Below are 576716 nucleotides of genomic sequence, written 5' to 3'. Positions count from 1 at the left end.
GAACTCCCCTCATCCCCCGCTTTTCTTTTCCCCATATTGCGGGTTTAAGTGGACCTTAATAGCTATTAATAGACCCCATAAATGACTGGGCCTGATAGGGGTATAAATTGGCAGATGTAGTAGAAGCTTTACCACACTTTTAGAATAACAATAACTGAATAGACACTCCTAAAATGCCTATTGGCCTCATTTAAGACAGTTAAAAAAAGGTTAAGAACAATTATAACACAAAAAAGATCAATATATGCATATCTAAAATTGGACCAAATCCAGGAGATAAAAATAAAACAAAAGAATACAAATTGGGACAAGAAAAACAGTTGGGGGAGAGAATAGTCTTGCAGCCCCCCCACTACACTCTTAGGTCAGTAGGGAGAAGAAACCTCTTCGCAGCCTGCACCAGTCACACACGACGCCGCATAATGGGATCAGTAGCTGTAGCAGTTCAATGTCAATACAGTGACAGTTCAGTGGCAGTTCAATGGCAATGGAAATTCCAGATCAAGGGTTAGTTGCAGCAATAAAAACAAAGAACACGATAACACAGAGGGTGGCCCTCTCTTAAATCTCTTAAATCTATTTTGGATGAGAAACAATGTATATCCGAGGGGGACTGCTGAGTGAATTACGGTTCCTTGAATGGGCCTTGAATGACACGCGGTCCCCTCATCAGCCCTCGTCACACCACCATCACAGCACGTCAAATTCAGACCCCAATAGAGCCAGGTGTCCTCAGGGGTCCTCAGAGAAGGCACACAGACAGACAGACAGTGGCTGCAGGCTCCCTCTGCGCACCGAAGCGCAAAGAACGTAAAGGACTCGTCAGGAATCCGCGCGCTCCGCGCTTCCCGGTCCTTTTGAAGGCTGAGCACGTTGTTTTCACGCAGGTAACCGCTTCCAAGCCAGGGAAAAATGCAGCCCACAAGGACGTAAAGGACTCGGCAGGACACCCACAAAACAAACTAACATGTGAAGAAACACTTACTTCAGGAAAAACCTATTCTGGCAGAGGTCAAAACTTCACAATGAAAAGCCCCACTTTCAGCCCTGGATATCACATCTCTCATCTACTGACACCCTGCAATAGAATCTACTGCTGCAGGTGTTGAAAACCCACTGTTCCCCAGACTGGCTGGCACTGATGGCAGTAAAAGCAAGGGACTTCAAGGAAAAATCATCCCTAGCTGAAGCATGACAAAAAGGTGTGAGCCCTTGTTACACCCACTTCAAAAGAGTCCACACTGACTTCAAAGAGATTTATTTAAAAAAAACTCTGGTCACAGGCAAGCCCAGTGAGAAAGATGTCTGTGGGGGATGAAGGGGCCATCCCATTTGCTGACAGAAACTCTAATCATTATTATAAAATACTCTTTCATTTTTAGGCATTTTGCGCAGCAATCAGACTGAGAATTTATTTCATTTTCATGAAATTGTACATGAAGTTTCCAGGTGGTTTTAGGGGTATAAAATGCATCTACTTGGGACTCTGGGAACTATAATTGCCAGTTAGATTTGGTTTCTGGCTGATCTGAACATGTGACAATGATGAGACTTGATGAAAAGGTGGAACTTGAAATTAGAAAAATGCTTTATAACTCACATATTCATAAATGTTGTACATCTTATGAAAACACATGGCCATGCTACATCGTACGGATTTGGCGGTTGGCTTATCTAATTCCCCATGATCCACTCAAACAGAATATGTGTTTTATAGGACAGTGGCTAGTACAATTATGAAGTTATGATACATAACTAGTTTTTGCCAAAATGTTGTAAGGAAAACAAAGGATGATGACAAATGGAAAAAGACAGATGGTACTCTCCTCCCCTGAAACAATCGTTACTGTGGGCGGAGAGAGGGATGGTAACTGTCCAATCCAAGCGGCAGGGATAATTACAGGGTACTTCCTCTAGATTGCAAAGTTAGTGATGTAATTAATGCTATATAAGGGGGACTGTACTAGGACAGAGAAACACAAAAACTGGGGAGACAAAAAAGGAGGACAGAGAGAAGGCTGCTGAACCTTACCATCTTTGAAAGTGGAGTGACCAGACCACCTGCCCTTTCTTTCCACTGTGTCCTGAGATGCAGCTTGCTTTCCTGAAACCTTGAACAAAGGCTTGCTATTTTAGTAGCAATAACCCCAGCCCTAAATTGCACGAGCCCTTCATTTTTGTAGCAGTGCATCCTATATTTCCCCATTGAAACCCCCAATTGCCTGTGTAGTTCAGTCATCTCCCATAGAAGAATCTCTTGTTTGCCTGCATATGTTAGCATATCCCCATTAAGAAAACCCTGCATTTGTCTCTGTAAATCCTTAGTATTATTGTAAGTAAATCAATTCATTCCCCCATTGAATTTCACGGATCAGGATTGCTGAAATTTGAAACCAACAATCCTGTTCCTGGTGTTTTTATTTAAATATTATAGTCATTAAAGTGTTGCCTCAAAAGAATTATTCCCATTGTGAGCTGAAAACCGAATTTGTCTGTGTATTGTGTGCATTACCAAACACATCCCTGTTTGCATCTGTCAGTTTAAACCTCAACTGTTTTCATTAGTGTGAGCAATCTCTTTTGCCTAGAAGTCTACCTGTTATGTGTCTCTGGGCCTCATTACGACCCAGGCGGTAAGTTACCGCCTGGGTCGTACCTTTACCACCATGGCGTAAACTGCGTTTACGCCATGGTGGTTGGCGGATTTACCGCCCCATTCCGAGGTTGGCGGGGCGGTAAGTCCCCAATCCCCATTTACCCTTCCCCATTCCCATTTTTGCCCCATAGGGCATAATGGGAGTGGGGAAGGCGTTAATTACGCCACCGTAAATTACGGTGGCGTAATTAACATCAAGGTCCCTTAGCGCCATGGATTTTAACACCTGCTAAAAGCAGGTGTTAAAACCTCCATGGCGCTAAGGGACCTCGGAATCAGGCGGTAAGGGTTGGCGCTGTTTACGCCGCCGTAAACCCCTTACCGCCTGAGTCGTAATGAGGCCCTCTGTCCTTGTCACTGAAAACCGATTTTCCTATTGTAAGCTAAAGCTCTTAATGACAGACAGACAGAGCTGTCTGTCATTGTAAGCCACAGTGTAAATGAATTTCCATTTGCCACTGTTTTTCCCTTTGCATTTGCTTTCTCCCAAAAGCCTATTTTCCTACTTAATTTCTATTTTGCCCCAGTGTGCTGATTAGTATGCTCTAAATCTTTGCCTATCTCCTAAGTGTAAGCAATGCAGATTTTCTTCTATTCTGTCCCCTGGCAGTTATGAGAAATAATGAAAATCCCATTCTTCCATTTTGCTCCAAAAACAGTTTTTCCCTTTCTTTGCTGGCTTCTCATCCTGTGGTGGTAGGCTTCAACCCAAATCTGATTTTCCCCCTATATTCCTACTCCTTGCCACTGCCTTCCATTCAAAGGTATCAAGTTTAATTGAGGTTTGGGGTGAGTGTTGCAGGGGGGAGTGCTAAACTGTAGGTGCTATCACTTTATGTTAAATTGATCTTTTCCGGTTCTGTCATTAAAAAAACCCAGAATTAACTGTAATAGCATATCTTAAGCTGGTTGTTTTGTAGAGATTATTACATTGTGTGTTGCCACAACATCGGTGGCTGTGAAATTGGTTGATTTTCCCTTGTCATTAAAAAATAAATTAATAAATATCTCATTGATACACATCGTCCTGGTTCCTGGTCTATTGGGACAAAGGGTGCTGGTGGAGGTTGGGTGTGAGTCGGGCTTGGAGGCCTTGTTAAAGGAATTTGGTTGTAATAATAAAAAGTGTTATCTTGTGCGCCACCTTCATTGCAAGGGAAGAGATCCTTGAGTTGCTGGTGCTGCATAATATATCATGACAGCTTGGGGGCACGAGTCCAGGATTAAGGAAAAGCTTTCAACCGTGACAGTGTAGCACAACAGACTAGCCCATTGAAGGTATTGTTACATTTAGAGAATGGTAAGCTGTGTTACACTGGGAAAGCGCCAGCTAAACTTGTACCCTAGGTTTCAGAGCTGTGTGGTCAAGCAAAATAGCATGAGCATAAACTAGGAAGGAGGAGGGTGGAGATGTTGCCCTTGCGTAGATAACCCAGCAGGTAGCGAACACTTCACAATGAACAATGTGGAAATTTACATGGCTATGAAGCACCTTCTGTCCAAATTGTTCATTAAAGGAGAATGAGCAGAACAGGGACATGAACCCTGGCAATCTAGTATGAGGCAACAGGTGACCTCTACAAATATGGATGTGTGGCAGGACAGCGGCCTGATACATCAAGCCCTGACCAATTTTTACATGACGCAGACCACTAAAGATGAGCAAACTAAAATGGTCCAACTCACTGCATGCATTTACTTCCACATGATAATCATGGAAGAAAGGTACCAGGAGAGTGTAGCCTCTGGGTAGAATCAATCTTATTGGAGCAAGTAAAAGGGGAGGTCCACTTTGCAGATAAAAAAGAGTCTGAGTTTAGGCCCCAAAAGAGCATCCTGAAAACCTCCACCCATTCAGTGAGGTGGGGGGAGTTCTCCACCAACCCCGGAAGAAGGGAGGAGTCAGATGAGTGCTCCTCTGTGCGAAAAAGGGAGTCCAAGTGAAGTTACCCAGAGAGCCCACACTACAACAGGGGAGAAGAGACTAGGCCCTGTCATTCTGGGAGAGACTCCAAGTCTCCAAGAATCAGGGAGCATCTAGAGTAGACGATAGGGATGGGTCCACAAATAGAAGCAGCTCTGAGTCTGAGGGCGAATGGACTCAGGTGCAGTGGAAAAAGAAGGCTGCCAAACAAAAGAGAACTCTGGTAAAGGACCCCATTAGACAAATAAAAGCCATCAGAAACTTCATGACCCTTTACCATAAAAATGGCAAAAAACTCAGTCTGGAAGCATCTGGAGCTGTATGACCAGCTGATGACGTCATTTGGCATAAAAAATTACCAGAATTCTATGAAGTTTGCCAAGTGGACATTCTCCCCAGAATACTCCAGCTTCTTTGCTGGGCTGGAGGATCAGAATCATTCAAGGTGGTCTACCTACAAGGCAGCCATCTTGAAGCACTTCTCCGTGCACCGGAACCCCCAGGAGGCTTGCAAGGTGGCCTACAACATGCAGTGCAGAGAAGATCAGGCACAGAGAGAGTTTGTCCAAGAATTAAAGCAGGCATTTTCCCAAATCACTAGACGGGTGCTCACAAACAGTAGGGAGTTCATTAATAACTATTTCCACGCCCTCCCTAACTACATAAGGACACAACTGGTTAGGGACTTCCACAAAGAAAGGACCCTGGATTGGGTAATAGAGCAAACTACCCAGATCTATGAGGTCCAAAAGCCTGTGGAAAATAAGAATTCCCCCAAAAATCCCAAACCGCCCAATACCCCAACTGCTGCCAAGGTGGCGGAGGTGAAGAATACCCCCATTTTGGACCTAGAAATGGGGGGACCTAAAAATACACCTCCTGCTAACAAACCAAACCAGAGGCAGAAAAGACCCTGTGACCAGTCCCAAGCAGGTAGTAGCCAGGCAGGGTACCCCACAAATGTGTCACCTGACTCTGCCAACTACATTAGCCCAAGGTATAAGGGGAACATACTTATCTTAGGGTATGTATGGATTCCCTCGGTTCAATGGGGGATCCAGCCAGGTAAGTATGGCCCCAGGTAATTTTCCTCCCAACTTTCCCCCAAATTTCCCACCAAACCTTCCTCAGGAGGGCAATAATGTTCCACCCTCCAGTTTAGTTTCTTCCCCAGGTACCCTCCAAACCCTAACATACAGAACAATCCTTCTCTCTCTCCCTGCTTTCAGGAATCTAGACTCCCAAATCAGGGAGAAGGAAGACCAAGGATGGAGGGCTACCCGGGTAACCCTCCATACCCAAGCTACTCTGGGAGAAGGGACAGTTACCCTTCCTGAGAGCAGCAAAGAATTGACCCAAGACCCCTGTATCAGCCAGAGAGGGTCTCACAACTGGAGCGCCAGGTCCAGAGCTTGAGCCAAGTCTTGAGTCGCATGTTGAAGGCTCAGCAGAGCCCTCAAATGAACATGGCTGCCCAGAACAGCTCAAACCAAGCGTCTGGCACCCCTTAACAATGATGGGGAGAAAACCCAGACAACCAACATGTTCCAGAGGAGGAGGCTCGGGATTAGAGAGGGGATGCAAAGCACTAGAGTAAGCTCCCTTCCTCACCTGTGAAAGGCCCCTAGAAACCTCTGAACCTGAACCCAAATCTCCTACACCCGAAAAACTGCAACCTAGGGAACAGAGGGTAAGTAGGAGAAACCAAGGGACAAAGAAGACCCATTTTACGGAGGAAGTCAGCGTTCTCCAGTTTGAATGGGAAGAATCCCTGGAGGATTCTGGGAAGAAGTCTTCTCTTTCAAGGAGGGGGGTTCCTGCCAAATAAAATGGGTCCCGAAAGACCCTAACATAGACTGGGTAAATCTGGGGGCTGAACTGGAACCGCCTATCCCTGAACCCCAGAAATGTCATCCAGAGAACTCAGAAATATCCTCACCCCAAACCGGTTCAAGTGACTGTCTCTGGGAGTAGGGGGACACCACAGAATCAAGGGAAGAAGGGGATTCCCAAATCCCCCAAATCTCAGGATGACAAATTTTGTCTACAGATTCCCGAACTCCGACACAGAAAATTGCCCATGGTCACACACTGTCGAGTTCAAAATAAAAAAGTTAACCACCCAGCTGGCCCCAAATACCCATTTCCTTTGCCCCCTGGAGGAGAAATGAGGTAGGTTTTATGCCCCCGTCAGGGTGCAAGGGCAGTGTTCATTTTTAGCGCTGGTGAATACAGGATCCCAAGCCACCCTTCTATCAAAAAAGGTATTTGACCAACTCAATTCAGGAAGGGGGGAGAGTCATCAAATTCCCCTCACACCTCTTCCTGGACAACTCCAGAACTTCGACGGAAATTACATTTCCATCGAGGGTACTGCGGATCTGGAGATCAAAATTGCCATATGGTTGAGCAGCAGTCTGACAAAATAGAGTTCCACTTTAGGAACAATCAAGTCTCCAACGCAACTATAATTGCTGTAGGAGAACATACTGGTGATGGGAGCCCTTCTCCATTTTTTTAAATCAACCTTCCTCCAAGTTTTAAGTGGCATTCCACACTGGAAGGAAATACCCTGAAATGTTGTACTGATCCACAATTTGAAGAAAACCCAAACCCCATGATAAAAGGTGATGAGAAGCCAGCTCAAAGCTTGGCTGATATTTAAAGAAGGGTGAACAGCTGTTCCTCCCCATTCAGGTAAATGGGGGTGGGGGAGCATGTCCTCGCCAGAGTATGCCAGTATAATGTAAGAAGCTTTGTCAGTGAAGCGTTATTCAGGAAACTCCCAAAAGATCAGACCGTTGCCTCATTTAAGTTGATTTATAAGTGGGAAATGGGCCTGGAAACTCCCAATTCTAAACATCTTCTGCTTAGCAGGTGTGTGTTCAAAATTTCTATTGGTAATAAAAGCATATAGCATAATTGTGGGGTCATGTGAGATGTCCCCTCTGCCTTCTACTCAGACAGTGGCATTCTCAAGTGATTCGCAATTAATCTGGACTCAATTTATTGCTTAGTCTGGTACCGGTGGGGGGGGGTAAACCCTGGGCTTTGACAATCCTGAAAAGGCATTTCAGTCAGCTCAATTGCTACCGTATGCAGTGGAAGTTCAAACTGGAGAAGAGGTCACTATCCCAGGACTGGCCCGACAATCGATTATCCCCAAAAAAGTTAAGAGAGGACAGAAACTCCAAAACCTGGAAGCTTATGTAAATTTAAATCATCATCTCCAACAGCAGGGTTTATATTTGTACCCAACACCATTAGTTGACGTGGAACATGACACCATTCCAAAGTTGGTGGATAACAGCGACCCTAGGAGTATCACTCTGGGCGCAGACACTTTTATTAGAATGGCGGTTGATGCCCAGCATGTCTCTATTGAATTAGGGAATTAAATCATGGGACAGATTCCCTATGACTGCTACGACTGTGATGATGACTTACCTCCAGAAAAGATTTTCACCCGGCAAGGGGGGAATTTCTTGGTGTACTCTTCCTGCCCTTATGGGGGGGGGAGGTGAGCTGTGACATCAGGAAGGAAGAGGTGGTATTACAGGTCACCAGTGACTGCCTCTCCTTCCTGAAACCTCATGTCCAGGCCAACACCATAACCAGAGATCTCTCCACACAACTGGAGGATGCAGCAGAGATTGCAAAACCAGAGGTATTTCCAGGCTCCAGGTAGATGGTTGAGGAATGAATCAACCTCGCTGATGCCTGTGAGACCGAGGAGCAAAAGCAGAAGCTGAAGCAGGTGTTTCTGTATTTTCAAGAAATCTTTGGCGTGGACTCGTATGACTGTGGTCGCACTGAGATACATTCGAAATCAGTACCCACGGACCCGGGGATGGCTCCTGTATTCATGAAGCAATATCGGTTGCCTCTCACGTCTTTGGAGTCACTCACAGAGATCATAAAGGACTTGGAGTCCCGTGGGATAATTCATCCAGTCCACAGTACCTTAAATAATCCGGTACTGGGGATACTAAAATCCAATGGCCAATGGAGACTGTGCGCAGACCTTAGGGAGTTGAACAAACGGGTCCCCAAGTCGCGATGGCCTCTTTCCTACATTGACCAGGGACTGGCCCAGATCCAAGGGTCAAAGATGTATACCGCCAATGGAGAATGGACAGTACCCGTGAGTAGGGAAGACCAGTACAAGCTGGCCTTTTCCTTTGGGGGGCAGCAGTACACATGGACCCAAACCCCCTTTGGATATTATTAGGCAAGATTGTGAGTAGTACCCTTTGGGTGCACTACAACAATCCTGACCTCCTGGCAATAGGATCCCAATCTTTGGTATACGTCTGTATTAAACAGGTTGGCAGCGTGTTGAGCAGCCAGGCTTATCTCAAGAGGGGTCAATGTGAGCTGTAAGGGAGTTACACAGAGATTCACAGTGATAGGTATTCAAATAAACTCTTACACGCAAGGTTTCTTGATTAGACAATGATTAATTTATTTAACAGTCAGTTAGAGTAATCCTTCTTCAGAAGGGGGCAATATAATAGTAACACTCAAATACACTTCAAAATACATGCTTTTAATATTTCTCAATCAGTAAGTACCCTTTTGGAATGGCCAACAGACACTACCTACACCCTCAGGTGACTTCAGTAGTTAGGGTGCTGGGGACATTAATATATCAATGTTGCATTTAGAAAACTCTACAGAGGAGAGTGAGAATAAGACATGTATTCACACAATTATTCTTAAGCAGGTAAGTACTTTCAAAATAACCCCACACTTTTCAAAATAACCCCACAACAGAGTTGTGGTTACAGCAGTTTAGGCAGTTTATATAAATAATATTGTTTTTAATTTCTTCCTAAAGACCATGTGATTTGGTCCAAGTCTCAGGGAGCATGGTAGCCCGTTCCATATTTGTGCTGTTTTTGTGGCAAATGAGCGTCCAAGCCTGTTTGCTCTTTTGGAGCCTGAGTGGCTGACCAGGCTTTGAGCTTCAGATCTCAGTGACCGACCGGATTTGTAGAGAGTTATTTGCTCTTTCAAATAAGCAGGGGCTTTTCCATAGATGCCATGATGCACAATGGTCATAAATTGGAAGGCAATTCGGTCCTCTAGGGCTAACAAATGAAGTGATTTTCTGTCATCAGAGATATGCTCCCTTCTTGTTTTCCATCTGATAATTCTCACTGCGTTGTTTTGAATGATCTGACGTTGTGTGATGCAGCCCTTGTTTGCTCCAGCCAGTAGGGCATTACCTTAATCTAGTTGAACTGGAGGCTTCCAGCCCTTTAAGACAAGGTAGCAATACCCTCGAGATGAATGGGGATGCAGAAATTACTCAAACATCAATAATCGAAACGACTCAGGTAGTTGGCAAAAGGATAACTGTTTAAATAACAATTATCTAAAACAGGGAGTACAACGGACATCAACGGACGTCTCAGCATAAGATCTCTCAATGCAGCTTAAAAAAAGCATTTTCTTACAGCAAAAATATAGCATACCATCAGGGTAATTCATGGAATAAATGTGCGCCGAAAAGGGGAGCGCAAGCGTGAAAATCGCAGCGCACGCGTGCTAAAGCCGCGCACAGAGCCGTTAGTTGATTCATGGAATGCGCTGCGTGTGTAAACCCTGGGATGTGCGCCAAATCCGAGGTGGCGCACGCGGACGCACACATCAGCAAATGCCGTGCGCGATGCGCACAGGGAAATCGCACAATGTGTAGCACACAAGAAAAGTGGGAGGAACACAGGGCGTAACACGTGGAATGGGGATCAATGAGTGAAAATGTGGCCATTACGGGGGAAGTATGGGAGGTAAATGCTTGCAACGTCCACACGCAACCTAAAAACACGTATTCATGGAATCGAACAGGGGAAACCTGTGCGCCAAAAAAGACGCGCTAATCCGGAAACACGTACGCCAGCAGGAAGCAGACGTAAGTGGTCCCACGCAGCATAAAAGTGCACGCAAACAACAAACAAGCTCATACGCTACGATGAATATACCGTTCCTCGCAGTAGTGGTCATGGGGCACCGCAGGAGGCGGAGGATAGCCAGGGCCCGCATTTTTTTACCCAGGACCAGCCTTTTTGGGATGCCTGATAACCAGGTGTATGAGAGGTACAGGTTTCCACCACTAATAATCCTAGGACTAGTCAGGGAGTGGGAAGATCTGGTCAGGGAGTGGAGGATGACCTCACATCACCCACCCTGTGCTCCCAAGCACTGAGCCCCTTGGAAAAGTGCTCAATGTACTGCACTTCTTGGCTACTGGGTCATTTCAGTGGACAAGTGCCAGAGTTGGGGGTTTCTCACAGGCCACGCAGTTATGTTGCCTACACCAGGTGTTGGCAATCATGACTGCACGCCCCTCAGTCCGCAGGCACACATACATGCCCAGAACACCTGCAGAAAGGCAGGCTGTCATCGAGGACATTTACGGGGTGGCACACCTCCCCAAAGTGCTAGGTGCCATTGATTGCACCCATGTGTCTCTACGTCCTCCCAGTGCCACTGAGCACATCTATCAAAACTGCAAGCACTGGCATTCCATCAATGTGCAGGTTGTATGTGATGCCAAGAGAATCATCGCCTCAGTAGATGCCAACTATCCGGGGTCCAGCCATGATAGTTTCATATTCCGAATGCCACCCCTAAACCGGGACCTGGAAGCTGGGAGGCATGGCGACACATGGCTAATTGGTGAGTACAAATGCCTCTGCACATGCATGCATGTCATACACTGAGAAATGGGAAACCCCAACTAATGACAACCATTATCACCTCCCCAGGGGACAGTGCCTACCCTCTGAGTACCTACATGATGACGCCAATACGGAACCCCACCACACCACCCGAGGTAAGATACAACACAGCCCATATTGCAACCCGGGGCATAGTGGAGTGCACATTCGGAGTGCTGAAGTCATGCTTTAGCTCCCTTGACCGCTCTGGGGGGCAGCTGCTATATGCACCCCCAGTAGTGTGCATGATCATAGTGGCAGCATGTGTCCTGCACAACGTTGCAACCCGGTGGGGTGTGCCGGTGGACATGGTGGTGTCCCCACATCCCCAACCACATGCACGCCCGCAGCGTATGGGAGGTGAAAGAGCATGTGGTGAGGCAGCCCGTACCCAGCTTGTGGCAAATTTCATCACCTAAAATCCCACCCCTGCGGAGTGCACACAGGCCTGGCACATACCAGCTGACAACTAATGATGATGACAAAAGGGACAGTCAACTGTCACAACCATACCACCCTGAGATTGTTCACCTGGAAGTGCTACGTTGTGTGTATCCCTAGCTACTTAAAGACACCCAATGCTGTGTCAGTAAAAGGCACACATTCATGCAGCATGAAGGACTACCCCCTTGCAAAATACTACATCCAAATAGTGGCATGTCACCCAACCCCTCCCTAACCCCATCTCAGCTACCCAACACACCATGGCATGGCATGGAATGTGAAAGCAACCAAATGAATGCACAACGCATGAGACAAGTGTCACAAAGTGCACGTCCCAAATGGAAACAGGCCAGACACAATTTCCTCTCACTAATGAAAAAAAACAACACACATGAACAAATACTCACCAGCAAGACAAAACATCAGTACAGGATCCAACAGTGGCAACATATGACAGTAAAAAATGAAAGTAGTGCAAGTGTCACAACCTGACAAAGTCAGCACATCGACCCCTTCCAACTGCAGTGTGTTGCTGGTAGCCAAATGTGGCAGTGTACTGCATGCAAAATGAACTGCATCTGCAATGGAGACAGGCTTGTTAAGATATGAAGAAGTTATATGTATATATGCAAAAAGTCCTGTATGTAAAACCATATACAAATCCACCATGCAGTGGAGAAATGAACACCAATCCCCACTAGGGATGTATACACAGTTTGGACTAGAGACTGCCCACACAACTTATGGGAGCCCAATGCCTCTGTGTAAGTTACTGTCACTTGGTCACACCCTTTGCGAGCCCACGGAAAGGGGAAGCAGGAGGGGCGTGTGTGTCAGGAAACCAAGTTTCTAACCCAAAGACAGGACAAGTCTGAATGTGCCCAGCTAGAATACACAGTGGATGCCTACAGGAGCCACACAAAGCAACACACTGTAACATGAATTCACAATCTGAAAGAAAATGGTTATGAACAAAAAAGTTAAAGCAAATTAAATAAAGGAAAAGAAAAAGTAACTGTAAAGTAAACCAAATAAATTAAATACTAAACGAAAAATCAGAATACAATTTAACTAAAAAAAATCATGAAAATTAAAATAACAAATTACAAATGAAAATAAAATGAAAATAATAAATAGAAAAAAGAAGATGAAAAAAACATAATAAATGGTTTAAATACAAATTTTATTTTGCAATTCGGAATGAAATTAGAAAAAACCAAAAGAAAATGCAAAAAAAAAATACCGGGGGGGGGCACCCAGGAGGGAGGAGGTACAGGGTGCACCTCAACACCCACATGCGTGGATGTTGAGAAAAAAAAAACCTCCATGGGCTCATGGCCTGCATGGCTACCCTACAGTGGGAGAACTGCCGTCGATGTCATCACCCTCCGGTGGTACATTAGAAGGTGTGCGTGGTATGGGATGCAGACCACGCAAAGCCCTGGCATGCTCCTCCATGGCAGCAAGCATGCAGGTCTGAAAGGTTTGGTTCTTCAGGATGATGGTACGGAGATCCCCATGCAGCACCTCACGGGTAGCATGCATTTCTGCCTGCAAGGCCTTGTGTGATGCCCGGATCTCCTCACGGGTTGCCTGGAGCTCAGCTGAGAGTGTGCATGTCAGCTGCTCCAGCTGCTGTTCTGACCTTCTACTCTGGGACACCTCAAGTGCACTCAGAGTAGCTCTGAGGGACGTGTGTTCTAACCTCAGGGCATCCCTGTGGGCCTCTGACTCTGCAGATATGGCTGTGCACAGAGTCTCCAGTCCAGCCCATCGGTCCCTGTTAGATGCCAACATGTCCTCCCTGTGTGAGCGGCACATGGACTCTGTTGCCTGCTGCTCGAGCTCCACCTGCCTTTCAGGGGGGAGAATGGAAGTGGCCACCCTATCCATGGCCTGAGCCATCATCTCACATGATGCCCCCTGTTGTGTTGCAATAGTATATATGGAGTTCTCCCACACAGTATTGCCTGGTGGTTCACAGCCACCGCTTTGGCAGGCACCACACCAGTTTGGGGCAAGGTGATGTGCATATTGCTGTGTTGGCACTGCCTGAGGCTGCAGGACTGCATTCCTCCTTTGATCTGCTGGCCCAGGAACAGGAACAAATATAGTGGAGTGTGACCCTGCATCCGTAACCGCCACAGGCAGACTTTCCAACACTGCATGGCCCATAGTGGGGTCTACCCCCAGTGCAGGTGGGTTGGACAGAACAGCATCCCTGCCAGAAACACTCACCTGCGACGGGACATTTGTCTCAATGTCAGATTCAGCACCTGAGCTGTAGAGGTCTACGGGGGTGTACCCAGTGACACCCGTGGAAAGGATGGTCTGTAGGAGTAATGGATTTTCACCCACCACCACCCCACATCCTCCACTGGTGCCTGGTTGCATCTGTGAGTACTCCTGCCTCTGTGCCATCTCCTCCTCCTCAACAGCATCTAGTGCCTCAACACCTGCAAAAACATAAAGGAAAAGTAATGAAGACAGGCATGAGCAGCATAGCCCACACACATAGGCATCACGAGGTACACATCGAATACATAAATGACACATGTCATACATGACAATAACTCTGGCATGCATGCACTGGCAATGAAGTGGAAGGGGAGCCTAAAAGCAGCCACTGAGGACTACAAGATGGGAAAGCAACACATGTGCTGCATGCTGGATAGCACCGGCATCACACATTAGCCTGTGAGTGGCATGGACAATCCACATACATGACACATGACAGCACACAGATGGCACGTAGCATAGCCATGGAAGATTTGACAAGGACACCCAGATGGTAGCAAATTAGTACTGTCACCCATCCTTGTGAGATGGACATCATGAAATAGAACATGCAAAAGAGTGTGACAAAACACGCATGTGCCACATGCTGCAACAAAGCCAGTGTTCACTAATGCAGTGATGGCACGCACATGGATACATCAATGGTTGGTCACTTCGACATGACAGAAGACAATTGTCATGTTGAACATTCAAACAGGGCCCCGAAGTGATTGTGTGCAGGCCATGTGTAGGTGCACATTACTCAATCAGCCTGATTGATGAAATAATTCCCATAATAAGGAAACAAATGTGGGCCATTGTGGGGTGTAATCTATGTCTGAAGTATGTTACATTTGGGGCAGAACGGAACAAAAATGTGTGGTAAACATGCAAAGGATTTCATCTATCAGGCAGAATGAACAGGAAAACAGTATGAACAATGTTGTGCCATGATGGCAGTTGAAGGGCAAGTGCAGTAATCAGGTGCAAATTGTCAACTGCGGTCAGAAGGAATACTGTAAAACCCAAACCCAAGGCCGGGCATGGTTTGGAGGCACCACATGGGTGACCCATAGCAGTCATGACTACACAGCCTCACCTGGCACTCAATCAGAACACATCACCCAAGCAACATACACATGGTTTGCACACACATGCATGGCCACTCACCGGACATTGCCTCAAGATCTGGTAGGTCTCCCACGCCTTGGATCTGATCCTCTGTGATGAAGCCTCCAGCGATAGACTCATGTTCTGTGAGTTCTTCCTCCTCTGGTGGAGACACACTGCCAGTCACCAGAGTAGAGGCATGATTGGAAGCCAGCTTGTTCTTTGCTCTGTGTTTGAGGTCATTCCACCGCTTAGAGAAATCATCAGCTGTGCGCCTGACAAATCCAAGGGAACTAATCTGGTCCACAATGCACTGCCAGTGGGCCCTACGTTGAGCAGTCGTAGTCTTGCACCCTGCAGTCACCAGCATTTCACGGCCATTGGCCGACACATAGCCCACAAGGGCGTCTAGTTCCACATCATTGAAACTACGCTTCCTTGATGTGCCGGAGGGGGGAGCCGTGTCTGGGGTCCCTGCCTGTACTGCAAGAACACCCTTCTTTCTCTTGGGAGGTGGTGCGGACCTTGAGTGGCTTACGCCACTCTGGTTGGTAGGGGTTGAAGCGCAGGTGGACTGGGCACTGGAAGTAGCCAAAGGCACGATGACCAAAGGTCTCACTGCAGGCATTGGCTGCTGGGTGATGTTGGTAGGAGCAACCTCGGTGTGATGGACCTGGACCAACACTGTCCCGGCTGGGCGGCTGGGTGACTCAGAGCTGGGGTGGATTTGTCAATCAGGAAAAATGAATACCCTTCATTTGAATGATAGACGTAACTTGATGGCCGTGGGCCAACCGTTTTATGCACCAAATTGGAGAAATATGAACTGCTATGCTTGACCGACGAGCGGCCATTTTAAATGTAGTAAGAATCGCCATTTTGCTTATTAACCATTGCTCATTGCTTTTTGTCTAAAAACTGCTTTGCAGCTTGCAATTCTTGCGGATTCTGCTTACTCTGCTCAACTGTTAACATTGTTGTCTGAATATGAAAGGACAAGTTCGCGGGACTGAAGAGTTTGCTGAAACTCCTCATGAGTAGCCCAGAGAGGAATGCCCACGCTCCCTCTCTGTAGCCTTGGGAGGAAGCTGCAGGGCATTTAATCACTTCACAGCTGCCAGCCAGTCTCGTACGATGGTAGAATGTGTTACAATAATACAGTTAAAGGCTTGAATTATGCTTCTCTTACGGCCCCCCTTCGCAAAACCCTTTAGAACGTGTCGGCTCCCAGGGCACGAATAGTACCTCAGAGATAGCAAAGCTTGGAATGTGGCTCTTCCCCCGTGTACAGATTGCTTCCAAGAACAGAACCACTGTTTTCTAAAAGATGCCTCCGCACTTTCTAAATTGCACATTGTTACTAGAATAGACATCGAAAGCATTATAATCGTCATACTCGTCGGATATGTCCATCGTCACCCCGAGTTCAAAGGAACTTAATACAGAGGGGTGTTGAAATTGACTTTGCTGATTGTATGATATGCATTTTGTATATATGTAACTGATGTACGTAATTCGCTCTCTTGCGTCCCTCAAGGTCTAGGGAACTCAAGTCGCGGGGCGTGAGATCAGAATTGGCCAATTGATACTATCTTTTGCTTGCAATAAACCCTAGCATTGGGAATTTGAAACCTCATGTCTGGCGCATCTTTTCGTGTATGGTCATTGCCTTGTTTCTATAGCACCAGGGACCCCTAGGGGCCCCTTTCAAGATGACGCCCGAATAGGGACCCTCCCCCACTTGCCCCATCGTATACGTTATAACGGAGTAAAGGCGGAAGAACGGCGAGGATGGGACGGTCGAGCCGGGATCAAGAAGTGTACGGGGCGCCCTGTAGAAGAGAGGAGAGATTCCTTCCGCAGATCTGCACACATCTGATCCCTGATCGACGTACCGGGCCAGAGGGCAAAGGAGGCGAGGGTCCCGAGACGAGGCAGAAGCCAGAGAAGCGCAGACACGACGCGGGGAGAGGTTGCCTTAGAACATGCAACTTGTTTTATCAGGTGAGTCATTCCCCGATTCAAAGAGAAACCTGATTTTTGGTAGAGTGTTGATTTTGCAAACTCAAACATCCAGGTAAAAGTGGCTAACCAAAGGGGAAGGTTAAAGAAACATGCCTGGAGTACTGTCCACTTTAGCGGGGCTTTTCAGATGCGGTAGACAGTCCTTGGTATATGGCCAAAGTGCACCGCCAGGGGGAACGCCGGCTTATGATATGTATGCGAAATATGGTGTGGGTGCGATAATATTTTGTGAAATTTGGCATAGGCAAACTAGAAAGCAACCCGACCATCAGTGGCCGATTAATGGTAGTTTTGAGATGGGGAGGATAGATAACCTAGAGAGGGTGCTGATTAGAAAGAAAGCACGACCTGCAGCTTTTGAGACCGTCAAAGATTGGAGGAGGGAAGCGATGCTCCGACTAAGGAGTAGAGAGAAGCATGCGCGTAGGCATAAAACGAAGCTTGAGATAGCAGAAGAGAAGGAAGAGGAGGAGTGGACTAAGAGTCTAAGATGGGAAGGGAGACGGGACCAGATGAACATAGACAGAATATACCCGCAGCGGGAACTACACATAGCAGATGAATTAATGGAACATTTGTTAACTAACACGGGTCGAGGCCCAACACCAGAATTGAAACCAAACACACCAGCAGTGACTGCGCGGGCCCAACCAATAGCTCTCATACCCCCTCCCGCAGCCCGAGCACTTCTCCTCGTGCAAGCGTTAACCCAAGCCCCGCCCACAGCACGAACACTCCCACAAGCGCAGACCACGGACACACAATTTCCCAGCACCCAGCAAGGCCCTTCACAGATGCCACCTGTGTCACTTGTCCCATCCGCACCTCCTGCTCTAGAGACAGATTCAGCACCATCCGCCCCTCCCGAAGTCGAGATTGAGACTGGGGAGGCGAGAGGCGGGGCTGAAGGAACAGGATTTGGACGGGTAACTCGAAGCGCAATCAGCAAAGAGAGAAAGATTGAATTACGACAAGAGGCAGAAATGTACATAGAAGGAAATGATGAGACGGCAGCATTGGCCTCATTGTATGGGTACCGAAGAAGAGACGAGAGACAGGTAGTGTTGGAATGCATGGGGGAAATTCTGGTGGGAGAATGGAAAAAGATACTTGGGAATTTACCGCCACAGCAGTTGTTAGATTTGAATAAGTTAGCACGCAGTGAGCAAAGAGATGAGGATGTAAGAAAACATGTGCACAAACTGAAGTAAAAAATGAAATGGAAGACAGATATGATGAAATGTTTGCTACACCTGAGTATAGTAGAGAGTTTATTAAGAAAGGTAGGAAGGAGGCGTCAAGGTTGAGTATAAAAAAATCATGGCCGAGAGTTTGTCCAGGTGGTACAAAGCATTTGCCGGTACCGGGACAGATAGGCGATAAACAAAGATTGCAGGTATGGGTAGGGGAAACAATGCGATGGATGTTGAACAAAAGAACGTCAGTAAAAGAAGTAAGTGAGATATGTAATGGGTACCCATTGGAGATGAGAAAGGAAGCGATGCAAACGATAGTAGGGGTGTTACTGCAGCAGGTCATTGGATACAATAGAGGTAGAGGTAATGCACAAGGCCGGGGAAATTTGAATAATATGCATGGCGTGTCATTGGGATTAAATCAATGTGCGTACTGTAAGGAGGAAGGACACTGGCGAGCGCAATGCCCGCACCTACAGAATAGAGGTGGGTTTGGTCAGAGAAGGCCTCATAGAGGACATCAGGGGTCGAACGGCCCAAGCAGAAGTAACATGCAGCAGGGATATACCAATGGAGGTACTCAAACCCAATCATATGGCCAAAACCAAGCACAACAGAACCAGACATTGAACCAAAGTGTTTCGAACCAAAATCAGGGCGGGCAGGGCCAACAGAGAAATGATCAGAGTGGAGGACATCGAGGGGGAAATGGGAATACTTTTGATACACAACCAAACACGTATTATAGCAGTAGCGGTGACTACACATCGGACAATGTGTTATTTTCGCAATAGGACAGCCCACGACAGGGGTCGGAACCAGTGTCTATTCCCGTGAATCAGAGAGGACCCTACGTAGAAATGAGAGTCGGGAATAAGGAGCACCGTTTCCTTGTAGATACAGGGGCACAGAAGTGTTCGATAGACCACCACTTGGTTCCGGAGATACCACTGTCGGGGCAGAAGAATGTTTCTGTAGGGTTCGCAGGTACACCAGTAATTAACCCCATGTCCGAAGCTGTCCCAATGACAATAGGACCATTTATGGAGCAGTGTCAATTTCTTTTGACAGAGAATTGTGGAGAGAACTTGCTAGGATTAAATTTGTTGAGAAAATTGGGGGCAGTCATACATTGTACGGCAGACGGGGTGTTCCTTAGGATGTGGCCTCACGATGCACCGGTGACAGAATTCATGTCAAAAGAGTTGCCAGAAGAGTTAAGTGGAGTACCAACCTGTCTGTGGGCAATGCATGATACTGATGTAGGACGCTTGAAAATAGACCAGCAAATGTATGGTGCGCACCGCAGCCCAGAACATTATGTGAGGTCGAGCATCCTATGTTAAGCAGTTACTGTGGACTTTTAATACAAAAGTTGCGTTTGATTCATCAGCAGGTGCAGGAGGCGTTGCCGATGCGATATACAGGACCGGGGCACTCACTGGAGCCTGGGAGCTGGGTGCTAATCAGAAACTTTGAACGGAAGACAGCATTAGCACCCAGGTGGCTCGGCCCCTATCAAGTACGTTTGGCAACACAGACGGCCATCCGAGTGGACGGACTCAACGCATGGATCCATGTTACCCATGCCAAAAGGTTCCCAGTCACTGAAAACTTTGCCTGATCCAGATGACGAGGAAAAGACAACGGTCTCGGAAACTAAAGAAACTGTTGCCAGTCCAGTGCCACAGCATCAGCCTGAGCGAGAAGTGAAAGTTGAAACAAAGCGCAAACGAGAAGTGAAACTCGAAACAGAGCCTGAGGAGGCTGCCAGTAAGGGGGAAGGGCGAAAAGTGCCCCAACGTTGCTCAGCAGAAACAACATCACTGCTGAACGACACAAACCCTGCATTGCAAACACGAGCAGAAACAACGCGTGCACCCCTTTGGTGCCCATCAGTTCTCGCGAATGCATCAAACCCAGAGAAAGAAACTACATCATTGCCACGACGCCCATCGCTGCCCATCATTGTGCCACAGGCTGACACTGAGCATGATACTGGAAATGCAAGGGCACTATTCACGGATCATACAATAGCAGGAGTGAATCGAAATCATCTGCGGCCTCGACAGGCAAAGTGATCCACAGATCTTTGGTGCTTTTCTTTTTGGCCTTTGGTTCTACTCACGGACGGAGTAGGAACCAGGGGCGTAGAGGAGAGAAGTGTGAGAATTGTGCAAGTCGGACAATTCAAAACTCACGGCTCCTTGGTGCGCTCATAAAGTACATGTGTCAGGAGCCAGAGCAGGACAAGCTGGACGCAGATAAGTACTAAGGCTGATAGAGTACATGTGTCCTAAGCCAGAGCGGGACAAGCTGGATGCACATGGTACTCTATCAATAAAGAACTGTTCAAAAATCGTCTGAGCAGTGGGAGAAAGAACAACTAATCTTGCTCGGGAGTGGATAAATGATCCAGGCTGTGAAAAGGCTGAGAGAATTGAACTGTGACATTTTTCGTTGAACTTTTCTGGCATCAAGAACGAGAGACATTCACGACGAACTTCGCCAGCAAGAAGAAGGACGATGAAGAACAAGTCAAGACCGGTTTCAGCCTCCTCCTGCACCCCTGCTAAAAAAATAATAGATTTAGAGACTGTAAATTTAGGGAAAAAGCATGGTAAAAGGAATAAGGTACTGATTTGGACATTGGTCCTATGTTTCTTAAGTATGATAGTACCAACAATAACAGCTATTACACTATGGTTCCTGGAGTACGTACACTCATTAGAAACACTTTTGCCAAAAACAGCTACTGAAAGTCCGGTTCATGTAATCACTGGTACTTTGCCCCCAATGGAAGAAAGACATAGAGAAGGTTACGGCGACAATACATTGTTGCTCATCATGAACATGACCCATGCAGTGTTAAAGAAAAAAGATTGCTGGGTTTGCGCCCATTTACCACAGCACGGTGGGATAGGGATAGGCTGGTATGCACAACCATTGCCATTGATTTATTCCTGTGAAGTAACGTTAAGTGCAATGTTCTTTGGGAAATGGAACAAGAGTAATACGGGTCAGCTAGATGAGACCAACATGAATGAATTTGAGGAAGTAATCATGAGACCTGTGGGTTGTTCCATATTCCAAAAAACTCGCGTATTTGCACTAGAACCCGTGAGAAAGAATACACGAAAAATAACAAGACTAGATAGATTACAGAGGTAGAATAGACCAACCCCGCCAGCAGAAAGAACATCAGTAATGACAATTCGGATGAGGGATGAATGGAACAAAGATGCTGTGCCCCCTGCCTATGCAGCGGATCACAGCCCCAAAACTGCTCCCCTATGTCTACAGAAAAAGGGTTCATATAAAGTAGGAACGTTTAGCAACTGGCTGAACATAGTGGTTTTAAAACATGAAATAGAACCCGTGTACGTGGGAGACCCTGTTTATTTTATATGTGGAGAAAAAGCATATCCATGGTTACCTAGGAACTGGGGAGGTACATGCTACCTAGGTCTACTGTTTCCAGGAGTGTTCCTCTTGGTCACAGCAGAAGTAGCCAGACGAACAAAAGGTAGAACTCAAAGGAGTAGTGAGGATGGAATGATAGCAATGGATATAGCCAAATCATTTATACTGTTCGTGTCCCAAATAGAAAACTCTTACAATATAAGAAAACTGTCTGGAATATTACAAAAAACAATAGATTCCACAACGGATATTTTAATTAATATGACGTTAGAAGAAAAAGGAATAAGACTGATGGTACTTCAAAACAGGATGGCTCTCAATATAATATTAGTTGATCGTGGGGGAGTTTGCAAGCTCGTAAAAACTGCATGCTGTGTGTATATAGATGATTACTCCCCTACGATATTTAAAGCGATCCGGAAATTACATGTCATAAGTTCCACACTCTCTACTGAAGCAGGGGGTTGGGGGATAGAATCCTGGTTATGGGGATTATTGCGGTCTTGGGGATGGAAGTTAATTTCAATACTAATGATGGTACTCGGAATATTAATAACATGCTGCTGTTGCATACAATGCTTACCAATAATATGCGCTGAAATAACTGATGGATGTACTAAGGGATGTATGCACATGGTGTTGAGAGGAAAACAAACGCATGGCCGGAATAACAGAGACACTGAGGAAACAAAAATAGTAAAACAATTCATGGCGATATACATTAATGATGGAGATGATTCAGATGCAGATACCCCAGACTCCTCCTCAGAAGAGGAGGATACAATGGCCCTCATTACAACTCAGGCGTTAAGGGTTAACGCCACCGTTAACCCTTAACGCCTGATTCCCACCTTAACGCCTGCTTTTTGCAGGCGTTAAGTTCCATGGTGCTAAGGCACCTTGGTGCTAATTACGGCACCGTAATTTACGGTGCCGTAATTAGCGCCTTCCCCACTCCCATTATGCCCTATGGGGCAAAAATGGGAATGGGGAAGGGAAAATGGGAAATGGGGATTTACCGCCCCACTCACCTTGTAATGGGGCGGTAAATCCGCCATCCACCATGGTGTAAACGTAGTTTACGTAGTTTACACCATGGTGGTAAAGTTGGTGCACTTAGCACCTCAGTTGTAATGAGGGCCAATGAATAAATAAGACGTTTGGCACACGGCCAAAAGGAGGGTTTGTCAATCTGGAAAAATGAATACCCTTCATTTGAATGATAGACGTAACTTGATGGCCGTGGGCCAACCGTCTTATGCAACGAATTGGAGCAATATGAACTGCTATGCTTGTCCGACGAGCAGCTATTTTAAATGTAGTAAGAATCGCCATTTTGCTTGTTAACCATTGCTCACTGCTTTTTGTCTAAAAACTGCTTTGCAGCTTGCAATTCTTGCGGATTCTGCTTACTCTGCTCAACTGTTAACATTGTTGTCTGAATATGAAAGGACAAGGTCATGGGACTGAAGAGTTTGCTGAAACTCCTCATGAGTAGCCCAGAGAGGAATGCCCACGCTCCCTCTCTGTAGCCTTGGGAGGAAGCTGCAGGGCATTTAATCACTTCACAGCTTCCAGCCAGTCTCGTACGATGGTAGAATATGTTAGAATAATACAGTTAAAGGCTTGAATTATGATTCTCTTACGGCCCCCCTTCGCAAAACCCTTTAGAACGTGTCGGCTCCCAGGACACGAATAGTACCTCAGAGATAGCAAAGCTTGGAATGTGGCTCTTCCCCCGTGTACAGATTGCTTCCAAGAACAGAACCACCGTGTTCTAAAAGATGCCTCTGCACTTTCTAAATTGCACATTGTTAATAGAATAGACATCGAAAGCATTATAATCGTCATACTCGTCGGATATGTCCATCGTCATCCCCAGTTCAAAGGAACTTAATACAGAGGGGTGTTGAACATGACTTTGCTGATTGTATGATATGCATTTTGTATATATGTAACTGATGTACGTAATTCGCTCTCTTGCGTCCCTCGAGGTCTAGGAAACTCACGTCGCGGGGCGTGAGATCAGAATTGGCCAATTGATTCTATCTTTTGCTTGCAATAAACCCTAGCATTGGGAATTTGAAACCTCGTGTCTGGCGCATCTTTTCATGTATGGTCATTGCCTTGTTTCCATAGCACGAGGGACCCCTAGGGGCCCCTTTCAGATTGAGCTGCAGCTGACCCTGCAGCCTCCTCACCCTGGCTACTTGGGGCAGTAGATGACATTGCTGCCCCAGATCCACGTGGCCTGGTGACAGCAACTTTCACCGCCACATGTGGCTTTGACTTGGTGACACAGAAGTCAGCCTGGGAGTCATCCTGTTCTGGTTCGGTTGACAATATGGGCCGGGTTAACAAGGCCTGAGCTGGGATGGTGTCAGCTGCATCTCCCCGACCCATTAGGGGGGCATAGGTGTCCCTAATTGGTCCTCCACACACTGGCCTCTTGGGCCACCCTGCACATCCTGGCCACATCCCCTACCACAGCCACCTCTTGGAGGTCGGCCACCTTTGACTCCCTTACCACTTGGTCGCCTCCCAACCATGGCACTGATGTTCTTGTGTGAATGGGAGCTGCAGTAAACAATTGTCCTGGGCGATTGGGGTGAGAGGGGAAGGGTAGTAGATGGAATATGTACCCTAGTGCTCTAGCAAGGTTGTTTGTGACCCCTGGGGGAAGATGATGGGTCACGCAATACTCAGGCACCCCGAAAACAACATTTTACATGCACGCGATCCCTGGTAGCCCACGTGCGTGGAAAAAAGAACCTGCACTACGCTGTGGCACTCAGAAACACAAAAATAAACATACACGTGGTACACGCAGGCTACAATGACCTCTGAATGGGTACGCAACACACGGGGGCAACCACAGTTTAAAAATGTGTGCGCGACTCACCGTCTGCCTGGAAAAAGAACGTGAAAAAGACGCGTGTGTGCGAATTGGTAACACCCCCGCCAAAAGAAGAATTGAACGCTGTCTGAGTATACAATGAGTACGAACTGGAATCGTTGTGAAGTAATAGCGTGTGAACCGACAAGAAGTACAAGAATCCCCTGCTCGCTCTCCACAAAAAGCACGTACAAGAAAATGGCGTCCTACGTGTACCTTTTAACCCAGCCCACACACCGCGCGTACGCGCTAAGGGCCTTTCCTCCAATTACACGAAGTGACACCCAGACGTGCAGTTTTTGCACGTGTACAATCAACATGCACCCGTGTGGAGGGAAACGCCTGTGCGTGTTAAGTCACAGATGCGCTGGCCACGCGACAACACACGGAAGACCATGCTCCTGCCCAGAAGGCCATTTTCCTGCCCCCCAGAGCCCGGAGTACGCTCCCACCTGCCATTTGCTGCTGCCGGCCTGCCTGCTGGCCACGTGCCCTGCTATTTGGTGCCTGCACGTGAGCCATCTGCAGGGGTGTTAGGGAGAATTCTCATTTCATGGCTAATTTCCCTTACATAGTGAGTCCCTCAGCAGCTTTGCTGGATCTCTGGAGTTGTTTCTTTCCACTTGGTAAGAGTGTGAGCTTTTCCCCCACTCTTACTTGTATTTTGCTATGTGGTTTGACCTGTTTTTGTGTTTGTGGGCTCTGGAGTACACCACTTCAGTAGCCCCCTTCTTTGAGTGTGCCACACAGCACCTTCTACGCAGTGGCACAGGGTTGTCGTTCAGACTCCCCCCGACTCCATTTCTGAGGCGACTACCGTCCTCCAGAAAAGGGTAAAGTTACCATTAACTTTACTTAGTCAAATGTAACCACAGATTCAGTACACACCATCTTACATGGAGTGCTGCAAGGGTTAACTCTTAACTCTTTTTATCTGTACCTCCTAGAGCATTGTTTCGCTCTTTTAACATTTAGACTTGGCTGGTGGCAGTGGTATCTACCGAAAATTTCTACCGCGGTTTTCTTATATAACCGTGGTAATATTGTAGGCTGTTGTGTTAGCCTCAGACTTAAACTCCTTCTTGTGTTTTACTTTGCGTGGCAAACCAGGTTTGCCTTCTTTGTTCACTGTCTTTTGGCGGGCTTCTACCTAGAAGCCCTCCTCAGGGCGCCTGGGTGTCTAGGTGGGCTGAATGTGAGGGAGGGGTGTAGTCACCCCCTGCACAGGGTATCCTAGGAAACCCAAGTCACACTTTGACATGATTGGACAAGGTGGTTGTCCGGGCTGGACAACCCCCCTGCTGGGTGATTGACAGCCAGGCTGTGTGAATGGGGGTTTTGCATAAAAGGCAGGTCTCTTGGGCTGGAAGTCTGAGAGTCGCACTGGAACTACAAGGAACCAACGAGAAGTGGAGGAGAGGTCGACTGCTGCAACTACCCCGTACCGGTGAAGCCCTGCTGCAGTCCTGAGCTATCTAACCTTCATTGACTAAGAGGAGATCCAGTCCAGAGTCTTCTTCCCTTGAGCCTGGTGGGGATAACCTGCTCATCTTCTTCAGCCAGAGGTCGCCTTTGTGGTCGAAATCACTGCACACTGCTGTAGTGGTCCAGATAGCCACCTGAAGAACCTCTCCTGTTTTTTAAGGAGCACACCTGTTATTCATTGTCGCTGCTGCCGGCCTCATCCCTGTGTGGTGCGGACCCCCTCATCGTCCTGCTTTGTGCTGAAGCTGCAGAAAAGCGTGGGTCTGCGAGTAACCAACAGGAACAACTGCCGTGACACCAGCTTCATTCTTTGAGAAAGGTACTGTGTCCTGTTTGAGGAATTTTGGGTGAAATCCCTATTTCTCTACTTTAAGGCTTGTCCTTACTTTTCCCTCCTTCTTATAACTTTTGCTTCCGAACATTGAGAATATCAAAGTATTCTTGGCAACGTTGAATCGCGAACTATCCGACTGTGTGATCCTCGACAACAGGCACCCGGTGTCACTTGACTTTGGCTCCGGCCCCTTGACCCTTGAATTCCTGTCTAAGTGTGTTCTTCGATCTGTCTGCCTAACCAACATATTGCCTGTGATTTTTGCCCCCAACTCTCTCTGGGTATTTTGGGTTCTAAGTGTGTTTTTATCCCGGTGGCATTTCTTGCCGCGGATACGCGTTTATCTAGTAGACCGAACTGTCATAAAGTGATTGGAATTGTATTCATGATAACGTGTTCTGTTTCATAACACTGGTCCATTCAAACACAGGGTACCTACCTTGAATAATAGTGTACCAAGTGAATTGGTTAGTTGTAGTATATTTTACGTGTGGTTTTTTAATTAATAGAAGTGTTGTGTTAATAAGAAATGGTTTAAAAAATAAATGTACTTATATTTTTTACCTGAAACCTTGAGTCAGTGTTTGCTTGAGTCACAGTAGTGATCCCTTGGTGTAATCTCTGCTACTGCTCAGATACTCTTGAGATAAGCCTGGCTGCTCCGCTACTGCTACCACTATAACTTAGTAGTACAGGATTGTACCAAAGGTACAACTTGTATTGCCACCTGTAGTCTTAATTGTGTGTAGTGGTCCCTAGGGGCAATGCACGGAATTCTGCCTAACACTGGTGTACAGCGGTGAGGATTTGAAAGTAGAGTGATTACACTTAGAGTGCTGCTATTGCTTGGGTTCAACTAACCACAAGGTTAACACCACTAATTCTATCTAACTAAGAAATCATGTCAAATATGGAAAGCTACACTGAAGAAGGTCTTTTTAACTACACTGCTGAGGTTTTGAGAACCATGTGTAGGGAGAGGAGTCTCTCTGGTAAAGGAAATAAATCTGAATTGATTGCAAAGTTAATAGGAAAACAAAGTCTGGAGAGTGGGTCAGAAGGGCCTACATCCAGCAAATGTGGATGATGATGTTTCTGATTCTGAGAGTGTTGATATGGAAGAAGTAGATGAGTCCTTGTTAGGTAACCCTACAACTCCTTTGCCTGCTCAGAAAGCACAACCTCTGTCCACTGGGACCCCCACAGGTCCTACACTTACTCCTGAATTTGATTGCACTTGAGAAAATACGACTTGAATTGGAAGTGAAACGTATTGATGCACATACTGCCATGAAACATCAAGAGTTAAGGCTCAGAGAAATGGAGCTGAATCATGAACTAGAGATGAAGAAATTGTCTGCAGCAAATGCTTCTCTCCCAGAGTCTTCTATGTCTACCAGCCCAAAGAGACTCTGTATGCCAAAGGAAATGATTGGAATGTATGAGACTAAACTTGATGTTTTGGATTGGTTAGCAATGTTTGAGTACAATCATGGGATTCAAGGTATCTCAGGGAATCAGCTGATTCCCTGGCTTTTCTCTAGGCTACCCCCTGTTGCAAGTGATGCTGTAATGGAGTTGGGGGAGGAGGATAAACAGGATTATGAGTGTGTGGAGCTGGCATTAATAGCTAGATTTGGGAAGACCCCTTTGCAGTATCTTAAGAGGTTTAGAACCCTCAAAAAGCATGATGGTACCCCTTGGGCTACCTGGGTGTGTGAATGTTTGAAAAACTTAGATGGTTGGGTTAAGGGTTACAAAGTGAACACTTATGAAGGTTTGAGGAATCTTATAATATTGGAGTCTATTTTTGATGTATGTTACCCTGAGCTTAGGAAACTAGCTAAGGCTGCTGACTTGTGGGTTGCCAACAGGGCCACCCACAAGGATTCTGGGGCAACTCAGAAAAAGGATGAGGGAAAGCAGCCAAAGAAAGACAACAAAGAGAATTCCAATAATTCCAATCCAAAAGAGGGCCCCAAACATAGCCAGGGTAAGCCACAAGGAAAACCAAATCAGGCTAGTGTACCGTCTGGTCCCAAACCAGATGGAGGTCAGAGTAAACCCCCATTCCAGCGAGCATTTGGAAAATGCTTTGTTTGTGGGCTACCTGACCATATGAAAGGAGATCCCAGATGTAAGGGTAAACCTTCAGGGATCAACACTGTCTCCTTAGCCTTCTCCCAGGTGGATGAAGTACCTATGACCAGTGGAAACTTTCAGTTACTAGCTGATGAGCCCATGAGAGTCTCAGCTAGTGTTTCTTTAGTGTCCTTGGGTCTTTGGGAACAACAGAACTTAGATGTCTATAACTCAATCCCAGATAATACTAAAGAGTACACAAAGATAGTGTTCTTGTGAATGGTCAGGAGACCCCTGCCATCAGAGACACTGGAGCCAGCATAACTGTGGTTGATTAATGTTTTTTCAAGGTGGAGGATGTTGGAAGGCACCCAAACACTTAACCAAGTTAGCTGGAGGCCCTGTGCAAATGGTTCCCCAGTTACCAGCTCTCATCCAGTGTAATGACATGACTGTCAGGATACCTGTAAGTGTGCAAAATAATGTACCTCAGAGGGTCCTGCTGGGTAATGACCTTAAAACTCTTGGAGTTGTGTCTAGTACCCCCAGGGTCCCCAGCAGAAGGAAGCAGGAGCTCACAAGGTCTGCAAGGGAGAGAACCTTGAGAGGCTCTCCTGGGGACATGATAGAGGAAACTATCACCCCAAGTCCACAGGATTTACTTACTGCCATTGCATGGCAAAGCAAGACCACTGGGAAACCCAAGTCTGCCAGCAAGAAACCAGCAAGCACTCCTGGCCCAGAAGGACATCTCTGAGGCTGTCAAAGTCACATCTGTGACTTCCACACCAGCTGAGGCTGAGTGTGAGGTTCAACCCTGTATGGTCAAACTAGATACTGAGGAATCAGATCTAGAAGAAGATCTTACCTTGGTAGGAGATCTGGACCCTGTTGACCATCCTGAGCTGCAGTCTTTACTAGCAGAAGATGGACCCAACAGGGAAGATTTCAGTAAGGGACAAAGAGAATGTCATACCTTGGAAGGTCTTCGCCAACAGGCAACTTCTCAGCTCAACGGGACTGAGCCTGGGAAGTATAGGTTGCACTGGGAAGATGGCCTCTTCTACAGTGAACCAACTGAGTCAACCCCTGTAGACTGCAAAAGATTTGTAGTACCTCTAGTGAACCAACTCCAGTTTCTGCAGTTAGCCCACAAGATACCTTTGGCTGGTCACTTAAGTTTTAAGAAGACCAAGCAAAGGCTCTCTCTTTACTTCTATTGGCCTAAAATGGGTTCAGAAGTAGACAAATTCTGCAGGAGCTGTCACACTTGCCAAACCTCTGGCAAGATTGTATCCAAGAATGTGGCACCCTTAGTGCCACCCAGTGGCGGGAGTTACTTTTGAGAGGGTCGGGATTGACATAGTTGGTCCTCTTGATCCTTCCACATCTTCAGGCAACAGGTTTATCCTGGTTGTAGTGGATCATGCCACTAGATTTCCTGAAGCCATACCTATGAGGACTGTTACGGCTCTGGCTGTGGCTAAGGCCCTACTTGGTATTTTTACCAGAGTAGGTTTTCCTAAGGAGGTGATATCGACAGGGGATCAAATTTTATGTCCAACTACTTGCAACCCATGTGGAAAACCTGTGGAGTAACCTACAAGTTCTCAACTGCCTACCACCCCCAAACCAATGGATTGGTAGAGAGGTTTAACAGAACTATGAAGAGCATGACAGGTGCTTTAGAAGAACCCCTTAAAAGAAAGTGGGACCTTCTACTGACATGCCTTCTCTTTGCATACAGAGAAGTCCCTCAGGAGGGAGTAGGATTTAGTCCCTTCAAACTTCTCTATGGCCATCCAGTCAGAGGTCCATTGGCCCTGATTAAGGAGGGGTTGGAGTGTGCTCCTTCCCCCAAGCCAGTCAGAGTGACTGACTATGTGATAGGTCTCCGGAGGAGAATGTCACACATGATGGCAGAGGCAACTGATAACTTGAAGGTTGGTCAAGCTCTGGTCAAACATTGGCATGACCAGAAGGCTAACATGGTTGAGTTTACTCAAGACCAGCTTTTTCTTGTTATGGTCCCACAAGGCAGAGGACCTTGCAGGACAATTGGATAGGACCCTTCAAGGTTGTGGGTAAACTTGGAGAGGTGAACTATCTGGTGGACTTAGACAAACCTAAGGAGGCTCCCAGAGTCTTTCACACCAACCGTTTGAAGGCATATGTCTCTCGACCTGGCATAGGAGCTTTGCTTCTAGCTTCAGCTCAGGAGGAGGAGGAGCGTGAACCTCTGCCTGACCTCCTCTGAGGCTTACCTTTAGATGAGCAAGTGGAAGGAGTTAATCTCTCTTCCAGTCTCACATCTGACCAGCAGGATGAGTGCAAATTACTGTTGAATCAGTTTTCCTCCCTGTTCTCACTTTCACCAGGCTTAACCCCTTGGGGCCAGCATGATATAAACCCATATAAGGAATGAGGTCAACAAGATGCATGATCTCGGTGTTATAGAACCCTCTACTAGCCCATGGTCTAGCCCAGTTGTGCTTGTACCAAAGGCAGGATCCAAGGAGTTGAGATTCTGCGTGGACTATAGAGCTCTAAATGCAGTCACACCGACTGATGCCCATCCTTTACCTAGGACAGATGAGTTGGTGGACAAACTTGGTCCAGCCAAGAACTTCAGCACATTTGACCTAACGTCAGGCTATTGGCAAATAGCCCTGACAGACCATGCCAAGGAGAAAACTGCATTTTCTACCCCAGCTGGCCTCTACCAATTCAAGGTAATGCCTTTTGGATTAAAGAATGCACCTGCTACATTTCAGAGGATGGTCAATCAAGTTCTGAATGGGATGGAGGACTTCTGCATGGCATACTTGGATGACATTGCAGTGTTCAGCCCCACATGGAAAGAACATATTGAACACCTAGGCTATATATTGCAGGCTCTGGAACAGGCCCATCTGACCATAAAGGCAAGCAAATGTCAAATTGGTCTGATTTCAGTGGTCTACCTTGGACATGAGGTAGGAGGATGTGAAATAAGGCCATTGCCTAGAAAAGTACAAGCTGTACAAAACTTGGCCACCCCTACTACTCAAACCCAAGTGAGAGCCTTCTTAGGTCTCACTGGGTATTATAGGAACTTCATAGAGAACTATGGGACCATAGCTTCTCCCTTGAATGTCATCTCCTCTCCCAAATTTCCCAAAAAGGTCAAGTGGAATGAGGAGTGCAATCAAGCCTTTGAAGGTCTAAAGAGAGCCCTTTGTCAAGCTCCAGGCCTAAGAGCTCCTGTTACACTCACCTGGTATCCACGGGGACGCCACCCAGCCCTGGTTGGATGATTTGCACTCTCGAACCCTCTCCCGGTGCCTTGTTCCGGCCTCTGGTTAAAGATGGGTCTTAAGATTGTAGAAGGTGGATTCTCCATCCTGCTCCTCATGGCAGGGGTCCGTAGATGAGGAGGGCGAGCAGCGACCAAGTTACTTCACTGGTGCAAGCCCGCCCTGTGAGAATCCAGGCCTGCTGCGACTCTGTAGGTTTGCTGCTTTACAGTCTTTATATGCAGTTCTTATGTTCCTCTTAGTTCGAATAATAATGCCTTGCTTCTTTCCTTTTAGGTATGGAAAGGTATTTTGGAGTTGTCATGCAGTTTGAAGATGAGCATGGGCCGGTAGGCGAAAGCGCGCTGTGCGTGATGCTGCCCGGTGAGTAATGCGCGATGCACGGCGCTGTTTCGCCTTTTATATTGCTAACCTGTGTCTTTTCTCTCCTTGCAGGGCGATGTTCCTCGCCGAGCGCCGTAATGTTCCAGCAATGATACTGACCAGGAGATTACTACCCAGGTAAGAATTGCGTGGCTTTCTTGATTCGGAAGGAAACGTGAGTAAACGCTTGCTAATGCTGTCTTTCTTTCTCCTCTTTCCAGGTTATGGTATTCCAGGATGCATGCGGTGCCGGATGATGGAGTTCGTACATTCCGGTGAGTGGAACTGAAATCGGTGATAGATTGAAGACAGGATACTGTTCCAGGTAAGTTTCATAGTGTTCTTTCTCTCTCTGCAGGTCCTTGTTTCAGGTAAGCTGGCATCAAAGAACTGGACCCGGTGAGCGTTACGCTGCCCACAGCAGAATAACGCAAAGCATGTTCTGCTGTTTGGGTGTGGTTTAAATAGTCTCAGGTAAAGTAGTCCAGGTAAAATAGTCCCAGGCCTGCCACACCCAAAGTAGTCCAGGTAAAGTAGTCCCAGGCCTGCCACACCCAAAAGACTAGACCGCATAACTCAGTTCCTTGTAACTGAGCTATGTGTGTGCCTCCATGTGGGCTGAACCCCCCCCCAAGTTAAATAGTCCCAAGTAAATAGTCCCATTCTAATGTTGATCTTCATGATGACGCCAGGACTGACTCCAAGAGAGTCTTGGATGAGATTTTAAGGCCTTTGACCTGGCCCTAACTGGAACGCTGACTTGCCAGTGTGGGCCAGGGGCAAGGGTCATGACAGCTCCTGACTATCACAAACCCTTCATTGTACAAAATGATGCTTCAAATGTAGGTATCGGTGTAGTCCTTAGTCAACTGGATGAGAAAGGTAGGGAACACCCCATTTGTTTCATCAGCAGGAAGTTAAAGGATCCTGAAACAAGGTGGGCAACAATAGAACGTGAATGGTTTGCTATTATTTGGGCACTGAAGAGGTTTAGACCATATCTGTATGGATCTACCTTCACCATTCAGACTGACCACCAACTCTTGAGATGGCTGATGCAAATGAAAGGGGAAAACCCAAAGTTACACAGACGGTCAATCTGCCTCCAAGGATTTGATTTTTCCACTGAGCACAGACCAGGAAGTCACCACCAAAATGCTGATGGTCTCTCTCGGATGTTTGTAACTGACTAGAGGTATGAGAACCATCCAGGAGTGCATTAAATCCTCCTGTCCCTTAGTCTGGGGGGGCGAGTGTTAGGGAGAATTCTCATTTCATGGCTAATTTCCCTTACCTAGTGAGTCCCTCAGCAGCTTTGCTGGATCTCTGGAGTTGATTCTTTCCACTTGGTAAGAGTGTGAGCTTTTCCCCCAATCTTATTTGTATTTTGCTATGTGTTTTGACCTGTTTTTGTGATTGTGGGCTCTGGAGTACACCTATTCAGTAGCCCCCTTCTTTGTGTGTGTAACACAGCACCTTCTGTGCAGTGGCACACAGTTGTCATTCAGACTCCCCCCGACTCCATTTCTGAGGCGACTACCGTCCTCCAGAAAAGGGTAAAGTTACCATTAACTTTACTTAGTCAAATTTAACCACAGATCCAGTACACACCATCTTACATGGAGTGCTGGAAGGTTTAACTCTTAACTCTTTTTATCTGTACCTCCTAGAGCATTGTTTCGCTCTTTTAACATCTAGACATGCCTGGTGGCAGTGGTATCTACCCAGAATTTCTACCGCGGTTATCTTATATAACCGTGGTAATATTGTAGGCTATTGTGTTAGCCTCAGACTTAAACCTGCTTGATCAAATCCTTTTTCGTTTGGCTCTGGTGCGGTTTATTCGCCATTTCTTTTTGTTAAACTCCTTCTTGTGTTTTACTTTGCGCAGCAAACCAGGTTTGCCTTCTTTGTTCACTGTCTTTTGGCGGGCTTCTACCTAGAAGCCCTCCTCAGAGCGCCTGCGTGTCTAGTTGGGCTGAATGTGAGGGGGGGGTATAGTCAACCCCTGCATAGGGTATCCTAGGAAACCCAAGTCACACTTTAACATGATTGGACAAGGTGGTTGCCCGGGCTGGACAACCCCCCTGCTGGCTGATTGACAGCCAGGCTGTGTGAATGGGGGTTTTGCGCATAAAAGGCAGGTCTCTTGGGCTGGAAGTCAGAGAGTCGCCACTGGAACTACAAGGAACCGATGAGGAGTGAAGAAGAGGTCGACTGCTGCAACTACCCCGTACTGGTGAAGCCCTGCTGCAGTCCGGAGCTATCTACCCTTCAACGACTAAGAGGAGATCCAGAGTCTTCTTCCCTTGAGCCTGGTGGGGATAACCAGCTCATCTTCTTCAGCCAGAGGTCGCCTTCATGTTCGAAATCGCTGCACACTGCTGTAGTGGTACGGATAGCCACCTGAAGAACCTCTCCTGTTTTTTAAGGAGCGCACCTTTTATTCATTGTCGCTGCTGCCGGCCTCATCACTGTGTGGTGCGGACCCCGTCATCGTCCTTCTTCGTGCTGAAGCTGCAGGAAAGCGTGGGTCTGCGGGAAACCAACAGGAACAACTGCCGTGGCACCAGCTTCGTTCTTTGAGAAAGGTACTGTGTCCTGTTTGAGGATTTTTGGGTGAAATCCCTACTTCTCTACTTTAAGGATTGTCCTTACTTTTTCCTCCTTCTTATAACTTTTGCTTCCGAACATTGACAATATCAAAGTATTCTTGGCAACGTTGAATCTCGAACTATCCGACTGTGTGATCCTCGACAACAGGCATCCGGTGTCACTTGACTTTGGCTCCAGCCCCTTGACTCTTGAATTCCTGTCTATGTGTGTTCTTCGATCCTGTCTGCCTAACCAACATATTGCCTGTGATTTTTGCCCTCAACTCTCTCTAGGTATTTCGGGTGCTAAGTGTGTTTTTAGCCCGGTAGCATTTCTTGCCGCGGATACGCGTTTATCTAGTAGACCGATCTGTCAAAAAGTGATCGCAATTGTATTCACGGTAACGTGTTCTGTTTCATAACACCGGTCCATTCAAACACAGGGTACTTACCTCGAATAATACTGTACCAAGTGCATTTGTTAGTTGTAGTATATTTTACGGGTGGTTTTTGAATTAATAGAAGTATTGTGTTAATAACAAATGGTTTAAAAAATAAATGTACTTATATTTATTACCTGAAACCTTGAGTCAGTGTTTGCTTGAGTCACAGTAATTGTGGTCCCTTTGTGTAATCTCTGCTACTGCTCACATACTCTTGAGATAAGCCTGGCTGCTCCGCTACTGCTACCACTATAATCTAGTAGTACAGGCTTGTACCAAAGGTAAAACCTGTATTGCCACCTGTAGTCTTAATTGTGTGTAGTGGTCCCTAAGGGCACTGCACCGAATTCTGCCTAACAAGGGGTCCAGTTGCTGTGACCACCCCTGCTGGAACAGAAGACTCCCGACTGAAGTTCTATCACTCCACAGCCCAGCACCAGATCCCAATTGCCCACCCAAACCTGCCTCGGGGGTTGCCATGTCAGGGGAAAAACCATCGGAGACCACTGGCAACCCCCAGCCAGAGAGGCAGAGGGCTACCAGATTCATTGCCACAGAAGTTGGTATCCTGGTGGAGCAAGTCCTGGTGCATTAGGATGTCCTCTTTGGAAGTTCACGCACTGACAATGAATGACGGAAGAGGATCTGGAAGGACATCGTGGCTGCCATCAACGTGGAGGGGGTGGCAGCCCGCGACATAAAACACGTCCGGAAGCACTAGGAGGACTTCAGGTCCAGGACCCTCAGCAAGGCCCGGCTCCTTTTGAAGGCACGCATGCAGAGGGGTGCCGGGTCCACCTTACCAACATACAGATGAGGGTCCTGGAACGCATACACCCAGCGCTCCACCTCCAGGTCCTTCAGAGGCAGACCCATCCGGAGTCGAATGGTAAGTGTCCAGGCGTACTGATTGGACGCAGTGCATGCTGAGGTGTGCCAGGAGTGTGCAGGTTGGATATATGTCTTGAAAGGCCCATGTATGGATGTGCATGTACAGGGACATGAGCCTGCCGCATGTGAGTCCAGTCATGTGTGTGGCATATCAATGGTGTATGTGTCCAAATGCATGATGGCCAAAGGCATGTGTGGGTGCACACATGTTTACATTTCTGTGTATGTACCGTGGCATGGTTGTGGTGTGAAACATGGATGCTGGTTCCACCCTCATGTATGTGCACAATGTACATGTGCGTGTGTGTGAAGTTGACATGTGTGCCACTGCGATACACCATGGATGCATGTGACACCGACATGTAGGTTGCTGATTGGCAGATGTGACATGGATGCCGATGATTTCACTGCGACAGGTGGTGGAGATGTACAGATGCATGTATGTCTAGTGGCGTGTGTGCATGTGTTCGGCACTCCCCGTGTTGTATGTGACATCAGGCTAACCTTCGGATGCTCATGCTGTTGTATGTGTATGGATGTTGCTGCCTGCTGCAACATTCCTGTTAATTTGCGCATGTGTGTGGGTTCAAATGATATGTGTGTTGGGGAGTGTGATGCCATGTGTGAAGTTTGACATTGCCACTCATGTGCAACTGTCATGTGTGTATCAGACCATTGTACAGTGCCCTGATGCCTGTGTTCTGTCTCTCCTTGTCTGCAGTGTCAACTGATGAAGAGGGCGGAGACGGTGCTGTGGAGCACAGCGGCAGGGATCCCACCGCCAGCCGGAGACGCAAGGCCCAGCTCCCCTCCCATGTTGTCATCTCGTCAGAGAGTGAGGAGTCTGGTGCCGTGTCCGCGGCCGCAGCTGCCGAGGGTAGATACAAGAGGCGGAGGTCAGAGGTGGACTCCTCGGCAGCAGAAGGGGTAGCTGAGACCCCACAGGGGCATATGGATGTTAGGGAGAATTCTCATTCTATGGCTAATTTCCCTTACCTATAGAGTCCCCCAGCAGCTTTGCTGGATTTGAAAGGTTTGTTTTTTCTCCTGCTAAGAGTGAGACTCTTTCTCCCACTCTTAGGCATTTTTGCTATGTGTGTTCTAGGCTATTTTTGTGTTCAATGTCTATGGGGTTTTTCTCACCTCCATAGGAACCATCTTTATTCACATGTGTTACACAGCACCCTCCGTGCAGTGACACAGGTGTCTCGTAGCGACCCCCAAATATAGCCTCGCTACCCTGGGACTGACTACTGTCCCCCAGGGCATGTAAAGTCCCAATTGACTTTAATAGTCAATTTTTATGAACTAAACCAGTACAACCCATCTTACTATGGAGGTACTGGAAAGGGTTACTAGTTTTTCCCTTAAGTTCATTTTCAAGAGGGTACCGTACAGTCCCTCTCTCAAAAGTTTCTGGCTGGTGGCAGTGGTTACTACCGTAAATATTCGACCGCAAATATTTTCCTATGGGATTTTCCCATTGTTCGAGACTACCACATTTTCTGACAGCCTCTAACATACCGCCAGTGTATTTTAATATTAACTTTACTCTGGTAGGTTTTATTTGCCAGAACTTTAATATAGCTTCTTTCTCGTGTCTTTCTCTAAACTCCTAACCCAGGTCGGGGATCCTTTGTTCGTCCTTTTGGCGGGCTTCTGCCGAGAAGCCCTCCTTTTGGCGCCACTGAGTCTGGGGTAGGACCATTGTGTGGGAGGGGGAGTAGGACCCCTGGACAGGGTTGCCTCCGCAACCCATGTCGCACTCTATCCTGATAGGCTGGAGGGTCTCCAGCCAAGATGACCACTCCACGGTGTGAGTGACAGCTAAACTGTTTGAATGGGGATCTTTTTGCATAAAAGCAGGGTCCTGAGGACTGGAAGAGCAAGACGTCACCACTGGAACTGAGAAGCCGAAGAGGAGAGAAGCCAAAGACATGTGCAACGACTTAACCACCGGTGAAGCCCTGCTGCAGCGTCTCACCACTTTTCTCCACACAACGAGAGATCTTCATCTGCAAGAGCCTTCTTCCCTTGAATTGGTGGGGCCAGTTTGCCAATCGCATTCCCGGACCTGCCTTGGTCGAATCGCCAGTACCCTGTACTCGGAGGCCGGATGGCCAGGCATCAGTCCACCCAGACCGCGATTTAAAGGAGCGTACCTTTTATTCGTCGGGCAGCACCGCGGCTGGTTTCATCCGTGTGTAGTGCAGTAACTCGAACCTTCCTCCACGACGAGAGACTCTCTTCCTCTGCTAGATCCCCCGAACTGCAGTAACTATCAGGAACAACTGCCACCGCAGGAGCCACTTCTTCATTTTAAAGGTACATTGTTCCGCCAGGCTGCCCTTTCTTCGCGGTAGAGCTAAAGGTGTTTTAAATCATTTACCTACCTGTTGGGTTGGCAGCCCCTCTCACTTAGCATTATCTTTCACCTTCTGCGCCCACCTTTTTAAAATCGTTAATCAAAGACTTGACTGCAGCTACAAGAACATTTTGCTCCTGGGCCCTTGCCCTGTACCACTGACTCTGGCACAGGCCTACTGACTCTGGCTAAATTTGTGAGAACTGCCTTCTCTAGATTGCTTCTAAACTAGAACTGTGTTGGTGCACCTACTTCTTATAACCACCCTTTCCTTCCCACTTTTAAACCTTGTGAAATGCCATTTTGCTCAGTTTTCATTTAAGTATTTTTTATACTGATGCACTGTCTTGCTTACATTGGTTCACAAGCTTAAGGGAAGTGTTGCTAGGGTGTGTAAAAAGATATTTCTGGATAACTTGTGCTTTCCCTCCCTCGTGAGAAATTGCTAGTCTCCCTTGTGTGTGGTTTTCACTGTGCCGTCTTGCTCAGTTTTCACTCCGGTTCAATTGGTCAACAATTTAAATAGGGAGTGTGTATATTTTTCTTTGACTTATTTTAACTTGCTTGATAACTATGATAAATGTGTTTTACTAGAAGTGTATAAAATAAATATATATATACTTTTTAATACAAAGCTTTGGTCAGTGTTTCCTTGTGCCATTGTACTGTAGGCCTATTGTGTAAACCTTGAATACTGCTCATCTCCCTCTTGAGATAAGTCTGACTGCTCAGCCACAGCTACCAACTAAATCTTTGTGGTACAGACTGATACCAAAGGGGATTTATTGCTCTCACCTGTAGTTTAAATCTTCTGTAGTGCTCCCTAAGGGAACTGCACAGGATTCTGCCTAACACTGGTGTACAGCGGTGAAGATAAAACTTGGATTTACATTTTAGGGTTCTGCTAGTACCTTTGTTCAAATCACCACAAGGCTAACTATCACAGAAAGATTATTTTAAAACAAAGTCAAAAATATGGAAATGTACAGCCAGGAGACCCTCCTTACTAATACTGCTGATTATTTAAGGGATCTGTGGAGACAGAAAGGTCTTCCTGTCAAACGCAAGAAATTAGAAATTATTGATAGACTGTTAGAGAATCAACGTCTGGAAAGTGGTGCTGAAGTGCCCGCTACCCCAGCACATGTAGAAAACAGTGAAGAGGATAATGTTGAAAATGTTATTGTTGAAACAGATGAGGAAGAGGAGGATAACGATGTCACCCCCTCTGGCCCTCTACCTGCTCAAAGGCCTCAACCTGTGGCTACTGGACCTTTACCAGGTCCCACATTAAGTCCTGAATTTATCTCTCTAGAAAAAAATTAGACTTGAACTAGAATTCAGAAGAATTAGTGCCCAAAATGAACAGAGACATCAAGAACTAAGGCTCAAAGAAATGGAGCTCAATCATGAGCTTGAGATGAAGAAATTGTCTTTGGAAAATGCTCCTCTCCCCGAATCCTCTAGATCTTCCAGTCCAAAAAGACCCTGGATGCCTAAAGAGATTGTGGGTATGTATGAACCTAAGTAGGATGTATTAGATTTGCTAGCTATGCTTGAATACAATCATGGGCTCCAGGATATCACAGGGAATCAGTTGATCCCCTGGTTATTCTCTAGGCTCCCCCCTGTTGCATCTGATGTGGTAATGGAGTTGGGGCAGGTGGATAGGATGGATTATGAATGTGTAAAGCTAGCTTTGATAGCTAGATTTGGGAAGACTCCTTCCCAGTACCTTAAGAGGTTTAGGACCCTCAAAAAGCATGATAGTACCCCTTGGGCTACTTGGGTGAATGTGTTTTTGACGAACTTAGAGGGATGGATTAAGGGTTATAGGGCCTCATTACACGGTAGGCGGTAGGGGTTTACCGATACCGGTAAGGGCACCGGTACCGGTAAACCCCTACCGCCTTGCTACAAGTTCCCTTTGCGGGACCCGACTTTAACGGATGGTTTTACCAGCCGTTAAAGTTGGGTGCCGCAAAGGGACCTCGGAGCTAATTAGGGTACTGCAATTTGCGGTACCGTAATTAGCACCTTCCCCATTCCCATTATGCCCTATGGGCGCAAAAATGGGAATGGGGAAGAGCCTTGGTGAATGGGGAATTACCGCCCCCGCTCACCTTGGAGTAGGGCGGTAATTCCGCCATCCACCAAGGCGGACACAGTAAGATACCGGCGGCAACCATGGCGCTAATAGCGCCATGGTTACCGCCTACCGTGTAATGAGGCCCATACAGTTAACACTTATGAAGGAATGAGAAATCTTGTAATGATGGAGTCTATCTATGATGCCTGCTCTCCTGAGCTCAGACAGCACTTGGCTGATTCAAAAGAACTAGATTCTAAGAAGCTGGCTGTTAGGCAGAAACCTGTGCAGTTCCCTTAGGGACCACTGCAAAAAGTTTAAGACTACAGGTGTTAGCAGTAAACCCAATTGGTAGCAGTCTGCACCACCCAGATTTACCTGGTAGCTGTGGCTGAGCAGTCAGACTTCTGTCAAGAAGAGTTAGGCAGTATATAGAGTATACACAATAGGGCTAAAAATACAGTAGCACAAGCAAACACTGACCAGAGCTTTGGTATAAAAGTATATAATTATTTATTTAAAAACACACTTGTAAAAATACACTGGCACTAATATGTCAAGCAAGTTCAAACACAGTAACCAGAAGTGTGGAGTCACAAACAAAGTTCTTGTGCGCTATTTATCACTACTAAATCCGTGAAGCACAATATCAGTGAAAAGGGTGTTAGCAGCAGTCCAGTACCCACCAACCAATCTACATAGGCTGGCGCTAAATTAACAGTTATATATTGAGAGGGGTAGGATTGCGCTTAACACCATTGAAGTACAAAAATCAACAATCTGGGTACAGTATTTTAATGAAAATATATTGTAGAACAGCCGACACGTGTTTCGACACTTGGGTCGTCTTCAAGGCTGAGTCACAAACATCATTAGCATATGATAATTAACATATTCAATAGAAAACAGTGAAGAAGTTGTTGTTGAAATAAATGCGAAAAAGGTATTTTAAGGATATTACAGAATAAAAGACATACCAAGAAACAGGTAAGGGGTGTGGTACAGCAGTTGCGGATCAATGTAGGTACACAATAAAAATAAAAGAAGAAATGGACATTAATCAAAACAGGATTCATTAACATAAGTTAAGCTTAATACCCTATTGCCATCTCTAGACTAGTTATGACCAGCACCCCGTGGCACAACCACATGCAAATCCAGACACCAAAAGAGTTCAGGTGATAACCAAAGATCTAGATAACCCCAAAACACTAATTGTGATATTTAAAGGAAGAATAATGGAATGAACACATTAACCACTAATTGGTGACAAAAGGCAACTCGAAACACCAATTATATAAAATCACAACATCCTATAGTAAGGAGTCCATCAAAGAGTAATGGGACACAATAAAATCACTTACAGCACAAAGCTACAAATAATCAGTTCAATGGCGATATCCTATTAAGGAAAGAAGTAAAATAAACCTTAGTTCGGAGGCTTCAATGCATCCTGAATCAGAAAATAGAGATTTAAATAAAAAACACTCACCTATTGTATATGCTGAGTGGTTCCCGTCAATCAGGACATATTACGAGTGAAAGAAAACAAAAGACAAGATGCCACATTGGCCGGCAAAAATATATAGCCTGAAAGATGACCAAAGTTAGTGAGAAACTGCGGTATTAAGGTGAGCAAGAAGCAGATACTCGCAAAGAGATCATTACTTACTCGACAAATCGAGTGAGATTCAAATATAACACGACAAATCCAACCTTCGGTAATCGTGAACGCTCCAAAATAATAGATGCCACCGGAAACGTCACAGGAGTGACGCTGACGGAAACGTTGACACGTTACGTCGCTGTAGTGACGTATTATGTCAACAAAGTGACGGTAGCAGAAAGAAAAGTAACCGCAGTCGCAGGCAATGACGTTTAGTGTCAACACAGCATCGAAAAAAGTTCCAAATACCGGCGATTGCCGAAACACAATACGAGATCACGGTGAGGTTCAAATAGATCAACCTTTCCAACCGCAGAAGCGGGATAAAGAGCATGTGAAAGTTATTTGTTGACCCGGACTCAAGTGAGAGCAAATAGTATATGGACTCCATCTGCACAATAAGCATAGAATATCCAAATGACACTGTTAAAAGATATGGTAGGTGCTGGCGATTGGACGTGCATCAGTGGTGCGCCACGGTGATGACTGGCCACAATCAGACAGATGGCTTAATCAATGATGCACACACCTGAGAAAGCATTTCAAAACCGCAGAATTTAACATTAATATGTGAACTGAATTCACAAAAAAACATGCATCTCATGGTCAGAATTGAATCCACGTGTGGTGCATCTCAGAAGACATATTAGTTTAGCTTCCATCTGCCGCAGTTTAAGCTGGAGATTCCCGCCCCTTTTCCCCTTATGTGCTTTCATCAGTCCAATAAAACGCAAATCAGCGATTGAATCAAGTTGATGTTCTAATTGCCAATGAATTGCTAGAGGAGATTTTGGTTCACACATCCGGAGACTGGCCAAGTGTTCTCTAATACGAATTCTAAGCTGGCGAATAGTACTGCCCACGTAGAGTCATCCACAAACACATACAATGGCATACACCACATGGGTTGTCCTACAATTAATGAAATCCTTAATAGTCACTATGGATCCAAACTTATCAGTGAAGGTTTCACACTTGGGAAAAGCCCAAGGACACTGGTTGCAGTTCCCACATTTGCGAAAACCCGTAAATTGCTGTAGCCATGAAGGATTAGCCATTTTGTTATCAAAAAATGAGGGACTCACCCGTGACTTAATAGTAGGTGATCTCAGATAAGTGAATTTCGGTTTAAGTGTCAAATATGGCTCTAAATCCTTGTCGAGTCTCAGGATGTGCCAATGTTTGGCAACCATTTTGTACAACATAGAAGAATCAGCCGTAAATGGGGTAACCAAAGAGATATGTGGTGAAGAGTCTTTGGGTTTGGGCGCCTTGTTCAATAGGTCCAGTTGAGTGACATTAGTAAACTTAGCCTGGGCTACATTGACTACAGAAGCTTGATATCCTCTGTTTAGGATGTTGTGATTTTATATAATTGGTGTTTCGAGTTGCCTTTTGTCACCAATTAGTGGTGAATGTGTTCATTTCGTTATTCTTCCTTTAAATATCACAATTAGTGTTTTGGGGTTATCTAGATCTTTGGTTATCACCCGAACTCTTTTGGTGTCTGGATTCGCATGTGGTTGTGCCACGGGGTGCTGGTCATAACTAGTCTAGAGATGGCAATAGGGTATTAACCTTAACTTATGTTAATGAATCCTGTTTTGATTAATGTCCATTTCTTCTTTTATTTTTATTGTGTACCTACATTGATCCGCAACTGCTGTACCACACCCCTTACCTGTTTCTTGGTATGTCTTTTATTCTGTAATATCCTTAAAATACCTTTTTCGCACTTATTTCAACAACAACTTCTTCACTGTTTGCTATTGAATATGTTAATTATCATCTGCTAATGATGTTTGTGACTCAGCCTTGAAGACGACCCAAGTGTCGAAACACGTGTCGGCTGTTCTACAATATATTTTCACTAAAATACTGTACCCAGATTGTTGATTTTTGTACTTCAATGGTGTTAAGCGCAATCCTACCCCTCTCAATATATAACTGCAAGTTCAAACACAGTCACTGGAAATATATACACCTCCCTAATTAATTATTTGACAAGTCTAGGTTAAGACACCACCTATTTAGCAACACAGAGGTGAGCGTGTAACCATAGATGGCACTCCAATAATTTGTTTAAAAAGGGAGAGAAAAGGCAGAATAGGAAAATCACACAGTACCAACACTTTTAAGAAACCACAGCAAGTCAAGAAAGGCAGGGCCTACTGTAGAGCAAAAAGTTCATAGGCCAGGCCCACTCTTGGAGAGAGCAAGGCGGAATGTGCCCAAGATCAGACAGTGGAAATGCACTCAAAGCCTTTGCAGGAAAGTCAAAAAGAGGTTGGATCAAGTTAGAAAGGTGATTTTAACAGGTCTGAGGTCACCCCAGGATAGAGAGTCAAGGATTTACGGGACACCTTGGACAGTCTGTTGTAAGGGAGACCAGGCGGGACACAGTACCTGAAATGGTGAGGAAACTCCAGCGGGGGCAGTTGTTCCTGGCAGTGGGTGCAAGTTGGGGCTTCATCCAGGGGAGGAGAAGATCTCGATGTGGAGGAAAGCTGGAGGTCGTTGCACTGCCAGGGAAGAAACCAGCTGCGGAGTTTCCCGGTTAAAAGGTACTACCCTTTTATTCGCGGTAGTGGTGAAGCGTGGCTATCCGGCTGCCGGGGTGCTTGGCATGTGCAACTGTCATGTGTGTATCAGACCATTGTACAGTGCCCTGATGCCTGTGTTCTGTCTCTCCTTGTCTGCAGTGTCAACTGATGAAGAGGGCGGAGACGGTGCTGTGGAGCACAGCGGCAGGGATCCCACCGCCAGCCGGAGACGCAAGGCCCAGCTCCCCTACCATGTTGTCATCTCGTCAGAGAGTGAGGAGTCTGGTGCCGTGTCCGCGGCCGCAGCTGCCGAGGGTAGATACAAGAGGCGGAGGTCAGAGGTGGACTCCTCGGCAGCAGAAGGGGTAGCTGAGACCCCACAGGGGCATATGGATGTTAGGGAGAATTCTCATTCTATGGCTAATTTCCCTTACCTATAGAGTCCCCCAGCAGCTTTGCTGGATTTGAAAGGTTTGTTTTTTTCTCCTGCTAAGAGTGAGACTCTTTCTCCCACTCTTAGGCATTTTTGCTATGTGTGTTCTAGGCTATTTTTGTGTTCAATGTCTATGGGGTTTTTCTCACCTCCATGGGAACCATCTTTATTCACATGTGTTACACAGCACCCTCCGTGCAGTGACACAGGTGTCTCGTAGCGACCCCCAAATATAGCCTCGCTACCCTGGGACTGACTACTGTCCCCCAGGGCATGTAAAGTCCCAATTGACTTTAATAGTCAATTTTTATGAACTAAACCAGTACAACCCATCTTACTATGGAGGTACTGGAAAGGGTTACTAGTTTTTCCCTTAAGTTCATTTTCAAGAGGGTACCGTACAGTCCCTCTCTCAAAAGTTTCTGGCTGGTGGCAGTGGTTACTACCGTAAATATTCGACCGCAAATATTTTCCTATGGGATTTTCCCATTGTTCGAGACTACCACATTTTCTGACAGCCTCTAACATACCGCCAGTGTATTTTAATATTAACTTTACTCTGGTAGGTTTTATTTGCCAGAACTTTAATATAGCTTCTTTCTCGTGTCTTTCTCTAAACTCCTAACCCAGGTCGGGGATCCTTTGTTCGTCCTTTTGGCGGGCTTCTGCCGAGAAGCCCTCCTTTTGGCGCCACTGAGTCTGGGGTGGGACCATTGTGTGGGAGGGGGAGTAGGACCCCTGGACAGGGTTGCCTCCGCAACCCATGTCGCACTCTATCCTGATAGGCTGGAGGGTCTCCAGCCAAGATGACCACTCCACGGTGTGAGTGACAGCTAAACTGTTTGAATGGGGATCTTTTTGCATAAAAGCAGGGTCCTGAGGACTGGAAGAGCAAGACGTCACCACTGGAACTGAGAAGCCGAAGAGGAGAGAAGCCAAAGACATGTGCAACGACTTAACCACCGGTGAAGCCCTGCTGCAGCGTCTCACCACTTTTCTCCACACAACGAGAGATCTTCATCTGCAAGAGCCTTCTTCCCTTGAATTGGTGGGGCAAGTTTGCCAATCGCATTCCCGGACCTGCCTTGGTCGAATCGCCAGTACCCTGTACTCGGAGGCCGGATGGCCAGGCATCAGTCCACCCAGACCGCGATTTAAAGGAGCGTACCTTTTATTCGTCGGGCAGCACCGCGGCTGGTTTCATCCGTGTGTAGTGCAGTAACTCGAACCTTCCTCCACGACGAGAGACTCTCTTCCTCTGCTAGATCCCCCGAACTGCAGTAACTATCAGGAACAACTGCCACCGCAGGAGCCACTTCTTCATTTTAAAGGTACATTGTTCCGCCAGGCTGCCCTTTCTTCGCGGTAGAGCTAAAGGTGTTTTAAATCATTTACCTACCTGTTGGGTTGGCAGCCCCTCTCACTTAGCATTATCTTTCACCTTCTGCGCCCACCTTTTTAAAATCGTTAATCAAAGACTTGACTGCAGCTACAAGAACATTTTGCTCCTGGGCCCTTGCCCTGTACCACTGACTCTGGCACAGGCCTACTGACTCTGGCTAAATTTGTGAGAACTGCCTTCTCTAGATTGCTTCTAAACTAGAACTGTGTTGGTGCACCTACTTCTTATAACCACCCTTTCCTTCCCACTTTTAAACCTTGTGAAATGCCATTTTGCTCAGTTTTCATTTAAGTATTTTTTATACTGATGCACTGTCTTGCTTACATTGGTTCACAAGCTTAAGGGAAGTGTTGCTAGGGTGTGTAAAAAGATATTTCTGGATAACTTGTGCTTTCCCTCCCTCGTGAGAAATTGCTAGTCTCCCTTGTGTGTGGTTTTCACTGTGCCGTCTTGCTCAGTTTTCACTCCGGTTCAATTGGTCTACAATTTAAATAGGGAGTGTGTATATTTTTCTTTGACTTATTTTAACTTGCTTGATAACTATGATAAATGTGTTTTACTAGAAGTGTATAAAATAAATATATATATACTTTTTAATACAAAGCTTTGGTCAGTGTTTCCTTGTGCCATTGTACTGTAGGCCTATTGTGTAAACCTTGAATACTGCTCATCTCCCTCTTGAGATAAGTCTGACTGCTCAGCCACAGCTACCAACTAAATCTTTGTGGTACAGACTGATACCAAAGGGGATTTATTGCTCTCACCTGTAGTTTAAATCTTCTGTAGTGCTCCCTAAGGGAACTGCACAGGATTCTGCCTAACACTGGTGTACAGCGGTGAAGATAAAACTTGGATTTACATTTTAGAGTTCTGCTAGTACCTTTGTTCAAATCACCACAAGGCTAACTATCACAGAAAGATTATTTTAAAACAAAGTCAAAAATATGGAAATTTACAGCCAGGAGACCCTCCTTACTAATACTGCTGATTATTTAAGGGATCTGTGGAGACAGAAAGGTCTTCCTGTCAAAAGCAAGAAATTAGAAATTATTGATAGACTGTTAGAGAATCAACGTCTGGAAAGTGGTGCTGAAGTGCCCGCTACCCCAGCACATGTAGAAAACAGTGAAGAGGATAATGTTGAAAATGTTATTGTTGAAACAGATGAGGAAGAGGAGGATAACGATGTCACCCCCTCTGGCCCTCTACCTGCTCAAAGGCCTCAACCTGTGGCTACTGGACCTTTACCAGGTCCCACATTAAGTCCTGAATTTATCTCTCTAGAAAAAAATTAGACTTGAACTAGAATTCAAAAGAATTAGTGCCCAAAATGAACAGAGACATCAAGAACTAAGGCTCAAAGAAATGGAGCTCAATCATGAGCTTGAGATGAAGAAATTGTCTTTGGAAAATGCTCCTCTCCCCGAATCCTCTAGATCTTCCAGTCCAAAAAGACCCTGGATGCCTAAAGAGATTGTGGGTATGTATGAACCTAAGTAGGATGTATTAGATTTGCTAGCTATGCTTGAATACAATCATGGGCTCCAGGATATCACAGGGAATCAGTTGATCCCCTGATTATTCTCTAGGCTCCCCCCTGTTGCATCTGATGTGGTAATGGAGTTGGGGCAGGTGGATAGGATGGATTATGAATGTGTAAAGCTAGCTTTGATAGCTAGATTTGGGAAGACTCCTTCCCAGTACCTTAAGAGGTTTAGGACCCTCAAAAAGCATGATAGTACCCCTTGGGCTACTTGGGTGAATGTGTTTTTGACGAACTTAGAGGGATGGATTAAGGGTTATAGGGCCTCATTACACGGTAGGCGGTAGGGGTTTACCGATACCGGTAAGGGCACCGGTACCGGTAAACCCCTACCGCCTTGCTACAAGTTCCCTTTGCGGGACCCGACTTTAACGGATGGTTTTACCAGCCGTTAAAGTTGGGTGCCGCAAAGGGACCTCGGAGCTAATTAGGGTACTGCAATTTGCGGTACCGTAATTAGCACCTTCCCCATTCCCATTATGCCCTATGGGCGCAAAAATGGGAATGGGGAAGAGCCTTGGTGAATGGGGAATTACCGCCCCCGCTCACCTTGGAGTAGGGCGGTAATTCCGCCATCCACCAAGGCGGACACAGTAAGATACCGGCGGCAACCATGGCGCTAATAGCGCCATGGTTACCGCCTACCGTGTAATGAGGCCCATACAGTTAACACTTATGAAGGAATGAGAAATCTTGTAATGATGGAGTCTATCTATGATGCCTGCTCTCCTGAGCTCAGACAGCACTTGGCTGATTCAAAAGAACTAGATTCTAAGAAGCTGGCTGTTAGGCAGAAACCTGTGCAGTTCCCTTAGGGACCACTGCAAAAAGTTTAAGACTACAGGTGTTAGCAGTAAACCCAATTGGTAGCAGTCTGCACCACCCAGATTTACCTGGTAGCTGTGGCTGAGCAGTCAGACTTCTGTCAAGAAGAGTTAGGCAGTATATAGAGTATACACAATAGGGCTAAAAATACAGTAGCACAAGCAAACACTGACCAGAGCTTTGGTATAAAAGTATATAATTATTTATTTAAAAACACACTTGTAAAAATACACTGGCACTAATATGTCAAGCAAGTTCAAACACAGTAACCAGAAGTGTGGAGTCACAAACAAAGTTCTTGTGCGCTATTTATCACTACTAAATCCGTGAAGCACAATATCAGTGAAAAGGGTGTTAGCAGCAGTCCAGTACCCACCAACCAATCTACATAGGCTGGCGCTAAATTAACAGTTATATATTGAGAGTGGTAGGATTGCGCTTAACACCATTGAAGTACAAAAATCAACAATCTGGGTACAGTATTTTAATGAAAATATATTGTAGAACAGCCGACACGTGTTTCGACACTTGGGTCGTCTTCAAGGCTGAGTCACAAACATCATTAGCATATGATAATTAACATATTCAATAGAAAACAGTGAAGAAGTTGTTGTTGAAATAAATGCGAAAAAGGTATTTTAAGGATATTACAGAATAAAAGACATACCAAGAAACAGGTAAGGGGTGTGGTACAGCAGTTGCGGATCAATGTAGGTACACAATAAAAATAAAAGAAGAAATGGACATTAATCAAAACAGGATTCATTAACATAAGTTAAGCTTAATACCCTATTGCCATCTCTAGACTAGTTATGACCAGCACCCCGTGGCACAACCACATGCAAATCCAGACACCAAAAGAGTTCAGGTGATAACCAAAGATCTAGATAACCCCAAAACACTAATTGTGATATTTAAAGGAAGAATAATGGAATGAACACATTAACCACTAATTGGTGACAAAAGGCAACTCGAAACACCAATTATATAAAATCACAACATCCTATAGTAAGGAGTCCATCAGAGAGTAATGGGACACAATAAAATCACTTACAGCACAAAGCTACAAATAATCAGTTCAATGGCGATATCCTATTAAGGAAAGAAGTAAAATAAACCTTAGTTCGGAGGCTTCAATGCATCCTGAATCAGACAATAGAGATTTAAATAAAAAACACTCACCTATTGTATATGCTGAGTGGTTCCCGTCAATCAGGACATATTACGAGTGAAAGAAAACAAAAGACAAGATGCCACATTGGCCGGCAAAAATATATAGCCTGAAAGATGACCAAAGTTAGTGAGAAACTGCGGTATTAAGGTGAGCAAGAAGCAGATACTCGCAAAGAGATCATTACTTACTCGACAAATCGAGTGAGATTCAAATATAACACGACAAATCCAACCTTCGGTAATCGTGAACGCTCCAAAATAATAGATGCCACCGGAAACGTCACAGGAGTGACGCTGACGGAAACGTTGACACGTTACGTCGCTGTAGTGACGTATTATGTCAACAAAGTGACGGTAGCAGAAAGAAAAGTAACCGCAGTCGCAGGCAATGACGTTTAGTGTCAACACAGCATCGAAAAAAGTTCCAAATACCGGCGATTGCCGAAACACAATACGAGATCACGGTGAGGTTCAAATAGATCAACCTTTCCAACCGCAGAAGCGGGATAAAGAGCATGTGAAAGTTATTTGTTGACCCGGACTCAAGTGAGAGCAAATAGTATATGGACTCCATCTGCACAATAAGCATAGAATATCCAAATGACACTGTTAAAAGATATGGTAGGTGCTGGCGATTGGACGTGCATCAGTGGTGCGCCACGGTGATGACTGGCCACAATCAGACAGATGGCTTAATCAATGATGCACACACCTGAGAAAGCATTTCAAAACCGCAGAATTTAACATTAATATGTGAACTGAATTCACAAAAAAACGTGCATCTCATGGTCAGAATTGAATCCACGTGTGGTGCATCTCAGAAGACATATTAGTTTAGCTTCCATCTGCCGCAGTTTAAGCTGGAGATTCCCGCCCCTTTTCCCCTTATGTGCTTTCATCAGTCCAATAAAACGCAAATCAGCGATTGAATCAAGTTGATGTTCTAATTGCCAATGAATTGCTAGAGGAGATTTTGGTTCACACATCCGGAGACTGGCCAAGTGTTCTCTAATACGAATTCTAAGCTGGCGAATAGTACTGCCCACGTAGAGTCTGCCACAAACACATACAATGGCATACACCACATGGGTTGTCCTACAATTAATGAAATCCTTAATAGTCACTATGGATCCAAACTTATCAGTGAAGGTTTCACACTTGGGAAAAGCCCAAGGACACTGGTTGCAGTTCCCACATTTGCGAAAACCCGTAAATTGCTGTAGCCATGAAGGATTAGCCATTTTGTTATCAAAAAATGAGGGACTCACCCGTGACTTAATAGTAGGTGATCTCAGATAAGTGAATTTCGGTTTAAGTGTCAAATATGGCTCTAAATCCTTGTCGAGTCTCAGGATGTGCCAATGTTTGGCAACCATTTTGTACAACATAGAAGAATCAGCCGTAAATGGGGTAACCAAAGAGATATGTGGTGAAGAGTCTTTGGGTTTGGGCGCCTTGTTCAATAGGTCCAGTTGAGTGACATTAGTAAACTTAGCCTGGGCTACATTGACTACAGAAGCTTGATATCCTCTGTTTAGGATGTTGTGATTTTATATAATTGGTGTTTCGAGTTGCCTTTTGTCACCAATTAGTGGTGAATGTGTTCATTTCGTTATTCTTCCTTTAAATATCACAATTAGTGTTTTGGGGTTATCTAGATCTTTGGTTATCACCCGAGCTCTTTTGGTGTCTGGATTCGCATGTGGTTGTGCCACGGGGTGCTGGTCATAACTAGTCTAGAGATGGCAATAGGGTATTAACCTTAACTTATGTTAATGAATCCTGTTTTGATTAATGTCCATTTCTTCTTTTATTTTTATTGTGTACCTACATTGATCCGCAACTGCTGTACCACACCCCTTACCTGTTTCTTGGTATGTCTTTTATTCTGTAATATCCTTAAAATACCTTTTTCGCACTTATTTCAACAACAACTTCTTCACTGTTTGCTATTGAATATGTTAATTATCATCTGCTAATGATGTTTGTGACTCAGCCTTGAAGACGACCCAAGTGTCGAAACACGTGTCGGCTGTTCTACAATATATTTTCACTAAAATACTGTACCCAGATTGTTGATTTTTGTACTTCAATGGTGTTAAGCGCAATCCTACCCCTCTCAATATATAACTGCAAGTTCAAACACAGTCACTGGAAATATATACACCTCCCTAATTAATTATTTGACAAGTCTAGGTTAAGACACCACCTATTTAGCAACACAGAGGTGAGCGTGTAACCATAGATGGCACTCCAATAATTTGTTTAAAAAGGGAGAGAAAAGGCAGAATAGGAAAATCACACAGTACCAACACTTTTAAGAAACCACAGCAAGTCAAGAAAGGCAGGGCCTACTGTAGAGCAAAAAGTTCATAGGCCAGGCCCACTCTTGGAGAGAGCAAGGCGGAATGTGCCCAAGATCAGACAGTGGAAATGCACTCAAAGCCTTTGCAGGAAAGTCAAAAAGAGGTTGGATCAAGTTAGAAAGGTGATTTTAACAGGTCTGAGGTCACCCCAGGATAGAGAGTCAAGGATTTACGGGACACCTTGGACAGTCTGTTGTAAGGGAGACCAGGCGGGACACAGTACCTGAAATGGTGAGGAAACTCCAGCGGGGGCAGTTGTTCCTGGCAGTGGGTGCAAGTTGGGGCTTCATCCAGGGGAGGAGAAGATCTCGATGTGGAGGAAAGCTGGAGGTCGTTGCACTGCCAGGGAAGAAACCAGCTGCGGAGTTTCCCGGTTAAAAGGTACTACCCTTTTATTCGCGGTAGTGGTGAAGCGTGGCTATCCGGCTGCCGGGGTGCTTGGCACGGGCGATTCAACCATGAGACGATCCAGGAAGGCGAAAAAGGCAAACTGATTGGCCCCACCAGCTCAAAGGGAAGAAGACTCTCCTGGAAGAAGATCTTCTCTGTCATCGGGAAAGTTGTGAGTTTCGTACAGCAGGGCTCCACCGGTTGTGTTGTCGTTGTAGATGGCTCAGCTTCTCCCCTCTTCAGATTCTTAGGTCCTGTGGCGACTTCTGAAGTTCCAGTCCCCAAAGCCCTGCTTTTATGCAGAAAAACCCCCATTCATCAGCCTAGTTGTCAATCAAACATGCTGGGCCAATAACACAAGAGTGCGACTTGAGTTGCCAAGGCAACTCAGTCCAGGGTGCCTTTTCCCCCTCCCACACATCCTGTAGACCCAGACAGAGTGGCACCACTTTTGGAGGCTTCTGCGAAGAAGCCCGCCAAAAGTGGAACAAAGGGCTCGACTTTGGTTAGGGTTTCAGAGGCGAACACAAACGCCATTTTAAAACCGAGTCCTGACAAAAAGACGCAACCGGGGAATAAATATTAAATAAATAACCCTGCGGTATCTTTAACATTGCAACAAAAAGTGGTGCGTTTAAAATGAATGGGAAAATCCCATAGGAAATATTCCGGTGGAATATTTTGCGTGGTATCCACTGCCACCAGCCAGAAACTCGACAAGGGGGGACGGGACAGTGCCCCTTTGTAAAACAGACCCAGGGGCAATCGAATTACCCCTACCAGTACTTCCACAATATGATGGTTTGTACTGGCTCTGTTGACAATTTAAGACTAGTAAAGTCAATGGTGACTTTACATGCCCTGGGAGACAGTAGTCAGTCCCAGGGTATGGAGTCCATGTTTGGTGGGCACTATGACACCCCTGTGTTACTGCACTGAGGGTGCTGTGTAACACATATACCAAAAACACATGAAGCCCTATGGGGTAAAAGACCCCATAGCCCATAAAACACATTACATAGTCAAAGGACATTCTCAAATCATGCCTAAGAGTGGGAGGAAAAGAGTCTCACTCTTAGCAGGAGAAAAAAATAAACCCCAAAAATCCAGCAAAGCTTCTGGGGGACTCACTAGGTTTGGGAAATTAGCCTTACCAGAGAATTCTCCCTAACACTGGCTAAGGCTGCTGACTTGTGGGTTGCCAACAGGGCTACTCACAAGGATTCAGGGGTAACTCAGAAAAAAGATTAGGGAAAGCAGCCTAAGAAAGACAACAAAGAGAATTCAAATAATTCCAATTCCAAAGAGGGCCCCAAACAAAATTCTAAAGGTAAGCCACCAGGGAAACCTAATCAGGCTAGTGCACCTTCTGGTCCCAGATCAGAAGGAGGTCAGAACAAGCCACCATTCATAAAGACATTTGGAAAATGTTATGTTTGTGGCTCTACTGATCATGTGAAAGGGGATCCCAGATGTAAGTGTAAACCTTTAGCGGTTCACACTGTCTCCTTAGCCTTCGCTTCAGAGGAGGAAGTACATATGGCCAGTGGAAACTGTCAACTACTAGCTGAAGACCCCATTGGAGTCTCAGCTAGTGTATCTTTAGTATCCCTAGGGTTGTGGGAACAACAGAATTTAGATGTGCATAATTCTATCCCTCCTAATAATGAAGAGTATTATAAAGACAGTGTCCTAGTCAATGGTCAGGAGACTCCTGCCGTTAGAGACACTGAGGCCAGCATAACTGCTCTGGCGGACAAATCATTTTTCAAGGTGGAGGGTGTTGCTAAGGCACTCAAATGCCTCTCCAAGTTAGCTGTAGGGCCTGTGCAGATGCTTCCCCAATAACCAGCTCTCGTCCAGTGCAATGAAATGACTGTCAGAATACCTGTGAGTGTACAATCTGAAGTACCAGGAAGGGTGCTGTTGGGCAATGATCTGAAAGACCTGGGAGTAGTGTCAAGTACTCCCAGACCTCCTAGTAAGAGAGATTACAGGAGCTTACCAGACCTGCAAGAGAGAGGGCCTCTCCCCAGGAGATGGTGGAAAAATAAATCACTCCTACTCCACTGAAGTTACTGGCTGCTATTTCAAAGCAACCAGAAGCAAAGGAGAAACCCAAGACTTCAAGGAAGAAACCAGCAGAAAGCACTCCAGTGCTGCCAACCAGGAAATCTCCTAGGTTGTCAAAAATCACACCTGTGATTCCTCCTCCAGCTGAGGCTGAGAGTGAGGTACAAAACTGTGTGGTTGAACTAGAGCCTGAAGATTCAGATCTAGTAGGAGGCCAGGAATTCACTGGAGATCTTGACCCTGTGCACCATCCTGAGCTGCAGTCGTTACTGGCTTAAGGTGGCTCCAACAGGGCAGACTTCAGTAGGGGACAAAGAGAATGTCCAACTCTGGAAGGTCTTCGCCACCAGGCAGCTTCTCAGCTTGAAGGGCAAGAGCCTGGGAAGTATAGGTTACACTGGGAAGATGGCCTCTTCTATAGTGAACTGACAGAGTCAATCCCTGGAGACTAAAAAAGACTTGTAGTGCCCCATGAAAACAGACTCCAATTCTTGCAACTAGCCCATGAGATACCTTTGGCTGGTCACTTGAGTTTCAAGAAGACCAAGGAAAGGCTCTCTCTCTAATTTTATTGGCCTAAAATGGGGGCTGAGGTAGACAAGTATTGCAAGAGTTGTCACACTTGCCAAACTTCTGGTAAAAGTGGTTCCAAGAAAGTGGCACCTTTAGTTCCTCTCCCTGTGGTGGGAGTACCATTTGTGAGGGTAGGAATCGACATTGTTGGTCCCCTTGATCCTCCAACTTCTTCAGGCAACAGGTTTATACTTGTTGTAGTAGACCATGCTACTAGGTAACCTGATGAAATTCCTATGAGGACTGTTACAGCTCAGGCTGTGGCTAAGACCCTCCTTGGTATTTTTACCAGGGTTGGGTTTCCTAAGGAGGTAATATCCGACAGGGGGTCACATTTTATGTCCCACTTCATGAAGGCCTTGTGGAAAAACTGTGGAGTTACCTACAAGTTCTCAACAGCATACCACCCTTAGACAAATGGATTGGTAGAAAGGTTTAACAGAACCATGAAGTGCATGATAGGAGCTTTAGAGGATCCCCTTAAGAAAAAGTGGGATCTCCTACTGCCATGCCTTCTCTTTGCATATAGAGAAGTCCCTCAGGAGAGAGTGGGTTACAGTCCCTTTGAACTTCTCTATGGACATCCCGTCAGAGGTCCATTGGCCCTGATCGAGGAGGCATTGGCGAGTGCTCCTTCTCCCATACCAGTCCGAGTCACTGACTATGTGATAGGACTACGGAGGAGAATGTCACACATGATGGCTGAGGCAAGTGATAACTTGAAAGCAGGTCAGGCTCTGGTCAAGCATTGGCATGACCAGAAGACCAACATGGATGAGTTCGCTCAAGACCAGCTAGTTCTTGTTATGGTCCCAACAAGACAGAGGGCCTTGCAGGACAAATGGATGGGACCCTTCATGGTTGTGGGAAAACTTGGAGAGGTGAACTATCTGGTGGACTTAGGCAATCCTAAGGAGGCTCCTAGAGTCTTTCACACCAACCGTCTAAAATCTTATGTCTCGAGACCAGAACTGGGAGCTTTGCTTCTAGCTTCAGCTCAAGAGGAGGAGGAGAGTGAACCTCTGCCTGACCTCCTCAGAGGCAAACCTTTAGATGAGAAAATAGGAGTTAATCTCTCTTCTAATCTGACACCTGAGCAACAGGAGGAGTGCAAAGTTTTGTTAAATCAATTTGCCCCAGTATTTTCTCTAGCACCAGGCTTGACCCCTTGGGGCCAACATGATATCCATACTGGTGACTGTTTACCTGTCAAAAGCAGGAGTTACAGGATGTAAGAAAATTTAAGAACCCACATCAAAGGAGAGGTCAACAAGATGCTTGATCTCGGGGTAATAGAGCCCTCTACTAGTCCATGGTCTAGCCCAGTTGTGTTAGTACCAAAGGCAGGATCCAAGGAGTTGAGATTCTGTGTGGACTATAGAGCTCTAAATGCAGTCACTAAAATGGATGCCCATCCTTTGCCAAGGACAGATGAGCTGGTGGATAGACTTGGTTCATCCAAGTTCCTCGGCACATTTGATCTCACGTCAGGCTATTGGCAAATAGCCCTGACTGACCATGCCAAGGAGAAAACTACATTCTCCACCCCAGTTGGCTTATAAGGTTATGCCTTTTGGATTAAAGTATGCACCTGCTACATTCCAAAGGATGGTTAATCAGGTTCTGAATGGGATGGAGGACTTCTACATGGCATACTTGGATGACATTGCAGTCTTCAACCCTACTTGGAAAGAACATGTTGACCACCTAGGATATGTTTTGCAGGAGAGCCTGGCCCATCTGACCATAAAGGCAAGTAAATGCCAAATTGGTCAGAGTAAAGTAGTCTACCTTGGGCATGAGGTAGGAGGTGGTGAAATAAGGCCTTTGCTCAGCAAGGTTGAAGCTGTGCAAAATTGGACAACCCCTTCTACTCAAGCCCAGGTGAGAGCCTTCCTAGGCCTCACTGGGTATTACAGGAATTTCACTGAGAACTATGGGTCCATAGCTTCTCCACTGAATGTAATCTCTTCTCCTAAATTCCCTAAAAAGGTCAAATTGAATGAGGAGTGCAATCAGGCCTTTGAAAGCCTGAAGAAAGCCCTTTGTCAGGCTCCAGTTCTCAGAGCTCCTGACTACCACCAACCCTTCATTGTACAAACAGATGCCTCCAATATAGATATACTTGCAGTACTCAGTCAACTAGATGAGAAAGGTAGGGAGCACCCCATTTGCTTCATCAGTAGGAAGCTGAAGGAACCTGAAACAATGTGGGCAACTATTGAGAGAGAATGTTTTGCCATTGTGTGGGCTTTGAAGAAGTTTAGACCATACTTGTATGGATCTACTTTCATCATTCAAACAGACCACCAACCCTTGAGATGGTTGATGCAAATGAAAGGGGAAAACCCAAAACTGCTAAGATGGTCAATCTGCCTCAAAGGGTTTGATTTTACCATTGAGCACAGGCCAGGATGGCACCACCAAAATGCTGATGGTCTCTCTAGGATGTTTATAACCGACTAGAGGCAAGAGACTCATTCAGGAGTGGATTAGATCCTCCTGTCCCTTAGTCTGGGGGGACGAGTGTTAGGGAGAATTCTCATTCTATAGCTAATTTGCCTTACCTATAGAGTCTCCCAGCAGCTTTGCTCGATTTGAAGGGTTTGTTTTTTTCTCTTGCTAAGAGTGAGACTCTTTTTCCCACTCTTAGGCATTTTTGCTATGTGTTTTCTAGGCTATTTTTGTGTTTAATGTCTATGGGGTTTTTCTCACCTCCATCTTTATTCACATGTGTTACACAGCACCCTCCGTGCAGTGACACAGGGGTGTCGTAGCGACCCCCAAACATAGACTCCATACCCTAGGACTGACTACTGTCCCCCAGGGCAGGTAAAGTCCCAATTGACTTTACTAGTCAATTTTTATGAACTAAGCCAGTACAACCCATCTTACTATGGAGGTACTGGAAAGGGTTAATAGTTTTTCCCTTATGTTCATTTTCAAGAGGGTACCGTACAGTCCCTCTCTCAAAAGTTTCTGGGAGGTGGCTGTGGTTACTACCGTAAATATTCGACCGCGCCAGTGTATTTTAATATTAACTTTACTCCGGTAGGTTTTATTTGCCAGAACTTTAATATAACTTCTTTCTCGTGTCTTTCTCTAAACTCCTAACCCAGGTTGGGGATCCTTTGTTCGTCCTTTTGGCAGGCTTCTGCCGAGAAGCCCTCCTTTCGGTGCCACTGAGTCTGGGTTAGGTCCATTGTGTGGGAGGGGGAGGAGGACCCCTGGACAGGGTTGCCTCCACAACCCATGTCACACTCTATCCTGATAGGCTGGAGGGTCTCCCGCCAAGATGACCACTCCACTGTGTGAGTGACAGCTAGGCTGTATGAATGGGGATATTTTTGCATAAAAGCAGGTTCCTGAGGACTGGAAGAGCAAGACGTCACCACTGGAACTAAGAAGCCGAAGAGGAGAGAAGCCAAAGACATTTGCAATGACTGAACCACAGGTGAAGCCCTGCTGCAGCGTCTCACCACTTTTCTCCAAACGACGAGAGAAGATCTTCATCTGCAAGAGCCTTCTTCCCTTGAGCTGGTGGGGCCAACCAGTTTGCCAATCGCATTCCCAGACCTGCCTTGGTCGAATCACCAGTACCCTGTACTCGGAGGCTGGATAGCCAGGCACCAGTCCACCCGGACCGCGATTTAAAGGAGCATACCTTTTATTCACCACTGACTCTGGCACAGGCCTACTGACTCTGGCTAAATTTGTTAGAACTGCCTTCTCTAGATTGCTTCTCAACTAGAACTGTGTTGGTGCACCTACGTCTTATAATCACCCTTTCCTTCCCACTTTTAAACCTTGTGAAATGCCATTTTTCTCAGTTTTCATTTAAGTATTTTTTATACTGATGCACTGTCTTGCTTAAATTTGTTCACAAGCTTAAGGGAAGTGTTGCCAGGATGTGTAAGAAGATATGTCTGTATAACTTGTGCTTTCCCTCCCTCATGAGAAATTGCTAGAGTCTCCCTTGTGTGTGGTTTTCACTGGTCCGTCTTACTCAGTTTTCACTCCGGTTCAATTGGTCTACAATTTAACTAGGGAGTGTGTATATTTTTCATTGACTTATTTTAACTTACTTGATGACTGTGATAAATGTGTTTTACTAGAAGTGTATACAATAAATATATATCTACTTTTCAATACAAAGCTTTGGTCAGTGTTTCCTTGTGCCATTGTACTGTAGGCCTATTGTGTAAACCCTGAATACTGCTCTTCTCCCTCTTGAGATAAGTCTGACTGCTCAGCCACAGCTACCAACTAAATCTTTGTGGTACAGACTGATACCAAAGGGGATTTATTGCTCTCTCCTGTAGTCTTAATCTTCTGTAGTGCTTCCTAAGGGAACTGCACAGGATTCTGCCTAACAATGGAGGAAGATGGCACAGAGTCATGCCGGTTGGTGGGGGGTTTGGTTGAGGAGGAGGCCGTGGAAGGCCCATGCACGGGGTCTGGAGGGGGGATTCCACTGGTGCTAGTGGTGCAGTCTAGGGGCAGGGACAGGAGGCAACACAGGTGGCCACGGAGTTGCCTGTATGTAATCCTGTTCCCGATCCTGTGACTGCATCATCCGGCACCATCAGGGATGCCTTCGTCCAGAACCGTTTTCAGGGAGGGGATGCGCGCACAACAACTGGCCTTCCTCTCCCTGTGGACGTGGCAATCCGGGACCATGTTGAGCCTGTCCTGCTGGGGTGGCGTTGCATCAACGTGGCATTCGGGATGATGTGCAGGGTACTCGTGAGGACAATGCACGTTATTTCAGATGCCTCGTTGACCGCGTCGACCTACTAGGACGGGTCACCAGGGCTGGGTTCCTCCCTGTGCTGGACCTTCTACCGACCCCCTCCTCACCTGAACACCCTATGCGCTAGTCGTCCTCCGTGCCATCTTCCTGGCCAAGTATCACCTGGCCACCCTGTGGAGCTGCCCCTGACTCAGCGGCCAGGCTGGTGGAGGACACATCCCTGCCACAGTTGGGAGTCAGAGGTCCAGTAGGGGTGGCCACCCCAACAACTGGACACCAGCAGGAGGAGGACGTGCAGGCATCGACAGGCAGGGCACATGCATGGCAGCAGCAGGCTCAAGGTGGGAGCAATGATGGTTCGGGGCCATCAACATCACAGGGGCAGGCATCGGCCAGAGGGCAGGAGGACCCTAGATTGGGAGTGTCTTCCGTGTGGCAGCGGTTGGACCGGCAAATAGATGCAGAGCGGCGGCGGGCTGAAGAGGCACGGCTCACTATGGTCAGGGCGGAGAACTCCATGCGCAGGGCGTTGAGGCGGGCTGAGTGCCTCGAGGAAATTCGCATGGAATTGGAAGTGGACATGGCTTTATCCCTGCGAGACCTCGGGGCCAGGGAAAAGGCCCGCCTCCAGGACATTGAAGAGGAGTTCGATGTTGCCCTGGCCCGGGACATCAACAAGTGAGCCGTTGGACTTGTCCGCCGCCTTTGTAAATAGTTCTGTAGGTGTAAGTTTCCTTTACATTTTTTTTCCTTTATGGCGCATGGACTATGCCCGCCTTTTTGTATATAGTTATTTATTAGGTAGGCTTTTTGGTAGGTTTCCTTTGGATTGTTGGGCTCATGGACCCTGGATTTTTACATTGTATATAGTTCTGGACTGGATTTGACTTCATTGATTTTTTTTTTAGCATGGAGCAATGGTTTTCTTATTTTTTAAACTTTGGATTTGGTTTAATGGACAAATGCTTTGGAGGCATTTTAATTTGTATTTCATTGGATTCAGCATTCACATTTTATCAATCATTTTGGACATCCAGGCTTTTGTTTATTATTTATTTTCTTGTGTGATTTTCTTTCATTCCTTCAATTTTGTATATAATACATTTTTATTTCATACTTCATTTGTGTGGTATTCTCTCATTGGTTTCGTGCATGTCACAATGTGGGTTTTCTGAATCATGTGCCCCCATTGTGTGTGTCTGACGGACATGTATTAATGTGCATACTTGTCATTTGGGATCTATCATGACATGGGGATTTCAATGTGGAGAGGATGGAATGCTTGGTTGGATGTTTGGACTGGGGTGGCGTGGGGTGGGATTTGGGTGGCCATAAGGGCCATGAGTGTGGATTGTGATGACGTGTTGGATGTGGGGACATGAGTCAGGGCCTGCTGGCAGGTGCCCGTCACTGGGGGTGGGGCGGGGGGACATGAGTCGGGCCTGCTGGCAGGTGCCCGTCAATGGTGGGTGGGGGACATGAGTCGGGGCCTGCTGGCAGGTGCCCGTCAATGGTGGGTGGGTGGGGAACATGAGTAAGGGCTCACAAGTGCATGGTGCCATGTGGGCTGCCTGCAGGGCATGGTCAGGGGTGTAGGGTAGTCCCCTGTGGTGTGGGCTGCCTGCAGGGCATGGGGAGGGGAGAAAGGGCACAACCGGGAGGGCCCACAATGCCAAATCGCGTGTAAAACTCCCTGCGTACCCCCAAAATACACGTACCCCGCTGGCGCTAGCGAAATCGTGTGTAATACTCCCTGCGCACCCCCGAAATACACGTACCACACTCACGCCAGGCCTATCGCGTGTTAAACTCCCTGTGCACCCCTGACATACACGTACTCCACTTGCGCCAGGACTATGGCATGTTAATCTCCCCCCGCACCCTCGAAATACACGTACCTCGCTCGTGCCAGGTTTATCGGGTGTTGAACTCCCCGCGCACCCCCGAAATACACGTACCCCGCTCACGCCAGGCCTATCGCGTGTTAAACTCCCCGCGCACCCCCGAAATACACATACCCCGCTCGCACCAGGCCTATGGCGTGTTAATCTCCATGTGCACCCCCGAAATACACGTACCCCGCTGGTGCTAGCAAAATCGGGTGTAATACTCCCCGCGCACCCCCGAAATACATGTACTCCGCTTGTGCCAGGCCTATCGCATGTTTGATTCCCTGCGCACCCCCGAAATACACTTACCCCGCTCACGCCAAGCCTATCGCGCGATAAACTCCCAGCACACCCCAAAATACACGTACCCCGCTTGTGCGAATGCAGTGTAGCGGCCCTGTGAGCTGGTCCAGGGTTAGCGCAGCCCTTTGCGCCGTGTTGGGGATTTCAATGGCTTTTCCTTGCGCAAGGGGCGTTCTTGGGGGCGTAACTGGCGCTGCCAGGGCTCTAAATGGCTTGGGAAATCCATGAATACGCGGTGCGCCAGAATGCTGTTTAGCGCACATGGCTGGCGCACGCTGGCGCACACTCCCTCTCTCCGCTGCTCACGTGCGCTGCCTCTGCACTGAAATCTATGAATTACCCCCCATAGGTTATTCCCCAAGTGTGCTGTGCTATCCAGGTAATCATTCAGCTCATGATCATCCTCCCTAGCACTTCTCTTAGATCTTGTTCTTTTCTTACAAGCTTCTTTAACCATTTTATTCAATATGTCAGCATAGTTTCTCCTTACTGGACTAACCATAGACACATTTGTCAGTGGACTGGGTGTTCTTACATGCACTATCTGTGTAGGAGAAAGATCTAAAAGTCTTTTTCTATCCCGAAACCTCAATTTAGCAGCAGCTAAGGCCGGCCATATGGAGTCTGCTATAATCTCTGCATGTGATCTCCCTCCAAAAGATAACCCAGGCTTATCCATCACAGGACCAGGTGCCCTTGTATGTATCTCTAGAGTAGGATGAACCAAGGTAAAGGTTTTTGCTGTGCTGGAGGTTTTAGACAGAAACAGGTTATTAATTTGATAGCCTCTCTATGTCAAACCTCTACCTAACTAAAAATAAGGGGAAATGGTTAGTTTTTATTTAATTTATAAAAATGTCTTAAAGCAAATCGCATTCAACCATATGAAAAGATAAAGAAACACCATTTAATAAATAATTAAATTAGTTCTGTATTCAGTTGAGTAAATAGGCATATAATTGTTCAGCAATAGTAATGAAACAAGAAAACAAAAACACACAGTAAAAAACAAGCATTCAAACTAATGTGTGTTGATGCAAAAAATATAACAATTTATTTAGAAAGGACAACTAAAAAGTACAAACCTAAATACAAATATGCATAACTCAAGAGGTGTTGACCCAAGAGCAGAGAAAGAAAAATGGGGAAGGAAGGGGGAACTGACAGTTGAAAAGAACGGAAATTGGCAAATGTGTGAACAACCCTGAAAAGAAATGGCATTAAAGAGAGGCAGGATCATACCATCCTTGCTGTGTTAAGCAAACAAAACACTAAGCTAGACACGCAATATATGACTCATCGTCATTATTGCCACTTATCAATCCTGATCAATCATGATGTTGTGTGATATCGATGCAAGTTCAAATGTTTTTTTTTTAAAACATTTTTTTAACACAGTCAATAGTAAAACATCTTGGGAACGACTTTGTTTCCCAAGGTCAAATCTGCCTAGCAAAACATCTCGGGAACAACTTTGTTTCCCAAGGTCAAATCTGCCAACGCAGTGGGGGAACTGGATTAGAGGCAGGGTCTTGTGTGATGGTTAAGACGAAAAACCTGCAAACCCCTCACAAGTCTTGCCTTTCAGAGGGAAGAGTCAAGATACAAAAAGTAAAGGTTTCCACCTTCGTCAAGGCAACAGTCGTAAAATTCTGCACTGTAAAAGAAGAAGAAAGAGAGGAGTGGGATACCACCAATCAGGTTTACTTGGTAGGTGTTTAAATATTCATGTCCAGGGTGAATTTAGCTTGATAGAGAAAAGACAGTGGGCCTCATTACACGGTAGGCGGTAAGGGTTTACCGGTACCAGTATTTTACTGGTACCGGTAAACCCTTACCGCCTTACTACGAGGTCCCTTTGCGGGTTGGTACATTAACGCCTGCTTTTAGCAGGTGCTAAAAAAAGAACCCACAAAGGGACCGGGGTGCTAATTACGGTACCGCAATTTGCGGTACCGTAATTAGTGCCTTCCCCATTCCCATTATGCCTTATGGGGCAAAAATGGGGAAGGGCAATGGAGGAAGGAGGAATTACCGCCTTCCCAGCCTTGGAATAGGGCGTAATTCCCCTTTCCTCCAAGGCGGTACCGGTAAATTACCGGCATAAACTGTTTACCGCCTACCGTGTAATGAGGCCCAGTGTCTCTGTAAGAGTAGTCAACTCCATGCTGTTTACACTGTGATGTATTTACCCCCAGTGAAAGAGAAAAAGAGGAGTTAAAGCTTCTTTCCTCCAACCCATGCATCGGAGTCTCACCACGTGTGTTGCCCTCCTAGTCCCATTGGCCATTGTGTAATCAATCATCCAAAGATAAAAAGCTTAATGAATACCTCTACAGAAAGTGTGCATCTGTGGGGACCCGAGGACGGATTCCCACATATGAGGAGGCTGCCTGTTGTGAGATTCCGATGAACCTAAAGGGCATGGTCGTTGCCCGGAATTGGTCTGGAATGCCAGGGACAGTCCAAGGAATGGACCGAGGGGTGCCTACAGCTCAGCTTGGACGTCTGTAGGCAAGAAAAAGAGGGGGCGTTTGAAGGAGGGCTATGTCGAGAGCTCATTTTATGTGTGTACGTGAGGAATGGAAAAAGAAAAAGCAGCCCCAGTTTACAAATGAAAGTACCTGTGCATGGTCTACGTCCGTTAGCCCATATCCCTAGTCCGTATTACCGGATGTAAAGTATATGCCAGGACCAACGAAGGAAGCTGTATTTGTGCTTGAGGGCCTCTGTGGGGCGGAGCGATGAACCAAAGCACCGATCTAGCGGAAAGGAAAACCACAGGTTACTTCCTGGTGTCTTTGTGTTACTCTGGCTGTGCATGAGTGCATGGAGCCAGCATCATAGCATGATGATTGGATTACCTGTGTGAAGGTGGACCGGCGAGCAAGGCTGGTAGCCGATTCTGCTAGTATCGGAATTCTCGCAGCCCAGGAATCCGTAGAATGCGGAAGGGGTTAGGTTAAGTGGCAGCTAACTAATGGGCTAGAGAGAAGGAAGGGCCGGTATACGTGTTGCATACTCATTGGTGCTCATCACTACTTGGGAGAAGCCAAATGGGTTTATCTCCGCCGTCCATTGTTGAAATGAATGCAGAAATGAGGGTGCTAACCAGTACCTAGTATCCATATGGGAGGGAAAGGGGCGTGGCCAAAGTTGCGTGCCATCATTGGTGCGTGTCATCAGTGGTTGGGAGGCGCATGAACGGAAAGAGCAAACATGCGCTGCCTATTCAGTCCTAAATACGGTAAAACTAGGCCAGGTATCACTTGCTGAACAAGTGTAGTGGTGGACCCAAAAAAAACACAGCCGCACTGTGCGCAGACAAAGAAAAAAGGGGGAGTTTTGTTCTTTTGTTGGGGGCAAGACCCTGTGAAGCGTTGTGGTGAGTAACCTTGCAGAAAAAAGTGTGGTCCCTATTGTAGGAGTAATGATCAACCTACAGCATTGCCCAATAATGTCCAGTGAGCAAAAGAGTGATTGTTTTTTGTTTTTCTGAGATGGCCCTAGGCCTAGGTCCTGTTGGAATAAGTTCATGTGCGTGAATGTTGATATTCATATCTGAGGGATGTAGAGCTCATTGAGTCCATTCTCCAACTTATCCAATCTGTGGATCCACCTACTTTCCAGATTTGAAAGTCTGGTCTGGATACTCGTGCCAAGATTAATTTTCTCTAAAACCCACCATAAGAGGTCGTTGGCTGTGTGCCGGGTCTCATATAGTGGGCTACCATGGGTGATGGGGTGTGCTTGCACCGGATCCTAGATCGGTGCTCAGAGATCCTGGTTCCTACCTTCCGCATAGTCTGGCCTACATAGCGGTGCCCGCAGGGGCATTCGATTCAGTACACCACCTGACTGCTTTTACAGTTTGAGTGGTGTTTCATGGTCCACTGCTTCTCTCCAATGGGGAAAGTTTTAATTTTCTTTGTAAACCTGCAAACGGAGCAAAACCCACAGGGGTAATGTCCTGTTACCTTGCGTAGATTCCAAAACCCGGAATGGGGGGTATCGCGTACATACATTGAGTGAAGTAGATGTAGATGTTCCTTAACATTTCTTGCTTGCTTGAAAGAGAATCTTGGTAGCGGTTCATCTGGCAGTGTAGTTTGACTATCGGCCGGTATTTGTGGATGACCTTTTTGACCTTGAAGGAATTCGGACCATATGTGGTCACACATGTGATTCTATATGGTATGGTTGTTCCTGGTCTTGAGAGGGTTCCGATTCCAGAGTGTGTCTCGATTTGTAAATCTGGCTCTTTTCCTTGCAGTCAAAACTAGTTTTTTGGGGTATCCTCTCAGTTTGAGTCTATCAGCCAAAAGGTCAGAATTGCTATAGAAATCCATCAACGAGGAACATTTTTTGTGGATTCGCAGAAATTGTCCATATGGGAGATTTTGTTTGACATGGCGGGGATGGTCAATGTTATAATGCAGAAGGGTGTTGGGGTCGTTAGGTTTTTCTGTACAGGTCGCATGTGAGTTTCCCTTCTTGCCCAGCAATCTGAAGGTCCAGAAAGTGTACCGTGTGTTTATCACACTCCATGGTAAACTGATATTGCTGTTGCAAGTGTTGAGCCACACTTGAAATGATTCGAGAGATAATTCATCCTCGGTCCACAAGAAAATGACGTCATCAATGTATCTGCGCCATTCTTGGATGTTAGCTTGCAATGGGATGGCCTGGTTGTAAATGTATTTTTCTTCAAAAGACACCATGAAGAGATTTGCCAAAATCAGGGCAAAGGTGGTGCCCATCGTTGCCCCCTTTATTTGTAAGAAGAACTGGTTGTTGAAAGTGAAACAGTTCTTGCAAAGGGCTAAGGTGATGAGTTCGATGATAAATTCAGGCGGAACCCGAGATTGCGTGTTGTTCAGGGTAAGGTGTTCATAAATTCAGTCTATTGCAGCTTCCTGTGGGGTGGATGTGTATAATGATTTTATGTCCATCGTTACCAAATATTGGTGGCCAGGATCAAAGGGAGGCCCCTCAAAAATGTGGATCGTATGTGTGGTGTCTCGCAGATACGATTTGGTTTTGGTGCTTAGGGGTTTGAGAAAAAAGTCCACGAATCTGCAGCCTGGTTCTAGTCCTCTCTAGAGTAGGAACAAGCACATAAGGTCTTGGCTGCCTAGTAGTTGCCACATCTGTACCCTCCTTCTGTACAGGAATATACACAGGAGTCTTTGCTCCATTTATGTCTATATAGTAAGCAGTACATACTGTAAGTGAGAGCAGTATCACTATGAACAGAATTCAAGAAAATATGACATACAGATAAGTCCATTTGCAGCAATAGCTTATTGCACAACTTGGACATCTCTCAGGAACTGCCATAATAATGTTGCTATTGATGCTGCCCATTTTACTCTTTAAGGAAGGAAAAACAAACTTTCAATCAGGCAACATCATGCACTACTTCTGGAAGCTGCTGAGTCGGCTCCACAAGTTCCTTGATCAGCTACAGATGACTATACGATGATCAACAAAAGTTCCCAGTGAAGGCCACGAATTGGCCTTTTAACAGAAGACATGAAGATTCTTCTTCAGCATGAAACAAAGTTCCTTAACCAGTAGACTTTTTTGGATCTTCTCCCTCGAAAGTCTCATTCAGTACTCAGTGTTCTCTCGGAGTACCTGTTCACTTGTATTATGATGTCTCTCAGTATTTCATTGAGCTCTGCATTGTTCCTTGGGTCTCTCAAGAAGATTCTGACATCAGTTTGTCTCCCAACAAGATGCAGACATTCCTCAACCAAGTAATAGATACTAAGCTGACCAGTCTATGGGCATTATCCGCTGATAGGGGCATTTGCGTTTTCCCCACTGTACTCAGGAAGATGAAGAATGCGTTCAATGATAGCTGCAATCAATCTTCTCATGATTGGGCCATTCTTAGGATCTTGAAGGAACAGATGAACATTAGTAGCTCTCCCCACAAGCACAGAGTATGCGCGCAAAATGAACAGAAAAACTGCACGAACGATCCGTGAGACGTTGTCATGGGGCACCACCGTGGGCACCTCCAAAGAGAAATTCAATGGGAAAAGAATCAGGGAACTGCTCCCTCTTCCAGTCGTCGAAAAGGAACTCAAAATCTGGCATGCTTTCCTTTATGATCAAGACTTAAACATGTCTCAGTTCAAAGTCAACAAGTTCCTGTGGCTCAAGAACAAATAACTTTCCTTAACTCCTTTTTTAGTGACTAAAAAGAGTATCTCAAAAGAAGCCACAGTCCAATGTACTCTTTATCATCATTCAACAGCATCTGCGTCCTTCTTCCTTGTCATAGACCTATTCTGCACATGCTGTGGTTTTTCTCTGATGTTTGCTTCCGATGGGGTTGGGGTGAAGGGGTTCCTCCGGCATAGATTTTCATGTCTCCAAGGAAAATCCAAGCGTGTCTGCCTTGTACTTTGACTGCAGATGGTGTCATGTCCTCCACTATGAAGGAGACGTTAAAACGAGGCTTGTGCCATCGTCTAGTGAAGTTGCAGGTTAGGACCGCATCTCCAAGGAAAAGTTTGGGAAGATATAACTTTTCAATTCCGGTCATTGTAGAATCTCCTTCTGTGTTCTGCACTGCCCCACATCCCTTTCGCTTGAGCTGATCTGAAATGACAAAGATACTTGAAGTCATACATGTAAGATAATCACGTAACTCCTTTCCTAACAATTCTGCTGTCTGGGCATCACTTCTAGTTCTAGACAGAGGTGTGAGAGGTGTCCCCATTCACCTCCCTGTCACTATCTCGTGGGGGGTAAGATGGTGGTCTGAACCTGGCTGATTTCTCAATTCATACAATGCCAGTGGTAGACAACGAAACCATCCTTTCTTCAGGGTAAGCTTCAATTTGGCTATACTCTCTTTAAGCAAGCCGTTAAATCTCTCACAGATCTGTTTGCTTGCAGGTGATACGCCGATGAAAACATGTGCCTTATGCTAAGCAACAAGCATATTTGTTCAAATAGCTCATTAACAAAATACCTGATCGTAATACTTCAGATATTCCCCATCTAGGAAATGCTTCTCGTACTAAACATTTTGTTGCACAGGTGGAGTCTGGCTGTGTACATGGTCCAGCTTCAATTCACCTTGAGAAAGGACATACCACTACAATCATATATCTGTATCCATTACATACTTGCAGCATGTCGACATAGTCGATATGCAAATGCTGTAAGGGCCCATTAGGTCTTGGAGTAACTCCTCTAATTGAGCGGAATTAACCGTAAACCTTTGACATACGATACAATTTACTACATATAATGCAACATGTTCTACTATATTTGGAACAAACCAATCCTCTGCAATTGTTGCAGCGAGGCTCTCTCTAGTAACGTGCGCAGGGTAGTATAGCTGTTCCAACACAACCCTTAATAAGGCTACAGGCATCACCGGTATACCAGTGCCGTCTTGTCACCACAATGCTTCAGAGGGGTTTAAAGACCACACTCTCTGTGTCCACAAGTCTTTCTCATCTTGAGGCGCTTCCCCTTGAATCTCTGCCAATTGAGTTCCCGACAAATTATTATAACACTCAGGCACACTCATCATCACCACCATGCTTCCATTCACTTCAGGCGTATCAAATGACATAATAGTTTCTGAACATGCACCTCGCTTGGCTGCCCCGTCTGTTTTTTGATTTCCTCGTGAGATAAAGTCTTCCCTTTTAGTGTGTGCTACACATATAACTACTGCGATGGCTACTGGGAATTATAGTGCTTTAATGAGTTTGTCCAATAAGGCTGCGTATTGTACTTGAGTGCCATCAGCTCGGAGGTAGCCTCTTCTTTTCCAACATGCTAGCTCTACGTGCACTGTTGATGTCACATAGGCGGAGTCACTATACACTGTTACTTCCAGGTCTGAGTGTCCCTCGAGCACGATAATCAGCGCCACTAATTCTGCATCTTGTGCTGAAAAGTGAGACGTAATTGTGCACTTATATGTACTTCAAACTCTCCATTTGCCATGTGCTTTTCCACAGCGGCATCTGTATATCTTTGTCCATCATTTTGATCAATTCTTGAAGAACCGTCAATAAAAAGAATCTCACCTGCTTCCAATGTATTTTCCTTCACCCTCGGGAGTTCATCATAGAATTCCTCATAATTCAAGCAGTCATGCGCATGTTCGTCCTCTGCCAGTGTTTCTGCTACAAACATGGCAGGATTCATTATTCTGCATCAAACTATTTTCATTGCTGTATTCGATATGACTACCTCGTAGGTAGAAGCCCTTTGAGATGTCACCGTGCCCTTAGGTTCTTCCAAAATGGCAAACAATGCATGTTCAACAAATAACGTCATAGAATATCCCATCACAATGCTGGCTGCCTTCTCAATAGCGAACGCAGCCGCAGCCAAAGACTGTTTGCACAGAAAGTGACCCCTCATTACTGAGTCTTGAATCCCACTGTAATATGCAAAGGGCTTGTACCCCAACGTAGTTCTCTCCGTAAGTATAGCTGTCATAACAGTGCCATTCATGTGCGAGAACAAAAATAATTCCTCAGCATAATTAGCAATCCCTAAAACTAGAGCTGTGCAAATTGACTTTTTAAACTCATTAAACCTTTCTTCCATCTCCTCATTCCAAACAATGATTTCCTGATTTAGCTGTGCTTTCTTCAGAGCTTGCAACAGGGCCCTTATGTATGAACTCTAACCAAAGACCCATGCTCTTACAAAGTTACACAGTCCCAAAAATCTTTGCATGTGTTTTATTGTGAGTGGCTTTACTGTTTTCAAAATAGTCGCAGCCCTCTCAGGAGTAACTTTCTTTCCCTCATGCAAAATGAACTGGCCTATGTACAACACTTCCTCTTGACAATACTGCAATTTTTCCTTGTCTACTTTATATCTTTTCTCTGCCAGGATAATCATCAGTTGAACTGAATCGCATCTGCACTCTTCCTCTGAGGTGCTACAGACCAATATGTCATCCACGTATTGCAACACAACACTTTTCAGATCTATATTACTTAACTCCATCTGTAGAACTCTATTGAAAATTGATGGAAACTCACAGTACCCCTGGGGCAATGAGTGCTTTTCAGACAAATGAATATAAATGACATCAGATCTTGCGAGTCTTTATGCAATGGGATTGAGAAAAATGCATTTTTCAAGTCAATCACAGTGAAATATTGTGCTTCAACAGGGATATTTACATAAGTTCATCACAGGATTAGGAACTAGAGGGAACTCGGCCTCTACAATCTGGTTAATCGGGCGAAGGTCTTGAATTAAACTCCATGACCCCCCTTTCCTGTTTTAATTGGATACATTGTGGTATTACATGGTGACTCTGATGTCACTAGGATGCAGTGTTCCATCATAGCAGATATCATCTTAGAAATACCCTCATCTGCCTCTCAAGACATGGGATATTGTTGTGCTTGAGGTAAAATTGTTCCTGGTTCAATTTAATCTTCACTTCCCCAGCTCCCTTCATCAGGCCTACGTGATAGGGGCCTGTTGTCCATAATGAGACTGGTACTTTCGCGATGTCGTCATCAAAATACTCGGGACATTTCTGTGCTAGCCTCATTTTTTGAGGAACTTCACATTTGATTGCCCTTACCCAATAAGTAATGCTCATATCAAATACTACTTCATCATCTGATGTATGATCTCCAAACATATCCTCATCAATGACATCAGTCAATCTGTAACCTTCCCCAATGGCAATCACTGTGCACCATCGTCTGCCGTCATGATTATTTCCATCAAGCAAAGCCATTTCTCTTCGTACTATGGCTGCTTGTAGTTCTAAAGGAAAGATTCACCCTTCCTGTTCATTCATAGGTATCTTTGGCCTTAATAAGAATTCATCAGGTATTCTCATAGTCCTGCCCACTAAACCTGGCAGCCATGTCAACAGAATGTGTACCCCGTAACAAAAAACTTCTGGTTCTAACGGTACTCCTCGCATGACCACTTGCCTGCAAATGCCATAATAAATTCACTCACTTTTAAATAATGCATTCCTGGTGTTGAACACGCTATGTCTTCGTCAGTGAACAAAATCGTCATGTTCAACTTAGTCATTAAATCTCAACCTAATTTATTGACAGGTGTCTGTCTTGAATATAACAATGGTACAGACATGTCATTCTCCCCTATAGAGACTGGCAATGCGTCAGTAAAAGGAACTCTGCTTGTAGCTCCTGTGAAACCTTGAGTATTCATGGCAGTTCCAGATATTGAAAATATCCCCTCTCATATACATGAGTGTGTTGCACCTGTGTCTACTAAAAACAAAAAAGATTTGCCTCCTATATTGACGTCAACCCTCGGTTCCTCTTGAGGATTAGGTGTCACAGATAGTATCGAACACATTAAGTCTCCCAGTGAGCTGTCTTATTGTGGATAAATTCTCATCCCAGTAACTTTGAAAGGATTTCCTCATTCGACAGTGACACCCCCTATCCTAGGAGTGATTAACTGACCCGTGCTTGTGCTCTGCTGTATCTGTATGGGTGACTGCTGTGACTGCCCTTGTGGTAGATTCATTGTCGCCTGCTGTGTTTGAAAATCTTGTTGTATTTTCGGCGTTTGTGTCTGCTGCACTGTTTGATTCTGAGCAAACCCATCACCATTCTGTTGCGAATATGCAGGCGGGTTTGTAGTCCCCCCTTTTAAGAACTGCCCATTCTGCACAAATCCTTACGAGCAAAGTGCCCTGACATACCACACATCCAACATATAGGAGGAGGTCTCCTAAATTGCCCCTACTGCATGCCTTGACTATCGTTCTGCGTGTTTTGAAACCCACTTTGATTATTCTGGAAGTTTTCCTGATTATTCTGGAAGCCTCTACCTCGAAAGCCTCCCCTTCCTCATGGTACAAATCCACAATTATTTTGATCGAACTGCCTTTGGATATTTAGCTGCGGCATGTTCGCTGCTTGCTGTGAACCCAATCTGTCTCCACTAGTCAACATCACCCCTTCAGTGGCGTATTTTGACAGTTTATTCTCCACCAACTTTGTCTCTTTACCTTTCCTAACATTGGGCCTCATTACACGGATGACGGTAAGGGATTACCGGCACCGGTAAGGGCACTGTTGCCGGTAATCCCTTACCGCCCTACTACGAGGTCCCTCAGTGGGTCCCGTCCTTAACGTGTGGTCAGACCACACGTTAAGGACGGGACCCGCGGAGGGACTTCAGAGCAAATTACGGTACCGCTAATTGCGGTACCGTTATTTGCTCCTTCCGCATTCCCATTGAGCCCAATGGGTGCTCAAATGGGAATGGGGAAGGGCCATGGTGAATGGGGAATTACTGACCCCACTAACCTTGGAATGGGGCGGTAATTCCGCCATTCACCATGCCGGACTCCGGCGGCAACCATTGCGCTACTAGCACCATGGTTTCAGACATCCGTGTAATGAGGCCCATTGTCTTTCTTTTGGTTCTTCTCTTGCAAAAGTCTGCAATAATGCGCAATGGTCAACTGTATTTCTGACCCCGGCTTCGCTTCCATGCCCACCAATTTCTTGAGCTGCTTCTGGCAGACCTTAACATAATATATAATAAAATACAGGTATAGATTCCCTGAGCCTCCTGTGTTTCCAAAGCCCACTGCTCTTGGAAATTCTGAATGTAAACAAGAGGATCATCTCCTTCCTGCATCTTTTTCGCCATTATAGCTCCCATATCTGAAGAATTCGGGTACAGTAAGCACTTTCCAGACTACCACCCTACAGTTATTAAAAGGTCCCCCATCATGAGCAGAGTTCACCATGGTAACACTAGAATACACTGCTCTTGCCCAAATGTCATCAGTCCTTTCGCCAAGGATAGCAATCAGGAGATCTTTAATGTCCCCTATAGCTAAAGTGTTTCCTCCTGTCATCTTCTCTAACTTATGTATTCATTTCCTTGCACCGGAAGTTACATTTGGAAGTTTACACTTTAAATTATCCTTATCCATCTGTGGCCAAGGTATATTCTGTGGCCTAGCTCCTCCCTTTTCCAACAAAGGAAACTGCAAGATCCCAAATTCACATTCGTCTTCAATCGTCTGTCTGTCCATAACCGAGACAATGGTTCCGCTCCGCCTTCTACCTGGCAGGGACCTTAACCTGCTTACATTAGGTGGCAAGTCCTTCCTCTCACCATGAGGTCTCCCTTTAGGTGGATCTAGCCGTGTCAATGATTCTGATGCCTGAGATTTAGGTAGGTCTAGAGCTGACCATTTTACTTCCTTATCCATTGAAAAACACCATTAAGGGCCACATACATTACCTTCTTCCTCCCCATGAAAGATTGCTCTATCCTTGTCTGACATATCCTGTACCAACTGTTAGGCGGAAACCTGTGCAGTTCCCTCTGGGACCACTGCAAAAGATTTAGGACTACAGGTGTTTGGCAGTAAACCCACTTGGTAGCAGTCTGTACCACACAGATTCACTTGGTAGCTGTGGCTGAGCAGTCAGACTTCCCTCAAGAAGAGTTAGACAGTATGTGGAGTATACAACATAGGGCAATTCTTCACAGTAAGACAAGCAAACACGCAACAAGGCTTCAGTGTAAAGAAATAAAGGTATTTATTCATAAAGACACATCTATAGAAAACACTCTGGCACTATTACGGCAAACACTTCAATTACAATTACTCTACGAAGGAAAAGATCAATCCCCCTAACAATAGTTCGACAAGTCTAGGTTTTACCAGCATCACTTATTTGCAGACAGAGGTGTATGCTTCAACCTAGATGGCACTCTAGTATTTGTTAGGACGGGAGAGAAAAATAAGCAGGTTACGAAATCAACACGGTTCCAATACTTAACTGACAAATGCAAGGCAAGAAGACAAGAACCACGGTAGATCCTAAAGTTCAGAGGCCAGGCCCACTCGGAGAGAGGCGAGGCGATATGTCCCAAAAAGTCTCTTAGTGGAAATGCGTTCGAGTCTTTGTAGCAAATTGTTATCGACAGATTGGACCAGTTCAGAACAACACGCTAGAGAAAGCTTGGAGGCGACCCTATGGAGAGGCGAGGATTAAGACACCTCACTCTATCCGGCAACAAGGGAAGCCAGGCAGACACAGTACCTTGATTGTGGAGAGACAGCTCCAGCGGGGGCAGTTGTTCCTGGTGCTGGGCGCACGTCCGGTCTTTGCCAAGAGAAGAGAGGATCTCGTCGTCGAAGGAAAGTTGAAGATCGTTGCACCACCAGGGAAGAGACCAGCCGCGGAGTGCTCCGTCACAAGGCACCACCTTTTGGTCGCGGTACAGGGGTAGTGGCTATCCGGTTGCCGAGGTGCTCTGCACGGGCAATTCGACCACTGCATCCTGAGGCGAAGAAAAAGCAAAAGGGACTGGTTGTTCCCACCAGTCAGGGGAAGAGACTCTCCGGCAGGGAGATCTCCTCTGTCGTCGGGAAGCGGTGAGTCGGTTCAGCAGGGCTCCACCGGAGGTGTCCTCGTTGCAGGTCGGCTCAGCTTTACCCTCGTCGGATTCTTAGGTCCTGTGGCGACTTCTGAAGATCCAGTCCCAAAAGCCCTGCTTTTATGCAGAAAACCCCCATTCATTCAGCCTATCTGTCAATCAACACACGCTAAGTGGTGAGCGGGGAGGCTCACCACTTGAGCCAATCAGACCAGAGTGCGACCGGAGTTGGCAAGGCAACTCGGTCCAGGGTGCCTAAACCCCCTCCCACACCCCTCTGGTAACCCAGACAGAGTGGCACCACTTTGGAGGGTCTCTGTACAGAAGCCCGCCAAAAGAGGAACAAAGGGCTCGACCTTTGGTTTAGGAGTCACAGAGACGAACACAGACGCCATTTTAAAAACCGAGTTCTGGCAGAAAATACCATCCGATAGACTCATTTAAGATAAGTAGATCAGTGGTATGTTAGAGACTAACGAGAAAAAGTATCAATCTCTAACAATGGGAAGAATCCCATAGGGTTATATTCGGGGTCGAACATAACAAGTAGTTTCCACTGCCACCAGCCAAAACTCGATGAGGTGGGATGGGACAGTGCCCCCTCGAATAACAGACCCAGGAGTAATCGAATTACCCCTCCTAGTACGTCCACAATAGGATGGTTTGTACTAGTTCTGTTAGTAAATTTAGGTCTAGTAAAGCCAATGGTGACTTTACATGCCCGGGAAGACAGTAGTCAGTCCCCGGGTATGGAGTCTATGATGGAGGTCCGCTAGGACGCCCCAGTGTTACGGCACGTAGGGTGCGGTGTAACACACATAGAAAAACATTTGAGACCCTATGGAGTAAAAGACCCCATAGACCATAGAACACATTGACATTCAAAGGAATTACACACATTCATGTCCAAGAGTGGGAGAAAAAGAGTCTCACTCTTGGCAGGATGGAAAAAAACAAACTCCAGAAATCCAGCAAAGCTGCTGGGGGACTCACTAGGTTAGGAAATTCAGCCTAAACAGAGAATTCTCCCTAACACTCGCCCCCCCAGACTAAGGGACAGGAGGATTGAATCCACTCCTGAATGAATCTCATACCTCTAGTCGATGACATACATCCTAGAGAGACCATCAGCATTTTGGTGGTGACACCCTGACCTGTGCTCAATGGTGAAATCGAACCCTTGCAGGCAGATCGACCATCTCAATAGTTTTGGGTTTTCCCCTTTCATTTGCATTAACCATCTCAAGGGTTGGTGGTCAGTTTGAATGACAAAAGTAGAACCATACAAGTACGGCCTAAACTTCTTCAGAGCCCACACGACAGCAAAGCACTCTCTTTCGATTGTTGCCTACCTTGTTTCAGGATCCTTCAGCTTGCGGCTGATGAAGCAAACGGGGTGCTTCCTACCTTTACCATCCAATTGACTGAGTACGGCACCTATTCCTACATTTGAAGCATCTGTCTGCACAATGAAGTGTTGGCGGTAATCAGGAGCTCTGAGTACTGGGGCTTGGCAAAGAGCCTTTTTCAGGTTTTCAAAAGCCTGATTGCACTCCTCATTCCATCTAACCTTTTTAGGGAATTTGGGCGAGGAGATGACATTCAGTGGAGGAGCTATGGCCCCATAGTTCTCTATGAAATTCCTGTAGTACCCAGTGAGGCCTAGGAAGGCTCTCACTTGGGTTTGAGTAGTAGGTGTTGTCCAATTTTGCACAGCTTCAATCTTACTGAGAAAAGGCCTTATTTCTCCACCTCCTGCCTCATGTCCAAGATAGACTACCTTACTCTGCCCAATTTGGCATTTACTCTCCTTTATGGTCAGATTGGCTCGTCCAAGAGCCTGCAAAACATCTCTCAGGTGGGTTACATGTTCTTCCCAGGAATTGCTGAACACTGCGATGTCATTCAAGTATGCCATGCAGAAGTCCTCCATCCCATTCCGAACCTAGTTTACCATCCGTTGAAACGTAGCAGGTGCATTCTTCAATCCGAAAGGCATTACCTTAAACTGGTATAAGCCAACAGGGGTAGAAAATGCAGTTTTCTCCTTGGCATGGTCTGTCAGGGCTATTTGCCAATAGCCTGACGTCAAGTCAAATGTGCTGAGGAACTTGGCGGCGCCAAGTTTATCCACCAACTCATCTGTTCTTGGCAAAGTGGGGGCATCAGTCTTGGTGACTGCATTAAGAGCTCTATAATCCACGCAGAATCTAAGTTCTTTAGATCCGGCCTTTGGTACTAACACAACTGGGATAGACCATGGACTAGTACAGGGCTCTATTACCCCGAGATCGAGCATCTTGCTGACCTCACCTTTGATGTGGGTTTGTACGTTTTCTGACATTCTGTATCCTCTGCTTTTGGCCGGCAGACAGTCACCAGTGAGTATGTCGTGCTGGCCCCATGGGGTCAAGCCTGGTGAAAGCGAGAACAGAGAGGCAAACTGATTCAACATAGATTTGCACTCTTCTTGTTGCTCGGGTGTCAGATTGGAGGAGAGATTTACTCCTTCAATTTTTTCATCTAAAGGTAAGCCTCTGAGGAGATCCGGAAGAGCTTCACTCTCTTCTTCTTCCTCGGACGATGCTAGAAGCAATGCTCCTACATCGGGTCTTGAGACATACGCTTTGAGTCGGTTGGTGTGAAAGACTGTCGGAGCCTTCTTTGGATTGCCCAAGTCCACCAGATAGTTGACCTCTCCGAGTTTACCCACAACTCTGAAGGGTCCTATCCACTTGTCTTGCAAGGCCCTCTGCCTTGTTGGGATCATAATGAGAACGAGCTGGTCTTGAGCGAACTCAACCATGTTAGCCTTTTGATCGTGCCAGTGCTTGACCAATGCTTGTCCAGGTTTCAAGTTATCGCTTGCTTCCGTCATCATGTGCGACATTCTCCTCCGGAGACCTATCACGTAGTCAGTCACTCTGACTGGCTTGGGGGAAGGAGCACTCTCCAACCCCTCCTTAATCAGGGCCAATGGACCTCTGACGGGATGACCATAGAGAAGCTCGAAGGGAGAGTAACCTACTCCCTCCTGAGGGACTTCTCTATAAGCAAAGAGAAGGCATGGCAGTAGAAGGTCCCACTTACGCTTAAGGGGTTCTTCTAAAGCACCTATCATGCTCTTCATGGTTCGGTTGAACCGTTCTACCAACCCATTGGTTTGTGGGTGGTAAGCTGTTGAGAACTTGTAAGTAACTCCACAGGTTTTCCACATGGCTTTCATGTAGTGGGACATAAAGTTTGACCCCCTGTCAGACATTACTTCCTTAGGAAACCCAACCCTAGTAAAAATACCAAGGAGGGCCTTAGCCACAGCCGGAGCTGTAACAGTCCTCATAGGAATTGCCTCAGGATACCTAGTAGCATGGTCTACTACAACAAGTATAAACCTGTTGCCTGAGGAGGTTGGAGGATCAAGGGGACCAACAATGTCAATCCCTACTCTCTCAAATGGGACTCCCACAACTGGGAGAGGCACTAAAGGTGCCGCATTCTTGGAGCCAACCTTACCAGAGGTCTGACAGGTGTGGCAGCTCCTGCAGTGTTTTTCCACTTCGGCCCCCATCTTCGGCCAATAGAAGTAGAGAGAGAGAGCCTTTCCTTAGTCTTCTTGAAACTCAAGTGACCAGCCAAAGGAATCTTGTGGGCTAACTGCAAGAACTGTGGTCTGTTCTCTTGGGGTACTACAAGTCGTTTGTAGTCTCCAGGTGCAGACTCGGTTGGTTCACTGTAGAAGAGGCCATCTTCCCAGTGCAACCTGTATTTCCCAGGCTCTTGCCCTTCAGCCTGAGCTTCTGCCTGGTGGCGAAGACCTTCCAGAGTTGGACATTCTCTCTGTCCCTTACTGAAGTCTGCCCTGCTGGGTCCACCTTCTGCCAGTAAAGACTGCAGCTCAGGATGGTCAACAGGATCCAGAGCTCCAATGAGTTCCTGGCCTTCCATTAGCTCTTCCTCAGAGTCTAATTCTACCACACAGGGTTGTACCTCCCTCTCAGCCTCAGCCGGAGGTGGAGTTACGGGTGTAACTTTGGACAACCTCGGGGAAGTCCGTGTTGGCTGCACTGTAATGCCAGCTGCTGGTTTCGGGGCAGAAGTCTTAGGTTTCCCTTTCGCTTCTGTTTTCTTCACGACAGCGGCCGATAATTCCAGTGGAGCAGGAGTGATTTCTTTCTTCATCATCTCCTGGAGAGTACCGCGCATGGTCCTCTCTCTTGCGGGTCTGGTTAGCTCCTGTAACCGTTTACTAGGAGGTCTGGGAGTATGCGATACAACTCCGAGAGTTTTTAGATCGTTACCCAACAGTACGGGTCCTGGTACCTCACTCTGTATCCTGACAGGTATTTTCACAGTCATGTCGTTACACTGGATGAGAACTGGTAATTGGGGAAGCATCTGCACAGGCCCTCCAGCTAACTTGGTGAGGCGTTTGGGTGCCTTAGCAACATCCTCAGCCTGAAAAAACGATTTATCCACCACAGTTATGCTGGCCCCAGTGTCCCTAATGGCAGGAGTCTCCTGACCATTCACTTGGACACTGTCCTTATAATACTCTTTAGTATTATCGGGGATAGAATTATAAACATCTAAATTCTGCTGTTCCCACAACCCCAGAGATACTAAAGAAACGCTGGCTGAGACTCCAATGGGTTCGTCAGCTAGCAGTAGAAAGTTTCCACTTGCCATTTGGACTTCCTCCTCTGGAGCGAAGGCTAAGGAGACAAGCTGGACCCCTGAAGGTTTACCCTTGTATCTGGGATCTCCTTTCACGTGGTCAGTCGAGCCACAAACAAAGCATTTACCGAATGCTTTCTGGAATGGTGGCTTGTTCTGGCCTCCTTCCGGTTTGGCACCAGAAGACACACTATTCTGCTGTGGTTTTCCTTGTGGCTTACCCTTCTGGTTTTGTTTGGGGCCCTCTTTGGAATTTGAGTTATTAGAATTCTCTTTTGAGTCTTTTTTAGGCTGTTTTCCCTCATCCTTCTTCTGAGTTGCCCCAGAATCCTTATGGGTAGCCCTGTTGGCAACCCATAAGTCAGCAGCCTTAGCTAGCCTCCGGGAATCCAGTTCCTTCGAATCAGCCAAGTGCTGTCTGAGCTCAGGAGAACAGGCATCATAAATAGACTCCAACATAAAAAGATCCTTCATACCCTCATAAGTGTTCACTTTGTAACCCTTAATCCATCCCTCTAAGTTTTTCAACCCTTCACTCACCCAGGTAGCCCAAGGGCTACCATCATGCTTTTTGAGGGTTCTAAACCTCTTAAGATACTGGGAAGGGGTCTTCCCAAATCTAGCTATCAAAGTGTCATGATCTCTGCTTTCAAAAGGTCAGGGTTTTCCCAACTCCCTTGGAAGCAGATCCATAACCCAGGTTCCGAGTGCCAACCAGTCCCAATTGGGACCTTTTGGACCAGTCCTGGCGCCAGTGGCACCAGGCTCATAAATATGCCCAGTCCCAGCGCTGGAAGCGCCGGGCTCATAATGCTTGGGTGGACTTACCTGCAGCAGACCATGCTGCTTACTTGCCTGCCAGTTGAGCCTCTGATCCTCTTCTGTTTGGAACTACTTTTCCTGTTGGGTGGGGCAGGAGCCACTCCCTAGATTCAGAACACTGGAACTCTTCTGGAAAGCAGGAACTCTTTTCTTACCTAGGCGTGGCTGTGGAAGGAGACACCTAAGCACTACAGGAGGCTATTTAAACCACAGCCGATGGATGAATCTTGCTTTGCGTTATTCTGCATCCTCTGCAGCAGAACGCTCATCGTGTCTTCTGCATCTGATCCTGGGCCTAAGGAAAAAGGCTTACCATCCTGAATCCAGTCTTCAGCAACACCTATAAAGAGAAGAAAGAACAGGTTAGCATTACGGTCTTCAGTGACAGCTCTTCACTTACCTGGTCCATCGGCTGTCACCAACGCCTCGCGCTGCATTCCGGCATCTGAAAGACAAAGGCTTACCTACTCTTCGTGCGCTCCGGAGGTCTTCACACTGCATTCCGGCATCTGAAAGACAAAAGCTTACCAACTCTTTGCACGCTCCGGAGGCCTTCGGCGCTGCATCCCGTATCTGAAAGACAAAACAAGGTGCGTTTAAAGACATTGGGGAACTTTAATACTTACGTGCCATTACTCCTTTCCACATCTAACCCAGTGGGTATTCCGGCACCCTGCAGCCGCTCCGAACTTGTACCTTCAAAATAAAAAGACAGTTAGAGCGCATCGTGAAACAGGCAACAAGCGCTTACTTACGTGCTTCCAGGCGCTTCTATTCATCACACGAGCTCCATCTTCAACTCACTTCAGCCCGTCATCCGCCATCGCCGGAACCCTGCAAAACACGAGACATCATTACTAAAGACTTTAAAGACATTAGAATTACTCAAAACTTACTGTTCGTGCAGTAAACGACGGGCAGCAGTCCTCTGAAGTCAAGAGGCCTGCTCCCCTTATCCAGTGAAGAAACTGGTTACAGCACCCTGCCCCGAGGCAGATGGAGAGCATAGCGTTCACTTACCTAAGGTGAGAGCGTTAACCTTTGGGGTTCTACAGGAGAAGAGAAAGGGAAGAAGAGAGAGACATTCAATAACCCAGTTCCTTAATCCCATATTTTCTATCTGCAGACATCTTACCCTTCGAGTCAGACATACAGTGCACAGAGGTCCAGCCCAAAGAGCCAGCCGTGTGTTACACATCACCTTTGAAGATACGGTATACGCCCAGTCAAGACCGGCGCCTCTACGGGAATCAGGTGAGCGTTACACAAAGCTAATTTCACACTTTCGTAATCCGTCTTATCCGCCTCCCCCAATTCCATTACCACATCAGTCGCAACAGGAGGGAGCCTAGAGAACAACCAGGGAAGTAAATCGTTCCCGGTGATGTCCTGGAGCCCATGATTGTATTCAAACAGTTTTAACCAATCCAACACATCCAATCTCGGTTCATACTTACCTACTAATTCCTTCGGCATCCGGGGTCTTTTGGGACTGGAGCTCCTAGAGAAACCAGAGGAGAGAGAATCATTTTCCATAGACAACTTTTTCATCTCTAACTCGTGATTAAGTTCTATTTCCCTGAGTCTTAGCTCAGCTTGCTTCTGCTCAGCCTGGGCATTCATCCGTCTGAACTCGAGCTCTTGGTTTCGTTCAGATTGAGCCAAAAACCGTTTGTATTCTAATTCGAGCTTCATTTTTTCAAGTTCAAAATAAGCAGGGTTACATGTGGGACCAGGTATGGGCCCCGTAGGTACAGCTGGTAAGGCAGGTAGAGGAGCAGGGGAGACAGTTTTGTTAGCCTCTCCTTCCTCTTCAGCCTCTTCATCACTATCATCACAATTACGATTTAGATCAACACCATTACTGTTATCTACATTTGCTGGAGAAATTGGTTCCTCTGAACCAGTACCCAGACTTTGGTACGCCAGCAATCTCTCTATTAGTTCTAACTTCTTGCCTTTTACAGAAAGATTCTCTTGCCTACAGAGAGCTCTCAAACTCTCAGTATTTTCACCTGACAAGGACTCTTGACTGTAAGCTTCCATAGTAGACATGTTTTTGAAAGTTGCTTTTTAGTGCTAAGCGTTGTGGTTAGTTATCCTAAAGTTACAAAAAGCACTCTAAACTGTATACTCGATACAAATCCCACCGCTGCCACCAGTGTTAGGCGGAAACCTGTGCAGTTCCCTCTGGGACCACTGCAAATGATTTAGGAATACAGGTGTTTGACAGTAAACCCACTTGGTAGCAGTCCGTACCACACAGATTCACTTGGTAGCTGTGGCTGAGCAGTCAGACTTCCCTCAAGAAGAGTTAGACAGTATGTGGAGTATACAACATAGGGCAATTCTTCACAGTAAGACAAGCAAACAGGCAACAAGGCTTCAGTGTAAAGAAATAAAGGTATTTATTCATAAAGACACATCTATAGAAAACACTCTGGCACTATTACGGCAAACACTTCAATTACAATTACTCTACGAAGGAAAAGATCAATCCCCCTAACAATAGTTCGACAAGTCTAGGTTTTACCAGCATCACTTATTTGCAGACAGAGGTGTATGCTTCAACCTAGATGGCACTCTAGTATTCGTTAGGACGGGAGAGAAAAATAAGCAGGTTACGAAATCAACACGGTTCCAATACTTAACGGACAAATGCAAGGCAAGAAGACAAGAACCAGGGTAGATCCTAAAGTTCAGAGGCCAGGCCCACTCGGAGAGAGGCGAGGCGATATGTCCCAAAAAGCCTCTTAGTGGAAATGCCTTTGAGTCTTTGTAGCAAATTGTTATCGACAGATTGGACCAGTTCAGAACAACACGCTAGAGAAAGCTTGGAGGCGACCCTATGGAGAGGCGAGGATTAAGACACCTCACTCTATCCGGCAACAAGGGAAGCCAGGCGGACACAGTACCTTGATTGTGGAGAGACAGCTCCGGCGGGGGCAGTTGTTCCTGGTGGTGGGCGCACGTCCGGTCTTTGCCAAGAGAAGAGAGGATCTCGTCGTCGAAGGAAAGTTGAAGATCGTTGCACCACCAGGGAAGAGACCAGTCGCGGAGTGCTCCGTCACAAGGCACCACCTTTTGGTCGCGGTACAGGGGTAGTGGCTATCTGGTTGCCGAGGTGCTCTGCACGGGCAATTCGACCACTGCGTCCTGAGGCGAAGACAAAGCAAAAGGGACTGGTTGTTCCCACCAGACAGGGGAAGAGACTCTCCGGCAGGGAGATCTCCTCTGTCGTCGGGAAGCGGTGAGTCGGTTCAGCAGGGCTCCACCGGAGGTGTCGTCGTTGCAGGTCGGCTCAGCTTTACCCTCGTCGGATTCTTAGGTCCTGTGGCGACTTCTGAAGATCCAGTCCCAAAAGCCCTGCTTTTATGCAGAAAACCCCCATTCATTCAGCCTAGCTGTCAATCAACACACGCTAAGTGGTGAGCGGGGAGGCTCACCACTTGGGCCAATCACACCAGAGTGCGATCGGAGTTGGCAAGGCAACTCGGTCCAGGGTGCCTAAACCCCCTGCCACACCCCTGTGGTAACCCAGACAGAATGGCACCACTTTGGAAGGTCTCTGTACAGAAGCCCGCCAAAAGTGAAACAAAGGGCTCGACCTTTGGTTTAGGAGTCACACAGACGAACACAGACTCCATTTTAAAAACCGAGTTCTGGCAGAAAATACCATCCGATAGACTCATTTAAGATAAGTAGATCGGTGGTATGTTAGAGACTAACCAGAAAAAGTATCAATCTCTAACAATGGGAAGAATCCCATAGGGCTATGTTCGGGGTCGAACATAACAAGTAGTTTCCACTGCCACCAGCCAAAACTCGACGAGGGGGGACGGGTCAGTGCCCCCTCGAATAGCAGACCCAGGAGTAATCGAAATTACCCCTCCTAGTACGTCCACAATAGGATGGTTTGTACTAGTTCTGTTAGTAAATTTAGGTCTAGTAAAGCCAATGGTGACTTTACATGCCCGGGGAGACAGTAGTGAATCCCCGGGTATGGAGTCTATGATGGAGGTCCTCTAGGACGCCCCAGTGTTACGGCACGTAGGGTACGATGTAACACACATAGAAAAACATATGAGACCCTATGGAGTAAAAGACCCCATAGCCCATAGAACACATTGGGCCTCATTAGGACCCTGGCGGAGAGGGTGTTACGCCAGCGTAGTGCATGGCGTACCTCTCCGCCATACTACGAGTTCCCGTAGCGCCATGGAGGTTTTCTCCGCCTGGTTTTACCAGGCGGAGAAAACCATGGCGCTACGGGACCTCGTTGTTAATTACGCCACCGTATTTTACGGTGGCGTAATTAACTCCTTCCCCACTCCCATTATACCCTATGGGGCAAAAATGGGAATGGGGAAGGGCAGAATGGGGATTGGGGATTTACCGCTCCGCCGAGGTCGGAATGGGGCGGTAAATCCGCCAACCCCCATGGCGCTATCGGCGGCTTTCCGCCATGCTTCGCGGTGCATTTAGCACCGCGAAGTCCGCCTGGGTCCTAATGAGGCCCATTGACATTCAAAGTAATTACACACATTCATGTCCAAGAGTGGGAGAAAAAGAGTCTCACTCTTGGTAGGATGGAGAAAAACAAACTCCAGAAATCCAGCAAAGCTGCTGGGGGACTCACTAGGTTAGGAAATTCAGCCTAAACAGAGAATTCTCCCTAACACCAACTCGTGTGACTTCTCTCCTCTTCGTCTCTATTCAGAGTCAGTCTATCTAAAGACAGCTCCTTTGGCTCAAAACTACATGAAGCTCATTCTTTATCGTAGAGCTACGTACTCTCAAGTCGATCATTTTTACCCTTCCCTTGCTGCACTTTCTTAGTCCTCATATCATGATAGACTTTATCGATCGCATCTCCAATGCTTCTTGAGTCAAACACATTCTCTAGATTTGCTGTAGACGGATCTGCTATTGGCTCATGTGCTGGAAGAACTCTTCTATGTCTTCCCATGCCACTACTGGATTAGAATACATTACTTCCTTTTCCATATGATCAATGTCACATGCTCTTTGCCTTCTCTGTCATTCTAGCTCATCGTCAAATTCTCTTCTCTTTCTTGCTTCCTCTCTTACCCTTTCTTCCTCTTTTCTCTGCACGTCTCTTCTCTCATTTGCCCTTTGTATCTCTTCATTTCTACGTCTTTGCATTCTTTTATCCCTTAATTTCTGTTCCTCTTCCTCCGTTCTTTTCCATTCTAATCTTTCTCGTTCTTCGATTACCCTTGCCTGTTGTCATACTTTCTCTGCTGCTATGCTCTTTCCTGCTTTCTTATTTGCTCCTCTTGATATAACTGTTCCCATCTTTGTCTATCCTTTCTTTTCGTCCCATCTTCTTTCAATCTTTCCTCTCTGTCTTTATCCTTTTTATCTTGCTCGTCTCGATCTTCCCTTTGCCTTACGTCCTCAATGCTTTTACCATCAGGTTTGAGCAAAATCTGACCACCCATCCATTCGTTCTGTATAAGCACTACCTCATCAGTCTTATTTTTTTCTCCTTTCGATATCTTTATTTCTCATGCTATAGCTAAGGATGTACTTGGTCGTTCACTTCTCTCCTTATCGCGTCTCTCCTTGTCCCTCGGGACCTTAGAGATTACGTCTCTCTCAATATTTTTCTCTGGGCCCTTGTCGCTGCTTTGAGCAGGAGACTCATATGCCGGATTACTGTACCCCCTAGCTACTTTAATCTCTCTTAATGGGTACAACCAGTCATCTTTATTACTATCGCTTTGTGCTTCAGGCGCGGCGGGTGGAGCAGAAGACTCCTCACCCCCTTCTTTGCATACATTGAGTATCCAATCTACAGGAGGTGGATCTTCTCTCTCCTCTTGGTAAATCTTCCAGAACTATAAGCTCGCTAATCGTTTATCTAACTTTTTTCCCTTATATGCAGCATGCAAATATGTCGTCATATGCTGCAAAACTGCCTTCGATAGTGATCCCCCTTGTGGCCATGACATGAATATTTTGTCTGCTGTACGCTTAACCCACTCTGCACTGTACTGTCTAAGCTTCGGCTCGTGCATGGATAGCTGCTTGCAGAGGTGTATAAGCGGAGTAATATCCTCCATTTTGACACGTCACTCTTGACTGTCAATACTCACCTTTACACTTTGCAGATTTTAAAAGTATGTTTCAGAAAAACAAAACAATATGAGAGTGCACCAATCGTTGTAGGCTCTAAACCCTCGATATCACGTTTTTTTTACTTTAATCTATGTTTTCACTAAACACCATCAATTCAATTTCAACAAATACATAATTTATTCTCAAATCACGTGTTTTCTTTTCACATTTATCAATTCCTCCATTATTTTTTTACCATATTCAGTTACATAAAACAAACAGACAAACAGACATACTCGACCGGCCACATATATCTCAGTCTTCGCTTCAAGACTTATTCTACCCTCTAAAAATACCCTGATTTGGGATGTGAACTGTCCTCTTTAAATTTGTCTTGAATCAAGTTCGTCGTCTATGTCACCCGTCTATAGTGCTCTAGGTACGATTCCTTCTGTTCCGTTCTTTAAGATGCAGGAAACCTGTGCGTATTCTTTATCGTGGCCTCTCTACACGACACCTCTTAATTGCTTGGCCTCCCCTCAAGCCAATTATTTAATATTCAATGCTCATTGTTCCCAAGTTACTTTACCCCAGCCTCCCTCCGTTACTCCTTTTTCCCTTATCTCTTTCTTCACCCATTACCCATTCACACTTTTGCCACCTCACTCAGTTTTACTCACCATTCGTGTTTTTGACTTCCGACTCGCGGGATCGTACGTCTCTTTAGTAGCCGCTTCAACTTTCTGTTCGTTCAGCTTCCTGTACACACCAGGAGGGGTTTCTGCCTGAAAACAAGAGGCCTGTCTAACCTGGCTTGCAAGTCTTGCTTTAAACTAACATCCGCCATCTACAGGGAGCTTCACGTCCTTTCAGCCGAATGGCAGCGGTTGTGCGATATTTCTGGCACCCCAAAGCCTGCTCTCTCGATGGATATATAACCATCATCTCTGCTACCAGGTGAACTGGAGGCTTCCAGCCCTTTAAGAAGAGGTAGAAATACCCTTGAGATGAAAGAGGATGCAGAAGTTACTCAAACATCAATAATCGAAACAACTCAGGTAGTTGGTAAAATGATAACTGTTTTAATATCAATTATCTAGATATCTCCGTTTCATATATCTATTTCTATATATTGGCCTACCTTTGTCATACACACTGCAAATTATGGGGCTCATTTATACTTAAACCAGTCTCCTCTTTAATTAACAAATGTCTATGCAGACGTTGGTTACCACAATAATAAAGATATTCAATCATTTTTTCTTTTTTAAAAGCGTCTTTCTGCCCATGCAATGATGTCATCGCACACACTTACGTGATGACATCATTGTGTTAGATAAATAACAGCCGCACAAGGGAGAAACTACAATGGCCACCAAACCATTTGTTCCACCAGAATTTCTACTCCATGTAATTACTTCAGGTAAGCACACATATGAGGCATTTATTTTCTAAATTGGCTATGCATTAGTGCTCCATCTACTTCACCACCTCTGATGCCCTTCTAAGACTGTAGTCAAATATAACTTTTGTGATTTATTGCAGGACAAATTATTGACTATATATCCACATTTTCCAGTATTTCTGGCAGGATTCCTAAACCATCCCACATAAAATTGTAAGTATAACCCTAATATATTTTACATTATTATTTTTTTTTCTGATTAACACTTACCATGAGGCCCCTACACAATACTGTGTTTTGTTTTGACATACAGGGCCATTGCTAACCATCTTCGAAAAATTAGAAAACGGATGCAAGTTATAAATGAAGCATCTATCATCATGCAATGAGGATAGCATCCTTTTTGAAAGCACTAAAGTGAGAGAATTCCACACATTTTGTTGCACCTCCTGAGGAACCGCCTGCAACCGGGCAGAGAAACACGTGTCAAGGTACTAATACTGCTACACACCAGCAGTACATATACTGACCTTTGGAAGATTTCAAGTTTCACCTAAGTATATATAGTTAGGCCATTGTGACTTTGCTAATTGGAATTTTTGAAAACATATCAGTGCAGCAACTGTAATCTCTGCTTGAGGAACAGACACTGCCACACAACAGCAAAATATGTACTCACTTTGGATCATTTCAAGCTTTACCTATGCAAAACTAATTATAACACCAAGGTCACTACACCAATTGGAATTTTGAAAGCATATCAATGAAGTAACTGCCACTTGTATTGATACTCTTTTTTGACCACTGCATTCTTATTGGAATATTGAATCCTTAACAGTGAAGCAACTGCAACTTAAGATCATGTTTTCTTTGTTCTAAAATATTTATCCTAGTAACTTATGTCTAACTAATAAAAGACATACTGAAACTCTATATTTTCTACATCAAGACTTTTTACTGGTACAAGCGCAATTTAGGGCTTGCAATCCTGTCCATGTTAAAGGTAACATGCTTGTTTACCAAATGGGTGGAATGTCTCCCGGCTTCAAATTGCAAGGCAGAAACAGCAGCTGCCCTGATGATCATCTACATCTTCTCACGTTTCAGCCTTCCCGAAAGGATTGAGTCAGACCGAGGAAGTCACTTCACCAGTGAGGTAATGATAATGATGTGGGAGATACTTGGGGTAAAGAGAAAACTCCATATTGCCTACCACCCAGCCTCTAGCGGGGGAGTTGAGAGGTACAATAAAATGTATGTGGGCATCCTAAATAAGTTTGTGGCAAACTTTGGGCCTATTTGGGAAATCTGACTATGGATGGTCCTGCTGGCCATCAGGTCTACACCATCTTCTGTGACCAAGATGTCTCCATTCGAGCTAATGACTGGATGTAAAATTATGTTGTCACAGCATCTGCTCTACAGAAAGCAGGAGCAGACCCTGATCAATGCATCCACGACACATGAATATATTGTGAATCTGAGAAAATACCTTCAGCATACTTTTGCATGCGCTCAACAGAATCTGGAAACATCGGCAGAGGGGATGAAAACCCACTCCGATTTAAAAACCACTATAAAAGAATATCAAACAGGAGACAGAGTCTACTTGTACAATTCTCAGAGGAACCAGACCAAGGAGCAGAAATTCCTTCCCTCCTTGCGTGACCCCATTGAAATTGTCGACAAAATCCCACCTGTTGCCTATAAGATCTGCATCTCCAAAGGAGAACTGACAGAAGAAAAGTGGGTCCACATAAATCAGTTGAAAAGCTGTCATCCCAGACACGATTTGCGACTGATTGATGAGCCAAATGAAAGTCAAGCAGAGAAACAATCTGAAGAATGAAAAGGAAGAAGGAAAAATCAGACCGAAATATATATATATATATATATATATATTAAGTAACTGTTTCCATAGGAAGAGCACTTTTTGGGTGGTTTATAACTTCGCTCTCCCTGGACGAATCCTCACCAAACTTTGCAAAAAAAGTATATGGTCCATTCTGAATTTTTTACAAAGTTTGGTGAGGTTTGTTCCAGGGGGGGGAGCTATAGGGGGGTCACAAACCTTCTTTTTTCCCCATAGACTGAATGGGGAAAAAGTTTGCGCACGCCTACAGCCGAAACCGCTGGACGGATTTTCACCAAATTTGCGGCAGGGGCTTGGTCCCGAAAGTGTGCTTTTGTAAATTTGGTGTTTTCTTTATGACGATCAAAAAGTAGGTCTAAAAAAATTAGTGATATCTATGTCCGCTCCGTGGAGACACTTCCCTGTTCGCTCCGCGGGCAGGACACCGATTGGCTAATGGGCTCGCGTCATGACCGCGGACACGCGACGTGTCCGTCGATTGGCTGGAGTGAGGTGTGATGTGTGTCAGATTGTTTGGATGCGCCCGCCATCTTGGATCCGCCGACAGCACGGCTGCGAACAGAGGCGAAATGCAGTTTTGGGAAGTGTTTTGATGTGTCAGAGTGCTTGGGGAGGTTTAGGGAGTAAGAGATGGGTGAAATACTGTATTTGTTAAGGTAGCAGGTGCTACTGATGTATTCGCCATGCCCGCGCTGTCCGGGATGTTTGTAATTACTGAAAATGAGGGGTGTCCTAAGGATAGTATTTCTGTCCGTGCTGTGCGCAGGCAAGTTGAAACTGTTCTAAGGACACGCGTGGTGTCAGCGAACATTCAAATTGAGTATATGCCGCAGTTAAAATTTTGATTCTATGGGTGTGATACTGAGTTATAAGCCACCATGGGTGTGATATGCTGCGGTGGTTGTAGCCAGGGCCTAGAGTCTTGGGTACATCGCTGCAGGCCGTAGGCCGTAGGCCATACACCCAAGACTCTAGGCCCTGGCCACAGCCACCGCAGCATATCACACCCATAGAATCGAATATGTATCAGGTGGTTGTGGGCAGGGCCTAGAGTGTTGGGGGGCAAATTGAGTATATTCCGCAGTTAAAATTATTTTTGATTCAATGGGTGTGGTACTGGTTATAAGCCACCATGGGTGTGATATGCTGCAGTGGTTGTGGCCATGGCCTAGATTCTTGGGTACATGGCCGCAGGCCGTAGGCCATACACCTAAGACTCTAGGCCCTGGCCACAACCACTGCAGCATATCACACCCATAGATCACACCCATAGAATCGAATATCTACGGCCATACACACAAGACTCTAGGCCCTTCACAACCACTGCAGCATAACACACATAGAATCGAAGATCTATCAGGTGGTTGTGGGCAGGGCTAGAGTTATAAGCACTGAAGTTATTAGGTAGCATGGGTGTGATATGGTGAAGTGGTTATGGTTGTCATATGCTGCGGTGGTTGTGGCCAGGACTTAGAGTTTTGGGTGCATGGCTGCAGGCCGTAGGCTGTAGGCTATACACCCAAGACTCTAGGCCCTGGCCACAAGCACCGCACCATAATACAGCCATAGATCACACCTATAGATTCAAATATCTATCAAATGTTTGAAATTATACTTACTGTTTAATTTGTTGAGATTCAATATATTTTTTACATGAGTTTGGTACCTAGAGGAAATATTCTTTTTCAATTTCTGTGATAAAAGAAAAGAGCGTGTTAGTGTATGTATACTATAAAGACTTATTACATTGCATAATAGACATTTTAGCTTTTTTTTACCCTCATATTTCGTTTACAAACCAGTGTACTGTGCATTTTGCTCAGTTTCTGTGTTTGTTTTTCAAATCATTGGGTCTGTGGGGAAAAAAGTCCTTGTCGGATTAAAAAAATAACTTTTTTTGTTATGCTACAGTCTATTTGTTTGTTTCCTTTCAGTGTTCACTTGTTTTTGTGGTTAATGTTCTATCTGTTGGCTTGTTGCAGGTTTCTGAAGCAGTTAGATACCTGTTGGCGTATTATAACTGTCTATTATTTGTTACAATTTAGTGGTATTCATTTATCTGTTTGGTTGTTATAGAATCGTGGGCCAGTTAGATACATGTTGGCGTATTCTAACTGTTTATAGTTTTTTCATAGAATATTTGTTAATGCTGAAGTACAGATTAGTTATAAAATTTTGATTTTAAGAAGATTAAATAAGTGTTTGTAAGATTTGCTGGCAATCTCTGCTTTAGAGTAATGGTACTATCATTACATTCGAACCATCCACATTTCTTTTTAATATATGCTGTGTAGTGACCTGCATGGGTTGTGGCTCCTGCGTGGTAGATTATACCTATTGTTGTGAAGGTGTTCTTACCAAGTGATACTTGACCGTGTGAGAATCCAGTCAGCTTGCAGTTGTTTTTGGTACCATCTGCATTGTAACGTAGAAGCATTAGTATTATGCAGTTACTATGTGTTTGTATTAGTAAGGTGGAGCGATTATCTGAATTGCAGATAGTACATAATCTGCCATGGTTTGCATTTTGTACAAGTTGCTGAAATGGAATGGATTCACAATTAGGTATGGATACATACACAAAGCGCTCATTAGGGATTTGTTCCTGAATCACATTGTTGCAGAGAGTGCATGTATGTTTCCACATGTATAAAATATGGAAGATTTCATTTATAAGTATGTTTTTGTTTTCCAGTACTTGTAGAAAGTACATTAGAAATTCTTACAGATCTTCTTGTGAGTTTATAGTGAATTTCACCAATCCAGCACAGTAGTCCAGTTCTTGTCTTATTCCGTGAACACTATACGTGTTGTCAGGATTGTTTGTTGCGTTTCTATGAAGGACTAACATTTGCAGACACAATTGGTCTGTACTGTGTAAGTAAATGTTCTCAACAATTGGTGGCAATTGAAATAGAATATTCATTGCTATATTTGCGTTACAACTTACACCAGTTACATTTGAAAATTTGAATGGACCAGATCGGTCTGTGTCCAAGTCATTTTTTTGGAGTGTGTGTTGCTTCTTTGAAGAAGTACTTGAGTTACTTTGATTAATAGGTTCTTCTTTGGTTGTGGTAATTGATGAAGTATTAGCTTCTTTTACTCTCTTTGGAGGATTTGCAGTCAGATCATGTTGCATTTCAGTTTAAATTAGTTTTCTTTTACAACATTTTCCTTTTTGTGGAACAGGATATGCTTTCAGGTGGGGGGTGTATAGTGAACGTAGTCTATTGTATTCTAAAATGCAAGGAATATTAGCGTTTACTTTACTTTCATCAAAGTTGATTAGTCAAGTGTACGTAAGCGGGATAGTGCTACGTAGCTCATGCCTTCTTTAAAGACTGTGTTACCAATATCTATCAATGATTTGTCTAGGGTAAGCCCTTGGGATTTATGAATGGTGACTGCATATGCAAGAGTTAGAGAAAATTGTTCTCTGCGTACATACATGTCTTTGAAGAGAAGGAATCGAGCTGTTGAGCGCCCTATCCTTATTACTTCTGAAAGTTTGTTGAACAGAATATTGACAAACTGAATGTTGTTGTCATGTGGGTATGTTTGAAAGCCAACAACTGTATCCAGTGCTGCATTAACTAGTCCTTGCTCCACGTCAAGGTTACATTTAAGCATTACTCTACAGTTTAAGGATAATTTTAATATTTTCTCCAAACCAGCTGTATTTTAGTCTTGTTGTGGCTTGTTGACACATGGGTAGTGTCATACCATGTACGTCCAGTTTGTCTGTGGAGCAAATTTCAATTATTGGTTGCATTTCTTTTTTCAACATTGTTTCATTGAATTTGGAACAGCTTGCAAGAGTTGGCATTAAGGCCATACAATTGACATTTTTGTGCGCTAATTGTTCTATAACATCAGTAGCACATGAGTTATCGCCATAAAGTGCATGGATGTGCCGGGTTTTCAATATTGCATGTGCTTCTTGAGACAGTACACCAACTCTAATACTTTTTAAAATGTTGGCGCAGGTGAGGTCTGCAGATTGGCGCATGTTTTCTGTTAATTCTCTGTAGAAATGTTGCCAAAGGTTGACATTTCCTATGCTGCCAACAGCTTTACAGCAGATTTTGTGTCCTAAGGTTTTAAAAATAGGTTCACCTTTCACTGGTGTCAATTGAAGATCTCCGAAAACAATAATGTGTTTTCCTCCAAAGAGTTCTTCGTAGTTTGTTTTAAGTACTTCTTGAAATCTGAGGTGAATCAAAGCCAACATTAGGTTGGAGACCATGCTCACTTCATTTATTAGTAGCATTTTCATTTGTTTTAATACTCTGCATAGTTCCTTTGCAGCTTCTGTAGAAAGTTTGTAATAGTCTAATTTGTTTTGGTGTTCTACTGGAAGGAGTAGTAATCGGTGTAAAGTGATACTGCCTATGTTGTAGGCAGCTAAACCTGTGGGGGCATTTACAGCAGCTGACAATTTGTTGTTTGTCAATTGTTGAAGGAACTTGCTGATGATTTTGATTAAGAATGTTTTGCCTGAACCAGCTTCACCACTGACGTATAGCAGTATAGGTATGTAATTTTGGCAGGTACATTCTTTATTTTCGTGTTGTACACCACATGCAATTTCTTTTGTTACTTCTTTAAAAATGGTGCGCTGGTCTTCATTAAGTTTTCATTGTAGTACAGTTAAGTCTTCTGTATGTTCTTCATAGTGACACATGGTGTTTTCTACTTCTGTCATAGCTAATTCTGCCTCATTTGCTATTAGTGGCTGTCCCAGTGGTTCTTGGCTTCCTGTTATAGAAGGTTGACTACTGTCGGGAGTGTTTGGGCCTGGAGTTCTTCGTGTTGCTGTTCATTGTGCAACATTGTTTTGTACTGCGTGAAGTTCACATCGGTGATAGTGCTTTCATTTGCTTTGAAAGCGTCTTCATAGTAGTCATAGTTATCTGGTATCTCTTCTTCTTTTCTCCATGGTTTAAAAAGTTGTAGCAGGGACATATAATAGTTCTTTCTGTTGAGGAGTTTTCAATGACAATTTGATATGATTAATGAAGCTTCTTTTGGTAAGTTTCACTAAGCTGCCTTCACAATCTGTCACTCTATATCTACCTTTGTTTTCATCCGGTTTTATGTTATTTTTGTATGCAAAGTTTTGGGCTATGTGGTATAGACACATGGTTTCTGTTATGACCCGGTCTGGGTCATAGTGGTATAAACAGGATAAAGTTACAGATATGCTTAATGGTTGCTTTATTCAGGTTCTTCAGTTACAGGTACAAATCAGGTCTCATCAAGTCCATAAGGAGATAGGAGGAAATCATAAGGGAAACCCACTGGCTCCCACCACCCAGGCTATCAATATTCAACTACCTGGATTAGAACTCAATCATACACAAACACTCTAAGCTTACCTCATACATTCCACAAATGACATCACCACAAACATTCACAGGAGAAACCAAAGGAAGGAAAGCTAATCATAAAGGAACGCTAATCCTAACACCTCCTTCCCTTACAATCACCAACCCAAACGTGACCTGCAAACAGCATCACAAGGCCCTCGCCCTCAGGCACCTACAACACCCTCCTTCCCTACTGTCACAAACTCACCTGTTCACACACACTTTGCCGGTAGACAAGACATTTAAACAACCTGGCACAACTACACTGCCACCTCACTCTAAGTAGCCGGGAAGGTAAACAGCTGGACAAACAGGCTTAATTAATAATCCGGCAACGGCACTCCACCAACAAAACAACAAAACTTCTGTCCTCCAAATAATTCACACATCACCTTCCACCCGCCACCACCACCAACGGTTAACCAGCGTGCCACGTTGGAGCACAAACCTGCCCCTCTGGGCTTCTAACCAGCACTCCATAAAAAACCTGGCGAAAGCACGACACCTCCTGTCCACCACTGCCACTGGTAGACCTCAGGGCTGCCACACCTGAGCACAAACAGCCACCTATATGGGTTGGCACTAAGTCCGTTGCACACATACAAGGAACATGTCTAACCTACTACACCAGACCATAATCTCATGGCAACTAAAGAGACAGGCGCCTACAATCAACCAAAACACACTCACCTGACTCATCCTCAAACACTCAACATTCATAGCAACACTCACAACAGAGGCAACCGGTGGGGCACCAGTCAACCATACCACTAGACTACCTCAAAGTGTTGGCCAGACACCAGAGCCCTCATAGCTTCTAAAATAACCCACCAGGTAACCCCACCATTGAGATGTTCTGTTGCCATGCTCCCAAGACCATCCCAGAACCTAATCTAGGATGACCTCAGAAACTACATTTCAAGTAAATAATCAATAATAATAACCACACACCATACAGACTCATCTGAGCTGCACAAATCACTACCATGACTCCTCTGAGCCACACAAATCACTACCATGACTCCTCTGAGACACACAAATGACTACCATGACTCCTCTGAGCCATACAAATCACTACCATGACTCCTCTGAGCCGCACATATCACTACCATGACTTCTCTGAGCCGCACAAATGACTATCATGACTCCTATGAGCCGCACAAATCACTACCATGACTCCTCTGAGCCACACAAATCACTATCCTGACTCCTCTGAGCCGCACAAATCGCTACCATGACTCCTCTGAGCCATTTGACTAGATTACCACTAGTCAGACCCATAATGTCTCCACAGAGTCTTTTGACTAACTACAAGAAGTCAGTGCACACACACACGTCACACTTGTTACATGCACCCCATGCAACCTCAACAGTCATGCAACATAGCCACTCAACACTTAAGAAGAGACATGTTGGTTATTAAGAGGTGAAAATAGTGGACTGTGGACAGGGCCCTACCCACAATCCAAATCAAAAAACCACATGCTTAAAATGCACACAGCAAGATAACATTTCAGTTAACTGTAATTCAAAAACCTAAAAGTCCATGTTGCCATTTCCAGGATGCAACCCTAACACCTGCAAATCCTCAAGTTTGTTAAGAAACTAACATGACAGAAAACATAGTAACATATGTCCCACACAACATAAGAATCTCACTCATCCAGTAAGCACCACTCATGCATGATAATCAGTAAAAGCAACATTGTATAAACATTTCTTGTCGCCTGCTAAAAGTCTTTGTTGCATGTTTGCAATGCAACCTTCCTGCAATTCCTCAATTAGTTTAAACTCAGTAGCACAAATGCCAAACTCTAAACATACAATACCATCCATGGAATACCACAATCAATTCATTACCACTCATCCACAATTTGCAGAGAAATGACCTTTCCATTGATTTAGATTTCAAAAATGAAAAACGCTTCATATCATAACAAGATAACATTGCCTTTCAAAAGTATGTCGTATTACTTTGACTCTGCACAGAGTGGTGGCACTACCATGGTAAGCCGTACAATGAAGCCCAAAAGCATCATGCAAAATGAAGACAGCACTTTAATTCCAAGCGCACCATAGTGTAGTCTAACGGCAACCTGTGCACTAACATTGCATTTATTTCTCTGACCCAGCGCTGCAATACTTTCTTTTTCCGTTGCCATTACCTTCCACAGCACTATGGGAAAATGTAACATGTCACGCATACCACACCCATAGTGCTGCCTTCCCATTACCATGTTCAGACACGGGTCAAACCGCATGATGAAACAGCACGGTGGAACTGCCTCGCATGTTCCGTGTGCCATTGAGACTTTTTTCCTCTTCTTCTGGACGGCATTCTTCTTACAAAGTTAAAACACGGCTGACACGATGTAAACAATTAATGTTCTGGGTCTGGCCCCTCTGTGTATGTCAACACGACCACCACGCTAATATGTCCCTTCCTCTTACCATGAAATGCATCACAGTTAACATTCTACTCCTCCGCCAACTCCCTCAGAGGTGAAGTGACGTCACTACTCACATGGAAAACTCGGGGCTGACTGGAGCTCTGCCAAGCAACCGTCAATGCAGCTGAATGTCTCTGCAGCCTACCAACAAACCATTTGGAGCTGCCGTACACACACTCATAGCACACCAGGAAGCCTTATTAATTTCAGAACTTGTAGTTGACATGGCAATCATGTTTTCCTGTCTTGTAGTTCTGTGAAGGGTGTATGCCAGTCAGTTTTTTGTAATTTTGTTTACTATTGGCAGTTCTTGTTCACCTGCCAGGACATCTCCAAGGACACATTCCTCACACACGGGGCTGTACTTCTGAAGTCTCTCCTATGGCCCTGGGGGCCATCTTGTCCTTTAATATTATTTTAAGGGCAGCCTCCTATAATCCACCCTGGATTCGTAGCGGAGCAACCGCTTTGTTGCCTCCTGGCACACCAGCAGTACTTCCTCTTTCAATTCTCCTTGGGTGCCTAATAGGACAAAAGCTTGCCCCGAGGGCTGCTACTTGGGCACATGCTAACTCAGCGTCCGCCCCAAGTGCTTCTCCTTGCTCTTCCCAGGTGCACCAACACTTCCTCAGCCCTGGGTGGTGGGACTCTTCTATAACCATGGGGGCCAGTGGGTTCCCTCTCCTACTCCAGCCTCTCACGTGAATTTCCTCCCGCTCTGCACCCCCCGCAGCAGTAGCTACTTTCTTCTTGATATGGACCACTGCTACACACACACAGGTACCTGTTGCCTTCAGGGTTTCAGGGTCCATCCAACCGGTCCTCTTGAAGACCAGACCGTGTCCCCAATTGTTATGACCCGGTCTGGGTCATAGTGGTTTAAACAGGATACAGTTACAGATATGCTTAATGGTTGCTTTATTCAGGTTCATGAGTTACAGGTACAAATCAGGTCTCATCAAGTCCATAAGGAGATAGGAGGAAATCATAAGGGAAACCCACTGGCTCCCACCAACCAGGCTATCAATATTCAACTACCTGGATTAGAACTCAATCATACATAAACACTCTAAGCTTACCTCATACATTCCACAAATTACATCACCACAAACATTCACAGGAGAAACCAAAGGAAGGAAAGGTAATCATAAAGGAAGGCTAATCCTAACAGTTTCCAAAGTGGTAGTCCTGTTCGGGGAGTATGTGTCTAGTAAATTGTTTTTCAAAATGTCTTGGCTGTTGGGATCATTTTTGGCTATTGTTTCCGTGTCCTCATATGATTTGAGAACTCTTTTTCTAGATTTAGCAGGCCCAAGACTTAGCCATACTATATTTTCAGATTTTCCATACAAGGCAGTACCGGTTAAACGGTCTGTAGCTTCATAACAGCCACATTCTCTATGAGAGAGCATTTTTATACCTAAGCTGTACAATTTCCTTGACAGTGTTTTGTCAGATGATATGTCATCCCAGAGGTCTTGAAGCTCTGTTTTTTCTGGTTTGGTTAAGTAGGCTGTGACATATCGTGCAACTGCAGAGGAATTGTCTGCAATGTACTGCACATCTATGTTTGCATTCGATAGGAGGGCAATGATTGCATTGTAATCATTGATATATTTTGATTCATCTGTTCTTTTTATGTAATATGTGTTCTTAGGTGATTTACCTTTGACACTATGTCTAACTGAAGACATTAAGTTGTTTACTTGACCTGTTGTTGTAACTGGTCTAGGGAAACCAAAGCAGCAGTTGGTGTAGTATTTTCCTTTGTTTTTATATTTGCGATGACAATATTTCCCACATTTGTGTCTTTGAAATTGTAAAATTTGTGCATGAAAATCACTATGTGTTGTTTGTGAAGGAATTTCACAAGTGACATATTTTTGGATAAACTGCAAAACAGTGGCATCACTGTCCTGACCAAATTTAGGAGCATCTTTAATTCATAAAAGCATGTGGATGTGTGGTGCACCTCTGGCTTGGTATTTTTTTCTACGAAAGAAGTGTTGCACTTCTCTGAGGGGAGGAACAGTTTTATTACAAATAAAGTGTAGCATAGCAATGAAGCGATGGTGGACATATCTTGATACATTTACAGGATCTAGAGAGCAGAGTTCTCCAGGTGTTTTTATATCTATGTTTGTTTTGTTTTTGTTTGCTATGCATAGGAAATCGTGTAAATCTTCCCATGCATATTCTGCACAACTTAATGTAACAAACCAATTGGGCTAAGGTTACTTATCATACAGCGTACATGTCCGTGACGTCAGAACCAGTATTCTTTTGTGCCACGCATGTTTGCTAAAAGATTTGTAATACCTGACTGTAAAACCTCATCTTTTTCTTGCACTTTTTGTAGTAATTGCGTAGCTGACACATTTTGAAAATGGGTACCTGATTTTAATGTGTGTGCAACTCTGTAGCATAGAGTTGCTAGTTCACTTTCAAAGAGAAGGTGAAATATGTATTGCACGTTTTGTCTGAATCTGCGGTCGTCAGAATACATTCGTAAAGAGCAATATTCTGATGCTGTTATTTGTGTGGGTCTATCATCGTACCTTCCTCCTTTTTCAGTAGGCAAGAGTAGAGGAAAGGCATATGTTTCAATAGTTTTTTTCCCATATGCTGATTGGAGATCCTTTGACTTGTCGCATTTGGTACATTTCCAGTGCATCATCTGTTAGGCAGAAACCTGTGCAGTTCCCTTAGGGAACACTGCAAAAGATTTAAGACTACAGGTGTTGGCAGTAAACCCACTTGGTAGCAGTCCGCACCACCCAGATTTACCTGGTAGCTGTGGCTGAGCAGTCAGACTTCCCTCAAGAAGAGTTAGGCAGTATGCAAAGTATACACAATAGGCACTCAGATACAACAATACAAGCAAACACTGACCAGAGCTTTGGTATCAAAGTATATAATTATTTATTTAAAAACACACTGTTGAAAACACTGCAGCACTATTATTGTAAAATATTCTAAACACAGTTACTATTATAATATATACACCCCTTTTTCCTTATCAGATAAATCACTGTAAAACACCACTTATTTTCATACAGAGGTGAGCGCTTAACTAGATTGCACTCCAATAAGTTTGTGAGAAAGGGAGGGAAAACGACAGAATATGGAAAGGTACACCACTCTAAGGTTCAGGAACACTGTTAGCAAGGCAGAAGACAAAAGTCACTGGCGAGCCAAAGTCCAAAGGCTGGGCCCACCCTTAGAGAGAGCCGAGCACAAATGCGCCCAAGATCACACAGTTACACTAAGCTTAGAAAGTCTTGCAGAGGGTTCAAAAAGAGTTTAGAGAGGCTTAGGAAAGTTTAGCCAGGGTGTTCCATGCTAACCCAGATTCGAAAGCCGGGGGCTAAATCTACCACGTACAGTCGGTAGCAAGGGAAGCCAGGCGGGACACGGTACCTTAAGTGGGAAGGATCCACTAGCACCCACTACCAGTTGTTCCTGGTAGTGGGTGCAAGTTGCGTCATCGTCCAGGGGAAGAGAAGATCTCGACTTGGAGGAAAGATGAAGGTCGTTGCACTACCAGGGAAGAAACCAGCCGCTGAGTTTTCCGGTTAAAGGTGGTACCTTTGTTTCGTGGTCATGTAAAATGTGGTATCCAGGTTGCCCGGGTGCTTGGCACAGGCAAGGCGGCCACGAGGTACATCGGGAAGGTGAAAAGATGGTGAAACAGGTTATCCCCACCAGTCAAAGGAAGAAGACTCTCCGGTGGGAGATCTCCTCTGTTGTTGGGAAAAGTGGTGAGGCAGTCCAGCAGGGCTCCACCGGTGGTGGTTTCGTGGCAGGTCAGCTCGGCTTCTCCCTCGTCAGATTCTTAGGTCCTGTGGCGACTTCTGAAGTTCCAGTCCCCAAAGCCTAGCTTTTATGCAGCAAACCCCCATTCACTCAGCCTAGCTGTCACTCAAACATGCTAAGTGGTGAGCTGGCCGGCTCACCACTTGGGCCAATCAGGATGGAGTGCGACTTGAGTTGCCTAGGCAACTCAGTCCAGGGTGCCTAAATTCCCCTCCACCTCTCCTAAGTACCCCAGACAGAGTGGCACCACTTTGGAGGGCTTCTGTGGAGAAGCCCGCCAAAAAGTGGAACAAAGGGCTCGACTTGGGTTGGAGTCACAGAAGAGAACACAAACGCCATTTTAGAATCAAGTTTTGGCAAAAAGTACCAACCGGAGAATTAATATTAATTAAATAAACCGGCGGTATGTTCGAGGCTACCATAAATAATTAAATAAAGATAGTAGCCTAAAACAATGGGAAATCCCCTAGGAAAATATTCGCGGTTAAACATAAAAAGTAGTATCCATTGCCACCAGCCAAAACCCGATCAGAGGGGACGGAGACGTGCCCTCTCGACGAACAGACCCTGGGGCAATAGAATTGCCCCAGCCAGTACGTCCACAATATGATGGTTTGTACTGTTTCTGTTCAGAATTTAAGACTAGTAAAGTCAATGGTGACTTTACATGCCCTGGGAGACAGTAGTCAGTCCCAGGGTATGGAGTCTATACTGGGGGTCAATATGACACCCCTGTGTTACTTTACCGAGGGTGCTGTGTAACACACATCACAATAACTCATGAAGACCTATGGAGTAAAAGACCCCATAGCCCATTAAACACATCTAGATTCAAAGAAACACACTCAAATCATGCCCAAGAGTGAGGGTAAAAGAGTCTCACTCTTGGCAGGAGAAAAAAATAAACCCCAAAAATCCAGCAAAGCTGCTGGGGTACTCACTAGGTTAGGAAATTCAGCCTAAACAGAGAATTCTCCCTAACACTCGCCCCCCCCCAGACTAAGGGAAAGGAGGATTTAATCCACTCCTGGATGAACCTCATACCTCTAGTCGATGACATACATCCTAGAGAGTCCATCAGCATTTTTATGGTGACACCCTGACCTGTGCTCAATGGTGAAATCAAACCCTTGCAGGCAGATTGACCATCTCAATAGTTTTGGATTTTCCCCCTTCATTTGCATTAACCATCTCAAGGGTTGGTGGTCAGTCTGAATGACAAAAGTAGAACCATACAAGTATGGCCTAAACTTCTTCAGTGCCCACACAATAGCAAAGCATTCTCTTTCTATTGTTGCTCACCTTGTCTCAGGATCCTTCAGCTTACGGCTGATGAAGCAAATGGGGTGCTCCCTACCCTTCTCATCCAGTTGGCTTACAACTGCACCTATACCTACATTGGAAGCATCAGTTTGTACAATGAATTGGTGGTAGTCAGGAGCTCTCAATACTGGAGCTTGGCAAAGAGCTTTCTTCAGTTTTTCAAAGGCCTGATTGCACTCCTCATTCCATCTGACCTTTTTAGGGAATTTTGGAGAGGAGATTACATTCAGTGGAGAAGCTATGGTCCCATAGTTCTCAACGAAATTCCTGTAGTACCCAGTGAGGCCTAGGAAGGCTCTCACTTGGGTTTGAGTAGTAGGTGTTGTCCAATTTTGCACAGCTTCAATCTTGCTGAGCAAATGCCTTATTTCTCCACCTCCTACCTCATGCCCAAGTAGACCACCTTACTTTGACCTATCTGGCATTTACTTGCCTTGATAGTCAAATTGGCCTGTCCAAGAGCCTGCAAAACATGTCCTAGGTGGTTCACATGATCCTCCCAGGAGTGGCTGAAGACTGCAATGCCATCCAAGTATGCCATGCAGAAGTCCTCCATCCCAGCCAGAATTTGGTTCACCATCCTTTGGAATGTAGCAGGTGCATTTTTTAATCCAAAAGGCATGACCGAAAACTGGTACAAGCCAACGGGGGTGGAAAATGCAGTTTTCTCCTTGGCATGGTCCGTCAAGGCTATTTGCCAATAGCCTGACGTAAGGTCAAATGTGCTGAGATACTTTGCTGCACCAAGTTTATCTACCAACTCATCTGTCCTTGGTAAAGGGTGGGCATCAGTCTTGGTGACTGCATTAAGAGCTCTATAGTCCACACAGAATCTCAAGTCTTTGGATCCTGCCTTTGTTACTAACACAACTGGGCTAGACCATGGACTCGTAGAGGGTTCTATTACCCCGAGATCAAGCATCTTCTTGACCTCCCCCTTGATATGGGTTCTCACGTTTTCTGACATTCGGTATCCTCTGCTTTTGACTGGCAGACAGTCACCAGTGAGTATCTCGTGCTGTCATCAAGGGGTCAAGCCTGGTGAGAGTGAGAACAGGGAGGCAAACTGATTTAACATAGATTTGCACTCCTCTTTTTGCTCAGGTGTCAGATCTGAAGAGAGGTTGACTCCTTCAATTTTTTCATCTAAAGGTACACCTTTGAGGAGATCAGGGAGAGACTCACTCTCTTCTTCCTCTGCTGCTGAAGCTAGAAGCAAGGCTCCTACTTCAGGTCTGGAGATGTACGCTTTCAGTCGATTGGTGTGGAAGACTCTAGGAGCTTCCCTGGGTCTGCCCAGATCCACCAGATAGTTGACCTCTCCAAGTTTTCCCACAACTTTGAAGGGTCACATCCATTTGTCTTGCAAGGCCCTCTGCCTTGTTGGGAGCATAACGAGAACTAGCTGTTCTTGAGTGAACTCAACCATGTTAGCCTTTTGATCATGCCAATGCTTGACCAAAGCTTGTCCAGCTTTCAGGTTATCACTAGCTTCTGCCATCATGTGTGACATTCTCCTTCGGAGACCTATCACATAGTCAGTCACTCTGACTGGCTTGAGGGGAGGAGCACCTTCCAACCCCTCCTTAATCAGGGCCAATGGACCTCTGACCGGATGGCCATAGAGAAGTTCAAAGAGAGAATAACCTACTCCCTCCTGAGGGACTTCTCTATAAGCAAAGAGAAGGCATGGCAGTAGAAGGTCCCACTTTCTTTTCAGAGGTTCCTCTAAAGCACCTATCATGCTCTTCATGGTTCTGTTAAACCTTTCTAGTAATCCATTGGTTTGGGGGTGGTAGGCGGTTGAGAACTTGTAAGTAAATCCACAGGTTTTCCACATGGCTTTCATGTAGTGGGACATAAAGGTTGACCCCCTGTCGGATATTACTTCTTTAGGAAACCCGACCCTGGTAAAAATACCAAGGAGGGCCTTAGCCACAGCCGGAGCTGTAACAGTCCTCATAGGAATTGCCTCAGGGTATCTAGTAGCATGGTCTACTACAACAAGGATAACCCTGTTGCCTTAGGAGGTAGGGGGATCAAGGGGACCAACAATGTCAATCCCTACCCTCTCAAATGGGACTCCCACAACTCGGAGAGGCACTAAGGGTGCCACATTCTTGGCGCCAACCTTACCAGAAGTTTGGCAGGTATTTCAGCTCTTGCAGAACTTATCTACTTCGGCCCCCATTTTTGGCTAATAGAAGTAGAGTGACAGCCTTTCCTTGGTCTTCTTGAAGCTCAAGTGACCAGCCAAAGGAATCTTGTGGGCTAAGTGCAAGAACGTTTGTCTGTTTTCTTGAGGTACTACAAGGCGTTTGTAGTCTCCAGGTTCAGACTCAGTTGGTTCACTGTAGAAGAGGCCATCTTCCCAGTGCAACCTATACTTCCCAGGCTCTTGCCCATCAGCCTGATCAGCTGCCTGTTGGCGGAGACCCTCCGGAGTTGGACATTCTCTTTGTCCCTTACGGAAAGCTGCCCTACTGGGCCCACCTTCTGCCAGTAAAGACTGCAGCTCAGGATGGTCCTCAGGGTCTAGATCTCCAATAGGTTCTTGGCCTCCCACTAGCTCTTCTTCAGAGTCTAGTTCAACCATACAGGTTTGTACCTCCCTCTCAGCCTCAGCTGGAGGTGGAGTTACAGGTGTAACTGTTGGAAGCACTGGAGTGCTTGCTGCTGACTTTTTCCTAGGAGTCTTGGGTTGCCCCTTTGCTCCTGATCTGGTAGTTACTGCAGTGAGTTGCTCCAGTGGTAAAGGAGTGATCTCTGTCATCATCTCCTGAGATAACCCTCGCAGGGTTTACTCTCTTGTAGGTTTTGTGAGCTCCTGTAACCTTTTACTAGGTGGTCTGGGGGTATGTGACACAACTCCAAGAGCTTTTAGGTCATTACCCAACAGAACCCTACCTGGCACTTCACATTGTACACTGACAGGTATTTTTACAGCCATGTCATTACACTGGATGAGAACTGGTAACTGGGGACACATCTGCACAGGCCCTCCAGCTAACTTGGTGAGGCATTTGGGTGCCTTAGCAACATCCTCTGCCTTGAAAAATGATTTATCCACCACAGTTATGCTGGCCCCAGTGTGTCTAATGGCAGGAGTCTCCTGACCATTCACCTGGACACTGTCTTTATAATACTCTTTAATATTATCTGGGATAGAATTAGGCACATCTAAATTCTGTTGTTCCCACAACCCCAGAGAGACTAAAGAAACACTGGCAGAGACTCCAATGGGTTCATCAGCCAGCAGTAGAAAGTTTCCACTTGCCATTGGGACTTCCTCTTCTGGAGCGAAGGCTAAGGAGGCAAGTTGGATCCCTGAAGGTTTACCCTTGCATCTGGGATCTCCTTTCACATGGTCAGTAGAGCCACAAACAAAGCATTTTCCAAATGCCTTCAGGAATGGAGGCTTGTTCTGACCTCCCTCTGGTTTGGCACCAGAGGAGACACTATTCTGCTGTGGTTTCCCTGGTGGCTTACCCTTCTGGTTTTGTTTGGGGCCCTCTTTGGGATTGGAATTATTAGAATTCTCTTTGGAGTCCTTTTTAGGCTGTTTCCCCTCATCCTTTTTCTGATTTACCCCAGAATCCTTGTGAGTGGCCCTGTTGGCAACCCACAAGTCAGCAGCCTTAGCTTTTTTTCGGGAATCTAATTCCTTTGAATCAGCCAAGTGCTGTCTGAGCTCAGGGGAGCAGGCATCATAAATTGACTCCAACATAAAAAGATTCTTCATACCTTCATAAGTGTTCACCTTGTAACCCTTAACCCATCCCTCTAAGTTTTTCAACCCTTCACTGACCCAGGTAGCCCAAGGGGTACCATCATGCTTTTTGAGGGTTCTAAACCTCTTAAGATACTGGGAAGGGGTCTTCCCAAACCTAGCTATCAGAGCTAGTTTCACACATTCATACTCTTTCCTATCCTCCTCCCCCAACTCCATTACCACATCAGTTGCAACAGGGGGAAGCCTAGAGAACAACCAGGTGAGTAAGTCATTTCCTGTGATGTTCTGGAGCCCATGATTATATTCAAACAGAGACAACCAATCCAACACATCCAATTTAGGCTCATACATACCAACCAATTCTTCAGGCATCCGGGGTCTTTTAGGACTGGAACTTCTAGAGGAGCCAGAGAGAGAAGCATTTTCGACAGATAATTTCTTCATTTCTAGCTCATGCTTGAGCTCCATTTCCCTTAGCCTTAGTTCTTGATTAATTTCCTGATGTCTCGTTCAGCCAGAGTATTCAGTCTCTTGAACTCTAGTTCAAGTTTCATTTTCTCTAATTCGAGATATTGAGGACTAAGTGTGGGACTTGGCAAAGGCCCAGTAGGTACAGCAGGTAGAGCAGACAGAGGCCTAGGAGGGACAGTCACAGCAGCCTCACCCTCCTCCTCTGACTCTTCCTCAAGATTATCAACATTGTGATCAATATCAATTTCTATACTGTTATCTACATTTTCTGTCATGGTAGGTTCTTCAGAACCACCATCCAGACTTTGGTTAGCTAACAACCTTTCTATTAATTCCATTTTCTTGCCTTTAGTCAGGAGGTTCTTATGCTTACATAATACTCTTAAACAATCAGCAGTTTTTGTAGCAAGGGTCTCTTGACTATAAGTTTCCATAGTTGACATGTTCGAAAGATTACTTTTTCAGTGCTAAGCTTTGTGGTTAGTTGTACTAAGGTATCCTAAAGCACTCTAAAGTGTATACTCAATACAAATCCCACCGCTGTACACCAGTGTTAGGCAGAAACCTGTGCAGTTCCCTTAGGGAACACTGCAAAAGATTTAAGACTACAGGTGTTGGCAGTAAACCCACTTGGTAGCAGTCCGCACCACCCAGATTTACCTGGTAGCTGTGGCTGAGCAGTCAGACTTCCCTCAAGAAGAGTTAGGCAGTATGCAAAGTATACACAATAGGCACTCAGATACAACAATACAAGCAAACACTGACCAGAGCTTTGGTATCAAAGTATATAATTATTTATTTAAAAACACACTGTTGAAAACACTCCAGCACTCTTATTGTAAAATATTCTAAACACAGTTACTATTATTATATATACACCCCTTTTTCCTTATCAGATAAGTCACTGTAAAACACCACTTATTTTCATATAGAGGTGAGCGCTTAACTAGATTGCACTCCAATAAGTTTGTGAGAAAGGGAGGGAAAACGACAGAATATGGAAAGGTACACCACTCTAAGGTTCAGGAACACTGTTAGCAAGGCAGAAGAGCAAAAGTCACTGGTGAGCCAAAGTCCAAAGGCTGGGCCCACTCTTAGAGAGAGCAGAGCACAAATGCGCCCTAGATCATACAGTTACACTAGGCTTAGAAAGTCTTGCAGAGGGTTCAAAAATAGTTTAGAGAGGCTTAGGAAAGTTTAGCCAGGGTGTCCCAGGCTAACCCAGGTTCGAAAGCCGGGGGCTAAATCTACCCCGTACAGTCGGTAGCAAGGGAAGCCAGGCGGGACACGGTACCTTAAGTGGGAAGGATCCTCCAGCTTTGGCAGTTGTTCCTGGTAGTGGGTGCAAGTTGTGTCATCGTCCAGGGGAAGAGAAGATCTCGACTTGGAGGAAAGATGAAGGTCGTTGCACTACCAGGGCAGAAACCAGCCACGGAGTTTTCCGGTTAAAGGTGGTACCTTTGTTTCGTGGTAATGTAAAACGTGGTATCCCGGTTGCCGGGGTGCTTGGCACAGGCAAGGCGGTCACGAGGTACGTCGGGAAGGCGAAAAGACGGTGAAACTGGTTGTCCAAACCAGTCAAAGGAAGAAGACTCTCCGGCGGAAGATCTCCTCTGTCGTTGGGAAAAGTGGTGAGGCAGTCCAGCAGGGCTCCACCGGTCGTGGTGTCGTGGCAGGTCGGCTCGGCTTCTCCCTCATCGGATTCTTAGGTCCTGTGGCGACTTCTGAAGTTCCAGTCCCCAAAGCCCTGCTTTTATGCAGCAAACCCCCATTCACTCAGCCTAGCTGTCACTCAAACATGCTAAGTGGTGAGCCGGCCGGCTCACCACTTGGGCCAATCAGGATGGAGTGTGACTTGAGTTGCCTAGGCAACTCAGTCCAGGGTGCCTAAATTCCCCTCCACCCTTCCTAAGTACCCCAGACAGAGTGGCACCACTTTGGAGGGCTTCTGTGGAGAAGCCCGCCAAAAAGTGGAACAAAGGGCTCGACTTGGGTTGGAGTCACAGAAGAGAACACAAACGCCATTTTAGAGTCAAGTTTTGGCAAAAAGTACGAACCGCAGAATTAATATTAATTAAATAAACCGGCGGTATGTTCGAGGCTACCGTAAATAATTAAATAAAGATAGTAGCCTTGAGATAGGAAAATATTCGCGGTTGAATATAAAAAGTAGTATCCACTGCCACCAGCCAAAACTCGATCAGGGGGGACGGAGACGTGCCCCCTCAACGAACAGACCCTTTGGCAATCGAATTGCCCCAGCCAGTACGTCCACAATATGATGGTTTGTACTGGTTCTGTTCAGAATTTAAGACTAGTAAATTCAAAGGTGACTTTACATGCCCTGGGAGACAGTAGTCAGTCCCAGGGTATGGAGTCTATACTGGGGGGTCACTATGACACCCCTGTGTTACTGCACCGAGGGTGCTGTGTAACACACATCACAAAAACACATGAAGACCTATGGAGTAAAAGACCCCATAGCCCATTAAACACATCTAGATTCAAAGAAACACACTCAAATTATACCCACGAGTGAGGGTAAAAGAGTCTCACTCTTGGCAGGAGAAAAAAATAAACCCCAAAAATCCAGCAAAGCTGCTGGGGGACTCACTAGGTTAGGAAATTCAGCCTAAACAGAGAATTCTCCCTAACATCATCTATGGTGTCTTTAGAGTGTAATGGATGAAATGTATAATGGTCTTAAATATTGGATTCTGTAGCAGGATCTAGAAGTTGAAACTGACCAGTTTCTAGTGACTCTTGAATTATTTCAATGGTTACTCTCAGGTTTTCTTCAATATTAATTTCTTTGTAGTATTCATTGTTGTCTTTTAGATATTGCAGGGCTTGTCTAACTTTATGTAAGTCCAAGAGTTGTTGCCAAATGTCTTTAGGCCTCATTACACGGTAGGCGGAGGACCAAGGTGCTATTGGCACCGTGGTCCATGCCGGTAAAATACCGGCACCACCTTGGTGGAAAGGGGAATTACCACCCTATTCCAGGGTTGGCGGGGCGGTAATTCCCCCTTCCCCCATTGCCCTTCCCCATTCCCATTTTGGCGAAGGCGCTAATTATGGTGCCGCAAATTGCTGTACCGTAATTAGCACCCTGGTCCCTTTGCGAGTTGGTTTTTAACGCCTGCTAAACAGCAGGCGTTAAAGTGCCCACCCGCAAAGGGACCTTGTAGTAAGGCGGTAAGGGTTTACTGGTACCGGTGCCCTTACCGGTACTGGTAAACCCTTACCGCCGTCCAAGTAATGAGGCCCTTTTTCTTTTGTAGGTACGCCATTTACTATGACAATAAAAGATTGATCAATTAATGTTGCACTCCAAGAGTGTGTACATTTTCCTTGAGATCTAATGGTAAATAAAATACTTTGCCACAAATGCCTTTCACTAATTCAAAGGGAGGTAATTTTGCTGTTTTTGGTTGAAGGTGTATTATTGCTTGAAATGGGTGCAATGTTTGAATTATGATGCTCTCATATAAATTGAGTTGTTGCAGGGGTTTTGGTAGTGGGAATAATTCCAAGTTATTTGTGATAGCACGTGAAGGTGTTTGGTTGTTGTCAAGTTTTGCAGTGCAGTAATTGTAAAGTATTAAGGGGTCAGTAATTTCGTATTTGTTTTCTGCTATTAGGTAGAGAGCTAATTGGAACCATTAGGAATCTTCATTGTCTTCTATTTTGTACATTATGCCTACAGTTTTTGTGCTACTTTTATAAAATTCCTGCGGCAAAACACTCACACATGGTTTGGTACTTCAGGAGATGTACTTTTAAACTTTAGTATTTCTTTTTTGTATGTGTGTAATAGAAGGTTGCTATTTGTACAGTAGTTGCTAGTTTGTTGTAAAGCTATTGCATTTTGTAAGTGGCTTTCACTTCCAAAATATTTTCTCTGGATATGCTCTATTTCTTCGAGTAGTTGTTTGGCTGCACCATGCAGAAGATTGTTATTTAAATTGGTTAGTGCTAAAGCAGGAATTTTAGCATAGTAGTTAATGACCAGATTTTTTTTATAGTTGAATGATGTGTTGATATCATTTTGATATGATGGAAGGTGCTTTTGCAAATAGGTCCTGAAATGCAGGCTAATGAATGTCCTTGTAGTCCTGTGTTTTTGCGCACTGGACAGGCATCCATATTTTGTAGCAGTTTTATTTTGAATTTGTCTTTAATTTTTACATACTGATTGAGGAACTGGCGTAAAGATTTGAAAGATTTTTTGGCAATGTTACACATTGATGTGCACGGCCATTTGTAGACTGGATGTTTTGGTTCAGTGGAATGGAGAGGTGATACTGAGTTTTCTGGGGATAGTTTTGTGAGCAGCGTTTCTTGTTCCATAATGGTATTATTAAGTTTTTCATACCCTCGTCCATTGCTATGTATTGCAATTGTTTTTTTTTGCTTTTGTTTGTATGGTTCTTCATTAACCCCTTATGTGCCAAGGACGAGATATCTCGTCCTTGACATTACCTCCGTAGTGCCAAGGACGTGATAGCTCGTTCTTTTTGGCACCTTGTTTTGAGCGATCCCTGCAACGCAGGGATCGCTCAAAACTGTAATCCAACCCCCGGGCTATGTGAGGGGAGGCTCCCCCTCACTGCTAGGGGGCTGGATTACCTTCAGTTTCACGTCGGCGTGGGTAATGCACGCCAGCGTGAAAGTGAAAGTAATTTCACTGCGGCAGCCATTTCGTGCTGCCGCCGTGAAGAGAGAAGGTGAGTGCCCTTCTCACTCTGCCTTGATCTCCGGCTATAGTTCAAGCTGGAGATTGAGGCAGGTGTCGTTGGAAAGGGGAGATTCTCCCCTTTCCAACGACACCATTTGTGTAAGCATTGCTGCTCACAGATTGGGCGCAGATTGCTCGATCCGTGGGCAGCAATGCCACTAGACACCAGGGATGTCTTTTGAGTACGGGGGTAGGGTGGCTGCTTACTAGGTAAGCAGCACCCTCCCCCCGAATCCCCAAACCATGGGGCCACATGAATGGAGTCCCCTGGGGGTGACCATCTGCCTCCAGGGGTGGGGGGCAATAGACAAAAAAAGAATTGCCAAAAAAAAAGAACGCACTGGGAAGGGGGAGGGAGTTGGGGACCCTAGCCACCATGGATTTTTGTTTGGGTCGTGTCCTTTGAAAGGGGAGATTCTCCCCTTTCCAACGACACCCTGTGTGACAGCATTGCTAGTCACGAAACGGGCGCAGGGCGCTCGATCCGTGGCTAGCAATGGCCACTTTACCACCAGGATCTCATTTGAAGTGGGGGGAGAGGCGCTGCTTACTAGTTAAGCGGCCCTCTCCCCCCGAAGCCCCAAAGTATGGGGCCACAAGTATGGAGACCCCTGGGGGCAGATGGGTGACCATATGCCCCCAGGGGTGGGGGCATATGAAAAAAAATAAAAAATAAAATAGAACAGAATGGGAAGGGGGAGGGGTTTGGGGACCACTGGCCACCACAGATTTTTTTAGGACATGAAAGGGTGGTGGCCCTCTCCCTCCCACCCCAAGTGGAAAGGGGGGGACCCTTTGTCACCCTCCGTGGGGGGCAGAGTTCTCACCCCAGGGAGGAGTACATGAGGTGGCGCCCATCCAATGTGTTGGGGGGAGGGCCACCAGGAAAGTGTGGGCAGGCCCCTCAAACGATGGGGCCTGCCCCTAGGGAATGGGGCAAAGAAAATAAAAAATAAAAAAATGTCATTGCTGGTGTTTGGGGAGTGCCCCCCCACTGGACCACCAGGGATTTTTTTTTATTGAAAGGGGTTGTTCCCCACCACCCAAAATGGACTTGGGGTCATGTCATGCAGCCCTCCCTGGGGGCAGTTATCTGCTCTTTGGAAGGGGCATGTAACCCCAGGGATGGCTGCATGAGAACCCCCCCACTTATCTGCCCCCAGCGAGGGCCGAATGAGATGCCCCCACTACATTTGGTGTAGGGGGAGAGCATCACCCCTGGTTACATTAGAAAATGACCTAGCAGTTTAGAGTGCCCCTCAGCCCCCCTAAAGTGCTAAAGTGGAGGCTGCATTTTCAATTTGTTTCTTTGTTTACCAAACTTGCCTTGGCAAAGAGGGGCACATTGTTGTGCCAATCTGGCCCCAGGGTGCTCAAGCCTTACTGCCCCACCCACTGGCGGGCCTGTCCCACAATTTTTGGTGGCCCTCTCCCCCACCCCAAATGATGGTGTAGCTCACAGAGCCGTCTGTAGGAGGCCCCGGGAGGCCTGCATGAGGTGCCCCCGCCACCCATTTGGGATGAGGGGGCCACCAAAAATTGTGGGACAGGCCCCCCAGTGGGTGGGGCATTAAGGTTTGGGCACCCTAGGGCCAGAATGGCACACTATTGGGCCCATCTGTGCCAAGGAGAGTTGGGTTACCAAAGGAAAAAAGTGAAAATGGTAGACCGCATTTTAGGGGGGCGGCTGTGGGGCACCCCAAACCAATGGGGAGTTTTCTAATGGGAAGGGGTGGTGACCCCCTCCCCCACCCACAATGGAGTGGGGGCCATGTCATGTAGCCCTCGCTGGGAGCAGATATCTGCTCCTAGGAAGGGACACCTGTCATCAGGGAGGAGTGAAGAACAGCTCTCCTTATCTGCCCCCAGGGAGGGCTACATGAGATGCGCTGCTCCTCCAATTACGGTGGGGGTGGAGAGGTGCACCCCCCTTCACATTACAAAATTCTCTGGTGGTGTGTGGTGCCCCTCCGCCCGCCTAAAGTGCAGCCTGCCATTTTCAATTTTTTTCTTTGTTTACTCCACTCCCCTTGGTACAGATGGGCACAATAGTGCCATTCTGCCCCCAGAGCGCCCAAACCTTACTGCCCCACCCACTGGGGGGCCTGTCCCATGCTTTTTGGTGGCCCTCTCCCCCCACCCCAAATGGTGTGGGGGGCACATCATGCAGCTGTTCGTAGGAGCCACAGGGAGGGCTGCGTGAGGTGTCCCCCCCATCCATTTGGGGTGGAGGGAGAGCCCCCAAAAAATGTGGGACAGGCCCCCCAGTGGGTGGGGCAGTTAGTTTTGGGTGCCCATCTGCACCAAGGGGAGTTGGGTAAACAAAGCAAAAAAGTGAAAATGGTAGATAGCATTTTAGGGGGAGCTGTGGGGCACTCCAAAGTGCCGGGGAATTTTGTAATGGGAAGGGGTGGTGGCCTCCTCCCTCCCACCCACAAATGAGTGGGGGCAATGTCATGCAGCCCTCCTTGGGGGCATATATCTGCTTCTAGGAAGGGACACCTCAACCCAGGGAGGAGTGCATGACAGCCACCCCCTTATCTGGCCCTAGGGAGGGCTACATGAGATGTGCCACCCCTCCTTTTGGGGGGTGGGGAGGTGCACCTTCTTCACATTACAAAATTCCCCGGTGGTTTATGATGCCTCTCAACTCCCCCTGAAGTTCAGTCTGCCATTTTCAATGTTTTCCTTTGTTTACCAAACTTCACTTGGCGCAGATGGGCACATTGGTGTGCCAGTCTGCCCCCAGGGGGCCCAAACCCTACTTTCCCATCCATTGGGGAGTCTGTCTGACGTTTTGGGGTGGGCTTCTCCCCCACCCCAAATGGGGTGTGGGGGGCACCTCACAGCCCTCCCTGGGGGCAGATATCTGCCCGTAGGAAGGGACAAATGGGTTTTTACTGGGGGGGGGGCGAGGTTCAGTAGACCACCAGGGATGGCTTGCAAGGGGGCATGCTTGGGAAGTATTGATTTGTTTTTGCTGGTGTGACCATAGGTAATACATGTTTTTTGTTTTGTTTACAGCTTTTTCTACGCAAGCAGCTGCAACGTTATGGGAGTACTGTTTTTCATTATTCTATGGTTAGGGCCTACTGTCAGTAGGCTGGGTGAGACTGGGGCTGAATTGTTGGTGTTGTGGGTGGGAATGGGCCGTCTGGGCAGATATTTTGGTGGGCTAGGACACAATTGCAAACGTAGGCCACAAATTGCCCTCCATGCCAGCAGAACATGTGTGTTTCCCTGGGAGCGGATGCCTCCCATGTGGGTTGTCCATCTGCAAGCCCAGGCTGCAGCTCTGGCTGCATTAAACAAAGGAAAGACAAAAGGGCAACTAAATAAGGCTGCAAGATCTGTCCCCCTTAGCTAGACCTACGAACGTGTCAAAACATAAAAGATCTTGCAGCAACCATGTGGGCCCTCCTATAAGCATTGAAACTCACCAAAAGAAGACAACTGTAAACATTAAACCTTACAGACCAAAAAGTAATACAAATCAGTATAATATTTTATTAAATTAGCATACAAAATCACATAATTTCATCAAAAAAAGTTTAAAAATATAGTGACTATCACTAGAGCACTTAAAACGCTATTTAGAATCACATAAATATTAATACACGTAATACAGTGCGCAGTAAACCCGAAAAAATCGGGAAACTAAAAAAAACTCTGATACAAACAACTGGCTTTAATAACGAGTTGTAAGAACAGAGTGTGAAGACCAAATTTCATAAAGAAAATTTTTATTTGTTTTGAATACTAACCTAAGGGGTAGTCCCTACTTTACCGGGTACTGCCTCTCTATACCAAATGCCTAATTAGATGAATCCACCTAAAATTTAATCGGTGGTTCTAAATAGTTAAATATAACTTAGTAACATTTGAATGTTGGCAATGATACAACATACTCACAAACCCTACATGTTTCATTCTCAGACAAAGATAATACAAATGTGAGAAATTCATCAGGGGTAGAGCAAAAAAAACAAAAAACATTAATTGGTCTTGGAATAAACACTCCCAAAAAAATCAGGTTTTGTTTCCTTCACGGTGAATTTCGTTTACCTAGGAGGGGCAACATGGAAAGAACAGCGTCGACGTTTAACACATGGACTGTGCTGGGACGGGCGGGCAAATATATCTTCTTAGTAGATATAGATAGATCTTACATCCGAAGCGGCTAACCGCTCACTCTCGTCTGTTCCCCTGCATGCAGACAGATCCTTGGTCACCTCAATCTGTAACCCGATTCCAGTGCAGAAATGTTAAAAAATTACAATCGGTTTTGCGGGGTTGTTAACAAAATAAATGCTGCGTTGCACTGGGTGGTTAACAAAGTCAGTGTCATGTTGCATACGTTTATTATGGTCCTCGGCAGCAGGCACTTCTTTGTCTGCTTGAAGGTCTTTCTCACGTCTGTATCTGGGTCACGTACTCGATCACTCTGGCTGTGCTACGTTACAGGTGTCACCTCCAGGGAGGAATGGGGATCCTGCCGGGGATCCCTGGAGCTGCCGTGTGCTTAGGGGACGGCACACCCACATGGTGCATGGATGTCCAAGGCTGGGGAAATCACCTCCAACCTTCCTGGAGTTGCCGCTGGGCTGCATTACAGCTTTTCCCTTCGGGGAGGTATTGGCACACTGCCGAGACTCCCTGTTGGGTAGAAGCTGTAACGCAGGCCAGCCAGAACTCCAGCAAAGTCAGCGGTAATATCCCTGGCCTTGGGCACCCTTCTCCCATGTGGGTCTTTTGCGGGGCTTGTGGGTAATACATTCTGGGCAGATTTGCACAAGTCAGATATCTTTGAATTCCTACGGCTATCTAATATTCAGAAATGGATGGGGTTCCATGTTTTCCTTGCTGGCTTTGACACCCTAGGCCCAAATCTGTAGGTTGCCCACTTGAACAAAATGTGCTGTGCCGAAAGGCTTGGGGTTAACAGGGGGTTACCCTTTTCCTTTTGAGCCCGGTAGGTGCACCCACACATGTGAGGTACCGTTTTTGTCAGGACACCTGTGGGAACGCGGGAAGGTACGTCATCTGTTGTTGACGACGTGTTTCGGGGAGTGGACACCCACCGAAAGACACCGCCAACAACACATGGCCTACCTTCCTGCGTCCCCACACATGGCCCGATGAAAACGGTACTACACATATGTGGGTGCACCTTCCAGTGCGCAAAAGGAAAAGGGTAACCCACTGGTAACCCCAAACGTTTCGGCTCAGCACATTTTGTTCATGTGGGCAACCTACAGATTTCGGCGTAGGGTGTCGAAGCCAGCACCGAAAACCCGGAACCCCATGCCTTTCTGAAAAGAGGACACCTGTGGGAATCCACAGAGGTCTGCCTTGCGCAAATTGCCCCAGTTATTATTAGCCACAATCCCAGACAAAGTGTGATATTTGTTGGGGAAAAAACACAATGGGCCTCATTACGAGATTCGCGGTAATTGAAAAACGATGCTGGTAAGGGAATACCGGCACTGCTTACCACTCCGGCCTATTACGAGTAGACATCCCGGTATCAGCCCCACCGCTGAGACTTTGGCCCTCCGGCATGTGCGCGGGCATGCGCCCCTTCGGCCCGGCAATACCGGGATGCCACTAACAGGAGGCCATTACAAGTCACGCGGACATGCACCTACCGGCATCTAGAAGGCCGTAATTAGGGATACCGCGATACCGGCATCACCGGCATCGCTGAAAACACGTTAAAAGCAAACTGCTGTGAATCCAAATGCCACAGGTCCACACAATCAGCACAGGTGGAGGCAATGGAGCCTGGCCAAGCACAAAGGGAACACACCCACACCCCACACCCCTTCCTACACCAAAATGATCACACTTACTGGTGGAAATTCATGGCTGGAGGATATGCCTGCATTGCCACTCCATTAACCAACAGGTACAACCAGCACATCGAATAGACGCAGGAGGAGAAGGAGGGTGAGGCAAGCCCAGCAAGTTCCACCAGTGCAGCCACTGGTTCCATGTAGGCATCCACCAATTCCTCGCATCAGGGCCAGTCCTTACAACCTAACCCCTGTGCAGATCCACAACCAGTACCACCAGGACCAAGACAACATCACCTCTTTTGTGGACATGAAACACAACGACATGGTCAGCCTGATTGAAATCTGCACCGCTAGTCCCCTCCACTGAAGGTAGTAACTGTGCTCCATTTCCTGGCCACAGGCACCTACCAGCACACAGTGGGTCAGCTGCATGGCATAACACAACCCTGTATAACACGCATGCTGAACCAAGTGCTGGATGCCCTCCCGATGCACGCAAGGGACTACATATCCCTAGCACGCACTGGCCAGGAGGTGAATGACACTGAAAATGTCAACCTACTCACCCTTGCGGCACAACAATTGCAATATGTCAGACTTGCAAGCAGCCCACACCCCTCACATGTGACCACGTCATGGACACTCTCACTCCATCTGGTTGCGTGGTGAGTCCGATATGAAGGCCCCTCAGTCCTGTAAGTCACACTTTCCCTACACCATGTCGTCACCAAGTAGTGAACAGGCCAGATAGTTGCGCATATGTGTAGCCAGTGACTGACAACTGTGACATCCTGCTTACCAACATAAACAATGTACAGCCTTAGTACAGTTGTCATGGAGGAGATACCCCCACTCATACACTATTGTGGTGCCATGCAGGTGATGCTGGCTATCCCCTGAATCTGTGGCTCCTCACCCCTGTCAGGAATCCGCAGGACAGGCACGAAGAGGACTGCAAGCAGGCTCATACCCATACCCGTGTTGTGATCGAGCAGACCATTGGCCTGTTGAAGGCACAGCTCAGCTGCCTCAGCAGTCCTGTTGGCACACTGCTCTACAGGCCTGAGAGGCTGGATGAGATCATCATGGTCTGTGCCATGCTGCACAACCTGTGCATCCAACGTAATGTACCTCTGTCACCTGACATTGACCAGCAAGCACCGGGTGTGGATGAGGATGAGGAGGGAGTAGATGTCGCATGACGGCCAGGGCGCCATGCACCAGATGGACGTGCGGTGCGCCAATCAGTGCTTGACAATTTCTCATGAGAGACAGGGATGCAGAGAGTGGAATGGTGGCTGTACGCTGGGCACTGGGACCGTGTGCATATGGACACAGGGTGTGATGGTAGATGGACACTGTACAGTCTAATGCATTGAATGGACACACGCCAAATAACCAATGTCCACTTGTGATTTCTTTTTTTTAACACAACAGTTGAATTGAACAGTACATTTTGGCATAGTGAATTGGCCCTCCACCACTCCCTTCCCCTCACAACTCCACCACACACCCCCTCCCCCATCCACCCACAACTCCCCCACACAGCCCTTCCCCCTCACCTCACAACTCCCCCACTTACCCCCTACCACCTGCCCCTCTCCCCACAACTCCCCCACACACCCCCTCCTCCCTCCCCCTCCCTCACAACTCCCCCACACACCTCCTCTGCCCCCCAGCCCCACAACACCCCACACATGATGTGCAATGCAAGTTATTCTATACAATATGAGTCAGCACATGCAGGCTGCCCCTGCTACTGACAGCCTCTCTTGGCCTCCGGGGGCTGCATATCAGAGCGCAGTGCGGTGCGTGTAGATCTACGCATGGGACTCGCTTGGGTTGAGTTGGTAAATGACGCCGTGCCTCCATGTTCCACTGTTGGGGCAGGACACTTCACCTCCAAGGCCTGTGCAATCCGGGTCAGGACCTGCATCACTGCTGATAGCCCCTAGCATATCAGCCTGGTATTTGTCTCCATGGCCCCTGTCATGGTCGCAGTGTTGTCACATGCCTCCTGCCTTGTCAAGGAACCATCAGAAACATATTGCTTGACGAGATCTGTGAGTTCCTGCTGCCCCCCCTCCATTAGGGCCATGCACCCCTCTCCATCCCGGATGGCTGTGGAGGTGGATGGGACAACTGCAGAGGGGCCCAATGCAGGTCTGTCCTCTGTGGGGCTCCAGGCCTCTTGGATCGCCTCTCCTCCTGACTGGTGCAGAGGGGTGCTATCTGGGGTGCTCATTGGGGTGTGCTGGGGGGTTTGCTGGGGGCTTGGTGTGCGTGCACCATCCCTGGACAGGTTGTCGTCCTCACGTAAGCATTCCTCAACCTGGCACTGTCCTTCGTCTCCACTCTGGGGCGCTGAGGCAGCTGCCTCCCCTATGGAGCTGTTTGCAGCTGACTGGGTCCCGTCTGCCACTGCCTCCGGATCAGTGGATATGTCCGGTGTACCTTCTAGTGGTTTTGCGCCAGTTGTTTGCTGCCCGTGTGCCTTGGCATGTTGTATTGGTGTTGGTTTGGGTGGCAGTTGTTGCTTGGTAGTGGCTTTTGATGTTGATGGCCTGGTGCCGTCATCCCTGGCCCTGGCTTTTTTTCCTGGTGTCCTGGCCTGTGCCGCAGTATATGCACAGCGTCAAACGTTATCACATATGTTATTCCGCCCCCTTTTTTTAGTACTTAAGGACAAACAGGTTTAGTCTTTTACCACTGTCCGGGTAGCCAATCCGGTTAGGGAGGTCTTCCGTCCATTACCACTCTCACGATTACAGACGATCTTACAGTAAGTACATGCGGACCTCTCTTCGGTAGAATTTGCTATTCTCTTGATCTTTTCTATCTTTTGAGCAAGCCCTATTCCGCTTCCCTCAATTTTTGTAAGAAGTTTATGTTCTTATTCCTTTAGGGATCCCCTGATATTTCAGGTTTTCCAGTTGCCTGTTCTGTATGTTACTGCAAGATGACTCATCAATTTGAATTGCGACTATCTCATCAATAGATCTTCAGTCTTTTGGATATATTTGGCTAGGTGGTAAGTCGCCACCTTTATTACTCTTTCAAGACTAAGTCATTTCTCATAATCATCTTCTTGACCATATTTTCCGGTGTCTTTCTCTTTTTCATACAGTTCTGAGCCACATTACAAATACAGTCCGTATGTAACTTGATGAAGAGGACACACTTTTCTTTTTCTCAGTGATGAACAGCCACGGACATGTGGTTATTAGAAGTGGAACTATAGGTAATTGTTTTGTTTATAAAGGTATACCTTGTGGAACACATATTAGTCAGAATATGCTATGAATTAGATGTGTTATATTAGATGTTGTTTGCAGGGCTGATGTCCAAAAAGATATTATTCAGGTTCTAAAATTTTAATTTATGGTATATATATATATTTTTACTTATGACTATACTGCGAATCGCAGTTGACATGATTTACGTGGACTAATATGTATTGCTTAAATATTATGTTTTCCAGATTTTTAGAAACATTTAAAAATTAATGAAATTGCCCCTGAAGAAGTGATTTTTCTCACGAAACACGTTGGGCCTCTAATAAATCATTTTATTTGTACCAAAAAAATGTAACTGTGTCAATGTGTATTGATATGTGTTATCAAGCAATCACCTATATATGTTGCATTGAATTCATGTGTTTTTTGAAACATAAAATTGAAACTATAAAATTAATCAAATATTAGCAAATAGCAGGACTCTTTATTGAGCCACCTATAGAGTGCATAGGACGGGAGCTCCCACATTTGGGAACTTGTTCTACCGTGCACATTGTTGCAACCCATATGCCAGGTTTGTTATTTATCCCCCCCGACCTTAAAATAACTTATAAGCACTGTACCAATTTTATTAATTATTTCCCCAAAAAATCAGGAGTGCAGATTGATTTGCTTCTTTCTGTGCCGCAGTATACTCACCATTGCTGTCGGCATCTGTGCCTTTGGGGGACCGAAAGAGGCACGGCATCAGTGATGGTTGTACGTGCATCATGCATACATTGGTATTGGTGCAGTTGTACCCATGTGATGCATTGCTATCTTGGAGTTGTGGCATACAGGTTGCTTTCTATATTGGGTGGTTATTCATGTATACGCCAGGTTCTAACATGTGTAAGGTGGTGTATGCTGTGTGACATGCCTTTGTGTTGTGGACTGCGTGCAGTGTGACACAGTGACACATGCTGTTGAGCGGTTTGTGGGGTGTGTTTCAGGTATGGCATTGGCATGCTGCATGCATGTTGATGTGACAGTGCTGGGGACAGCATCTGGACAGGGATGTGTCCATGTGTGTGTGATGGCCCATGCATTGCCTATGTCACTATCACATTCATAGGCCATGGCCCTCATTACGACCCTGGCGGAAAGTGACTGACCTGACCGCCATAGCGTAAATAGCGTTTCCGCCATTGCACGACGGAGCAAAGTGCGGCTAATTCCGACCCATCGGGCACGAGCACTACGCCATGGCGGAAGTGCAAAGTCCGCGATGGCGGAAATGTCCCCAAAACGCCCCTCACCGCCGTCGTACGGCGCCCTAGGTGCAATTCCGCCACCCATCTTAGCGGTCACCGTAATGAGCGGCAATCGGAAAGTACGGTGACCGTAAATATACGGAAACGGAAGTAAAAACATGGTCCCGGAATGGGAAACAGCACGCCGTACACCTATAAAATCAGAATTCCCACACAACCATAAAAAATACTACCCTGAGACACATCCCAACCCGTCATCCACCCTAGTGAAAGCAAGAAAAATGGGAAAAGTAGCGAAGAAAGTGTGCGACCGCAAGCGGCAGGTCCACTTCTCCCGTGAGGAACTCACCGTGCTCACAGAGACCCTCCAGGAGAATGCTGCCGTCGTCTTCTCGACGCAAATGACCAGGACGGCACTTGCGAACAAGAAGGCCATATGGGCCCTGGTGGCACAGCGGGTAAGTGCGGTGGGGACCGCACCCCGCAACCCACAGCAATGCAGAAAGCGATGGGACGACTTGCGGATACGCGTACGGAGCATACTATCCGCCAACCATAACATTGCCACAGCTACCGGGGGAGGATCGGAATCACCCATCAAGTTGACCCCCTGGGAAGAAATCTGTGCCTCCACCATTGGAATGGAGAGTATAGAGGGAGTCGGAGGGATGGAGAAAGGAGTGCAGACATCCGAAGAATCAGGTAGGTGGGCCAAATAAAACAATGCTAAATCCACAATGTCCAATCATGTGAAGTACCATGTGTCCACATAGTGCAACAGTAACACATGTCCAGGAGAACGTCCACATACATTGGCCTGATAGCGCACTTTAAAACTCACATTAAATACATAAATAATTAAAAATCCTAAAAACACCCTCTACACGTGCAGCAGGCACACCCTAACTGCAGGCTGCAAAACAACTGCATCCTCAATCCACACAAAAATGAAACCACCTCCAAGGCCCTGACCCAAATCACCCTCAGGTACCACCCCAATGCATGTGATACATTGCCATTCCAATTTCCACAGACCCATTAATAACGCTCGCCCTCCTTTACTCCACCACAGGGTCCGATTCAAACGACGAGCTCCAGGACACCCCTACCAGCACACCTGCAAAGAGGGCCAAGACCAACGGCCAAAGACCCTCCACCTCAGCTGCACGGATCAAGACACGGCAGCAGCACAAATCAAGTGGCAGCACACAGGAGGGAACATCAACAGGCACCCCAGCAGCCAGCATGCCCACAACAGCACCACCACAGGTCCCCCCAATGGATGCCACAGAAGGCACTGCTTCTGGTGGCAGCAGCACCATAGGTGACACTGCATTAATGGCAGCATGCTCCGACACAGAAAACGGGGATGTCGATGTAGGATCCATCCATGACCTGTCTCAATCCCCCTGTTTGTTTCATCCCGTACACCATGAGGATACCACGCAGGGGCACCCACAAGACGACGACTGGCCATCCCCCACAAGCCCTGTGGCAAGGCAACATGAGGTGACCAGCCCCTCTGTGACACCACCGCAAATGGCCATGGCACAGCAGAGGCAACAGTCCCTCGACCAGGTGATCGTGCAACAGCAGCAACTGGCCATGCTCCTCAAGGACCATGCTGATGAATGTGGGGGTACTAAGGCAGCCATAGAAACATCAACTGAGACACTTAGGGCAGAAATGGAGAGAAGTACAGAGACACTAAGGGCACAAATGGAGAGAAGCACCGAGAGCCTGAGAGTACAAATGGAGAGAAGCACCGAGAGCCTGAGGGGGGAACTGCATGCGACGTCCAAAGACGTATGTGCTGAACTTGCCGCTGTGCGCCGTGTGCTCACTGAGCTCTCACAAACCCTTAGGGACATGCATGGACGTGAGCAGGCAGAGACATCATCCGTTGCAAGTTCCGTCCAGGGCAGCCCCCAACGTAGATCTGGGAGGAACCTGCGCTCCACAGGCAGGGGTGCCCCTGATACCCGGAGAGGGGGCTTGCAATAGCGTCTGCCCACTGACAATGAGCATCTTTGGACACTGGTGTTCGGGGGGGAGGTAGGAGGGTGGAGGGGGTGTGTTGGGCTCACTTGGGTGGCGGGTCGATGGGGTGTGTAACATAATTTCACATATGCTATAAACAATGCACGATCATCCAATGAGATGTGTGGACATTGATCTTTGTGTACGAGGCCTTTATAGGCGTACAGTCCATATTGTGCATGTTCCAGACACACACAGTGCCACAAGTCCCGTGTCCATGTATCAGCCACCAGGCGTGAGTGCTAGAAGCATGAATCTATGAGAATCTGACGAATGTCACGGCCCTCCTGTGCCTCGCGGACTCCTTGAGGGGCTGCCACATCCCCACCCTCATCATGACCATCTTCAGGTGCTTGCAGTTCTGCGTCAGGGGGCATGGGCACATTTCTACGTACGCACATGTTGTGTAGCATGACACATGCCATGACCATCTTTGCAACCTTCTCATGGCGGTACAGGAGTGCCCCGCCAGACCTGCTGAGGCAGCGGAAACGAGTCTTCAGTAGGCCGAATGCCTGTTCTATGACTACACGGGTACGTGAGTGGGCATGGTTGTAGTCCTCCTCATGCTGGTTCTGTGGGTTCCGGAGTGGTGTAAGGAGCCATCTCTTCAGTGGATACCCGGCATCACCTGTATGTGGACAATAAAGGATGTTTGTGGAATGACATTGCTACGTACGCACCCCCCCCCTTCCTGCCAGGTCATTGCTGCATCACATACCCCACATTATCATGCATGAAATGAGACTCGCCGAGTAGCCAGGATCTGTTCCCTGCGTGTCGCTCCATGTAGCGTGGTATTGTAGAGTTCCTCAAGACCATAGAATCATGGGTTGATCCAGGAAATCGGGCACAACAATGTGTAATGATCCTGTTGGAGTCACACACCATTTGTACATTAAGAGAATGAAATTGTTTTCGGTTGCGGTACTGGGCCTCCATGGCATGTGGGACGACCAATTCCACATGGGTGCAGTCGATGGCACCAATGCAACCCGGTATGCCGCCAAGTGCATGGAATCCCACTTTTGTGTTCGTAATTTCCTGCTCCGAGCGTGGTAGAGAGATGTAGTCGTCTGCGTGCTTCAGGAGGGCATCGAGCACTTGCAATAGTGTCCGTGAGAACAGTGGCTGTGAAATGCCATGCAACTGTCCGACTGTGTGCTGGTAGGTGCCTGTGGCCAGGAAGTGGAGTACAGACACCACCTTCAGTAGGGGTGGGATGGCGGTTGGGCTATCTATCATGCTGACAAGGTCAGCCTGTGTCATGTCCACAATGGCGGTTATGGTGTCCCGGTCCAAACGGTAGAGGGTGTGGATCTGCTCATCCGTGAGGTTGAACGGATGTGCTCGGAGGCGTGGGATTGCGGGCTGCCTGCGTGGTGGTAGTGGCTGTGCTGGCGGGCCTTGCTGGCCCTGCCTTGCCCTCCTCCTCCTCCTGCGTCTCCTCTGTGCGGCCGGTTGTTGTAGTAGTTGGTGTTCGTCTTCTTCTTGAAGTTGTAGTACTTGCAGTGCTATCAGGTCCCCCAGGGCCAACATCGCTAGTCCTGCCGGTAGCATTTTGGAGTGGGTGTGGTTGTGGGAGGGGGTTGGGTGTGCAATTTATGTGTTTTCAGGCTGTATAGCCTCCACCTGTGGTGATTAATTCCACCTGTGCAAGCTGCAATCCCCTTTGGGCGAGCACGTCCCGCACACAACGCTGCAATTCGACGCATGGCATCTTGCTATTACAATCATGTATTTGATCCCGATGGCAGTGAAATATTGGTTCATATGTTCATTCTGCTATGGTCCCATTCTTTCACATACTATCTTTGCAGTCACGAACAAACTTGTGTAGGGTCAGTGGAATGTAGTACTCGATTAACGGTGGACCCTCATGCAGCACTGTACCGAGGTTCACCGACGGGCGGGGCGTCCCATTTGTGAGTGAAGCCAGTTGCCATTTTCACACACTGCCGCACTACATGGATGAATTTGTGATTTCGAGCGGTCACAGATGCCTTTTCGACGTGATGTTGCAAATGAGGAATTCGAAGGACAGCGCTTTCGGTTTTCAGCTAGCGGCGAGGAGACGCCCACAGGTCTGACTGCAAATATAACGTTCTATTGTTTAATGTCCTTGGGACAGGGGCCATGGCGAGAATGCAATGATTGATATGAATAGTATGGGATGCGCAATAGCGTAGTGGACGATAAGGCAGGACGTTCCCAAATACATGTTACTTCACAACACTAGAATTCCGGGCTGGAGCACAGTGGATTTTGCAGACTGCATTACGCACAGACTCAATGGAAATTTCACATGTTATGTGAGTAAATAATCAGGCGTTTTCATTCCGGGATGAGGGAATGATGTATGGATGCATGGACAGATGATTTAATGGAGAGTTCGCCATGTTCAGGGCTTTTTGGAATCTATCCACCTCCCCTGCGCTATGTGATGCAGAGCTGCCATAGTGGGACCATTGTCTATCTGCCCTTGTTGAACCCTCCCTGTCTCGACGCGCCTTCAAACACTTGTGTCTATGCACGTTACTAATCCCATCTAATGGATTCTGTTTTGACAGACGCATGCACACAAACACTCGTTTGTAATAGTGTTTTCACCTCGATTTTTATAGTTATGATTCGCAAGTGATTTTTGGGTGGGAATAATCCTTTTGAGTGGGCTAGCATGCATATGGCTGTGGATTTAGTGTGATCATTGAAGTGAGTAATTCAAATGAAGTTCTGATGCCCATACTATTCTTTTTCATTTCATTTGGGTGACAGGTATCTCCTCCCCTTTTGCCGCTGCCATCTGTATGCCACTCCTGCAGATGGCTTTTACTCCCGACACCTGCTGCTTCGTGTTAATCAGTGGAGCACCATTACGATCTTATGGGACGATCGCCAATGGGCCACATGCCCTTACGCAGTACTAGTGGCTAGGAGCAACATATCGACCTTTCAGCTGGACTAGTGCCTACCTAATGGGACGGCCCTGCGGTTCTAGGCGCTTCCATGTTGCCTTTTTGAACGTGAATGTAGCCCCTGTGTACCATGAAGGAACAGGGCGTCACACAAGAAGAAGCTGGTCATTTATTGCGGATGCAGCCCACAATAATGGAATATATTTTGGAGTTCATGACCTAATGGCTGTATGGGCTTGGTGATTTTGTTGTGCATTAAATTTCTATTCTGATATTAACCGTGTAGCGTTCTTCTTTGCAAGTAATGTAGCATATTCCTATTTGTGGAGCGATGTATTGTGAGAAGATCTGCATTGGGTTCCGGCTTCTGAGTATAGTTGCGTGGTACTGTACTGGCCGCGTTTGCCTACGAAGCCCAGTGTGGTCAGGGATAGGGGCTACCATTATGACTGTTTTACTGATGTCATGCTCAGGGGCGGGGGATTAGCTTTTGTGTAACAGATGCCGGTCAGCCAGGTGGATTGGTGGAATGATGTGATTATCAGAATATGGCTGGTCACAGGTGCCTGTGTTTGCGTGCGTTTCTTGGAGGGAGACTGAGGTCATGTCCATTGGAATAGCTTCTGTATTCGTGCCATCTGTGCCCTGCAGCTCCCATTGGCCCCTCTTGAGATGAGCCTGGCTGCTCAGTCACTCTGCCAACTTGTGTGGTACATGCTTATGCTGATGGTTGGTTTGTTTACTGGCAGGAGTACAGGGCTGGTGCAGTCTCACTCAGGATACTGCTTTGAATGTTGCCTTACACTGGTGTCAAGCGATGGGGGCCTGTTGTTGTTTTGTCTCATATTTCAGTTCATATTGCTGTACTTGGACCTTCACATGCCTGTGCTGCATCAGTACGGCAATGGTGACATGGCAAATATGGATGGCCACTCACAAGGCACTTGGAGCCCCTAGATTCATTTGTTCGTTGGCATGCATGAGTGACTTGTACATTTCACTGGTTGCATTGTGTGACTTCATTGCACCTACGAGGAGTTGTGCAATGTGGCCAGGGAGTGGTGTACAGGCACTCAGTAGGGCCGTTTACGGTTGGTTCGCGATGCCGTACTTCTCACCATGGCGGAATGGTACTTTCCGCCATGCTTGATGGCGTTAGGTACATGTCCGCTAGGGTCAGAATTCGCGTACCGTTGCGCCATGGTGGTAATTACGGTTTGGCATGGCGCGCGTGCGCGTACTTGGTGCAGTTAGCGTTGGCGTTCACTACGGTGTCGCTAATGGCATCGTACTTTACGGTGACGGGTCATAATCGCACCGAGCGCTATTCGATGGCGGTATTGCATTTCCGCCATCGTTTTTCGATTTCCGCCAGGGTCGTAATGAGGGCCCATGATCATGCTTTGGTTTCCTATGCTTTGGGGTTCCCCGTTTTCCTTGCTGGCTTCAACAACCTAGGCCCAAATCTGTAGGTTGCACACATGAACAAAATGTGCTGTGCCGAAAGGCTTGGGATTACCAGTGGGTTACCCTTTTCCTTTTGCGCCCCGGAAGGTGCACCCACACATGTGAGGTACCGTTTTTGGCGGGACACCTGTGGGAACGCAGGAAGGTATGACATCTGTTGTTGGCGACGTGTTTCGGTGAGTGGAGAGAGGGAAATGTCTCTGAAATTGGCTGGAAATAAAGACAATTCTCAGACATTTTGCTCTGGCCACCCACCGAACACACCGCCAACAACACATGGCCTACCTTCCCGCGTCCCCACACGTGTCCCAATGAAAACGGTACTGCACATGTGTGGGTGCACCTACCAGGGTGCAAAAGGAAAAGGGTAACCCACTGGTAACCCCAATTCTTACGGCACAGCACATTTTGTTAATGTGGGCAACCTACAGATTTGGGCCTATGGTGTCGGAGCCAGCAAGGAAAACAGGAACCCCATGCATTTCTGAAAAGAGGACACTCATGGGAATCCACAGAGGTCTGCCTTGTGGAAATTGCCCCAGTTTTTATTAGCCACAATCCCAGACAAAGTGTGATATTTGGTGGGGAAAAAACACAATGGGCCTCATTACGAATGTGGCGGAAAGGCAACAATGGTGCTGGTAGTGCTACCGGCACTGTTGTTACCTCTCCAACATATTACGAGTTATGCTTGCCGGTGCCAGACTGCATGTGTGGTCTGACCAGGCGTGCAGACCGGCACCTGCGAGTGGAACTCGTGATTGCACCGGCACCGTCATTAACGGTGCCGGTGCAACCATGCTCCCGACCCCCATTCTGCCCTATAGGGCAGAATGGGGATCGGGAGGCCGGCCATACCGGCACCCGCTAATGGGCAATTACCAGCCCATTCATCTCATAATGGGCCGGTAATGGCCCATTCGCGGGCGCCGGAGCCGGTAGCGAGTTTGGCGGTAGCCGTGCCATTAATAAGGGCACGGCTACCGCCAAACTCGTAATGAGGCCCAATGTTCACTTTGTCTGGGGTTCTGGGTAATAAATTCTGGGCCGCTTCGCGCAAGTCACACCTCTGCGGATTCCAACGGGTATCCTCTTTTCGGAAATGCATGGGGTTCCCTATTTTCCTTGATGGCTTGGACACCCTAGGCCCATATCTGTATGATGTGCCCTTCCACGAAATTCATCAAATTCTTCTGTCGGAAAAGACTTGGGGTTAGCCGTGTTTTTGGCTGTCCCCTTTGCCCCCAGGTAGGTGCACCCACACATGTGAGGTACCGTTTTCATTGGGACACCTGTGGGAACGTGGGAAGGTAGGCCATGTGTTGTTGGCAGAGTGTTTCGGTGGGTGAGCCGAGAGAAATGTGCGGCAATTGGGTTTTTATCACCACATTTTGGACTTTGCCAGGCTTTCTGGGTAATAAATTCTGAGCCGATTTGCACTTGTCAGACCTCTGCAGATTCCAAGGGGTATCCTCATTTCGGAAATGCACGGGGTTCCCTGTTTTCCGTGGTGGATTGGACACCCTAGGTCATAGCTGTATGGTGCGCCCTTCCACGAAATTCATCAAATTCTGCTGTCGGAAAAGACTTGGGGTTAGCTGCGTTTTTTTGGCTCTCCCCTTTTCCCCCAGGTAGGTGCACCCACACGTGTGAGGTACAGTTTTCACCGGGACACCTCTGGGAACACGGAAAGGTAGGCCATGTGTTGTTGGCGGCGTGTTTCGGTGGGTGAGCTGAGTGAAATGTGCGGAAATTGGGTTTTTTCGACGCATTTCAGATTTTGCCAGGCTTTCTGGGTAATACATTCTGGGACGATTTGCACAAGTGAGACCTCTGGGGATTCCCACGGGTCTCCTCTTTTCGGAAATGCATGGGGTTCCCTGTTTTCCTTGGTGGCTTGCGCTTCCTAGACCCATATCTGTATGGTTCGCCCTTCCACTAAATTAATCAAATTCTGCTGTCGGAAAAGACTTGGGGTTAGTCGCATTTTTGGCTCTCCCCTTTGTCCCAGGGTAGTTGCATCCACACATGTTTGGTGCCGTTTTCGTCAGGACACCTGTGGAAACACAATAAGGTAGGCCATGTGTTGTTGGTGGCGTGTTTCAGTGGGTGAGCCGAGAGAAATGTGCGGAAATTTGGGGGGTTTTCGCCACATTTTGGAATTTGCCAGGATTTCTGGGTAATAAATTCTTGGCCAATTTGCACAAGTCAGACCTCTGCGGATTCCCACGGGTGTCCTCTTTTCGGAAATGCATGGGGTTCCCTGTTTTTCTTGGTGGCTTGGACACCCTAGGTCCATATCTGTAACGTACGCCCTTCGACGAAATTCATCAAATTCTGCTGTCGGAAAAGACTTGGGGTTAGCCGTGTTTTTGTCTCTCCCCTTTTGCCCCCAGGTAGGTGCACCCAGACATGCGAGGTACTTTTTTCGTTGGGACACCTGTGGGAACACAGGAAGATAGGCCATGTGTTTTTGGCGGCGTGTTTCGGTGGGTGAGCCGAGTGAAATGTGTAGAAATTGGGGTTTTTTCACCACATTTCGGATTTTCCGGGCTTTCCGGGTAATACATTCTGGGCCGATTTGCGCAAGTCAGACCTCTGTGGATTCCTACATGTATCCTCTTTTCAGAAATGGATGGGGGTCCCTGTTTTCCTTGGTGGCTTGGACACCCTACGCCCATATCTGTATGGTGCGCCCTTCCACGAAATTCATCAAAATCTGCTGTTGGAAAAACCTGGGGTTAGTCGCATTTCTGGCCCTCCCCTTTGCCCCCAGGTAGGTGCACCCACACATGTGAGGTACCCTTTTTGTCGTGACACCTGTGGGAATGCAGGAAGGTATGACATTTGTTGTGTTTGCATGGTTTTAATATCGTTTCGATCCTTTAGCTGCTGCCCTTTGTCAGACAACCCTTTCATTTCCCAAATGTGACCTACATTTAGTTGCTGCTTTAGGCACCATAAATTTTTGTAAACTGCACAAGTCATCTACCCTTGAAAAGGTTTGCCTGTGGCTATTCAAAATATTTATGCTTGCCCTTCCACACCCCATTGGTTTTCTTGATTTACACATGCTAAGTACGTCTGTTCAGGCCTTAAGCATAAAACTCCTGCGTACCATGGCTTCGATTCTTGGCTTGTGGCTTGTGGTATTGCTTGTTTTGTGAAACATTATAAAAAAAAGTGTTATTTCCTAACTGCAAGAGTCAGGGGAATGTAGCAGAGCATTGTTTTTCTCAAAATTCCTAGAAGCCATATTGCCGTACCAGGCCAACCATGTCCACCACATACCTGTTTTTCGATCATTTTCCTGCTTTTCCCCCAAATTATGGAATTCTCCCCTACCTAGTTGTTGCCTGACCTGTGCAAATCACCCCTTCCTAAACTTGGAATTGTGTCTACTTTTCAGAAATGCATGCCTTTCTATCCTCCAATTCGGCTTTCCTACCCTTTTGTTCCATTCCATCCATGCATGTCCAATTGGCAAAAATGGCCACAATCTTTCCACTCAACCTGTTCTTGAAAGCCAGGAAATTGGGGAATCCAGCACAGCAAACCATTTGTTCCTAGCTCTTACAAGGAAAAAAACCACAGGCTTGTTTGTACATCCTTTTATTGGCATTTTTTGAAAAAACCTAACATATTTGCCCTTTTTGCTTATTTTCTCTCACCCGCTACAGCAACCTAAGATTCCTGTGGGGGAAAAAGGGGCCAAATTTGGCCGAGATATCTCATGTAACAAAAAAGTTACAAGGCATTGAACTGCGATATACCGAAATCAGCAAAAAAGGCCTTGCACTGGGCGGAAAAACCCATGGCACTTAAAGGGTTAAAATATGGTTCTGTGCTCGTGGTGTGACTCCATTCACCTCCACAGATGTTTAAGAAGCTATCTTTGTTGACATTCCATTTATTGAAAAGTCTTTTTTGTAGTTTAGCACTTAGTTATGTTAGTGGGTTCATTCTGTTTAAAACTAAAATGAATAACTTCCTTTTGAGAAGGATTGCACTGTCTAAGAGAGGTTCTAGGATAAATTTTCTACAGTAGGTTTTAAGGGTTGTGCATGATTTCTCTCCTGTTTTTATAAGGTTCTGAAGGACTCTGTGGCAGAACATTTTTTGTAAAATAATGTATTTGGCATGGTTACTTGCGACTACGTCAAGATTTATAGGTGCAGTGTTAGCAGTAGTGGTAGCTGAAGTCTTGTTAATCACTTTCTGTTTTGTTTTACATTTTGAAAGAGGAGGCAAAGTTTCTGTACTGGAAGCTTGTTTTGTTTCGCTTAATGACTGTATTAGCTGTTTTGTTTGAACTTTTTGTACAAATTCTGCTAGAGATGGATGCTTTTTTTGGACACTTTTATTTTGATTCGCTCTACTTCTGCGTTGCTTTCTAGGAGTTGCTTTTTGGTAGGCATTCTTTGAGGTCTGTTGGAGAGAAAAAAAAAGTGTGGGTTGGACTGTTGTGCAGTGTATGTGTGCTTTGTGCATGCGTGTCTGAGTATGATGGTAAGGATGATTGTGCAGGTGTGTGATTGTGTAATGGGCAGCTACATCAAGTTGGGAAGGCTATTCTTGTATTTGTGTGTTACTATGCTGGGGTTCAGATGACAATACAAAGTATGCAGATGGTGAGGAGAAGCACTAATACTAATTATAATGGTAAAGAGTTAATACACCTGTTCGTTCTACAATACTAGAATTCTAGTGTGTTTGAGTAACAGAACATCATGGTAGTATTGTACTTACTTTTTTGTATGGAAAGTAGGTTTCTTCTAAATTCTTGTTCGTACTTCAGACACTGCTGCTTTTCAGGAGAGTGGTCTTCACTGCAATTGTAAAAGAAAGAAGTTTGTAAATATGTGTTTTTATAGCACTGTTGTTTATGTAGACATTGATTTTTTGCAGTACTAGTGTTTTCTGATAACAGCATAATATGTACATGCACTTTCCTTTGCCTGTGTGCATCCTCTATATTTTACTTAGACTCTGTTAGTTGAACATGCTTTACAAATGAGTATAATAGTAAGTGTACAGAGAACACTTGGCTTCTTAAGGCTGGGTTATTGGATGTTAGGAGATAGAAGAAATAATCATATGCTTTTTTGCTATTTTTAGAGTGTAAATGGCAGAAACTGTACAGAAAAGCATGCAATGTATGCATTTGTGAAGGTGTGGGAAATAGAGCAGAAGGATTTGATGTAGAGGCAGTGATGTTGTCTCAGCTGGGAGCCTTTGTAATGATATAGTCTATCTGTGTGAATGAATAAAGGTGCATTTACTCATCCTGGCTGCGTGTCATTTTATGATACACTACAGAGCCTTTTTCCACAATTATACTGTTATTTCTCTCATCTTTAAATATGAAATGACACATTTTTAGATAGCTGTGTGTGTAAACAAAACTGTGGAGAGCAGACAGGTTTGCAAGTGACACTTGATCATAGCAGATTGGAGAAACGACAGCAAGTTTATTTTACAGGTTATACAGGGTAAGTGGCAGTTACTCTGTTTATATGCATTCATGCAAGAGCTGTACATGTACTGTGCAGAAAATATTCATACCTGTAGTTTTTGTTCATGCATGTGGATGTGCATGAATCTGCAAGTAGAAATATTGGGGACTTTTATAGTAGTTGTTGCTGTAGGTCCTTTGCAGTCACAGTCCAATTGTACTGAGAGTGATCAATAGTACATCTAAAGTGCTGATTTGTCATGATGGAGTTAGATGTAGAGTTCTTGCATGTGATTGGTGGATGGTTGTGTGACTGCTTAACAGTAGCCAATGAGGGAATGGTGCAGAGAGTGAAGTGGAAAGGGTAGAAGGGCTGCCCCATTGTTACACGCTCTGTGGACACCGCAGCTGTCCGTGGACAGGGTGTGCCACATACGGGACTTCACAACATATCTGGAATGGAAATAGGCCTGTCGGGATCAGCCAATCGGGTGTTGAGGTTGTGGTTTGTATTGAAAGAGGCTGTGTGTAGTGAAGATGGCAGAGGTGGAGAAAGTCAGGGTGTTGGTGCTCGGAGATATGTGTGTTGATAGTTTGGAGCAGTATGCTAAATGTAGGAATGTAGCAAAGAATTTTGATGTAAAAGGAGTGGAAGTGGTGTGGAGAACTGTGCCTGGTTTTAATTTGCAGGCAATGTTGGAAGTTTGTCATGATATGGCTAGTTTCAATAGTCCAGATGTAGTTGTCCTTCACTGTGGTGCTGTGAATTTGGGCTATGTAAGTGCCCCTACTTTGTTGCAAGATCTGCAAAACTTGGTTCAGGCAGTCATGATAGTCCTTCCAAATGCTAAGGTTATTTTTTCTGCTTTGTTACCTAGGGCAGTATGGGACAATAGTTCTTTTTTTTGTCCTCAGCAAAATGTTGCTAGGTGTTTCATTAACCAAGGCATGTTTGCTTTTATGATTAGAGCTGGAAAGTTCTTTTGCAATAATGACAAAATTGAATCTGGTAATGTTGTTTACTTTAAAGCAGATGGCATTTCTTTATCTTTCATGGGAAATGCCATGCTGTTTTGGGATATAAGGATTGCTTTGGAGAAGCTAATGTGAAGATATGTGGAGGAAAATAAGAAAAAAATAAAATACAAAATAAAAGGTGTTTCTAAAGCAGCTTAAAAAAAAACAAAAAAAAGCTCTTTCCAGAGCCAACCTCAAAGGGGAAATGGGGCACACTATTTCAATTTTCATTCCCCACTCTCAGATTTTACAATTTGTCCACAGACACTGCGGTTGTCCGCAGACAGCACGTATTACATACAGGGATTTTGAGGTTAAGAGGTATGGAAATGAGACTTAGCAGAGCGAGGGATTGGTCAATAAAGTTTACTGGGTGTGATGTGTAAGGAGAGAGTTTGTCAGAAAGTCTTTTTCCTGAGAACGAGAGCACATAGCTATGGCTGTTTGTTTCAGAAAGCAGATTGTTTGGATTTTGGGAGATTCATGGATAAATTTGTTTGAGGTGCATGCAGATCGCTGTGGAGTGGCTGCACATCTTGGATTCCCTCATGTGGAAGTGCACTGGGATGGAGTGCGTGGAATGAAGTGGCTGGATTTGGTACCTCTTTGTGCTACATTGGTGACACAGTGTCATCCAGACATTATTATTATTTTATTATTATTCATTGTGGAGGGAGTAGTTTAGGACATGTGTCTGGAATCTCTTTGCAATTTGCAATGAAAGAAGGACTTGGGAGAGTCATGGACATGTTTCCAAACTCCTGAGTAATAGTTTCTCGTATAGCTCAGAGACAAACGTGGCTGTGTTCTTCTACATTTGGTCCACAAATGGAGAAAGCGAGGCGCAATGACAACAAGGCTGTTTGTGCCTTTTGAGAGGTGTTGGCATGTCCTCTTTTCACAATGAAATATTAGATTCGGTAGCACACACATTTTTCAAAGAGATGGAGTACATCTTACTTTTGCTGGCAATCAGATTTTTCTGTGAAATATACAAAAAGCATCGGAACCCTTTTTGGAATCATAGCAATCCATTTTGCAGTAGGTGTTGACCATTTGTTTTCGAAAAAAAAAAAAACACAAAAAGGCTTTTTTTGCCACCTCTTCCTGTTAGGGAGAATTCTCTGTTAAGGCTAATTTCCCAAACCTAGTGAGTCCCCCAGCAGCTTTGCTGGATTTTTGGGGTTTATTTTTTTCTCCTGCTAAGAGTGAGACTCTTTTTCTCCCACTCTTAGACATGATTTGAGATATCCTTTGACTTTGTAATGTGTTTTATGGGCTATGGGGTCTTTTACTCCATAGGGTTGCATGTATTTTTGGTAAGTGTGTTACACAGCACCCTCAGTGCAGTAACACAGGGGTGTCATAGTGACCCCCAAACATAGACTCCATACCATGGGACTGACTACTGTCTCCCAGGGCATGTAAAGTCACCATTGACTTTACTAGTCTGAAATTGGGAACAGAACCAGTACAAATCATCATATTGTGGAAGTACTGGTAGGGGTAATTAGATTGCCCCTGGGTCTGTTTTTCGAGGGGGCACTGTGCAGTCGCCCCTCGTCAAGTTTCTGGCTGGTGGCAGTGGTTACCACGCAAAATATTCCACTAGAAAATTTCCTATGGGATTTTCCCATTCATTTTAAACGCACCACTTTTTTGGTGCAATGTTAAAGATACCGCCGGGTTATTTATTTAATATTTATTCCCCGGTTGGGTCTTTTTGCCAGGACTCAGTTTTAAAATGGTGTTTGTGTTCGCCTCTGTAACTCCAACCCAAGTTGAGCCCTTTGTTCCACTTTTTGGCGGGCTTCTCCACAGAAGCCTCCAAAAGTGGTACACTCTGTCTGGGTCTACAGGATGTGTGGGAGGGGGGTTTAGGCACCCTTGTCTGAGTTGCCTTGGCAACTCAAGTCGCACTCTTGTGTGATTGGCCCAGTGGTGAGCCGCCCGGCTCACCACTTAGCATGTTTGAGTGACAGCTAGGACTGATGAATGGGGGTTTTCTGCATAAAAGCGGAGCTTTGGGGACTGGAACTTCAGAAGTCGCCACAGGACCAAAGAATCCAAAGAGGGAGAAGCTGAGCCAACCTGCAACAACAACACCACCGGTGGAGCCCTGCTGAACCATCTCACCACTTCCCAACGACAGAGAAGATCTTCATCCCGGAGAGTCTTCTTCCTCTGAACTGGTGGGGATAACCAGTTTGCCCTCTTTTTTGCCTTCCTGGATCGTCTCGTGGTCGAATCGCCCATGCCAAGCACCCCGGCGGCCGGATAGCCATGCTTCACCACTACTCCAAATAAAAGGGTAGTACCTTTTAACCGGGAAACTCAGCGGCTGGTTTCTTCCCTGGCAGTGCAACAACCTCCAGCTTTCCTCCACATCGAGACCTTGTCTTCCCCTGGATGAAGCACTGACTTGCACCCCGCTGCCAGGAAAAACTGCCCCCACTGGAGCTTTCTCACCATTTCAGGTACTGTGTCCCGCCTGGTCTCCCTTGCAAGAGACTGTTCAAGGTGTCCCATAAATCCTTGACTTTCTATCCTGGGGTGACTTGGAACCGGCTAACTAACTTTTCCTGACTTGATCCAACCCTTTTTGAACTATCTGCAAAGACTCTTTAAAAGTACTATTCAACTGTGTGATCTTGGACACATTCCGCCTTGCTCTCTCCAAGAGTGGGCCTGGCCTATGACTTTCTTGCTCCGCAGTAGACTCTGCCTTTTCTGATTTGCTCTGGTTCTCTTAAAGTGTTGGTATTGTGTATGTTTCTAATTCTGCCCTTTTCCCTCCCTTTTTAATTAACTTATTGGAGTGCCATCTTAGGTTAAGCGCTCACCTCTGTCTGAAAATAAGTGGTGTTTTAACTAAGACTTGTTCAATTAGTGATCAGGGATGTATACATATTAATAGTGACTGTGTTTGAACTTGCTTGCCATATTAGTGTTAGTGTATTTTATAAAGTGTGTTTTTAAATAAATAATTACATTCTTTTATACCCAAGCTTTGGTCAGTGTTTGCTTGTGCTACTGTACTTTTGTACCTATCTTGTATACTATATATACTGTCTAACTCTTCTTGAGAGAAGTCTGGCTGCTCAGCCACAGCTAACAGGTAAATCTTGGTGGTACAGACTGCTACCAAGTGGGTTTACTGCCAACACCTGTAGTCTTAAGCCTTTTGCAGTGGTCCCTAAGGGAACTGAACAGGTTTCTGCCTAACACTTCCACCTGTAGAAAAGTGCAATGGTTCTGATAGAACAGCACCCCAAACATTTTAAAAGTCTGCGGACAGTCCGAAGACTTCTAAAAATGCACTGGGCCCTGCAGCATTTCATTGACACTTCTATTTTTGAACTGTGAAAGGCGGCTCTGAAAAGAGCCTTTTTGTTTTGGTTTTTGTTGTTTTATATTTTTTTGGGTTTTTTAAACACGACACACAAGGAAAGGAGGGGAAAGGAGGATAAGGAAGGGCCACCAAACACGGGGATAAGAAAGGGCAGGTGGGGAGAGGAAGATGTAGGGTGGGACTTATTCAGGTAGTGGGCAGTCCTTCTCATGCTCGTTGACCGCAGTCTCGAAAGCACTTCGAAGGGTCTCCCCCTGCAGAGTACTGCATCACAGTACATGCAGAATACTGTGACCCTCGAAAAGTAAGGGTCAACAGCATCATGTATGGCCTGTGAGGCAGCTGGAGGGATGCGCTGTCCCACAGGAGTGTCTCTTGTGGTGGCAGGAGCAGAAACGGAGGATGCTGCATGGGAACTCAACCTACTACGTTTATCGCAAGGTACAACCTTACGAACAGCCCCACCGTGGAACGACCTTAGGTGTCGCTTCATTGATGTAGTACCATAGCTATACGAACCAGGCTTGCCACAACTCAGCACCATCTGGCACTGAGTGCAGCGCAACTTGTTTGCACATGCTTTTGGTACTCCATCAAGAGTGGTAAATAACCTCCACACCCAAGATTCATGATGAGTGCTAGTAGTAGGTACTTCCACTACCTCATCCTCTTCATCACTCTCCTCTGCATCCTCACGCCTGTTCCCCTCTGCAGGCCCTTGGGAAGGTGGTGGTGGTAAAGGGGGTGGGAGTGATGCTGAGACAGCAGTAGAACCAGCAGCAGCCATGGATGCCATCAGGACAGCTCTTAGCAATCAGCAAAAGCAAATAGCAAAAGCAGCAAAAGCAGGTAAATCTGCAGTAGTAGAAAGACAGAATGAGGATCAGCTCTGGGATGTGGCCTTTTATAGGGGTGCTGGGGTGCGCTTCGTGGACACCCGCGCCTTCCGCTGACACTTTGAACATCAAGAAAGGGCTTAAAAAGTTCCAAAAAAAGAATGTAGATCGCCAGGGACATTGTCTGGGACATATGCAATGGTGAACTTTTACTGGAAAATACTTTGGATTACTCAAAAAAGCACTTTTTAAATGGTCGGGGGCCCAGACAGTGTCCATAAACAAGGACCCACGCTGACCATGGGTGCGGTCACATGATGACACCGCGGACACTTTTGCAAATGGGGCAGCTGTTCATAGAACACTAAATGTGCGAGGTCGGTTGTGCGCATGCGCATGGATGTTTTACGGACAGTATTCCAGTCCCCGAACTAATTAAAAGTGCAACACATGTGTGGCGGACAGTTACGGACAGCCCCGCTGTATGTAGGGCCCAAGAGTGTGGTACGCATGTGCACGGGTGTTCTACGGACAGTGTTCAAGTCCCCGAATAAAATAAATGTGCGTCAGAACTTTGTGGACAGGCGGAGGGGATATGTGTTCTATGGACATATTCATTCAGGCTGCAGACATTGCGAACATGGGGAATGTTCTTAGGACACCTTAATTTGAATAGTTACAGACATGCGGACGGATTTAGTGTCCTACAGACACACCCATTTTAACTATGAACAGTGCGAACAGGTATAGTGTCCTTAGGACACTCCCATTTTGATTAATTACAGACAGGCGTACATCTTGTGTGTTCTAAGGACTCCAGTTTGATTACAAACAATACGAACAGGTATAGTGCCTTCAGACACCCACATTTTGGTTAATTGCGGACAGGCGGACATCTTGTGTGTCCTAAGGACACCTCCATTTTGATTGCGAACAGTACGAACAGGTATAATGTCTTTAGGACACCCCCATTTTGGTTAATCCGCTCTCCGCGGACACCCTAACTGCCTTTTTAAAAAAAATAAGACACAGGAATATACTAACAACACACTTAAAATGTTATTATTGTATAACAGTATAAACATTGCAAAAGAGAGGGGGGAGCAGAAACTGAAACAAATACAGGGGAATTAGGGGTTTGGACATGATGGATGGGAGGGGAGGAAGGGATGAAGTCTCATTGTAACATTTTTCTTGCTGTTGAGGGTTTGAGGTTAGTTGTCTGGGACATGGAGAGGGGGAACAGGTACATGTGGGACAGTGATATTTAATGTTTTCTTTTATGTGGTCCTCTACAAAGTGTCTTAAAATAATGCCATTTTTCATTAACATATCCATTTTTAGTTCCATTCGCTGAAGAGGATTTTCAAATTTCTCTCTTGGTATATTATTTTTAGTGTCTGTATGGTCTGTTTAAAAAAAATGTGTTAAGCGCACATAAAGTAATGGTTATTAATTGGCTTATATAGAGGAATGTTGTGTCTACCATTAGTATCACTGTCTTCACTCATTTCATTCCGTGGGAAATTTTCTTCCAGCCATTCCAAAGTACTGGACATTTCTGTGTAAAAAAAAAATATATATTAGCTTTAGTGTACCTAATCCAGAAAGTTTATAAATATATAAAATAAATGTAGTGTACTTACTAGATTCTTGTTAAGTTTTGCTGTTACTGCTGTGTAGGTCTGCTGTTGCTTTTTGCTGTGCAGTTTATGTGAGGTAATTATGTTGGAGTCATATTTATTTTGTTTTGGTATATTCCAATCTGGTGCATATGCTATTCAAATGGATGGTTGATGTCTTACATATACAGTTTCCACTTCTTATTTATTATTAAATGTAATGTGTTTATGTGCTGCTTTTTGAACTTGTTCAGTGTTTCTATTGCATGATACAACAATGTAAGATACCTCCTGAGTTTTTGGATAGTATTGATGTTGGCCGAGTCCATCCGCGGACATGTGCATAGTCTGCAGACATCAGAACCACTAGCACAGGTAGAGTATTCAGTATGTTCTATGTTATATGTATAGAAACTAAGGGAATCCTAGGAAACATGTATAAAATGTATATTATCTATATCTATATTCAGTGAAAAAACTTTGTAAAAGGGGTGTTATGGTTAGGTTGAGCTACTAAAAACCTATGAAATTCAGTGAAATAAATTTGTTAAAGGGACGTTATGGTTAAGTTGTGCTACTAAAAACCTATGAAATTCAGAGAAAAAAACATTGTTAAAGGGACCTTATGGTTCAAGTTAAACCAAAAAAAAACGGAAATTCGCCAGTTATGGTACGCTAAGCTACCATAACTCGTGCCACCACAGTGCACTGCTAAGACTAACACCCAGGACATCAAAGATGACATTACAAAGTAAGCACAAACAAGTAAGTAAGCAGGGCAATCTAGAAAAAGGAACTACAGTGAGGAAATCAAATCAAGAGGCCAGGGCCAAAGTCAATGGACCAAAGTCTTTGCAGAGGATCACACAGTTCAGGGTAGTTCGCGGTTAAGTCTTTGCCAAGAGTTCAGAACGAAGTTGGTCGGACGAAAAGTTACTTTAAAGCATAGAGAATGACAAGCCCTCGGATTGGCGAAAGATTTCACACACTTTCACTGCAGCTGGACGAAACGAACAACCGGGTTAGCACAGTACCTTTAGAGCACAAGAATGCTGTAGCTCAGGCAGACATTCCTGGCAGGTCCTGCAGGCTCACGGCTCTTGAAGCGACTGTCGGACTGACAAGAAGGAGCAAGACTGGTGGGTCCTGCACTGCCCAGGAAAGAAACCAGCAGCGGAGTAAAGCGAAAAATAAAAGGTGCACTCCTTAAAATGCAAGCAGAGTCCATTCCTCCTGGATATCCGGTTCACTGTAGCTCTGTACAGCAAATTCGCCCAGAGGAGGGAGGCCTGGCTAGCAGTTTGGCGAACTGGTTGTTCCCACCAGCTCAAGGGGAGAAGATTACTTGCAGATCTTCTCTGTCGTCGAAGTTTGGAGATTCGGACCCACAGCAGGGCTTCACCAGGAAGTTCAGTCGTGGTAGAGGTCCTTTCTGTCAGCTTCTCTTTGGTTCTCTCAATCCAGTGGTGACCCTGCCTTCTCAGTCCAGGAGAACTGCTTTTTATGCAGTTTTTCCCCCCATTCACACAACCTGGCTGTCAATCACGCAGCAGGGTGGATGTCCTGGCGGGACAGTCACCTAGCCAATCAAACAGGAGTATGACTGGGGTTACCAAGGGAACCCATGGCAGGGATCCTAAAACCCCTCCCTCACATCCTGCCTACCCAGACTTTCAGGTGCCTAAGGAGGGCTTCTGTGCAGAAGCCCGCCAAACGTCACCGAACAAAGGGACCAAACCTGGTATGGCGTGCTGAGTAAAACACGAGAAAGACATTTACAAAAAGAAATGGCGAATAAACCCAGCCGCAACCGTATAAAAACGTATATGTTCCAGCGGGTTTAAGTTCGAGGCTACCAAGATAGCCTAAAACAATACCAAGGCTATTTAAGAAAACTGCGGTACGAAAAATAGGGTAGTTACCACAGCCACCAGCCAAGTCTTAATGAAAAGGGAATGAAACAATGTTCCATGAGAGACACACAAAAAAGGGATAACTATTAACCCTTTCCAGTACTCAATGTAAGATAGTTTGTATTGGGTCTGTGGTTTTAAAAAGACTAAATAGGTTAAGGGCAACTTTACCAGTTCTGGGAGACAGTAGTCAGTCCCAGAAAATGAAGTCTTAGTTGGGAAGTCTAAAAAGACAGCCCTGTGTCACTGCACTGAAGGTGCTGTGTAACACACAGTAAAAAGATGATGCCTATGAAGTAGATGAGGTTCCACAGTCTATGAACACAAAACATGTTAAACACGCACAGCAAAACACATGTAAGGGTGGGAAAAAAAAGCTCACACTCTTACCAGGTGAAAAAAATAAATCCTAGAAATCCAGCAAAGCTGCTGAGGGACTCAGTAGGTAAGGGAAATGAGCGATTCTGGAGAATTCTCCCTAACACTCACCCCCCCTCCCCCAGACTAAGGGACGGGAGGATTTAATCCACTCCTGGATGAATCTCTTCACTATAGTCAGTTAAAAACATCCTAGAGAGACCATCAGCATTTTGGTAGTGACATACTGCTCTGTGCTCAATGTTGAAATCAAAACCTTGCTGGCAGATTGACCATCTTAGACGTTTTGGGTTTTCCCTGTTCATTTGCATTAACCCTCTCAAGGGTTGGTGGTCAGCTTAAATCACAAAAGTAGATCCATACAAATATGGTCTAAACGTCTTCAAAGACCACACAATGGCAACGCATTCAAGCTCTATGGTTGCCCACCTTGTTTCTGGTTCCTTCCGTTTCCTACAGATGAAGCAAATGGGGTGCTCCCTACCTTTCTCATCCAGTTGACTAAGGACGGCATCTAGACCTGTATTGGATGCATCTGTCTGCACAATGAAGGGTTGGTGATAATCAGGAGCTCTTAGGACTGGAGCTTGACAAAGGGCTTACTTCAGGTTTTCAAAGGCTTGAGCGCACTCCTCATTCCATCTAACCTTTTTAGGGAATTTTGGAGAGGAGATTACATTCAAGGGAAAAGCTATGGTCCCATAGTTCTTTATGAAATTCCTGTAGTACCGAGTGAGACCTAGGAAGGCTCTCACTTGGGTTTGAGTAGTAGGGGTGGCCCAGTTTTGTACAGTTTGTGCTTTGCAAGGCAATGGCCTTATCTCCTCCTACCTCATGACTAAGGTAGACCACTTTGCTCTGACCAATTTGACATTTGCTGCCTTTATGGTCAGATGGGCCTGCTCAAGAGCATGCAAAACATATCCTAAATGATCAACATGTTCTTTCCAAGTAGGGCTGAACACTGCAATGTCATCCAAGTATGCCATGCAGGAGTCCCCCATCCCATTCAGAACTTGATTGACCAGCCTTTGGTATGTAGCAGGTGCATTCTTTAATCCAAAAGGCATAACCTTGAACTGGTAGAGGCCTGCTGGGGTGGAGTATGCCGTTTTCTCCTTGGCATGGTCTGTCAGGGCTATTTGCCAATAGCCTGACGTCAGATCAAATGTACTGAGGTACTTGGCTGAACCAAGTCTATCCACCAGTTCATTTGTCCTTGGCAAAGGATGGGCATCAGTCTTAGTGACCGCATTTAGAGCTCTATGGTCCACACAGAATCACAACTCCTTGGATCCTGCCTTTGATACTAGAACAACTGGACTAGACCATGGAATTTTAGAGGGCTCTATAATCCTAAGATCAAGCATCTTGTTGACCTCTCCTTTGATGTGGGATCTCACATGTTCTGACATTCTGTAACCTCTGATTTTCACAGGTAGACAGTCACCAGTGAGAATATCATGCTGGCCCCAAGGGATCAAGCCTGGTGAGAGTGAAAGCAGGGAGGCAAACTGATTTAACAGAACTTTGCACTCCTCCTGTTGTTCAGATGTCAGTTGAGAAGAGAGATTGGCTCCTTATATGTTCCCATCTAAAGGTTGGCCTCTGAGGAGGTCAGGTAGAGGTTCACTCTCCTCCTCCTCTTGAGCTGAAGCTAGAAGCAGAGCCCCCACTTCTGGTCTCGAAACATATGCCTTCAAACGGTTGGTGTGAAAGACTCTGGGAGCCTCCTTAGGTCTGCCTAAGTCCACCAAATAGTTCACCTCTCCAAGTTTGCCCAAAAAACTTGACGGGTGCTATCCATTTGTCCTGCAAGGCCCTCTGCCTTGTTGGCACCATAACTAATACCAGCTGGTCTTAAAACTCACCCATGCTGGCCTTCTGGTCATGCCAGAGCCTGACCTGCTTTTAAGTTATCACTAGCTTCTGCCATCATGTGTGACATTCTCCTCCGGTGACCTATCACATAGTCAGTTACTCTGACTGGCTTGGGGGAAGGAGCACTCTCCAACCCCTCATTAATCAGGGCCAATGGACCACTGACTGGATGGCCATAGAGAAGTTCAAAGAGACTGTAACCAACTCCATCCTGATGGACTTCTCTATAAGCAAAGAGAAGGCATGGCAGTAGCAGGTCCCACTTTCTCTAAGGGGTTCCTCTAAAGCACCTATCATGCTCTTCATAGTACGATTAAACCTCTCTACCAGTCCATTTGTATGTGGATAGTAGGCGGTAGAGAACTTGTAAGTGACACCACAGTTTTCCCACATGGCTTGCATGTAGTGGGATATCAAATTGGATCCCCTGTCAGATATCACTTCCTTAGGAAACCCTACTCTGGTAAAAATACCAAGTAGAGCCTTAGCCACAGCCTGAGCCGTAACAATCCTCATAGGTATTACTTCAGGATGCCTAGTAGCACGATCTACTATGACCAGTATAAACCTGTTTCCTGAAGATGTGGGAGGGTCTAGGGGACCAACAATGTTGATGTCCACCCTCTCAAAAGGAATTCCCACCACTGAGAGAGGCACCAGGGGTGCCACATTTTTGGCTCCGCTCTTACCAGTGGTTTGGCAAGTGTGACAGCTCCTACAGAATTTGTCAACTTCTGAACCATTTTAGGCCAATAGAAGTATAAAGAGAGCCTTTCCTTGATCTTTTTGAAACTCAAATGACCAGCCAAAGGTATCTCATGGGCCAACTGTAGGAACTGGAATCTGTTTGCTAGGGGCACTAGAATTATTTTGCAATCCACAGGGATAGACTCAGTCGGTTCACTGTAGAAGAGGCCATCTTCCCAGCTTAACCTATGCTTTCAAACTTCTTTCCCATCAAGTTGAGAAGCAGCCGGTTGTCGAAGACCCTCGAGAGTAGGACAGCCTCTTTGTCCTCTGCTGAAGGCTGCCCTGTTGGGCCCACCTTCTGCCAGTAAAGACAACAGGTCAGGATGGTCAACAGGGTCAAGATCTCCAACCAAAACAGTGTCTTCTTCCAGATCTGACTCTTCAGAAACTGGATCAACCACACAAGGTTGTACTTCACACTCTGCCTCAGCAGATGGAGGAGTCACAGGTGTGACTTTGGACAATCTTGGGGATGTCCTTGTTGGTAGCACAGTGGTGCCATCTGTCTTCTTCTCGGAGGTCTTGTGTTTCCCCTTTGCCTCTTTCTTTCCAGAAATAGCAGTGAGCAACTCCTGTGGAGTGGAAGTAATAGTTTCCTCTTTCAACTCTTCTGGAGAGCCTCGCAAGGTCCTCTCCCTTGCAGGCCTAGTGTGCTCCTGTTTCTTTTTACTGGGAGGCCTAGGGGTACTTGACACAACTCCAAGTGTTTTCAGGTCATTACCCAACAGGACTCTCCTAGGCACTTCACTGTGCACACTAACAGGTATTTTGAGAGTCAAATCATTACACTGGATGAGATATGGTAACTGGGGAAGCATTTGCACAGGGCCTCCAGCTAACTTGGTGAGGCGTTTGGGTGTTTTAGCAACATCCTCCACCTTGAAAAATGATTCATCCACCACAGTTATGCTGGCTCCAGTGTCTCTGATGGCAGGAGTCTCCTGGCCATTCACAAGAACACTTTCTTTATAATACTCTTTTGTATTATCTGGGATGGAATTACAGACATCTAAATTCTGTTGTTCGCACAAGCCCAGGGACAATAAAGAAACACCAGCTGAGACTCTCATGGGTTCATCAGCCAGTAGGTGAAAGTTTCCACTTGCCATAGGTACTTCCTCCTCTGGGGAGAAGGCTAAGGAAAAAGTGTGGACCCCTGAAGCTTTACCCTGGCATCTGGGATTCCCTTTCACATGGTCAGTTGACACACAAACATAACATTTCCCAAATGTCTTGATGAATGGGGGTTTGTTCTGACCTCCATCTGGTTTGGGTCCAGATGGTGCACTAGCCTGATTCGGTTTCCCTTATGTTGCTGTTTGTGGCCCTCTTTTGGATTGGAGGTATTAGAATTCTCCTTGTTATCTTTCGTTTGCTGCTTTCCCTCATCCTTCTTCTGAGTTGCCCCATAATTCTTGTGAGTAGCCCTGTTGGCAAGCCACAAGTCAGCAGCCTTAGCTAACTTCTTTGGATCTATCTCCTTAGAATCAGCCAAGTGCTGTCTGAGCTCAGGAGAGCAGGCATCATAAATTGACTCCAACATAACAAGATTTCTCATACTTTCATAAGTGTTCACTCTGTAACCCTTAACCCAACCATCTGAGTTTTTTAAACAGTCACACACCCAGATAGTCCAAGGGGTACCATCATGCTTTTTGAGGGTCCTAAACCTCTTAAGGTACTGGGAAGGGGTCTTCCCAAATCTAGCAATTAAAGCTAGTTTCACACACTCATAATCCATCCTATCCACCTCCCCCAACTCCATCACACCATCAGATGCAACAGTGGGTAGCCTAGAGAAGAGCCAAGGAAAAAACTGATTCCCTGTAATGTCTTGAATCCCATGGTTATATTCAAATATTGCCAACCATTCCAAAATATCAAGCTTAGCCTCATACATACCCACAATTTCTTTAGGCATACGGGGTCTCTTAGGACTGGAAGACCTAGAAGACTCTGGGAGAGAAGCATTTTCCATAGACAACATTTTCATTCCTAAGGCATGGTTCATCTCCATTTCTCTGAGCTTAAGTTCTTGATGCTTTTGTTCCATTTGAGCATTTAACCGTTTAAACTCCAGTTCAAGCCTCACCTTTTCTAGAGCATTGAATTCAGGGCTGAGTGTAGGACCTGTAGGGGTCCCAGTGGACAATGGTTGAGGTTGTTGAGCAGGTAAAGGAGCAGTGAGGCCTACATTGTGGGACACACCTGTTTCATCTAACTCATCAATAATAGACACATTATCATCCTCATTATTTTCCACATTTGTTGAGGGGTTAGGTATTTCAGACTCACCCTCCAGACATTGTTTCTCAAACAACCTTTCAAGCAATTCAGACTTTTTGCTTTTAAGAGAGAGATTCCTTTCTCTACACAGATTTTTCAGATAATCCACACTGTAACTAAGGATGGTCTCCTGACTGTAGCTTTCCATATCAGACATGATTAATATTGCTTTTTTGTGATGTTTAGACTTGTGGTTAGTTGATCCAAGGTAATAGCAGCACTCTAAGTGTAATCACTATACTTGATCCTCACCGCTGTACACCAGTTTTAGGCAGAATTACATGCAGTACCCTTTGGGAACACCACACACAATTAGGACTACAAGTGAAAGTACAAATTCAACATTGGCACAAGCCTGTATTACACAGTAAAGTGGTTGCGATGGCTGAACAGCCAGACTTGTCTCAAGAGTAAAGTGAGCAGTATCAATAGTTACACAAAGGACAGCAGTTACTATGATTCAAACAAACACTGACTCGAGGTTTCTGAGTAAAAGAATATACATTTATTTACACATCAGTTATTAAACATTTCACTATTATAAAGCACTTGAAAATCATGATTCTAATACACTACACCACACCCAATAGATTCTGGACAGGTTAGGCTCAAAATGAAGTGTGAGCAAAATGGCACTCTAGTAATAAAAAGGGAGGGAAAGACAAAGTTAGACAGAAGTGGAGAGGCACCAACAAGTAAGTAAGCAGGGCAATCTAGAAAAGGAACTACAGTGAGGAAATCAAATCAAGAGGCCAGGGCCAAAGTCAATGGACCAAAGTCTTTACAGAGGATCGCACAGTTCAGGGTAGTTTGCGGTTAAGTCTTTGCCAAGAGTTCAGAACGAAGTTGGTCAGATGAAAAGTTACTTTAAAGCATAGAGAAGGACAAGGCCTCGGATTGGCGAAAGATTTCACACACTTTCACCGCGGCCGGAAGAAACAAACAACCGGGTTAGCACAGTACCTTTAGAGCAGAAGAATGCTGTAGCTGAGGCAGAGGTTCCTGGCAGGGCCTGCAGGCTCACGGTTCCTGAAGCGACTGTCGGACTGACAAGAAGGAGGAAGACTGGAGGATCTTGCACTGCCCAGGGAAGAAACCAGCAGCAGAGCAAAGCAACAAATAAAAGGTACACTCCTTAAAACGCAGGCAGGTCCTTTCCTCCTGGCTATCTGGTTCACTGTAGCTCTGTACAGCAAATTCGTCCAGAGGAGGGAGGCCTGGCTAGCAGTTTGACGAACTGGTTGTTCCCACCATTTCAAGGGGAGAAGATTCCTTGCAGATCTTCCCTGTCGTCGAAGTTTGGAGATTCGGACCCGCAGCGGGCTTCACCGGGAGGTTCAGCCATGGTAGAGGTCCTTTTCTGTCAGCTTCTCTCCGGTTCTCTCGATCCAGTGGCGACCCTGCCTTCTCAATCCCAGAGACCTGCTTTTTTTGCAGTTTTTCGCCAATTCACACAGCCTGGCTATCAATCACACAGCAGGGTGGCTGACCTGGTGGCACAGTCACCTAGCCAATCAAACAGGAGTGCGACTTGGGTTACCAAGGGAACCCATGGCAGGGGTCCTAAAACCCCTCCCTCACATCCTGCCTACCCAGACTTTCAGGCACCTAAGGAGGGCTTCTGTGCAGAAGCCCGCCAAAAGTCGGCGAACAAAGGTACCAAACCTGGTTTGGCGCTCAGCGTAAAACACGAGAAAGACCTTTACAAACAGAAAGGGTGAATAAACCCAGCCGGAACCGTATAAAAAGATATATGGTCCAGCGGGTTTAAGTTCGGGGCTACCAAGATAGCCTAAAACAATACCAAGGCTATTTAAGATAACCACAGTACAAAAAATAGGGTAGTTACCACTGCCACCAGCCAAGTCTTAATGAAAAGGGAATAAAACAATGTTCCATGAGACACAGACAAAAACGGATAACTATTAACCCTTTCCAGTACTCTATCTAAGATAGTTTGCACTGGGTTTGTGGTTTTAAAAAGACTAATAAAGTTAAGGGCAACTTTACCAGTTCTGGGAGACAGTAGTCAGTCCCAGAAAATGGAGTCTTAGTTGGGAAGTCTAAAAAGACAACCCTGTGTCACTGCACTGAAGGTGCTGTGTAACACACAGTAAAAAGATGATGCCCATTGAGTAGGTGAGGTTCCACAGTCTATGAACACAAAAATGTTAAACACACCCAGCAAAACACAAGTAAGAGTGGGAAAAAAGGTCACACTCTTACCAGTTGAAAAAAATAAATCCTAGAAATCCAGCAAAGCTGCTGAGGGCCTCAGTAGGTAAGGGAAATCAGCCATTCTGGAGAATTCTCCCTAACACGTGCCTTTAACAAAGTTTTTTACTGATATATATATATATATATATATATATATATATATATATATATATATATACATATATATATCAGTAAAAAAAACTTTGTTAAAGGGATGTTATGGTTAAGTTGCACTACTAAAAACCTATGAAATTCAGTAAAAAAACCTTGTTAAGGGCACATTATGGTACTAGGTAAAATCGAAAAACCCCTGAAATTCGCCAGTTATGGTAGGCTAAGCAACCATACCTGCCCGCACCACTGTGCATTGCTAACACTAACACCCAGGACATGAAAGATGGCATCACAAATGTCATTGACGACATCACTAATGATATCACATGTGTAGGCCCTTTGTTTTTGTTCACTGCCATATATATATATGTATATTCAGTAAAAAAAACTTTGTTAAAGGGACGTTATGGTTCAAAGTAAAACAGAAAAACCCATGACATTCGCTAGTTATGGTAAGCTTAGCAACCATAACCCGCTTCACCTACGTGCATTGCTAAGACTAACACCCAGGATTTTACCTAGAACCATAACGTGTCCTTAACAACGTTTTTTTACTGAATTTCATAGGTTTTTAGTAGTGCAACTTAACCATAACGTCCCTTTAACAAAGTTTTTTTTTACTGAATTTCATAGGTTTTTAGTAGGGCAACTGACCCATATCGTGCCTTGTACAACATTTTTCTAGTGAATTGAATAGGTTTCTAGTAGTGACACGTAAACATACCAGTTACGAACATTTGCCTTCACTGCACACCTTCCGAAGAATGCCACATGATCATATGCTGGCGCACAGCATGTTGACGTGTTCGAAAACTCATACACAATTCACAATAAGATATGTGCCTCGTGGACAGTGTGGAAGTACAATTTGTGCTGCTGTGTGAACATGCAACCGCAACATTTTCTGTGCAGAACTCCAACACCTAATCGTACACAGCTTATATCAACGTAGTACACAGCACATACTTTTAACAAAACTGCTATTCATCTTAAAAGGACATTAGCTAAAACCATCCCTCCTCCGCAAAAAACACCACTAGTGCTGTGAAGAAACAGCTGTAGAAACACTGCCCCTAGCTCACAAATAATACACCCACTACATTTTCCACCTTCCCCTCCATATTACTGTTTGCTGCCTCTTTCCTCAGTGCCGTCCGCAACTTTCGGTCTTAGCTATCCTTCCAAACAAAAGCCATACATACACTAAAGAATTGTTCCTTTGTGACCCACCATTCACCAAATAAACGCATACACTACATCTGCTTTATATTTCGTAGTAAAGTACATAGACGAAATAAGATTTTCAAACAGTTCCATTTAATGTTTCTGGTATGCTAATGGGAATATTGTAGTGTTCATCCTCCGTTCCAGGGACTGGGACGGTGGACAAAGTGCCAGCAGGGCAAGTTATGAGGGCAACGGAACCAAAAATGCATAACGAGGTCTCTGGATCATTACCCCCCTTCTACTCCTAAAATGGGGGATGCAAGCCATTTGCAATGTACATTTCCAAACCAGTAACCCGTGGTATTAAAACAGATTACTCTGTGTCTTGAAGCGGGCCGCCTCTGGCGTCCCGCTTTAAGAAATAAAATCCTCTTCCAAGATGGCCACCATAGAAAGGGAAGCCGGGTGTTGCATAAATAGTCCTTCTTCGCTTTCCATTGGAGTATGCAAAAAAAAATGGAAACTGTGTGACCATATTGCCAGGAGCACATTTTTTATTCCCATTGAAATGTATGGTTATGTACAACAAGTTTACCACAAAGCCAGTCCCAGGTGGACATTGCCACTGTAATGCTATCTTTTCTCCATTCTGGTCATGGCCAGTAGCCACATTGCGCACATCATGACCTTATACCATTACCCCGACACAGTGGCCACTACCCATAGGTACAGCCTACCCCTCAGCCATTGAAGTTGTAGCGTTGTTTTTTATTGAAATAGCGACACTTGTCAAACACCAAAACAGTGCAACATCTGCAACACCAGTCTTTTCGGGCGTTACCAATCTGCCGTAGACACATTTTCAGGAAATGCACCAAGTTTTTTTCCCCAAAACTGTCAAATGACTGCCCAAATGAATTGTCATATTACGTGTGGAAAAAAACCCCAACAAACTCTGTGGCCTCAATCACAATCATGGCAGACATATTGAAACCATGAGCATTAGCGCTCACCTTCGTACACATATTTTTATAAGGTGCCCAGGTGGAAAGGTCAGAAGATATGATTGTACCGAGGATGCAACCATGTATGTTTGCAGAAACATTCATGTAGCACAAACATTTGCAGTGTACCTTACCATATTTTTCCTCTTTGACAAACATACTAAATCTGACAGCAGAGCGTGTTCATCCTGTGCTAATCTTCGCCATTGCTGCAGCTGGCTGACATAAGTGGCCCTGACGTCAATAAAGCATAATGGCTGCCCTTGACCTTCACATAACCAACCCTAGTGATATGCAGTACCTTTCTCATTGCCGATCCTCTCCAGCATAGCCAAATGCGCTCATAAGCACCTACGTGCTGTGACGCAGCACCTGAAAATTAACACACAGTAACGTACCATGCAGCATGTGACATTTTTAAGTAATAAACTAGTTTTTAAAAGAAATAGTAACATTTTTGAATTTGTAAAGTACTTTTATTTCACAATAAACTGTGCAAGAACATCGCAGTAATCCCATTTTCAAACACATAATACATTTGTTTCTTCGGTCGTTATTGAAAATGTTAATGGTGAAGCACACGTTGGTTTTTTCCAAACACAAATTATGCGTTTTCGATAAAGCAACCCCTTTGTTTGCGCAATGATTTTCAAAACTTCGCCATGACCTTTTGCCTACACCACAGTAAAAGATGTTATGTTACTCCTAATAGACACTTCAGCGTACGGACAAAGAGGGCCGGCGCGATCATCCCACAGAATTATTACGGGCTGGCAGCCGGTCCCCAGCAACTGCATTTGGCAGCTGAAGAAGCCATCACTCGGCATCTGGAAACCATGACATGCACAGTAGCTGGTCGGGAAAGTTTAAAGAAAACACTTATCAATAACCAACCTTTACCAAACTATTTAAAAAAAGACAAAAAGAACGTAGGAACTAAGAAACAAATCGAAGTTGCCATACAAAAAATGTTAAGTAAATAGTAAATAGGTTTCAACATGGGTATAGCTATTGACAGGCTACAAATGCCAACAATTTGCACACTCTATAAGTTTAAAAAAATGACAACTACACACAAAGATACTATTGTAGGTACCAAGGCAAAAGTAATGTGCAAGCATTTGCAAATGCCACCTCGTGATTCCAGAAAAGACCAACAGAACGTGCAAAGTGATACAGCAACCGATATGGCCAAACATGACATTTTAAAGGGAAAATAGTAGCATTCGACAAGGGTGAATGAATGCATAGCCTGAGAACGCGGACAATCTGCACTCTCGGTAAGGGGGAAAAAAATAACAACTGCATAGAAAGGTAATACATCAGTAATATTGTCAAAAATAATGGTCTGGTAATATAAAAATTTAAACTCAGTGCAGTGTGCAGTCATCAAAATTAAACTTACATGATATGTACCGCCTCCATTGGTTTAGGTGAAGTCAGACAGCAATGTTTTTGGCTCAAAGAATGTTCGTGAAGTGATATTTCATGTGCCTTACAAACGTTTTTGAAACATAACCTTATCAAATGGTATGTGTTGCAAACTTTCACTCCCTCATTCTTACTGATTTTTCGCTGTAGCTCAAGGTAAAAAAACAATGGACCCTTATGGGTACAGTTGGATGCGTGGCCCTACTGTGCTGGAAACCAAAAAAAGCAAAGCAAGTGACCTTCACTCAGAATGCAAATACATTCTCACTTTACAACATATTAGAATCCATTCATGAGAACCGCTACTCCCATACAAGTGCTGAAACACTGTTGGCAGCAAATAGTGCAGGTGGCTTTCTCAGATTTTAAAATGTAGGACGCCAGTCTCACAGCAATAGTATTGTTAAAGCGTTGCAAGACAGACGGAGTGATTCTTCGCAGTATATTGAGCATCTACTGCCACTGTACTGTATGAGTTTGGTGACATGAAAACACCACTTTTTGACTTCCTGCTGCCACAGCCCATCCCAGCCTCAGTAACGCTCACCTTCCGAAACAGTGTTGCATAAGTGTAACAAGTGCAATGCTGGCTGCGTTTGTATGTTTTGGGGGGCGATGTCCGCGTACACCAAAACACGAACAAAAGATGGTGGCCGCAGCGAAAGACTCTCACGCACTTCACGCTGTTCCACAATCAATCAGTAAAGGGGCCACATGTCTGTGGACATGGAAGCCGCCCAAAAAGTGCTCTTTTTATGGAAGCAGCAACTTAACTGTAACTGCACAGCCACTACCGTGGCTGTGTAATATGCTGCAGTGGTTGTGGCAAAAGCCTACAGTCTTGGGTGTAAGGCCATAGATATTTCAATGTATGGGTGTGCAGTATGTAAAAACCATAGTGGCCTATAACTCCAGTGCTTATATCTTGGTTTTTGGCTAGGTCCTAGCCGCAACCACCACAGCATATCACACCAATTGTGGCTTTTAACTGCACTACGTACAAGTTTGGTCTTGGGTGCATGGCCTTTGGCCATGCATCCAAGACTGTACATCCTTCCACAACCACCTCCTTGATAATACGGGTGTATGCATAGCTGTGATATGCTGCAGTGGTTGTTGCCAGGGCCTAGAGTCTTGGGTGTATGTCCATACATATTTTAATGTATGGGTGTGCAGTGTCAAATAATTGCAGTGCTTATAACTTTGTTGTTTGGTGCATGTCCTGGTGTATCTATAGCTGTGATATGCTGAAGTGGTTGTGCCCAGAGGCTAGAGGCTTGGGTGTAAGGGCATAAATAGTTGAAGGAGTGGGTGTGTAGTGTATGAAAACCGTTGTGGCTAATAACTCTACTGCTTTTAACTTAGTCCTTGGGTGCACGGCCTTCGGCCATGCACCCAAGACTCTAGGTGCTGGGCTCAACTACCACAGCATATCCTACCCATAGTGCCTTATAGTTTCTCTACCTATCAATTTCATCTTGGGTGCATGGCCTTTGGCCATGCAACCAAGACTGTAGGCCCTGGCCGCCACCACCCCAGCATATCACCCCCCTGGTGGCATATAAATGGGGAGCACACTCATATTAAAAAAAATGTTAAGTACGGCATGTAACCAATCTTAATGTTCGCTGACACTACGCGTGTCCATAGAATACTTTCAAGTTGCCTGCGCACAGCACTGACTGAAGTACTGTCCTTGTGACACCCCTCACATTAAGTACTTACAAACATTCCAGACAAGGCGGGCATAGGGAATACATCATGAACACAGTTTCGGAAACAGCATTTCCTCTCTGGTCGCTGCCGCGCTGTCAGCGGATCCAAGATGTCAGGCGCATCCAAACAACCTGACGCAAATCACGGCTCACTGCAGCCAATCGGCAGAGACGTTGCGTGTCCGCGGTCAAGACATCAGCCCCTTAGCCAATAGGTATCCTGTCCACGGAGCGAACAGGGAAGTGTGACCGCGGAGCGGACATAGATATCACAAATTTTTAGAGACATACTTTTCGATCGTTTTAAAGGAAACTACTGGACGGATTGCCACCAAATTTTAAAAAGCACGCTTTCGGGACTAAGCCCCTGCCGCAAACTTGGTGAAAATCCGTCCAGCGGTTTGGCCTGTAGGCGTGTGCAAAGTTTTTCCCCCATTCAGTCTACAGGAAAAAAATAAGTTTTAGGACCCCCCCTACAACTTTTTGTCAATATAATAATGCCATAAAACTATCAGAGGTCACTGGGAGAACTATCATGACATACACAATTCATTACACAATCCATTGCTATGTACACCATTGCACTACAGAGTTCTTTCCAGTATAGCAACCAACTCATGGAGAAACATAGGCATTGGGCCTCATTCCGAGGTTGGCGGTAAGTATTGGTTTTTACCGGCATGGCGGAAAGACCGAGTCCGATCTGGTACCACGCCTCTATTTACAGGCTATTCCGACTTCGCAGGCACGAGCTTTCTGCCATGCCGGTAAATCCCCTAGCGGCATACCGCTAAAGGGCCCGTTAAACCCCTTAGCGGCATGAAGCAAGACGTTCCTTACAACACCGCCATCGAAGCTTCGCGGTCCGTAATTAGCAGTGACCGTAATTTACGGATACTGTAAATTACGGTCACCGCTAATTAACGGATACGGAAATTACGTCATCGCACAGGAACGGGAAGGAGTACGGCGGCCATCTTTAAAAATGCAATCCATTGCCATCTCTTCATACAGGACCCGGAGGCATATTTGGAAAATAGCCATTAGACACCAGCATCATGCCGAAAGCACTGAAAAAAGGTGCCGCCCGCATAAGGAAGGCGCGCTTCACGCAGGACGAGCTCCAGGTCCTGGTGGACACTCTGCACGAACATGCTGAGATAGTATTCAGCAGTGACATGCGTAGGCCCACCGTTGTCAGGAAGAAGGAGATCTGAGGGTTGCACAGAGGGTGAGCGCCATAGGAAACACCCCCCGCACCACGAAGGACTGCAGGAAACGGTGGGATGACCTCCGTCTCAGGGTGTGGGCCATCCTATCGGCCAACCGAACCCAGGCCCTGGAGACAGGAGGAGGCCCAGCTTCTCCCTTCAAGATGATGCCCTGGGAGCAAACGTGTGCGGACATGATGGGCACAGAAGCCATAGAAGGGGTTGGCGAAATGGAGTGCGGTGCTCCGTCATCCGCTGATGGAGGTGAGTGTCATGAGTCAAGACAGTAAATGCATTCCCAATGTAAGGCACCGCCAAGGGCTGGGCAAGCTGTCAGTTCACGTATGGGAAATCCCCCACCCCCACAATGAAATCATGCCGTAACAAGTGGGACCCATGCTGATGTCAGGTGCAAGGCTCCAACCCATATTGGCCATAGCACACAAAGAGGCAGTCAATGTGAGTCAGCACAGTACTCGGCCAACATGAGTGACCCAGACATCTGCAGGCATTTTCCATCCAAGCCCAGATTACTGTCCCACTCACCACCCAAATGTCAACAAAACTCTGCAATCCCATTGTTATACCATAGGCTTGAAGAAATGCTGACCCCCAAATCATTGCTCATGCCATCTCTCTCTTCCCCCCCCACAGGCAGCGGGCATGAAAGTGAGGACCAGGAAGCCACCCAGCCCTGAACCTCCAGGGGCACAGCCAGGGGACACCGTATACCTGCAAGAAGGAAGAAAACACAAGCAACACCACCTGCTCCATCAACCCCCATGGAGGGTGCACAACCCCCACCCGCACCCCTACCCATGCCTGCAGTGCCGCCGGAGACATGCCCCACGGTGCACTCTGAGGAGTCCAGTGTGGCAGGGGAGAATGCTGCCATGTGCCTCCTCGATGTGCCAGATAGCCCCACATTTATTTCCGTTTCCAACGTGGAGGACCCCATTGACATTGGACATAGCCCAGACACTCCATCCTACAGCCAGGTGGCGCACAGCGACTCCGGGGAGAGTGACACCCCAGGGCTCACAGGCCAAGGAGTACCACCTGCCTGTCCTGGATCCACCTCCCCTGCAGAAAGTCCCGAAAGGGCTGCAGGCTCTACACCAAGCCTGCTAAGCACATCGGCCACACCGGCCATGGATGCAGTGCGCTCCCAGCACCTCACAGGCCTGATTGAGGACTTTATCCGGGACAACCGCGAATCTAGGTCGGAGTGGCACAATGATCTTCAGGCTCTGGGCGAGGTGATCACTGCCAGCACAAACCGGCTCTGTGAGGTGCTGGGCTGGATCGCAGATGCCCTGGAGGCAGCACCCCCCAGACCACAGCCCCAGTGGGAGTACCCACCCTCCCAAAGCTCCTCCACGCAGACCAGCCCTGTTCGTCGGTCACTGTGTACATTGCGCCGCCACAACATGGATCCCCCTGGCTCTGGAAGTGCACATTGACCATACTGCCACACACATGTGGCCTATGTTGCACTGATGGGACTATTGTGGGGTTGTTGTGGGGAGAGGTGAAGGGGGGTGAGGGTGTGTGTGGGAGTTGGGGGGCAGGGGGGTCAGGGTGTGTGTGGGAGTTCGGGGGGAGGGGGGTCAGGGTGTGTGTGGGAGTTGGGGGGGAGGGGGGTCAGGGTGTGTGTGGGAGTTGGGGGCGAGGGGGGTCAGGGTGTGTGTGGGAGTTGGGAGGGAGGGGGAGGGGGGTGAGGGTGGAGGTTTTGTTGTACACGTTTCTACATTATTGTTAAATACACTAGTTGATCATCCCTAAAAAACAGAGTGGACATTGATCATTGTGCATGTGTCTTTTAATGTCGCACAGTACATGGTGTACATGTATCCCCACACCCAGTGCCTAATGTCCTGTCATCCTCACACCCTCAGCTGACTTGTGAGTCAGAAATATTGTCCAATCAATGATTGCCGCACTGAACGTCCCTCCCGTGCATCGGCACCGTGATGCTGTCCTGCCATTCCTTCCTCCTCCCCCTCATCATCATCTGGTGGTAGCAGTTCCACGTCAGGGGGCAGTGGCACGTTCCGACGGATGCACATGTTGTGCAGCATTACACATGACTTGGTGATCTTGGACACCTTCTCGTGGCTGTAGATGAGTGCCCCACCCGACCGGCTGAGGCAACGAAATCGTGCCTTCAACAGGCCGAAGGTCTGCTCTACCACCACCCGTGTACGGGTATGGGATCTATTGTAGTCCTCCTCGTGCCTGTTCTGTGGGTTGCGGACCGGGGTCATGAGCCACGGCTTCAAAGGGTAGCCAGCATCACCTGCATGAGAGTGGAATGAAGGTAAGTGTTTGTGCATTCATGGTAGAGAATTGTACTAGTCTTACATGGCCGCAGGTGATTACTGGCCATACACACATGTCCCAGGATACAGTCACCCCATTACTGGACCGGCTATGTGTCATGTGCAATGGAATGATGGAGGGGGTAGCATCTCACTGATGGGTCATGGTGTGCACTCACGTTGTGTTGCATGTGCATCGTATATGCATGCAGCAGTGTTGGACTGCATTCATTGATGTCTTGCGCGAGACTTGGTGAAAGGGGGTGTTGGCTGTATTTGGTAGCATACTCATCACTCTGCACGGATCCCTAACATGGTGACTTGCAGCAATCCTATGGGGGTGCAGGACGAGTGACACGCTGTAGGATCCCTGTTAGACTCACTTCTATGCACTCCCAGGGATGACTGTCCTGTGTGTTGAGATGCAGGAGTCAGCGACATTGCACTGCATGGTGCAGGATGCCGCTACGGTGTGTAAGGTCCGCCGATGAGTGGTGCATGTGTTGTGGTATATGGCCAGGTTTCCTGTTACTCATGTAGTGTTAGGTGTCGGCTCAAATTCATCACTGTGTGGTTATGTGGTCATGTGCCGTGTCACTTGCCTTGGGGCACAGTGTGCTGTGAGATGAACATCGTGCACTGGCGTGGACATTCCCACCCAGGTGGAGTATGCATCCCTCCCCTTTCCCACCCAGGTGGAGTATGCATCCCCCCCCTTTCCCACCCAGGTGGAGTATGCATCCCCCCCTTTCCCACCCAGGTGGAGTATGCACCCCCCCCCTTTCTCACCCAGGTGGAGTATGCAGGCAACCTACTCACAGCCCCAATGCACTGCCATGGCCCATTCAGGTTACTCACCAAGCAGCCAGGCATGTCGTCCAGCATGTCGCTCCATGTAGCGTGGTAGTGTTGAGTTCCGCAGGACCAAGGAGTCATGAGTTGATCCGGGGTATCGGGCATTGCAATGTGTGATGGCTTTACTGGCATTACACACCATCTGGACGTTGATGGAGTGGTATTGCTTGCGGTTGCGATACGGCAGCTCCATGGCATGCGGGACCACCAATTCAACGTGGGTGCAGTCGAGGGCACCTATGCAATTTGGCATGCCTGCCAGTGCATGGAAGGCAACTTTGGTGTCATATATCTCCTGGGGAGTCTGGGGTAGGGATATGTAGTCCCTTGTGTGGGTGAGGAGGGCATCCAGCACTTGGTTGAGTAACTGGGAAAATATGGGCTGTGAAATGCCATGCATGTGCCCCACTGTATGCTGGTAGGTGCCTGTGGCAAGGAAGTGGAGCACAGACACTACCTTCAGTAGAGGGGGGATGGCAGTGCTGATTTCTATGCGGCTGACTATATCGTCATGTATCAGGTCCACTATGGTGGTAATGGTGTCCCAGTCAAGCCGGTACAGGGTGTGGATCTGCTCTGGTGTGATGTTGAAGGGGGTGGCTCTGATGCGGGGGATTGGGGGCTGCCGGCGCGGTAATGGTGGCTGCACCGGTAGGGCATGCTGGGCCTGTCTCACCCTCCTTCTCCTCCTGTGTATCCTCTGTGGTGGGGCTGTGGTTGTTGTTGTTGCTGTTGTTGTAGTTGCTGCCTTGCAAGCAGGGCCTCCAGCTCCAGGAATGCTGCTACAATTGGTATCATCTTGGTGTGGGAGGGAGTGTGGTGTGTGGGTGTGCTCCTTTTGTGCTGTGCCAGACTCCATTGCCTCCCCCTGTGCTGATTGAGTGTACCTGTTCCTCTTGGAAACACTGCACAGGATTCTTTACACCTTCTCGGTGATGCCGGTATTTACTCCATGGCGATAAGGTACTTTGCGGTCTTGTGGAGGCCGTTTTTTCCATTCCGCTTTACTTGGGATCAGCCCTGGTTTACGCCATGCCGCTAATTCCGGCATGGCGTGTCGGGCGCGCGCCACTAAACCGCTATTTACGGCCTCATACTTTACGGCGCCGTAAATAATGGTCTGGTGGTTCAGAATGGGCCGTAACGGGAAAGGATGCCGGTAGTCCTTTACCGGCATCGTTTTTCCCTTACCACCCAACTCGGAATGACCCCCATTGTCTGCTACATGCACCATAGAGGTCGAATATTCCAATTTGTCATGTTAGATATATAACGTATTTTATGTCATTTAATAAAACTGGATACTATCAGGACTTGACACATGTCGGATTGGTTTCCTGATTTTTTGGAGTTATGTCCTGGTGTTTTCCTTGTTTGGAGTGCAATCCCCTTTCAGGAATTTGTGAATGGTTTCCTGGATATATATACAAATAGAGTAGTCCATTTGAGGCATCGCATTACACGGCCCGCGGTAGCGGCGTGAAAGTTGCTAAACTTATAGGAAGAGCACTTTTTTGGCGGCTTATCACTTCGCTCCCACTGTAGGAACCCTCAACAAACTTTGCAAAAACAGTATATGGCCGGCTCTAAACCTGTTTGCCAAGTTGGGTGAGGTTTGGTGCAGGGGGGACAAAGTTATAGGGGGGTCTCCAAACAATTTTTCCCCATTCAGTCTGAATGGGGAAAAAGTTTGCGCACGGCTACAGGCAGAACGTGTGGACGGATTTTCACCAAATTTGCGAGAGGAGCGGGGGCTTGGGCCAGAAAGCATGCTTTTGTGTTTTTGGTGGAAATCTGACAAGTACTTTTGTTGTATACAACAGAAATGTACATCCCAAAAAAACAGTGATTAGTGAAAGTGTAATTGGTGCGCGGTATGGCGTGATGTCGGCAAAGAGTGGACACGGCCGATGGTTGGCTGGAGGGAAGCTTGTTGTGCATCAATGTTTTTGGGAAACCCTGCCATACTGTGTCAGAGGCTAGTGTTGTGTGTGGCAAGGTTGTAAGAGGTAGTGTGCGCAGCTGGGCATCTTGTACGTAGAATTCTGCCCACTGAAATTAGAAGCATGCTGTGCGTTAAAGTTTTTGGGAATCGGTGCCATGGTGTATCGGAGGATAGTGTTGTCATGTGTGTTATAAGGTTGCAAGAGATAGTGTGCGCAGCTGGCACTCTTGTACACAGTGAAATTAGTAGTTATATATGGCTCACGTCCGACGTTCCATTTTGCTGGTCACTGTGCAGGCAAAATTGTGATTGTACAGCAGTGGCTGGTGACAGCATGTGTCAGAAAAAATAGCTAAAACGGCACCTTTTGTGCGGGAGGACAATGCGGCGGCGAAAGTGCACGGCATGAGGTGGGTGTAAGAAGAGATGGAAAGGGGGCGCGAGTGAGTAGCGCTTTGTGTGAGAAATGTTACGAGAAGAGAAGGGTGCTGTGCAAGCGGTATTGGCGCACAGTATGGAAATGGGCGGTTACCTGAGTAGCCAGGAGACTTTTTTGGAGATTGCAGGGAGCCTTAGGTATTGCATGGGAGCTGCAGGAGCGGTGTTTTTATGTGAAGAGTGGTGGAAGGCAAAATCGGAAAAAAGGGGAGTGCATTGCACAAGACAATACAACTTAAAGAGAGGGTGTCCTATGTTGTAAGAGGTAAGTCAGTAGTGCCTTTCATGGGTGCAGGCGTAGGAGAGGAAAGTATGCCCAGTCGAAAAGTTATGTGCAGTGGTTCAAAGTAGGTGGCACATTGTTGCTTTGTGTGTGGCTGTTTGGTTGTGGTAATTTGTGGAACAATGTTCAGTTGTAGATCTGTGTAGGTGGAGATGTTCCACTGAGCAGTCCTGCAGGCTGTCACGTCAAGTGGCTCAAATAAGGTGGCACATTGTTGGTTTGTGTGTGGTTGTATGGGTGTGGTGATTGGTGGAAAAACGTACAGTTGTGCATGTGTGTGGGTGGAGATGTTCCAGTGAGCCCTCCATCACTCTGTGTACTGCGTACTGCAATGGGATACTGTACATATGGATGCCGTTATGGTGGTACTGGTTCTTATATGTGATTCTCTACTGTGCATTGGCCAGATTAGTAAGTGCTGGTTTGCACAACACAGCATTGCTTTTGCATTGCTTTTGCACAGCATTTGCACGTAGTGCACTGTTCAGAGCAGGCTGAATGTTGTGTGGAATGTGCTGCTAGGGTGCCATACTTGCAATACTTTGTGATTGGAAGTGGGTAGCGGGGCAAAGCACAGCCATATGTGTGCGTGCTATGGTATGTGGAATATGTGTCCTTGTATCACTGCATTGTGGTGCAGTGGTTGGTTCAAAGTGCTGGAGGCTATGTTGCTTTTGGGTGCATGCATACACGGTTGCCCGCATGGCTCTGTTAAGGTGTGGTGGGTGTGCGTAAGGCCTAGACTGTTGGGTGCATGGCCGAAGGCCATAGGCCTTAGGCCATGTACTCAGCAGGCTAGGCCTTTATGAGTGGCAGCAGAACTAAATGTAGCCATGCAGTTGTAAGTCGGCATGCATTTGAAGTAAGTAAGGTGCACAGAATGGCTGCAGGGGACATAGTACACTTGGGTGACCAGCACAAGTGAGGTGGTATGCGTATATTAGGGGTGCTTGACAAAGTGTTTCAACACATTGGGCCTCATTACGACCCTGGCGGAGTGGGTTTACGCCAGCGTTATTCGCGGCGGACCCGTCCGCCCTACTACGAGTTCCCGTAGCGCCATGGAGCCGTTTTCCGCCTGGTTTTTCCGGGCGGAGAAATCCATGGCGCTACGGGACCTTGATGTTAATTACGCCACCATATTTTACGGTGGCGTAATTAACGCCTTCCCCACTCCCATTATACCCTATGGGGCAAAAATGGGAATGGGGAAGGGTAAAATGGGGATTGGGGATTTACCGCCCCGCCAAGGTCGGAATGGGGCGGAAAATCCGCCAACCCCCATGGCGCTATCGGCAGCTTTCCGCCGTGCTCCATGGTGCATTTTGCACCGCGATTTCCGCCAGGGTCGTAATGAGGGCCATTGTCCCTTCAAAGAAAGTTACCAGCATGAGAAAGTTGCAATGTGGAAGTGATCAGCAGCAGAAAGGTGCAATATGGACAATGTATATAGCTACTCATGTACCATTTTGCACAGGCAGCACAACGGCATGGAGCGATGCATGTGCACATGGCGTCATGGTGAAAGTTGTCAGGACTCATTGCACACGGGGAGTGCATTACACATGATAGGCGGAGTGCAACATGGGTTGTGCTAGGGTGTGCTGTGTGTGGTGCTGGGCTAGCGGTCAGGGAGGGTACAGCAATGGCAGAAGGGACCTCGTAGGCACTGGGACCTATGTGCGATATTTCAGTGCAGGAGACATAGTATCGGAAGTCATGCCCTACTGTTGTAGATGCGTGACAGAGGGAGGAGAGTAGAAGATGGTGGATTTGAAAAGAGACTGTTGCAATAGTGCAGCCTACACATAGGAATAGTTGTGTAGATAATGATCTTTTGTGTAGTTGCAGTTGCTTGGAACCATAAATTGCATGGTGCTGTTGCTGGGATACTTTGGAAATTGTGTGTGGGTGATGGGGTAGTGGGGAAAACATTTTATCGCATTGTGGACAGGAGAGCAGAGGGATCCTGTTTCACTATTACAAGGTATGATATAGATAAAAAAGAAGGTGCAACGCACATGGCACTGAAGTGGCACTTGAGGGTAGGGGATGGACAACAAAGAGGCATGATTGTAAAGAACGTAACAGAGAGTGTGTGTCACATATTGTGCTCACAGGCGCTTGTAGCATAGTAGTAAGCATACTGGAGGAAAGGTGTTAGTACCGCAATCTGGTGGCAGTGGGTGCTCATGTGTATGAAAGTGGATGCAGTAAGCATGCAATTTTTCAGCAACTTTTGTACTGCAGATGGTGTGCACTGACAGTACAGTAGCAGGCTGATTTTGTAACAATTCCTACGAAGTGTTGTGCACAGCAAACATTGTACCATGCTAACATCTTGGATGCCATTTGTGAAACCGTGTGTGGTAGCAGCGGAAAAAAGGTAGTGGAAAGGGAAGATGGTCTTGTTGTACTTTACTGGGGTGCGGCCCTCGAGGTGTTTGGAGCACTGCACGTGCCACTATCTGTCCTTCTCACCATGCTGGCCAATAGCCGTGAGACTGTTGGGATTATCCAATCAGGTACAGTGAGAGAGCTAAACAGGAAGGGGCGGTGATAATGTTGTACATTATACAGTACGAAGTGAGGGTGGCTGACATGGCGACAGGCATTGTCTGGACTTTCGGTGATGCCTTCCTGATAGATCAGCGCAAGTATGCCCTGGAAAGAAACGTTGCTGCCAATTTCACTTGCAAGGAGTGGACACATTGTGGAACGCTGTGTAGGAGCACAGTTTGCCGATATGAACGCTCTTTGCAAAGACTTGCACACTTTTGGTACAGCAGATGTTGGCGGCACCCACTACGGCGGCATGCATATCCGTTACATGGGTTGAGGAGGTTTGTTTTATCGACTGAGGAGCGTTGCAAATCCCACTGCGAAGCTGCTTTTCACATCCATGAAACTACAAAAGCATGGGGCGCTGCTACTGGATGTTGGTCGGAGACCGAGGCAGGAAGGTGTCTTATTAACAGAAGCATGCACACTTTTGCGTCAGGTGCAGCAATGTTGTTCTGGAACGATGACCTCATTAGTTGTGGAAAACCGCAGTTCTCTGAAGAAAATGGCATTTCTCTGTGGCCCATGAGTAATGCTGTGTTGTTTGTCCGTCTGCAAGATGCACTGAAGTAAGTACTGTACGAATGTACGCACAAGGAAATAAACAAGTAAATAGTATCTGAAAGACAAGGTGTTTCTGTAGAGGCACTTTAAAGCTTTCTTCAGAGGCGCCTCCTAGAACGGCCGTCCCCTACCGTGCTTGCAAGTTATTTCGCTGCAGTCGCACGCATTTGGAAAGCCACATCCGGGGACTTTGAGGATGGTGCCCATGCAATTGGAACTGTACAGGCCCAGGGATTGGGCAACAGAGTTTGTGGCCGTGGTGTGTACACAGAGGCCTGTTGTACAGAAGTAATACTGTTAAATGGACAGCTCTTCATTGTCATTGATGGAAGCGTGTACAACCTTTTACCAGTATGCAATGACGCCGTTCTGTTAAGAACACACTGGAAAGGGAAGAAGGAATGTGTGTGTTTCATTCAGACGAGGCCGTCGCCGTCCTTGGGTACACGCACGTGCGTTTAATCCCCTTCTGTGCAAGCGAAGAATGAAATTGCGACATAGGGGACTACCACTGCTGCAGGTGTGGGTGTTATCAAGGGCCGTTTATACATTTCTCCACTAGTGTGCGTAGCCAGGCACAGTGATATGGTTTTAGTGAATATAGGTCACACAAAGGTTTTTAACCTTCTTTTTGTGGTGGTGGGTGCTTATGTGGATGAATGTGGATGCACTCCTGCTGAAATGTTTTACTAACTTTTACAATGCACATGCAGCACAGTAGCAGGTTCATTTTGTAACGGTATTTGGGAAGTGTTGTGTACAACAAACTGTGTTACATGCTATCGTATTCCATGGCATTGGTGGAATCGTGTGTGCGCATCTACAGGTATGGAATGTGGCAGCGGGGGAGAAAAGGTAGTGGAAAGGGAAGATGGACTGCTCCTGGTTAACTGGGGTGTGACTTTCGCCATGTTCTGAGCACTGCAAATGCCACAATGTGCCCTTCTTACCTTGCTGGCCAATGGCATGGGACTGCGAGGATGATGCAATCTGGTGCTGTGGGTGTGGTTCATACGAAGGGGCGGTGAACATTTTCTACATTGCACAGTGCGTAGTGAGGATGGCTGACATGGCGAAACGCATAGTGTGGACTTTAGGTGATACATCTGCACAAGTATGCCCTGGAAAGAATCTTTAGTGCCAATTTCGGCTTGGAAAGAGTGGACGCATTGTGGTAAGAGTGCACTTTTTCTGGCATGCATGCACATCCAGACTTGGCTATTTTTGGGACAGAAGATGTTGTGGTCATCCACCACGGCGGTATGCATATGGGTTATGTGCGTTGTGAAGGTTTATTTTGTCGACTGAGGAGTAATACTCTTAAATGGACACTTCTTCATTGTCATTGATGGAAGCGTGTACAACTTTTTACCAGTACGCAATGATGCCGTTCTGTTAAGAACACATTGGAAAAGGAAGAAGGAATGTGTGTGTTTCATTCGGACGAGGCTGTCACCGTCGATTGGGTACACGCAAGCGATGAATGAAATTGAGACAAAAGGGACTACCGCTGCTGTGGGTGTGGGTGTCATCAAGGGCCATTTATACATTTCTGCACTAGTGTACGTAGCCAGGCACAGTGAAATGGTTGTAGTGAATATAGTGCACAAAAAGGTTTCAAACCTTCTTTTTGTGGTGTGGGTGCTCATGTGGATGAATGTGGATGCACTCCTGTTGAAATGCTTTACTAACTTTTACACTGAACATGCTGTGCACTGACAGCACAGTAGCAGGTTCATTTTGTAACGGTATCTGGGAAGTGTTGTGTACAACAAACTGTGTTATATGCTAACGTATTCCATGGCATTGGTGGAATCGTGTGTTCACATCTACAGGTATGGAATGTGGTAGCAGGGGAGAAAAGGTAGTGGAAAGGGAGGATGGACTGCTCCTGGTTAACTGGGGTGTGGTTTTCGCTGTGTTCTGAGCACCGCACGTGGCACAACGTGCCCTTCTTACCGTGCTGGCAAATGGCATGGGACTGTGAGGATGATGCAATCTAGTGCTGTGGGTGTGGTTCATAGGAAGGGGCGGTGCACATTTTCTACATTGCACAGTGCATAGTGAGGATGGCTGACATTCTGAAACGCATAGTGTGGACTTTAGGTGATACATCTGCACAAGTATGCCCTGGAAAAAAACTTTAGTGCCAATTTCAGTTTGGAAAGAGTGGACGCATTGTGGAACGCTGTGTACAAGTGCACTTTTTCTGTCATGCATGCACTTCCAGACTTGGCTATTTTTGTTACAGCAGATGTTGTAGTCATCCACCACGGCGGTATGCATATGGGTTATGAGGGTTGTGAAAGTTTATTTCGTCGACTGAGGAGGTTGCTGACTCTAGTGAAGTTGCATTTTCCCACTGTGAAGGTGCTTTTCTCTTCTATAACTCCACGAAGAGTATGGGGCACTGATCCTGGATTTTGTTTGGAGGCAGAGGCAGGAAGGTGTCCGACTTACAGAAGCATGCACACTTTTGCATCTGGTGCTGGAATGTTCTTCTCCAACAATGACGTCATTAGTTGCGGAAATGCTAACTTTTTTTAAGACAATGGCATTTTTTTGTGGCTCACTGGTAGTGCAATGTTGTTTGCCCATCTACAAGAAGCAGCAAAGAAGGAGAAGGTGTTTTGCTGCAAGTTTGCAAAAAGAATAAAAAAACATGGTTTCTTGAGAGCCACCTCCTACAACAAACTTCCCGTACACTTGTTGGAAGTTCTTCCCCCACGGCTGCACGCAGCTCGAAAGCAACATCCGGGGACTTTGAGGATGTCGGTCAATGAAATTGAACTTTATAGGCACAGGGATTGCGCAACAGTGTTTGTGGTCATCATATGTACGCAGAGGCCTTTTGTACACAACTAATACTGTTAACTGGAGAGCTCTTCATTGTCATTGGTGGAAGCGACTGCAATTTTTCACCACTACGCAATGACGCTGTGCTGTAAAGAACACAATGGAAAGGGAAGAAGGAATATGTGTACTTCATTTGGACGAGGCTGTGCCGTACTTGGGTAAACACACGTCAGTATACTCCCTTTTTCTGGAAAATACCAATGACAATGCGACAATGGGAACTATGGCTGCTGTGGGTGTGGGTGCCACCAAGGCCCGTCCATAATTTTCCCCACTAGTGTGTGTACCTATGCACAGTGACATGGTTGGTACTACTTGCAGACACCCTGTAGGTGAGCAGATATGGTGCAGCATTATTTGCAGGGCAAACCTATCAGCCGTACTCCGCTGCTGAAAAAAGACTTAAACACATTACACAGCACTTCAACTGTGTGCCTTTGGCCAGATTGTTGTGAACATTTTTCACCCGGCAAGCAGCCGTACATTATTTGCAAACATGCATGCCTGTGCAATGGCACATAGTGATGTGTTTGTAAGGCAGCTCTCTTAAAAAAATACTGCCTAAATTGCTCTCCTATGCGTTGCCATTGTCAGAGAGTCCGGCTCATGTCCCCGAAATGAGGGTCAACGTGCACTGTAGGTGTGGTCGGCTGGTCACGTTGGCACTGCTGTCGTCACGCAGCTCGAAAGCCACATCTGGGAACTTTCAGGATAGCGGCTACGGAAATGGGACTGTACAGGCAGAGGGATTGCGCAACTACGTTTGTGGCCGTGGTGTGTACACAGAGGCTTGTTGTAAAGAACTAATAGTGTGACATGGAGAGCTCTTCAATGTTATTGGTGGAACTTTTTACGAGTAGGCAATGTCGCTATGCTGTAAAGAAGACACTGCAAAGGGAAGAAGTATTGTGTCACCTTCATCCGGACAAGGTGTGCCCGTCCTTGGGTAAATGCCTGTGCGTACACTCCCTTTTTGTGCAAGCTACCTATTGTTAGGGAGAATTCTCAATAAATGGCTGATTCCCCTTACCTAAAGAGTCCCCCAGCAGTTTTGCAGGATTTCTAGGGTTTATTTTTTTCACCTGGTAAGAGTGAGAGCCTTTTTCACACGCTTACATGTGTTTTGCTGTGTGTATATCCACTGTTTCTGTGATCTTGGGCACTGGAGCCTCACCTACTCCAAGTGCACCACCTTGTGTGTGTGTTACACAGCGCCTTCAGTCTTTGACACTTCCCCTGTCTCCATTTTTCTGGGGCTGACTACTGTCCCCCAGAAACAGGTAAAGTTGCCATTACCTTTATATAGTCACTTTAAATTGCAGACCCAGTACACCCCATCATACATGGAGTACTGGAAAGGGTTAACTCTTATTCCTTTTTGTCTGTGCCTCTTGGAGCCTTGTTTCGCTCCCTTAACTTTAAGACTTGGCTGGTGGCAGTGGTATCTACCCTAACCTTTCTACTGTGATTATATTATATAAACGTGGTAATGTTTTAGGCTATTATGTTAGCCTCGAACATAAACCCACTTGACCAAATACAGTTTATTTTGGCTCCGGCTGGGTTCATTCACCATTTTTTTTTGTTAAAGTCTTTCTCATGTTTTTCTCTGCGCGCCAAACCGGGGATGATTCCTTTGTTGTCTGTCTTTTTGCGGGATTCTGCACAGAAGCCCTCCTTAAGGCGCCTGATAGTCTAGGGAGGCAGGATGTGAGGGAGGGATCTTTGGACCCTTGCCATGGGTTGCCTTGGTAACCCAAGTCGCACTCTTGTCTGATTGGCTAAGATTGACAGCCAGGCTGTATGAACGGGGGAAAACTGCATAAAAAGCAGGTCTCTGGGACTGGAAGAGCAGAGTCGCCACTGGAATGAAAGAACCAATGAGGAACTGGAAGAAGAGGACCCCTACCACGACTGAACCACCCGGTAAAGCCCTGCTGCAGGTCCGAATCTCCAAATCCGATGACAGAGAAGATCCTCCAGGAAACTTCTTCCCTTGAGCTGGTGGGACCAACCAGTTCGCCAAAACTGCAAGCTAGGACCCCTCCTCTGATCGAATTCTCTGTACAGAGCTACAGTGGCCAGATAGCCAGGAAGGTCAGACCCTGCTTGGGTTTTAAGGAGCGCACCTTTTATTTGATGTTTTGCTCTGCCGCTGGTTTCTTCCCTGGGTGGCGCAGGACCCTCCAGTCTTCCTACTTCGTGTCAGTCCGACAGTCGCTTCAGGAACCGTGAGCCTGCAGGAACCAGCAGAAATGTCCACCTCAGCTACAGCTCCCTCTCCATTTTAAGGTACTGTGCAAATCCGGTTGTGCGTTTCGCTCAGCCGTGGTGAAAGTGTTTGAAATCTTTCTCCAATCCGAGGGCTTGTCTTTCTCTTCCCTTTGAACTAACTTTTCTACCGACCAACCTCATCCAGAATCTGTGCCACGAACTTTACTGCGAAATACATTGAACCAATTATCTTGAGCAAAAGACTTTTGAACCATAGACTTTGGACCTAAGCCTTTTCTATCTGATTTTAACCTTTGTACTTGAGATAAGTCTGGCTGCTCTGCTACTGCTACCACTATAACTGTGTAGTACAGGCTTGTACCAAAGATGAAATTGTACTGTCACTTGTAGTCTTAATTGTGTGTAGTGTTCCCAAAGGGTACTCCATATGATTCTGCCTAACACCTATGACATTGGGACAAAGGGGAGTGTCGCTGCTGCGGGTGAGAGGAAGGGAGGTTCATAATTTTCTCCTCTACTGCGTGTACTCAGCCAGAGTGAAATGGTTGCTGGTAGTTGCAGACACACTGTACGATACCACTTTTAGCCATTCTAGCATTGCCACAAGTGACATACACCCTATTTCTTTTACAAATGCTTTGAAGAGACACTCTCTTACCCCAGCCTAGCCAGGCCTGTAACATGTATTTGTCACACACTGCTGATGAAAATTCAGAGACCTTCTGCAGTGTTTTTGTATCGTGTGCAGTCTGACAGATTGTGTAGGACACTGAGAGATGTCTTATTAAAGTCGCCAATGCACTCCCCCAACAGTGTATGTGTATCTTGTGATGTCTGAGTGAGTGTGTAGGGAGGTTAGTGCCTTGTTCATTGAACCTGTATGCACCTTTCACACACCCCTAATAAAGTATCTGTTCCTTGTGAGATGACATTGCCTGTGTAGGAAACTGAGCGGTATATTATGTTTTTTTATTTATTTTTATTTATGTATTTGGATTTGTAAAGTGGCCTACCAGCCCAAGGGCATCAAGGCACTCTTGCATGACATTGGGCCTCATTACGACCCAGGCGCTAAGTTACCGCCTGGGTCGTACCCTTACCACCATGGTGTAAACTACGTTTACACCATGGTGGATGGCGGATTTACCACCCCATTCCAAGGTGAGTGGGGCGGTAAATCCCCATTTCCCATTTTACCCTTCCCCATTCCCATTTTTGCCCCATAGGGCATAATGGGAGTGGGGAAGGCGCTAATTACGCCACCGTAAATTACGGTGGCGTAATTAGCACCATGGTCCCTTAGCGCCATGGATTTTAACGCCTGCAAAAAGCAGGCGTTAATATCACCATGGCGCTAACGGACCTTGTAATCAGGCGTTAAGGGTGGGCGCCGTTTACGGCGCCGTTAACCCCTTAACGCCTGATTCGTAATGAGGCCCATTGTGTTAGTGACATGCACTCGTCTTAGTTACGTAGGGATACTTGGGTCATGGTTACAGTGATATAATCTTATAACGACCTTATACACAATCCAATCCTTTAACACACAAGAATACAATCAATGTTAAAAGAAAAGGACATTTACAGCATAACATGTCCTCACAAAGAAACTCCTGCTCATGGTCACCAAGGAAAGAATTATCTCCTTATTCCTCTCCATTAAAGAAAGATTACATTATGAAACCCATTCGATTCATCCTGTACAAAAAGCTTTGCTACATTGTGTGGTGAAATTATAAAACACACTTCCACATCATAAATAGGATAAAACAACATAAGAGGACTTTTGATTTCCTGAAGCTCCACACTTTGTGATAAAACACGTGTTAAGGACTATTGGTTGACTAACTAAGGAATCTTTTGTGGAATGATTTTGATGCAGATGTCTTTTACTGTTTCTATACAGATTGTCCCACATTCAAATGGTTGTGCTTGTTTACCAGTGGTTGGTGTGGGCGTCTAATGTCGCTCCTGCTAACTGTTGGGTGTTAAGGTAGGCAGGCCCTTATTTGCTACACTTAAGTAGCATCTACACTGCTGGCAGCTGCCCTCAATTTGGAACTCTGTATTGTATGTTTGCGTATACTTTGGGCATATTTTTGTGATGCTTACTTAGGCCTCTAAATAATAAAATGTATTTCAACTCAAGGTACACTTTGCTATTTTAAAAAGTTTCTGCATTTACCTACTGCGTACACTATTATAAGTTTCTTTACTTGCGTGTCTTTACTCACTGACATGTTGTTTGTTTTAGCAAGACCTATTGTAATGGTACATTCGTCCAGAACTAGTTCATGTGTCGTACTATCATACATTGTTCAGTAGGTTTCATCCAGTTCTACAAATCCAACGTCACTGGTGAATTACATTGTTGTTCTTGATACGCTTGATGAGGGAATTGTATTGTGGTGATGAAGAAAGTGGTGACAGTATGTATGCGTCACTCATTAGCTATATGTCTTCATTATAATGGGTGACAGTATATGGAATGGAGCACATCAGGCAGTATGCTCCTGTGATGTTTTGAAGGCCATATGCCAACTGAGGTCATTTCCTGTGATGTGTTCAGGTGAGACTTCATGTGACATAATGTCCTGTGATACAATGTCCTGTCATTTCATCAGGTGCAGTTCATGTGGCTTAATTTTCTGATACGTCACCAATACGGTATATACGATTTTGGAAACTTTACGATTGCTACATATTTTCAGGGACACTTTGTTGCCATGTGTGCTATCGGACCATTGCCTGCTGGACCCTTTTTTGCCCGGACTGCGCTGTGCGCATGTGCATGGGTGTACTGTGCACACCTTTGCAATTTTCTACAGAGTAATAGTGCACCACACATGCGCCAACCATTTTTGGGAGATGATGGCTACTTGTAGGGTACACCAGGTGGGATGCATTTATGCATAGCTATCTATAGGATGTGGGTGGATGCTCTGCCCACATTAACGTTCTTACACGTACGCTCCACATTGCTCATGTTACCAGGACACAGAGGAACACATACACATGCCTGTACTTGCACTATGCACACATCTACATTCTCGCACGCATTGGTAGGTGGTGAACAACATGCCGACATGTGGAGCCTGCTGCCGTCATACAGATGTGTCCGTTGTAATTGTGGGTAGTGTGTAGGACACCTATCTTTTGCTTACTTGCAAGCATTGCAAGAATGACTGTGTGCCGCAGAGTGAACAGTATTTGACGAAAAAAAGCATACCACCCAAACAGTTAGCTCCAATATCATTATTGATGTTCTGTTTTCCACATTCCAACAACCCGATAGGGAAGGCAAGGGGTAGCACAAGTGCATACTTAGTGTGGGGAAAAGCGACTTTTCAGACCTTGGCTGTTAGGGCAGTGTTAGGCAGAATCACCTGCAGTACCCTTTGGGACCACTACAGGCAATGAAGAATACAAGTGTAAGCACAATTTCACATTTGGTACAGGCCTGTACTACACAGTAAAGTGGTAGCCATGGCTGAGCAGCCAGACTTATCTCAAGAGTTTAAGTGAGCAGTAGAAAAAGTTACACAGAGTACCAACCAATACAGTGATTCATATATACACTTACTAAAGGTTTATTGGTAAAAGAATATACATTTATTTACTCAGTCAGTTAGAAAACATTACACTAGCATAAGCAGCTCAATATCACACACTAATAAACCACAAAAATACAACCGGTAAGTAAATGAACAAGTTTATCTCCAATGAAGTGGGAGCAAAATGGCACTTCAGATACTTATTAATGGAGTAAAAAGACAAGGTTATAAGAATTGACATTCCAAATACATTCACAGGCAGGGCAAAGGGTTTCAGTTATCTACAACCAGCAATTCATCTCATAGGCTTGGGCCAAAGTCAATAGTTCAGAGTCTTTGTATAGGATAGCACAGTTCTGGTAGTAACGGTTAAGTCTTTGCCACAGAGTTTAGAAGAATTTGGCTAGGTGAAAAGTTTGATGAATGTTTAGGGAAGGACAAGCCTTCGTAGTTGAGGAAAGTTTCACGCACTTTCACGATGGCCAAAAAGTTTTCTGGACCGCGTTTGCAAAGTACCTTGGTAATGAAGAAAGCTGTAGCTGAGGCAGTTGTTCCCAGCAGTTTGAGCAGATCTCGCTGTTCCTGAGCTTCAGTCGTGGGGACAAGAAGGAGGACGTCCAGAGGTTCCTGCACTGCCCAGGGAAGAGGCTAAAAGCTGTAGCAAGACGTTGGTTTAAGGTGTGAGTGCCTTAAAGTCCACAAGCTGGTTTCGATCCCTCTGGCTATCCCTTTTTCAAATGCACTCAGATGAAAATTCGACCAGATGGGGATGGTGTCCAGGTGGCTTGCGAGTTGGTTGTTCCCACCACACTCAAGGGAAGAAGTTAACCTTGAAGGGCTTCTCTGTCAATGGAGTTTAAGGCAATTCGGACCTGCAGCAGGGCTTTACCGGTCGTCCAGGAGTTGCAGCAGTCCTCTTCCTTTAGCTCATCTTCAGTTCTTTCGTTCCAGTGTTTGACTCTGCTTTCCTAGTCCCAGAGACCTGCTTTAAACAGTTTTCCCCCATTCATTCCAGCCTGGTTGTCACTCACACAGCAGGGTGGCTGTCCTTGCCGGATAGCCAGCCAGCCAAATACGACAGAGTGCATTCAGGTCTCCTAGGAGACTAAGCACAGGGAGTTTCGAGCACCTCCCTCACATCCTGTCCACCCCAGACACTTAGGCGCCAGAGGAGGGCTTCAGCACTGAAGCCCGCCGAAAGCCAGCGGACAAAGGGACCAAACCTGGTTTGGTGCGCAGAGACAAACACAAGAAGGACTTTTCCTAAAAGAAATGGCGAAAAAAAGATGACCAGAGTCTGTTTTTACATACATGTCTGGGGTGCCATATTGAAAAACATGGCTGACCTGATTTTTAGCTACCGTTGTTAGCGGTTGGGAAAAATCATGGTAGTTGATCTAAACCACTGCCTCCAGCCATTTAAAGTAGGAAAAGGTAACATTTTACTGTTACATGAGTGTTGTGACTCAGGGGAGGCTAAGCAACCCCTCCAGCACTCTATAGTAAGATAGTGTATGCTGGGTCTATAAATTTAAAGAGACTAGTAAAGTCAATTTAACTTTACATGTTCTGGGAGACAGCGGTCAGTCCCAAAGAAGGTATTCAAACCTTGGGAAGTCTGAAATACATCCCTGTGCCACTGCACTGAAGGTGCTGGGTGACACACAGAAAAAGATGATGCCACTGGAGTTGTTTTAAAACTCCATCACCAAAGAGCACAAAAGTAACAGACACAAAAAATACATGAATGAGTGGGAAAAAAGGCTCACACTCTTCCCAGGTAAAAAGAATCAAATCCTAGAAATCCAGCAAAGTTGCTGGGGGTCTCAAAAGGTAAGGGAAATTAGCACATTTTGAGAATCATCCCTAACACTCATACCCCCCAGACTAAGGGACAGGAGGATTTAATCCACTCCTGGATGAATCTCCTTATTCCAGTCGGTCAAACATCCTGGAGAGACCATCAGCATTTTGGTGGTGACACCCTGACCTGTGTTCAATGGTGAAATCAAACCCTTGCAGGCAGATTGACCACCTCAGTAGTTTTGGGCTTTCCCCTTTAATTTGCATCAACCATCTCAAGGGTTGGTGGTCAGTCAGAATCACAAAAGTAGATCCATACAAGTATGGCCTAAACTTCTTCAGCGACCACACAATAGCAAAGAACTCACGCTCAATGGTTGCCCACCTTGTTTCTGGTTCCTTCAGCTTCCTGCTGATGAAACAAATGGGGTGCTCCCTACCTTTCTCATCCAGTTGACTAAGGACTGCACCTATACCTGTATTTGAAGTATCAGTTTGCACAATGAAGGTTTGGTTATAGTCAGGAGCTCTTAGGACTGGTGCTTGACAAATGGCTTTCTTTAGGCCTTCAAATGCTTGAGTGCACTCCCCATTCCACCTGACCTTTGTAGGGAATTTGGGAGAGGAGACCACATTCAAGGGAGAAGCTATGGTTCCATAGTTCTCTATGAAGTTCCTATGGTAACCAGTGAGGCCTAGGAAGGCTCTCACTTGGGTTTGAGTAGTAGGGGGGGGGGGTCCAGGTTTGTACAGCTTGTACTATATTAGGCAATGGCCTGATTTCACCTCTTCCTATCTCATGTCCAAGGTAGACCACTTTACTCTGACCAATTTGACATTTACTAGCCTTTATGGTCAGATGGGCCTGCTCAAGAGCCTGCAAACATATCATAAGTGATCAACATGTTCTTTCATGGTAGGATTGAAGACTGCAATGTCATCCAAGTATGCCATGCAGAAGTCCTCCATACCATTCAGAACCTGGTTAATCATCCTTTGGAATGTAGAAGGTGCATTCTTTAGTCCAAAAGGCATTACCTTAAACTGGTAGAGGCCTGCTGGGGTTGAGAATGCAGTTTTCTCCTTGGCATGGTCTGCCAGGGCTATTTGACAATAGCCTGAAGTGAGTTCAAATGAACTGAGGTACTTGGCTGAACCACGTTTACCCACCAGTTCATCTATTCTTGGTAAAGGGTGGGCATCCATTTTGGTGACTGCATTAAGAGCTCTATAGTCCACACAGAATCTCAACTCCTTGGATCCTGCCTTTGGTACTAGAACAACTGGACTAGACCATGGACTGGTAGAGGGCTCTATTATCCCAATATCAAGCATCTTGTTGACCTCCTTTATGTAGGATCTTACATGATCTGACATCCTGTAACCCCTGCTTTTAACAGGTAAACAGTCACCAGTTTGAATATCATGCTGGCCCCAAGGGTCCAAGCCTGGTGATATTGAAAACAGCGAGCCAAACTGATTTAACAGAAACTTGCACTCCTCCTGTTGTTCAGGTGTCAAATTAGAAGAGAGATTAACTCTTTCTATTTTCTCGTCTAAAGGCTGGCCTCTGAGTAGGTCAGGTAGAGGTTCACTCTCCTCCTCCTCTTGAGCTGAAGCTAGAAGCAAAGCTCCTACTTCTGGTCTTGAGACATAAGCCTTTAAACGGTTGGTGTGAAAGACTCTGGGAGCCTCCTTAGGATTGCCTAAGTCAACTTTGACCTCTCCAAGTTTACCCACAACCTTGCAGGGTCCTATCCGTTTGTCCTGTAAGGCCCTCTGCCTTGTAGGCACCATACATAGAACTAACTGGTCTTGAGAAAACTCAACCATGTTGGCCTTCTGGTCATGCCAATGCTTTACCAGAGCCTGACCTGCTTTCAAGTTATCTGATGCTTCTGCCATCATGTGTGACATTCTCCTCCGGAGGCATATCACATAGTCAGTGACTCTCACTGGCTTGGGGGAAGGAGCACTCTCAAACCCCTCCTTAATTAGGACCAATGGGCCTCTAACAGGATGGCCATGAAGAAGTTCAAAGGGACTAAATCCAACTCCCTCCTGAGTGACTTCTCTATATGCAAAAAGAAGGCAGGGCAGTAGAGGGTCCCACTTTCTTCTAAGGGGTTCCTCTAAAGCACCTATCATGCTCTTCATTGTATAGTTAAACCTCTCTACCAATCCATTTGTCTGAGGATGGTAGGCAGTTCAGAACGTGTAAATTACTCCACAGTTTTTCCACATGGCTTGCATGTAGTGGGACATAAAAGTGGATCCCCTGTCAGAGATAACTTCCTTAGGAAAACCTACACTGGTAAAAATACCAAGTAGGGCCTTAGCAACAGCCTGAGCTGTAACAGTCCTCATAGTTATAGATTCAGGATACCTAGTAGCATGGTCTACTACAACCAGGATAAACCTGTTTCCTGAATATGTTGGAGGGTTGAAGGGACCAACAATGTTGATTTCTACCCTCTCAAAAGGGACTCCCACCACTGGGAGAGGCACTAAAGGTGCCACATTCTTGGCTCCACTGTTGCCAGAGGTTTGGCAAGTGTGACAACTCCTACAATACTTGTCTACATCAGACCCCAACCTAGGCCACTAGAAGTATAGAGAGTGCCTTTCCTTGGTTTTCTTAAAACTTAAGTGACCAGCCAAAGGTATCTCATGGGCCAATTGTTTGAACTGGAGTCTGCTTTCAAGAGGCACTACAGGTTTTCTGTAGTTCCCTGGGATAGACTCAGTCGTTTCACTGTAGAAGAGGCCATCTTCCCAGTACAACATAGGCTTCCCTGGCTCTTGCCCTTCCAGTTGGGAAGCTGCCTGTTGGTGAAGACCTTCAAGAGTAGGACACTCTCTCTGACCTCTGCTGAAGTCTGCCCTACAGGGTCCACCTTCTGCCAGTAAAGACTGCAGCTCATGATGGTCTGCAGGATCCAGATCTCCAAAAGGAGAAAGGTCCTCTTCCAGCTCTGATTCGTCAGCAGCTGATTCAACCACACAAGGTTGTTGCACACATTCAGCCTCAGCTGGTGCAGGAGTCACTCTTTCTTCTTAGAAATTGCAGTCAGTAAGTCCTGTGGACTGGGAGTTATAGTTTCCTCTATAATCTCCTCTTGAGAGCCCCTTAAGGTTCTCTCTCTGGCCTTCCTAGTCTGCTCCTGTTTCCTTTTTCTGGAAAGCCTGGGGGTGCTTGATACAACTCCAAGAGTTTTTAAATCATTCCCCAACAGGACTCTCCGAGGTACTTCACTCTGCACACTTACAGGTATCTTGACAGTCATGTCATTGCACTGGATGAGAGCTGGTAACCGTGGAAGCATTTGAACAGTGCCTCCAGCAAGCTTAGTTAGGAATTTGGGTGCCTTAACAACATCCTCAACCTTGAAAAATGATTCATCAACTACAGTAATGCTGGCCCCAATGTTTCTGATGCAGGGGTCTCCTGACCATTTACAAGAACACTGTCTTTGTAATACTCTTTAGTATTATTTGGAATAGAGTTATACACATCTAAATTCTGTTGTTCCCAAAGACACAGGGATACTAAAGAAACACTGGCTAAGACTTTCAAGGGTTCCTCAGCCAGTAAGTGAAAGTTTCCACTTGCCATTGGTACTTCATCCTCTGGGGAGAAGGCTAAGGAGACAGTGTGGATCCCTGAAGGTTTACCCTTACATCTGGGTTCCCCTTTCACATGGTCAGTTGACCCACAAGCATAACATTTTGCAAATGTCTTCATGAATGGAGGTTTGTCCTGACCTCCTTCTGGTTTGGCACCAGGAGGTACACTAGCCTGATTCGGTTTCCCTGGTGGCTTACCCTTGTTATGTTTGGGGCCCACTTTTGGATTTGAGGTATTAGAATTCTCTTTGGTATCTTTCTTGTGCTGCTTCCCCTCATCCTTCTTCTGAGTTACCCCAGAATCCTTGTGAGTAGACCTGTTGGCAACCCACAAGTCAGCAGCCCTTGCTAACTTCTTGGGATCAATTTCCTGTCATGGCCACTTGCCCAGGATCACAGGAGCTGCACCATCAGGTTGTGGGAGCAAGAGCTAGCATGGTTCACGCACGTCTCTTTGGGACGTTTATACACAGGGGGCCCGGTCGGACTCAGTCCTGGTGCCTTTGGCGCCAGGCTCATGGAGAAACATAAGCAAGACTATTTATTATGGGCAGGAGTGCTTTTCACAAACTTTCCACATGTGTGCAGTCAGTCCGGGTGTGGCATTCAATCTTGAGCTGCACATGCAACTTTCCATCTATAAGCTGCACGTGCAACTTCAAGGAGTGGCAGGGTGTGGCAAGCAGAACAGAACTAGCGGGCGTGGCCTTAAGAGCTCAGCTATAAAAACCAATCCAACCCCAAGGCGCACGCTTCGCGTTAATCTGCATTTGCATGCAGCGTAACGCTCACCGCCCCCTGGGATAAAGCAGCACTTACCTTTGGGAATCCAGTCTCCTGCCCATACGCTTACCTCCTGGAGTCAGCATTCACCTGCATTCTTCACAGCTGAGCCTGGCATCCATTCTTCATCCTCCAGAATGCAGGATTTCAGCTCTGGGCACCGCAGCACGACATCTTCTTCATCCTCCGGCACGCAGGTCTTCAGCTCTGGGCACTGCAGCACGATATCTTCTTCATCCTCTGGCACGCAGGACTTCAGCTCTGGGCACTGCAGCACGACATCTTCTTCTCCATGAAGGCGGACCCTGTAAAAGGACAAAGGGCAAGGTTAGACATTAAGAACTTTCAGTTTGAGGTCGCGCTTGCAAAATTCTTCGCACTTATCCTTAAAAGCTCACTTACCTGCTGCCGGACGGCCACGGGATCCTCTGTTCCTCATCTGGAGCCACCTTGTGCTCTGTAGCTCTACTGGGCCGCAATCACACCTATTTGGGAGAAAGATAGACATTATTACAGAGCTTTCAACAGGCTGTGAGAAAGACAATACAAATACTTCAAGACAAAGAGAAAACTGAAAGACGCTTACCAGAAAGGCGTGGAATAGTCGCAGCTGGACTGGACACCATGTATGAAGGACCCGTGAAGGAACTCGGTCCTCATCCTAAAAGTGCCCCTTCCATAAGTAGCAGGACGGAGAGCTCACCGTTAATAATCTACAGGTGAGCCTTAATGGGTCGATGCATGCTCACGGAAACCACGCTATGGGAAGAAGGGTTTGAGAGGGAATTCACTCACAGGCCAGCAAACCTACGTCCTCTCATATCTACGCAGGAGCAGTGTTCCAATTCATCGCAGCAGCCCATAACCTATTTGCAGCGTTAGAAAGCAGACAATGGGTTTCTACTTCCTGGGAGGGCTGCAACCGTGCCCCAACGTCCCCGCAGAGACCAGGTGAGCGTAACAGAACACAAAGCTACTACGAATCTCTGCCTGGGCGTTATGGATACCTCAGAGACTGACCAATTGGCCCAACGTTTGAGTGAATTATGGGCTGAAGTTCATGCTTCTAGGCAGGAAACCAATGCGTTAAGAAGGGACCTTATTGTGAACTGAGCGCGTACTGATAGTTTGGAAAGAAATTTACTCCATGAACAAGCTGGCCAGGTCCCATTGCCAAGGCCTACTCCCACACCACACCAGTCACCACCAGTTCAGGTGGTTCTTCCAGGAGCAGTTCCTCTGGCCCCGCCTGAACGTTTCACAGGCGACCCTAACAAGTACGCCATATTTATGAAACAATGCCACTTACATTTTTTGTGCATACCTAGGGATTTTCCCAATGACCAAGCCAGAGTGGCGTTCATAATCTTGTATTTGGGAGGCAGTGCAGCGGACTGGTCAATACCTTTGGTAAATCAAGATGATCCTTTGCTTCGGGACCTTAGGGGTTTTCAGCACGAAATGGAGAAATTGTTTGCACGACACACTCAAGGACAGGCCCTGGACAATGAATTACTGTCACTCAGACAGGGAAATCAGGATTTGTTAACCTGCATCGCATCCTTCAATCGTTTTATAGCTCAAACAAATTGGCCAGAAGGAAAAAGGACTACGCTCTTTTACCGTGGATTGAGTGGAGAACTCAAAGACGTTTTAGCTCAAGTGGTAAATCCCCTAGAGGGCTGTGCGGAATACATCAACCTAACTGTACAGCTCGATCGCAGGCTGAAGGATCGAAAAATGGATCGAACAAGGGCTAAAGGGTGACCGGTCTATGTGCGGCCTCGTGATAATCAACCCAAGTCACACAAACAGACCAAACCCATGCAAATTGGTAGACTACGGAGTCCACTCACCAAGGCAGAACGAGAAAAAAGGAGACAACAGCAACTCTGCGTGTACTGTGTAAAAGCAGGCCACTTTCTTAGACAATGCCCGGTAAAGCCACCCAGGAAAATAGTCAGAGCAATCGACAAAGACGAAGAAGGAGAACAAGACTCGGAAAAAACTCCAATGCCCGGCAAGCGTAGGGGTCCACTTGTCGAGTGGTAAAAAGGAACCTGTACAGACCTCACATCTAGTCATTCCGCTGCTCTTGGTAGACGACAACCAACGATCAAAAATACATACTTTGGAAGCATACATTGACAGCGGAGCTGTGGAAAGCTACATTGACCAGGATCTGGCTATCCGAATAGGCTTTCCTCTCCGACAAAAGCAGAAATCGGAAAATTTCACAGCAGTAGATGGATCTCAAATTTCATCCGGCACAGTAATACTTTATACCAAAAAAGTCAAGCTGTTGTGTCAGAGGGCCACCAAGAGGACATTACCTTCAATCTCATCAGTGCTCCTCAGTTCCAGATGATATTAGGAATGCCTTGGTTGGACACACACAACCCTAAGATTGACTGGCGAAAACGAGTTCAGACCTTTCCCCAAGAAAGTTTTGACATATGTTACACTCAAAGGCCCACCATCGCAAAGACTAAGAAAGGAATCGTACTGGGACTCACTGGCTCCTTGCCTCTCGAATACCTAGATTACCAGGATGACTTTCAAAAGGAACAAGCAAACGTCCTTCCTCCGCACAGGTTTTACGACTGCCAAATTGATCTCGTACCTGGAGCCCAGATACCCTGCAGTCGGATTTATGCTCTAACTGAGCAGGAAAACCAACACCTAAAATCTCATCTAGACCAGTACCTAGCCAATGGCTTCATCCGTCCATCCAAATGCCCTGCCTCCTCTGCGCTCTTTTTCTTGCCTTAAAAGGAGGGCGACTTAAGAACTTGCATTAATTATAGAGCACTAAACCAAATCATGGCGAAGAATAGATACCCGTTACCACTTATCCCAGAACTTTTGGATCAGGTAAAAAACGCTCAGATTTACACCAAACTGGACCTACGAGTGGCCTACCACCTTCTAAGGATCAATGAAGGAGACGATTGGAAGACGGCATTCCGTACTAAATATGTCCTCTATGAATACCAGGTGACGCACTTTGGGCTATGTAATGCCCCTGCAGCATTCCAGTTTTTTATGAACTACATGCTCTGTGAATTACTGGACATTTGCGCACTTGTCATATTGATGACATTCTCATTTATTCAAATTCTAAAGAAGAGCATATTGGTCATGTCCGGGCAGTTCTAGAAAAGCTTCGGCAACATCGACTGTTTGCCAAGTTGGAGAAGTGTTTTTTCCATGTAACAGATGTCGAATTTCTTGGCTTTATTCTCACACCACGAGGCGTTCGCATGGATACACACAAAGTGGATGCTATTCTTCAATGGCCCTCACCAATGTCTACAAAAGGAGTACAAAGTGTGCTCAGATTTGCCAACTTCTATCATCGGTTCATACCCGGTTTCTCTCAGATCGTCTATCCTATTACCTCTCTGCTGTGAAAAAACAAACAATTCTGCTGAGGAAGCCTTTCAGAAACTAAAATGAGCGTTTACCACAGCACCAGTTCTACGACACCCTCAACCAGATTTACCGTATGTGGTTGAAACTGATGCCTCCAACATAGCAATGGGGGCTGTATTGTCACAACGGAACCCTGAAACCGGACAGTTACACTCCGTGGCATTCTGGTCCCGTAATTTTTCTGCTCCCCAATTGAACTATGCAATCACTGACAAAGAATTGCTAGCAATCAAGGCAGCGTTTAAAGCATGGAGACATTATCTTCTCGGAGCCAGACATACAGTCACTGTCATCACGGATCACTGCAACCTACAATACTTAAAGTTCGCTAAGGTGCAATCTTCGCACCAACTTTGTTGGGCCCTCTTCTTTGCGGAATACAACTTTACAATTACCTATAGACCAGGAGTTCGTAATGGGAAAGCGGACGCCCTCTCCCACATGAGCGAGGAAAAGGAAGCTTTCACTACACCGGACCCTATGGCTATCATTCCTGAAGAGCGGATCCAAAATATAATTGTCTTGGCTACCTGTCTGGATGATCTACATTCCGACTTGCGATGCCAATGAGTCAATCTGCCCAACAGGAATGGCTTCAAAAAGGAGACCGATACACCATTAAAGATGATCTACCCTACTTCCAAGGGCGACTGTACATTCCCGATAAGAAACTGCAAAACAAAATCATCGCCAACTATCACGATTCCTTGGTGGAAGGACATCCAGGAATAGCAAAAACTCAGGCTAAAGTAAAGAAACATTATTGGTGGCCCACTTGGAGAAAGGACATTACCCACTTCATTGCGACCTGTGGTGTCTGCACTCAACGCAAATCCCAAAAGCAAATTCCTGCTGGTCTACTGCGTCCATTGATGGTACCGCCAGCACCTTTGCACACTCTGTCCATGGATTTTATTACAGATCTCCCTTCCTGCAACTGTTACAACACCATCTTGGTTAGTGAGGATTTGTTCTCCAAAATGGCCCACTTCATTCCTTTGAAAGGACTTGTAACGCTCACCTGATTCCCGCAGAAGCGCCGGTCTTGACTGGGTGAATGCCGTATCTTCAAAGGTGATGTGTAACACACGGTTGGCTCTTTGGGCTGGACCTCTGTGCACTGTATGTCTGACTCGAAGAGTAAGATGTCTGCAGATAGAAAATATGGGATTAATGAACTGGGGTTATTGGGTGCCTCTCTCCTCTTCCCTTTCTCTTCTCCTGTAGAACCCCAAAGGTTAATGCCCTCACCTTAGGTAAGTGAACGCCGAGCTCTCCATCTGCCTCGGGGCAGGGTGCCGTAACCAGTTTCTTCACTGGATAAGGGTGCAGGCCTCTTGACCTCAGAGGACTGCTGTCCGTCGTTAACTGCACGAACGGTAAGTTCTGGGCACTTCAAATGTCTTAAAAGTCTTTTGTAATGATATCTCTTGTTTTTCAGGGTTCCGGCGATGGCGGATGGCGGGCTGATGAGAGTTGAAGATCGAACCCGCGTGAGGAATAGAAGCGCCTGGAAGCACGTAAGTAAGCGCTTGTAGCCTGCTTCACGATGCGCACTATCTGTCCCTTTTATCTTGCAGGTACAAGTTCGGAGCTTTAGAGAAGCTGAAGGGTGCTGGAATACCCACTGGATTCGGCGTGGGAAGGAGTAATGGCACGTGAGTAATAAAGTTGCCCAATGTCTTTAAACGCACCTTCTTTTGTCTTTCAGATGCGGGATGCAGCGCCGAAGGCCTCCGGAGCGTGCAAAGAGCTGGTAAGCTTTTGTCTTTCAGATGCCGGAATGCAGTGCGAAGACCTCCGGAGCCTGCAAAGAGTAGGTAAGCCTTTGTCTTTCAGATGCCGGAATGCAGCGCGAGGCGTTGGTGACAGCCGATGGACCAGGTAAGAGATGCGCTGCCACTGAAGACCGTAGTGCTAACCTGTTCTTTCTTTGTCTTTACAGGTGCTGCTGAAGACTGGATTCCAGGATGGTAAGCCTTTGTTCCCTTAGGCCCAGGATCAGAAGCAGAAGACACGATGAGCGTTCTGCTGCAGAGAATGCAGAATAACACAAAGCAAGATTCATCCATCGGGTGTGGTTTAAATAGCCTCCTGTAGTGCTTAGGTGTCTCCTTCCACAGCCACACCTAGGTAAGAAAAGAGTTCCTGCTTTCCAGAAGAGTTCCAGTGTTCTGAAGCTAGGGAGTGGCTCCTGCCCCACCCAACAGGAAAAGTAGTCCCAAACAGAAGAGGATCAGGGGTTCAACTGGCAGGTAAGTAAGCAGCATGGTCTGCTGCAGGTAAGTCCACCCAAGCATTATGAGCCCGGCGCTTCCAGCGCTGGGACTGGGCATCTTTATGAGCCTGGTGCCACTGGCGCCAGGACAGGGTCCAAAAGGTCCCAATTGGGACTGGCTGGCACTCGGAACCGGGGTTATGGGTCTGCTTCCAAGGGAGTCGGGCAAGTCCTGATCTTTTGGAAGCAGAGATCATGACAGCACCCCCCCTCAAGGCCCCTCCCAAACCGGGCTTCTCCGGGGGTTTGGGCTTGTTAGGAAATGTTCGATGAAATCTTTTTATTAGACGAGGCGCGTGGACATATTCAGCAGGTTCCCAGGATCTTTCTTGGGGACCGTAGTCTTTCCAGTCAATCAGGTAAAATAGTTTAGATTTGGAGATCTTGGAATCCAGGATGCTTTTGACTTCAAACTCGAGTTCTCCATCAACTAGAATAGGTTTTGGAGATGTAGTTAGTCGGGTTTGAGGTTGCACGGGTTTTAATAGAGAGACGTGGAAGGCCGGATGTATCTTCATGTGAGGGGGCAAGTCCAACTTGACCGCTACTGGATTTACTATGGTAGTGATGGAATAGGGACCAAGGTATCTTGGGTTGAATGTGCGTGGTCCTTTTAGAGGTAGATATTTGATGGATAACCAGACTTGATCTCCTACTTGATATTGGGGGGCTTCCTTCCGATGTTGGTCCGCTCCTTTCTTGTATTGTTCTTTAGCCCTTTGAAGGTGAGAAACGGCTTCCTTAAAGGCTTGGGTGATTGTAGAATGCAGGTGGTCTACTGCTGGTGTTCCAAGATCTTGGAGTGGATCCAACTCCGAGGTTCGAGGGTGACTACCGTATAAAAGAAAAAATGGGGTCTTCCCAGTTCCCGAGTGGACAGAGTTATTGTAGGCATATTCGGCTATCCAAAGGATATCTTTCCAAGTTTTTTCAGTTTGTTGTAGCATCCAGCGCAAATACTGTTCCAGAGTTTGATTGGTCCTCTCGGTTTGTCCGTCGGTTTGAGGGTGGTGGCTGGTCGAAAGTCTCACATCAATTTGAGCCGACCGACAGCAACTACGCCAAAAATGAGAAATAAATTGACTACCTCGATCCGAAATTAGAACTGAAGGAAAACCGTGCAGTCGGACGATGTTTTCGAGAAATTCTCGGGCCAGAGTTGCTGCTGTTGGTAAGCCTTTGAGTGGAATGAAATGCGCCATCTTGGAGAATAGGTCCACGATTACTAGGATCGTATTGTATCCGGAGCATGGAGGTAGATCGGTGATGAAGTCCATAGAAAGCGTATGCCAAGGGCGAGGCGGGATGTCAATAGGGCGTAAGAGGCCGGCTGGTTTTTCCTTTTGACTCTTGTTTTGGGCGCATACTCCACAGGACATTATAAAGTCTCTGATATCTTTTTTCCAAGACGGCCACCAGAAGTAGCGCTTGATCTTTTCCGAGGTCTTGGTCATACCGGGATGTCCTTCCATTAAAGAATCGTGATAACAAGAGATTACCTTTTTCTGTAAATCTGTGCTGGGCAGGTATAACCGTTTTTGGAAATATAATAGGTTGTCCTTCACCGTAAAGTCCTTTCCCTGCAGATGCCAATTCTGTATGTCTGCTGGAGTTACCAGTAGCCTGGCTTTATCCTTAACTTCCTCTATGGATTGTGTGGCGATTACACCTAGAATTCTTTGTTCGGGAATGATAGGTACAGGTTTAGGATTGATCAAATGTTCTTCCACTCCCATCGAGAAAGGGCATCAGCTTTACCGTTTTTTGTACCAGGTCGATAGGTAATTATGAAGTCAAACTCGGCAAAGAATAGTGCCCAACGGAGTTGCCTAGAGGATTGAGCTTTTGCAGTTTTCAAATATTGCAGGTTTCGGTGATCTGTAATCACAGTAACGGTGTGTCGGGCCCCCAGAAGATAATGCCGCCAAGCCTTAATGGCGGACTTGATAGCTAGAAGTTCCTTATCAGTAATAGTGTAATTGATTTCAGGAGGCGAGAATTTGCGGGACCAAAATGCCACGGGATGCAACTGATTGGTTACTGGGTCCTTTTGTGATAGAACTGCCCCCATGGCAAGGCTCAAAGCATCAGTTTCAACAATGTAGGGGAGTTCTGGGCGAGGATGTTTTAAGATCGGTGCAGAGATAAATCTAGTCTTCAAATTCTGGAAAGCTTGTTCCGCCTCGGTAGACCATTCAAAACGTTTGTTTTTCTTTAACAAGGCGGTGATGGGCTGGACTATTCGAGAGAATTCGGGGATAAACCTGCGGTAAAAGTTAGCGAAGCCTAACATGCTTTGAACACCTTTTACGGTGGATGGCGATGGCCATTTGTTAATTGCATCGACCTTCTTTGAATCCATACGCACTCCGCTAGGTGATAATATGAATCCCAAGAATTCAACTTCAGTCACGTTGAAAACACATTTTTCCAACTTAGCGAAAAGTTTGTGTTGACGCAATCTCTCGAGGACCATTTTCACGTGTTTCCGATGTTCAGTTTCCGATGAAGAATAAACGAGGATGTCGTCAATGTAAACAAAAACACACACATCTATGAGCTCTCTGAGGACATCGTTCATAAAATATTGAAAGGCGGCCGGGGCATTGCAAAGTCCGAAGGGCATGACCTGATATTCAAATAGCCCATACTTGGTGCGGAAGGCCGTCTTCCATTCATCGCCCTCTTTTACTCGTACCAAGTGGTAGGCTCCTCTAAGATCCAGCTTTGTATATATGCATGCTTTTCTGACTTGGTCCAGGAGTTCAGGGATCAAAGGTAACGGATATCTATTCTTAACGGTGATCTGGTTCAGGGCGCGATAATCTATACAAGTTCTAAGGTCCCCTTCTTTTTTTGGAACGAAGAACAAAGCTGAGGAAGCAGGGGACTTGGAAGGACGAATAAACCCATTTACTAGGTATTGATCCAGGTATTGTCGGAGGTGAAGATTCTCAGGCTCGGTGAGGGCATAAATTCTACTACAAGGAGGAGTAGATCCAGGTATCAGGTCTATCTGGCAGTCATAAGACCTATGAGGAGGTAGAGAGTTAGCCTGATCCTTCCGGAAAACATCTTGGAATTCTAGGTATTCAGGAGGTAACTGGGGAGCCTCCGAGGAAATTGCTGCCAGTGCAACACCAGGTCGAGGGTGACAAGTAGAGACACATTCTGGAAACTGAACCGTTCTTGCTCGCCAATCGATCTGAGGATTGTGCTTCTCTAACCAAGGAATTCCTAGAATAATCTGGAACTGAGGGGCCTTGATCACATCGAACACGATCTTCTCGTGGTGTCCATCTTGACTTACTAGCGTCACTTCTTGGGTGGTATGCGTTACTGGTCCGGAGGCTATCTCCGTACCATCCACCGTAGTAATGACGTCCTTTACAGCCTTTGGACAAAGAGTCAGATTCATCCTCAAAACAATTTCATGATCCACATAATTGCTGATGGCACCGCTGTCGACGTAAGCTTCAATCGCATGTAATCGATCCGGATGTTCAGGGCTAATGAGGACCATAGGTATCACGAAATGCGAGGTCACTGAACTGGTTTTAACGCTCGGCAAGAGGACCTCTATTCTTGTCGGGCGAGGTCGTTTCCCTGCTCAGAGTTTGTGACCCTGGTAACTGCAGCTCCTACTGCCTTCTTGGCTGGTTTCACCGGACAGTCTCGAAGAAAGTGCCCCGAGTTTCCGCAATAGAGGCATAATTGCAGCTGTTTTCTCCTTTCCCGCTCCTTTTGTGTTAGTGGTCCTTTCAGGCCCCCTATTTGCATGGGTTCCCCGGAGTCTACTCCTTTGGTAGGAGTTGGTGGTTTGGAAAATACTCGAGCATCAAACTTGGAACGATCGGCCTTCCTGTTCTGCAGTCTGTGGTCAATTTGAACGACTAAGTCAATATAGTCCGAACAGTCTTGCGGGGGATTCACTACTTGGGCTAACGCATCTTTGAGCTCTCCACGTAGACCTCTATAAAACAGCGTAATCCTTTTGTCCTCAGGCCATCGAGTTTCCACTATCAGTCTGTTGAAAGACGCAATATAAGCCAAAAGGTCTTGATTACCCTGTCACAATGAAAGGAGCTCATTGTCCAAGGCCTGCCCCTGTGAATGTCTTGCAAACAGTTTTTCCATACTGAGCTGAAAAGCTTGAAAATCATGGAGAACCGGATCATCTTGATTAACTAGAGGGATCGACCAGTCTGCCGCATTGCCACTAAGGTACGAAAGCACGAAAGCTACCTTAGCTTGATCAGTTGGAAAGGCTGCTGGCCGGCATAAGAAGTGCAACCGGCACTGATTAATAAATACTGCAAACCTCTTTGGGTCACCAGAAAATCGTTCGGGCGGAGCCAGAGGTATATTCCCAGGTAGGTTGATCTGCACTGGGTTCGTAGAGGATGTTGAAGGAAGATTTGCCCCTGATGCGGGTAACGGAGTTTGTCCGGCTTGTGACTGTAGCAATTGTCTAGCGAGATCGTCTGTTCGCTCCTTGGAAATAATCAGTTCCCTTCTTAGAGCATTCGTTTCCTGACGGGCTGCATGCACTTCTGCTCTTAGTTCCCCAAGTAACTGGGCTAGCTGGTCGGTATCCGAGGTTTCCATAGCGCCTGGGTGGGAGTTTTGCGGTAGGCTTTGTGTTCTGTAACGCTCACCTGATTCCCGCAGAGGCGCCGGTCTTGACTGGGTGAATGCCGTATCTTCAAAGGTGATGTGTAACACACGGTTGGCTCTTTGGGCTGGACCTCTGTGCACTGTATGTCTGACTCGAAGAGTAAGATGTCTGCAGATAGAAAATATGGGATTAATGAACTGGGGTTATTGGGTGCCTCTCTCCTCTTCCCTTTCTCTTCTCCTGTAGAACCCCAAAGGTTAACGCCCTCACCTTAGGTAAGTGAACGCAGAGCTCTCCATCTGCCTCGGGGCAGGGTGCCGTAACCAGTTTCTTCACTGGATAAGGGTGCAGGCCTCTTGACCTCAGAGGACTGCTGTCCGTCGTTAACTGCACGAACGGTAAATTCTGGGCACTTCAAATGTCTTAAAAGTCTTTTGTAATGATATCTCTTGTTTTGCAGGGTTCCGGCGATGGCGGATGGCGGGCTGATGAGAGTTGAGGATCGAACCCGCGTGAGGAATAGAAGCGCCTGGAAGCACGTAAGTAAGCACTTGTAGCCTGCTTCACGATGCGCACTATCTGTCCCTTTTATCTTGCAGGTACAAGTTCGGAGCTTTAGAGAAGCTGAAGGATGCTGGAATACCCACTGGATTCGGCGTGGGAAGGAGTAATGGCACGTGAGTAATAAAGTTGCCCAATGTCTTTAAACGCACCTTCTTTTGTCTTTCAGATGCGGGATGCAGCGCCGAAGGCCTCCGGAGCGTGCGAAGAGCTGGTAAGCTTTTGTCTTTCAGATGCCGGAATGCAGTGCGAAGACCTCCGGAGCCTGCGAAGAGTAGGTAAGCCTTTGTCTTTCAGATGCCGGAATGCAGCGCGAGGCGTTGGTGACAGCCGATGGACCAGGTAAGAGATGCGCTGCCACTGAAGACCGTAGTGCTAACCTGTTCTTTCTTTATCTTTACAGGTGCTGCTGAAGACTGGATTCCAGGATGGTAAGCCTTTGTTCCCTTAGGCCCAGGATCAGAAGCAGAAGACACGATGAGCATTCTGCTGCAGAGAATGCAGAATAACACAAAGCAAGATTCATCCATCGGGTGTGGTTTAAATAGCCTCCTGTAGTGCTTAGGTGTCTCCTTCCACAGCCACGCCTAGGTAAGAAAAGAGTTCCTGCTTTCCAGAAGAGTTCCAGTGTTCTGAAGCTAGGGAGTGGCTCCTGCCCCACCCAACAGGAAAAGTAGTCCCAAACAGAAGAGGATCAGGGGTTCAACTGGCAGGAAAGTAAGCAGCATGGTCTGCTGCAGGTAAGTCCACCCAAGCATTATGAGCCCGGCGCTTTATGAGCCTGGTGCCACTGGTGCCAGGACAGGGTCCAAAAGGTCCCAATTGGGACTGGCTGGCACTCGGAACCGGGGTTATGGGTCTGCTTCCAAGGGAGTCGGGCAAGTCCTGATCTTTTGAAGCAGAGATCATGACAGGACTCCCCACCGCTTCTGCTATCGCAACAGTGTTTTTGGAACAGTTTATGCAACTGCATGGGTTCCCATTGGTATTAATATCAGATCGTGGAACTCAATTTGTTTCAGCATTCTGGAGAAGGTGTTGTAAAATTGAAAAAATCGACCTTCGGCTGTCCACAAGTCATCACCCTCAAACCGATGGCCAGACCGGACGAACCAACAAGACCCTGGAGCAGTATTTAAGATGCTTGTTACAATAATTGAAAGACTCCTGGAAAGACATCCTCTGGTTGGCGGAGTACGCATATAACAATTCCATTCACACCAGTACAGGACAAAGTGCGTTTTATACTGTGTACGGACGGCATCCACGAACATCTGTTTTCGATCCACTCAACACATTAGAAATGCCAGCAATAGCAAACCTGCACAAAACCATCACCCAGGTTTTTAAAGAAGCAGCCAAGCATCTGGCCAGAGCCAAGGAGAGACAGAAAAGGTTTGCCGATCAACATCGAAGAGAAACTTCCAGTTACCAAATCGGAGACAAGATCTGGTTGGCATAAAAAACATCCCTCTGAAAGGACCAAGAGCTTTCCACCCCAGATACTTGGGACCCTACACAATCAAAGCCATAATCAATCCTGCCGCCATGAAATTGGAGTTGCCATCTGTTAGGTAGAATTGTATGCAGTACCCTTTGGTAACACCACACACAATTAAGACTACAAGTGACAGTACAAATTCACCTTTGGAACAAGTCCATACTTGCGTTTGATTCACCAACAGGTAAGAGCAGCCCTCCCTGTAAAATACGAGGGTCCAGGTCATCGGCTCCAACCTGGCCAGTGGGTCCTGGTGAAGAATTTTGAGAGGGGCACCTGTCTTGCACCTCGATGGAAAGGACCACATCAGATCCTTTTGGCTATGCAAACTGCAATACGAGTGACCGGAAAGAAACACTGGATCCACGCGACACATGTGAAAAGGATTCCTTTTCCTCTGCCCTATGACGAAGGGGAGGAGAAGGGAATTGATGATCCAGATGCTCACAACAAGTCTGTTTTGATCAACATCAAGGGTGTCACGAAAGTCCTTCCTGAGCCCATGGGGTCTGGGGAGATTGCTGCTTCTTCATTTTCTTCTTCACGGTCAATCGATCTTGTTTCATCTTCTTCAGGAAACAACAACCCTTTGTTCACTGATCATTCAGTACCAGGAGTTGTAAGGTATGATCTGCGACTACGGAAAAGGATTTAGATTTAGAGTTTGCTGACATTACATTAATGTAAATAGAATTGGAAAGTACAGCTAGGATTATGTGCCCACAAGAAACCCACAAGAAACCACTGTTGAGCCAATCCCTCGTCATTCCTCTGCTACATACAATAAGAGGCAGGGACCTGCAAGGTTACCTTCAATCAAGATAGGCCACGTGGTCAAGTGCCACCCACAGATTAACTAAAAAAGCCTAACAGTGAGGCTTCTTAACCTACGCTGAGAAACTATGCCTATTTTAGAGGCCACTCATACTAATAAGGATACTGATCGTTTTGCTGATAATGAGTCCAGCCATCAAGGGTCAATGTCCCTGAGGACGAAATGGATCCTGATTACAATAACAGTTGGTATTATAATTGCATTGAGATTCGGGTTTTGGTATCTGGGGAGTACACATCCTCTTGATGTTTTATTGCCAACTGCAAGTGTCTCCACTGTGTCTCCCCCATATGTGCATTCGGACTCCCTACATCCTCGAGACCTCCAACATAGAGGGGGTTATCATAACAACACCCTCTTGATGATCATGAACGCAACCCATGCCATTCTAAATAAGACCAATAGTTGGATATGTTCACATCTGCCACACATGGGGAAAGGGATTGGGCTGGTATTTACATCCACTCCATCTAACTACTGCTTGTTATGCTTCACTTAGGGCATTATTATTTGGCCGATGGAACGATAGTGTCACTGGGAATTTTGATGGGACTAATCTCAATGAGTTTGAAAAACGAGTTTTAGCACCTTTAGGATGTTCTCTGTTTGCGAATAGGAGCAAGCTAAATGTTGCCTCTATTAGGCCTTCTGATAGACTCTCCAGACCTTTCCAATCAATGATTACCTTTAAAATGGATCCCATAGGTAATAGGGATGCCATGCCTCCTTCCTATACTGTTAACCATAGTCCAAACTTTGTTCCATTTTGCATACGAAGAGAGGGTTCCCAACCAATGGGTACATTTGGGGGATGTACGAACGTTGCTGTGCTAACTAGTGAAGTTAGACCTCTGTATATAGGAGATCCCATTTACTTTGTTTGCAGTAATGAGGCATATCCTTATTTGCCAAGAGATTGGGAGGGTACTTGTTATTTAGGTATACTATTACCAGGTGTATATGTTGCCACCACTGCTGAAGTTTCTAGAACTCGTGCCAGGTGGAATGAGGATGGTGACACTCCCACACAGATTCTGGGTGACGTTACTAAATTCTTTGCGCCATTTTGGGGACAGATAATCAACTCCCAAGATATTAGAAGATTGGCAAGGGTTTTAGAGAAAACCATCAATGAAACCACTGACATCCTATACAACATGACACTAGAGCAAAATGCTATTAGATTAGTGGCTCTTCAGAACAGGATGGTGCTAGACATCATTCTAGCTGAGCATGGTGGGGTGTGCAAAATGGTGGTATCTGCGTGTTGTGTTTTTGTACTCGATTCCTCTCCCACCATATTTAAGACAATTAAGAAATTGCACACCTTAAGTACTGAAGTACACGTTCCAGAGGGAAACTGGGATATTGGCACATGGTTCTGGGACTCGTTACGATCTTGGGGCTGGAAAATATTTGCAGTTCTAATGGTGATTCTTGGCATTGTACTGTTTTGCTGCTTTTGCTTACAGTGTCTTCCTGTCATTTGTTATATGATAGGGGGAAGTTGTGCACAAGAGGTTGCTAAACTAGAACCTAAGACACATATGCCCGGAAAGATTACTAATGCCTTGGTAATGCAGGACATCGCTATAAAGGAGTTAATGGCGATCAATGTTTTTGAGGATAGTGATTCAGGATGTTCTGATGATGATACATGTTTTTCTGATGATGCTAATGTTTGAGTAATGCTCTTGGCTTAGGCCAAAAGGAGGGTTTGTAAAGTATATTTTGCATGTATACTGTCTGATAGTGAACGTTGGCCAAAGCACATTCGCATCGCACTGTAAATCGCATTTGAATGAACCTGAAATAGGCTGACTACGCCACCATTTTAAGTTATCCGCCATTTTGATTAACTCCTGTTTTCTGTCCCTTGTTAGAATTTGTGTTTTTGGCTCCATCAGAGCAAAATGAACTTTGTACTGTGTCAACGTAGATAAGCATGCTGAAGCTGCTAAGGTGGATTGTTTGTCTTGCACTAAGGAAACCTTGGAGCTAAACAAGAGCCATGCTAATAAGTAATTTAGATGCCATCTTTACCAACAGTGTCTTCCCCGTTCAAATAGCGAAACAGAATGATGAATAGCTGAACATGTGCTTTTGCAGAAATCTTTGTTTTCGCTCCTTGACACTAAGCTGACTTTAAAATTAAGAACAAATGGTAGACAATATAAGTAAATGAAATAAGGACTGTTACCTTTGTGTCCAATGTTTGAAAAACATATGACGTGTTTAACAGAAAACAACCAGCTATTCAAGGGTGTTTTAACATGGATTAATTTTGTGGAAAGGCTATGTATCTTAGGTAAATGTCTTACACGAAGAGCGGCTGGATGATGTGTTCGGGATTGTGAGAAAACTGTATAAATACTCATGTTTTTGAAATTTCCAGCACTCTCTCATCTCACAGTGTCTGCTTGCACACATTGCGGGGTGTTGTGAGCCAGACAGCTGTGTTTTTGGAACAGTTTATGCAACTGCATGGGTTCCCATTGGTATTAATATCAGATCGTGGAACTCAATTCGTTTCAGCATTCTGGAGAAGGTGTTGTAAAATTGAAAAAATCGGCCTTCGGCTGTCCACAAGTCATCACCCTCAAACCGATGGCCAGACCGGACGAACCAACAAGACCCTGGAGCAGTATTTAAGATGCTTGTTACAATAATTGAAAGACTCCTGGAAAGACATCCTCTGGTTGGCGGAGTACGCATATAACAATTCCATTCACACCAGTACAGGACAAAGTGCGTTTTATACTGTGTACGGACGGCATCCACGAACATCTGTTTTCAATCCACTCAACACATTAGAAATGCCAGCAATAGCAAACCTGCACAAAACCATCACCCAGGTTTTTAAAGAAGCAGCCAAGCATCTGGCCAGAGCCAAGGAGAGACAGAAAAGTTTTGCCGATCAACATCGAAGAGAAACTTCCAGTTACCAAATCGGAGACAAGATCTGGTTGGCATAAAAAACATCCCTCTGAAAGGACCAAGAGCTTTCCACCCCAGATACTTGGGACCCTACACAATCAAAGCCATAATCAATCCTGCCGCCATGAAATTGGAGTTGCCATCTGTTAGGTAGAATTGTATGCAGTACCCTTTGGTAACACCACACAGAATTAAGACTACAAGTGACAGTACAAATTCACCTTTGGAACAAGTCCATACTACACAGTAAAAGTGGTAGCGATGGCTGAGCAGCCAGAATTATCTCAAGAGCAAGTGAGCAGTATCAATAGTTACACAAAGGACAGCAATTACTATGATTCAAACAAACACTGACTCAAGGTTTATGAGTAAAAGAATATATATTTATTTACTCATCATATTGTATAACATCTCACTAAAGTAAAGCAGTTGAAAAATCACACTCGACGAACTACAGTGATGGAATCAAATCAAAAAGGCTTAGGGCCAAAGTCAATAGGACAAAAGTCTTTTGCTCAAGATCACACAGTTCAGGGTAGTTTGCGGTTAAGCCTTTGCAAAGAGTTCCGGACGAAGTTGGTCAGCAGAAAAGTTAGTTTAAAGAGTAGAGAAGGACAAGCCTCTAGTGGCGAAAGTTTTCACACACCTTCACCGTGACTAGACGAAACAAACAACCAGATTTGCACAGTACCTTTAAATAGAGAAGAAGCTGTAGCTGAGGTGGATGTTCCTGGCAGGTCCTGCAGGCTCACGGTTCATGAAGCGACTGTCGGACTGTCACGAAGTTGGAAGACTGGGGGGTCCTGCACTGACCAGGGAAGAAACCAGCAGCAGAGCAAAGCAACAAATAAAAGGTGCGCTCCTTAAAACCCAAGCAGGGTCCTCCTTCCTGGCTATCCGGTTCACTGTAGCTCTGTACAGCAAATTCAACCAGAAGGGAATCTTGGCTTGCAGTTTGGGTGAACTGGTTGGTCCCACCAGCTATGGGGAAGAAGAGTCCTGGTAGATCTTCTCTGTTGCTGGAGTCAGAAGATTCGGACTTGCAGCAGGGCTTCACCGGGCGGTTCAGTCATTGTAGGGGTCCTCTTCTGTCAGCTCCTCATCTGTTCTTTTGTTCCAGTGGCGACTCTGCCTTTCAAGACCCACAGACCTGCTTTTTATGCAGTTTTCCCCTATTCGCACAACCTGGCTGTCAATCACACAGCAGGGTGGCTGTCCTGGTGGGACAGTCACCCAGCCAATCAAACAGAAGTGTGACTTGGGTTACCAAGGGAACCCATGGCAGGGGTCCTAAAACCCCTCCCTCACTTCCTGCCTACCCAGACTTTCAGATGCCTAAGGAGGGCTTCTTCGGAGAGCCCGCGAAAAGACGGTGAACAAATGAACCAAACCTACTTTGGCGCGCGGAGTAAAACACGAGAAAGACATTTTCAAAAAGAAATGGCGAATAAACCCAGCCGGAACCGTATAAAAACGTATATGGTCTAGCGGGTTTAAGTTTAAGGCTACCAAGATAGCCTAAAATAACACCAAGGTTATTTAAGATAACCGCGGTAGGAAAAATAGGGTAGTTACCACTGCCACCAGCTAAGTCTTGATGAAAAGGGAGCGAAACAATGCTCCAAGAGAAACAGACAAAAAGGGATAAGTATTAACGCTCTCCAGTACTCTATGTAACATGGTCTGTGGATTTTAAATAGACTAATAAAGTCAATGGCAACTTTACATGTTCTGGGAGACAGTAGTCAGTCCCAGAAAAGGGAGTCTGAGTTGGGAAGTCTAAAAGACAACCCTGTGTCACTGCACTGAAGGTGCTGTGTAACACACAGTAAAAAGATGATGCCTATAGAGTAGGTGAGGCTCCACAGTCTATGACCACAAGAAAATGTTAAACACACACAGCAAAACACATGTAAGAGTGGGAAAAGGGCTCACACTCTTCACAGGTGAAAAAATAAATCCTAGAAATCCAGCAAAGCTGCTGAGGGACTCAGTTGGTTAGGGAAATTAGCCATTCTGGAGAATTTTCCCTAACACCATCTAACATGCGGATTCATCCGGTGTTTCACGTTTCAGTCTAAAACCAATGAAACCGGGTAAACGTGTCGGCATTCCACCAGTTTCTGAGATAATTGAGGGGGAACCAGAGTATGAAGTCAAAACTATTCTAGACTCTAAGGTGGTCCGATCCAAATTATACTACCTCATAGACTGGAGAGGATATGGACCTCAAGACCGAACCTTGGAACCCAGCGAACATGTCCATACTCCCCGATTGGTTAGGCAGTTCCATCGCGACAACCCCATCAAACCAGGACCAGGTGGAGGACCCCCCATGAGAGGGGCCTTGGGGGGGGGTGGGTGCTGTCATGGCCACTTGCCCAGGATCACAGGAGCTGCACCATCAGGTTGTGGGAGCAAGGGGTAGCATGGTTCACGCACGTCCCTTTGGAACGTTTATACAAAGGAGGCCCAGTTGGACTCAGTCCTGGTGCCTTTGGCGCCAGGCTCATGAAGAAACATAAGCAAGACTCTTTAATATGGGCAGGAGTGCTTTTCAGGAACTTTCCATGTGTGTGCAGTCAGTCCGGGTGTGGCTTTCCATCTTGAGCTGCACGTGCAACTTTCCATCTATAAGCTGCACGTGCAACTTCAAGGAGTGGCAGGGTGTGGCAAGCAGAACAGAACTATCGGGCGTGGCCTTAAGAGCTCAGCTATAAAAGCCAACCCAACCCCAAGGGGAAATTCTTCGCATTAATCTGCATTCACATGCAGCATAACGCTCACCACCGCCTGGGATGAAGCAGCACTTAACTTTGGCTAACCAGTCTCCTGCCCATACGCTTACCTCCTGGAATCAGCATTCACCTGCATTCTTCACTGCTGACCCTGGCGTCCATTCTTCATCCTCCGGAATGCAGGACTTCAGCTCTGGGCACCGCAGCACGACATCTTTTTTATCCTCTGGCACGCAGGACTTCAGCTCTGGGCACCGCAGCACAACATCTTCTTCATCCTTTGGCACGCAGGACTTCAGCTCTGGGCACCGCAGCATGACATCTTTTTCATCCACGAAGGCGGACCCTGTAAAAGGACAAAAGGCAAGGTTAGACATAACGAACTTTCAGTTTGAGGTTGCGCTTGCAAAATTCTTCGCGCTTATCCTTAAAAGCTCACTTACCTGCTGCCGGACCAACGCGGGATCCTCCGCTCCTCATCTGGAGCCACACCTATTTGGGAGAAAGATAGACATTATTACAGAGCTGACAATAGGCTGTGAGAAAGACAATACAAATACTTCAAGACAAAGAGAAAACTGAAAGACACTTACCAGAAAAGCGTGGAATAGTCGCAGCTGGACTGGATACCACGTATGAAGGACCAGTGAAGGAACTCGGTCCTCATCCTAAAAGCACCCCTGCCAGAAGTAGCAGGAGAGAGAGCTCACCATTAATAATCTACAGGTGAGCCTTACTGGGTCGATGCATGCTCACGGAAACCACGCTATGGGAAGAAGGGTTTGAGAGGGAATACATTCACAGGCCAGCAAACGTACGTCCTCTCATATCTACGCAGGAGCAGTGTTCCAATTCATCGCAGCAACCCACAGCCTATTTGCAGCGGGAGAAAGCAGACAGTGGGGTTCTACTTCCTGGGAGGGTTGCAACCGTGCCCCAACATCCCCACAGAGACCAGGTGAGCGTAACATTTCCTTAGAGTCAGCCAAGTGCTGTCTCAGCTCAGGAGAGCAGGCATCATACATAGATTTGAACATAAACAAATTTCTCATACCTTCATAAGTGTTCACTCTGTAACCCGTCCATCTAAGTTTTTCAAACATTCAGTCACCCAGGTAGCCCAAGGGTACCATCATGCTTTTTGAGGTTTCTAAACCTCTTAAGATACTGAGAAGGGGTCTTCCCAAATCTAGCTATCAAAGCTAGCTTCACAATTTCATACACCTTTCTGTCTATATCCCCCAACTCCATTACCACATCAGTTGCAACAGGGTGTAGCCTAGAAAAAAGCCAAGGAATCAATTGATTCCCCGTAATGTCTTTAATCCCATGCTTATATTCAAAAGCAGCCAACCAATCCAAAATATCAATCTTAACCTCATACATACTTCCTGCATCTTTGGGCATGCAAGGCCTCTGAGGTCTCTGGGAGAGAACCAGTTTCAAGAGACAACTTTTTCATTTGAAGTGCATGATTCAATTCCATTTCGCTGAGTCTAAGCTCTTGATGTTTGCTTTCAGTGTGTGCTTAGATCTTTTTAAATTCTCAAGTCTCAATTTTTCTAAAAAAACAAATTCAGGGCATAGGTTTGGACCTGATGGGGTCTGTGTGGTCAAAGGTTGAGGCCTATGAGCAGGTAGAGGTAAGACAGGGTCTACATTGTGAGACTCTTCTGCCTCATCAAACTCATCCACAATATTAGAGCTGGGCTCTGACATATTATCATCCTCATCAACATTTTCCACATTTGCTGCAGGTGTGGGGGATTCAGACCCACTCCTCAGACTTTGGTATTCTAACAAACTTTTCTTTCAATTCAACTTTTTTGCCTTTTATAGTGAGTTTCCTAGCTTTACACATATCTCTCAATTGATCAACAGTTAAAGTCACTAGGGTCTCCTGTCTGTAGCTTTCCATATCAGTCATGATAAAACAATTGCTTTACTAGTGTTGCTTAGCCTTGGGAGGATTATTTGAACAAAGGTAAAAGCAGCACTCTAAATTTAACATGTATACTTTATCCTCACCGCTGTACATCAGTGTAAGGCAGAATAACCTGCAGTACCCTTTGGGACCACTACAGGCAATTAAGACTACAAGTGTAAGCACAATTTCACCTTTGGTACAAGCCCGTACTACACAGTAAAGTGGCAGTGATGGCTGAGCAGCCAGACTTATCTCAAGAGTTTAAGTGAGCAGTAGAACAAGTTAAAAAAAGTACCAACCAATACAGTGATTCAAATATACACTTACTCAAGGCTTCTTGGTAAAAGAACATACATGTATTTACTAAGTCAGTTAGAAAACATTACACTAGCATAAGCAGCTCAATATCACACTCTAATAAACCACAAAAATACAACCGTTAAGTAAATGAACAAGTTAAGCTCCAATGAAGTGGGAGCGAAATGGCACTTCAGATACTATTAAAGGAGTAAAAAGACAAGGTTATAAGAATTGACAGTCCAAATACATTCATAGGCAGGGCAAAGGGTTTCAGTTATCTACAACCAGCAATTCTTCTCAAAGCCTGGGCCAAAGTAAATGGTTCAGAGTCTTTGCACAGAGTTTAGAAGAATTTGGCTAGGTGAAAATTTTGACGAATGTTTAGGGAAGGACAAGCCTTCGAAGTTGAGGAAAATTTCACGCACTTTCACGATGGCCAAAAAGATTTCCGGACCGCGTTTGCACAGTACCTTGGTAATGAAGAAAGCTGTAGCTGAGGCAGTTGTTCCTGGCAGTTTGAGCAGATCTCGCCATTCCTGAGCTTCAGTCGTGGGGACAGAAGGAGGACGTCGGGAGTTTTCTGTACTGCCCAGGGAAGAGGCTAAAAGCTGTAGCAAGATGTCAGTTTAAGGTGTGAGTGCCTTAAAGTCCACAAGCTGTTTTCATTCCCTCTGGCTATCCGGTTTTCAACAGCACTCTGATGGAAATTTGACCAGATGGGGACGGTGTCCAGGTGGCTTGCAAGTTGGTTGTTCCCACCAAACTCAAGGTAAGAAGTTAACCTTGAAGGGCTTCTCTATCAATGGAGTTTAAGGCAATTCGGACCTGCAGCAGGGCTTCACCAGTCGTCCAGGAGTTGCATCAGTCCTCTTTCTTCAGCCCGTCTTCAGTTCTTTCGTTCCAGTGGTCGACTCTGCTTTCCTAGTCCCAGAGACCTGCTTTTAAACAGTTTTCCCCCATTCATTCCAGCCTGGCTGTCACTTACACAGCAGGGTGGCTGTCCTTGCCGGACAGCCAGCCGGCCAATCATGCCAGAGTGCATTCAGGTCTCCTAGGAGACTAAGCACAGGGAGTTTTGGGCACCTCCCTCACATCCTGTCCACCCAGACACTCAGGCGGCATAAGAGGGCTTCAGCACTGAAACCCGCCAAAGGCCAACAAACAAAGGGACCAAACCTGGTTTGGCGCGCAGACACAAACACAAGAAGGACTTTTCCTAAAAGAAATGGGAAAAAAGATGACCGGAGTCTGTTTTTACAGACAGGTCTGGGGCCCCATATTGAAAAACATGGCTGACCCAATTTTTAGCTACCATTGTTAGCAGTCAGTATAAATCATGATAGTTGATTGTTAGGGAGAATTCTCTGTTGAGGCTGAATTTCCTAACCTAGTGAGTCCCCCAGCAACTTTGCTGGATTTTTGGGGTTTATTTTTTTCTCCTGCCAAGAGTGAGACTCTTTTACCCTCACTCTTGGACATGATTTGAGTGTTTTCTTTGAATCTAGATGTGTTTAATGGGCTATGGGGTCTTTTACTCCATAGGGTTTCATGTGTTTTTGTGATGTGTGTTACACAGCACCCTCCGTGCAGTAACACAGGGGTGTCCTAGTGACCCCCCAGTATAGACTCCATACCCTGGGACTGACTACTGTCTCCCAGGGCATGTAAAGTCACCATTGACTTTACTAGTCTTAAATTCTGAACAGAACCAGTACAAACCATCATATTGTGGACGTACTGGCTGGGGCAATTTGATTGCCCCAGGGTCTGTTAGTCGAGGGGGGCACGTCTCTGTCCCCCCTGCTCGAGTTTTGGCTGGTGGCAGTGGATACTACTTTTTATATTCAACCGCAAATATTTTCCTATGGGATTTCCCATTGTTTTAGGCTACTATCTTTATTTAATTATTTAAGGTAGCCTCGAACATACCGCCGGTTTATTTAATTAATATTAATTCTCCGGTAGGTATTTTTTGCCAAAACTTGATTCTAAAATGGCGTTTGTGTTCTCTTCTGTGACTCCAACCCAAGTCGAGCCCTTTGTTTCACTTTTTGGGTGGCTTCTCCACAGAAGCCCTCCAAAGTGGTGCCACTATGTCTGGGGTACTTAGGAGGGGTGGAGGGGAATTTAGGCACCCTGGACTGAGTTGCCTAGGCAACTCAAGTCGCACTCCATCCTGATTGGCCCAAGTGGTGAGCCGGCCGGCTCACCACTTAGCATGTTTGAGTGACAGCTAGGCTGAGTGAATGGGGGTTTGCTGCATAAAAGCAGGGCTTTGGGGACTGGAACTTCAGAAGTCGCCACAGGACCTAAGAATCTGATGAGGGAGAAGCTGAGCCGACCTGCCACGACACCACGACCGGTGGAGCCCTGCTGGACCGTCTCACCACTTTTCCCAACGACAGAGGAGATCTCCCGCCGGAGAGTCTTCTTCCTTTGACTGGTGGGGATAACCAGATTCACCGTCTTTTTGCTTTCCCGACGTATCTCGTGGCCGCCTTGCCCGTGCTAAGCACCCCGGCAACCGGGATACCACGTTTTACCACGACCGTGAGATAAAGGTACCACCTTTTACCGGAAAACTCTGCGGCTGGTTTCTGCCCTGGTAGTGCAACGACCTGCATCTTTCCTCCACGTCGAGATCTTCTCTTCCCCTGGACGACGCCGCAACTTGCAACAACTATCAGGAACAACTGCTACCGCTGGAGGATCCTTCCCACTTAAGGTACCGTGTCCCGTCTGGCTTCCCTTGCAACCGACTGTACGGGGTAGATTTAGCCCCCGGATTTCGAACCTGGTTTAGCCTGGGACATCCTGGCTAAACTTTTCTAAGCCTCTCTAAACTCTTTTCTGAACCCTCTGCAAGACTTTCTAAGCCTAGTGTAACTGTATGATCTTGGGCGCATTTGTGCTCTGCTCTCTCTAAGAGTGGGCCCAGCCTTTGGACTTTGGCTCACCAGTGACTTTTTGCTCTCTGCCTTGCTAATAGTGTTCCTGAATCGTAGAGTTGTGTAATCCTGCATATTCTGTCTTTTTCCCTCCCTTTTTCACAACCTTAGTAGAGTGCAATCTAGTTAAGCGCTCACCTCTGTATGAAAATAAGTGGTGTCTTACTGTGATTTTCTAATAAGGGAAAAAGGGGTGTATATATCATAATAGTAACTGTGTTTAGAATATTTTACAATAAGAGTGCTGGAGTGTTTCAACTGTGTGTTTATAAATAAATAATTATATACTTTGATACCAAATCTCTGGTCAGTGTTTGCTTGTATTATTGTATCTGAGTGCCTATTGAGTATACTTTGCATACTGCCTAACTCTTCTTGAGGGAAGTCTGACTGCTCAGCCACAGCTACCAGGTACATCTGGGTGGTACAGACTGCTACGAAGTGGGTTTACTGCTAACACCTGTAGTCTTAAATCTTTTGCAGTGGTCCCTAAGGGAACTGCACAGGTTTCTGCCTAACACTGGTGTACAGCGGTGGGATTTGTATTGAGTATACACTTTAGAGTGCTTTAGGATACCTTAGTACAACTAACCACAAAGCTTAGCACTGAAAAAGTAATCTTTCGAACATGTCAACTATGGAAACTTATAGTCAAGAGTCCCTTGCTACAAAAACTGTTGATTGTTTAAGAGTATTGTGTAAGCATAAGAACCTCCTGACTAAAGGCAAGAAAATTAGAAAGGTTGTTAGCTAACCAAAGTCTGGATGATGGGTCTGAGGAACCTACCATGCCAGAAAATGTAGATAACAGTATAGAAATTGATATTGATCCAAATGTTGATAATCTTGAGGAAGAGTCAGAAGAGGAGGGTGAGGCTGCTGTGACTGTCCCCCCTAGGCCTCTGTCTGCCCTACCTGCTGTACCTACTGGCCTTTACCAAGTCCCACACTAAGTCCTCAATATCTCGAATTAGAGAAAATCAAAGCTGAACTAGAGTTCAAGAAACTGAATACTCCAGCTGAACAGAGACATCAGGAAATGAATCAAGAACTAAGGCTAAGGGAAATGGAGCTCAAACATGAGCTAGAAATGAAGAAATTGTCTGTCGAAAATGCTTCTCTCTCTGGCTCCTCTAGAAGTTCCAGTCCTAAAAGACCCCCGATGCCTAAATAATTGGTTGGTATGTATGAGCCTAAGTTGGATGTGTTGGATTGGTTTTCTCTGTTTGAATATAATCATGGGCTCCAGAACATCACAGGAAATGACTTACTCACCTGGTTGTTCTCCAGGCTTCCCCCTGTTGCAACTGATGTGGTAATGGAGTTGGGGGAGGAGGATAGGAAAGAATATGAATGTGTGAAACTAGCTTTGATAGCTGGGTTTGGGAAGACCCCTTCCCAGTATCTTAAGAGGTTTAGAAGCCTCAAAAAGCATGATGGTACCCCTTGGGCTACCTGGGTGATTGAAGGGTTGAAAAACTTAGAGGGATGGATTAAGAGTTACAAAGTGAACACTTATGAAGGTATGAAGAATCTTGTTATGTTGGACTCAATTTATGATGCCTGCTCTCCTGAGCTCAGACAGCACTTGGCTGATTCAAAGGAATAAGATTCCCAAAAACTAGCTAAGGCTGCTGACTTGTGGGTTGCCAACAGGGCCACTCACAAGGATTCTGGGGTAACTCAGAAAAAGGATGAGGGGAAACAGCCTAAAAAGGACTCCAAAGAGAATTCTAATACTGTAAATTCCAAAGAGGGCCCCAAACAAAACCAGAAGGGTAAGCCACCAGGGAACCCACAGCAGAATAGTGTCTCCTCTGGTGCTAAACCAGAGGGAGGTCAGAACAAGCCTCCATTCCAGAAAGCATTTGGTAAATGCTTTGTTTGTGGCTCTACTGACCATGTGAAAGGAGATCCCAGATGCAAGGGTAAACCTTCAGGGATCCAACTTGCCTCCTTAGCCTTCGCTCCAGAAGAGGAAGTCCCAATGGCAAGTGGAAACTTTCTACTGCTGGCTGATGAACCCATTGGAGTCTCAGCCAGTGTTTCTTTAGTATCTTTGGGGTTGTGGGAACAACATAATTTAGATGTGTATAATTCTATCCCAGATAATACTAAAGAGTATTATAAGGACAGTGTCCAGGTGAATGGTCAGGAGACTCCTGCCATTAGAGACACTGGGGCCAGCATAACTGTGGTGAATGAATCTTTGTTCAAGGCAGAGGATGTTGCCAAGGCACCCAAATGCCTCACCAAGTTAGCTGGAGGGCCTGTGCAGATGTGTCCCCAGTTACCAGTTCTCATCCAGTGTAATGACATGGCTGTAAAAATACCTGTCAGTGTACAATGTGAAGTGCCAGGTAGGGTTCTGTTGGGTAATGACCTGAAAGCTAATGGAGTTGTGTCACATACCCCCAGACCACCTAGTAAAAGGTTACAGGAGCTCACAAAACCTGCAAGAGAGAAAACCCTGAGAGGGTTATCTCAGGAGATGATGACATAGATCACTCCTTTTCCAATGGAGCAACTCACTGCAGTAACTACCAGATCAGGAGCAAAGGGGCAACCCAAGACTCCTAGGAAAAATCCAGCAGCAAGCACTCCAGTGCTTCCAACAGTTACACCTGTAACTCCCCCTCCAGCTGAGGCTGAGAGGGAGGTAAAACCCTGTATGGTTGAACTAGACTCTGAAGAAGAGCTAGTGGGAGGCCAAGAACTTATTGGAGATCTAGACCCTGAGGACCATCCTGAGCTGCAGTCTTTACTGGCAGGAGGTGGGCCCAGCAGGGCAGCTTTCCGTAAGGGACAAAGAGAATGTCCAACTCTGAAGGGTCTCCGCCAACAGGCAGCTGCTCAGGCTGATGGGCAGGAGCCTGGGAAGTATAGGTTGCACTGGGAAGATGGCCTCTTCTACAGTGAACCAACTGAGTCTGAACCTGGAGACTACAAACGCCTTGTAGTACCTCAAGAAAACAGACAACAGTTCTTGCACTTAGCCCACGAGATTCCTTTGGCTGGTCACTTGAGTTTCAAGAAGACCAAGGAAAGGCTCTCACTCTACTTCTACTGGCCAAAAATGGGGGCCGAAGTAGATACGTTTTGCAAGAGCTGCCATACCTGCCAAACTTCTGGTAAGGTTGGCGCCAAGAATGTGGCACCATTAGTGCCTCTCCCAGTTGTGGGAGTCCCATTTGAGAGGGTAGGGATGGACATTGTTGGTCCCCTTGATCCCCCTACATCCTCAGGCAACAGGTTTATCCTTGTTGTAGTAGACCATGCTACTAGATATCCTGAGGCAATACCTATGAGAACTGTTACAGCTCGGCTGTAGCTAAGGCCCTCCTTGGTATTTTTACCAGGGTTGGGTTTCCTAAGGAAGTAATCTCTGACAGGGGATCAAACTTTATGTCCCACTACATGAAAGCCATGTGGAAAACCTGTGGAGTTACTTACAAGTTCTCAACCGCCTACCACCCCCAAACCAATGGACTGGTAGAAAGATTTAACGGGACCATGAAGAGCATGATAGGTGCTTTAGAGGAACCCCTGAAAAGAAAGTGGGACCTTCTACTGCCATGCCTTCTCTTTGCTTATAGAGAAGTCCCTCAGAAGGGAGTAGGTTATTCTCCCTTTGAACTTCTCTATGGCCACCCGGTCAGAGGTCCATTGGCCCTGATTAAGGAGGGGTTGGAAGGCGCTCCCCCCCTCAAGCCAGTCAGAGTGACTGACTATGTGATAGGTCTCCGAAGGAGAATGTCACGCATGATGGCAGAAGCTAGTGATAACCTGAAAGCTGGACAAGTTTTGGTCAAGCATTGGCATGATCAAAAGGCTAACATGGTTGAGTTCACTCAAGACCAGCTAGTTCTCGTTATGCTCCCCACAAGGCAGAGGGCCTTGCAGGACAAATGGATGGGACCCTTCAAAGTTGTGGGAAAACTTGGAGAGGTCAACTATCTGGTGGATCTGGGCAGACCCAGGGAAGCTCCTAGAGTCTTACACACCAACCGACTGAAGGCGTGCATCTCCAGACCTGAAGTAGGAGCCTTGCTTCTAGCTTCAGCAGCAGAGGAAGAAGAGAGTGAGTCTCTCCCTGATCTCCTCAGAGGTGTACCTTTGGATGAAAAAATTGAAGGAGTCAATCTCTCTTCAGATCTGACACCTGAGCAACAAGAGGAGTGCAAATCTATGTTAAATCAGTTTGCCTCCCTGTTCTCACTCTCACCAGGCTTGACCCCTTGGGGACAGCACGAGATACTCACTGGTGACTGTCTGCCAGTCAAAAGCAGAGGATACCGAATGTCAGAAAATGTGAGAACCCATATCAAGGGGGAGGTCAAGAAGATGCTTGATCTCGGGGTAATAGAACCCTCTACTAGTCCATGGTCTAGCCCAGTTGTGTTAGTACCAAAGGCAGGGTCCAAAGACTTGAGATTCTGTGTGGACTATAGAGCTCTTAATGCAGTCACCAAGGCTGATGCCCACCCTTTACCAAGGACAGATGAGTTAGTGGATAAACTTGGTGCAGCCAAGTACCTCAGCACATTTGACCTTACATCAGGCTATTGGCAAATAGCCTTGACAGACCATGCCAAGGAGAAAACTGCATTTTCCACCCCAGTTGGCTTATACCAGTTTAAGGTCATGCCTTTTGGATTAAAAAATGCACCTGCTACCTTCCAAAGGATAGTAAACCACGTTCTAGCTGGGATGGAGGACTTCTGCATGGCATACTTGGATGACATTGCAGTCTTCAGCCACTCCTGGGAGGATCATTTGAACCACCTAGGACATGTTTTGCAGGCTCTTGGACAGGCCAATTTGACTATCAAAGCAAGTAAATGCCAGATAGGTCAAAGTAAGGTGGTCTACCTTGGACATGAGGTAGGAGGTGGAGAAATAAGGCCTTTGCTCAGCAAGATTGAAGCTGTGCAAAATTGGACAACACCTACTACTCAAACCCAAGTGAGAGCCTTCCTAGGCCTCACTGGGTACTACAGGAATTTCATTGAGAACTATGGGACCACAGCTTCTCCACTGAATGTAATCTCCTCTCCAAAAATCCCTAAGAAGGTCAAATGAAATGAGGAGTGCTCTTTGCCAAGCTCCAGTATTGAGAGCTCCTGAATACCACCAAACTTTCATTGTACAAACTGATGCTTCCAATGTAGGTATAGGTGCAGTCCTCAGCCAACTGGATGAGAAGGGTAGGGAGCACCCCATTTGCTTCATCAGTCGTAAGCTGAAGGATCATGAGACCAGGTGTGCAACAATAGAAAGAGAATGCTTTGCTATTGTGTGGGCACTGAAGAAGTTTAGGCCATACTTGTATGGTTCTACTTTTGTCATTCAGACTGACCACCAACCCTTGAGATGGTTAATGCAAATGAAGGGAGAAAATCCAAAACTATTGAGATGGTCAATCTGCCTGCAAGGGTTTGATTTCACCATTGAGCACAGGTCAGGGTGTCACCATCAAAATGCTGATGGACTCTCTAGGATGTATGTCATCGACTAGAGGTATGAGGTTCATCCAGGAGTGGATTAAATCCTCCTGTCCCTTATTCTGGGGGAGGGGGGGCGAGTGTTAGGGAGAATTCTCTGTTTAGGCTGAATTTCCTAACCTAGTGAGTCCCCCAGCAGCTTTGCTGGATTTTTGGGGTTTATTTTTTTCTCCTGCCAAGAGTGAGACCCTTTTACCCTCACTCTTGGACATGATTCGAGTGTGTTTCTTTGAATCTAGATGTGTTTAATGGGCTATGGGGTCTTTTACTCCATAGGGTTTCATGTGTTTTTGTGATGTTTGTTACACAGCACCCTCCGTGCAGTAACACAGGGGTGTCCTAGTGACCCCCCAGTATAGACTCCATACCCTGGGACTGACTACTGTCTCCCAGGGCATATAAAGTCACCATTGACTTTACTAGTCTTAAATCCTGAACAGAACCAGTACAAACCATCATATTGTGGACGTACTGGCTTGGGCAGTTCGATTGCCCAGGGTCTGTTAGTCGAGGGGGGCACGTCTACGTCCCCCCTGCTCGAGTTTTGGCTGGTGGCAGTGGATACTACTTTTTATATTCAACCGCAAATATTTTCCTATGGGATTTCCCATTGTTTTAGGCTTCTATCTTTATTTAATTATTGAAGGTAGCCTCGAACATACCGCCGGTTTATTTAATTAATATTAATTCTCCGGTTGGTATTTTTTGCCAAAACTTGATTCTAAAATGGCGTTTGGGTTCTCTTCTGTGACTCCAACCCAAGTCGAGCCCTTTGTTCCCAGTTTTTTGGCGGGCTTCTCCACAGAAGCCCTCCAAAGTGGTGCCACTATGTCTGGGGTACTTAGGAGTGGTGGAGGGGAATTTAGGCACCCTGGACTGAGTTGCTTAGGCAACTCAAGTCGCACTCCGTCCTGATTGGCCCAAGTGGTGAGCCGGCCGGCTCACCACTTAGCATGTTTGAGTGACAGCTAGGCTGAGTGAATGGGGGTTTGCTGCATAAAAGCAGGGATTTGGGGACTGGAACTTCACAAGTCGCCACAGGACCTAAGAATCCGACGAGGGAGAAGCTGAGCCGACCTGCCATGACACCACGACCGGTGGAGCCCTGCTGGACCGTCTCACCACTTTTCCCAACGACAGAGGAGATCTCCCGCCGGAGAGTCTTCTTCCTTTGACTGGTGGGGATAACCAGTTTCACCGTCTTTTCGCTTTCCCAACGTATCTCGTGGCCGCCTTGCCCGTGCTAAGCACCCCAGCAACCGGGATACCACGTTTTACCACGACCGCGAGATAAAGGTACCACCTTTTACCCGAAAACTCCACGGCTGGTTTCTGCCCTGGTAGTGCAACGACCTGCACCTTTCCTCCATGTCGAGATCTTCTCTTCCCCTGAACGACGCCACAACTTGCAACCACTACCAGGAACAACTGCCACCGCTGGAGGATCCTTCCCACTTAAGGTACCGTGTCCCGCCTGGCTTCCCTTGCAACCGACTGTACGGGGTAGATTTAGCCCCCGGCTTTCAAACCTGGGTTAGCCTGGGACACCCTGGCTAAACTTTTCTCAGCCTCTCTAAACTCTTTTCTGAACCCCCTGCAAGACTTTCTAAGCCCTGTGTAACTGTGTGATCTTGGGCGCATTTGTGCTCTGCTCTCTCTAAGAGTGGGCCCAGCCTTTGGACTTTGGCTCACCAGTGACTTTTTGCTCCCTGCCTTGCTAATAGTGTTCCTGAATCGTAGAGTGGTGTCATCCTGCATATTCTGTCTTTTTCCCTCCCTTTTTCACAACCTTAGTAGAGTGCAATCTAGTTAAGCGCTCACCTCTGTATGAAAGTAAGTGGTGTCTTACTGTGATTTTCTAATAAGGGAAAAAGGGGTGTATATATCATAATAGTAACTGTGTTTAGAATATTTTACAATAAGAGTGCTGGAATGTTTCAACTGTGTGTTTATAAATAAATAATTATATACTTTGATACCAAAGCTCTGGTCAGTGTTTGCTTGTATTATTGTATCTGAGTTCCTATTGAGTATACTTTGCATACTGCCTAACTCTTCTTGAGGGAAGTCTGACTGCTCAGCCACAGCTACCAGGTAAATCTGGGTGGTACAGACTGCTACCAAGTGGGTTTACTGCTAACACCTGTAGTCATAAATCTTTTGCAGTGGTCCCTAAGGGAACTGCACAGGTTTCTGCCTAACATTGATCTAAACCACTGCCACCAGCCATTTAAAGTAGGAAAAGGTAACATTTTACTGTTACATGAGTATTTTGACTCAGGGGAGGCTAAGCAACCCCTCCAGCACTCTAAAGTAAGATAGTGAGTGCTGGGTCAGAAAATTTAAAGAGACTAGTAAAGTCAATTTAACTTTACATGCTCTCGGAGACACTAGTCAGTCCCAGAGAAGGTATTCAAATCTTGGGAAGTATGAAAGACATCCCTGTGCCACTGCACTGAAGGTGCTGGGTGACACACAGAAAAAGATGATGCCACTGGAGTTGTTTTAAAACTCCATGACCAAAGAACACAAAAGTAACACACACACAAAATACATGGAAGAGTGGGAAAAAAAGGCTCACACTCTTTCCAGGTAAAAAAATCAAATCCTAGAAATCCAGCAAAGTTGCTGGGGGTCTCAAATGGTAAGGGAAATTAGCACATTTTGAGAATTCTCCCTAAAACAGGAAGACATTGATGTGTCACCGTCACATCTCCCATAACACGATTTTTCAGGGGATGGCGGATTGCGACATGGGGAAGGAATACACGTGCAGGTGTGCCACTGCCATTTCATTGTGTCCAAAACATTTCTTGTTATGCAACTTGTAAGGCCCCACAATTGTTGACTATTTTTTTCAATTTTTGTTCCAGAATCTCCATTTTCGCACTTGGACAGTTTATTTCTTTTGCTATGCGCGCATTTTATTGTGCAAGGGTTGCGCTCTCTACTACCTTGCTTTCCTTTCCAATATGTTTTCTTACCAAACACAGAATCTGTTTGCTGTAAATGCAGGAATTTAAAGTCCATAATGTACGCTTCAGACTACAGTGCGTACCAATGGGGTTACTGTAGAAAGTCATTCTGTTATGAGGGACTTTTATTTCCTGCCACTCAAAGGTGCTTGCCATTGCAGCGTTACAAAAAGACACCTTATGCATATGTACTGTTGCATAATGCAACATCAGTGTGATGATTAGAGAAAGTTCTGCTTCATTACTATATTGTACTGAGGTTGTCCCCTTACGTCTTGTCATTTGTGACTCTGCCTGTTACTTCTTTGCTTCCATGTACAGTAGCAGTGCGGTATGATTGGTCAAGGCCGACTTTAATTATGCTGTTGATGCATTCCCTTAATGTGCCCTCCTAATGACTTCCTCCTATTTGCTTTGTACATACAGAATTTGTAAACCTACTCTGTTTTTCCTTGCCATTGTCCGTCACAGTGCTCTTTGCATACATTTTTTGTGTTTGGTGCTCACTACCACTATGTAACAGAGTAGCTGCCTTCCTTAGCAGGTTGGATGCCATCCAATGTTCACAAACAGACATACAGTCCGCAAGTGCTGTCTGCATTAACATTCTGCCAGCACTTCCACTATGTTGCACATTTGTTGTTTACAAACTAAGGGTATGCTGCTGAAAACCAATGAAATTCACTTGCAAAAAAATGTGTTAAAGGAACGTTATGGTTAAATTGCACAAGCAAAAACCTATGCAAATCAATGGACAACCGTTGCTATAGGGACGTTATGGTTACAAGTAAAACCGAAAAGCCCCCGAAATTTGCAATTTATGGTAAACTAGGCAACCATAACTTGCGCCACCAGTGTGCACTGCAAGGACTAACACTCATGACATCAAAGATGCCATCACAAATCTCATTCATGACATCACTGATGACATCACATGTGTTGCTCCCTCTTTTTTCATCAGTCCTATAAGTAGCTACTTTTATTATGGTACACTCACATCAAATGATACATACACATTTAGGGGAAGAAGATAGTGTACAACATTGCCATGATTTCTGTGCATGAAGATAATCACTTATGGTATGACCATGATTCTGCTAATAGTGCTCCTTTTTGCTTACTTTAATTTCCCTGTATATGCTCATGTTTGTATGCATTGTGATGTCTTTATGTTTGGTGTCTAGTACTGCACTTATGTAGTTATTAAGGCATTAGTTGCTACTTCTTCCACGTCTCACAGTACCCAAAACTGTAAAACTAAAGCATTCATGATTTCACTAGGAAAAATGGGAAGATTTTCAAGATAACACTTCTATGGGGCATGGTGCGGACAATGGGTACGGTTTACATGAGTTTTTATGTAGTGCAAAGAAGTCTGTAATGCAATGGTGTGTATAGCAATGCATTGCTCAATAAACTACTTATCTCATGATGGCTCTTCAAATGATGTTTCATAGTTTTCTGCTACTATTACCATACCAATCCCTTGTAGAGGCTTCCCATGATAACTAAATGCACATGTGTTGTCCTAAGTGATGTCATGAATGAGATTTGTGATGGCATCTTTGATGTCATGGGTGTCAGTCCTTGCAGTGCACACTGGTGGTGCGAGTTATGGTTGCTTAGTTTACCATAACTTGCGAATTTCAGGGGGTTTTCGTGTTTTACCTGTAACCATAACATCTCTAAAGCAACGGTCGTCCATTCATTTGCATAGGTTTTTGCTTGTGCAACTTAACCATACCGTTCCTTTAACAAAGTTATTTGCCAGTGAATATATATTCAGTGAAAAAAACTTTGTTAAAGGGACGTTATGGTTCCACGTAAAACCAAAAACCCTTGAAAATCGCCAGTTATGGTAAGCTAAGCAACCATAACTCGCGCCACCACCATGCACTGCTACGACTAACAACCAGGAAATCAAAGGTGACATCATAGCTCAGTGGCAACGTGCTTGTCTTAAGAGCAAGATGACTCAGAGCAACATAGGTTCGAATCCCATCTGCGCTTAGAAACCTCTTCGGTACTAAGCGCGTTATAAATAACCAATTATAATTATCACAAATGTCATTGATGACATCACGGATATTATTGTCCCAAGTGTTCGGGCATGTGCTTCTAAGCATAGGTTGATCGATAGTACAAACATTTCCTATGCACCTTGCTGTAATTTTCCTCTTTTTTACACTTGCGAAATCAGGCACCAAGGCGTGGCCAACTTGTGATAATCTTATCCGTTGCCGCATAGCCCAAGGTGGACTGCCCTGGCGGCACAAATTCATATGCCCCACCCCTGAGGCTGACATCACCAAACCTAGTGATATTCTCCACCTATCTCCAGGACGTTACTATACAGCTTAGTAAAACGCACCCAATCATCACCTACATGATAACGTTACTTGCCGTAGAACCCGGAATATCAACACACATCATCTCACAACACAGCACATCACAATTTTGAATATAAAACCATATGTTTAAAGGAAATAGCAAAACTGTACAATTTGTAAAGTACTTTTATTTCACAATAAACGCTCTGAGAACATCCGGCGATTGCCATATTCAAGCAAATAAGTAATTTTTTTCTTCGTTCTCGATCCACAAATGTTTATCGTGAGTCACGCGTTGTTCCTTTTGGGTATAAGAAGCGCATTGGATGCACTGTGAATCGCAAGGCTTTGGCATCAACTTGCCACTAGGCCACTGTAAACGATGTCAAGTTGCTCCTTATCGCTGGTACCGCATAAGGGCATATCGGCCTGTGCCGATCGTCCCAAAAAAGCATCATTGTGATCCACCCATTCAGGTGTATCTGCAGCTGACGGTTAAAAAAAACCATCAGTTGGTATCTGGAATCCATGACAATCGCAGAAAGCCAAGATGTAGCTGTTTAAAAAAAGATAAGAGAAATGTGTCTCAGTAGCAGATCTTTATTACAGTTTATCATTTGAACCATTCATTTGGCCCCCTGTTACAACTATTGATAAACACAGACGTAAAACAATGGGAACTCAGACAAAACAATGTGCAAAGTACTCTTCAATTTGCTTCAGAAGTTACTGCTATGGAGTATGGTTAGCTCGAAATGGGATGCGGAGGCTGACGCTGCAATCAGGGAGCAAAATAAGGCCAAGAAGAACACATAGATGGAATTTTAATTAAATATCAGCGTTGAATTACGCGTTTGTGGAACCTGGGGGAACCCACAAGTGGTTTATACGCATCTCAATGCTGGACTGCCCATTTGCCTAGGACAAAACCAAGTACACCCACAAGTTGTAATTGTGTTTCGCTGCAATATGCCACACACAACAACCGAATACAATGTAACCCATCAATAATGGTCAGCGAATCATAATTTGACTAGTTCGTCTATAAAATCGTTGAAAGTAAAACTTACATAATATTCGGCATTTCCATTCTATCGGCGTAACACAGACACTCCGTTCAGGTCAACGAATTTACATAAAATGAAATTACATGTTCCTTTGTCCAATTTTTGAATGGAGAACATTATCACATTTGAAAGTGTTACATCCCTCCCTTCATGCATTCCTTTCGGAATCCTCCCTTTGTTTCAGGGTCGAAAAACAATTGAACCTTATACTGTGTACGATGCGTGGGTTTACTCAGCTAGGAAACAAAAATTCAATGGCACTGACCTTCACTCAGAATGGGAGCCAATAGCCCTTCAGACCACAGTGGCATTACAAATGTTTTTGAAAAACATATGAATTGTTTGCTACCATTCACCAATCCGGGCGACATTTCTACAGATTTATTTTGTTCCTCTGGAGAACTTCGCACTCTCCCAGTGACTCCCACAGTCAGCCCACACCACCTGTCACCTCATTCCATCTCCTCTTCACATTGCAAATCACGTAAACATTTTTAAAGGAGCACGTCTCGAGCCCTGACAAAATGTTCTCGTATGAGAATGTCTGAGCAAACCCTGCTGCAACCCCCTCCAGCCACACTGCGGACCCTGACCCCAATGACTGCAGTTATATATTAGAGGCCTATAATTTGCACACATGTGTTTGTACTATCCCACTTTCACTAGCGAGATGAACGGTGTGGGCGTCTTGCCACCTTACAAATACAGACACATAGTGAATACGTAATAGTAATGCTTTCACGTCAGAATGCAGATGGTACCAAAAACTACTGAAAGCTAACTGGATTTACACATGGTAAACTATCACTTGGTAAGAAAAAATTCACAACAGTAGGTATAATCTACCACGCAGGAGCCACAACCAATGCAGGTCACTACACTGCATGTATAAAAAAGAAGTGTGGATGGGTCAAATATAATGATACCAACATTACTGTAAAACAGAGAATGAGAAGGTCTGCGACCTACCTCAATAAAGCGCACCCTACAACTTTCTGTTTGCACCTGCTGAGGACAAAAAACAAAAATATTGTCCCATATTGCCCTAGGTCCCAAACCAGAAAAAATAACCTTGGCATTTGCAAGTATTTTCATTACTGCCTGAACCAAATGTTCCAAATCTGCCAACAAAGTAGGGGCACTGACCTACCCCAAATACAAAACACCACAGTGCAAAACAACTTCATGGGGAATGTTTAACCTGCCCATATCTCCACAAACCTCTACAATTCCCTGAACATTAAAACCAGGCACAGTGCTCCACACCATCTACACTCCTTTAACATCAAAATTGTTTGCCACATTCTTACATTTAGCATACTACTCCAAACCATGTACAAACATATCTCCAACCACCAACACCCTGATTTTCTCCACCTCTACCATCTTCACTACACATAGCCTCTTTCAATACAAATCACAACCTCAAAGTCTGATTGGCTGATCCCTACAGTCCCCTTTCCATGCTGAATTTGCTGAGAAACCCCGGATGTGGCATGCACGTAACACTGGGGCAGCCCTTCTACCCTTTCCACTTCACTCTCTATACCATTTCCTGTTTGGCTACTGTTAAACAGTCACACAATCATCCACCAATCACATCCAAGAACTCTACATCTAACTCTATCATCACAGATCAGCACCTTAGATGTACTATTGATCACTCTCAGTACAATTCGGCTGTCACTGAAACAGACCTACAGCAACAACTACATAAAACTCCCCAAGATTTCTACTTGCAGATTCATGCACATTCACATGAATGAACACAGACTACAGGTATGTATATTTTCTACACAGTACATGTACAGCTCTTCTAGGAATACATATAAACAGATTAACTGCCACTTACCCTGTATGAACTGTAAAATGAATTTACTGTCGTTTCTCCCATCTGCTATGATGAAGTGTCAATTGCAAACCTGTCTGCTCTCCAAATCTTTGTTTACTTACACAGCTATAAAAAAAAATGTTATTTCATATTAAAGGATGGGAGAAATAACAGTATAATTATGAAAAAGACTGTCCAGTGTGTTATAAAAATACACGCAGCCAGGATAAGTACATGCATCTTCATTCAAGCACACACACAGACAATATCATTACAAAGGCTCCCAGCTCAAGCAACACCGCTGCCTCTATACAAAATCCTACTGCTTTATGTCCCACACTTTCACAAATGCATACATTGCATGCTTTTCTGTACAATCTCTGCCATTTACCCTGTAAAAATAGCAAAAAATGCATATGATTATTTCTTCTATCTCTTAACATCCAATAACATAACATTAAAAAAACAAGTGTGCTCTATACGTTTACTATTATACTCATTTGTAAAACATATTCAACTAATAGATTCTAAATTAAATATACAGAATGTACATAGGTAAAGGAAAGTGCATATGCATACTATGCTCAGTTGTAAGAAAACACTACTACAAAAAAAAACAATGTCTACATTAACAAAAGTGCTATAAACATACATATTCACTAAGTTCTTTCTTTTACAATTGCAGTGAAGACCACTCTCCTAAAAAGCAGCAGCGTCTGAAGTATAAACAACGACTTAGAAGAAACCTACTATTTCCATACATAAAAGTAAGTACAATACTAACATAATGTTCTAACTGTTACTGAGAGCCGAACCTTCCTTCCCACTCTTCAAACGCAAAGCCAAAGCCTGGCTGACCACCCACGACTTACCTTGACCCTACCCTTGAGTCAGTAGCTACTGCATTTATTGCCCACTGCCTTAAACTTGCATATCCCACACCTGTATATTCACTGCATTACCTGTATATATCTGTATATTTAAGTCATATGTTCATATGTTTATATATTTGTCTGTACAACCTTGTTGTTTTTATTATGCCTGTAACTAAGTGATGCGCCCGGTTGCCCTTGGGCCTGCTGCGCTTTATGAATAAATAAAATACAAATACAAATACACTAGCATTTTAGTATTGTAGAACAAAGACGTGCATTAACCCTTTCCCATTAGATGTAGTATTAGTGCTTCCCCTTACCAGTTGCATACTTTATATTGTCATATCAAGCCCAGTATAGTAAAACACAAATACAAGAATAACCTTCACAACTTGATGTAGCTGCCCACTGCACAATCACACACCTCCACAATCATCCTTACCATCATACTCAGACACTCATACACAAAGCACACATACACTGCACAACAGCCCAACCCACACTTTCTTTTTTTCTCCAACATACCCCAAATAATGCCTACCAAAAAGCAACTCCTAGAAAGCAACGCAGAAGTAGAGCAAATCAAAATAAAAGTGTTCAAAATAAGCATCCATCTCTAGCAGATTTTGTACAAAAAGTTCAAACAAAACAGCTAATACAGTCATTAAGCGAAGCAAAACAAGCTTCCAGTACAGAAACTTTGCCTCCTCTATCAAAATATAAAATGAAACAGGAAGTGATTAACAAGACTTCAGCTACCACTACTGCTAACACTACACCTATACATTTTGATATAGTAGCAAGTAACCATAACAATTTTTTTTTTTACAAAAAATGTTCTGCCACAGAGTCCTTCAGAACCTTATAAAACAGGAGAGAAATCATGGACAACCCTTAAAACCTACCATGGAAAAGTAATCCTAAAAGCTCTCATAGACAGTGCAATCCTTTTCAAAAGGAAGTTATTTATTTAATCTTTAAACAGAATGAAACCACTAATAAAACAAACTACTAAATTATAAAAAAGACTTCTCAATAAACGGAATATCAACAAAAATAGCTTTTTAAACATCTGCCGAGGTGAATGGAGTCACACCACGAGCACATAACCATATTTTAATGAAGAGGCATATAAACAAAAGCAAACAAACCCAAATGCCATACCTAGCAGTGGACGTGGGTATGAAAAACTTAATAACACCATTATGGAACAAGAAACTCTGCTCACAAAAATATCCCCAGAAAACTCAGTATCACCTCTCCATTCTACTGAACCAAAACGTCCAGTCTACAAATGGCCATGTAACATTGCCAAAAAATCTTTCAAATCTTTATGCCACTTCCTCAATCAGTATGCAAAAAGCAAAGACAAATTTAAAATGAAAGTACTACAAAATATGGATGCCTGTCCAGTACGCAAATACACAGGACTCCAAGGACATTCATTAGCCTGCATTTCAGGACCTATTTGCAAAAGCACCTTCCATCATATCAAAATGATATCAACACATCATTCAACTATAAGAAATCTGGTCCATAAACTCTACTCGGCTAAAAGTCCTGCTTTAGCACTAGTCCATTTAAATAACAATCTCCTACATGGTACAGTCAAACAACTACTCGAAGAAATAGCGCATATCCACAGAAAATATTTTGGAAGTGAAAGCCACTTACAAAATGCATTAGCTTTACAACAAACTAGCAACTACTGTACAAATAGCAACCTTCTATTAAACACATACAAAAAAGAAATACTAAAGTTCAAAAAAACCTCCGCTGAAGTACCAAACCATATGTGTGTGTTGCCGCAGGACTTTCTTTCTAAAAGTAGCACACAAACTCTAGACATAACATACAAAATAGAAGACAATGAAGATTCCAAATGGTTCCAATTAGCTCTCTACCTTATAGCAGAAAACAAATACAAAATGAATGACCCCTTAATACTTTGCAATTACTGCACTGCAAAACCTGACAACAACCAAACACCTTCACGTGCTATCACAAATAACGTGGAATTATTCCCACTACCAAAACCCCTGCAACAACTAAATTGATATGAGAGCATCATAATTCAAACAGTGCACCCATTTCAAGCAATAATACGCCTTCAACCAAAAACAGCAAAATTACCTCCCTCCGAATTAGTGAAAGGCATTCATGGCAAAGTAGTTTATTTACCATTAGATCTCAAAGAAAATGTACACACTCATACACCACAATCCAAAATATTTACTTCCGAAGCTATCTTATAACGCAGTCCTATTACAAACTCTACAATCTTAACTGCATAGCCTAGCCAAAGCTTCACATACAAACTCTACAAATGAAACAGTACACAAACTTTTGGTTTGTGGATATTTGATGGGTGTTTGATTCTATGGGTGTGTTATGCTGCGGTGGTTGTGGCCAGGGCCTAGACTATTGCACCCTTCGGCCAGGCACCCAAGACTCTAGGCCCTGGCCACAACCACCGCAGCATAACACACCTATGCTACCAAACATTTTGACTGTGGTATGTGGGCTGCTTATAGGGTATATTAATTACAATCAATCCTCTACTAACAACCCATAACCAACATTATACTAAAGTAAAATAGCTAGTAGTGCATTTAATATGTCAGCGGACAGCAGCAAAGACCGCAGACATGGCAAACACATCAGGGGCACCTGCCACCTAAACAAATAGAGTATTTGACCCATCTCTTACTCCCCAACCCTCCCCAAGCACTTCTGCACACCAACACACTCCCCAAAATTGCATTTTGCCTCTGTTCGCTGCCGCGCTGTCAGCAGATCCAAGATGGCGGGCTAATTGAAACAATGTGACCCACCTCACGCCTCACTCCAGCCAATCGCAGACATGACACAAGCTGATTGACCAATCAGTGACCTGTCCGCGGAGCGAACAGGGAAGTGTGTCCGTGGAGCGGACATAGATATCACAAATTGTTTTGCCTTATGTTTTGGTCATTTAAAAAAAAACTACTGGACGGATTTACACCAAATTAACAAAAGCACGCTTTTGGGACTAAGCCGCCACTCCTGCCGCAAATTTGGTGGAAATCCGTTCAACGGTTTGAGCTGTAGGCATGAGCACATTTTTTTCCCGTTATGTCTATGGGAAAAAAAGAAATTTTGGGACCCACCCTATAACTTTGCCCCCCCTGGACCAAACTTCACCACAATTTGTAGAAAAAAAATCAGAGTGGGCCATATACTTTTTTTGCAAAGTTTGCTGAGGATTCGTCCAGGGGGAGTGAAGTTATAAGCCGCCCAAAAAGTGCTCTTCCTATGGGATTAGCAACTTAACCATAACTACACAGCCATACCGTGGGCTGTGTAATATGGTAAGCTAGGCAACCATAATTCACGCCACCACCGTGCACTGCTAAGACTAACACAGAGGACATCAAAGATGACATCACAAATGTCATTGATGACATCACTGCTGATATCACATATCTGGTCCACTTGTTTTTGTTCACTGACAGTTAAAGTTTTAACATTCAAAAGGTGTTATATATCTAGACCGATCTACGAGATTTTTCTGCGGCTGATTTTGCTGCGACGGAAATGTTCGCATTGGAAATGTACGAATACACATTTTTTGTACATTTCCTATGTGAACATGCAGGGGTGTCCACCGTAACCCACACTCACTATACTGTACAGTATAGTGAGCGGGATGTTGTGGGGGACACCCCCTGCAACCACTGTGTTTTCTTTTATTTCTTTTTTTTTTGTTCTGTCGGGATCGTTGCGGGGTGTCCCCCGCAACACCCCACTCACTTTAGTGAGCGGGGTGTTGCGGGGGACACCCCCTAGCCCCCACAGCCTTTTTTAAAAAAAAAATTCACACCAACCCCACCAAAACACCTAAACACATACCACACAAAGTTTGAACTTCTGGTAGTAAGAACTTCGTGGTGTGTGTTTTAGGTCTTTTTGCAAGGTTGTTAATGTTTTTGGGGACATTTCGTCCTATTACATCTAGACATTAACCTTTTCATATGTTGTTAAAATAATTTCCTTAGGGTTTCCTCTCAGCTCATAGTGCACATACATGACCAATAAGCAGGCCTCAAACACACGATTCATTTGTATACATGAAGATAAACTTTAATATTATTAACATTTTCAGATGATGCTGTTTCTTTCTTCCTTACTTTAGTTTCCCTGTACGTGCCACTGCTTTGTATGCATTGTGAGTGTTCATATGTATTGTTTGTACTAGCGCAAGTGTGTGGTAAATCTTGATTTGCTACATAGTTATTAAATGTTTAACATTAGTCCGATAAGGTAGCATTCATTATTGTACTATCCAAAATTAGAAGATTATAAATGTTGTACTTCTATGGTGCATGCTGCAGTCATTGCCTATTTTTCTGTATGATTGGGTTCCTGTATTAACAACAACACTCCAATACTATGTTGTTTCGATGAGTACATTCTTTAATAGATGAAGTAGTTCATGATAGGTCTCCCGACCACCCCTGACATCTTGTTACCAACATTATAAATACAACCCCTTGCAGAGACAATGTAGCAAAATTAATTTCACAAGTGATGTCATCAATGAAATTTGTGATGTTATCTTTGATGTCCTGGGTGTTAGTCTTAGCAGTGCACAGTGGTGGCACGAATTATGGTTGCTTAGCTTACCATATATATATATTCACTACAAAAAAAAACTTTGTTAAAGGGACGTTATGTTTAAGTTGCCCTATTAAAAACCTATGCCATTCTGTACAAAAACTTTGTAAAAAGGACGCTATGATTACAAGTACAATCTAAAAACCCCTGAAATTCGGGAGTTATGGTAGGCTATTCACCCATTTTTTCCATCTGCACTCTCCACTGCTACCACTACCACCCGACCATAAAAGATGCCACCACACATGTCATTGATGCCATCACTGACGCCATCCCATCTTTAGCCCCTTTCTTTTATGTCAGCTAAGCAACCATAACTCGTGCCACCACTGTGCACTGCTAAGACTAACACCCAGGACATCAAAGATAACATCACAAATTTCATTGATGACATCACTTGTGAAATTAATTTTGCTACATTGTCTCTGCAAGGGGTTGTATTTATAATGTTGGTAACAAGATGTCAGGGGTGGTCGGGAGACCTATCATGAACTACTTCATCTATTAAAGAATGTACTCATCGAAACAACATAGCCAACCTTGGAATGGGGCGGTAATTCCCCTTTCCGCCAAGGCGGTGCCGGTATTTTACCGGCATGAACCATGGCGCTAATAGTGCCATGGTTCTCCGCCATCTGTGTAATGAGGCCCTAACACCCAGGATATCAAAGATGACATGACAAATGTCATTGATGACATCACATGTCTGGCTTACTTATATTGAGTGATTGCAAAATCTAGGCCAGCTGGTTTTCTTCACTAACAATCACAATATAAAAATTGAAAAGGTGCTGTACATGAAAATGTTAACCTTCTCATATGTTCTTAAAATACATGCCTTAGGGTTTCTTCTCAGATCATGGTACACCTGAATGGCGCAATAGGAGGCATACAACACAGACTTAATTTGCATACAGGAAGATAAACTTTAATGTCATTAACATTTTCTGATGATGCTGTTTCTTTCTTCCTTCATTTAGTTTCCCTGTGTGCACCTCTAATTTGTATGCATTGTGCGTCTTCATATGTATTGTTGCTACTACCACAAGTGTATAGGCAGTCTTGCAGTGTTAGCTCGTTATTGCATGTTTACCATTACATAAACACCCCTCAAATCTTTCTACCAACATAATACACACAACCGCTTGCAGGTAGGCATTTTTAATTGGCATTATTTTTCCATGTGATGTCATCAGTGATGTCATCAATGACATTTGTCATGTCATCTTTGATATCCTGGGTGTTAGACTTAGCAGTGAACGGTGGTGGCGCGAGTTATGGTTGCTTAGCTGACATAAAAGAAAGGGGCTAAAGATGGGATGGCGTCAGTGATGGCATCAATGACATGTGTGGTGGCATATTTTATGGTCGGAGTGGTAGTGATAGCAGTGGAGAGTGCAGATGGAAAAAATGGGTGAATAGCCTACCATAACTTCCGAATTTCAGGGGTTTTTAGATTGTACTTGTAATCATAACGTCCTTTTTACTAAGTTTTTGTACAGAATGGCATAGGTTTTTAATAGGGCAACTTAACCATAACGTCCCTTTAACAAAGTTTTTTTTGTAGTGAATTTTGGACTTTTTTAATAGGGCAACATAACCATAATGTCCTTTGAGAAACGTTTTTGAATTATTTGCATAGGTTGGCAGTACTGTAGGTGATGCATAACATAAGTTGACCAATATTTTTATTGAGCATTTAGGAGGATTCCAATAGTAACACATAAGCATACCGTAAAGCAACATGTGACTTCACTGCCCATCTTTCTACGAATTGCACAGTACCATATGCTGTTGCACAGCATGCTCACATGGTGTAGAACGCATACACACTGCACAATAATATGGGTGAGTCGTTGATAGTGCAGAAGGACATTGTGTATTGTTGTACGAACTTGTAACTGCAACACTTCCCGTTCACAACTCAACAGGGCAAGTTTGCACCACAATAGAAGCAAGAGTGCATATCGAGGTCTTTGATACAGTAAACCCCATTCCACCCTTAAAAAAGTGGGGGCTGAATGCCATTAGCAATATAGATTTTACGGCACTAACCCATTCCACCAAAAAAAAGGATTTTTTAACTTCAACCGGAACGCCTCCGGCGTTCCCGTTTGAAGAAAACAAATCATTTTCCAAGATGGCCACCATGGAAAAGGAAAGAGGCCGTTGCATAGAAAGTCTTTTTCCGCTTTCCATTACAGCTGCCAGAAATTAAAAAAAGAAAACGTGTGACCGTAGTGGGCGAAGAAGATTTGTATTCGTTCGAAAATGTGTGGTTATCAGCAACACATTTAACAGAAAGTCAGTGTCTGGTGGACATGTCGACTGCAATGCAATGTTTTGTCCCAACCTGTAAATGGAAGTTTTTACTTCCCTGACACTGTGGTCAGTAAGCACACCTACAGCGTACCCTTTAGAGACGAAAGGCTTACCGTTGATTGCTTATGTACATGACGACACTTCTGAAGTATGAAAACACTACGACATGTAAAATGCAAAGGTGTTAGTTTGTGCGCAATGACCTTTACATAAATGTGTGGAACATACAGGGAATATGTTTGGCAAAAATGATCGTGCAGAACGCAAAAATAAATCCTCTAATATGTGGACAAAATCACAACAACCCCTGTGAAGTGAAGTGCACTAATGGCAGAAATATGCCAAGCAACACCCTTACCACTGACCTGTGCACACATTTTTGTATAAGTGCCACAATGTGAAAAGGGTGAAGAAATGTGTAGTGCGAAGGTATAAGGAAGCATTGCTTTTGAAACGTTTGTGTACAGCAAACACTTTCAGTGCACCTGATCTCATTTTTCCACTTTTAGAAAGATACCAAATCTGACAACATAACGTCTTCACGCAGAAATAATCTTTGTAATTGGGGCAGCTGGGTAACAGTAAGTACCCTAACGGCACGAAAGCATAATAGATGGGCCTGAGCCTTACGTTGCTCAAATGCTATCCATCTTAAATATTATAACATACACTTCCAAAGTTGCCATGGCAGATTTGGAAGGAGAACATGAAATGATTAAAAAACACACTCACATGTAAAAAGTAGCAATGTACTTTTATTTCACAATGCACAGCGGTAAATCATCGCCCTTTTCTCAGTTGCAAGGAAATTTGAAGTTTGTGTCTCTGTCGCATAATGAAAATGTTAATTTTGATGGTCACGTTGATGTTTTCCCACAAAGTCACCATGAGTTGGCGCCACAGTTTTTATCATGCACAGAGTGTGCAGTGGCGACACAGCAGTAGGTTTCCGCACACAATCATTGGTAAGATGCCGTCAATCACTGTGATGTGGTCCATCAGGGCGACGTGAATGGCTGCGAGCTATGCCACCAGAAAGGAGGGTATGTTGCTTCTTAGTGCTACAACTGCGTAGGGACATAAAGGTCCGATATGGTCATCCCATTCAATGATGACGCACATACAACCGGTGACAAATAGCTGCAATTGACGATTTAAAAACCTGTCTCTCGGAAGCTGCACTCGATGACACTCCCAATACGGAAGGAAGTAGCTGAGGAAAAAATGACAAAAAATATCTATCAATGGCCCTCATTACGACCCTGGCGGAATTCGGAAAACGATGGCGGAAATGCAATACCGCCATCGAATAGCGCTCGGTGCGACTATGACCCGTCACCGCAAAGTACGAAGCCATTAGCGACACCGTAGTGAACGCCAACGCTAACTGCACCAAGCACGCGCGCGCGCGCCATGCCAAACCGTAAACACCACCATGGCGCAAGGGTACGCTAATTCCGACCCTAGCGGACATGTACCTAACGCCATCAAGCATGGCGTAATGTACCATTCCGCCATGGTGAGAAGTACGGCATCGCGAATCAACCGTAAACGGCCCCACTGAGTGCCTGTACACCGCTCCCTGCCCACAAAGTACAACTCCCCGTAGCTGCAATGAAGTCACAATGCAACCATTGAAATGTACAAGTCACCCATGCATGCCAACGAACAAATGAAACACAAGAGGGGCCAATGGGAGCTGCAGGGCACAGATGGCACGAATACAGAAGCCATCCCAATGGACATGACCACAGTCCCCCACCAAGAAACGCACGCAAACACAGGCACCTGTGACCAGCAATATTCCGAAAATCACATCATTCCACCAGTCCACCTGGCTGACCGGCATCTGTTACACAAAACCCAATCCCCCGCCCCTGAGCATGACAACATCCAAACAGTCATATTGGCAGCCCCCATCCCTGACCTCACGGGCTTCGTAGGCAAACGCGCCCAGTACAGTACCACGCAACTAAACTCCGAAGCTGGAACCCAATGCAGATCTCCTCACAATACATCGCTCCCCAAATAGGAATATGCCACATCACTTGCAAAGAAGAACGCTACACGGGCCAAATCAGAATAGAAATTTAATGCACAACAAAATCACCAAGCCCATACAGCCATCAGGCCATGAACTCCAAAACACATTTCACCATTGTGGGCTTCATCCGCAAGAAATGACCAGCCACTACTTGTGTGACGCCCTGTTCCATCATGGTACACAGAGCCACATTCACGTACGAAAAGGCAACATGGAAGCGCACAGAACCGCAGGGCCGTCCCAATGGGGAGGTACTAGTCCAGCTGAAAGGCCGAAATGTTGCTCCGAGCCACTAGTACTGCGTAAGGGCATGTGGCCCATTGGTGATCGTCCCATAAGATCGTAATGCTGCTCCACTGATTAACACGAAGCAGCAGGTGTCGGGAGTAAAAGCCATCTGCAGGAGTGGCATACAGATGGCAGTGGCAAAAGGGGAGGAGATACCTGTCAACCAAAAGAAAAGAAAAAGAACAGAATGGCCATCAGAACTACATCCGAACAACTCACTTCAATGATCACACTGAATCCACAGCCATATGCATGCTAGCCCACTCCAAAGGATCATCACCACCCCAAAACCACTTGCGACTCATAACCATCTATATCGAGGTGTAAACACCATCACAAACGAGTGTACCTGTGCATGCGTCTGTGAAAACAGAATCCATCTGATGGGATTGTTAACGTGCATGGACACAAGTGTCTGAAGGCGCGTCGAGAAAGGGAGGGCTCAACAAGGCCAGATAGACGATGGTCCCACTATGGCAGCCCTGCATCACATAGCGCAGGGGAGGCGGATAGATTCCAAGAAGCCCTGAACATGACAAACTCTGTATCAAATCATCTGCCCATGCATCCATTCATCATTCCCTCATCCCGGTATAAAAACGCCAGAACATTTACTCACATAACATTAGAAATATCCATTGAGTCTGTGCGTTATGCAGCCTGCAAAATCCACAGTGCCCCAGCCCGTAATTCCAGTGTTGTGAAGTAACATGTATTTGGGAACGTCCGGCCTCATCGCCCACGTCGCTATTGCGCATCCCAAACTATTCATATCAATCATTGCTTCCTCGCCATGGCCCCTGTCTCAAGGACGTTGAACAATAGAACGTTATATTTGCAGTCAGACCTGTGGGCATCTCCTCGCCGCGAGCTGAAAACCGAAAGCGCCGCCCTTCGAATTCCTCATTTGCAACATCACGTCGAAAAGGCATCAGTGGCCGTTTGAAATCACAAATTAATCCATCTAGTGCGGCTGTGTGTGAAAATGGCAACTGCCTTCACCCACAAATGGGACGCCCCGCCCGTCGGTGCAACTCGGTACAGTGATGCATGAGGGCCCACCGTTACTCGAGTACTACGTTCCACTGACCCTTCACAAGTCTGTTCGCGACGGCAAAGATTCTATGTGAAACAATGGGACCATAGCCGAATGTACATATCAACAAATGTTACACGGCCATCGGGTAAAAATACATGATTGCAATAGCAAGATGCCATTACCGAATTGCAGCGTTGTGTGCGGAACGTGCTCGGCCAAAGGGGAGAGCAGCTTGCACAGGTGGAATGAATCACCACAGGTGGAGGCCATACAGCCTGAAAACACATAAATTGCACACCCAGTCTCCTCCCACAACCACACCCACTCCGAAATGCTACCGGCAGGACTCGCGATGTTGGCCCTGGGGGACCTGATAGCACTGCAAGTACTCCAACTCCAAGAAGAAGACGAACACCAACTACAACCGGCCGCACGGAGGAGACGCAGGAGGAGGAGGAGGGCAAGGCAGGGCCAGCAAGGGCCGCCAGCACAGCCACTACCACCACGCAGGCAGGCCGCAATCCCACGCCTCCGAGCACATCCGTTCAACCTCACTGATGAGCAGATCCACACTCTCTACCGTTTGGACCGGGACACCATAGCCGCCATTGTGGACATGACACAGGCTGACCTTGTCAGCATGATAGATAGCCCAACCGCCATCCCACCCCTACTGAAGGTGGTGTCTGTACTCCACTTCCTGGCCACAGGCACCTACCAGCACACAGTCAGACAGTTGCATGGCATTTCTCAGCCACTGTTCTCACGGACACTATTGCAAGTGCTCGATGCCCTCCTGCAGCACGCAGACGACTACATCTCCCTACCACGCTCGGAGCAGGAAATTACAAACACGAAAGTGGGATTCCATGCACTTGGCGGCATACCGGGTTGCATTGGTGCCATCGACTGCACCCATGTTGAATTGGTCGTACCACATGCCATGGCGGCCCAGTACCGCAACCGAAAACAATTTCATTCCCTGAATGTACAAATGGTGTGTGACTCCAACAGGATCATTACACATTGTTGTGCCCGATTCCCTGGATCAACCCATGATTCTATGGTCTTGAGGAACTCTACAATACCACGCTACATGGAGCGACACGCAGGGAACAGATCCTGGCTACTCGGTGAGTCTCATTACATGCATGATAATGTGGGGTATGTGATTCGGCAATGACCTGGCAGGAAGGGGGGGGTGGTGTGCGTACGTAGCAATGGCATTCCACATAATCCATTTATCGTCCACATACAGGTGATGCTGGATATCCACTGAAGAGATGGCTCCTCACACCAGTCCGGAACCCACGGGACCAGCATGAGGAGGACTACAACCATGCCCACTCACGTACCCGTGTAGTCATTGAACAGGCATTCGGCCTACTGAAGACTCGTTTCCGCTGCCTCAGCAGGTCTGGCGGGGCACTCCTGTACCGCCATGAGAAGGTTGCAAAGATGGTGATGGCATGTGTCATCCTCCACAACATGTGCGTACGTAGAAATGTGCCCATGCCCCCTGACGCAGAACTGCAAGCACCTGATGATGGTCATGATGAGGGTGGGGATGTGGCAGCACCTCAAGGAGTCTGCGAGGCACCGGAGGGCCGTGACATTCGTCAGCATCTCATTGATGCATGCTTCTAGCACTCACGCCTGGTGGCTGATACATGGACACGGTACTCGTGGCACTGTGTGTGTCTGGTACATGCACAATATGGACTGTACGCCTATGATGGCCTAGTACACAATGATCATTGTCCACACATCACATTGGTTGATCGTGCACTGTTTATGGCATATGTGATATCATATTGAACACCCTATCGACCCGCCAGCCAAGTGAGCCCAACACACCCCCTCCACCCTCCTACCTCCCCCCCGAACACCAGTGTCCAAAGATGCTCATTGTCAGTGGGCTGTCGCTATTGCAAGCCCCCTCTGCGGGTATCAGGGGCACCCCTGCCTGTGGAGCGCAGGTTCCTCCCAGATCTACGTTGGGGGCTGCCCTGGACGGAACTTGCAACGAATGATGTCTCTGCCTGCTCACGTCCATGCATGTCCCTAAGGGTTTGTGAGAGCTCAGTGAGCACACGGCGCACTGCGGCAAGTTCGGCACATACGTCTGTGGACGTCGCATGCAGTTCCCCCCTCAGGCTCTCGGTGCTTCTCTCCATTTGGACTCTCAGGCTCTCGGTGCCACTCTCCATTTGGACTCTCAGGCTCTCGGTGCTAGTCTCCATTTGGACTCTCAGGCTCTCGGTGCTACTCTCCATTTGTGCCCTTAGTGTCTCTGTACTTCTCACCATTTCTGCCCTAAGTGTCTCAGTTGATGTTTCTATGTCTGCCTTAGTGCCCCCACATTCATCGGCATGGTCCTTGAGGAGCGTGGCCAGTTGCTGCTGTTGCACGATTAACTGGTCGAGGGACTGTTGCCTCTGCTGGGCCATGGCCATTTGCGGGGGTGTCACAGAGGGGCTGTTGACCTCATGTTGCCTTGCCACAGGGCTTGTGGGGGATGGCCAGTCGTCGTCTTGTGGGTGCCCCTGCGTGGTATCCTCATGTTGTACGGGATGGGACAGACAGGGGGATTGGGACAGGTCATGGATGGATCTGACTTCGACATCCCCGTCTTCTGTGTCGGAGCATGCTGCCATCAATGGGGTGTCACCTATGGTGCTGCTGCCACCAGAGGCAGTGCCTTCTGTGGCATCCGTTGGGGGGACCTGTGGTGGTGGTGTTGTGGGCATGCTGGCTGCTGGGGTGCCTGTTGATGTTCCCTCCTCTGTGCTGCCACCTGATTTGTGCTGCTGCCGTGTCTTGATGCGTGCAGCTGAGGTGGATGGTCTTTGGCCGTTGGTCTTGGCCCTCTTTGCAAGTGTGCTGGTAGGGGTGTCCTGATGCTCGTCGTTTGGATCGGACCCTGTGGTGGAGTAAAGGAGGGCGAGGGTTATTAATGGGTCTGTGGGTATTGGAATGGCATTGTATCACATGCATTGGGGTGGTACCTGAGGGTGATTTGGGTCGGGGCCTTGGAGGTGCTTTCATTTGTGTGTGGAGTGAGGGTGCAGTTGTTTGGCAGCCTGCAGTTAGGGTGTGCCTGCTGCACGTGTAGTGGGTGTTTTAGGGGTTTTTAATTATTTATGTATTTAATGTGAGTTTTAAAGTGCGCTATCAGGCCGATGTGTGTGGACGTTCTCCTGGACATGTGTTTCTGTTGCACTATGTGGACACATGGTACTTCACATGATTGGACATTGTGGATTTAGCATTGTTTTATTTGGCCCACCTACCTGAATCTTCGGATGTCTGCACTCCTTTCTCCATCCCTCCGACTCCCTCTATGCTCTCCATTCCGATGGTGGAGGCACAGATTTCTTCCCAGGGGGTCAACTTGATGGGTGATTCAGGACCTCCCCCGGTGGCTGTGGCAATGTTGCGGTTGGCAGAGAGTATGCTGCGGACGCGTATCCGCAGGTCGTCCCATCGCTTTCGGCATTGCTGTGGGGTGCGGGTGCGGTCCCCACCGCACTTACCCGCTGTGCCACCAGAGCCCATATGGCCTTCTTGTTTGCAAGTGCCGTCCTGGTCATTTGTGTGCAGAAGACGACAGCAGCATTCTCCTGGAGGGTCTCTGTTAGCACGGTGAGTTCCTCACGGGAGAAGTGGACCTGCCGCTTGCGGTCGCACGCTTTCTTCGCTACTTTTCCCATTTTTCTTGGTTTCGCTAGGGTGGATGACGGGTTGGGGTGTGTCTCAGGGTAGTGTTTTTAGTGGTTGTGTGGTTTTAGTGGTTTTATAGGTGTACGGCGGGATGTTTCCCGTTCCGGGCCCATGGTTTTACTTCCGTTTCCGTATATTTACGGTCACCGTACTTTCCGGTAGGCGCACACTGCGGTGTCCGCTGTGATGGGTGGCGGTATTGCACCTAGGGCGCCGTACGGCGGCGGTGTGGGCCGTTTTGGGGTCATTTCCGCCATCGCGGACTTTGCACTTCCGCCATGTCTTGGTGCTCGTGCCCGATAGGTCGGAATGGGCCGCACTTTGCTCCTTCGTGCAATGGCGGAAACGCTATTTACGCTGTGGCGGTCCGGTCAGTCACTTTCCGCCAGGGTCGTAATGAGGCCCAATATGAAGCCTTTGTGGAAATGTAATGTGTACTACATAGCATCTCTATAAATAATGAATATTATATGGGGAAATGTACTGACTCCCTACAAACGGCGACAATGTGCAATAGACATACTAGGTAAAGAGGTATCAGTGCCACATACATTTCGTAGGTAATAGTGGAAATTGTAGTGACATCGTACAGACGGCGGTAATGTGTAATCTGAAATTTCAACGGCACACAAACTTCCAAATTCATTACTAGTAACGTAATGTGCAATCTGAAACTTCAAAGGGACACAAACTTCCAAAGGCATTGTTAGTAATATTTTTTTTTTTTCACACAAAATAAATAATGGCAGTTTGGTGTACAGGCCTGAGAAATAAGCTTACACTATCTGCACCGGCTCCATTTCGGCCTCCGCAGTCACAGTAGTTGTTTTCAGTTAGAAGTCCTCGGGAACTGATATTTCATGAGCTACACAAACGTTTTTGAAGCATAACTCATCAAAGGGAATGTTTCACAAACTGTGACTCCCTACATTCTTTCTGTATCTGTTCCGTGTACGTCAAGGTCGAAAAACAATTGACCCTTATGAGGTTTGCTACATGTGCGCCCATACTGAGCGCCTACTGAAAAAATTAAATGAAATGAACTGACCTTCACTCAGAACACAAATACATTCTCATTTTGCAACAACATATCAGCAGTCAATAATGAGAACCGTTACTCCCGCCCACATGCAGATGCGCAGTGTTGACAAATCCGTGCAGGTGGCTGCCTCAGATTCCAAAACATAGGACGCCAGTCTAACCGCAGTAATATTGGTGGTGGCTTCTTACATAGACGCAGTAAGTGCTTGTCGTACGTTGCCAACCAAGTTTCACTGTACGGGACGACATTGGTAACAAGAATAATGCACTGTTTCACTTTGTACTACCACAGATAACTAATGCTTACCTTTCGACACACTGTTTCATGAAGGTATGTTTGCGGGAATTTCAGCGTTCAACACAAAAACTAAACGACCATGGCGGCCGCATCAAAAGAATGCTACGCACTTGCCGCTGCGGCAGAACCAATCGGTGAAAGTGCTACATCTTGACGTACAGCATGCCATAGATTAGCCAATAGAAATCTTCTCCACTGAGCGAACAGGGAAGTGGGACTGAGGAGCGGACATAGATATACCTAATTCTTACTCTGATACGTTTTGATCGTTTTAAAGGAAAGTAAAGTATGATTTTTCACAAAATTTACAAAAGCACGCTTTGGGGAACTGTTAGGGAGAATTCTCTCTTCAGGCTGAATTTCCTAACCTAGTGAGTCCCCCAGCAGCTTTGCTGGATTTTTGGGGTTTAATTTTTTCTCCTGCCAAGAGTGAGACTCTTTTACCCTCACTCTTGGACATAATTTGAGTGTGTTCCTTTGACTCTAGATGTGTTTAATGGGCTATGGGGTCTTTTACTCCATAGGGCTTCATGTGTTTTTGTGAGATGGGTTACACAGCACCCTCAGTGCAGTAACCCAGGGGTGTCATAGTGACCCCCAAACATAGACTCCATACCCTGGGACTGACTACTGTCTCCCAGGGCATGTAAAGTCACCATTGACTTTACTAGTCTTGAATTGTGAACAGAACCAGTACAAACCATCATATTGTGGATGTACTGGCCGGGGCAATTCGATTGCCCCGGGGTCTGTTAGTCGAGGGGCACGTCTCCGTCCCCCCTGATCGAGTTTTGGCTGGTGGCAGTGGATACTACTTTTTATATTCAACCGCAAATATTTCTCTATGGGATTTTCCCATTGTTCGAGGCTACTATATTTATTTAATTACGATAGCCTCGAACATACCGCCGGTTTAATTATTTATTATTAATTCTCCGGTTGGTATTTTTTGCCAAAACTCGGTTCTAAAATGGCGTTTGTGTTCTCTTCTGTGACTCCAACCCAAGTCGAACCCTTTGTTCCACTTTTTGGCGGGCTTCTCCACAGAAGCCCTCCAAAGTGGTGCCACTCTGTCTGGGGTACTTAGGAAGGGTGGAGGGGGATTTAGGAATCCTGGACTGAGTTGCCTAGGCAACTCAAGTCGCACTCCATCCTGATTGGCCCAAGTGGTGAGCCGGCCGGCTCACCACTTAGCATGTTTGAGTGACAGCTAGGCTGAGTGAATGGGGGGTTTCTGCCTAAAAGCAGGGCTTTGGGGACTGGAACTTCAGAAGTCGCCACAAGACCTAAGAATCCGACAAGGGAGAAGCTGAGCCGACCTGCCACAACGACACCACCGGTGGAGCCCTGCTGGACCGTCTCGCCACTTTTCCCAACGACAGAGGAGATCTCCCGCCGGAGAGTCTTCTTCCTTTGACTGGTGGGGATAACCAATTTCACCGTCTTTTCGCCTTCCCGACGCATCTCGTGGCCACCTTACCTGTGCCAAGCACCCCGGCAACCGGAATACCACGTTTTACCATGACCGCAAAATAAAGGGTAATACCTTTAACCGGAAAACTCTGCGACTGGTTTCTTCCCTGGCAGTGCAACGACCTTCATCTTTCCTCCAAGTCGAGATCTTCACTTCCTCTGGATGATGCCGAGACTTGCACCCGCTGCCAGGAACAACTGCCACCACTGGAGGATCCTTCCCACTTAAGATACCGTGTTCCGCCTGGCTTCCCTTGCCACCGACTGTACGGGGTAGATTTAGCCCCCGGCTTTCGAACCTGGGTTAGCCTGGGACACCCTGGCTAAACCTTTCTGAGCCTCTCTAAATAAACTCTTTTCGAACTCTCTGCAAGACTTTCAAAGCCTAGTGTAACTGTGTGATCTTGGCCGCATTTGTGCTCTGCTCTCTCTAAGAGTGGGCCCAGCCTATGGACTTTGACTCACCAGTGACTTTTGCTCTTCTGCCTTGCTAAAAGTGTTCCTAAATCTTAGAGTGGTGTATCTTCGCATATTCTGCCTTTTTCCCTCCCTTTTTCATGAACTTATTGGAGTGCCATCTATAGTTAAGCGCTCACCTCTGTCTTTAAATAAGTGGTTTTAACTGTATATATCATAATAGTAACTGGCCCTCATTACAACCCTGGCGGAAAGTGACTGACCTGACCGCCATAGCGTAAATAGCGTTTCCACCATTGCACGACGGAGCAAAGTGCGGCTAATTCCGACCCATCGGGCACAAGCACTACGCCATGGCGGAAGTGCAAAGTCCGCGATGGCGGAAATGTCCCCAAAACGCCCCTCACCGCCGTCGTACGGCGCCCTAGGTGCAATTCCGCCACCCATCTTAGCGGTCACCGTAATGAGCGGCAACCGGAAAGTACGGTGACCGTAAATATACGGAAACGGAAGTAAAAACATGGGCCCGGAACGGGAAACAGCACGCCGTACACCTATAAAATCAGAATTCCCACACAACCATTAAAAATACTACCCTGAGACACATCCCAACCCGTCATCCACCCTAGTGAAAGCAATAGAAATGGGAAAAGCGGCAGGTCCACTTCTCCCGTGAGGAACTCACCGTGCTTACAGAGACCCTCCAGGAGAATGCTGCCGTCGTCTTCTCGACGCAAATGTCCAGGACGGCACTTGCGAACAAGAAGGCCATATGGGCCCTGGTGGCACAGCGGGTAAGTGCGGTGGGGACCGCACCCCGCAACCCACAGCAATGCAGAAAGCGATGGGACGACCTGCGGATACGCGTACGGAGCATACTATCCGCCAACCGCAACATTGCCACAGCTACCGGGGGAGGATCGGAATCACCCATCAAGTTGACCCCCTGGGAAGAAATCTGTGCCTCCACCATTGGAATGGAGAGTATAGAGGGAGTCGGAGGGATGGAGAAAGGAGTGCAGACATCCGAAGATTCAGGTAGGTGGGCCAACTAAAACAATGCCAAATCCACAATGTCCAATCATGTGAAGTACCATGTGTCCACATAGTGCAACAGTAACACATGTCCAGGAGAACGTCCACATACATTGGCCTGATAGCGCACTTTAAAACTCACATTAAATACATAAATAATTAAAAATCCTAAAAACACCCTCTACACGTGCAGCAGGCACACCCTAACTGCAGGCTGCAAAACAACTGCATCCTCATTCCACACAAAAATGAAACCACCTCCAAGGCCCCGACCCAAATCACCCTCAGGTACCACCCCAATGCATGTGATACATTGCCATTCCAATTTCAACAGACCCATTAATAACGCTCGCCCTCCTTTACTCCACCACAGGGTCCGATTCAAACGACGAGCTCCAGGACACCCCTACCAGCACACCTGCAAAGAGGGCCAAGACCAACGGCCAAAGACCCTCCACCTCAGCTGCACGCATCAAGACACGGCAGCAGCACAAATCAAGTGGCAGCACACAGGAGGGAACATCAACAGGCACCCCAGCAGCCAGCATGCCCACAACAGCACCACCACAGGTCCCCCCAATGGATGCCACAGAAGGCACTGCCTCTGGTGGCAGCAGCACCATAGGTGACACTGCATTAATGGCAGCATGCTCCGACACAGAAGACGGGGATGTCGAAGTAAGATCCATCCATGACCTGTCTCAATCCCCCTGTTTGTTTCATCCCGTACACCATGAGGATACCACGCAGGGGCACCCACAAGACGATGACTGGCCATCCCCCACAAGCCCTGTGGCAAGGCAACATGAGGTGACCAGCCCCTCTGTGACACCACCGCAAATGGCCATGGCACAGCAGAGGCAACAGTCCCTCGACCAGGTGATCGTGCAACAGCAGCAACTGGCCACGCTCCTCAAGGACCATGCTGATGAATGTGGGGGTACTAAGGCAGCCATAGAAACATCAACTGAGACACTTAGGGCAGAAATGGAGAGAAGCACCGAGAGCCTGAGAGTACAAATGGAGAGAAGCACTGAGAGCCTGAGGGGGGAACTGCATGCGACGTCCAAAGACGTATGTGCTGAACTTGCCGCTGTGCGCCGTGTGCTCACTGAGCTCTCACAAACCCTTAGGGACATGCATGGACGTGAGCAGGCAGAGACATCATCCGTTGCAAGTTCCGTCCAGGGCAGCCCCCAACGTAGATCTGGGAGGAACCTGCGCTCCACAGGCAGGGGTGCCCCTGATACCCGGAGAGGGGGCTTGCAATAGCGTCTGCCCACTGACAATGAGCATCTTCGGACACTGGTGTTCGGGGGGGAGGTAGGAGGGTGGAGGGGGTGTGTTGGGCTCACTTGGGTGGCGGGTCGATGGGGTGTGTAACATAATTTCACATATGCTATGAACAATGCACGATCATCCAATGAGATGTGTGGACATTGATCTTTGTGTATGAGGCCTTCATAGGCGTACAGTCCATATTGTGCATGTTCCAGACACACACAGTGCCACAAGCCCCGTGTCCATGTATCAGCCACCAGGTGTGAGTGCTAGAAGCATGAATCAATGAGAATCTGACGAATGTCACGGCCCTCCTGTGCCTCGCAGACTCCTTGAGGTGCTGCCACATCCCCACCCTCATCATGACCATCTTCACGTGCTTGCAGTTCTGCGTCAGGGGGCATGGGCACATTTCTACGTACGCACATGTTGTGTAGCATGACACATGCCATGACCATCTTTGCAACCTTCTCATGGCGGTACAGGAGTGCCCTGCCAGACCTGCTGAGGCAGCGGAAACGAGTCTTCAGAAGGCCGAATGCCTGTTCTATGACTACACGGGTACGTGAGTGGGCATGGTTGTAGTCCTCCTCATGCTGGTTCTGTGGGTTCCGGAGTGGTGTAAGGAGCCATCTCTTCAGTGGATACCCGGCATCACCTGTATGTGGAGAATAAAGGATGTTTGTGGAATGACATTGCTACGTACGTACGCACCCCCACCCCTTCCTGCCAGGTCATTGCCGCATCACATACCCCACATTATCATGCATGAAATGAGACTCACCGAGTAGCCAGGATCTGTTCGCTGCGTGTCGCTCCATGTAGCGTGGTATAGTAGAGTTCCTCAAGACCATAGAATCATGGGTTGATCCAGGAAATCGGGCACAGCAATGTGTAAAGATCCTGTTGGAGTCACACACCATTTGTACATTAAGGGAATTAAATTGTTTTCGGTTGCGGTACTGGGCCTCCATGGCATGTGGGACGACCAGTTCCACATGGGTGCAGTCGATGGCACCAATGCAACCCGGTATGCCGCCATGTGCATGGAATCCCACTTTTGTGTTCGTAATTTCCTGCTCCGAGCGTGGTAGAGAGATGTAGTCGTCTGCGTGCTTCAGGAGGGCATCGAGCACTTGCAATAGTGTCCGTGAGAACACTGGCTGTGAAATGCCATGCAACTGTCCGACTGTGTGCTTGTAGGTGCCTGTGGCCAGGAAGTGGAGTACAGACACCACCTTCAGTAGGGGTGGGATGGCGGTTGGGCTATCTATCATGCAGACAAGGTCAGCCTGTGTCATGTCCACAATGGCGGTTATGGTGTCCCGGTCCAAACGGTAGAGGGTGTGGATCTGCTCATCCGTGAGGTTGAACGGATGTGCTCGGAGGCGTGGGATTGCGGGCTGCCTGCGTGGTGGTAGTGGCTGTGCTGGCGGGCCTTGCTGGCCCTGCCTTGCCCTCCTCCTCCTCCTGCGTCTCCTCTGTGCGGCCGGTTGTTGTAGTAGTTGGCGTTCGCCTTCTTCTTGAAGTTGGAGTACTTGCAGTGCTATCAGGTCCCCCAGGGCCAACATAGCTAGTCCTGCCGGTAGCATTTTGGAGTGGGTGTGGTTGTGGGAGGGGGTTGGGTGTGCAATTTATGTGTTTTCAAGCTGTATTGCCTCCACCTTTGGTGATTCATTCCACCTGTGCAAGCTGCAATCCCCTTTGGGCGAGCACGTCCCGCACACAACGCTGCAATTCGACGCATGGCATCTTGCCATTACAATCATGTATTTCATCCCGATGGCAGTGAGATATTGGTTCATATGTTCATTCTGCTATGATCCCATTGCTTCACATACTATCTTTGCAGTCGCGAACAAACTTGTGAAGGGTCAGTGGAATGTAGTACTCGATTAACGGTGGACCCTCATGCAGCACTGTACCGCGGTTCACCGACGGGCGGGGCGTCCCATTTGTGAGTGAAGCCAGTTTGCATTTTCACACATTGCCGCACTACATAGATGTATTTGTGAATTCAAGCGGTCACAGATGCCTTTTCGACGTGATGTTGCAAATGAGGAATTCGAAGGACAGCGCTTTTGGTTTTCAACTAGCGGCGAGGAGACGCCCACAGGTCTGACTGCAGATGTGAAGTTCTATTGTTTAATGTCCTTGGGACAGGGGCCATGGCGAGAATGCAATGATTGATATGAATAGTATGGGATGCGCAATAGCGTAGTGGACGATGAGGCAGGACGTTCCCAAATACATGTAACTTCACAACACTAGAATTCCGGCCTGGAGCACAGTGGATTTTGCAGACTGCATTACGCACAGACTCAATGGAAATTTCACATGTTATGTGAGTAAATAATCAGGCGTTTTCATTCCGGGATGAGGGAATGATGTATGGATGCATGGACAGATGATTTGATGGAGAGTTTGCCATGTACAGGGCTTTTTGGAATCTATCCCCTTCCCCTGCGCTATGTGATGCAGGGCTGCCATAGTGGGACCATCGTCTTTCTGCCCTTGTTGAACCCTCCCTGTCTCGACGCGCCTTCAGACACTTGTGTCTATGCACGTTACTAATCCCATCTAATGGATTCTGTCTTAACAGACGCATGCACACAAACACTCGTTTGTAATGGTGTTTTCACCTCGATTTTTATGGTTGTGATTCGCAAGTGATTTTTGGGTGGGAATAATCCTTTTGAGTGGGCTAGCATGCATATGGCTGTAGATTTAGTGTGATCATTGAAGTGAGTAATACAAATTAAGTTCTGATGGCCATACTATTCTTTTTCATTTCATTTGGGTGACAGGTATCTCCTCCCCTTTTGCCGCTGCCATCTGTATGCCACTCCTGCAGATGGCTTTTACTCCCGACACCTGCTGCTTCGTGTTAATCAGTGGAGCACCATTACGATCTTATGGGACGATCGCCAATGGGCCACATGCCCTTACGCAGTACTAGTGGCTAGGAGCAACATATCGTCCTTTCAGCTGGACTAGTGCCTACCTAATGGGACGGCCCTGCGGTTCTAGGCGCTTCCATGTTGCCTTTTTGAACGTGAATGTAGCCCCTGTGTACCATGATGGAACAGGGCGTCACACAAGCAGAAGCTGGTCATTTATTGCGGATGCATCCCACAATACTGGAATGTATTTTGGAGTTCATGACCTAATGGCTGTATGGGCTTGGTGATTTTGTGGTGCATTAAATTTGTATTCTGATATTAACCGTGTAGCGTTATTCTTTGCAAGTAATGTAGCATATTCCTATTGGTGGAGCGGTGTATTGTGAGGAGATCTGCATTGGGTTCCGGCTTCTGAGTATAGTTGCGTGGTACTGTACTGGCCGCGTTTGCCTACGAAGCCCAGTGAGGTCAGGGATGGGGCCTGCCATTATGACTGTTTTAATGATGTAATGCTCAGGGGCGGGGGATTAGCTTTTGTGTGACAGATGCCGGTCAGCCAGGTGGATTGGTGGAATGATGTGATTATCAGACTATGGCTGGTCACAGGTGCCTGTGTTTGCGTGAGTTTCTTGGAGGGAGACTGAGGTCATGTCCATTGGAATAGCTTCTGTATTCGTGCCATCTGTGCCCTGCAGCTCCCATTGGCCCCTCTTGAGATGAGCCTGGCTGCTCTGTCACTCTGCCAACTTGTGTGGTACATGCTTATGCTGATGGTTGGTTTGTTTACTGGCAGGAGTACAGGGCTGGTGCAGTCTCACTCAGGATACTGCTTTGAATGTTGCCTTACACTGGTGTCAGTCGATGGGGGGGCCTGTTTTTGTTTGTCTCATTTTTCTGCTCATGTTGCTGTACTTGGACCTTCACATGCCTGTGCTGCATCAGTGCGGCAATGGTGCCATGGCAGATATGGATGCCCACTCACAAGGCACTTGGAGCCCCTGGATTCATTTGTTCGTTGGCATGCATGGGTGACTTGTACATTTCACTGGTTGCATTGTGTGACTTCATTGCACCTACGAGGAGTTGTGCAATGTGGCCAGGGAGTGGTGTACAGGCACTCAGTAGGGCCGTTTACGGTTGATTCGCGATGCCGTACTTCTCACCATGGCGGAATGGTACTTTCCGCCATGCTTGATGGCGTTAGGTACATGTCCGCTAGGGTCAGAATTCGCGTACCGTTGCGCCATGGTGGTAATTACGGTTTGGCATGGCGCGCGTGCGCGTACTTGGTGCAGTTAGCGTTGGCGTTCACTACGGTGTCGCTAATGGCATCGTACTTTACGGTGACGGGTCATAATCGCACCGATCGCTATTCGATGGCGGTATTGCATTTCCGCCATCGTTTTTAGATTTCCGCCAGGGTCGTAATGAGGGCCACTGTGTTTAGAGTGATTTACAATAAGAGTGATGGAGTGTTTCAAACAGTGTGTGTTTAAATAAATAATTATATACGTTGATACCAAAGCTCTGGTCAGTGTTTGCTTGTGCTATTGTATCTGAGTACCTATTGTGTATACTTTGCATACTGCCTAACTCTTCTTGAGGGAAGTCTGACTGCTCAGCCACAGCTACCAGGTAAATCTGGGTGGTGCAGACTGCTACCGAGTGGGTTTACTGCTAACACCTGTAGTCCTAAATCTTTTGCAGTGTTCCCAAAGGGAACTGCACAGGTTTCTGCCTAACAGGAACAAGGACAATCTGTCCAGTGGTTTGCCCTGTAGCCGTGCGCAAAGTTTTTGCCCCATTCAGTCTATTGGAAAAAAGAAGTTTTGGGACCCCCCCTATAACTTTGCCCCCCCCCTTGACGAATCCTTACCAAACTTTGGGGAAAAATTCAGAGTGGCCCATATACTCTTTTTGCAAAAGGTAAGGGTTCGTCCAGGGAGAGCCGAGTTATAAGCCGCCCAAAAAGTGCTCTTCCTATGGAAACAGCAACTTAACCATAACTACATGGCCACTAACGTGGCCATGTAATATTCACTACAAAAAAAAACTTTGTTGAGGGGAAATTATGGTTAAGTTGCCCTAACAAAAACCTGTTCACTTCACTTAAAAAAAGTTCCAACTCCCCTTTATGGTTCGAAATAAAACCGAAAAACCCCTGAAATTCGCCAGTTATGGTCAACTAAGCCCCTGACCCTGGGGCTTAGGGGGTAAACAAGTGATGCTGTCATTGATGGCATCAGTGACATGTGAGATGACATCTTTCATGGTCTGGGTGTCAGTGTTAGCAGTGCACAGGGGTGGTGGCAGGGTCGGGGGCTTAGTTGACCATAACTGGCGAATTTCAGGGGTTTTTCGGTTTTAATTTGAACCATAAAGGGGAGGTGGAAAGTTTTTTTTTTAGTGAACAGGTTTTTGTTAGGGCAACTTAACCATAACGTCCCCTCAACAAAGTTTTTTTTGTAGTGAATTTCACTGGTTTTTGGGAGGGCAACTTAACCATAACGTCCCCTTAGCAAAGTTTTTTTTTGTAGGGAATTGAACAGGTTTGTGGAAGGTGGAACCTAAGCATGAAATTGTGGCAATGAAGTTGTTGAGCAGAATATACACTGCAATCATGTGATTTTGAGAGATATGTAGTATAATCTATGTACTTGACATACTTTTAACATAGAACATACAGAACCCCCTCCCTATTGATTTTAGAAAGGGACGGACTGAGCGCCTCTTTGCAGACGGGGGCGGACAGGATCACCATCACCCAAAGAGGCGGGGGTATCTGAAAATGTGCTATTGTCTTACACAAAAAGTGTGAAACGTTGAAGAAGGGCATAAAGATATTGTAAGTAGTAATAAGTAAATATGGAAACCTGAAGGTGGGAAAAGAAAACAACACATTTAATAACCATGTAGAATGAAGTGGATGGTACCAAAAAAAAAAAAGGATGCCTCCAGCATGAGCACTTTACAGAAACTCGGCAGCCTAGAACGACAGTGGACAGACGCAGTAGGACGAAGGGAGATACATCAAGAGAGTGGGCCTGATCATGACCTCGGCGGTAACCCTTAAATCCGGCGGTAGCGCTATTACCGGCGGATTTAAGGGTCCGCAGAATCAGGGCTTTGGGGGATTTCGCCCCAGCTCTTGGCTGGGGGGAAATCCGCCGAAAATTTGCGCTATTACCGCCGGCGGGAAATCCGCCGGCGGTAAGAGCGCGAATTTTCCCCATTGAGCCCAATGGGGAATGGGGCATTCCCGAATGGGCTCAATGGGGAATGGGGACTTCCAAGTCCGCCCAACTCGTGATCCTGTGCTATTAGCGCCGGGGGCTATGGCGGTTGCGCTAATAGCCCCCGCGCTAATAGCGTTAGCATTACCGCCGAGGTCGTGATCAGGCCCAGTGAGTGCAGGCCATTTTTTTATGTGGGTGTGGTTTTTTTTTGGTATGTGGTGCAGAAATAATAATTTATTTCTGTTGTTTTGACTCAGAAATGGCTAGTACTTTGGAATTGCTGGAGGAGTATTTCCCGCACAGGGAAATGTCTGAAGACAGCGACAACAATGGTATACAATGGTCTGCATATGGAGAATAGTGACCAGTATTTTATAGGCATTTAACTTATGGTGTTTTTTTTTTTCAACAGACCAGAAAAAAAAAGAGGAAAAAGGCAACAAACGAAATAGAAGAAGGCAGGATAAAAAGGATAGAGCAGAAAGAGGACATTTTGAATGACAATTTTCAAAGTTTACGGGAGTTTGTAGAGGACGTTGTGAGAGGAAAAGTTTGGTACCATTGCCCCACCTGCAGCTGCCCTGCTTCTCCATTCCCTAGTGACCCATCCCCAAACCTGCAAGAGGAACATAGACCTTTTGACGAAGTATCCATCCCTTCTTCCCCTCACAAATCTTCCCCTCATAACCAGCCCATTTTAAATCCAAATTCCCCCATATTTGTTTCCGTGTCCGCTTCCCCCGCTGTTTCTTTAGATTGATGTGTGTGTATGTGTGTAGTAAATGGTTTTGTACAGTAGTTATAGAGAAAGAATTTGTGTGTACGTTTTTTTTTTTAAAAGACGTAAAATGTTCGTGAACAGCGCGCCTGTTCGACCTATCCGCTAGCAATGGAATGTGGGTGCTGTCTAATGCCAAGTAAGACGGATGTGATGTGTGACTGCACCATCTTTTCAAAATGTGCATACATAAACAGAAAGGGGTGTCCAAAGGATATACTACGTCATAGTACCACTTGGAAACGAGATAATGCATGGTCATAGAACACACAAGATGTCCGGAATGGGTGTAAATAAGTAAAAAGGGAGTGTGTGAAGGACAGTATAGCGGTCCATATTTGGCGCAGTCAAAATGGTGCCATCCATAGAACAGGCACGGTGGCTGGCAAGTTCGTAGGCAAACAAAATGGAGTTGTCCTAAGGACACTTGAACTGCCCGTACAGTTAACATTGCATGCGTGCACATGCGCAGTACAAACAAAAGGATTGCCAACATAGCGCCAGTTCCTAACTGTCCGTCTCACTTGTGTCGCACTTTGAAGTTTGTTTCTTTGCATTTGCTATCCAGGGGACTTTCATTAGGGAGCGGATGTGTTGAGGACGTCATCTTGTGACCGCACCTGCGCTGCGCGTGGGGACTAGTTTCCACGGTGTGTGTATGCTTCCGCAACACTAAAAGTGAACTTGCAGACATAAGGCAAACTATTGAGGAGTGTAAAAATGTAATTTCACACATCCCAAACAATAGGCCACCTCAGGAGTTGATGTGTAAAATGTGTGTACCGCTTTGTAGGGATGAAGACGGTCGCAAGGCACCTCCCTCCACCCCTTCAAAAGGCCACACCCCTGTTAGGCGGAAACCTGTACAGTTCCCTCTGGGACCACTGCAAAAGATTTAGGACTACAGGTGTTTGGCAGTAAACCCACTTGGTAGCAGTCTGTACCACACAGATTCACTTGGTAGCTGTGGCTGAGCAGTCAGACTTCCCTCAAGAAGAGTTAGGCAGTATGTGGAGTATACAAAATAGGGGAATTTACACAATAGAACAAGCAAACACGGAACAGAGCTTCGGTGTAAAGATATATAGTTATTTATTTATAAAAACACATCTATGAAAAACACTCTGCCACTAATACGGCAAACAACTTCAATCACAATTACTATAAGTAAATCAATCCCCCTAACAATAGTTCGACAAGTCTAGGTTCAACGGCACCACTTATTTGCAGACAGAGGTGAATGCTTTAACCTAGATGGCACTCTAGTATTCGTTAGGATGGGAGAGTAAAGGCAGGGTATGAAATCAACTCGGTAGCAACACTTTTACGAAAAATGCAAGGCAAGTAAGGCATGGTCTACTGTAGAACGCAAAGTTCAGAGGCCAGGCCCACTCGGAGAGAGGCAAGGCAAAATGTCCCAAAAAGTATCACAGTGGAAATGCACTTCGAGTCTTTGGCGCAAATTGTCACAGAAAGATTGGACCAGTTCAGAACAGAAAGTTAAGAAGGCTTGGAGGCGACCCAATGGAGAGGCGGGGATTAAGACACCTCACGCTAACCGACACAAGGGAAGCCAGGCGGAAACGGTACCTTGTATGTGGAGAGACAGCTCCGGCGGGGGCAGTTGTTCCTGGTGGTGGATGCAAGTCGGGGCTTTGCCAAGAGAAGAGATGCTCAAGTCGTCGAAGAAAAGTTGAAGATCGTTGCACCACCAGGGAAGAGACCAGCCGCGGAGTGCTCCGTCACAAGGCACCACCTTTCGGTCGCGGTACGGGTTAGTGGCTATCCGGTTGCCGGGGTGCTCAGCACAGGCAATTCGACCACTACGCCCTGGAAGCGAAGAAAAAGCAAAGGGGACTGATTGTTCCCACCAGTCAGGGGAAGAAGACTCACCAGCCGGGATATCTCCTCTGTCGTTGGGAAGTGGTGAGTCGGTTCAGCAGGGCTCCACCGGAGGTGTCGTCGTTGCAGGTCGGCTCAGCTCTACCCTCGTCGGATTCTTAGGTCCTGTGGCAACTTCTGAAGATCCAGTCCCAAAAGCCCTGCTTTTATGCAGAAAACCCCCATTCATTCAGCCTAGCTGTCAATCAAAACACGCGAAGTGGTGAGCGGGGTGGCTCACCACTTGGGCCAATCACACCAGAGTGCGACTTGAGTTGGCAAGACAACTCAGTACAAGGTGCCTAAACCCCCTCCCACACCCCTGTGGTACCCAGAGAGAATGGCACCACTTTGGAGGGCCTCTGTGCAGAAGCCCGCCAAAAGTGGAACAAAGGGCTCAAACTTTGGTTTAGGAGTCACAGAGACGAACACAGACGCCATTTAAAAAACCGAGTTCTGGCAGAAAATACCAACGGATAGATTTATTTAAGATAATTAAACCGGTGGTATGTTAGAGATTAACGAGAAAAAGTATTAACCTCCAACAATGGGAAGAATCCCATAGAGTTATATTCGGGGTCGAATATAACGAGTAGTTTCCACTGCCACCAGCCAAAACTCGACGAGGGGGGACGGGACAGTGCCCCCTCGAAAACAGACCCAGGGGTAATCGAAGTACCCCTACCAGTACGTCCACAATAGGATGGTTTGTACTAGTTCTGTTAGTAAATTTAGGTCTAGTAAAGCCAATGGTGACTGTATATGCCCGGGGAGACAGTAGTCAGTCCCCGGGTATGGAGTCTATGGTGGGGATCCTCTAGGACGCCCCAGTGTTACGGCACGGAGGGTGCGGTGTAACACACATAGAAAAACATATGAGACCCTATGCAGTAAAAGACCCCATAGCCCATAGAACACATTGACATTCAAAGGAATTACCCACATTCATGTCCAAGAGTGGGGGAAAAGAGTCTCACTCTTGGCAGGATGGAAAAAAACAAACTCCAAAAATCCAGCAAAGCTGCTAGGGGACTCACTAGGTTAGGAAATTCAGCCTAAACAGAGAATTCTCCCTAACACTGCCCCCCCCCCAGACTAAGGGACAGGAGGATTTAATCCACGCCTGGATGAATCTCATACCTCTAGTCGAAGACATACATCCTAGAGAGACCATCAGCATTTTGGTGGTGACACCCTGACCTGTGCTCAATGGTGAAATCAAACCCTTGCAGGCAGATCGACCATCTCAGTAGTTTTGGGTTTTCCCCTTTCATTTGCATTAACCATCTCAAGGGTTGGTGGTCAGTCTGAATGACAAAAGTAGAACCATACAAGTATGGCCTAAACTTCTTCAGAGCCCACACGATAGCAAAGCATTCTCTTTCGATTGTTGCCCACCTTGTTTCAGGATCCTTCAGCTTGCGGCTGATGAAGTAAACGTGGTGCTCCCTATCTTTCCCATCCAGTTGACTGAGTACGGCACCTATTCCTACATTTGAAGCATCTGTCTGCACAATGAAAGTTTGGTGGTAATCAGGTGCTCTGAGTACTGGGGCTTGGCAAAGAGCCTTTTTCAGGTTTTCAAAAGCCTGATTGCACTCCTCGTTCCATCTAACCTTTTTAGGAAATTTGGGAGAGGAGATGACATTCAGAGGAGAAGCTATGGTCCCATAGTTCTCAATAAAATTCCTGTAATACCCAATGAGGCCTAGGAAGGCTCTCACTTGGGTCTGAGTAGTAGGTATTGTCCAATTTTGCACATCTTCAATCTTACTGAGCAAAGGCCTTATTTCTCCACCTCCTACCTCATGTCCAAGATAGACTACATTACTCTGTCCAATTTGGCACTTACTCGCCTTTATGGTCAGATTGGCTCGTCCAAGAGCCTGCAAAACATCTCTCAGGTGGGTTACATGTTCTTCCCAGGAATTGCTGAACACTGCTATGTCATCCAAGTATGCCATGCAGAAGTCCTCCATCCCATTCAGAACCTGGTTTACTATCCGTTGAAATGTATCAGGTGCATTTTTCAATCCAAAAGGCATTACCTTAAACTGGTATAAGCCAACGGGGGTAGAAAATGCAGTTTTCTCCTTGGCATGGTCTGTCAGGGCTATTTGCCAATAGCCTGACGTCAAGTCAAATGTGCTGAGGAGCTTGGCTGCACCAAGTTTATCCACCAACTCATCTGTTCTAGGCAAAGGGTGGGCATCAGTCTTGGTGACTGCATTAAGAGCTCTATAATCCACGCAGAATCTAAGTTCTTTAGATCCGGCCTTTGGTACTAACACTACTGGGCTAGACCATGGACTAGTAGAGGGCTCTATTACCCCGAGATCAAGCATCTTGCTGACCTCACCTTTGATGTGTGTTTGTATGTTTTCTGACATTCGGTATCCTCTGCTTTTGACTGGCAGACAGTCACCAGTGAGTATGTCATGCTGGCCCCAAGGGGTCAAGCCTGGTGAAAGCGAGAACAGAGAGGCAAACTGATTCAACATAGATTTGCACTCTTCTTGTTGCTCGGGTGTCAGATTTGAAGAGAGATTTACTCCTTCAATTTTTTCATCTAAAGGTAAGCCTCTGAGGAGATCCGGAAGAGCTTCACTCTCTTCTTCTTCCTCTGATGATGCTAGAAGCAACGCTCCTACATCAGGTCTTGAGACATAGGCTTTGAGTCGGTTGGTGTGGAAGACTGTCAGAGCCTCCTTGGGATTGCCCAAGTCCAACAGATAGTTGACCTCTGCGAGTTTACCCACAACTCTGAAGGGTCCCATCCATTTGTCTTGCAAGGCCCTCTGCCTTGTTGGGATCATAACGAGAACGAGCTGGTCTTGAGCGAACTCAACCATGTTAGCCTTTTGATCATGCCAGTGCTTGACCAATGCTTTTCCAGCTTTCAAGTTATCGCTTGCTTCTGTCATCATGTGCGACATACTCATCCAGAGACCTATCACGTAGTCAGTCACTCTGACTGGCTTGGGGGGAGGATCACTCTCCAACCCCTCCTTAATCAGGGCCAATGGACCTCTGACAGGATGTCCATAGAGAAGCTCGAAGGGAGAATATCCTACTCCCTCCTGAGGGACTTCTCTATAAGCAAAGAGAAGGCATGGCAGTAGAAGGTCCCACTTTCGTTTAGAAGGGTTCTTCTAAAGCACCTATCATGCTCTTCATGGTTCGGTTGAACCGTTCTACCAACCCATTGGTTTGTGGGTGGTAAGCCGTTGAGAACTTGTAAGTAACTCCACAGGTTTTCCACATGGCTTTCATGTAGTGGGACATAAAGTTTGACCCCCTGTCAGAGATTACTTCCTTTGGAAAACCGACCCTGGTAAAAATACCAAGGAGGGCCTTAGCCACAGCCGGAGCTGTAACAGTCCTCATAGGAATTGCCTCAGGATACCTAGTAGCATGGTCTACTACAACAAGTATAAAACCTGTTGCCTGAGGAGGTTGGAGGATCAAGGGGACCAACAATGTCAATCCCTACTCTCTCAAATGGGACTCCCACAACTGGGAGAGGCACTAACGGTGCCACATTCTTGGAGCCAACCTTACCAGAGGTCTGGCAGGTGGGCAGCTCCTGCAGTGTTTTTCTACTTCGCCCCCATCTTCGGCCAAAAAAAGTAGAGAGGGAGCCTTTCCTTAGTCTTCTTGAAACTCAAGTGACCAGCCAAAGGAATCTTGTGGGCTAACTGCAAGAACTGTGGTCTGTTCTCTTGGGGTACTACAAGTCGTTTGTAGTCTCCAGGTGCAGACTCGGTCGGTTCACTGTAGAAGAGGCCATCTTCCCAGTGCAACCTGTATTTCCCAGGCTCTTGCCCTTCAGCCTGAGCTTCTGCCTGGTGGCGAAGACCTTCCAGAGTTGGACATTCTCTCTGTCCCTTACTGAAGTCTGCCCTGCTGGGTCCACCTTCTGCCAGTAAAGACTGCAGCTCAGGATGGTCAACAGGATCCAGATCTCCAATGAGTTCCTGGCCTTCCATTAGCTCCTCTTGAGAGTCTAATTCTACCACACAGGGTTGTACCTCCCTCTCAGCCTCAGCTGGAGGGGGAGTTACGGGTGTAACTTTGGACAACCGCGGGGAAGTCCTTGTTGGCTGCACGGAAACGCTGGCTGCTGGTTTCGGTATAGAAGTCTTAGGTTTCCCTTTCGCTTCTGATTTCTTTGAGACAGCAGCTGACAATTCCAGTGGAGCAGGAGTGATTTCTTTCTTCATCATCTCCTGGAGAGTACCTCGCATGGTTCTCTCCCTTGCAGGTCTGGTTAGCTCCTGTAACCATTTACTAGGAGGTCTGGGGGTATGCGACACAACTCCGAGAGTTTTCAAATCGTTACCCAACAGAACGCGTCCTGGTACCTCACTCTGTATGCTGACAGGTTTCTTCACAGTCATATCGTTACACTGGATGAGAACTGGTAATTGGGAAGCATCTGCACAGGCCCTCCAGCTAACTTGGTGAGGCGTTTGGGTTCCTTAGCAACATCCACAGCCTGAAAAAACGATTTATCCACCACAGTTATGCTGGCCCCTTTGTCCCTAATGGCAGGAGTCTCCTGACCATTCACCTGGACACTGTCCTTGTAATACTCTATAGTATTATCGGGGATAGAATTATAGACATCTAAATTCTGTTGTTCCCACAACCCCAGAGATACTAAAGAAACACTGGCTGAGACTCCAATGGGTTCATCAGCCAGCAGTAGAAAGTTTCCACTTGCCATTTGGACTTCCTCCTCTGGAGCGAAGGCTAAGGAGACAAGCTGGACCCCTAAAGGTTTACCCTTACATCTGGGATCTCCTTTCACGTGGTCAGTCGAGCCACAAACAAAGCATTTCCCGAATGCTTTCTGGAATGGTGGCTTGTTCTGGCCTCCTTCCGGTTTGGCACCAGAAGGCACACTATTCTGCTGCGGTTTTCCTTGTGGCTTACCCTTATGGTTTTGTTTGGGGCCCTCTTTGGAATTTGAATTATTAGAATTCTCTTTTGAGTCTTTCTTAGGCTGTTTTCCCTCATCCTTTTTCTGAGTTGCCCCAGAATCCTTATGAGTAGCCCTGTTGGCAACCCACAAGTCAGCAGCCTTAGCTAGCTTCCTGGAATCCAATTCCTTCGAATCAGCCAAGTGCTGTCTGAGCTCAGGAGAACAGGCATCATAAATAGACTCCAACATAAAAAGATTCTTCATGCCCTCATAAGTGTTCACTTTGTAACCCTTAATCCATCCCTCTAAGTTTTTCAACCCTTCACTCACCCAGGTAGCCCATGGGGTACCGTCCTGCTTTTTGAGGGTTCTAAACCTCTTAAGATACTGGGAAGGGGTCTTCCCAAATCTAGCTATCAAAGCTAGTTTCACACTTTCGTACTCTTTCCTATCCTCCTCCCCCAACTCCATTACCACATCAGTTGCAACAGGGGGGAGCCTAGAGAACAGCCAGGTAAGCAACTCGTTACCGGTGATGTTCTGGATCCCATGATTGTACTCAAACAAACTCAGCCAATCCAACACATCCAACTTTGGTTCATACATACCAATTAATTCCTTCGGCATCCGGGGTCTTTTGGGACTGGAACTTCTAGAGGAGCCAGAGACAGAAGCAGTTTCGACAGACAACTTTTTCATTTCTAACTCGTGCTTGAGCTCCATTTCTCGGAGCCTAAGAATTTGTTGCATTTCTTGGTGTTTCTGTTCAGTTTGAGCAGTAATCCTTCTGAATTCTAAGTCTATTTTCATTTTTTCTAGTTCAAGGATTTCAGGACTTAGTGTGGGACCTGTTATGGGCCCCGTAGGTACAGTTGGTAAGGCAGACAGAGGCTCAGAGTGGCTAACTTCATTAGGTTCACTTTCCTCTTCTGACTCATTATCAAGACTTTGATTCAGATCCATACCATCACTGTTTTCTACATTCGCTGGAGAAGTTGGTTCCTCTGAATCAGTACCCAGACTTTGGTTTTCTAGCAATCTCGCTATTAGTTCTACTTTCTTGCCTCTTACAAAAAGATTCTCTTGTCTACAGAGAGCTCTCAAACTCTCAGTATTTTCACCTGACAAGGATTCTTGACTGTAAACTTCCATAGTAGACATGTTTTTGAAAGTTGCGTTTTAGTGCTAAGCTTTGTGGTTAGTTATCCTAAAGTGTTGAAAAGCACTCTAAACTGTATACTCGACACAAATCCCACCGCTGTACACCAGTGTTAGGCGGAAACCTGTGCAGTTCACTCTGGGACCACTGCAAAAGATTTAGGACTACAGGTGTTTGGCAGTAAACCCACTTAGCAGCAGTCTGTACCACACAGATTCACTTGGTAGCTGTGGCCGAGCAGTCAGACTTCCCTCAAGAAGAGTTAGGCAGTATGTGGAGTATACAAAATAGGGCAATTTACACAATAGAACAAGCAAACACGGAACAGAGCTTCGTGTAAAGATATATAGTTATTTATTTATAAAAACACATCTATGAAAAACACTCTGGCACTAATACGGCAAACAACTTCAATCACAATTACTATAAGTAAATCAATCCCCTTAACAATAGTTCGACAAGTCTAGGTTCAACTGCACCACTTATTTGCAGACAGAGGTGAATGCTTTAACCTAGATGGCACTCTAGTATTCGTTAGGATGGGAGAGAAAAGGCAGGGTATGAAATCAACTTGGTACCAACACTTTTACGAACAAATGCAAGGCAAGTAAGGCAGGGTCTACTGTAGATCGCAAAGTTCAGAGGCCAGGCCCACTCGGAGAGAGGCAAGGCAAAATGTCCCAAAAAGTATCACAGTGGAAATGCACTTCGAGTCTTTGGCGCAAATTGTCACAGAAAGATTGGACCAGTTCAGAACAGAAAGTTAAGAAGGCTTGGAGGTGACCCAATGGAGAGGCGAGGATTAAGACACCTCACGCTAACCGACACAAGGGAAGCCAGGCAGACATGGTACCTTGTATGTGGAGAGACATCTCCGGCGGGGGCAGTTGTTCCTGGTGGTGGATGCAAGTCGGGGCTTTGGCAAGAGAAGAGATGCTCTCGTCATCGAAGAAAAGTTGAAGATCGTTGCACCACCAGGGAAGAGACGAGCCGCGGAGTGCTCCGTCACAAGGCACCACCTTTTGGTTGCGGTACGGGTTAGTGGCTATCCGGTTGCCGGGGTGCTCAGAATGGGCAATTCGACCACTACGCCCTGGAAGCGAAGAAAAAGCAAAGGGGACTGGTTGTTCCCACCAGTCAGGGGAAGAAGACTCTCCAGCCGGGATATCTCCTCTGTCGTTGGGAAGTGGTGAGTCGGTTCAGCAGGGCTCCACCGGAGGTGTCGTCGTTGCAGGTCGGCTCAGCTTTACCCTCATCGGATTCTTAGGTCCTGTGGCGACTTCTGAAGATCCAGTCCCAAAAGCCCTGCTTTTATGCAGAAAACCCCCATTCATTCAGCCTAGCTGTCAATCAAAACACGCTAAGTGGTGAGCGGGGTGGCTCACCACTTGGGCCAATCACACCAGAGTGCGACTTGAGTTGGCAAGGCAACTCAGTCCAGGGTGCCTAAACCCCCTCCCACACCCCCTGTGGTACCCAGACAGAATGGCACCACTTTGGAGGGCCTCTGTGCAGAAGCCCGCCAAACGTAGAACAAAGGGCTCAACCTTTGGTTTAGGAGTCACAGAGACGAACACAGACGCCATTTAAAAAACTGAGTTCTGGCAGTATATACCAACAGAAAGATTTATTTAAGATAAATAAACCGGTGGTATGTTAGAGATTAACGAGAAAAAGTATTAACCTCCAACAATGGGAAGAATCCCATAGAGTTATATTCGGGGTCGAATATAACGAGTATTTTCCACTGCCACCAGCCAAAACTCGACGAGGGGGGACGGGACAGTGCCCCCTCGAATAACAGACCCAGGGGTAATCGAATTACCCCTACCAGTACGTCCACAATAGGATGGTTTGTACTAGTTCTGTTAGTAAATTTAGGTCTAGTAAAGCCAATGGTGACTTTACATGCCCGGGGAGACAGTAGTCAGTCCCCGGGTATGGAGTCTATGGTGGGGATCCTCTAGGATGCCCCAGTGTTACGGCATGGAGGGTGCGGTGTAACACACATAGAAAAACATATGAGACCCTATGGAGTAAAAGACCCCATAGCCCATAGAACACATTGGGCCTCATTACGACCCTGGCGCTAAGTGAAAAACGATGGCGGTAAATGGTTACCGCCATCGTTTTCCGCCAGGTCCGATCATGAATCCTGACCGTAAACTACGATGCCAATAGCGGCATCGTAGTTAACGCTGCCGCTAACTGCGCTAAGGGTGCGCGCACGCGACCGGCCACACCGTACTTAGCGCCATGGCGGAAAGGTACGCAAATGCCGACCCAAGCGGACATGCACCTAACGCCATCACCGAGGCCGCTAAGTACCTTACCGCCATGGTGCAAATAACGCCATCGCGAACCAACCGTAAAGGGCCAATTCAAGTGAATGCAGCTGCCACAGGTGCACAGAAACAGCACAGGTGAAGGCAATACAGACTCAGGGGAGTACAAAAAGAGCACACCCCACCCCTACCCACACCCAGTCACACTCCACAATGATGGCAATACGACTAGCAATGTTGGGGCTGGAGGACCTGATAGCAATGCATGTGCTACTACAACAGCAACAACAACAACAACAGGCAGCACAGAGGAGACGCAGGAGGAGAAGGAGGGCAAGGCAGGCCCAGCAAGCCCCACCAGCACAGCCAGTGCCACCACGCAGGCAGCCCCCAATCCCACGCATCAGAGCCAATCCAAACAACCTCACTGCTGAGCAGATCCACACCCTGTACCGTTTGGACCGGGACACCATCACCGCCATCGTAGACATGACACACGACGACATCGTCAGCATGATAGAAAGTCCAACCGCCATCCCCCCCCTACTGAAGGTAGTGGCTGTACTCCACTTCCTTGCCACAGGCACCTACCAGCACACAGTGGGGCACCTGCATGGCATTTCACAACCATTATTCTCACGAACACTCATCCAAGTGCTCGATGCCCTCCTCAAGCACACAGACGACCACATCTCATTACCACGGACTGCCCAGGAGATTGCAAACACCAAAGTGGGTTTACATGCACTAGCCAGCATACCCGGTTGCATTGGTGCCATCGACTGCACCCATGTGGAATTGGTGGTTCCACGTGCCATGGAGGTACCGTACCGCAACCGGAAACAGTTCCACTCTATCAACGTGCAAATGGTCTGTGACTCCAACAAGATCATCACACATTGTTGTGCCCGATTCCCCGGATCAACCCATGATTCAATGGTCCTGAGGAACTCCACAATACCACGCTACATGGAGCGACATGCAGGCCCAAGATCCTGGCTACTCGGTGAGTGCAATGCCATGGAAGTGGGCATGGGAATGACGTACCAGTGCATACTCCACCTGGCAGAAAGGGGGGGGGGAGATGCATACTCCACCTGGCAGAAAGGGGGGGGGAGATGCATACTCCACCTGGCAGAAAGGGGGGGGGAGATGCATACTCCACCTGGCAGAAAGGGGGGGGGAGATGCATACTCCACCTGGCTGTGAGTAACACAGAGAACGGATACAGAGGAAGGGCACTCACAATGCACAAAACCCCTCTGCATACATAGGGTGATGGCATGCAAAACAGGCCATGGCAGCAATGAGCATATACTGGTTGCATAGTGTGAATCAATTAGTGCATGTAGAAGTGAGCCAAGGTAACAGTTCCATGCCAGCCATGGTGGAACATCATGTTCCTGATCAGACAACATGACTGACACATACATTCTCGCCTACATACAGGTGATGCAGCCTATCCCCTGAAGAGGTGGCTCCTCACGCCAGTCCGGAACCCGCAGGACCAGCACGAGGAGGACTTCAACCGTGCACATACACGTACTCGTGTGGTCATAGAGCAGACATTCGGCCTCCTGAAGGCACGGTTCCGAAGCCTCAGCAGGTCTGGTGGGGCACTCCTGTATGGCCATGAGAAGGTGGCAAAGATCGTCATGGCATGTGTCATGCTGCACAATATGTGCGTCAGACGGAATGTGCCCCTGCCCCCTGACGCAGAACTGCAACCACCTGACGATGAGGATGAGGAGTGTGCAGATGGGGCGCCACCACATGGAGGAGGCGATGCACAGGAGGGGCGTGCCATGCGCCAAAGTATCATCGACCACTGCTTCTAGCACACACGGCTGGTGTATATCGCATGGAGACTGCACTTGGGGCACTGTGTGTCTCTGGGACATGCACACTGTGGACTGTACACCAATAAAGCACACATACGCAATGAAAATGTCCACACATTTCTTTTTTTGAAAGAAAAAAGTGTATTGGAACTATGAACTGTCGTGTCACACCCCCTCCCACCTCCCCCCTGCACACCCCAACACACCCCCTCCCACCTCCCACCTCCCCCCTGCACACCCCAACACACCCCCTCCCACCTCCCACCTCCCCCCTGCACACCCCAACACACCCCCTCCCACCTCCCACCTCCCCCCTGCACACCCCAACACACCCCCTCCCACCTCCCACCTCCCCCCTGCACACCCCAACACACCCCATGTAGCTGTCAACAGATGCCTGTGGCCGTGTCCACAGGCCGTCACAAGCCCCCTCTCCCGGCACCCGGGGCACCCCTGGCTGTGGAGCGCAGGTTGCGTCCAGAACGGCGCACGGGGCTGCTCTGCGCAGAACTGGCAGTGGAGGATGTCCCTGGCTGCCCATGTGCATGCAGCTCCTGTCGTGTGTGGGAGAGGTCAGTGACCGCACGACGCAAGCCCGCAAGTTCGGCACAGATGTCCCTGGACATGGCCTGCATGGCATCCCTCAGGGTGGCAGTGCTCCGCGCCACTTCCGCCCTTAGTGTCTCCGTGGCCTGTTCAATGCTGAACCTAGCCCCCACACATTCCGCGGCATGCTCATCCAGCATTGCGGACAGTTGATGCTGCCGCTGCGTGATGTCCTCGAGGGACGGCTGGCCGTGCTGGCCCATGGCCAGTGCAGGTGGAGTGATGGAGGGGCTGGTCCCCTCCTGTGGAGTGTGGACAGGGCATGGGGTGGAAGGCCACTCCTCTGCCTCAGTGTGCCCCTGTGTGTCGCCCTCATGGGGGCTGGCGTCTGAGAAACAGGGGGAATGTAGTTGGTCAGTGGGGCTTCTGACCTCCTGCTCCATGTCCGAGTCAGAACATGCAGCTGTTGCAGCTGTCTCCCCAATGTTGCTGCTGGCCGCTGACCCCCTGCCTTCTGTGGCAGGCAATGTCGGTGGAGGTGGAGCAGCTGCTGCTGGCCTGCTGCCTACAGGGGTGCTTGCCGGTGGGACCTCCGGTATGCCTGCAGTGGGACCTGCTTGTCGTGGGGTCTGCCTCACTGCAGCTGAGGTTGAGGGTGCAGGGAGGTTGTCGTTGGACTTCGCTCTCTTCGGCACAGGGGTGTCCTGGTCCTCTGGGTGTGATTCTGTGCCTGTGGTGGAGCAAAGGTGGGAGGGCGTTATTGATGGGTCTACGGACTTCTGAATGACAATGGTTGACATTATTTTGGCCAGTGGATGAGGCAGATTTCAGGCAGTGCCATGCAGGTTGTCTCCTTTTGGTGTGGTATGTGGATGCAGGTATGCGGGTGCCAGCAGTGTATGCAGGGTGGTGCTCGCATGTGGCTATGGGCAGTATTGATTTGTGTTGCATTTACACTCTAGGGCAACCTTGTGCTACACATGATTGGACTGCTGTGACTATGGCATGTCTTGTATGAGGCACCTACCTTCATCGCCTGATGTCGGGGCTCCCCTTTCCATCCCTCCAACGCCTTCGATGGATTCCATGCCGATGGTGGTAGCACAGATCTCCTCCCACGGTTGGAGTTTCAGGGGGGATTCCGACCCTCCACCGGTTCCCTGGGCAAGGTTGCGGTTTGCCGAGATGACGGCTCTGACCCGTATGCGCAGGTCATCCCAGCGCTTCCGGCACTGCTGTGGGGTGCGGGGTACGGTCCCCACCGCGCTGACGCGCTCAGCCACCAGGGCCCAGATGGCCTTCTTCTTCCCGATTGCTGTCCTGGTCATTTCAGGGGAGAATACAACACCTGCGTTGTCCTGCAGGGTCTCCGCTAGCATGCAGAGTTCCTCCCGGCTGAATCGCTCCTGGCGCTGGCGGTCACATGCCTTTTTCACAGATTTTGGCATTTTCGGGTACTTGGATGGGTGGGTGTTTGGTTGGGACAGGTGTCAGGGTTGGGTCTGGTGTTGTTTGGTAGGATGGCGATGGATTGTGTTTTTAAAGATGGCCGACGGGCTGCTTCCCGTTCCGGCGCGATGACGCTATTTCCGGTTTGGCCTTTTACGGCCGCCGCTAATTACGGTGGCCGTAAATTACGGTGGTCGTAAATTACGGTGGCCGCTACTTACGCTGGCGGAAGGGCACCTTGCTCGCTTAGCGATGACGGTAGGGGCCTTGTCCGCCATGGCGTTAATTGCATTACCGCCATGGCGTAATGCTCGTGCGCGATGCGTCGTGATGTGGCGCTCTTTACGCCATCGTCCCACGGCGTAAACGCTCATTACGCCATGGCGGTAATGACGGGCGATTACCGCCAGGGTCGTAATGAGGCCTATTGACATTCAAAGGAATTACCCACATTCATGTCCAAGAGTGGGAGAAAAGAGTCTCACTCTTGGCAGGATGGAAAAAAACAAACTCCGGAAATCCAGCAAAGCTGCTGGGGGACTCACTAGGTTAGGAAATTCAGCCTAAACAGAGAATCCTCCCTAACAACCCCTGAGCTGAGCGCATCTTCATTGTCCTCCTAGCTATAGCAGATAGAGGTGCGTTGTCTTTACTGCTGTAGTGACGAAAAGGAAACTAATCGGTATGGCTTCCATGGCTGCTGTTGGGTTATTAGCATCTGCACCACCCCCAAACCCGCCACCATCACCACCTCACCAAGGGCCTGCAGACAGATATATGGGTGAGGATGTAGAGATTAAGGAAGAAGAGGAGGAAGAGAATGAAGCGGAGGAACTCTGCACTAGGAGCACTCGGCGGGGGTCGTGGGTGTGGCGGTTGTTTTCCATTTATGGGAACGTACCAAAAGCACGTGCGAACCTGGTGAAGTGTAACCAGTGTGATGTGGTGTTGAGTCGCGGGAGATTTGGAGCGTACAGTGTTGGTACCACAACCATGAAACAACACCTCACTTTGTTCCACACTGTGGACATTCGCAAGGTGGTGCCATGTGAAGAGCATAGTCGTTTGAGTTCCTCCACAGCATCCTCAGAATCTGCTCCTCCAACCACAAGAAACACTCCTGTGGGGGAGGCCTCCCTCCAGCTGCTTCACAAGCCATTCGCAATGCTGTGGACCCTTACCTTTCAAAGGTGACAGTAGTCTACACGTATTGTGACGCAGTACTCTGCAGGGGGGAGAACTATGAAGTAAAGGCCGTAGACCCCTGCGGAGTTCAGCAAAAGTTTGCAGACAGTCGTAGAGGGGAAAAAGGGCGGGTACAAGCGGCGCAAATGCAATAAAGTGTACGTTGGGAGTAAGCTCTGAAAAGAGCCTTTTGGTGGTGTATTATGTGGGTCAAAAACAGTGGATTCGGGAAAACTGATTCTCAGATACGTTAGTGTGATTGCAAAAGAGGGCGCAATGCATTTTGTAAATTGTGAAGAAACATCTGATTTACCAGCATATGTGAGGTGGACTCCATCTCTGCGGAAAATCAAACTGCTACGAAACAAAATGTATTCATTGTGGAAAGAGGACATGCGAACATCTCTTAAAAAGGCACCCACAGCCTTATTCACATTGTGTCTCGATTTCTCCATTTGTGGACCAAATGCTGAAGAACGCAACCATTTTTGTCTTTGGGAAATACGGGGAAAAAGTATTTGACAATTCGGAAACATATCCATGAGCTTTGCGAGTCCTTCCTTCATGGCAAATTGTAAAGAAATGCCAGATACATGGCCTAAACTGTTTCCTCCACAATGAATGATGAGTATATCTGGAGGAGGCTCTGAGTATGTCTGGCGTGCGTGGCATGCAATGGGTGGACTTGGTAACAAGTCCTCCCATTGCATGCCACGCATGCCATGCCAGTGCACTTCCGCATGTGGAAATCCGAGATTTGTAGATAAACTGCAGCTTTCTGCATGCACCTTCAACCAATGTATCCATGAGTCTCCCACAATCCAGATAATCTGTTTTCGAGCATGGAAAGCCATGGCTGTGTGGTGTCCTGTGAGGGAAAAGACGGTTTTACTAAAGTACGTTGGTCAGAACACACCTACTGAACTTTATGGACCAATCCCTAGCTCCGCTCATTCTCATTTACATGCGGCTCCACCCTTCAATCCCCGCTGGTGATATGTGCTGGCTGCTAACTACCGCATGTTCGCGGACATGAACAGATCAGAGCGTAACGACGGTACATTAAAGTACTGTTCCCCTTTTTCCCTTTAAGGTAGGGTCTGAAAAGAGCCGTTTTTTAATTTTTGGCCACATATCGTACAGACATGTGGTATTTTATGTATTTTTTTGTATTTTTTGTTCTTGCTTTAATCGTGCAAACATTACAGAACGTTCTCTAAAGCAAGTCTTCTGTTACAAACAAACATTGCATTTCCCAAAGAGGATAGCGCAACACCATCTCCTTCAAAGTAATGTGCATTGCTTGGAGCAATGTTATCGTGGCTACAAAAAAACATACCAACTCGTAGCATGAAGGCACGCATACCGCAATTGATGATGCACTTCCCGATGCTTTGATCTGGACAGAAAACAGAAGTGTTGTTCCATTGCACTCTCGGGAGTAAAGCAGAAAATATAAATTTCAATGTTGGTAAAATGGTCATGAGTGCTTCAACCAACTGTGCCAAATCTGCCAACAAAGTACGTGAAGTCAGGTATCCCAAGTGGCAAGCACCGTAGTGCAAAATTACCACATGAGGAGTGGTCATTCGACACATGTCTCTGAAAACTTGCAGAATTGCTGCAGCATTGGCATCAGTGTTAGCGCTCCATACCACCTCCACTCCTTGCACATCGAAATGGTGTGCCACATGCCTACGCTCGGCATAGTGGTGTAAGCCTTGCACAAAAATGTCTCCAAGCAGCAAAACCCTGACCCTCTGCTCCTCTGCCATTTTCAGTGTGCGCACCGTCTTTCGACGCAAAAGACTAATTTGAACATCTGATTGGCTGATGCCTACAGTCGTCTTTCCATGCAGGATTGGCTGTAGAAACCTGTATGTGACACGCCCTACCAGCGGACAAGTGTTGCCTACGTGCGGCACGTAATTTACCCAGTCCTTCCACCCTTTCTACAGCGGTACCAAAGCAAGTCCCTCATTGGACACAAATAAGCGGGCGCCCAATCATCCACCAATCACATAGCACATCACTAATTTTAACTCCGTCATCAACATTGCGCACTTCAAAATTACTGTTGATGATTCTTAATGGAAATTGCATACCATTGCAAAGCACCTACTTCACAAGCTACTGTGAAAGGATTGCGAATTTCTACGTACAGCTCCATGCATTTCCGCATGCATCAGGATAGAGTACAGGTATGTACATTTTAATCAGAGTACATGTGGAAGCCTTATGATGTAAAGTAGACAAAATAATGATGGTAAATTTCCATAGGGAACATATAACAAAACTCCCCCTTTTAAAGTGCAACAATGCCGATTTGTCATTAACAAATCGCACGACTGCTTACTGTCCTCTGCCTAACCTGTATATACGTTGCAAGCATGCCTATTTAGGCATAGCTCTCAACCATTTTTGTCTTAAAGGCGGGTGAAATCAGCCGATTTTGTTTTTGGCGGGTGAGACGTTCATTGGATTGAATGGCCGTGCAGGAGGCTTGGCGGGTGAGTCTGCCCTTTACAAGGAGGGTAACACCCGCCAAAAACGTGTGATTTGAGAAGTAGAATTTAGGGCAGGGCCTCAATTTTGTATGTCAAAATGACGGAGTTCTGTACTCTGTACTGCCTACAATAAAGCTACTTGCAATGAGATTGTATGAGAATAGTAATCGCTCCCGATTGTGGTGCTCACATGTCCTTTGGAGGGTCTCCCGATTTTTGGACATCGTGCTTTTCATTAACAAGTACAAAATGTTTGCCCATCTAGTACTTTGCCCTATCGCTTACAAACCTCTCTCCTATGCATACTACATTTTGTAAAGAACAAAGCATTTCCAAACCCTTAAAAATGTAGTTATTTTGAAGGACTTTCAAGTACCATATTGAAAGTAGTATGGAAAGACTGCATAGAGAGACGTGAAATGTGCACGTGGACTGGGTTGAAATATGAAAGTTAAATCCTCTGACAAAAGAAGTACAAGTAAAGTCTGCAGTATCATGACCTCTGCAAACACACAAAGTAATTGATATTGTTTTTTTAATTCACAGTGAAGACTACTGTCCTGAGAATCAACAGCATCTACACTGCAGACGACATATCCGAAGAAACCTGCTCATCTTGTACAAAAAGGTAAGTACAGTACAACCTTCATATTGTAACTACTCCTTAAAGAGGCTGCGTGGGCTATTTGTTTATTTTGGGCACCAAAGCAAGCATTCATTTGTAAACCATTCTACCTACAAATATCCATTTATTGAACAAAGAATAACAGGTGGAATGGCTGACAAATTCATGTGTGTTTGGTACTGAAATAACATAGGGAATCCTTAGAAGGTTAGATTGTGAAAGTAAGTTGTGGTAGCAAGTTTTTGGCATTTCGGTTATTAATAATGGTTCTCGTCACAAGTAGGGCACTTTGTACTCTCATCTAAAACACATTGTACTGGTATACAAACAGTAAAGTAGCCTTACAAAATGATAGTTAGAGGTCACTGTGCGTTGACACACCATGCCAAAGAGCTTCCTCATCACACTTATGCACACATGCACACAGCACACATCCAATGGACAACAGACCAAAGTATACTTTTTTTTTCTCAACAGACACCAAAGAATGCCTACCAAAAAGCAGCTCCGTAGAAAGTAACGCAGAATTAGAGAAAATAAAAATAAAGGTGCCCAATCTAAGCATCCACCTGTTGTAGAGTTAGTGGACAATCTTGGTACAAACCACCTAATACAGTTGGGTAACATAATCAAAGAAGTCTCAACTAACGAGTCCTTCAGAATCTACTAAGAAGAGGACCAAAATCATCCTCGCTCCTTAAAACGTACCGTGGAAAGTTAATTCTACAAGCACTCGTGGACAGTGCCATCCTTCTCAAAAGGAAGTTGTTCATATTAGTGTTGAAAAGGATGAAAGCATTAGCAAAACTAAGTACCAAACTACAAATGAAACTCAGCAATAAACGGAATGTGAACAAAAACAATTTTTGCTTGTTTGTGGTGGTGAATGGAGTCACACAACAAGCACAGAGCCAAACTTTAATGAAGAAGCATACAAACAAAATCAAACTAACACAATTGTCATCCATAGCAGTGGACGAGGGTATGAGACAATCAATACTACCATCATGGAACAAGAAACACTGCTTAGAAAACGGTCTTCTGAAAACTCAGAATTACCTCTTGATTCAGCAGAACCACACCGTCCAGTATACAAATGGCAGTGCACATCAATGTGTGCCATTCCAAACAAAGCTTTCAAATCGTTACGTCAGTTCTCTCAATCAATATGTAAAAGGTAAAGACAAAAGTAAAATGAAAGTACTGCAAAATATGGATATTTGTGTAGTGCGGAAAGTCACAGGACTAAAAGGACATTCATTAGCCTGTATTTCTGGTCCTATTTGCAAAAGTACCTTCCATGATATCAAAAGAATAGCAGTACATCATTCCAAAGTAAGAAATTTAGTGTACAAAATATACTGCGCAAAAAGTTCAGCTTCAGAATTAGGCAATTTAAATACCACTCTTCTGCATGGTACACCCAACTACTTACAAGAAGAAATGGACTGTATTCAGAAAAAGTATTTTGGAAGTGAAAGCCACATAGAAAATGCAACAGTTTTAGAGCATAGTAGCGACAATTCTGCACATAGTAACCTTCTATTACACACATACAGAAAAGAAATACTAAAATTTAAAAGGTCATCGGCTGAAGTACCAAACCATGTATGTGTATGTTGCTGCAGAACGTTTTACAAAAGGAACATAAAAAATGTGGACATAGCATACAAAATAGAAAACAATGAAGACTCTAAATGGTTTGAATTAGCTTTGTACCATTTAGCTGAAAGCAAATATGAAATAACTGAAAGCCTAATATGTTGCAGTTACTGTACTGCAAAATTGGACAACAACCACACTCCTTCACGTGCAGTTACACATAATTTGGAATTGTTTTCATTACCAAAAATCCTGCAACAGCTTAATTTGTATGAGAGCATAATAATTCAAACAGTTCACCCATTTCAAGCAATTATACGCCTTCATCCAAAAACAGCAAATTTACCTTCCTCGTAATTGGTGAAAAGAATTTGTGGCAAAGTAGTTTACTTGCCATTAGATCTAACGGAAAATGGACACACTCTAGGAGTGGAACATTCAATAGACCATTCTTTAATAGTCTTGGTAAATGGAGAACCAACAAAGGATAAAAAAAATTGGCAACAATTAGTAGACTTACACAAAGTTACACAAGCATTGCAATATCTAAAAGATAACAATGAGTACTACAAGGAAATAAATATTGATGAAAGCTTAAGGCAAACAACTGAAATAATTCAAGAGCCATCAGAAACTGGGCAATTCGAATGTCTGGATCCAGCTACAGTATCCACTCTTTGCAATCGAATGAAAGCATAGATGATGCACTAGAAACTTACCAAATGTGACAAACCAAAGGGTCACCAATGAGCATTTTGGAAAAAAGTATAGACGCACGTTCTTTTCCACTACTATTTCCTACTGGCAAAGGTGGGAGATACAATGATAGACCCACTCAGATGGGGGCATCAGAATACCGCTCATTACGAATGTATTCACAAGATCCCAGATTTAGGCAAAATGTGGAATACATATTCACCTACTCTATGAAAGTGAATTAGCAACACTATGTTATGGAGTTGCACACATTCTTAAATATGGAACGCACTTTCAAAATATGTCAGCTACGCACTTAATACAAAAAGTACAAGAAAAAGATGAGGTTTTACAATCAAGTATAACAAATTTGTGCATGGTACAAAGGAATACTGGTTCAGACGGCACAGAGACGTGCATTGCATGATCAGAAACCTTGGACCACCAACTTGGTTTGTTACGTTAAGTTGTGCAGAATATGCATGGGAAGATTTACATAAGTTCCTACGCATAGCAAACAGCAACAAAAGCAACACAGATATATTAACACTTGGAAAACTTTGCTCTCTAGATCCAGTTAATGTCTCAAGATATTTCCATCATCGTTTCATTGCAATGCTACACTTTATTTGCAATAAAACGGTTCCTCCCGTTGGAGAAGTGCAACACTTCTTTTGGAGAAAAGAATATCAATCGAGAGGAGCACCACATATTCACATGCCTTTATGGATCAAAGGTGCTCCGAAATTTGGGCACGACAGTGATAGCACTGTTTTGCAGTTTATTCAAAAATATGTCACATGTGAAATCCCTTCACAACAGACACATAGTGAGCTGCATGGGCAGATTTTACAATTTCAAAGACACAAATGTGGCAAATATTGCCGTCCTAAATACAAAAACAAAGATAAATACTGCACCAAATACCACTTTGGTTTCCCTAGACCAGTTACAGAAACAGGTGAAGTAAACAACTTCATGTCTTCAGTTCGACGTAGTGTTAAAGGTAAATCACCTAAAAACACATATTACATAAAAAGAAGGGAAGAATCAAAATACATCATTGATTACAATGAAATCATTGCCCTATTATGGAATGCAAACATAGATGTGCAGTACATTGCAGACAATTCAACTGCCGTTGCACGATATGTTACAGCCTACTTAACAAAGCATAAAAAACAGAGCTTCCAGACGTCTGGGATGACCTAGCATCAGACAAAACATTATCACAGAAATTGTACAGCCTACGCATAAAAATGCTCTCTCATAGAGAATGTGGGGCCTATGAAGCAGGAGATCGTTTAACCGGCACTGCTTTGTATGGAAAATCAGACAACATAGTATGGCTCAGACCTGGTCCTGCAAAATCTAGAAAAAGAGTGCTAAAATCATATGAGGACATAGAAACAATTGCCAGAATTGATCCCAACAGCCAAGACATTCTAAAAAACAATTTACTGGACACATACTATCTGAACAGGAGTACCACTCTGGAAAGCATGTGTCTATACCACATAGCTCAAAACTTTGCATACAAAAATAATGTAAAACCTGATGAAAGCAAACATCGATATAGAGTGACCGATTGTGAAGGGAGCTTAGTGAAACTTAACAAACGAAGCTTAATTAATCATGTGAAATTGTCATTAAAAACTCCTCATCAGAAGGAACTATATTACATGTTTCTGTTACAACTTTTCAAACCATGGAGAAAAGAGGAAGACATACTAGATAATTATGAGTGCTATGAAGATGCTTTCAAAGTAAATGAAAGCACTTTCACCGATGTTAACTTTACACAGTACAAAACAATGTTAAACAATGAACAGCAACAGGAAGAGGAAATTCAGGCCAAACTAGATAAAGACTCTTCCGACAGTAGTCAACCTTCTGTAACAGGAAGTCAAGAACCATTAGGACAACCACTAATAGCAAATGAGGCTGAAGTTGCTATGGCAGAAGTAGAAAACAGCATATATCAGTATCAAGAAGATACAGAGGACTTAACTGTACAACAATGAAAACTTAACAACGATCAGCGCACCATTTTTGAAGAGGTAACAAAACAAATTGCGCATGGTGTACAACACGAAAATAAAGAATGTACCTGCCAAAATTACAAACCTATACTACTGTACGTCAGTGGTGAAGCTGGATCAGGGAAAACATTCTTAATCAAAATTATCAGCAAGTTCCTTCAACAATTGACAAACAACAAACTATCAGCTGTTGTAACAGCCCCCACAGGTTTAGCTGCCTACAACATAGGCGGTGTGATTTTACACCGATTACTACTGCTTCCAGTAGAGCATCAAAATAAATGAGACTACTACAAACTTTCTGCTGAAGCTGCAATGGAATTACGTAGAGTATTGAAACAAATGAAAATGCTACTAATAGATGAAGTGAGCATGGTCTCCAATCTAATGGTGGCTTTGATTCATCTCAGATTGCAAGAAGTACTTAAAAGTAATAATAAAGAACTCTTTGTAGGGAAAAACATTATCGTTTTCGGAGATCTTCTACAATTGACACCAGTCAAAGGTGAACCAACTTTTAAAACCTTAGGCCACAAACTCTGCCGGAAAACTGTTGGTAGCATAGGTAATGTTAACCTTTGGCAACATTTCCAATACAGAGAATTAACTGAGGAAATGCGGCAATCTGCAGATCTCACTTATGCCAACATCTTGAAAAGTATTAGAGTTGGTGTATTATCGCAAGAAGCACAAGCTGTATTGAAAAAGCGGCATATACATGCACTTTATGGCGATAATGCATGTGCAACTGATGTTATGGAACAAATAACGCACAAAAATGTCAATTGTATGGCCTTAATGCCAACTTTTGCAAGATGTTTCAAATTCAATGAAACAATGTTAAAGAAAGAAATGCAAGCAATAATAGAAATTAGCGCCACAGACAAACTAGACGTACATGGTTTGACTGTACCCATGTGTGAGCAAGCCACAACAAGACTAAATAGTTTAGAAAATTCAATCTCCAACACAGCTGGGTTGGAAAAAGTATTGAAATTATCATTAAATTGTAGAGTAATGCTTAAACGTAACCTTGACGTAGAGCAAGGGCTAGTTAATGGAGCACTGGGCACAGTGGTTGGCTTTCAATCATACCCACGTGATAGCAGCATTCAGTTTGTCAATATTCGCTTTGATAAACTTTCAGAAGTAAAAAGGATAGGGCTCTCAATGGCTTGATTGCTTCTCTTCAAAGACATGTATGTACGTAGAGAGCAATTTTCTCTAACTCTTGCATATGCAGTTACCATTCATAAATCCCAAGGTCTTACCCTAGAGAAAGAAATGATAGATATAGGAAAGACAGTGTTTAAGGAAGGAATGAGCTAAGTAGCGTTATCACGCTTACGTACACTTGACGGTCTAATGCTAATAAACTTTGATTCAAGTAAAGTCAAAGCTGATATTCCTGGCATTCTAGAATACAATAGATTGTGTTCACTGTACACCCCTCATCTGAAACAATACCATGTTCCAGATAAAGTGAAACGTGGTAAAAGAAAAGTAAATGAAACAGAAATGCAACAAAATGCAACAGGAAATTCCGCAAAAAAAAAGAAAAGAAGATGAAGTTTCATCAAGTGCCGCAAACATAGAAGAACCTATTAGGGAATGTAAACCAGGCACATCGGCAAAGAAGCAACAGAAAAAAAGAAAAATGCACTCAGATACAGAAGTTGCTGGCCCATTCAAATTTACAAATGAAAGTGGGGTAAGTTGTTATGCAAATGTAGCAATGAATATTCTATTTCAATTGCTGCCAATTGTTAACAATATTTACCTGCACAGCACACACCAATTGTGTTTGCAAATGTTAGTGCTGCATAGAAACGCAACAACCAATCCTGACAACACATACACTGTTTATGGAGTAAGGCAACAATTGGACCACTGTGCCGGAATAGTGAGATTCACTATGAACTCACAAGAAGATCCACAAGAATTTCTAATGTACATACAATTAGTATTGGAAAAAAAAAACATACCTGTAAATTAAATCTTCCAAATTTTGTACATGTTACATGCACTTTCTGTAATAAAGTGATACAGGAAGAAATTCCAAATGAGCGATTTGTGTATATTTCCATACCAAATTGTGAGAGCATTCCATTTCAGCAACTTGTACAAAATGCAAACCACGGCAGATTATGTAGTATTTGCAATTCAGACAATCGCTCTACCTTACTGATACAATCACAAAGTGCCTACGTAATAGTTATGCTTCTACGTTATAATGCAGATGGCACCAAAAACAACTGCAAACTAACTGGATTTACACATGGTCAAGTGTCACCTGGAAAGAAAACCTTTACAACAGTAGGAATAATCTACCATGCAGGAGCTACAACCAATGCAGGTCACTACACTGCATACATTAAAAAGAGTTCTGGATGGTATGAATGTAATGATAGCACCATTACTCTAAAGCAGAGGTTGCCAGCTAACCTAACAAATGCGTATTTAATGTTCTTGAAGCCAAAATGTACGTAATAAGGTGCACTTCAAAATTGTCAACAAAGTATGTGAAAGACTACAAACAGTTAGAATACACCCAGAGGTATCTAACTACCCAACAGGATGGAAGAATGACACAAATAAATGATTATCATAGATCACTGCAAACAAATGCACAGGCAGAATACGCCTAAACGTATCTAACTGTTGTTAAGAATCGGCAGAAAGGCAACAAAGAAAACATTCATGGGAAACATAAAGGATACAGGATATGTCAACGACACAAATGAATGAGTATCACAAATCTGTAGGAACAAATGCACAGTTAGAATACGCCTACAGGTATCTAACTACCCAACAGGATGGAAGAATGACACAAATAAATGATAATTACAGATCGTTGGAAACAAATGCACAGGTAAAATATGCCTATAGGTATCTAAGTGTTGGTAAAAATCGACAGGAAGGCACAAAGAAAACATTAATGGGAAAGATGAGGGAAACAGGATGTAACAACGACACAAATTAATGAGTATCAAAAATCTGTAAGAACACATGCTCAGTTAGAATACGCCTACAGGTATCTAACTGTTGTTAAAAATGGGCAGGAAGGCAACAAACATAACATTGATTAGAAAAATGAAGAAAACACTGAAAGGAAAAAATGAAGTACTTAGTTGCATAAGAAATTAAGGGTTTTTTTAATCGACAAGGATTTTTTTCCACAAACCCAAGGATTAGAAAAGCAAACACAGAAACTGAGCGTAATGCACAGTACACTGGTTTGTAAACTAAATATTAGGGTCTAAAAACAAAAGTTAACTGTCTATTATGCAATGTGTCAAATGTGGAAAAACTGCAAACATTAACACACCTTTTTCTTTCATCACAGAAGTGGAAAAAGTGATTCTTCTGCCAAGTACGATAACCAATATACATTTTTTTTATGGAGTAAGTATATTGGCAGGCATTTTCTATGCATGTGACTCAACTCGTCTAATCTATGGTACTAATATGCTGCAGTGCCTGTAAGCTGGCCTTTCGTCTGCGGAAAGTAACCTACCACCTATGCCTTACAGCCAAGTTTCAAGGAGTACAGTTCATAGCCACAACCATTGCTGCGTATGTAAAACATGGTCCTTGTAAATTAGCTGCTTATACATGTAATTTGCGGACCATCTTCTGCAGCCATGAAGTGAAGAAACTAGGACATGAACACAACAACCACAATCCACCACACCCATATCAACTTGTAACTCCACTGCTTATGACTTCAGTCTTGTGTGCATGGGCTTTAGCCATGCACCCAAGACTGCAGGGTCTCCCCACACCTACCTCTGTGATGTGTGGTAGTGGGGATTATTCTATATGTGTGTTATCATTAAGTACCTCTGCCCAGAGGCTTCCCTCCTAGGTGTGTATCTGTAGATCTGACATGGGATGGGTGTGCAGTGTCTTCCAACTCTAGTACTTACCACTTTGTTCTTGGTTGCATGGCCTTCGGCCATGCACCCAATACTGCACGCACTCCCCACAACTTGTCAATCAAAACTCTAGGCCCTGGCCACAACCACCGTAGCATGTGCTAACCATGGGAGCGTACTAATGAATATAATAATAGCCATTGGAAACAGTAATGTATTCACAGCATGTAGGCAATTTCAATGTTCCCTAACACCACACGTGCCCTTACAAATGTAACTACTCTCCCATGCAGTGCGCATGCTCAAATACTGCCTTATTGGACCCCTCCTTTTCTGTTCGTACAAGGAGGCCATAGAACATACGCACTCCCCACAACTTGCCAATGAAAATGCAACACAAGGGGTATATGCATGGGTGCCACATGCGGCGGTGGTTGTGGCCAGGGCCTAGAGTCTTGGAAGTAAGGCCTTCAGCCTTCGGCCGACAGCCATGCATCCAAGACTCTAGGCCCTGTCCACAATCACTGTAGCATGTGCCAACCATGGGAGCGTACTAATGAATATAATAATAGCCATTGGAAACAGTAATGTATTCACAGCATGTAGGCAATTTCAATGTTCCCTAAAACCACACGTGCACTTACAAATGTAACAACTCCCCCATGCAGTGCACAGGCTCAAATACTGCCCTTATTGCACCCCTCCTTTTCTGTTCGTACAAGGAGGCCATAGAACATTCGCACTCCCCACAACTTGCCAATGAAAATGCAACACAAGGGGTGTATGCATGGGTGCCACATGCGGCGGTGGTTGTGGCCAGGGCCTAGAGTCTCGGAAGTAAGGCCTTTGGCCTTCGGCCGATTGCCATGCTTCCAAGACTCTAGGCCCTGGCGACAACCGCCGTAGCATGTGCCAACCATGGGAGCGTACTAATTTATATAATAATAGCCATTGGAAACAGTAATGTACGTGCCCTTACAAATGTAACTACTCCCCCATGCAGTGCACAGGATCAAATACTGCCCTTATTGGACCCCTCCTTTTCTGTTCGTGCAAGGAGGCTATAGAACATACGTCATTAAGTAGGTATAAGAGTACTGTGCGTACAAGATGTCCATACACATTACATCATGACGACCGACCCCCAGAACAAGTGCATTAATTACCCATATGTTAAGACTGTAGCCCCTGGCCAATACTACCGTAGCATGTGCCACCCATGGCGGTGTGCTAATGAATATAAAAATAGCCACTGGGAGAAATAATACGTTCACGGCATGTTGTCAATTTCAATGTTGCCTAGCTATACCTATGTGCTTTCACGAGTTACAAATTTCCTGTCCGCTACATGGACTAAAGTGTTACAAATTTCCTACCCAATACATGGACTGAAGTGCTATCGTTATTACCCCCCACATTTACAGTACGTACAAGGTGTCCATAGAAATAACATCATGACGGCCGAAGAACAAATGCATAGATCACCCATTTCTTACTGTCTGAACCTTTCCCAATGCTCTGTGACACAGTAAAATAGGTTAATGAAAAAAGCATGTGTACGCTGGTTGTTGCTCCGCTTTCCGCGGATCCAAGATGTCGGGCGCATCCAAACCATCTAACGCAGAACACGTCTCGCAGCAGCCAATGGGCAGAGATGTCGCGTGTACGCGGTCATGACGGCAGCCCCTTAGCCAATCAGTGTCTTGTTCGTCGACCGAACAGGGAAGTGTGACTGCGGAGCGAACATAGATATCACTAATTATTTCAGACCTACTTTTTCATAATTATAAATAAACGTACTGCACTTGTCATGTCATCTTTGATATCCTGTTTATTAGTCTTAGCAGTGCACGGTGGTGGCGCGAGTTATGGTTGCTTATCTGACATAAAACAAAGGGGGTAAAGATGTGATGGCGGCAGTGATGGCATAAATGACATGTGTGTTTTGGCATCTTTCATGTCCGGGGTGGTAGTGGTAGCAGTGGAGAGTGCTGATGGGAAAAATGGGTGCTTAGCCTACCATAACTGCCGAATTTCAGGGGATTTTAGATTTTACTTGTAATCATAACGTCCTTTTAAAAAAGTTTTTGTACTGAATGGCATAGGTTTTTAATAGGGCAACTTAACCATAACGTTCCTTTAACAAAGTTTTTTTGTAGTGATATATATATATATGATGTCTCAAATAGACTACTCTATATTACACGGCCCGCAGTAGCAGCCGTTTAGTTATGGTTAAGTTGCTAAATCCATAGGAAGATCACTTTTTGGGCAGCTTATAACTTCACTCCCACTGCACAAATCCTCACTAAACTTTGTAAAAAAAAGTATATGGCGCACTCTGAATTCTTTTGCAAAGTTTGGTGAGGTTTCGTCAAGAGGGGGCAAAGCTATAGGGGGATCCGAAATGTTTCTTTCCCCATAGACTGAATGGAGAAAAACTTTGCTAAAGCCTACAGCCGAAACCGCTGGATGGATTTTCACCAAATTTGCGGCAGGAGTGGCGGCTTGGCCTCGAAAGCGTGCTTTTGTAAATTTAGTGGAAATCCGTCCAGTAGGTTTATTTTAAACGACCAAAAAGTAGGTCCAAAAAAATGTGTGATATCTGGGTCTTCTCCGCAGACACACTTTCCTGTTTGTTCGCTCCGCGGACAGGACACTGATTGGCTAATGGGGCTATGTCATGTCAGCGGAAAAGCAACGTGTTTGCTGATTGCTTGGAGTGAAGCGTGAGGTGCGTCACATTTTCCCGATGCGCCCGCCATGTTGGATCTTCGGATATCCGGGGGCGGCGTGGAACAGAGCAGAAATCTAACTTTGAGGAGAGTGTTGGTGTGGGAGAGTGGCTGGAGAGGGTGGGGAAGTGAGAGATGGGTCAATTGCCAGATTTGTTTAGGTGGAAGAAAGCCGTGATGGGGTCGCGTTTGTCCACGGTCACCACGATTGTCCGCAGACTAAACACTGGTCACACTACAGGGTAATTTACTATGCTTGATGTATTGGTTTTGGGTAGTTAGTAGAGTATTGCGTGGAGAGGGTATGTATTGAAGAGTGTGTGCATTGGCTGTAATTATTGTTTTAGGATGTTAATTGAAGTGGATAAGTCTTGAGGTGGTTGTGTTATGTTTTTGGGTTGTGGTTAGTGGGCAGGTGTTTGCTTGCATGGGTGTGTTATGCTGTGGTGGTTGTGGCCCTGGCCACAGCCACCATGGCATAACACACACATGCAAGCAAACAGTTTGGGTTGTGGTTAGTGGTTAGGTGTTTGATTGCATTGGTGTGTTACGTTGTGGTGGTTGTGACTCAAATCACTGTATACTTACTGTTTGCTTTGTTGAGGCTGTATGTAGTTTTTTAGCCAGGCCATGCACCTAAGAAAATAGGCCCTGACCACAACCACTGTAGCATAACACACCTATGCAAGCAAACATTTTGGGTTGTGGTTAGTGGTCAGTTGTTTGGTTGCATGGGTGTGTTATGTTGTGGTGGTTGTTACTCAAATCATTTTATACTTACTGCTTGCTTTGTTTAGGCTGTATGCAGTTTTTTGGCCAGGCCATGCACTCAAGACTTTAGGTCCTGGACACAACTAGTGCAGCATAACATATCCATGCAAGTAAACAATTTGGGTTGTGGTCAGGTGTTCCTTGCATGGGTGTGTTATGCTGCAGTGGTTGTGGGCAGAGCCTAGAGTCTTGGGTGCATGGCCGAAGGCCATAGGCCGGAGGCCATGCACCCAAGACTCCAGGCCCTGGCCACAACCACTGCAGCATGATACACCCATGCAATGAACCATTTTTGGTTGTGTTCAGTGGTCAGGTGTTTGCTTGCATGGGTGTGTTATGTTATGGTGGTTGTGACTGCAATCATTGTATACTTGCTGTTTGCTTTGTTGAGGCTGTATGCATTTTTTTCATGTATGGGAAAATGGAGCAGGCATTTTTTTCATTCTCTGTGATAAAAGAAAAGATCACATGTTAGCGTAGGTAGTTTATAATTAGTTATTGCATTGCATAGCAGACATTTCTGTACTTTGTCGACCCTCATAGTTAGTACTTTACAAGTACTATGCTTCAAACCATTCTACTGTGCAATTAGCTCGGTTCCTGTGATTGTTCGTATAATCATTGGGTCTGTGGGAAAAAAATCCATGCAGGATTAAAAAAAACGTTCTAAGTTAAGGTACAATCTTTTTTGGGGGTTGATTTTAGTAGGAGGAATTGAATAGGTCTATGGTTTTTGGTTTACAGTGGTACTATTGTTGCAGTTAGATACCAGTTGGCGTATTGTAATTGTTTATATTTTGTTGCTGGTTAGCAGTATTCATTTATCTGTTTGGTTGTTGCAGAATTTTGGGACAGTTAGATACCTGTTGGTGTATTCTAACTGTTGATAGTTTTGAAGTTGTTGAGCGTAGTTTTATACGTAATAAGTGTTGCAGGGTTTTCTTAGAAAAATATATATTGCAGTTTTCTAGTTGTAGTTAGATACCAGTTGGCGTATTCTATCTGTGTATAGTTTTTCACTGTTAGATAGCTGTTGCCCTATTCTATTATTTTTTGGATTTAAAGGTTATTTAAGACATTTTGTAGCTGTTCATACTGAGTTTAGTGAATACATTTTGGTTTTAAGAATATTAAGTAAGTGTTTACATGATTTGCTGGTAATCTCTGTTTTAGAGTAATGGAAGTATCATTACATTCGAACCATCTACATTTCATTTTTATGTATGCAGTGTAGTGACCTGCATTGGTTGTGGCTCCTGTGTGGTAGATTATGCCTACTGTTGTAAAGGTTTTCTTTGCCCAAGTGATACTTGTCCTGTGTGAATCCAGTCAGCTTGCAGTTGTTTTTGGAACCATCTGCATTGTAACTCAAAAGCATTACTATTAGGTATTCACTATGTGACTGTATTTGTAAACTGGAACGATTATCGGAATTAAAGTAGTACATAATCTGCCATGGTTTGCATTATGTACAATTTGCTGAAATGGAATGGATTCACAGTTAGGTTTGGATACATACATGAAGCGTTCATTAGGGACTTGTTCCTGTGCCACATGGCTGCAGAGAGTGCATGTATGTTTCCACATGTATGAAATCTGGAAGATTTCATTTATAGGTGTTTTTTTGTTTTCTAGTACCTGTAGTAAGTACATTAGACATTCTTGTGGATCTTCTTGTGTGTTTATAGAGAATCTGACCATTCCAGCACAGTAGTCCAATTCCTGCCTTATTCCAGAAACACTGTAAGTGTTGACAGGATTGTTGGTTGCATTTCTGTGAAGGACTAACATTTGCAAACATAATTGTTCTGTCCCATTTAAGCAAATATTTCCAACAATTGGTGGCAATTGGAATAGAATATTGATTGCTACATTTACATAGCAATTTACAACAGTTGTATTGGAAAATCTGAATGGGCCAGGCAGTTCTGTGTCTAAGTCATTTGTTGGAAGTGCACGTTGTTTCCTTGAAGGGGTAGTTGGTTTTGTTTGTGCAGTAGATCCTTCTTTGGTTGTGGTCATTGATGAAGTATTAGCTTCTTTTAATTTCTTTGGTGGTATTGTTGTGAGATCCTGCATAATTTGAGTCTGAACTAGTTTTCTTTTACAAACTTTTGTTTTTTGAGGAACAGTGTAGGTTTTGACATGGGGTGCGTAGAATGCACATAGTCTATTGTATTCTACAATGCAAGGAATATCAGCGTTTACTTTACTTGCATCAAAGTTGACAAGAAATAGTCCTTCAAGTGTACATAGGCGTGACAGTGCTAAATAGATCATGCCTTCTTTAAACACTGTGCTTCCAATATCTATCAATGCTTGATCTAGGGTAAGACCTTGTGATTTATGAATGGTGACTGTGTATGCTAGAGATAGAGAAAATTGTTCTCTGCGTACATACATGTCTTTGAAAAGAAGGAATCGGGCTGTTGAGCGTCCTATCCTTTTAACTTCTGACAGTTTGTCAAAGTGAATATTGACAAAATGATTGTTGTTGTCACGTGGGTATGTTTGAAAGCCAACAACTGTACCAAGTGCTCCATTAACTAGTCCTTGCTCCACGTCAAGGTTACGTTTGAGCATTACTCTACAGTTTAAAGATAATTTTAATATTTTCTCTAATCCAGCTGTGTTAGAGATAGAGTTTTCTACGGTATTTAGTCATGCTGTGTGCACGTCCAGTTTGTCTGTGGAGTAAATTTGAACTATTGGTTGCATTTCTTTTTTCAACATTGTTTCATTGAATTGTGCACAGTTTGCAAGAGTTGGCATCAAGGACATACAGTTTACATTTTTGTGTGCCAATTGTTCCATGACATCAGTAACACATAAGTTATGCCCGTAGAGTACATGGATGTACCTGGTATTTAATATAGATTGTGCTTCTTTAAATAGTACACCAACTCTAATACTTTTTAAAATGTTGGCGTAGGTGAGGTCTGCAGACTGGCGTATGTTTTCAGTTAATTCTTTGCATTGGAAATGTTGTCAAAGATTGACATTTCCTATGCTGCCAAGTGTGTTGCAGCATTATTTGTGTACTAAGGTTTTAAAAATAGGTTCACCTTTTACTGGTGTTGATTGAAGAAGATCTCCAAAAACAATAATGTGTTTTCCTCCAAAGAGTTCTTCGTAGTCTGTTTTGAGGACCTCTTGCAAACTGAGGTGAATAAAAGCCAACATTAGGTTGGAGACCATGCTCACCTCATCTATTAGCAGCATTTTCATTTGTTTCAAAACTCTGCATAGTTCTATTGCAGCTTCTGGATAAAGTTTGTAGTAGTCAAAGTTGTTTTGTTATTCTACTGCAAGGAGGAGTAATAGGTTTAAAGTGACACCGCCTATGTTGTAGTCAGCTAAGTCTGTGGGGGCAGTTACAACAGCTGACAGTTTGTTGTTTGTCAATTGTTGGAGGAACTTGCTGATGATTTTTATTAAGAATGTTTTCCCTGAACCAGCTTGACCACTCACATATAGCAGTATAGGTTTGTAGTCTTGACAGGTACAAGTTTTAGTTTCGTGCTGCATACCATGTTCAATTTGGGGTTGTTTAGTTATTTCTAGGAAAATGCTATGCTCTTCATTGTTTTATTATGATTTGATTATAGCAAAGTCTTCTGTAGACCCTTCATACTGCACATGGTGTTTTCTACTTCAGTCCTGGCTAATTCAGCCTCATTTGCTATGAGTGGCTGTCCACGTGGTTCTTGGCTTCCTGTTAGGGAAGGTTGACTGCTGTCAGGAGTGTCTATATTTAGTTGTTCTTGGAGTTCTTCTTCGTGTTGCTATTCATTGTCCAACATTGTTTTGTACTGCATAAAGTTTATATCTGTTATAGTTGTTTCATTTGTTTTGAAAGCATCTTCATAGGAGACATAGGTATCTAATACATCTTCTTCTTTTCTCCATGGTCTAAAAAGTTGTAGTAGAGCCATGTAATACAGTTCTTTATGTTAAGGAGTTTTTAATGACAATTTCATAAGATTAATTAGGCTGCGTTTGGTAAGTTTCACTAGACTGCCTTCACAATTTCAGACTCTGTATCTAACTTTCTTCACATCGGGTTTAATATTATTTTTGTATATGAAGTTTTGAGCTACGTGGTATAGACACATGGGGGCCGATTCATGGAACAAACATGCGCCGAAAATCTTGGCGCAAGCAGGCGCAAGCGCGAAAAAACAGGCGCACGCGTGCGATTCATGGAAGTCCCTGCGCATGTTTACCTCGGGATGTGCGCCAAACCCGTGCATGGCGCACACGTCACTGCAACATCCCGAACGGCGTACGCGACGCGCACAGTGAAAGTGCACAAACTTGGCGCATATGCCAGAAAGTGGGCGGAACACGGGGCGTAACGCGCAGAATGGGGAACAATGCGCAAAAATAAGGGCGTAACTGGGGATGTACTGCTGGGAAGCAGATGAACGCCCACACGCACTCGAACCACACGTATTCATGGAATCGAATAAGGCAAAGCCACGCACAGCCAAAGACACGCACAAGCCGAAACACGTCCGCCACACGAAGGCAGGCGGTAGCGTCCCTGCGCATTATAAAAGTGGCAATATACAGCAATGATGAATGTCCCATACTGCGATTGGGCCTGTGCGAGCGGGGCACATGCAAATACACGAAATCGGGGGTGCGCGGGAAGTTTTACACGCGATTGAGCGGGGTACGTGTATTTCAGGGGTGCGTGGGAAGTTTTACACGGGATTGAGCGCGGTACGTGTATTTCGTGGGTGCGCGGGAAGTTTCACACGCGATTGAGCGGGGTACGTGTATTTCAGGGGTGCGCGGGAAGTTTTACATGCGATTGAGCGGGGTATGTGTATTTCGGGGGTGCGCGGGAAGTTTCACACGCGATTGAGTGGGGTACGTGTATTTCGGGGGTGCACGGGAAGTTTCACACGCGATTGAGCGGGGTACGTGTGTTTCGCGGGTGTGCGGGAAGTTTCACACGCGATTGAGCGGGGTACGTGTATTTCGGGGGTGTGCGGGAAGTTTTACACGCGATTGAGCGGGGTACATGTATTTCGGGGATGCGCGGGAAGTTTTACACGCGATAGGCCTTGGGCGAGCGGGGTACCACTCACCGTCTGCGTGTAGAAGAACACGTAGCCAACACCCACCCGCTGTGAAGTAATAGCGTGTGAACCCCAATGCCTGGAAAACACATGCACCGCACCCCACGGAAAGCACGTACAGAGCAATGGAAATCCATGTGGGATCTTCAAGCCCTGCCAGGGCAACGCCCGTGCGTGATACGTCACAGACGCGCTTACGCGCTAAGGGCCTTTGGTCCAATGAAATCGCATTTGCGTGCAGACGCACTTACGCGCTAAGGGCCTTTCCTCGAATTACACGCTGACGTGCAATTTTTTCACGTGCCACATCACTCCGTATCAAGCTGGCCACTCGTTCACACACGGAAGACCACGCTCCTGCCCAAAAGGCCGAATCACTGCCCCCCAGAGCCCCGAGCACGCTCCCACCTGCCATCTGCTGCTGCCTGACTGCCTGCTGCCCACGTGCCCTGCTATTTGCTGCCTGCTCATCAGCCAGGGGTGCAGTTGCTGTGACCACCCCTGCTGGAACAGAAGACTCCCGACTGGGATGCCATCGCTCCACAGCCCAGCCCCAGGACCCAGTTGCCCACCCACTCCTGCCTCTGGGATTGCCATGTCGGGCACTACACCATCTGGCACCACTGGCAACCCCCAGCCAGAGAGGCAGAGGGGCACCAGCTTCACTGCCACGGAAGTTGGTGTCCTGGTGGAGCAAGTCCTGTGGCAGTATGATGCCCTCTTCGGAAGTTCCGGCGCCGACAAGGAAGGACGGACTCGGATCTGGACGACATCATGACTGCCATCAACACGGAGGGGGTGGCAGTCCGCGACTTCCAACATGTCAAGAAGCGCTGGGAGGACTTCAGGTCCAGGACCCTCAACAAGGCCCGGCGCCTCTTGAAGGCAGCGGATGCTAAGGGGCACCGGGGCCACCTGTCAGAACATCAGATGTGCGTCCTGGAACGCATATGCCCAGCGCTTCACGTCCAGGTCCTTGAGAGGCAGACCCTTCAAGTGTACATGGATACTGATTGGAAGCTGTGCGTGTGGTGGTGTGCCAGTAGTGTGCAGGTTGTACATGTGTTTTTCTAGGGCCATGTATGGATCTGTATATACAGAGCTGTGAGGCAGACACATGCAAGTCCTTTTATGTGTGAGACACATGGATGGTGTATGTGTGGGTAAGCATGCAAGTCAAATGCAGATGTGTGAGCAGACATGTTTGGATTACTGTGTATGTCAGTTGGCATGGTTGTGGTATCACACATGGATGTTGGTTCCAGCTGCATGTATGTGCACTGTGTACATGTGCATGTGTGTCTATTTGACAAGGGTGCAACAGTGATGCAACATGGATGCATGTGACCCTGATATGTGGAAAACTGATTTGCAGATGTGACATGGATGCCGATCTCAACACTGCGACAGTTGGCGGAGGTGTACACATGCATGTAAGTGTGGTGGCGTGTGTGCATGTGTAGTGCACTCCCTGTGTTTCATGTGATGTCTGGCTCACCTTTGGCTGCTCATGCTGTTGTATGTGTATGGATGGTGCTGGCTGTTGCAATATGGCTGTGGAATAGCTCATGTGTGTGAGTCAAAATGACATGTGTGTTGGGGATTGTGATGCCATGTTTGAGGTTTGACAATGCCACTCATGTGGAACTGTCATGTGTGTATGAGTCCATTGTACAGTGCCCTGATGCCTGTGTTTTATTTCTCCCTGTCTGCAGCGTCAACTGATGAAGAGGGCGGAGAAGGTGCTGGGATCGCACCGCCAGCCGGAGACGCAAGGCCCGGCTCCCCTCCCAGGTTGTCATCTCGTCGGGGAGTGAGGAGTCTGGTGCCGCGTCCCAGGCCGCAGCTGCCGAGGGGAGGTCGAAGAGGCGAAGGTCGGAGCTGGACTCCTCGGCAGCAGAATGGGCAGCCGAGACCCCACAGGGCCCAACGGAGGAAGATGGCATGGAGTCATCCAGGTTGGTGGGGGGTTTGGTGGAGGAGGGGGCCGTGCAAGGGACAGAGACGGGGTCTGGAGGTGGGGATTCCATTGGTGCTAGTGGTGCAGTGCAGGACCAGGGACAGGAGGCAGCACAGGCCACCGCGGAGGTGCCTGTGTGCAATCCTGTCCCTGATCCTGTCACTGCATCATCTTGCACCAGCAGGGATGCCTACGTCCAGACCCGTTCTCAAGGAGGGGATTGGCTTACACCAACTGGCCTTCCTCTCCCTGCGGATGTGGCTATCCGGCACCAGATTGAGCCTGTCCTGGGTGGGGTGGCGTTGCGTCAACATGCCATGCAAGGTGACCTGCAGTCTTTTCATGAGGAGACTGCACGTCTTCTCGCATGGCTTGTTGACCGCGGTGACCCACTGGGACAGCTCACCAGGGCCAGATTCCTCCGTTTCCTGGACCTTGTTCCGACCCCCTCCTCAACTGAACCCCCTATTCCCCAGTCGTCCTCCTGTATCACCTGGGTGCCCTGTGGAGCTGCCTCTGACCCTGCGGCCAGGCTGGTGGACAACAGATCCCTGCCACAGTCGGGAGTCGAACGTCCAGCAGGGGTGTCCACCTCCACAACTGCACCCCAGCTGGAGGAGGATGTGCAGGCAGCAGGAGCCAGGGCACAGGCAGCAGCACAGCAGCAGCAGCAACAAGGTGGGAGCCATGATGGCTCGGGGCCTTCATCATCGGAGGGGCAGGCATCGGCCAGAGGGCCGGAGGACCCTGGACGGGAAGTGTCTTCCGTGTGGCAGCTGTTGAGCCATGCGATAGATGAGGAGTGGCAGCGGGCGGAAGAGGCACGGCTCACGATGGTCAGGGTGGAGAACTCCATGCGTAGGGCCCTGAGGCGGGCCGAGTGCCTCGAGGCCATTCGTAGGGACCTGGAGTTCCATATGTCATCGTCCCTGCGAACCCTCGGGGCCATGGAAGAGGACCGCCTCCGGGACATTGAGCAGGAGTTCGATGATGCCCTGGCCCGGGACATCCAAAAGTGAGCCGTCAGACTAGCCCGCTGCCCTTGTAAATAGTTAGATAGTGTTAGGTTTCCTTTGGTTTTTTCTTTATTTTGGACCTTTAGGACAATGGACCACATTTTTGTATATAGTTTTTTTTATTAGGTAGGAGTTTTTGATAGGTTTCATTTCTTCAGTTGGGATCATGGACCCTGGATTGTTCATCTGTATATAGTTCACTGTTGGATTCAACTTTTTTCTTTGGATTTCCCCATGGAGCAATGGTTTTCACTTTTGTTTTGCCCTTGGATTTCATTTTTGGAACTGTGACTTTGGACACCTTTCCTTTGGATTATGATTTGTTGTTTTTCATTATTTTACAGACATGCAGCTTTTCTTTTTTAATTTCCATTGACGTTTGTTTGATTTTAATTCCATTCATGTTGCTTTTAATACATTTTTTCATCAAACTTCGATGTGTGGTATCATCTCATTGGTTTCATGCATGTCATGATATGGGTTTTGACATTCACTTGCACCCATTGTGTGTATGTGACGGAAATGTGTTCATTTAGATACTTGCCATTGGGTTGTATCATGTAATTGCCATTTCTAAGTGGGTGGATGCAATACTTGGATGGGTGTTTGGCATGTGGAGGCTGCCAATAAGGGCCAGGGATCTAGATTGTGATGATGTGTTGGCTGGGGGACATGTGTCGGGGCCTGCTGGCAGGTGCCCTACACTGCTGGGGGGTGGGGGTGCAAGGGGATATGAGTGGGGGCCTGCTGGCAGGTGCCCTACACTGCTGGGGGGTGGGGGTGCAAGGGGACATGAGTGGGGCCTGCTGGCAGGTGCCCTGCACTGCTGGAGGGTGGGGGTGCAAGGGGACATGAGTGGGGGCCTGCTGGCAGGTGCCCCGCACTGCTGGGGGGTGGGGGTGCAAGGGGACATTAGTGGGACATGAGTGGGGGCCTGCTGGCAGGTTCCCTGCACTGCTGGGGGGTGGGTGTGCAAGGGGACATGAGTGGGGGCCTGCTGGCAGGTGCCCCGCACTGCTGGGGGGTGGGGGTGCAAGGGGACATGAGTGGGACATAAGTGGGGGCCTGCTGGCAGGTGCCCTGCACTGCTGGGGGATGGGGGTGCAAGGGGACATGAGTGGGGGCCTGCTGGCAGGTGCCCCACACTGCTGGGGGGTGGGGGTGCAAGGGGACATGAGTGGGACATGAGTGGGGGCCTTCTGGCAGGTGTCCTGCACTGCTGGGGGGTGGGGGTGCAAGGGGACATGAGTGGGGGCCTGCTGGCAGGTGCCCCGCACTGCTGGGGGGTGGGGGTGCAAGGGGACATGAGTGGGACATGAGTGGGGGCCTGCTGGCAGGTGCCCTGCACTGCTGGGGGGTGGGGGTGCAAGGGGACATGAGTTGGTGATCAGTAGTGCAAGGAGACATGTGCCTTTGCTGGGGGGCATGCCCATGTTGGGTGGGCTGCCTGCAGGACATGACCAGGGGTGCAGGGTAGTCCCCTGTGGTGTGGGCTGCCTGCAGGGGCCGTGGAGGGTGTACAGGGAACACCTGGGAGGACCCACACTGCCAAATCACGTGTAGGACTCCCCGGCACCCCCGAAATACACGTACCCTGCTGAAATCGCATGTGAAACTTCCTGCGCACCCCTGAAATACACTTACACTGCTGAAATCGCGTGTGAAACTTCGCGCGCACCCATGATATACACGTACCCCGCTCGCACAGGGCCAATCGCGTGTGAAACTTCCCACGAACCCCAGTAATACACGTACCTTGCTAAAATCGCGTGTGAAACTTCCCGTGCAGCCCCTGAAATACACGTACCCTGCTGAAATCGCGTGTGAAACTTCCAGCGCACCCCTGAAATATACGTACCCTGCTGAAATCGCATGTGAAACTTCCCTCGCACCCCTGAAATACACGTACCCTGCTGAAATCACGTGTGAAACTTCCCGCGAACCCCAATAATACACGTACCCTGCTGAAATCGCGTGTGAAACTTCCCACGCACCCCTGTAATACACGTTCCCTGCTGAAATCGCATGTGAAACTTCCCAGGCACCCATGATATACACGTACCCTGCTCGCACAGGGCCAATCGCGTGTGGAAATTCCCACGAACCCCTGAAATACAAGTACCCCGCTCGCACAGGGCCAATCGCATGTGAAACTTCGCGCGAACCCCACTAATACACGTACCCTGCTGAAATCGCGTGTGAAACTTCCCGCGCACCCCTGAAATACACGTACCCTGCTGCAATCGCGTGTGAAACTTCCCCTGCACCCCTGAAATACACGTACCCTGCTGAAATCACGTGTGAAACTTCCTGCACACCCATGAAATAAACGTACCCTGCTGAAATCGCGTGTGAAACTTCCCGCGCACCCCTGTAATACACGTACCCCGCTCGCACAAGGCCAATCGCGTGTTAAACTTCCCACGAACCCCAGTAATACACGTACCCCGCTTGCCGTGCTGGTACAGGTTTAGCGCAGCCCTTTGCGCTGGATTGGGGATTTTGATGGCTTTTCCCTGCGTGAGGGGCGTTCTTGGGGGCGTAACTGGCGCTGCTGCAGGGTCGCTGCGCCACTGTGCGCCACGGCTGGTTTTGGTAGCTGAAATCCATGAATACGCTGTGCGCGGAAATGGATTTTAGCGCACGCGGCTGGCGCAGAGATTCACTCGCGCACACTGTGCGCCAGCCGCGTGCTCCACTTGTGCGCTAAATTCTATGAATTACCCCCTTGGTTTCCAAAGCGGTACTCTTGTTTGGGTAGTATGGCCCTCATTCCGACTCAGGCGTTAAGGGGTTTACGGCGCCGTAAACGGCGCCGACCCTTAACGCCTGATTACAAGGTTCCCTTTGCGGGGTGGCTTTTAACGGCTGCTTTTTGCAGCTGTTAAAATCCATGCCTCAAAGGGACCTTGGCGATAATTAGGGCACCGTAATTTACGGTGCCGTAATTATCGCCTTTCCCCATTCCCATTATGCCCTATGGGGCAAAAATGGGAATGGGGAAGGGTAAAATGGGAAATGGGGATTTTCCCGCCCCACTCACCTTGGAATGGGGCGGTAAATCCGCCAACCACCATGGCGTAAACGTAGTTTACGCCATGGTGGTAAGGGTACGACCCAGGCAGTAACTTACCGCCTGGGTCGTAATGAGGCCCTATGTGTCTAGTAAGTTGTTTTTCAAAATGCATTGGCTGTTGGGATCATTTTTGGCTATTGTTTCTATGTCTTCATATGATTTGAGAACTCCTTTCTGGATTTAGGAGAACTTAGCTGTATTATGTTTTCAGACTTCCCATACAAGGCAGTTCCAGTGAAACGGTCTGCGGCTTCGTAGCAGCCACATTCTCTATGGGAGACCATTTTTATGCCTAAGCTGTACAATTTCTGTGACAGTGTTTTGTCAGATGATATGTCGTCCCAGAGGTCTTTGAGCTCTGATTTTTCTTCTTTGGTTAAGTAGGCTGTGACATATCTTGCAACTGCAGTGTAATTGGCTGCAATGTATTGTACATCTATAATTGCATTCCATAGGAGGGCAATGATTGCATTGTAATCATTGATGTACTTTGATCCTTCTGTTCTTTTTATGCAATATGTGTTCCTAGGTGATTTGCCTTTGACACTATGTCTAACTGAAGACATGAAGTTGTTCACGTGTCCTGTTGTTGAAACTGGTCTAGGGAAACCAAAGCGGCATTTGGTGTAGTATTTCCCTTTGTTTTTATATTTCCGCCAATACTTGCCATACTTGTGTCTTTGAATTTGTAAAATGTGTGCATGTAGGTCAATATGTGTAGTTTGTGAAGGGATTTCACAAGTGACATATTTCTGAATGAACTGCAAAACAGTGGCATCACTGTCCTGACCAAATCTAGGAGCATCTTTAATCCACAAAAGCATGTGGATGTGTGGTGCTCCTCTGGCTTGGTATTCTTTTCTACAAAAGAAGTGTTGCACTTCTCCGAGGGGAGGAACTGCTTTAGTACAAATGAAGTGTAGCGTGGATATAAAGCGATGATGGAAATATCTTCATACATTTACAGGATATAGAGGACAGAGTTATCCTGGTGTTTTTATGTCTATATTTGTTTTGTTTTTGTTTGCTATGCGTAGGAAATCGTGCAAATCTTCCCATGAATACTATGCGCAACCTAATGTCACAAACTATGTGGGTGGGCCAAGGTTTCTTATCATACAGCATGCTTCTGCGTATCGTCGGAACCAGTATTCTTTAGTACCATGCACGTTTGCTAAAAGATTTGTAATGCTTGACTGTAAAACTTCATCTTTTTCTTGCACTTTTTGTAGAAATTACGTAGCAGACATATTTTGAAAATTGATACCGGATTTCAATGTGTGTGCAACTCCGTAGCATAGAGTTGCTAGTTCACTTTCAAAGAGAAGGTGGAATATGTATTCCACGTTTTGTGTGAATCTGGGGTCTTCAGAATACATTTGTAATGATCGGTATTCTGATGCTGTTATTTGTGTGGGTCTTTCATCGTACCTTCCTCCTTTTCCAGTAGGAAAGAGTAGATGAAAGGCTTGTGCTTCTACACTTTTTTCCCATATGCTTATTGGAAATCCTTTGGCTTGCCGCATTTATGGTGTCTTTAGAGTGCAATAGGTGAATTGTATAATGGTCTAAAATATTGGATTCTGTAGTAGGATCTAGAAATTGAAATTGGCTGGTTTCTGATGAGTCTTGAATTATTTTGGTGATTTCTCTCAGGTTTTCTTCAATGTTTATTTCTTTGGAGTATTCATTGTTGTCTTTTAGATATTGCAGGGCTTCTCTAACGTAATGTAAGTCCACTAGTTGCTGCTAATTTTTTTTTCTTTTGTAGGTACGCCATTTACTAGGATAATCAAAGATTGATCTATTGGACTTTGTACTCCCAGAGTTTGTACATTTTCTTTGAGATCTAATGGACAATAACCCACTTTGCCACAAATGCCTTTCAGTAATTCAGAGGCAGGTAGTTTTGCTGTTTTTGGTTGAAGGCGTATTATTGCTTGAAATGGGTGCACTGTTTGAATTATAATGCTCTCATACAAGTTAAGTTGTTGCAGTGGTTTTGGTAGTAGGCATATTTCCAAGTTATTAGTGATAGCACGTGAATGTATTTGGGTGTTATCAAGTTTTGCAGTGCAATATCTGCAAATTATTGAGAGGTTAGTAATTTCGTATTTGTTTTCTGCTATATGATAGAGAGCTAATTGGGACCCCTTGGAATCTTCATTGTCTTCTATTTTGTACATTATGTCTACAGTTTTTGTGCTATTTTTATAAAAAGTCCTGTGGCAACACACACACAGTTTGGTGCTTCAGCAGATGTGTTTTTAGACAAATGTTATATATATATATATATATATATATATATATATTGGCCAGTGCTAAAGCAGGACTTTTGGCATAGTACAGTTTATGAAAGAGATTTCTTACAGGTGAATGGTGTGTCTTTGAGCTCTGATTTTTCTGCTTTGGTTAAGTAGGCTGTGACATATCTTGCAACTGCAGTGTAATTGGCTGCAATGTATTGTACATCTATTATTGCATTCCATAGGAGGGCAATGATTGCATTGTAATCATTGATGTACTTTGATCCTTCTGTTCTTTTTATGCAATATGTGTTCCTAGGTGATTTGCCTTTGACACTATGTCTAACTGAAGACATGAAGTTGTTCACGTGTCCTGTTGTTGAAACTGGTCTAGGGAAACCAAAGCGGCATTTGGTGTAGTATTTCCCTTTGTTTTTATATTTCCGCCAATACTTGCCATACTTGTGTCTTTGAATTTGTAAAATGTGTGCATGTAGGTCAATATGTGTAGTTTGTGAAAGGGGATTTCACAAGTGACATATTTCTGAATGAACTGCAAAACAGTGGCATCACTGTCCTGACCAAATCTAGGAGCATCTTTAATCCACAAAAGCATGTGGATGTGTGGTGCTCCTCTGGCTTGGTATTCTTTTCTACAAAAGAAGTGTTGCACTTCTCCGAGGGGAGGAACTGCTTTAGTACAAATGAAGTATAGCATGGATATAAAGCGATGATGGAAATATCTTCATACATTTACAGGATATAGAGGACAGAGTTATCCTGGTGTTTTTATGTCTATATTTGTTTTGTTTTTGTTTGCTATGCGTAGGAAATCGTGCAAATCTTCCCATGAATACTATGCGCAACCTAATGTCACAAACTATGTGGGTGGGCCAAGGTTTCTTATCATACAGCATGCTTCTGCGTATCGTCGGAACCAGTATTCTTTAGTACCATGCACGTTTGCTAAAAGATTTGTAATGCTTGACTGTAAAACTTCATCTTTTTCTTGCACTTTTTGTAGAAATTACGTAGCAGACATATTTTGAAAATTGATACCGGATTTCAATGTTTGTGCAACTCCGTAGCATAGAGTTGCTAGTTCACTTTCAAAGAGAAGGTGGAATATGTATTCCACGTTTTGTGTGAATCTGGGGTCTTCAGAATACATTTGTAATGATCGGTATTCTGATGCTGTTATTTGTGTGGGTCTTTCATCGTACCTTCCTCCTTTTCCAGTAGAAAAGAGTAGATGAAAGGCTTGTGCTTCTACACTTTTTTCCCATATGCTTATTGGAAATCCTTTGGCTTGCCGCATTTATGGTGTCTTTAGAGTGCAATAGGTGAATTGTATAATGGTCTAAAATATTGGATTCTGTAGTAGGATCTAGAAATTGAAATTGGCTGGTTTCTGATGAGTCTTGAATTATTTTGGTGGTTCCCCTCAGGTTTTCTTCAATGTTTATTTCTTTGGAGTATTCATTGTTGTCTTTTAGATATTGCAGGGCTTCTCTAACGTAATGTAAGTCCACTAGTTGCTGCTAATTTTTTTTTCTTTTGTAGGTACGCCATTTACTAGGATAATCAAAGATTGATCTATTGGACTTTGTACTCCCAGAGTTTGTACATTTTCTTTGAGATCTAATGGACAATAACCCACTTTGCCACAAATGCCTTTCAGTAATTCAGAGGCAGGTAGTTTTGCTGTTTTTGGTTGAAGGCGTATTATTGCTTGAAATGGGTGCACTGTTTGAATTATAATGCTCTCATACAAGTTAAGTTGTTGCAGTGGTTTTGGTAGTAGGCATATTTCCAAGTTATTAGTGATAGCACGTGAAGGTATTTGGCTGTTATCAAGTTTTGCAGTGCAATATCTGCAAATTATTGAGAGGTTAGTAATTTCGTATTTGTTTTCTGCTATATGATAGAGAGCTAATTGGGACCCCTTGGAATCTTCATTGTCTTCTATTTTGTACATTATGTCTACAGTTTTTGTGCTATTTTCATAAAAAGTCCTGTGGCAACACACACACAGTTTGGTGCTTCAGCAGATGTGTTTTTAGACAAATGTTATATATATATATATATATATATATATATATATATATATATATATATATATATATATATATATATATATATATATATATATATATATATATATTGGCCAGTGCTAAAGCAGGACTTTTGGCATAGTACAGTTTATGAAAGAGATTTCTTACAGGTGAATGGTGTGTCTTTGAGCTCTGATTTTTCTGCTTTGGTTAAGTAGGCTGTGACATATCTTGCAACTGCAGTGTAATTGGCTGCAATGTATTGTACATCTATTATTGCATTCCATAGGAGGGCAATGATTGCATTGTAATCATTGATGTACTTTGATCCTTCTGTTCTTTTTATGCAATATGTGTTCCTAGGTGATTTGCCTTTGACACTATGTCTAACTGAAGACATGAAGTTGTTCACGTGTCCTGTTGTTGAAACTGGTCTAGGGAAACCAAAGCGGCATTTGGTGTAGTATTTCCCTTTGTTTTTATATTTCCGCCAATACTTGCCATACTTGTGTCTTTGAATTTGTAAAATGTGTGCATGTAGGTCAATATGTGTAGTTTGTGAAGGGATTTCACAAGTGACATATTTCTGAATGAACTGCAAAACAGTGGCATCACTGTCCTGACCAAATCTAGGAGCATCTTTAATCCACAAAAGCATGTGGATGTGTGGTGCTCCTCTGGCTTGGTATTCTTTTCTACAAAAGAAGTGTTGCACTTCTCCGAGGGGCGGAACTGCTTTAGGACAAATGAAGTGTAGCATCAATATAAAGCGATGATGGAAATATCTTCATACATTTACAGGATATAGAGGACAGAGTTATCCTGGTGTTTTTATGTCTATATTTGTTTTGTTTTTGTTTGCTATGCGTAGGAAATCGTGCAAATCTTCCCATGAATACTATGCACAACCTAATGTCACAAACTATGTGGGTGGGCCAAGGTTTCTTATCATACAGCATGCTTCTGCGTATCGTCGGAACCAGTATTCTTTAGTACCATGCACGTTTGCTAAAAGATTTGTAATGCTTGACTGTAAAACTTCATCTTTTTCTTGCACTTTTTGTAGAAATTACGTAGCAGACATATTTTGAAAATTGGTACCGGATTTCAATGTGTGTGCAACTCCGTAGCATAGAGTTGCTAGTTCACTTTCAAAGAGAAGGTGGAATATGTATTCCACGTTTTGTGTGAATCTGGGGTCTTCAGAATACATTTGTAATGATCGGTATTCTGATGCTGTTATTTGTGTGGGTCTTTCATCGTACCTTCCTCCTTTTCCAGTAGGAAAGAGTAGATGAAAGGCTTGTGCTTCTACACTTTTTTCCCATATGCTTATTGGAAATCCTTTGGCTTGCCGCATTTATGGTGTCTTTAGAGTGCAATAGGTGAATTGTATAATGGTCTAAAATATTGGATTCTGTAGTAGGATCTAGAAATTGAAATTGGCTGGTTTCTGATGAGTCTTGAATTATTTTGGTGATTTCTCTCAGGTTTTCTTCAATGTTTATTTCTTTGGAGTATTCATTGTTGTCTTTTAGATATTGCAGGGCTTCTCTAACGTAATGTAAGTCCACTAGTTGCTGCTAATTTTTTTTTCTTTTGTAGGTACGCCATTTACTAGGATAATCAAAGATTGATCTATTGGACTTTGTACTCCCAGAGTGTGTACATTTTCTTTGAGATCTAATGGACAATAACCCACTTTGCCACAAATGCCTTTCAGTAATTCAGAGGGAGGTAGTTTTGCTGTTTTTGGTTGAAGGCGTATTATTGCTTGAAATGGGTGCACTGTTTGAATTATAATGCTCTCATACAAGTTAAGTTGTTGCAGTGGTTTTGGTAGTAGGCATATTTCCAAGTTATTAGTGATAGCACGTGAAGGTATTTGGCTGTTATCAAGTTTTGCAGTGCAATGTCTGCAAATTATTGAGAGGTTAGTAATTTCGTATTTGTTTTCTGCTATATGATAGAGAGCTAATTGGGACCACTTGGAATCTTCATTGTCTTCTATTTTGTACATTATGTCTACAGTTTTTGTGCTATTTTTATAAAAAGTCCTGTGGCAACACACACACAGTTTGGTGCTTCAGCAGATGTGTTTTTAGACAAATGTTATATATATATATATATATATATATATTGGCCAGTGCTAAAGCAGGACTTTTGGCATAGTACAGTTTATGAAAGAGATTTCTTACAGGTGAATGGTGTGTTCCTATCATTTTGATATAGTGGAAGGTGCTTTTGCAAGAAGATCCAGAAATGCAGGCTAATGAATGTCCTTGTAGTCCTGTGTATTTGTGACCTGGACAGGAGTCCATAGTTTGTAATAGTTTTATTTTTAATTTGTCTTTGCCTTTCACATACTGATTGAGGAACCGACATAAAGATGTGAACGATTTTTTGCCTATTTTACTCATTGATGTGCACGGCCATTTGTAGACTGGACGTATTGGTTCAATGGAATGGAGAGTTGATGCTAAGTTTGCTGGGGATATTTTTGTGAGCAGCATTTCTTGTTCCATGATGGTATTATTAACCGTTTCATCCCCTAATCCACTGTTATGTATGACAATCGGTTTGTTTTCTTTTGTTTGCATGCTTCTTCATTGAAATGTGGTTCTGTGCTGGTGGTGTGACTCCACTCACCTGCACATATGTTTGTGAAGCTATCTTTGTTGATATTCTGTTTGTTGAGAAGTCCTTGTAGTTTAGTACTTAGTTTTGTTAGTGGTTTAATTCTGTTTAAAACTAATATAAATAATGTCCTTTTGAGAAGGATTGCACTGTCTATGAGAGCTTTCAGGATTAGTTTCTGCAGTAGGTTTTAAGGGTTGAGCATGATTTGTCCCCTGTTTTTCTAAGGTTCTGAAGGACTCTGTGGCGGAACATTTTTTGTAACATAATTTTTTTGATATGCCTACTTGTGGCTATATCAGGATTTATAGGTGCTCTGTTAGCACTAGTGGTAGCTGTAGTCTTTTTAATAACGTTCTGTTTTGTTTTACATTTTGCAAGAGGAGTCAACATTTCTTTACTGCAAGCTGCGTTAGTTTCGCTTAGTGACTGTATTTGCTGTTTTGTTTACATTTTTGTATACATTCTGCTAGAGGTGGATGCTTATTTTGTACACTTTTATTTTTATTTGCTCTATTTCTGCATTGCTTTTTGGTAGGCATTCTTTGGTGTCAGTTGGAGAAAAAAGAGGTGTGGGTTGGGACATTGTGCAATGTGTGTGTGCATTGTGCATGAGTGTCTGAGTATGATGGTAGGCATGTATGTAGAGGTGTGTGATTGTTGAATGGGCTGCTACGTCAGGTTGGGAAGGCTATTCTAATATTTGTGTGTTACTATACTGGTGTTCAGGTGACAATACAAAGGGGGCAATTCATAGAATCCAGGACACAAGTGGCGCATGCGGCTGGTGCAGAGTGTGCGCGTGCGACAGTCTGCGCCAGCCGCGTGCGCCAAAATCCATTTCCGCGCACACCGTATTCATGGATTTTAACATCCATTACCAGCCGTGGGGCAGAGTGGCGCAGCGACCCTGCAGCAGCGCCAGTTACGCCCCCAACCACTCCCCGTGCGCCATGTACAGCACACAAATCCCGTACATGGCGCACAGACCCCCAACCATGAAAACGCCTGTAAAACTCCCTGCACACCCCTCCGAATACACGTACCCCGCTGCGCGGGGAGTTTCACACGCGATTGGCCCAGTGTGAGTGGGGTACGTGTATTACTGGGGTGCGCAGGAAGTTTCACACACGATTGGCCCTGTGCGAGCGGGGTACGTGTATTACTGGGGTGTGCAGGAAGTTTCACACGTGATTGGCCCTGTGCGAGCAGGGGACGTGTATTTCGGGGTGCGCGGGAAGTTTCACACGCGATTGGCTCTGTGCAAGCAGGGTACGTGGATTTCCAGGGTACGCGGGAAGTTCCACACGCAATTGGCCCTGTGCGAGTGGGGTACGTGTATTACGGGGGTGTGCTGGGAGTCCCACACGCGATTGGCCCTGTGCGAGTGGGGTACATGTATTACTGGGGTGCACTGGGAGTCCCACACGTGATTGGGCCTGTGCGAGCGGGGTATGTGGATTTCGGGGGTGCGCGGGAAGATTCACACGTGATTTTGCTGTCAGAGCGGGGTACGTATATCCAGTGGGGTGCGTGTGGAGTCCCACACGTGAATTGGCAGTGTGGGTCCTCCCAGGTGTGCCCTCTACCCCCTCCACGGCCCCTGCAGGCAACCCCCACCACAGGGGACTACCCTGCACCCCTGGTCATGTCCCACAGGCAGCCCATCCACCATGGGCATGCCCCCCAGGCAGCCCGCATGTCACCTTCCACTAGTGATCACCAAATCATGTCCCCCAGAACCCCCATCCCCATCAGTGATGGGCACCTGCCAGCAGGCCCCGACTCATGTCCCCCAGCATCCCCACCCACCCAGCAGTGATGGGCACCTGCCAGCAGGCTCAGACTCATGTCCCCTAGCACCCCCACCCCCCAGCAGTGAGCCACAGGCCCCGACTCATGTCCCCTAGCACCCCCACTTACCCAGCAGTGATGGGCACCTGCCAGCATGCCCCGACTCATGTCCCCCAGCACCCCCACCCACCCAGCAGTGATGGGCACCTGACAGCAGGCCCAGACTCATGTCCCCTAGCACCCCCACCCACCCAGCAGTGATGGGCACCTGCCAGCAGGCCCAGACTCATGTCCCCCAGGACCCCCACCCACCCAGCAGTGATGGGCACCTGCCAGCAGGCCCAGACTCATGTCCCCAGCACCCCCACCACCCAGCAGTGATGGGCACCTGCCAGCAGGCCCCGACTCATGTCCCAACAAACAACATGTCCTAACAAAACAGACCCATGTCCCCAAAGCCAACCCTAATCCCCCTTGCCCCCAAATCCAAGCATGCAACCATCCACAGAACCCACTCCCAAATTACCCATGCCATGATAGTAGAAATGAACCACCATGCCCATGCAGGAATGCACAACGTAGCCGCACAGTGGCAACACATGACTGAGGAAATGTTCAATGAGACATGCACAAAACCAATTACAGAACACAACACCAATTCAGAAGTAATAAAACATGTATTAAAACATAAAGAACTGACTTGGAGGAATAGTAAAATGAAAATCAATGTACAATGACCCATGTAGAAAAAGAATATTGTAAATCCAATGAAGTTAAAAAAAAAGAAAAATCAGGTAGAATAAAAAAGTGGTCCATTGCCAATGTCCATAATAAAAACATAATCCAAATTTTTTCAAAAAACATTGATCCATGGGAATATAGAAAAGGAAAGTATGTACAGGTCTGCAACTATATACAATGTAAGTCCAAATGGTCCATGATCCACAAACAAAAGGAAACCTACAAAAAAGTCCTATGAAGAAAAGACTACATACACACGAAGTGGAGCAATGTCCATTAACTCCAAATTAAAAGAAAAACAAAGGAAACCTAACACTAACTAATTATATACAATGGCGGCGGGCAAGTCCTGCGGCTCACTCTGTGATGTCCCGGGCCAGGGCATCATCGAACTCCATGTCGTTGTCCCGGAGGCGGGCCTCTGCCCTGGCCCCGAGGTCTCCGATGCACTCATGGCCTGTTCCAACTCCCTGCGAGTTGCTTCGAAGCACTCTGCCCGCCTCAACGCCTGACGCATGGAGAACTCCGCCCTGACCATGGTGAGCCGCGCCTCATCCGCCCGCCGCCGCTCCGCATCTATGCGCTGGCCCAACCACAGCCACACGGAAGACACTCCCATTCCAGGGTTCTCCTGCCCTCTGGCCGATGCCTGTCCCTCTGATGGCCCGAGCCATCATTGCTGCCACCTAGAGCCTGCTGATGTTGCTGCTGTCCATGTGCCCTGTCCAATGCCTGCACATCCTCCATCTGCTGGTCTCCAGTTGTTGGGGTGTCCACCCCTGCTGGACCGCCGACTCCCGACTGTGGCAGGGATGGGATCTCCACCAAGCTGGCTGTGTTGGTCAGGCCAGGTCTACAGGAGGCCCTGATGGAATCTGGGCTGGAAGATGGCAGGGAGAACGACTGGCGCTTAGTCTCCACAGAGAAGGAGAGGTCCGCCAGAATGCGCGACACATGTAGGAACCCACCGACCAGGGCCCCTCCCAACAGTGCCACGTTGCGATGCTGCAGTTCGTGATGGCGTGCGTGCTCCGCCCAGGAAGCACGCATGTCATCACGAATGTGACACGTGCGCAACGCGACACCAATCAGGATGGAGCCGATACGGTCATGGTACCGCTTGTCCACAGGTAGTGGAGAGGCAGATGACGTGGCACTCCCCCCTACCTGCGGATGGGCCTGGGACGGGGCATCCCTGCTGGTGCATGGTGGTGCAGTCACAGGGTCAAGGACAGCGACATGCACAGGCCCCTCCGCGGTGACCTGTGCTGCCTCCTGACCCTGGCCCTGGACTGCACCACTTGCACCAGTGGTACTACCCCCACCAGGCCCCATGTGCGGCTCAGTAGCGGGCTCCTCCTCCTCTGTGAAGACCACCAACCTGGATGTCTCCACACCGTCTTCCGCCATTGCAAGCCTTTGTGGGGGCTCGCCGGCCCTTCCGCTACAGCCATAGTGGCAGACGCGGCACCAGCCCCCTCGCTCCCGGATGATGGCAATTCCTGGGAGGGTGGCAGGGCCTTGCGTCACCGCCCGGTGGAGGCATCCCCGCCGCTTGGCTCCACAGCGCCATCTCCGCCCTCTTCTTCACTTTACGCTGCGTAGAGGGAGACATAGAACACAAGCATCAGGGTACAGTACAATATTCCCCTAGACAGGAAGCAATAACACATGAGTGGCACTGTCAAATGTCACTTCCATCCTGTCCCTCCACAACACATGGGTGAATGCACGCAACACACATGCAGAAACAGTCCCGGCTCCTGCAATCAACATCAGCATCCATGTGCAAGGGCCTCTGTTAACCAAAATGTTGCCTTCAAACTCACATGCATCATGGCTCACACTGATCCCATCCACACACATCACCGGAGGGTCATGCATCATGGCTTGTACACCACAGACACAGTGGATAGACACAGTGGATACAACCGTGACGGCACTGCATGAGTGAATCTACACATCATCACGGACATGTGTCATACATCCATGGTGTTTCAAAGTCACACACACACTTCACAGACACACACACATGTGCACCATACATGTACATGACAGCAGCACCCATCCCTCACACCCCCTCCATGTCCAAGAACAGAGACTGGCATGCTTTCATGTGTGCATTCCGCATACAGCTCCCCATGTTGCATTGGAACACATGCACCATCCATGTGGTTCGCACATTACTGGTCTCAGATGCATGACCATGATGTCCCTGCACACACACAACCATACATGCCCTATGTCACACATACAGGCACGTATCAGACTACCCACACACTGCAACATGCCCTGTCTCACACAGCAATGCTTGGCCACTTACCGCTCAACTCCAGACGGGTCTACCTCTGAAGGATCTGAGCGTGGAGCGCTGGGGCTACGTGTTCCAGGACCCTCAATTGGATGTTGCTCATGCTGCCGCGGCCCCCCTCCGCGAGGCGCCGGGCCTTGTAGAGGGTCCTGGACCTCAAGTCCTCCCAGCGCTTCTTGATGTTCTTGATGTCGCAGATTGCCACCACCTCTGCGTTGATGGCAACCACTGCGTCCTCCCAGATCCTCGACCGTCCTTCCTTGTTGGCGCACAATGTTCTGAAGAGGGCATCATAATGCACCAGGACATGCTCCATCAGGACACCAACTTCCTTCTCACTGAAGCTGGTGGCCCTCTGCCTCTCTGACTGGGGGTCGCCAGTGGTATCAGATGGTGTTTGCCCCGACATGGTGACCCCCGATGCAGGCGTGGGTGGGCAACTGGGTCCTGAGGCTGGGCTGTGGAGCGATGGTATCCCATTCAGGAGTCTTCTGTTCCAGCAGGGGTGGACACAGTAACTGGATCCCTGCAGATGGCTGACATGCAGGCACCAAATAGTAGGGCACATGGGCAGCAGGCAGGCAGGCAGCAGCAGATGGCTGGTTGGAGCGTGCTCGGGGCTCTTGGGGGCAGGAAAATGGCCTTTTCGGCAGGAGCGTGGTCTTCCGTGTGTATTCGCGTGGCCAGCTTGATACAGAGTGATTTGGCACGTGAAGAAATTGCACGTCAGCGTGTAATTCGAGGAAAGGCCCTTAGCGCGTAAGCGTGTCAGTGACGTTACGCGCGCAGGTGTTGTCCACAACACGGGTGCATATTGAATTAGCACTTGAGAAAACTGCACGTCACCGTGCTATTGGAGAAAAGGGCCTTAGCACGTAAGCGCGTAAATGACGTTTCACGTGTGGGCTGGCTTAAAAGGTACGAGTATCACGCTATTTCCTTGCACATGCTTTTTGTGCAGAGCGAGCGGGTGTATCTTGTACTTCTTGTCGGTTCACACGCGATTACTTCACAACATTTCCAGTTCGTACTCCCTGTTTCCTCAGATTGTGTTCTTTTCTTCTTTTGGCGGGGTGTTGCCAACATGTACACGCGCGTCTTTTTCACGTTCTTTTTCAAGGCAGACGGTGAGTCACGCACGTATTTTCGAACTGTGGTTGCCCCCGTGTGTCGCGTACCCCTTCAGAGGTCATTGTAGGCTGCGTGTAACTTGCGGACACTTCTTTTTGTGTTTCTGGGTGCCACAGCGTACTGCGGGTTTATTTTTCCATGCACGTGGTCTAACAGGGGTTGCGTGCACATGTGCTTTTGTTTTTGGGGTGCCTGTGCGTTGCGTGACACGTCATCTTCCCCCAGGGGTCACATACAGCCTTGCCAGAGCTCTAGTGTACGAATTCCATCTAGTACCCTACCCCTTTCACCCCAATTGCCCAGGAAAATTGTTTACTGCAACTCCCATACACACAACAACATCAGTGCCATGGTTGGGAGGCGACCAAGCAGTAAGAGAGGCAAAGGTGGCCGACCTCCAAAAGGTGGGCGTGGTGGGTGCAGTAGGGGACGTGGCCAGGATTTGCAGGGTGCCCCTAGAGCCCTGTGTGTGGAGGACCAATCGCTGACACCCATGCCCCCCCCAATGGTTGTGGGAAACGTAGCTGACACCATCCCAGCTCAGCCCTTGTTGGACCGGCCCATTTTGGCACCTGAACCAGCACAGGATGACTCCCAGGCTGACTTTCAGGTCTGCAAGTCTAAGCCACGTGTGTTCGGGAAAGTTGCTGTCAACAGGCCGCGTGGATCTGGGGCAGCAATGTCATCTGCTGCCCCAAGTAGCCAGGGTGGGGAGGCTGCAGGGGCAGCTGCAGCTCAATCCACCCCAGCTCCGAGTTTCCCAGCTGGGACAGTGTCGGTCCAGGTCCATCAAACCGACGTTGGCCCTGCCAACACCACCCTGCAGCCAATGCCTGTACCAAGACCTACGGTCATTGTGCCTTTACAGGCTTCTGTTACCCAGTCCACCTGCGCTTGTGCCCCTACTGACCAGAGCGGTGTAAGCCACTAAGGATCCGCACCACCTTTGAAAAAGAAGAAGAAGGGTGCTCTATAGGCTGAGATCCCAGACACGGCTACACACTCCGGCACGTCAAGAAAGCCTAGCTGTAATGACACCAAACTTGATGCACTTGTGGCCTATGTGTCGGCACATAGCCGCGAAATGTTGGTGACTGCAGGGTGCAAGATCACACCTGGTCAACGTAGGGCACACTGGCAGACCATCGCGGACCACATTAGTGCCCTTGGATTTGTGAGGCGCACAGCTGATGATTGCTACAAGCGGTGGAAGGACCTGAAACACAGAGCAAAGAACAAGCTGGCTTCCAATCATGCCTCTACTCTGGTGACTGGCGGTGGGTCTCTACCAGAGGACAACCAACTCACTGAACATGAGTCTGTTGCTGGAACCTTCGTCACAGAGGAACAGATCCAAGGCGTGGGAGACATACCAGATTCCAAAGCATTGTCTGGTGAGTGCCCATGCATGTGTGTGTAATCCATGTGTATGTTGCATGGGTGACGTGTTCAGATTGAGTGCCAGGTGAGGGTGTGTAGTCCTGAGTGGTATGGGTCACCCATGTGCTTCCCCCAAAACATTCAGCGGCCTTGGATTTGGGTATGACAGTATCCCTTCTGACCACAGTAGCCAATTAGCGCAACATTACTGCAGTTGCCCGTGAACTGTCATCTTACAACAACATTGTTCTGAATTTTTCAGTGTTCATTCAGCCTGATTGTTTCAATGCTCCCATTTTTCCAATGCATTTTTCAGCCCTAATGCCACATATGTGACATGCTTCTGTCATTGATTACACCCCACATTGGGCCACATTTATTACCTTATTATGGGAATGATTAGACCATTCAGGCTGATTGAGTAAGGGCCTGCTCACAAAAAATGTTGGGGCCTGTTTGAATGTGGAACATGATAGTCTTTTCGTGTCATGTTGAAGTGACCAACCATTGATATATCCATCTGCATGCCATCACTGTATCATTGTACACTGGATGTGTTGCAGTGTGTGGCACATGCGTATTTTGTCACACTATTTTGCATTTTTCATCTCATCATGTCCATCTCACATGGATGGGTGACAGTACTCATTCACTGACATATGGCTGTACTTGTCAAATGTACCATGGCTATGCTACATGCCGTCTGTGTGCTGCCATGTGTAATGTATGTGTATTGGACATGCCACTCACAGGCTAATATATTTTGCAAGTGCTATCCAGCATGCAGCAAATGTGTTGCTTTTCCATCTTGGTGTCCTCAGTGTCTGCTTTTTGCCTCCCCTTCCAACTCGTTGACAGTGCATGCATGCCAGGGTTATAGCCATGTGGGACATGTGTAATTCATGTACTGGATCTCTGGCTTGTCAGGCCTATGTGTGTGCTATGGTGCTCATGCCTGTTTCCATTTGTTGTCTTTCATGTTTTTGCAGGTGATGACGCACTTGATGCTGTTGAGGTGGAGGAAAAGGTGCAGATCCAGGAGGAATCTCAGCCATGACCGGGCACCAGTGGAGGATGTGGTGTGGTGGTGGGTGAAAACCCAATCTTACTGCAGACCATACTGTCCAGGGGTGTCTCTGGGTGCACCTCCCCAGACCTCTATGATTCAGGTGCTGAATCGGATGATGAGACGTATGTGCTGTCGCAGGTGAGTGTTTCAAGCAGGGATTCTGTTCTGTCCAACCCACCTACACCAGGGGTAGAACCCTCTATGGGGATGTCAGTGTTGGTAAGTCCGCCTTTGGCAGTTATGGATGCAGGGTCACACTCCACAAAATCTGATCCTGTTCCTGGGCCAGCAGATCAGAGGGGGAATGCAGTCCTACAGCCTCAGGCAGTGCCAGCACAGCAAGGTGCAGATCACCTTGCCCCAAACAGGTGTGGTGCCCGCCGATGCGGTGGCCGTACACCATCAGGCAATACTGTATGGGAAAACTCCATGTACAGTATAGCAGCACAACAGGGAGCATCCGTTGAAATGATGGCTCAGGCAATGGAGAGGGCGGCCACTTCCATTCTCCCCCCTGAAAGGCAGATGGAGCAACAACAGCAGGCAACAGACTCCATTTGCAAATCACACAGGGAAGACATGTTGGCTTTCAACAGGGACCGACAGGCGGCACTGGAGACTCTGCGGGAAGCCATTTCTGTAGAGTCACAGGGCCACAGGGAAGCCCTGAGGTTAGAACTCCAGTTCCTCAGACAGACTCTAAGTGACCTTGAGGCTTCCCGAAATTTAAGGTCAGAACAGCAGCTGGAGCAGCTCACATGTTCGCTCTCAGCTGAGCTGCAGGCAACTCGGGAGGAGATCCAGGCATCACTTAAGGACATGCGTGCAGAAATGCAGGCAACCTGTGAGGTGCTGCATGGGGATCTCCGCACTATCATCCTCCAGAATCAGACCTTCAACACCCGCATGCTTGCTGCCATGGAGGACCATACCAAGGCTTTGCGTGGGCTGCCTCCCATAGCACCACCACCTCCTGATGCAGCAGCAGAGGGTGAAGAGAGCGACAGCAGCAGTTCTCCCACATTAGCGTAGCCGTGCAGGCCATGAGCCCATGGAGGTATTTTCTTTCTCGCAACATCCACGCAGGTGGGTGTTGGTGTGCACCCTGTCCTCGAACCTCCTGGGTGCTCCCCCTGGCCTCCACAAGGCCATTTTTGATTTTTTTCTTTTTTTTCTTTTTTACAGTGTGTTGCCTTGTGTGGCTCCCGTGGGCATCCACTGTGTATTCCAGCTGGGAACAGGCAGGCTTGTCCTGTGTTTGGGTTAGATGCTTGGGTTCCTGACACACACACCCCTCCTGCTTCCCCTTTCCATGGGCTTGCAAAGGGTGTGACCAAGTGACAGTGACTTACACAGTGACCTTGGGCTCCCATGAGCTGTGTGGGCAGTCTGTAGTCAAAACTGTGTGTACATCCAAAGTGGGTATTGTTGTTGTATTGAACACTGCATGGTGTATTGATATGCTTGTGCATCCATGTCTTCCTCCTTATTTACAGGTACCTTCTTCATGTCTTCACAAGGACGTCTCCTTTGCAGATGCAGTTCATGTTGTATGCAGTACACTGACACATTTGCCTGACAGCAACACTCTGCAGTTGGAAGGGGTCGATGTGCTGGCTTATTCAGGTTGTGAGACTTGCACTACTTTGATTTTGTACTGTCATATTTTGGCAATGTTTCATCCTGTGTTGCTGTATTGTGTTGCTGGTAAGTATTTGGTCATGTGTGCTGTTTGTTATTGATTACTGGGAGCATATTGTCTGTGGCCTATTTCCATTTGGGACAGTGCACTTTGTGACACTTGTGTCATGTGTTGTGCATTCCTTTGTTTGTTCTCACATTGCATGACATGCCATGGTGTGTTGGGTAGCAGAGATGGGGAGGGGTTGGGTGACATGGCGCTATTTTCATGTTGTATTTTGCAAGGGGGTAGTCATTCATGCAGCATACATGTGTGTCTTTTTGTAACACAGCATTGGTTGTCTTTTGGTAGGTAGGGATGCACACAATGTAACACTTCCAGGTGACCAATCTCAGGCTGGTATGGTTGTGACAGTTGACTGTCCCTTATGTCATCATCATTGATTGTCAGCTGGTATGTGCCAGGGCTGTGTGCACTCCACAGGGGTGTGATTTAGGTGAAGTAATTAGCCACCAGCTGCGTACGGGCTGCCTCACCACATACCCTTTCCCCTCCCATGCGCAGCGGCCGTGCATGTGGTTGGGGATGTGGGGGCACCACCATGTCCACCGGCAGGCCCCGGCGGGTTGCAACGTTGTGCAGGACACATGCTGCCACTATGATCCTGCACACTACTGGGGGCGCGTATAGCAGCTGCCCACTAGAGCGGTCAAGGGAGCGAAAACGTGACTTGAGCACTCCGAATGTGCGCTCCACAATGCCCCGGGTTGCAATATGGGCTGTGTTGTATCTTACCTCGGGTGGTGTGGTGGGGTTCCGAATTGGTGTCATCATGTGGGTGCTGAGAGGGTAGGCACTGTCCCCTGGGGAGGTGATGATGGGTATCATTAGTGAGGTTGTGACATTACTCAGTATCTGACATGCATGCATGTGCAGAGGCATTTATACTCAACAAGCAGCCATGTATCGCCATGCCGCCCTGCTTCTAGGTACAGGTTTAGGGGTGACATTCTGTAAATGAAACTGTCATGGGTGGATCCTGGATAGTTGGCATATACTGAGGTGATGATTCCCTTGGCATCACATACTACCTGCACGTTGATGGAATGCCAGTGCTTGCGGTTTCTATAGATGTGCTCAGTTGCCCTGAGAGGACGTAGAGCCACATGGGTGCAATCAATGGCACTTAGCACTTTGGGGAAGTGTGCCACCCCGTAAAAGTCCTGGACGGCAGCCTGCCTTTCTGCAGGTGTTCTGGGCAGGTATATGTGCCTGCAGACTGAAGAGCGTGCAGTCATGATGGCCAACACCTGGTGTAGGCAGCGTGACTGTGTGGCCTGTGACACCCCCCCACTATGAACCAGTGGCCAAGAAGTGCAGTACATTGAGCACCTTTTCCAAGGGGCTCAGTGCTTGGGAGCACAGGGTGGGTGATGTGAGGTCATCCTCCCACTCACTCACCATGTCGAGTATTATGTGAGGTGGAAACCTGTACCTGAAAGCCTTGTGGACAATGCAGAGGATTTTGAATTTAATCCTTGCATCCACTGGGAGCCAATGGAGAGATTTCAGAGCTGGAGAGATACGATCCAAGGGCTTGAGGCCAAGGACAAGTCTTGCAGTCCTGTTCTGGATTAGTTGCAGAGGGCGGATAGTAGAGACAGGTAGATTTAGAAAGAGGCTGTTACAATAGTCCAAGCCAGAGAGAACCAGAGCTTGGGATACCATGAGCTTCTGGGGGAAAGTGAGGAAAGGCAGAGTACCTTTGAGGAGGTGCAGTCGGAAATTTGACTTTTTAGAGACCTCAGAGATGTGGGCGGAGAAGGAAAGGGTGGAGTCAAAGATGACCCCGAGGTTCTTAGCCTCGCAGGTGGGGGTAGGAGGAAGGCCAAAGCAGGCTGGCCAGAGAGTGAGGGGAAAGGATGGTGAAGGTGTGCCGATGAGGAGGATCTCCGTCTTGCTGGCATTCAGATAAAAATCATTGGCGACACACCAATCTTGAATGGCAGTTAGGCAATCAGAGATGAGAGAGGGAGAGGAGGTGGCATAGGGCAGCCTGAAAATGAGTTGGGTGTTGTCAGCATAGCACTGGAAATTTGAGCAGAAAGTAGCAATGCAGTGGGCGAGATTTGCCAGGTATTGGTTGAAAAGTCAGGGAGAGAGGTTAGACCCCTGTGCAACACCACAGGTAGAGAGGAAGATAGATGAACGGAAGGACCCAAGTTGGACCTGGGAGGGTTGATCTGAGAGGAAAGAGGTCAGCCAGGCCAGAGCCTGATCAGTGATACCCAGGTTTTCACGGAGACGGTTGAGCAGGATGGTATGGTTGACCGTATCGAAGGCAGAAGAGAGATCGATGAGGATGAGGACAGAAACAATGTTAGAGTCAAGGTATTAGAGCAGATCTTCACGGATATTCAGGAGAGCAGTTTCCATGCTTCTGGAAGCTCTAAAGCCAGACTGGTGGTCATGGAGACAGCCAACAGAATTAGAATGAAGGTTAAACTGAGAGATGACCAACTTTTCCAGGTGTTTGCCAAGAAAGGGAGTAATGGAAATTGGGCGATAGTTAGCTGGACAAGAAGGATCAGCTGTGGGTTTCTTGTGAAGAGGATGCACAAAGGAGTGCTTCAGAGGGGAGGGGAAGGATCCTGAGGCAAAGGAGTGGTTGCAAAAATCAGCAAGGGCTGGAGCAAGGGTGTCAATGTGGTCCTTGATGGTTTTAGAGGAACAGGGATGAACCTGTTTTGACGAGGCTTTCATAGATCAGACTTGTCTAGCAACCTCATCAGGGGAGAAAAGAGGAAAGGACGAGAAGGATGGTGGGGGGGTGGCTAAAGGAGGGTCAGCAAGCACAGATGTGGAGGGGAGAGGAGGGGTGTGGGTTAAGAGGGTGAACGGGATGTCCTGGGTTTTTTAAATTAAGTGAGAGGCAAGGGCATTGCAAAGAGCCTGGAAGGCAACAGGCGGGGTAGAGACTGCAGCAGGGTTGACCAGCTCCTTGCAGATTTTAAAGAGTTTGGCCGAGTTGTTAGATGCAGCAGAGACATGAGCTTGAATGTGGACTCTCTTCTTGGTGAGGACAGAGAGTCGGTATTGCCTTTGTAGCAGGTGACAGGCCAGTTTGTCAGAGGATGAACAGGAAGTCCTCCATTTCCTCTCAGCCGCCCTTCACTTACGTTTAAGTGTAGCTAGGTCAGAGTCATACCAGGAATTGCACTTGGTTTCGGACTTCAATCGGATCCTCATGACAGGGGCAAGAGCATCAAGCGTATCAGAAATTGAAGAGTAGAGCAGAGACAGGGCTGTGTCAGGATGTGAGACAGCCAAAGGTGGAGGGGGGGAGAGAAAGTAGCTGCAAAAGCCTCAACTGACACACGCTTCATGGGCCGGATGTCCGAGAAGGTAGGTGGCAGAGTTGGGGTAGGCTTGGCTTGGGGGGAAGAGAGGGAGAGATGAGAGGAGAGGAAGGAGTGATCGCTCCAGGAGAGAGGAATGGTAAGAGGGATGGAGAGGGGGAGGTCAGAGGAGATCAAGACATCGAGTGTGTGCCCTGCAGAGTGAGTCGGGCCAGAGGACAGGATGGACAGGGAGATGGAGTCGCAGAGGTCACGGAAGAGTACAGAGGAGGTGCAAGAAGAGTCTAAATGTATAGTGAGGTCACTGAGGAGGAGGAGTTGAGTGGTAGAGGCCAAGATAGAGGAGGAGAGGTCTGCCCACTCAGAGAGACATGAGTTGATTTGACCAGGAGGCCGGTAGATGGTAACCACAGTAAGAGAATGGGTAGGCGAGAGAGAAAGCGTACAGACAAGGCATTCAAAAGAGGAGTAGGTCTGAGTGGGAATGATAGAGGTAGGAATCCACTCAGCTACCCCCCCACCGGACCGGGAGGAACTGGGTGCTGAGAGGATCTTGTAGCCATCAGGGAGGAGAGTGTCAAAGCTTGTGACAGAGCTGGGCGTGAACCATGTCTCAGTAAGACCAAGGACATCAAGGTCTAATTCTTCAAGGAGGTGGCAGATGTCAGAGGAGTGTTTGACAGCAGAGCGAGAGTTGAGAGTGGCAATATGAAGAAGGTTGTCAGCCTTAAAGACCTTCCGGGGAGGGTACAGAACAGAGGTACGCCCTGCGGAGGAGAAAGAGCCCTAGGAGGGGCATAGGAGGAGGAGAGAGAGGGCAAGGTAGCCAAGGGGGAGAGGAGGGGACAGCAGGAGATGAGAGGAAATTGATGAGGCGAGGGAAGCGCCTATCAAAGAGGAGGAGATTGGCCTGAGGGCCTTGGACCATGACAGTGCCATTTAGGTAGACATTAATGATGACTCTAGAGGAGTCAAAGGAGGCCATGAGAACTTCCCAGCGAGTGCCACCATTAATGGGAGAGGAGGAGATAGGGCAGAGCACCGAGACCATATGAGGAGTCCATAGATGTGGCGAAGGAACGACAAAGAGGATGTCGGTGAGGGTCTGTCTGGCGGAAGCATTGGAGTAGGTGTCGGCGATAGGAAGACGCCAGTTAGAGCCCAAGATATCCTTTTTGAACTTCTTCCTACCAGACTTAGTGAGAAGGGACGGATAGTCAATGGAGAAGCAGTTGGAAAAGATAGGAGAAACAGAAAGCGCCATTGGGGTGGAAATGAGGAAAGGATGGAGATACTGGGGGGCTAAGGCAGGTAGGTGTGGGACAAAAGGGAGTGGTGAGGTCACTGGGCTGCAAGTTACAGAGAAGAAACAGTATACAAGCAAAATACAGAGAATTTCGCAATGGGCAGCAAGATTTGACATTTTAGCACAAAGCAAAAACAGCAAGATTTGACTTTTCAAACTTGGAATCAGATGTTAGCAAAGGGTTTTGGGAAGCACTGCACATCAGGATGACAACATGGGAGTAACAAGCAGAAAGAACAGTGATAGTCAAAGGCGGTAGGAGTGAGTCCATAAGGAGCGAACTAACCCATAGTTCTGGAGGAGGCAAAGTCAAGGCAGTCCAGATTTCTTAGAGGAGTGAGGTGGCAGCATCATTGTGGTTAAGTTGCAGGGAAAGCCCCAATTAGCGTTCCGGAAGTGGACAGGGAGCAGACAGGGACCATAGAATTGGGCCTTTGCTGAGAGGGTCGGCTGAAGCCTGCCGGCCCCTGATTGGATGGAAGAAAACACTCAGCAACCAATGGGAGTGCAGCACAGGAAGAGTTGGTTCAGCACAGCGTGCCTACACGACAAAGAAAACCACGGCGGACATCTTGGAAGGGCCAAAAAACAGTCAAATAAGCAGGCATTAGTGGGAAAAAACTTGTGCTTTCAAAATAGCAGGGCAGCTCCAGGTATTAAAAAGCTCAAAACATGGCAGCACGATGAAAATGCCAAATAAAACAGTCCTTTCCAGCAATTTTATGCAAATTTCTTTTTTTTTCTTTTTTTTCCAATTTCGATTTTTCAGGATCAATAATTACCCCTGGTGGACTTAGGCGCTCCTAAGGAGGCTCCCTGAGTCTTTCACACCAACTGTTTACAGGCTTATGTCTCAAGACCAGCAGTGGGAGATTTGCTTCTAGCTTCAGCCCAGGAGGAGGAGAGTGAACCTCTACCTGACCTACTTTAATGAGAAAGTAGGAGTTAATCTCTCTTCTAAATTGACAACTGAACAGCAGGAGGAGTGCAAGCTCCTGTTAAATCAGTTTGCCTCCCTGTTTTCACTATCCCCAGACTTGACCCCTTGGTGCCATCGTGATATTCAAACAGGTGACTGTTTACCTTTCAAAAACAGAGGTTACATGATGTCAGATCATGTAAGATCCCACATAAAGGAGAAGGTCAACAAGATGCTTGATCTCGGGGTAATAGAGCCCTCTACCAATCCAAGGTCTAGTGCAGTTGTTCTAGTACCAAAGGCAGGATCTAAGGAGTTGAGATTCTGTGTGGACTATAGAGCTCTTAATGCAGTCACCAAGACTGATGCCCACCCTTTACCAAGGACAGATGAACTGGTGGATAAACTTGGTTCAGCCAAGTACCTCAGTACATTTGATCTCACTTCAGGCTATTGGCAAATAGCCCTGACAGACCATGCCAAGGAGAAAACTGCATTCTCCACCCAGCAGGCCTCTATCAGTTTAAGGTAATGCCTTTTGGACTAAAGAATGCACCTGCTACATTCCAAAGGATGGTTAATCAAGTTCTGAATGGGATGGAGGACTTCTGCATGGCTTACTTGGATGACATTGCTGTGTTTACAGCTACTTGGAAAGAACATGTTGACCACTTAGGATATGTTTTGCAGGCTCTTGAGCAGGCCCATCTGACCATAAAGGCTAGTAAATGTCAAATTGGTCAGAGTAAAGGGGTCTCCCTTGCACATGAAGTAGGAGGTGTTGAAATCAGACCAATGCCTAGCAAAGTACAAGCTGTACAAACTGGGCCACCCCTACTACTCAAAGCCAAGTGAGAGCCTTCCTAGGCCTCACTGGTTACTATAGGAACTTCATAGAGAATTATGGGACCATAGCTTCTGCCTTGAATTTGATCTCTTCTCCCAAGTTCCCTAAAAAGATCAGGTGGAATGAAGAGTGCTCTCAAGCATTTGAAGGCCTAAAGAAAGCCCTGTGTCAAGCTCCAGTCCTAAGAGATCCCGACTATAACCAAACCTTCATTGTGCAGACAGGTGCTTCAAATACAGGTATAGGTGCAGTCCTTAGTCAACTGGATGAGAAAGGTAGGAGCACACCATTTGCTTCATCAGCAGGAAGCTGAAGGAACCAGAAACAAGGTGGGCAACCATTGAGTGTGAATGCTTTGCTATTGTGTGGTCATTGAAGAAGTTTGGACCATACTTCTATGGATCTACTTTTGTGATTCAAACTGACCACCAACCCTTGAGATGGTTGATGCAAATGAAAGGGGAAAGCCCAAAACTACTGAGATGGTCAATCTGCCTGCAAGAGTTTGATTTTACCATTGAACACAGGTCAGGGTGTCACCACCAAAATGCTGATGGTCTCTGCAGGATGTTTGACTGACTGGATTAAGGAGATTCATCCAGGAGTGGATTAAATCCTCATGTCCCTTAGTCTGGGGGGGACGAGTGTTAGGGAGGATTCTCCAAATGTGCTAATTTCCCTTACCTATTGAGACCCCCAGCACCTTTGCTGGATTGCTGGGATTTAATTTTTTACCTGGGAAGAGTGTGAGCCATTTTTCCCCACTCTTCTATGTATTTGGTGTGTGTTTTACTTTTGTGTTCTTTGGTTATGGAGTTTTTAAAGCAACTTCAGTGACATCATCGTTTTCTATGTGTCACACAGCACCTTCAGTGCAGTGGCACAGGGGTGTCTTTCAAACTCCCCAAGGTTTAAATACCTTCCTTGAGAATGACTACTGTCTCTCAGGGCATGTAAAGTTGAATTGACTTTACTAGCCTCTTTGAATGTACTGATCCAGCACACCCTATGTTACTATAGAGTGCTGGAGGGGTTGCTTTGCTTCCCCTGAATCAAAACACTCATGTAATAGTAAAATGTTACCTATTCCTATTTTAAATGGCTGGTGGCAGTGGTATAGATCAACCACTGTGATTGTTCGTGACCGCTAACAATGGTAGCTCAAAATCAGGGGTAGCCAGGTTTTTAATATGGCTCCCCAGACCTATGGGCCTCATTACTTCCTTGCCAGTCCGGAAAGAACGGTGGTGGTAAAACCGCTGCCACCGTTCTTTCCGGACTGGCTAATTAAGAGTCCTGCAGGCGGGAGGTGTCACTCCCGCCAGGTCTGACCTGGCGGGTTTAACACCACCCGCCTGCAGGCGGACATGGAAACAACGGCTCTGTCAAAGACGGAACCAGTGTTTCCATGGTCCCCATCCCCATGGAGTCCAATGGGACTCCATGGGAATGGGGACTTACAGAATTCCACCTCCAGAATTCCTGGGTCACCGGGGTCGTAATGCCCCAGTAATTCCGGGAGTCACGGAGGCGGAATGGTAATACGAATCCGGCACTAGACTAGTCTCGAAATGAGGCCCTATCTGTAAAAACAGACTCTGGTCATCTTTTTTCGCCATTTCTTTTAGGAAAAGTCCTTCTTTTGTGTAACTCTGTGCGCCAAACCAGGTTAGGTCCCTTTGTTTGTGCCCTTTGGCGGGTTTCTGTGCTGAAGCCCTCCTCTGGTGCCAGAGTTTCTGGAGTGGACAGGATGTGAGGGAGGTGCCCGAAACTCACTGTGCTTAGTCTCCTAGGAGACCTGAATGCATTGTGATGTGATTGGCTGGCTGACTGTCCGGCAAATACAGCCACTCTGCTCGGTGAGTGATAGCCAGGCTGAATGAATTGGGGACAACTGTTTAAAAGCAGGTTTCTGGGACTTGGAAAGCAGATTCAACCACTGGAACGAAAGAACCGAAGAGAAGAGGAAGGAAGAGGACTGCTGCAACTCTTCAAGGTTAACTTCTTCCCTTGAGTTTGGTGGGAACAACCAACTCGCAAGCCACCTGGACACCATCCTATTCTGGTCAAATTTTCTTCACAGTGCTGTTGAAAAGCGACTTGCCAGAGGGAAGGAAACCAGGGGGACTTTAAGACACTCACACCTTAAACCGATGTCTTGCTATAGCTTTTGGCCTCTTCCCTGGGCAGTGCAGGAACCTCCCGACGTCCTCCTTCTTGTCCCCACGACTGAAGACAGACCGAGATCTGCTCGAACTGCCAGGAACAACTGCCACAGCTACAGCTTTCTTCATTTAAAAAGGTACTGTGAAAACGCCGTCCGGAAATCTTTTTGGCCATCGAGAAAGTGCGTGATACTTTCCTCAACTACGAAGGCTTGTAAAAGGGTACTGCAGGTGATTCTGCCTAACACAAAGTTCAATGCAAGTATGCACGATTTCTCCATCCGCATACATCCACATAGCCACCCAGGATGTGGCATGTGTAATCCTGAAAGTACCGCGTAATCCACCACCTTTTCATGATAGTGAGGTGGGGGGTTAGTGGGGTAAGCAATGTCAAACTGGGTAGGGGATTCCGTCTTCCATCGTAGATGTATAACGTTTTTTTTTTCTTCTTTTTTTGGACGTGGGTGTGAGCAACTCTTTTCGTATTTTCTCTTTGTATGCGTTTCTGTTTGCCTCTACTCACATTTTTACAACATTCTGGTCAATGCTTCTTGCACAGTGTAAAAGAAAACGGCATTGCCAATGGCACTCAAATAAATGCCATTTCGACGGAACTACTACATATTTTGCGACCTCGTGATCTCATAGTGAATGGAGAACATGCCAGCAGTCTGCATAAAGTCACGCATAATTCTGTTTATAGCACACCTTCCGACCTCTGCCTGGGGAGAAATTACACCTTCATGGACCCATACTCCTCTTGATGTTATGCATGAGAAAACAACCTTGGCAGTAGGAAAAATCCACATCACTGCGGTCAGCAACCTCTTCAGGTGACAGATTAATTGTCCACACAACATGTAACCCAAATGTAGACTTCCATAGTGCACCACGACAAAGTCAACGTTCGTGACGGACATATCTGCGAAGGCAAACCATTCTGCCAAAACTGCAGTCATCCTGACAGGCCCAGAAAGCGTCCACTCCTTCCAATCCGAAATTGCCAGCAACGCCTCTTTGCACACAACACCTGTGCAGATGGCGCACAAAGGCATCACCGACAATAAGCACTGTGTGTCTCTCCATCTCGACTATCGTCACGACACAGTATTGGGATGAAATGGTACCACCCCCTTCCTGTGAACCACGCCCTAAACTCCTAATTGCCTATTTTCCAAAATTCCATTTCCCATTCCACCCTGCTCATAATCGCAGGATGTGCACGTGTGCTTTCCTATCTACAGTGAGGGTCACGGCCCAGTAAATCTCACACTATACTTCTTCCCTTTGCACGGTCACTTTTTGTAGCATTGGGTGCTGTCAAATTTTCAAACACGCTTGGAGCAATCACATACAAAACCTCTGCATTGCACACTGTTATTTCTATACACCACTCCATATTTATCGTTAAACACTCTCAGTACATGTTCTGATTTTTTGCAAAGCCCCTCCACCAGAAACTTCTGCTAAAGAACGCATGATTGCAGCATCCAGAAAGATCCTAAGATGCACCCAGCACACCTTTGGCCATGCACACAACAGTGCAGCCCTTTCGACACCCACCAAAACACTATACATCCAAGCAAGTGACCATGTGGGCAATTAAAATTATGCACATACGTAGCAGCTCCTCTACCCAACTCCCCCACACCATAAAACACCCATTCATGAAAACATGTCACACTTAGCAGAATCCACAAATGTACCACAGCCTTTACCACCCCTATGTACTGCCATTCAAAAAGTATTGTGTCACTGGCAACCTATGCACAACCGCTTCACAACATTGGGCCTACTTCAATAAATCTGCACAAAGCACAGTAACCAACCAAATATAAGCTGCCCTTCAACCATACCAACTTCCATACTCACATTATATACACACTGCACCCTGTGGCCACACTACACAACTTCTCACTGTACCATCTCCTGCCGCACACCAAATACTGTAGCATGATGCTACTATCACCACAACCTTGGTACACACAATACACGCTTCGCAACTCACTTGTGGTGCTTTAGCACATCAACAATGTGCTCCACACCCATTCTCCAAAGATCACCACCCTGTGCCTAATGCACTGTCAAACATGCATTTCTCCAGTGGGTGTGCTCCTTGCACACATTCCACGCACCGTAATGCAACCATGCATGTCAGGATGTCACCAACTACCACTAGGCACATACCCACCACTGTTATCAGCACTCCTAACCAACATCCACACTGCAATGGAGATGCACAGCGTTACATGAAACAGTTACCAAAACGTATACAGATTACACTGTCTCTGGCACCCCTACGCCCTTTCATTTACATACTATTGTCTTACCCACTTCCACTCAGAAAGTATTGTGTCACTGTCAACTTAACCACAAAATGTTTACAACACTGCCCATACTGCAAGCATTCTACACACAGCACACTATCCAAGCACATATAATATATATATATATATATATATATATATATATATATATATATATATATATATATATATATAAGCTGCCCTTCAACCATACCCTCTACCATACTGACAGTATGCAAATACTGCACCCAGTGCCCACACTGTGTGAATTTTCACTGCAGCATCTCCAACCACAGCGCACTGCCATGGAGCTATGCAGCAACAAAGTGCAACAGTTACCATAATGTACAGACACTCTCTCCTGCACCCCTGTGCACTTTCAATCACATACTATGGGCGTACCCACTTCCATTCACAAAGTATTGTTTCAATACCAACCTACCCACATTTTGTTTGCCACACTGCCCTACAATGGCTGAAATGTGCTCCACAACCATTCCTTACATGTCACAACCCTCTAAATGATGCACAGTCAAAAATGCATTACTGCTGTGGGTGTCCTCAAGGCCTAGGCTCTTGAATGCATGGCCTATAGCCTATGGCCTTCGGCCATGCACCCAATAGTCTAGGCCTTAAACACACCCACAGCAACATAATGCCACCATGCATGTCACCATGTCAGCAACTACGACAATCCACATATACACCACTGCCACCAGCACTGCTACCCAACCTGTGCACCGCCATGGAGCTATGCAGCAACAAATTGCAAGAGTTAACATACCGCCTATGTGGGCAGCTAACATTATGCACAAACATAACATACGTAGGTAGCAGCACTTCATCCCAACTCGCCCACACCATGAAACACCCATTCACGAAAATAGGTCGCAATTAGCAGAATCCACAAACATACCACAGCCTCCACCACCTCTACCCACAGCCATTCACAAAGTATTTTGTCACTAACCAAACCTGTGCACCGCCATAGAGCTATGCAGCAACAAATTGCAGCAGTTAACATAATATACAAACAAAACACTCTCTCTTGCACCCTGTGCACTTTCATTCACATAATATGGGCATGCCAACTTCCATTCACAAAGTACTGTGTCACTGCCAACCTACCCACATTCTGTTTGCAACACTGGCCCTACTGCAACCAATCTGCACACACCACACTATGCAAGCACCACCCTCTGCCGGATGCAGAGTGAAACATGCCTTCCTGCGGTGGGAATGTTGCAGCCCTACACTCCTGAGTGCATGCCCTACAGCCTATGGCCTACAGCCTTCAGCCATGCACCCAATAATCTAATCCTTCCACAGACCCACCGCACCTTCATTCACCCATGCATGCCACCATGTGCCCAACTACCGCATTCCATCCGCAGCGCACAGCCCCCCGCGTCTCCCACCCAACCTATGTCATGTGCAATTCACTCCCCTCCTGCAATTCACCTGCCACCACTCACCACAAAAAGAGGTTGCTGCAAATAGGTCATGGCAGAAGCAGGTGGCAATTTAGCAGAATCCACAAGCATAGCACAGCCGCCACCACCCCTATCCACAGCCATTAACAAAGTATTGTGTTACTAACCACAACATTTTCACAACATTGGGCCTACTTCAACAAATCTGCACACAGCACAGGCCTTGAACACACCCACAGCAATGTAATACCACCATGCATGTCACCATGTCACCAACTACGACCATCCACATACACACCACTGCCACCAGCAGTCCTACCCAACCTACGCACCGCCATGGAACTATGCAGCAACAAATTACAACAGTTAACATAATGTACAAACAAAACACTCTCTCCTGCACCCCTATGCACTTTCATTTACATACTATTGGCGTACCCACTTCCATTCACAAAGTACTGTGTCACTGCCAACCTACCCACATTCTGTTTGCAACACTGGCCCTACTGCAACCAATCTGCAAGCACGACCCTCTATAGGATGCAGAGTCAAACATGCCTTCCTGCAGTGGGTATGTTGCAGCCCTACGCTCTTGAGTGCATGCCCTACAGCCTACGGCCTACGGCCTTCAGCCATGCACCCAATAGTGTAATCCTTCCACAGACCCACTGCACCTTCGTTCAACCATGCATGCCACCACGTGCCCAACTACCGCATTCCATCTGCAGCCGCAGCTACCCGCGCTCCCACCCAACCTATGTCATGTGCAATTCACTGCCCTTCTGCAATTGACCTGCCACCACTCACCACGAAAAGAGATCGCCCCAAACAGGTCGCGGCATAAGCTATGGGGCTGTTACGACAGCTGCCTCCAATAACCAAACAAAGTACTCACCTAAATATGTCACATGAACCACTTCTCACTCCCCCAGCCATTCCCTCCCTTATTGCTGCCAACACAATGCGTAAGGTACATTTTCCAGACACTTCCGCTGCTGCACTATCCTCCGAGACACCATGGCGGCTTTCCCAAAATATTTGGACGCACAGCGCGCTTCCCTCAAGCCAACCACTGGCCGCGTCCATTCTTCTCCGACAGCATGCTGTACCGCAATCCAATGATGCTTCTGTCCGCGGAGCGAACAGGGAAATGTGTCGGCGGAGTGGACCCAGATATCACTAATTCTTTGGTACGTGCATTTCAGTATTTTGCAAAGAAATTACTGGTCAGATTTCCACCAAACACACAAAAGCACGCTTTCTGACCCAAGCCCCCGCTCCAGGCTCACATTTTCTGAAAATACATCCAGCCGTTCCGGCTATAGCAGTGCGCAAAGTTTTTCCCCATTCACTCTATGGAAAAAAACAATTTTGGGGCCCCACCTATAACTCCCCCTCCACCCCCGAATGAAACCTTGCCCAATTTAGCGAATAAATTCATAGCTGGCCAAATACTTTTTCTGAAAAATTTGGTGAGGATTCCTCCAGGGGGAGTGAAGTTATAAACTGCCGAAAAAAAGTGCTCTTCCTATGAGTTTAGCAACTTAACCATAACTACACTGCCGCTACTGCAGGCTATGTAATATATCTAACATGACAAAAATTGGAATAATGGACCTCTATGGTGCATGCAGCAGACAATGCCGACGTTTCTGCATGAGTTGGTTGCTATACTGGAAAGAACTCTGTAGTGCAATGGTGTTCATAGCAATGGATTGTGTAATGAATTGTGTATGCCATGATAGTTCTCCCAGTGACCTCTGATAGTTTTGTGGCAACATTATATTGACAATCCCTTGTGGAGGCTGATCATGAAAACTAAAGGCACATGTGATGGCATCAGTGATGTCATCAATGACATTTGTGATTTCATCTTTGAGGTCAATGGGTGGTAGTCCTAGCAGAGCACAGTGGTAGCGCAAGTAATGCTTGTGTACCTTCCCATAACTGGCAAATTTCTAGGGTTTTTTGGATTTACCTGTAACCATAACGTCCCTGTAACAACGTTTTTTGATTGAATTTCATAAGTTTTTTAGTAATGCAACTTAACCATAACGTCCCTTTAACAATGTTTTTTGTTAGTGAATTTCATAGGTTTTTAGTTTGTTTATTTAGAATGTGCATCAGACCCGAAGGTATCAGGGCACAGGGTACAAGAAAGATTTCAGCTCTAAGGTTACAAGTTTGCAATAGTACACAGGTATGAAACAGTGATACAAGACAGGGTACATGGATATTTACAACTTAAAGGTTGCAAATTTACAATTGTACAGAGATATGATACACGGATATGATACAGTTCGGTTAATAGCATGGCGTGGAAGAGTGCATGTATTAAAGACATCAATAGCTTGTATGGCTTTTTAATGGTTTAATGGTCATTATCTTTAAGCCAGTTGATGAAGTTAAGTCTGAAGAGATGGTAAGGTTGGTCAACCCTCAGGGAGGGTGGTAGGGAGTTCCAAAGCTGAGCAGCTTTGACAGTGACAGTTTACACCTCTGTATCAGCAGACAGTTAGTGTTCACAGCCCTTATAGGGCGGATGGATAATTTCCTATTGACTCTGTCTATGAGGTAACGGGGTGCCGCATCGTTTAGACATTTGTGTGTGAGTGAGGCTATTTTTAGGATGTTTTTATCATTAGTGGAGAGCCAGTTGTTTTGCCTCCTTACTTCGGAGATGTGCTCTTTCTTTGATTATACCTAGTGCTGCTCTGAGAGCGTTGTTCTGAAGAATCTGAATTTTTAGGACAGTATTTTTGTTCGCGCCTAGATATAAGGCGTTGCAATAGTCTAGTTTAGATAATATTAAGCGCTCTGGCTAATGTGGTGTAGCTGTTGTTTGACAGGAATGGTCTGCACGCTCTGATCAATTTACAAGTATAGGCCGTGGCTGATGCCATGGAACTAACCTGTTTAGCAAAGGTTAGACTAGAGTCAAGGTAAAACTCTAAGGTTTTCACATCTTTGGCAACCTTGATGGTATTACCGCCAATGATAAAGGAGGTGTATTTATGACCAAGTTTATTGAGGTTAGGCGTAGTGCCCAGGATGATGAGTTCAATTTTGTCACCATTCAGGCATAGACCATGGACTGACATCCATGCCTGAATGATGAGGTATATTCTATTCACCAAGGCCAAATCCTTATCATAATCCCCAGTAAGTGGGATGCTAATCTGGGTGTCATCTGCATAGTTAGTGTAGGTGACAATGAGACATTCTAGATCATCGAAAAGGGGATTAGTGAATATATTATACATTGTGGGTGATACGCATAAGCTTTGAGGCACTTCACAGCTGATGGGAATGGGGCTGGCTGCTGCTGATGGTGAGAAGACTCTCATATTCCTGTTAGATATGACTGGATCCAGACTATGGCTTTGTGGGAAAAATATGCTGCTGTATCGAGGTGGTTGCACAAGACCTTGTGGTCCACTAGATCGAAGGCTGCTGAGAGATCAAGAAGGAGTAGTAGGGCTGACTTTCCTTTGTCTCTCAGCTCGTCAATCTGTGCTTTGAGGTCAATCAGGGCTGTTTCTGTGCCGTGTTGGGGCCTGAATTCTGATTGCCGTGAGCCCAATAGCTGGTTTGGCTCTAGGTAGCCCTGTACTTGGAGGTAGGCCACACTGTCTAAAATGTTCAAAAGAAAGGGCACTGTTGTTATTGGTCGATAGTTAGTAGATATAGCCAGATCTAAGGATTGATTTTTCAGGAGTGGTAGTACCCAGGACTCCTTTAAATTGCTTGGGATGGTGCCAGTTGTGAATGAAGCATTGATTAGCTTGGAGATGAACGGAGCCAAATCTCTAGCCTCATCCTTTATGACTTGGGCAGGACAGTTATCTCCCTTGCAGTTAGAGGGTTTAAGGGAGAGGATAATTTTTTCGACTTCAATGATAGATACATTTGCAAAGTTGAAGTGTTGTGTGGGTTTAGGAGAGGGCAATGGGGTGCTGACTTGTGTGTTAGTAGTAGGTATGTTCCATTTTCTATTGACTATTTTATCCTGGAGTGTGTGGATTTTGTTAGCAAGGGCATTCTGTATATCTGAGCTCCATGTTTTGTCCTTAACGCAATTGTCAGCCACAGGGATTGGGTTTTCAAGCTCTTTAAGTATAACAAATAATTCCTTGGTGCTTGAGTTAGCATGCACGATTCTGTTGTTGAACGTTTCCTGCTTGGTACGCAGTATTTCATTTTTGTTCAGGGTGGATATATGGATTAGGTTGGCTCTATTTATGTCGGAGGGCATGTGTCTCCATGTGGTTTCACTTTTGCGTTTTTCCTTTCTTAGCGTTTTGAGATGTGGGGTGAACCAGGAGCTCATGTGTGCTTTTGGTTTGCTATTTCTCCTTTTCAACGGTGCTATAGTGTCCAAGGCTGAAGCCATGATTTTATTATATTCACTGACTAGAGTCGAAGGGTCAGTAGAGCCTGGCAATGAGTTAAGAGTGGGTAGTATTAGGGGTAGGAGTTTTTCACTAGTTATATTCTTTTTGTTCCTCGTTAGAGTGGGAGGGGCGATTGGGTTATTCTTAGTAGTAAGGTTTTTTGGCATCTAATGTAAAGACGATGAGGTGGTGGTCTGTCCAAGATTGTGGGGTTATAGCAGTGATAGAAGTGTTACAATTGTATTCTGCCACCCAATCGAGTGTTCTACCCTTGTCGTGGGTAGGTAAGGTCACTCTTTGAATGAGGCCGAGTTCAGTGAGGGTGTTGGATATAATTACTGCTTGCTGGTCTTTAGGGTATTTAGAACCCAAGTTAAGGCACCGTAGTAAGAGTATATGTGAAGAGTTTTTTAGGTTTTCAGATATTATAGTGGGATATCCTTCTCGAAGGTGCCGATAGGGCCTGGCGATCTGTAGATCACATGAATGGGGATGGTTTAGGAGTCAGAGATAGTAAGTTTGGCTGTAAGAGATTCACAGGAATTGATCTCTGGAGAGGCAACTAGTCTTAATGCTAGGTTAGCTTTGGCTATGATGGCTATGCCTCCTCCCCGTGTGTTCAACCTGTCTGTTCTAAGAATGGTGTAATTGTCTGGTATGGCGAGCACGAGAGCAGGGCCTGCTGCTGCGTGTAGCCAGGATTCGGTAATGGCAATAAAATTGAGATTTTCTACCTGTATAAGGTCAGCTATCTCTATGTCGTGTGCTACTAGGGACCTAGAGTTTATTAGTGCTCCTTTCAAGTTTGGACTTTCATTACGTAGGGCGGGTTAGGTGTTGCTATTGCTTTCCTCAGTTGGTGTGGTTTTGGATTGCTTGTAGTTTCTGTTTTTAGGGATGTTCAATTTAGGTTTAGTGGCTAGTTAAGGATACATTTTTTCAGTGATGTAGTTTGTTTGTTATCAAGTTCATTTCTTCTGAGCTTGAGATTGAGCATGGTTCTGAATGGAGGTTCAAATATTATCGCTAGTCTGGAACTGAGTCTGGTATTTCTAGACGAGAAGTGGCAAGGGACATTAGTTCTGGGTGGATTGTGGACAGGGTTAGTGTTAGGTAACTGTTGACTTTGATAACTTGACTCCAGTGGAGGGCTTGTGTCACATGGTGTGACTGTCATGGTGCTTTATGGAAGCTTTGAGGCAGGAGTGCTACTAGTATCTGTATAGTTTAGGACTATTGCTAGTGTAATCCATAGTATGCTTAGCTAGGTGGCACTCATGTACATGGTGCACTTGTGGCTAGTCCTGATAGGGAGGAAGAAGGCTAGAAGGTTGTCTAATGGTCTGGTATATCCAATTGAGGTTGGTGTTGGGCTAGTTGTCAGAGAGATTCATCTATGTTAAAAGTACAGGCTGGCTATGATAGGCAGTTCAGTTTACTATACAAGCGTATCAATGTGATAACATTGTATTGCTGTGAGGTAGGCAAGTTCAACTTGGCTGAGATACAAACAGGGTCAACTATAATCCATAGATGTGTAACGAGTTGAAAAGCATACAAATCGCATAGGCTAGTTCATATATGGTGGAGTGCATCCACATTTCTCGGGGCAGGTTTGGTGACTAGATGTGAATCAGAGAAATGAGCTAGATACATATAAAAGCAGTTGTGTGTTTGGGTCAGCTAAGGTACATCTTGAAAGTGTGTGGTAGGCAATAAAAGTCCATCAGGTACAATACATACAGGACAGTAATAGCAAGAACAAGTTAGCTAATGTACCTGACCTGAGGCGGAGGCTAAAATGCATGCAGGATATGATCTGTCAATTCAGGTTAACTAACGTACATAATAAATGGTATGAGCTCATTCAGATGAGCTGAGACCGAGCCGGAGCATATAGCTTGCCGTGGGCTAGCTTACGACACATAGCGCATATCAGTTAGACCCCTTCCAGGTGGGAACTTGAGGCAGCTGGTTAGGGCATGGTCTCACTGCAGATAATGTGTACCTGCAGACTAGAACCCTCAGACCGGAGCCGAGGACCGTTGATGATAGGCTTTACACATGGGCATAAGTACACGTAAAGAATACTAGCATACAGTGGGTAATCATACGTATTTGATATTAGGCCTTTCACATCGGTGAGCCTTTAAGGTACCTTACAAGCAGATGAATAACAGTGCATAACATTGCAGCGGCTAAATTGTAGCATAGTGTGTTGTTGGATGTTATAAAGGGACACGTGTTATTCAACGTGAAGAGGCGAGGAAGTGAGGGGAATGGGGAGGAGTATCAGAATATCTATAGCGCTGAGTGGAGACAATGGTGCAGGGTTGCAGATGCAGATCGAGCGAGGATACTTAGTCCCTACAGTATTTGTACACAACAGCTGGGCGTCAACATGAATAGAAGTCTGTAGTGGCAATGCCGTATGACTTTATACAATAGTGGCAGGATGAGGTAACAATGTGATGGGCTTACCTCCCTTGTTATGGGTGTAAAAGGTAACGCCACCGCGCACCAGTGTGCAAGCAGGCGCAAAAAGGGCCCTTAGCCACAGCCATTCGCAGGAAGGGCAGCAGCCGGCTTCTTTCGCCTGCCGGTGGATAGGTGCAACAAAATACACCGGCGTTGCTAGGCAACGTTATCCAAGGCTTTGTTGTAGCTATGGGTGGCCATTTTAGGATTAGGCTTCCTCGTGGAATGGATAGTAAGTTCACATATAAAAAGGCTAATGAACAAGATGAATCGTATTTCAGGTGGGCACTTCTTTCGTCGGGCCTCTCACCTGCTTGGGACGATGGCCTAGGAGGGCTAGGTAGGTCAATATAAGCATAACGTTGCTTCAGAGTACTTTTTTCAGTAAAGGGAAATGATTTTTAGTAGCACAACTTAACCATAATATCCCTTTAACAATGTTTTTTGTTAGTGAATTTCATAGGTTTTTAGTAGGGCACTTTAACCATAACGTTGCCCGATCATATTTTTTTTCAGTAAAGGTGATAGGGTGATAGTAGCGCAACTTAACCATAACGTCCCTTTAATATTGTTTGTTTCACTGAAGTGCATTATTTTAACTGGATAGTCTTAGTTGGTATAGAAGTACTGTACAGCATACTGCAGCCGGTTGCTCCATAGTAATAGCCACAGTAGTTGGGAACATTGTGTGTGTTCACGGACATCGGGTGCAGTTCAACATGCCGAGAAAGGGAAGGGTGTCATAAAAAGTGGTAACATGCAGCAAAGAGAAGAAACATATGGAAACAGAAGCAAGTGCGTAAATAGGAAGGGAAAATGCAGTATCTGTACAAAGTATGTACTGTCGCAACAAACACAGCAAATACAAACAGTATCCACTGTAATGGAAATCACCAACAAGAGAAGTAACGTTTCCCTTAATCAATCTTACCACACACCTGCTTCACAATCAAAGAAAGGACGAAGAGGCAGAGGTACACAAGCCAACTACCAAGAACAGAACGGCACTGCAACAAGGTAAGCACACAAACATTTCTATTATATTTGAACAGGTCCGGTAGTGTACAATATTAGGAAAGCATGATGTTTTCTGTTTTTGCGCAGCAATGGCTACCACCCTAGAATGTCTGGAAGAGAATTTTCCACAGGAAAGAAATGAGCAAGGACGAGAGGCCCATTGCTACCCGCCGCACTGTGAAAAGGGAAATATTTACTGCAAGAGCAAGCACCCTAGAATGGCTGCAGGAAAATTTCCTGCATGACGAAATGAGTGAGCATAGTATTGGTATGGAATGCAGTGTTAAAAATAAAATAAATGCAATATATTGCTTCATGTAAATTAAACACATTTGTTGTTCTTTCACAGAAATACAGAGGAGTACACCAGAAGGGGCACCTTTTACACAGCAACATACGGTCACCGAAATGGAAGGAAACGCTGTACATACAGAAGTAGACCGCCTGGCCCCTAAAATGATGAGTTGATGCACCAATTTGCCGACTTGAAAACTTTTGTAGAAGAACATATTATGGGAAAAATAAGATATCACTGCGTGACTTGCACATGCCCCCTTCACCATTTCCCAGCCCCCCATCCCTTGAAAATGCGTGTCATGAGAGACGCTTTGATGATACCTCAATCTCTTCTTCCCCTCAGCACCAACTTCTAGTCGGTCGCACAACTTCGGACATGCGTATGTTGTCCTATGACACCTGGTAACACCGTCCCTGGTGAAGATATATGAAGAAATGTACTATATCATTGTAGTAGGTGGAAGCGCACATGCACGTCCTGCAAGTACTTTCCACGTAAACATTCCACCTACTGTATCGTGCTCAGACAAACGTTATATACAAATGTTCAATGCACGTGTGCCGAACATTTAAGTAGTCTAGGGATGGCAAGAGTATGCATTAGAGAATTGTGCACGTGGGCGCACAATATTATGGCCAATAAACGTCCCTCAGACAGGCATCCAAATGGACAACAATGACGACGTCACCATGGTAACGGGACAACGCTGCCTGTGGTCCCTTATTTGGTGGACACAAACCAGATCCGTGCACATTGAAAGAGGACAATTTTCTGCATTTTATTGAGTTTTACAGTGAGAGTGCACCCTTACAGACATCCTACACTCTTCCTTCTGCATGTAGGTATTGTAGAGAAAGCGTTAGGGCCACTTTGCGGTGGCACATACTCCACAACAGTGCTATAAAAGGGCACACCCTAGAGGTGCGCTGCAATCCCTGTTTGCTTTGCAGAGAAGAGAAGCGGTGAACATTGGTTTGTGCAGAAATTGCATTCTCACCAATTGTGTGCCTGCAAAGTATTTGTAGAAGTAATGGCCACCAGAGCTTCTGCTAGTACCTCTGTCTCAGGAGTACCCACACCCTCACCACCAACACCTCCTTCTGAAGGTCCTGAGCAAGGAAACAGGAGTCATAATATGGAGGGACATCAAAAAGGAAACGAGAATGAAGTAGAAGGAATCCCCATTGCCTGCAGCCAGCATGAGTCGTGGGTGTGGAAACTATTTAGGACCGTTGGAGATGTGCCAAAATGTTGTGCAAACCAGGCACAATGCACTGAGTGCAACATAGTACTCAGTCACGGAAAACCTGGCTTGTACAGTTACGGCACAACCTCCATGCGGTGGCACCTGAAAGCGAACCACCTAGCAGCTGTTCGGAGGATTGTCCCCTTCCAAGCAGGCAGTAACTTATTTTCCTGTACAGCATCCTCCACATCTGCTCCTGTCACCACTAGGGACACTCCAGCAGGCCAGCGTGCCCTGCGAGCAGCCTTGGAGAACATAGGCACTGCAACAGACGCGTACTTTTCAAAGGTCACTGTATTATGCATATACTGCGATGAACATTTTCGAAGTGCTTTTGAGGCTGTGGTGTGAGAGCATGACAAAGCATGCCCCCAACTCAAGTGAGGTGCACCCTACATCGTCTGCTCTCCACTTACGCTTTCTTATCCCTGTGGTTGGTACCGTTTGCTAAATATCCCTTCCGTTGCTGGCTTTCATAGCGTGTCTTATAACAACAGGACAAATGCTACACAACCAGAAGGGAAGTGGGAAAGTAAAAAGGCTCTTTTCAGAGCCACCTTGCACTGTTGAAAATAGGAAGTTGAATTAAAGCATGCAGGTGGTGGCGCAGCCTATGAGCGCCGCATACAGAAATGCCAACAATGGGTGGCGGGACTCCGTCAAAAGGTTTGTACGCATTTGCAAGTCGAAGTGGTGGCTCTGAAAAGAGCCTTTCTGTGCTGTTTGTGTTTGCAACATTGGAAGTGGTGAACAACTACAGAGAAAATGCTTGTTACACTTACAGGAAGCGCTGCACTGCATTTTGGATATTACACAGAAACAACTCATTGCCAGCATCAGTTAGATGAACTCCATCTGAGCAATAAATGTTGCTACTACGAAATGTAATGTTTTCATTGTGGAAGGAGAACATGGCAACGTCACACAAAAAAAGTCCAAACAGCCTTGTTCACATTCCACCACGCTTTGTCCTTTTGTGACCCACACGAGGAAGAAGGCAGCCACATCTGTCTCTGGGCAATGTGAGAAAAAATAATGTGTGATTTTGGAAACATTTCCATGAGTTGCCGAAATGTCTCCTTCATTGAAAACTGCAGTGAAAAACAGCTTACATGCCCTAAACTGTTCCCTCCACAATGAACAATACTAATGTCAGGATGAGGGTGCATCACCAAACTGCCACAAAGAGGATGCACATAGAGCCACTTCATCCCACGTATTGCGTACCAGGGCACATCGACATTAGGGAAACCAAGGTGAGCTGCAAGTGCACGGCGTTCTGCGTAAACCTGTACCCAATGTATCCACGAGTCACCCAAAAGCCATATAGTCCGCCTACTGAACGGCACACCCATCCCGTAGCTATCTCAACTCCTATTGGCAAGCAGACGTTCTGTGACAATCTGTTCCTACACACCACACCCATGACATCATATTGACAAATCCCAAAACCTGCACAGTCCCATTTCCATTGCAGCCACCCTGAAAAGACCAAGATGTAGCATGTGCACACCGCCAAATGGCGTGGTTATCGCTAACATATTGCATTATGTGGGGGGCTAACAAATACATTTTAAGCGTCATAGAAATGGGCATTTTGGTGGAAGTTCAGAAAAGTTTTTTTTAAAATTTTGCTAAAGTGACGTGAAAAGGAATACCTTTTTGTGTGCTCCTTTTAGCGTGTGCTCTGTGCTTTTCCTCCTTACATTAGTACACGAGTGTCTGCAGCGTACATTGTACATAGTGCAACAGATGACTAAGTTCAATAGGTGAACATTTTTTTATCAACGCCACTGGAAAACGTCTCACTAAAAGCACTAATGTTCTCATGGGCACAGAAGGACATTGTATCATGGCACAGAAAAGCAGACATACACCTAAATCGATAATCATAGTCCCATTTCCATGGCAAGCGCATTAAGAAGGACAGCACGTAGCATGTGCAATTTTCCCAGCTACCATGAGGGCCGTGCCCCAGTAAAGCAGGCCAGTCCTTCTTCCCTTTCCAGTACTGTTTTACCAGCACTCCCTGATTGGCTACTGTTAAACGATTACATACGCATCCACCAATAACATCTAAGATTTGTGCATGTAACGCTATCATATGTATTGAACAATCCATACCAACCGTTAAACACGCAGAGGTCAAATGTCCTGTAAATCAAAAGCACCTGCACTGGAAAGTACTGTAAACCGATGTGCCAGTTCTGCACCCACATACATCGCCATCGCTACCCATCACCAAGCCTAGTAGGTATTACTGCCTAGTAGGTATTACTATTTTTTGTACAGTACAATGCCAACTGTGTTATAAGTTCGTAGCAACAGAGTACATAGCAGTGAATCTCCATAACGTACTCATAATTCATACTGTTATGTCTCCCATTACCTACCATTAAATGGCAGTCAATTTTACAATGCTTCCCCCCATTAACGCACCTCCTATCTAATGTGTAAAAATCACACACAAAATGACCAGGCACCCTTTTCCAACAAACTAAGCCAAGTGCATACATTGCAAACATAACAACAGTGTCCTGCCGCACGTCATAGATAAGAACAGTAGTCAAGCAAGAAAAAAATGTATGTGTGCATTTACAACAGTAACATGCATAAATGTGCATACGGAAATTAAAGGCTAGAAGCAATGCCTACACTCATGTAGCAAGCATACATATGCAGAGAAGTACATGCAAATGCACACACAAAAACATTCTGCTTTGCAATCTGTACATCTTTCAGCACCTTGTTGTAACCCTTACACAATGTAAAGTACTGCATTTTGAAAGTAAATAGGCCTACACTAATACACACACATGTTTCATATGTTTCATAACAACTCATACAATACACTCCCAAATAACCCACCTACCCCCTTAACAAACATGGTTATGCTCCCAAGTAACTATTAATATCGTAACCCTGCCATTTATACACACACAATTCCTTTTCCTGCTAAGATATCCCACTGTAGTTTTAAAGAATATATTGCAGAAATGGAAGCACTATCCCATTACCCAACATGTTTTCTTACCATCTTCTTATACAGATTCAATACCCACCTCTCTCCGGAAAGCCACTGGAGTGTGCACTACAAAATACAGCCTGCAATAAACATACTGTCAGCAAGCAACAAAGTAAGTACAATACCATCATACTATTGTATGTCTTACTAGAAAAGTGCACTATTGTTGTATTGTAGCATATAGATGTGCGGCCATCCACCACTATGTACTTCATTGTTACTTATGACACTTCTACTGGTGCTCAGGGTTTGTCATGTTGCCACCATTAGACTCATCCCCACATAGTACGATACTATCCCCAACCGAAAGTTAGAGACCACTGCACAGTGAGACACTTCCAGTTAAATGCATACCCTCCTATTAACCCACTTATGCACACTGTACACATATACATTTGAAAATGTGCATAACCACACCACCCTTTTTTTGCCAACAGCTACTACACAATGCCTACCAAACTGCAACTCCATAGAAAGCAACGCAGAAAGAGAGGCACGCAACCTAAAAACACTGAAAGCAGCCATCCACTGCAAGCTGAACGTGAACAGAATGGTGAGGGAGAAGAGGTAATTCAGTCATTAAGGAAAATGGATGCATCTAGAAGTAAAGACAGTGTAGTTCATCTGTCACAATGTGAGAATGAAAACAAAAGCACTAAGTACAGTACAACTCACACTAATGCTAAGAGAGCATGCACAAAAGGTAATGTACCCACAAGCAAGCATTCTAAAAAAGTAATTTTACAAAAACAATTCCACGACAGAGTCCTTCAGAACCTTATAAATAGAGGGCACAAATCATGCTCAACCCTCAAAAGTCATGCTGCAAACATTTGTAGACAGTGCAATGACTGTGAAATGGAAATAGTTAATCCTAATTTTGAACAGAATGAACTCACTAACAAGGTTAATTGGTAAATTGCAAGCACTTCTTCGAAACAAACGCAATGTCAGTATAGACACCTTTGGCCACATCTTTACAGGTGAGTGGAGTCACACCACCAACACAGAGCCATATTTCAATGAAGAAGCATACAAACAAGAACAAACAAACCAAATTGCTGTTCATCTGAGTGGACAGGGGTATGAAAAGATACACAATACCATAATGCAAAAGGAAACACTGCTTTCAGAAATATCCCCATCAAACTTAGATGTCACTCTCCATTCAAGCAAGGCAGCATGCCTCACCTACAAATGGCCTTGCACATCAATGTGTAACGTTGCCAATGCTTTATCAAATCTCTGCAGCAATTCCCCAATCAGTATGTCAAAGGCAACGACTAAGTAAAAATAAAAATACCACAAACTATGGACGCCTTTTCAGTGCACAAGTACACTGGAATATGAGGACATTCCTTAGCCTGTATTTCTAGACCTACTTGCAAAAGCACCTTCCACTGTATCAAAACGTTAGCAACCCACCATTCAACAGTCAGAAATCTAGTTTACAAACTGTACTATGCAAAAAGTCCAACTTTAGCACTCCCACATTGAAATAATATTCTCCTACACGGCAAAGCCAAATAAGTGCTCAATGAAATAGAGCACATCCAAAGGAAATATTGTGGAATTGAAGAGCACTTACAAACTCCAGCATTTTCAGACAACAGTACTTACAACAGTGCAGCCATCAACTTTTTATATCACACATACAGAAAAGAAAAACAGAAGTTCAAAAGTACATCTTCTGAAATGCCAAACCAAGTATGTGTGTGCTGTCGTAGAACTTTCCATAGCAAAAGCACCAAAACTGTAGATATAATGCAGAAAATAGAAGGCAATGAAGAATACCAATGGTTTCAATTAGCTCTGTACCTTATAGCTGAAAACAAATACAAAATTACATACTGCACTGCAAAACTTGACAATAACCAAAGGCCTTATGGGGCAATTAGTAATAATTTGGAACTATTTCCACTGCCAAACGCACTGCAGCAGCTTAATTTGTATGAGAGCATTATAATCCAAACAGTACACCCATTTCAAGCCATAATACGACTTCAACCGAAAACTGCAAAATTGCCTCGCACCGAATTACAGAGAGGCATTTGTGGTAAAGTAGTTTATTTACCGATTAGATCTCAAAGAAAATGTAAACACTCTACAAGTGCAAAGTCCAATACAAGAATCTTTGATTATCCTGGTAAATTGTGTACCTACAAAAGACAAAAAAATTTGGCAGCAACTAGTGGACTTAACCAAAATTAGGGAAGCGTTGCAATACCTTAAAGAAAACAATGAATACTACAAGGAAATAAACATTCAAGAAAACCTGAGAGAAACAACCAAAATAATTCAGGACTCCTCAACAACTGGCCAATTTGAACGTCTAGATCCTAGTTCAGCCTCCAATATTTTAGACCATTGTTAAGACGGATTTCTGAACTCTGTCCTGGTGGCGCAGAGGTTCAGAAGGCCAACCTAATTACTTGGAACAGGGTAACCTCTGGACAATCCAGACCAATCAAGGTAGCGATCGCGGCGGTCAAGACTAGGTCTCAAGAGGGGTGAGGGTGACTGAAAGCCCGCAGTGAGCACACAAAGCAAGAGCGCTTACAAACTACTCCAAACAGTTGTTTATATCAAAAATAGATACACATTTATTATAAGGCCTTGGAACTAATAACCACAGTAAAAGCAGCAATATACAACGATATTAAACCAACACATACACTATCCACCCAATATATATACAGAATACACAGTTTCACAGCATTAGCAGCACGAAATATGTTATCCACCTGCAGGGGAAGAAAAACAGGCAGTGCGAACCAATGCGTGTGATATGTCCGCCTTCTGAGGCCCCTAACTAGATGGTAGTCCAATCCCTACGAAGAGTGGAGCCTAGCGCTCAAAAGTACCTGCACACGCCGGTGCCAATGGGCAGAAGGTGAAGCTCTTCGGAGGACGTTGGACAGCTCTGTAGGGTGCCCTAATGAAGGAGAACACGGTCCGCGACTCTAGCGCAGCCTCCACTGTGAGGCAGAAGCAGGGCGCGAGTACGGACAAGGGGTGCTGTATTCACAGCGGGGAAAAGCAAAGGGCACTGCAGGAGGGCGACCAGATCCTAGCTAATCTACTCACCGGTCCCCGAAGCAAGCAGGCCCGAGCTTCTCCTCGATAGATGCAGCTTCTGGCAGGTTCTGAAGAGCAGGGAACGTCTCGTCGTCGTGCAGAGTAAAAAGACGTCCCGATCGAAGAAACAAGCACAGTTTTGTCGCCACAGCAGGGCAACGGAACGGCCGGGTGTATTCAAGCCAAACGAGCACTGCTCACCTCTAGCTTAGGGTTGCTAAGCAAACGAAGCGTGTGAGCGTGCCCCGGACTCAGAATACCACCCAACCTGTCGGCGATTACAGAGCAGGCCTCCTTAGTAAGCTGGTCAGTCAACTGGATGGCCCAGAGACACTTCCGAAGGCTTACGGCAGGAGTTGATGAAGGTGCCGGGAATAGCTGGTCCTGCTATTCCAATAGGTCGAAGCGCCAGTACAGGCCTTCTTGTTCGATCTTAGGTGGAAAGGGCTTCACCGGACGACAGCAATGAGGAGCAGAAGTTCTTCCGGGGGTCACCAGCGATTCCTCGGTCCAGCCTCGTGTTCGCAGGATACTTGGCTCCTGTATCCCTGGGTTCGTAAGAACTCAGGAGATCGACATGGCAGTGGTGTTTCCAGCTCCCTCTTATCCATGGTTCCCTTCGCGCCAAAACGGAGGGGAGCCAATGGGAGATCCGCTCATCAACACACATACCATACGTGGACCAATCACGGACCACGGTGGTCCCAGGCATTCACACCACCCTAGACTCTCTGGCACCCAGGATGTGTATTGGGACCAGACAGCCCATCCCACATCCTGGGGGCACTCAAACGACATGTAGAAGCCCGCGAAAGCAACCGTGTTTCGCGGGAAACTACATGCCCAAATAAGGAAGGCCCCGGGTCGCCTGACCCGGGGGAAGGTAAAGGGAGCAAGACGGACAGTGGACTAGACAAAGGAGCCTCGTGGTCCGGCCATTTTGGGTAGCCGGGCCACCCTTTTGTGTTCGCGGCAAAAAGGTGCTCAGAACGGCAAAAGGAGCTCAAAATAAACCAAATGATCGCTGCCACCAGCCCAGTCCCTGAATGACTTGCACCGATCCAAAAACCATCCTACAAGAGTGTCTAGGGTCTGTAGAAGGCTAGAGACCCAAGAGAGCTGTAACTTAGCTTACAGTGCCCTCTTGTGTCGTGTTGCACTAAAATGGCGACACGGTAAAAGAAACTACGGGAAACAGCGTTCCCCGGTACTGACTGTCTTAAGGGCATGTCAGTTTCCCCGTAAGAAAGGAGCGAAAGCCCAGAGGAGTACGGCAGAAGGCTGCACTTCTCTGGCAAAGTCAAGAAAACAGGTTGAAAACAATAGCAAAAAGTTTAGGGGTTGCCACATGGAAGGAAAGTTCCCTACAATAACGAAATCTTTCCTAACACTCGCCCCTCCCAGACTATGGACAGGGGGAACTAATCCACCCCTGGATGAGTCTCTTGTTCAGGTCGGTAAAACATTCTGGACAACCCATCAGCATTGCTATGTTGGACACCTGGCCTATGCTCAATAGTGAAGTCGAAGCCTTGTAGACTTATGGACCACCTAAGCAACTTTGGATTCTCCCCCTTCATGTTCATTAGCCACTTTAACGGCTTATGGTCAGTCTGCACAGTGAAGTGGGTCCCATAGAGGTAGGGCCGCAGCTTCCTTAGGGCCCACACAACAGAGAAACATTCTTTCTCTACCGTGGACCATCTGAGCTCTCTGTCCTTAAGCTGGCGACTAATAAAACCGATAGGGTGTTCCTTACCCTTCTCATCTACTTGTGATAGTACAGCTCCTATCCCAGTGTCAGAGGCATCCGTCTGCACGATAAAAGGTCTTTGATAATCAGGGGCCCTGAGCACAGGGGCCTGGCACAAGGAGTCTTTCAAGCCATTGAAGGCCTTCTCACACTCGTCAGTCCAAGTTACCTTCTTGGGTTTCTTCGGAGTTGTGAGGGCAGTCAGAGGAGCAGCTATGGTGCCATAGTCTGCCATAAAATTGCGGTAATAACCCGTGAGTCCTAAGAAGGCTCTCACTTGGGTTTGTGTAGTGGGGGTAGGCCAGTCTTGTACTGCTTGTACTTTACTGGGGAGAGGCTGTATCCTTCCTCCACCTACTTCATGCCCAAGGTAAACCACTGAGCCTTGTCCAATCTGGCATTTACTCGCCTTTATGGTCAAGTGGGCTTTCTGAAGAGCCTGGAGCACAATCCCGAGGTGTTTCACATGGTCTTCCCAGGTGGCACTGAAAACTGCTATATCGTCCAGATATGCAAGACAGAATTCGTCCAACCCATTCAACACATGATTCACAAGCCTCTGGAAAGTGGCAGGTGCATTCTTCAATCCGAACGGCATTACCCGGAATTGGTAAAGCCCGTCGGGAGTTGAAAATGCTGTCTTCTCCTTGGCATGTTCTGCTAAAGCTATTTGCCAATAGCCCGCAGTCAGGTCAAACGTGCTGAGGTACTTGGAGGCACCCAAGGTATCCACCAGCTCGTCAGTTCGAGGCAAGGGGTGAGCGTCTGTCTTGGTGACAGCATTCAGAGCCCTGTAATCCACGCAGAACCTCAATTCAGAAGTGCCTGCCTTTGGAACCAATACCACAGGACTGGACCAAGGACTACTAGAGGGTTCAATCACCCCAAGGTCTAACATCTTGTTGACCTCGGTCTTAATATAAGACCGTACTTTATCCGACATCCTGTATCCCCTACTTTTGGTAGGTACACTGTCTCCTGTGTCAATGTTATGTTTGCACCAAGGTGTCAAACCAGGCGACTGTGAAAACAGGGGGGAAAACTGCCTAAGCAAACTTTTCACCTCAGCCTGCTGATCAGAAGTCAGGTGAGGGGCCACTCGGACACCCTCAACGGAGCTGTCTGAAGGACCGCTTTGGAACAGGTCGGGAAGAGGTTCTGACTCCTCTTCCTCAACGTCTGACGCCAGTAGCAGTGCTGCGATTTCGACTCTTGGGACGAAAGCCTTCAGCCTATTTACGTGGAACACTTTTGGAGCCTGTCCAGGCCTTCCAAGGTCCACTAAATAGTTCACCTCACCCAGGGGCGCCACCACTGTGTAAGGGCCTGACCATTTGTCCTGTAAAGCGCGAGGCCTTATAGGGTTCATGATCAGGACTTGCTGACCAGGGGTAAAGTGAATTAAGGAAGCTTTCTGGTCGTACCAATGTTTCACCAGCGCTTGTCCTGCCTTCAACTTTTCACTAGCCAAGCCCATCAGGAGTACCATCCGTTTTCTGAGCCCTAGCACATAGTCAACTACATTGGTAGTAACAGGGGGAGTGGGCATCTCCCATCCCTCTTTGACGATGGCTAAGGGTCCCCGTACGGGATGACCGAATAGAAGTTCGAAGGGGCTGAAGCCAACACCCTCCTGTGGTACCTCTCGGTAGGCAAACAGTAGGCATGGTAAAAGAAGATCCCATTTTCTTCTCTGGGGCTCCTCCAGAGCCCCAATCATGCTCTTTAGCGTTCTGTTGAAACGCTCCACCAGACCATTGGTCTGGGGGTGGTATGCAGAAGAGAACTTGTAGGTGACCCCACATTCTTTCCACATAGCCTGCATATACTTCGACATAAAGTTGCTGCCACGATCTGACACAACTTCTTTAGGGAAGCCAACCCTAGTAAATATGCCGAGTAAAGCTTTTGCAACTGACTTGGCAGTTACAGTTTTTAATGGGATGGCCTCAGGATACCTGGTTGCATGGTCGACCAGCACCAGGATAAACCTATTGCCTGAGGATGTTTGCGGGTCAAGGGGACCAACGATGTCGATCCCTACCCTTTCAAATGGTACTCCCACAACTGGGAGCGGTACCAATGGAGCTTGGATTGTCGCGCCAACCTTACCAGACAACTGGCAGGAGGCACAACTCCTGCAGTGACTTTCTACTTGCACCCCCATCTTGGGCCAGTAGAAGTGCATAGATAACCTTTGCTTGGTCCTCTTCATTCCAAGGTGACCAGCAAGGGGAACTTCATGCGCCAACTGCAGGAGGAAGGGTCTAACAGCAAGGGGAACCACCAACCTCCTATGGTCTCCTTCTGTAGACTCTGTGGGCTCACTGTACAGGAGTCCACCTTCCCAATAAATCCGATGCTTCCCAGGAGGTTCACCCTCAAGCTGGGAGCAGGCCTGTCTCCTTAGGCCTTCCAGAGATGGGCACTCACGTTGGCCCTTACTGAAGTCGTCCCTATCAGGACCTCCTTCAACTAACAAGTCTTTTAGTTCAGGATGGTCGTTGGGGTCGAACACTTCAGGCATCGCCACCTCCTCGTCAGGCTCGGGCGATTGACCAACTCCCTCCACCGCAGTGGTAGGCGAGCTCGGGGGAATATTCTCTTTCCCCCGTCGGGACTTGTTGACTCCTTTCGCCTTGGGTTTCCCCTTCGGCTGGGGCGGCGTATTGGACTTGGCCAATGCTGCCCGTGCTTGAGACCGTGTGTAGGGTCTTTCGGCAGTGTCTCCTACGAGCCCTAGAGCTCTGAGATCATTGCCCAACAAGACCTTTCCCGGGACGTTTCTCTGAATGCTCACTGGAATCCTAACTGCTGTACCATTTAAAGTTAGATTAACAGGGATCACGGGAAACATACGGAGGGGGCCGTCAGCCAACTTAGTGGGCATCAGAGTAGCTCTGGCAACTTCCTCTGAGTCTACCAAGGTAGAATCCACTACAGTTCGACTGCACCCACTATCCCTAAGAGCTGGAGTATCCACTCCATTGATCAGCACACTGTCTTTAAAGTAGTGCTTGGTATTATCTGGAATCCTAGCATACGCCTCTGCGACTTTAGGCTCCCAGGAACCCAGGGACACTAAAACTACCTCAGCCTCTATTCCGCTGGGAAATGAGTCTGAGGAGAAGGATGCTCCTGTAATCTCTTCTTCCTCGTAGGAGGAGAAGGCCAGATTAGCGGAGTGGACCCCCAAAGGTCTAACCTTACAACGGGGATCCCCCTTCACATGGTCAGTTGCTCCACAAGAAAAACAAGCCCCATTGGGTCTGTTTACGTAGGGAGGCTTATTATAACCAGAGTTCTGTTTCGGAGGCGAACCTCCACTACCCTGTGAGTTCTCGGATGGCTTACCCTTATTTTTCTTTTTGTGGCCCTTATGGGAAGAAGATTTAGCAGATTCCCCACCCTCCATATCTTTGGACTTTTTCCCTTCCTCCTGCTTACCAGGATGAGTTTTGTCCTTATGGGACACTCGATGTGACACCCATAAGTCTGCTGCAATGGCCAGCTTCTTAGGATCTATCTCCTTCGAATCGGCCAAATGCTGCTTAAGCTCCGGGGAAGAAGAAGCAAAAATGTGTTCCAGCATGACCAGATTGATCATGCCTTCGAAGGTAGAAACCTTATAACCTTCAACCCAGCCAGTCAAGTTTTTCAGGGACTCAGCTACATACGACACCCAAGTACCACCTTCCTTTTTCTTATACTCTCTAAACCTTTTCAAATATTGGGTCGGAGTCTTCCCAAACTTTAAAATGAGAGTCTGCTTCAACATTGCAAAATCAGCGCGCTCAGCCTTCGACATTTCCATAATGGCACTGCAACCAGAATGGGGCAGTCTGCTGAGTAACCATGCAATCTTATCCGCATTATCAACCTCTTGAACCTCGCATGCATACTCAAACGCATTCAACCAGTCCATAATGTCATTTCGTTCCTCATACACACTGAGCAGATCTTTTGGAAACCGTGGATGAGAGGAAGCCCCAGAACCATGTCCAGGACCCTTGGACCCATTTGCGAACTGAAGCTTGGCCAGTTCCAACTGGTGATCCCTGTCTTTTTGTTTTTCTGCCTGGTCGATTTTCAGTTTGGCTATGCTGAATTCAAGCTCCTGCTGCCTAAACCGCAGCTCTTGCTTCTTGAATTCAAGCATAGCCTCCCCATCAACACTGGCAGAGGAAACGTTAGACATTACATCCTCCCTGTCCTCGTGGTCGTGATGGATCAGTGCAGCGGCAGAACCGTCGGTTCTGCCAGTGAGAGCAGCCCCACCACCTTCTGCACTGTCCTCGGAAGTTATAGCGTCAAGCTGCGCTTCTTGCCACGCCACGATTCTCTGGATCATTTCCAATTTAGTGCCTTGAGAGGAAACCCCTCTCTCCGCACACATCTTCTTCAATGTTTCAGATTTCGAAGCATTTAAGGTTAATAAAGTATTCGTTTCCATACTGTTGATAGGACTATGGCCTTTTTAACGTTATATTCAATACTTTACTGCGTGTCCTGGTTGGAATAACCTGAAAACGCCTTAGCTCGTGCGCAACACTGGATACCTTCAGTCGTATCCCACCGCTGTACACCAATTTGTTAAGACGGATTTCTGAACTCTGTCCTGGTGGCGCAGAGGTTCAGAAGGCCAACCTAATTACTTGGAACAGGGTAACCTCTGGACAAGCCAGACCAATCAAGGTAGCGATCGCGGCGGTCAAGACTAGGTCTCAAGAGGGGTGAGGGTGACTGAAAGCCCGCAGTGAGCACACAAAGCAAGAGCGCTTACAAACTACTCCAAACAGTTGTTTATATCAAAAATAGATACACATTTATTATAAGGCCTTGGAACTAATAACCACAGTAAAAGCAGCAATATACAACGATATTAAACCAACACATACACTATCCACCCAATATATATACAGAATACACAGTTTCACAGCATTAGCAGCACGAAATATGTTATCCACCTGCAGGGGAAGAAAAACAGGCAGTGCGAACCAATGCGTGTGATATGTCCGCCTTCTGAGGCCCCTAACTAGATGGTAGTCCAATCCCTACGAAGAGTGGAGCCTAGCGCTCAAAAGTACCTGCACACGCCGGTGCCAATGGGCAGAAGGTGAAGCTCTTCGGAGGACGTTGGACAGCTCTGTAGGGTGCCCTAATGAAGGAGAACACGGTCCGCGACTCTAGCGCAGCCTCCACTGTGAGGCAGAAGCAGGGCGCGAGTACGGACAAGGGGTGCTGTATTCACAGCGGGGAAAAGCAAAGGGCACTGCAGGAGGGCGACCAGATCCTAGCTAATCTACTCACCGGTCCCCGAAGCAAGCAGGCCCGAGCTTCTCCTCGATAGATGCAGCTTCTGGCAGGTTCTGAAGAGCAGGGAACGTCTCGTCGTCGTGCAGAGTAAAAAGACGTCCCGATCGAAGAAACAAGCACAGTTTTGTCGCCACAGCAGGGCAACGGAACGGCCGGGTGTATTCAAGCCAAACGAGCACTGCTCACCTCTAGCTTAGGGTTGCTAAGCAAACGAAGCGTGTGAGCGTGCCCCGGACTCAGAATACCACCCAACCTGTCGGCGATTACAGAGCAGGCCTCCTTAGTAAGCTGGTCAGTCAACTGGATGGCCCAGAGACACTTCCGAAGGCTTACGGCAGGAGTTGATGAAGGTGCCGGGAATAGCTGGTCCTGCTATTCCAATAGGTCGAAGCGCCAGTACAGGCCTTCTTGTTCGATCTTAGGTGGAAAGGGCTTCACCGGACGACAGCAATGAGGAGCAGAAGTTCTTCCGGGGGTCACCAGCGATTCCTCGGTCCAGCCTCGTGTTCGCAGGATACTTGGCTCCTGTATCCCTGGGTTCGTAAGAACTCAGGAGATCGACATGGCAGTGGTGTTTCCAGCTCCCTCTTATCCATGGTTCCCTTCGCGCCAAAACGGAGGGGAGCCAATGGGAGATCCGCTCATCAACACACATACCATACGTGGACCAATCACGGACCACGGTGGTCCCAGGCATTCACACCACCCTAGACTCTCTGGCACCCAGGATGTGTATTGGGACCAGACAGCCCATCCCACATCCTGGGGGCACTCAAACGACATGTAGAAGCCCGCGAAAGCAACCGTGTTTCGCGGGAAACTACATGCCCAAATAAGGAAGGCCCCGGGTCGCCTGACCCGGGGGAAGGTAAAGGGAGCAAGACGGACAGTGGACTAGACAAAGGAGCCTCGTGGTCCGGCCATTTTGGGTAGCCGGGCCACCCTTTTGTGTTCGCGGCAAAAAGGTGCTCAGAACGGCAAAAGGAGCTCAAAATAAACCAAATGATCGCTGCCACCAGCCCAGTCCCTGAATGACTTGCACCGATCCAAAAACCATCCTACAAGAGTGTCTAGGGTCTGTAGAAGGCTAGAGACCCAAGAGAGCTGTAACTTAGCTTACAGTGCCCTCTTGTGTCGTGTTGCACTAAAATGGCGACACGGTAAAAGAAACTACGGGAAACAGCGTTCCCCGGTACTGACTGTCTTAAGGGCATGTCAGTTTCCCCGTAAGAAAGGAGCGAAAGCCCAGAGGAGTACGGCAGAAGGCTGCACTTCTCTGGCAAAGTCAAGAAAACAGGTTGAAAACAATAGCAAAAAGTTTAGGGGTTGCCACATGGAAGGAAAGTTCCCTACAATAACGAAATCTTTCCTAACAACCACTATAAAATTCATCCACTGCACTCCAAAGACACCATAGACGATGCACTAGAAACATATCAAATGCAGCAAGCGAAAGGAGTGCCAATCAGTATATGGGAAAAAACTGTGGAAGCACAAGCCTTTCCTTTACTCTTCCCGACTGGAAAAGGTGGAAGATATGATGAAAGATGCACATAAATGACAGCATCAGAATACAGCTGTTTACGAATTTATTCTGAAGACCCTAGATTTAGACAGAACGTGGAGTACATATTCCACCTGCTCTTTGAAAGTGACCTGGCAACGCTATGTTATGTAGTTTCCCACACATTAAAAACAGGTTCCCCTTTTCAAAACAGGTCAGCTACACAAATAATTCAAAAGGTGCAAAGAAAGACAAGGCGGTAATGGTTAACGGTCACCGTTAATGGTAACGGTGACCATTAACCATTACCGCCTTACTACGAGGTCCCTTAGCGGGTTGGTGCTTTAACGCCTGCTTTTTGCAGGTGTTAAAAACCAACCCGCTAAGGGACCTTGGTGCTAATTACGGCACCGCAGAATTGCGGTGCCGTAATTAGCACCTTCCCCATTCCCATTATGCCCTATGGGGCAAAAATGGGAATGGGGAAGGGGAATGGTGGAAGAGGGAATTACCGCCCCGCCAACCTTGGAATGGGGCGGTAATTCCCCTTTCCACCAAGGCGGTGCCGGTATTTTACCGGCATGGACCAAGGTGCTAATAGCACCTTGGTCCTCCGCCTTCCGTGTAATGAGGCCCAAAGTGTTATAGTCAAGCATTACAAATCTCTTGGCAAACACGCGTGGTATGAAAGAGTACTGGTTCCGACGAAACACAGATGTACAGTGTATGTTACGTAACCTTGGCCCACCCACATGGTTTGTCACTTTAAGTTGTGCTGAGTATGCATGGGAAGACTTGCACACTTTTCTACTCATAGCAAACAAAAACAAAACAGATGTAGACATGAAAACACCAGGAGAGCTTTGCTCTCTCGATCCAGTAAATGTTGCACATTACTTTCATCATCGCTTTCTTGTCATGCTGCACTTCATTTGCAATAAAGCATTTCTTCCCCTCAGAGAAGTGGAACACTTCTTTTGGAGAAAAGAATATCAAGCCAGAGGAGCACCACACATCCACATGCTTTTATGGATTAAAAATGCTCCTAAATTTGGTGAGGAGATTGATGAAACTGTTTTACAGTTTATTCAAAAATATGTCACTTGCGAGATCCCTTCGGAAAGTAAACATAGTGACCTACGAGCACAAATTTTGCAATTCCAAAGACACAAGTGTAGCAAGTATAGTCGACACAAATATAAGAACAGAGGCAAATACTATGCCAAATGCTGCATTGGTTTCCCTAGACCAGTTTCCACAACCGGCCAAGTAAACAGCTTCATGTCTTCGGTTTGACACAGTGTGAAAGGAAAATCTCCTAAAAACACATACTGCATAAAAAGGAACAAAGCATCAAAGTACATCAATGATTACAATGCAATTATTGCACTCCTATGGAATGCAAATGTTGATGTACAGTACATTGCTGACAATTCCACTGCAGTTGCATGATATGTCACCGCCAATTTAGCCAAAGCAGAGAAAACACAGCTCAAAGACCTCTGGGATAACATATCCTCTGACAAAACACTGGCACAGAAATTGTACTGCTTTGGCATTAAAATGCTGTCCCATAGGGAATGTGGGAGCTACGAAGCCGCTGACCATTTAACCGGCACGCCTTATATGGGAAATCTGACAACATAGTGTGGCTAAGCCTTGGGCCTTCTGCATCCAGATAAAGAGTACTTAAATCATATGAAGACATACAAACAATAGCCAAAAGCGATCCCAACAGCCAGGACATTTTGAAGAACAACTTATTGAACACATACTACCCGAACAGGATTATTACTTTAGAAGCCTTGTCTCTGTAACAGATAGCCCAAAACTGTGCATACAAAAACAACATTAAACCAAATGAGGAAAAAGGTAGATACAGAGTGGAAAGTTGTGAAGGCAGCCTGGTGAAATGGACCAAACGCAGCATAATTAATCATATGGCGTTGACATTAGAAACTCAACACAAAGAACTGTACTACATGGCTCTACTGCAACTTTTCAAACCATGGAGAATAGAAGAAGATGTATTAGCCACCTACACCTCCTATGAAGATGATTTCAATGCCGGTGAAAGCATAATCACAGATGAAAACTTTACACAGTACAAAACCATATTGGACAGTGGATGCCAACAAGAAGAAGAACTTCAAGCACAACTAAACGTAGACACTTCTGAGAGCAGTGAACCTTTTCAAACAGGCAGCCAAGAACCACTTTGACAGCCACTCATGGTAAATGAGGCAAAATTAGCCATGCCGGAAGTAACCACCACTATGCTTCAGTATGAGCAATCTGCGGAAGAGTTAGCAGTAATCAAATCCCAACTAAACAATGAACAGCATACCATTTTTCTAGAAGTGAAACCATACAATATTGTATACAGCACGAAAGTAAAACTTGCATCTGTGTCAACTACAAACCTGTACTGCTATATGTAAGTGGGGAAGCTGGGTCAGGTAAAACATTCTTAATAAAAATGATCTGTAAATACCTCCAACAATTAATAAACAACAACCTTTCTGCTGTTGTAACGCCCCTACAGGTTTGGCTGCCTACAACATAGGTGGAGTCACTCTACACCGATTGCTACTCCTTCCAGTAGAACACCAAAACAAATTAGTGTACTTGTTAGATTCACTTGGTCTCTGCGCAGGCGTTGGGGCATGGTTGCAGCCCTCCCTGAACTTGAATCACCGCCTTCAGGCCTCTCCCTCAATAGAAAAGCTGTGAGCAGTGGTACATGGTGATACTGCTCCTGCGTGGAGATAACAGTGTGTGAGTGCACCAATCTGTGATGGTTGTACCTCTCAAACCCTTCACCCAAAAGTACAGTTTCTGTGAGCATACGCCGGCCCATAAAGCTCACTTATGAATTATGGGAGATAAGCTCTCGGTCCTGCTACTTCTGGCAGGGGCGCGTCGAATGGGATCTAGTTCCTTCACTGATCCCTGATAAGGATTAGTCTAGCCCAGCTGCGACTATGGTTCTCCTTATGATTGGTAAGTCTTTCTTGAGCTCTTGTGATGCTGTTCGTTCTGTTTAATGTATTTATATGTTGCTCCTATTGATGCCCGCAATAATGTCTCTCTTCTGTTTTCTTCCCTTAGATGGAAATGCGGCCTCAATGCAGCTGGGAGATGCAAGACGCAGCCGGATGGAAGATGGATGCTACTGCAATGTTTGACAGCCGGTAAGTGATGGTTTAAGGAAAAGTGCAAAGTATGGCGAAGCGCACCTTTAAACTGACTGTTTTTTCGATGTCTAACCTTGTCTTCTGTTTTTCCTTGCAGGCGCTGCTGTTGACGATGGAGCGTGACATGCTGCGGTGCCAAGATGAAGATTTCATTGTTCCGTAAAGTGTAAAGATGAATACTTGGTTCGACGAAGAGATGTACAGATAAGAACAGCTTCCCCCAGTTGGTAAGTATGCTGGCAGGAAGCAGAATGTCCAGGAAGCAAGATCTTCAAATGTAAGTCTGACCTCAGGCGACGGTGAGCGTTACGCTGCTTGCAAGTGCAGAATAATACCAGGCGGCTGTCTTGAGGATAGGCTATATAGCTGAGATCATGGGCACACCCATTAGGGCCGGTTTACCAGCCACACCCTGCCACTCCTAGAGAGTGAGCACATGCAAAGGCAATCCATTAGCAGCCCCACCCAAGAATACACTTGGGGCTGCTTAATGGATGGAATGTTCAAGGTTAATGCATCCTGCTTAATGGATAGAATGTTCAAGGTGAATGCATCTGAAGTGCTATTTCCATAATAAAAGCTTTTTGGTGTTAAATGGATGTTCTTGTTTACTTTTGTTCATGAGCCTGGCGCCAAAGGCGCCAGGACAGTGTCCACTCAGGTCTCCTGTCCATGCAACCCCTGCATGCCTGTGTCCCTGACTACATGACCATGACAGCACTCCCCCTCAAGGCCCCTCTCAAGGGTGGTTCTCCTCCCGGTCCTGGTTTGGTGAGATTATTGCGATGGAACTGTCTGATTAAACGCAGAGCATAGATGTGTTCACTGGGTTCCCAAGTTCGGTTTCGAGGTCCGTAACCTTTCCAGTCATTAGGTAATACAATTTTGATCGAACCACCTTGGAGACCCGGATGGATTTGACTTCATATTCTGGTTCTCCATCTAGTACTTCGGGCTCTGGGGGAGAACTAAGCCGTGTATTGGATTTCATGGGTTTGAGGAGAGAGACATGAAATACGTGGTGAATTTTCATGTGAGATGGTAACTCCAATTTCGTGGCGACAGGATTGATTATGGACTTTATATTATAGGGGCCCAGGTTACTTGGGCGGAAAGCTCTTGGCCCCTTCAGGAGAATAAATTTGGATGCTAACCACACCTTTTCTCCAATCTGGTAGGCGGGAGCTTCCTTCCGATGTCAATGAGCGAACAGTTTTTGTCTTTCCTAAGCCTTGGTCAGATGCTATGTCGCCTCCTTAAGAACCTGAGTGATGGTTTTATGCAAGTTTTTTATGGCTGGCATTTCCAGGATATCAGGTGGATCAAATACTAATGTCATTGGATGTCTTCCCTGCACAGTTTAGAATGGAGTTTGCCCTGTGCTTGTGTGAACTGAGTTGTTGTATGCATACTCCGCTATCCAGAGTATATTTTTCCAAGAATCCTAAGACTGTTGCAACATACACCTGAGAAGTTGCTCTAAATTTTGGTTGGTTCATTCAGTTTGCCCATCAGTTTGAGGGTGATGACTTGTGGACAACTGGAGATCGATTTTGGCAATCGTACAACACTTTCTCCAAAAGGCAGAAACAAATTGAGTTCCGCGATCAGATCCTAATATTGATGGAAATCCATGCAATCGAATGATTTGCTCTAGGAAAACAGAAGCAAGAGTTGACACAGTTGGGAGTCCCTTCAGAGGAATGAAATAGGCAATTTTGGAGAATAAATCCACAACGACTAATATGTTGTTGTATCCATTGCAGGGTGGAAGATCCGTGATGAAGTTCATCGACAGGGTATGGCAAGGTGCTGGCGGTAATGTTAGGGGATGTAGTAAGCCAGCAGGGTTCTTTTTCTGAGACTTGTGTTGTGCATAGTCACCGCAGGGTTCAATAAATTGGGCCATGTCTTTTCGCCAGGTTGGCCACCAGTAGTTTGTTTTTACCTTAGCCTGAGTTTTGGCTATTCCTGGGTGACCTTCCACTAATGAATCGTGGTAATTTGTGATGATTTGCTTTTGCATTTCTTGGTCTTGGACATATAATCGTACTTGGAAATACGGTAGATTGTCTTCAATGGTGTACTGGTCACCTTTTAACAGCCATTCCTGTTGTGTTGATTTATCCATCGGGGATTGCAAACTGGTTCTTTGGTCATCCACACACGTGGTGGCAGCTATTCTGGTTTGAATCCTTTCCTCAGGTATTATGGCCAAAGGGTTGGATGCTGTAAAAGCCTCTTTTTCTTCATTCATGTGTGATAGAGCATCTCCTTTCTTATTGCTTACTCCATGTCTATAAGTGATAATAAAATTGTATTCCGCGAAAAAGAGAGCCCAACTAACTTGACGCAAGGATTGTGCTTTGGCGGTTTTTAAGTATTGCAAGTTACAGTGGTCCGTGATGACAGTGACCGTATGTCTCGTCCCAAGAAGGTAATGTCTCCAGGCCTTGAATGCTGCTTTAATCGCCAGTAATTCCTTATCTGTGGTTACGTAGTTCAACTTGGGGGCTGAAAATTTGCGGGACCAGAATGCGACGGGTTGTAGTTGTCCTGTTTCAGGGTCTCGTTGTGACAATACTGCTCCCATGGCTATTTTTGAAGCATCTGTCTCAACTATGTAAGGTAGGTCTGGTCGTGGGAGTCGAAGGACTGGTGCTGTAGTAAATGCTAGTTACAACTTCTGGAAGGCTTCTTCAGCTTCTGTCGACCAATGCAACTTTTGATTTTTCTTTAACAAGGAGGCAATTGGATGTACAATTTGTGAAAATCCAGGTATAAACCAACGGTAAAAGTTGGTGAATCCGAGCACGCTTTGCACTCCTTTCGTGGATGTTGATGAGGGCCATTGGAGGATTGCATTCACCTTTCGTGTATCCATATGTACGCCTTGTGGTGTGAGCATGAAATCGAGAAAGTCAACCTCGATTACATGAAAAAAACATTTTTCCAACATGGCATATAATTGGTGTTGTTGAAGCTTCTCTAAGACTGCCCCACATGGCCTACATGTTCTTCCATGGAATTTGAGTAGATAAGAATGTCGTCAATGTAAACAAGAGCGTAAATGTCCAGTAGTTCACAGAGTACATCATTCATAAAGAATTGGAACGCTGTGGGGACATTGCATAGCCCGAAGGGCATGACCTGGTATTCAAATAGGCCTCTTAAATCCAGTTTTGTGTAGATTTGAGCATGTTTCACTTGGTCCAGGAGCTCTGGTATAAGTGGTAAAGGATATCGATTTTTTTCTGTGATCTGATTGATGGCTCTATAGTCGATGCAAGTTCTGCGATGCAAGTTAAGTCCCCCTCCTTTTTAGGCACGAAGAATAAGGGCGAGGAGGCAGGTGACTTGGACGGGCGAATGAAACCGTTCGCCAGGTACTGATCCAGGTAAGTTTGAAGATGCTGATTTTCCCGTTCTCACAGTGCGTAAATTCAGCTGCAAAGGATCTGGGCTTCGGGTACAAGATCTATTGGACAATCATAGGGTCTGTGCGGGGTCAGAACGTTGGCTTGCTCTTTTTTGAAGACATCCTGGTAATCTTGTTATTCAAGCGGTAAGGAGCTGATGAGGCCCAACAGGGTTCCTTTCTTCAGTTTCAGATTGGTGTCATCTTTTTTGTAACATGTGTTGGCACAATCATGAGGAAATGTCAGAACTCATTTTTGCCAGTCGATCCTAGGATTGTGGGTCTCCAGCCAGGACATTCCCAATATCATCTTGAACTGAGGAGCACTGATGAGATCGAATGTAATGTCCTCTTGATGCACATCCTGACACTGTCAATGTAGTTACCCACAGCTCCACATGGTTGCTTGTGATTCACCAAAAGCACTGGAAGGACTAGATGTGAGGTCTGTACGGATTCCTTTTTCATGCTCGACAAGCAGACCCCTACACTTGTCAGGCATTGGTGTTTCCAGAGTTCTGTTCTTCTTCTTCATCAGTTTTGTCTGTTGCCCCAACTGTTTTCTTGGGTCGTTTTACTGGGCATTCATGGAGGAAGTGACGTGCTTGTCAACAATATAAGCAAAGCTGTTGTTGTCTTCTTTTTTACCTTTCTGCCTTGGTAAGGGGACTTCGTAATCCACCAATTTGAATTGGCTCAGACTGTTCATGTGATTTAGTCTGATTCTCACAAGGTTGTACGTACACTTACCATCCCTCTGATCTAGCTCGATCCATTTTCCAATTCTGCAACCTATGATCGAGTTGCACCGTCAGGTCTATGTAGTCAGCACACCTCTCAGGGGAATTCACCACTTGCGCCAACACATCCTTAAGTTCTCCACGTAACCCTCTGAAAAAGAGTGTAGTCCTCTTCTCTTCTGGCCTGTTGGTCAGGGCTATGAGACGATTGAAGGTTGCAATATAGGTTAATAGATCTTGAACTCCCTTGTCTGAGTGACAACAACTCGTTGTACAGAGCTTGTCCTTGAGTATGACGGGCAAACAATTTCTCCATCTCATGTTGGAAATTCCCAAAGTTCCAAAGTAAAGGGTCATCTTGATTTACCAAAGGTATAGACCAGTCCGCCGCACTACCTCCTAAATACGAGAGTACAAACGCCACTTTGGCTTTGTCATTAGAACAGGCTCCTGGTCTGCACAAGAAATCAAGGCGACATTGGTTAATAAATACAGCAAACTTGTTTGGGTCGCTGATGAAGCGTTCGGGAGGGGCTAGAGGCACTGCCCCTGGAAGAACCACCTGAACCAGTGTTGATTGTTGTGGTGTGGAAGAATGAGAAGAATGGGTCACTCCAGACAGTGAAACCTGTCCTGCTTGTGCTTGTAGCATTTGTCTTGCCAATTCGTCAGTTCTTTCTTGAGTTACAATTAGATCCCTCCATAATGCATTGGTTTCCTGTCTTGAAGCATGTACTATAGCCCATAATTCCTCTAGTAAGAGGGCTAACTGATCTTTTATGAAGTTTCCATAACGCCCAGGCAGAGAGTATTAGAGGCTTCGCGTTCTGTTACGTTCACTTGGTCTCTGCGGAGGCATTGGGGCACAGTTGCAGCCATCCCTGAACTTGAATCACCCCTTCAGGCCTCTCTCTCAGTAGAAAAGCTGTGAGTGGTGGTACGTGGTGATACTGCTCCTGTGTGGAGATAAGAGTGTGTGAGTGCGCCAATCTGTGATTGTTGTACCTCTCGAACCCTTCACCCCAAAGTATGGTTTCTGTGAGCATACGCCAGCCCATAAAGCTCACCTGTGAATTATGGAAGATAAGCTCTCTGTCCTGCTACTTCTGGCAGGGGCATGTCGAATGGGATCTAGTTCCTTCACTGATCCCTGATAAGGATTAGTCCAGTCCAGCTGCGACTATGGTTCTCCTTATGATTGGTAAGTCTTTCTTGAGCTCTTGTGAGGCTGTTCATTTTGTTTAATGTCTTTATATGTTGTTCTATTTATTCCCGCAATAATGTCTCTCTTCTGTTTTCTTCCCTTCGATGGAAATGTGGCCACAATGCAGCTGTGAGACGCGAGACGCAGCCAGATGGAAGATGGATGCTACCGCCATGTTCGACAACAGGTAAGTGATGGTTTAAGGAAAAGCGTGAAGTATGGTGAAGCGCAACCTTAAACTGACTGTTTTTTTTATGTCTAACCTTGTCTTCTGTTTTTCCTTGCAGGTGCTGCTGTCGACGATGGAGCATGTCGTGCTACAGTGCCAAGATGAAGATTTTGGCATTCCAGAAAGTGTAAAGATGAATACTTGGTTCGCTGAAGAGATGTACAGATAAGAACAGCTTCCCCCAGTTGGTAAGTGTGCTGGCAGGAAGCAGGATGTCCAGGAAGCAGGATCTTCAAAGGTGAGTCTGACCTAGGCGACAGTGAGCGTTACGCTGCTTGCAAGTGCAGAATAACACAAAGTGTCTGTCTTGAGGACCGGGGGGCAGCTTATATAGCTGAGATCGTGGGCACGCCCATAAGGGCTGGCTTTCCAGCCACACCCTGCCACTCCTAGAGAGTGAGCATGTGCGAAGGCAATCCATTAGCAGTCACACCCAAGAATACACTTGGGCTGGTTAATGGATGGAATGTTCAAGGTTAATGCATCTGAAGTGCTATGTCCCGAATAAAAGCTTTTTGGTGTTAAATGGATGTTCTTGTTTACTTTTGTTCATGAACCTGTGCCAAAGGCGACAGGACAGTGTCCACCCAGGTCTCCTGTGCATGCAACCCATGCATGCCTGTGCCCCTGACTTCATGACCATGACAGTACTATAAACTTTCACCAGAATCTGCTATGGAGCTACGCAGAGTTTTGAAAGAAATGAAAATGCTCCTAATAGATTAGGTGAGCATGGTCTCCAACCTAATGTTGGCTTTGATTCACCTCAGATTGCAAGAGGTCCTCAAAACAGACTACAAAGAACTCTTTGGAGGAAAACATGTTATTGTATTCGGAGATCTCCTTCAATTAACACCAGTCAAAGGTGAACCTATCTTCTAAACCTTAGGGCACAAACTGTGCGTAGAAAGTCTTAGAAGCATCGGGAATGTAAATCTCTGGCAACATTTCCAATACAGAGAACTAATGCAAAACATGTGTCAGTCTGCAGACCTCACCTATGCCAACATTTTAAAAAACATACAGATTGGTGTACTATCAAAGGAGGTGCAGGCTAAAATAAATAATAAATAATAATAAAGCTACCCTGAATACTAGACACAGCCATGAGTTGTACGGGCGTAGCACATGTGCTAATGATGTTATGGGACAATTAGCTCAGAAAAGTGTCAGCTGTATATGCTTAATGCCAACTCTAGCGAGCTGTGCACAATTTAAAGCAACAATGCTGAAAAAAGAAAAACAACCACTAGTGGAAATTCATGCCACTGGCAAACTGGATGTACACGGTATGACAATACCTATGTGTCAACAAGGCATAGCACAACTAAAAAGCTTAGAGAACTCTATCTCCGACACAGCTGGTTGGGAGAAAATGTTAACCTTATATGTGAACTGTAGAGTTCTGCTAAAGCGTAAAATTGACATAGAGCAAGGTTAGGTTAATGGAGCACTTGGTACAGTTGTTGGCTTTAGACATACCCACGGGAGAACAACATTCAGTTTGTAAAAATCCAGTTTGACAAACTTTCAGAAGTTAGGAATATAGGACACACAACGGTGCGATTTCTTCTTTTCAAAGACATGTATGTACGCAGAGAACAGTTTTCTCTGTCGGTAGCTTATGCAGTTACTATTCATAAATCCCAAGTTCTAAACTTCGATCATGCATTGCTTGAAATTGGCAGCACAGTCTTAAAAGAAGGCATGAGTTACATAGCACTGTCACGGCTACGTACACTGGAAGGACTGTATCTAGTGCATTTTGATACAAATGCATTCAGTGCAGACACTCCTTGCATAATAGAGTACAATAGACTTCATGCACTGTACACACCCCATCTGAAAATGTACCCTATTCCTCAGAAACGTAAAGGTTTGAAAAAAGGCTAATTGAATTAGAAGTTATAAATGATTTGGCAAGAGTACCATCAAAGAAATTGAAAGCAACTAATAGTACATCAACTACCAAAATCACATACAAACAAAGGGAAAAAGACAAAACATACCCAACTCCACCCACAAAACAAATTTCCTTTTCAAGCAAACCACGTACCGTTCCATCCAAGTGCTCAGACACAGAACTACCTGGTGCATTCAAATTTTCCAATACAACAGGTGTGAATTGCTATGCAAACGTACCAATTAATGTTCTAATCCAAATGCCAGCAATTGTTGAAAACATTTATTTAAATGACGCAGACCAGTTTTGTTTGCAAATGCTTGTCCTTCACAGAAATGCAGTAAGTAATCCTGATACCATTTGCAGTGTCTCAGGAATAAAGGAAGAATTGGACTAGAGTGCTGGAATGGTGAAATTAACTTTAAACAAACAAGAAGAGCCACAGGAATTTCTAATGTACTTACTACAGTTACTGGAAACGAAAAACATACTCATAAATGAAATGTTTCACATTTCCTACATGTGGAAACACACATGCAGTCTGTCAACCATGTAATTGAGGAACAAGTCCCTAACGAATGTTTTGTGTATGCATCAATACCTAACTGTGAGTCCATTCCATTTCAGAAACTGGGGCAAAATGCAAACCATAGCATGTTGTGTACATCATGTAATTCTGATAATTGTTCAACGCTACATATACACTCACATAGTCAATATGTAATATTAATGCTCCTAAAATACAATGCTGATGGAACAAAAAATGACTGCAAACTTACTGCCTTCGTACACGGACAGGTATCACTTGGCAAGAAAACCTTCACAACAGTAGCCATAATCTACCACACAGGCAACCCAACCAATGGAGGCCACTATACTGCATACATTAGAAAGCAATGGTCATGGTGGGACTGCAATGATACTTCCATCATTCCAAAACAGAGGTCACCTGCAAATCTTGCAAATGCTTCCTTAATATTCTTGAAGCCAAAATTTACTCATTGATGTACAAACCTACTATACCTTACTCCCCAGCACCAACCAGTACCTTCGTAAGTGGACAAATAACAAATGACCTTCCACACTGCCGGCCTAAAGGAACTTACCATACTGCAAGTATTGACAAAATGCACTAGTGGTGTTGGACAATTTTATGCCCAATGAACCCAATGAATACACTCACACAAACAATACGTGTGCACAATTCACAGTACCAGTATTTTCCACAGGATACGTGGAATGGAAACTACTAAGTATGAGGGTTCAAAACTATCCTCAGTAACCTCTGAAACCAGCAAGTAGCAAATCAGTCAGCAGCTCTCTACAAATAGTCATACAACTGCACCATGTACATCCATAATGGTACACTATCACTTCAGAATGTACACAAATGTGGAAATAGCAACAGGAATACATAAGCTTCTAAACGTACCCTGTACGAATGGGACACTGTTAAAAGTTAGAATATGCCACCTGGTATCTAACTGCAAACACAATACGACAATGTTCTTTCCAGCATTAAAACAACCCAACGCAACCTTCAACAACTACTATGTTACAAATATACATTAAACACTTCCAATGTATGAGCAGTTACAGTACGCCAACAAGTACGTAACTACTGCCACAATTCCACAGTAGCACAGTACAATGGCACAATATTTGCAAACCGCCAGCATAAAAGAAACGCTTCAACAAACAGTGGTACAAAAAGGAAGCAGGTAAACATGTATAAAACTCCACCTGCTATACAATGCCACCCATCCTACCAACATGTGTAGGGCAGAAATTGTAAGCCATTACATTTCCTTCTTCTTCAACAGTACACCTTAAAAAGTCATGTAACCACTCCAAACGTGACTATCATTTATTGCTCATCATAGTACCAAATAAATGTGTAATGTTTTTTTTAAATCCTGCATGGATTTTATTTCCCCACAGACCCAATGATTATGCAAAGAAACAAAGGAACTGTGCTCATTTCACAGTACACTGGTTCAAAGCATAGTACATAGGAAGTACTAGTTATGAGGGTCCACAAAGTAAATACATTTATGCTATGTTGTAGACTGCAAAGTAACTAAATACCTGCTCTAACATATTCTGTTCTCTTTTACCACAGATAATGCAGCAACCAGTACTACAACATTTCACATTCCATACACAAAACACAGTACAGCCCCTCCTCATTCCAAACATAAGTATGCAACTATTGGTATTATACTTCTCTACAATGTGCACAGTGCAATGTGTGCACTTTGTTCTGCAATACACATAGCAATGCCACCATTTGCAATGCACACATACATTACACTAGACACCTTTCACCTGCGCCCTACATGCTTCACTACACCCAGTACAGTGAAGGGGTCCAGCCATGCACTCAATATTGTACACGCTGCCCACTATTGCCCCTACATTCTACAAATATGCATACAAACATCTATGCACGTACCACTAACCCCACATAAAACACAGCCACCTACCCCTTACCCACTGCAGTTCATATTGGCTGCCATTTCTTCCATACAATACATAACCAGTTCCTACGTACACTGTTCACCTAAGCAAATAATAAGTGGACACACTCAATGCACTACACTACAGTCACTGTACCCAATAATGTGCACAATCACAAGAATGCACATTTATAAATGAAACCTTACATCGTATGTAACTATCCTAAGTGCTGCAACATTTTGCTCCTTTCCTTCCACAGTCACCGTGTACACCATTACGTAATTTTTATTGTTATGCATACCATTTACAAAAAAGGTATCCACCACATATTTCACTGCAGCACATAGTTCGTAGCTCGGCGGCCATATTGCAAACACTGCGGTACTGCGTACGTTTTTCAACTTCTGTTTCCCTTTCTTATTGTATAAAAGAAACACCATTTCAACACCATAAGCCCCTTACAATGTTTCATGCAGGTACGCTGTAATTCCTTTCCTTTGCTGAGCTTCAGCCCCAAACATGTTCATGGTGCACAACACCAAACTGCATACGATGGCCCGCCCACCCACGTATGCTGAGGCAGCGAACACACAGTCTGCCATCGTCCACCGTTTCCTCATAACCCACTGCACATATGAATGTTCCCTATATACTGTATGAGCACCTTTTATGTATGTTGCCATGTCTGCATTCAAGGTAGCATATGTACGGTACCATCATCTCTACTTATACGTCGTAGCAACTTCACCGTAATGACACTACCAACATTCAGAAATGGATGCTACAATCAAAACAAAACACGTTGCCGGCGGATTCCTTTCTTTTTTCCAGCATCATCTCCGGTAGCCAAAACCTAATATAGCTGTCCTTGAAGAGGACTAACACTCATTGTAAAACAGGCTTGAGGGGAACCAGGTTTAGCTACAAGGTCACACATTGTGAAGAAGAGTGGCAAAAAAAGATTCATAACTTTCACTGCAGTTGCTCTGTCCCTATGCCCCAAAGGTAGTCTGCAAGGATTCCATATGCCATACACTACAATTTCTCAGCCACCCACTACAAGCATGGAATTTGTCAAAGTTATGTAAGTACACCTTTGCATCACGTGTGTATTACGAGTAAAATGTATTAAGGTGCAGTTTTGTATGCATATTTATTAATTTACTCTACCACACACTTTATCTTTGTACATTGTACGTAGCTTTCTGACAGCAGTAATAACTTGCTGTTACGTTGTCATGTCTCCACCATTCCCCTTACATTGCTAGTGTGCTTGTACTTTCCTTTGTTGGCATTGTTCCCCACCCCCTACAAATCCAGACATAAAGAAGAAGAAAAGAGAACGCAATTGGTACACTAAAACAGCACACCTTCTGCTCACTCGTGCAGTGCTACATTCCCTGTGTTGCCCTTACTATGCCCCTGCACACACATTTTGCATGTTCCAAATTTATAGAAACCTTTTAAATTGTCTTGAGTCCATAATTGATGTAGACCCTTCTGTGTCTTGTGTTCAACAAAATGTGATGGGCAAAGCATGTTCTTTAAATTAGGTGCTCTTCTAAAAGTGAGACACGGTGCCTTCGGTAGAAATGGTCTTAAATCTTCATCTGTGGTGAGAATGTTCCAATGTTTATTGAGAATCTTTCTGAAATGGATGGCCTCAGTGTTGTAAGTTGTTATTAATCTTATGTATTTGGTTTTCTCTGCTTCCATCTTTTTCCTTGTTTTTTCACTCAATAAATCCATCCTGTTCCGTGCTTAGCTTTTGTTTCGGGCTTTTACAAGAAGATCCTTTTTATAGCCTCTTGCCAAAAATATTATTTTTGCTGCTTTTGAGTGTTTTTCGATTTCCTTGTCATCATTACAGTTTCGTTTAATTCTCAGGAATTCTCCATATGGGATGTTATTCTTTATGTGAGGTGGATGATAACTTGCAGCATGAAGGATGCTATTTCCTGCTGTCGGTTTTGTAAAAAGGGTAGTGTTGATTTGATTGTTGCAAATATAAAGTTCAAGATCCAGAAAATGGATTTGATTAACACTTTCTTCCATTATTAACTTCAAGTTGAACAAGTTGTTGTTCAGGAAACGATGATATTCATTAAGTGATTGTTTATTGCTGTTCCATATGACTAGAATATCATCAATAAATCGACTCCAATAGACAATCTGATTGAGTTCACTGAAGGCCCTATGTTTCCATGCGTGATGTAATCTGAAAACTCCCATGTATAGGTTGGCATATTGAGGTGCAAATTTCGCCCCATTGCTGTTCCTCTTTTTTGCCTGAAGATTTCTCCATTAAATAGAAAAATATTGTTTGTAAGTGTGAAGTTTAACATTTCTAGTAACATTTCATTTTGGTTCCTGAATGAGATGGATCTTGTGTCAAGGAATTCTTTTGTGGTTTCCATGCCTTTTTGATGTAAAATACTTATATAGAGACAAGTCACATCAAATGTGACTAGTCTGTAATCTTCTTCCCATTCGATCGAATCCAGTTGTTTGATGACATCAGTAGTGTCTTATATGAATGAGGCGAGATTAGCTGCTAGAGGCTGTAAATGCTTGTCAATATAGGCTGGAATTGGCTCTGTTAAAGAGCCAATGCTATTAATCATTGGTCTGCTAGTTGGAATTAGGTCATATTTTTTGTGGATTGTAGGTAAGAAATAAATGCTTGCTAGTGTTGGATGTTGGTTATTCATATATTTGTGTTCATCTTCCGTGATTAGCGATTCTTCCAAATAGTGCTTGCTTAGATGATGCCATTCTGTAACCAAGTTTGGAAGTGGATTGTTGGCAAGTTTCTCGTATGTATCTTTATCAGCTTGATGTTTGGCAGCCATTTTGATGTAGTCTGATGTATTTAGTAACACAATCTTTCCTCCTTTGTCTGCTGATTCGTGATAACAGTTTCATCCACTTGCAATTCCACTAGCGCTTTTCTTTCCTCAATAGTAAGATTGAAATGAATGTTTTTGGATTTTGTAGGTTTCAGATAAAGTGCTTTTAAATCCTCTGATACTGCTTTTTCGAATAGATCTATAACATTTTCGCTATACAGGTGTGGATAAAAAGTTGATTCAGGTTTCAGATTAGTTGGTTCACTTAGATCCATTGTAATTCCCAGATGTTTTGTGAATGTTTCCAAGGTATGTACATTCTCTTCTTCTGATAGATTTAAGAGATTAACTGTTTGTTTTGAATGGATAATAGATAAATCCAAAGGGGCAGTAATGTCTTCTGTTCTCTATTTAGATGGTTTGAAGCTGGTAGCAAAGTATTTTTTGAGTTTAAGGTTTCTGCTAAATTTAAATAGGTCCACTCTTGTTTGGAAATGATCCATTTTATGTGTTGGGCAAAATGAGAGACCTTTCTTTAGTGCAGAGTAGAGTTGTGTAGAGCATGTTTTATTAGATAGATTGAGAATCAGGTTTTCCCTTTTCTCTGTTCTTTTGACCTTGTTTTGAATCTGTCGGATGGCTCTTCTTCTTCTAATGCTACCTCTGCCGCATCTCCCTCTTTTGATTGGCCTCCATTTGTGGAAGCATTTGGTTTGTTTACAAGGTATTTTGATTTACATTGCTTGTGTTGATGATATTCCTCTAAAAAAGAGTATGGTCAGGCTGCTGCTGAATCTGATTCGCTAGATGTGTCTGGTGGGTTTTGTTCTCCTTCACTGCTAGGTTCACTTTCAGAGGATTATTTCATCTCGATGGAAAGTTTGCTGTTTGCGTATTTTAATGTCTTGCTCGACTTTATCTAAATATTCATCCAAGATCTGATAGTTTTTAAAGGTGGCCTCTGGTTGATTGAGGTCTTTGATTTTGGTTTCTATCTCGTCAATTTCTTGTGTTCATTTGTCATGAGATTTTTTAGTGTAGTTAATTATCTTCATCATCATTTCTTTCGAAGTGTTTTCAATAGGTGTTCCCAATCTTCTAGGTCTTCCAAGTCCTCCTCATCGAAGGAGGGGAAAATAAAAATGTGTAGTCCTCTTGGAATTCTTCACACTTCTAAGTAATTCTCTAATGTTGTGAACTCCCACCATTTGGCAAATTCTTTTCTACTTAGATTTTCAAGAGTTTCAAAAAGATGTTTGAGTGATCTGCTGTCTGTTTTTTGTTGATTTTTTTGTTGTTGTTGTTGGGTCGAAATACCCGCAAAGATTTGTTTGGCTTCTTGTTCGCAAACTTTATATTTATCTGTCATGGTTTTTTTGTTGGAAACTTGGTTGATTGTAAATTCCAAAGTAGATCCTACTCAGCCTAATCTGAATACTCCTTTTTCCTAACCCATAGTCATACCAAAACAGCCTTAAATCGGAGTGGACTAGGCGAGTAATAGGAGATTTTAAGGGTTTATAAAGATGCTTGCTTTAGGTTGGTGCTGCCTAAGTCTGTGTTTGGTAGCTCCCAGGGCTGAAGAGAGCTTGAAGCAAAGTATCAAAGAAAAATTCCAAAACACTAGTTAGCTGGGCTGTCCGGTCATTTGGTCGACAGAAAATTGGTCGACAGACAAATAGTCGACACAATTTGGTCGAAAGACAAATGGTCGAATTTCTTTTTCATTTATATATATATTTTTCAGGTTTTCGTTTAGGAAAAAAAGGGTTTTTAAGCAAAAAAAGGGGGTTGGGGGGGACCCCCCAAAAAAAAAAGAAAATACAAAAAAAAAAAAATCGACCATTTGTCTTTCGACCAAATTGTGTCGACCATTTGTCCTGTCAACCTTTTTTTTCGACCAAATGACCGGTAACCGTTAGCTGGTACTCCAATAAGAGTTTTATTATTTTAATGCAAATGTTATCCTCTACACGTGTTTCACCACTTTTCAATGCAGTGGCTCATCAGGAGGTAAACTGCACATTTTTGCTCACACTTAAGCGAACAAGAAGAGATAGTGAAAAGAAAAAGAAACAGAAAAAGATTTTTAGCCATATGCTTATAGTAAGACTGTATTAAAAATTTTATACATCAATTATTTCACGTATCAAAACACACTAGTAAAACTTAGCTAAGGCTTCAAGATGTATAAGTCTTATTTCTCATCATTATTTATTTCCCGTCTATTTGTATATGCAATTTATATGGCCTTACCATCTCTTATATACAACATTTATTTATCACATAACACCGCCTTCATTATTTTGCCTGGCTTTTTGATTCCCAGCAGTCATTAATCATTTGAAAACAATAAAGGTTTTATTATTGCAAATTCAAAATAGGAGCTTACTTATTAAGAATCTTGTCTTTAAAGTTTGTAGTTTTGTGGGGTGGGTTTCCTGTGGGCTTTTAAGAGATCTTTCTTCACAAGTTGAAGTCTTTACTTCTGGGTAAGTATTGGGGCAGTCCCTAAAATCATAGGAAAAGTTTGCTATTTTGGATGGCAACAAGTGATCATCTTACTTTGAATATTTAAAGAAATGAACTAAGTTCAAAACGAAAACCTAGTTTCAAAAGCTGCAGAGTGATTATCTTATCTAAATGTCTGTAGCTCCTCGATTGCAGTAGATTCTCGTCAGTATTCCGGACTGCTGCAATTGGTCATCAGAGATGGCCGCTATTTCAACGTGTATTTCGGCGTGATGACGTCACACGTCCCATCATGTGATGGTCGCGTTGCGTCAGGATGCCATCTTGGTTTGGTAGAGATTTGGCTTTGTGTTATATACATAAGCTTGATCGGTAAATGTATAAATACTTAATCTTGTTTAAGATAAGCATTTACATGCTGTGAATCCATCGGCACTTTATTAAATGTATTATCAAGTTAGGTGAACATGAAAAACTATTGCACTCCGTTATTACACTTAATCATCTAGTGCAACGTCACGATTTAAGGAGGATGGCGCTTGCGTGATAAAATGCAATCTTAAGTATTTGAATTACCATTATGCTATGTTTTATTTATTTCGATACATAATCAATGTTTTTGGTTATGATGCTGCTAATTATAATGTGATGCCTATGGAACCTTACGTATCTTGTCATTGATTAAATTTTATTATTGATTTATTAATGCGGTGTGGGGAGACATATATTAATTGTAGTAGTGTCAAGACCACATATAAATCCACTACATTCAAGAAATTGGCATTTGTACCTTAATGAGATGTGTCATTATGTTAAGAAACGCCTATGACGTATAGAAAAAAAGCCTACCAATTTGCATAGGTAATGGTTGGTTGTTGGCAAAATGATCAAATGCATTCCTGCTAGAAACTTATTTATACAATAGTTGATAATAACCTATCATGTCTATCTTAGTTATCAATGTGCTGTTGCCTGAAAGGAAAAACGTTATTAATGCTACCTTGCTGTAGCGACATGTCATGTCTCATATAGACACTAAATTACATTATGCTCAATTCACATTTTTGCATATTACTAACATATTATTAAAGAAAATGACACAGTTCATGCTCCGCATTAAGACCTGCATTGGTGCTGTCCATAGAAAAGATCCAAAATGCTTCCCTTTTGCCCAATTGTTTTTCTCTATTGCCTCCTCTTTCAGGAAGGCATATTTGTTCAATTCCAAAGAATCTGATCATCATGATGTCTGCTGGCTTATGATTTTCCCAAATATTTTTGCTCAATGGGTAACGTATGTCCCGTAGTTTAATTGTCCGTATATGTTCATATATTCCTGTCTTCAAGGGTCTAATGGTGCTACCGATGTAAACTTTGGCGCAAGCGCATTTGATAGCGTACACTGTAAATTTGGTGTTGCAGTTAAAAAAATCCTTAATTTGATACAATTTGCCATTGGCTTTTGAGCATTCCTTAAAACCATTTATGGCAAAGTTGCACATTTTGCCTGAGTCAATTGGTCAAATATTAATATTGATTGGAACCCGTGAAGCTGAGCAATCTGTTCCAGGAATACGGTAGCCAGAGTAGATGCAGTAGGTAGGCAGGAATAAAATGGGCCATTTTAGAGATCAGATCTACAATGACTAAAATGGTGTTGTATCTGTTGCAAGGGGCAAGATCAGTAATAAAATCCATTGACAGTGTATGCCATGGTGCTGGGGGTACCGATAAAGGTCGTAGTACCTGCAGGACTTTGATTTTGGGATTTGTGTTGTGCACAGACACCACAGGTTGCAATGAATTGGGCAATGTCCTTTTGCCAAGTTGGCCACCAGTAATTTTTTCTTATTTTAGCTAGGGTTTTTGTTATTCCTGGGTGTTCTTCTACTAAAGAATTGTGATATATGGCTATGATCTGATTCTGTAGTTTTTTATCTGGAATGTATAGCCGTCCTTGAAAGTATGGCAGATTGTTCACAATGGTATGACGGTCTCCCTTCGATAACAGTCTCGTTGTTCTGCTTGATTCATAGAATGTTGTAGACTAGATTTTAAGTCATCTAAAGAGGTGGTTGTGGCGATCGTGTTTAGGATCCGTCCTTCCTGAATGATGGCCACAGGGTCGGGTGTAAGGAATGCCTCCTCTTTCTCGCTCACACGTGACAGGGCGTCTGCTTTTCCATTGCGAACTCCGGGTCTGTAGGTAATTACAAAATCGTATTCCGCGAAAAAGAGGGCCCAACGAAGTTGGCATGAATATTGGGCTTTAGCGGTCTTTAAGTATTGCAGATTGCGGTGATCTGTGATGACGGTAACTGTATGTCTAGCTCCGAGAAGGTAATGCCTTCATGCTTTGAAGGCTGCTTTGATTGCTAGCAATCGCTTTATCAGTAATTGCATAGTTTTTTTCGGGCACGGAGAACTTATGAGACCAGATTGCCACTGGATGTAGCTGTCCTGCTTCGGGGTCTCGCTGTGACAGGACTGCTCCCATTGCTTTGTTGGATGCATCAGATACGACCACGTATGTTAGTTCTGGTCGAGAATGTTGTAAAACTGGTGTGGTTGTGAAAGCTTGTTTTAGTTTCAGGAAGGCTCCCTCGGCCTCTGCAGACCAATGAAATTGTTTTTCTTCCGTAGCAAGGAGGTAATTGGATGGACAATCTGAGAGGACCCAGAAATAAATCGACGATAAAAGTTGGCGAATCAGAGCACACTTTGTACTCCCTTTGTGGATGTCGGTGTAGGCCAGTGGAGGATGGCGTCTACTTTGCGCATGTCCATGCGTATGCCCCGTGGTGTGAGGACAAAGCCGAGGAATTCTACCTCTGTCACATGAAAGAAGCACTTTTCCAGTTTGGCATATAGCCGATGTTGTTAAAGCCTCTTTAAGACTGCCCGAACATAATTGACGTGGTCTTCCGTGTTGGTTGAGTAGATGAGAATGTCATCAATGTAGACAAGTGCACAGACGTCCAATAGTTTGCGGAGTACGTTGTTCATGAAGAATTGGAACGCCGCCGGGGCATTACATAGCCCAAAGGTCATGACCTGGTATTCAAAAAGACCATATTTTGTACGAAAGGCAGTCTTCCACTCGTCCCCTTTTTTGACTCTTACCAAATGATAGGCCCCTTGCAAGTCTAGTTTTGTATAAATCTGGGCATGTTTGATTTGATCCAGTAGTTCAGGGATAAGTGGCAACGGATACCTTTTTTTTTACTGTGATCTGGTTAAGTGCCCTATAGTCAATGCAAGTTCTTAAGTCTCCCTCCTTTTTTGGCACAAAAAAGAGGGGCGATGATGCAGGGGATTTGGACGGGCGGGTGAAGCCGTTTGCTAGATACTGGTCTAGTTATGTTCTTAAATTCTGGTTTTCCTGTTCCGTTAAGGCGTAGATCTGGCTGCATGGAACTTGGGCCCCGGGTACAAGGTCAATTTGACAGTCCTACGGCCTGTGCGGAGGTAGGACATTTGCTTGCTCCTTTTGAAAAACATCTTGGTAATCCAGATATTCGGGTGGTAAGGAACTTGTGAGACCCAGTACTGTTGTTTTCTCAGCCCCTGGGTCGGTGAAACCTTTCAATGGGAATCTTTTGTTGTAACACGTGTCGACACAGTCTTTCAGAAAGGTCAGAACTCTTTTACACCAGTCAATCTTAGGGTTGTGGATCTCCAGCCAAGGCATTCCCAATATCATCTGGAATTGAGGAGCGCCGATGAGATCGAAGGTGATGTCTTCTCGGTGACGGTCCTGACACAGAAGCGTAACCTTCTCGGTGTAGTGCGTCACCGGGCCGGATGATAGCTGGGATCCATCAACTGCTGTAAAATTTTCTGAGATTTTGCTTCTGTCGGACGGGAAGGCCTATCCGGGTAGCCAGATCTTGGTCAATGTAATTCCCCACAAATCCACTGTCAATGTATGCCTCCAATGCATGTATTTTTGATGGTTGTTTGTGGTTTACCAAGAGCAATGGGATGACTAGGTGTGAGGTCTACGTTGGTTCCTTTTACCGCTCGACAAGTGGACCCCCACGCTTGCCGGGCGTTGAAGTTTCCTGAGTCCTGTTGTTCTTCTTTTTCTTCACCTTTGTCAGTTGCTCCTACTGTTTTCATGCATGGTTTCACCAGCCATTCTTGAAGAAATTGGCCTGCTTTACCACAGTATAAACAAAGCTGTCTCCTTTTCTCCCTTTCTACCTTGGTGAGTGGGCTCCGCAAGCCCCTGATTTGCATAGGTTCAGACTGATCATGTGGCTTGGGTTGATTCTCACGGAATCATACGTAGACCGACCGCCCTTCTGCTTTTGCTCGATCCATTTTCCGGTTCTGTAACCTCTGATCGAGCTGCACTGTCAGGTCGATGTACTCTGCACAACCATCCGGGGGATTTACTACTTGGGCTAAAACGTCCTTAAATCCTCCTCTCAACCCTCAGTGAAAGAGCGTAGTCCTCTTCTCCTCTGGCCAATTTGTCTGGACTATAAGGCGATTGAAGGTGGAGAGTGACAACAGTTCGTTGTCCAAAGCTTGTCCTTGAGTATGTCGTGCAAACAGTTTCTCCATTTCACGCTGAAAACCCCCAAAATCCTAAAGTAAAGGATCATCTTGGGTGACCATAGGTATTGACCAGTCCGACGCACTCCCAACTATGAAAGCACAAATGGCACTCTAGATTTTTCATTGGGAATGCCCCAGGTCTACACAGGAAATGTAGGCAGCATTGGTTCATAAAAAGGGCATACTTATTTGGGTCGTCTGTTAAACATTTGGGCGGGGCCAGGGGAACCATCCCCGGGAGAACCACCTTTACTGGCGTTGACTGTGCAGGTGTAGCAGAAGGGGTTAACCCTGGTAGTGGAATTTGGCCGGCTTGTGCTTGAAGCATGTGTTTTGCTAGTTCATCAGTTCATTCACGATTCACAATGAGATCGCTTCTTAGGGCATTGGTTTTCTGTCTTCAGGCATGAACCTCAGCCCATAATTCACCCAGTAATTGGGCCAACTGGTCCGTCTCAGAAGTTTCCATTACACCCAGGCAGAGATTCAAAGAGACTTTGCCTTCTGTTACGCTCACCTGGTCTCTACGGAGGCATCGGGGCATGGTTGCAGACCTCCCAGGGATTAGTTCACCCTTATCTGGCTTCTCCCTCTGCGCTTGTACAGTTGTTGTGGTGGTGCTGTTCAAGACTGCTCCTGCTTATTTTGATTGATGAGCTCTCCATCCTGCTACTCCTGGCAGGGGCGCTTGTCTGACTTGGACCGAGTTCCTTCACTGGTCCCTGTGTGTGGTAGTCCCGTCCAGCTGCGACTAATCCACTTCTCCCCAGGTGCGTGTTTTTGTTTGTATAGTCCGCTTTGTTTTCAGCCTGCTTTTGCTGTGTTTGTTTCGTCTGTTCCGGTATTGTTGGCCACTCTTTCTTTAATATCTTTCTTTTGCTCTCTCCCTGTGTAGATGATGTCGCAGCCCGGCAGCAGTTGCGGATCTGAAGATGGCAGCCCGAGTGAACAGAGAGCGAGCCCACGATAGTCCGGCAACAGGTGAGTGGTCTCTGAGGATGCGTGCGTAGTTCCAGTGAGGAGCAACACCGAGGCTGCAGAGTTTTAACTGTCTAACCTTGTCTTTCTACTTCTTTACAGGACCCAACTCCATGGATGATGGGCACAGCGTTGGATGATGAGCGCAGCGCCGGAATCCAGGTCGCTGGTTTTCCTGAAGTTGAGTATGTTGATGCGATGAGATGGTGAGAGCTGGTTCTCAGAAGGTGAGTATGCAGATGCAATGAGATGGTGAATGCTGGCTTCCAGAAGGTGAGTATGCAGATGCAATGCAACGGTGAACGCTGGCTTCCAGAAGGTGAGTAAACTGGTCCAAGCGGCGGTGAGCGTCACGTTGCTTGAGAATGCAAAGTAACGCAAAGCACTGGCGTTGGAGATGGAAAAGCTTATACAGCTGTGCTCCTGAGGCCATGCCCACGAGTTCCGTTTTGCTTGCCACACCCTGCCCCCTCCTGGAATCTGCAGGTGCAGCTTGGGCCTGCAGAACCACACCCAATGGCATGCTCATGGAAAGTGTTTCAGAATAAAAGCACGTAGACAAGTTCTTCAGACTGAAGCACTCCTGTACCAAAATAAAGTGTTCCTGCTATCTCTTTACAGGAGCCTGGTGCCAAAGGCGCCATGACTGAGTCCAGTCAAGCCCCCTGTGTACATATGTCCCATATCCCATTCCCCCCATCATTTGATGGCATGGTGTCTGGGCTCTTGGGCCAGTGGTCATTACAGTTAGCTTTTGAGTCATTTTTGAGATGGCCAACGAACGTGATTGGCGTGCCTAGTGCGTGCAATTGTTATGTGTGCATAGTTTGAATTACCTTTACGTGTGGGCGCAACTAATCATCACAACACTCACTTGCATAGTGGACATTAGTTGGGGACAGTTGTTGCTTACGGTGTGCACTCCAGGTACTTTACTAACATGTGTGCCCAGCGTAGCCCACTCCTTCATGTGAGCACCTAGGTCCCGGAAACCAACAACATAAACAAAAGCAAAAGCAGACATGCGCACACAGAGCGTACGGTTCCAGAAAATGTCCATACTTTACGAACAACACTGAATTGTTGCACGTGCTTTATTTTGCTACAGAATGTTCACGAGAATGTGTAAGGTGGCTGAAACTACCGCCCTTTTTTTCTTCTGCGAACAAATTCCAGCGTCCAATGCCATCTGTGCACTTCTGTACTTCTTTTGTCATCTGGAAAAGTGGGAAAAGGATTACTTTATGGTCCTTGGTGGGCCGTTTAGAAAAACACATTTTCTTTGCAAGGTAGGAAAGGTACCAGCTGTTGCCTCTGTGATGCCTTGTAGCATAAAGGTTTGCAGGTGGGTTCTTATTGTCAGAACCACAAATGGACATACAGGCCCATATCGATCAGCCCAGATAACAACAACAGAAAAGACATTGGTTATGGTAATCTTGCAATGATTGGTCCACCACCCGTCTGTTGGAAAGTAGAATGTGTGACACACGCAGTGAAGTACAAGGTATCTAAGAAGAAACGGGAATAAGAATACATGTAGGTAGCCGTTATTAGTGGCAGCGAACAGGACAACAGTTTACGGGAAGGATGTCATAAATGGTCTGTAGGTGGCTGCCATATGGACCTTTGGGTGATCTACTGTGGGTGAAGGAGTAGCGTCATATGTTCACCCATTGCCTTGCTCTCTGCTTTGTAGGTGATACTGGCTTTCTACGGCTCCACACATGCGAAATGTTTTTCAAACATTGCCAACAGACCCTCCTTTCATGTGTTTCCTTTTTACAAAAAATGACAGTGCCAGCGAGTGTTGTTAGACCCATGGCGCAATCTGTATGTGTATGTCCAAAGAAACATTAAAAGAAAGATCCTCATGGGGGTCCCCTCGGATTGCAGGAGAATGCAGGAGATGTTTTGCTAAAAAATCCAACACTAAAATATCACCTGTCAATGTTTGTGTGCCGGTCCAGTGCTAAGTGCACCTCTGACTGTTATTACTTTCAATACAATGACGTTGCATAGAACTCTTAACTGTTTTGAAACGGATTAGTAAGGACAAAACAGGCAATGTAGCAGTACATGATTGAGCATAAGGTGTGCTGTTTTACTGCACGAGTTGCGTTCCCTTTCCGTCTTGTACTTTATGTCTGGATTTGCAGGGGCTGGAGAAGTATGGCAACAAAACGAACTGCAATCATAGCTGCCATTTACGCCGAAAGGTGGAGACATGGCACTGTAACAGCGCGTGACTACTGCCGTTACAAACCCCCGTACAATGAACACAGAGAAAGTGTGCGGTAAAGTAACTTCATAATTATGCATACAGAACTGCAGCCTAATAAATTTGAATACTAACACACATGTAATGTAAAGTTGTACTTACATAACTTGGGCAAAATCCATGCTTGTATTGGGTGGACGACAAATTGCTGTGAATGGCATATTGAATCGTTTCAGACTACCTTTGGGGCACATGGGCAGAGCAATTGCAATGTAAGTTATCTTTCCTTTTTTCTTTCCGTGTTTCGATTTTACCATGTGTTTCCAAATGCTGGTAGGATCGTTACGGTGAAGTTAGTTTGACGTATAAGGAGAGATGCTGGTGCCGTACACATCCTGCACTGAATGCACAGATGGCAACATACATTAAATGTTCATTTACAGTCCATAAGGAACATTTATATGTGCAGTTTGTTTACGAGGCAACGGCGTACGATGGCAGACTGTTTGTGCGATGGCTCAGCATACATGGGTGGGTGGGCCATCGTACGCAGTTTGGTGTCTTGCAGCATGAAGATGGTTGGGGGCTCTCATTGATCAAAGAAAATTAATTACTTCATACCTCCTTCAAACACTGTAAGGGGGTTTGGTTTTCAAATGGTATTTCCATTACACATTAAGATAGGGAATCAGAAGTTTGAAAGTTTAAGGAGTGTCAAATATGGCTGCCCAACTATGTGGTCCAGGTAAATCTGTATTGTATACCTTCTTTTGAAATGGTGTACATAACAATAAAGATTACCTAATGCCATAAATGGTGCTAGTGGCATGCAAGGAGGCAAATGTTGCAGCACATAGGACACTTATGTAAGCCATATGGATGCATTGTTCAGTTTGCAGTGTTGTGATTGTGCAGATTATCGGGTAGGTTACTGTACTATAGTGCATTCAATGTGTCCACTTATTATAGGATTAGGCGAACAGTGTATGTAGGAAATAGGTTATCCATTGTGTGGAAGAAATGCCATGCAATGTGAACTGCGCTGGCTAAGGGGTAGGTGGCTGTGTTATGTGTGGGGTTTGTAGTACGCAGATAGATGTTTGTATACATGTTTGTACTGTGCTGCGGTAGTTGTGGGCAGGGTCTACAATATTGAGTGCATGGCTGGAGCCCCTACATTGTTTCAAGAATATTAGGTAGGCATTTGCAAGATTTGCAGGTAATCTCCGCTTTGGAATGATGGAAGTATCATTGCATTTCCACCATGACCATTGCTTTCTAATGTATGCAGTATAGTGGCCTGCACTTGTTGTCTCACCTGTGTGGTAGATTATGGCTACTGTTGTTAAGGTTTTCTTGCCAAGTGATGCCTGCCCATGTGTGAAAGCAGTCAGTTTGCAGTGGTTTTTGGTTCCATCTGCATTGTATCTTAAGAGCATTACAATTATATATTGACTATGTGAGTGTATAAGGGCGTCGAACTATTATCAGAATTGCACGATGTACACAATATGCTATGGTTTGCATTTTGCACCAGTTGCTAAAATGAAATGGAGTCACAGTTAGGTATTGAGACATACACAAAGCATTTGTTAGGGACTTGTTCCTGAATGACATGGTTGCAGAGACTTCATGTTTATTTCCACATGTAGGAAATCTGAAAGATTTCATTTATGAGTATGTTTTTCCTTTCCAGTATTTGTAGTAAGTACATTAGAAATTTCTGTGGATCTTCTTGCCTGTTTAACGTGAATTTCAGCATTCCAGCACAGTAGTCCAATTCTTGCCTTACTCATGAGACACTGTAAATGTTGCATTTCTGTGAAGGACGAGCATATGCAAAAACAACTGGTCTGCGCCATTTAAATAAATGTTTTCAACAATTGCTGGCATTTGGAATAGAGCATTCATTGTTACATTTGCATAGCAATTAACACCTGAACATTTGAATGGATGGGGTACTTCTGTGTCTGAGTACTTTGATGGAAGGGCACATGGTTTGTTTGAAGAGGCACTTTTTTTGTGTGTGGAGTTGGGTATGTCTTGTCTTTACTCCTTTTGTCTGTGCTTTTGGTAGTTGATGAAGTATGAGCTGATTTCAATTTCTTTGGTGGTACTGTTGCCAAATCATTTAGAACTTCTGATTGATTAGCTTTCTTTGGAAAGGTTTGGGTTTCTGAGGAACAGGGTACATTTTCAGATGGGGTGTGTAGAGTGCACGTAGTCTATTGTACTCTATGGTGCAAGGAATGGCTGTGCTGACTGCAGTTGCATCACAATTCACTAAATATAGTCCTGCCAGTGTACATAGCCGTGACAGTGCTACGTAACTCATGCCTTCTTTAAAGACTGTGCTGCCAATATCAATCACTGCTTAATCTAAGTTTAGACCTTGCGATTTATTAATAGTTACTGCATAAGCCAGCGACAGAGAAAACTGTTCTCTGCGTACATACATGTCTTTGAAAAGAAAGAAACAAGCTGTTGTTCGTCCTATCTTTTTAACTTCTGAAAGTATGTCAAACTGGATGTTGACAAACTGAATGCTTTTGTCCCGTGGGTATGTGTGTAAGCCAACAACTGTACCAAGTGCTCCATTGACTAAACCTTGCTCTATGTCAAGGTTACGCTTTAGCATCACTCTACAGTTCACACATAATGTTAAGATTTTCTCTAAACCAGCTAAGGTATTTAGTCGTTCTATGGCTTGTTGACACATAGATATTGTCATAACGTGTATATACAGTTTGTCTGTGGTGTGAATTTCCACTAGTGGTTGTTTTTCTTTTTTCAGCATTGTTGCATTGAATTGTGTACAGCTTGCTAGAGTTGGCATTAAGGACATACAGGTGACATTTTTGTGAGCTAATTGTTCTATGACATCAGCAGCACATGTGTTAAGTCCGCACAGCTCATGGATGCGTCTAGTATTGAGGGTAGACTGGGCCTCCTTTGATAGTACACCAATCAGTATGTTTTTTTAAATGTTGGCGTAGGGGAGGTCTGCAGACTGACGCTTGTTTTGAGTTAGCTCTCTGTACTGGAAATGTTGCGAGAGATTTACATTCCCAATGCTTCCAATACTTTTACGGCACACTTTGTGTCCTAGGGTTTTGAAGATAGGTTCACCTTTCACTGGTGTTAATTGAAGGAGATCTCTGAAAACAATGACATGTTTTCCTCCAAACAGTTCTTCGTAGTCTGTTTTGACGACCTCTTGCAATCTGAGGTGAATCAAAGCTAACATTAGGTTGGAAACCATGCTCACCTCATCTATTAGGAGCATTTTCATTTGTTTCAAAACTCTGCGTAGCTCCATAGCAGCTTCTACTGAAAGGTTATACTACTCTAATTTGTTTTGGTGTTCTACTGGAAGGAGTAGCAATCGGAGTAGATTGACTCCACCTATGTTTTACGCAGCTAAACCTGTGGGGGCGGTGTGATACTGGAAATGGATTGGAGGGACACGGCCTCCCTGTCCTTGTCCTGTGTTAGGGAGAATTCTCTGTTAAGGCTAATTTCCCAAACCTAGTGAGTCCCCCAGCAGCTTTGCTGGATTTTTGGGGTTTATTTTATTTCTCCTGCCAAGAGTGAGACTCTTTTTCTCCCACTCTTGAGATATCCTTTGACTTTGTAATGTGTTTTATGGGCTATGGGGTCTTTTACTCCATAGGGTTTCATATGGTTTTTGGTAAGTGCATTACACAGCACCCTCAGTGCAGTAACACAGGGGTGTCATAGTGACCCCCAAACATAGACTCCATACCGTGGGACTGACTACTGTCTCCCAGGGCATGTAAAGTCACCATTGACTTTACTAGTCTTAAATTGTGAACAGAACCAGTACAAACCAACATATTGTGGAAGTTCTGGTAGGGGTAATTAGATTGCCCCTGGGTCTGTTTTTCGAGGGGGCACTGTGCAATCCCCCCCTAGTCGAATTTCTGGCTGGTGGCAGTGGTTACCACACGAAATATTCCACCAGAATATTTCCTATGGGATTTTCCCATTCATTTTAAACGCACCACTTTTTGGTGCAATGTTAAAGATACCACGGGTTTTTTATTTAATATTTATTCCCCGGTTGAGTCTTTTTGCCAGGACTCGGTTTTAAAATGGTGTTTGTGTTCGCCTCTGTAACTCCAACCCAAGTCGAGCACTTTGTTCCACTTTTTGGCGGGCTTCTCCACAGAAGCATCCAAAAGTGGTGCCACTCTGTCTGGGTCTATAGGATGTTTGGGAGGGGGGTTTAGGCACCCTGGACTGAGTTGCCTCGGCAACTGAAGTCGCATTCTTGTGTGATTGGCCAAGTGGTGGCCCGCCCGGCTCACCACTTAGCATGTTTGAGTGACAGCTAGGACTGATGAATGGGGGTTTTCTGCATAAAAGCAGGGCTTTGGGGACTGGAACTTCAGAAGTCGCCACAGGACCAAAGAATCCAAAGAGGGAGAAGCTGAGCTGACCTGCAACGACGACACCACCGGTGGAGCCCTGCTGAACCGTCTCACCACTTCCCAACGACAGAGAAGATCTTCATCCCGGAGAGTCTTCTTCCTCTGAACTGGTGGGGATAACCAGTTTGCCCTCTTTTCGCCTTACTGGATCGTCTCATGGTTGAATCACCCGTGCCAAGCACCCCAGGGGCCGGATAGCCACGCTTCACCACTACCGCAAATAAAAGGGTAGTACTTTTTAACCGGGAAACTCCGCGGCTGGTTTCTTCCCTGGCAGTGCAACGACCTCCAGCTTTCCTCCACGTTGAGATCTTCTCTCCCCCTGGACGAAGCACTAACCTACACCCACTGCCAGGAACAACTGCCCCCACTGGAGCTTTCTCACCATTTCAGGTACTGAGTCCCACCTGGTCTCCCTTGCAACAGACTGCTCAAGGTGTCCCGTAAATCCTTGACTTTCTATCCTGGGGTGACTTGGGACCTACTAACTAACTTTTCCTGACTTGATCCAACCCTTTTTGAACTCTGTGCAAAGACTCTTTAAAAGTACTATTCAACTGTGTGATCTTGGACATATTCCGTCTTGCGCTCACCAAGAGTGGGCCTGGCCTATGACTTTCTTGCTCCTCAGTAGACTCTGCCTTTTCTGACTTGCTCTGGTTCTCCTAAAGTGTTGATATTGTGTATGTTCCTAATTTTGCCTTTTTCCCTCCCTTTTTAATGAACTTATTGGAGTGACATCTTAGGTTAGGCGCTCACCTCTGTCTGAAAATAGGTGGTGTTCTAACTAAGACTTATTCAATAAGTGATCAGGGATGTATATATATTAATAGTGACTGTGTTTGAACTTGCTTGCCATATTAGTGTTAGTGTATTTCACAAAGTGTGTTTTTAAATAAATAAAGATATACCTTTATACCTAAGCTCTGGTCAGTGTTTGCTTGTGCTACTGTATTTTGGTACCTATCTTGTATACTCTATATACTGTCTAACTCTTCTTGTGAGAGGTCTGGCTGCTCAGCCACAGCTAATTGGTAAATCCGGGTGGTACAGACTGCTACCAATTGGGTTTACTGCCAACACCTGTAGTCTTAAGCCTTTTGCAATGGTCCCTAAGGGAACTGCACAGGTTTCTGCCTAACATCCTGTAGTCCCTTTTCATTTGTGTTTTATATTGTTTTCTGCCCAGGAGTCCATGTTGAACTTCTGGCAGTGCAGCTCTTCCTGTTTTTGGTTTGGTGTACAGGCCCATGGGATACCCTTATGGCACCCACGAGTGAGGGTGCAACCCTGTGCCCCGAGTGTATGTTTCTGGGCACCTGTGTGTGGCCCACAGAGCAGGGTATGGGCTGGTGGCAGCACCATGCTGAATTTGACAGGTGCTCTGAGTATCCTTCATTTTGGGATACCCAGGCCCTGCCTTTAGAATCAATTGATTCCTAATAGGAAACAAGATGGCCCCTGTGGCCTCTTGCTTTCTATTGCTTGTTACCTTGTTTTCCCAAAGTCCTGGGAAGCCCTGACTCTGTCCCTTCCCCCTGACTGGCTGTTGGGTGGAAGTTCCATATATGGTGTTGTTGTGAAGTCTAGGCCAGACTGGCTGGAGCCTTCCCAGCGATGGAATGTTGTGGGTACACCGTGTGGGTGGGACCTGGGTGAATGAAGTGTGTGACCAATATGCACTTCTTGTTGTGGATGTCTGGTTTCTGGTGTTTGACACAATGACTGAGACAGCCCTGCCTGAAACTGGTATGAATGCAGTGTGTAGTATTGAGTGGCTGGGTACTTGTCCCAATACACATTCCTTGTTGTGAGTGTCTGAGAGGGAGGAGAATGGCCTGAATGCACTGTATGCCTGATTGGCTGACTGGCTGCTGAATGCCCTTCTGAGTGATTGGTTGCCTGAGTGTGACCCAGCTGAATGAATGGGAGATCAACTAGTATATCCAGGGGCCTCTCACTGCTAGAAATCATTCAGAAGCTGGAGTTGAAGCTAACATTTAAACTGAAGCTGAATCTCGAAGCCGAGCCTGAAGAAGAAGGTTGACTGCTGTCTCCCTTTGCCAAAATCCAAAAGTGTCATGATCACTGCTTCCAAGGAGCCAGGACCAGCCCAACATCCTTGGAAGCAGGCCCCTAATCCTAAGCCTAGGCACCAGCCGGTCCCTACTGGGACCTTTTGGACCTTGTCCTGGCGCCAGTGGCACCAGGCTCATCAAAGCCATCGGTCCCGGCACTGGAAGCGCCGGGCTCATACTATATGTGAAGATGCTTGGGTGGACTTACCTGCAGCAGACCATGCTGCTTACTTACCAGCTACGTAGGAATCCTCTGTAAGCCGGAACTATTTTCTAACCTGGGTGGGGCAAGCTCCACGCCCTGGATACAACACTGGAACTCTTCTGGAACAGGAACTCTTTTCTTCCCTAGGCGGGGCCATGGAGGAAGACGCCTCATCACTCCTAGGCTATTTAAACCACACCCGATTGATGAAGCGTGCTTCGCGTTATTCTGCATCTGCAGCAGAACGCTCACCGAGTCTGTTCCAGCTTTTCTTCTTCCGATCCTGTACCTGCAAGAACAATACTTACCATTCCAGTATCCAGTCTTCAGCAGCGCCTGTAAAAGACAAGAAACAAACGGTTAGCACGACGACTTCACATGCAACTCATTCCTTACCTGGTCCATCGGCAGCGACCATTTCTTCACGCTGCACCACCGCCTGTGGAGACAAAAGCATAGTTATTACTCACCGGCAATCCGCGAATTCCGGATGTTTTCAACACTGCAACCCAGCATCTGAAAGACAAAAGAAGAGACATTAGACAGGTATTTACTTACGCCCATCGCGCTCTCCACAATAGAGCGCCTGCAACTACTCCGGCGTTTTCATCACCTCTCACAGCTGTGAAGGAAAGAGACAGTTAAAGTGCTTGCATATACTCACGCATTTCCAAGCGCTTCTTTCCAAGGCTCTGGCTCCAGCTTTGGCTCTCTGCATACCATCTTCTAACGCTAGAGCCCTGCAAAACAAATAGAACAAAGCATTATTCCGAGCCCTGTTCAATACTTACGTGTCCACGCACCTAAAGACTATATGGACTAAAAGGTGTCCGGAAACTCACCGCTCGTGCTGTTAACGGCGGTTGCAATCCTCTGATGTTAAGAGGCCTACGTTTCACCCAGTGAAGGAACTGGCAACGGCACCCTGCACCAGACGCAGATGGAGGGCCCAGCATTCACCTATATAAGGTGAGCACGTTTACCTGGGGGCTCTACGGAGAAGCTAGACGAGAGAGAGAGAGAGAGAGAGAGAGAGAAGGACACTCAATTGCCCAGATCTTTAACCCCATATATTCTTTCATCTGCAGAAATCTCACCCTGCGAGTTCGACACACAGTGCGAAGAGGCTCAGCCCCAGAAGCCAATCAAGTCCTGCACATCACTTTTCGAGTCACAGACTCCTTCCTGCCTAGACCAGCGCCTCCGTGGGAATCAGGTGAGCGTTACAGAACGCGAAGCCCACCACAAAACTCCTACCCAGGCGCAATGGAAACCTCGGACACAGACCAACTGGCCAGATTGCTTGGGGAACTAAGAGCAGAGGTACATGCAGCTCGTCAGGAAACAAACTCTTTGAGAAGAGAGCTGATAATATCCAAGGAGCGAACGGAAGACCTCGCTAGGCAATTACTACAAACACAGGCAGGACAGACTCCTTTGCCCGCTCCAGGAGTAAGTTACCCTTCGGCATCCTCAAATCCAGTGCAAATCAATCTACCCGGTAATGTGCCTTTGGCTCCACCCGAACGCTTTTCTGGTGACCCAAAGAAATTTGCAGTGTTTATCAACCAGTGCCGCCTACACTTCTTATGTCGCCCAGCTGCCTTTCCAACAGACCAGACCAAGGTGGCTTTCGTGCTTTCTTATCTCAGTGGCAGTGCCGCAGATTGGTCAATCCCTTTGGTCACTCAGGATGATCCGGTCCTTCACGATTTTCAGGCCTTCCAGTTCAGCATGGAGAAACTGTTCGCAAGACATGCCCAGGGGCAGGCCTTGGACAATGAACTCCTTTCGTTACGACAGGGTAATCAAGACCTCTTGACTTATATTGCCTCATTCAATAGACTTATAGTGGAAACTCAATGGCCGGAGAATAAAAGAAAAACGCTTTTCTACAGAGGCCTGCGTGGAGAGCTCAAGGATGTGTTAGCTCAGATAGTGAATCCTCCACAAGAATGCTCAGACTATATTGACTTAGTTGTCCAATTAGACCACCGATTACAGAACAGGAAGGCTGATCGTTCCAAATTTGATACCCGAGTATTTTCTAAACCACAGACCTCTACTAGGGGAGCCGACACCGTGGAACCCATGCAACTAGGGGGCATGAAAGGACCTTTAACTCAAAAGGAGCGGGAAAGAAGAAGACAGCTGCAATTATGCCTCTATTGCGGGAACTCGGGGCACTTTCTTCGAGACTGCCCAGTGAAGCCAGCTAAGAAGGCTGTAGGAGCCGCAGATACCTGTACCCAAAATTCTGAGCAGGGAAACGACCTAGCCCGACAAGTGTAGAGGTTCTCTTGCCGAGCGTTAAAATCTGTCCCGTGACTTCGCATTTCGTGGTGCCTATGGTCCTCATTAGCCCAGAACGTCCGGATCGTTTGCATGCAATTGAAGCTTACATCGACAGCGGAGCAATCGGTAATTATGTGGACCATGAAATGGTATCAAGGATGAATCTACCTCTTGTCCCTAAGGCAGTAAAAGACATCATTACTACAGTAGATGGCACGGAGATAGCCTCCGGACCAGTAACGCATGCCACCCAAGAAGTGACGTTAGTGAGCCAAGATGGACACTGGGAGAAAATCGTGTTCGATGTAATCAAGGCCCCTCAGTTCCAGATCATTCTGGGAATTCCTTGGTTAGAGAAGCACAATCCTCAGATCAATTGGCGAGTTAAGACGGTTCAGTTTCCAGAATGTTTTACCACTTGTTATCCTCGGCCTGATGTTTCACTGGCAGCGATCTCTTCCGAGGTTCCCAAATTACCTCCCGAATACCAGGAATTCCAAGACGTCTTTCAGAAGGACCCAGCTAACACCCTGCCTCCTCATAGGTCCTACGGCTGTCAAATAGACCTGATACCCGGAACAACTCCTCCTTGTAGTAGGATTTATGCCCTCACCGAGCCAGAGAATCTTCACCTCAGACAATATCTGGACCAATACCTCGCTAACGGGTTTATCCGTCCTTCAAAATCTCCAGCGTCCTCGGCTTTGTTCTTCGTTCCGAAAAAGGAAGGAGACCTTAGGACTTGCATAGATTACCGCGCCCTGAATCAAATCACCGTTAAAAACAGATACCCGTTACCTTTGATCCCTGAACTCCTGGACCAAGTCAAAGACGCATGTATTTATACAAAGTTGGATCTCAGAGGAGCCTACCACTTAGTACGAATAAAAGAGGGCGATGAATGGAAGACGGCATTCCGCACCAAGTATGGGCTGTTCGAATATCAAGTGATGCCCTTTGGACTTTGTAAGGCTCCTGCCGCTTTTCAGTATTTTATGAACAATGTCCTTAGAGAACTCATAGATGTGTGTGTTGTTGTCTACATTGATGACATCCTCGTCTATTCATCATCTGAAGAGGAACACCAGAGACACGTCAAAGAGGTTCTCGAGAGATTGCGTCAACATAACCTTTTTGCTAAGCTTGAAAAATGCGTTTTCAACGTAACTGAAGTTGAGTTCCTGGGATTCATATTGTCACCTGACGGAGTCCATATGGATTCAAAGAAAGTCGATGCAATCATTAAGTGGCCATCACCAACCTCTGTAAAAGGAGTTCAAAGCATGTTAGGCTTCGCTAACTTTTACCGCAGATTCATTCCTGAATTCTCTCGGATAGTCCAGCCCATCACCGCTCTGTTAAAGAAGAACAAACGTTTTGAGTGGTCTACGGAAGCAGAACAAGCTTTCCAGGACTTAAAAGCTAAATTCATTTCTGCACCTGTTCTAAAACATCCTCGTCCAGAACTCCCCTACATCGTGGAAACGGATGCTTCTAGTCTTGCTATGGGGGCAGTTTTATCACAAAGAGATCTGGTCACACACCAATTACATCCTGTAGCCTTTTGGTCCCGCAAATTCTCGGCTTCCGAGATCAACTATTCAATTACAGACAAGGAACTTTTAGCCATCAGATCGGCCTTTAAAGCCTGGCGGCATTATCTTTTGGGAGCCAGACACACAGTCACCGTAATGACTGATCACCGCAATTTACAATATCTGAAGACAGCCAAAGCTCAGTCTTCCAGACAGCTTCGCTGGGCTCTGTTTCTGGCTGAGTTTGACTTTATAATTACTTATCGACCAGGCAGTAAAAACAGAAAAGCAGATGCTCTCTCCCGAATGGGAGTAGATGAACATTTGACCAATCCAGAACCAATACCCATAATCCCAGAACAAAGGATTTTGGGTTTGGTCAGCGCTCAATCCTTTGAAGACATCAAGACTACAGTCAAATCACTCCTAAATCCGGCCGATTTGCAGGACTGGCAATTAAAGGGAAAAGAATTCTCAGTGGATCAAGACCTACCATATTCCCGAGGACGATTGTACTTGCCCTGTGAGAAAATACAAAAACAAGTAATCTCCTGTTATCACGACTCTCTAATGGAGGGTCACCCTGTCATTACCAAAACCATGGAAAAGATCAAAAGACATTTCTGGTGGCCATCATGGAAGAAGGATATTAGAAACTTTGTAATCTCCTGCGGTGTGTGTGCCCAGAATAAAAGTCAGAAGGAGAAACCAGCCGGCCTATTACGCCCATTAGACATCCCTCCCTGTCCATGGCATACCCTGTCCATGGATTTCATCACGGACTTACCTCCATGCTCAGGGTATAATACCATTTTAGTAGTCGTGGATCTATTCTCCAAGATGGCTCACTTCATTCCCCTGAAGGGCCTACCTTCAGCTTCAGTATTGGCCCGAGAATTCTTAGAAAACATTGTTCGGTTACACGGTTTTCCCTCGGTTTTGGTCTCCGATAGGGGAAGTCAATTCATCTCCCACTTTTGGCGAAGTTGCTGTCGTCTAGCCCAAATTGATGTAAGACTTTCAACCAGTCACCATCCCCAAACTGACGGACAAACCGAGAGGACAAATCAGACTTTAGAGCAATATCTACGTTGCATGCTCCAACAAACTGAAAACCCTTGGAAGGAGATTCTTTGGATCGCTGAATACGCTTACAACAATTCAACTCATTCTGGAACCGGGAAAACTCCCTTCTTCCTATTATACGGACACCATCCTAGAACCTCTAACCTGGATCCTCCCCAAGAATTCGAAACACCTGCTGTGGATTACTTGCAATCGGAGATCACTCGTGCTTTTAAGGAAGCCACTGCCCATCTGCAAAGAGCTAAAGCTCAATTCAAGAAAGGAGCAGATCGACACCGTAAAGAAGCCCCTCACTACGCAGTAGGAGACCAGGTCTGGTTATCCACTAAGCACCTGCCTCTAAAAGGACCCCGCACCTTCATTCCAAGATACCTTGGACCCTATCTCATCTCTGCCATAGTTAATGCAGTCATAGCTGTCAAATTGGAATTACCTGCGCATATGAAAATACATCCAGTCTTTCATGTCTCCTTATTAAAACCAGTACAACCAGAAACCCGATTGACTAAACTCCCAGAACCTGTTTTGGTAGAAGGAGAACTTGAATTCGAAGTAAAGAACATCCTAGACTCCAAAATCGCCAAATCTAAATTATATTACCTGATTGATTGGAAAGGATACGGCCCCCAGGAAAGATCTTGGGAACCCTCAGAATATGTCCACGCACCTCGTCTGGTCAAGAAATTCCATCTGAATCACCCCGACAAGCCAAAACCCCCGGAGAAGACACGCTTAGGAGGGGCCTTGAGGGGGGGTACTGTCATGATCACTGCTTCCAAGGAGCCAGGACCAGCCCAACGTCCTTGGAAGCAGGCCCCTAATCCTAAGCCTAGGCACCAGCCGGTCCCTACTGGGACCTTTTGGACCTTGTCCTGGCGCCAGTGGCACCAGGCTCATCAAAGCCATCGGTCCCGGCACTGGAAGCGCCGGGCTCATACTATATGTGAAGATGCTTGGGTGGACTTACCTGCAGCAGACCATGCTGCTTACTTACCAGCTATGTAGGAATCCTCTGTAAGCCGGAACTATTTTCTTACCTGGATGGGGCAAGCTCCACGCCCTGGATACAACACTGGAACTCTTCTGGAACAGGAACTCTTTTCTTCCCTAGGCGGGGCCGTGGAGGAAGACGCCTCATCACTCCTAGGCTATTTAAACCACACCCGATTGATGAAGCGTGCTTCGCGTTATTCTGCATCTGCAGCAGAACGCTCACCGAGTCTGTTCCAGCTTTTCTTCTTCCGATCCTGTACCTGCAAGAACAATACTTACCATTCCAGTATCCAGTCTTCAGCAGCGCCTGTAAAAGACAAGAAACAACAGGTTAGCACAACGACTTCACATGCAACTCATTCCTTACCTGGTCCATCGGCAGCGACCATTTCTTCACGCTGCACCTCCGCCTGTGGAGACAAAAGCATAGTTATTACTCACCGGCAATCCGCGAATTCCGGATGTTTTCAACACTGCAACCCAGCATCTGAAAGAAAAAAGAAGAGACATTAGACAGGTATTTACTTACGCCCATCGCGCTCTCCACAATAGAGCGCCTGCAACTACTCCGGCGTTTTCATCACCTCTTCAGCACGAACTCACAGCTGTGAAGGAAAGAGACAGTTAAAGCGCTTGCATATACTCACGCATTTCCAAGCGCTTCTTTCCAAGGCTCTGGCTCCAGCTTTGGCTCTCTGCATACCATCTTCTAACGCTAGAGCCCTGCAAAACAAATAGAACAAAGCATTATTCCGAGCCCTGTTCAATACTTACGTGTCCACGCACCTAAAGACTATATGGACTAAAAGGTGTCCGGAAACTCACCGCTCGTGCTGTTAACGGCGGTTGCAATCCTCTGATGTTAAGAGGCCAACGTTTCACCCAGTGAAGGAACTGGCAACGGCGCCCTGCACCAGACGCAGATGGAGGGCCCAGCATTCACCTATATAAGGTGAGCACGTTTACCTGGGTGCTCTACGGAGAAGCTAGACGAGAGAGAGAGAGAGAGAGAAGGACACTCAATTGCCCAGATCTTTAACCCCATATATTCTTTCATCTGCAGAAATCTCACCCTGCGAGTTCGACACACAGTGCGAAGAGGCTCAGCCCCAGAAGCCAATCGAGTCCTGCACATCACTTTTCGAGTCACAGACTCCTTCCTGCCTAGACCAGTGCCTCCGTGGGAATCAGGTGAGCGTTACAGAAAGCCGCTGAGCCGTCGAGACTGATCCAAGAGAGTCAAGACTGATCCAAGGGAGGACCTGGTCAGGTGGCATGTTCCCATGCTCTGAGGGACCATCGAGCAGTGCTAACCTTCGCTGAAGCTCCCTGGAAGTCAGACCCTCGACAGGCTGCTGACTGGAGGGGGGGACCGCCGAGGAGAACGAAGATAAGCACCAGACATTCCATCCACCGTCGTCGACTAGGGATCGCAAGTTTGCTGTAACTGCTGGAGGCCCGTCAAAGCCATGTTGCCCAGAAGCAGGGACCGCTTGACGCTGTGCCATTGACGACCAGAGCCACACGCTCCTTTGCTTAAGACTTTTGATTAACGGACCCGCTCGTCTGCATTACCGCCCGCCTTATCCTGCCAGAGAAGGCCATGGCGTTGACGCGCCGAGGAGGATCCACCGGTGGGTTTCCCGCCACCCAAAGACCATCGAGACGCCAGACTACTTGACGCCCTTGCTGGGCCACAGTTCTTCACAAACTCTTTGCTTTCCTGAACTATCAACATCGAGGTGCCCCTCACGCCTCTGCCTTGCAGGACGTCTTTGCTCCGTCATCGATGAACACCGCTAGGATGGAAGCTGCTGCCTCAACGCTGAGTTAACTTTCTTTTAGGGATATTGATGATCCATGGCTCCTGCTTTAAAGGGAGCTGCTCAAGAAGGATCCATCAATGACTCGTCGTCGAGCTCTGCTATTCCAGGTACATTGGGGTGGTAGAAACATTATCGAAGGAAATAAGACCTATAGAACCATATATGCTGTGGGCTTGTGATATATCTTTATTTTACAGGTTGCTCAGGTGGGGGGATCTCCACACAGAATTGAGTCTAGGTAACGGGGCCAGTATTCTGCCATTTGTTCTAACCAACTTCTTTCCCTCCTATATCTATTGTTGGTTACCTTTATTAAGTGATTTGTGTGACATTTAACCAGAGTATAGTTGATGCACTTTAATGAAATCTGATAATAATTGGGGTACCACTTAGAACTGTATATATTTGCCATTGTATATTTACTGAGCACAAAGTGAGTTATTGTGATTGTGTATATAACATTGAACCTTAATTATAGAAAAACAGTGTTTTAACTAATACAGTGTGTGGACATTTCTTTGTGGGGGCTTGGGGACTACACTGTACTTAAGAACCAGCCTGTATCACCTCCTGAGAAGCTATGCATTGATTGCTCGTCCATTGCTACCGTAATAGAGAATATTGTCTTGGGTCCTCTGTGCCTCTCCTCTACCATATAGAGAGCAGAAGTACAGACCCCCTCCAGTCTTTACACTGGGGGCAGCGGTGGGATGCTTATGGTTTTAAGAATCAGTGTTTAACCGTGCCACTTACAAAATATCTGCACTTTGTTACATTGAGGTTTAGTTGTGTACAAGATAACTGCATAACAAGCAATCAAGTCGCTTGCAAATGGTAAATTGACTAGGATGAGTTTAGAGGCTCTCCAGAGTGCTTGTGAAGCCAGTGTTACGCTCACCTGGTCTCTGCTGAGGCATTGGGGCACGGTTGCAGCCCTCCCAGGGGTGAAACCTCTATTGTCTGGCTTTTCCCTCTGCGCCTATGTGGATGGTTGCGGCGGGACATCGCGATTCCTGCGTGAATATAAGGGAGTTGTAGGTATGCAGTTTATGGCCCTGACCCCCTCTTCAGATCTCTACTCCCAAGACGTGCCTTCCCGGGGGATGCGCTAACTCTGGAGGGCTCACCTTTTGAATGATAATGGCGGGCTATCCGTCTTGCTGCTTTTGGCATGGTCGCTTGTCTAGTGGACCGAGTTCCTTCACTGGTCCCTTGTCATGGTAGCCCAGGTCGGCTGTGGCTAGTCCACTTCTCTTGCTGGTAAGTGTTTCCCTCGTTTTAACTCGCCTGCTAGTCTTTTGACTTTTCGTAATTGTATTGGTAAAGTTCGTTCTTAATCTAGTGTCCGTTCGGTGTGTAATGTCTCTTTCTGTGCTCTTTCCCCATGCAGGTGATGTTGTGGTTCCAACGGTCACTACAGAGGTTGAAGTGGTACCGTAGATAGGAGGAGAGTAGTTACGATGGTCTGGTAACTGGTAAGTAACCTTCAGGGGTGCGCGTGAGTGTTAATTGCAGTGCGACCCAGGATTATGTGTCTGTAGTTGTTCTAACCTTGTCTTGTCTTCTTTTCAGGAATTTGGCTTCGTTGGAATGAAGACCACGGGTACTGCAGCATCGGGTTCAAGCTCTGTGTGTTACCTGAAAGATGGTCTGCTGCCGTGCAGATGAGCGCCAGAGTCCAGGTAAGCAAGCAGCTGTTGTCAGGAAGATGGACTGCTGCTGTGTAGATGAGCGCCGGAGTCCAGGTAAGCAAGAGGCTGTTGTCAGGAAGATGGACTGCTGCTGTGTAGATGAGCACCGGGGTCCAGGTAAGCAAGCAGTTGCAGCACAGGATTCAACGAGGTAAGTCTGTTGCTGGTCCTGGCAGCGGTGAGCGTCTTGTTGCACGGAGGTGCAATGTAACGCGAAGCACTGGCCTGAAGGATGGAGCAGCTTATATAGCTGAGCCTCAGAAGCCACGCCCACCAGCTTCAGTCTGTCTGCCACACCCTGCCACTCACTGAGTCAGCACGTGAAGACCCAGTTTAGGGAGCCACAACCGAGTAAAGTGCACGTTCTGGAATAAAGGCTTTCAGTACCTGGAAAGTTCTTGTAAAATAAAAGCACTCCTGCACTTAAATAAAATGTTCCTGCGCACTTAATTATATGAGCCTGGCGCCAAAGGGCCCCTGTGTCTATGAGTCCCAAAGAGACATGAGTGGGATAAGTGACCCATTGCCCCATCACTAGATGGTGTGGTTTGTGTGTCCTGGGGCCCATGGCCATGACAGCCAGGGAGTTAGACTTTGTGGATAAGTCTAGTGCTGAGCTGATAGCTGCCCATGTGGACTACCAGACTGATGGTGAAACTCTTGAAGGGGGGGATGCAACCAATGAAGACTCTGCCCCTGGGTATGTTGCTGCCTCTGTTCCAACACCCAGTAATCCCATGGAACTTGAGTTATTAAGGATGAAATTGGCCTTTGAATACTGCAAGTTGGAAATAGAAGCTGAGTTTAAGAAAGAGGAGCTGGTAAAGCAAGTGCAACTCAAGAATATTGATCTTGAACTCAAAGACAAGGACACTGAATGTCAAAGAATCCAGCTAGAGAAAGTTAGAGTGGAGACTTCAGCTAAAACGTTTGAGAGTGTCAGGTCCCCAGCCACCAAGTTTATGAAAGATTTGGTTGGTGTGTTTGTGGAGGGTTCAGATATCCTCCAATGGATGGAAGCGTTTGAAATGGCTTGTGCAATTCATGATAAGAGAGATTGGGCTAAGTGTTTGTTAAGCAGAGTGCCTCAAACTGGATATGACTGTATTCTGAAACTGAGTGTGGAAGAAAGGGGTCAGTATGAGTGCATGTTGTCAGCTTTGATTGCCAAGTTTGGCAAGACACCTACACCATACCTTAAAAGGTTCAGGGAGTTTAAGAAAAGAGAGAATGTGTCTTGGGTTGAAAGGGTGAGTGCTGTACGCATGAACATGATGGGGTGGATTGATAGATGCAAGGTGAAAACATTTGTTGAATTGTCCCACCTTATTTTCTTTAGCATTTTTGTGAAGCCTGTTTACCAGAGCTGCGTCAATATGTTGCTGACCAGAACATTTTAGATCCCTTTAAACTGGCAAAGCTAGCTGATAGGTGGGTCTCCCACTGGGTGTCCCCTAAGGACTGCAGTGGGAAGGACAAGGACAAAGAAAAGGGGACCTCTCAGAAAGCTGAGGAGTCCCAAAGGCAATCACAGGCGAGTAAACCAAAACCTTCCTCTCCTAAGACCCAAATATCTAGTGGGGATAAGTCATCTTTGGGTGGAGTAAGAGTAGTGGTCTACCTGCTGCAAAGCAGGCTCACAGTGGTTCCAGTACCGTACCCCGCATTCCTGGCACTTGTTGGGAAAGTGGGGCTCTGTGTTAGGCAGAATTATATGCATTACCCTTTGGGAACACCCCACACAATTAAGACTACAAGTGACAGTACAATTTCACCTTTGGTACAAGCCTGTACTACACAGTTAAAGTGGTAGCAGTAGCAGAGCAGCCAGACTTATCTCGAGCGTAAGTGAGCAGTATCAAACAGTTACACAAAGGACAGCAATTACCATGATTCAGGCAAACACTGACTCAAGGTTTTCAAGTAAAAGAATATACATTTATTTCACTCTTCAGCTGTGTAACATTACACTATTATAAGCAGTCCAAAAATCACTTTCTTAATACACCACACCACGTCTCTTAAATTCCAGAAAAGTTAAGCTCACAAAATGAAGTGGGAGGAAAATGGCACTCCAGCAATTTAAAAGGGAGGGAAAGACAAAAGTTAACAGAAATGGATCCACAACAACAGGTAAGTACTCAGGGCAAGCGAACAAGAGAGACTACAATGATAAAATCAGATAGAAAAGGCTTAGGGCCAAAGTCAGTGGTTCAAAATTATTTTGCTCAAGATAATACAGTTCAGGGTAGTTCGCAGTAATGTTCATGGCACGGTTTCCAGACGAGGTTTTGTTGGTAGGAAAAGTTAATTCAAAGAGAAGAGAAGGACAAGCCCTCGGATTGGAGAAAGATTTCAAACACTTTCACCGCAGCTGAACGAAACGCACAACCGGATTTGCACAGTACATTAAAACGGAGAGGGGGCTGTAGCTGAGGCAGACATTCCTGGAAGTTCCTGCAGGCTCACGATTCCTGAAGTGACTGTCAGACTGATCAGAAGAAGGAAGACTGGAGGGTCCTGCACTACCCAGGGAAGAAACCAGCAGCAGGGCCAAACAACGAATAAAAGGTGTGCTCCTTAAAACCCAAGCAGGGTCTGACCTTCCTGGCTATCCGGCCCACTGTAGCTCTGTACAGCGAATTCGATCAGAGGAGGGGTCCTGGCTTGCAATTTGGGTGAACTGGTTGGTCCCACCATCTCAAGGGAAGACGTTTCCTGGAGGATCTAATCTTTCGTCGGATTCTGTAGATTTGGACCTGCAGCAGGGCTTCACCGGGCAGATCAGTCGTTGTAGGTGTCCTCTACTTCCCGTTCCTCGTTGGTTCTTTCGTTCCAGTGGTGACTCTGCTCTTACGGTCCCTGAGACCTGCTTTTTATGCAGTTTTCCCCCATTCATACAGCCTGGCTGTCAATCACACAGCAGGGTGGCAAAGGGTCCCCTTAGCCAATCAGACAAGAGTGCGACTTGGGTTGCCAAGGGAACCCATGGCAGGGGTCCTAAAACCCCTCCCTCACATCCTGCCTACTCAGACTCTCAGGCGCCTAAAGGAGGGCTTCTCAGTGGAAGCCCGTGAAAAGGCGATGAACAAAGGGACCAAAATAAATGGCGAATAAACCCGACCGGAGCTAAAATAAAATCTATTTGGTCAAGCAGGTTTATGTTTGAGGCTAATATAATAACCTAAAACATTACCACGTTCATATATGATAAATGCAGTAGAAAAGTTAGGGTAGATACCATTGCCACCAGCCAAGTCTTAATGTAAAGGGAGCGAAACAATGCCCCAAGAGGCACAGACAAAAAGGGATAAGAATTAAGCCTTTCCAATACTCCATGGAAGATGGGGAGTGCTGGGTCTGTGGTTTAAAGTGACTAAGGTAAAGTTAATGGCAACTTACCCTTTTCTGGGGGACTGTACTCAGCCCCAGAAAATGGAGTCGGTGGGAAGTCTAAAAGACAACCATGTGTCACTGCACTGAAGGTGCTGTGTAATACACATGGAAAATGTGGTACCCTTGAGTAGGTGAGTCTCCAGTGTCCAAGATCACACAGAAAGTAGGAATACACATAGCAAAACACATGTAAGAGTGGGAAAACAGGCTCAAACTCTTACCAGGTGAAAAAAATTAATCTTAGACATCCAGCAAAGCTGCTGAGGGACTCAATAGGTAAGGGAAATCAACCATTTATGAGAATTCGCCCTAACACCTGCCCCTACAGACTAAGGGACAGGAAGATTTAATCCACTCCTGGATGAATCTCTACCTCTAGCCGGTTGAAAACATCCTAGAGAGACCATCAGCATTTTGGTGGTGGCATCCTGCTCTAAGCTCAATGGTGAAATCAAACCCTTCCAGGCAGATTGGCCATCTTAGAAGTTTTGGGTTTTCCCCTTTTATTTGCATTAACCATCTCAAGGGTTGGTGGTCAGTTTGAATCACAAAAGTAGATCCATACAAGTATGGTCTACACTTCTTCAAACTCCACACAATGGCAAAGCTTTCACACTCTATGGTTGCACACCTTGTCTCTGGTACCTTCAGCTTCCTACTGATGAAGCAAATGGGGTGTTCCCTACCTTTCTCATCCAGTTGACAAAGGACTGCAAATATACCTATATTGGAGGCATCTGTCTGCACAATGAAGGGTTGGTGGTAATCAGGAGCTCTTAGGACTGGAACTTGACAAAGGGCTTTCTTCAGGCTTTCAAAGACTTGAGTGCACTCCTCATTCCATCTAACCTTTTTAGAGATTTTTGGAGAGGAGACTACATTCAAGGGAGAAGCTATGGTCACATAGTTCTCTTTGAAATTCCTGTAGTACCCAGTGAGACCTAAACAAGCTCTCATTTGGGTTTGAGTAGTAGGGGTGGCCCAGTTTTGCACAGCTTGTACTTTGCTGTGCAATTGCATTATCTCATCTACTCCTACCTCATGACCAAGGTAGACCACTTCACTCTAACCAATTTGACATTTGCTTGCCATTATGGTCAGATGGGCCTGCTCAAGATCTTGCAAAACATATCCTAGGTGGTCAATATGTTCTTTCCATGTAGGGCTGAACACTGCAATGTCATCCAAGTATGCCATGCAGAAGTCCTCCATCCCATTCATGACTTGTTTAACCATTCTTTGAAATGTAGCAGGAGCATTCTTTAGTCCAAAAGGCATAACCTTAAACCCTTAAACTGGTAGAGGCCTGCTGGGGTAGAAAATGCAGTGTTCTCCTTGGCATGGTCTGTAAGTGCTATTTGCCAATAGCCTGGGGTTAGGTCAAATGTACTGAGGTCTTGGCTGAACCAAGTTTCTCCACCAGTTCATCTGTCCTTGGTGGCAAAGGATGGCCATCAGTCTTACTGACTGCCTTTAGAGCTCTATAGTCCACACAGAATCTCAACTCCTTGATCTTTCCTTTGGTACTAGAACAACTGGACTAGACCATGGACTTTTAGAGGGCTCTATAACCCCGAGATCAAACATCTTGTTGACCTCTCTTTGATGTGTGATCTCACATGTTCTGACATTCTGTAACCTCTGCTTTCTACAGGTAAACAGTCACCAGTGATGATATCCTGCTGGCCCCAAGGGGTCAAGCCTGGTGATAGTGAAAATAGGGAGGCAAACTGATTAAACAAAACTTTGCACTCCTCTTGTTGGTCAGACGTCAGCTGAGAAGAGAGATTAACTCCTTCTATATGTTCATCTAAAGGTTGGCCTCTAAGGAGGTCAGGTAGAGGTTCACTCTCCTCTTCCTCTTGAGCTGAAGCTAGAAGCAAAGCTCCTACTTCTAGTCTCGAGACATAAGCTTTTAAACGGTTGGTGTGAAAGACTCTGGGAGCCTCCTTAGGTCTGCCTAAGTCCACCAGATAGTTCACCTCTCCAAGTTTGCCACAACCTTGAAGAGTCCTATCCATTTGTCCTGCAAGGCCCTCTGCCTTGTTGGCACCATAACTAATACAAGCTGGTCTTGAGTAAACTCAACCATACTGGCCTTCTGGTCATGCCAATGTTTGACCAGAGCCTGACCTGCTTTTAAGTTATCACCTGCTTCTGCCACTATGTGTGACATTCTCCTCCAGAGACCTATCACATAGTCAGTCACTCTGACTGGCTTAGGGGAAGGAGCACTCTCCAACCCCTCCTTGATCAGGGCCAATGGACCTCTGACTGGATGGCCATAGAGAAGTTCAAAGGGACTGTAACCAACTCCCTCCTGAGGGACTTCTCTATATGCAAAGAGAAGGCATGGCAGTAGAAGGTCCCACTTTTTCTTAAGGGGTTCCTCTAAAGCACCTATCATGCTCTTTATAGTACAATTAAACCTCTCTACCAATCCATTTGTCTGCGGATGGTAGGCTGTAGAGAACTTGTAAGTGACACAACAGTTTTTCCACATGGCTTGCATGTAGTGGGACAACAAATTGGATCCCCTGTCGGATATCACTTCCTTAGGAAACCTTACTCTGGTAAAAATACCAAGTAGAGCCCTAGCCACAGCCTGAGCCGTAACAGTTCTCATAGGTATGGCTTCTGGGTATATTGTAACATGGTCTGCTACAACCAGGATAAACCTGTTCCCTGAAGATGTGGGGGGGGTCAAGAGTACCGACAATGTCAATGCCCACCCTCTCAAAAGGAACTCCCACCACTGGGAGAGGCACCAGGGGTGCAACATTCTTAACTCTGCTGTTGCCAGAGGTTTGGCAAGTGTGACAGATCCTACAGAATTTGGCAACTTCTGAACCGATCTTAGGCCAGTAGAAGTAGAGAGAGAGCCTTTCCTTGGTCTTCTTGAAACTCAAGTGACCAGCCAAAGGTATCTCGTGGGCCAACTGTAGGAACTGGCGTCTGTTGTTAAGGGGAACTACAAGTCTTTTGCAGTCCCCAGGGGTAGACTCAGTTGGTTCACTGTAGAAGAGACCATCTTCCCAGCTTAACCTGTGCTTCCCAACTTCTTGCCCATCAAGTTGATTAGCAGCCTGCTGTTGAAGGCTTTCAAGAGTAGGACACTCTCTCTGTCCTTTGCTCAAGTCTGCCCTGTTGGGTCCAGCTTCTGCCAGTACAGAATGCAGCTCAGGATGTTCAACAGGGTCACGATCTTCAACTAAGACAGTGTCTTCTTCCATATCTGACTCTTCAGATACTGGTTTAACCACACAAGGTTGCACCTCACACTCTGCCTCAGCAGGTGGAGGGATGACAGGTGTGAACTTGGACAATCTCTGTGATGTCCTGGTTGGTAGCACAGCGGTGCTGTCTGTATTCTTCCTGGAGGTCTTGGGTTTCCCCTTTGCCTCATTCTTTCTAGAAATAGCAGTGAGCAACTCCTGTGGAGTGGGAGTGATAGTTTCTTCAATCATCTCCTCTGGAGAGCCTCTCAAGGTTCTCTCCCTTGCAGACCTAGTGAGCTCCTGTCTCCTCTTACTGTGAGGCCTGGGGGTGCTGGACACATCTCCAAGAGTTTTCAGGCCATTACCCAACAGGACTCTCCTAGGTACTTTACTCTGCACACTAACAGGTATTTTGACAATCATATCATTAAACTGGATGAGAGCTGGTATCTGGGGAACCATTTGCACAGGGCCTGCAGCTAACTTGGGGAGGTGCTTGGGTACCTTAGCAACATCCTCCACCTTGAAAAACGATTCATCCACCATAGTTATGCTGGCTCCAGTGTCTCTGATGGCAGCGGTTTCCTGACCATTCACAAGAACACTATCTTTATAATACTCTTTTGTATTATCTGGGATGGAATTATAGACATCTAAATTCTGTTGTTCCCACAAGCCCAGGGACACTAAAGAAACACTAGCTGAGACTCTCATGGGTTCTTCAGCCAGTAGGTGAAAGTTTCCACTTGCCATAGGGACTTCTTCCTCTGGGGAGAAGGCTAAGGAGACAGTGTGGACCCCTGAAGGTTTACCCTTGCATCTGGGATTCCCTTTCACATGGTCAGTTGACCCACAAACATAGCCTAGAGAAGAGCCAGAGAAGCAATTGATTCCCTGTGAGACCTTGAATACCATGGTTATACTCAAACATTGCCAACCAATCCAAAATATCAAGCTTAACCTCATACATACCCACAATTTCTTTAGGCATACAGGGTCTCTTAGGACTGGAAGACCTAGAGGACTCTGGGAGATAAGCATTTTCAAGAGACAATCTTTTCATTTCTAATTCATGATTCAACTCCATTTCTCTGATCTTCAGTTCTTGATTTTTGTGTTCAGTTTGAGCATTTAAACGTTTGAATTCCAGTTCAAGCCTCAATTTCTCTAGAGCAATGAATTCAGGACTGAGTGTAGGACCTGTGGGGGTCCCAGTGGATAAGGGTTGAGGTTGTTGAGCAGGCAAGGAAGCAGAGAGACCTACATTAGGAGACACATCTACTTCTTCCAATTCATCAGTAATAGATACATTATCATCCTCAATACTTTCCACATTTGCTAAGGAGTCAGGCATTTCAGACCCACCCCCTAGACTTGGACTCTTTAACAATTTTTCAATCAATTCAGACTTTTTGCCTTTGGCAGAGTGTTTCCTTTCTTTACACATGTTTCTTAAATAATCAGCAGTGTAACCTAGGAGGGTCTCCTGACTGTGGCTTTCCATATCAGACATGATTAATATTGCTTTTCAGTAATGTTAGCCTTGTGGTTAGTTGATCCAAGGTAATAGCAGCAGTCTAAGTGTAATTACTATACTTTGATCCCACCGCTGCCACCAGTGTTAGGCAGAACTATATGCAGTACCCTTTGGGAACACCACACACAATTAAGACTACAAGTGGCAGTACAATTTCACCTTTGGTACAAGCCTGTACTACACAGTTAAAGAGGTAGCAGTAGCAGAGCAGCCAGACTTATCTCAAGAGTAAGTGAGCAGTATCAAACAGTTACACAAAGGACCGCAATTACTATGATTCAGGCAAACACTGACTCAAGGTTTTCAAGTAAAAGAATATACATTTATTTCACTCTTCAGCTGTATAACATTACACTATTATAAGCAGTCTAAAAATCACTTTCTTAATACACCACACCACGTCTCTTAAATTCCAGACAAGTTAAGCTCACAAAATGAAGTGGGAGGAAAATGGCACTCCAGCAATTTAAAAGGGAGGGAAAGACAAAAGTTAACAGAAATGGAACCACACCAACAGGTAAGTACTCAGGGCAAGCGAACAAGAGAGACTACAATGATAAAATCAGATAGAAAAGGCTTAGGGCCAAAGTCAATGGTTCAAAAGTCTTTTGCTCAAGATAATACAGTTCAGAGTAGTTTGCGGTAAAGTTCGTGGCACGGTTTCCAGACGAGGTTGGTTGGTAGAAAAGTTAGTTCAAAGAGAAGAGAAGGACAAGCCCTCGGATTGGAGAAAGATTTCAAACACTTTCGCCGGGACTGAACGAAACGCACAACCGTATTTGCACAGTACCTTAAAACAGAGAGGGGGCTGCAGCTGAGGCAGACGTTCCTGGCAGATCCTGCAGGCTCACCGTTCCTGAAGCGACTGTCAGACTGATCAGAAGTAGGAAGACTGGAGGGTCCTGCACTACCCAGGGAAGAAACCAGCAGCAGCCAAACAACAAATAAAAGGTGCGCTCTTAAAACCCAAGCAGGGTCCGACCTTCTTGGCTATCCGGCCCACTGTAGCTCTGTACAGTGAATTTGACCAGAGGAGGGGTCCTGGCTTGCAGTTTGGGTGAACTGGTTGGTCCAGCTCCATGCTGAATTTGACAGGTGCTCTGAGTATCCTCCATTTTGGGATACCCAGGCCCTGCCATTGGAATCAGTTGATTCCTGATAGGAAACAAGATGGCCCCTGTGGCCTCTTGCTTTATATTGCCTGTTACCTTGTTTTCCCAAAGTCCTGGGAAGCCCTGACTCTGTCCCTTCCCCCTGACTGGCTGTTGGGTGGAAGTTCCATATATGGTGTTGTTGTGAAGTCCAGGCAAGACTGGCTGGAGCCTTCCCAGTGACTGTTCGTTGTGGGTACACCCTGTGGGTGGGACCTGGGTGAATGTAGTGTGTGACCAATATGCACTTCTTGTTGTGGACGTCTGGTTTCTGTTGTTTGACACAATGACTGAGACAGCCCTGCCCAAAACTGGTATGAATGCAGTGTGCAGGGTTGAATGGCTGGGTACTTGTCTCAATACACATTGCTTGTTGTGAGTGTCTGAGAGGGAGGAGAATGGCCTGAATGCACTGTATGCCTGATTGGCTGACTGACCGCTGAATGCCCTTCTGAGTGATTGGTTGCCTGAGTGTGACCCAGCAGAAGGAATGGGAGATCAACTAGTATATCTGGGGGCCTCCCAATTCTAGAAATCGTTCAGAAGCTGGAGTTGAAACTAACATTGAAACTGAAGCTGAATCACAAAGCCGAGCCTGAAGAAGAAGGTTGACTGATGTCTCCATTCACCGAAATCCAAAAGCCGCTGAGCCATCGAGACTGATCCAAGAGAGGACCTAGTTAGGCGCCATCTTCCCGTGCTCTGAGGGACCATCGAGCACCGCTATCCTTCGCCGAAGCTCCCTGGAAGTCAGACCCTCGACAGGCTGCTGACCGGAGACGGGGAACGCCGAGGAGAACGAAGATAAGCACCGGACATTCCATCCACCGTCGTCAACAGAGGTTTGCAAGTTTGTTGTAACTGCTGGAGGCCCACCGAAGCCGTGTTGCCCAGAAGCGGGGACCGCTTGACGCTGTGCCATTGATGACCGGAGCCGCACGCTCCTTTGCTTAAGACTTTTGATTCACCGAGGCACTTGTCCGCACCGCAGCCTGCATTATCCCGTTGGAGAAGGCCTGGCCGTCGACGTGCCGAGGAGCATCCGCTGGTGGGTTTCCCGCCATCCAAAGACCGTAGAGAACCGGACGACTCAACACCCTTGCTGGGCCACAGTTCTTTACAAACTCTTTGCGCTCTTGAACTATCGACATCGAGGTGCCCCGCATGCCTCTGCCTTGCAGGATGTCTTCGCTCTGTCGTCGACGAGCACCGCTGGGACCGAAGCTGCCACCTCTATGCCAAGTTCACTTTCTTTGACGTATCTCGAGGATCCATGGCTCCTGTTTTATAGGGAGCCGCTCAAGAAGGATCCATCGACGACTCGTCGTTGAACTCTGCTATTCCAGGTACATTGGGGTGGTAGAATTATTATAGAAGGAAATAAGACTTATAGAACCATATATGGACTGGGCTTGTGATGTATCTTTATTTTACAGGTTGCCCAGATGGGGGGGATCTCCACACAGAACTGTGTCTAGGTAACAGGACCAGTTCTGACAATTGTTCTAACCAACTGCTTTCCCTCCTATATCTATTGTTGGTTACCTTTATTAAGTGATTTCAGTGAGATTTAACCAGAGTATAGTTGATGCACTTTAATGACATCTGATAATAATTGGGGTACCACTTAGAACTGTATATAATTACCATTGTAGATTTACTGAGCACAAAGTGAGTTATTGTGATTGTGAATATAACCTTGAACCTTAATTATATAAATACAGTGTTTTAACTAATACAGTGTGTGGACATTCCTTTGGAGGGGCTTTGGGACTATACTGTACTTAGAAACCAGCCCGCATCCCCTCCTGAGAAGCTAGGCCTTGATTTCTCATCCATTGCTACCATAATAGAGAATCTTGGCTGGGGTCCTATGTGCCACTCCTCTACCATATAGAGAGCAGAAGTACAGACCCCCTCCAGTCTTTACAGGTGGTTACAACAGCTGAAAGGTAGTTGTTTGTTAATTGTCGGAGTTATCTACTGATAACTTTTATTATGAATGTTTTCCCTGACACAACTTCACCACTTGCATACAGCAGTACATGTTTGTAATTGTCACAGGTACAAGTTTTACTTTTGTGCTGTATACCATGTTCAATTCTCTCACTCACTTCTAGAAAAATGGCACGCTGCTCATTGTTTAGTTGGGATTTCAGTACAGCCAACTCTTCTGCAGATTGCTCATACTGAAACATGGTGGTGGTTACTTCTGTCATGGCTAATTCTGCCTCATTTGCTATGAGTACCTGTCCAAGTGGTTCTTAGCTGCCTGTTACAGAAGGTTCACTGTTCTCAGAATTGTCGACATTTGTTTGTGCTTCAATTTCTTCTTCTTGTTGGCGTTCATTGTCCAATATGGCTTTGTACTGTGTAAAGTTTCCATCTGTAATTGTACTTTCACTTGCATTGAAAGCATCTTCATAGGAGGCATGGGTGGCTAATAAATCTTCTTTTCTCCATGGTTTCAAAAGTTGCAGTAGAGCCATGTAGTACAGTTCTTTTTGTTGAGGAGTTTTTAATGAACATTTCACATGATTAATTAGGCTGTGTTTGGTAAGCTTCACCAGGCTGCCTTCACAACTTTCCACTCTGTATCTTCCTTATTTCTAATCTGGTTTAATGTTATTTTAGTATGAGAAGTTTTGGGCTATCTGTTACAGGCACATGGCTTCTAAAGTAATACTCCTGTTTGGGTAGTATGTGTCCAATAAGTTGTTCTTCAAAATGTCCTGGCTGTTGGGATAGTTTTTGGCTATTGTTTATATGTCTTCATACGATTGTACTTTCACTTGCATTGAAAGCATCTTCATAGGAGGCGTGGGTGGCTAATAAATCTTCTTTTCTCCATGGTTTCAAAAGTTGCAGTAGAGCCATGCAGTACAGTTCTTTGTGTTGAGGAGTTTTTAATGACAATTTCATATGATTAATTATGCTGTGTTTGGTAAGCTTCACCAGGCTGCCTTCACAACTTTCCATGCTGTATCTTCCTTATTTCTAATCTGATTTAATGTTATTTTAGTAAGAGAAGTTTTGGGCTATCTGGCACAGGCACATGACTTCTAAAGTAATACTCCTGTTCGGGTAGTATGTGTCCAATAAGTTGTTCTTCAAAATGTCCTGGCTGTTTGGATCGTTTTTGGCTATTGTTTGTATGTCTTCATACGATTTCAGTACTCTTTTTCTGGATGCAGCAGGACCTAGGCATAGCCACACTATGTTTTTAGATTTCCCATATAAGGCGGTGCCGGTTAAACGGTCTGCGGCTTCATAGCAGCCAAATTCTCTATGGGACAACATTTCTATGCCAAAACTGTACAATATTTGTGCCAGTGTTCTGTCAGATGATATATCATCCCAGAGGTCTTTGAGCTCTGTTTGCTCTGCTTTGGTTAAGTAGGCTGTGACATATCGTGCAACTGCAGTGGAATTGTCAGCAATGTACTGTACATCAACATTAGCATTCCATATGAGGGCAGTATTTGCATTGTAATAATTGATGTACTTTGATGCTTTGCTCCTTTTTATGCAGTATGTGTTCTTAGGAGATTTCCCTTTCACACTGTGTCGAACCGAAGACATGAAGCTGTTTACTTGTCCTGTTGCTGAAACTGGTCTAGGGAAACCAAAGCAGCATTTGGTGTAGTTTTTGCCTCTGTTCTTAAATCTGCGCCGACAATACTTGCCACACTTGTGTCTTTCGAATTACAAAATGTGTGCTTATAGGTCACTATGTGTACTTTCTGAAGGGATTTCGCAAGTGACATATTTGTGAATTAACTGCAAAACAGTTTCATCACTCTCCACACCAAATTTAGGAGCATTTCTAATCCACAAAAGCATGTGGATGTGTGGTGCTCCTCTGGCTTGATATTTTTTTCTCCATAAGAAGTGTTCCACTTCTCCAAGGGGAGGAAGTGCTTTATTGCAAATAAAGTGCAGAATGCAAGGAAGCGACGATGGAAGTACTGTGAAACATTTACAGGATCAAGAGCGCAAAGTTCTCTTGTTGTTTTCATATCTATACCTGTTTTATTTTTGTTTGCTATGTGTAAGAAAGTGTGCAAGTCTTCCCATGCATACTCTACACAACTTAAAGTGACAAACCACGTGGGTGGGCCAAGGTTGCGTAGCATACACCATACATCTGCGTGCCATCAGAACCAGTACTCTTTCGTACAACGCATGTTTGCCAAGAGATTTGTAATACTTGACTGTAAAACTTCGTCCTTGTCTTGCACCTTTTGAAGTAACTGTGTAGCAGACATGTTACACAGCGGTATTCTGATGCTGTTATTTGTGCACATCTTTCATCATATCTTCCACCTTTTCCAGTCAGGAAGAATAGAGGAAAGGCTTGTGCTTCTACACTTTTTTCCCATATACTGATTGGCGCTCCTTTGGCTTGCCGCATTTGATATGTTTCTAGTGCATCGTCTATGGTGTCTTTGGAGTGCAGTGGGTGAATTGTATAGTGATCTAAAATATTGGAGGCTGCAGTAGGATCTAGACGTTGAAATTGTCCAGTTGTTGAGGAGTCCTGAATTATTTTAGTGGTTTCTCTCAGGTTTTCTTCAACGTTTATTTCCTTGTAGTATTCACAGTTTTTTTTAAGGTATTGCAAGGCTTTCCTAACTTTGTTTAAGTCCACTAGTTGCTGCCAAATTTAATTGTTTTTTGTAGGTACACCGTTTACCAGGATAATCAAAGATTCTTCTATTGACCTTTGCACTTGTAGAGTGCATACATTTTCTTTCAGATCTAATGGTAAATAAACCCACAAATGCCTCTCAGTAATTCGGTGGGAGGCAATTTTGCAGTTTACGGTTGAAGTCGTATTATTGCTTGAAATGAGTGTGCTGTTTGGATTATAATGCTCTCATACAAATTAAGCTGCTGCATTGTGTTTGGCACTGGAAATACTTCCAAATTATTACTGATCACCCGTGAAGGCATTTGGTTATTGTCAAGTTTTGCAGTGCAGTATGTGCACAGTATGGAGGTGTTAGTAATTTCGTATTTGTTTTCAGCTATAAGGTACAGAGCTAATTGAAACCATTGGGATTCCTCATTGTTTTCTATTTTCTGCATTATATCTATAGTTTTGGTGCTCTTGCTTTAGAAAGTTCTACGACAACACACGCATACTTGGTTTGGCATTTCAGCAGATATGCTTTTGAACTTTTGTATTTCTTTTTTGTATATGTTATGTAAAAAGTTGACATCTGCAATGTTGTAAGTACTGTTGTCTGAAAATGCTGGAATTTGTAAGTGCTCTCCAGTTCCACAAAATTTCCTTTGGATGTGCTCTATTTCTTCGAGCATTTCTTTGGCTCTACCGTGTAGGAGAATATCATTTAAATGTTGCAGTGCTAAAGATGGACTTTTTGCATAGTACAGTTTGTTAACAGATGTCTGACAGTTGAATGGTGGGTTGCTAACATTTTGATATAGTGGAAGGTGCTTTTGCAAGCAAGTCCAGAAATACAGGCTAAGGAATGTCCTTGTATTCCTGTGTAGTTGCGCTCTGGACAGGAGTCCATAGTTTGTTGCATGTTCACATTTCTTTTCTCGTTGCCTTTCATATACTGATTAAGGAACTGCTGCAAAGATTTGATTAAGCATTGGTGAACGTTACACATTGATGTGCAAGGCCATTTGTAGATGAGGCGTGTTCGTTTGGTGGAATGGAGAGTGACATCGAAGTTTGATGGGGATATTTCTGAAAGCAGTGTTTCTTCTTCCATTATGGTATTGTGTATCTTTTCATACCCTCATCCACTCTGATGTAAGGCAATTTGGTTTGTTTGCTCCTGTTTGTATGATTCTTCATTAAAGTATGGCTCTGTGTTGGTGGTGTGACTCCACTCACCTGTACAGATATGGCCAAAGGTAACTATGCTGATATTGCATTTGTTTTCAAAGTAGTGCTTTTAGTTTACCAATTAATGTTGTTAGTGCTTTCATTTTGTTTAAAATTACTATAAACAATTGCAGTTTTACGATCATTGCACTGTCTACAAGAGCTTCCAGGATTACTTTTCTGCTGTAAGTTTTGAGGGTTGAGTGTGATTTCTCACCTCTATTTATAAGGTTCTGAAGGACTCTGTGGTGTAACATTGTTTGTAAAATTGATTTGTTGGAATGCTTGCTTGTGGTTAAATTACCATTTGTATGTGCTCTGTTAGCAGTAGTGTGAGTTGTACTCTTTTTAGTGCTTTTCTTGTCATTGTCAGTTTTTTGACAGATGAAGTACACTTTTTGTACTTGTAGGTGCATCTGTTTTGCTGTACTACTTCTCCTCTTTAAACTTTCTGTAGAAGTTCTGCTTGCAGTGGATGGCTACTTTCTCTGCTTTTAGGTTGAGTGGCTCTATTTCTGCGTTGTTTTGTATTGAGTTGCAGTTTGTTACTCATTGTGCAATCGCTGTTGGAGAAGAAAGTGAAGTGTGGGTGTGCAGATTTTCAAATGTACATGTGTGCAATGTGCATGAGTGGTTCAATATGAGGGTAGGCATATAAATGGAAGTACATCACTGTGTAATGGCCTCTAACTTTCGGTTGGCGACAGTATCTTGCTATGTGGGGATTAGTCTAATGGTGGTGACATAATAAACACTGAGCACCTGTAGAGGTGACATGAGTAACAATGAAGTACATACTGGTGGGTTGCCGCAAATCGATATTCTACAATACAAGAATAGTGCACTCTCCCAGTAAGATGTAAAACACTATGATGGTATTGTACTTACTTTGTTGCTTGGTGAGAGTAGGTTTATTGCAGGTTGTAATTTTGAAGTGCACACACCAGTGGCTTTCAGGAGAGACGTGAGTACTGCACCTGTATAAGAAGATGGTAAGGAAATATGTTGGCTAAGGGCATAATGATTGCATTTGTACAATACATTCTTTAAAGGTGTAGGGGGATGTCTTGGCAGGAAGAGAAAGTGTGTGTGTATAAATGTATGGCTTACTATATGAATTGGGACTTGAGAGCATAAGCATGTTTGGTAAGGGGGTAGGTGGGTTATTTGCAAGTGTATTGTATGGCGTTCTATTTAGCAAGTGTGTGTATTAGTATTGGACTATTCACTTTGAAAATGGAGTACTTCTCATTGTGGAAGGATGACAAAAAGGTAGGGAAAGATGTACAGACTGCAAAGCAGAATGTTTCTGTGTGTGCATTTGCATGTACTCTGCCACATATATATGCTAGCTACATGAGTGGAGCCATTTTTTCGGTTCTTTAATTTCATTATGTGCATTTATGAATGGTACTGTTGTCAATGCACATATAAATGTTTTTCTTTTTTAAGTAATGTTGCAATCTATAAAGTGTGAAAGGTAAGTGGCAGGAAACTGTTGGTATGCATGCAATGTATTCACTTAGCTTAGTTTGATAGGGTACGCTGACTGATCGTTTTCTGTGCGATTTTTACCAATTTCAAAGGAGGTGCGTTAATGGGGAAAGCATCATAAAATTGACAGAGCGAAAGAACAGAGTAACCGTCTGCATATAACAATGGCTGCTATGGGCAAATGCCAACTTTGCCAGCCCCTACCACTGTAGGAGCCATTTCATGGTAGGTGATGGGAGAAATACCAGTATGCAAGCACTCTCCTCTTCCTCTTGAGCTGAAGCTAGAAGCAAAGCTCATACTTCTAGTCTCGAGACATAAGCTTTTAAACGGTTGGTGTGAAAGACTCTGGGAGCCTCCTTAGGTCTGCCTAAGTCCACCAGATAGTTCACCTCTCCAAGTTTGCCACAACCTTGAAGAGTCCTATCCATTTGTCCTGCAATGCCCTCTGCCTTGTTGGCACCATAACTAATACAAGCTGGTCTTGAGTAAACTCAACCATACTGGCCTTCTGGTCATGCCAATGTTTGACCAGAGCCTGACCTGCTTTTAAGTTATCACCTGCTTCTGCCATCATGTGTGACATTCTCCTCCAGAGACCTATCACATAGTCAGTCACTCTGACTGGCTTAGGGGAAGGAGCACTCTCCAACCCCTCCTTGATCAGGGCCAATGGACCTCTGACTGGATGGCCATAGAGAAGTTCAAAGGGACTGTAACCAACTCCCTCCTGAGGGACTTCTCTATATGCAAAGAGAAGGCATGGCAGTAGAAGGTCCCACTTTTTCTTAAGGGGTTCCTCTAAAGCACCTATCATGCTCTTTATAGTACAATTAAACCTCTCTACCAATCTATTTGTCTGCGGATGGTAGGCTGTAGAGAACTTGTAAGTGACACAACAGTTTTTCCACATGGCTTGCATGTAGTGGGACAACAAATTGGATCCCCTGTCGGATATCACTTCCTTAGGAAACCTTACTCTGGTAAAAATACCAAGTAGAGCCCTAGCCACAGCCTGAGCCGTAACAGTTCTCATAGGTATGGCTTCTGGGTATATTGTAACATGGTCTACTACAACCAGGATAAACCTGTTCCCTGAAGATGTGGGGGGGGTCAAGAGTACCGACAATGTCAATGCCCACCCTCTCAAAAGGAACTCCCACCACTGGGAGAGGCACCAGGGGTGCAACATTCTTAACTCTGCTGTTGCCAGAGGTTTGGCAAGTGTGACAGATCCTACAGAATTTGGCAACTTCTGAACCGATCTTAGGCCAGTAGAAGTAGAGAGAGAGCCTTTCCTTGGTCTTCTTGAAACTCAAGTGACCAGCCAAAGGTATCTCGTGGGCCAACTGTAGGAACTGGCGTCTGTTGTTAAGGGGAACTACAAGTCTTTTGCAGTCCCCAGGGGTAGACTCAGTTGGTTCACTGTAGAAGAGGCCATCTTCCCAGCTTAACCTGTGCTTCCCAACTTCTTGCCCATCAAGTTGATTAGCAGCCTGCTGTTGAAGGCTTTCAAGAGTAGGACACTCTCTCTGTCCTTTGCTCAAGTCTGCCCTGTTGGGTCCAGCTTCTGCCAGTACAAAATGCAGATCAGGATGTTCAACAGGGTCACGATCTTCAGCTAAGACAGTGTCTTCTTCCATATCTGACTCTTCAGATACTGGTTTAACCACACAAGGTTGCACCTCACACTCTGCCTCAGCAGGTGGAGGGATGACAGGTGTGAACTTGGACAATCTCTGTGATGTCCTGGTTGGTAGCACAGCGGTGCTGTCTGTATTCTTCCTGGAGATCTTGGGTTTCCCCTTTGCCTCATTCTTTCTAGAAATAGCAGTGAGCAACTCCTGTGGAGTGGGAGTGATAGTTTCTTCAATCATCTCCTCTGGAGAGCCTCTCAAGGTTCTCTCCCTTGCAGACCTAGTGAGCTCCTGTCTCCTCTTACTGTGAGGCCTGGGAGTGCTGGACACATCTGCAAGAGTTTTCAGGCCATTACCCAACAGGACTCTCCTAGGTACTTTACTCTGCACACTAACAGGTATTTTGACAATCATATCATTAAACTGGATGAGAGCTGGTCTCTGGGGAACCATTTGCACAGGGCCTGCAGCTAACTTGGGGAGGTGCTTGGGTACCTTAGCAACATCCTCCACCTTGAAAAACGATTCATCCACCATAGTTATGCTGGCTCCAGTGTCTCTGATGGCAGGGATTTCCTGACCATTCACAAGAACACTATCTTTATAATACTCTTTTGTATTATCTGGGATGGAATTATAGACATCTAGATTCTGTTGTTCCCACAAGCCCAGGGACACTAAAGAAACACTAGCTGAGACTCTCATGGGTTCTTCAGCCAGTAGGTGAAAGTTTCCACTTGCCATAGGGACTTCTTCCTCTGGGGAGAAGGCTAAGGAGACAGTGTGGACCCCTGAAGGTTTACCCTTGCATCTGGGATTCCCTTTCACATGGTCAGTTGACCCACAAACATAGTCTAGAGAAGAGCCAGAGAAGCAATTGATTCCCTGTGAGACCTTGAATACCATGGTTATACTCAAACATTGCCAACCAATCCAAAATATCAAGCTTAACCTCATACATACCCACAATTTCTTTAGGCATACAGGGTCTCTTAGGACTGAAAGACCTAGAGGACTCTGGGAGATAAGCATTTTCAAGAGACAATCTTTTCATTTCTAATTCATGATTCAACTCCATTTCTCTGATCTTCAGTTCTTGATTTTTGTGTTCAGTTTGAGCATTTAAACGTTTGAATTCCAGTTCAAGCCTCAATTTCTCTAGAGCAATGAATTCAGGACTGAGTGTAGGACCTGTGGGGGTCCCAGTGGATAAGGGTTGAGGTTGTTGAGCAGGCAAGGAAGCAGAGAGACCTACATTAGGAGACACATCTACTTCTTCCAATTCATCAGTAATAGATACATTATCATCCTCAATACTTTCCACATTTGCTAAGGAGTCAGGCATTTCAGACCCACCCCCTAGACTTGGACTCTTTAACAATTTTTCAATCAATTCAGACTTTTTGCCTTTGGCAGAGTGTTTCCTTTCTTTACACATGTTTCTTAAATAATCAGCAGTGTAACCTAGGAGGGTTTCCTGACTGTGGCTTTCCATATCAGACATGATTAATATTGCTTTTCAGTAATGTTAGCCTTGTGGTTAGTTGATCCAAGGTAATAGCAGCAGTCTAAGTGTAATTACTATACTTTGATCCCACCGCTGCCACCAGTGTTAGGCAGAACTATATGCAGTACCCTTTGGGAACACCACACACAATTAAGACTACAAGTGGCAGTACAATTTCACCTTTGGTACAAGCCTGTACTACACAGTTAAAGAGGTAGCAGTAGCAGAGCAGCCAGACTTATCTCAAGAGTAAGTGAGCAGTATCAAACAGTTACACAAAGGACCGCAATTACTATGATTCAGGCAAACACTGACTCAAGGTTTTCAAGTAAAAGAATATACATTTATTTCACTCTTCAGCTGTATAACATTACACTATTATAAGCAGTCTAAAAATCACTTTCTTAATACACCACACCACGTCTCTTAAATTCCAGACAAGTTAAGCTCACAAAATGAAGTGGGAGGAAAATGGCACTCCAGCAATTTAAAAGAGAGGGAAAGACAAAAGTTAACAGAAATGGAACCACACCAACAGTTAAGTACTCAGGGCAAGCGAACAAGAGAGACTACAATGATAAAATCAGATAGAAAAGGCTTAGGGCCAAAGTCAATGGTTCAAAAGTCTTTTGCTCAAGATAATACAGTTCAGAGTAGTTTGCGGTAAAGTTCGTGGCACGGTTTCCAGACGAGGTTGGTTGGTAGAAAAGTTAGTTCAAAGAGAAGAGAAGGACAAGCCCTCGGATTGGAGAAAGATTTCAAACACTTTCGCCGGGACTGAACGAAACGCACAACCGTATTTGCACAGTACCTTAAAACAGAGAGGGGGCTGCAGCTGAGGCAGACGTTCCTGGCAGATCCTGCAGGCTCACCGTTCCTGAAGCGACTGTCAGACTGATCAGAAGTAGGAAGACTGGAGGGTCCTGCACTACCCAGGAAAGAAACCAGCAGCAGCCAAACAACAAATAAAAGGTGCGCTCTTAAAACCCAAGCAGGGTCCGACCTTCTTGGCTATCCGGCCCACTGTAGCTCTGTACAGTGAATTTGACCAGAGGAGGGGTCCTGGCTTGCAGTTTGGGTGAACTGGTTGGTCCAGCTCCATGCTGAATTTGACAGGTGCTCTGAGTATCCTCCATTTTGGGATACCCAGGCCCTGCCATTGGAATCAGTTGATTCCTGATAGGAAACAAGATGGCCCCTGTGGCCTCTTGCTTTATATTGCCTGTTACCTTGTTTTCCCAAAGTCCTGGGAAGCCCTGACTCTGTCCCTTCCCCCTGACTGGCTGTTGGGTGGAAGTTCCATATATGGTGTTGTTGTGAAGTCCAGGCAAGACTGGCTGGAGCCTTCCCAGTGACTGTTCGTTGTGGGTACACCCTGTGGGTGGGACCTGGGTGAATGGAGTGTGTGACCAATATGCACTTCTTGTTGTGGACGTCTGGTTTCTGTTGTTTGACACAATGACTGAGACAGCCCTGCCCAAAACTGGTATGAATGCAGTGTGCAGGGTTGAATGGCTGGGTACTTGTCTCAATACACATTGCTTGTTGTGAGTGTCTGAGAGGGAGGAGAATGGCCTGAATGCACTGTATGCCTGATTGGCTGACTGACCGCTGAATGCCCTTCTGAGTGATTGGTTGCCTGAGTGTGACCCAGCAGAAGGAATGGGAGATCAACTAGTATATCTGGGGGCCTCCCAATTCTAGAAATCGTTCAGAAGCTGGAGTTGAAACTAACATTGAAACTGAAGCTGAATCACAAAGCCGAGCCTGAAGAAGAAGGTTGACTGATGTCTCCATTCACCGAAATCCAAAAGCCGCTGAGCCATCGAGACTGATCCAAGAGAGGACCTAGTTAGGCGCCATCTTCCCGTGCTCTGAGGGACCATCGAGCACCGCTATCCTTCGCCGAAGCTCCCTGGAAGTCAGACCCTCGACAGGCTGCTGACCGGAGACGGAGAACGCCGAGGAGAACGAAGATAAGCACCGGACATTCCATACACCGTCGTCAACAGAGGTTTGCAAGTTTGTTGTAACTGCTGGAGGCCCACCGAAGCCGTGTTGCCCAGAAGCGGGGACCGCTTGACGCTGTGCCATTGATGACCGGAGCCGCACGCTCCTTTGCTTAAGACTTTTGATTCACCGAGGCACTTGTCCGCACCGCAGCCTGCATTATCCCGTTGGAGAAGGCCTGGCCGTCGACGTGCCGAGGAGCATCCGCTGGTGGGTTTCCCGCCATCCAAAGACCGTAGAGACGCCGGACGACTCAACGCCCTTGCTGGGCCACAGTTCTTTACAAACTCTTTGCGCTCTTGAACTATCGACATCGAGGTGCCCCGCATGCCTCTGCCTTGCAGGATGTCTTCGCTCTGTCGTCGACGAGCACCGCTGGGACCGAAGCTGCCACCTCTATGCCAAGTTCACTTTCTTTGACGTATCTCGAGGATCCATGGCTCCTGCTTTATAGGGAGCCGCTCAAGAAGGATCCATCGACGACTCGTCGTTGAACTCTGCTATTCCAGGTACATTGGGGTGGTAGAATTATTATAGAAGGAAATAAGACTTATAGAACCATATATGGACTGGGCTTGTGATGTATCTTTATTTTACAGGTTGCCCAGATGGGGGGGATCTCCACACAGAACTGTGTCTAGGTAACAGGACCAGTTCTGACAATTGTTCTAACCAACTGCTTTCCCTCCTATATCTATTGTTGGTTACCTTTATTAAGTGATTTCAGTGAGATTTAACCAGAGTATAGTTGATGCACTTTAATGACATCTGATAATAATTGGGGTACCACTTAGAACTGTATATAATTACCATTGTAGATTTACTGAGCACAAAGTGAGTTATTGTGATTGTGAATATAACCTTGAACCTTAATTATATAAATACAGTGTTTTAACTAATACAGTGTGTGGACATTCCTTTGGAGGGGCTTTGGGACTATACTGTACTTAGAAACCAGCCCGCATCCCCTCCTGAGAAGCTAGGCCTTGATTTCTCATCCATTGCTACCATAATAGAGAATCTTGGCTGGGGTCCTATGTGCCACTCCTCTACCATATAGAGAGCAGAAGTACAGACCCCCTCCAGTCTTTACAGGTGGTTACAACAGCTGAAAGGTAGTTGTTTGTTAATTGTCGGAGTTATCTACTGATAACTTTTATTATGAATGTTTTCCCTGACACAACTTCACCACTTGCATACAGCAGTACATGTTTGTAATTGTCACAGGTACAAGTTTTACTTTTGTGCTGTATACCATGTTCAATTCTCTCACTCACTTCTAGAAAAATGGCACGCTGCTCATTGTTTAGTTGGGATTTCAGTACAGCCAACTCTTCTGCAGATTGCTCATACTGAAACATGGTGGTGGTTACTTCTGTCATGGCTAATTCTGCCTCATTTGCTATGAGTACCTGTCCAAGTGGTTCTTAGCTGCCTGTTACAGAAGGTTCACTGTTCTCAGAATTGTCGACATTTGTTTGTGCTTCAATTTCTTCTTCTTGTTGGCGTTCATTGTCCAATATGGCTTTGTAATGTGTAAAGTTTCCATCTGTAATTGTACTTTCACTTGCATTGAAAGCATCTTCATAGGAGGCATGGGTGGCTAATAAATCTTCTTTTCTCCATGGTTTCAAAAGTTGCAGTAGAGCCATGTAGTACAGTTCTTTGTGTTGAGGAGTTTTTAATGAACATTTCACATGATTAATTAGGCTGTGTTTGGTAAGCTTCACCAGGCTGCCTTCACAACTTTCCACTCTGTATCTTCCTTATTTCTAATCTGGTTTAATGTTATTTTAGTATGAGAAGTTTTGGGCTATCTGTTACAGGCACATGGCTTCTAAAGTAATACTCCTGTTTGGGTAGTATGTGTCCAATAAGTTGTTCTTCAAAATGTCCTGGCTGTTGGGATAGTTTTTGGCTATTGTTTATATGTCTTCATACGATTGTACTTTCACTTGCATTGAAAGCATCTTCATAGGAGGCGTGGGTGGCTAATACATCTTCTTTTCTCCATGGTTTCAAAAGTTGCAGTAGAGCCATGCAGTACAGTTCTTTGTGTTGAGGAGTTTTTAATGACAATTTCATATGATTAATTATGCTGTGTTTGGTAAGCTTCACCAGGCTGCCTTCACAACTTTCCATGCTGTATCTTCCTTATTTCTAATCTGATTTAATGTTATTTTAGTAAGAGAAGTTTTGGGCTATCTGGTACAGGCACATGACTTCTAAAGTAATACTCCTGTTCGGGTAGTATGTGTCCAATAAGTTGTTCTTCAAAATGTCCTGGCTGTTTGGATCGTTTTTGGCTATTGTTTGTATGTCTTCATACGATTTCAGTACTCTTTTTCTGGATGCAGCAGGACCTAGGCATAGCCACACTATGTTTTTAGATTTCCCATATAAGGCGGTGCCGGTAAAACGGTCTGCGGCTTCATAGCAGCCAAATTCTCTATGGGACAACATTTCTATGCCAAAGCTGTACAATATTTGTGCCAGTGTTCTGTCAGATGATATATCATCCCAGAGGTCTTTGAGCTCTGTTTGCTCTGCTTTGGTTAAGTAGGCTGTGACATATCGTGCAACTGCAGTGGAATTGTCAGCAATGTACTGTACATCAACATTAGCATTCCATATGAGGGCAGTATTTGCATTGTAATAATTGATGTACTTTGATGCTTTGCTCCTTTTTATGAAGTATGTGTTCTTAGGAGATTTCCCTTTCACACTGTGTCGAACCGAAGACATGAAGCTGTTTACTTGTCCTGTTGCTGAAACTGGTCTAGGGAAACCAAAGCAGCATTTGGTGTAGTTTTTGCCTCTGTTCTTAAATCTGCGCCGACAATACTTGCCACACTTGTGTCTTTCGAATTACAAAATGTGTGCTTATAGGTCACTATGTGTACTTTCTGAAGGGATTTCGCAAGTGACATATTTGTGAATTAACTGCAAAACAGTTTCATCACTCTCCATACCAAATTTAGGAGCATTTCTAATCCACAAAAGCATGTGGATGTGTGGTGCTCCTCTGGCTTGATATTTTTTTCTCCATAAGAAGTGTTCCACTTCTCCAAGGGGAGGAAGTGCTTTATTGCAAATAAAGTGCAGAATGCAAGGAAGCGACGATGGAAGTACTGTGAAACATTTACAGGATCAAGAGCGCAAAGTTCTCTTGTTGTTTTCATATCTATACCTGTTTTATTTTTGTTTGCTATGTGTAAGAAAGTGTGCAAGTCTTCCCATGCATACTCTACACAACTTAAAGTGACAAACCATGTGGGTGGGCCAAGGTTGCGTAGCATACACCATACATCTGCGTGCCATCAGAACCAGTACTCTTTCGTACAACGCATGTTTTCCAAGAGATTTGTAATACTTGACTGTAAAACTTCGTCCTTGTCTTGCACCTTTTGAAGTAACTGTGTAGCAGACATGTTACACAGCGGTATTCTGATGCTGTTATTTGTGCACATCTTTCATCATATCTTCCACCTTTTCCAGTCAGGAAGAATAGAGGAAAGGCTTGTGCTTCTACACTTTTTTCCCATATACTGATTGGCGCTCCTTTGGCTTGCCGCATTTGATATGTTTCTAGTGCATCGTCTATGGTGTCTTTGGAGTGCAGTGGGTGAATTGTATAGTGATCTAAAATATTGGAGGCTGCAGTAGGATCTAGACGTTGAAATTGTCCAGTTGTTGAGGAGTCCTGAATTATTTTAGTGGTTTCTCTCAGGTTTTCTTCAACGTTTATTTCCTTGTAGTATTCACAGTTTTTTTTAAGGTATTGCAAGGCTTTCCTAACTTTGTTTAAGTCCACTAGTTGCTGCCAAATTTAATTGTTTTTTGTAGGTACACCGTTTACCAGGATAATCAAAGATTCTTCTATTGACCTTTGCACTTGTAGAGTGCATACATTTTCTTTCAGATCTAATGGTAAATAAACCCACAAATGCCTCTCAGTAATTCGGTGGGAGGCAATTTTGCAGTTTACGGTTGAAGTCGTATTATTGCTTGAAATGAGTGTGCTGTTTGGATTATAATGCTCTCATACAAATTAAGCTGCTGCATTGTGTTTGGCACTGGAAATACTTCCAAATTATTACTGATCACCCGTGAAGGCATTTGGTTATTGTCAAGTTTTGCAGTGCAGTATGTGCACAGTATGGAGGTGTTAGTAATTTCGTATTTGTTTTCAGCTATAAGGTACAGAGCTAATTGAAACCATTGGGATTCCTCATTGTTTTCTATTTTCTGCATTATATCTATAGTTTTGGTGCTCTTGCTTTAGAAAGTTCTACGACAACACACGCATACTTGGTTTGGCATTTCAGCAGATATGCTTTTGAACTTTTGTATTTCTTTTTTGTATATGTTATGTAAAAAGTTGACATCTGCAATGTTGTAAGTACTGTTGTCTGAAAATGCTGGAATTTGTAAGTGCTCTCCAGTTCCACAAAATTTCCTTTGGATGTGCTCTATTTCTTCGAGCATTTCTTTGGCTCTACCGTGTAGGAGAATATCATTTAAATGTTGCAGTGCTAAAGATGGACTTTTTGCATAGTACAGTTTGTTAACAGATGTCTGACAGTTGAATGGTGGGTTGCTAACATTTTGATATAGTGGAAGGTGCTTTTGCAAGCAAGTCCAGAAATACAGGCTAAGGAATGTCCTTGTATTCCTGTGTAGTTGCGCTCTGGACAGGAGTCCATAGTTTGTTGCATGTTCACTTTTCTTTTCTCGTTGCCTTTCATATACTGATTAAGGAACTGCTGCAAAGATTTGATTAAGCATTGGTGAACGTTACACATTGATGTGCAAGGCCATTTGTAGATGAGGCGTGTTCGTTTGGTGGAATGGAGAGTGACATCGAAGTTTGATGGGGATATTTCTGAAAGCAGTGTTTCTTCTTCCATTATGGTATTGTGTATCTTTTCATACCCTCATCCACTCTGATGTAAGGCAATTTGGTTTGTTTGCTCCTGTTTGTATGATTCTTCATTAAAGTATGGCTCTGTGTTGGTGGTGTGACTCCACTCACCTGTACAGATATGGCCAAAGGTAACTATGCTGATATTGCATTTGTTTTCAAAGTAGTGCTTTTAGTTTACCAATTAATGTTGTTAGTGCTTTCATTCTGTTTAAAATTACTATAAACAATTGCAGTTTCACGATCATTGCACTGTCTACAAGAGCTTCCAGGATTACTTTTCTGCTGTAAGTTTTGAGGGTTGAGTGTGATTTCTCACCTCTATTTATAAGGTTCTGAAGGACTCTGTGGTGGAACATTGTTTGTAAAATTGATTTGTTGGAATGCTTGCTTGTGGTTAAATTACCATTTGTATGTGCTCTGTTAGCAGTAGTGTGAGTTGCACTCTTTTTAGTGCTTTTCTTGTCATTGTCAGTTTTTTGACAGATGAAGTACACTTTTTGTACTTGTAGGTGCATCTGTTTTGCTGTACTACTTCTCCTCTTTAAACTCTCTGTAGAAGTTCTGCTTGCAGTGGATGGCTACTTTCTCTGCTTTTAGGTTGAGTGGCTCTATTTCTGCGTTGTTTTGTATTGAGTTGCAGTTTGTTACTCATTGTGCAATCGCTGTTGGAGAAGAAAGTGAAGTGTGGGTGTGCAGATTTTCAAATGTACATGTGTGCAATGTGCATGAGTGGTTCAATATGAGGGTAGGCATATAAATGGAAGTACATCACTGTGTAATGGCCTCTAACTTTCGGTTGGCGACAGTATCTTGCTATGTGGGGATTAGTCTAATGGTGGTGACATAATAAACACTGAGCACCTGTAGAGGTGACATGAGTAACAATGAAGTACATACTGGTGGGTTGCCGCAAATCGATATTCTACAATACAAGAATAGTGCACTCTCCCAGTAAGATGTAAAACACTATGATGGTATTGTACTTACTTTGTTGCTTGGTGAGAGTAGGTTTATTGCAGGTTGTAATTTTGAAGTGCACACACCAGTGGCTTTCAGGAGAGACGTGAGTACTGCACCTGTATAAGAAGATGGTAAGGAAATATGTTGGCTAAGGGCATAATGATTGCATTTGTACAATACATTCTTTAAAGGTGTAGGGGGATGTCTTGGCAGGAAGAGAAAGTGTGTGTGTATAAATGTATGGCTTACTATATGAATTGGGACTTGGGAGCATAAGCATGTTTGGTAAGGGGGTAGGTGGGTTATTTGCAAGTGTATTGTATGGCGTTCTATTTAGCAAGTGTGTGTATTAGTATTGGACTATTCACTTGGAAAATGGAGTACTTCTCATTGTGGAAGGATGACAAAAAGGTAGGGAAAGATGTACAGACTGCAAAGCAGAATGTTTCTGTGTGTGCATTTGCATGTACTCTGCCACATATATATGCTAGCTACATGAGTGGAGCCATTTTTTTGGTTCTTTAATTTCATTATGTGCATTTATGAATGGTACTGTTGTCAATGCACATATAAATGTTTTTCTTTTTTAAGTAATGTTGCAATCTATAAAGTGTGAAAGGTAAGTGGCAGGAAACTGTTGGTATGCATGCAATGTATTCACTTAGCTTAGTTTGATAGGATACGCTGACTGATCGTTTTCTGTGCGATTTTTACCAATTTCAAAGGAGGTGCGTTAATGGGGGAAAGCATCATAAAATTGACAGAGCGAAAGAACAGAGTAACCGTCTGCATATAACAATGGCTGCTATGGGCAAATGCCAACTTTGCCAGCCCCTACCACTGTAGGAGCCATTTCATGGTAGGTGATGGGAGAAATACCAGTATGCAAGTAATCCGCTGCGAGGGACTTATAGCACTGTTGCAAATGTACTGTACAAAAAGTAGTGATAACTGGAGGGTGTGGCGATGAATGTGTACACAGAACTCGTAGATCGCTTTATAGTACTTTCCATTGCAGGTGCTTTTGATTCACTGGACACTTGAACTCTGCGTGTTTAAGGCTTAGTAAGGACTGTTCAACAGAGATGATCGCGTAAGATGCAGAATTCTTGGATGTAATTGGTGGATGTGTCTGTGACTGTTTAACAGTAGTCAATGAGCGAGTGCTGAAAAAATACTACTGGAAAGGGAAGAAGGACTTCCCCTGCTTTACTGGGGTGCAGCCCTCACAGTTGTTGGGAAGGCGAATGTGCTACATGCTATCCTTCTTAATATGCTTGCCATGGAAATGGGACTATGAATTATCCAATCAGGTGTATGTCTGCTTTTCTCTTTCATGCTGGGATGCTCTTCTGTGCCCATGAGAACCTTAGTGCTTCTAATGTGACGTTTGGCAGTGGAGCTGATATTTTTTTTTCCCCTATTGAAAATAGTCTTGTGTTCCACAATGTAAAATGTAGTTTGCAGAAGCGTGGGTAATAATGTAAGGAGGAAAAGCAGAGAGCAATCCCCAACAATTACCAAATAAAAAGGTGTTTCTTTACAAGTCGCTTTACAAAAAAAAACACTTTTCACAACTACCAACAAAGAGGGGATTCTCTATCCTGCTTCAAATGTGCTTGCGCAACCCCCACACAGGACAATATGTTCGTGAAAGCCGCAGCATTTGGAGGTCTGCACATGCTACCGCCAGGTCTTTTCAGGGTGGCTGGCATGGAAATGGGACTGTGCAGGAGTTGGGATTGGCCAATTAGATTTCCTGTGTGTGGCGTGTAACAACAAATTGCGCCAGAAGGTGTGTTTTCAAATAGGAATGCACATGGCTATCGGTATGGTTATGCCGTTTAGTAGGCAGACTATATGGCTTTTGGGCGACTCCTGGATACATTGGTTAAAAGTCTACGCCGAACGCTGTGCACCTGCTCCACATCTTGGGTTTCATAATGTTGATGTCCACTTGTACGGAATACGTGGGATGAAGTGGCTGCATGTGGGTCCTCTTTGTGCCAGTTTGGTGATGTTCGATCATCCACACATTATTATTGTTCATTGTGGAGGGAACAGTTTAGGACATGTGAGCAGCATCTCACTGCAGTTTGCGATGAAGGAGACATTTCGGCAACTTATAGCAATGTTTCCAAAGTCGCACATAATTTATTCTCGCATTGCCCGGAGACAGATGTGGCTGCGTTCTTCCTCATGTGGGCCACAAATGGAGAAAGCGCGGCACAATGTAAACAAGGCTGTTTGCGCCTTTTTTGCAAGACGTTAGCATGTTCTCCTCCACAATGAAAACATTATGTTTCATAGTAGCAACATTTTTCATTAAGGTGGAGTTCATCTGACTGATGCTGGGAATGAGCTGTTTCTGTGTAATATCCAAAATGAAGTGCAGCGCTTCATGCAAGTTTAGCAAGCATTTACCCAGTGGGTGTTCACCAATTTCCAACCTTACAAACACAAACAGCACAAAAAGGCTCTTTTCAGAGCCACCACTTTGTTTTGGGAATGAGTACAATGTTTTTGACGGAGTCGCGCCGCCCATTGTTCACCACCTGTATGCAGCGCTTATAGGCTGCGGGACCCCCTGCATGCTTTCATTGACATTTTATTTTTGCACAATGCAAGGTGGCTCTGAAAAGAGCTTTTTTTGGCTACCCCGCAGCCCCCCTTCTGGTTGTGTTGCATTTCTTCTGTTCTTCTAACACACACCACAGAAGGAAAGGAATGGATGGGAGGTTTGGCAAAGGGTACCAACCACAGGGATAAGAAACTGAAATTGGAGAGCAGAAGATGTTGGGTGGACCTTACTTGGGTAGGGGGCACTCTTTGTCATGCTGCCGGCCCAAAGCCTCGAAAGCACTTCAAAGTTGTTCCCCCTGCACAGTACAGCATCACAGTACATGCACAATACAGTGACCTCTGAAAGGTACGGGTCTGCTGCAGTGCCTATTGCCTGCAAGGCTGGTTGCGGGATGCGCTGACCCACTGAAGTGTCCCTAGTGGTGGCAGGAGCAGATGCGGAGGATGCGGCAAAGGAAAAGAACCTAGTGCCTTGTTCGAAGGGGACTGCATAGAGGTGGTGCCGTAGCTGTACAAGCCAGGTTTTCCAAGACTGCGTATGTTGCACTCAGTGCATTTCGCCTGGTTAGCACGAGATTTGGGCACATCTCCTACGGTGGAAAATAGTTTCCACACCCACGACTCATGCTAGCTTCATGCAATGGGGAATCACTCTACTTTATTCTCATTTCCTTCTTGATCTCCATCTACATTATCATGCCTGTTCCCTTGTTCAGGCCCTTCAGAAGGAGGTGGTGGTGGTGGTGAGGGTTTGGGTGCAGCTGAGTCAGAGGTAGTACCAGCAGCCCTGGTGGCCATTAATTGGAAAGGTACTTTCGAGGCATAGAATTGGTTACAAAGCAATTTCTGCACGAAGCAATGTGCACCACTGCTCTGTTCTGGAAAGCCAAACAGGGATTGCAGCGCAGCTGTGTGGAGTGGCCTTTTATAGGACTGTTGTGGAGCACGTGCATCCGGAAAGTGGCCCTAAATCTTTCCCAAAAATAAGTAGATGCAGAAGGAAGAGTGTAAGACCTCTGTAAGAGTGCACTTTCACAATAAGTCTCCATACATTGCAGAAACTAGTACTTTTCCAATGTGCACAGACCCGGATCGTGTCGTCCAAATAAGGGCCCATGCGCAGCGTGGTTCCGTTCCAATGGTGACGTCTCGATTATTCTCCATTGGGACGGCATATTGGCCAGAATACATTGTGCCCGTGTGCATAGGTGTCCTACGGATACCCTTGCGATCACCGGAATACTTAAAAGTACGTCACACGTGCCACGAATATTTCTAAACAAGCTGGGTGTGTGAACGGTACAGTAGGTGGGATGTTCACATTCAAAGGTACCTGCAGGACGTGGGTGAGCACTTCCACCTACTAAAAGTACATTACACATTTATTTGCATATCGTGGACAGGGGCGGTGTTACCAGACATCAGAGGAAGAGATACGCATGTGAAAGGTTGTGCGACCAACAAACCTACGGTTCTACAAATACTTACAGGCGGTTCTGTGGATGTCATCAATGACATTTGTGATGTCATCTTTCATGTCATGGGTGTTAGTCTTAGCAGTGCACAGTGGTGGCGCGAGTTATGGTTGCTTGGCATACCATAACTGGCAAATTTCTGTGTTTTTTTGGTTTTACTTGTAACCAAAATATGGATAGGTTGTTATTAGTGCAAAGTAACTATAACGTTCCTTTTGAATAGTTGTTGCACTGAAGTTTATAGGTGTTTCTTAGGGCATCTGAACCATAACGTCCCTTTAACAACGTTTTTTGTAAGTGAATTTCATAGGTTTTTAGTAGGGCAATGTAACCAGAACGTTCCTTGAGCGTAGTTTTTTCAGTAAAGGTGATAGGTTTTTAGTAGCGCAACTTAACCATAATGTCCCTTTAACAACATTTATTTCACTGATATATATATATATATATATATATATATATATATATATATATATATATATATATATATATATATATATATTAAATATATATTCACTAACAAAAAACATTGTTAAAGTAATATTATGGTTAAGTAGCACTACTAAAAAACCTATGAAATTCAATGGAAAAACGTTACAGGGACGTTATGGTTACAGGTAAAATCGGAAAACTCCAAATATTTGCCAGTTATGGTAAGGTACGCAACCATAACTCGCGCTACCAATGTGCACTGCAAGGACTAACATCCATGACCACAAAGATGACATCACACATGTCATTGATGACATCACTGATGCCATCACATGTGCGGCTTGCTCTTTTGTTGTTCACTAACATATGCAGAGCAGGTGGTTTTCTTCACTGACAGTCAGGAAGTAAATATGCAAAAGGTACTATATTTGTAGATCTTACCCTTCTCATATGTCACTACTTTCCTAAGGGTGCAGTCACAACTATGACACATATACATAGGGGAAGAAGCAGGCCTGAAACACAGCAATCATTTCTGTGCATGAACATAATCAGTTACGTTTTGAACACTTTCTTGTAATACTGCTGCTTTTTTGCTTATTTTACTTTCCCGGTATATGGGCATATTTGGGTGCGTGTGGTCTCTTTATGTTTTGTGTGTAGTAGTACAAATATGTAGTAAGTGAGGGAGTATAAGTGACTTATGACAAGTATCGCAGTACGCAAAACTCTGAAAATAAAGGTTTTACCTGTAACCATAACGTCCCTGTAACAACATTTTTCCATTGAATTTCATAGGTTTTTTAGTAGTGCAACTTAACCATAACGTCCCTTTAACAACATTTTTTGTTAGTGAATTTCATAGGTTTTTAGTAGGGCACTGTAACCGGAATGTTGCTTTAGTATAGTGTTTTCTGTAAAGATGATAGCTGTTTGGTACTGCAACTGAACCATAACATCCCGTTAACAACGGTTTGCCACTGATTCCTTGGCTGCCCTCATGATGAGTGTGTGGAAAGGCCAAATTCTCTGTTGTATGTATCCATTTGCGCTACCCCTTCCTTTTCTTAATAGTGTTGGTGTATCTTAGTAATTACAGATGTACATGGTAAGTGTTGGTGAGTGTTTGAGTGGTTCCTCTTTTTGTGTTTGTTAGGCAGAATCCTTTGCAGTTCCCTTGGGGAACACTGCAAAAAGATTAAGACTACAGGAGTAAGCAGTAAACCCAATTGGTAGCAGTCCGCACCACCCAGATTTACCTGGTAGTTGTGGTTGAGCAGTCAGACCTCTCTCAAGATGAGTAGGGCAGTATACAGAGAATACACAATAGGGCCAGAAACACAGTGGAGCAAACAAACACTGACCAGAGCTTGGTATAAAAAGTATATAATTATTTATTTAAACACACTTTAGGAAATCACTAAGCACTATAGATCAAAGCAAGTTCAAACACAATCAGAAAAAGTATACACACCTCCCTTAATAATTATTAGACATGTCTAGGTCAAAACACCACTATTTGTAAAACAGATGCGAGCGCTTAACTTACATGGCACTCCAATAATTAAGTTAGAGGGAGAGAAAAAGACAGGTCATGAAAATAAAACAGTTCCCAACACTTTTCTAAGACCAGAGCAAGCTAGTGAAGGCAGAGTCTACTGTAGAACCAAAGTTCATAGGCCAAGGCCACTTTACATGGAGCAAGGCGAAATGTGCCCAAGATCACACAGTTTAAAAATGCACTCAAGTCTTTGCAAAAATGTTCAAAAGAGGTTGGTTTGATGCGCAAGATAAAGTTAGAAGGTCTGGGGGCCAACCCAGTTGGAAAGCCAAGGATTTAAGGTTCAAATTTAGCGATCCGTGGAAAGGGAGGCCAGGTGGAACACAGAACCTTTAAAAGTGAGAAAGCTCCAGCAGTGGCAGGTGTTCCTGCCAGCGGGTGCAGTTCGTAGTTTCGACCAGGGAAGGAGAAGATCTCGTCGAGGAAAGTTGGAGTCGTTGCACTGCCCAGGGATGAAACCAGCCGCGGAGTTCGTTCAGTTAAAAGGTGCGTTCCTTTTATTCGCGGTCCTGCTGGACTGAAGCTTGGCTATCTGGCTGCCGAGTGCTTGGCACTGGCGATTCGCCCAAGGGACGTCCTCGAAGGCGAATGTCGAACTGGTTGTTCCCGCCAGCGTAGAGGGAGAAGACTCTTGCAGCAGAAGATCTTCTCTTGTCGTCGGGGAAGTGGTGAGGTTGTTGCAGCAGGGCTCCACCGGTGGTGTTGTTGTTGCAGATGGCTCAGCTTCTCCCCTCTTCGGATTTCTCAGGTCCAGTGGCGACTTCTGAAGTTCCAGTCCCAAAAGCCCTGCTTTTATGCAGAAAAACACCCATTCAACAGCCTAGCTGTCACTCATACATGCTAAGTGGTGAGCCGGGCGGCTCACCACTGGGCCAATCAGAACAGAGTGCGACTTGGGTTGCTAAGGCAACACAGTCCAGGGTGCCAATTCCCCCACCCACACTTCCTGTGAATCCCAGACAGAGTGGCACCAGTTGGAGGGCTTCTGTGGAGAAGCCTGCCAAAAAGTGGAACAAAGGGCCCGACCTTGGTTGGAGTTACAGAGACGGACACATACGCCATTTTGTAAAAGAGTTCTGGCGAAAAGACCCAACCGTCAATTTTATTTTCATTAAATAAACTGGCGGTATCTTTACAATGCACCAAAAAAGTGGTGTGTTTAAAATCAATGGGAAAATCCCATAGGAAATATTCTGGTGGAATATTTTGCATGGTAACCACTGCCACCAGCCAGAAACTCGACAGGGGGGGACTGGACAGTGCCCCCTTGGAAACAGACCCAGGGGCAATCTAATGAACCCCTTCCAGTACTTTCCCAATATGATGGTTTGTACTGTTCTGTTCACAATTTTGGACTAATAAAGCCAATGGTGACTTTACATGCCCTGGGAGACAGTAGTCAGTCCCAGGGTACAGAGTCTATCTTTGGGCGCCACTATGACACCCTTGTGTTACTGCACTGAGGGTGCTGTGTAACACATATACCAAAACAGATGATACCCTATGGAGTAAAAGACCCCATAGCCCATAAGCACATACCAAGTCAAAGAAATACCTTAAATCATGCCTAAGAGTGGGAGAAAAAGAGTCTCACTCTTAGCAGGAGAAAAAACAAACCCCAAAAATCCAGCAAAGCTGCTGGGGGACTCACTAGGTTTGGGAAATTAACCTTATAAGAGAATTCTCCCTAACAGTGTTAACATTGCATGGTGAATCTGTGCTGCACAGTACTGGCCGAGATGACTGCAGGTGAGCAATATGGATGTTTCCTAGGGAGACTGCACCTGGCAAGTGCATGTGCAATCACACTGCAAGTATCCGTAGGACTCCATTAGTGGCCGCATGTCCGCATTTTGTAATGCACTTTTAAATAGTTGTGGGAGTGCACGTGTATCCGTTACATACCTATATCCATGCGTAGGGCATCCTCTGTGTGCTGGTAACAGCGCCCCTGTCACCAGCCCTATGGTTTCATATGGTGGGCTACCGCATTTCAAGTACTCCTGCCGACTATGTGGGTGGCTCTGCAAACCTACCAATGTATGGTTGCAGCACGCCTGGTTTTATGAGACCCACTGGTAAACAAGGAACAGCAACCTGCAGTGTAACGTGGGCGTGTTAAATGTCACATTAATTTGATTGATGTGCTGTTTGCCTTTCCATGACCCGTTAAACAGACACACTGGGCCTCATTAGGACCCTGGCGCTAAGTGTTTAACGGCGCTGTAAAAGGCTGCGGTGCCGTTAAACACTTAGCGCCTTACTACGGGGTCCCTTTGCGGGACCCGACCTGAACGGCTGGTCTAAAGTAGGGACCCGCAAAGGGACCTTGGTGCTAAGTACAGTACCGCAATTTGCGGTACCGTACTTAGCGCCTTCCCCATTCCCATAGAGCCCTATGGGGCAAAAATTGGAATGGGGAAGGTCCATGGTTCAATGGGGAATTACCGCCCGCCAACCTTGGAATGGGGTGGTAATTCCCCATTGAACCATGGGGGACCCGTTACAACACCGGCTAATAGCGCCATGGTTTAGCGCCGGTGTTGTAATGAGGGCCACTGTCTCTCCACTGAGCACTGTGACGGAAAGTGTCAAGAGGTCTCCTGCGGGTCGTATAGTTGAAGAAAACATGTAACTGCAGGTGGGGCAGTTTGTAGTGAGTCTGCAAAATGGCAAAGCTGGTGCGGCTTGGTCACGCACATACTAGTGCATGTAAAGGCAAGTAAGAAAACAGCAGAATGTTCAGAGTGCAAACAATGTCAGTGGTGGTTAGAAAAGTACTGCAGCAGCATGGGTTGCACAGAATAAATGGCTTTGTGCTCCACATAATGAAGCTGTGTTTTGCGTTGTTGTAAACATTGTTGTATTCCACAATGTATGTATCTCCGTGAATGCTACCCCTAAGAGTAATAGCGTAGCATGAAGTGTTTGTACTGCATGTGACGACAACTGAAATTAAAGCACAAGGGACCAGTGGGCAGTATACCACCCTGCCAACAATTACGTTGGATAAATGCATGTACAGCATTTGCCACATCTGCTGCGGGCAGCAAAAGGGGCAACAAAGCGGCGCTCCTGTAGGGCAGTGGAGCGCTAAAGCATCCTTGCAGACCATATGGTGCACTACAGACCCTTACCCGGCAAAGGGCATTGTATTGTGCATGTACTACAATGCGCTACTCTACAGAGGGAAGGTACTTGGAAGTTCGTGGAAAGGGCCCTTCCGGAAGCATGACAATGCCTTGGTCCTATGTAGGTGAGGGCCACCCAATAATTCCATTTCTGGGCACGTCCCCTAAGGTATCCATGCAGATGCTGCCCCTTCTGTATCGTGCCTTTCCTGCTGTTCCTTCTGTGGGGTTTGTCAGAAGACCATAAGAAATGGAAATGAACTGGGAAAGGAAAAAAGGGAAATAAAGAAAGCACATTTTCAGATGAACAATCGAATTGCCAATGAACGGATGCAGGGCGGGAGGCGTGGCACTGTGCAAAACACTGTAGTTCAATCGGTTAGAAATGGGGTCGCTGTAGAAAGAGGTTTCTTTAGGTGTTGCAGAGTGTTTTGAAAACTGTCAGCGCACAACACTTACTACAAAAATGTTTCAATACTTTCAAGAAGGTCACCAAGGCAATTTTGATGGGGTGTGCAGAAATCGGGATGGCATGCATAGTAAGATGAACGTTATAGCTGGGGAAAAGTGTTCGTGCTGTGAAACATCATATTCCCAGGTGTGAAGTACGCCATTTTCACATGTTAAGGAAAGACACAAATACAGTTCTTTGCAATGTACTGCACTTTCTCCATTTGCAAACCAAATAGAAAATGACGCAGCCACAGCGATGTCTGCATAATACTATAGAAAGTTATGCAAGAGATCGGAAACAAACGCATGACCTGGGCAAGTGCCCCCTTTATCGCAAAGGGCACTGAAACTCGTGTAACATGCTGTGCAATTTTCCCTCCACAATCAACAACAATAATATCGGCATGATTGCGTGTCACCAAAGTGTCACACAGACAAACCAAAATCAGTCCCTTCATTGTAGGTACTCCATAGCACTACACATCCACATGATAGATTCCAAAATGAGCAGCCACTACACAGTGTTATCAATTCACTTTCAGTCGCTGCATTTCAAAGTCCCCTAAAACCTGCACGCTTTGACTCATGAAACACACAGCCATAACCGCACCCTTTGCATGTCTGTTGACAAATACACTGTGTACCACACTCTGTGTGTACACACCACACCCAGAAAACGTATTGACCAATCCTGTAGGCTCAACAAGCCCATTTCTATGGGCATCATCTGCAAAAGGGGCATATTTAACACGTGCCGTCCTGCAAGTATCGCAATATTTGCTGACTGTTTGTGCTCGGCACGAGCGGGAGTGGGGGAATAACTTTCAGACAGGGTAGGGGACATCATTAGTTGTGGCGGATCTTAAAAGAGCCTTTTTTTATTATAAAGGTGCTTCCATACAAACCTTTTTTTGCGGTTTTTATAAGTAAGTTTGTGTTTTCAACGTCAGCTCACATTCTTATAATAGGGTCTTCAGTGCAGCCTGTAGATTGTGAAACAAAATTTAATTGCCACTGGTCGACAAAGACATGCCATTTGCCTTGAAAAGGTGTATATATCAAGAACCAATGTTCTCATTCTCACAGGAGAACATTCCAGCAGCACTCAAGAAGTCATACATGCTTCTGTTGATGAGACCCCTTCCGACCTCTGGCTGGCAATAGGAATCATTGGAATACTTCCACACTATTCTCGGGGGTAGACATGAGAAAATCACCTTCGCAATGGGAAAAATGCACTGCACTCATAATCTTCAGTTGACAGTACACACCGGAACATGGCATGAAACCCAAAAAGAAGGCTCCAAAGTGCATGACCACAACAAGTACAGTTGCCGAAGAGGCCATGCGTCGACATTCTACAAGCACTCTGCCGAAACAGCACGATTCCACACTGCACCACAAAGCGTCCACTCCCTCCAAACCAAAATTGCCACAAAAGCCTTTTTGTAGAGCATACACAAACAGATCTTCCACAAAGGCATCACCCACGACGAAAACTGTGCGTCTTGCCATATTAGCCAGCTGCACTACACAAAGTAATGGGAAAAATGATTGCCGCCCTTTCCTATGGCGCACGCCCTGAGCACATGATTAGACATTACACACAGTCCCATTGCCATTGGCCACCATGGTGAGAGACGCAGAATGTGGCATGTGCCTTTCCCTAATTATTGTGAGGGCCATGCCCCAGTGAAGCAGAAGGATTCCTTCTCCCTATTGGTGCTGTTTCCTGTGATATACACCCTGAGCACCTGATTGGGCAAAGGCCATAGTCCCATTTCCATTGGCCAGCATGGTGAGAAGAGCAGAATGTTGCACGTGCCTTTCACCAAGTACCGCGAGAGCCGTGCCCCAGTGAAGCAGGAGGAGTCCTTCTCCCTATTGGTGCTGTTTCCTGTGACGTACACCCTGAGCACCTGATTGGGCAAAGGCCATAGTCCCATTTCCATTGACCAGCATGGTGAGAAGCGCAGAATGTTGCACGTGTCTTTCCCCAAGTACCGTGAGGGCCGCGCCCCAGTTAACCATGAACAGTCCTTCTTCCCTTTCCACTATCCTCTTCCCCCACGCTCTTATTGTGTATTGTTGAGTAGGCACACACGCATCCATCAATGCCATCCAAGAAGTCAGCAACTAACACTGTCAGTTCTCCGCAAGATGTCATATGTACCATTACAAAATCAGCCTGCAATGTGCTGTTATTGCAAAGCACGTCCAGTGGAAAGTTCAGTGAAATATTGCACAGTTTGTGCATACACATTCATCCACATGACCACCCATCACCACAAAAGGAAGGTGTGAACATCTTTTTGGCACTATGCTTACAGCTCTGTTATAAGTGCCTCTGTGCACGATATCTCACTTTAAGCGTCCATTACGTGTTTGAAAAGCTTACTGGGTTTCCTGCCATCTCCTACCATGAAGTGGCAATTTAATTGTATTTGCTTGCACATTTTTTCATTTACCCACATCATACAGTGGATTAGCAAAACAGGAACTCTCTTCTTTCCTTCCGTCAATGCTACGCAATGTGTTCCCCACTAACCCACCTCCTACATAAATCGTAAAAAGCTGGCACCAAAGCCACCATTGAATGTATCTTACCAATTTAAAGTCAGTTCCCAAAAGGTCAGTGTGTGCATGGCTGTTGTTCTTTGTACACTGCACTATTGACACAGCCACTTTGTAAATCTGCCAGCTTCCACTCTGCGCCCTCAGCACCTCATCCATAAGAAGACTGCGCAACTTGCCCTTGACCTGAATGACAGGGATCGTATCTCTGCTGGACTAAAATGTCTGCAATAGCTCAGAGGGGCTGCAAAGAATAACATGAAAGCCCTGTGCATTATATAGAAGGCCTTCTGGTCCCTGGGACCTAAATACCTTGCACTCTCACTTCCAAAATATCAGCTTGCTCCAGCTCTTCCCTCATCCGCCTCCTACTCCCTCAGGGTCACTTGTTTCTGCATACAACCAGGTGGTGGTAGATGTCTTTCTTCTGGTGGGGCTTCCCTCTGCAACAAGCTCTCTGCTTGCCTGGAACTTCAGGAAAACCATTTTAGGGCCTGGAAGCACATAAAAACGTCTCCATATGCTTCTTCTTTTTCCCCTCCTCTCCCCTACTCAAGTCCTGCCTAAAAATGATTGTGCACTGGTTTCCTACCCACCCTGTAATCTGTGCCCCAGTGTAAAGACTGGAGGGGGGTGTATGGACTCCTGCTCTCTATATGCTAGAGGAGAGGCACAGAGGACCCCAGCCAAGATTCTCTATTTGGTAAATGTGGGCGAGCAATCAAGGCCTAGCTTCTCAGGAGGTGATGCAGGCTGGTTCTTAAGTACAGTGTAATCCCCAAGCACCCACAAAGGAATGTCTGCACATTGTATTAGCGAAAACACAGTCTTTATATAATTAAGGTACAAGGTTATATACACAATCACAATAACTCACTTTGTGCTCAGTTAATCTACAATGGCAAATATATACACTTCTAAGTAGTACCACAATAATTATCAGATTTCATTAAAGTGCATCAACTGTACTCTGGTCAAATGTCACACAAATCAATTAATAAAGGTAACCAACAATAGACATAGGAGGGAAGCAGTTGGTTAGAACAATTGGCAGAATACTGGGTCCCTACATATAGGCACAGTTCTGTGTGGAGATCCCCCCACCTGGGCAACCTGTAAAATAAAGATATACCACAAGCCCAGTCCATATATTGTTCAATGAGTCTTATTTCCTTCTAATGTTTTTGTACCACCCCAAAGTACCTGGAATAGCAGAGTTCCTCGAGGAGGCTTTGGTGGATCCTTCTGGAGTGACTCCCTTTAAAGCAGGAGCCAAGGATCGTCGATGGACCTCGAAGAAGGTGAACTTGGTGTCGATGATCCTCGATGAAAAGTTTGATGGCGTCGAGGCAGCAGCTTTGGTCCTGGCGGTGCTCATCAACGACGAGTCGAAGACATCCTGCAAGGATGAGGCGTGCAGGGCACCTCGATGTCAATAGTTCAGGACCGCAGAGAGTTTGTGAAGAACTTTGGCCCAGCAAGGGCGTCGAGTCGTCCGGCGTCTCTATGGTCTCTCGGTGGCGGGAAACCCACTGGCAGATCCTCCTCAGCACATCAACGGCCTGGCCTTCTCTGGCGGGATAAGGCAGGCGGTGGTGCGGACGAGCGCATCTGGTAATCAGATGTCTTAGGCAAAGGAGCGTTGCGGCTCCAGTCATCGACGGCACAGCGTCAAGCAGTCCCCGCTTCTGGGCAACTAAATTCGATGGGCCTCCAGCAGTTAGAGCAAACCTGCGAACCCTGGTCGACGACGGTGGACGTCTGTCCGGTGCTTCTCTTCATTTCTTGTCGGCGGTCCCCGTCTCCGGCTGACAGTCTTTCGTATGCTGACTTCCAGGGCAATTCAGCAAAGGTTAGCAGTGCACAATGGTCCCTCGTAGCTCGGGAAGAGGGCAACTAACCAGGTCCTTTCTGGATCATCGACGAAGTAGAGCAACAGCAATACTTCTCTTCCAACTGGGCTTCAAGGTTAAGCCTCAGTTTTAATGTCAGTTTCAACTCCAGCTTCTGAACGATTTTTAGCAGTGAGAGGCCCCCAGATATACTGTTGATCTCCCATTCATTCTGCTGGGTCACACTCAGGCAACCAATCACTCAGCAGGGCAAATCAGGCGCATGGTGCATTCAGGCCATTCTTCTCCATCCAGAGACTCATAACACAGAATGTGGATTCGGACAAGTACCACGCCATTCAACACTACACACTGCATTCATACCAGTTTCGGGCAGGGCTGTCGCAGTCATTGTGTCAAACACCAGATTCTAGACATCCACAAAACAGAATGCATATTCGTCACACACTCCATTCATTCAGTAAGGTCCCACCCACAGCCATACCCACAACATACGGTCGTTGGAAGGCGCCAGACAGTCTGGACGGCACTTCCCCACACTACCATATATGGAACTTCCACCCAACAGCCAGTCAGGGGGAAGGGACAGAGTCAGGGCTTCCCGGGACTTCGGTAAAACCAAGGTAACAGGCGATGGAGGGGAAGAGGCCATGATATGATATGATATGTGGGGCATGTGTGCCCATGTGGGGCATCTTGTTTCCATCAGGAATTTACTGATACAAATGACAGGGCCTGGGTATCCCAAAATGGAGGATACTCAGAGCACCTGTCAAATTTAGCATTGAGCTGCCACCAGCCCATACACTGCTCTGTGGGCCACACATAGGTGCCCAAAAACATGCACTAGGGACACAGGGTTTTACCCCTACCCATGGTTGCCATAAGGGTATCCCATGGGTCTGTACACCAAACCAAAAGAGAGAGCTGCACCGCCAGGAGTCTCACATGAACTCCTGCACAGAAAACACAACAGAACACACGATAAAAAGCAGTAAAGGACAAGGATACGGCGGCCCTGTCCCTCCGATGCATTTCCAGCATCACACAGTTGTACCCCTGCACTGGCTTTCTGCCAACCCCCGCACTTGGGGACTGGTTTCTGCAACCTTAACAGTACAGCCACCAGTTGATGTCTACACTTATCCTTCCACTCGCCAGCACCGGCCGTAGTTGTACATATTGCTATCTGTTGATGTTCCCATGTACTCCACTTTTCCCTCCCCCTTCCCATTCACTTGCGCACTCTCAGTGTCACCTGGTCTAGTGGGATCAATATCCTTGTGCGGCCTCTGTTCAACGTCCCTTTCCTCATCGCGCCTTCACACACTTGTTTGTAGGTGGTGTAAAATGCCATAGAATACCATGGAAGTCAAAAGAATACCATTTCCTTGGAACCACTAAAACACTTGCTGGTTATTAATGCCTTCGTAGTCGGTGCAGAACATCCCAGCACTGCACATAAGGTCACACATGCTTATATTTATCCAACATCTCCCAACGTCTGGCTGTGGACAAATTACACCGGCATGGTCCCATGCTCCCCTTGGTGTTATCGATGAGAAAATCATCTTGGTAGTAGGACATTTCTGCATCACTGCAGTCATCAACTTCTTTAGGTGCACGAGCAAACGTGAGCACGGCATGTACTCCAAATGTAGTGCTCCAAAATGCACGACCACCACATCAACAGTACCGACAGAGGCCACACACGTGTAAAGGAAATCCATGCACCCAAAACCCCGCTCTTACACTGTGCCCCAAAAAAGCCTGCACTCCTTCCAACTGAAAAACAGTATCAAAGCCTCTTTCCACGGCATACCTGTGCAGATCGTGCAGAAAGGTATCACCCACTTTCAGCAATCAGTGTCTGTCCATCTCTGCCAACCTCACTGCATCGAAGTTTGAGTAAATATGGCACTGCCCCTTCCTATGAACCACACCCTCAACACCCCATTGGAGAATCCCCACAGTTCCATTTGCAAAGGCTCCATGCTTAGAAGGGTAGGATGTGGCACATGCGCTTTCCAAGCTACAGCGAGTGCTACGCCCCAGTAAAGCAGACACAATACTTCTTCCCTTTGCACTGGCAGTTTTCCAACACTCCCTCATTGGCTGTTGTGAATTTTTCAAACACGCATGCACCAATCACATAATGAACCTCTGCATTGCACACTATCATTTCTATACACCACTCCATATTTACCGTAAAACACTCTGAGTGCACAGTCCCTTTGCCTACAAAGCCCCTCCACCAGAAACTTCTGCTAAAGGATGCACTATTTCAGCATCCACAAAGATCCTGAGGCGCACCCAGCACACCTTTGGCCATGCACACAACAAGCCACCCTTGCCCACACCCAGCATAACACTATGGATCCATGCATGCGCCCATGTGGGCAGCTAACATTATGCACAAACGTAACATACGTAGGTAGCGGCACTTCACCCCAACTCCCCCACACCATAAAACATCCATTCACGAAAACATGTCACAATTAACAGAATCCACAAACATACCACAGTCTCCACCACCCCTACCCACAGCCATTTACAAAGTATTGTGTCACTAACCACAACATTTTCACAACATTGGGCCTACTTCAACAGATCTGCACACAGCATAAGCCTTGAACGCACCCACAGCCACCATGCATGTCACCATGTCACCAACTACGCCAATCCACATACACACCATTGCCACCAGCACTCCTACCCTACCAGCGCACTGCCATGGAGCTATGCAGCAACAAATTGCAACAGTTAACATAATGTACAAACAAAACACTCTCTCCTGCACCCCTGTGCACTTTCAATCTCATACTATTGGCGTACCCACTTTCATTCACAAAGTACTGTGTCACTGCCAACCTACCCACATTCTCTTCGCAACATTGGCCCTACTGCAACCAATCTGCACACACCACACTATGCAAGCACCAACCTCCACCAGATGCAGAGTCAAACATGCGTTCCTGTGGTCGGTATGTTGAAGGCCTATGCTCTTGACTGCATTCCCTACAGCCTAAGACCTACGGCCTTTGGCCATGCACCCAATAGTCTAATCCGTCCACAAAACCAACTGCAACTTCATTCAGCCATGCATGCCACCATGTGCCCAACTACTACATTCACTCCGCATGCGCACAGCCACCCATGCTCCCACCCAACCTATGTCATGTGCAATTCACTCCCCTTCTGCAACTGACCTGCCACCACTCACCACGAAAAGAGGTCACCGCAAACACATCACGGCAGAAGCTATGGAGCCATTACGACAGCTGCCTCCAATCACCACACAAAGTACTCGCCTGTCTATGCACCCGCAAATTGGTACAATATGTGCGAATACTGCAGACGCTCTTCCGTCTTCTTCCACCTATGTACATATGTCACATGAACCACTTCTCACTCCCCCACCCGTTCCCTCCCTTATTGCTGGCAACACATTCCGTAAGGTACATTTTCCAGACCCTTCCGCCGCTGCACTGTTCTCCGATACACCATGGCGGCTTTCCCAAAAAATGTTGACGCACAGCATGCTTCCCTCCAGCCAACCACCGGCCGCGTCTAAACTTCTCCAACAGCACGCCGTACCGCGAGCCAATGATACTTCTGTCCTCGGAGCAAACAGGGAAATGGGTTCGGGGAGCAGACCCAGATATCACAAATTTTTTGAGACGTGCATTTCAGTTCTTTGCAACAAAAGTCCTGGTTGGATTTCCACCAAACACACAAAAGCATGCTTTCTGACCCAAGCCCCCGCTCCTGCGGGGATAGTTTTTCCCCATTCAGTCTATGGAAAACAAAAAAAACGTGGGACCCCCTATAACTTTGCCCTCCCCCACGATACCTTACCCAAATTGTCGAATAAATTCATAACTACCATGTAGTTATGGTTAAGTTGCTCATCTCAGATGAAGACCACTTTTTGGCCGGCTTATAACTCCGCTTCCCCTGGACGAATTCGCATAAAACCTTGCAAAAAAGGTATATGGCCCACTCTGAACTTTTTTGGGAAGTTGGGTGAGGTTTCGTGGATGGAGGGCAAAGTCTCATTGGCCTGGAGTGTGGCATGATGTCGGCAAACATTGGACGCGCTCAGTGGTTGGCTGGAGGGAAGCTTCATGTGCGTCACAATTTTGCGAATCACCACTGTGTTGTATCAGACGATAGCGCGGCATCGAAAGGGGCTGGAAAATATGGTTTGCAGCATCTGGTGGGTGGAAGATAGGATGGAAAGTGTGGGGGAGTGAAAAGCGGTTCATATGACATATTTGTTTAGGTGAAGATGGTGGTGTGCGAGCGGTGTCCACGAGTACTGTAGAAATTGGCGGGTAGCTCCTCAGGTGATTAGCTTCTGTTGTTACTGCAGGGAGGCTCAATTGGGGATGGGGAGTGCATTGCAGATGATATCAGGATATTCCCATTGGGTATAGTGTGCTGTGTTGGCTGTGGTAAGCACCTAGCGCCTTGGCTGCATGGCCAGAGGCCTTGTACCGAAGAGTATGCCTACTGGTTGCAAGTATGTTTCACACTGTTGACTTGTGTGTGTCATTTGTGCACAGAGTACACATTGTTGGTTGCATGGCTGTGGTGATTGTTAGCATGTCCAACAGTTTTCAGTCCATGCCTGGAGATGATGGAGTCAACAGTCCGGTAGTGTGTCCACTGGGTGAAGTTTTGCAATACTGTGTGTATAGAAATGGATAGGGTCCCAGTGTATGGATTATGTGTCTGGGTTGGGCCCATTGGCCAGGGGACTGAGTACTTTACTGTATTATGATGTGTTGGTTATCAGTACTTAATACAGTCTGGAATGAAGGGGCAATGTTGACAAGATTTTGTGGTTTGGTTGGAAGTAAAATAATACTATGTGATCATAAGTGGGTAGGGGTGCTGGAGGTTGTGCTATGTTTGTCGGTTCTGGTAAGTGGCTACATGTTTGCATGCATGGCTGCATTATGTTGCAGGGGTATGTAGGGGTGCTGGCGGCAGTGTTACGTTTGTGGGTTGTGATAAGTGGCCACATGTTCCCATGCATGGCTACGTTGCATTGCAGTGGTTGTGGCCAAGGCTTAGCCTCTTGGGTGCATGGATGGAGGCTGTAGGCCTCTGCATGCACCCAAGAGGCCAGGCCTTGGCCACAACCACCACAATGCCATGCAGATAAAAAAACGATTCAGGTGGCAACGTGTTTCGAATTCACCATGCATTTCCGAATGTCAGTAGTGTTGTTATGTTGAAGTTAGTATGACGTACATGGAGAGATGATGGTACTTTACACATGCTGCACTGAATGCACAGATGACAAAATACATCAATGTACATTTGCAGCTGCTATGTACTATTTATATGTGCAGTGTCTTACGAAGCAACAGTGTACAATGGCAGACTGTGTGTGCGATGGCTCTGCAGACGTGGGTGGCAGGGCCATTTTACGCAGCTTGGTGTCTTGTAGCACAAAGATATTTGGGGATCTCGTTCATCAAACAAAAGGAATTACTTAAGACCTTCTTCAAACATTGTAAGGGGGGTATGGTTTTCAAATTTTGCCTCCATTGCACATTAAGAAAGGGAATCAGAAGTTTGAAAGTTCTGTGTTTATACCTTCCAGTCACATGGTGTACATAACAACAAAGATGACCTAATGCCCTAAACGGTGCCAGTGGCATGAGAGCAGGCAAATCTTACAGCACATAGGACATAAGACATATGGATGCATCATTCTGTTTGGGTTGTTGTGATTGTGCAGATTATTGGGTAGGTTACGGTACTATAGTGCACTGAATGCGTACACTTATTACAGGCTTAGGTAAAGAGGGTATTCAGCAAATAGGTTGTCCAATGTGTGGAAGTAATGTAATACAACGTGAACTGAAGTGGCTAAGGGGTAGGTGGCTGTGTTATGTGTTGGGTTTGCGGTAAGTGGATAGATGTTTCTATGCATGGTTTTACTGTGCTGTGGTAGTTGTGACCAGGGTCTACAATATTGAGTGCATGGCTGGAGCCCGTACACTGTACGGTGTGTAGTCAAGCATGTAGGCCGTGGGCACATGCAGCACATTGAACATTGTGGCATTGGTATGTGGATTGCAGAAATATGTGGACACATTACACTTTGCAGATTATAAAGAAGTATGATACCAATCATTTCAAACTTACTGTTTCTATTGTGGCGGGCCTGTGCTGTTTTTTGTGTAAGGGATGTGAAATGTTGCAGTAATCGTTGCTTCATTATCTGTGAAAAAAGAGAACATAACATGTTAGAGCAGGTATTTGGTTACTTTGCAGTTCATTACATTGCAGATATTTTTACACTTTGTGGACCCTCATAATTAGTACTTCATAAGTACGATGCTTCAAACAAGTGTACTGTGCAATGTGCGCAGTTCCTGTGTTTCTTTGCATAATCATTGGGTCTGTGGGAAAAAAATAAATCCATGCTGGATTAAAAACAAACTTCCAAATGTATTTGCTGTTACGTTGCACAGTCAATTACAGTAACGTTTGCACTGATTATAGCAATGTTTAAGGTCCACTGTTGCAGCAGGAGGAATTGAAATGGTGTACGATTTCTGTTTTCTACGTGTTGCTAGTATGGTTGCAGTCATTTAGCAGTTGGTGTATTCTAACTGTTTACCTGCTTCCTTTTTTTAGCATTGTTTCTTTATGCATTTGGTTGCTGCTGACGTATTACAAGTATTGTCCCATTGCACTCTGCTACTGCAGAATTGTGAGGACAGTTACGTCCCTGTTGGCGATGCGTAACTGTTCATACTTTGGAAGTGTTTGAGGATTTTTGTAGCACAGTGGTTGCTGAAGGTTGAGTTGGGCTGTTTCAATGCTGCAAGTAATATTGCAGTATTCTGGTTGCAGTTAGATACCAGGTGGCACATTCTAACTGTTTACAGTGTCCTATTTCTATAGGGTAAGTTTAGAAGCTTGTGCATTCCTGTTGATAGTGTCACATCTTTCCACATTCTGCAGTGGTGGTGCACCATTATGGGTTTACGCATTGATATTTGCATATGTATTGAATTTGTATGGGCATTGTTAGACAGGTGGTGACTCATTTGCATAGTTGGTGGTTTCAGAGGTTACTGAGGATAGTTTTGAACCCTCATACTTAGTACTTTTTCTTTTACGTATCATATAGGAAACAATGTTAGTGCCATTTTTGTACACGTATTGTTTCTCTGAGTGTAATCATTGGGGAAAAACTGTAGAACAGGCACCTTGAAGTATTTGTTGGATACTTACTGTATGCTAAGTTGTTCTAGTTCCACAGTGTAGAAGATCATTCTTTTTTTGTGCAATTACGTAGGTACTGGTGGGTCTGGGGAGAAGGGTATTCTAATTTTGTACATCAATGAGTACATTTTGACTTCAAGAATATTAAGTAGGCATTTGCAAGATTTGAAGGTAATCTCTGCTTTGGAATAATGGAAGTATCATTGCATTCCCACCATCACCATTGCTTTCTAATGTATGCAGTATAGTGGCCTGCACTGGTTGTGTCACCTGTGTCGTAGATTATGGCTACTGTTGTGAAGGTTTTCTTGCCAAGTGATACCTGTCCGTATGTGAAGGTAGTAAGTTTGCCGTTATTTTTGATTCCATCTGCATTGTATCTTAAAAGCGTTAATATTACATATTGACTACATGATTGTATATTTAACGTCGAATGATTATTGGAATTGCAACAAGTACACAATATGCTATGGTTTGCATTTTGCACCAGTGGCTGAAATGGAATGGATTCACAGTTAGGTATTGATACATAGACAAAGCGCGTGTTAGGGATTTCTTCCTGAATGACATGGTTGCAGAGAGTGCATGTATGTTTCCACATGTAGGACATCTGAAAGATTTCCTTATGGGTATGTTTTTGCTTTCCAGTATTTGTAGTAAGTACATTAGACATTCCTGTGGATCTTCTTGTCTGTTTAATGCGAATTTCACCATTCCAGCACAGTAGTCCAGTTTCGGCCTGTTGTCAGGATTATTTCCAGCATTTCTGTGAAGGATTAGCATTTGTAAACACAATTGGTCTGAGCCATTTAAATAAATGTTTTGAACAATCGCTGGCATTTGGAATAGAACATTCATTGCTAAATTTGCATGGCAATTTATACCAGTTGTATTGGAAAATTTGAATGGACCAGTTAGTTCTGTATCTGAGTACTTTGATGGAAGTGCACATGGTTTCTTTGAAGAGGTAGTTTTCTTTGTGTGTGGAGTTGGGTATGTGTTGTCCTTTTCAGTCAATTTTTCTGTGTTTTTGGTAGATGATGCAGTATGAGCTGATTTGAATTTCTTTGGTGCTACTGTTGGGAAATCATTTTTTAAACTTCTGATTGCATGAGTTTTCTTTTAAAACCTTTGCGTTTTTGAGGAACATCATACATTTTGAGATGGGGTGTGCAGACTAGACCTAGTCTATTGTAGTCTATGATGCAAGGAACGTCAGCGCTGACTGCACTTGCATCAAAATTGACTAGATATAGTCCTTCAAGTGTACATAGGCGTGACAGTGCTACGTAACTCATCCTTCTTTAAGGACTGTGCTGCCAATATCAATTAATGCTTGATCTAGGGTTAAATCTTGCGATTTATGAATAGTCACTGCATAAGCTAGTGACAGAGAAAACTGTTCTCTGAGTACATACATGTCTTTGAAAAGAAGGAATCATGATGTTGTGCGCCCTATCCTTCTAACTTCTGAAAGTTTGTCAAACTGGATGTTGACAAACTGAATGCTGTTGTCCCGTGGGTATGTCTGAAAGCCAGCAACTGTACCAAGTGCTCCAATAACTAAACCTTGCTCTACGTCAAGATTATGCTTACGATTACTCTACAGTTAACACATAATGTTAAAATATTCTCCAAACCAGCTATGTTGGAGATAGAGTTTTCTAAGGTATTTAGTCATGCTATGGCTTGTTGACACATAGGTATTGTCATACCGTGTACGTCCAGTTTCTCTGTGGAGTGAATTTCCACTACTGGTTGCATTTCCTTTTTCAGCATTGTTGCATTGAATTGTTGCATTGAATTGGGCACAGCTTGCTAGAGTTGGCATTAAGGACATACAGTTGACATTTTTGTGAGCTAATTGTTCCATGACATCAATAGCACATGTGTTATGCACGTACAGGTCATGGATGCATCTGATAATTATGGTTGACTGCTCTTCCTTTGATCGTATACCAATCTGCATGTTTTTTTAAATGATGGCGTAGGTGAGGTCTGCAGACTGACGCATGTTTTCAGTGAGTTCTCTGTATTGGAAATGTTGCCAGATATTTACATTCCCGATACTTCCAAGACTTTTACGGCACTGTTAATGTCCTAAGGTTTTAAAGATTGGTGCACGTTTCACTGGTATTAATTGAAGGAGATCTCTGAAAACATTGAGTTCTTTGTAGTCTGTTTTGTAATCTGAGGTGAATCAAAGCTAACATTAGGTTGGAAACCATGCTCTCCTCATCTATTAGGAGCATTTTCATTTGTTTCAAAACTCTGCGTCGCTCGATAGCAGCTTTAGCTGAAAGTTTGTAGTACTCTAATTTGTTTTGGTCTTCTACTGGAAGCAGTAGCAATCGGTGTAAAGTGACCCCACCTATGTTGTAGGCAGCTAAACCTGTGGGGGCAGTTACAACAGCTGAAAGGTTGTTGTTTGTTAATTGTTGGAGGAATTTACTGATCATTTTTATTAAGAAGGTTTTCCCTGAGCCAGCTTCACCACTTACATACAGCAGTACAGGTTTGTAGTTTTCACAGGTACAAGTTTTAGTTTTGTGCTGTATACCATGTTCAATTTCTTTGCTTACTTCTAGAAAAATGGTACGCTGCTCATTTAGTTGGGATTTTAGTACAGCAAACTCTTCTGCAGATTGCTCATACTGACATATGGTGGTCTTTACATCTGTCATGGGTAATCCTGCCTCATTTGCTATGCTATGAGTGGCTGTCCAAGTGGTTCTTGGCTAACTGTCACAGAAGGTTCACTGCTCTCAGGAGTGTCTACATTGAGTTGTGCTTCAAGTTCTTCTTCTTGTTGGCATTCATTGTCCAATGTTGTTTTGTACTGTGTAAAGTTTATATCTGTTATGGTACTTTCACTTGCATTGAAAGCATCTTCATAGGAGACGTGGGTGGCTAATAAATCTTCTTCTTTTCTCCATGGTTTGAAAAGTTGCAGTAGAGCCATGTAGTACAGTTCTTTGTGTTGAGGTGTTTTGAATGACAATTTCATATGATTAATCATGCTGCGTTAAGTAAGTTTCACCAGGCTGCCTTCACAACTTTCGACTCTGTATCTACCTTTTTTCTCATGTGGTTTAATGTTATTTTTGCATGAGAAGTTGTGGGCTATCTGGTACATGCACATGGTTTCTAAAGTAATACTCTTGTTTGGGTAGTATGTGTCCAATAAATTGTTCTTCAAAATGTCCTGGCTGTTGGGATTGTTTTTGGCTACTGTTTCTATGTCTTCGTACGATTTCAGAACTCTTTTTTTTGGATGCAGCAGGACCAAGGCTTAGCCACACTATGTTTTCAGATTTCCCATATAAGGCTGTGCTGCTTAAACAGTCTGCGGCTTTGTAGCAGCCACATTCTCTATGGGACAGTATTTTTATACCAAAGCTGTAAAATTGCTATGACAGTGTTTTGTCAGATGATATGTCATCCCAGAGGTCTTTGAGCTCTGTTTTCTCTGCTTTGGTTAAGTAGGCTGTGACATATACTGCAACTGCAGTGGAATTGTCTGCAATGTACTGTACATCTACATTTGCATTCCAAAGGAGGGACATTATTGCATTGTAATCATTGTTGTACTTTGATGCTTCTGTTCTTTTTATGCAGTATGTGTTCTTAGGAGATTTGCCTTTCACAATGTGTCGAACCGAAGACATGAAGCTGTTTACTTGTCCTGTTGCTGAAACTGGTCTAGGGAAACCAAAGCGGCATTTGGTGTAGTATTTGTCTTTGTTCTTATATTTGTGCCGACAATACTTGCCATGCTTGTGTCTTTGAAACTTCAAAATGTGTGCATGTTGGTCACTATGTGTACTTTCTGAAGGGATTTCGCAAGTGACATATTTGTGAATGAACTGCAAAACAGTTGCATCACTGTCCTCACCAAATTTAGGAGCATTTTTAATCCACAAAAGCATGTGGATGTGTGGTGCTCCTCTGACTTGAAATTCGTTTCTCCAAAAGAAGTGTTCCACTTCTCAGAAGGGAGGATTTGCTTTTTTACAAATGAAGCGCATCATGGCAACGAAGCGATGATGGAAGTACCTTGATAATTTTACAGGATCAAGAGGGCAAAGTTCTCCTGGTGTTTTCATGTCTACATCCGTTTTGTTTTTGTTTGCTATGCGTACGAAAGTGTGGAAGTCTTCCCATGCATACTCTGCACAACTTAAAGTGACAAACCATGTGGATGGACCAAGGTTGCGCAGCATGCACTGTAAATATGCGTGCCGTCGGAACCAGTACTCTTTCGCACCACGCATGTTTGCCAGGAGATTTGTAATACTTGACTGTAAAACTTTGTACTTGTCTTGCACCTTTTGAAGTAGCACACGTTTTGAAAATGGAAACCTGTTTTCAATGTGTGTGCAACTCCATAACATAGTGTTGCTAGTTCACTTTCAAAGAGGAGGTGAAATATGTATTCCACGTTTTGTCTAAATCTAGGGTCTTCAGAATACATTCGTAAACAGCGGTATTCTGATGCATTTATTTGTGTGCATCTTTCATTGTATCTTCCACCTTTTCCAGTTGGGAAATGTAGAGGAAAGGCTCAAGCTTCTATACTTTTTGCCCATATACTATTTGGCGATCCTTTGGCTTCATGCATTTGATATGTTTCTAGTGCATCGTAATGGTGTCTTTAGAGTGCGGTGGGTGAATTGTATAGTGATCTAAAATATTGGAGTCTGCAGTAGGATCTGGAAGTTCAAATTGGCCAGTGGTTGAGGAGTCCTGAATTATTTTGGTGGTTTCTCTTAGGTTTTCTTCAACATTTATTTCTTTGTAGTATTCATTGTTTTCTTTAGGGTATTGCAAGGCTTTCCTAACTTGGTTTAAGTCCACTAGCTGCTGCCAATTTTTTTAAAATCTTTTGTAGGTACACCATTTACCAATATAATCAAAGATTGTTCTATTGGCCTTTGCACTCGTAGAGTGTCTACATTTTCTTTGAGCTGTAATGGTAAATAAACTACTTTCCCACGAATGCCTCTTAGTAATTCGGTGGGAGGCAATTTTGCAGTTTTTTGGTTGAAGCCGTATTATTGCTTGAAATGGGTGTACTGTTTGGATTATAAAGCTCTCATACAAATTAAGCTGCTGGAGTGCGTTTGGCAGTGGAAATACTTCCAAATTATTACTGATTGCCCGTTAGGAATTTGGTTATTGTCAAGTTTTGCAGTGCAGTATTTGCACAGTATGGAGGTGTTAGTAATTTCGTATTTGTTTTCAGCTAAAAGGTACTGAGCTAATTAAAACCATTGGGATTCCTCATTGTCTTCTATTTTGTGCATTATATCTATAGATTTGGTGCTCTTTCTATAGAAAGTTCTCCAATCACACACACATACTTGGTTTGGCACTTCAGCAGATGTGCTTCTGAACTTTCGTATTTCTTTTTTGCAAGTGTGAAATAGAAAGTTGAAATCTCCAAAGTTGTCATTACTGTTGTCCGAAAGTGCTGGAGTTTGTAAGTGCTCTTCAGTTCCAAAATATTTCCTTTGGATGTGCTCTATTTCTTCGAGCAGTTGTTTGGCTGTACCGTGTAGGAGAATATCATTTAAATATGGCAGTGCTAAAGCTGGACTTTTTGCATAGTACAGTTTGTAATAAAATGTCTTACAGTAGAATGGTGTGTTGGTAACATTTTGATATGGTGGAAGGTGCTTTTGCAAGTAGGTCCAGAAATACAGGCTAAGGAATGTCCTCGTAGTCCTGTGCATTTGCGCACTGGACAGGAGTCCATAATTTGTAGTATTTTCATTTTTCTTTTGTCGTTGGCTTTTACATAGTGGTTGAGGAACTGCTGCAAAGATTTGATAGAGTGTTGGCGAATGTTACACATTGATGTGCAAGGCCATTTGTAGGTGAGGTGTATTGGTTCCATGGAATGGAGAGTGGCATCTAAGTTTGATGGGGATATTTGTGAAAGCAGTGTTTCTTCTTCCATTTTGGTATTGTTTACCTTTTCATACCCTCGTCTAATGCTATGTATGGCAATTTGGTTTTATTGCTCTTGTTTGTATGATTCTTCATTGAAGTATGGCTCTGTGCTGGTGGCGTGATTCCACTCACCTGTATAGATGGTGCCAAAGGCTGATATTGCATTTGTTTCAAAAGTATTAGTTGTGGTTTATCAATTAAATTTGTTAGTGGTTTCATTCTGTGTAAAATTAATATAAACATTTTCTGTTTTAGGATCATTGCACTGTCTACAAGAGCTCCAGGTTTACTTTTCTGCAGTACGTTTTAAGGGTTGAGTGTGCTTTCTCCCCTCTATTTATACGTTTCTGAAGGACTCTGCGGTGGAACATTTTTTGTAAAATACATTTTTTGGAATGCTTCCTTGTGGTCACATTACCATTTGTATGTGCTCTGTTAGCAGTAGTGCGAGTTGCACTCTTTTTAGTGCTTTGCTTTTCATTTCCACATTTTGACAGAGGAATTATAGTTGCTTTACTGGTAGGTGCTTCCCTTTTCGTTAATGAATGTATTAGCTCTTCTCTTTGAACTTTCTGTACAAATTCTGCTAGGGGTGGATGGCTACTTTCTATGCTTTCAGGTTGCGCTGATCTATTTCTGCATTGTTTTCTACGGAGATGCTGTTTGGTAGGCATTCTGTAGTAGCTGTTGGAGAAAAAAGGAAGTGCAGATTTTGAAATGTATATGTGTACAATGTGCATGAGTGGTTTAATATGAGGGTAGGCATATAAATGGAAGTGTGTCACTGTGTAATGGGCTCTAACGTTCGGTTGGGAACACTATAGTACTATCTGGGGGTTAGTATAATGGTGGCGAGATGATAATATACAGTGAGGAACTGTAGAGGTGTCATGAGTAAGAATGAAGAATATACCAGTGGGTTGACGCAATTCTGTATCTTACAATACAAGAACACTGCACTCTCTCAGTAAGACGTAAAACACTACGATGGTACTGTACTTACTTTGTTGGTTGGTGAGAGAAGGTTCATTCTAGGTTTTATTTTCAAGTTCACACACCAGTGGCTTTCAGGGCAGAGGTGGGTACTGCAACTGTATAAGAAGACCATACAAAAATGTGTTTGTTAATGGCATAGTGATTGCATTTGGAGAATATATACTTTAAAAGTGTAGGGGGATGTCTTGGCAGGAAGAGTTAGTGTGTGTGTATAAATGGATGGCTTAATGTATGAATGGGGACTTGGGAACATCAGCATGTTTGGTAAGGGGATAAGTGGGTTATTTGTAAGTGTGCTGTATGGCGTGCTCTTTAGCAAGTGTGTGTATTGGTGTAGGACTATTTACTTGAAAATGGATTAGTTCTCATTCTAGAAGGGTGAGAAAAAGATTTGGAAAGATGTACAAATTGCAAAGGAGAATGTCCTTCCATTCACTACTGAAAAAGTATTACCTATCCCAGACCTCACACAATAAATACATTATTATAATATGATAAATAGTTGAAACAGCAGAACAATCTGCTTATTAAAAACAAACCTATACTTTCTTTGGGATGATAGGGAATCCCAAGGGCAGACCTCCCCACAAACACATTCAACCCTTATTACCCGATGTCTGCATAATACTATAGAAAGTTATGCAAGAGATCGGAAACAAACGCATGACCTGGGCAAGTGCCCCCTTTATCGCAAAGGGCACTGAAACTCGTGTAACATGCTGTGCAATTTTCCCTCCACAATCAACAACAATAATATCGGCATGATTGCGTGTCACCAAAGTGTCACACAGACAAACCAAAATCAGTCCCTTCATTGTAGGTACTCCATAGCACTACACATCCACATGATAGATTCCAAAATGAGCAGCCACTACACAGTGTTATCAATTCACTTTCAGTCACTGCATTTCAAAGTCCCCTAAAACCTGCACGCTTTGACTCATGAAACATGTTAGGAAAGATTTCGTAATTGTAGGTAATTTTCCTTCCATGTGGCAACCCCTAAACTTTTTGCTGTTGTTTTTCACCTTGTTCTTGACTTTGCCAGAGAAGTGCAGCCTTCTGCTGCACTCCTCTGGGCTTTCGCTCCTTTCTTACGGGGAAACTGACATGCCCTTAAGACAGTCAGTACCGGGGAACGCTGTTTCCCGTAGTTTCTTTTATCATGTTGCGGCTTTCGTGCAACATGACACAAGAGGGCACTGTAAGCTAAGTTACAGCTCTCTTGGGTCTCTAGCCTTCTACAGGTCCTAGATACTCGTTTAGGATTGTATCTGATCGGTGCAAGTGATTCAGGGACGGGAATGGTGGCAGCGATCGTTTTCTTGTGTTTTGAGCTCCTTTTGGCGATCTAAGCGCGTTTTCCGCGCTTAACCCAAAATGGTGGCCTGGCTCCCAAAATGGCCAGACCATGAGGCTCCTTTGTCCTGTCTGCTGACCGTCTTGCTCCCTTCACCTTCCCCAGGTCGAGCCAACCCGGGGCCTTCCTTATTTGGGCATGTACTTTCCCGGGAAACACGGATGCTTTCGCGGGCTTCTACATGTCTTTTGTGTGCCTCCAGGATGTGGGCTGGGATGTCTGGTCCCAATACACATCCTGGGTGCCAGAGAGTCTAGGGTGGTGTGAATGCCTGGGACCACCGTGGTCCGTGATTGGTCCACGAATGGTGTGAGTGTTGATGAGCGGATCTCCCATTGGGTCCCCTCCGTTTTGGCGCGAAGGGAACCGTGGATAAGAGGGGGATGGAAACACCACTACCAGGTCGATCTCCTGAGTTCTCACGAACGAAGGAATACAGGAGCCAAGTATCCTGCAAACAAGAGGCTGGACCGAGGAATCGCTGGTGACCCGCTGAAGGACTTCTCCTCTGCACTGCTGTCGCCTTGTGAAACCCTTTTCACCTTTGATCGAACCAGAAGGCCTGTACTAGTACTTCGACCCTTTGGAATAGCGGGAACAGCTATTCTCGGCATCTTCATCATCTCCTGCCAGTAAGCCTTCGGAAGCGTCTCTGGGCCATCCAGCTGACTGACCAGCTTACACGGGAGTCTTGCTCTGTAATCGCCGCCAGGTTGTGTAGTATTTCGAGTCCTGGTCACTCTCACACGCTTCGTACACTTGGCGTTCCCAGGTCGGAAGTGAGTAGTGTACATTTGGCTCAGATACACACGGCCGCTCCGTTGCCCTGCTGTGGTGACAAACTGTGCGGGTTTCTTCGATTGGGACGTCTTTTTACTCAACACGACGACGAGGCGTTCCCTGCTCTTCTGAACCCGCCAGCTGCTGAAACTGACGCGGAGAAGCCTGGGTCTGCTTGCATCGGGGACCGGTGAGTGGCATAGCTAGGATCTGGTCGCCCTCCTGCAGGAGCCCATTGCTTTTCCCCGCTGTGTCAAACAGCACCCTTTTTCGTACTCGCGCTCTGTTTCTGCCCACTGTGGAGGCTGCGCTTGAGTCGCGGAACTTGTTCTTCTTCTTTTGTGCACTAAACTGAACTGCCTGATTTCCCTCGAAGAGCTTCTCCTTTTGCCCGTTGGCACCAGCGCGTGCAGGTACTTTTGAGCACAAGGCTCCACTCTTCGCAGGGCTCAGACTTCCATCTAGTTAGGTGCTCTGAAGGTGAACTGGGTCTAAGCATTATTTTGCACTGCCTGTCTTCCTTCCCTTTTAGGTGGACTACCCATTTCGTGTGTCTAACGCTTGAGACTGTCGTATTTGTATATATATTGTGTTGATATGGTATGTGTTGGTTTACTATCGTTATATTATAATTTTCTCGCTACGGTCATTGTTTTAAAGGCCTTGAAATAAATGTGTATATATTTTTAATATAACAACTGTTTGGAGTAGTTTGTAAGTGATCTTGCTTTTATGTGCTCATTGCGGGCTTTCAGTCACCCTCACCCCTCTTGAGACCTAGTCTTGACCGCCGCGGTCGCTACCTTGATTGGTCTGGCTCATCCAGAGGTTACCCTGTTCCAAGTAATTAGGTTGGCCTTCTGAACTTCTGCGCCACCAGGACAGAGTTCAGAAATCCGTCTTAACAAATTGGTGTACAGCGGTGGGATACGACTGAAGGTATCCAGTGTTGCGCACGAACTAAGGCATTTCAGGTTATTCCAACCAGGACACGTAGTGAATTGTTGTAGTATAACTTTAAAAAGGCCATAGTCCTATCTAACAGTATGGAAACAAATACATTGTTAACTTTAAATGCTTCCAAATCAGAAACATTGAAAAAGATGTGTGCGGAGAGAGGTGTTTCCTCTCAAGGCACGAAATTGGAAATGATCCAAAGAATCGTGGCGTGGCAAGAAGCGGAGCTTGACGCTATAACTTCTGAGGACAGTGCGGAAGGTAGTGGGGCTGCTCTCACTGGTAGAACCGACGGTTCTGCCGCTGCACTGATCCATCGCGACCACGAGGACAGGGAGGATGAGATGTCTAATGTTTCCTCTGCCAGTGCTGATGGGGAGGCTATGCTTGAATTCAAGAAGCAAGAGCTGCGGTTTAGGCAGCAGGAGCTTGAATTCAGCATAGCCAAACTAAAAATCGAACAGGCAGAAAAACAAAAAGACAGGGATCACCAGTTGGAACTGGCCAAGCTTCAGTTTGCAAATGGGTCCAAGGGTCCTGGACATGGGTCTGGGGCTTCCTCTCATCCACGGTTTCCGAAAGATCTGCTCAGTGTGTATGAAGAAAGGAATGACATTATGGACTGGCTGAATGCGTTTGAGTATGCATGCGAAGTTCAACAAGTTGACAATGCTGATAAAATTGCCTGGTTACTCAGCAGACTGCCCCATTCTGGCTGTAGTGCCATTATGGAAATGTCGAAGGCTGAGCGAGCTGATTTCGCAATGTTAAAGCAAACTCTCATTTTAAAGTTTGGGAAGACTCCGGCCCAATATTTGAAACGTTTCAGAGAGTATAAGAAAAAGGAAGGTGGTACTTGGGTATCTTATGTCACTGAATCCTTGAAAAACTTAACTGGCTGGGTCGAAGGTTATAAGGTTTCTACCTTCGAAGGCATGATAAATCTTGTCATGCTGGAACACATTTTTGCATCTTCTTCCCCGGAGCTTAAGCAGCATTTGGCCGATTCGAAGGAGATAGATCCTAAGAAGCTGGCCATTGCAGCAGACTTATGGGTGTCACATCGAGTGTCCCATAAGGACAAAACTCATCCTGGTAAGCAGGAGGAAGGGAAAAAGTCCAAAGATATGGAGGGTGGAGAATCTGCTAAATCTTCTTCTCATAAGGGCCACAAAAAGAAAAATAAGGGTAAGACACAAGAGAACTCGCAGGGTAGTGGAGGTCAGCCTCCGAAACAGAACTCTGGTTACAATAAGCCTCCCTATGTAAACAGACCCAATGGATCTTGTTTTGCTTGTGGAGCAACTGACCACGTGAAGGGGGATCCCCGTTGTAAGGTTAGACCTTTGGGGGTCCACTCCGCTAATCTGGCCTTCTCCTCCTACGAGGAAGAAGAGATTACAGGAGCATCCTTCTCCTCAGACTCATTTCCCAGCGGGATAGAGGCTGAGGTAGTTTTAGTTTCCCTGGGTTCCTGGGAGCCTAAAGTCGCAGAGGCTTATGCTAGGATTCCGGATAATACCAAGCACTACTTTAAAGACAGTGTGCTGATCAATGGAGTAGATACTCCAGCTCTTAGGGATAGTGGGTGCAGTCGCACTGTAGTGGATTCTACCTTGGTAGACTCAGAGGAAGTTGCCAGAGCTACTCTGATGCCCACTAAATTGGCTGACGGCCCACTCCGTATGTTCCCAGTAATACCTGTAAATCTTACTTTAAATGGTACAGCAGTCAGGATTCCAGTGAGCATTCAGAGAAACGTCCCGGGAAAGGTCTTGTTAGGTAATGATCTCAGAGCTTTAGGGCTCGTAGGAGACACTGCCGAAAGACCCTACACACGGTCTCAAGCACGAGCAGCATTGGCCAAGACCAATACGCTGCCCCAGCTGAAGGGGAAACCCAAGGCGAAAGGAGTCGACAAGTCAAGACGAGGGAAAGAGAATATTCCCCCGAGCTCGCCTACCACTGCGGTGGAGGAAGTTGGTCAATCGCCTGGGCCTGACGAGGAGGTGGCGATGCCTGAAGAATTTGACCCCAACGATCATCCTGAACTAAAAGACTTGTTAGTTGAAGGAGGTCCTGATAGGGACGAATTCAGTAAAGGCCAACGTGAGTGCCCATCCCTGGAAGGCCTAAGGAGACAGGCCTGCTCCCAGCTTGAGGGTGAACCTCCTGGGACGCATAGGATTTATTGGGAAGGTGGACTCCTGTATAGTGAGCCCACAGAGTCTACAGAAGGAGACCATAGGAGGTTGGTGGTTCCCCTTGCTGTTAGGCCCTTCCTCCTGCAGTTGGCGCATGAAGTTCCCCTTGCTGGTCACCTTGGTATGAAGAGGACCAAGCAAAGGTTAACCATGCACTTCTACAGGCCCAAGATGGGGGTGCAAGTAGAAAGTCACTGCAGGAGTTGTGCCTCCTGCCAGTTGTCTGGTAAGGTTGGCGCGACAATCCAAGCTCTGTTGGTACCGCTCCCAGTTGTGGGGGTACCATTCAAAAGGGTAGGGATCGACATCGTTGGTCCCCTTGACCTGCAAACATCCTCGGGCAATAGGTTTATCCTGGTGCTGGTCGACCATGCAACCAGATATCCTGAGGCCATCCCATTGAAAACTGTAACTGCCAAGTCAGTTGCAAAAGCTTTACTCGGCATATTTACTAGGGTTGGCTTCCCTAAAGAAGTTGTGTCGGATCATGGCAGCAACCTTATGTCGAAGTATATGCAGGCTATGTGGAAAGAATGTGGGGTCACCTACAAGTTCTCTTCTGCATACCACCCCCAGACCAATGGTCTGGGGGGGCATTTTAACAGGACGTTAAAGAGCGTGATTGGGGCTCTGGAGGAGCCTCAGAGAAGAAAATGGGATCTTCTTGTTTCATGCTTACTGTTTGCCTACCGAGAGGTACCACAGGAGGGTGTTGGCTTCAGCCCCTTCGAACTTCTGTTCGGTCATCCCGTACGGGGACCCTTAGCCATCGTCAAAGAGGGATGGGAGATGCCCACTCCCCCTATTACTACCAACGTAGTTGATTATGTGCTAGGGCTCAGAAAACGGATGGTACTTCTGATGGGCTTGGCTAGTGATAAATTGAAGGCAGGACAAGCGCTGGTGAAACATTGGTACGACCAGAAAGCTTCCCTCATCAACTTTACACCTGGTCAGCAAGTCCTGATCATGAATCCCATAAGGCCTCGAGCTTTACAGGACAAATGGTCAGGCCCTTACACAGTGGTGGAGCCCCTGGGTGAGGTTAACTATTCAGTGGACCTTGGAAGGCCTGGACAGGCTCCAAAAGTGTTTTACGTGTATAGGCAGAAGGCTTTCGTCCCAAGCGTCGAAATCGCAGCACTGCTACTGGCTTCAGACGTTGAGGAAGAGGAGTCTGAACCTCTCCCCGACCTGTTCCAAAGCAGTCCTTCAGATAGCTCTTTTGAGGGTGTCCGAGTGGCCCCTCACCAAATTGGACAAGGTTCAGTGGTTTACCTTGGACATGAAGTAGGTGGAGGGAGGAGACAGCCTCTACCCAGTAAAGTACAAGCAGTACAAGACTGGCCTACCCCCACTACGCAAACCCAAGTGAGAGTCTTCTTAGGACTCACGGGGTATTACTGCAATTTTGTGGCAGACTATGGCACCATAGCTGCCCCTCTGACTGCCCTCACAACTCCGAAGAAACCCAAGAAGGTAACTTGGACCGACGAGTGTGAGAAGGCCTTCAATGGCTTAAAAGACTCCTTGTGCCAGGCCCCTGTACTCAGGGCCCCTGATTATCAAAGACCTTTTATCGTGCAGACGGACGCCTTTGACACTGGGATAGGAGCTGTACTATCACAAGTAGATGAGAAGGGTAAGGAACACCCTATTGGTTTTATTAGCCGCCAGCTTAAGGACAGAGAGCTCAGATGGTCCACGGTAGAGAAAGAATGTTTCTCTGTTGTGTGGGCCCTAAGGAAGCTGAGGCCCTACCTCTATGGGACCCACTTCACTGTGCAAACTGACCATAAGCCTTTAAAGTGGCTAATGAACATGAAGGGGGAGAATCCAAAGTTGCTTAGGTGGTCCATAAGTCTACAAGGCTTCGACTTCACTATTGAGCATAGGCCAGGTGTCCAACATAGCAATGCTGATGGGTTGTCCAGAATGTTTAACCGACCTGAACAAGAGACTCATCCAGGGGTGGATTAGTTCCCCCTGTCCATAGTCTGGGAGGGGCGAGTGTTAGGAAAGATTTCGTAATTGTAGGTAATTTTCCTTCCATGTGGCAACCCCTAAACTTTTTGCTGTTGTTTTTCACCTTGTTCTTGACTTTGCCAGAGAAGTGCAGCCTTCTGCTGCACTCCTCTGGGCTTTCGCTCCTTTCTTACGGGGAAACTGACATGCCCTTAAGACAGTCAGTACCGGGGAACGCTGTTTCCCTTAGTTTCTTTTATCATGTTGCGGCTTTCGTGCAACATGACACAAGAGGGCACTGTAAGATAAGTTACAGCTCTCTTGGGTCTCTAGCCTTCTACAGGCCCTAGATACTCGTTTAGGATTGTATCTGATCGGTGCAAGTGATTCAGGGACGGGAATGGTGGCAGCGATCGTTTTCTTGTGTTTTGAGCTCCTTATGGCGTTCTAAGCGCGTTTTCCGCGCTTAACCCAAAATGGTGGCCTGGCTCCCAAAATGGCCAGACCACGAGGCTCCTTTGTCCTGTCCGCTGACCGTCTTGCTCCCTTCACCTTCCCCAGGTCGAGCCGACCCGGGGCCTTCCTTATTTGGGCATGTACTTTCCCGCGAAACACGGATGCTTTCACGGGCTTCTACATGTCTTTTGTGTGCCTCCAGGATGTGGGCTGGGATGTCTGGTCCCAATACACATCCTGGGTGCCAGAGAGTCTAGGGTGGTGTGAATGCCTGGGACCACCGTGGTCCGTGATTGGTCCACGAATGGTGTGAGTGTTGATGAGCGGATCTCCCATTGGGTCCCCTCCGTTTTGGCGCGAAGGGAACCGTGGATAAGAGGGGGCTGGAAACACCACTACCAGGTTGATCTCCTGAGTTCTCACGAACGAAGGAATACAGGAGCCAAGTATCCTGCAAACAAGAGGCTGGACCGAGGAATCGCTGGTGACCCGCTGAAGGACTTCTCCTCTGCACTGCTGTCGCCTTGTGAAACCCTTGTCACCTTTGATCGAACCAGAAGGCCTGTACTGGTACTTCGACCCTTTGGAATAGCGGGAACAGCTATTCTCGGCATCTTCAACATCTCCTGCCAGTAAGCCTTCGGAAGCGTCTCTGGGCCATCCAGCTGACTGACCAGCTTACACGGGAGTCTTGCTCTGTAACCGCCGCCAGGTTGTGTAGTATTTCGAGTCCTGGTCACTCTCACACGCTTCGTACACTTGGCGTTCCCAGGTCGGAAGTGAGTAGTGTACATTTGGCTCAGATACACACGGCCGCTCCGTTGCCCTGCTGTGGTGACAAACTGTGCGGGTTTCTTCGATTGGGACGTCTTTTTACTCAACACGACGACGAGGCGTTCCCTGCTCTTCTGAACCCGCCAACTGCTGAAACTGACGCGGAGAAGCCTGGTCTGCTTGCATCGGGGACCAGTGAGTAGCATAGCTAGGATCTGGTCGCCCTCCTGCAGGAGCCCATTGCTTTTCCCCGCTGTGTCAAACAGCACCCTTTTTCGTACTCGCGCTCTGATTCTGCCCACTGTGGAGGCTGCGCTTGAGTCGCGGAACTTGTTCTTCTTCTTTTGTGCACTAAACTGAACTGCCTGATTTCCCTCGAAGAGCTTCTCCTTTTGCCCGTTGGCACCAGCGCGTGCAGGTACTTTTGAGCACAAGGCTCCACTCTTCGCAGGGCTCGGACTTCCATCTAGTTAGGTGCCTCTGAAGGCGAACTGGGTCTAAGCATTATTTCGCACTGCCTGTCTTCCTTCCCTTTTAGGTGGACTACCCATTTCGTGCGTCTAACGCTTGAGACTGTCGTATTTGTATATATATTGTGTTGATATGGTATGTGTTGGTTTAATATCGTTATATTATAATTTTCTCGCCACAGTCATTGTTTTAAAGGCCTTGAAATAAATGTGTATATATTTTTAATATAACAACTGTTTGGAGTAGTTTGTAAGTGATCTTGCTTTGTGTGCTCATTGCGGGCTTTCAGTCACCCTCACCCCTCTTGAGACCTAGTCTTGACCGCCGCGATCGCTACCTTGATTGGTCTGGCTCGTCCAGAGGTTACCCTGTACCAAGTAATTAGGTTGGCCTTCTGAACTTCTGCGCCACCAGGACAGAGTTCAGAAATCCGTCTTAACAAAACACACAGCCATAACCGCACCCTTTGCATGTCTGTTGACAAATACACTGTGTACCACACTCTGTGTGTACACACCACACCCAGAAAACGTATTGACCAATTCTGTAGGCTCAACAAGCCCATTTCTATGGGCATCATCTGCAAAAGGGGCATATCTAACACGTGCCGTCCTGCAAGTATCGCAATATTTGCTGACTATTTGTGCTCGGCACGAGCGGGAGTGGGGGAATAACTTTCAGACAGGGTAGGGGACATCATTAGTTGTGGCGGATCTTAAAAGAGCCTTTTTTTATTATAAAGGTGCTTCCATACAAACCTTTTTTTGCGGTTTTTATAAGTAAGTTTGTGTTTTCAACGCCAGCTCACATTCTTATAATAGGGTCTTCAGTGCAGCCTGTAGATTGTGAAACAAAATTTCATTGCCACTGGTCGACAAAGACATGCCATTTGCCTTGAAAAGGTGTATATATCAAGAACCAATGTTCTCATTCTCACAGGAGAACATTCCAGCAGCACTCAAGAAGTCATAGATGCTTCTGTTGATGAGACCCCTTCCGACCTCTGGCTGGCGATAGGAATCATTGGAATACTTCCACACTATTCTCGGGGGTAGACATGAGAAAATCACCTTCGCAATGGGAAAGATGCACTGCACTCATAATCTTCAGTTGACAGTACACACCGGAACATGGCATGAAACCCAAAAAGAAGGCTCCAAAGTGCATGACCACAACAAGTACAGTTGCCGAAGAGGCCATGCGTCGACATTCTACAAGCACTCTGCCGAAACAGCACGCTTCCACACTGCACCACAAAGCGTCCACTCCCTCCAAACCAAAATTGCCACAAAAGCCTTTTTGTAGAGCATACACAAACAGATCTTCCACAAAGGCATCACCCACGACGAAAACTGTGCGTCTTGCCATATTAGCCAGCTGCACTACACAAAGTAATGGGAAAAATGATTGCCGCCCTTTCCTATGGCGCACGCCCTGAGCACATGATTAGACATTACACACAGTCCCATTGCCATTGGCCACCATGGTGAGAGACGCAGAATGTGGCATGTGCCTTTCCCTAATTATTGTGAGGGCCATGCCCCAGTGAAGCAGAAGGAGTCCTTCTCCCTATTGGTGCTGTTTCCTGTGATATACACCCTGAGCACCTGATTGGGCAAAGGCCATAGTCCCATTTCCATTGGCCAGCATGGTGAGAAGAGCAGAATGTTGCACGTGCCTTTCACCAAGTACCGCGAGAGCCGTGCCCCAGTGAAGCAGGAGGAGTCCTTCTCCCTATTGGTGCTGTTTCCTGTGACGTAAACCCTGAGCACCTGATTTGGCAAAGGCCATAGTCCCATTTCCATTGACCAGCATGGTGAGAAGCGCAGAATGTTGCACGTGTCTTTCCCCAAGTGCCGTGAGGGCCGCGCACCAGTTAACCATGAACAGTCCTTCTTCCCTTTCCACTATCCTCTACCCCCATGCTCTTATTGTGTATTGTTGAGTAGGCACACACGCATCCATCAATGCCATCCAAGAATTCAGCAACTTACACTGTCAGTTCTCCGCAAGACGTCATATGTACCATTACAAAATCAGCCTGAAAGTGTGCTGTTATTGCAAAGCACGTCCAGTGGAAAGTTCAGTGAAATATTGCACAGTTTGTGCATACACATTCATCCACATGACCACCCATCACCACAAAAGGAAGGTGTGAACATCTTTTTGGCACTATGCTTACAACTCTGTTATAAGTGCCTCTGTGCACGATATCTCACTCTAAGCGTCCATTACGTGTTTGAAAAGCTTACTGGGTTTCCTGCCATCTCCTACCATGAAGTGGCAATTTAATTGTATTTGCTTGCACATTTTTTCATTTACCCACATCATACAGTGGATTAGCAAAACAGGAACTCTCTTCTTTCCTTCCGTCAATGCTACGCAATGTGTTCCCCACTAACCCACCTCCTACATAAATCGTAAAAAGCTGGCACCAAAGCCACCTTTGAATGTATCTTACCAATTTAAAGTCAGTTCCCAAAAGGTCAGTGTGTGCATGGCTGTTGTTCTTTGTACACTGCACTATTGACACAGCCGCTTTGTAAATCTGCCAGCTTCCACTCTGCGCCCTCAGCACCTCATCCATAAGAAGACTGCGCAACTTGCCCTTGACCTGAATGACAGGGATCGTATCTCTGCTGGACTAAAATGTCTGCAATAGCTCAGAGGGGCTGCAAAGAATAACATGAAAGCCCTGTGCATTATATAGAAGGCCTTCTGGTCCCTGGGACCTAAATACCTTGCACTCTCACTTCCTAAATATCAGCTTGCTCCAGCTCTTCCCTCATCCGCCTCCTACTCCCTCAGGGTCACTTGTTTCTGCATACAACCAGGTGGTGGTAGATGTCTTTCTTCTGGTGGGGCTTCCCTCTGCAACAAGCTCTCTGCTTGCCTGGAACTTCAGGAAAACCATTTTAGGGCCTGGAAGCACATCAAAACGTCTCCATATGCTTCTTCTTTTTCCCCTCCTCTCCCCTACTCAAGTCCTGCCTAAAAATGATTGTGCACTGGTTTCCTACCCACCCTGTTATCTGTGCCCCAGTGTAAAGACTGGAGGGGGGTGTATGGACTCCTGCTCTCTATATGCTAGAGGAGAGGCACAGAGGACCCCAGCCAAGATTCTCTATTTGGTAAATGTGGGCGAGCAATCAAGGCCTAGCTTCTCAGGAGGTGATGCAGGCTGGTTCTTAAGTACAGTGTAATCCCCAAGCACCCACAAAGGAATGTCTGCACATTGTATTAGCGAAAACACAGTCTTTATATAATTAAGGTTCAAGGTTATATACACAATCACAATAACTCACTTTGTGCTCAGTTAATCTACAATGGCAAATATATACAGTTCTAAGTAGTACCACAATAATTATCAGATTTCATTAAAGTGCATCAACTGTACTCTGGTCAAATGTCACACAAATCAATTCATAAAGGTAACCAACAATAGACATAGGAGGGAAGCAGTTGGTTAGAACAATTGGCAGAATACTGGGTCCCTACATATAGGCACAGTTCTGTGTGGAGATCCCCCCACCTGGGCAACCTGTAAAATAAAGATATACCACAAGCCCAGTCCATATATTGTTCAATGAGTCTTATTTCCTTCTAATGTTTTTGTACCACCCCAAAGTACCTGGAATAGCAGAGTTCCTCGAGGAGGCTTTGGTGGATCCTTCTGGAGTGACTCCCTTTAAAGCAGGAGCCAAGGATCGTCGATGGACCTCGAAGAAGGTGAACTTGGTGTCGATGATCCTCGATGAAAAGTTTGATGGCGTCGAGGCAGCAGCTTCGGTCCTGGCGGTGCTCGTCGACGACGAGTCGAAGACATCCTGCAAGGATGAGGCGTGCAGGGCACCTCGATGTCAATAGTTCAGGACCGCAGAGAGTTTGTGAAGAACTTTGGCCCAGCAAGGGCGTCGAGTCGTCCGGCGTCTCTATGGTCTCTCGGTGGCGGGAAACCCACTGGCAGATGCTCCTCAGCACATCAACGGACTGGCCTTCTCTGGCGGGATAAGGCAGGTCGTGGTGCGGACGAGCGCATCTGGTAATCAAATGTCTTAGGCAAAGGAGCGTTGCGGCTCCAGTCATCGACGGCACAGCGTCAAGCAGTCCCCGCTTCTGGGCAACTAAATTCGATGGGCCTCCAGCAGTTAGAGCAAACCTGCGAACCCTGGTCGACGACGGTGGACGTCTGTCCGGTGCTTCTCTTCATTTCTTGTCGGCGGTCCCCGTCTCCGGCTGACAGTCTTTCGTATGCTGAATTCCAGGGCAATTCAGCAAAGGTTAGCAGTGCACAATGGTCCCTCGTAGCTCGGGAAGAGGGCAACTAACCAGGTCCTCTCTGGATCATCGACGAAGTAGAGCAACAGCAATACTTCTCTTCCAACTGGGCTTCAAGGTTAAGCCTCAGTTTTAAAGTCAGTTTCAACTCCAGCTTCTGAATGATTTTTAGCAGTGAGAGGCCCCCAGATATACTGTTGATCTCCCATTCATTCTGCTGGGTCACACTCATGCAACCAATCACTCAGCAGGGCAAATCAGGCGCATGGTGCATTCAGGCCATTCTTCTCCATCCAGAGACTCATAACACAGAATGTGGATTCGGACAAGTACCACGCCATTCAACACTACACACTGTATTCATACCAGTTTCGGGCAGGGCTGTCGCAGTCATTGTGTCAAACACCAGATTCTAGACATCCACAACACAGAATGCATATTCGTCACACACTCCATTCATTCAGTTAGGTCCCACCCACAGCCATACCCACAACATACGGTCGTTGGAAGGCTCCAGACAGTCTGGACGGCACTTCCCCACACTACCATATATGGAACTTCCACCCAACAGCCAGTCAGGGGGAAGGGACAGAGTCAGGGCTTCCCGGGACTTCGGTAAAACCAAGGTAACAGGCGATGGAGGGGAAGAGGCCCTGATATGATATGATATGTGGGGCATGTGTGCCCATGTGGGGCATCTTGTTTCCATCAGTAATTTACTGATACAAATGACAGGGCCTGGGTATCCCAAAATGGAGGATACTCAGAGCACCTGTCAAATTTAGCATGGAGCTGCCACCAGCCCATACACTGCTCTGTGGGCCACACATAGGTGCCCAAAAACATGCACTAGGGACACAGGGTTGTACCCCTACCCATGGTTGCCATAAGGGTATCCCATGGGTCTGTACACCAAACCAAAAGAGAGAGCTGCACCGCCAGGAGTCTCACATGAACTCCTGCACAGAAAACACGACAGAACACATGATAAAAAGCAGTAAAGGACAAGGATACGGCGGCCCTGTCCCTCCGATGCATTTCCAGCATCACACAGTTGTACCCCTGCACTGGCTTTCTGCCAACCCCCGCACTTGGGGACTGGTTTCTGCAACCTTAACAGTACAGCCACCAGTTGATGTCTACACTTATCCTTCCACTCGCCAGCGCCGGCCGTAGTTGTACATATTGCTATCTGTTGATGTTCCCATGTACTCCACTTTTCCCTCCCCCTTCCCATTCACTTGCGCACTCTCAGTGTCACCTGGTCTAGTGGGATCAATATCCTTGTGCGGCCTCTGTTCAACGTCCCTTTCCTCATCGCGCCTTCACACACTTGTTTGTAGGTGGTGTACAAATGCCATAGAATACCATATCACATCCTATCATATAATACACACACTGCATTCATAAAAACAGGATGCCTGCCACGTATCTTGTACACTTCACAAAATAGTCTTTCCAGTGTAATGCATGTACTCCAAATGTCGGAAAAGTGATCCCACAAAAGCAGAATGGGTCAGAATCCACGCAGTTACTGTGCTAGGAACAGGAGGGGGAGGGGTGATGGGGGCGGAGGGGGGTGTTTAATGTAAAACAGGGTAGGGGATTGTGTGTTTAGTACTGTCTCTAAAAACACATGTTTTTTTGGGGGGTTTTGTCGTCTTTTTGTTATGTACGTGAGTGCATAAATGTTTTTTTTCTCTCTTTAGCTGACTGTCTGTTTGCTTCCCTCCTGACATTTCTCTCGACTGAAGATGAATGCTTCTCTTACATTTCTACAGGATTCTCTGCAACGCTTCGTGCAGAGTGGCAAACAAAACCCCATTGCCAATGGAAGTCAAAAGAATACCATTTCCTTGAAACCACTAAAAAACTTGCTGGTTATTAATGCTTTCATAGTCGGTGCAGAACATCCCAGCACTGCACATAAGGTCACACATGCTTATATTTATCCAACATCGCCCAACGTCTGGCTGTGGACAAATTACACCGGCATGGTCCCATGCTCCCCTTGGTGTTATCGATGAGAAAATCACCTTGGTAGTAGGACATTTCTGCATCACTGCAGTCATCAACTTCTTTAGGTGCACGAGCAAACGTGAGCACGGCATGTACTCCAAATGTAGTGCTCCAAAATGCACGACCACCACATCAACAGTACCGACAGAGGCCACACACGTGTAAAGGAAATCCATGCACCTGAAACCCCGCTCTTACACTGTGCCCCAAAAAATCCTGCACTCCTTCCAACTGAAAAACAGTATCAAAGCCTCTTTCCACGGCATACCTGTGCAGATCGTGCAGAAAGGTATCACCCACTATCAGCAATCAGCGTCTGTCCATCTCTGCCAACCTCACTGCATCGAAGTTTGAGTAAATATGTCACTGCCCCTTCCTATGAACCACACCCTCAACACCCCATTGGAGAATCCCCACAGTTCCATTTGCGAAGGCTCCATGCTTAGAAGGGCAGGATGTGGCACATGCGCTTTCCAAGCTACAGCGAGTGCTACGCCCCAGTAAAGCAGACACAATACTTCTTCCCTTTGCACTGGCAGTTTTCCAACACTCCCTCATTGGCTGTTGTGAATTTTTCAAACACGCATGCACCAATCACATAATGAACCTCTGCATTGCACACTATCATTTCTATACACCACTCCATATTTACTGTAAAACACTCTGAGTGCACAGTCCCTTTGCCTACAAAGCCCCTCCACCAGAAACTTCTGCTAAAGGATGCACTATTTCAGCATCCACAAAGATCCTGAGGCGCACCCAGCACACCTTTGGCCATGCACACAACAAGCCACCCTTGCCCACACCCAGCACAACACTATGGATCCATGCATGCGCCCATGTGGGCAGCTAACATTATGCACAAACGTAACATACGTAGGTAGCGGCACTTCACCCCAACTCCCCCACACCATAAAACATCCATTCACGAAAACATGTCACAATTAACAGAATCCACAAACATACCACAGTCTCCACCACCCCTACCCACAGCCATTTACAAAGTATTGTGTCACTAACCACAACATTTTCACAACATTGGGCCTACTTCAACAGATCTGCACACAGCATAAGCCTTGAACACACCCACAGCCACCATGCATGTCACCATGTCACCAACTACGCCAATCCACATACACACCATTGCCACCAGCACTCCTACCCTACCAGCGCACTGCCATGGAGCTATACAGCAACAAATTGCAACAGTTAACATAATGTACAAACAAAACACTCTCTCCTGCACCCCTGTGCACTTTCAATCTCATACTATTGGCGTACCCACTTTCATTCACAAAGTACTGTGTCACTGCCAACCTACCCACATTCTCTTCGCAACATTGGCCCTACTGCAACCAATCTGCACACACCGCACTATGCAAGCACCAACCTCCACCAGATGCAGAGTCAAACATGCGTTCCTGCGGTCGGTATGTTGAAGGCCTATGCTCTTGACTGCATTCCCTACAGCCTAAGACCAACGGCCTTTGGCCATGCACCCAATAGTCTAATCCGTCCACAAAACCAACTGCAACTTCATTCAGCCATGCATGCCACCATGTGCCCAACTACTACATTCACTCCGCATGCGCACAGCCACCCACGCTCCCACCCAACCTATGTCATGTGCAATTCACTCCCCTTCTGCAACTGACCTGCCACCACTCACCACGAAAAGAGGTCACCGCAAACACATCACGGCAGAAGCTATGGAGCCATTACGACAGCTGCCTTCAATCACCACACAAAGTACTCGCCTGTCAAATTGGTACAATATGTGCGAATACTGCAGACTCTCTTCCGTCTTCTTCCACCTATGTACATATGTCACATGAACCACTTCTCACTCCCCCATTGCCGGCAACACATTCCGTAAGGTACATTTTCCAGACCCTTCCGCCGCCGCACTGTTCTCCGATACACCATGGCGGCTTTCCCAAAAAATGTTGACGCACAGCATGCTTCCCTCCAGCCAACCACCGGCCGCGTCCAAACTTCTCCAACAGCACGCCGTACCGCGAGCCAATGATACTTCTGTCCTCGGAGCGAACAGGGAAATGGGTTCGGGGAGCAGACCCAGATATCACAAATTTTTTGGGACGTGCATTTCAGTTCTTTGCAACAAAAGTCCTGGTTGGATTTCCACCAAACACACAAAATCATGCTTTCTGACCCAAGCCCCCGCTCCTGCGGGGATTGTTTTTCCCCATTCAGTCTATGGAAAACAAAAAAAACGTGGGACCCCCTATAGCTTTGCCCTCCCCCACGATACCTTACCCAAATTGTCAAAAAAATTCATAACTACCATGTAGTTATGGTTAAGTTGCTCATCTCAGATGAAGACCACTTTTTGGCCGGCTTATAACTCCGCTTCCCCTGGACGAATTCGCATAAAACCTTGCAAAAAAGGTATATGGCCCACTCTGAACTTTTTTGGGAAGTTGGGTGAGGTTTCGTGGATGGAGGGCAAAGTCTCATTGGCCTGGAGTGTGGCATGATGTCGGCAAACATTGGACGCGCTCAGTGGTTGGCTGGAGGGAAGCTTCATGTGCGTCACAATTTTGCGAAACACCACTGTGTTGTATCAGACGATAGCGTAGCATCGAAAGGGGCTGGAAAACATGGTTTGCAGCATCTGGTGGGTGGAAGATGGGATGGAAAGTGTGGGGGAGTGAAAAGCGGTTCATATGATATATTTGTTTAGGTGAAGATGGTGGTGTGCGAGCGGTGTCCACGAGTACTGCAGAAATTGGCGGGTAGCTCCTCAGGTGACTAGCTTCTGTTGTTACTGCAGGGAGGCTCAATTGGGGATGGGGAGTGCATTGCAGATGATATCAGGATATTCCAATTGGGTATAGTGTGCTGTGTTGGCTGTGGTAAGCACCTATCACCTTGGCTGCATGGCCAGAGGCCTTGCACCGAAGAGTATGCCTACTGGTTGCAAGTATGTTTCACACTGTTGACTTGTGTGTGTCATTTGTGCACAGAGTACACATTGTTGGTTGCATGGCTGTGGTGATTGTTAGCATGTCCAACAGTTTTCAGTCCATGCCTGGAGATGATGGAGTCAACAGTCCGGTAGTGTGTCCACTGGGTGAAGTTTTGCAATACTGTGTGTATAGAAATGGATAGGGTCCCAGTGTATGGATTATGTGTCTGGGTTGGGCCCATTGGCCAGGGGACTGAGTACTTTACTGTATTATGATGTGTTGGTTATCAGTACTTAATACAGTCTGGAATGAAGGGGCAATGTTGACAAGATTTTGTGGTTTGGTCGGAAGTAAAATAATACTATGTGATCATAAGTGGGTAGGGGTGCCGGAGGCTGTGCTATGTTTGTCGGTTCTGGTAAGTGGCTACATGTTTGCATGCATGGCTGCATTATGTTGCAGGGTTGTGTAGGGGTGCTGGCGGCAGTGTTACGTTTGTGGGTTGTGATAAGTGGCCACATGTTCCCATGCATGGCTACGTTGCATTGCAGTGGTTGTGGCCAAGGCTTAGCCTCTTGGGTGCATGGATGGAGGCTGTAGGCCTCTGCATGCACCCAAGAGACCAGGCCTTGGCCACAACCACCACAATGCCATGCAGATAAAAAAACGATTCAGGTGGCAACGTGTTTTGAATTCACCATGCATTTCCGAATGTCAGTAGTGTTGTTATGTTGAAGTTAGTATGACGTACATGGAGAGATGATGGTACTTTACACATGCTGCACTGAATGCACAGATGACAAAATACATCAATGTACATTTGCAGCTGCTATGTACTATTTATATGTGCAGTGTCTTACGAAGCAACAGTGTACAATGGCAGACTGTGTGTGCGATGGCTCTGCAGACGTGGGTGGCAGGGCCATTTTACGCAGCTTGGTGTCTTGTAGCACAAAGATATTTGGGGATCTCGTTCATCAAACAAAAGGAATTACTTAACACCTTCTTCAAACATTGTAAGGGGGGGTATGGTTTTCAAATTGTGCCTCCATTGCACATTAAGAAAGGGAATCAGAAGTTTGAAAGTTCTGTGTTTATACCTTCCAGTCACATGGTGTACATAACAACAAAGATGACCTAATGCCCTAAACGGTGCCAGTGGCATGAGAGCAGGCAAATCTTACAGCACATAGGACATAAGACATATGGATGCATCATTCTGTTTGGGTTGTTGTGATTGTGCAGATTATTGGGTAGGTTACGGTACTATAGTGCACTGAATGCGTACACTTATTACAGGCTTAGGTAAAGAGGGTATTCAGCAAATAGGTTGTCCATTGTGTGGAAGTAATGTAATACAAGGTGAACTGAAGTGGCTAAGGGGTAGGTGGCTGTGTTATGTGTTGGGTTTGTGGTAAGTGGATAGATGTTTCTATGCATGGTTTTACTGTGCTGTGGTAGTTGTGACCAGGGTCTACAATATTGAGTGCATGGCTGGAGCCCGTACACTGTACGGTGTGTAGTCAAGCATGTAGGCCGTGGGCACATGCAGCACATTGAACATTGTGGCATTGGTATGTGGATTGCAGAAATATGTGGACACATTACACTTTGCAGATTATAAAGAAGTATGATACCAATCATTTCAAACTTACTGTTTCTATTGTGGCGGACCTGTGCTGTTTTTTGTGTAAGGGATGTGAAATGTTGCAGTAATCGTTGCTTCATTATCTGTGAAAAAAGAGAACATAACATGTTAGAGCAGGTATTTGGTTACTTTGCAGTTCATTACATTGCAGATATTTTTACACTTTGTGGATCCTCATAATTAGTACTTCATAAGTACTATGCTTCAAACAAGTGTACTGTGCAATGTGCGCAGTTCCTGTGTTTCTTTGCATAATCATTGGGTCTGTGGGAAAAAAATAAATCCATGCTGGATTAAAAACAAACTTCCAAATGTATTTGCTGTTACGTTGCACAGTCAATTACAGTAACGTTTGCACTGATTATAGCAATGTTTAAGGTCCACTGTTGCAGTAGGAGGAATTGCAATGGTGTACGATTTCTGTTTTCTACGTGTTGGTAGTATGGTTGCAGTTATTTAGCAGTTGGTGTATTCTAACTGTTTACCTGCTTCCTTTTTTTAGCATTGTTTCATTATGCATTTGGTTGCTGCTGACGTATTACAAGTATTGTCCCATTGCACTCTGCTACTGCAGAATTGTAAGGACAGTTACGTCCCTGTTGGTGATGCGTAACTGTTCATACTTTGGAAGTGTTTGAGGATTTTTGTAGCACAGTGGTTGCTGAAGGTTGAGTTGGGCTGTTTCAATGCTGCAAGTAATATTGCAGTATTCTGGTTGCAGTTAGATACCAGGTGGCACATTCTAACTGTTTACAGTGTCCTATTTCTATAGGGTAAGTTTAGAAGCTTGTGCATTCCTGTTGATAGTGTCACATCTTTCCACATTCTGCAGTGGTGGTGCACCATTATGGGTTTACGCATTGATATTTGCATATGTATTGAATTTGTATGGGCATTGTTAGACAGGTGGTGACTCATTTGCATAGTTGGTGGTTTCAGAGGTTACTGAGGATAGTTTTGAACCCTCATACTTAGTACTTTTTCTTTTACGTATCATATAGGAAACAATGTTAGTGCCATTTTTGTACACATATTGTTTCTCTGAGTGTAATCATTGGGGAAAAACTGTAGAACAGGCACCTTGAAGTATTTGTTGGATACTTACTGTATGCTAAGTTGTTCTAGTTCCACAGTGTAGAAGATCATTCTTTTTTGTGCAATTACGTAGGTACTGGTGGGTTCTGGGGAGTAGGGTATTCTAATTTTGTACATCAATGAGTACATTTTGACTTCAAGAATATTAAGTAGGCATTTGCAAGATTTGAAGGTAATCTCTGCTTTGGAATAATGGAAGTGTCATTGCATTCCCACCATCACCATTGCTTTCTAATGTATGCAGTATAGTGGCCTGCACTGGTTGTGTCACCTGTGTCGTAGATTATGGCTACTGTTGTGAAGGTTTTCTTGCCAAGTGATACCTGTCCGTATGTGAAGGTAGTAAGTTTGCCGTTATTTTTGATTCCATCTGCATTGTATCTTAAAAGCGTTAATATTACATATTGACTACATGATTGTATATTTAACGTCGAATGATTATTGGAATTGCAACAAGTACACAATATGCTATGGTTTGCATTTTGCACCAGTGGCTGAAATGGAATGGATTCACAGTTAGGTATTGATACATAGACAAAGCGCGTGTTAGGGACTTCTTCCTGAATGACATGGTTGCAGAGAGTGCATGTATGTTTCCACATGTAGGACATCTGAAAGATTTCCTTTATGGGTATGTTTTTGCTTTCCAGTATTTGTAGTAAGTACATTAGACATTCCTGTGGATCTTCTTGTCTGTTTAATGCGAATTTCACCATTCCAGCACAGTAGTCCAGTTTCGGCCTGTTGTCAGGATTATTTGCTGCATTTCTGTGAAGGATTAGCATTTGTAAACACAATTGGTCTGAGCCATTTAAATAAATGTTTTGAACAATCGCTGGCATTTGGAATAGAACTTTCATTGCTAAATTTGCATGGCAATTTATACCAGTTGTATTGGAAAATTTGAATGGACCAGTTAGTTCTGTATCTGAGTACTTTTATGGAAGTGCACATGGTTTCTTTGAAGAGGTAGTTTTCTTTGTGTGTGGAGTTGGGTATGTGTTGTCCTTTTCAGTCAATTTTTCTGTGTTTTTGGTAGATGATGCAGTATGAGCTGATTTGAATTTCTTTGGTGCTACTGTTGGGAAATCATTTTTTAAACTTCTGATTGCATGAGTTTTCTTTTAAAACCTTTGCGTTTTTGAGGAACATCATACATTTTGAGATGGGGTGTGCAGACTGGACCTAGTCTATTGTAGTCTATGATGCAAGGAACGTCAGCGCTGACTGCACTTGCATCAAAATTGACTAGATATAGTCCTTCAAGTGTACATAGGCGTGACAGTGCTATGTAACTCATCCTTCTTTAAGGACTGTGCTGCCAATATCAATTAATGCTTGATCTAAGGTTAAATCTTGCGATTTATGAATAGTCACTGCATAAGCTAGTGACATAGAAAACTGTTCTCTGCGTACATACATGTCTTTGAAAAGAAGGAATCGATCTGTTGTGCGCCCTATCCTTCTAACTTCTGAAAGTTTGTCAAACTGGATGTTGACAAACTGAATGCTGTTGTCCCGTGGGTATGTCTGAAAGCCAGCAACTGTACCAAGTGCTCCAATAACTAAACCTTGCTCTACGTCAAGGTTATGCTTTAGCATTACTCTACAGTTAACACATAATGTTAAAATATTCTCCAAACCAGCTATGTTAGAGATAGAGTTTTCTAAGGTATTTAGTCGTGCTATGGCTTGTTGACACATAGGTATTGTCATACCGTGTATGTCCAGTTTCTCTGTGGAGTGAAATTCCACTAGTGGTTGCATTTCTTTTTTCAGCATTGTTGCATTAAATTGTTGCATTGAATTGGGCACAGCTTGCTAGAGTTGGCATTAAGGACATACCGTTGACATTTTTGTGAGCTAATTGTTCCATGACATCAATAGCACATGTGTTATGCACGTACAGGTCATGGATGCATCGGATAATTATGGTTGACTGCTCTTCCTTTGATCGTATACCAATCTGCATGTTTTTTTAAATGATGGCGTAGGTGAGGTCTGCAGACTGACGCATGTTTTCAGTGAGTTCTCTGTATTGGAAATGTTGCCAGATATTTACATTCCCGATACTTCCAAGACTTTTACGGCACTGTTTATGTCCTAAGGTTTTAAAAATTGGTGCACGTTTCACTGGTGTTAATTGAAGGAGATCTCTGAAAACATTGAGTTCTTTGTAGTCTGTTTTGTAATCTGAGGTGAATCAAAGCTAACATTAGGTTGGAAACCATGCTCTCCTCATCTATTAGGAGCATTTTCATTTGTTTCAAAACTCTGCGTCGCTCCATAGCAGCTTTAGCTGAAAGTTTGTAGTACTGTAATTTGTTTTGGTCTTCTACTGGAAGCAGTAGCAATCGGTGTAAAGTGACCCCACTTATGTTGTAGGCAGCTAAACCTGTGGGGGCAGTTACAACAGCTGAAAGGTTGTTGTTTGTTAACTGTTCGAGGAATTTACTGATCATTTTTATTAAGAAGGTTTTCCCTGAGCCAGCTTCACCACTTACATACAGCAGTACAGGTTTGTAGTTTTCACAGGTACAAGTTTTAGTTTTGTGCTGTATACCATGTTCAATTTCTTTGCTTACTTCTAGAAAAATGGTACGCTGCTTATTTAGTTGGGATTTTAGTACAGCAAACTCTTCTGCAGATTGCTCATACTGACATATGGTGGTCTTTACTTCCGTCATGAGTAATCCTGCCTCATTTGCTATGCTATGAGTGGCTGTCCAAGTGGTTCTTGGCTTACTGTCACAGAAGGTTCACTGCTCTCAGGAGTGTCTACATTGAGTTGTGCTTCAAGTTCTTCTTCTTGTTGGCATTCATTGTCCAATGTTGTTTTGTACTGTGTAAAGTTTATATCTGTTATGGTACTTTCACTTGCATTGAAAGCATCTTCATAGGAGACATGGGTGGCTAATAAATCTTCTTCTTTTCTCCATGGTTTGAAAAGTTGCAGTAGAACCATGTAGTACAGTTCTTTGTGTTGAGGTGTTTTGAATGACAATTTCATATGATTAATCATGCTGCGTTAAGTAAGTTTCACCAGGCTGCCTTCACAACTTTCGAATCTGTATCTACCTTTTTTCTCATGTGGTTTAATGTTATTTTTGTATGAGAAGTTTTGGGCTATTTGGTACGGGCACATGGTTTCTAAAGTAATACTCTTGTTTGGGTAGTATGTGTCCAATAAATTGTTCTTCAAAATGTCCTGGCTGTTGGGATTGTTTTTGGCTATTGTTTCTATGTCTTCGTACGATTTCAGAACTCTTTTTTTTGGATGCAGCAGGACCAAGGCTTAGCCACACTATGTTTTCAGATTTCCCATATAAGGCTGTGCTGGTTAAACAGTCTGCGGCTTCGTAGCAGCCACATTCTCTATGGGACATTATTTTTATACCAAAGCTGTAAAATTTCTATGACAGTGTTTTGTCAGATGATATGTCATCCCAGAGGTCTTTGAGCTCTGTTTTCTCTGCTTTGGTTAAGTAGGCTGTGACATATACTGCAACTGCAGTGGAATTGTCTGCAATGTACTGTACATCTACATTTGCATTCCAAAGGAGGGAAATTATTGCATTGTAATCATTGTTGTACTTTGATGCTTCGGTTCTTTTTATGCAGTATGTGTTCTTAGGAGATTTGCCTTTCACACTGTGTCGAACCGAAGACATGAAGCTGTTTACTTGTCCTGTTGCTGAAACTGGTCTAGGGAAACCAAAGCGGCATTTGGTGTAGTATTTGTCTTTGTTCCTATATTTGTGCCGACAATACTTGCCATGATTGTGTCTTTGAAACTTCAAAATGTGTGCATGTTGGTCACTATGTGTACTTTCTGAAGGGATTTCGCAAGTGACATATTTGTGAATGAACTGCAAAACAGTTGCATCACTGTCCTCACCAAATTTAGGAGCATTTTTAATCCACAAAAGCATGTGGATGTGTGGTGCTCCTCTGACTTGAAATTCGTTTCTCCAAAAGAAGTGTTCCACTTCTCAGAAGGGAGGATTTGCTTTTTTACAAATGAAGCGCATCATGGCAACAAAGCGATGATGGAAGTACCTTGATAATTTTACAGGATCAAGAGGGCAAAGTTCTCCTGGTGTTTTCATGTCTACATCCGTTTTGTTTTTGTTTGCTATGCGTACGAAAGTGTGGAAGTCTTCCCATGCATACTCTGCACAACTTAAAGTGACAAACCATGTGGATGGACCAAGGTTGCGCAGCATGCACTGTAAATATGCGTGCCGTCGGAACCAGTACTCTTTCGCACCACGCATGTTTGCCAGGAGATTTGTAATACTTGACTGTAAAACTTTGTACTTGTCTTGCACCTTTGGAAGTAGCACACGTTTTGAAAATGGGAACCTGTTTTCAATGTGTGTGCAACTCCATAACATAGTGTTGCTAGTTCACTTTCAAAGAGGAGGTGAAATATGTATTCCACGTTTTGTCTAAATCTAGAGTCTTCAGAATACATTCGTAAAGAGCGGTATTCTGATGCATTTATTTGTGTGCATCTTTCATTGTATCTTCCACCTTTTCCAGTTGGGAAATGTAGAGGAAAGGCTCAAGCTTCTACACTTTTTGCCCATATACTATTTGGCGATCCTTTGGCTTGACGCATTTGATAAGTTTCTAGTGCATCGTAATGGTGTCTTTAGAGTGCGGTGGGTGAATTGTATAGTGATCTAAAATATTGGAGTCTGCAGTAGGATCTGGAAGTTCAAATTGGCCAGTGGTTGAGGAGTCCTGAATTATTTTGGTGGTTTCTCTTAGGTTTTCTTCAACATTTATTTCTTTGTAGTATTCATTGTTTTCTTTAGGGTATTGCAAGGCTTTCCTAACTTGGTTTAAGTCCACTAGCTGCTGCCAATTTTTTAAAATCTTTTGTAGGTACACCATTTACCAATATAATCAAAGATTGTTCTATTGGCCTTTGCACTCGTAGAGTGTCTACATTTTCTTTGAGCTGTAATGGTAAATAAACTACTTTCCCACGAATGCCTCTTAGTAATTCGGTGGGAGGCAATTTTGCAGTTTTTTGGTTGAAGCCGTATTATTGCTTGAAATGGGTGTACTGTTTGGATTATAAAGCTCTCATACAAATTAAGCTGCTGGAGTGCGTTTGGCAGTGGAAATACTTCCAAATTATTACTGATTGCCCGTTAGGAATTTGGTTATTGTCAAGTTTTGCAGTGCAGTATTTGCACAGTATAGAGGTGTTAGTAATTTCGTATTTGTTTTCAGCTAAAAGGTACTGAGCTAATTGAAACCATTGGGATTCCTCATTGTCTTCTATTTTGTGCATTATATCTATAGATTTGGTGCTCTTTCTATAGAAAGTTCTCCAATCACACACACATACTTGGTTTGGCACTTCAGCAGATGTGCTTCTGAACTTTCGTATTTCTTTTTTGCATGTGTGAAATAGAAAGTTGAAATCTCCAAAGTTGTCATTACTGTTGTCCGAAAGTGCTGGTGTGTAAGTGCTCTTCAGTTCCAAAATATTTCCTTTGGATGTGCTCTATTTCTTCGAGCAGTTGTTTGACTGTACCGTGTAGGAGAATATCATTTAAATGTGGCAGTTCTAAAGCTGGACTTATTGCATAGTACAGTTTGTAATAAAATGTCTTACAGTAGAATGGTGTGTTGGTAACATTTTGATATGGTGGAAGGTGCTTTTGCAAGTAGGTCCAGAAATACAGGCTAAGGAATGTCCTCGTAAGTCCTGTGCATTTGCGCACTGGACAGGAGTCCATAATTTGTAGTATTTTCATTTTTCTTTTGTCGTTGGCTTTTACATAGTGGTTGAGGAACTGCTGCAAAGATTTGATAGAGTGTTGGCGAATGTTACACATTGATGTGCAAGGCCATTTGTAGGTGAGGTGTATTGGTTCCATGGAATGGAGAGTGGCATCTAAGTTTGATGGGGATATTTGTGAAAGCAGTGTTTCTTCTTCCATTTTGGTATTGTGTACCTTTTCATACCCTCGTCTAATGCTATGTATGGCAATTTGGTTTTATTGCTCTTGTTTGTATGATTCTTCATTGAAGTATGGCTCTGTGCTGGTGGCGTGATTCCACTCACCTGTATAGATGGTGCCAAAGGCTGATATTGCATTTGTTTCAAAAGTATTAGTTGTGGTTTATCAATTAAATTTGTTAGTGGTTTCATTCTGTGTAAAATTAATATAAACATTTTCCGTTTTAGGATCATTGCACTGTCTACAAGAGCTCCAGGTTTACTTTTCTGCAGTACGTTTTAAGGGTTGAGTGTGCTTTCTCCCCTCTATTTATACGTTTCTGAAGGACTCTGCGGTGGAACATTTTTTGTAAAATACATTTTTTGGAATGCTTCCTTGTGGTCACATTACCATTTGTATGTGCTCTGTTAGCAGTAGTGCAAATTGCACTCTTTTTAGTGCTTTGATTTTCATTTCCACATTTTGACAGAGGAATTATAGTTGCTTTACTGGTAGGTGCTTCCCTTTTCGTTAATGAATGTATTAGCTCTTCTCTTTGAACTTTCTGTACAAATTCTGCTAGGGGTGGATGGCTACTTTCTATGCTTTCAGGTTGCGCTGATCTATTTCTGCATTGTTTTCTACGGAGATGCTGTTTGGTAGGCATTCTGTAGTAGCTGTTGGAGAAAAAAGGAAGTGCAGATTTTGAAATGTATATGTGTACAATGTGCATGAGCGGTTTAATATGAGGGTAGGCATATAAATGGAAGTGTGTCACGGTGTAATGGGCTCTAACGTTCGGTTGGGAACACTATAGTACTATCTGGGGGTTAGTATAATGGTGGCGAGATGATAATATACAGTGAGGAACTGTAGAGGTGTCATGAGTAAGAATGAAGAATATACCAGTGGGTTGACGCAATTCTGTATCTTACAATACAAGAACACTGCACTCTCTCAGTAAGACGTAAAACACTACGATGGTACTGTACTTACTTTGTTGGTTGGTGAGAGAAGGTTCATTCTAGGTTGTATTTTCAAGTTCACACACCAGTGGCTTTCAGGGCAGAGGTGGGTACTGCAACTGTATAAGAAGACCGTACAAAAATGTGTTTGTTAATGGCATAGTGATTGCATTTGGAGAATATATACTTTAAAAGTGTAGGGGGATGTCTTGGCAGGAAGAGTTAGTGTGTGTGTATAAATGGATGGCTTAATGTATGAATGGGGACTTGGGAACATCAGCATGTTTAGTAAGGGGATAAGTGGGTTATTTGTAAGTGTGCTGTATGGCGTGCTCTTTAGCAAGTGTGTGTATTGGTGTAGGACTATTTACTTGAAAATGGATTAGTTCTCATTCTAGAAGGGTGAGAAAAAGATTTGGAAAGATGTACAAATTGCAAAGGAGAATGTCCTTCCATTCACTACCGAAAAAGTATTACCTATCCCAGACCTCACACAATAAATACATTATTATAATATGATAAATAGTTGAAACAGCAGAAAAATCTGCTTATTAAAAACAAACCTATACTTTCTTTGGGATGATAGGGAATCCCAAGGGCAGACCTCCCCACAAACACATTCAACCCTTATTACCCAATCCTATCTCCCTAGTACTGTCACGCATGAGAATCTTTTTAATCGAACATCACACTCTAAACAGGGCACCATTCACATTTTCGTTACCAGTATTAAGACAATATGCCCAAAAGGAATCTGTTTTTATATTTTCCTCATAATACACAAAAGAGCCAAACATTGTTCTAATAACAGATTCCATCCTAATACACTCGGTAAACAAATGTTTGGCAGTCTCCAATTGGGACTTACTATTGCAAAACCGACAAAGACGTTGCTGGCTTGGTATTGCATATCTAGCTCCTATATTACATAGTATCGGCAGTTGGTTTATTCTAAGCTTTATAATAAATGGTCTAAGTACCTTTCACCCCGCTATAAGTGTAGTTAAAAAGCTCCAGATCATCTGCAAGTATTACTATACAACCCTTTTGCAATATTTAACAACCACCAAGGGCATTTCCAACACTCAATTTTGAACCACAGTTTTGCCCGGCACACCCCATCAAAGGCCGCCCTGAAATCCATGAAGATGGTATACAGAGCAGACCCCCTCTTGGAATCTGCCTCCCTAAATAGCCTGTCCATAGCCCTTATGTTATGGGTAGTACTATACCCTGACGGAAATCCAGTCTGGGCAAAGATCAGAATATGGGCTTCATCTACCCACTGCTGGAGGGCATCCAAAACAAAGGAAGCAAATATCTTTCCTGATGTGTCCAAAAGGGATAGGAGCTGATAGTTAGCGGGGTGACTATGTTCCCCTTTTTTATAGACGGGCACCAAAAGAGCTAGGTATCTTCTGGGTTACTCATATGCTATCAAAGAGTGCTTTCAGTAAAAATGCCCATTCAGAGAGATTCAATTTTAGGACTGCATTGGCTAGTCCATTAGGACCGGGTGCCCTTGAGTTATTTAACTGACATATTTTCTTCTCTATACAATCTTCTTGGATATCCAAATGCCGGCCCTGCCTCAAAAACCCAGGGACCTGACACCTTTCTACAAATCCAATATCCTTTTTAATATATCCGATCCATTCTTTTTTCTGTATAGGATTAAGAGTCTCTGCCATGTCCAATTTTTTTACTTTATCAAGGTGAGCCCATATTTCCTTAGTACTCATGTCCTGCCAATGTGTATTATTTATCAATGTTTTCCAACGTTTGTACCAACCTCAACCTTATAATTATTCTTAATTTGCTTTATCTTAATCATGTTACATTCCTTAGATGCAAATCTCGCACGTACTCTACAAATTTCTTTTCACATTGTATGCTTTGCGTCCCGTACCGCCTGGTCATATCGATTATTAGTATTTAACTTTACACTATGCGTCACAATTTTAACGGGACATCCACCAGTTTTAGTGGCTAATTTCTTCAACCATACTTTCTGTTCATCATCACTAAGAGCACAAAAGTGGTTGATCTCAACTTTACCCAAATTGTCAACCTCTTTTCCAATTTTAACCAAACTCCTACTAATCCATTTTATTACGTTGCCCGACTGATTTGAGGTAACAACGGAGCCCCCCAGATAGTTGCATGATATTTTATGAAGATCCAACAGACCTAATACAGCGTCAATGTCCTATGGTCACTATAACCAACGTCGGTTACTCTAAGTTCCCTGGTAGACATTAGACTAGCATTATTTCCGAATATATAATCCAACGTGGCTTTACCACCAGGACATTCCCATGTATATTGGCCCGGAATGTCCCCATCAGTTCGTCCGTTTAGCATATACATATCCCAATGTTTAAAGTAGCTCACCAAGCGTTGCCCTCTCGAGTTTCCATCCACCTGATGCATAACACTCCCACCTCTTACATTAGCATACATGGGGCTTTCCGGTGGTCACTGCAGCGCGCGTTTTACTCTCCACATAGCAATAACACAATGTTTCCCCTGTATTTATTAAGGTGGGATGCCAATATATCTTCCAGATTTTTTAAGAAGATCTCAATACTTTTTAAACTCGGTGGCGGGTATACATTGATGACCAACATAACTATCTTATTGTTACCTTCACCAATTGATATCTCCACTCTGAGTGCATATCCACCTAAGGTGTTATGTCAGACTTCCTGTGAACTCAGCCTATTACTAACCCCCGTGAGCAAACCTCCATAAGGTCTACCCTTTGGACCCTTCTTAGCCAAAACGTGATACAAGTGAAAGCCCTCTATATAAACCTGGCTATCTAACCATGTTTCTTGTAACATTATCACGTCATGGTTAATCAGTTGATTCATAGACCCCCCTCTAAAGTAAATGCTTGTGTCCTCTAGTATTCCAACAGATCATCGTAAACGGTCAGTCTTTGTACAGGTGTGAGTGGTGGTTTTCTATGCTATTATAATGTTCCCTTCCACTTCCCACCAGATTAAAAATACCTTGCACTCGACCCATCCCACTGTCACCAATCTTTGTTCCACTAACACTCAGACTGTTTAATTATTTTTTTAATTGCTGTGTAACGTGATGAATGGCAGAGATGCAGAGAGTGAGAGTGCTCATTGTCAGTGATTCGTTTGTGGATGACCTGCACACATATATGCCCAGGGTAGCGGTGTTGATGAACATTTTGGTGTCGAAGGAGTGCACTCTTTGTGGCGCAGTGTGGCTCTACTGAGTTTTCAAGCTGTGATTGCAGAGTGCAGAGATGTGGCCACTTGGAGTACTGTTCACATAGTAGTCCTGCATTGTGGAGCACAGCATGTGGCTTTTCACACTGATGCAAGTTTGCTCGCTGAACTGAAGGAGGTGCTGAAGGCAATGATGTGCCTTTTTCCCACTGCACCAGTGATTTTCTCATGCATACCACCAAGACTAGTGTGGAACAATCCCGATGTACTTTCTTCCGAGGTGAAGAAGGAAAGGTGTCTTGTAAATGGCAGCATGTCTGCTTTTCTATTCGATGCTTCGATGTTCTTCTGGGCCTATGAGCACCTTAGTGCTTCTAATGTGAGGTTTATCAGTGTAGCTGATTTTTCTTGTCCCCCATTGTAAATGCTCTTGTGTTCCAGAATCTAAAAGATATTTTGGAGAAGCTCATGTAATAATGTAAGGAGGAGAAGAAGAGAACAATCTCAACAAATTTAAAAAAGGTGTTTGTTTACCAGCACCTTTACAAAGAAAATACACTTTCACAGCTACCAATAAAGAGGGGATCCTCTACCCTGCTTGAAATATGTTCCCTCACCCGTGCACGAAGGATAATATGTCCGCGGACACCGCAGAATTTGGAGGTGTGCACATACCACATGCAGGTCTTATGAGAGTGACTTGCATGGAAATGGGACTGTGCATGTGTGGGGATTGGTCAATAAGGTTTCCTGGGTGTGGTGTGTAGGGACAGATTGTGCCAAATGGTGTGTTTGCAAATAGGAGTGCACATGACTATGGTTATGGCTGTGCCATTCAGGAGGCAGAGTGTATTGCTTTTGGGCGACTCCTGGATACACTGGTTGAAAGTGTATGCAGAACGCTGTGGAATGGCTGCACATCTTGGGTTCCATAATGTGGATGTCCACTGGCACGCAGTACGTGAGATGAAGTGGCTACATGTGGGTCCTCTTCATGCCACTTTGGTGATGCTCGATCATCCAGACATTATTATTATTCATTGTGGAAGGAACAGTTTAGGACACATTACCGGCATCTCACTGCAGGTTGCGATGAAGGAGACACTTCGGCAACTCATGGAAATGTTTCCAAAGTCGCAAGTAATTTTTTCTCGCATTGCCCACAGACAGATGTGGCTGTGATCTTCCTCATTCGGGACACAAATGGAGAAACCGAGGCACAATGTGAACAAGGCTGTTTGCGCCTTTTTGCGAGACGTTGGCATGTTCTCCTTCCAAAATGAAAACATTACGTTTCGTAGTACCAACAGTTTTCTTACAGATGGAGCCCATCTTACTGATGCTGGCAATGAGCTGTTTCTGCGTAATATCCAAAATGCAGTGCAGCACTTCTTGCAAGTATAGCAAGCATTTCCTCAGTAGGTGTTCAACAGTTCAAACCTTCCAACCACAAACAGCACGAAAAGGCGGTTTTCAGAGCCACCACTTTCTTTTAGGAATGTGTGCAATGTTTGTGACAGAGCCACGCCTCGCATTTTTCGCTGCGCTGTCAGCGGAGCTTATAGGCTGCGCGGTGGCCTGCATCCTTTCATTGGAATTCTATTTTTGAACTGTGAAAGGTGGATCTGAAAAGAGTCTTTTTTCCCTTTCTGGTTGTTTTGCATTTCTCCTGTTTTTCTAACACACGACACAGAAGGAAAGGAAGGGAAGGGAGGTTAGGGAAAGGGCACCAACCAAGGGCAAGTGGAGAGAGGAAGATTTTAGGTGGCCCTTACTGAGGTAGGGGGCACTACTTGTCATGCTCCCGGACCGAAGCCTCAAAAGCACTTCGAAGTTGTTCTCCCCTGCAAAGTTCCACGTCACAGTGCATGCACAATACAGTGACCTTTGAAAGGTACAGGTCTGCTGTGGTGTGTATGGCCTGCAAGTCTGGATTAGGACTCTGCTGCCCCACTGGAGTGTCCTTAGAAGTGTCAGGAACAGATGAAGAGGATGCTGTAGAGGAAATTAACCTACCGCCTTGCTCGAAGGGGACAAACCTCTGAACTGTTGCCTTGTGGTTCGATTTGAGGTGGCGCCACATGGAGGTGGTGCTGTAGCTGTACAAGCCAGGTTTTCCGTGACCGAGTTCTATGTTGCACTCAGTCCATTTCACCTGGCAGGCACGATATTTGGGCACATCTCCTACGCTGGTAAATAGTTTCCACACCCATGACTCACGCTGACTGCAGGCAATGGGGAATTGCTCTACTTTATCCTCATTCTCCTCTTGATCTCTATCTACATTACCATGCCTGTTCCCTTGAAGGAGGTGGTGGTGGGGGTGAGGGTGTGGGTGCTGCTGAGTTAGAGGCCGTAGCAGCAGCCATGGTTGCCATTAGTTGGAAAGCTAATATAGCAGGACAGAATTGCTCACAAAGCAATTTCAGCACAAAGCAATTTGCACCGCTGCTCTGTTCTGGAAAGCCAAACAAAGAATGCAGAGCAGCTCTGGGGTGTGGTCTTTTATAGGGCTGCTGTGGGGGCCTTGCAACCAGAAAGCGGCCCTAAATCTTTCGCAAAAATAGTTAGATGTACAAGGGCACAGTGTAGGACCACTGTAAGGGTGCACTTTCACAGTAACACTCCATCGATTGCAGAAAACAGTTTGTTAGGCAGAAACCTGTGCAGTTCCCTTAGGGACAACTGCAAAAAGTTTAAGACTACAGGTGTTAGCAGTAAACCCAATTGGTAGCAGTCTGCACCACCCAGATTTACCTGGTAGCTGTGGCTGAGCAGTCAGACTTCTCTCAAGAAGAGTTAGGCAGTATATGGAGTATACACAATAGGGCCCAAAATACAGTAGTACAAGCAAACACTGATCAGAGCTTTGGTATAAAAGTATATAGTTATGTATTTAAAAAAACACTTGTAAAAATACACTGGCACTAATATGTCAAGCAAGTTCAAACACAGTCACTAGAAATATATACACCTCCCTAATTAATTATTTGACAATTCTAGGTTAATACACCACTTATTTAGCAAAACAGAGAGGAGCGCATAACCATAGATGGCACTCCAATAATTATTTGAAAAGGGAGAGAACAGGCAGAAATGGGAAAAACACACAATACCAACATTTTTAAAGAACCACAGCAAGTCAGGAAAGGCAGGGTCTACTGTAGAGCAAAAATTTCATAGGCCAGGCCCACTCTTGGAGAGAGCAAGGCGGAATGTGCCCAAGATCACACAGTGGAAATGCACTCAAAGTCTTTGCAGGAAAGTCAAAAAGAGGTTGGATCAAGTTAGAAAGGTAATGTCAACAGGTTCGAGGTCACCCCAGGATAGAGAGTCAAGGATTTACGGGACACCTTGGACAGTCTGTTGCAAGGGAGACCAGGCGGGACACAGTACCTGAAATGGTGAGAAAGCTCCAGCGGGGGCAGTTGTTCCTGGCAGCGGGTGCAAGTTGGGGCTTCCTCCAGGGGAAGAGAAGATCTCGACGTGGAGGAAAGCTGGAGATCGTTGCACTGCCAGGGAAGAAACCAGCCGCGGAGTTTCCCGGTTAAAAAGTACTACCCTTTTATTTGCGGTAGTGGTGAAGCGTGGCTATCCAGCCGCCGGGGTGCTTGGCATGGGTGATTCGACCATGAGACAATCCAGGAGGCGAAAAAAGGCAAACTGGTTGGTCCCTCCAGCTCAAAGGGAAGAAGACTCTCCTGGAAGAAGATCTTCTCTGACATCGGGAAAGTGGTGAGTTTCGTACAGCAGGGCTCCACCGGTGGTGTCGTCATTGTAGATGGCTCAGATTCTCCCCTCTTTGGATTCTTTAGGTCCTGTGGTGACTTCTGAAGTTCCATTCCCCAAAGCCCTGCTTTTATGCAGAAAACCCCCATTCATCAGCCTAGCTGTCAATCAAACATGCTAAGTGGTGAGCCAGGCGGCTCACCACTGGGCCAATCATACAAGAGTGCGACTTGAGTTGCCAAGGCAACTCAGTCCAGGGTGCCTATTCCCCCCTCCCACACATCCTGTAGACCCAGACAGAGTGGCACCACTTTTGGAGGCTTCTGTGCAGAAGCCCGCCAAAAGTGGAACAAAGGGGTCGACTTGGGTTGGAGTTACAGAGGCGAACACAAACGCCATTTTAAAACTGAGTTCTGGCGAAAAGACCCAACCGGGGAATAAATATTAAATAAATAACCCGGCAGTATCTTTAACATTGCACCAAAAAAGTGGTGCGTTTAAAATGAATGGAAAATCCCATAGGAAATATTCCGGTGGAATATTTTGCGTGGTAACCACTGCCACCAGCCAGAAACTCGACAAGGGGGGACTGGACAGTGCCCCCTTGAAAAACAGACCCAGAGGCAATCGAATAACCCCTACCAGTACTTCCACAATATGATGGTTTGTACTGGTTCTGTTCACAATTTAAGACTGGTAAAGTCAATGGTGACTTTACATGCCCTGGGAGACAGTAGTCAGTCCCAGGGTATGGGGTCTATGTTTGGGGGTCACTATGACACCCCTGTGTTACTGCACTGAGGGTGCTGTGTAACACACATACCAAAAACCATGAAGCCCTATGGAGTAAAAGACCCCATAGCCCATAAAACACATTACAAAGTTAAAGGACATTCTCAAATCATGCCTAAGAGTGGGAGAAAAAGAGTCTCACTCTTAGCAGGAGAAAATAATAAACCCCAGAAATCCAGCAAAGCTGCTGGGGGACTCACTAGGTTTGGGAAATTATCCTTAACAGATAATTCTCCCTAACACAGTTCTTTTCTGATGTCTAGGGGCCTGGATCGTGTCCGGTAAATAAGGGCCCACGGGCATCGTTGGAGCGGTCCCAGGGTGACGTCGCGAATGTTCTCGATTGGGACGGCTGTCCGTAGGACACGTATTGGGCAGAATACTTTGTGCGCATGTGCACAGGTGTCCTACGGACACCATTTGGATCCCCGGACTAATTAAAAGTGCAACACAAGTGCGCCGAACATTTTGGAGCAAGCTGGGTGTTTGTAGGGTACAGCAGGTGGGATGTGCAGGTGCACAGCTACCCGCAGGACGTGGGTGGGTAATTCAAACTACTACAAGTACATCACACGTTTCATTGCATATGTTCCACAGGGGCGGTGTTAGGAGGACACAGAGGAATAGATATGCATGTGCATAGTTGTGCGACAGACAAACGTGCACTCCCACAACTATTTACAGGTGCTACACAAGATGCGGACATTCGGCCCGTAGTGGCGTCCTACGAATGCCTCCATCGTGATTGCGGATAGGCCGGGCAGGTGCGGTGTACATAGGACTCAACCATTTTGATTAATTGCAGTCATCCCCACTAGTATGGTGCCCTTCAGAGTCATAACAGGATTTTAAAACCAAGGGAAGCCACATATACACTCAGCAACAATTTACATATCAACCTTTATTTCCACACATTCATAGATACTATTAGGAAAGGGATGGGGTACCAGAAATTGATATATATATATTTACAGGGTAATTGGGGATTAGTACAAGTTGGTCGTGAGGGGAGGAAGGGATTGAGGTCTCATTGTAACGTCTCTGATCACATGGAATCTGCGGGGATGGCGGTATGGGAAATGGTGAAGGGGTACAAGTGCAGGTGGAGCAGTGGTATCTAATTTTCTCCATAATATGTCCTTGTATTAAATCTTTTAAGGCAGCAAAATTGTTGAACAATTGCTCCATTTTGGCATCCATGCTGTCCAGTTTGCTATTTACTGCGTTTCCTTCACTTCCTGTGGCCATATGCTGTTGTGGAAGAGGTGCCGCTTGTGGTGCATTCCTTTCATTTCCAGTATGTTCTGTTGAAGACAAAAAAAATGTGTTAGGTGTACATGAAGCATTATAATTGTTTTACTTTTCACACTGCGGTGGCTACCAATGGGGTTACTATCGTCACTAATTTTGTCACGAGGGAAATTCTCTTTCAGCCATTCTAGGGTGCTTGCCATTGCTGCATGAAAAAAACCATCATGCTTTTGTACTATTGTATACTGCACGAACTATGCAATTATAAGACAAACTTTGGTGTACTTATCACGTTGTAGTGATGTTCTGCTCTCAGTACTTTGCAGTCCTTACTCTGCCAGTTCGTTCTTCGTACCTATGTAAAGCAGTAGTCCAGTAAGATTGTTGAAGGCAGACGCTATTTTAAAAACAAAGGAAAAGCCACATATACACTCAGCAACAATTTACATCAACCTTTATTTCCACACATTCATAGATACTATTAGGAAAGGGAAGGGGTACCAGAAATGGATATATATACAGGGTAATTGGGGATTTGTACAAGTTGGTTGTGAGGGGAGGAAGGGATTGAGGTCTCATCGTAACGTCTCTGATCACGTGGAATTTGCGGGGATGGCGGGCTGGGAAATGGTGAAGGGGTACACATGCAGGTGGAGCAGTGGTATCTTATTTTCTCCATAATATGTCCTTGTATGAAATCATTTAAGGCAGCAAAATTGTTCAACAATTGCTCCATTTTGGCATCCAGGCTGTCCAGTTTGCTATTTACTGTGTTTCCTTCACTTCCTGTGGCCGTATGCTGTTGTGGAAGAGGTGCCACTTGCTTTTCATTTCCAGTATGTTCTGTTAAAGAAAAAAAATGTGTTAGGTGTACATGAAGCACTATAATTGTTTTACTTTTCATACTGCGGTGCCTACCAATGGGGTTACTATCGTCACTAATTTCATCATGAGGGAAACTCTCTTCCAGCCTTTCTAGTGTGCTTGCCATTGCTACATTAAAAAAAATCATGCTTTTGTACTATTGTATACTGCATGAACTGTGCAAATAGAAGACAAACTTTGGTGTTCTTACCACATTGTGGTGATGTTCTGCTCTCAGTACTTTGCAGTCCTTACTCTGCTAGTTCGTTCTTTGTTCCTATGTAAAGCAGCAGTGCAGTAAGATTGTTGAAGGTAGACGCTACTTCTCTTGTTGGTGCATTCCATTATGCTGTATACCCTATGCCTTTGCTCTGTTTGTTTCATAAGTACAGAGTTTGCAGACCTACTCTATTTTCCCTTGCAATTCACGTACATTGTGCTGTTTGTGTATGTCCCTTATCTTTGCTGCATGGTACCACTATGTAAGAGAACCCCTTTCTTTCTCAGCAGGTTGGATGCCACCCGATGTCCACGAACAGACGCATAGTCCGCCACCACTGTGCCTGTGAACATGGAGCCAGAAGGTTCAGTATGCTGTATGGTACATCTATACAAACTAAGGGTATCCTGGTAAAAACCGATGAAATTCTGTGAAAAAACATTGTTAAAGGGACATTATGGTTAAGTTACGCTACTAAAAACCTATCACCTTCAGTGAAAAAACGATGTTAAAGGAACGTTATGGTTAAGGTGCCCTACTAAAAACCTATCAAATTCAGTGAAAAAAACATTGTTAAAGGGATGTTATGGTTCAGTTGCCCTAATAAAAAGCTATCACATTCATTGCAAAAGCGTGTAATGTAGTACTATGTAAACTGAAGTGGAAAGGGCCTCAGGTGGCTGGCTTATTGCACCCAAGAGTCTGCACACTGGTTGCAAGTACTGCAATAGTATGTGCACAGAAGTAGACAGCACTTCAGGCGGCTGGCTTATGTGTGTGGGTTGTGGCCACTGGGCAGATTGTTGGATGCATGGCTGTATTATGCTGTGGTGATTGTGGACAGATACTAGACTCTTGGGTGCATGGCACAAGAGTCTGCCCACTGGCTGCAAGTAGTGTAATAGTATGTGTACAAAAGTCGACAGGGTGTGTGGTAGCTGGCTTATTGGACTGCCCTTAGGGTTGTGGCCACTGGGCAGACTCTTGTGTGCATGGCTGTATTATGCTGTGCAAATTGTGGCAAGCTTCTAGAATCTTGGGTGCTTGAGAGTCTGCCCACTGGCTGCAAGTAGTGTAATAGTATGTCTTGGGTGTATGGTAGTCCGGCAGTGGGCGCATGTAATGTATTAGTATTTGAACTGAAGTGGACAGGGCCTCAGGTGGCTGCCTTATGTGTGTGGGTTGTGGCCACTGGGCAGATTCATGGGTGCTTGGCTGTATTATTGGAAAGACTGGAGGTGGGTTATCTTTACTCCTGCCCTATATTTGACAGAGCAGAAGCACAGAGCAACTCAGCCAAGATTCTCTATTTAGTAGACATGGATAAGCAATCAAGGCTTAAGATCTCAGGAGCTGATGCAGGCTGGGCCTTAAGTACAGGGTAGTCCCCAAGCCCCCACAAAGGAATGTCCACACCCTATATTAGTGATAAGACAGTTCTTTATATAAATAATGTTCAAGTTATAAACACACACAATAACACACTTTGTGCTCAGGCAATACTATAATGATAAATGTACAATTTCAATGTGGTATCACAATTACTCTTTGACTCCATTAAAATGCACCAACTGCTGACAGTTTCAAATGGCATACAGATTAATAGCAAAAGGGATCAACAATAGACTTTTGAGGAAAACAAGGTGGTTAAACAATTGGCAGAATACTGAGCCCCTACCACTAGGCACTGTTCTGTGTGATGATCCCCCCATCTGGGCAACCTGTGAATAAAGACAAATTGACAATCCCAGTCCATATATTGTTTAGCAGAGTCTTATTTTCTTCTATAAATGTTCTACTACCCCAATGTACCTGGTTAAGCAGAGTTCAACGACGGGTCGTCGATGGATCAAGAAGTGAACTCCTTTTAAGGCAGCACCCACGGATCGTTGAGATTCCTCGAATAAAAGGGTGAGCAATGGCGTTGAGGCAGCAGCTCATTGACGATCAGTCGTGGACATCCTGCAAAGAGGAGGCTTGCGGTGCACCTCGATGACGATAGTTAATTGCCGCAAAGAGTCAATGAAGAACGTAGGCCCAGCAAGGGTATCAGGTAGTCGGCGTCAGTGATCGGGACTCGACCAAGGCTGGCTTTTGGATCTTCTTCAGCCTGTCTGTGGACTTCGGGTGGCAGGAGACCCACTGGTGGATTCTTCTCGGTTCATCTGCGACCTTGACTTTCTCCGGCGGGGCAAAGAGGTCAACGGTGATGAGCAAGGGAGTACTGGATTCAAATTTCTTAGGCAATGTAGCATTGCGGCTACGGTCGACGAGGGTAATTGGTCCTCCGAACCTCGGTCGATGGTGGCGGTCATCGATGGCCTCGATGTCCTGGTGCTTCACTTCAGGTTCCTCGGCGGTCCCAATCTCATGTCAGCAGCCTTTCTAGGACTGACTTCCAGGGAGCCTTGGTGAAGGTTGGCTAGTGCACAATGATCCCTCGTAGCTCAGAAAGAGGTCTCTTAGCCAGGTCCTCCTTGGATCAGTGCTTGGAGACACAACAGCTTTCAGATTGCATTGAAATAAAGCAGCAGCAAAGCCTACTTCTTCTAGCTGGGCTTGAAGGTAAGCATCAAGTTTCGACTTCAGCTTCTGAACAATTCCAGTAAGTTAGAGGTCCCCAGATATACTGTTCTGTCTCTCATTCCCACTGCTGAGCCAGGCTCAGGCAGCCAGTTAGTCAGAAGGGCATTCAGCTGGCATGCAGCTAAGCGGGCTCACAGTGTATTCAGGCCATTCTTCTCCATCCAGATACTCACAACAAGGAATGTGGATTGGGACATGCACCCAGCCATTTAGCACTCCACACTGCATTCATACCAGTTTCAGGCAGGGCTGTCTCAGTCATTGTGTTTCATACTAGAAACCAAACATCCACAACAAGAAGTGCATATTGGTCAAACACTCCATTCACCCAGGTCCCACCCACAGGGTGTACCCACAACATACAGTCAATGGGAAGGCTCCAGCCAGTCTGGCCTGGACTTCACTACAATACCATATGTAGAACTTCCACCCAACAGCCAGTCAGGGGGAAGGGACGGAGTCAGGGCTTCCCAGGACTTTGGGAAAACAAGGTAACAGGCAATAGAAAGCAAGAGGCCACAGGGGCCATCTTGTCTCCTATCAGGAATTAACTGATTCCAATGGCAGGGCCTGGGTATCCCAAAATGCAGGATACTCAAAGCACCAGTGAAATACAGCATGGAGCTGCCATCAGCCCATACCCTGCTTTTTGGGCCACACACAGGTGCCCAAAACATACACTAGGGGTACAGGGTTGTACCCCCACCCATAGGTGCCATAGGGTATGGTCACCAAACCAAAAAGAGAAAGAGCTGCACTGCCAGAAGTCTCACATGGACTCCTGTACAGAAAATAACACAGAACACACATGATAAAAGGAGTACAGGACAAGGACATGAAGGACCTGTTCCTGCAATGCATTTCCAGCATCACAGTCGCTCCCCCAGACTGAGTTTAGAGTGGTCTAATCTCTCACGAGATTGACACCCTCATCCAGGCGGTCAACATAGCTTCTGGAAAGACCATTCACATTATCATGACTCTTCCCTGGCCTATGCCCAATGGTGAAGCCTAGACCTTGCAGGTTAATGGACCACCTGAGCAGTGTTGGGTTTCCCCCTTCATTTGCATAAGCCATTTTAAGGGCTTATGGTCTGTTTGGACCTTGACGGTAGAGCCGGTAAGGTAGGGCCTAAAACGCCAAAGGCTCCAAATGATGCTAAAACATTCCTTTTCAACAGTAGTCCACATGAGTTCTCTACCCTTGAAGTCTACTGATGGATATGATCGGATGTTCCCTTCCTTTGTCGTCTAACTGGGACAAGATAGCTCCAATTCTGGTGTCGCAAGCATCCGTCTGAACGATAAAAGGTTTGCTGTAATTAGGTGCACACAACACAAGTGCCCTACACAGACTTTCCTTCAAGCCAATAAAGGCCCTCTGACAGTCTTCTGTCCAATTTACCTTCCTCAGTTGTTTGGGTGAAGTCAGAGCTATCAGAGGGGCAGCTATGGTTCCATAGTCCGCCATGAAGTTGTGGTAGTACCCGGTGAGGCCCAATAAAGCTCTCACCTGAGTTTGAGTACTGGGAGACTCACAGTCATGTACATCCTGTACCTTTCTTGCGAGAGGTTGGATTCGACCCCCTCCTACCTCATGAACAAGATATGTGACTTTCCCCTGAACTATCTGGCACTTGGTGGCCTTGATAGTGAGGTTACCCCTTTTCAAGACGTGCAACACCCTTATCAAATGCTCTTCCTAGGTGCAACTGTAGACAGCAATGTCGTCTAAGTAGGCCACACAAAAGGCTGCCAGCCCACTGAGCGCATGGTTGACTACTCTTTGGAAGGTGGCATTTGCATTCTTCAAGCCAAAAGGCATGACTCTAAACTGGTAGAGCCCCTCAGGTGTTGAGAACGCAGTCTTTCCTTGGCATGGTCCGTCAGAGCTATTTGCCAATAGCCTGAGGTAAGGTCAAAGACGATCACAAATTTGGCAGCACATATGGTGTCCACAAGCTCATCAGCCCTGGGCAATGGGTGCACGCCAGTTTTGGTGATGGCATTGACCTCTCTGTAGTCCACACAGAAACACCAATCCTTGGTACCTGCTTGAGAACTTGCCTTGGGGAAAAGGATCACTGGACTGGACCAGGGACTGGCTGAGGGTTCAATAACACCCAGATCCAACATCTTGGCGACCTTGACCTGGATGTGGTTCTTAACCATGTCTGATAATAGGTAGCACCTGCTTTTGACATGTTTCATGCCTGCACCATGGGGTGAGGCCTGGTGTCAGTGAGAACAGAGGTGCATACTTTCGGAGTAAAGCCTGTCAGGCCCTCTGCTGCTTTAGTTACAGATATGGAGAGAGATGCACTCCCTCCACTGAGCCATCCTGAGGGTTGCTATGCAGCAAATCAGGAAGTGGCTCACTCTCATCCTCTTCTTTCTCTGAAGCTAGCAAGAGGCATGAGACTTCTGCTCGCCTATGGAAAGGCTTGAGCCTGTTGACGTGGAATACCTGAGGGGTTTCCCCATGGACTCCCATGTCAACCAGATAGTTGACTTCACCCATCTTGGAGTTTATCCGGAAGGGTCCAGTCCACGTATCTGCCAAAGCTCTAGACTTGGTAGGCTCCATCACAAGGATCTCCTGTCCTGGAGTCCAATCCACTTGTGATGCTTTAAGGTCATGCCAGTATTTGTTCAATTCCTTGTGTTAAGGTTCGCTGTTGCCTGGCCCATCATCTGTGTCATCCTCCGTCTGAGGCCTAACACATAGTCCCCCACTTGCTTGGCAGGACCTGGAGAGGTGGATTTCAAACCTTCTCTGATCAAGGCAAGGGCCCCCACAAGGGATGTCCAAAGAGCAACTCAAAGGGGCTGAAACCAACTCCCCTTTGAGTTACCTCTCTGTAAGCAAAAGCAGGCATGGTAGGAGGAGATCCCATTTCCTCCTTAGCTTTCAAAGCACCCAGCATGCCCTTGATTTGATATGATATATGATCTGCCATTTATAACGTGCCTATACACAAATGTTTCAAAGCGCAACGAGGCAAGGGAGGGGTTAAACAGAGTTAAGACAGAGACAGCGATCCCACTAGGCTAGGTGACATTGAGATCGCGCAAGTGCAGGGGAGGGCGGAAGGGGAAAAGAGCAGGGGGAGGGGTGGAGTGCAGTACATAGGATAACAGTAAATAAATAAGGCAATAAGTTTTAAATAAATAAAAGTGCGGCCAGCTAGTGGCAAGTGTAAGGGTAAATGCTGACATCAGGTGTCAAGTGCTAGTAGGGGTTGTAGGGATACAGAAACAGTCCCCAATTGCAGCGGTAGCTAGGGGGGCAGTGCAGGTGTGCAGCTGGTGGGGAACCTGGGCCCACGATCAGAGGGTAGCCACGTGACCAGTGCAGTTTTAGAATCAGCCAGATGGTCAGCAGCAGAGAGGAGGAGAGAAAGCAGAAGCAAAGAGGAAGGTCTTAAGGTGCTTCCGGAACCGGAGATGGTTCTCCTCGAGTTTCAGAGAGGCAGGGAGGCTGCTCCAGGGGGAGGCCCCTGCAGAAGACAGAGATCTACCACCAACTTGCTGCGTGGTGAAGCGACTAATGTTGAAGGAGTTGGAGATGGATGAGAGAACACCCTGAGAAGGAAGATATTTAGGAAGAGAGAGAGTTGAAGGTATTGAGGCCCCAGGCCCCAGAACTCCTTGTGAACAATTCAGAGGGTTTTGAACTGAATCCTTGCAGCCACTGGGAGCCAGTGCAGAGATTTCAGTCCTTGCGAGTTTTATGAAATCTCTCAACTAGACCATTGGTCTGAGGGTGGAAGGAGGTGGATGCTCCGCACTCTTTCCATTTCGCTTTCATGTAACTCAACATGAAGTTGGATCCTCTGTCAGAGACCACCTCTTTAGGGAATCCAACTCTGGGGAAAATGCCCAGGAGAGCCCTGGCAACCACCTTGGCAGTAACAGTCCAAAGTGGTATAGCCTCAGGGTACCTGGTGGCATGATGAACCAAGACCAGAAGGAACCGATGTCCACCTGAACTGGGAGTGTCAAGGGGACCGACAGTGTCAATACCCACCCTCTCAAATGGTGTGCCCACCACTGGCAATGGCTGCAGTGGGGCAATGACACTGCCTCCAGTCTTGCCAGATAATTGACAAGTGGGGCAGGGACTACAGTGGAACTCCACTTCTACTCCCATACGGGGCCAGTTGAAATGTGCATAGAGCCTCTGTTTAGTTTTCTTGGTCCCAAGATGACCAGCTAAGGGCACCTCATGCTCCAACTGTAGTATGAAGGGCCTGTAAACCTGGGGTACCACCAACCTTGTCAGTGTACCAGGTTCAGGCTTAGTGGGCTCACTACAAAGGAGCACACCCTCCCAATAAATCTGGAAAGACCTGGGCACTTCTCCTTGTGCCTGGACCAGGGTTTGTTTCCCCAGACCCTCAAGAGAGTGGCACTCTCTCTGTCCTTTAAAGAAGTCTCCCCTAGAAGGTCCCCCTTCAGCCAGGTGGCATTGACAGTCAGGGTGATCCTCTGGGCTGAGCACCTCTCCTGCATGAGGGTCTTTTGGCTCTTCTCCCTCAGGAGTTGAGTCTGGGTTTACCACCGGACCAGCCTGTCCGGAGTGTTAGGGAGAATTCTCTGTTTAGGCTGAATTTCCTAACCTAGTGAGTCCCCCAGCAGATTTGCTGGATTTTTGGGGTTTATTCTTTTCTCCTGCCAAGAGTGAGACTCTTTTACCCTCACTCTTGGGCATGATTTGAGTGTGTTTCTTTGAATCTAGATGTGTTTAATGGGCTATGGGGTCTTTTACTCCATAGGGCCTCATGTGTTTTTGTGATGTGCGTTACACAGCACCCTCAGTGCAGTGACACAGGGGTGTCATAGTGACCCCCCAGTATAGACTCCATACCCTGGGACTGACTACTGTCTCCCAGGGCATGTAAAGTCACCATTGACTTTACTAGTCTTAAATTCTGAACAGAACCAGTACAAACCATCATTTTGTGGACGTACTGGCTGGGGCATTTCAATTGCCCCAGGGTCTGTTAGTCGAGGGGGCACGTCTCCGTCCCCCCTGATCGAGTTTTGGCTGGTGGCAGTGGATACTACTTTTTATATTCAACCGCAAATATTTTCCTATGGGATTTCCCATTGTTTTAGGCTACTTCTTTATTTAATTATTTACGGTAGCCTCGAACATACCGCCGGTTTATTTAATTAATATTAATTCTCCGGTTGGTATTTTTTGCCAAAACTTGATTCTAAAATGGCGTTGGTGTTCTCTTCTGTGACTCCAACCCAAGTCGAGCCCTTTGTTCCACTTTTTGGCGGGCTTCCCCACAGAAGCCCTCCAAAGTGGTAAGTGGTGCCACTCTGTCTGGGGTACTTAGGAGGGGTGGAGGGGGATTTAGGCACCCTGGACTGAGTTGCATAGGCAACTCAAGTCGCACTCCGTCCTGATTGGCCCAAGTGGTGAGCCGGCCGGCTCACCACTTAGCATGTTTGAGTGACAGCTAGGCTGAGTGAATGGGGGTTTTCTGCAGAAAAGCAGGGCTTTGGGGACTGGAACTTCAGAAGTCGCCACAGGACCTAAGAATCCGACGAGGGAGAAGCTGAGCCGACCTGCCACGACACCACCACCGGTGGAGCCCTGCTGGACCGTCTCACCACTTTTCCCAACGACAGAGGAGATCTTCCGCCGGAGAGTCTTCTTCGTTTGACTGGTGGGGATAACCAGTTTCACCGTCTTTTCGCCTCCCCGACGTACCTCGTGGCCGCCTTGCCTGTGCCAAGCACCCCGGCAACAGGGATACCATGTTTTACCACGACCGTGAACGAAGGTACCACCTTTAACCGGAAAACTCTGCGGCTGGTTTCTTCCCTGGTAGTGCAACGACCTTCATCTTTCCTCCAAGTCGAGATCTTCTCTTCCCCTGGACGATGACGCAACTTGCACCCACTACCAGGAACAACTGCCACCGCTGGAAGATCCTTCCCACTTAAGGTACCGTGTCCCGCCTGGCTTCCCTTGCTACCGACTGTACAGGGTAGATTTAGCCCCCGGCTTTCGAACCTTGGTTAGCCTGGGACACCCTGGCTAAACTTTCCTAAGCCTCTCTAAACTATTTTTGAACTCTCTGCAAGACTTTCTAAGCCTAGAGTAACTGTGTGATCTTGGGCGCATTTGTGCTCTGCTCTCTCTAATAGTGGGCCCAGCCTTTGGACTTTGGTTCACCAGTGACTTTTGCTCTTCTGCCTTGCTAACAGTGTTCCTGAACCTTAGATTGGTGTACCTTTCCATATTCTGTCTTTTTCCCTCCCTTTCTCACAAACTTATTGGAGTGCCATCTAGTTAAGCGCTCACCTCTGTATGAAAATAAGTGGTGTTTTACTGTGACTTATCTGATAAGGAAAAAGGGGTGTACATATTACAATAGTAACTGTGTTTAGAATATTTTACAACAAGAGTGCTGGAGTGTTTCAAACCGTGTGTTTTTAAATAAATAATTATATACTTTTATACCAAAGCTCTGGTCAGTGTTTGCTTGTATTATTGTATCTGAGTGCCTATTGAGTATACTTTGCATACTGCCTAACTCTTCTTGAGAGAAGTCTGACTGCTCAGCCACAGCTACCAGGTAAATCTGGGTGGTACGGACTACTACCAAGTGGGTTTAATGCCAACACCTGTAGTCTTAAATCTTTTGCAGTGTTCCCTAAGGGAACTGCACAGGTTTCTGCCTAACACTGGTGTACAGCGGTGAAATTTGTATTGAGTATACACTTTAGAGTGCTTTAGGATACCTTAGTACAACTAACCACAAAGCTTAGCACTGAAAACGTAATCTTTCTAACATGTCAACTATGGAAACTTATAGTCAAGAGTCCCTTGCTACAAAGACTGCTGATTGTTTAAGAGTACTATGTAAGCATAAGAACCTCCTGACTAAAGGCAAGAAAATGGAATTAATAGAAAGGTTATTAACTAACCAAAGTCTGGATGATGGTTAAGAGGAACCTACCATGATAGAAAATGTAGATAACAGTATAGATATTGATAGTGATCAAAATGTTGATAATCTTGACGAAGAATCAGAAGAGGAGGGTGAGGCTGCTGTGACTGTCCCCCCTAGGCCTCTGTCTGCTCTACCTGCTGTACCTACAGGGCCTTTGCCAAGTCCCACACTTAGTCCTCAATATCTTGAATTAGAGAAAATGAAACTTGAACTAGAGTTCAAGAGACTGAATACTCAGGCTGAACAGAGACATCAGGAAATTAATCAAGAACTAAGGCTAAGGGAAATGGAGCTCAAGCATGAGCTAGAAATTAAGAAATTATCTGTCGAAAATGCTTCTCTCTCTGGCTCCTCTAGAAGTTCCAGTCCTAAAAGACCCCGGATGCCTAAAGAATTGGTTGTTATGTATGAGCCTAAGTTGGATGTGTTGGATTGGTTGTCTCTGTTTGAATATAATCATGGGCTCCAGAACATCACAGGAAATGACTTACTCACCTGGTTGTTCTCTAGGCTTCCCCCTGTTGCAACTGATGTGGTAATGGAGTTGGGGGAGGAGGATAGGAAAGAGTATGAATGTGTGAAACTAGCTCTGATAGCTCGATTTCTGAAGACCCCTTCCCAGTATCTTAAGAGGTTTAGAACCCTCAAAAATCATGATGGTACCCCTTGGGCTACCTGGGTGAGTGAAGGGTTGAGAAACTTAGAGGGATGGATTAAGGGTTACAAAGTGAACACTTATGAGGGTATGAAGAATCTTTTTATGTTGGAGTCAATTTATGATGTCTGCTCTCCTGAGTTCAGACAGCACTTGGCTGATTCAAAGGAATTAGATTCCCGAAAACTAGCTAAGGCTGCTGACTTGTGGATTGCCAACAGGGCCCCTCACAAGGATTCTGGGGTAACTCAGAAAAAGGATGAGGGGAAACAGCCTAAAAAGGACTCCAAAGAGAATTCTAATACTGCAAATTCCAAAGAGGGCCCCAAACAAAACCAGAAGGGTAAGCCACCAGGGAAACCACAGCAGAATAGTGTCTCCTCTGGTGCCAAACCAGAGGGAGGTCAGAACAAGCATCCAATCCAGAAGGCATTTGGTAAACGCTTTGTTTGTGGCTCTACTGACCATGTGAAAGGAGATCCCAGATGCAAGGGTAAACCTTCAGGGATCCAACTTGCCTCCTTAGCCTTCGCTCCAGAAGAGGAAGTCCCAATGGCAAGTGGAAACTTTCTTCTGCTGGCTGATGAACCCATTGGTGTCTCAGCCAGTGTTTCTTTAGTCTTTCTGGGGTTGTGGGAACAACAGAATTTAGATGTGTATAATTCTATCCCAGATAATACTAAAGAGTATTATAAAGACAGTATCCAGGTGAATGGTCAGGAGACTCCTGCCATTAGAGACACTGGGGCCAGCATAACTGTGGTGGATAAATCATTTTTTAAGGCAGAGGATGTTGCTAAGGCACCCAAATGCCTCACCAAGTTAGCTGGAGGGCCTGTGCAGATGTGTCCCCAGTTACCAGTTCTCATCCAGTGTAATGACATGGCTGTAAAAATACCTGTCAGTGTACAATGTGAAGTGCCAGGTAGGGTTCTGTTGGGTAATGACCTGAAAGCTCTTGGAGTTGTGTCACATACCCCCAGACCACCTAGTAAAAGGTTACAGGAGCTCACAAAACCTGCAAGAGAGAAAACCCTGCGAGGGTTATCTCAGGAGATGATGACAGAGATCACTCCTTTACCACTGGAGCAACTCACTGCAGTAACTACCAGATCAGGAGCAAAGGGGAAACCCAAGACTCCTAGGAAAAAGTCAGCAACAAGCACTCCAGTGCTTCCAACAGTTACACCTGTAACTCCACCTCCAGCTGAGGCTGAGAGGGAGGTACAACCCTGTATGGTTTAACTAGACTCTGAAGAAGAGCTAGTGGGAGGCCAATAACTTATTGGAGAGCTAGACCCTGAGGACCATCCTGAGCTTCAGTCTTTACTGGCAGAAGGTGGGCCCAGCAGGGCAGCTTTCCGTAAGGGACAAAGAGAATGTCCAACTCTGTAGGGTCTCCACCAACAGGCAGCTGCTCAGGCTGATGGGCAAAAGCCTGGGAAGTATAGGTTGCACTGGGAAGATGGCCTCTTCTACAGTGAACCAACTGAGTCTGAACCTGGAGACTACAAACGCCTTGTAGTACCTCAAGAAAACAGACAACAGTTCTTGCACTTAGCCCACGAGATTCCTTTGGCTGGTCACTTGAGCTTCAAGAAGACCAAGGAAAGGCTCTCGCTCTACTTCTATTGGCCAAAAGTGGGGGCAGAAGTAAATAAGTTTTGCAAGAGCTGCCATACCTGCCAAACTTCTGGTAAGGTTGGCGCCAAGAATGTGGCACCTTTAGTGCCTCTCCCAGTTGTGGGAGTCCCATTTGAGAGGGTAGGGATTGACATTGTTGGTCCCCTTGATCCCCCTACCTCCTCAGGCAACAGGTTTATCCTTGTTGTAGTAGACCATGCTACTAGATACCCTGAGGCAATTCCTATGAGGACTGTTACAGCTCCGGCTGTGGCTAAGACCCTCCTTGGTATTTTTACCAGGGTTGGGTTTCCTAAGGAAGTAATATCCGACAGGGGGTCAAACTTTATGTCTCACTACATGAAAGCCATGTGGAAAACTTGTGGAGTTACTTACAAGTTCTCAACCGCCTACCACCACAAACCAATGGGTTGGTAGAAAGATTTAACAAAACCATGAAGAGCATGATAGGTGCTTTAGAGGAACCTCTGAAAAGAAAGTGGGACCTTCTACTGCCATGCCTTCTCTTTGCTTATAGAGAAGTCCTTCAGGAGGGAGTAGGTTATTCTCCCTTTGAACTTCTCTATGACCATCCGGTCAGAGGTCCATTGGCCCTGATTAAGGAGGGGTTGGAAGGTGCTCCTCCCCTCAAGCCAGTCAGAGTGACTGACTATGTGATAGGTCCCCAAAGGAGAATGTCACACATGATGTCAGAAGCTAGTGATAACCTGAAAGCTGGACAAGCATTGGTCAAGCATTGGCATGATCAAAAGGCTAACATGGTTGAGTTCACTCAAGACCAGCTAGTTCTCGTTATGCTCCCAACAAGGCAGAGGGCCTTGCAAGACAAATGGATGGGACCCTTCAAAGTTGTGGGAAAACTTGGAGAGGTCAACTATCTGGTGGATCTGGGCAGACCCAGGGAAGCTCCTAGAGTCTTCCACACCAACCGACTGAAAGCGTACATCTCGAGACCTGAAGTAGGAGCCTTGCTTCTAGCTTCAGCAGCAGATGAAGAAGAGAATGAGTCTCTCCCTGATCTCCTCAGAGGTGTACCTTTAGATGAAAAAATTGAAGGAGCCAATCTCTCTTCAGATCTGACACCTGAGCAACAAGAGGAGTGCAAATCTATGTTAAATCATTTTACCTCCCTGTTCTCACTCTCACCAGGCTTGACCCCTTGGGGACAGCACGAGATACTCACTGGTGACTGTCTGCCAGTCAAAAGCAGAGAATACCGAATGTCAGAAAACGTGAGAACCCATATCAAGGGGGAGGTCAAGAAGATGCTTGATCTCGGGGTAATAGAACCCTCTACGAGTCCATGGTCTAGCCCAGTTGTGTTAGTAACAAAGGCAGGATCCAAAGACTTGAGATTCTGTGTGGACTATAGAGCTCTTAATGCAGTCACCAAGACTGATGCCCACCCTTTACCAAGGACAGATGAGTTGGTGGATAAACTTGGTGCAGCCAAGTACCTCAGCACATTTGACCTTACGTCAGGCTATTGGCAAATAGCCTTGACAGACCATGCCAATGAGAAAACTGCATTTTCCATCCCAGTTGGCTTGTACCAGTTTAAGGTCATGCCTTTTGGATTAAAAAATGCACCTGCTACATTCCAAAGGATGGTGAACCAAGTTCTAGCTGGGATGGAGGACTTCTGCATGGCATACTTGGATGACATTGCAGTCTTCAGCCACTCCTGGGAGGATCATGTGAACCACCTAGGACATGTTTTGCAGGCTCTTGGACAGGCCAATTTGACTCTCAAGGCAAGTAAATGCCAGATAGGTCAAAGAAAGGTGGTCTACCTTGGGCATGAGGTAGGAGGTGGGGAAATAAGGCCTTTGCTCAGCAAGATTGAAGCTGTGCAAAATTGGACAACACCTACTACTCAAACCTAAGTGAGAGCCTTCCTAGGCCTCACTGGGTATTACAGGAATTTCATTGAGAACTATGGGACCATAGTTTCTCCACTGAATGTAATCTCCTCTCCAGAATTCCCTAAAAAGGTCAAATGGAATGAGGAGTGCAATCAGGCCTTTGAAAAACTGAAGAAAGCTCTTTGCCAAGCTAGAGTATTGAGAGCTCCTGACTACCACCAAACTTTCATTGTACAAACTGATGCTTCCAATGTAGGTATAGGTGCAGTTCTAAGCCAACTGGATGAGAAGGGTAGGGAGCACCCCATTTGCTTCATCAGCCGTAAGCTGAAGGATCCTGAGACAAGGTGGGCAACAATAGAAAGAATGCTTTGCTATTGTGTGGGCACTGAAGAAGTTTAGGCCATACTTGTATGATTCTACTTTTGTCATTCAGACTGACCACCAACCCTTGAGATGGTTAATGCAAATGAAAGGAGAAAATCCAAAACTATTGAGATGGTCAATCTGCCTGCAAGGGTTTGATTTCACCATTGAGCACAGGTCCGGGTGTCACCATCAAAATGCTGATGGGCTCTCTAGGATGTATGTCATCGACTAGAGGTATGAGGTTCATCCAGGAGTGGATTAAATCCTCCCGTCCCTTAGTCTGGGGTGGGCGAGTGTTAGGGAGAATTCTCTGTTTAGGCTGAATTTCCTAACCTAGTGAGTCCCCCAGCAGCTTTGCTGGATTTTTGGGGTTTATTTTTTTCTCCTGCCAAGAGTGAGACTCTTTTACCCTCACTCCTGGGCATGATTTGAGTGTGTTTCTTTGAATCTAGATGTGTTTAATGGGCTATGGGGTCTTTTACTCCATGGGGCCTCATGTGTTTTTGATATGTGTGTTACACAGCACCCTCAGTGCAGTGACACAGGGGTGTCATAGTGACCCCCCAGTATAGACTCCATACCCTGGGACTGACTACTGTCTCCCAGGGCATGTAAAGTCACCATTGACTTTACTAGTCTTAAATTCCGAACAGAACCAGTACAAACCATCATATTGTGGACGTACTGGCTGGGGAAATTCAATTGCACCAGGGTCTGTTAGTCGAGGGGGCACGTCTCCGTCCCCCCTGATCGAGTTTTGGCTGGTGGCAGTGGATACTACTTTTTATATTCAACCGCGAATATTTTCCTATGGGATTTCCCATTGTTTTAGGCTACTATCTTTATTTAATTATTTACGGTAGCCTCGAACATACCGCCGGTTTATTTAATTAATATTAATTCTCCGGTTGGTATTTTTTGCCAAAACTTGATTCTAAAATGGCGTTGGTGTTCTCTTCTGTGACTCCAACCCAAGTCAAGCCCTTTGTTCCACTTTTTTGCGGGCTTCTCCACAGAAGCCCTCCAAAGTGGTGCCACTCTGTCTGGGGTACTTAGGATGGGTCGAGGGGGATTTAGGCACCCTGGACTGAGTTGCATAGGCAACTCAAGTCGCACTCCGTCCTGATTGGCCCAAGTGGTGAGCCGGCCGGCTCACCACTTAGCATGTTTGAGTGACAGCTAGGCTGAGTGAATGGGGGTTTTCTGCATAAAAGCAGGGCTTTGGGGACTGGTGTTAGGGAGAATTCTCTGTTTAGGCTGAATTTCCCTACCTAGTGAGTCCCCCAACAGCTTTGCTGGATTTCTGGGGTTTATTTTTTTCTCCTGCCAAGAGTGAGACTCTTTTACCCTCACTCTTGGGCATGTTGAAGTTTGTTTTCTTGGTTAAACCTTGTGTTGAATGGGCTATGGGGTCTTTTACTCCATAGGGCCTCATGTATTTTTTGGATGTGGGTTACACAGCACCCTCTGTGCCGTAACCCAGGGGTGTCCTAGGGACTCCCCAACATAGACTCCATACCCTGGGACTGACTACTGTCTCCCAGGGCATGTAAAGTCACCAAAGACTTTACTAGTCTTAAATCCTGAACAGAACCAGTACAAACCATCATATTGTGGACATACTGGCTGGGGCAATTCGATTGCCCCAGGGTCTGTTAGTCGCGGGGGCACGTCTCCGTCCCCCCTGATCGAGTTTTGGCTGGTGGCAGTGGAAACTACTTTTTATATTCGACCACGAATATTTTCCTATGGGATTTCCCATTGTTTTAGGCTAACACATTTAATTATTTATTTACGGTAGCCTTAAACATACCGCCGGTTTATATATTTATTATTATAACTCCGGTTGGGATTTTTTGCCAAAACTTGATACTAAAATGGCGTTGGCGTTCGCCTCTGTAACTCTGACCCAAAGTGGAGCCCTTTGTCCCACTTTTGGCGGGCTTCTCCACAGAAGCCCTCCAAAGTGGTGCCACTCTGTCTGGGGTACTTAGGAGGGGTGGAGGGGGATTTAGGCACCCTGGACTGAGTTACCTAGGTAACTCAAGTCGCACTCCGTCCTGATTGGCCCAAGTGGTGAGCCGGCCGGCTCACCACTTAGCATGGTTGAGTGACAGCTAGGCTGGGTGAATGGGGGTTTGCTGCATAAAAGCAGGGCTTTGGGGACTGGAACTTCAGAAGTCGCCACAGGACCTAAGAATCCAACGAGGGACGAGCTGAGCTGATCTGCTACGACGACACCGCCGGTGGAGCCCTGCTGAACCATCTCACCACTTTTCCCGACGACCGAGGAGAACTCTTAACGGAGTGGCTCCTTCCCTTGACTGGTGGGGACAACCAGTTTTCACCTTCTTTCCGTTCTTCGAGGTATCCCGTGGCTGCCTTGCCAGTGCCAAGCACCCCGGCAACCGGAACCCCACCACTTTTACCCCAACCGCGAAAGTCGGTACAACCCTTTAACCGGAGGACTCCGCGGCTGGTTTCTTCCCGGGCAGTGCAACGACCTTCTTCTTCTGCTCTTCAGCGAGATCTTCTTCTCCCCTGACCGACGTCGAGCCTTGCTGCCACTGCCTGGAACAACTGCCCCCGCTGGAGGATCCTTCCCGTTTAGGTACCGTGTTCCGCCTGGCTTCCCTTGCCACCGACTGTACGAGGTAGTTTTAGCCCTCGGCTTTCGATCCTGGGATTGCCTGGGACACTTTGGCTAAACTTTCTGAGCCTCTCTAACTCTTTTCCGAACTCTTTTGCAAGACTCTGAATCCCTACCAACTGTGTGATCTTGGGCACGTTTTCGCTCTGTCTGCTCTAAGAGTGGGCCCTGCTTAGTGACTTTTGCTCACCTGTGACTTTGTGCTTCGTTGAGCTTACCAAAAGCGTTCTTGACCTTAGAGTGGTGTGGTTATCCTAATTCTGCTCTTTTTCCCTCCCTTCTTTAACCTACTAGAGTGTCATCTAATGTTAAGCGCTCACCTCTGTTTTAATTATGTGGTGTTAACCTAGAGTTGTCTAGATAGGAATAAGGATTGGGACTGCTTTCCATATAACTGTGTTTGGAGTGTTTTATTATATTTTGCTAGAGTGTTTTCAATTTGTGTGTTCTTAAAAATAAATAACTATATACTTTTGAAACCAAGCTCTGGTCAGTGTTTGCTTGTGCTATTGTGCCTGAGTACATATTGTGTATACTTTGCATACTGCCTAACTCTTCTTGAGGGAAGTCTGACTGCTCAGCCACAGCTACCAGGTAAATCTGGGTGGTGCAGACTGCTACCAAGTGGGTTTACTGCTATACCTGTAGTCTTAAATCTTTTGCAGTGTTCCCCAAGGGAACTGCACAGGTTTCTGCCTAACACTGGTGTACAGCGGTGGGATTTGTATTGAGGATACATTTTATTGTGCTCTAGATACCTTAGTGCAACTAACCACAAAGCTTAGCACTGTAAAAGTAATCCTCTAACATGTCAGTTATAGAAAGCTATAGTCAAGAGTCCCTTGCAGCCAAAACTGCTGATTGTTTAAGAGTGCTCTGTAAACATAAGGATCTCCTGACTAAGGGCAAGAAAATGGAGCTGATTGAAAGATTGTTAGCTAACCAAAGTCTGGGTGATGGTTCAGAGGAACCTACCACTCCAGCAACTGTAGATGACAGTATTGAAATTAACATGGAGCAAAATGTTGATGATTCTGAGGAAGAGTCAGAAGAGGAGGGTGAGGCTGTTGTGACTGTCCCCCCTAGGCCTCTGCCTGCTCTACCTGCTGTACCTACTGGACCTTTACCAGGTCCCACATTTAGTCCTCAGTACTTTGAACTGGAGAAAATGAAACTAGAATTGGAGTATAAGAAACTTAATGCTCAAACTGACAAAGAACTCAGGCTAAGGGAAATGGAGCTCAAGTATGACTTAGAAATGAAGAAATTATCTGTTGAAAATGCTTCTCTCTCTGGCTCATCTTGAAGTTCCAGTCCTAAAAGACCCCGGATGCCTAAAGAATTGGTTGGTATGTATGAGCCTAAGTTGGATGTGTTGGATTGGTTGTCTCTGTTTGAATATAATCATGGGCTCCAGAACATCACAGGAAATGACTTACTCACCTGGTTGTTCTCTAGGCTTCCCCCTGTTGCAACTGATGTGGTAATGGAGATGGGGGAGGAGGATAAGAAGGACTATGAATGTGTGAAGCTAGCTTTGATAGCTAGATTTGGGAAGACCCCTTCCCAGTATCTTAAGAGGTTTAGGAGCCTCAAAAAGCATGATGGTACCCCTTGGGCTACCTGGGTGAGTGAAGGGTTGAAAAACCTAGAGGGATGGATTAAGGGTTACAAGGTGAACACTTATGAAGGTATGAAGAATTTGTTTATGTTGGAGACTATTTATGATGCCTGCTCTCCTGAGCTCAGACAACACTTGGCTGATTCCAGGGAATTAGATTCCCGGAAGCTAGCTAGGGCTGCTGACTTGTGGGTTGCCAACAGGGCCACTCACAAGGACTCTGGGGTAACTCAGAAGAGGGATGGGGAGAAACAGCCTAAAAAGGACTCCAAAGAGAATTCTAATACTACAAATTCCAAAGAGGGCCCCAAACAAAACTATAAGGGTAAGCCACCAGGGAAACCGAATCAGGCTAGTGTACCTTCTGGTCCCAGACCAGAAGGGGGTCAGACCAAGCCTCCATTCCAGCGAGCCTTTGGCTCATGCTTTGTTTGTAAGGCTACTGACCATGTGAAAGGAGATCCCAGATGTAAGGGTAAACCTTCAGGGGTCCAGCTTGCCTCCTTAGCCTTCGCTCCAGAAGAGGAAGTACATATGGCAAGTGGAAACTTTCTATTACTAGCTGATGAACCCACTGGAGTCTCAGCTAGTGTTTCTTTAGTCTCTCTGGGGTTGTGGGAGCAACAGAATTTAGATGTCTATAACTCCATCCCAGATAATACTAAAGAGTATTATAAGGACAGTGTCCAGGTGAATGGTCAGGAGACTCCTGCCATTAGGGACACTGGAGCCAGCATAACTGTGGTGGATGAATCATTTTTCACGGCAGAGGATGTTGCTAAGGCACCCAAATGCCTCACCAAGTTAGCTGGTGGGCCTGTGCAGATGTGTCCCCAGTTACCAGTTCTCATCCAATGTAATGATATGGCTGTAAAAATACCTGTCAGTGTACAATGTGAAGTGCCAGGTAGGGTTCTGTTGGGTAATGACCTCAAGGCTCTTGGAGTTGTGTCACATACCCCCAGACCACCTAGCAAAAGGTTACAGGAGCTCACAAAACCTGCAAGAGAGAAAACCCTGCGAGGGTTATCTCAGGAGATGATGACAGAAATCACTCCTCTCCCACTGGAGCAACTTACTGCAGTAACTACCAGATCAGGAGCAAAGGGGCAACCCAAGACTCCTAGGAAAAAGCCAGCAGCAAGCACTCCAGTGCTTCCAACAAGGACTTCCCCTAGGTTGTCCAAAGTTACACCTGTAACTCCACCTCCAGCTGAGGCTGAGAGGGAGGTACAACCCTGCGTGGTTGAGCTAGACTCTGAGGAAGAGCTAGAAGGAGGCCCAAACCTTATTGGAGATTTGGACCCTGAGGACCATCCTGAGCTGCAGTCTTTACTGGCAGAAGGTGGGCCTAGCAGGGCAGCTTTTCGTAAGGGGCAAAGAGAATGTCCAACTCTGGAAGGTCTCCGCCACCAGGCAGCTTCTCAGGCTGATGGGCAAGAGCCTGGGAAGTATAGGTTACACTGGGAAGATGGCCTCTTCTACAGTGAACCAACTGAGTCTGAACCTGGAGACTACAAACGCCTTGTAGTCCCACAAGAGAACAGACAACAGTTCTTACAACTAGCCCATGAGATACCTTTGGCTGGTCACTTGAGTTTCAAGAAGACCAAGGAAAGGCTCTCTCTCTACTTTTATTGGCCAAAGATGGGGGCTGAAGTAGACAGATATTGTAAGAGCTGCCACACCTGCCAGACTTCTGGTAAGGTTGGTTCCAAGAATGTGGCACCTTTAGTGCCTCTCCCAGTTGTGGGAGTCCCATTTGAGAGGGTAGGGATTGACATTGTTGGCCCCCTTGATCCCCCAACCTCCTCAGGCAACAGGTTTATCCTTGTTGTAGTAGACCATGCTACTAGGTACCCTGAGGCAATTCCTATGAGGACTGTTACAGCTCCGGCTGTGGCTAAGGCCCTCCTTGGTATTTTTACCAGGGTTGGGTTTCCTAAGGAGGTAATCTCTGACAGGGGGTCAAACTTTATGTCCCACTACATGAAAGCCATGTGGAAAACCTGTGGAGTTACCTACAAGTTCTCAACCGCATACCACCCTCAGACAAATGGGTTGGTTGAAAGGTTTAACAGAACCATGAAGAGCATGATAGGTGCTTTAGAAGAACCCCTTAAGAAAAAGTGGGACCTTCTACTGCCATGCCTTCTCTTTGCTTATAGAGAAGTCCCTCAGGAGGGAGTAGGTTATTCTCCCTTTGAGCTTCTCTATGGCCATCCAGTCAGAGGCCCATTGGCCCTGATTAAGGAGGGATTGGAAGGTGCTCCTCCCCTCAAGCCAGTCCGAGTGACTGACTATGTGATAGGTCTCCGGAGGAGAATGTCACACATGATGGCAGAAGCAAGTGACAACTTGAAAGCTGGTCAAGCTCTGGTCAAACATTGGCACGACCAGAAGGCTAACATGGTTGAGTTTACTCAAGACCAGCTAGTTCTAGTTATGCTCCCAACAAGGCAGAGGGCCTTGCAAGACAAATGGATGGGACCCTTCAAGATTGTGGGAAAACTTGGAGAGGTCAACTATCTGGTGGATCTGGGCAGACCCAGGGAAGCTCCTAGAGTCTTCCACACCAACCGACTAAAAGCATACATCTCCAGACCTGATGTAGGAGCCTTGCTTCTAGCTCAAGCTGCAGAGGAAGAAGAGAGTGAATCTCTCCCTGATCTCCTCAGAGGTGTGCCTTTAGATGAAAAAGTTGAAGGAGTCAATCTCTCTTCAGACCTGACACCTGAGCAACAAGAGGAGTGCAAATCTATGTTAAATCAGTTTGCCTCCCTGTTCTCACTGTCACCAGGCTTGACCCCTTGGGGCCAGCATGAGATACTCACTGGTGACTGTCTGCCAGTCAAAAGCAGAGGATACAGAATGTCAGAACATATCAGAACCCACATCAAAGGAGAGGTCAAGAAGATGCTTGATCTCGGGGTAATAGAGCCCTCTACTAGTCCATGGTCTAGCCCAGTTGTGTTAGTACCAAAGGCAGGATCCAAAGACTTGAGATTCTGTGTGGACTATAGAGCTCTAAATGCAGTCACCAAGACTGATGCCCACCCTTTGCCCAGGACAGATGAGTTGGTGGATAAACTTGGTGCAGCCAAGTACCTCAGCACATTTGACCTGACGTCAGGCTATTGGCAAATAGCCCTGACAGACCATGCCAAGGAGAAAACTGCATTTTCAACCCCCGTTGGCTTGTACCAGTTTAAGGTCATGCCTTTTGGACTAAAAAATGCACCTGCCACATTCCAAAGGATGGTGAACCAAGTTCTAGCTGGGATGGAAGATTTCTGCATGGCATACTTGGATGACATTGCAGTCTTCAGCCACTCCTGGGGGGATCATGTGAACCACCTAGGACATGTGTTGCAGGCCCTTGAACAGGCCCATTTGACAATCAAAGCCAGTAAGTGCCAGATTGGTCAAAGTAAGGTGGTCTACCTTGGACATGAGGTAGGAGGTGGAGAAATAAGGCCTTTGCTCAGCAAGATTGAAGCTGTGCAAAATTGGACAACACCAACTACTCAAACCCAAGTGAGAGCTTTCCTAGGCCTCACTGGGTATTACAGGAATTTCATTGAGAACTATGGGACCATAGCTTCTCCACTGAATGTAATCTCCTCTCCCAAATTCCCTAAAAAGGTAAAATGGAATGAGGAGTGCAATCAGGCCTTTGAAAAACTGAAGAGAGCTCTTTGCCAAGCTCCAGTGTTAAGAGCTCCTGACTACCACCAAACTTTCATTGTACAAACTGATGCTTCCAATGTAGGTATAGGTGCAGTTCTAAGCCAACTGGATGAGAAGGGTAGGGAGCACCCCATTTGCTTCATCAGTAGGAAACTGAAGGATCCTGAGACAAGGTGGGCAACTATCGAAAGAGAATGCTTTGCTATTGTGTGGGCACTGAAGAAGTTTAGGCCATACTTGTATGGTTCTACTTTTGTTATTCAGACTGACCACCAACCCTTGAGATGGTTAATGCAAATGAAAGGGGAAAATCCAAAACTATTGAGATGGTCAATCTGCCTGCAAGGGTTTGATTTCACCATTGAGCACAGGTCAGGGTGTCACCATCAAAATGCTGATGGACTCTCTAGGATGTATATCATCGACTAGAGGTATGAGGTTCATCCAGGAGTGGATTAAATCCTCCTGTCCCTTAGTCTGGGGGGGGCGAGTGTTAGGGAGAATTCTCTGTTTAGGCTGAATTTCCCTACCTAGTGAGTCCCCCAGCAGCTTTGCTGGATTTCTGGGGTTTATTTTTTTCTCCTGCCAAGAGTGAGACTCTTTTACCCTCACTCTTGGGCATGTTGAAGTGTGTTTTCTTGGTTAAACCTTGTGTTGAATGGGCTATGGGGTCTTTTACTCCATAGGGCCTCATGTATTTTTTGGATGTGGGTTACACAGCACCCTCTGTGCCGTAACCCAGGGGTGTCCTAGGGACTCCCCAACATAGACTCCATACCCTGGGACTGACTACTGTCTCCCAGGGCATGTAAAGTCACCAAAGACTTTACTAGTCTTAAATCCTGAACAGAACCAGTACAAACCATCATATTGTGGACGTACTGGCTGGGGCAATTCGATTGCCCCAGGGTCTGTTAGTCGCGGGGGCACGTCTCCGTCCCCCCTGATCGAGTTTTGGCTGGTGGCAGTGGAAACTACTTTTTATATTCGACCACGAATATTTTCCTATGGGATTTCCCATTGTTTTAGGCTAACACATTTAATTATTTATTTACGGTAGCCTTAAACATACCGCCGGTTTATATATTTATTATTATAACTCCGGTTGGGATGTTTTGCCAAAACTTGATACTAAAATGGCGTTGGCGTTCGCCTCTGTAACTCTGACCCAAAGTGGAGCCCTTTGTCCCACTTTTGGCGGGCTTCTCCACAGAAGCCCTCCAAAGTGGTGCCACTCTGTCTGGGGTACTTAGGAGGGGTGGAGGGGGATTTAGGCACCCTGGACTGAGTTACCTAGGTAACTCAAGTCGCACTCCGTCCTGATTGGCCCAAGTGGTGAGCCGGCCGGCTCACCACTTAGCATGGTTGAGTGACAGCTAGGCTGGGTGAATGGGGGTTTGCTGCATAAAAGCAGGGCTTTGGGGACTGGAACTTCAGAAGTCGCCACAGGACCTAAGAATCCAACGAGGGACGAGCTGAGCTGATCTGCTACGACGACACCGCCGGTGGAGCCCTGCTGAACCATCTCACCACTTTTCCCGACGACCGAGGAGAACTCTTAACGGAGTGGCTCCTTCCCTTGACTGGTGGGGACAACCAGTTTTCACCTTCTTTCCGTTCTTCGAGGTATCCCGTGGCCGCCTTGCCAGTGCCAAGCACCCCGGCAACCGGAACCCCACCACTTTTACCCCAACCGCGAAAGTCGGTACAACCCTTTAACCGGAGGACTCCGCGGCTGGTTTCTTCCCGGGCAGTGCAACGACCTTCTTCTTCTGCTCTTCAGCGAGATCTTCTTCTCCCCTGACCGACGTCGAGCCTTGCTGCCACTGCCTGGAACAACTGCCCCCGCTGGAGGATCCTTCCCGTTAAGGTACCGTGTTCCGCCTGGCTTCCCTTGCCACCGACTGTACGAGGTAGTTTTAGCCCTCGGCTTTCGATCCTGGGATTGCCTGGGACACTTTGGCTAAACTTTCTGAGCCTCTCTAACTCTTTTCCGAACTCTTTTGCAAGACTCTGAATCCCTACCAACTGTGTGATCTTGGGCACGTTTTCGCTCTGTCTGCTCTAAGAGTGGGCCCTGCTTAGTGACTTTTGCTCACCTGTGACTTTGTGCTTCGTTGAGCTTACCAAAAGCGTTCTTGACCTTAGAGTGGTGTGGTTATCCTAATTCTGCTCTTTTTCCCTCCCTTCTTTAACCTACTAGAGTGTCATCTAACGTTAAGCGCTCCCCTCTGTTTTAATTATGTGGTGTTAACCTAGAGTTGTCTAGATAGGAATAAGGATTGGGACTGCTTTCCATATAACTGTGTTTGGAGTGTTTTATTATATTTTGCTAGAGTGTTTTCAATTTGTGTGTTCTTAAAAATAAATAACTATATACTTTTGAAACCAAGCTCTGGTCAGTGTTTGCTTGTGCTATTGTGCCTGAGTACATATTGTGTATACTTTGCATACTGCCTAACTCTTCTTGAGGGAAGTCTGACTGCTCAGCCACAGCTACCAGGTAAATCTGGGTGGTGCAGACTGCTACCAAGTGGGTTTACTGCTATACCTGTAGTCTTAAATCTTTTGCAGTGTTCCCCAAGGGAACTGCACAGGTTTCTGCCTAACAACTGGAACTTCAGAAGTCGCCACAGGACCTAAGAATCCGACGAGGGAGAAGCTGAGCCGACCTGCCACGACACCACCACCGGTGGAGCCCTGCTGGACCGTCTCACCACTTTTCCCAACGACAGAGGAGATCTCCCGCCGGAGAGTCTTCTTCCTTTGACTGGTGGGGATAACCAGTTTCACCGTCTTTTCGCCTTCCCGACGTACCTCGTGGCCGCCTTGCCTGTGCCAAGCTTCCCGGCAACCAGGATACCACGTTTTACCACGACCGCGAACGAAGGTACCACCTTTAACTGGAAAACTCAGCGGGTGGTTTCTTCCCTGGTAGTGCAACGACCTTCATCTTTCCTCCAAGTCGAGATCTTCTCTTCCCCTGGACGACGACGCAACTTGCACCCACTACCACGAACAACTGCCACCACTGGAGGATCCTTCCCACTTAAGGTGCCGTGTCCCGCCTGGCTTCCCTTGCTACCGACTGTACGGGGTAGATTTAGCCCCCGGCTTTCGAACCTGGGTTAGCCTGGGACACCCTGGCTAAACTTTCCTAAGCCTCTCTAAACTCTTTTTGAACTCTCTGCAAGACTTTCTAAGCCTAGAGTAACTGTGTGATCTTGGGCGCATTTGTGCTCTCCTCTCTCCAAGAGTGGGCCCAGCTTTTGGACTTTGGTTCACCAGTGACTTTTGCTCTTCTGCCTTGCTAACAGTTTTCCTGAACCTTAGAGTGGTGTACCTTTCCATATTCTGTCTTTTTCCCTCCCTTTCTCACAAACTTATTGGAGTGCCATCTAGTTAAGCGCTCACCTCTGTATGAAAATAAGTGGTGTTTTACTGTGACTTATCTGATAAGGAAAAAGGGGTGTACATATTACAATAGTAACTGTGTTTAGAATATTTTACAACAAGAGTGCTGGAGTGTTTCAAACAGTGTGTTTTTAAATAAATAATTATATACTTTGATACCAAAGCTCTGGTCAGTGTTTGCTTGTATTATTGTATCTGAGTGCCTATTGAGTATACTTTGCATACTGCCTAACTCTTCTTGAGAGAAGTCTGACTGCTCAGCCACAGCTACCAGGTAAATCTGGGTGGTCCGGACTGCTACCAAGTGTTTTTACTGCCAACACCTGTAGTCTTAAATCTTTTGCAGTTTTCCCTAATGGAACTGCACAGGTTTCTGCCTAACACGGAGCATGAATCCCAGTGGGTGCTGTTGAAGCAGAAAGAAGAGAAGGAGCCCCCTTCACAGAGGTTGCCTTCTTGCTCTTCCTTCTTGCCTTAGGTCTCCCTTTTGTCTTGGGTACCTGACTCACAGTCAGAGCCGGTGTATCCTGTGACCTTGTGACTGCCACAAGCAGCAGCAGTCAGGGGTAGACCATCAGAAATCAACCCCAAATCTACTAGCTTTGCTGTCTTGTCTCCAATCATGATTGTGACTAGGGCTACAGGAGACAATTTGGGAGGCCCACCAGCTAACCTGGTAGTTCTCAGAGGAGCACCTACATAGTCCTCTGGCATGAGCAGGGTCATGTCCACCACGGTCATGTTTGCCGTAGTGTCTCTCAAACCAGTAGAAGGCTGGCCATTCAAGAGGACACTTCTCAAAAACCTACAGGTGTTCTGTGGGATTGTAGCCAGTACTTCTACCTACTGGTCCCAGGCCACAAGGGACACTAGGGAAATCTCTACAAGAGCACCCAGTGTGATTCCAGCAGAGGAGGGGAGGACATTGGCCTCCACCTCAGGCATGAGGTAAGGGTAGATCAGGCTGACAGCCTGGACTCCAAGTGCCTTACCTTTACACTTGGGATCACCCTTCTTGTGTTCCAGAGTCCCACAGTCCCAACAAGTGCCAGGAATGTGGGGTACGGTACTGGAGCCACTGGGAGTCTGCTTTGCAGCAGGAGGACCACCACTCTTGCTCCCACCCACATAGAACTTATCCCCACTAGATTTTTTGGTTTTAGGAGAGGAAGGTTTTGGTGTACCCGACTGTGACAGCTTTTGGGACTCCTCAGACTTCTGAGAGGCCCCCTTTTCTTTGTCCATGTCCTTGCCACTGGGTTCATTAAGGGACACCCGGTGGGAGACCCACTTGTCAGCCAGCCTGGCCCGCTTAAAGGGATCTAAAATGTTCTTGTCAGCAACATACTGACGCAGCTCTGGGGAACAGTCTTTTGGAAAAATGCTCAAAAAACAACAGATGGGGCAATTCAACACAAGTTTTCACCTTGTATCCATCCATCCACCCCATCATGTTCATATGTGCAGCACTCACCCAGTCAATCCTAGACACATTGGGCCTCATTACGACTTTGGAGGTAGCCATGGCGCTACTGGTGCCATGGCTGCCTCCAAAATCGGGTCCGGGTTTTGAATGGGGAATTACCGGCCAATCTGAGTTCGGAGGGCCCGGTAATTCCTCCTTCAGGGAACCCGGGCCCGGACCTTCCCCATTCCCATTTGAGCCCCCATAGGGCTCAATGGGAATGGCTGCGGGAGCTAACAACGGGCTGATTAAGAGCGGCCCGTTGTTAGCTCCCTGGTCCCCTCGCGGGACCCGCTCTGGACGTCTGGTAAAACCAGACGTCCAGAGCGGGTCCCGCGAGGGGACCTCGTAATAGTGCGGAATGCGTTTAACGCCGCCGGCACCATTACCGGTGCCGTTAAACGCATTCTGCACAACTCGTAATGAGGCCCATTCTCTCTTTTCTTACATTCCCTGAACCTTTTAAGGTATTGGGTAGGTGTCTTGCCAAACCTGGTGATCACAGCAGATTTCATTCACTCATACTGACCCCTTTCTTCCACACTCAGTTTCAGAATACAGTCATAACCAGTCTGAGGCACTCTACTTAACACACACTTAGCCCAATCTCTTTTATTAACATCATGGGTTCCACAAGCCATTTCAAATGCTTCAATCCACTGGAGGATATCAGAACCCTCCACATATACACCAACCAAATCTTTCATAAACTTGGTGGCAGGGGACCTGACACTCTCACTTGGCTTGGCTGAAGTCTCCCCTCTAGCATTCTCCAACTGGATTATTTGACATTCAGTGTCCCTATCTGTGAGTATCACTTGATGTGCCAACTCCTCTTTCTTAAATTCAGCTTCAGTTTCCAACTTTTTTTATTCAAAGGCCAATTTCATCCTCAATAATTCACGTTCCAATGAATTCCCTGAAGAAACATTGCTGAGTTTCGGAATAGAGGCAGCAGGATTGATGGCACTCCCAGAAACAGAATCAGTAACAACCACAGGGGCAGGGTCCTCAATGGTTGCATCCTCCCTCCACCAAGAGCTTCACAATCAGTCTGGTAGTCCACCAGGGCAGCTTTCCGCTCAGCCCTAAACGTATCGTCAAAGCCTAACTCCCTCGCTTCACAAGCACTCTGGAGAGCCTCTAAGCTCATCCTAGTCAATTTACCATTTGCAATAGATTCCATTGCTTGTAATGTCGTTATCTAGTACACACTTAAACCTCAAATTCAACAAAGTGTGGATATTTTGTAACTGGCAAGGTTATACACGGATTCTTAAAACAATAAGCATCCTCTGCTGCCACCAGTGTAAAGACTAGAGGGAGGTTATTTGTACTCCTGCCCTCTAAATGGCAGAGTAGAAGTAGGGAGCACCCCAGCCAAGATTCTCTATTTGGTAGCAATGGACGAGTAATTAAGGCTTAAGCTCTCAGGAGGTGATGTAGACTGGTTCTTAAGTACAGGGTACCCTCCAAGCCCCCACAAAAGAATGTCCCCACACTATGTTAATGATAACACAGTTCTTTATATAAATAAGTTTCAAGTTATATACACACAAAATAACACACTTTGTGCTCAGACACAATTATAATGATAAATGTACAAATTCTATGGGGTACCACAATTACTCTTTGACTCCATTAAAATGAACCAACTGCTGACAGTTTCAAATGGCATACAAATTTTGGGAGGCAACAATAGACTTGGGAGGAAGACAAGATGGTTAAACAGTTGGCAGAATAATGCACCCCTACCACTAGGCACATTTCTGTGTGAGGATCCTCCACCTTAGCAACCTGTAAATAATGATATATTGACAAGCCTAGTCCATATATTGTTTAGCAGAGTCTTATTTTCTTCTATAAATGTTCTTCTACCCCAATATACCTGGTTAAGCAGAATTCAACGACGGGTCATCGACGGATCCTTCTTGGGTGAACTCCCTTTAAGGCAGGAGCCATGGATCGCCGAGATTCCTCGAAAAAAAAGGGTGAACAATGGCGTTGAGGCAGCAGCTTCGGACCTGGCGGTGCTTGTGGATGATCAGTCTTGGACGTCCTGCGAAGAGGAGACGTGCAGAGCACCTCGATGACGATAGCTCATTGCCGCAAAGAGTCAATGAAGAACGTAGGCCCAACAAGGGAGTCGGGTAGTCGACGTCAACGATCGGGACTCGACCATGGCTGGCTTTTGGATCTTCTTCAGCGTGTTTGAGGACTTTGGGTGGCAGGAAACCCACCGGCGGATTCTCCTCGGTTTGTCGGTGACCTTGACTTTCTGCGGCAGGACAAAACAGTTGACGGTGATGACGGTGATGAGCAAGTGAGTGTTAGGGAGAATTCTCATAAATGTGCTAATTTCCTGTACCTTTTGAGACCCGCAGCAACTTTGCTTGATTTCTAGGACTTTAATTTTTACCTGGAAAGAGTATGAGCCTTTTTTTCAACTCTTTCATGCATTTTGATGTGTGTTTTACTTTTGTGTTGTTTGGATATGGAGTTTAGACAACTCCATAGGCATCACATTTTTCTTGTGTGTCCCACAGCACCCTCAGTGCAGTGACAAAGGGATGTCTGTCAGACTTCTCAAGGTTTAAATACCTTCTCTGGGACTGACTACTGTCTCCCAGTGAATGTAAAGTTAAATTGACTTTGCTGGTCTTTTTAAATTGCTAGACCCAGCACACACTGTCAGGATCTGAGTCTACCTCCCCTTTCTCCTCAACTGACTCTCCTGAGGTGGATTCTTGACGGCCGGTTTCAGTCTTCTGGAGTCTCTTTTTAATCCTTGCACCCTTGGGTGCTCGAACCTTCTTTTCGTGCAGGTAAGGTCTAGCCCCTCCAGAGGCCACCTTGACAGAGGCAAAGACCTGTCCTAGGGGAACCCCAGGGGGCCAGCCTCCAATCTAGGGAAAAAGCACGAGGCAGAAAAAAACCTAGTTCATAGATGGTCTTGATGATGATTCGAAGAGATGGCACAGATGCTCAGTAGCTCTTGTTGTGGATCCAGAGAGGTGAAATTACAATCCAATGGTAAACTAGATAAACCTCGCGGAGGCGAGCAAAACACAGCATATGACTGGGGGTACAGAATCAAGTAAGAAGGGAGCTGCCGAGCTGGCAGTGGACGAAAGGCAGCAGAAAAGAAGTAGAGAACACGGTGCGAAGAAGTGGCACTGCGTCCAAAAGGTAGGAAGTTGAACCAAAACTGCTGGCGGATAGGAAGGTGCTCTAAGCAAACGAAAGTATTGTTGACAGTACAGTACAGAGCGACAGCGACAAGGTAGAATGTAAAAGTTAGCTGGGGAGGCAAAAGCAGGAAGACGGAAACACAGAAAAAAGGATAGATAGGTAAGAGAGGAAAGGAAACGAGCGTAGTTCAGGCTCGCTACGGGAGGGCTGTAGAAGGAGTAGAAATCACGGAACGAAGATACGAGTAAGCAGCACTCGGAGCGTTGAATGAAACAGCAACAGATACAACGCGCCGAGCAGGGGGGCGGAGCCTGCCTTTAAAGGCACCGCGCCATGTTGGATGAGGACTAGAAAGATCCTCGGGGTCGGAACTTCCATCGACTCCAGCATTTCCAATCCTGGTTCCTGACAGTATACCTCCTTCCTCTCGGGGAACCCCCAGGCTTGCCTGGGTGGAGACAATGGAACTTCCTGAGAAGTCTGGGTGCGTGGATGTGGCTAACTGGTTCCCAGGACCTTTCTTCCACTGGATAGCCCTTGCAGTGTACCAGGTATTGGAGTCTGCCCTTGCGGTATCTGGAATCCACCAGGTAAGCCACTTCGTATTCTTCCGGAATACATCGGACTTGGGCGCGACCCTTGTGGATGGGTCTAAGGAACGGATCTTCCTTATACTCCTTAAGCAAGGATATGTGAAAAACCGGATGAACTCTCTTGAGGTAGTCCGGAAGTCTGAGCCTGTAGGCTACCGGATTGATTTGTTGAAGGATAGAAAATGGCCCAAGAAATCGAGGGGAAAACTTTCCAGCATGAACCCATCTAGGTAGGAATTTGGTTGACAACCAGACCAGTTGTCCCACACCCCAGTTGGGATTAGATCCCCGGTTCTTATCTGCCCATCTCTTTTGAGTCTGTAGACTGGCCTGGTGTGCCTTCTTGGCAAGACCATGTATTTCATGTATTTCCTGCAAGATACCATCCAAGGCAGGGATCCTTGTGGCTGGAGAACTAAGACCCGGTAGATGTTGAGGATGATACCCATATGTGCACAAAAAGGGGCTCATTTGGATAGAGGTATGCAGAGTGTTATTGTATGCAAACTCTGCTTGCGAGAGGAAATGGTACCACCTCTCCTGCTGCGGACTGCAGAAACACCGCAAGTATTGTTCTAGGCTGGCATTCAGCCTTTCTGTCTTCCCGTTACTCTGAGGGTGGTAACCCGAGGAAAGAGCACGGTGGATTCCCAAAGTCTGACAAAGTGAAGTCCAGAATTTGGACGTAAACTGAGGTCCCCTGTCCGATACAATAGTCCGGGGTAATCCATGCAGTCGGACAATGTCTCGAAGAAAGACCTCAGCGGTCTCAGAAGCGGATGGTATCTGCCTGAATGCAGAAAAGTGGGCCAGCTTGCTGAAGGAGTCTATTGTGACCATGATTACTGTCATGTTGTTAGAAGGAGGGAGTTCGACAATGAAGTCTGTAGACACGTGTTCCCATGGTCGTGATGGTAAGGAATGCTGCTGCAAGAGACCGAGTGGTTTGCCAGTGCGGTATTTATTAGAAGCACATATAGAGCATGAAGTGACATACTGGTGCACATCCTTTCTTACCCTTGGCCACCAGAAACCTCGTTGCAGCAATTCATAGGTCTTTCGGATACCGGGATGTCCTGTCAAGGGAGAATCATGACACCAGGAAAGAATGAGTTTCTGCAGACTTTTAGTGGGAATGAAAAGTGCGTCTTCATGGTAGTACAACCCATCACTACGTAAGCGGACCGAAGAAGGGAGTTCTGTGCAAGCCTGATATTGAGGTATCAGGTCTTGGAGGAAGGAGACAGTAGTTGCTAAAACCTTAAGATTGGGGAAAATACGGTCATGCCCTTCGTAATTCCCTGAGCTGTCCCCGATGCTTTGTGACAAGGCATCCGCCTTCTTGTTTTCAGAGCCGGGAATGTAGGTTATCACAAAATCGAATTGCAAAAAAAAATAAGCCCACCGGGCATGTCGGGCATTGGTACACTCCATTTGTTGGAGAACCCGAATGTTACGATGGTCCGTTCTGATCACAAAACAATGGGCAGCGCCCTGTAGGAGATGTCGCCATTCTTGACAGGCTAATTTGATGGCCAACAGCTCTCTTTCCAGAACAGAGTAATTGCGTTCGCTGCTGGTGAGGGTCTTAGAAAAGTATGCCACTGGGTGTTCATACTCATCCGCGGCCTTCTGCAATAGGATAGCACCTATCGCTCCTATCGACGCATCAGTCTCCAAAATGAAAGGTTTGGTTTGGTCTGGTTGTACCAGAACAGGAGCAGAAGAAAAACACTCCTTAAGGGTTAGAATAGCCCTCTGTTGTTCCTCTCCGAAGGCAAACTTGACACCCTTCTTTAGCAGGGAGGTAAGAGGAAGCACTAGGTTGGAGAAGTTGGGAATGAACCTCCTGTAAAAATTTGCTAACCCTAAGAAGCTTTGTAGCTCCTTGACGATGTTGGGTTCTCTCCATTCCCTGATGGCCTTAACCTTACCTGGATCCATCTCTATGCCTCTTCCTGACAAAAGGAATCCTAGGTGGGATACAGAGGTGGTTTAGAATTGGCACTTCTCCGGTTTAACTAATAGCTTGTGTTCTTGAAGACGTTGCAGTACTCTCTTAACCAGTACCCTATGCTCGGGTAATGTCTGGGAGAATACCAGGATGTCGTCCAAGTACACTACAACAGATACGAACAACATATCCGCGAATACCTTGTCCATGTATCTTTGAAAAATGGCTGGGGCATTGACAAGGCCAAACGGCATCACCCTGTACTCGAAAAGTCCAAATGGGGTGCGGAACGCCGTCTTCCATTCGTCCCCTCTTCTTATCCTTAGGAGGTGGTAAGCGCCCCTTAAATCCAGTTTGGTGAAGTAAATAGCCCCCTGTACTGCCTCCAGAATATCTCAGATCAAAGGCATGGGATACCTGTCCCGAATCGTCACCTTATTCAAACCTCTATAGTCTATGCATGGACGTAATTCTGCACTATCCTTCTTCAGAATAAAAACAAGGAGGCACCACAAGCGGATCTGGACTCCTGGATAAGCCCGTTTTGAAGATTGGAGTCTAGGTAATTCCATAGAGCTTTTCTTTCAGGGAGAGACAAGGGATACATCCGTCCAAACGGAACTACAGCATCCGGAAGTAAGTCGATACCACAGTCTTCTGCCCTGTGAGGAGGTAACTCACGTGGTTGGATGTCTAAAAACACCTCCGAATACTCTTGGTAATGTGTTGGAACCAAAGCGATGATAGCCGGACTTAGAGCAGGACCCGACCTCCCGCCATGGTGAGTTAAGCCGATTGACTGGTTCATACAAGTGGACTTACAAAAGTGCGAATTAAAGCTCACTCTATTGGCCTTCCAGTTGATCTGAGGATTGTGTCGTCTTAACCAAGGGATACCAATGACCAATGGAAAGTGCGCAGCTCGGATCTGATCGAACACCAAATATTCAGAATGGTGACTCAATTCCATCTTCAAAGGTATAGTCTCTTTAGTAATAGGTCCGGAGGACAAAGGCCTCCCATCCACACCTTCTACAGGTATGGGAGTTGTCTTTGGTCTTGTGGACACCTGATGTTCCTTAGCCCAATTGGAGTCCATAAAGTTTCCGGCTGCTCCGCAATCTAACATAGCAAGAACTTCAGTGGGACTCGAGTCGGATAGCCACAATTTAACTCGGAACACCATCAGACTGTTCTCCTCAGGGTTATTCATGGTTCTTGAGCAGTTGCAAGGGTACTTGGCAATTCCCCCGAGACTTCCCTTGCGACAGCTCGGGGGCTGTAGTTTTCCTTCCGCCTAGGAGGAACTTCCAGACAGTTTCTTAGTAAATGTTTAGAGGAACCGCAGTACATGCACAATCCGGCTTCTCTTCTTCGTTTGCGTTCCTCAGGTGTGAGAGGCCCTCGGGTGGCTCCTATTTGCATAGGTTCTTCAGGAGTGAGGTTTGACCTGGATGTGGGAGAAGGAGCAGGTAGACCGACAGTCTGAGGGGTGCCTCTGATTCGTCTTCTTTCTTGTCTCCGTTCTGATAGACGGAATTCGATCTGTAGAGATAGAGTCATCAATCCTTGGCAGGACACAGGTCGAGCTACACGAGCTAACTCATCCTTGATTTCATCGTGTAGCCCTCTTCGGAATATTGTTTGTTGAGCAGAGTCCGGCCAATCTGCCTTAGCCGCCAATCTCTGGAAGCGGGATATGTAGGTCTGGACGTCTGTGTTCCCTTGTGTGACATCCAATATAGCTTCCAGTGAAGAGTAGAATACTTCTGGTCTGTCAAACTTATCCTTAAAGGCTTCCACAAAACGGTCATAGTCATTCAGGGAGGGGTCCTTTCTGGCTACCAGGGGAGTGGCCCAAGCCAGTGCGTTGCCAATGAGGTTGGCAATAATAAATCCGACTCTGGACTTGGCGGATTCATAGGCATGGGTGCGAAAGGCAAAATAAACATTGCAGGCGTCGAGGAAGTCCTTTAATCCCCCTGGGTGACCATCGTACTTGCCAAAAGAAAGGGGCATAGCGGGTAGATCCCCGCGGTTGTCACGGTGTAAGACCACCTGTTGTCGGAGGGCGATATTCTCAGTTCTCAGCGCTTGGACTTCTGCAGTTAGGTTCTGCATAGCTGCCACTAGTTCTTGGTATTGTTCCAAGGAGGCCATGGTATTGCACGGGCGTTGTATTCTGTCAGGATCTGAGTCTACCTCCCCTTTCTCCTCACCTGACTCTCCTGAGGTGGATTCTTGACGGCCGGTTTCAGTCTTCTGGAGTCTCTTTTTAATCCTTGCACCCTTGGGTGCTCGAACCTTATTTTCGTGCAGGTAAGGTCTAGCCCCTCCGGAGGCCACCTTGACAGAGGCAAAGACCTGTCCTAGGGGAACCCCAGGGGGCCAGCCTCCAATCTAGGGAAAAAGCACGAGGCAGAAAAAACCCTAGTTCATAGATGGTCTTGATGATGATTCGAAGAGATGGCACAGATGCTCAGTAGCTCTTGTTGTGGATCCAGAGAGGTGAAATTACAATCCAATGGTAAACTAGATAAACCTCGCGGAGGCGAGCAAAACACAGCATATGACTGGGGGTACAGAATCAAGTAAGAAGGGAGCTGCCGAGCTGGCAGTGGACGAAAGGCAGCAGAAAAGAAGTAGAGAACACGGTGCGAAGAAGTGGCACTGCGTCCAAAAGGTAGGCAGTTGAACCAAAACTGCTGGCGGATAGGAAGGTGCTCTAAGCAAACGAAAGTATTGTTGACAGTACAGTACAGAGCGACAGCGACAAGGTAGAATGTAAAAGTTAACTGGGGAGGCAAAAGCAGGAAGACGGAAACACAGAAAAAAGGATAGATAGGTAAGAGAGGAAAGGAAACGAGCGTAGTTCAGGCTCGCTACGGGAGGGCTGTAGAAGCAGTAGAAATCACGGAACGAAGATACGAGTAAGCAGCACTCGGAGCGTTGAATGAAACAGCAACAGATACAACGCGCCGAGCAGGGGGGTGGAGCCTGCCTTTAAAGGCACCGCGCCATGTTGGATGAGGACTAGAAAGATCCTCGGGGTCGGAACTTCCATCGACTCCAGCATTTCCAATCCTGGTTCCTGACAGCAGAGTGCTGGAGGGAATACCTAGTATTCCTTCTGCCTAGAAAACTCATGTAGTCCTCAAAAGCTAGCCTTTCCTCTCAGAATGGCTGGTGGCAGTGATATTACCATGATTTTCCCTACTGCGACCCGTTTAAACGCTCTGGTAGATGAAATCCACCGGAGCCATGTTTTTAAAGATGGCCTATGAACCCCCTCTGTAAAAACAGGTTCCGATTGACTTTTTGTTGCCATTTCATTTGGAAAGGTCCTTCTAGTGTTTGTTTCTACGTGTCAAACCAGGTTTGGTCCCTTTGTTCATTTGCCTTCAGTACTGAAGCTCCCCTCTGGTGCCTGAGAGTCTGGGGTGGACAGGATGTGAGGGAGGTGTCAGAAACTCCCTGTGCTTAGTCTCCTAGGAGACCTGAATGCACTCTGGCATGATTGGCTGGCTAACTGTCCGGAAAGGACAGCCACACTGCTGGGTGAGTGACAGCTAGGCTGGAATGAATGGGAGAAAACTGTTTAAAAGCAGGTCTCTAAGACTTGGAAGGCAGAGTCGACCACTGGAACGAAAGAACCGAAGACAAGCTGAAGGAAGACAACTGCTGCAACTCCTGGACCGTTGGTTTGCCTGGCGAAGCCCTGCTGCAGGTTTGAATAGCCTGAAACTCCCTCGACAGAGAAGCCCCTTCACGGATGACTTCTTCCCTTGAGCTGGTGGGAACAACCAACTCGCAAGCCACCTGGAAACCATCTCCATACTGGTCAAATTTTCTCCTAGAGTGCTGTTGAAAACCGAATAGCCAGTGAGAAGGATACCAGTTTGTGGACTTTAAGGCACTCACACCTTAAAGCGACGTTTTGCCAAGCTTGTGGATCCTTCTCCGTGCAGTGCAGGAACCCCCCAACGTCCTCCCTCTTGTCCCCACGACTGAGGCCTAGGAACAGCGAGATCTGCAGGAACTGCCATGAACATTTGCCTCAGCTACAGCTTTCCTTCATACAAAGGTACTGTGCAAACACGGTTGAGAAATCCTCTCTGCCGCAGTGAAAGTTTGTGAAACTTTCCCAACTTTGGAGTCTTTTTCGCACCTAATCTGACATATAACTCTTTTTCATGCAAACTACTTCTAAGAACATTGGCACTTAACCGTTTACTACCAGATCTGTGTCATCCTATCCAAGATACTGATCCATTGACTTTGGCCCAGGCCTATTGAATTGAATTGCCTCTTGTAGTGACTGAAATTATTTGCCCAGCCTGAAAAAGTATTTGTGTTTAGTTCTTATAACCTTTGTCTTTTTACCCCTTTTATTGAAAGGTACTGAAGTGCCATTTCCTAACTAAATGTGTAAATAAATTAATATTGATTTACCAAGAAACCTCGAAGAAGTGTTTGTTTGAGCCACTGTGATTGCAGGTCCTTTGTGTAACACCTTGTACTGCTCACATCCCTCTTCAGATAAGCCCTGCTACCACAAAACTGTGTAGTACGGCCTTATACCAAAGGTGAGATTGTGCTTATACCTGTAGTCTTAATTGTGTGTAGTGTTCCCAAAGGGTACTGCATGTAATTCTGCCTAAAAGGAAGTCCTTCATTCAAATGTCTTAGGCAATGGAGTGTTGTGGCTCCGATAGACGAGGTTACAGCGGTCCTCTGAACCTTGCTCGACCGTGGCGGTCACCGATGGCCGCGACATCCTTGCGCTTCACTTCATATTCCTCTGCGGTCCCCGTCTCCGGTTGGCAGCTTTTTGAGAACTGACTTCCAGGGAGCCTTGGTGAAGGTTAGATGGTGCACAATGTTCCCTCGTAGCTCGGGAAGAGGTCTCCTAGCCAGGTCCTCTCTTGGATGAGTTTTTGGAGACACGAAAGCTTTCGGATTGCGTCGAAGGAAATTAGCAAGGTAACAGGCAATAGAAGGCAAGAGGCCACAGGGGCCTTCTTGTCTCCTATCAGGAATCAACTGATTCCAATGACAGGGCCTGGGTATCCCAAAATGGAGAATACTCAGAGCACCTGTCAAATTCAACATGGGGCTGCCTCCAGCCCATACCCTGCTCTGTGGGCCACAAACAGGTGCCCAAAAAACATACACTAGGTGTACAGGGTTGTACCCCCACCCATGGGTGCCATACGGGTATCCCAAGTGTCTGTTCACCAAACCAAAAAGAGGAAGATCTGCACTGCCAGGAGTCCCACATGGACTCCTGTGCAGAAAATAACACAGAACACACATGATAAGAGGAGTACAGGACAAGGACATGGAGGCCCTGTCCCTTCAATGCATTTCCAGCATCAAAATTATGCTGTATTGGTTGTGGGCAGGCACTAGAGTTTTGGGTTCATGGCCGGAGTCCATGCACCCAAGAGTCTGCCCACTGGCTGGATGTACTGTAATAGTATGTGTACAGAAGTGGACAGGGCATGTGGCAGCTGGCTTATTGGACTGCCCTGAGATTCCTATGTGTATGAGAGTCTGTGCAGTGGGTGCAAGTCATGTAATAGTATTTGAAATGAAGTGTACAGGGCCTCAGGTGGCTGCCTTATGTGTGTGGGTTGTGGCCACTGGGCAGATATTTGGGCGCATGGCAGTATTATGCAGCTGTGGTTGTGGCCAGGCCCTAGACTCTTGGGTGCATGGCCGGAGGCCCTAGGCCACAGGCCATACACCCAAGAGTCTAGGGGCTGGCCACAACCACTGCAGCATTATACGGCCATGCACCCAAGAATGTGACACTGGCATAAGGATTGCACAAACATGTGTATAGAAATGCAATTTGATGATTACAAAGAAGCATGATACAATTAAGCGTATACTCAAGGTATATATTGTTGAGGCACTGTATAACTTTTTGGAACTCAGTGATAGAATACCATTGAAGTGACAATAGCATATTTGAATATTGTGGTACTGAGGGCACATATTTTCTTTGTTGTATGTGGAAATTCAGGAAAATGTTTGTTTCATGGTCTGCAAAAAATAAACATAACATGCTAGGGAAGGTGTTTCATAATGTTGTATTGTACTCAATTTCAGACATTTATGTACTTTGTGGACCCTCATAATTAGTACATTACAAGTACTATGCTTCAAACAAGTGTACTGTGTATGTGCTCAGTTCCTGTGTTTGCTTGCATATGCATTGGGTCTGTGGGAAAAAAAATCCATGCAGGATTTAAAAAAAACACACTCTGTTTCATTGACGTGTGTAGTACTTACAGGATGTTTAAGGTGCATATCTATGTGTTCTTGTTGTTATAAGAAATGTTGCAGAAGGAGGAATTGAAATGTTTTTTGCATTTTTGGAAGTGGTGGTGCTATGGGTGCAGTTAGATTCCAGTTGGCGTATTCTAATTGTTTATCTGTTTTTTCTTTTTAACAGTATCAGTTTATGCTGTTTGATTGCTGTTGGTGTTTTCCAAGTACGGTATTATTGCAAACTAATATTGCAATATTGTGGGAGCAGTTAGATACCTGTTGGCGTATTCTAACTGTTGATAGTTTGAAAGTTGTTGAGGGTATGTTTTGTAGCAGTTTGATTGCTGAAGGTCGATTTTAGCAGTTTGACCGCTGGAAGTAACATTGTAGTACTGCGGGTCTACTAAGATACCAGTTGGTTTATTCTGGTTGTTGATACTTAATAAATCTTGAAGGGTTTCCTCAGAATAACCTTCATTTTTGTTGGTGGATTTTAAATTGTGTGGAAATGGGAAGTAATATTGCAATATTATGGTGGCAGTTAGATACCAGTTGGCGTATTCTAACTGTTTACAATTTCATAGGTTTCCAGGGTATGTTTTCCAGTACCTTCATTTTTGTTGGAAGATTTCCATTTTCCACTATTGCCAAGTGCCATTGCAGTATGAGTGTTTAGTTATATGCAGTTGCGTTTTTATTGTAGTGGTATGGGCATAGGTAGACAGCTGTTGCCTTATTCTAACAGTTGGTCATTTTACACGTCATTAATTACAGTTTGTAGACCCTCATACTCAGTACTTTTATTTTTAAGTACTATGGGTGAAACAATATTGGTGTGTGTTTTCCACAATGGTTGTTTCTTTGACTATAATCATTAGGTCATTGGAGAAAAAACTGTTTAGCAGCGTAACTGATGTACTCATGGGCCAGTTGGTGTCTTCTAAGATGTTCCAGTTTCACAGGGCAGAAGGTTATTTTTCATTTGCAGTTACATATCTGTTGGTGGGTATTGGGCAGTAGGCTATGCTACTTTTGTAGATCAGTGAGTACATTTTGGTTTCAAGAATATTAAGTAGGCATTTGCAAGATTTGCTGGTTATCTCTGCTTCAGAGTAATGGAAGTATCATTGCATTGAAACCACCCACATTTCTTTTTAATGTATGCAGTATAGTGACCTGCAGTGGTTGTGGCACCTGTGTGGTAGATTATGCCTATTGTTGTAAAGGTTTTCTTGCCAAGGTATACTTGCCTGTGTGTGAAGCTAGTAAGCTTGCAGTTGTTTTTGGTACCATTTGCATTGTTTCGTAAAAGCATTACTATTACATATTGGCTATGCAAGTTTATCTCTTAGGTGGAACAATTGTTTGAATTGCAAGTAGTACATAATATGCCATGATTTGTATTTTATATCAGCTGCTGAAATGGAATGGATTCACAGTTAGGTAAAGATACATACACAAAGTGCTCGTTAGTAACTTTTTCGTGTGCCACATGGCTGCAGAGAATGCATGTATGATTCCACATGTATGAAATCTGGAAGATTTCATTTATATGTATGTTTTTGCTTCCAGTACTTGCAGTAAGTACATTAGAAATTCTTGAGGATATTCATGTGTGTTTATAGTGAATCTCACCATTTGTCATAAGCTCCCTTCTTTCTCGCCTTTTTGTCCTTGTTGGCGTTCTTCCGGGATGAGGCTTCTTTCTTTTTCACCGACCGTGACTTCTATAAGCTGGAACGCAAGTCCTCGGGTTCCAGCGTGGAAGCCGGCTGCCAAGCCGGTAGTGTTCGAATATCCAGGAACAATGGCGATTAATCCAGGAAGAAGGATAGCGAAGGTAAGGAATTAAAGGGCGGGAGTGAAGGAAGATAGAATGCACGAAACACAGGGAGCGAACTCGAACACGTCTAGTAACTAGTAGAGGTAGAGTTGAGATGCGCAGAGCCACGAGGGCGTGCCGTTGTTCTAGGAAGCAGGCGAGTGCACACAAAGGCTAGACCGCTGCAGTTCTGTGTCGGCGGCCATGTTGGATGGATTGCAGAGTTAATGTCGCGGTGCATTAAGGAGCATGAAGTCCAGAAGGGTCGAACCCGGCCATTCATGACAGCATGCCTCCTCCTGAGCCCGGACTCGCCAGTTTTGCCTGAGTGAATTTGATGAAACCTTTGCAGTAGATGAGGAGCATTCATGTTAGAAACTGGTTCCCATGTATGCTCACTAAGGGGATATCCTTTCCACTCCACCAAGTATTGTAATTGACCTCGTCTATACCTGGAATCACATATCGTGGAGACCTCAAATTCGACCTGATTGTTGATGAGCACAGGATTAGGTCTAGGAACTGTCTGATTGGATTGTACATTTGGCTTCAATAAGGAGGTGTGAAAGCCCGGATGAATTCCTTTCCAGGAGTCTCGAAGCTGAAGTCGGGTTAATGATTTCTTTGCTGGTAAAGGGTCCGTAATACTTGGGAGCCAGTTTGTTAGGCCGTAGATGTCGAGGAAGGAGTCTGGAGGGTAGCCAGACTTTGTCCCCTATTGCTTAAGAAGGGCTAGGTCTTCGCTTAGCGTCTGCATATCGTTTAACAGCTATCCTGGCCTTTTCCAAATGTTCTTTAGAATCCTTGTGAACGTTCACCAGCTTTTCAATCCAGGAATCTACTGCTGGTACAGGGGGAGGATGTGGCAAAATTGATGGTAAAACCGAAGGATGAAATCCTTCACTACAGAAAAAAGGGCTTGTCTTGATGGCTGAATGGTCTGAATTGTTGTAAGCGAATTCAGCTACCAGAATCAGTAGTGACCAATCATCCTGGACCTTGCTAGCAAAACAGCGGAGATATTGCTCTAAAGTCTGGTTGGTTCTTTCTGTGATTCCGTTGGTTTGAGGATGATATCCTGAAGACAATGCTTGCTGAATACCTAGTATTTGACAGAGGTGTTTCCAGAACCGGGATATGTACTGGGGACCTCTGTAGGAGATGATCTTGGATCGTAATCCATGAAGTCTGAATATGTGTTCAATAAATATCCCAGCAAGTTCAAGTGAGGAGGGCAATTTGAACAGTGGTGTGAAATGAGCTGTATGGGTAAACATGTCTATTGTAACCATTATGGTTGTATATCCCGGGATGGTGATAATTCCACAATAAAATCTGTAGCGATGAACTCCCAAGGACGTGTTGGCAATGTAGGTTGATGCAGAAGACTGGCAGGCTTTCTATTATCATGTTTGTTTTGATTGCACACAGCACAGGATTGAATTAGTCCTTTATGTCAATGGTCATTCTCGGCCACCAAAATTGTCTCTGAATGAGCTGAAGGGTAGTAGTGATGCCTCAATGTCCTAAGTGAAAGGTATCATGACAGAGGTTCATGACTTTATTTCTCAGTCCTTGCGTAGGGAGGACCAGTCGTTGATCCTTGAAGAGATAACCATCCTTGGTATTCAAGTTCAATGATTATTCTGGGTGTATTCCTTCCAGAGATCTGCGGAAAGAGTATGGGCATGGATGTCTTCCAGGAGGAAATTAGCTTGTGCCACAAACACAGTTTTTGTAAACATCTTGGGAAATGCCCTGACCTCCACAGATTGGACAGGGCATCAGCCACAATGTTATTGATTCCGGGAAGGTGGTTGATCTGAAACTGGTACTGCGCAAAAAAGAAGGCCATACGGGCCTGGCGACTGTTTCTGCACTCCAGGGATTGCAATACTTGTAGGTTCCGATGATCTGTTCGTACATGCACTGGATATTTAGCTCCCAAGAGTAAATGACGCCAATCAGTGAATGCTTATCGGATGGCCAAAAGCTCCTTCTCCAGGACCGAGTAATGGCATTCACTTGGGGTCAAGGTACGGGATAGGTAGGCAATTGGATGTTCCATCTTGTCCTCAGATTCTTGTTTTAGGACTGCCCCAATAGCATAGTCAGAAGCATCGGTTTCCACCAGGAAGATTCGATCTATGTCAGGTTGGGCTAGGATAGGACCTTCAGTGAACTTCCTTTTTAGATGTTGGAAGGCCTTCTCTTGTTCTGTAGACCAAACAAACGGTGTATTCTTCTTTAAAAGAGCCACGATGGGTTGTACAATTGCAGAAAATGTAGGAATACATTTTCTGTAAAAGTTTGCAAGTCCCAAGAAGGATTGTATTCGCTTCACAGTGGTAGGCGCCGGCCAGGAAAGTATGGAATCTATCTTGCCAGGGTCCATTCCAATTCCTTTAGGATTGAGTACAAAACCCAGGTAGTGAATGGTTTGAGTATGTAATAAACATTTTTCAGGTTTGGCCAGGAGTTTGTTTTCTCATAATCGCTGTAGAACTGCCTTAACATGCTCTTCATGAATCTGAGGGTCTTTAGAATAAAATAATATGTCATCCAGGTATACGATAACAAAAAGGAACAACATATCTGAGAACACTCTGACCATGAATCGATGGAATACCGCAGGAGCGTTGGCAAGACCGAAGGGCATGACCAAATACTCGAAGTGGCCAAAAGGAGCTCTAAAGGCCGTCTTCCATTCATCACCCTCCTTAATCCTAATGGGATGGTAAACACCCCTAAGGTCGAGCTTGGTGAATATAACAGCTCCTCGAACAGCCTCCAGAATATCTGAAATGAGTGGTAATGGATAACGGTCCTTGAGGGTACATTGATTAAGACCACGGTAATCCAAACAAGGTTGTAACTCTCTTGTGTTCTTCTTGGGAACAAAAAACAAGGACGCACCTGAGGGAGACTTTGAAGTCCGGATGGTTCCATTTGCTAAATTGGTATCCAGGTACTCACGTAAGGCCTTCTTTTCAGGCTCGGATAATATAAACATTCTCCCAAATGGAATCACAGCGGAAGGGTCCATTTCAATGGTGCAATCCTCAGGTCTGTGGGGCGGAAGAGCTTGAACAATGTCTGTTAAAAAGACATCAGAAAATGCCTGGTAAGTTTCCAGTACTTGGATAATGTTGGACACGCTTAAGGAGGATGGTTCATGGTTCTGAGAGTTTACTAGAGGGATCCGGGATGTGTTCTGACATAAACAGTGTGACATACAATACTCAGAGCCAAGGAACAAGGTACCTGCTGTCCAATTGATGTAAGGGTTGTGCTTCTGTAACCAGGGCATGCCTAGCACCATGGGATAGTGGGCAGCCTTTATGATATCAAACTGTATTCTTTCCTGGTGGTTTTTTATTGATAATTGTAGTTCCTTTGTTTGGTGAGTAATAGGACCTGAAGATAAAGGTCTTCCGTCGATTCCCTCCACAGGTTGAATCACTTCCTTAAGCTCTCTTGGAATCCCATGAGCGGTGGCCCATTGATGATCAATGAAAATCCCCATGGCACCGCAGTCCACGAGAGCCAGGATAGGAAAGGATTCATTCTCTGTCGATGTCAGTACAGTTTGTAGGAGTACTAAGGTGTTCTGTTCAGGAGTATTCAAGGAAGGAATGGATGTGGAGCAAGCATCTCTCTCCCGAAGCTGTGCTCCATTTAGGATCGGGAGCTGGCGTTTCCCGAACGCCTGGGTGGTGCTATAGGACATTCTCTGACCAAATGTTTGTCAGAGGCACAGTACATGCAGAGACCAGTATCGATTCTGCAGAGCCTTTCTTGTGGAGAAATTGCCCCCCTAAAGACACCTAGTTGCATGGGTTCTGAATCAGGGGTTTGTAGATCAATAGTATCTTTGGTAGTTAAGTATTCCGTAGTTGCCTTTGGGGAGGTTTTCGCCTTTCTTTTTTCAGCCTTTCTCTCCTGGATCCTGAAATCTATCTGCAAGGAAAGATCCATAAGGGCCTGAAAGGTTGCTGGATGAGCCACTCTGGCTAGCTCATCCTTAATCTCATTGTTTAACCCTCTTCTGAAGAGAGTGAAACTGGCTTCTTGTGACCAATCTTCTTCTTTCACTAGCTGCTTGAAGCGAGTGACATAAGAGAGCATGTCATGACTCCCTTGTTTAAATTCAAGAAGTCTTTTTTGTGCGCTGTAAACAAGCTCAGGTCGATCGAACATGGCTTTTAGGGCATCCACAAATATTTCGTAGTCATCCAAAAGCTGATCTCCAGAATTAACCAAGGGAGTAGCCCAGGTTAATGCATTACCCGTTAAGTGGGATATCATGAATACAACCTTTGCTCGTGGTGTTGAAAAATAGTAGGGTTTGAAAGTGAAGTGCACTAAGCATGAATCAAGGAAGAAACGTAGGGACTTAGAAGATCCAACATACTTATCCACAACTCCGCCAAGCAGAACGCTTTCCTTGACTGCGGAATCCCGGGATAGGACCAGCTGTTTTAAAGCTGCATTTTCGGCCTCAAGATTTTGAACCTCGTAGTTAATTCTTGCATACCTCTCATGAGGTCTTGGACCGCCGCTTCCATATCAGTTTCCGTATCAGGATCTGGGTGTCTCAATCTGTCAGACTCTCCCTTCTTTCTCACCTTTTTGTCCTTGTTGGCGTTCTTCCGGGACGAGGCTTCTTTCTTTTTCAACGACCGTGACTTGTATAAGCTGGAACACGTGTCCTCGGGTTCCAGCGTGGAAGCCGGCTGCCAAGCCGGTAGCGTTCGAATATCCCGGAACAATGGCGATTAATCCAGGAAGGAGGATAGCGAAGGTAAAGAATTAAAGGGGCGGGGGGGGTTCCAGGAGTGAAGGAAGACAGAATGCACGAAACACAGGGAGCAAACTCGAACACGTCTAGTAACTCGTAGGGTTAGAGTTGAGACGCGCAGAGCCGTGGGGGCGTGCCGGTTTTCTAGGAAGCTGGCGAGTGCACGCAAAGGCTAGACCGCCGCAGTTCTGTGTCAGCGGCCATGTTCGATGGGTTGCAGAGTTAATGCCGCGGTGCATCAAGGACCCTGAAGTCCAGAAGGGTCGAACCCGGTCATTCATGACACAATTCCTGCACAGTAGTCCAATTCCTGAGACATTGTACGTGTTGTCAGGATTATTTGTTGCATTTCTATGAAGGAGTAGCATTTGCAAACACAACTGGTCTGTGCCGTTTAAGTAAATGTTTTGAACAATTGGTGGCAATTGGAATAGAACATTGATTGATACATTTGCATAGCAATTTACACCAGTTGTGTTGGAAAATTTGAACGGACCAGACAGTTATGTGTCTGAGTCATTTGATGGAAGTCCACTTGCTTTTTTTGAAGAGGTACTTCTCTTTGTTTGTGCAGTTGGAAATGCATTTGCCCTTTCACTACCTCGTTTTGTGGTTGTGCTACTTGATGGAGTAGCAGTTGCTTTCAGTTTCTTTGGTAATACTGTTGGGAGATCACTTATAAGTAATTTTCTTTTGCCAAGTTTTCCTTTTTGAAGAACAGGGTACATTTTGAGATGGAGTGTGTAGAGTGCATGCAGTCTGTTGTACTGTACGATGCAAGGAATGTCAGCCTTGACTTTGCTAGCATCAAAATTGACTAGAAATAGTCCTTCAAGTGTATTTAAGCGTGACAGTGCTACGTAACTTATGCCTTCTTTAAAGACTGTGCTGCCAATGTCAATCAATGCTTGATCTAGGGTTAGACCTTGCGATTTATGAATAGGGAATGCATATGCAAGAGACAGAGAAAACTGTTCTTTGCGTAAATACATGTCTTTGAAAACGTGGAATCGGGCTGTTGAGCATCCTATCCTTTTAATTTCTGAAAGTTTGTCAAAGTGGATGTTGACAAACTGAATGCTGTTGTCACGTGGGTATGTCTGGAAACCAACAACTGTACCAAGTGCTCCATTAACTAAACCTTGCTCAACGTCAAGGTTACGCTTTAGCATTACTCCACAGTTTAAATACAATGTTGGTCCCGGGAGGATAGCTCAGTGGCAACGTGCTTGCCTTGGAAACAAGACAACACGAAGCAACACAGGTTTGATCCCCAGGTCAGCACTTAGAAACCTCTGGTTAATAAGTGCGTTATAAATGCGCAACTAAGACATATTCCTGTAACAGCGCCTTGATGCCCACGGGCTTTGTGAACGCTTTAAAAATGAAAATAAATAAATGTTAACATTTTTCTCCAAACCATCTGTGTTGGAGATAGAGTTTTCTAAGCTATTTAATTGTACTGTGGCTTGTTGAAACATAGGCACTGTCATACCGTGCACGTCCAGTTTGTCTGTGGAGTAAATTTGCACTATTTGTTGCAATTCCTTTTTCAACATTCTTTCATTTAATTGTGCACAGCTTGCTAGGGTTGGCATTAAGGACACCCAATTTACATTTTTGTGTGCTAATTGTTCCATAACATAAGTAGCAGATGTGTTATGCCTGTACAGCTGATGGACGAGTCTGCTATTTAAGGTAGACTGTGATTCCTTAGAAAGCACACCAATCCGAATGCTTTTCAAAATGTTAGCATAGGTGAGGTCTGCAGACTGATGCATGTTTTCAGTTAGTTATCTGTATTGGAAATGTTGCCAGAGATTTACATTTCCTATGCTGTCAAGAGGGTTACGGCACAGTTTGTGTCCTAAGGTTTTAAAAATAGGTTTCCCTTTCACTGGTGTTAATTGAAGAAGATCTCTGAAAAACAATAACGTGTTTTCGTCCAAAGAGTTCTTCGTAGTTCATTTTGAGGACCTCTTGCAATCTGCGGTGAATCAAAGCCAACATTAGGTTGGAGACCACGCTCACCTCATCTAATAGGAGCATTTTCATTTGTTTAAAAATTCTGCATAGCTCAATGACAGCTTCTGCTGAAAGTTTGTATTAGTCTAATTTGTTTTGGTGTTGTACTAGAAGGAGTAGCAATCAGTGTAAAGTAACACCACCTATGTTGTAGACAGCTAAACCTGTGGGGGCAGTTACAACAGCTGAAAGCTTGTTGTTTGTCAATTATTGGAGGAACTTGCTGATGATTCTTATTAAGAATGTTTTGCCTGAAACAGCTTCAGCACTTACATAGAGGAGTATAGGTTTATAGTTTTGAAAGGTACAAGTTTAGTTTCATGCTGCACATCATGTTCAATTTCTTTAGTTACGTCCAAGAAAATGCTACGCTGTTCATCATTCAGTTGTGATTTCAGTACAGCAAAGTTTTCTACAGATTCCTCATACTGATGTTTTCCACTTAAGTCATGGCTAATTCTACCTCATTTATTATGAGTGGCTGTCCAAGTGGTTTTTGGCTTCCTGTAAGAGAAGGTTGACTGCTCTCTAGAGTGTCTACATTTAGTTGTGCTTTAAGTTCTTCCTCTTGTTGGCGTTCATTGTTAAACATGTTTTTGTATTGTTTGAAATTTGTATCTGTTATAGTGCTTTCACTTGCATTGAAAGCATCTTCATAGGCGGCATGGGTGTTCAATAAATCTTTTTCTTTTTTCCATTGTTTAAAAAGTTACATTAGGGACATGTAGTAGCGTACTCTATTTTGAGGAGTTTTAAATGATAGCTTCAAATGATTAATGAGACTGTGTTTCGTAAGTTTAACAAGGATGCCCTCACAACTTTTGACAATGTATTTACCTTTTTTCTCATCTAGTTTAATATTATTTTTGTATGAGAAGTTTTGGACTATGTGGTATAGAGACATGGTTACTAAAGCAGTGCTCCTGTTTGGGTAGTATGTGTCCAATACATTGTTTTTCAAAATGTCCTGGCTGTTGGGATTGTTTTTGGCTATTGTTTCAATGTCTTGGTATGGTTTGAGAACTCTTTTTCTGGATGCAGCAGGACCAAGGCTTAGCCAGACTATGTTTTCAGATTTCCCATATAAGGCTGTTCCGGTTAAACAGTGTGCAGCTTCGTAGCAACCACATTATCTATGGGAGAGTATTTTTATGCCAAAACTGTATAATTTTTGCGACAGTGTTTTATCAGATGATATGTTATCCCAGGGGTATTTCAGCTCTGTTTTCTCAACTTTGGTTAAGTAAGCTTTGACATATAGTGCAACTGCAGTGGAATTGTCTGCCATGTACTGCACATCTATGTTTGCATTCCACAGGAGGGCAATGATTGCATTGTAATCATTAATGTACGTTGATGCTTCGCTTCATTTAATGCAGTATGTGTTCTTAGGCGATTTACCTTTCACACTGTGTCTAACAGAAGACATGAAGCTGTTTACTTGCCACATTTATATCTTTGAAACTGTAACATTTTTGTATGTAACTCACTATGTGAGCTTTCTGAAGGGATTTCGCAAGTGTCCTATTTTTGAATGAACTGAAAAACAGTGGCATCACTGTCCTGACCAAATTTAGGAGCATCTTGAATCCACAAAAGCATGTGGATGTGTGGTGCTCCTCTGGATTGATATTCCTTTCTCCAAAAGAAGTGTTACATTCTCAGAGGGGAGGAATTGTTTTATTACAGATGAAGTGCAGCATGGCAATAAAGCGGTGATGGAAGTACCTTGACACATTACAGTTCTCCTGGTGTTTTCATGTCTATTCTGGTTTTGTTTTTGTTTGCTATGCATAGGAAATCATGCAAGTCTTGCTCTGCACAACTTAAAGTGACAAACCATGTGGGTGGGCTAAGGTTGCGTAGCATACACCATACATCAACGTGACGTTGGAACCAGTATTCTTTTGTACCACGCATGTTTGCCAAGAGATTTTTAATACTTGACTGTAAAACGTCATCTTTCTCATGCACCTTTTGAAGTAGCTGCGTAGCAGACATGTTAAAACAATTGGAACCTGTTTTCAATGTTTGTGCAACTCCGTAACATAGAGTTGCTAGCTCACTTTCAAACAGGACGTGGAATATGTATTCAATGTTTTATCTGAATATGGGGGCTTTGAAATACATTCGTAAAGAGCGGTATTCTGATGCTGTTATTTGTGTGCATCTTTCATCACACCTTCCACCTTTTCAAGTAGGAAAGAGTAGAGATAAGGCTTGTGCTGCTACACTTTTTCCTCATTGGCTGATTGGAGATCCTTTGGCTTGCCACATTTGATATGTTTCTAGTGCATCATCTATGTTGTCTTTGGAGTGCAGTGGGTGAATTGTATACTGCTCTAAAATATTGGATGCTGTAGTAGGATCTAGAATTTTAAATGTGCCAGTTGATGAGGAATCCTGAATTATTTTCTTGGTTTCTCTCAGGTTTTCTTTAATGTTTATTTCTTTGTAGTAGCCATTGTTCTCCTTAAGATATTACAGGGCTTCTCTAACTTTGTTTAAGTCTACTAGTTGCTGCCAATTTGTTTGGCTTTTGTAGGTACACCAATTACTAGGATAATTAAAGATTGATCTATTGGCCGTTGAACTCCCAGAGTGTCTACATTTTGTTTGAGATCTAATGGCAAATAAACTACTTTGCCACAAATGCCTTTCAGTAATTCAGAAGAAGGCAATTTGGCTGTTTTTGGTTGAAGGCGTATTATCGCATTAAATGGGTTTACTGTTTGGATTACAATGTTCTCATACAAATTAAGATGTTGGAGTGGTTTTGGAAGTAGGAATATTTCCAAGTTATTAGTAATAGCCCATGAAGACATTTGGTTATTATCAAGCTTTGCAGTGCACTATGTGCAAAGTATTGAAGGGTTAGCAATTTTGTATATTTGTTTTCTGCTATAATGTAGAGAGCTTATTGGAACCTTTGGGATTCGTCATTGTCTTTTATTTTGTATGCCATATATACAGTTTTAGTGCTCTTTGTATAAAAAGTTCTGCGACAACATAGACATACTCAGTTTGGTACTTCAGCAGATGTGCTTTTAAATTTTGCTATTTCCTTTTTGTACATGTGCAATAGAGGTTTGGCATATGCAAGGTTGCCGCTACTCTGTTCTAAAGTTGCTAGAATATGTAAGTGCTCTTCACTTCCAAAATATTTGCTTGGATGTGGTCTATTTCTTCCAGGAGTTCTTTGTCTGTGCCATGTAGGAGAATGTGATTGAAATGCTCCAGTGCTAAAGCAGGACCTTTTGCATCGTATAGTCTCTGAACGCAATTTCGTTTAGTAGAATGGTGTGTTACTAACATTTTGATATGGTGGGACGTGCTTTTGCATGCAGGCCCGGAAATGCATTCTAATGAATGTCCTTGCAGTCCTGTGTATTTACACACTGGACAGGAGTCCATTGTTTGTAATATTTTCATTTTTAATTTCTCTTTGGCTTTCACATACTGATTGAGGAATTGCTGTAAAGATTGGAAGGGTTGTTTTTGCACGTTACACATTGAGGTGCACAGCAATTTGTAGACGGGACGGATTGGTACGGTGCAATGGAGAGTTGATTGTAAGTTTATTGGGGATATTCTTTCACAAGCGTTTCTTATGCCATAATGGTACTGTCTACCAATTCATACCCTCTGCCACTGCTATGTACGGCAATTGGGTTTGTTTACTTTTGTTTGCATGCCTCTTCATTAAAATATGGCTCTGTGCTGGTTTTGTGAATGCATTCACCTGCACAGAGGTTTGCAAAAGCATCTATGTTGATGTTGCGTATGTTGTGAAGCACTTTTTGTAGTTTACTAATTAATTTAATTGGTGGTTTCATTCTGTTTAAAATGAATATAAACAATTTCCCTTTGAGGAACATTGCACTGTCTATGAGAGAATCTAGGATCAGTTTTCTGTGGTAAGTTTGAAGGGGTGAGCGTGATTTCTCCCCTGTTTTTATAAGGTTCTGAAGGACTCTGTGGTGGAAAAAATGTTTGTAAAATAATTTTTGGGGAATGCTTTCCTGTGGCTACATTAACATTGGTAGATGCAGTGTTAGCACTACTGGTAGTTGCATTCTTCTTAATACATTTCCTTTTAGTTTTACATTTTGGAAGAGGGGTCACACTTTTTTTCCTGCTACCTGGTTCCGTTTTGCTCAGTGGCTGTATTAGCTGTTTTATTTGCACTTTTCGTACACAGTCTGCAAGAGGCTGTTTTGCATGCTTTGAGTTTTATCTGCTCTATTTCTGCATTGTTTTCTACTGTGCTGTTTTTTGGTAGGCTTTCCCTTGTGTCTGCTGGAGAAAAAACATAAAGTGTGGGCTTGGAAGTTGTGCAATGTATTTGTGTGCACTGTGTATGAGAGTTTGAATATGAGGGTAGGCATACATAGAGGGATGTGTGATTGTGTAAAGGGCTGTTACTTTCGGTTGAGAATGTTGTACTGATATGTGTGTGTTTCTGTGTGAAAGATTTGCTTCAGAGTGTGGAACAGTGTACTGTGCCCGAAGAAGTAAGGACATTACAATGTTTTCACAAAACTAGTGGGTGTTACTGTGATGCTGGAAATGCATTGGAGGGACAAGGCCTCAATGTCCTTGTCCTGTACTCCTTTTATCATGTGTGTTCTGTGTTATTTTCTGCACAGGAATCCATGTGGGTCTCCTGGCATTGCAGCTCTTCCTCTTTTTGGTTTGGTGAACAGACCCTTGGGATCACCTTATGGTACCCATGGGTGGGGGTGCAACCCTGTACTCCTAGTGAATGTTTTTGGGCACCTGTGTGTGGCCCATAGAGCAAGGTCTGGGCTGATGGCAGCTCCATGCTGAATTTGACAGATGCTCTGAGTATCCTCCATTTTGGGATACCCAGGCCCTGCCATTGGAATCAGTTGATTCCTGATAGGAGACACGATGGCCCCTGTGGCTTCCTGCTTTCTATTGCCTGTTACCTTGTTGGTTCTACGTTATTTCGCCGACCTATTTTTCAACGTGGGACTTTTCATCGTCAGAATTTTCATCGCCAAAAACCCTGTTTTTTTATTTTTTATTATGGGGGTTCCCCCAGACCCTTCCCTTACTATTATAATCATACCCCAACCCCTACAAAACATCCCCCAAAATAAAAAATTGAAAAAACTGGGTTTTTGGCGATGAAAATTCTGACGATGAAAAGTCCCACGTTGAAAAATAGGTCGGCGAAATGCGTGTATACCACCTTGTTTGCTCTTCTGAATGATTGGCTGCCTGAGCCTGGCTCAGAAGTGTGAATGAGTGACAGAACAGTAGATCTGGGGACCTCTCCCTTACTGGAATTGTTCAGAAGCTGAAGTCGAAACTTTATGCTTGATCTCGAAGCCAAGCTCGAAGAAGAAGGTTTACTCCTGTTTCCCTTTAATGCAATATGAAAGCTGAGGTGCCTTTGAGGACCAATCCAAGAGAGGACCTGGCTAGGAGACCTCTTACCAAGCTATGAGGTACCATCGTGCACCAGCTTACCTTCAACAAGGCTCCCTGGAAGTCAATCATCGAAAGGCTGCCGACCGTAGACGGGGACCGCCGACGAATCTGAAGTGAAGCACTGGTACGTCAAGGCCATCGACGACCACCACCGTCAACAGAGGTTCGGAGGACCGCTGTAACCTCGTCGACCAGAGCCGCAATGCTCCATTGCCTATGACATTGTAATCAAGGACTCCCTTGCTCATCATTGTCGACCACTTTGTCCCGCCGGAGAAAGTCAAGGTCGCCGACGAACCGAGGAGAATGCACTGGTGGGATTCCCGCCACCCAAAGTCCACAAAGACATCGATGAAGATCCGAAATCCATCCGTGGTTGAGTCCCGATCGCCAACGCCAAAGTCTGACGACCCAACGCCCTTGCTGGACCTACCTTGTTCATTGACTCTTTGCGGCAATTGACTATCGTCCTTGAGGTGTACCGCACGCCTCATCTTCGCAGAACGTCCATGACCGATCATCAACGAGCACCTGCAGGACCGAAACTGCTGCCTCAACACCATTGTTCACCCTTTTCTTCGAGGGATCTAGACGATCCGTGGCTCCTGCCTTATAGGGAGTTCACTCAAGAAGGATCCGTCAACGACCTGAAGTCGAACTCTGATAAACCAGGTACATTGGGGTCGTAGAACATTTGTAGAAGGAAATAAGATTCTGCTGAACAATATATGGAATGGGCTTGTTTAATATATTATTTGCAGGTTGCCCAGGTGGGGGATCCTCACACAGAACTATTGGTAGGGGCACATAATTCTGCCAATTGTTTAACCAACTTGTTTTTCTCCCAAGTCTATGGTTGCTAACTTTTGCTATTGATTTGTATGCCATTTGAAACTGTCAGCAGTTGGTGCATTTTAATGGAGTTAAAGAGTAATTGTGGTACCACATAGAAATTGTACATTTACCATTATAGTATTGCCGGAGCACAAAGTGTGTTATTGTGATTGTGTATATAACTTGAACCTTATTTATATAAAGAACTGTGTTATCAATTACATAGTGTGTAGACATTCCTTTGTGGGGGCTTGGGGACTACACAGTACTTAAGAACCAGCCCACATCACCTCCTGAGAGCTTAAGCCTCGATTGCTCACCAATAGCTACAGAATAGAGAATCTTGGCTGGAGTGCTCTGTGCTTATACTCTGCCATTTAGAGGGTAGGAGTACAGATAACCCCCCTCCAGTTTTTACAGTTAACATACTTGTGTTCAGATGACAATACAAAGAGTGGACCTGCTAAGGTGCAATGAGTTAGAGTGAACCAACTGCTGTTGGGTTGGATACAATTTTCTAGGCTAAAATAGACCAACACTGCACTGTCGGAGTAACAGACAGAACTCTACAACAGTACTGCACTTACTTTGTTGGATGTCAAGAGTAGGTTTCTTCTGGGTTTTATGTTCCACTGGAGACGTCAATGTCTTCCAGGAGGGTGTACTTTGCTGCAATTGCGAAAGAAGGAAGTTAGTGGGTATGTGTGCTGTCCGGTCATTTGGTCGACAGACAATTGGTCGACAGACAAATGGTCGACGCAAATCAATTTGCGTCGACCATTTGTCCTGTCAACCTTTTTTTTCCGACCAAATGACCTGTAACCGGTATGTGTGATAATGGCACAGTAATTGCACTAGGAGAACACATTATTTAAGATTGTAGGAAGATTTGTTAGCAAAAAGAAGTAGTGTGTGTGTGTTTCATTGAACAGCACTGGATAGGAATGGATTCTTGGGAGCATCAGAATTGTTGCTATCGGGGCAGTGGTGTATTGATAAGTGTGCCCTATGGTGCTGTACTTTTGCAAGTGTGTGAATTGCTGTTGTACTACTTGCTTTGGAATGGGATTAGTGGAAGTCCTAGTAGGTTGAGAAAAATAGAATATGTACAGATTTTAAAGAAGACTGTTACCTTGTGTGGATTTTTATTAACTTTCCCCCACGTAGATGCTTGCTACATGACTGAGAAATCCTTTCCTGTTGTTTCATTTATTTATCCAACTGTACTGATAGCACTGTTTTCAATGTACACATGTATTTATTTGCTTTCCTTCAGATGGTGCATTTTGTTAATTGTGCAATTTATGTACTTGGCATGCTTTCCTAACATAAATGCAGTTTCCCTTTTTTGTGCGCATTCTGGGCATTTCACATGGGATCTGGCACTTGCTGTGCAAATGTTCCCAATGTGCAAATGTTCCCAATGTTTTTTATGAAAAAACCACAGAGAGTGCTGCGAAAATTGAAATATGTGGTTTGCAGCTGTTATGTAAGTGGGCATTAAAAGAAAACTTTGAAAGCAAACACCATTGTAAGTAACTGTCAGTTGATGTCAGGAGATGGGACAAATGAGAGTATGATTATTGGGTAGGTTATGCAGGATAAGTGGCATGCACCCTGTTCACACGCATGCAATCTTTGTACTTGCTATGCTTTGGTAATATACATGCAGTTTTCGTTTTTTGTGTGCATTACAAAATATATGCATACCTGTAGTTTGCGTTGAAGGATGTAGATGTGTATGAATCTGGAAGTGGAAATCTTGGAGAGGTTTACAGTACTTTTGGATGCAGGTGCTTGGGAATCACAGGAGAACTACACTCTGAGTGTTGTACAGTACATCTGCAGTGTTGTACTGAGTTTACAGAGTAAGATGTAGAGATCCTGCATGTGATTGTTGGATGGGTGTTTGACTGCATAACAGTAGACAATGAGAGAGTGCTGCAAAGAGTGAAGTGGAAAGAGAAGAAGGGCTGCTCCTGTGTTACAGGATCCGCAAACACTGCGGTAGTTCGTGGATTGCACGTGCAACATCCGGGATTTCTCAGCATGCCTGGCATGGAAATTGGACTGTGGGGATTAGCCAATCAAGTGTTCAGGGTGTGCTTTACAGGAAGGGCGGGTAATACTTTTTTCATTGCTGTGTTGGTTGTGTAGTGAAGATGGCTGGAGTTACTGTATGGAAAGTGGGAGATTCCTTGGTATGTGATCTGGAGAGGTATGCAAAGGCAAGAGGTTTTTTCTGATGATCTTGGTTTTCCAGGCCTTCAGGCTTTGGGGTACAGTGTGCCTGACCACAATTTGCAGGCACTGCTTGTTCTTTGCAGAAAGAACCACGGTTACTTTTGGTAGTCCTGATGTTATGGTGGTGCACTGTGGAGCAGAGCATTTTGGCTACATCAGTGCTCCAAGTTTGGTTCCTGTACTGAAGTTGTTGGTGGAAGAACTGATGCTGCAAAGGTGTTTTTTTCTGAAATACCACCTAGAGCACAATGGAACAACCCAAATGTTTTTAATCCCCAGAAAAATGTTGGAAGGCACCTTGTTAATACAGGCATGTGTATAGTTTTGCGACATGCTGAGATGTCTGTTTTCTCCTATGATAACATTGACTCCCTTAGTACGCTATTTTACCCCAGACAGCGTTTTTTGTCCATTTTTGCAAATGCTTGTTTTTTTGCAATCTAAGGGATGATTTTCAGAGGTTGACGTAAGGCAGTAAGGAGGAAAAGAAGAGAACCCTCCCGAAAAAATAGAAAACAAAAAGTGTTTGTTCAGTAGCACCTACTTTTTTTTTTTTTAAAGGCTCTTTTCAGAGCCACCACAATAGAGATTGGTCAATAAGGTTCCCTGGGTGTGGTGTGTAAGGGGAGAGTGCGGCAGAGGCTCTATTTTCTGAGTGGAGTGTAGATGACTATGGCTATGGCTGTGTGTTTCAGGAGGCAGAGTGTCTGGAATTTGGGGGATTCTTGGATACATTGGTTGCAGGTGTATGCAGAGCACTGTGGAGTGGGTGCACATCTTGGATTCCCTCATGTGGATGTGCATGGTATGGAGTGCGTGGCATGAAGTGGCTGGATTTGGTTTCCCTTTGTGTCACTTTGGTGACACAGCATCATCCATCCATTATTATTGTTCATTGTGGAGGGAACAGTTTAGGCCATGTTACCGGAATCTCACTGCAGTTTACGATGAAAGAGGCACTTGTGAAAGTCATGGACCTGTTTCCAAGCTCCAGAGTAATTTTTTCTCGCATTGCCCAGAGACAGATGTGGCTGTGCTCGTCTTCATTTGATCTGCGAATGGAGATAGCAAGCACAATGTCAGCAAGGCTGTTTGTGCATTTTTGAGAGATGTTGGCATGTCCTCCTTACACAATGAAAACATTACATTTCGTAGCACCAATATTTTTCGCAGAGATGGCGTCTATCTTACTGATGCTGGCAAACAGCTTTTTTTGCGAAATGTCCAAAATGCTTTGCAGCCCTTTTTGCAACTATAGCAGGCATTTTTGCAGTAGGTGTTGCCCACTTCAAACCTTCCGAAAACAAAAAAACAACGCAAAAAGGCTATTTTCAGAGCCACCACTTTCTCCCGGAAAGAAAATGCAATGCTTTACGTGCTGCCACCACCTGTATGCTTTGGAAGTCCGTGGACAACCCCGCTGTCCACGGACTTCGCGGACTGCACCATTTCATTGGCACTTCTATTTATAAATTGTGAAAGGTGGCTCTGAAAAGAGCCGTATTTTTGGAACGAGACACATACGGAAGGGAAGGGAGCGTAGGGAAGGGGCACCAACCACAGGGATAAGAAGGGGCAGGTGGAGAGAGGAAGATGTTGGGTGGGCCTCATTGAGGTAGAGGGCACTTTCCTTCGTGGTCCCAGACTGCAGCCTCGAAACCACTCCAGGACTGCTCACCCCTGTAGAGTACCGCATCACAGAACACACACAATACAGTGGCCTTTGAAAGGTAAGGATCTACTCCAGTGCATATGGCCTGCGAGGCTGAGTCAGGGATCTGCTGCCCCACAGGAGTGTCCCTTGTGGTGACAGGAGCAGATGTCGAGGATGCTGCAGTGGAACTTAACCTACTACCTTGTCTGAAGGGGACGACCCTCTGAACTGCTGCTTTGTGGTTGGATGTCAGGTGTCGCTGCATGGAGGTGGTGCCATAAATGTACAGCCCAGGTTTGCCATGACTGAGTACTGTGTGGCACTTATTGCAGCAAACCTTGGCTGCTTGAACCTTGGCTACCCCCAAACTGTGGTAAAAAGACTCCACACCCAAGACTCACGTTGGCAGCTGGTAGCATGGACTTCCACTACCTCATCCTCGTTGTCTTCTTGTACCCCCTCTGCATCATCATGCCTATTCCCCTCCCTAGGCACTCCATGACATTGTGGTGATGGTGGTGATGGGGGTGGTGCTGAAGAGCCAGCACATGCAGCAAGCATGGATGCCATTATATCCAGTACCAGCAAATCCAGCAATAGCAATGGAAATCACAGCCAAGTGATCTGGGCAGCAATCCAGCACAAGCAATGCCAATCACAGCAATGCAAACGAAAGTCAAGTGCCCTGACCAGGAAATCTAGTTACAGCAATGCCAATTACAGCCTAGTGCTCTGAGCTGCAAGCCAGAAATGCAAATGCCAATGACAGCCAAGTGCACTGTCCTGGAAATCCAAAAACAGAATGAGGAGCAGCATTGGGGTGTGGCTTTTTATATGGGTGCTGGGGAGCACTTTGCGGACAATCACGCACTTTGCGGATACTTCGAACCCCAATCTGGGCTCAAAAAGATCCAAAAAGCCTCTAGATGGCCAGTGGCATGGTCAGGAACCTCTGCAAGGGTGAAGTTTCATAGTAAAACACCTTGGATTGCACCAAAAAGCACTTTTCTGGTGTTTGGGGGCCCGCACCCGGTTCGTGAATAAGGGCCGATGCTCAGCATAGGTGCGGTCACATGGTGACATTGCGAACGTTTGCAAATGGGACGGTTATCCATAGGACACCTATTGCATGGGATCCGTTATATTCATGCGCCTAGGTATCTTTTGGACAGGGGTTGGGCTCCCTGAACTAATTAAAAGAGTGACACACAACAGCGGCCAGTTCCGAACAGGTGGACTCCCAACAGGGCTTTTAAAAAAGAAAACACAGACATATACACATAGAACTTTATTCACACACAAAAATACACACAATTAGGAAAGGGAAGGGGTAGCGGAAATGGAAAAATATGCAGGGGAATTTGCTTACGGGGAATTTGTGGGGATGGTAGGCTGGGACAGGGGCAAGGGGTACAGGTGCAAGTGGGGCAGTGGTACTTTATATTTTCCATTATATGTCTTTGAACAAGTAGTTTTAAATCTGCAAAACTGTCATTTTGCTTTTGTATGTGCCCATCCACTTGTGGCACATTCCCTTAATTTCCTGTATGTACTGTTAAACAAAAAAACATGTTTCAGTTACATGTGAAGCAATGTGTATGAATTATTTTACTTTTCAAACTACACTGTGTACCATTAGAGTTACTATCTTCACTCATTTCATCAAGAGGGAAATTCTACTCCAGCCACTCCAGGGTGCTTTTTACTAGTCATGTACACAGAACAAACTGCACAGTAATAGGAAAAAATATAGTGTACTTACCACTTTCTAGTACAGTTCTGCTGTCACTACTTTGCACTGTTGACAGTTGCTTCTAGGTTTGTATGTAAAGCAGCACTGAGGTAATACTGTTGAAAGCAAAGGTTGTTTTTCTCCTTGGTGCATTCCATTATGTTGCACACCCTATGCAATTGCACTGCTGCTTTTATAAGTACAGAATTTGTAGACCTACTTCATTTTTCCTTATAATTCACTTATGTATTGCTCTTTAACCATGTTCACTTTCTTTGCTGCACGCTACCATAAAGTAAAAATACCCCTGAGCTTTTGGTCAGTGTGGATGCTACCGGAGGTCCCCGAATAGTCGCATGGTCCGCGGAGCTTGTGATTATCAGGATTTGGCCAAGGGGGTCAGTATGTTGTGTGGTACATCTACACAAATTAAGGGTGTCCTGGTAAAAACCTATCAAATTTAGTGAAAAAATGTTGTTAAAGGGATGTTATGGTTCAGTTGCACTAATACAAACCTATCAAATTCAGTACAAAAACTTTGTAAAAGGGACTTTATAGTTACCTTGCATTAATAAAAACCTAGCCATATTATGGTTACAAGTAAAATCAAAAACCCCACAAATTCACCAGTTATGGTAAACTAAGCAACCATAACTCGCACAACCACCTTGCTTTGCTAAAACTAACACCCGCGACGTAAAAGATGACATCACCTATGTCATTGATGACATCACTGATGACATCACATGTCTGGCCCCTTCTTTTTTGTTTACTAACACATCTAGGCCAGGTGGTTTTCTTCACTGACAGTCAGAAATGGAAAATTCCAAAGGTACTGTATTTGCAGACTTTAACCTTCTCATATGTTCTTACAGTACTTTCCTTAGGTTCAGTCGCATGTTGTGATGCATATACACAGGAGAAGAAGCAGGCCTGAAACACAGCTATCATTTCTGTACATCAAGATAACCATTTAGGTTATAAACAGTTTCTGAAGATTCTGCTTCTCTTTGGGTTACTTTATATTCCCTTTATATGCCACAAATTGGTATGCATTGTGGTCTCTTTATGTTTTGTTTGTAGCAGTACAAGTGTTTAGTAAGTGATGCTTTATTAGCTAGTTATAACCTGTTACACAGTATGCAAAAGTCTGATACGGAAGCATTCACCATTTTACTATCAAACATTGCAGCATTATAAATATTGCACCTCTATGGTGCTTGCTGCAGCCAATGCTTATGTTTCTGTATGAGTAGGTTGCTGTACTAGAAAGAACACTGGGATGGAATGTTATTTATATCAGTACATTCCTTATTGAAGTAGGTAGTCACCCTCAGGTGACTTTAGTAACTAGGACACTTTAAAGATTAATATACCACTGTTTGCATTTAGAACTAGACTTAAGAGTATGTCATAGAAAAAGGTTATTGAACAAGAGATCACACAAATATTCTGAAGCAGGTAAGTACTTTTGAGAAACCCCCAATGCAAAGTTAGTTAACCCCTTCCTGGAAGGAAGATCAAACACAATGTCAGAGGGAAGAAGAGTCATTCAGGGAACCAGGCTAGGGCAAAGTCAATTGGGCAAAATTCTAGGTGAGCTGAAGCACTTCTTGCAGGTAGGTGCAAGTCTTGCACAATGCTTTAGAAGACTTTGTAGAAAAGAAGAAATCAAAGCAGAGCCACAAGCTGATTAGGCTTGTGAGGTAAAGAAGCTGATAGCAACTCTACAAAAGAAACCACAATAAGTCTCAATTGTGAACAAGTGCGGATACCCAACAAGAGGTAAGTTCTCTTACACTGTACAGTACCTTTGGTTAGAAGAAAAGGGCTTTGGCTGGCTTCTGTTCCTGAGCAGCACTGCAGATCCTGTGTTCCTGGCCCTCAGTCATCGAGACAAAAGGGAGGACGCCTGGAGGACTCCTGCACTGCAACGGGATGGTCGGCGACAGAAAAGGACCAACTTCTGTTCAGTGGCACTTCACGGTTTCAGTTCCTCGCGTCTAAGCAAATAGCAACACTGCAGACTCTTGGCTGTCGAGATGGGCTTTCCTTGCATCTGGGGTCCAGCACTCTGTTGGGGTGGCTCAGGCTCAGTCAGTCCTGCTTCATGGGAGTCTGGAGGATTGTCCTGGAGCTCTTGGCCATCTAAAAGCAACGCCCATGAACTGGTGCTCCTCTCCCTGGCTCTACGGTTTCCAGCAGCAACTGCAGTGGAAATTCAACCAGCTCTGTGAGGATGTCCAGCTGGCTTACTTTGGAGTTGACTGGTCCCACCAACTCAAAGGAAGAAGTATTCCTTGTAGGGCTTCTATAGTCGAGGCAAATTCGGAGCTTCAGCACAGCAGCGGGGCTTCACTGGGCAAACCATGGTCCAGTAGTTGCAGCAGGCGCCTCTTCCAAGTTCTTCTTCGGATTCCTTATCCAGTGGTCGATTCTGCCATCCAAGCCAAAAAGCCTTGCCTTTTATGCAGGTTTCTTCCATTCATTCCAGCCTAGCTGTCAGTCACCCAGCAGGGTGGCTCTCCTTGCCGGACCGCCAGCCGGCAATTACCTGGGAGTGCATTCCTGTCTCCTAGGAGACTAAGCACAGGGAGTTTCGGGCACCTCCCTCGATTCTTGCCACCGCCAGACACCCTGGGGCCAGAGGTGGGCTTCACTTGTGAATCCTGCCAAAGACAAAATGAACAAAGCGACCAAACCTGGTTTGGTGCACAGAGTAAATCTCGAGAAGGCCCTTTCCACAAAGAAATGGGAATAAAAGAAGACCAGGGCCATTTTGACAAAAACGGCACCCTTGGGTGCATTACTGCAGCTGCGAACACAACCCGCGGTAAAAGCACACCACGGTAGTTATAAGTATACCACTGCCACCAGCCATTCATTGAGGAAAGGGTAACATAAAAATGTTACATGAGAAACTAGACACAGGGGATACTAAGTAACCCCTCCAGCACCCTATTGTAAGATAGTGTATGCTGCGTCTAGAAAGTTACAAATGTAAGTAAAGTCAATTTCACTTTACTGCGCTTAGAAACAGTAGTTTATCCAAGAGAAGGTATGTAAACCTTTGGTAAATCTGAAGACTTCCCTGTGCCACTGCACTGAAGGTGCTGTGTGACACAATGTAAAAGATGATGCCTATGGAGTTTGTCAGACTCCACAACCAAAAGAAATACTGTGTTCAAATCATAAAAATTACATGAGAGAGTGGCAAAAAGCATCTCAATCTCTCCAGGTTAAAAATTCAAGTGCTCAAAATCCAGCAAAGTTGTTGGGGGTCTCTAAGGTAGAGAGGAATTAGCACATTTCTGAGAATTCTCCCTATCACCTCGTTTGGAGTCAGCGGAGAGCACGACTGTCTGGGATATCCGCAACCAAATAGTGGTGCCCCCGAAAAGTGCACCTGTCCAGACATGTCCGCAAAGTAATGACTCACTTTTATATAGTTCAGGGACCCCAACCCTGTCCTGCGGACACCTGGGCACATGCACAACTGATCCCCTGTGCCCTACGAACACTTTGTCTATCCGTAGGTGTCTGTAAAGTTGTGACACACTTTTAATTAGCTCAGGAGTCCCACCCTAGTCCCGCGGACACCTGGGTGCATGCACATCTGATCCCCTGTGCCCTCCGAACACTGCTTCTGTCTGCAGATGGCCATAAAGTCGTGACACACTTTTTAATTAGTTTGGGGGCCCCACTCCTGTCTTACGGACAACTGGGCGCATGGGCATCTGATCTCACTGTGCCCCCAAACACTGCGCCTGTCCGGAACTGTTGGCTTGTCCGTGTCGCACTTTTTAATTAGTTCGGGGGAACCACTCCTGTCCTACGGACACCTGGGTGCATGCGCATCTGATCTCGCTGTTAGGCAAGATTGTATGCAGTACCCTTTGGGTGCACTACAATAACATTGACACCCTGGGAATAGGGACCCACCCTTTGATATAAGTCTGAACTACACAAGTTGGTAGTGTGGTCGAGCAGTCAGGCTTATCTCAAGAGGAGTCAATGTGAGCAGTAATGTTGTGACACAGAGTTTCACAAATACAGTTTTCCAAATAAACACTTACACTCAAGGTTTCTTGATAAAACAATTATTAATTTATTTCACAGTCAGTTATATAAGCATTCTTCAGAAAGGGAGCAAAACATGTAACACTTAATTATACTTCAAAACACACTCTCAGTTTCTCTAAATCAGATGACACCCATTGGGGATGGCACATAGACACTTCCTACACCCTCAGGTGACTTAAATAGCTAGAACACTGTGGACATTTGTTTATCAGTGGTACATTTAGAGCAATACTGAGTTAGGTGAAAAAGATAGAATAGAAGAATAAAAAAAGGTTAACACATAACTCATAAATAGGCAAGTACTTTTAAACACCTTTGAAAGTACAAAGTCAGAGGTAAAGAGGAGTCTCTCAGGAAGCCAGGACAGCCAATGTTAATTGCACAATGTCAAGGGGAGCTGAAGATCTTCTTTGCAGGTAGGTCAAAAGTCTTGCACAATGTTTGTAGAAATGTTTGTCAAAAATAGAACACTTGAAGGGCCACAAGCTGATAGGCTTGTGAGGGGCAAAGCTTTAGCAACTCTGCAAGGTAACCAAGTGTAAAGACTGGAGGGGGTGTCTGTACTTATGCTCCCTATATGGCAGAGGAGAGGCACAGAGGACCCCAGCTAAGATCATCTATTCGGTAGCTATGGTCAAGCAATCAAGACCTAGCTTCACAGGAGGTGATGCAGGCAGGTTCTTAAGTACATTGTAGTCCCCAAGCACCCACAAAGGAATGCCCACACACTGTAATAGTTAAAGCACAGTCTTTATATGATTAAGGTTCAAAGTTATACACCCAATCACAATAACTCACTTTGTGTTCAGTTAATCTACAATGGCAAATATATACAGTTCTAAGTGGTACCACAATTATTATCAGATTTAATTAAAGTGCATCAACTGTACTCTGGTCAAATGTCACACAAATCAATTAATAAAGGTAACCAACAATAGACATAGGAGGAAAGCAGTTGGTTAGAACAATTGGCAGAATACTGGCCCCTACCACTAGGCACAGCTCTGTGTGAAGATCCTCCCCACCTGGGCAACCTGTGAGATAAAGATATACTACAAGCCCAGTCCATATATTGTTGAATGAGTCTTATTCCCTTCTAAAATGTTTCTACCACCCCAATGTACCTGGAATAGCAGAGTTCCTCGAGGAGGCATCAAGGGATCGTACTTGAGTGACTCCCTTTGAAATAGGAGCCACAGATCGGGATGGACCTCGAAGAAAATGAACTCGGAGTCGAGAATACTCAATGGAAGTTTGGCAACATCGAGGCAGCAGCTTCTGTCATGGCGGTGCTTGTCGACGATGAGTCGAAGACGTCCTGCAAGGAAGAGGCATGCAGTGCACCTTGATGTTGATAGTTCAGGACCGCAAAGAGTTTGTGAAGAACTTTGGCCCAGCAAGGGCGTTGAGGCCTCCAGCGGTTATAGCACACCTGCAAACCCTAGTTGACGACGATGGATGAAATGTCCGGTGCTTATCTATGTTCTCCTCGGTGGTCCCCGCCTCCGGTCAGCAGCCTGTCAAGGGTCTGACTTCCAGGGAGCTTCGGTGAAAGGTTAGCAGTGCTCGATGGTCCCTCAGAGCTCGGGAAGAGGGCGCCTAACCAGGTCCTCTCTTGGATCAGTCTCGACATCACAGCGGCTTTCATATTGCTGTGAAGGTAACAGTAGTCAACCTTCTTCTTCGGGCTTAGCTTCGAGATCAAGCATCAGTTTCAACTTCAGCTTCTGAACTAATTATAGCAGTGAGAGGCCCCCAGTTATACTGTTGATCTCCCATTCTTTCTGCAGGGTCACACTCAGGAAACCAATCACTCAGAAGAGCATTCCGCAGTCAGTCAGCCAATCAGGCATGCAGTGCATTCAGGTCATTCTTCTCCCTCTGAGACACTCACAACAAGGAATGTGTATTGGGACAAGTACCCAGCCATTCAACACTACACACTGCATTCATACCAGTTTCGGGCAGGGCTGTCTCAGTCATTGTGTTTCATACTAGAAACCAGACACCCACAACAAGAAGTGCATATTGGTCACACACTCCATTTACCCAGGTCCTACCCACATGGTGTACTCACAACATACAGCCACTGGGAAGGCTCCAGCCAGTCTGTCCTGGACTTCACAACAATACCATATATGGAACTTCCACCCAACAGCCAGTCAGGGGGAGGGGACAGAGTCAGGGCTTCCCAGGTCTTTGGGAAAACAAGGTAACAGGCAATAGAAAGCAAGAGGCCACAGGGGCCATCTTGTTTCCTATCAGGAATCAACTGATTCCAATGGCAGGGCCTGGATATCCCAAAATGGAGGATACTCAGCGACCTGTCAAATTCAGCATGGAGCTGCCACCAGCCCATATCCTACTCTGTGGGCCACACACAGGTGCCCAAAAACATACACTAGGGGCACAGTGTTGTACTCCCACCCATGGGTGCCATAAGGGTATTCCATGGCTCTGTACACCAAAACAAAAATAGGAAGGGCTGCACTGCCAGGAGTCCCACATGGACTCCTGGGCAGAAAACAATACAGAACACAAATGAAAAAGCATTACAGGACAAGAACAGGGAGGGCCTGGCCCTCCAATGCATTTCCAGCATCACAACAAAACAGGTCTCAACTGAGAGCAAGTAAGGCTACACAGCAATAGGTAAGTTCTCTTAGACTTTACAGTACCTCTGGTTAAAGAAATGGTTCCAGCTGGCTTCTGTTCCTGTGCAGCTCTGCAGATCCTGTTGTTACTGGGCCTCAGTCGTGGAGATAAGAGGGAGGACATCTGGGGACTCCTGCTCTACAATGGGACGGTCAGGGGCAGCAATGGGCAAACTTCAATTCAGCAGTTCTTCAGTGTTTCAGCTCCTCGCCTATGAAGGTAAATAGCAACACTGCGGTTCTTGGATACCACTTCAGACTTTCCTTGCTTCTGTGGTCCAGCACTCTGTTGAGGTGGCTCAGGCTTGGTCAGTCCTGCTACAGGGAAGTCCGGAGCATCTTCCTAGCGCTAGGGTCTGACATGAAAGCAAAGCACACAATCTGGTGTACCCCTGCCTGGCTCTTCAGTTCCAGCAGCAACTGCAGTGGAAATGGAACCAGCTTCTAGAGGATGTCCATACAGGCTTACTTTGGACTTGATTGGTCCCCCCAACTCAAAGGAAGAAGTCTTCCGTGCAGGGCTTCTCTAGTCGAGGTGAATTCAGAGCTTCAGCACAGCAGCAGGGCTTCACCAATGGTCCAGTAGTTGCAGCAGGCGTCTCTTCCAAGTTCTTCTTCTGATTCCTTCGTCCAGTGGTCGACTCTGCCTTCCAAGCCAAAAAACCTCACCTTTTATGCAGTTTTCTCCCATTCAGTCCAGCCTAGCTGTCAATCACACAGCAGGGTGGCTGTCCTTGCCGGACAGCCAGCTGGCCAATCACCTTTGGGTGCATTCCTGTAACCAAGGGGATTAAGCACCGTGAGTTTCAGGCACCTCTCTCACTTCCTGCCCTTGCCAGACATACTGGTGCCAGAGACGGGCTTCACTCGTGAATCCCTCCAAAGACTAAATGAACAAAGAGACCAAACCTGGTTTGACGCACAGAGTAAATCTCAACAAGAACCTTCCTAACAAGAAATGGCAAAAAAAGAAGACCGGGGCCGTTTAGACGAAATGGGCACCCATGTGTGCCTTACCCTGGCTGCGAACGCAGCACGCAGTAAAAACACACAATGGTAGTAAAAAGTAAACCATTGCCACCAGCCATTAATTGTAGCTAGGGTGACATACAATTGTTACCTGAGAAACTAGACAAAGGGGATACTAAGTAACCCCTCCAGCACCCTATGGTAAGATAGTGTGTGCTGGGTCTAGAAAGTTACAAATTGTAAGTAAAGTCAATTTCACTTCACTGCTCTTGGAAACAGTAGTTTCACCAAGATAAAGTATTCAAATCTTTGCGAAATCTGAGAGACTTCCCTGTTCAACTGCACTGAAGGTGCTGTGTGACACATTGCAAAGATGATGCCTATGGAGTTTGTCAGACTCCAAAGTCAAAAAGAACACAGAAATTAAATCACATTAAAATTACATGTGCGATAAAAAGTCCTAAAGTCCAGGAAAAGAGCTGGGAGTCTCTAAGGTAGAAGTGAATTAGCACATTTCTGAGAATTCTCCCCAACACTCGCTGTGCCCCCGAACACCATACCTGTCTGGAACTGTCCCCTTGCACGTGTCATACTTTTAATTAGTTCGGGGGACCCACCCCTGTCCTGCGGATACCTGGGTGCATGCGTACACTGTATCCCATGCAATAGGTGTCCTGCGGACAGCCGTGCTATATGCGGACGCCGGGTATGTCACCATGTAACCACACCTGCGCTGAGTGTCGGGAGTTTCCGCAGACACTGTTCATAAACCCGGACAGTTAAAAAGTGCATTTTGGGCCAATACAGTGTGTTTTGAGCCGGAACTTCACCATTGCAGAGGTCCTAGACCATGTCCTTGTTGATCTATTAACTTTTTTCAACTTTTTGAGCCCAACCTGAGGCTCAAAGTATCTGCGGACAGTCGAGCGGTCCACAGATAGCACCCCTATAAAAGTACACCCCCACTGCTGCTCATAGTGTTTCTGGCTGTTCATGCATGAGCACCAGCTGCAGATTTTGTAATACTTTGTTCTTCTGTGATAAGATGGCATCCATGGTCAAGGCCACTGCAGCTTCTGCCCCCCACCACCACCACCATCTGGAGGGCCTGGAGAGTGGAACAGGCGTGGTGATGCAGAGGGGGATCAAGAGAACAAAGAGGATGAGGTATTAGACATCCACTGTCACATCCTCATCATCCACTCCTGCCACCACAAGAGACACTCCTGTGGGGCAGACGATCCCTGTGCATGTCTCGCATGCCATACATTACGCAGTCGCCCCTTACTTACTGAGAAACAGTGCCCCCTACCTAAGTAAGGCCCACCCAAAATCTTCCTCTCTCCACTGGACCCTTTGTCCCTGTGGTTGATGCCCCTTAACTATCCTCCCTTCCCTTCCTTCCCTTGTGTCTCCTGTGTAAAAAAGCCAAAGAAATTATGAAACACAAAAAATAAAAAATAAATGTTTCTTTTCAGAGCCACCTTTCATAGTTCAAAAATAGAAGTACCAAAAAAAAAGGCAGGCCGCTATGCAGCATGCAAAGTCTGCAGACAACGCGGTAGTACACGTACATCTAAGAAATGTAGGTAGTGGCAGCATCTAAACCATTGCACTCTTTTGCGTGGGAAAGTGGTGGCTCTGAAAATAACCTTTTTTGTATTTTTTGTTTTTAAAAGTGTTTTTCAAGATTTAAAGTAAAGTAGTCAACACCTACTGCAAAAAGTTTGCTATATTTGCAAAAAGTGCTGCAAAGCATTTAGGATACTTTGCAAAAAAAGCTGATTACCAGCATCAGTAAGATGTACTCTATATCTTCGAAAAATATTGGTGATATGAAATTTAATATTTTTGTTATCGAAGATGCCAACATCTCTCAAAAATACACATACAGCCTTGTTGATATTGCGTCTAGCTTTCTCCATTTGAAGACCAAATGAACTGGAGAGCAGCCACATATGTCTTTGGGCAATGCGAGAAAAAATGTGTTGGAAGTTCGGGAACATGTCCAGCATTTTCCCAAATGTCTCCTTCATTGTAAAGTGCAGTGAAATTCAAGTTACATGGCCTAAACTGTTCCCTTCACAATGAACAATAAAAATGTCTGGATCTTGGAGCGTGACCAAATTTACACAAAATGGGACCAAGTCCACCCACTTCATGTGGCGCACTCCATAACACTTCACATCAACATGATCAAATCCAAGATGTTCAGCCACTCCACACTGCTCTGTATACACCTGCAACCAATGGATCCACACGTCCCCCAAAATCCACACACTCTGCCTCCTGAAAGACACAGCCATAGTCATCTGCACTCCTCTCAGCAAACGGACCTCCTGCAACACTCTCATCTTGCTTACCTTGCACACCACACCCAGCAATCCCTGGACTCCAAAGTCCATTTCCATGCCTTCCATCCTCAAAAGCCCTGGATGTTGCATGTGCGGTCCGCGGACTACCGTGGTGTCCGCGGACAGATCATCCAAATCAAGGGGGTGGGGAGAGAAATTAAACCCAAGGTAAGGTATTTTCTCTTTAGTGGTGGCTCTGAAAAGAGCCTTTTTCATTTTGTTTTTAAGAGGCTTGTAAACAAACACCTTTTTGAATCTTTTTTTGGCTTTTCTCTTGTTTCTTTCTTTACAGGCTTACATGAACCTCTTCAAAGCATTCCTTACATTATAAAGAAAAATTGCTTTTCCAATATTTGACAAATACATGCCGGCCACAGCAAAAAGATTCACGAACTGAGAATTAATGTTCTCATTCTCAAAAGAGGACATCCCAACATACACAAAAACGAAGATATGCCTTTGTTCACAAGTCACCTTCCTGCATCTTGCTGAGGACAGAAGACATTGGCGCAGTTCCATAGTGCTCTAGGTGGTATGTGAGAGAATATCACCTTTGCACATGGAAACAGCTGCATTAGTGCCTTTAGCAATTGCTTCAGTGCACTCTTCAAAGGTACTACACTGATGTACGCAATGCAGTCCTCCACAGTGCATCACAAGCACATCTGGAGTATTAAAACCAGCCATATCTTGACAAAGTGTAAGCACACCTTTCAAATTGCGGCCAGGCACATCACACCACAAAAACTCCCTCAAATCCAAGGTTGGCAGAAATGCCACTTATCTCTGCATACCTTTGCAGATTAGTAATGAAACAATCTCCCACAATCCACACACTGCATCTCTCCATCTCTCCAACCACATCCATCTTCACTAAACACAGGAATGGAAAAAACAAATACCCTCTCTTTCTATGAAGCACAACCAGAACACCTGATTGGCTAATCTCCACAGTTCCCTTTCCATGTCAGGCATCCAGAAAAGCCCCCGATGTGGCACACCCTGTCCGCGGACTACCACAGTGTCCGCAGACCCCCTAACACAGGACAGCCCTTCTTCACTTTCCACTTCACTCTTTGCAGTACTTCCTCATTGCCTACTGTTAAGCAGTCACACACCCATCCACCAATCACATTCAAGAACTCTACATCTAACTCTGTCATCTCAATTCAACACTTCAGATGTACTGTTGAACACTCAGAGTACAGGTCTCCTGTTATTCCAAAGCACCTGCATCAGAAACTACTATAGAAATCTGCAAGATTTCAATTAGCAGATTCAACCACATCTGCATCCATCAACACAAAGTACAGGTATTCATATATTTTGTAAAGTAAATGTCCACCTCTTTTACAAAGGAATATACACAGGGTTCCTGCCACTTACCCTGAATAACCTACTCAATAATCATACTCTCACTTGTCCGATCTTCTGCCATCAAGTGGCAGTTTCTTACAATGCCATGTGCTTAGAAAGTTTGCTTTTAATTAGTATTTTCATAACAGTTTCCAAGTACATATTTGGAATCTCAGCAGCACTCTCAGTGAATTTTTTGTAAAACAAAAGAAAACCACATCTGAAACATTTCCAAGGCATGTTTAAGTGCCAGATCCTCTGTGAAACTTCAATGTATTACCAAGACATGCAGACTTGGCCATGTATGTTACTAAAGCATGCACATGGAATGAAAAATGACAAAATCCAATGTGTTTAAAACTATTAATTTCAGCACCATTTTAAGGAAACCAAATAAATGCATGTGTACATTTACAGCAGTGTTGTGTGTAATTTTTAGTAACTAAATGAAGCAAAATGGAAACAATTTCTCCAACATAAACTCCAATAGCACTCACGTACAAATCATGCATGTGTGGGAAAGTTAATGAAATTGTACATACTAACATTCTCCTTTCTAATCTGTACATGCTTCTTGACTTCTCAATTTTTCACTGCATACTAGGACGTGCAGTGTATCATTTCTAATACAAATAGTGCAACAACAACACTCACACTTTCAAAACTTCAGCCCTGTAGTGCAAACTTATCACGGGACGACAGCCCCATTACCAACGCAGGTGATGCTCCAATGTCCCCATTCCCATACAGTGCTATGCAACTGCACATACATAGAGACTAACATTTTCCATCACCTGACTTTTCAGGCCATCATGACCTGTAATGTTCTAGTGACAATGGGAAGCTAGCTGGCAAACAATTATTAGGAATCTGGTGGAAACCTGTCTGCAGCAACAGCAGTGTTACAGCCATACTTGTAATCATGTGCAATGTTAATAACTCTTCTTCCCAACAACTCCTCCTACAGTGCAACATAATGTCTTCTTCTACTACAATTACTTTGCCATTACCACACATACCCACTCATATTCTTTGTTCCAAATTGCAGTGAAGAACATCCTCCTGAAAGACAACAACCGCTCTCCTAGAAGATAACAACCGGAAGAAAACTACTCTTCACATCCTACAAAGTAAGTGCACTAGTGTCTAGTATTCTTTATGTTACTCATACAGTGCAGTGTAGCTGTACAGTAACCTAGACAATTCTTTCAAAACCAACAGCAGTTACTTCCCTCTTACTCATTGCACCTCAGCAGGTACACTCTTTGTATTCTCATCTGAACACCAGTATTGTAACACCCACTAGTATCATGAAAACATTGTAATGTCCTTACTTATTCATGCACAGTACACTATCTTACGCACTGAACCAAACCCTTCACACAACTACACACACAGCCACTTTTACGTTTCCAACCAGAACTACCAGCCCATTGTACAATCACACAGTCCTCTATTCATGCCTGCCCTGATATTCACACACTCATTCACAATGCACACAAATACATCGCACAACCTTCAAACCACACTTTCCTTTTTTCTCCAACAGACCGAACAAAATGCTTAATAAAAAGCAACTCTGTAGAAAACAATGAAAAAATAGAGCAGATAAAACTAAAAGCCTGCAAAATACTCATCCACCTCTAGCAGAATAGCAATAGCAAATGTTCAAACAAAACAGCTAATACAGTCAGTCAACAAAACTGAACCAGAAAGCAGTAAAAATAACTATGCCCCCTCTTCAAAAAAGTAAAAAGAAAAAGAAATACATTAAGAAGAATAAAACTACTAATAGAGCTAGCACTACATCTACCAATGTTAACATAGCCACAGTTAAGCATTCCAAAAAATACATTTTACAAAACATATTCCACTGTAGAATACTTCGCAATCTTATAAAAACATCAGAAAAGTCACACTCAACCCTTAAAAATGACTGCAGAAGACTAATCCTGCAAGCTCTCATTGACAGTGCAATGCTCCTCAAAAGGAAATTGTTTATATTAATTTTAACCAGAATGAAACCACTAACAAAATTAATCAGTGAACTACAAAAAGTACTTCTAAGCATGCGCAATGTCAACATAGATGCCTTTGCAAACTTCTGTGCAGGTGACTGGATTCACACAAGCAGCACAGAACCATATTTCAATAAAGATGCATATAAATAAGAGCAGAAAAACCCAATTGCCACACATAGCAGTGGCCGAGGGTATGAAGTGGTAGACAACGCCATTATGGCACAAGAAACGCTCATTGAAAAAATGTCCCCAGCAAATTTACAATCAACTCTTCATTCCACCGAACCAATCCATCCAGTCTACAAATGGCCCTGTACCTCAATGTGTAACAAACAGAAACAATCATTCAAACCTTTACGCCAATTCCTCAATCACTATGTGAAAGTAAAAGAGAAAATTAGAATAAAAGCTTTGCAAACCATGGACTCCTGTCCAGTGCGCAATTGCACTGGACTGCAAGGACATTCATTAACCTGAATTTCAGGACCTGATTGCAGAAGCACCTTCCACCACATCAACATTTTAGCAACACACCATTCCACTATACAGCATCTTGTCCAGAGACTGTATGATGCAAAAAGGCCTGCTTTAGAACTGCAACATTTTAATAACATTCTCTGACATGTCACAGCCTAAGAACTCCTTCAACAAATAGACCACATCCAAAGTAAATATTTTAGAAGTGAAGATCACTTAAAAAATCCGATAACTTTAGAGAACAGTAGAAAAACCTTACAAATGCCAATCTTCTAATAAACATGTACAAAAAAGAAATAGCAAAGTTTAAAAGCACATCTGCTGAAGTACCAAACCAAGTATGTGTGTGTTGTCGCAGACATTTTTATAAAAAGCACCACAACTGTAGATATAACGTAATAAATTGACGACAATGAGGAATCCCAATGGTTCCAATTAGCTCTCCATTTTATAGCAGAAAACAAATACAAAATTACTAACCCCTCAATACTTTGCACATACTGCAATACACAGCTTGATAATAACCAAATGCCTTCACAGGCTATCACTATCACTAAATTCCCACTTCCAAAACCTCTCCAACAGCTTAATTTCTATGAGAGCATTATAATCCAAACAGTACACCCAGTTTCAAGCTATAATACGCCTTCAACCCAAACCAGCCAAATTGCCTCCTTCTGAATTACTGAAAAGCATTTGTGGCAAAGTAGTTTATTTGCCATTAGATCTTAAAGAAAATGTAGACAAGTGCAGCGGCCAATAGATCAATCTTTGATTATCTTAGTGAATGGTGTACCAACGAAAGACAAAACAATTTGGCAACAACTAGTAGACTTAAGCAATGTTAGAGAAGCCCTGTAACAATGAGTACTACAAACACATAAACATTGAACAAAACCTAAGGAAAACCACCAAAATAATTCAGGATTCCTCACCAACTGGCCAATTTGAACTTGTAGATCCTATTACGGCATCCAATATTTTAGACCAGTGTACAATTCACCCACTACACTCCAAAGACACCATAGACAATGCACTGGAAAATATCAAATGCGTCAAGACAAAGGATCTCTAACTAGCATATGGGAGAAAAGTGTAGAAGCATAAGCCTTTCCTCTACTAAAATATGATGAAAGATGCACACAAATAACAGCATCAGATTACCGCTCTTTACCAATGTATTCTGAAGACCCCAGATTCAGACAAAACGTTGAATACATATTGAACCTCCTGTTTGAAAGTGAACTAGCAACTCTATGTTACAGAGTTGCGCACACATTGAAAACAGGTTCCAATTTCTTAAACATGTCTGCTACCCAACTACTTCAAAAGATAAAACAACAAAACTAAGTTTTGCAGTCAAGTATCACAAATTTCTTGGCAAACATGGGTGGTACAAAAGAATACTGGTTTCCGATGTCACGCTGATGTACGGTGTATGCTACGGAACCTTGACCCACTCACATGGTTTGTCACTTTGAGTTGTGCAGAATATGCATGGGGGGACTTGCACGACGCATAGCAAACCAAAGTAAAGAAGGGGAATACATAATAACACCAGGAGAACTCTGCTCTCTTGACCCTGTAAATGTACAAAGATACTTTCACCACCACTTTATTGCTATGCTGCACTTCATCTGTAATAAAACAATTCCTCCCCTCAGAGAAGTGCAACACTTCTTTTGGGGAAAGGATATCAACCCAGAGGAGCACCACAAATCCACATGCTTTTGTGGATAAAAGATGCTCCTAAATTTGGTCATGAAAGTGATGGCACTGTTTTGCAGTTTATTCACAAATATGCAACCTGCGACATCCCTTCAGAAAGCAGACATAGTGAGCTACATACACAAATGTTACGCTTCCAAAGACATATATGTGCCAAATATTGTCGACGCAGATATAAAAACAAAGGCAAATACTCTAGCAAATGCTGCTTTGGTTTCCCTAGACCAGTTTCAGCAAAAGGACAAATAAACAGCTCAATTTCTTCTGTTAGACAGTGTAAAAGGCAAATTGCCTAAAAACACATACTGGATTAAAAGTAACGAAGCTTCAAAGTACATCAATGATTGCAATGAAATCATTGCCCTCTTGTGGAATGCAAACACAGATATACAATACAGTGCAAACAATTCCACTGCTGTTGCAAGATATGTCACAGCCTACCTATCCAAGCTGAGAAGACAGCTGAAAGAACTCTGGGATGACATATTATCTGACAAAACACTGTCACCAAAAATGTATAGGTTTGGCATAAAAATGCTCTCCCATAGAGAATGTGGAGGCTACGAAGCTGCAGACTATTTCACAGGCACAGCCTTATATGGCAAATCTGAACACATAGGGCCTCATCACGAGTTTGGCGGTAAAACTTAAATGCGGCAGTAGCGCTATTACCGCTGCATTTAAGGGTCCGCTGTTAGGGAGAATTCTCTCTTTAGGCTGAATTTCCTAACCTAGTGAGTCCCCCAGCAGCTTTGCTGGATTTCTGGAGTTTGTTTTTTTTCCTCCTGCCAAGAGTGAGACTCTTTTTCCTCCCACTCTTGGACATGAATGTGGTTAATTCCTTTGAATGTCAATGTGTTCTATGGGCTATGGGGTCTTTTACTCCATAGGGTCTCATATGTTTTACTATGTGTGTTACACCGCACCCTCTGTGCCGTAACACTGGGGCATCCTAGAGGATCCCCGCCATAAACTCCATACCCTGGGACTGACTACTATCTCCCAGGGCATGTAAAGTCACCATTGGCTTTACTAGACCTAAATTTACTAACAGAACTAGTACAAACCATCCTATTGTGGACATACTAGTAGGGGTAATTCGATTACTCCTGGGTCTGTTATTCGAGGGGGCACTGTTCCGTCCCCCCTCGTCGAGTTTTGGCTGGTGGCAGTGGAAACTACTCGTTACATTCGACCCCGAATATAACTCTATGGGATTCTTCCCATTGTTGGAGGTTAATACTCTTTCTCGTTAATCTCTAACATACCGCCGGTTTATTTATCTTAAATAAATCTATAGTAATTGCGATTGAAGTTGTTTGCCGTATTAGTGCCAGTGTGTTTTCCATAGATGTGTTTTTATATATAAATAACTATATATCTTTACACCGAAGCTCTGTTCCGTGTTTGCTTGTTCTACAGTGTAAATTGCCCTATTTTGTATACTCCACATACTGCCTAACTCTTCTTGAGGGAAGTCTGACTGCTCAGCCACAGCTACCAAGTGAATCTGTGTGGTACATACTGCTACCAAGTGGGTTTACTGCCAACCACCTGTAGTCCTAAATCTTTTGCAGTGGTCCCAGAGGGAACTGCGCAGGTTTCTGCCTAACATCTGCCAAATCACGGTTTTGGCAGATTTCCCCCCAGCTCTGAGCTGGGGGGAAATCTGCTGAAATTTCATGCTCATACCGCCAGCGGGAAATCCGCAGTCAGTAAGAGCACGAAAATTCCCCATTGAGCCCAATGGGGAATTCCCGAATGGGCTCAGTGGGGAATGGGCAATACCCGTTCTGCCAAACCCGTGATCCGTTCCCCATTGGGCTCAATGGGGAAATTTTGCGCTTTTACCGCAGGCGGATTACCCGCCGGCAGTAAATGCGTTGAAAATCTGCAAATTCTTGGCGTATTTCCCCCAGCTCAGAGCCGAAGCAGTGATTTGGCGGAACCTTAAATGCGACTGTAACATCGCTACCGCCGCATTTAAGGGCTACCGCCAAACTCGTGATGAGGCGCATAGTCAGAACTTGTGATGGCAGCCTTGTTAAACTTACCAAACCCAGCCCAATTTATCATATAAAGTTATCATTCAAAACTCCTAGACATAGAGAACTTTTCTACATGTCCATACTCCAACTTTTTAAACCATGGAGAAAAGAAGATTTATTGGGCACCCAGGACTCATTTGAAGCTGATTTCAATTCAAATCACAAGGAAGGCTAAGATACGTTGGACGGAGCATAAATCCAATATCCGCACCAAAAGTCCAAAATCACCGGTAGCAACACACTTTACAGAAGCTAGACACACAGTAGCCCAATTGAAATGTGTCATATTGGAACAAGTTAAATTGGGGCCAAGGGGTGGTGACATTATAAGGAATCTTCAACAAAGAGAGATCTTATGGATTGAATTGCTTGACTGTCTGAGTCCAAGGGGCATGAACCTCGAATTTGATTTAATGTGTTTTGTTTAACTACCTGAAGCTTTAGATTAGGAGCTTCTTCAAAATGATGGTCTTTTGAAAACTGAACTATGTAAACATATATCGACATAATGGGGAATTGCTGTCGATATTTGTCTCCAGTTTAATCATGGGGATATGATGTGCTCTGGAATACAATTTAAGGTGGTTGATTTCATTGATTAGATTGTGAACCTCTTGGACATCCTTCGTGGGGGACACAAGTGGGGCAGACTGCGGACAGAACTGTCTTTTGCCTATGTAATACCTTATCTGATTGTTTATGTAAATGTCACAATATTGAGATGATTGTGGGTATTTGATCAACTTTGAGTAAGTGATATGCGGATCCTCAACTTCTAGAGTGTGAACGGCGGGTTTGCGCCATTGTTGGTGAGCCCGAATCGGCAGTGTAATCGGACTCTACCCCCTAATAGGGATCTTCTCTACTTTCTGATCCGAGCAGATTTCTTTCTGCGTCTTTCCTCGTTGCCCACTCTTAGAACCCGACGCACATGAGGTCTTTGGTAGATCTTGTTCTGCATTTCCCCATGCTCACCTTATTACCCTGATAGGCACCTTTGCCTTACATAGACTCCAGGCGTTTGCCTGGATTAACTTTGTGGCCACGAGGACTCGAGCAGATTTATTTCTGCGTCTTTCCTTGCTGCCCACGCCTAAATGCCGTCCGATCATATACACTTTGGGCTGGTTTAGGGTTCCTTCCGGCCCCAATAATTATCCCTTAAGAAGTGGCACTAACCGGGTATCAACGTTATCTGATGCCGTTCTGATCAATCGCATCGCCCCGAATACTTATGCTTTAGAATTCTGATGGTGCACATACACTGTTGTAGACGGCTGGGGACATGCCCACTCTAAGATGGCGGCCAGTCACACTGCTGCGCATGTGTGGCGTCGCCGTGGAAACCTACAAACAACAGACACAGACAGCCCCCAGCGAACGCGCTGGACGGCTGGTCTTTTCGGTATACATCGCACTCGATACTAGGTGAGTGCACACACGGACGTTTTAGTCCATAGTATTGTCATTGTCGGATGGGTCGATATTCATGCCCAGATCCGAGCGTCTCGGAACGCCCGTTACTTTTTTGGAACGCCGGCGGATACCGGTTTGAAATCAAGCTAAATCCCATCAAGCTACACGGCTACACGTCTCTGGACCCAGGTTAGGTGGAACCTGGTTGCTCCATGCAAAAACTTATCTGCCCCTCTGAGTTGCACAGCCTTGACTGTTCACTCTGAGACGTAGTTGGTTAGATGCCCCTCTGTTGGTTTGATTTAATTAAATTCTGTACCCCATTTGTAGGTGTCTTTATGTTGTGCTAGGAGTTGTTTTGAGGTCGTAGGGAGGTATTCACTACGCATGTAGTGAGGTTCTCCCTATTTAACATATGCATACTTTCCTCTTCCCAGTAGGATACTGGAATACTCAGAGTCCCACGCCTACCTGCTACTGGTCCCAGTCGTGCACTGAGGTCCCGTAAAGTTTGGTTCTACGAATTGACAACAGCTATTGCTGATGGATTATAAGGTTAGTGTGCTAGCGTTTCTTGCTAGTGATTGAATTAAGGTCGAGTATGTTGATTATTAGTGATTATATCTTTTGGTTACTTTTTAGGGATCTGAACTGTGAAACATTATGAAGAATGGGAACAAATAGTTACCTTAGCCCTGAGGATGGATTCTGTGATGATCCGAAACGCGTTGGCAAATGATTGAATCTAATGGTGTTATTTGGAATGTGTTTCAGAGACTTTAATGAGTTTATAAAAATGCTAGTGTGAATGTTGTAAACACTAGTTACTTAGGTATTTATTTGAAAACATTTGGCGAATTTTGTTGTGTTCTGGAAAATTGCTATTCTTGTTGTATTAAAACAAAAAAAACCTATGTTTATAGTTTTGTTGGAACATCTTTTTAGTTACTATATTGGCTTCATTGCCAGTACTTCAAGTTTACTATGATTGAGCACCCGCTCTATACTTGAGAGCAATGCATATTAATCACTTATGACATAGTGAATTGCTCTAATAACCTAAGGGATATTATCCCGTGAGGAGTCCATATGGGGTTACCGTGTGGAAACTCACGGTTTTGTTTGTTTAGTGTTTAATTTGCCCCGATTGGCCTTGTGGCTTTTACCCCTTTGCACCTGAAGTTAATTCAGAATTCTAAGTTGTTTTTGAATACCCCTTGTCTTTAAAAAGTAATATTAGCAAGTCATATATTTACGTGCTAGTGCCTCCCACCCCCCATTGTTTTGTCAGTATCCCTAGCGGCCACACACTTGGGAGGGCACACATTAACTGATATCCCTGTTTTGAGTATATGGACCAGTATGTCCTTCACAAAAATTGATCAGACCACGAACAATAGAGCTGAGACCTTAGGCTTCAGTTCAGAAGAGGCTAATCGCATCTTATCACTAATTAAATCAACGAGCGAGGAATTATAAACCTCAGAGAAACCAGAAGCACTCATAAAACAATTGGAGTGGAAAATACGATGGGAAGTTAATCTTAAACTCCATGCATCAACATTGGCACAGTATTATAAGGCACCGAGAATCCAGAGGGGGTTGAGGGTTAACCTTGAACCCACTCTACGTAAGGAGAACCCTACATTTGTTAAGAGATGGCGTCAGATCCTTAATAAGTGCTCTTTAGACCTTATACTCCTTACAATTGAGGAATTGGCACAGAGTTTGAAATCCTTGGATGAAGACATTGAGAATATCAAGACGTCTTTAAACAAATGCTATTCTGCAGACCAACTCCAGGAAGTCTTGGACGACACCAATCAAAAAATACAGAGGTACAAACAGGAGCTACAAACTAAGAAAATACGTAAGTTCGGGCGTGACACGCTTGATTACAAGTTGGACATTGTTTACACATGGCAGGAGTATTACGGACATCGTCCTAATAATCCTTATCAAGGCCAAGCGGCCAAGCCAGGATCATCCAATACTGGTGTTACAACTTCGGACGTCTCTAGCACTGAATTGGATCCCGTCACGGAACCAGAGATTATACAACCAACAGGTGCCAGTGACACTGTTGTTACAGATGCTGAGGTTCATTTTTTAGAAAAAGACCTATCAGACGCGGACAAAAAAAGAAACCTCCCAAGGAAGAAGACACAGAAGAAGAGCTAGTAGTCAATATATCATCTTACAGGCTCTCCCACCTGGAGCTACAGGTTCTCAGGAAGGGGCTCTCTTTTGTTCCACAGAACAATAGTACGCTGCTTAAGGAGAAGATTGACTTTTTCAAATTGGTCCGGAAAATGAAACTGAAAATGTTTTTTGCTGATTTGGAGGAAGAAGATCAGGAACATGGGGAGGAATCCGAGTAGCTGGAGATGAACCCTAAGAGCACATTTAACCCGCCAGTGCAGAACCATGTTCTTTCTACTTTTGAGAAAGCAATACTTCAGGATTTCAAGAAGTTGCAGTTTAAAAGTAAAGGTTCCGGAAACTGCACAGCACGAGAGCGCCAAACATTGAAGAATCTTCTTGACAACAATTCAATAATCTTTAAACCAGCGGATAAAGGGGGAGCACTTGTGCTAATGGACAAACAAGACTATTTGGAGGAAATAGAGCGGCAACTGGCAGACAAGGAAACGTACCAAGAAATCACATTTAACCCCACAACCCGAATTATGACCCTGATAGAAGAGACATTGGACGAAGCAGAGAGGAGGGAGGTTATTTCCGAGAAGACAGAGGTTTTTGGAAAACAAACATCCTATTACACCAGTATTATATATGCTCCCTAAAATTCATAAAAGACTTCTAAAACCACCAGGACGCCTGATAATTGCCGCAACTGAGAGCCTCTTGGAGCCACTGGCCCAGTAGCTGGACAAAGTCCTACAACCATTGATACAAAATACACCGACATATCTGCGTGATACCATGGCCTTTCTGAAGGAGTGGAATTTGTTGAAGGGCGCAATACTTTGTTTACAATGGATGTGACATCCTTGTACACGAATATAGTACATGAATCGGGTTTGGAGGCAGTGGAGTGGTTGCTACTGAATGCAGAGAATTGTCAGGGTGGCCGCCTTTTTGTGTTGACCTTACTGAAGCTCGTTCTGATGAACAATTTCTTTAAGTTTGATGAGAGGTTTTTTCTGCAGATTTCAGGGACTAGTATAGGAGCAGCAATGGCTCCATGTTATGCAAACATATATATGTATTTCCTCGAGTATGAGCACGTGATTTCATCGCCAAGATGGTCAAGACACTTGCTAATGTACACCCGTTACATTGATGATATCTTCGGTATTTGGAGTGGTCCTGAAGATGAATTAAGGCATATTTTCGCAATGATGAACCAGATTCAACCAAGGATTCAATTCACTACTCTAACAAGTAAGTGCAATATCCACTTCTTGGACGTTGAAGTCTATGTTAAAGCTCAGAAATTAGAGACTCGTATATTCACCAAAACTACTGACAGGAACAGCCTATTGCTTGCAACTAGCTTTCATCCACAAAGGACACTGGACAGTGTCCCCTTAAGTCAATTTCTGCGGTACAGGCGCAATATTTCAGAACCTGTGGAATATGTACGGCAATCAGCTATCTTGGAGAGAAAATTTGAAAAAAGAGGATATGAACACACACTCATTGAAAAAGTGAAAGAAAAAGTGAGCAATATCCAAAGAGATACTTTACTTACCCCTAAACCCCGGAAGACCAACGAGACTCTCGTATATGTCACTACACACTCTACGCAGAGTAAGAGGATTAAGAAGATCATACAGAAACATTGGGTAATGCTACAAATGGACCCGAAATTGGAAACACTCTTTCCTCAAACCCCCACATTTGCATATAAGAATAATAAGGCGTTACGCAATAGCCTTATTAAAGCAGAAATACAAAATCGGGGATCAGACCAGAGCACATTTAGGGGCACGACACCCTGTCTGAACTGTCAACATTGTGCAAATGTTATTAAGGGAAACAGTGTAAGACATCCACATTCAGGGAAACCCATTTGGCTAAAGCATTCCTGCACTTGTGATGCTAAGAATGTGGTCTATGGCCTTAAATGTCCCTGCGGTCTTTATTATGTAGGGATGACCACGAGGAAGGCTAAGATACGTTGGACGGAGCATAAATCCAATATCCGCACCAAAAGTCCAAAATCACCGGTAGCAACACACTTTACAGAAGCTAGACACACAGTAGCCCAATTGAAATGTGTCATATTGGAACAGGTTAAATTGGGGCCAAGGGGTGGTGACATTATAAGGAAACTTCAACAAAGAGAGATCTTATGGATTGAATTGCTTGACTGTCTGAGTCCAAGGGGCATGAACCTCGAATTTGATTTAATGTGTTTTGTTTAACTACCTGAAGCTTTAGATTAGGAGCTTCTTCAAAATGATGGTCTTTTGAAAACTGAACTATGCAAACATATATCGACATAATGGGGAATTGCTGTCGATATTTGTCTCCAGTTTAATCATGGGGATATGATGTGCTCTGGAATACAATTTAAGGTGGTTGATTTGATTGATTAGATTGTGAACCTCTTGGACATCCTTCGTGGGGGACACAAGTGGGGCAGACTACGGACAGAACTGTCTTTTGCCTATGTAATACCTTATCTGATTGTTTATGTAAATGTCACAATATTGAGATGATTGTGGGTATTTGATCAACTTTGAGTAAGTGATATGCGGATCCTCAACTTCTAGAGTGTGAACGGCGGGTTTGCGCCATTGTTGGTGAGCCCGAACCGGCAGTGTATTCGGACTCTACCCCCTAATAGGGATCTTCTCTACTTTCTGATCTGAGCAGATTTCTTTCTGCGTCTTTCCTCGTTGCCCACTCTTAGAACCCGACGCACATGAGGTCTTTGGTAGATCTTGTTCTGCATTTCCCCATGCTCACCTTATTACCCTGATAGGCACCTTTGCCTTACATAGACTCCAGGCGTTTGCCTGGATTAACTTTGTGGCCACGAGGACTCGAGCAGATTTATTTCTGCGTCTTTCCTTGCTGCCCACGCCTAAATGCCGTCCGATCATATACACTTTGGGCTGGTTTAGGGTTCCTTCCGGCCCCAATAATTATCCCTTAAGAAGTGGCACTAACCGGGTATCAACGTTATCTGATGCCGTTCTGATCAATCGCATCGCCCCGAATACTTATGCTTTAGAATTCTGATGGTGCACATACACGGTTGTATACGGCTGGGGACATGCCCACCCTAAAATGGCGGCCAGTCACACTGCTGCGCATGTGTGGCGTTGCCGTGGAAACCTACAAACAACAGACACAGACAGCCCCCAGCGAACGCGCTGGACGGCTGGTCTTTTCGGTATACATCGCACTCTATACTAGGTGAGTGCACACACGGACGTTTTAGTCCATAGTATTGTCATTGTCGGATGGGTCGATATTCATGCCCAGATCCGAGTGTCTCGGAACGCCCGTTACTTTTTTGGAACGCCGGCGGATACTGGTTTGAAATCAAGCTAAATCCCATCAAGCTGCACGGCTACACGTCTCTGGACCCAGGTTAGGTGGAACCTGGTTGCTCCATGCAAAAGCTTATCTGCCCCTCTGAGTTGCACAGCCTTGACTGTTCACTCTGAGACGTAGTTGGTTAGATGCCCCTCTGTTGGTTTGATTTAATTAAATTCTGTACCCCATTTGTAGGTGTCTTTATGTTGTGCTAGGAGTTGTTTTGAGGTCGTAGGGAGGTATTCACTACGCATGTAGTGAGGTTCTCCCTATTTAACATATGCATACTTTCCCCTTCCCTGTAGGATACTGGAATACTCAGAGTCCCAGGCCTACCTGCTACTGGTCCCAGTCGTGCACTGAGGTCCCATAAAGTTTGGTTCTACGAATTGACAACACCTATTGCTGATGGATTATAAGGTTAGTGTGCTAGCGTTTCTTTCTAGTGATTGAATTAAGGTTGAGTATGTTGATTATTAGTGATTATATCTTTTGGTTACTTTTTAGAGATCTGAACTGTGAAACATTATGAAGAATGGGAACAAATAGTTACCTTAGCCCTGAGGATGGATTCTGTGATAATCCGAAACGCGTTGGCAAATGATTGAATCTAATGGTGCTATTTGGAATGTGTTTCAGAGACTTTAATGAGTTTATAAAAATGCTAGTGTGAATGTTGTAAACACTAGTTACTTATGTATTTATTTGAAAACATTTGGCGAATTTTGTTGTGTTCTGGAAAATTGCTATTCTTGTTGTATTAAAACAAAAAAAACATATGTTTATAGTTTTGTTGGAACATCTTTTTAGTTACTATATTGGCTTCATTGGCAGTACTTCAAGTTTACTATGATTGAGCACCCGCTCTCTACTTGAGAGCAATGCATATTAATCACTTATGACATAGTGAATTGCTCTAATAACCTAAGGGATATTATCCCGTGAGGAGTGCATATGGGGTTACCGTGTGGAAACTCACAGTTTTGTTTGTTTAGTGTTCAATTCAAATCAAAGCAGTATAACAAATGTCAATTTCAAGCAATAAAAAACATGTTGGACAATGAGCACCAACAAGAGGAAGAAGTTCAAGCACAACTAAATGAAGACACTCCTGAGGACAGTCAACCTTCTGTTACAGGAAGCCATTAACCACTTGAAGAGCCACTCATAGTAAATGAAGCAGGATTAGCCATGACTGAAGTAGAAAATAAAATCAGGCCGATTCATGGAATTAATGTGCGCTGAAAATCGCAGCGCAAGCGTGCCAAAGCCACGCACATCGATTCATGGAAGTTAGTGTGCGTGTAAATCCTGGGATGTGCGCTAAATTCGTGGGTGGCGCACGCAGGCACACATGTCATTAAACGGCGTGCGCTACGCGCACAGTGAAAGCGCACATAGCGCAGCGCACACAACAAAAGTGGGCAGAACATGGGGCGTAACACGCGGAATGGGGAACAACGCGTGAAAATGTGGGCGTTACGGGGGAAGTACAGGAGGTAAATGCTCGCAACGCCCACACGTGTGCCTACAACAGGTATTCATGTAATCAAACAGGGGAAACGTGTGCGCCAAAAAAGACGCGCTAATCTGGAAACACGTACGCCAGCAGGAAGCAGGCGTACGCGGCCCCGTGCAGCATAAAAGTGCACGCAAACAACAAACAAGCTCAGACGCCACAATGAATATACTGTTCCTCGCAGCAGTGGTTGTGGGACACCGCACGAGGCGCAGGATAGGCAGGGCCCACATTTTTTTACCCAGGACCAGCCTTTTTGGGATGCCTGATGACCAGGTGTATGGGAGGTACAGGTTTCCACCACACATAATACTCGACCTGGTGAGTGAGTGGGAGGATGACCTCACATCACCCACCCTGTGCTCCCAAGCATTGAGCCCCTTGGAAAAGGTGCTCAATGTACTGCACTTCTTGGCTACTGGTTCATTTCAGCGGACAAGTGCCATAGTGGGGGGGGGTGTCACAGGCCACGCAGCCACGCTGCCTACACCAGGTGTTGGCCATCATGACTACACGCCCCTCAGTCTGCAGGCACATATACATGCCCAGAACACCTGCAGAAAGGCAGGCTGCCATCCAGGACTTTTATGGGGTGGCAGACCTCCCCAAAGTGCTAGGTGCCATTGATTGCACCCATGTGGCTCTACGTCCTCCCAGGGCAACTGAGCACATCTATCAAAACCGCAAACACTGTCATTCCATCAACGTGCAGGTAGTATGTGATTCCAAGGGAATCATCACCTCAGTAAATGCAAACTATCCAGGGTCCGCCCATGATAGCTTCATTTTCAGAATGTCACCCCTAAACCGGGACCTAGAAGCTGGGCAGCATGGCGACACATGGCTGATTGGTGAGTATAAATGCCTCTGCACATGCATGCCTGTCAGATACTGAGTAATGTCACAACCCCACTAATGATACCTATCATCACCTCCCCAGGGGACAGTGCCTACCCTCTGAGCTCCTACATGATGACGTCAATTCGGAATCCCACCACCCCACCCGAGGTAAGATACAACACAGCCCATATTGTATCCCGGGGCATAGTGGAGCGCACATTCGGAGTGCTAAAGTCACGCTTTCGCTCCCTTGACCACTCTGGTGGGCAGCTGCTATATGCGCCCCCAGTAATGTGCAGGATCATAGTGGCAGTATGTGTCCTGCACAACGTTGCAACCCGCCAGGGCCTGCGGGTGGACATGGTGGTGCCCCCACATCTCCAACCACATGCACGGCCGCTGCACATGGGTGGTGAAAGGGCACGTTGTGAGGCAGCCTGTACCCAGCTGGTGGCTAATTACTTAACCTAAAATCCTACCCCTGTGTAGTGCACACAGCCCTGGCACATATCAGCTGACAATCAATGATGATGACATAAGGGACAGTGAACTGTCACAACCATACCAGCCTGCGCTAGTTCACCTGGAAGTGTTACATTGTTTCTCCTTACCTACTTAAAGACAACCAATGCTGTGTGACAAAAAGACACACATTCATGCAGCATGAATGGCTACCCCCTTGCAAAATACCACATGAAAAGAGTGGCTTGTCACCCAACCCCTCCCCATCTCAGCTACCCAACACACCATGGCATGGCATGCAATGTGAAAGCAACCAAATGAATGCACAACACATGACACAAGTGATACAAAGTGCAGTGTCCCTAATGGAAACAGGCCATAGACAACATGCTCCCAGTAATCAATAATAAAGAGCACACATGAATACTCACCAGCAACACAAAACAGCAACATAGCATAAAAGAGTGGCAAAGTATGACAGTCTAAAATTAAAGTATTGCAAGTCTCACAACCTGACTAAGGCATCACATCAACCCCTTCCAACTGCAGAGTGTTGCTGTCTGGCAAATGTGTCAGTGTACTGCACACGACATGAACTGCATCTGCAAAGGAGACGGCCTTGTGAAGACATGAAGAAGGTACATGTGAATAAGGATAAAGACATGGATGCACAAGCACATATCAATACACCATGCAGTGTAGAATCCAACAACAATCCCCACTAGCGATGTATACACAGTTTTATCTACAGACTACCCACACAGCTCATGGGAGCCCAATGCCACTGTGTAAGTTACTGTCACTTGGTCACACTCTTTGCAAGCCCATGGAAAGGGGAAGCAGGAGGGGTGTGTGTGTGTCAGGAGCCCAAGCATCTAACCCAAAGACAGGACAAGCCTGCATGTGCCCATCTGGAATACACAGTGGATGCCCACGGGAGCCACACAAGGCAACACACTGTAAAAAAAAAAATTTGGAAAAAAAAAAATGGCCATGTGTGGCCCGGAGGGGAGGTCACCCAGGAGGTTTGAGGAAAGGGTGCACCCCAACACCCACATGCGTGTATGTTGCGAAAAAAAATACCTCCTTGGGCTCATGGCCTGCACGGTTACACTATTGTGGGAGAACTGCTGTCGCTCTCTTCACCCTCTGCTGCTACATCAGGAGGTGGCCGTGCTATGGGAGGCAGCCCACGCAAAGCCCTGGTATGGCCCTCCATGGCAGCAAGCATGTGGGTGTGGAAGGTTTTGTTCTGGAGGATGATGGTGCAGAGATCCCCATGCAGCATTTCTACCTGCATGGCCTCGCGTGATGCCTGGATCTCCGTACTGCTGTCTGGAGCTCTGCTGATGGTGAACGTGTGAGCTGCTCCAGCTGATGTTCTGACCTAAAATTTCGGGAAGTTTCAAGTTCACCCAGAGTGTCCCTGAGGAACCCGTGTTCTAACTTCAGGGCTTCCCTGTGGACCTGTGACTCTACAGATATGGCTTTGCGCAGAGTCTCCAGTCCCGCCCCCCGGTCCCTGTTGGACGCCAACATGTCCTCCCTGTGTGAGTGACAAATGGAGTCTGTTGCCTGCTGTTGTATCTCCATCTGCCTTTCAGGGGGGAGAATGGAAGTGGCCACCCTATCCATTGACTGAGCCATCATTTCACACAATGCTCCCTGTTGTGCTGCTATAGTGTACATTGAGTTCTCCCATACAGTATTGTCTGGTGGCGGACGGCCACCGCGTTGGGGGGCACCACACCTGTGGTGATCTGCACCTTGCTGTGCTGGCACTGCCTGAGGCTGCAGGACTGCATTCCCCCTATCATCTGCTGGCCCAGGAACAGCAGCAAATGTTGTGGAGTGTGACCCTGCATCCGTAACCGCCAAAGGCGGATTTACCAACACTAAAATCCCCATAGAGGGGTCTACCCCCGGTGCAGGTGTGTTGGACAGAACAGCATCCCTGCCAGAAACACTCACCTGCGACGGCACATATGTCTCATTTTCCGATTCAGCACCTGAATCATAGAGGTCTGGGGAGGTGTACCCAGAGACACCCGTGGCCAGTATTCCCTCCACCTCAACAGCATCAAGTGCCTCATCACCTGCAAAAACATGAAAGATAACAAATGGAAACAGGCATGAGCACCATTGCACACACATAGGCCTGAAGAGACAGAGATGCAGTACATAAATGACACATTTCCCACCTGACTATAACCCTGCCATGCATGCACTGTCAATGAGTTGGAAGGGGAGGCAAAAGGCAGACACTGAGGACTCCAAGATGGAAAAGCAACACATTTGCTGCATGCTGGATAGCACTTGCAAAATACATTAGCCTGTGAGTGGCATGTCCAATACACATGCATGACACATGGCAGCACACAGATGGCACGTAGCATAGCCATGGTACATTTCACAAGTACAGCCATATGGTAGTAAATAAGTACTGTCACCCATCCATGTGAGATGGACATCATGAGATAAAACATGCAAAATAGTGTGACGAAACACGCATGTGCCACACGCTGCTACAGATCCAGTGGTCACTGATACAGTGATGGCAGCCAGATGGATACATCAATGGTTGGTCACTTCACATTGACAGAAGACAACAGACATGTTCAACATTCAAACAGGGCCCAAAATGATTGTGTGCAGGTCATTATGGAATCAGCTGATTGGTTAAATCATTCCCATTACAAGGTAATAAATGTGGGCCATTGTGGGGTGTAATCTATGACAAAAGTATGTAACATGATTGGCAGTGTCTGAAATACATTTGTGGTAAAAATGGCAAGGAGTGAAACAATCAGGCTGAATGACCAGGAAACCATTTTTACCAATGTTGATGCAAGATGAAAGTTGAAGGGCAACTGTAGAAATCTGGTGTAAATTGGCAACTGTGGTCAGAAGGGATACTGTCATACCCAAACCCAAGGCCAGGAAATGGTTTGGAGGGACTACATGGGTGACCCATACCAGTCATGACTACACAGCCTCACCTGGAACACATCACCCAAGCAACATACACATGTATGCACACATATGCATGGCCACTCACCGGACAATGCTTCAAGATCTGGTAGGTCTCCCACGCCTCGGTTCTGTTCCTCTGTGACAAAGGTGCCAGCAACAGACTCATGTTCAGTGAGTTGGTCGTCCCCTGGTGGAGACCCACCACCAGTCACCAGAGTTGAGGCATGATTGGAAGCCAGCCTGTTCTTTGCTCTGTGTTTCAGGTCATTCCACCGCTTGTAGCAATCATCAGCTGTGCGCCTCACAAATCCAAGGGCACTAATGTGGTCCGCGATGGTCTGCCAGTGGGCCCTACGTTGAGCTGGCATAGTCTTGCACCCTGCAGTCACCACCATTTCGCGGCTATGGCCCGACACATAGCCCACAAGTGCATCTAGTTCGGCGTCATTGAAGCTAGGCTTCCTTAACGTGCTGGAGTCTGTAGCCGTGTCTGGGGTCCCAGCCTGTAGTGCAAGAGCACCCTTCTTCTTGGAAGGTGGTGCAGATCCTGAGTGGCTTACGCCGCTCTGGTTGCTAGGGGCAGAAGCGCAGGTGGACTGGGTACTAGGAGTTTCCGAAGGCACAATGACCACAGGTCTCACTGCAGGCATTGGCTGCAGGGTGATGCCGGCAGGACCAACCTTGGTGTGATGGACTAGGACCGACACTGTCCTGGCTGGGAGACTTGGAGCTGGCGTGGATTGAGCTGCAGCTGCCCCTGCAGCCTCCTCACCCTGGCTACTTGGAGCAGCAGATGGCATTGCTGCCCCAGATCCATGTGGCCTGGTGACAGCAACTTTCACCGCCACATGTGGCTTAGACTTGGTGACACGGAAGTCAGCCTGGGAGTCATCCAGTGCCGGTCCAGTTGACAATATGGGGGCGATTAACAAGGCCTGAGGTTGGATGGTGTCTGCTGCATCTCCCCGACCCATTGGGGGGGCATAGATGTGCCTGATTGGTCCTCCACACACTGGCCTCCTGGGCCACCCTGTACATCCTGGCCACGTCCCCTACCGCGACCACCTCACCCACCTCATCTCTTTGAGCTCGGCCACCTTTGCCTCCCTTACTGCTTGGCCGCCTCCCAACCACTTCACTGATGTTGTTGTGCATATGGCAGTTGCAGTAAACAATTGTCCTGGGCAATTGAGGTGAAAGGGGTAGGGTACTAGATGGAATTCGTACCCTAGTGCTCTAGCAAGGCTGTCTGTGACCCCTGGGGGAAGATGACGGGTCGCGCAATGCACAGGCACCCCAAAAACAAAATTGAACGTGCACGCAACCCCTGGTAGGCCACGCGCGTGGAAGAATTAACCCGCACTACGCTGTGGCACCCAGAAACACAAAAATAAGCGTACACGTGATACACGCAGCCTACAATGACCTCTGAAGGGGTACGCGACACACGGGGGCAACCACAGTTGGAAAATACGTGCGCGACTCACCGTCTGCCTGGAAAAAGAATGTGAAAAAGACGTGTGTGCGCGTGTTGGCAACACCCCCGCCAAAAGAACAATTGAACGCTGTCTGAGGAAACAGGGAGTACGAACTGGAACCGTTGTGAAGTAATCGCGTGTGAACCGACAAGAAGCACAAAATTCACCCACTCGCTCTCCACAAAAAGCACATACAAGAAAATGGCGTCCTACGTGTACCTTGTAAGCCAGCCCACACGTGTGACGTCACTTACGCGTGTACGCGCTAAGGCCCTATCCTCCAATTACACGCAGTGACACCCGGACGTGCTGTTTTTTCACATGCTGAATCACTATGCACCCATCACGAGGAAATGCCTGCGCGTGTAACGTCACAGACGCGCTTACGCGCTAAGGGCCTTTCCTCGAATTACACGCTGACGTGCACTTTTTTCATGAGCCAAGTCACTCCGTATCAAGTTGGCCACGTGACAACACATGGAAGACCACGCTCCTGCCCTGAAGGCCATTTCCCTGCCCCCCAGAGCCCCGAGCATGCTCCCACCTGCCATCTGCTTCTGCCTGCTGCCTGCTGCCCACGTGTCCTGCTTTTTGGTGACTGCACGCCAGCCATCTGCAGGGGTCCAGTTGTTGTGACCACACCTGCTGGATCAGAAGACTCCCGACTGGTATTCCATCGCTCCACAGCCCAGCCCCAGGACTAAGTTGCCCACCCACACCTGCCTCTGGGGTTGCCATGTCGGACACAACACCATCTGGCACCACTGGCAACCCCCAGCCAGAGAGGCAGAGGGCCACCAGCTTCAGTGGCAGTGAAGTTGGTGTCCTGGTGGAGAAAGTCCTGGGGCAGTATGATGCCCTCTACGGAAGTTCGCGCCTCGACAATGAAGGATGGAAGAGGATCTGGGTGGACATCAAGACTGCCATCAAAGAGGAGGGGGTGGCAGTCTGCGACATTCAACACGTCTGGAAGCGCTGGGAGGACTTCAGGTCCAGGACCCGGCACCTCGTGGAGGCAGCGGATGTCAAGGGGTGCCGGGTCCGCCTGAACAACAACCAAATGAGGGTTCTGGAACATATACGCCCAGCGCTCCATGTCCAGGTCCTTGAGAGGCAGACCCGTCTGGAGTTGAACACATTGATGGTGTATGTGTTGGTAAGCATGCTGTGCAAATGCATGTGTGGGTGCACACATGTAAAAAATTATGTGTACGTACTGTGCCATGGTTGTGGTGTCACACATGGATGCTAGTTCCTGCTGCATGTTTCTGCACTATGTACATGTGCATGTGTGTGTATTTGACAAGTGTGCAACTGTGATGCAACATGGATGCATGTGACAATGACATGTAGGAGGCTGATTGCCAGATGTGACATGGATGGCCATGTTATCAGTGCGACAGGTGGTGGAGATGTACAGTTGCATGTAAGTCTGGTGGCATGTGTGCATGTGTTCTGCACTCCCCGTGTTGCATGTGACGTCAGGCTCACCTTCGGCTGCTCATGCTGTTGTTTGTGTATGGATGCTGCTGCCAGGTGCAACATTCCTTTTGATTTGCTCATGTGTGTGAGTTCAAATGAAATGTGTGTTGGGGAGTGTGATGCCATGTCTGAAGTTTGACACTGCCACTCATGTACTACTGTCATGTGTGTGTCAGTCCATTGTACAGTGCCCTGATGCCTGTGTTCTATCTCTCCCTGTCTGCAGCATCAACTGATGAAGAGGACGGAGAGGGTGCTGTGGAGCAAACTGGCAAGGATCGCACCGCCAGCCGGAGACGCAAGGCCCAGCTCCCCTCCCGTGTTGTCATCTCGTCGGGGAGTGAGGAGTCTGGTACCACGTCCCAGGCTGCAGCTGCCAAGGGTAGGCCCAAGAGGCAGAGGTTGGAGGTGGACTCCTCGGCAGCAGAAGGGGCAGCTGAGACCCCACAGGGTCCGACGAAGGAAGATGGCACGGAGTCATCCAGGTTGGTGGGGGGTTTGGTGGAGGAGGAGGCCGTGGAAGGGACACACACGGAATCTGGAGGTGGGGATTCCACTGGTGCTAGTGGTGCAGTGCAGGGGCAGGGACAGGAGGCAGCACCGGCCGCCGCGGAGGTGCCTGTATATAATCCTGTCCCGATCCTGTGACTGCATCATCCCGCACTAGCAGAGATGCCTACGTCCAGACCCGTTTTCAGGGAGGGCTGAGCACACAATAACTGGCCTTCCTCTCCCTGCGGACGTGGCAATCCTGGACAGTGTTGAGCCTGTCCTGGCTGGGATAGCGTTGCGTCAAAGGGGCATGCGAGGTGACCTGCAGTGTTTTAGTCAGACACTGCACGTCATCTCGGATGCCTCTTTGACCGCGTTGACCTACTGGGACAGGTCACCAGTGCTGGATTCCTCCGTGTGATGGACCTTCTTCTGACCCCCTCCTCACCTGAACCCCCTATGCGCCAGTAGTCCTCCATGCCATCTTGCTGCTCAGGTATCACCTGGGTACCCTGTGGAGCTGCCTCTGACCCAGTGGCCTGGCTGGTGGACGACACGTCCCTGCCACAGTCGGGAGTCGGACGTCCAGCAGGGGTGGCCACCACAACAATTGCACCCCAGCTGGAGGAGGACGTGCAGGCAGCAAGAGCCAGGGCACAGGCACAGCAGCAGCAGCAGTCACAAGGTGGGAGCAATGATGGCTCGGGGCCATCAACATCCGAGGGGCAGGCATCGGCCAGAGGGCAGGAGGACTCAGTATTAGGAGTGTCTTCCGTGTGGCAGTGGTTGAGCCACGCCATAGATGCGGAGCAGCGGCGGGCGGAAGAGGCACGGCTCACAATGGTCAGGGTGGAGAACTCCATGCAGAGGGCGCTGAGGTGGGCCGAGTGCCTCGAGGCAATTTGCAGGGAGTTGGAGTTGAACATGGCATCGTCCCTGCAAACCCTCTGGGCCATGGAAGAGGACCGCCTCCAGGACATAGAGGTGGAGTTCGATGATGCCCTGGCCCGGGGCATCGAAAAGTGAGCCGTTGGACTAGCCCGCCGCCATTGTATATAGTTTTTAGTGTTAGGTTTATTTTAGTTTTCCTTTATTTTGGGTTGATTATACTATGCCCCACACTTATGTTTATAGTTATGTTTTAGCGTTTTTTTTGGATAGGTTTAATTTCTTTCGTTGGGCTCATGGACCCTTTAAAAATTTGTTGGACATAGTTGAACATTGGAGTGATGAGAACTCTTTTTTTTAATTTCACCATGGATCAATGGATTTTTATTTTTACGTTTCATTTGGATTTGCTTTGGTGGACGGGAAGTTTGGCTGATTTATCTTTTGGATTTATTTGGATTGGTTCTACATTTCATTTCATCTTGTTTTGGACATGCATTTCATTTCATGTTTGACATATTTTTCATTATTTCATTTCATGACATTCATTTTGTTCCTAATACATTTTGATATTTAACTTCCATGTGTGGAATTTGCTCATTGAGTTCATGCTTGTCGAAATGTGGGTTTACACAATCAATGCCACCCAGTGTGTGTGTGTGTGACGGACATGTGTTGATGTACATAGGTGACTTTTGGCTTGTGTCATGATAAAGGCATGTCAGTGTGGGGTGGATTGGGAACATCATTCCGTCTCAAGACTGGGGTGGCGTGCTGTGGGATTTTGGTGGACATGAGGGCCATGACTGTGCACTTTGTGACGTGTTGGGGAGACATGAGTCAGGGCCTGCTGGCAGGTGCCCGTCACTGCTGGGGAAGGGGGTACAGGGGGACATGAGTCAGTCGGGGCTTGCTGGCAGGTGCCCGTCACTGCTGGGGGGAGCAGGGGGACATGAGTCAGTCAGAGCCTGCTGGCGCATGCCCGTCACTGCTGGGGGGCCAGGGGGACATGAGTCAGTCAGGGCCTGCTGGCAGGTGCCCATCACTGCTGAGGGGGGCAGGGGGACATGAGTCAATCGGGGCCTGCTGGCAGGTGCCCGTCACTGCTGGGGGGGCAGGGGGACATGAGTCAGTTGGGGCCTGCTGGCAGATGCCCATCACTGCTGGGGGGGCAGGGGGACATGAGTCAGTTGGGGCCTGCTGGCAGGTGCCCGTCACTGCTGGGGGGGCAGGAGGACATGAATCAGTCAGGGCCTGCTGGCAGGTGCCCGTCACGGCTGGGTGGGGGTGTTCAGGAGAACATGTGTCGGTGCTCACTTGTGCATGGTGACTGTGGCCTGGCTGGGGGGCATTGCCAGGATGGATGGGCTGCCTGCGGGTCATGGGGAGGGTGGTGAGGGCTCACATGGGAGGACACACACTGGCTATTCGTGTTGGGGCATCCCAGTCATACATGTATCCCGCTCGGCCAAGGCCTATCGCGTGTGATACTGTCATGGTCTCTGCTTCCAAAAGGTCAGGGTTTTCCCAACTCCCTTGGAAGCAGATCCATAACCCAGGTTCCGAGTGCCAACCAGTCCCAATTGGGACCTTTTGGACCCAGTCCTGGCGCCAGTGGCACCAGGCTCATAAATATGCCCAGTCCCAGCGCTGGAAGTGCCGGGCTCATAATGCTTGGGTGGACTTACCTGCAGCAGACCATGCTGCTTACTTGCCTGCCAGTTGAGCCTCTGATCCTCTTCTGTTTGGAACTACTTTTCCTGTTGGGTGGGGCAGGAGCCACTCCCTAGATTCAGAACACTGGAACTCTTCTGGAAAGCAGGAACTCTTTTCTTACCTAGGCGTGGCTGTGGAAGGAGAGACCTAAGCACTACAGGAGGCTATTTAAACCACACCCGATGGATGAATCTTGCTTTGCGTTATTCTGCATCCTCTGCAGCAGAACGCTCATCGTGTCTTCTGCATCTGATCCTGGGCCTAAGGAAAAAGGCTTACCATCCTGAATCCAGTCTTCAGCAACACCTATAAAGACAAGAAAGAACAGGTTAGCATTACGGTCTTCAGTGACAGCTCTTCACTTACCTGGTCCATCGGCTATCACCAACGCCTCGCGCTGCATTCCGGCATCTGAAAGACAAAGGCTTACCTACTCTTCGTGCGCTCCGGAGGTCTTCACACTGCATTCCGGCATCTGAAAGACAAAAGCTTACCAACTCTTCGCACGCTCCGGAGGCCTTCGGCGCTGCATCCCGCATCTGAAAGACAAAACAAGGTGCGTTTAAAGACATTGGGGAACTTTACTACTCACGTGCCATTACTCCTTTCCACATCTAACCCAGTGGGTATTCCGGCACCCTGCAGCCGCTCCGAACTTGTACCTGCAAAATAAAAAGACAGTTAGAGCGCATCGTGAAGCAGGCAACAAGCGCTTACTTACGTGCTTCCAGGCGCTTCTATTCATCACACGGGCTCCATCTTCAACTCACTTCAGCCCGTCATCCGCCATCGCCGGAACCCTGCAAAACAAGAGACATCATTACTAAAGACTTTAAAGACATTAGAATTACTCGAAACGTACCGTTCGTGCAGTAAACGACGGACAGCAGTCCTCTGAAGTCAAGAGGCCTGCTCCCCTTATCCAGTGAAGAAACTGGTTACAGCACCCTGCCCCGAGGCAGATGGAGAGCACAGCGTTCACTTACCTAAGGTGAGAGCGTTAACCTTTGGGGTTCTACAGAAGAAGAGAAAGGGAAGAAGAGAGAGACGTTCAATAACCCAGTTCCTTAATCCCATATTTTCTACCTGCAGATATCTTACCCTTCGAGCCAGACATACAGTGCACAGAGGTCCAGCCCAAAGAGCCAGCCGTGTGTTACACATCACCTTTGAAGATATGGTATACGCCCAGTCAAGACCGGCGCCTCTACGGGAATCAGGTGAGCGTTACAGAACGCAAAGCCTACCACAAAACTCCCGTCCAGGCGCTATGGAAACCTCGGATACCGACCAGCTAGCCCAGTTACTTGGGGAACTAAGGGCAGAAGTGCATGCAGCCCGTCAGGAAACGAACGCTCTAAGAAGGGAACTGATTATTTCCAAGGAGCGAACAGATGATCTCGCTAGACAATTGCTACAGTCACAAGCCGGACAGACCCCGTTACCCGCATCTGGGGGAAATCTTCCTTCTACATCCTCTATGAATCCAGTGCAGATCAACCTACCTGGGAATGTACCTCTGGCTCCGCCCGAACGATTTTCTGGTGACCCAAAGAGGTTTGCAGTATTTATCAATCAGTGCCGGTTGCATTTCTTATGCCGGCCAGCAGCCTTTCCAACTGATCAAGCTAAAGTAGCTTTCGTGCTTTCGTACCTTAGTGGCAATGCGGCAGACTGGTCGATCCCTCTAGTAAATCAAGATGATCCGGTCCTCCATGATTTTCAAGCTTTTCAGCTCAGTATGGAAAAACTGTTCGCAAGACATTCACAGGGGCAGGCCTTGGACAATGAGCTTCTTTCGTTGCGACAAGGTAATCAAGACCTTTTGGCTTATATTGCGTCTTTCAACAGACTGATAGTGGAAACTCAATGGCCTGATGACAAAAGGATTACGCTGTTTTATAGAGGTCTACGTGGAGAGCTCAAAGATGTGTTAGCCCAAGTAGTGAATCCCCCACAAGATTGTTCGGACTATATAGACTTAGTCGTTCAAATAGATCACAGACTGCAGAACAGGAAGGCCGATTGTTCCAAGTTTGATGCTCGAGTATTTTCCAAACCGCCAACTCCTTCCAAAGGAGTAGACTCCGGGGAACCCATGTAGATAGGGGGTCTGAAAGGTCCTCTAACACAAAAGGAGCGGGAAAGGAGAAAACAGTTGCAATTATGCCTCTATTGCGGAAACTCAGGGCACTTTCTTCGAGACTGTCCGGTGAAACCTGCCAAGAAGGCAGTAGGAGCTGCAGTTACCAAAGTTACAAACTCTGAGCAGGGAAACGACCTCGCCCGACAAGAATAGAGGTCCTCTTGCCGAGCGTGAAAACCAGTTCCGTTACCTCGCATTTCATGATACCTATGGTCCTCATTAGCCCTGATAATCCGGATCGATTACATGCAATTGAAGCTTACGTCGACAGCGGTGCCATCGGCAATTATGTGGATCATGAAATGGTTTTGAGGATGAATCTAACTCTTTGTCCCAAGGCTGTAAAGGACGTCATTACTACGGTGGATGGTACGGAGATAGCCTCCGGGCCAGTAACGCATACCACTCAAGAGGTGACGCTAGTAAGTCAAGATGGACACCAGGAGAAAATCGTGTTCGATGTGATCAAGGCCCCTCAGTTTCAGATTATTCTAGGAATACCTTGGTTAGAGAAACACAATCCTCTGATCGATTGGCGAGCAAGAACGGTCCAGTTTCCAGAATGTGTCTCTACTTGTCACCCTCCACCTGGTGTTGCACTGGCAGCAATTTCTTCAGAGACTCCCCAGTTACCTCCCGAATACCTAGAATACCAAGATGTTTTCCGGAAGGATCAGACTAACTCTCTACCTCCTCATAGGTCTTATGACTGCCAGATAGACCTGATACCTGGATCTACTCCTCCTTGT

The sequence above is a fragment of the Ambystoma mexicanum genome, chromosome 14, assembly GCF_040938575.1.
Source record: "Ambystoma mexicanum isolate Mex_15411 chromosome 14, UKY_AmexF1_1, whole genome shotgun sequence".
Taxonomy (NCBI): Eukaryota; Metazoa; Chordata; class Amphibia; order Caudata; family Ambystomatidae; genus Ambystoma; species Ambystoma mexicanum.
Note: the sequence above shows the minus strand (reverse complement) of the source record.